The sequence below is a fragment of the Balaenoptera physalus genome (genome assembly GCF_965194825.1).
Source record: "Balaenoptera physalus genome assembly, chromosome: 2".
In the NCBI taxonomy this organism is placed as follows: Eukaryota; Metazoa; Chordata; class Mammalia; order Artiodactyla; family Balaenopteridae; genus Balaenoptera; species Balaenoptera physalus.
In genome coordinates, this window is record NC_138883.1 from 75,423,130 (window position 1) to 75,999,845 (window position 576,716).

Here is a 576,716-nt window from a genome sequence, read left to right on the forward strand (position 1 = left end):
GACTTACTGACCTCCCCCCCTACCTCTTCAGAGCAGTTCCTCACAGCTACCTGAGAGGCTGTCTCCTGGGCTATAGTCCTTAATAAGTCCCCAGATAAAACTGAAACTCAGGAATTCCCTGGCAGGCCAGTGGTTAGGACTCTGCGCTTCCACTGCAGGGGGCCCAAGTTTGATTCCTGGTCTGGGAACTAAGATCCTGCAAGCCACATGGCACGGCCAAAAAAAAAAAAAAAGTATGAAGTGTTTCTATCATGTCACCAGGCCCTCCCAGAGGAGTAAGAAAGAATCATATAATCCTCAATGCAAGGTAAGGACCAGAGCTTTGCTAAAAGGGAGGTAGGGTATCTTTAGTATGGATTCAGATTGTGTTGACTCAATTAATTAATAATGATAATAATGAATGACCCTGAGAGATGTGCTCACTTAATAGATCAACCTGTATAGGCATCAGAAAGCCCACAGCTCTCACTGTAGAAAGATTGGATTTAAAGCACTCAGAAGGTTGGACTTAAGGAACTCCAGAAACTGAAGCCTCCACTGGCAGGTCAGGAATGGAGGGAGGACCCATGGGGACACCTCTTCCTGTAAAGATCCAAGTCTACCTTCCCTTGCACAGTGAAAGGGAAAATTCAGGCTAGCTAGAACTTCAATTTTTATCTCTCTTACATTGTAATTCCCCTCTGAAATTGCCCTAACTTTCCAGTTAAGAACATCACAGGTCCTCTGGTGTATTCGTCCTGGGAAATCTGAGGGAATCAAGACACAAGAGGAAGGAGATGGATCTGTCCTTCCCTATTCCCTCCTAGCTCCTGAAGAGAAAGGGAGACAATCTATGGGTGGGTGGGTGGGAGGGGGCACAGACCATCTCTAGTGGCAGCAGAAAGGATCATACCCCTGAAGAAACCAGAGAGGATATACCAAAGAGACAGTGGAATAAACACCTTCTGGCTTCCCTTTGTAAACTAGCAAAGGCTGCCCTCTAGAAGGGAAAGGAAAGAAAGAGAAGAGCACCATCCAGCTCTGGAATTACACTGAATCTGTGGTGACAAGACATTCAGGTAGGAAATATCTACTGCAGAGTTGGCAGGTGTGAGACTAGACCTTGTGTACCCATATTTGGATCAGATGCAAAAACAACTGAGTCATCAACATAAAGATAATATTTAAATATTTTTAAAATATATGTGAACAGTATGAAGGTTCCTTAAAAAACTAAAAATAGAACTACCATATGACCCAGCAATCCCACTACTGGGCATATACCCTGAGAAAACCATAATTCAGAAAGAGTCATGTACCACAATATTCATTGCAGCTCTATTTACAATAGCCAGGACATGGAAGCAACCTAAGTGTCTATCAACAAATGAATGGATAAGGTGCGGCACATATATGCAATGGAATATTACTCAGCCATAAAAAGAAACGAAATCGAGTTATTTGTAGTGAGGTGGATGGACCTAGAGTCTGTCATACAGAGTGACGTAAGTCAGAAAGAGAAAAACAAATACCATATGCTGACACATATATATGGAATCTAAAAAAAAAAAGTGGTTCTGAAGAACCTAGGGGCAGGACAGGAATAAAGACGCAGACGTAGAGAATGGACTTGAGGACACAGGGAGGGGGAAGGGTAAGCTGGAACGAAGTGAGAGAGTGGCATGGACATATATACACTACCAAATATAAAATAGCTAGCTAGTGGGAAGCAGCCGCATAGCACAGGGAGATCAGCTGGGTGCTTTGTGACCACCTAGAGGGGTGGGATAGGGAGGGTGGTAGGGAGACGCAAAAGGGAGGAGATATGGGGATATATGTATATGTATAGCTGATTCACTTTGTTATAAAGCAGAAATTAACACACCATTGTAAAGCAATTATACTCCAATAAAGATGTTTAAATATATATATATATGTGAGAAGGAGCAGGTACTAAATGCTAAACACTTTCGTAGGAGTTGCTCCTGCATGTTATGCCTTTGCATCCTCTTCCTTTTGCCGCTAAGCCTGCATTGCAGGCTCTCCCTCATAAATCTCTCGTCTTGGCGGTAATATAGTATTTCTACCACCAGGTGGAGGCGTCCCACTGCTCTTCACTTACTATCAAAGAGAAGAGATGTTCTTAAGAAATTTTGGGGGTGGGGGCAGGGGTCAGGTTCTTTGGTTCCACTAGTTATACAAATAAGCACTTGCCTTCACGCCCAAGAGCGAAAAGAATTTGAAGAGTGAGCATAAAAGGTCAGGCAGTGGCTGCCTCTTCCTCTCTTTTTGTTTTCTTAGTCCTTTGGTTTCCATGGGGATCTGTGTTTGAGCAGCAACTCTGAATCCATTTACTGCCCCTCAAGGCTTGGGGCTGAGCCCAGAGACTGGCTGTGAAGAACAGCAGGAGCTGGAATGGGTGGAAAGGAGGAGATTTATTTGGTAAATTTGGAGAGCAAAAGACGAGGACAGGTATAGAAGGAGTGATGAGGGGAACCTTGGAATGGAGTGCACAGAGGAATGTGAAAGGCAAATAATGTTTTAGTTCAAATAAAATTTGGGGACATTAAAGTCTTTTCCAAAACTCTTCAATTGTCTTCTTACCATAGACCATTTCAGGACACATTCTGGGCCCTTTATAATACCAGGTCCTCTCCTACCCCTATCCAAAAACATCAGTAGACCTGTGTCAGAACCTGCCTGGGGTCCTGATATGTCCTCCTGTTCCAAAAGCACTCTGGAGCAAGAGATGAGAACTCCAAGGAAAGACCATCCACTGTATTCCCCCGGTACGGTATAGTGCCTGACACATGGTAAACTCTCAGTAAAATATTTGTTGAATGGATGAATAAATAAGAGCAATAAGAATGGGATAGCTTTGGGAATTCCCTGGTATCCAGTGGTTAGGACTCTGCGCTCTCACTGCCGAGGTCCTGGGTTTGATCCCTGGTCGGGGAACTAAGATCCAAGCCTCGTGGCGTGGCCAAAAAAAATAAATATAGAAATAAAATTTTTTTTAATATGATAGCTTTAGCTTTAACTAATTTTACTTAATTCTAGCGTGAGAGAAGACAAACTAGAGACAAAGAAAAAATGTTGTCTTTTCTTGTCATAAAAATCATGAGGATGTGAATGTGTTCATTCACAGATCAATTCATTCAAAGATCGATTAGGGGGTTTTGTTGCTTTTCTGCTTAATCAGAGGTTTTTTTCATATTTGCATTACTAATAGCCCCTGTTTCTAAGAGTATTTGCATTTCCGTCAGTTTGGGCCACTATTCAGTATCCATTCACAGATAGCAGTTGATCTACATATGAACAGCGCTCTACCTGGTGATAGAATCAAGTTTTCCCCCTTAATCGCTTACTTTTCAGCCCCACCTTCCCACCTCACTTTCTCTCCCATTATCCTGTTTAATTACCACTCTCTATAATTATCTAATTTATTTACTTGCATTTTTATTGCTCGTCACCTCCCACAGCTAACAAGCTCCTTGCTGCTTTCCTCACAGAGCCTTCTATTCTAAATTTTAGAGTCTAAATACTCAAGTCTTACCTTTTTTTTGAAAATTCCATTTTAAGTGAATTCTTCATGATCCTCCTTTAATCTATTCACCCTCCTGCCCTCCAATTGGAAGTGACGTTTCCTTCCTCTGAATGAGTACACATTTGATCTGCATTTCTCAGCGCACTCACCACTTGGCATAATAATATTGCCATCAAATGTAGTGAGCTTGAAAGATTGGCCAGGCACTGGGCCAAATGCTTTAACTGTTTTGTTAAATCTCCACCACAATCCTATCAAGTAAACACTATTAATCTCGTTTTTATTTTATTTTATTTTGGCCGTGCCACGTGTCTTGCAGGATCTTAGTTCCCTGACCAGGGATTGAACCCAGGCCCTCGTCAGTGAAAGCACCGAGTCCTGACCACTGGACCCCTAGGGAACTTCTTTAACCTCATTTTTATATGAGGAAACCAAGGCTCAGAGAAGTTAAGTAAAGTGCCCCAAATCATGCAGCTGATTGGTGGTAAAGGCAATTTAAACCCAAAAAGTCACAGCCAGAATCCATATAGTCTTTGAGCACAGACTTTGTTGTAAGGAAAATGTGTTAGAGCCTCAGCTCCATAATTCACGGCGGCATGACCCTCAGCAATTTACTAACCTCTCTAAACCTCAATTTCCTAGTTGGTAAAATGGGGATAATAATGTCTACCTCACAAGATCACTGCAAGACAGAGCCTCACATAGCCTTGTCAAAAAGAAGTGGCCCAAAAAAAAAGAAGTGGCCCATAAAGAGTAGCTATTAGCATTACCTGCTTACCTGTTTTACCTCCCATACCTAGTTAACACTCCTTCCAGAAGGATCTGTTTTTATCCTCTTTGCATTTGTGACATCTAGCACAGTGTTTTATATATCGTACCTAAACACCATGGACATATGTTTAATAGAGGGATGGGGGGAGGGAGGGAAGAATGGATGAATGGATGAATTGATTGATAATTTATTGCTGGTGACAATCAGTCCAAGTCAAATCTCCTTTCTTCTTCCCCTGGAACTTTATGCATACTCTATGAAATTTCTTCACATTGTATTATATATGTGTGTGTGTGTATACATTTTTTTTTTTTTTGGCTGCGCTGCACGGCTTGCAGGACCAGGGATTGAACTCAGGCCCCGGAAGTGAAAGTGTGAAGTCCTAACCACTGGACCACCAGAGAATTCCCTGTACTGTATTATGTTTTCTTGTTTAACATTTCCCTGCTTGTCAAGGAGAGGCAGGTCCATGTCTCATTTACCTTTGTCACCATAGTATCTCAGTTCTGTTGTTCGTCTCTTAATATGAGCATGCATGTGATTCTATGTTGAGAAGTGCATATTTTTTTAATTCTACTTGCTCCTTAAATGCAGGTCTGGTGAGTGAAATATGAAATGCATTTGATAAATGTTTGTTGAGAGTATAACTAGTTGGAAGGCCTAGCTTGGTCCTTATGTCCCAAAAGAAGGAAAGAATTTCTCTGGCTTGGGCTGGGGTTTAAATCCTGAGGTGATTCTGTCATCTGGAGATACAGAATCATGAACCTGTAAACTGCTTTGGGTTTTTTTGTTTTTGTTTTTGTTTTTAATTTTACTCCTTTTTTTTTTTAATTTATTTTTGGCTGCATTGGGTCTTCGTTGCTGCGCGCAGCCTTTCTCTAGTTGCAGCAACCAGGGGCTACTCTTGGTTGTGGTGTGCAGGTTTCTCATTGCGGTGGCTTCTCTTGCTGCGGAGCACGGGCTGTAGGCACGCAGGCTTCAGTAGTTGCGGCGCATGGGCTCAGTAGTTGTGGCACAAGGGCTTAGTTGCTCCGCGGCATGTGGGATCTTCCCGGACTAGGGATCGAACCCGTGTCCCCTACATTGGCATGTGGATTCTTTTTTTTTTTTTTTTTGGCATGTGGATTCTTAACCACTGCGCCACCAGGGAAATCCCCTGCTTTGGTTTTTGACTGGACTTAACTTCTAGAGGTCACAAAGATCGGCAGGCCTGAAGATTGTTGGTTAATTTTAATATTTTAACTTAATTTAAAATTTAAATGAAATTTCAATATGCAAATTCAATTATAATCACATTAAGGTTTGTGGAAGAAAGGGAGAAACAACAACTTAAGGAATGTAGTCGGAATGCAGTCCATCCCACTCTGGCATTCCATTCAGTGGGCACACAGTGAGTCTCTCCGTTCTCCTGACCCTCTCTAATATAAGCACAAATATGATTCTATATTGATACTTTTTATTCTACCTACCCCCTAAATGCGGGCCTTCTACGTCATTTGATACTCAAAGAAATGATCATCTGTTCCAATACTAGAGCGAAACAGTCTCTGGTGCATTCCTTCCTCAGGGATTTTCAACTTTGCCTCCAGATGATTTTGTCTTAACTAGTGCCTTTAGAAACTGACTCCCATGGATCTATTTTTGCAGAACCCTGTGGAGAAACTGTTGCAACAGACACACTTTGTTGATTCACGTAGATAGTCACATGTAAAGCACAGAGGTTAAAGCCACGTGTTAAAGTCATCTGGTCTAACCTTATCAATACACATGAGGAAACTGAAGTCTGGACAGAGAAAAGTGATTTTCCCAAGGTGATTTGACTGGGAAGTGGCAGAGTCTACTAGAACCCAAATCAATGATTTCCCCACTAAAAATGGAAATATGCGTCATATTTCAATATAAGCTCCTGGAGGGTAGAAAGGACATGAGGTTATATTCACATACATCATTCCCAGCTAGCACAGAGTGATACCCAATGAATATCAAAGAATGGCCAAACTATGATTTCATATAAATGTGCTTTTTTTTTTTTTTCTGCCGCTGCTGCACAGCTTACAGGATCTTAGTTCCCTGACCAGGGATCAAACCCTGGCCCCAGCAGTTAAAGCACCGAGTCCTAACCACTGAACCACCAGGGAATTCCCTAAATGTGCTTTTTATTTTGAAAATTATATATTTTTGATGCTCTTATTTTAAACAGATCTTATGTTTAGAAGGGATTTCATCTTACTCTAATGGTATGGCACTTTTTCGTTTGTTTTCTAAGATTTTAGAGTATGTAATGTGATTTTATTGTTTATTTTCTAAGGTTACTTTCAGGTATCTTGTGGGGGGAGGGAAATGTTCCTTCTTCCATTTCAAGAAAAAAATACTGGTATTTCAACTGACTGAATAAAGAAGGACAGCTTAGAAATGGTGTGTAAGGATGGGGAGGTTTGCAGTATAAAGATGGGAGCAGGGCTTCCCTGGTGGCGCAGTGGTTGAGAGTCTGCCTGCTAATGCAGGGGACACGGGTTCGAGCCCTGGTCTGGGAAGATCCCACATGCCACAGAGCAGCTAGGCCCGTGAGCCACAATTACTGAGCCTGCGCGTCTGGAGCCTGTGCTCCACAACAAGAGAGGCCGCGATAGTGAGAGGCCCGCGCACCGCGCTGAAGAGTGGCCCCCGCTTGCCACAACTAGAGAAAGCCCTCGCACAGAAACAAAGACCCAACACAGCCATAAATAAATAAATTAAAAAAAAAAAAAAGATAGGAGCAGGTGATGGAAAGAATAACTCCCCTTGAATAGCAAGCTTGTTTCTCCCAATTCCCCCTCTGTACCCTCTCTTTTCTTTCAGACTTTCATCCAGTCTTTTTTGAAACATACACATATCCTGGTGACATTTATCCCTTGACCAAACGATGGGAACAGAAGTCACTGAAACATATAGGGCAAGGAAATATCTAAACCTTATAGAGTAGAATTTGGTCATTACGTTTCTCCTCCATCATCGCCAATTTCTGCTCCAAATCCACTGATCCCCTTTCCTCATCTTTGTATATACATTTTAAAACATATATACCTTTATACCTCTCTCTGTATATATGTATATATACAGAGAGAGAACAGAGAGAGAGAGAGATACAGATAATATACATATATACACAGATATATAGATATAGATATCTGTATATATTTATCTACAGAGAGGGAGAGAGAGAGAGGAGAGATAGTATTCACAACATGTGTAGTAAATTCCTGAACTTCATATTAGATTCCATGGGATTAAGTGGATCATGGGGTCAAGAAATGTGCAATGCACTTTAAGATGGAGAAAGAATAGAGAATCAAACAGTATATGATTATTAAATAACATAAGTACTATGTTGCCATTCAGTCTCATAAAAATGCTTGATTGCAGGGAGGCACAGAATTCTCCACAATATACACCATGAATCTTTTTATTTTTTTTAACTGAAGTCTCGTTGATTTACAATATTGTGTTAGTTTCTGGCGTACAGCAAAATGATTCAGACATATATATGTGTGTATATATATATTCTTTTCCATTATGGTTTATGACAGGATATTAATATAGTTCCCTGTGCTGTACAGTAGGACCTAGTTGTTTATCTCTTTTGTATATAGTAGGTTGTATCTGCTAATCCCAAACTCCTAATTTATCCTTCTCCAACCCTCTTCCCCCTTTGGTAACCATAAGTTTGTTTTCCTGTCTGTGAGTCTATTTCTGTTTTGTAAGTTCATTTGCCTTGTATTTTAGATTCCACATATAAGCGATATCATATGACATTTGTCTTTCTCTTTCTGACTTACTTCACTTAGTATGATAATCTCTAGGTCCATCCATGTTGCTGCAAATGGCATTATTTCATTCTTTTTTATGGCTGAGTAATATTCCATTGTGTATGTATACCACATCTTCTTTATCCATTCATCTGTTGATGGACATTTAGGTTGCTTCCATGTCTTGGCTATTGTAAATAGTGCTGCTATGAACGTTGGGGTGCATGTATCTTTTTGAATTAAGAGTTTTTGTCTTTTCTAGATGTATACCTGGGAGTGGGATTGCTGGATCATATGGTAACTCTATTTTTAGTTTTTTAAGGAACCTCCATACTGTTTTCCATAGTAGCTGCACCAATTTACATTCCCACCAACAGTGTAGGAGCGTTTCCTTTTTATTTGCTAACTTTTTAATGATGGCCATTCTGACCACTGTGAGGTGATACCTCATTGTAGTTTTGATTTGCATTTCTCTAATAACTATTGATGTTGAGCATCTTTTCATGTTCCTGTTGGCCATCTGTATGACTTCTTTGGAGAAATGTCTATTTAGGTCTTATGCCCATTTTTCAACTGGGTTGTTTGTTTTTTTGTTATTGAGTTGTATAAGCTGTTTGTATCTTTTGGAAATTAAGCCCTCATCAGTCGTATCATTTGCAAATATTTTCTCCCATTCCATAGGTTGTCTCTTCATTTTGCTTATGGTTTCCTTTGCTGTGCAAAATCTTATAAGTTTGATTAGGTCCCATTTGTTTATTTTTGATTTTATTTCTATTGCCTTGCCTTGGGAGACTGACTTAAGAAAACATTGCTATGATTTATATCAGATAATGTTTTGCCTATGTTCTCTTCTAGGTACACCATGCATCTTTTAACTTCCGTATTTAAGCCAGTGTTATTCACCTCAAACCCACAAAAGTCCAGTAAAGTCAATTATTTACAGCAACTCTTCCAGTTCTTAGCTCCTCTCTCTTTTACCTCATTTGCTATCCAGACCCTTTGGACTAGCAGGTTGCCTTTTGGATTTCAGCTCCTCCTAGTTCTCCTCAAGTATTCTGGCTTTGATTTGCCCCATCAGCTCTTCTTACTTTGGACTATCTTCTACAGTAAGCTTGCTCTGATCAACTCCATGTCTTGGCTCATTTTGAGGCCATAAGACAGTTCCAGGGTAAATGAGGAGCCACATCAGAAGTCCCTAAGAATCCTGGGATTATCCCAGTTATGGATGAGGAATAAAGGAGCAGCATAATTTGGAAATGGAAATAATGTGAAAAACAAACAAAAGGTTGAAGTCCAATTATCACCAAAAGATTGAAGTCCAATTGCAAAATAGCTGCGTAACAATAAACTGGACAGTGTTTGTTTTATTTTCTGTTGTGTACTAGGTACTTAGCACGTAGTAGGTGCTTTAAAAATATTTGTTGAATGAATAAATGTGAATGAATAAACTCTACCAAGGGCAGATTTAAAGGATTTGCACTCAAAATATAATTAGGAATCAATTAGGCATGATCAAAAATTTTCTCAATACTTAAATTAGTCACTGAATGATCCTGTTCCTGGGCATAGTCTCCAATGTGGGGAAATGGATTATTATTTGATTGAAATAGTTTAAGGTATTTAGTTATCAGAATGGAATTGGCTCCTAAAATACAGTGGTCCCCACGAGAAAAAAGAGTTCATAAATTCTAGGGCAGATTGAGAAATTAATTTAAGATCTAGCTTTCAAATTTTTACTTCTGCTTGGATTCCCTCTCATTCTTGCCTCTTCCCATTTTTTCTCTAGTTCCACGGCCTAGTGCAAAGGGCAATTGCCTGAGATGAGATCTGGTTCTGGAGAAACTTTTGAAAAGTCTTTTAACCTTTCTCGGTCTTAGTTTCTTTATCAGAAAAGTGAGATTTGGACATGATCCCCGTGGCCCCCTTATAGCTCCAAAGTCCTTGGGAGTCACTTGTTCCTCTTCTTAAAGTTTCCTTCTGAAGGCTCTGACCATGTTTCTATTACAGGTTGTCAGTTATTCGTATTTTCTGACATACTTCAATCCCTTTGTTCTTATTCCTCCAAAGAGTTGCCTCTGTGACTTACCTCTTTCTTTCCCATCGCTCTGATTTGTTTTTCCTTCCGTTGGCTTGGGGTTTAGTTGCTGTTGTTGCTGTTGTTTCGCCTTTGTCATCATGCTCCCTCCCCACCTTGCCCTCACTGCTCGTACCTCATTTGTTGATTTTCTTTCAAATGACCAACCTCAGGCTCCCCAGAACTTTAGCAAATTGTTCCTATAATTTCGTCCTTGAAAACACACACACAAACACACGCACACGCACGCGCGCACACACTCACGTGCACGCGCACACACTCACGCGCGCACACACACTCCTCCCCACCCCCACCCTAGGCTTCTCCAACTGCCTGCTAGGCTCCTGGCCCTTCCCCCACAACCTCCCTTTCCTGTTCCACAACCTTGACCTCTTCACAAACTCCGTTTCCCCTTTATTTAACATCAGTAACATGGAGAAATTAAGAAACACAAAAAGAATAACTTCTGTCCTTTCTCTTATGAATGTTTAAATTCCTGCCATCCTTTGCAGAATGAACTCTGAAAAGAAACACCAGAAAAGCCTCAGTCCGAATGACCTCCTCGATCTTCACTCCCTCCCTCTGCCCCTAAAACACCATGGCAACTGCCACCTGAAAGAGGCCAGGCGGAAATCATCCAATAAAACCAAGGTTTGCTTGCCAATGCTTTCTTATTTAATAAAGTTCTGCAAAGGGTACTTTTCCCTTACCCTTCATTGCCTTAACTCCCTTAATGCTAGCAAGACAAAGAACATGTGGTAGTACATGTGATTATAAGAACCATCATTTGTTGTAGATATTTACTTGTAGGGCTTCAGTTTTTCTCTGTAAGTCGAAAGTTTGTCATCCTCCAGGTCTGCACCCAGAAAGTGAGGCCTATAGCAGAGGCAGAAATCAGTGGGATGGCAATAAGTGGTCACACTGTGGCGAAAAAAACACAGGCTGTCCAATCAGGCATTACTTGGGCAAATTTCAACCTGCTGTTTATCAGCTGTAAGACCTTGAACAAGAAAGCTACTTTGCGTCTCCATGCCTCAGTTTCTTCATTTGGAAAATGGGGTGTTCTGCTTGTCTAAAATGGGGATTATACAATGTTTACCTTGCAAAGTTATTTTAAGGATTAAATGAGACCGTGCAATCAAAGGGCGTAGTAAGCAGAATGCACCCAAGCTATGATTAGCTATGACTATGGTTATCAATAGAAAGGTTACATGCTTTCTAGACTCCTAGTTTAGTTCTCTTGCAATTAAAATCAAATTCCTCATGGGATTCTAACTTTCAGGAAGGTAGACGAAATGCTTCCACAGTGCCTGCTCCTCTACAAACTAGAAACAGAGGAATGCGAAGAGCAGAGTATTGTCCGGAGAGAAGAGGCCTTCAATGAAATGGCAAAGAATTTCCTGGACTCCCACATGACTGTAGTTGTATTTTTAGAGCAAAAGCCACTATGAGTCTAGAAACACTTTCAGTGACTTAAAAGTGTATTACTCTCAACAACATCAACAAACATTTGGGCAACAGTATTATATACATTTGAGAGGCATGTTATTTATTGGGGCCACGGGCTGGGCTCGCTTCATGTGTACATGGATTCCCCTGCAACAACACTGCAGACTCCTAAGAATCTAGAGCTTATGGTTTAGAAAGCAACAGTCAAGCTCAATTGTCTCAAACTGCAAAAGGATCATTTAAGAGCTTATTTTTAAATCGTAGGCTCCACCCCCCACCCCCCACCCCAGAGATTGATTAAGTAGATCAGGGGTAGAGGCTAGGAATGTGAATCCTCGGTAAATTCCCCATGCGGTTGATTACCTTGAGTCCAGAGGAGTTACAGAGCTCTGGGAATTAGCATCCCTGACTGGCCCCTCTTCTTTCTCTTCCAAGGATCTCATTCCAATCACCTACCTTTTCTTTGTTCTTCACAGTTCTGGGCTTCTTTAACTGGAGTGTTGCGCTGATATCACAAAACAACGTGTAGGAAAATCTCTGAGAGTCAAACATAATGACTGGCTTTCTTCAAAGAGCAACAACATTCAATTATGCTTCAATTTTTTTAAAAAGCAACATCATATCTTTGCATTTCAGGGACTTATTTTTTTGATACCAACAGTACCTTAACAGTACCTTAACAGTATCCATTTTAACTAATTCAGAGGCAACCTGTGCTCACAAATGAAGGATACAGAGATTATGCTCGAGTGGTCTGGCTTGAAAATTGGCTCCACAATGTAAACACCCAACAGTACTTTAAGCTATTCCTGAAGAGAGGAAAAATTTTAAGTCAATAGGGAAGCCAAAATAGAAAATGTTGATAAAATTAGAAAATATCATAAGGAGGAACCACAAAACCAGAATAAGAAGTCCATCTTCACCACCAACTCGCCCCATCCAGAACATCCTCCCCCACTAGAGCCTCTCAGTCTCCCACACATGAGAAAGAACTGGGGACAGGGTGCCAGGATAAGTCCCTTTTTCCCATCCTTTATTATCTTCAACGCCCTTGAGTGCCTCTTCAGCTTTTTTGGGAACTTAACTGCTTAGTTTACGAGGTCAAATGACTATGGAACATTTTCCCAAAATTAAATCACCAATTAAAGAAAGAACAGTGTTGTTTTAATATTCTCTTCTGCTGTTTCTCTCAATCTCTCTCTCTCTCATTTCTCTCTCTCCTTTCATTCTCTTGCTCTTTCTCTCCCTCCCTTCTTTTCTCCCTCTCTCTCCCTCTCTCTCCTTCCCCTCCCCTCTCCACTTCACCACACACAGAAACCCCTTTTCAAAGGGGCTTTTTTCCAACTCAGTGAAGTAAAGTCTTTGCCCCTTTGTGGGGAAGGCTCATTAACATTCCCACAGCAGCATCTCTTCAAGGATTTTACTTTTGTAACTCTGTGGGGAGGTCAAGAGGCCACAGTGGAGAGGTAAAAGGAAAAAATGGTAAATGGGGGAGGGCGGAAGAAAGGAGAGGAGGGGAAAGAGCCCTTCCTTTCACAATAAGGCCAGCAAGAAGGAGGGTGGACCAAAGTAGGAAAAGACCAGACAGACAAGACTCAGTAAAGAGATGAATATTGGGCCCCCAGATCTGCCCTTGGAGATCTCCAGATTCCTGAGAAAAGCAGAAAGCTATGTTCCTTCTCTCATTTCTTTTCCTCAAAGAGGAAGTACAGATGGAAACAGTGCAATGAACGAGTGACAAAACCCAGTCTATTCCACTGAGAAATTAGAAGCTTTCCTGGCCCCAGTGTTCCCATTTCCCCTACAATAGCCTAGTGATAACTGCACCTGTCTACCACAGGGAGGTTAACAGAATGAATGAGACAATGTCAGCAAGAGTTCCAAGGGTTGACCATGACGGAGCCACTCAAGGTCCTGACCCCAAAGGACTGGGAAAATAATGGAGATTCAGTGAACTCCAAAGCAAAGATCAGAGTGCTTTCCAAATCTCTTCAGATGGTGGTACCTGCTTCATTTATCACCAGCAACCCTCCTACCATCTGTCTCTCTCTCCCTTTCTTAGTATTGCCAAAATAGCCTGGACTTGCGTAAGGGAAGACATGACGGAAACTTCAAGTTTGCACCCAACACTGAGTGAGCTTTGCTTTGCTATTCTCTGAAGACACAGCCATCAGAGATTTGCATCACTTAACTCCAAAGGGGAAAATCATTCCCACTTTCCTAACAGATGGTGTTTCAGATGCTGTCTTAGCCAGAAGAGTAAAAGATAAATAAGGTTAAAAGAGAGGACCTAGGCATAAAGCTAGAAGATAGGGCATATCTGGGTATTCTATGCCCAGGGGTAACAGTAGTACCTTAAATTCAGGGAGGAACAGCAAGGTCAGAAGTTAAAGAACAATAAACCAATCACCCTTAAGTGTGCAAGCTGAACAGGAGAGATCCAGTTGGTTGGTTGCCAAATGATGTATTCTTAAAGGTCAAACTTCACATCCACAAAGAAATTCTTTCCACAGAATCCCTGACAACTGTTTTCAGCCTCTGTGAGAACATATTACAGAGAGCTCACACATTTACTGGAGAGTCCATTACACTTTAGAAAGTTCCTTTATATTGAGCTGAAAGTGCCTCCTTGTAGCTTCTACTCTGAAGTACCAGAGAACTCATCTACATCATCTTCTCAAAGGTGGCATCCCTCAACCCTGGGAGCTGGACAGGAGTGGGAGAGACAGAAGAGACACTATTTTAAATGAGACTCCTTAAGATCAATCACTTTTTTTTTTTTCACACTAGGAGTCTGGTGGCATATTGTACCTTTAACAATATAGAGGGGAAGAAACGCTAGACTACTGTCAGATACACCTGGCTTGCAGGCCTGTCTCTGTTGCATCATAGCTGTGCAATCTTGGATAGGTTACTTAACCTCACTGAGCCTTTCGGTTTATCTATAAAGAGGATCATCTATAAATAGGAGTAGTAAAACCGGCTGTGCTAACCTCAAAGTTGTAATACTCAAAATATGTCCTGTACACGAAAATATCCTATAAATTATAAAGAGATCTACATATATTAAGTTATTATTATAATGACATTTTTACTCAATCTTTCTGTCAGCCTTTCACATCCTCATTTTTGACTGGCAGGTAGCTGACTTCTTGGCCTTATAATCAGGATATACCAGAAAGTTCTCATTTCAGCTTATACCTCAGAAGCAGTCCCATCATCAAACAAGGTGGCATAGAATCATGAAATAACCAAAAAACACTGTGAAGAGCTTAGACGAAGAGTTAGAAAAACAACCGAGGGACATTTTCTGAACAGACAGCACAGGGAGAGGCCGGGAGCCCGGGCAGGGAGGAGAGGGTTAAATCCTTTCCTCTGCAGTACAAAAGAAAAGAGTGTGCGGAAAGATTAGGATTTTTGCTTTTACAATGGGAGCTGCAGAAGCGTAGGGAAGAAGCTGAAGAAAAAAAAGGGGGCGTCTCCCCTTTAAAGACTTGCAGAGATTGAGAGAGAAAGAGAGAGAGAGAGAGTCAGGGACAGAGAATCAGAGCGCGCGCGTCTGTCTGTCTGTCTGTCTGTCCCTTGGAAGGGAGAACATCTCTGCTTCCCAGTGATTGGCACTGGGGGAGAGGCATCAGTTGGCTTCAGACCCAAGGGGGAGACCAGACCAGGTCACCCCGGTTAAGACTAAGTGAGCGTTGCCCCTCCCTGTCCCACCTCTCTCCACCCGGGAATGTCTCGGCGAAAGCAGCGGAAACCCCAACAGTTAATCTCGGACTGCGAAGGTCCCAGCGCGTCTGAGAACGGTGGGTGCCGGGGAGGGGTTGGGGGGGTCCTTGAGCCCAAGCCTGTGTGGGTCAGGCCAGGGCAAGGGGAGGGCACCCGGGCCATGGGCGAAACCAGGGGGAGAACTTGGTCGCTGGGGGGTTGAAAGAGTTGAGATGCAGCGTGTAAGGAGATGACCTGTGCTGGGGAGAAGCCCCGCTTGGCTTTTCTCAGGGTTGATTATGTTTGTGTTTTCTGTGTTGTTTTTCTCTGGATGAAATGGAGTTTTCAAACTGGCTCTGTCTCCCCACCCAAGAGTTTTCTCCCCAGGTCCCCCCCTTTGCTCAATGGTCTTTGTGCCGTTGCTAAGTAACCTCCTCAGACCTGAAGACCGTCTCTTAGGGGTGGGATTTTCCCCCCTTTTCTTTCTGGAGAGTTGGGTTGCAAGAGAATGAATTGGATAAACGTGAAGGGTCCCCTGAGGGAGAAGAGAAAAAAGTTTCTCATTGTTGGGCTGAGCAGAGAACAGATCAGAGCTCCCAGAGGGAGAGAGCTAATGTCGGTCAGATGCAGCCTGGTTTGGGGTGTGTATCTGTGTCACCTGGCGTAGAAGCTAGAGGAAAGTTCTGGATGAGGGGCTTAGGTTTGTGTTTCAAGGAAAGCCAAGCTAAAAACAGTGTATGAGTTAACATACTTGTTGATACATTCATATCATTTTATGGGGATATGATCATTTGTTTAAGTAACAGATTTTCTTTATGAGGGGGGAAATTTTCATGTATTCTCATAACATTCCAATAAGTAAGAGGCAGCCAACAGAGCAACTAAAGTATTGAGAAGTGACATTGCCCAAAGTCTCAGAAACAGAGGCATAGTCAGGACAGAAACCTAGATTTCATGACATTTAGGGCTAGTGGTGCTCACTCCACCTAAACTAGGGTTTTCCAAGCTTGCTTGATTGTGGGTAGATCTGGGCTAGAGTCTGGGAATCTGTATCTTTGCAAATGTCCAGGTAATTCTTAGGATCGAGCAAGTTTGGGACAATCTTAGTACGGCTACATATGTTCACACTGTGAAAGTCTGAAAGTCCTGGCTCAGGGATAAACTATTTATTTAGCAAACAGTTGATTCACCCAACAATGCAGTGTAGGATTAAGCACAAGTGTTCTGAAGGCAGACTTTCAGGATTCAAATCCTGGCTCTACCACTTGGTTAGCTGTGCGACCTTGTTGGTTTACTTTGCCTTTCTATGCCTCAGTTTCCTCATCTGTAAAATAGGGATGAATATACTAGCTACCTCATTAGGTTACTGAGTTAATACATGTTAATACACTTGGAAAAATAACTAGCATAAATAAGTGCTTAATACATGTGGCACAGTCCCTAGCATAAATAAGTACTTAATGTGTATTATTTTTTTTTTAAGATTTTTTTGATGTGGACCATTTTTAAAGTCTTTATTGAATTTGTTACAATATTGCTTCTGTTCTGTGTTTTGGTTTTTTGGCCGTGAGGCATGTGGGATCTTAGCTCCCCGACGAGGGATCGAATCTGCGCCCCCTGCATTGGAAGGCAAAGTCTTAACCACTGGACTGCCAGGGAAGTCTATTATTATTATTATTATTATTATTATTATTATTATTATTATTATTATATGTGAGTACAGTGCACTTCCTGTAAGTGCTGAAATATGACCAAAGCTCGGGAGACTCTTGGCAAACTTCAGCATTTCTTTATGAGATGTGTGCCATGAAAAGCTCTAGGATAATGTATTTGTAGTGGCTAAAACTAAAACACGGATTAAATTTACCTTTCCACCTGTTGTAAAAAAGGACTTGAGATCAAATCAGTTCACAACACGCTGCGGAACAACCTTAACAGACATACTGTGTTTTGGGTAGAACACATAGCCTTCAAAGTCAGTGCTTTACTGGGATCCCACTGTGCCAATATTAAGAGGTGGCATGCTGGTGGCATCCTTCCCTCCTGGGACACATTAGCCCCCCCTTAATGCTGCTGCAGGCCGGATGTTTCCTCCTCCTGCTCTACAGGAGACTTCCCCCAGAGCCTCAGAGTTGCCTTAAAGTCCTGCTCCCCTGCTGGTTAGATTGTGGAACAATACTGAATCCCCTCCACCCCGGAGGTATCCTCTCCTCTCCCCCCTTCTCCTCTCTTCTTCCCACATCCTCAGTTCACCCATTCCCTATACCACGGCTGAGGAAGAATCTGGGAGGGAGTCACAAGAAATCTTTCACAACTGCCCCGAGGGGATTCTCCAGCCCCTTGAACTATAGCTCCCACTTGTGGCTGTGAACACTTGGGGGCACGGGGACGCTGCTGCAGAGCCGTCCCCATAGAAACAGCGCAGGCTTGAACTCAGTGGCAGCAACAAATTTCAGTTGAAATTTTGCCTTTGAGCCATAAAAGTTAAAAACCTAAATGTTAAGGAGCAAGAAAGCAGTAGTGACCTTAAGAAAGATCTGCCTTCAGAATTCTCCTGAGAGACTGAAAGATCCTTGGGCTACTTGTATGACCTGGCGTGTCACTGGGTCTCGTTTGTAAGATGAGGTGGCTAATATTTGATCAAATCTAAAAATCCTTCCTGCTTTTATAAGATATATAGATAGGGTTTCTATTCATTTATGTGATCTTCAGGCTCCTGAGTTTTCCTTCTGCCCCAGGGACTGTTTCTTGTTCTGCATGCCCCAAAATTAGGTAGGGAGGGCTCTTGTTCTGGGGCTCTTACACGTGTCCTTTTACAGGTGTACCTGTGGAACTATGGGCTTCATCATGACCGTCAGCAGACATTTATTTAGTAAGCTAGGGTGCCACTAAAGTTTTCAAGAGTCTTTGCCTTCTTTTAAGCAATGTTTACCATATGTGACAAGCAAATGCTGAGCCTTTGTTGCACATTTTAAAAGCCTCATCTCTGCAGTGACCTAAGATATCACCAAGGCACAGTCCGAAAAACCTGTTTTCCCGCCCTGTTTCTGCTCAGTTTCCCTGACCAGAACACCAAAACCTACCAGAATAGTTATTGCACATAAGTGATGAGAGGGAAATAGTCTATTTACTTAAAAACTCTGGAGAGAAAAAAAATTTCTGTCTCCCCTACAGAGTCTAGAAATCTGGATTAGAGAACATAAGGGATGTGAATAGGGAAAATGTAAACTAGTACATCTGGGAAATAAAGGAAACGATCAGAAACCCAGATATTTAGTGAGAAGGAGAAACCAGGACAACAGCCAAACAGACCTAGGGGGAGAAATGGCAGTTGGCAGACAACAAGAGCAGCAAAAGGGGAAAGAAGGCAAAAATAGACTTTTGAGGGTTCTGTTCTCTTTAAAACTGGAGGTGGAGAGCATCGCCTCTCAGGGTATTGATCCCTGAGCCTTTCAGCCCCAGGGACTCCTGGGTGAAAAAGAAAACATTTCTGAGTAGATAGAAAGTAACTCAGGGAGGGTGCAACAGAGCACTGGATAAGGAAGCAGAAAGCCTGGTTTTCAGTCCAGCTTGTACCTTGAAGCTTTGTGACCTTGGGCAGGCCCATTCTTCTGCCAGAGCTTCAGCTTTTAGTCTTTAAATAATAATACTCATTGCTAATATTTGCAGAGCATTTACTATTTGTCAGGTACTATGCTAGGCCTTTTATATATTTCCTCTTGTTTATTCCTCCCAATTCTGCTATTATTACCTCCATTAAATTTTTTAAATTTACGGTAAAATATACATAACAAAATTTATCATTTTTAAGCATACAATTCAGTGGCATTAAGTATATTCACAATGTTGTGCAGCCACCCCCACCATCCATCTCCAGAACTCTTTCATCTTGCAAAACTGAAACTCTATACCCATTAAACAGTAACTCCCCATTCCCTTCACCCAACACTCCCAGCCCCTGGAAATCACCCTTCTACTTTCTGTCTCTATGAATTTACCAATTCTAGGGACCTCATATAATGGAATCATACAATATTTGTCCTTTGGCGTCTGGCTTATTTCACTTAGCACAATGTTTTCAAGGCTCACCCATGTGGTAGCATGTATAAGAATTTCATTCCTTTTTGTGGCTATACCCCCATTTTTAAAAGAAATGCAAGCCTTAGAGAAATTAAGAAACTTTCCCAAGGTCACAAAGATTAGAAAGTGCTGGGACGTTAACTCAAGTCTGATTCAGGGCTGGCGCTCTCAGTAACTGTGCTTAATGAGAGGTCATATCTCTAAAGTCCCTTCCAGCTCCAAGATGGTATGAATTCCAAGTGCCATTCATACCAAGTGCCGAGTCCTTTGATATCAGAAAAACGTCCTTTAAAAAAAAAACCTGTTTTTGTGTTTGATCTAAGATATTCCTATTCTGGAAACAAATATATTTTTCTCACTTAGCACCAGATGTATAAATCTTTGTGCCTGTTTGTCCACTGTGTTGCACAGGCCAAGGGTGCCTTTACTAGGTGTGGGTAGCAAAGGAGTATGTGTATGTATTTAGGAGAGAGGAGTGAGGAAGAGAAGATGAGACATTCTCCCTTAGAAGTTATCTATAGCAGCAGTTACAGAATCAACTCATAATTGTGGCCACTACCAATCTGTGTTGGTCCAACATTAAGTTTAGGCAGGGGCTTACATAGTGTGCTTGTTTCTTTAACGGCTGGATAATGCTTGAACTCTGTGTAGAACAGAGCCTTTCATCTTACAATTGGAAGTGTGGCTCAAGATGCACATACCCTGGGAAGGGCAATACAGTCACTTAAATTCATAGTCAGGTGTATATCATGTCAAATTCTGTTCCTGGAAGCAGGATACAAGAGAGCCGAAGTGTAGCTGTGGTCAGAGTAGAGAGGGAACCCGACGGGAAGATTTTGCACTGAGCAACTCATTTTGCCTCCGTCCTAATTTTGGCCGAGTTGAGCACAGGTAAGATTTGCGAGGAGCAGGGTGGAAGCTTTGATGGGGAGGGCACTCCTCTGATACGTACTGTGGGTCTCATCCTTGGTTGTACATCAGAATCACTTGAGGAGCTTTACAAACACTGATGCCTAGGTCTCACCCTCAGGGAATCTGAATTAATTGGTCTAGGGTACGGCCTGGCCATTGGGATTTTTAAAAGCTCTCCCAGTAATTCTCATGGGCAGCAAAGTTTGAGAACCTGTGTTCAGCTCTACCACCCTGCTACCCACCAATTTCTCTCTGTTCTCCCAGCCATCCTCTCCCAAGTTTAATGAGTTACCAGGTTTAGAGAGTCACTTGGTTTCCTTTTTCCTTGTCGTTTCAGCTCTTTATAAATTTAAACAAGCGTGTCCCTGTCTCAGTCCTATGTCCACCCCAGACTTTGCATGTAACCCAGGATAGCTTACCTCACCTTATCTGCTATCTAGGGACACCATTACCAGCTTAGTTTATTCCTGTGTTTATGACTTCATTCGTGTCTGCCTAAGAATCCTGCCCCCCTTTTCAGGATAGGCAGTGAGTGCAAAGTGCTGAGAAATAGAGGCTTCCTCTTACAGGTGGCTGTTGATCCGTCACCTTTCACCAGGGACTGAATTTACCTTAAAGAAGAGCCCAGATCAAATTACGCATCAGAAAGCAAGTTTCATTAAAGAGCAAGAAAGGGGACAGTGTTTCCCAGGAGAAGATGAAAAGAAAAGGATTTCTTTTCTTGTCGGAAGACTTGACAAAACAGCAACTTGATATCAAATGTTCAATGCTAATTAACAAATGCTCAGTAGAAAGCTTCCATCTGATTCCCTCTCTGTTACTGAGGCCAGAGAGCAAATGGCAGGTAGGAGCCACACAGGGCCCTTTCTCTCACTTAGGGGAGCCACACAATGTTGATGTGCTTGGGAAAGCACTGGACAGGAGTCAAAATTGTGAATGCTTGCTTCACTGAATTACTGTGTGAACTTGGAACAGTCACTTAACCTCTCCAAGCTTCCATTTTCTTATCTGTAAAAATAAACAACATTGCGTTAACCTGTGACTTGCCTTATTGAAATAGAACCCCCTCTCCCTCATTGTCAGGGTCAGGCCTGGAAGGATGTATGTAGCTCATCTGTTTCAGAGCCATTGTCCACAGTGTTAAGGCCCTTGTGATTATCTGAAGTTTCAAAACATAATTCAGTACAATGTTTTCAATGAAAGTGGATGTTACTAATATTACATTGTTTCAGCTCCCCGCAAAAAAGACTTCCTACCCTTGATATATGCCAATGATATCAGCCTCAGAAATTAATAAGATTGCTAATTCCCTGGCAGTCCAGTGGTTAGGACTCCAGGCTTACACTGCCGAGGGCCTGGGTTCGGGGAACTAAGGTCCTGTGCAAGCTGTGCAGCTTGGCCATACATAAATAAATAAGAAATTAATAGGCAACATGAAAACATCTAATTTTAATATATATGTATTTTATTTTGATTGTTTTGCCACTGACAATATAAATTCTCTAATTCATAATATTTGGGACTCCTCCCAAAATTTAAAGTCCCATATATACATATTATTTTATCCCCACAGTATTTCTCTGATGAAGATAGCACAGCTGCAATATTACCACTTTACAAAAGAGGAAATGGTGGCATAGCATGGTGTGACTGAGCACCACGCCTCAGTTTATCAGCCAGACAAGACTGGAACTGGGGTTAGAACGATGTGGATTTACTGATGCCTAGGCAAACCACAAAACTAAGGACTTGTGTTCATTTCCTGTAAGTAAGATAAGCTCTTCTAAGGAAGTGGGAAACCCATTAAGACTCATTTCAAGGTAGAAAGGGAATGCAGAGTACCTGGTCCTGGAAGCATCTTATCCCTACTTATCCTCTCTCTGAATAGGAGGCCACCTCTGTGCTGGTGAGCAGGTGTTAAGTCATTCCTAGGCATTCAAGCCAGGCTGGGGCTAAAAGGGGCTTTAGGCACTGAGAGGCTGCTTGGTAACTCCCTCCTACTGCATTTTCCCCATTGTTTCAGGAGAAGCTCCCCTCCCCCCCAGGTTAGAGCTAGGTGGGCCTCTGTAGGCCTCTGCAGGCTAGCATCTCCCCAAACCCAACCGTCCTCAGTAGTGGCTGTGTTGCCAGAGAAAGACAAGGGAAGAAGAAGGGTAGAGAAGAGGGTACTAAATAGGAGATGGCCCCTTAAATAAGCATGAACTCTATAAATTAAAAGTGTGGGCTGGGTGATCTGTGGAGTAACTCGCACTCAGCTATTATTCTGGGGGAGGAGGGGCGGGGCGTAGAGGGGCTTAGTGTTACGGCAGAGAGGAGTCCTGAAACGACTTCCTTGGAAATTCTACCTCGCGGCCTCCCACCCTGAGAAACTTCTTTTGTGGATGGGGTGGGGGTAGGGTGGGAATGGAGGTCAGGAAAACAGGACAAAACTTGGGGTATCTGGGGGGTACCTGATATGTATGTGTAGGTAAGGGTGGGTGTTCTGGGATCCCCCTCCCGCTCTGGCCCTCAGACCACCCTCTCTGGAGCCCATGTTTTCCAGGCTCAGCGGATCCTTTATCCAAAGGAAAATAAGAGAAGCCTATCGCTTTGCTCTATTGAGCAAGGCTGTGTTTCCTACTGTGCCCCCTTGAGCTTGCTGGGGGGTTGGGGGGGGGGGAGGGGGGGAGAGGGGGGCAGGTCTGGGCAAGGACATCCGGAGATGGGGGGAGCTGGCAGAGGGTAAGGAAAGGTGGACCCCCGCCATGCCCCACAGCACCTGTCACTGAGCCTCCGGAAACCCTCCCGGGCTCTGGGCTCGCTCCCCCTCCCTCCTCCTCCAGCTCCCGCCTCCCTCCCCAGCAGCTGCTCCCCACAGGCTCCCCTCCCCAGCAGCTCCTCCCCCATCTCCCCTCTCCCAGCTTTCTCGTTCCAGCTCCTCCCCTCCTCCGCGTCTCCTCGCTCCCCTCCCCCTCCTCCGCCGCTCCCTGCCCCCGCCGCTGATCTCCATCTCCGCAGTCTGGGCCGCTGGGTGCAGAAGCTGCCGCAGCCCCGGCGGCCACTGCCGCCTCCCCCAATCCGGATACCCATTGTCTCCCACTCCACCTGGCCCTCCACCTCCCACACAACCATGGCGCACGAAGCCGGGAGGAGCTCTCGTCTCGGGGGGCCCTGCGGGGAGCCGGCAGAGCTTGGAGGTGCGGTAGGGCCCGGCCCGGGCAGGGGTGGGGGTGGAGGGGACGCGGGGGGCGGGGAGAGGACTTTCGGTGGACGAGATAGAAGGCACGATTCTCTGCACAGGACCCGGTCCTCACACCCAGTCCTTGCGCCCGCCAGTGGCCGGGGGCTGGGGGCGGGTGGGGGTGGGTGGGTGGAGGGGGGAGTAGCTTGTGCATGCCCGCTCCCCCTCCCTCCTGGCCCCCAGTGCTGGCGAGTCTCCTGTCCAGGCGGGACAGCACTGAGCTCTAGCCTCCTGCACGGCCGGATGGTGAGCTCATCTCCCCACCCCCACTAGCGGTTACTGGGCTCGTTGTTAATTACAGCCTCTGCATACCCATCCCAACCGCACCACCCACGCTCTTTCCTTGTCTTCTCCCCAGGTGATGCTAGCGAGGAGGACCACCCCCAAGTCTGTGCCAAGTGCTGCGCACAATTCACTGACCCAGCTGAATTCCTCGCCCACCAGAACGCATGTTCTCCTGACCCCCCTGTAATGGTGATAATTGGGGGCCAGGAGAACCCCAACAACTCTTCGACCTCTTCTGAACCCCGGCCTGAGGGCCACAGCAGTCCCCAGGTCATGGAGGCCGAGCAGAGCAACCCCTCGGATTCCGGGTCCTCTGTACCCACGGATCCCACCTGGGGCCCAGAGCGGAGGGGAGAGGAGTCTTCGGGGCACTTTCTCGTAGCTGCCACAGGTACAGCAGCTGGGGAGGTGGGGGCCTGATCTTGGCCAGCCCTAAGCTAGGAGCAACTCCATTACCTCCAGAATCCACTCCTGCACCCCCCCCTCCTCCACCTCCTCCTCCACCCCCAGGTGTAGGCAGCGGCCACTTGAACATCCCTCTGATCTTGGAAGAGCTCCGGGTACTGCAGCAGCGGCAGATCCATCAGATGCAGATGACTGAGCAAATCTGCCGGCAGGTGCTGCTGCTTGGCTCCTTAGGCCAGACAGTGGGCACCTCTTCCAGCCCCTCCGAGTTACCTGGGACAGGCGCCGCCTCCTCCACCAAGCCCTTGCTCCCCCTCTTCAGCCCCATCAAGCCTGTCCAAACTGCCAAGACACTGGCGCCTTCCTCCACCTCCTCCTCCTCAGGGGCGGAAACACCCAAGCAGGCTTTCTTCCACCTTTATCATCCACTGGGGTCACAGCACCCTTTTGCTGCCGGAGGGGTCGGGCGAAGCCACAAACCCACCCCTGCCCCCTCCCCGGCCCTGTCAGGCAGCACAGATCAGCTGATTGCCTCGCCTCATCTGGCATTCCCAGGCACCACGGGACTACTGGCGGCACAGTGTCTTGGGGCAGCCCGGGGCCTTGAGGCTACTGCCTCCCCAGGGCTCCTGAAGCCAAAGAATGGAGGTGGTGAGCTGGGCTATGGGGAATTGATGGGTCCCTTGGAGAAGCCCGGTGGACGGCACAAGTGCCGCTTCTGTGCCAAAGTATTTGGCAGTGACAGTGCCCTGCAGATCCACCTGCGTTCCCACACAGGTGAGAGGCCCTATAAGTGTAATGTCTGTGGCAACCGCTTTACCACGCGTGGCAACCTCAAAGTGCATTTCCACCGGCATCGGAGAAGTACCCGCACGTGCAGATGAACCCTCACCCGGTACCAGAGCATCTGGACTACGTCATCACCAGCAGCGGCCTGCCCTATGGTATGTCCGTGCCGCCAGAGAAGGCCGAGGAGGAGGCGGCCATGCCAGGTGGCGGTGTGGAACGCAAGCCTCTGGTGGCCTCCACCACGGCACTCAGTGCCACAGAGAGCCTGACGCTGCTCTCCACCGGGGCAGGCACAGCCACGGCTCCTGCGCTCCCTGCTTTCAATAAGTTCGTGCTCATGAAAGCGGTAGAGCCAAAAAGTAAAGCTGATGAAAACACCCCACCCGGGAGCGAGGGCTCGGCCATCGCCGGGGTGGCAGAAAGTGGCACAGCAACCCGCATGCAGCTAAGTAAGCTGGTGACTTCGCTACCCAGCTGGGCCCTGCTCACCAACCACTTTAAGTCCACTGGTAGCTTCCCGTTTCCTTATGTGCTAGAGCCCTTGGGGGCTTCACCCTCTGAGACCTCCAAGCTGCAGCAACTGGTAGAGAAGATTGACCGTCAGGGAGCCGTGGCAGTGGCCTCTACTGCTTCGGGAGCCTCCACAACCTCTGCCCCTGCAACTTCATCCTCAGCCTCATCGGGACCTAACCAGTGTGTCATTTGTCTCCGGGTGCTGAGCTGTCCTCGAGCGCTGCGCCTGCATTACGGCCAACATGGAGGTGAGCGGCCCTTTAAGTGCAAAGTGTGTGGCAGAGCTTTCTCTACCCGGGGCAATCTGCGTGCACATTTCGTGGGCCACAAGGCTAGTCCAGCTGCCCGGGCTCAGAACTCCTGCCCCATTTGCCAGAAGAAGTTCACCAATGCTGTTACTCTGCAGCAGCATGTTCGGATGCACCTGGGGGGCCAGATCCCCAACGGTGGTACCACGCTCCCTGAAGGTGGGGGAACTGCCCAGGAGAACGGCCCTGAGCAGTCTGCAGTCTCTGGGGCGGGGAGCTTCCCCCAGCAGCCATCCCAGCAGCCATCCCCAGAAGAGGAGTTGTCCGAAGAGGAAGAAGAGGACGACGAAGAAGAGGAAGACGTGACTGATGAAGATTCCCTGGCAGGGAGAGGCTCCGAGAGTGGAGGTGAGAAGGCGATATCAGTGCGTGGTGATTCAGAAGAGGCCTCTGGGGCAGAGGAGGAAGTGGGAACTGTGGTGGCAGTGGCCACAGCTGGGAAGGAGATGGACAGTAATGAGAAAACGATTCAACAGCCTTCTCTGCCGCCGCCGCCGCCTGACAGCCTGGATCGAACGCAGCCAGTGGAGCAGGGCGGCAGTGATGTTGCAGGAGGCACAGAAGAGGGGGCCAAACCGGAGAGGAGCGCCAGCCCAGTGTCAGCGTTGGTCCTAGAAGGGGAAGGCAGCAGCCCCACCTTGGTGGAGGAGCTGAGCCTGCAGGAAGCGATGAGAAAGGAGCCCGGAGAGAGCAGTAGCAGAAAGGCCTGTGAGGTGTGTGGCCAGACCTTTCCCACCCAGGCAGCTCTGGAGGAGCATCAGAAGACGCACCCCAAGGAGGGGCCGCTCTTCACTTGTGTTTTCTGCAGGCAGGGCTTTCTCGAACGGGCTACCCTCAAGAAGCATATTCTGCTGGCTCACCACCAGGTACAGCCCTTTGCCCCCCACGGCCCTCAGAATATTGCTGCTCTTTCCTTGGTCCCTGGCTGCTCACCCCCCATCACTTCCCCAGGGCTCTCCCCCTTTCCCCGGAAAGATGACCCCACGATCCCATGAGCCTGTTTTTCTGAACCTGCTGCCCCTTGACCCGGGGGGAAGAAACTGAGAGCTCTGTAGAAGGACCTCCAAGATCTATGAGCCCTTATTTGTCTATTTCTCTGAGTTCTTATATTGATGTGTCCCTAATGGCTTTTCTCTAATCCCTGAGCTTTGAAATCCTTGTGCTTACAGGGGGATGGCCCCCTGAGAAACTTTTCTTTCCTCTTCATTCATTGTACCTGAGGAAAATAGATTCTCTACAGCTTTCACATTCCCAAGAAGAACCCTCTCCACCTTCCCTGGGAATGACCCTTCTACCCTCTCCTCTCCCTTTCCCTTTGGCAGGTGCATCTGAGCACCCACATTTGGAATCATAGCCCAGCCCGAAGGGGCCAGCAGCTGTCCCTGGAGGGCCTAGGGCCACTCCTCTCTGGTGACCAGGTCAACCTGCAGGACTTCTTGTCCCAGGGCATTCCTGCCCAGCTGGTGAGGGTGGGCCCCCTGTCTGGCTGAAACCAGGACACAGCTTTCCTGTCAAGTGACCTGCCCACCAAGCCCCAGAGTTCCAGCTCCATCTCCATCTCCACTACCCCTTCAGGCCCCGCACCACCAGTGCTGTTTGGCCCAGGAACTGTGGCTGAGAAGTTGCCTCCAGCAATGGGATCCAGAGAAGCCAAGGAGAAGAGATTCCCCCCTCCTCCTCTTTTGGCCTCTGGCATCCAAGACAGTGCCTGAGAAAGCCCATCATAGAAAAGAAGTAGCAAACTGTACATTTCTTCTCCTTCCCCCTGCTCCAGAAGGTGCCAACAATGAAGATGCAACAATATCAGTATCTGGTGGCTCAGCCCCAGGGTGTAGGGAGAAACGAAGGGCATAGGACACTCTTCCCAGTGGTAAGGCACTAATGTGCCTTCGTCACGTTAAGGCAGAGGTGTTGGCTGGTTAATATGCCAAGATATTTTGAGCTTCTCATATCTTTCACCCTTGCCTCTGAGTTAGGAAACAAGTGGATTTCTTGCTGAGAGGTCTCCCATGGGATGGATATTTTGGGGAAGGAAATGTGAAGTTCATATCTTTAACAAGCATTGTTGATGACGGTTAGCTGAAGGAATAATGGAGAGTTTAGGAGTGTTGCTAAAGCATAGGGCTTGCTGAGAAGCTATGTGATTAAGAAAGGGGTGTGATGTAGGAGGGGACCTCAAACTCTTAATTGGATGGGTCGACGGGTGTCATGAATGTTCTTTTGAACTCATGGTGACTTTAGTGTGGAGCAGTGCACCATGGATCATGGGGGACTTCCTAGCACTAGTGTGCTTCTAGTTTTAGATAACTCCCTCCTCTATTCCCTGGCCCCTTGTATTTTCCTCATCTTCCTCTTTCAAGGTCCACTTCCTTCCCATTTTGCCTGTCCACGGACTGGGGCTTACGTCTTTGCCGCTGTCTGGTTCTTAGAGTCCCAGACTTTGGGAGATGAGCCCTAGGTGCTGTCCTCCCTGCCTCTCCGTTTTGTAATGAGATGTAGTATTTACTCTTAACATAGGATCATTTGGAACAGGAGCTCTGAGGAGGAGGGAGTGAGGGTTCTGCTATTGACTGACTTGAGTGATGGCTCCTCCTCCAAAGGTGTAGGCTCCAGTTTCCTAACATAGTAAAATGTGAAGAGCAGACAACGGAGATGTTAGTGTCTTTCCCTTTTCATTAAAGGTGTTTTAACCAAATATTTGTGTGTTTCTCCTTATTTCATGACTAAATAGCCAGCTGGGGTGTGATACGAGCATTCCCTAACATTGAGATTCCCTTCCCACCTACATCTCCTGCCAAAGCTGAACATATGGTGTTGAAATATTTAATTTGCTCAGCCTTGTCCTAAGACAACCTCCAGTGAATGTAATTTCCTTGTAGAAATGGTGTTTGTGTTCTCAAAAGGTAGGGGATTTGCTCACTGTTTACAGCCATTGTCCAGGTTTTCTCTTTGCCTAGAACCTTCCACCACCAGGCTTTTGTATTTTATTTTACTTTTTTTGTTTTGTTTTGTTTGGAGGTTGAAAGCTGTTTCTTTATCTATCTGTCCTGACCTGTAGGCCAGCCTAACTGACATCCGTTAATCTGCAGAACCAAGATGAATTCATCTTGATGATACTTGAGGTCTGATGTTATAAACAGAAAAAAAAAATTCAACCCTAGTAATTTCTACCAACAAGATAATATAAAGGAGAATTCTTAGCAGAGGAAGTACATTGGGAGTGGGAGAATGAAATGAAGCATATATATATATATATATATATATATATATATATATTTTGTTTATGTGTTTTGTCTCTCCACAACATGGTAAGGTTCAGATTTGACTCTTAAGACCTTGCTTTCCTAAAGAGAACATTCTCCGGAATTTTTTTTTTTCGTTTGTAAGATTATATCACTGAAACCACATGCTAAAGGGATGGGACTGGTAAAATGATTTGCCTAAAGACATTCAGCCAATCAGTGGCAGAACTGGATTAAGAACCCAGGTCGGCAGAACCCCAGTCTCAGTGCTAACCACCAGTGGTCAGGAATGGTGCTTGCTTCCTGTTCCATACTAAAGACTCCTGAAGTGAGGCTGCCTGGAAGACTGAAGGGAAAAGGTGAGTAAACCTACTGGCTCGATTCAAGGTAAAGAACAGAGATTTGATTCTAGTTGCCTCCTGGAGGCAACTTTAAACCCGTCCCGCTTTAAAGGTACTAGTGAATAGGACATGGCAATCTTGTGAAGTCGGCTGGAGAAGAAAGCGCTCCTGTCTCTAATTCCTTACCAAAGCTTTATAAATCTGTTTTTCTTTTCAGCCTATGGAAGGGGGTAGGTCACCAATCCTTCTATTCCCTTTACCTCCCCTACCCCCATTGGACATAGATAATGCCATTTAACTAATTAAACTAGACTTGCCCTCTCTTTAGATGCCAGTTCCCATTATGGTAACAGCTGTCAGTGAGGCTTCTACTAATGGGTGCTTCCTTGGGCAGGTCAGCACTGAGCTGGACTCCCCACCCCACTCCTTCATAGCTCTACTTTATTTTCCCTTCTGTCTCCTTTTCATTCTTCTTTTTCCTCTCCTGCTTTTTATTCTTTCATTGACCTACAACTTTTACTTTTCTCTCTTCACCTTTAATTTATTCCTCTTTTAGAGCCTTCAGTTTCTTCCTTCTTGCAGTCCCTTCCAATCCCCACCCTCAACTCCACCATTTCTTACTCTCAAGCACTTCTCATTTGATCATCCTTTTGGAAGGTGAATTAACTCTAACCTGCTGAAATGAATATGTCAAGAAATGCAGCTTGCGAAACGCTTTACCTGAAATATACATAGCGGATTCAGTTCAAACTAGATGGATAAAAAGATCACTAGTATAAGAAGCAAGAGACAGCTCCTTCACTCATTCACTCAGTTAATTTTTGAGGATTTATTTTGTTTCAGAGACCAGGTGTTGGGTAGATACAAAGGTAAACAAACTTCTGCCCCTAAGGGAGCTCAGTCAAGGAAGAAGAAAAATGAAAACATATTTTTATATCATGGTAGTAAATACTGTGATAGACACAGTGGCCTGCGGGATTCCAGAAAGGGAAATAACTAACTCATGTTACAAAGAGAGAGAAGGGGGCGGGGACGTACAGTTCTCTTACATTCAGTTTTCATAATAACCATGCTGAAATATATTAACTGAATCCATATGACAACCTAAGGACCAAGGCAGTTACCATATAAGAACCTACATAAGGTATGTCAAGTCCCCTGTGGCAGATACAGAGGTGTGCTACTTCAGAGATGTCCCTATAAGAAAGAACTGGCTACCTAGCTGCAAGAAACCTGGTTAGCTGACAGCCTCCAGCTGTCCTACTGTTCTCCAAACCCCTGGCCAAAGGCTAAGCAAGGTGGTGGGTGGTACAGGGCTTAGCCATTCCCAGGGAACATGGGACTAATGAACGATTCTTGCTATGGAACTCCCCAGTGGTCTGGCAGAGGCTGTCATGTCTGCGTCACTGACAGCTTGGGACAGCTCTCCCTGCCCAATCCCATTTTCTTCCCTTTTTCTTTTTACAGGTGTTACTTCCCAATAAAACTTTTGGACTCCTGACTCTCTCAGCATCTGCTTCTCCCAGATTTCAACCTGTGTCACTCCCAAAAAAGATTTCAATTCTATTGGCACATTTTCATCTCTCACAAATTTCTGCCCCTGGGACTCTGGATACCGTCCCTGGAACTTCTCAGTAAATCAAGGAACATCCCTCTCCTGATCCCCAAGACAAACTTAACTCACATGAGCGTTTCTCCATTGGACCCAAATTCGACTTCCCTTTACATTTCCTTGTCTTTTCTAATGTTTAATTTAACAACAGATTTACTAACCCCAATGGACACTTTGCTTTTGATCATATAATTTAAAAAAATGAGTAAGGACAAAAGTGAAGAAAAAAAGAAATTTTGACCAAAGAACCAGTTAAGAAGTGCAGTATTTGGTCAATACTGTGGATGTTTCAGTAACCCACTGCTGTGTAACAAACCATCCAAAACCTAGTGTCTTAAACAATAATTATGTATTTGCTTGTGAGTCCATGGGTTGTCCCAACAGGCCTCAGCCAGGATGACTTGTCTATGTTCCACGTGGTGAGGGCTGAGCTCACTCAGCAGCTTCAATTCGGGCTGGAGGATCCAAGATGGCCTCACTCACCTCTGGCCCCTCGGTTGAATGGCTGAAATGCTGGAGGCTCTTTCCTCAGTTTTTCATTCTCCAGGGCCTCTTTCTGACATCTTTCAATCTCTAGGATTTCTCTCTCTCTTTCTCACTCTTTTTTTCTCCCTCTCCTTCTCCCTTTCCCTCTCCCTCACTCTCTCTTCAAATGGTCTAGCTATTAGGATAACTGGACTTCCATGAAGGCCTAGGCCTCCAGGACGACAAAAGCAGAAGCTTCAAGGCCTCTTAAGGCCTAGACTCTGAAACTCAAAGAATATCACTTCTGCCACTTTCTCTTGGCCAAAGCTAGTCAGAAGACCAGTTCAGATTCAAGAGGAGGGGAAACAAGCTTTACCTCTTATCGGGAAGAGTGGCAAAGACACACTGCAAAAGGGCATGTGCAATGGGAGCCATTATTGTTGTGGCTAACTCTGGAAAGTCTACCACAGCAGATAGGAGGAAAACTTAAGAAATGTAGTGCATGCAGCACTCATCTACTCACAACTAGGCTTACACTCTTTTGACTAGAAGAGGTCTGGGTGAGATTCCTTCTTCCTGTACTGCTCAGGGTTGTTGTATACAGACTGGCTAAGAGTGGCCACACAAGAAAGCAGTGGCTTTCTTTTGAGCTGAAAACTGGTCCTGAGGAGTCTAGAAAAAAATCCCTCTATAAGCAGATCATGCTAAGTGGCCCTCCTGTGTTCCTAAAATTTGCCTAATTTACTACTGTAATAATTTATCCAAAGTGAATATGAAAGCAAAGACTTCTGGGAGCTGCCCTTAATTTGGCTGACTTTCAGGAGTACCTGTACTCCTTCTTTGGCTTCCTCTGTAGGTGAGAGGAGGCAATCCAGGTCTTAGGTACCCCGAATTCTACCAGAGACTGAATCTCTTCCACTAGAAAAATCCTTCCTTTCCTAGACAAAAATGCTTATGAATTTAAGGGTTGACCTGTGGAAATCTGTCTTTAAGATGAATCAACCCCCTTCATCTTCTACAAAGCTATATCTAGTACTGTCTTTCTCTCCCAAGATTTAATTTTACTGCTATATAATTTCTATATATTTCATTTCTATGTGTTAAGAACCTTGAAAGAAACAGTGATTCAGATTTGTGAACAATTAACTCTAACAGTTCTCTAATAGAGCAATAATGGGATTGTCTTACTTCAGTAATAATACATGTGTCTAAACATAGGGCCACACAGAATATATCCCAAATGAAAGTGCAAAGCATCCCTTGTCAACTCTCTTGAGGGTAGTTGTTAGACCCAGGTTATTAAAGGAAGCAAAACCGGGCTTCTCTGGTGGCGCAGTGGTTGAGAATCTGCCTGCCAATGCAGGGGACACAGGTTCAAGCCCTGGTTTGGGAAGATGCCACATGCCGCGGAGCAACTAGGCCCATGAGCCACAATTACTGAGCCTGCACGTCTGGAGCCTGTGCTCCACAACAAGAGAGGCCGCGATAGTGAGAGGCCCGTGCACCGCAATGAAGAGTGGCCCCCACTTGCCGCAACTAGAGAAAGCCCTTGCACAGAAATGAAGACCCAACACAGCCAAAAATAAATAAATAAATAAATAAAATTAAAAACAAAACAAACAAAAAACTATTGAAAAAAAGGAAGCAAAACCTGTTAAGTAGGGTCTTCCTTGGTGGTCCGGTGATTAAGACTCAGCCTTCCACTGCAAGGGATGTGGGTTCAATCCCTGGTCACAGGTAAGTTCCATGTGCCGCCGGTTGCTGCCAAAAAAAAAAAAAAAAAAAACCTTAGGTAGAGCAGGCCCTTGGAAGTAGTGTTTTATGATCTCACATCAGCCAACTTTGCCAAGAGTATTTCGGCTGAGCAAGATGGCATTTTTTGCTTCTAATTAAGTATAATCCTGAGAATTAAATGTCCAGATATGCTCATATGAGCCCATATTCATTTCTGTGTCCTCTGTCTCAATGCTCATATATAAAGGTACACATCTCAAAGGACAATGTAAATTATCTACTAGGTAAATTTAAATTCAGAAAATGATATGGAAATGGATATTTTGATCACTACTAAATCTCCACAGTACCTAGCACATAGTAGTCACTCAATAAAAATTTTCTGAATAAATTAATGAAACTGCCACATTCCAAAACACATACATCTTTCTTCTCAGTAGTCTCCCTTCATATTCACCCCTTTCTTTCCATTACTATACATAGATAGCTTCTGACTTAAAGGTCCTATCATCAAACAGTTACAATAGGCTACTAATTATTTTCCCTATCTCTAAACTTTTCTCCCCATCTCAATTCAACCAGAACACCAGATTCCCTAAAATATTCCCTATTCACAAACCTTAAAATGTTCCCTGTTGTATGCTGAATAAATTGCAAGCTCATTACTCAGGTAACATGCACCTTTTGCAATTTGGCCTCAAATATGGAAACAAATATTCTCCCAAATTCCCAAATATAATTCTCTGTGTTCTAGCAAAATTAATCTGGGTCAGCACGGCATGCATCATGCTTTTCTACATCTAGTCTAGACCTTTGCTTTTATCATGTTCTTAGCCTGGAATTCTTTCCTATAGCTTCACCTACTGAAGTACTAGCTGTCACTCCAAGCCTGAACTTTGATATCACCTCCTTGCCAAAGGATCATCTGGGCTTGGAGTCCTCCCTTCTTTGCAATCACGTTTGTTTTTTAAGCCTATGCTCGGTGCTGCCTTAGTCTGTAAAGATGGTTCAATATCAATAAACTGGGTCCTAGCTCCTTTACCATACCAGAAGCTCTGAAAGCAGGGGCCATGCCTTCTTAAGCAGTTCTTTCTGGCAGTGTTTGATGTTCCGTAGGCTTGATAAATCAGTGGTTCTCAAATGCTTCCATTCAGAGGACGTCATTAAAAAAACGAAGTTTTTAAGTTTACTACACAGAGAAGTGCACATACCAAAATGTTTGGCTCAGTTAATTTTCACAAACAACGTATTCATACAACCAGCTCTCAGAATAAGAAACACAGCTCAACCAGAACCTCAGGAGCCCCCTAGTGCCTCCTTCTGAGTATGTATGTATGTACTTATGCATGCGTGCATGCATGCATTCCGAGCAGCTTGTGGTATCGTATTTCCCCGACCGCGGATTGAACCGGTTCCGTTTTCAATGAAAGCGCAGAGTCCTAACCACTGGACCACCAAGGAATTCTCTGAGGACTCTATTTTAGTGTATTACACATGATACTTGTAGATTTGGTATAAGTAAGAAGAGTGAGAATATGTATTTGTAGACTCATTATAGTATCTCTGCTCCATCAGTTCTTCTCCCTCAAATATGCATACGTAATGGCTATATTTTTGTAAACAAGTGCACGGAAACATGAACCTATATCTTCAGTGGCAAAGGTAGGTTAGTACCAAACTGTCAAAAGGAATTCGTAATCCTTCATTTCCAAAATCTAGACTACACACTCTGCCCCACGTGCGCTGCCTCAGCACGACTCAACTCTAACTCATTTCCTAATATTCAACATGGCCGCATGCGCGGCTATAAGCAACATGGCCGCTCTGCCAGGCACCAACATGGCAACCACAGCCTCACCTCACCCGGAAGCGTGAAAGAACTCCCATAGAAAACATATCCGCCATTCTGCCAACACTTAAGGTGGCTCTCGTTTCAGCTTCAAAGGTAGAGCAAAACCGGAAATGACTTTCCGTCCGGTGCATCTCCCGGGATCTCTTTCCGGTTAGCTCTCGGGTGTCCGCGTGAGAGTTGGATAATTCTTGGAACTAGGGCTGAGAGGCGGAAGGCAGCCGCCCTTGGTTCGAGACGTGTCTGGGCTGCGAGACTGAAATGTCGGACACGTGGAGCTCTATCCAGGCCCACAAAAAGCAGCTGGATTCTCTGCGGGAGAGGCTGCAGCGGAGGCGGAAGCAGGACTCGGGGCACTTGGGTGAGGCGCGGGACTGTTGGGGCCGATCCTTAGCCGGGGAGGGCTGGAGGGAACCCTGGAGAAAAACATAGCTCCTGAGTCGGTGTCTTTCCCCAAACGGCCGTTTCTTTAAGGCTTCATACATTGGTACTCTTCTCCCCCTACCTCAGCAGCGCAGACGCTTCACCCTCCTGCAAGTAGTCGCGGCTCCTTCCCAGCCTGGGCCGTGGTTCCGCCGGTTCCGCTTTCCCCGGCCGGAAACCTCCGCCTCCCCGCGTCAGGTTGACTCCTCTTGAGTCTGTGAGAGCGTCTCACTTGCTAGGCCTTTCAGCCCCCGATCCCTCGAAGCAGCAAGTCCCTTTTTTTGGTTATTCCCGTGGCACTTTGTTCTTCTCTCGGTTATAGCAATTGCTTTTTAGTGGTCATGTCTTTTGAGACTCTGGGCGCTGTGAGAGCAAGTACGGAACCTTTATATCCACAGTGCCCAGCTCAGTGGCCCTCGCAGAGTTAGCCCTCGGTGTTGCTAAACGAGTAGAGGAACTGGCATTGTCTTAGCCGTTTACACACTGAGCAGGAATCTGAAAACATTTGTTTTTAAACTTTTTCTCCCCTCTCGTTGTCCCGTGTCACAGTCTTAAAACTTGAAGGAACCTCAAAAGACTGTTAAGTGCTACTCATACCACATCCGCAGCACAAGCCCTGAATTATTTAAGGCAAATCAAAGATCTACAAGGATAATGAATCCGTACCACTCTTGTGGTAGCTTGTTCCACTGTGTATCAGTATACTCGAGTCCGTCTCTAAATCTCGTGTTGAAATATATATTAGGTCCATGCACTTGCAGTCTGGCCCTTGGAACTAGAAGATGCCCTGGCAGGACTCTTATACCATAATGAATGAACATCTATCGAGTGTCTACAGCGTACATGAGTCTACTTAGACAAAAATAAGTAAGACAGTGTCCCTGCCCTCAAGGAGTTTAAAATTTAGTTGGGGATAAAGGAAAAGTCAGAAATACAATATGACATATGTAAAATGCCAAATGAATCGATTCCACAATGAGTACAGTGAAGGTAGAAGTAACAAGAGTCAGTTTAGTCAGTGAAGGCGTCAGGGAAGAGTTTGCACTTGGAATTTGGTCTCTATGGCTGTGTAGGACTTAGATAATTAAAGGGAAGGTAAGAGGGCACGGTAAGTAGAGGAAGAAGTGCAAGTCATATTATCAGGGATTAATTAATAGAAATTCCACTTCACTTCTCCATGGTATTAACCACACTTTGGTATTAACCAAACTTTGCGCCATATGCAAAGTTTTTTTTCTTCATTCAGTTCTTTTCTCACAGAAAATAAAAATTTTCTTACCACATCTAGATTTTTATAGCATTACTGAAGTCTGATACTTAATTGTTTACTTCTGAGGTTAATGTTGAAAGACAAGGATATTGAGTAAACTAAAATGTATCCATGTCATTAATGAATGCAGAATACTATGAACCAAGAATCATTGGGAGACCTTTGTTAGCTGGGCATTTTTAAAGTACAACTTTTTTTTTAAATTGTGGCAAAATACACATAAAATGTACCATCTTAACCATTTTAAAACGTATAGTTGATAGTGTGATGTGTATATATATTCACACTATTGTGCAACCAATCTCCAGAAGTTTTTTGTCTTGCAAAACTGAAACTCTACCCATTAAACAATAATTCCCAATTCTCCCCTCGTCCCGGGCCCTGGCAACCACCGTTCTATTTTGTTTCTGTGAGTCTGACTACTCTAGATACCTCATGTAAATGGACTCATAAAGTATTTGTCTTTTTGTGACCGGCTGATTTCTCTTAGCATGTCCTCAAGGTTCATCCATGTTGTAGCAAGTGTCAGAATTTCCTTCCTTTTTAAAGCTGAATAATATTCCATTGTATGTGTATACCACATTTTGTTTATCCATTTATCCACTGGTGGATACTTGCTTCCACCTTTTTGGCTATTGTGAATAATGCTGCTGTGAATATGGCTGTGCAGATATCTCTTCAAGATGCTGTTTTCAGCTTTTTTTGGATATATAACAGAAGTGGAGTTGCTGGATCATATGGTAAGTCTATATTCAGTTTTCTTAGGAACCACCACACTGTTTTCCATAGAGTAAAGTACAGATTTTTGAAGTGAGGATTATCACTTCCAATAAATATTTACTTCATTGTAACTGAAACAAAATAAACTTGGCCAGGCTTAGCACGTAGTAAATATGTGAACTGCTCAATATATTTTATCAATGGGATTGAAGATGTGAATATAGATGTTGACATATTTTAGGGATCAGCAAGTTAGTAGACTGGCCATATTTTTATGTCTTCAAGCTAGTATTTTATTTATCTTCAACGGAGCTCTTAACCAAAGAATAAACTCAAGTATTAAGTATTCCTTTGCTGAGCCCAACACATTAAAGTTTTCATTAGATTAGAAGCAGAGTGTCAGCATAGTTACCAGCATAATGGAAGCACTCAGTAAATATACTGAATTAATAACTGAACAAATATTTTCTGAAGGAGTTGGAGCTCAAGTATTCCTAATGATTTTCTGCCAGTGACCCATTTTAAAAATGATAAAACGTTGGAGTCTTTCCCCCAAATTTGTAGTGACTTCATGGAATTCACAGAGTGGCTAAAGCCCATCTATAAATAACAGTTGCATTAATCAGCTGTTAGATTTTTTCCAAAATATTAAACATGAGCTTCCTCCTCCCAGTAACCTTAAAAGAGGTATTTTCAGCTTCAGTGTCCTGAATGTCATGAAAAGAATACTCCTAGGAGGTGTTACTAACACAAGGATTCATAACCAGAATCACAGGCTGTTTTTTAAAAGAACTGTATTAAAACAAGTGATTACTCAGATAACCAAAGGGGGGAAAAAAAAGTCTGTGTCCAGTTCCAGGGATTGAAAATGTATGTTTAAAGTGGTTCTTTTCATAGACTTCTTGCTTACTTTAAGAAAAATTATACATGACTCAAAGAACATATAAATTTAGTTACCAGAGAAAGTGAAAACTCTGTAAGAAGAAGAAATGTTTATTATATTATATTCTTGCTAGTATCAGTAGGTTAATTATAAAAAGTACACTTTCAACTTATTGACATTAACATTGGAGCAAAATCAGTGCTTTTCCTCAGTGAGATGATGTCTGTTAGAGTATTTGTGCGCCACGACAAAGATCCCACGCGCCGCAACAAAGACCCAACGCAGCCAAATACATAAATACATAAATAAATTGGATTATGTTTAAAAAAAAAAAAAAGTTCTAGTCTGAGATTCAGCAGAACGTAAAAGAATCATACGTAAGCAAGGTAAAGAAAGTTCTGCAGTTATTTAACATTTCTAGTGAGTATGGAATTGTGGAGTCTGTTTTCCATGTGGGGTATAACTTACTTCTCTAAAATGTAACTGTTCCAGCAAGGTGTTTGGTATACTTCAGCTCCATTTTCCTTGGAATTCTGAGTTAAATTTTACTAAAGTTAGTTCCATTAGAGTGGAAATTTCTAAGTAACCAGAATATCTCTAAATGTAAACTAGTGGCCCACTTACATAGTATTTAACAGAATTCCCGTACAGGTTCTGAATGTTTAATATTTCATCTGTATTTTAACTAAATAATCACAGATATTAGGCTCTCCCAAAGGTAATATTTTGTCCCGATTTGAGTTTCTTAACTCTTCTTAAGGTTATGTTGGCTACCCAGCTTGTGAAGTACTAGAGTAAGTGATAAAAATATAGTCAAGAAATATCATTGGTGACCAGGGCTTCAGCAGTTTTATAAAATTTTTGTGTTTCACTTTAAAGGTCGCATCATTCTAACCCCCAACGCTGTCATTTTTTATACCCTCTGATGTCCAGGGGCCTTAATTCATTCAGATTCAAATTCAATTCTTCAAAAAGATTTGATCACAGTGTAGGTTGTTGAAAATATTCCTGGCTTATAAATTCAGGTTGATTATATCAGCTGTCATTTTAGAGTGACTGAAGGGAGGTGGTATGGACATTTAAATCTACCTAGCTGCTAATTTATTTCCTTGAAGCACAGCAAGGAAAGGAATTAGGAAAAGACCTCTCACCCAACAGTGAAAAGGTAAGCGGTTCCCAGAAAATCCAGGATTATCTTGGCAAAGCAGTGAATGCTTGAGTGTGATTTAATAAAGGGTATCTAGTGCTAAATCTGGTCAGAGAATCTTCTTCATGAAATGAAAGAACTGTGTGTTGTGAATGCTGGAGAACTTGACTCCTGAGGAGTGTGTACATTGACAATGGTTGCCCTTATTCATTTTCATTTCTCTTCACTCCTAGATCTTCGGAATCCAGAGGCAGCACTGTCTCCAACCTTCCGTAGCGACAGCCCAGTGCCTACTGCACCCACTTCTGGTGGCCCTAAGCCCAGCACAGCTTCAGCAGTTCCTGAACTAGCTACAGACCCTGAATTAGAGAAGAAGTTGCTACACCACCTCTCTGATCTGGCGCTAACATTGCCCACTGATGCTGTGTCCATCCGTCTTGCCATCTCCACGGTAATGACCAGATAAGACAAGGTTGGGAACTACTACTGTTTTTCTTCAGTTCATGGTCAGTGTCTTAATGCTTTCCCCCCACCCTCCTTCCTTAGCCAGATGCCCCTGCCACTCAAGATGGGGTGGAAAGCCTCCTACAGAAGTTTGCAGCTCAGGAGTTGATTGAAGTAAAGCGAGGTCTCCTACAAGATGATGCACATCCCACTCTTGTGACCTACGCTGATCATTCCAAGCTCTCTGCCATGATGGGTGCTGTGGCAGAAAAAAAGGGCTCTGGGGAGGTAGCAGGGACTATCACAGGGCAGAAGCGGCGTGCAGAACAGGACTCGACCACAGTAGCTGCCTTTGCTAGCTCTTTGGCCTCTGGTTTGGCCTCTTCAGCATCAGAAGTAGCCAAGGAGCCAACCAAGAAATCAAGAAAACATGCTGCCTCAGATGTTGATCTGGAGATAGAGAGCCTTCTTAACCAACAATCTACTAAGGAACAACAGAGCAAGAAGGTAGGGGTAGATGGAAATGCTTTCACACATGTACTTTGAATTTTAGCTTTGGTTGAGAGGAATTTACCCCTAGGGTGAAGAGCAATTCTTAGAATTCAGGGTTTAGAGCAGTGGTTCTCAACTAAGGATGATTTTACCCCCCTCGCCACCCCCAGAGGACATTTGGCAATGTCTGGAGACATGTCTGGTTGTCACAGCACGGGAGCACCGCAGGCATCTAGTGGGTAGAGGCCAGGGATGCTGCAAAGCATCCTACAGTCTTAGCAGGGCAACCTCCACACGACAAAGAGTTATTTGGCCCAGAATGTAAACAGTGCACCAGTGTTGGGAAACTCTGATTTAGGGAATCTTTTTCATTGGATCTGTTTGGAAGTATCAACAGATCTTGAGAAGAGGAATCCAAATATAGTAATAGAGGGGACGAATACTGGAAGATAGTCATATGGACCAATAATTATGGAAATTGTACAATGTGGAGTGTCAGTGTAGTGGTTTCTGAGTCTAAATATTGGACCCACAATAGTTATCCATTTCCTACCCCCCCCCCACCCCCCAGCTTATAGAATTGTTGCATAGGCTCTGAGCTAAACACTAAAGTGCTTAGCACTGTGCCTTGGTTCAGTACCTAATAAATGTAAGTGGTTTTGTTTGGAAGGAATGCTTTCCTGGGGAGGGGAGTTTAGCTTAATGCTTAGCAGTAGGAACCAGTCTTCTTATATTTTAATTTCATCCCAAATGCAGATTTGTGAGAAAGGACTAAACCCATGACACATCTCTTCTCCTAGGGCTCCAATTTTCCCATATTAACTTAGTCTGTTGATCCCTCATAGGACATTGATGTCAAGCAGAATTTGCAGAGGTGGTTTAAGGGCTAATTTTATCTACAAACCCTTTTAAGACCAAGGTTTCTTCTGTCACAGGTTAGTCAGGAGATCCTAGAGCTACTGAATACTACAACAGCCAAGGAACAATCCATAGTTGAAAAGTTTCGCTCACGAGGTCGGGCTCAAGTGCAAGAGTTCTGTGACTATGGAACCAAGGAGGAGTGCATGAAAGCCAGTGATGCTGACCGGCCCTGTCGCAAGCTGCACTTCAGGTCTTTTGGGAGGGAGGGGGTCGGATGGGTCTCCTAGAAGCAGTCATTCTTTTTAAGCACATTTCTTCTAGTTATTGGGTTTCTGTCTTTAATCCTGTTATTAAGTGGTTTTAATATGATTTGTCTAAGACTTCCAGACTCTGAAGGTACACTTTCAGAAGTAGTGTTCTATGGGAGGGAATACAGGCTGCACTCCCAAAAAGATGTGAGATTTAAAGAAAAAAATGCCCCTGTTCTTGCAATAGCAAGACATCTTTGTCTCCGAGCCCCAGTGAAAGTTAAAGTTCTCTGGAAGAAGGACCATCTTAGGAGAAACAGGAACCTGGGCTCTTAGGTAGGTGCTTTATTCTGCTCTAACTAGCAAGCCCTTCCTTCCTGTCATGAGATAAGGAAGTTAACTCTTTGCTCAGAGAGGAATTAAAACTCTTTAGTGTAAATTACAGATTTTAATGTCACCTGCCTTCCTTATTTGAAAACTTGTGGAGGCAGCTCTAATGATAGCGAAAGACTAGAAATTTTGCAACAATTTGGACCTCGAACTGTGGCATCTAACTGGAACACCATCTTGATTCCAATTCTCCCTTTTTATTTCCCCAGACGGATCATCAATAAACACACTGATGAATCATTAGGTGACTGCTCTTTCCTTAACACATGTTTCCACATGGATACCTGCAAATACGTTCACTATGAAATTGATGCTTGCATGGATTCTGAAGCTCCCGGAAGCAAAGACCATACACCAAGCCAGGAGCTTGCCCTTACACAGAGCGTTGGAGGTGACTCCAATGCAGATCGACTCTTCCCACCTCAGGTACCTATCTGCTCAGAAAACTTACCTCAACTTAAGGACCTTTATCTTAGTAGGGCAGCCATACATGTAGGAAAGCAGGGCATAAATCAGCAATCCGCCCTGCTGATTGGGAATGGAGTGGGACAGATACGCATATAAGGGAATAGGAAAATCAAATGTAAAGAGGGACTGGGGCCATGAATCTCAGAGTAAAGGAAGGGAAGATGACCAAATACCACCTCATGCAGTGGATCTGTTGTGATATCCGCTACCTGGACGTCAGTATCTTGGGCAAGTTTGCAGTTGTGATGGCTGACCCACCCTGGGATATTCACATGGAGCTGCCCTATGGGACCCTGACAGATGATGAGATGCGCAGGCTCAACATACCAGTACTGCAGGATGATGGCTTTCTCTTCCTCTGGGTCACAGGCAGGTAATGCAGTTCAAAGATATGTAGGTATGGGCAGATATAGTATAGAGTGAGTACTGGGTGGGGATAAAATCCTGGGTTTTCCTAGCCCTGCTATTAAATATATGACTGAGTCAGCCTTTTTTACCTACTGAGATCTAATGCCTGTTGATAACACAAATGATACATGAATTCTATGTAACTCTACATTTGTTGCTTGTGAAAGGTAAGGTCACTGAGAATAGATACTATGTTTTATTTTTGCATTCTTAGATCCATTCTGTTGCCCTAATGGTGTCTCTCATGTAAATGTTCACTGAATGTCTACTGAAAACAACACATATATCTTGAAGGGAGAAGAAATATGGGCATGGAAATGGCTGTTTAACCCTTATTTCTTTCTAGGGCCATGGAGTTGGGCAGAGAATGTCTGAACCTCTGGGGGTAAGTAACGATCATTGTGTTGCTTTGTTTTGAGGGAAATAAGTACATAATTACTGTAGTTGATATGTGTTCCTTTCTTTCAGAGTATTCTGTGATTCCTTGCCTCTGTAGAATAGATAGCACCACCCCTAAACTGTGAAAGCCTGATTAAAGCTCTAATTCTTTTTCTTATACCCCACAGTTATGAACGGGTAGATGAAATTATCTGGGTGAAGACAAATCAACTGCAGCGCATCATTCGGACAGGCCGCACAGGTCATTGGTTGAACCATGGGAAGGAACACTGCTTGGTGAGCAGCAGTGGGGCCCAATTCAATAGGTGGAGCAAAAAATAGGAATTGTTTGATTTCTTATTGAGAAATAGTTCAAATGCTGGGGTTTCATAAGGAAATCTGTTCTTTGCTGAGCAGGTTGGTGTCAAAGGAAATCCCCAAGGCTTCAACCAGGGTCTGGATTGTGATGTGATCGTAGCTGAGGTATGTACTTTGCGCAGGCATCCAAAGATCCACATTTTAAAACTGCTATCAGCTATTCTAGTCAGGTATATTCTTATCCCAGGTTTTCTCATTGGGATCATAAACATAAATGGAAAGGGCTAGAATTGCAATCTTGGGTAACTTAAAAGTAGCTAGAGCTTTTATTTCCTAGGTTCGTTCCACTAGTCATAAACCAGATGAAATCTATGGCATGATTGAAAGACTGTCCCCTGGCACTCGCAAGATTGAGTTATTTGGACGACCACACAATGTGCAACCGAACTGGTAAGGTGACCAGAGAACATGCTAGCCTCCAAAGGCAAAACTTTATGGTCAAGGACAGAAGTTAGTAGAGCTTCACCTCACATTCCACTAGTCTATAAATGGGCTTCAGAGGATTCTTAAGCAACCAACATTCATTGGGAACCCAACAGGTTTTAAGATTTAAACCACTGCTCTTAAGGTCTCCACTGTTAACAACCTGAAGATCTTCGTTATTCTATGGGATGTACTGAATCTGCCCCCTGGTGGTTACTGAGAATCTGTGTAATCTGTCAACAATTTTAATCTTTCATCCTGTTAGTAGAGCTTTAAAAGACGTGCTGTTAGCATTTCACTAATCCAAAGAATACTCACTGGCAGCAGCAACTTTGTGAAGTAGGCCTGGTTAAACATAAGTTATTAACCCTTAATTAGTACAGATCCAGCCTTTTTTAACACCAGAATCTGTGCCCAATTTCTAACCAGCCATACTACCATATACTATACTAATATTAAGATCTTTTTAAAAGAATTGGCACAAATATTCAATGAGATGATAGGCAGTCTTAATAAAAAGTACACATCTTTTAACATTATTAAGCCTTTAAATTCCAGGATTTTGGTTTGCCCCATCTTTCCCCTTGCTTCAGGATCACCCTTGGAAACCAACTGGATGGGATCCACCTACTAGACCCAGATGTGGTTGCCCGGTTCAAGCAAAGGTATCCAGATGGTATCATCTCTAAACCTAAGAATCTATAGAAGTACTTCTAAACCTAAGCAGCCATAGCCATGGCTCTTGCAGGCTGCACCTGAAGAGTAATATTTGTACAATAGTTTTTTTTCCTTATTTAAATAAAACTTTGTATTGTAGTTGGGATTTCGAGGTCAAGTTCTGGCTCTGCCACTTAACAGTGTGTGATCTTGTGTAACTCATCTCTCAGTATGATTACTTATATGTTAAACTGGGAATATTACCTACCTCATGGGGTTGCTGTAAGGGTTCAAACTAAATGCATGGAAGGCATTAAAATATTGATTATACTGTATAGGATGCAAGTGATTAGGAATTAGTGCTAGTAAACACAGTAATCAAGAAGGGGGTTCTCTGGGACAACATTTCTCAAGGTAAGATTTGAGTTTCATTTAAGATTATCATCACTAGGCCTATCATGCTCCAAATGTTGCTTATTCTGTTACAGCTATGTGGCTTTGCTAGTCTATTATTCATTCGTTTATTTCTAAGAAAAATGAAATAAGCACTTCTTACATTAAATTTAAATAAGTGCCCAGAGTATGCAGAGAATTAGCCTATATATTATATAAGTGAAAACACCTCTGGCCTATCTTTTAAAAGATATTTCATCAAACACAAGTGAACACAACTTCTTTAGACTTTGGTGAAACCTCTTATATTAAGGATATAGAGTTCTGCCTTTTGCACTCATAAACTGTGACAACTGAGATAAGGAAGAGCATTGACTACAGAAATACTGTTGCAGAGAAATAAATAAAAGACGCTCCTAGGTGATGTTATTTTCTCTACAGCCCAGTGTGCTTACTATGTTGAAAACCTTTGTTCTCAAAATAATGAATGTGCAGATGTGACAGTAATAGTTCCCTGTTTAAGAGGTAACCTTTAATGCAGCCTTTTTTTAGCCCCTTTAAAATGGATGCACACAGTGATGTTTCCTCCTAGGCTCAAAGCTGAGTATTATCCTATCATTTTAATAGTATTTTAGGCAAGTCCTATGACAATTATACCAACAAGTTTTCCTCAAACAATTCCCCACCCCTAGCCACCACCCCTATGTTCTGCTTGTTCATATGCCCTTCACCCTTTCCTCTGTTATTATCACTGATATCTCTGCTTGTACGTGAAAGTAAAAAGCAATTCCAGCAAACTCAATGGCCCTGCTTCATAGCCTGGCCCCTGTAGAAGAGAGATAAAAGGGGAGAAACGTGAAGGACATAAAGGACCATCATGGGTTGAGATCAGGCACTACCAGAAGCCCAGCTTGTCTTAAAAACAGGCTCGGTGGACATGTTCCCAGCAGGTAAGTCTTCACTGGCTTGGAGAACAGGACTATTTCACAAACACTACTGTGTTTGAGTTTCTAGAGGCTACCCAGGCCAAGAAGACATCCCTAAGAAAGAAAAAGATACACACAAACTCAGAATTACAGCCTAGATATATTCTTTTTAAACTTTGTCTTAAACAAATAGGTTGACAGATATCACCCAATAGGAATATAAGGGCAGTGGGCCTAAGAGTCAGAAGTATAGGCAATCCTAATTTACTTTGGAGGATTTGAGATAGGAACTACCAATGCCTTGTTTCATGGATGTAGGTCAATCTCAGGAAAATTGGGGAAATGGGCAAAATCTTCAGAACTTCTTCCCTTTCCCCCTATACTTAGCACCTTATTGTGCTACTCACCACCTATCCATTCCTTCTCAAATTCTAATTCCCTAAGAGGTCTGATTTGCACTAAGGAGATAAGCTAAACTAATAGTCAGTCACCAGCAGCTTGATGTGTCATATTTTTAAAGAGCACACACAGAGGTAATGTACCTGAAAAGTGTGAACTGCTCATTATGTCATCTTTATCTACATGGCAAATGTAAGCTCTTTTTAAGCAGGGGAACTTCTCTAGTAGCTTCTACAATCAGATGTGTATAGCAACCTATTCTACCTAAGGTACGGTGGTACTGATGATATGCTCAGGGTAACTGTGTTTTCCAACACAGTTAATTTAGCCATACTTGAATTGTAAGGAGGGGAACTGAGCTCACCTGCAGTGCTTCACCACGCACTCATTGCTGCAGTACTCATTGTCCCAGTCCTTACTCACAACGGGAGGGTTCTCACAGCCGGACCTCACACATCGAGGCTGGGGTGAGAGCGTCACAGGAGACCCACTCACCAATTCAACATCCATTTGAGAAGGAGACTCAACCTGTGAGAGGGAGAGAGCACCAAAGATGGATTGGATTGCTACTTACCTAGCTACCAGCTAGTCAAATTAACTCTAGGATCCAGTGGAGCAACAGGTGTTACAGTCCCTCACAGATGGGGGTACAGTACCAAAAGAAGGTGAGTTCTTGGTCTTCTCTATATCCAGCTTTAGAATTGTGCCATGCAGATTGACATGAAGATGCTTCCTATAAGGGGAACGCTGCCATACTGCTTGTGTTTAATCTTAATTTTACTGATCGCTGACTTTATTCTACAGTTCAATAATCTTCCTCTGAAAATATCAAATCAATAGAATGTGAGTAGAGGTTGGGTCACCTCAACTAAGATCAGAGACTAAGAAGATAAAATGTGGTGCCATTAGCAAAAAGGAAAAAAACTTAGAGATTAATAGTTTCCTGGTTTTGCAGGGGTGGGGTGGGGTGGTATTTCTCTTTAAAATGACAGCTTCATTAATTGTGGAGCTACAGTCACAAACAGACCCATATTTCAAAATGACTACTGGTCAGGTACAAGTTAAAACTAGGGTAAAGTGGCATGTTTGTTTCTGAAAAGACTCAATGATACTAACCAGTTGAATTTTTCTACCTGTATTCCCTACCCATCCCCTTACTTAAAAACATCAAGCCAAGCAGTCAAGGTTTGGGAGAAATGGAAGGATTTATCTCCAAAGCTTTGGATCCTTGGGTAAGACACCTGAAAAATAACTCTATGCTTAGGCTATATCTTTAGTTGACTACCGTATTACTTCTGCTTAGTTAAGGAGTAGTCTAGGATAGGAGGCCCTCTTAATGTTTCTCGCCAAGAACACTACAGAGTATCTTGCAGGGAACTGACAGGATATTTCATACGCCTAGTTGTGCCAGGCATTAAATGCTAGTAGCAACCCCTGGTTTTATTAGATCAACCAAAAACGCTTACACATTTTCACTGGTCTAGAGGAAATACTTGAAAACATAGGCTCACCTCAGGAACTACATCTGTGATCATCTCACAGATTGTCTCAGGAGAGGTTTCCTCCACTGTGTGGGTCTCAGGGCTGCTGTTCACAGGCCGCTCCGGACTCCTTTCTACAGGTGGTGGAACCAAGGTAGTCTGCATTTTTAGAGTGGGCGGAGGCACAAGCTTGACCTGCAGTGGCGGCGGCTGCTGCTGTAGATTGATTCGGAATTTCTGAGGCGGGGGCTGCTGCATGGCCTGCAGCGGGGGAGGCTGCTGGAGAATGGCGACTTGTTGCTGAGTCGGGGGCTGAGGCATCTGCTGCAACGGAGGGGGTTGTAGTCGGGGCGGAGGCAGTTGCATGGAAGCTGCTGCTGCAGCTGCTGCCTGCAGCACTGACCGAGTGACGATCTGGGCTTGCTGACTAGGCTGGATAGTAGCTGTACTGGTTTGGCCTAGTTGGATCCCCCGGGAGGTCACCACTGTGGCTGGGATAACGGTAACCATCCCTCCTTGAGACATAGTAATAGAAGAGGGCAACATCTGTTTGGTAATAATCAACTTGGTAATATTGGGCTGGCCCCCAGCCCCAGAAGATGCCTGGTTTGCCACATAGGATGAAAGAGTGGAATTAACAACAATGGAAGGAGACAGGGCAGGGGGCTCTGTTGAGGCTGCTGCTGGAGAGGCTGGGTCAGCAGTAGTCACAGGAGGTGGAGAAGGAGTCTGTGATGGGGGCGCTGGATCCAATTCCACTGTTTCCACAGTAGCCTAAAAGAAGACCAAAAAAAAAAAAAATCAGGAGATTTATTCTCTTCCCTAGGACATACTCACTCTAATCACCTCCCAAGAAAAGATACATCACAGATGGGGGGGGCGGGGGGGGGGGACGAAGAGAAAGAAAGAAAAAAGAGCAGCCATGTGTCTGCCTGGCTAAAGTAAACAATGAAAATAGACTGTTTGGCAAGGTTTATGATGGAAACAAATGGGAAACCTGTTACATATTTTTGAGCTTTTAATGCTATATACTATTAATAGGTTCCACAGGTTTTTGGTGGTATTTACTTCTTATAATTGCTTTAAAAATCTTTTTATTGGTTTAAATATCCACCTACCCCAATCTTCTTACCTGACACTCTTGATTGTCTTTATAAGCAGCCAGAGCCTTCAGATACTCTTTCTTAGCAGCTTCAGTTTTCCTCTTATATACCTGCATGAAAGACAGACTGTTGAGAAAGTCCACAAACTCCTAGTAAAGACTGATAATCCTACATTATTCATCAGTGAAAGACAATTCATCTCAGTCTAAATATTGACAACTCCTGAAAGCTAGTAATCAAGTCAGCCACCATGGCAGACTTTCCAGTGACCATGCATCTGAAAGCCAGCCAATCAACAGTAGGCTTGCAGAATAACTACACTTCTAAAGCCAACAGCAACCCTTGCTCACACTTGTGTAACCAAAACAAATCCTGACCCCCAATAAGATGAGTAGTCTGCTTAGTCTGGGATTGTGTCTAACCAGTATACTTTCCCTTAGGGAATGTGCTAAACTGTTTGCAATGATAGCCACAAGAATTCTTCCTGTGCCGCATACCTAGTCTTCCATCAACAGCTGAAACTTATTTCCCATCCCTTTGAAATTGGGCTAGCTCTGTGAGTTGCTTTAACCATTAGAATGTGGCTGAATTGACACAAAGAGAACTTGGGGACATCTGTTTTTGTTCTCTTGGAATACTGCTCTAACTCTGCCATAGTGTAAAGAAGCCAGTCTAGCCTATTTGGAGGATGAGAGACCATGTGAAAGAGAACCAAGGCATTTCAGCCAACGGGTAGCACCAACTGCCAGACACGGGAGCAAGGTCATCTTGATAAGCCATACCAGCTGTTGTTTGGGTACGACTGTAGGAATGAGCCCAGGTAAGAACACTGGGAAAAACACCCAACCAATTTACAGAATCATAAGAAATAATAAATTGGGGACTTCCCTGGTGGTCCAGTGGTTAAGAAATAAGAAGACCTGGGGAGTGTAGGGTAATGATAATTATAGCCATCTTCAATTTCAACTGTATCTTATATTTATGTAGTATCACAATTTTCATTTGTTTAATCCAGGTTAAATTTAGGGAGATTAACTATAGTTCTCAAGTTTATATGAGGCCAATGAAAAAATTCAAACTTGGCTGTGGATTTTAGAGTTAGCTACAGCATGCAACTCACCAAAGAACAGCCTAATTTTACAGATAGAAAAAAAAGGCATAGAAAAGTTAGATTCAGTGTTTTTTATAATCATTTAAAAATTTTTTGTTTTTATTTATTTATTTTTTAAATATTTAAATATTTATTTGGCTGCACGGGGTCTTAGTTGTGGCATGTGGGATCTAGTTCCCTGACCAGGGATTGAACCCGGGCCTCCTGCATTGGGAGCATGGAGTCTTGGCCACTGGACCACCAGGGAACCCCCTATAATTTTTAGATGGGTATTTGGGATTCAGTGTATGGCTGCAACTTTTAAGACGAAGGATGATCTTGAATGCCATTAACAAAGAGCTGATATAAAATAAGAACACATAAGAAAGTTAAAACTTGAACATTCACTAACCACTCGTTCCTCGTTATCTGCTCACCTGTTTTTGCTCCTCTCCAAGACTGTCCCACATAGAAGCCACAATTTTTGAAACCTCCCCAAAAGTGGCATTGGGATTCTGTCCCTTGATGGCAGCCTGCGTGTCACGAAAGAATAAAGCATATGCTGAAACTGGCTTTTGAGGTTCATTAGGATCTTTCTTTTTTCTCTTCTTTGGGGCCTTCTGCTTTTTCCCTGCTTCCACCACAACTGTCTTCTGGCTGGGAAGTTGCTGTGGGGGGAAAAGAGAGAGAATTACAAGAAGAAGAGAAGTATCATGTCGGGAGAACTGAAAGAAAAGGACTTTTATATGGGGTAAACTAGTCACATGAATGGAATTCTCAGAAATGCTAAAAGTAGAGGCAATAGGATTAAGACAGTAAAGTATGTGAGGACCAATAAGAATGGAGATTGGAAGGAGCATTATAAACTATAAATAGAGAGGCAGGACCCCATACCCAGAAAAGAGCAGAGGAGACAGCAGGGCAGGAGTAAAGAATACTTAGTAGGATCTGTAGGTCAAGAGTTTTATCCCAGAATAATATGGCAGATTTGATTTTGGCAGGGAATGCCTCACCCTCCGGAATTCCTCAACACCATCCTCATGAAGTGAACTAGTAGGTGAAGGTGTGGTTGAAAGACGATCCTCAGGTGACTGGGCAGGTGGCAGGATGGTGCCACCCCCTAAGCTCAAACCAAGTTGAGAACTCAGTTCTGACTGATCAATGGTGGTCAACTGGCTATGCCCCATCAAGCCAGATGTCATGTCTGTCATTGGTACGTCAATTGTAACAGGTGGATTGGCGCTATACTGAGTTCCTATAGAATGATCCAAGTCCTGAGAGAAGCAGAAGGACTAATTAAACACTAAATATAAAAAACACTACCCTTCCCTTCCCCCCACCGGAATTCAGGACAATTTATAAGCCCTCTGCTTACCCAGAATGTATCATCATTTAAACAAACATCAAATAATTTGTCTACATATAAAACATATTAAGCTTTTTAATAAAGTACAGAAATTACAAATTGAGTACTAAGTCACTTCTTTGTACTCAAAGGCCTATTCCAAAATAACTAAAAATAACCAAAGAAGTCATAATTTTGGACAAGTTAATTTAAAGAGCAAGTAAGTTATTCAGTAATCTAGAGACAGTGATGACACACAGGGGAAAGAAAAACTTTCTCCCTGTACCCTCCTAAATAACGGCTGTTAAAGTTGCAATACACAGGCAAATCAGAGTGCATAAGGGCAATGTTAGAGATGTTTGGCATCAAGTATAGTGTGTGAAGATGTGCTACAAATGAGATGTGCTGGAAGCCCAAATACACTGATTTATAACACATACTAATCCACAATTAATACTTTTGGTTCAGACAGTTTTTTGAATACATCCCTCAACATGACAGCAGTCACACTCACACACTTGAATCCTAGGATATGAAAGCCATAGTAGTAGGGAAAAAACTTTTCTTTCAAAAATCCCAATAAATCATTTTCATTTCAGGGTTAACACTAGACATTTTACAATTTTAAACCATTTTTCAAGTAAAGTTGATTCAGATGATAAATCTTACTTATTCAGGGGAAACGAGGTCTTTGTTGGTGAGTCTTTAGCCAGAAGAATGGAAAATAAGTACTACCCAAGTGTAGCAGGGAATAGAGTTACTTATGTCTCCCCTAACACCATGCCCATGAGCTTGGGTAAGCCTGATAATGTCTTGCCCCTTACCATGGTCAAGCCCCCACTCAGGAGCCCCCCGCCCTGCTCCATCAAGCCATGGGTCATGCCCACAGGCATGTCCAATGTCTGGACCCCATACTGGGCTGAAAAGCTGCCATCCTGAGAGGAGGAAGGGTCTGCCAGGTCATCAAAGTGGCCAACCACATCTGAGACAGCCAGTGAGGGATCAGAATCCAAGGAGATAGGGGGGATTTCAAATTCTTCATCACCCAGGCTTGGTGTATGGAACGTCTGTAGGAAGGAAAAAAGGGAAAAAGACTTAGTGGGAAGAGGAGGAACTGCATACTGCTAAGTGAAGAACATGGCTGAGTACTGGAGATTCTCAGTGTACCTCTTTTTGGCCTGGATCCCATTTCTGTTATCAATTTCCTAGGACCTATGTAATTTTACAAATCTTCTTCCTCATATCCTTGGCCATATGTCACATACAAGGCTGCCAACATCAATCACAATTTTCAGTTCTTTTATCTCTTTTCTACCTTTACCATCTTGGTTGTCCTAAACTATTTTGCCTATTGGTCTAATGAATGATTCTTTCAGCACCATTAGTAGGGACCCAACCTTTATAACCTGTTTAGCTATGATGCTTAAAATCTCTCTAAAGATTCTAATAGATATCAGTTATTTCATACTTACTACACCTGAACTGTTAGACCACAGAAATTCATTGTCAACCAGACAATTATACTTTGACTGTTGTTTTAGGTTCCTTTGAAGCAGATCCTAAAAGGATCATGGGAACTTTATGCCCTCTAAAATATATGCACTTAAGAGTTTCCTACCTCTTCTCCATTTTAGAAATCATGATACTAACAACAAATAAGATTTCCATTTGTACAAGATTTTTGGAAAACCCAACAATGTGAAGATAAGGATAACAGTGAGGAGAAAAACCTTCATTAAGAGATATAGCCAGAGGGCAAACTGGTTCTCTAACAGTTCCTGAACACATTCCTGTCTTGCTCTGAACAAGCCTTCCTGCAAGAAAGGAAGAAAAAGATTACTCCAGCTGAAGACCCAATCCCTTCCTCTGAGTCCAACTACAATAATAATATACTATTTCTATTCTGAATGAGGCCACAATTCACGGAGCTAACAGACCAATGTCTGACCTAAGATACATTAAATGCTATGGTTCCTTTTGACACTAAAAAACTAAAATGGCAGCATCTGCAGCAATAGAGCATTAATAATGGCAAGAGACTTTGGTGTCACAGAGATCTGGGTTCAAGTCCCTTCTCTGCCACTTACTATATGACCTTGAATGGATTTTCCTCATGTATAAAATGGGACTTGTAATGGTAATCTCCTTATATGGTTATTATGAGGATTTATGGGATTTAGTACACAAAACTTTATCACATGGCCTGATCTATATAACTGCTTAATGATAATATTCATATCCTAATCATTATTAACTTGCCACCTGCCCCAACCAATTACCACAGATTGATGGAATTTTAGAAACTTTAAATTCTATCAACCTTGTCACATGGCACAGTAAATACCAACTGATTCAGATCAAATTAAATAGGTACCCACAGTTTTGGGGTTTTTTCATGATTAAGTAAAGCATTCTTTAGGAATTCCTCAAGGTTTTTCCAAACCCAGAAAGGGTCTCACTAATATCACCATTTTTAAATTTTGCTAGAAAGAATATTTCCAGCTAGTAAAACTAGGGAGAAAGAGTATGTCTGTGAAATGCTCGATTTCTCTGAAATCACATCACACTGAGAGAAGTTTCCTAAACGACAAAAAGATATGTATATAGCTTCATTTCTATATTTTCCTCCTCCAAGAGCCTTACTATTTCACTTAGCATGGTAAAAATTTGTGATATAACATGAGAGGAGCATACATAAAGAGCACGGGAGCAGACAATTCTTTAGGAAAAACTAAAACTCTCCCCAAGAACTGAACTTTTCTCAGTACACAACTCACTTTTGTTATTGTATGGAAGTTCTTAACTTCAGGTCCATGATTTTTTCCTGAGATTTCAGTTTAAGTTCATGTGTGCATTTTTCAGGAAGAAGAGTACAAAGATTTTTACCAAATTCTCATGCAAACAAACAAAAGTTACAGGGGCAGGAAAAAGGACCTGGGGAAACATTTACTGTACTAGATTAATAGTTGTATAATAGTGGTCTGCAATTTTTTAAGAAGATACAGCAAAAGTAAAGCAAAAAATGACTATCCTATTCTGCTTACCACAACAAATAAAAAAGCAACTCTGCCAAGATATGAAAATGATACTATTAATGAGAACTGAAAAAGAATAAAAACTCATATCCAAAACAAGAGACCAGCGTTCTGCAAAGGACTAGCCCTCATAAACTATCTGGCGTGCTCTCATGGACTACACTAAAAAACCAGACATGTAGAGACTCCATTGTAACCAATTAACAAGACATTCTTTCTATGTACCACCCCCCGGAATGTGGAAACAGCTTTGTTATTCAGTATCTGTGGCTTTAATGGTGTTTTTTTGGATTTTGTTTTATTTGTTTCTTCCTCGGCCTTTTGGCTAAGATCAAGTGTTTCTTCCTTTAAAAAAGAAGAGTAAAATAATGGCAATGCTCAAGAATACAGAAAGGTAAACCACACACATACTAGGATACAGATCCACTCTAAATCTTTTACTACCACAAGTTATCTGTAAGATTATGGGTAAATCCAATATCTAAAGTTATTTTATTTTAGTGGATTCACCACATAACTAAATCATACTCTAGATTGTCAAACATAAAATAAAGATAAAACTGTAGCAAATATTAAAGTAAAAATAAATGATTTGGACACAGAAGGAGGAAATAGAAACATGATGCCGCTACCTTCTCAACTCAGCTTTTGTTTCCTTCTCTGTTAAATTCCTGGGCCTTTATGAGGAAGAAAGCAGTTTGGGAATTACAGTTTATAAGCAAGGATGCTTAGCTATTGAGAGAACCAAAATATAAAAAAATACCATTTCCCTACCTTTTCACATTCCTCTACATCAAAACACACAATCCAGTATCTTTTTTTTTTTTTTAATGAGAAGAATACCTTTTTTTTTAAAATTTATTATTATTATTTTAAATTAATTTATTTAATTATTTTTGTCTGTGTTGGGTCTTCGTTTCTGTGCGAGGGCTTTCTCCAGTTGCGGCAAGCGGGGGCCACTCTTCATTGCGGTGCGCGGGCCTCTCACTATCGTGGCCTCTCTTGTTGCGGAGCACAGGCTCCAGACGCGCAGGCTCAGTAGTTGTGGCTCACGGGCCTAGTTGCTCCGCGGCATGTGAGATCTTCCCAGACCAGGGCTCGAACCCGTGTCCCCTGCATTAGCAGGCAGATTCTCAACCATTGCGCCACCAGGGAAGCCCCAGTATTTCTTTAAGTACTTTCTTGTGTAGATTATTCATTTTAAGGAAATTTATTTTAATCAAACACCTATTTATTCAACATTACCCCGGTACTAGATTATTAAAATAGTTTAATTGTTCTTAAAAACTAATACAGTAGTGAAAATTTTAACTATTCAGCCTGAAATCATTAACTGGTTCTAATGATTACTTTTCCTAATTAAGGATAGTTATCTTTATAACTTATTTCCCCAGAGTGCTCAAAGCACAATATCATTATTTAAGTGCCAACCTAAACAAGAGAAACAGAAAGATTAAACTCCCTTCAGATTATACAGCTTTCCTATCTCAAGCAATGCTGTAATAAATGCTAAGCCTTCCTCTCTGGACACGTACTTTTAAAAAATTATTATTATTTCTTATTTTACTGAGGCGTAACTTATGTAAAGCACATACATTTTAAGTGTATGGCCCAATGAATTTTTACATATGTAAACACCCCATTAACTACCACCCAGATAAAGATACAGAACATCTCCATCACTCTAAAAGGTTTTCTCATGCTCCTTCCTAGTCAATACTCCCTTCCTTCCACAACAGGTAGCAGTATTCTGATCTCTATTAGCATAGTTTAGTGTTGTCTATTCTTGATCTTCATTAAAAAATGAACTCACGGGGACTTCCTTGGCAGTCCAGTGGTTAAGAGTCCACGCTTCCACTGCAGGAGGCACGGGTTTGATCCCCGGTCAGGGAACTAAGATCCCGCATGCTGTGAGGTGCGCCGTACCCACCCCCCCGCCAAAAAAAAGAACTATTATAGCGTCTACCCTTTTTTGTCTGGCTTCTTTTACTCAGTAATATATTTTTGAGATCACCCAGATTGCATTTATTAGTTCATTCTTTTTTATCGCTGTGTTGTATTCCTTTTAACAAATGTATCAGTTTATAGACATCTGGTTTTGTTTCCACTGTTTAGCTATATAAATAAAGTTGCTGTGAACATGTTTCGGTTAGTATATGCCCTCATTTCTCTTACGTATATATCAAGGAGTGGAATTACCAGGTCACAGGGTAGGTATATGTTTATCTTTAGTAGATACTGCTAGTTTTCCAAAGAGGCTGAATCAATTTAAACTCTCACCAGCAATGATTAAGAGTTATCTATATCCTTGCCAACTCCTGGAATTGTCAGTCTTTTAAATTTTCAACATTCTGATGGGTGTGAAATGGTATCTCATTGTGATTTTAATTGGCATTTCCCTGATGAGTGACAATGACGATGACACTTTTTCATACGCCTAATGGCAATTTGGATATCCTTTCTTGTGAGGTGCAAGTTTATTTATTTTTTAAAATTTATTTATTTATTTTTGGCCACGTTGGGTCTTTGTTGCAGTGCGTGGGATTCTCATTGCGGTGGCTTCTCTTGTTGCAGAGCACGGGCACTAGGCGCGTGGGCTTCAGTAGTTGTGGCATGTGGGTTTCAATAGTTGTGGCTTGTGGGCTTTAGAGCACAGGCTCAGTAGTTGTGGTGCACGGGCTTAGTTGCTCCATGGCATGTGGGATCTTCCCGAACCAGGGTTCGAACCCGTGTCCCCTGCACTGGCAGACGGATTCTTAACCACTGTGCCACCAGGGAAGCCCTGAGATGTGAGTTTAAATCTTTTGCCCATTTTAAAATGGGATTCTTTATTTTATTCTGCATAAGTATTTGAATATATTCTGAATATGAGCCAGATACATGTATTAAAATATCTTCTCCCAGTCTGTGAATTTCGGGAATTCCCTGGCAGTCCAGTGGTTGGGACTCAGTGCTCTCACTGCCAGGGCCAGGTTTGATCCCTGGTCAGGGAACTAAGATCCCACAAGCCGCATGGTGCAACCAAAAAAAAAAAACGTTCTTAATTTCAATGAAGTCCAATTTTTCAACTTTTTTATGGTTAGTACCTTTGTGGACGTTTCTTTTTCTTGCAAGAAAACTCTAAAACTTACTCTTCTAAAAGAAAAAAAAATTTTTTAATTACCTTTATCTAGTTCTAAGACATATTTGGGGTGGCTCACAGTAAGACCAGAAACAACAAAAACCACAAACCAATTGAAATAAAGGAAAAACAAACAAACAAAAAAACTGAAACAACAACAACAAAACCAAACAAACAAGAGGGGAAAGAAACGTGAAGACGCTGTAATGACAAGGAGAAATGTTAACACTGACAGGGCTCTAGGCTAAAGGAATCCACTGAAATTTAATTATGAGCTTCTTGGCAAAATAGTTTTTTACAACATTTCTTAAAGTCATAAAAGTAAAAACAAAGGATAGACTCAAACCCTGAAAGTTTCTTGATGAGCCCAGTGTGAAATTTACAACACTCTAAATAAAGAAATTTAAGGACTTCCCTGTTGGCACAGTGGTTAAGAATCCGCCTGCCAATGCAGGGGACACGGGTTTGAGCCCTGGTCCAGAAGATCCCACATGCCGCAGAGCAACTAAACCCGTGCGCCACAACTACTGAGCCTGTGTTCTAGAGCCCGCGAGCCACAACTACAAAGCCTGCAGGCCTAGAGCCCGTGCTCCGCAACAAGAGAAGCCCAGCACTGCAACAAAGAGTAGCCCCGGTTCGCCGCAACTAGAGAAAGAGTAGCCCCCCCTTGCTGCAACTAGAGAAAGCTCTGCAACTAGAGAAAGCTCTCACGCAGCAATGAAGACACAACACAGCCATAAATAAATAAATAAATAAATAAATAAATAAAAAGAAATTTAAATTTTGGAGACCTGATTCAGAAGAAATTGGCAATGATGCATCTTCATGTGGATGAGACCAATGTGAAATTTACAACACTCCAAACAGTGAAATTAAACCATGGAGATACCACTCAGAAGAAACTAGCAATGAGACCGCAAAGCATCAAACAGATTTTTGTTTTATATTGTTTCTAAATTTGCTGCTTATTTGATTCACACTTTCCCCGGCCTAAGAGAATAATAATGAATAGTAATCACGATAAAGCAGTTAAAAAAAAGCAGCAAATGGTCCTTGCCAATCTAATTCTTATCCATGAAAACATTAAATTTTGTTACAAGTTCATTCAACAGCAATTGATAATTCTAGATACAAATCACTGATGCAGATGGTTTACACAACGTTTTTAAAAAAACTAAAATCCTCAAAAGAGAGTAAAAAGTTCAAGACTTCAGTTTCTCAAAGACCGAAAAATTTATTTTTCTGTTCCATCTTACTCTTTTTCCTTGCCGAAGCAAATGATACACACTTACGACAATATTTCAACTGAAACTTTTCCACGAATACTAAAAGACCTCACCATGATCATTACTTCTACTTCACATCATCATAAGAAACTATTATTACAGCCATTTGACAGCTGGGGAAACTGTGACATACAAGGGTGAAGTAACCTGCCCAAACTCTGAGTCACTGGCAAACAGAAATGCAGGGTCTACTCAACTCCCTTCATGTTTTCTGGCAACTATTACCTTTCATCCTGTCACTAGCAAAACAAGCTAATACCATGTAAATAAACATAACTATTAACTTTTCCAAAAATCACTGGGTAGGAAATTTAACTGAAACAAAGACCCCCTTCAACAGTATGTTTTAAGAATGAACACATTCCACAGTTAACCTGTTAGGTAAATTCCTTCCCTCTCTCAAATTTCTTTGGCTTAAGCATTTTCTCCCCGCTGCGATCTCCCAAGATTATTGTAGTTATTTCTCCCCCACGAAAGGAGACAATTCCACTCTGTATTCCAATCCAGAATCACTCTGAAATAGATTCGCTCTTTTCCAACGTCCTGCTTTTCTGATGACAGCAGCTTCCCGGGCCTTCCCCAGAGTCCTCATAGCCTATGGAGGCAGCTGCCACTTTTCTCCAAACATCAATCGCGGCCCCCCTTTCCCAACACCCGGCCCCTGGCGTCCGCGCTCTCCTCCCCACCACCCTGCCCCGCCGCTGCCTCACGCCCTCCCCCCGCAGCGTCGGCAGCTCGTGCTCACCTCGGCCCCTGACAGGAAGGGGTGCGAGGGCCCTGTGATCGTCAGGTAATTGTCATTTCCTCCGGGAAACTGGAAACCAAAAGAAAGCCGCGGGGATAAGTTAGGAGAAGCAGGGAGTTAGCTCGGAGCGACAGATTCTGACCCCGACGTTATGACAACACTCCCCAAACCCCGCTCTCTCTCCCCTCCCGTCAGCAGCCTCTCCGCCCGGCTTCCCGCCTCTGCTTCAACCCCGTTAGCCGCGCTCTCTCGCCAGCCTTCTAAGGTCTGAGGAGCCTACCTCCATCTTCACACAACGCCTACCACGGTCTCAGTGCCCTCATCGCTCCCACCGCCCCACTGGACACGGAACTGCCGTCACTTCCGCAACGACGTGCGTCGCTCTCCGCTGATTGGAAGGAGCGCCGTGGGGCTGTTGCGAGTCAGCCCGGGAAGGCCGAGCGCACTGAAAGGCTAGCTATCGCCCCCTGGACCTTGGTGGGATAATGGCAGGTAGCAGTGTTACAGGCGTCCCCGGAGGTGGTATCTGGGTATTACCGTCGCTCCGACAGAAAAGGGATTTCGAGGGAGAGCAATAGAGACGTGATCTGGGCTAGAGGGGCCGGAGGTCGATAGATTGAGTGGCTAGAGAGGCCGGAGGTAAGGGGCTGTAGAAGTCGGGCGGACCCGGAATCCAGAGGAAACGGGACCATGACTTATGCTTATCTCTTCAAGTACATCATCATCGGGGACACAGGTAACCCGCGGGCGACAGCCCTCAAGCTGGGGCGGGGATTCGAAGCACCGAAATCGGGTCTTGGGGGCGGGGCTCATTCAGTGGGCTGGGCGATTAAGTGAAGCGGGGGCGGGGCGGGCGGCCGGGGGCGGGGCTCGGGGCTCGGGGTTCCGGGCTCCGGGCTCCCCGCTCCCCGCTCCCCTTCCCGAGTCCCGGACGCCCCGACACTGGACTGTTCCCGGGCGGCGTAACTCCTAGAACGCGCGTCCTTTTCTTTCAGGTGTGGGGAAGTCATGTCTCCTCCTGCAGTTTACAGACAAGAGGTTCCAGCCTGTGCACGACCTCACAATAGGTAAGTGCATGTACCTGTTCTAGAATAGGTTATGAAATATGGCTAGCTAAAGTGGAAAGTTAGCAGCCTTTGGTGTTCGAAGTAAAAAGTTACCTCTCCCTATTTTTGAACTAGTCTAAAGTTATGTTTAGTGAAGTGTGACTAATCAAATGCTGATAAATGGGGAGTAGTGTAATGGGGAGTAAGTAATTGAAAGGTAACTTTAAACTTAGAGATGAGCGTGAGGTATGGATTAGTTGCTGTAGGATTTTTTTTTCCAAATGCAATTTGTATGTCTGTGGAAAATCCCACGGAAACATAACTATTCAAAAACTCACCTTGCTTTGTGGTAAATTAGTGCGAACCTCACATGTGTTTTTTCAAAGTAATCACTATTATATAGATTTTGTGTGTGTGTTGGAAAAGAGGAAGCAAATTGAAGAGCCATCCCAGACTTAGAATTAAAAGGTACATGAAACTAATAACTTTTGTTTTAAAGAAAAGAGTATGATAGAGTTCAGAGACACACTGGTGATCCTGGGAAGTATGAACATCTTCCACACATTTGTGATAAGGCATGGCCTGCTGGGGCTTTAACAACCCCTTCCCCATAATCTCCATAACTCCAGCCCCCCCCAAAATATATGTGTAAAACTAGCCTTCTTGCCATGCAGATGCAGTTTCAGAATAAAATTCCTAGCTCCCATTCTTACTATATTGCCACTTCCAAGTCCCACCTTATGGAAGTCTAAGCTACTACTGATCCGAAAGGACTTGTTCAGAAATATCTAATGAGGTTAGAAAAGGATTTAGAGGATAGTATCAACAGGAAAATATTTTTGCAAATGAATATTAAGTGCACAACCACTCTGTGCTAGGTGCTAGTGATACAGTGCTTAACAAGGCAAACACTGTGCCTACATTGAAAGCTCCAATGTAGGAGGTGGGGCTGGGGGCATATAATGACAAGTAAATTTAAACTGCAAAAGAGGAAAAGAGGTACCACCTCTATCAGGAGAGGCTGAAAATGGAAGAATGAGCAGGAGTTTGCCAGGCAGAGGGGTTGTGGAGATGAGGGAAAAGTGATCAGGGCAAGAAGGAATAACATGTGCAAAGGCTCAGGAATAACAGAGATCAGGCTACATTTGGAAAACTGAAAGTAATTTAATATGGTTGGAGCATGGAATTTAAAGTGGAGAGTGGGAAGAAATAAGGCTAGAGAATATATTGCGGAGCACAGGCTCCAGACGCACAGGCTCAGTAGTTGTGGCTCGCGGGCCTAGTCGCTCCGCGGCATGTGGGATCTTCCCAGACCAGGGCTCGAACCCGTGTCCCCTGCATTGGCAGGCAGATTCTCAACCACTGCGCCACCAGGGAAGCCCCAGGGATGCAGTTTTGAAGCACCTGAAAGTAATGGGAGCAAATGACAAGTTTCAAAACAGAGGAATGAAGTGATGAATCAAGTTTTCCCCAGAGTCCAGTATAGGCTCTGTTTCTTTCTGAATTCAGTTTTCTGTACCAAGATAAACAAGGCAGTTAGATAGAAAATATGTGCAAAATATGAAGGTTTCTGTGTAATTAGAGGAAGTTGCATAAAAGGGGACAAAAGTGTTATTTTTTAATTCTTCCCCATTGAAATTCCATTCTTCTTGTCCAGAAAGAAAACAAAATTAGTGACTTTTTTTTTTAGTAACTATCACTATTCTTGATGAAGCAGTCCAGAGTAGTAAGAAGCAATTTTTTAATTTGTCTTATTGACTGCAGAACTTTAGAGTTGAGATTCTGGTCCCATTGTGCCTGGGGCCACTGAATAGCAGAAGCTAGATTAGTGCTCTTTCTTACTTGGAAATCAGAAGCCCTGGAGTAAAGTACTGTATAAAAATAGAAAATAGGACAAATTGTTTGACTTATCATCAAGTATTTTTAATGTAAGTAATCTTCAATTTTTAAGTTTTGTCCTGACATTACCTTGAAAGAAGCTGAACGCGAGGTAAACCAAAATCTTTATCAGACTATCTGTTTCCAAACTCCTAGGAGGAAGGCTGTTTTCCAGTGAACTCTGGGAATTATTGGAGACCTGAAATGTTTCATTCTTGAGAACCTACTTCTTAGATAGGTGCTTTTCTAAAACAAAAATTCTAGAATTGCAAAAAGAAATGTTGTTTCATATAGAGGACTAGAGAGTGACTTTGAGAAAATATTAGGAAATATTTTCAAAATTTTTAGAAGTTTTTAAAAAAGTTACAAAATTAAACATTACCTAATAACATTTAAGCATTAAATAATAATGCTAAAAATTTATTCACCTTTTCCTTGATTTCTTAATTAGTTTTATCCCCATGTCTGCTTTTTGGTTATATTTCCGAGGTCATTATCTAGAGCACAGTTTTTAATTCTAGAAGGTAAGTAAAACTTCAAGGAGCACAAAATGAATTGGAGCAAATAGGCAGCTGTAATGTGCTTAGTGGTACTAAGTGCAGACAGAGGATGAGTCTTTAGCACATTGAGGAAAAGCATGAAGCTCTCATTCAACATGGCTATTGTTCATTCTTTCTCTTGGTTTTCACTGACAGGTGTGGAGTTTGGGGCCCGTATGGTCAACATTGATGGAAAACAAATCAAACTGCAAATCTGGGATACGGTGAGAGGAAACAAAAATACTTTAGTCCTGAATATAACAGTAAAGGCTGATGCAGGGGCAAAGGGCTATGATGGTGGGGCTAATGGTGGAGATCAGAGTAGTAGAAGAGTGAAATCAAAGAGATAGGGAAGCTTTCACTTCCATCTGTAACAGTTACAAATTCTGAATGCCATATCTTTTTGTTTTAAATTACCCAAATAATGTATGAGTTTGCTTTGTAAAAATATTGATTAAATAATCCCAAATTCGGGAATTCCCTGGCAGTCCAGTGGTTAGGACTCTGTGCTTTCACTGCAAGGGCCCAAGTTCAGTCCCTGATCAGGGAACTAAGATCCCACAAGCCACGCGGCATGGCCAAAAAAAAAAAAATCCCAAATTCATTTGTATTTTACTTTGGAATGCCTTTTGATTCTTAGGAAATGAGCCTATCTGACTTTGTAGGAATGGATTATATATCTTGAAACTATATATAATCTGATGCTTCTGTTTGGGGGAGATTAGAAAGCTGTTAATTCTCTTTATCTCTATCTTAATTCTTTGCTGCTTCAGACTTATTTTTTACTGGGGATGGACAAAGATACCTCAGACTGATGCAGACAAACCCAAATTGAACTGCTCACTCTTTCTAGCTTATTGGCTCACAAACTTTGGTTCAGGAACTTGGATTGAGATTAAGAAGTAAAGTGATTTGATTTTTTTTTTTTAAAGATTTATTTTATTGACTAATTGATTGATTGCTATGTTGGGTCTTCGTTTCTGTGCTAGGGCTTTCTCTAGTTGTGGCAAGCAGGGGCCACTCTTCATCACAGTGCGCGGGCCTCTCACTATCGTGGCCTCTCTTGTTGCGGAGCACAGGCTCCAGACGCGCAAGCTCAGTAGTTGTGGCTCGTGGGCCTAGTCGCTCCACGGCATGTGGGATCTTCCCAGACCAGGGCTCGAACCCGTGTCCCCTGCATTAGCAGGCAGATTCTCAACCACTGCGCCACCAGGGAAGCCCTGATTATTTTTTTTAATAGATCTTTATTGGAGTATAATTGCTTCACAATACTGTGTTAGATTCTATTGTACACCAAAGTGAATCAGCCATATGCATACGCCCTCTTGGGTCTCCCTCCCACCCTCCCTATCCCACCCCTTTAGGTCGTCACAAAGCACCAAGCTGACCTCCCTGTGCTATGCGGCTGCTTCCCACTAGCTGTTTTACATTTGGTAGTGTATATATGTCAATGCTACTCTCTCACTTCGTCCCAGCTTACCCTTCCCACTCCCTGTGTCCTCAAGTCCATTCTCTATGTCTACATCTTTATTCCTGCCCTGCAACTAGTTTCATCAGTACCACTTTTTTTTTTTTTTGGATTCCATATATATGTGTTAGCATTCGGTGTTTGTTCTTCTCTTTCTGACTTACTTCACTCTGTGTGACAGACTCTAGGTCCATCCACCTCACTACAAATAACTCAATTTCATTTCTTTTTATGGCTGAGTAATATTCCATTGTATACATGTGCCACATCTTCTTTATCCATTCATCTGTCGCTGGACATTTAGATTGGTTCCATGTCCTGGCTATTGTAAATAGTGCAGCAATGAACATTGTGGGACATGTCTCTTTTTGAATTATGGTTTTCTCAGGGTATATGCCCAGTAGTGGTATTGCTGGGTCATATGGTAGTTCTATTTTTAGTTTTTTAAGGAACCTCCATACTGTTCTCCATAGTGGTTGTATCAATTTACATTCCCAGCAACAGTGCAGGAGGGTTCCCTTTTCACCACACCCTTTCCAGCATTTATTGTTTCTAGATTTTTTGATAATGGCCATTCTGACTGGTATGAGGTGATACCTCATTGTAGTTTTGATTTGCATTTCTCTAGTAATTAGTGATGTTGAGCATCTTTTCATGTGCCTCTTGGCCATCTGTATGTCTTCCTTGGTGAAATGTCTATTTAGGTCTTCCACCCGTTTTTTAATTGGATTGTTTGTTTTTTTGATATTGAGCTCCATGAGCTGTTTGTATATTTTGGAGATTAATCCTTTGTTGTTCATTTGCAAACATTTTCTCCCATTCTGAGGGTTGTCTTTTTGTCTTGTTCATGGTTTCCTTTGCTGTGCAAAAGCTTTTGTTTCATTAGGTCCCATTTGTTTATTTTTGTTTTTATTTCCTTTATTCTAGGAGGTGGGTCAAAAAAGATCTTGCTGTGGTTTATGTCAGAGTGTTTTTCCTATGTTTTCCTCTAAGAGTTTTATAGTGTCTGGTCTTACATTTAGGTTTTTAATCCATTTTGAGTTTATTTTTGTGTATGGTGTTAGGTAGTGTTCTAATTTCATTGTTTTACATGTAGCTGTCCAGTTTTCCCAGCACCACTTATTGAAGAGGCTGTCTTTTCTCCATTGTATGTTCTTGCCTCCTTTGTAGTAAATTAGGTTACCATATGTGCGTGGGTTTATCTCTGGGCATTCTATCCTGTACCATTGATCTATATTTCTGTTTTTGTGCCAGTACCATACTGTCTTGATTACTGTAGCTTTGTGGTATAGTTTGAAGTCAGGAAGCCAGATTCCTCCAGCTCAATTTTTCTTTCTCACGATTGCTTTGGCTATTCGAGGTCTTTTGTGTTTCCATACAAATTGTAAAAAACTTTTTTTAATTCTGTGAAGAATGCCACTGGTAGTTTGATAGGGATTGCATTGAATCTGTAGATTGCTTTGGGTAGTATAGGCATTTTCACAATATTGAATCTAACAATCCAAGAACATGGTATATCTCTCCATCTGTCTATGTCATCTTTGATTTCTTTCATCAGTGTTTTATAGTTTTCTGAGTACAAGTCTTTCACCTCCTTAGGCAGTTTATTCCTAGGTATTTTATTCTTTTTGTTGCAGTGGTAAATGGGAGTGTTTCCTTAATTTCTCTTTCTGATTTTTCATTGTTGGTGTGTAGGAATGCCAGAGATTTCTGTTCATTAATTTTGTATCCTGCAACCTTACCAAATTCATTGATTAGTTCTAGTAGTTTTCTGGTGGCATCTTTAGGATTTTCTATGTACAGTATCATGTCATCTGCAAACAGTGTCAGTTTTACTTCTTCTTTTCCAATTTGTATTCCTTTTATTTCTTTTTTTCCTCTGATCGCCATGGCTAAGACTTCAAAACTATGTTGAATAAGAGTGGCGAGAGTAGGCATCCTTGTCTTATTCCTGATCTTAGTGGAAATGCTTTCAGTTTTTCAACACTGAGTACGATGCTTGCTGTGCATTTGTCATATGTGGCCTTTATTATCTTGAGGTAGGTTCCCTCTATGCCCATTTTCTGGAGAGTGTTTATCATAAATAGGTGTTGAATTTTGTCAAAAGCTTTTTCTGCATCTATTGAGATGACCATATGGTTTTTATTCCTTAATTTGTTAATGTGGTGTATCACATTGATTGATTTGCTATATATTGAAGAATCCTTGCATCCCTGGGATAAATCCCACTTGATCATGGTGTATGATCCTTTTAATGTATTGTTGGCTTCTGTTTGCTAGTATTTTGTTGAGGATTTTTGCATCTATGTTCATCAGTGATATTGGTCTATAATTTTCTTTTTTTGTAGTATCTTTTTCTGGTTTTGGTATCAGGGTGATGGTGGCTTCGTAGAATGAATTTGGGAGTGTTTCTCCCTCTGCAATTTTTTGGAAGGGTTTGAGAAGGATGGGTGTTAGCTCTTCTCTAAATGTTTGATAGAATTTGCCTGTGAAGCCATCTGGTCCTGGACTTTTGTTTGTTGGAATATTTTTAATTATGGCTTCAATTTTATTACTTGTGATAGGTCTGTTTATATTTTCTAATTCTTTCTGGTTCAGTCTTGGAAAATTGTACCTTTCCTAGAATTTGTCCATATCTTCGTGGTTGTCCATTTTATTGGCGTATAGTTGTTTGTAGTAGCCTTTTTTTTTTTTAAAGATAACTGCAATTTTTAAAAAAATTTATTTATTTATTTATTTATGGCTGTGTTGGGTCTTCATTTCTGTGCCAGGGCTTTCTCTAGTTGTGGCAAGAAGGGGCCACTCTTCATCACGGTGCGCGGGCCTCTCACTATCGCGGCCTCTCTTGTTGCGGAGCACAGGCTCCAGACGCGCAGGCTCAGTAATTGTGGCTCACGGGCCCAGTTGCTCCACGGCATGTGGGATCTTCCCAGACCAGGGCTCGAACCCGTGTCCCCTGCATTGGCAGGCAGATTCTCAACCACTGCGCCACCAGGGAAGCCCGTAGTAGTCTCTTATAATCCTTTGTATTTCTGCAGTATCAGTTGTGATTTCTCCTTTTTCATTTCTAATTTTATTGATTTGCATCCTCTCCATTTTTTTCTTTATGAGTCTGGCTAAGGGTTTATCAATTTTGTTTATCTTCTCAAAAAACCAGCTTTTAGTTTTATTGATCTTTGCTATTGTTTTCTTTGTTTCTATTTCATTTATTTCTGCTCTGATTTTTATGATTTCTTTCCTTCTACTGACTTTGGGTTTTCTTTGTTCTTCTTTCTCTAGTTGTTTTAAGTGTAGGGTTAGATTGTTTATTTGAGATTTAAAGTGATTTGATTTTAAAAAGCATTTCTGATGGCCCACTGGAAGTATTTTCATATGCTAAAGTTAAATGCTGCCATATGATTCAACCATAACACAGGCCTCCCTCAGACTTTCCCTTTTAGTTCCTAGAAGGCCACAAGGAAGGAAGCTTTCAACCATAGCAGAAGACGAGAAAAAGTAAGATAAAAGCAAAACAGGAATCAAATAATTTAAGACGTAAAACCATTAGAGGATAAATAAAATTTAAGTGAGCTCTTGGAGGGAAAAAACATGTTTTAAATCTTAAAGTTTTGTTAATATTACCAACAAACTTCTTCAGAATTATTTTTGGATTTTGATGTTCTAATAGGCATGCAACTCATTAAAACATTTGTATGATTCCTATTTTTTAATATATACTTTTATATTTATTTATTTTTGGCTGTGTCGGGTCTTAGTTGTGACATGAGGGATCTTCATTGCAGCATGTGGGATCTTTTGTTGTGGCGTGCGGGCTTCTCTCTGGTTGTGGCCTGAAGGTTTTCTCTCTCTAGTTGTGGTGCGTGGGCTCCAGGGCGCGTGGGCTCTGTAGTTTGCGGCACGTGGGGTCTCTCGTTGAGGTGCGTGGGCTTAGTTGCCCCACGGCATGTGGGATCTTAGTTCCCCAACCAGGGATCGGACCCATGTCCCCTGCATGGGAAGGCGGATTCCTTACCACTGGACCACCAGGGAGGTCCCATTTGTATGATTCTTATAGTAAGAGATTCTTGTATTGTTGGAAAAATAACCTTAGAATTAGTGTACTGGAACACTCTTCTCACCTTCAAACCTGGGTTTAGCTTATATGAAATAATGTCTAAGAAAACAAGCTTTTGTGCTATGAAGTACTAAGCTCCTAAGTTTATTATTATTATTTTTTTAAACATCTTTATTGGAGTATAATTGCTTTACAATGGTGTGTTAGTTTCTGCTTTATAACAGAATGAATCAGTTATACATACACGTATATCCCCATATCTCTTCCCTCTTGTGTCTCCCGCCCTCCCTATCCCACCCCTCTAGGTGGTCACAAAGCACCCAACTGATCTCCCTGTGCTATGCGGCTTAAGCTCCTAAATTTAAATTATGGATTCAACATATATAGAGTTTATAACTTTTGGCCAGTTACTGAACTGGCCTTTGAGCCTAATTCTTCCCATTAGTGATATAATTAGTATCATTACTGTTACTGTTATTATACTATGAAAAAGCTATTTATTTTCCTATGTCCACATCTTAGTTTTCCTATCTTTAAATTATGAACAGTAGTCTTCCTTCCTAAACTTTATGTAGGAATATGAGGATAAAGAATTTCAAGAATGTGAAAACTTTTCCGGTAGGATAGGTTCAGTGCTCAGGGTATTCATATTTAGATGATTTTGCTTCCTTTAATGAAAAACCCAAAAAAAACCAAAAACTTCTTCCATCAGGAAACCAAAAGTATCCAGTATATGGGGGCATTAATAAATTGCTCAGTTATAAATAAAACTTAATATCTTGGCCCCAGTTGGAAATGAGATTAGAGTATAAACAGTTGGGTTTGTTTTAGGAAAACTCTGTCCTGGGCCCTGGGCTTCTTTCCCTATTTGTTATTCCTGTTTGCCATGACAAGATCCCAGCAAGGGACATCTTGGTAGTCCTGCCTTTATTAGTGGAACACTAAAGGTCAATCAGCATATGCCCAATTTAAGTGCTTTATATCTAATTTTCTACATTGATCCATCAAAATGAAACTTCCATTAGACAGGGCATTGGCATTCTAAGATAATTTTCCGTTTTATAGGTAAAGGAATAGAAACAGAAAAGAAAGGTTAATGTGATATGTTCAACATCATATGGGATTGAAAATACTCTGAGTTTCTAATTCTATTTCCAGTTCTTTCCTAGGGGATATTGGGAAATGTATGGGAATGTCTTTGATTGTCACACTGTGGGGCGCTGCTAGCATTGCGACGGGGAGCCAGCGATGCTAAACATTCAGCAATCTGATGGACAGTCTCATAGGAAGAGTTGACCCACCCAAAATATCCATTGCACTGTCATTGAAGAATATTGATTTCCCACCTGGACTTCTCCCTGGGCAGTCAGGTTTCCTTTTCCCTAATTCTCTTTTCTTAATAGAAGTTCTTTGGTAAAATTAAGTCCTTTGTGTTAGAGTGGCATGTGATCAAGTAATTTCTCTGGAAATAACCTGGTTTTGTTGGGATTTTTTTTGTTGTCATGTTGATGGAAAAGGCTGGACAAGAATCCTTCCGTTCTATCACCCGTTCCTACTACAGGGGAGCAGCCGGAGCACTGCTGGTGTACGACATTACAAGGTGAGTCACGTCTGGTGGGTGAGAGGGAGATTCTTTCCTCTGTTCTCAAAATCTTTTTTATCTACTGAATCTAGTTAGAATGCTAAAGAGGAAAGCCCTCTCTAATGTTTTTCTTTACACATATAATTTTCCCCCTTTTCCCATACATTTGGAATTGCTTTGGCATTTTGAAATAAGCCTTTGACCCACTTTCTAAGCTTTTCTGTTGTAGGCGTGAAACCTTCAACCACCTGACCTCGTGGTTAGAGGATGCCCGGCAGCACTCCAGCTCCAACATGGTTATCATGCTGATTGGGAATAAGAGGTAAAATTTTATGTGTATAAATAATAAGTACCAGGATTCATCTAGGTACTCTGGACATTGGATCATTTGGGTCCTAAACTTTTTTAGTTTAGGTACATTTAGTGTCTCAGTTAAAAAAAAAAACAAAATTATTGTGGTAAAATATACGTAACCTAAAATTTACCATTTTAACCATTTTTAAGTAGATAGTTTTGTGGCATTAAATATATTTACATTGTTCTGTAACCATCACCGCCATTCATCTCCAGAACTTTTTCATCTTCCCCGACTGAAACTCTATTACCATAAACAGTAACTCCACATTCCCCTCCCACCAGCCCCTAGCAACCACCATTCTACTTACTGTCTCAATAAAGTTGACTATTCTAGGCACCACATATAAGTGGAATCATACAATATTTGTCTTTTCATTACTGGCTTATTTCATTTAGCAGAACGTCTTCAAAATTTATCCATATTGTAGCACGTGTCAGAATTTCCTTCCCTTTTAAGGGTGGATAGTAGTCCATTGTATGTATTTACCACGTTTTCTTTATTCATCCATTGATGTACGCTTCAGTTGCTTCTACCTTTTGGCTATTGTGAATAACGTGTCTTGTCAACATGGGTGTACAGATATCTGTTTGGGTCCCTGCTTTCAATTCTTTAGGGTATATACCCAGAAGTGGAATTGCTGGATCTTGTGGAAATTCTATGTTTAATTTTTTGAGGTACCGCTGTATTGTTTTCCGTAGTGGCTACACCATTTAACATTACTACCAACAATGCACAAGGGTTCCAGTTTCTCCACATCCTCACCAACACTTGTTATTCTCAATAAATTTTCTAAGGCACCCATAGGCCAAAAGACATACCTAATAGTTTTGTTATTAAATAGATCTAAACAACATAACAAGTATTTTTGTCATAACAACTAAGTGAAAAATGAAAAACATAAATTAAAAGAAAAAGAATTTTTTATTTCATAAATAACCATAATGACAGCACGGCTTCTCAAACCTTGGAATCAATATTGGACACTACCACTCTCCGTTCCCAATTGGTTTTTGTGCAGGGTTTGCTTTTTGTCACAGCAACTGCCAAAAAGTCAGCTTTGCAAAGATGTGCAAATGTTGAATGGAATCTGTCAGGATCTGATGGTGACATTGCCAGTTATATCAAGCTTGTAATTTATGTGGTGTTCTGATGTTGAGTGTTGCTGTGTTTCCCTTGAATATTTAAAGTAACCTGTGGCATCCTTGTGAGTTTGTAGTAGTGCCTAAGGTGCACCGTTTGAGAACTGTGGCCACAGACTAATTGTACTCATTTATTGGTTCAACCAATTTATGGAAAACCTGTCATGTCTTAGACATTGTGCCAGACCCTGAGTGTGCAAAGTGAAAACAAAGTCCTGCCCCCATTCCCATGGAGCTTACAGTCAATGGGGACATAGATATTGAATATAAAATTATTTGTATCTGATTACAAATTATGATAAATGCAGTGAAGGGGAAGAAAAAGGGCACCATTAAAAAGAGTACCAGGGTACTTATTTTTGATTTAGAGTTGTAATTTAAGCTGGAATCTGAAGGATGTGCAAGAGTTCAGCGGGCAAAGATTTTAAAGAAAGGTATCAAGTAGGGGTAACAAACTGTGTGAAAGCCTTAAACTGGGAAGAAGCTCGATAAGTTTATAATGTTGAAAGAAACCGGGTACGGTTGGACTAAATCAGAGGGGAGTGGTGCGAGATGAGGTTGGAAAAGAAGGCAGGGACCAGATCTCATCATGGCACTTACTGATCTGAGAGAGGAGTTTGGATTTTATTCTAAACACAGTAGGAAGTTTTAAGCAGAGAAGTAGCTTGATCAGGTTTTAAAAGATCACCCTGGAGGGGAGCAAGGGTTGACGTGGATCTCGGCAGCAGCAGTCCAAGTGAGAGAGTGGTGGATTAGACTAGGTTGATGGCACTGAGAGAGAGAAAAGGATGATTTTAAGGTACGTTTTGGAGGACCTCGCTTTGGGGTGGATAGGGTATTTGGAGTGAAGGAGGAAAAGGTGTTAATAATGTCTTGGTTTTTGGCTTGTGTCATTTATGTGGAAGCTTGGGACAGAATCAGGACATTTCATTTTGATGTACTTCTGAGGTGCCTTTTACACATCAGAGTGGAAATGGAGAACAGACAAATGGACAAACTGATCTGGGGCTTAGAGGCGTGCCTGGGCTAGAGGTACAAATTTGGGACTGTTGCCATTTAGGGTTAGTTCTTCCCTGGTCTTCACACAGCTGATGAATAATAAATCTACATTTTGCAGGTTTGTTGTTCTCTAATGGACTTACTCCTTGATTTTTTTTTTATGGTGAAAAACTGGAATCCTCCCAAATGAAAATTTCCAATTTGAAAAATGAAAATCAGACAGTTCACCATTGCCTTATTCTGCAGCCTTTTATCCTGTCTTGCATAAAGTCTTTCCATGCCACTTTATTTTTTCTCATTCTTTGGCTCTGTCTTCACATCCTCAATATCACCTAATTTTATCCGTATCATTTTCTCTGAATCCCTCATTTCCCTAGTGGCAGGCTGCTACTTATTATACACATTAATAATGAGACTAGTGAGCGTTAAGGCAACTGTGTTCTCCCTATTCCTGGCTCTCTCTCTTCTTGTGGATTGACTCTAGTAAAGAGGAAGACACTTATCACTATGGGATTTGACATCTATGACTTTTCTACTTTCCAGTAACTGGAATTTCCCTTTCCTCTTCTTTCCTTTGCTTTAACTGGATCTCATTCAAAAAAGAAGCATAGGGCATGGACCTTGAGTAATTAGGGGGCTTGCCTAACCTCTTATAAACCTTTTTCTCTGTAATAAGAGTAAGGTATTATCCTCAGCCATGCAGCAGCTGTCAAGAATCTGATCTGAAGAATATTTTCCAAGAGGCTACAGAAATCAGTAACCCTATACAAGGAACATCATGCAGGATCTACATTCTTTATGGATTAACTGGCAGTTGAAACAGCTATGGGATTCTTTTAGAACAAGAGTTTCTTCTTTCACTTGGATCTTTTTTTAGTTTTCTCCCCAATTAATCTCTTGCAGTGACTTAGAATCCCGTAGGGATGTGAAGAGAGAAGAGGGAGAGGCCTTTGCTCGGGAACATGGACTTATATTCATGGAAACGTCAGCCAAAACAGCCTGCAATGTTGAAGAGGTACTATTTGGGAAAAAGTAGGGAAAGTTTTCAGAGATTATACCATACCTTTGTCCTTTTATTCAGAATTCTCTTCCCTTATAAGACATGGGTAAGAAAAGGATGTTTTATGGTCATAGTGACCATATGTCTCCCTTTAAGGGAATTTTTCCATTTCTTTTTCCTTGATTCCTAAGGCTTTACTTTTATATTAGATAACATTAATTGGTAAGTGTGGATTGACACTACTGTTATTTGTAAATCAGTAGAACTAATGGATTCTACTTTAGTCATTCGTAAGCCTGATACTGACTGTATCTTCAGTAACTGAGAAGAGAGCATGTTTGTTTTATTTGCAGAGGGTGCCAACGTAGGAACCCTAGGTATATCGTGTGTCAGTACCAAAATACCGTAGAATCCCCTTTTTCTTTTTGAAACTACTCTCAATGGCTTTTAACAGGGCCTTTGGGGGACCGTCTGTATTTTTACTCCATTCTCCTAATAGTTCCTAATTCACCTTTGAAATCCAAATCGGAATAATATTTGTATTCTCTTTTCTTAATCTCTCTAGCTAAACTTGAGCCTAATACTATGGTTTATGTTTCCTTTAGGCCTTCATTAACACAGCCAAAGAAATATATAGGAAGATCCAGCAGGGTTTATTTGATGTCCACAATGAGGTGAGATAGGGTGGGGGTCTGACAATTAACTTTGTTTTGTCTTAAACAGGATAGGAAGCTCCCTAGAATGTAAGCACTTCCTATCTAACATGATACTATTTGAAGCTATGGCAATTCATACTTGATTTTTTTTTTTTTTAATGTAGGTACACAGAAACCTGTCATCCTTTTCATTTTTTCTCAAGTCTGAGACCCAGAATGCTTAAAGAGATTATTAATTTGTGATCTAAAAGGTTTATACGATATGGGAGATTTTCTTTTCAACCTCAGTTTTTTACTATTCCAGAGCTTGGGGAAGTGTGATTCTTAATTGCTGAGCACGGCCATTTCTATAAAGCAAATTTGGGGTCAAAACAGAAAAAAGAATTATATGCTAATATGCTGCCACTTCTCTTTTACCTCCTCTTACTCTTACCTCATCACATCCTGATTCTGCACATAGCTATGAAACTTAAGTATAACAGTCACTTTAAAAATGGGCACAAAAGCCACTTCTAGTCATCGATAATACCAGAGCTGGTCATCTTATCTTCACTGTCACAGATTATCGTTCCACAGCAGTCTGGCTAGACTGCATGGTTACCTGCCAAGGCCATATCTACTTCTAGAAAATGTGATTAATGATTTCTGCTTTTACCCCTCTCCTTTCTCCCACTTAACTTTCACACTGAGGTGGGAACTACTGCCTCTTTTCTTCTACAGGCAAATGGCATCAAGATTGGCCCCCAGCAGTGTATTTCAACATCAGTGGGACCCAGTGCCTCCCAGCGGAGCTCTCGTGACATGGGGTCCGACTCTGGCTGCTGCTGAACATCTGGCCTGGACTCTTTTTTCCTTCCTGGAACAGCTTCAGATAAATAGGCTTAAAGAAAGAGGTCTTACTTGCTTTGGCTGAGAAAAGCCTCTTTTCAAGGTGTGATGTTTTGCCTTTCCACTTAAAGACCAGGGGAGAATTTGGGCCCTTATTGACCTGTCCTTCTTCAGGGACGTGAGCATTCCCTATAGACTAGGGCTCTTCTCATCCTTCTATTTTAATTTCTAAAGTGTTAGGATCAAAGCTGATTGTCATGGTAGTTCAAAAATAAATTCTTTTATAAGCATATACAATCTACTCCTCACCAAGAATTAGTAACAACGGTCTAGGACCTTCTGCTTGAGCACTTGAGATTACTGGGATCCGGCCGGCCTTTTGACCGTAGATCCTCAGTCTTGGCATTTCATTGAATTTTTTCACTTGCCACGTCATAAGATTTGTTGCAGATAGCAGTTCCTTCTACTTGAACTGCTCAAGGATGCTGAATACTTCTCCATCATCCCATTGCTAGTTTCTCTGTCTTAGAGTAACTACAAAATTTTGAAAGCAGTGGAGTTGCTCCTGGACCTGTAGCCACTTACTATCATTACCTAGAGAAAACATCTTTCCCTGTTCATTTTGTTTTAGGGACCAGACCTAACATTAGTAAGTCAGTGTCTTTCACCAAATAGACTCCTACCGTTTCATCACACACACTTCTTAAGGAGACCTATTTAGACTTTCTACTGTAGTCAAGCTAATCTGCTTACCGGACATGACATATTTGCTTCCACTCCTATGCCTTTGCACATACCCTACTCTCCACTAACATTATACTCAAAGCCCACATTTTTTTCCTTCAGAACGCCTTCTTTGACTGACCTAGGGACTTCTGAACAATTATTGACATAGTACCTTTTAGCTTTCATGTATTGTTTATTCATATGTATATTTATTTGTATTTATGTTACTTTGTAAATATGTTTTATAGTAGCTTTGTGTGTGGAACCTGTCTCCCCGTGTAGGTTGTAAGCTCCTTGAGAGTAGGAACCGTGTTACCCTTTTAGTTTTGTAAACCACTTCCTCCACCATTCCTTCACAGTGCCTAGTGCTACTCATGTGATCACTGAATTTGACTGACATACTTAAAGACCTGGAACAGGTTTATCTTAGGCTGCAGAGGAAACAAAAGGCCTTAGAGTCATCTCTTTGTACTTCTGTCTCAATCTCTTCCACCTGCTTACCCTGGATTCTGTATTGCCCTTCTCCCTCTCCTCTCTCTCCCTTCCCTGGCGCTTCACCTCCATTCCATGCAGCATACACTAAGGCTGCCTGCTTCCAAGCAGTCAAATGAGTGGATACTTCTCCAGCCATTCTCCTTTTCAAGAGCATATAATACTATCCTAGTCAGCTTTGCCTTAGCTTCACTCATCATGCAGCCTTCTGGGTCAGTTGCTATGTCATTTTGACTTGATGTCCCGTTCTCTTCCACAGCACTGAGGTCTCGTGAATTTTCCTCATTGTTTTGTTGTTGATGAATTGTTTCATAATTAAATATATGCATGTATCCAAGCTGCAGACATTTCGTGTGTCATTTCTGATTGTATCCCAAACGTAAGTAGATACTCTCCTTCTAGGGAATTGTATCAAAGGTATTGGAAGAAGCCTCCTTAAGAGACATTCATTTTATACAGGATTCTGCCCCCAGTAGTAGTGGTATTATTTAATAGTGTACCACAGGAAGTTGGAAGGCATTTGGAGTATTGCTTTGATTATTGTTTGGTTTGGTTTGGTTTTTGAAAAATCCTACCTCATTCTAAAAGGGATTGAGGCTGTTGAATTTGGCCTGCCCCCTCACACCAGGGACAAAACTAAAGTAAATATAACTTAATAGTTTCTGTACAGGAGTTTTCCTTTACCAACCAAAAAAACCTTTAGTGATTGGGATGAATCAGAGCACTGATCAGAGATAGCATCTGCCTAGAGCTGCTGCTTTCAGTCATTAAAGGATACCATTTTGATATTTTAGAGTGTATCTTTTTGATCTGAATCCCACATCCAGTTATTTTATCCAAACCACTGATAACTTTCTATACTCAGATATTTCACCAATTTTAGGGAAGCATGAGAAACAGAAGTACCTGGGCAAATTCATGATCTGTGTTGATCATTGTTGATGTTCTGAATGAAATGGTCATGAAGAATTATAGAAAGTGGATCTCCCATGTGAAGAATAGTAGTTATAAGATAATATGGGTGTTGGTTGGTTTTTGAAGGCCAGGACCATTGGAAGTCATACTATTTATAGCAGTCTAAATCATCACTATTTATAGATCATTGCAGATAGCAGGCACACCCATTCCCCTTTCTATAATGCCTATTAACTGGTTCTTTAGATAGTAGGTTTATTTTGTACCAAATAAGCAGACGGATAATAGGTTCTCATTATAGAAACTTAATAATTAAGATCATATCTGTATACGCATTTACAGATAAATATATTGTTCTGGTAAGTCCTAATACTAACATCAAGTTTAATTTGGCCAACAGATTTTGTTCAATATACAGAGAAATGTATTTGGCCGAGTCTTAATCACTTCTGCGATAAAATACTGATTCGTGTGACTCCTTAAGGTCTCTGAGCTCCCACCATGTATGACCATGCAAATGTTACTCCTTGAGAAATTCCTTTAATGATACGGAAAGACTCCCTTCACTCAATTCAAAAAAATAAAAACTTCTTGTAGCAAGTTGTAATAGCAGTAGAGATTTAAACTAGAAAACACGGGAAACTCTTTCTCATTGAGGGCAAGAGAATTTCACCTACACTAAAATTATTAACAATTTAAACGCAGTTATTAGAACATTACTCTGCAGCCAATGTTTCTAAGGCAGTCTCTTAATGCCCCTCTTCCTTGCATATAATTTCACCTTTAAGAGTTCTGCTCTCTCTATCTGTAGTCACAGGTAGTTTGGGTCTATTGATGAACTTAGGCCTTTAAAAAAAAAAAAAAAAGTTGAAATTCTTCCCTGAATCCTGTTCATTTCCAACTGACTAGCAGTACTCTGTACCGTCAAAGTCAGAACACTGGAAACCTTGCACGTGAAGCATAAGGATTAGAAGCATCTAGAATAGATGCATAACCTATGTTGATCTTATGCTGATATCCTGAGGAGTGAGGTGTCTCCAAAGGATTATCCCAGGAACTCGGAAAATCCAGTCATTCCAAGAATGCATTTTTGCTTCTTTGATTTGGTCAAGATCGCTTCCCTCGTATGAGAGAGAGGGTGGGGGCTGCCTCCAAGCGCATTCAGCACTATTCCACATTTTCTCCCCATCGTGACTGAGGGATACTCTGATCATCTAAAGGAGAGTACATGGGGGCTGCACCTAAGTAGTCCGACAGAACGCCGAAAGGGACTTCAAATTCCTTAAGCACTCCTTCCTCCTCCCCGCCCTAAGGCACCAGCCCGATCCAAGATGGCTTCCCAGAAACAGGTAACTAAACGTTGTTTTCGTTTAGAGCGCCCCCAACGGCGGGGATCAAGAAAAGATGCCGAGAGATCTGAAAGTCCGTGAACTGAGAGCCGTCAGAGCCGACCTACCGCCAAATTTTATTTTCAATCAGGCACATTTGTGGTTGCCTCAGCCTTTTAGGCCCTCCCACCCTCAAGAGACTTCCTGGATGGCACTCACACTACCCTGCTGGAAGAGGCGGGGCGTCGGCCCTGCCATTGGTGGGTGGGAGCGTGGGTGGGCGGAGCAAGGGAGAATGGACTACTAGCAAGCTAGATTGAGCCGAGGGCTGGCCATGCTCCGCCGGAAGGCGCCTTGTTCTCCGAAAGGGTGAATTGAAACGCTGGCTGGAAAGGAAGCACCAGGACTTGTTCAGGTAGGCTTTCCGCTCACGCCCGCCGCTCAATGCTGGTCCAAGAGTCTTTGCAAAAGCTGAGGCTCTTAGAATTGGCTTCCATAACTCATTCTCCTCCTCGCGCCCCCGCCCTCTGCCCGTCCCCCAGTTGTAAGGGATCAGGTGCTGGGTGATGCTCTGGACTGAACCATTCTCCTTTGTGAGAGGCCGGGGGAGAGGGCGGCTGCCGGGCCGAGGGCCCCGAGTCTGGCCGAGCCGCGAACGGGGCTGCCCCTGCCCTTGTGAAGTTTTTAGGGCTTGTCATTGCATTACTGGGTATCATGTAGATTTGAGGCAGCTCCTTGTTCTCTTTGCCCCTTCAGAGGAGGGAAAACTCCCCGGCTCCGTTTGGTTACTCCATACTTTGGACTCAGAAGTGGGAGAGGTTAGGGATTTTTTCTTTTTTTTTTAACTGCTTTTTTTTTTTTTTTTTTTTGCATTTTAGCAATAAAGGTGGGTAAGAGAGCATGGGGTGAGCCTGTGCAGATTGTTTTACATTCTTAGGTGTAATTTCTGTGGATCTTTGGGAGAGCAGAGCAGGCGTTAGGACGTGTTCAGAGATGTGGGAAGAGAGAAGCTCAAGCCTTGCATCTCCATTGACAAGTCTGCAGAGCTCACTGGTTTTCTGTTGCATTATGTAAACTCTTCAGTGCCAGAAGACCCCTCCCCCTACCTCGGAGCGAATGCAATTTCTTTATTTACCTGTCTAGTGTCGCAGGAAATTTCCCTGCCATTGCAGCAGCTGTGCAAATGCAGCAGCTTCTACCTTTTAAGGGTCAGTCCTAAATGATTAAGGTCTTAAAGGAAGAGGTAAATAGTGGTGTATAGATGTTTAGTGGGCCAGTCTCTTTTCAATGACTGAACACAGTGAGGCGGAAGTCGAAGACTTAGAACTTGATATCTTTTTCTTTTAAAGGATAGACATAGTGGAACGCCCCAAACACCAGAGGAGCTGCATTGTCTGTCTGCTGCACCCTACCATCACACTAGCATCCACAGATTGTTTACTCTTCATGTTGCTCTGAACCTGTCAGTTCAGTCGGGGATTCTCTAACTGGTTATCCTTAGCATCACGTGAGGTCCTATCTGGTGTGGGGCACTTTAGGTGCTAGAAGGTGAGTTTGTGATTTGAATAATGTTCTCTCTTAGTTCGTTAGATAACGTCTTCTGCCTAGGAATTTCTTTTGTATTAATCAACAGATAGTTGTCAGAACAAACTGTGGTCAGCCTCTTAGGGCCAGAACATGGGAAGCTTCTCATTCCAAGTATTTTGGATTATCCCACCCCTTAAAAGAAAAGAAAAATTATGGTAAGGAAAACAGCATTTTTCATTTGAGAAGTCAGGTCGCAAGAGTGGTATGCCAGTGGGTCTGCAAGGCAAGATGAAGGACATTGGCCAAAGAGAGGGTAGCTGTGTGTGTAAAGACAGGCTTGGGGGAAGGTTTAAAACTGCAGTAGTAAAGGAGTAGTGGATTGGGATAAGGGATTTGATGGAGCAGTGCATGGGTACTTGCACGGTTGTCACCTTACCCATGTGTGATCTATCCTGTGCATCTGTCCTTTTGAGTGTGTCAGTTCCAAAATTGACAAAATCCACTTAGACATGGATAGAAAATGATAGAAATAGAAATCTGCTGAGCTGGTTGTGAATCACCAGGAAACACCTTGTATTTCCTGGGACAGCCTTCTCTGCAGCACCCGCTGGGTGATGGGGTGGAAGAATCTTGGTATTGTGGTAACCACCACTTCAGAGTTTTGCTTGTAACAAGAAAAATTTGCCATTTTATGTGAAGAGTTGAGTTTTTGATAGGTAGGGTAGGATGGCGATGGGGCTTAGTCTTTAAAAGAAACCATTGTATACATCTCCTTTGGAAAGGGTGTGGTATTTCTGGGCAAAACTACCTCTTAAGATTAATTTGTGGGTGCCAAGCACTGTGCTTGCTTACTGAAAGAATGAGATTTGATATTCTCATCTGTGGAAGGACTGTAACATCTTCACAGCATTCAGATGAATACTAAATGCTTTGAAGGTATTGTTTGTCCACAATCCTGCAAGGGTTAAGCTGTCTTCTGAGCTTAGGTTTAGCCTAATACCTGAAGGATAAACAGAAGACAAATATTTTTCTGGACCCTCTACCCTCACCCCTAGAAGTCACTCCACTTCTGGAGTTGCATTTGAGCCAGCCTCTGATCTGTAGGTCTTTGCTCGACCTACCCTTGCACTACTGTGACCAACTTAGTATTTACTATTTTACTTTTAGCATTCAGTCCATTGATAGACTATCGTTTTGTATCTTACTCAGTTTAACTTTTTGTATCTCCTCTTTAATTAATTATTTATTCTCTTTCTCACAGAGTTGGTGCTCTTCCTTTCATCCTTCTGTTACAATTTTGTTCACTTTGCCTTTTGTTTTAATTCACTTACATTGTCCCTTTTTGCATCTGTCTTGAGGTCGTTTAAGAATGCAGAGATCCTTATTTTCAAGATATACTTCCTTTGGTGCCTAATACCCGAGTAACAGTTGTATTTCTGTTTTTTGTTTCTTGTTTTTTTTTTTGGACCGCACAGAGCGGCATGTGAGATCTTAGTTCCCCGACCAGGGATTGAACCCGCGCCCCTGCAGTGGAAGCGTGGAGTCTTAACCACTGGACTGCCAGGGAGGTCCCAACAGTTGTATTTCTATATAACAAAGCTGTTGTGTGAACCATTTACTATTGCCTAAAGGTTTCATTTTGAATTTTATCCTGGATAACCTTCCCCCAGCATTAACCTCTGTTTTGTTTTGTGTGTACACTTGTATGAAGTTGTAATTTGGCTCTGTTTTTTGCCTAAAAAACTAATTCATATTGCCTTGAAGATTTTCATTGTCTCTGTATTGCAAAATAAGTCCACCTCTTTGTAGTCTCTGAGATTTCTCATTAAGCTGTTCAGTAGGTAACATTTCTTTTGCCCTTTTATCACCCGTCACTTTCTATCCTTCACTAGACTCTTGGTTGTTGAATGACACATGAAGCAAAATGCTCAACTTTAAAATATGTTAATTCTTGCTTTCAGATTGCAGCAGGAGACTTTTAAAAATAAAGCACTTAATTTCTACCCACAAATGTACATTACATGATAATAAAAAGCCTAGCAGGCGTAAACAGAAAGACTGGCATAGATAATTTCTTTGCATTCACCTTCAGCAGGGATGAATCCAGGGATGTATTCCAAGCAGTAGAGCAGTGTAGGAAGCCTAGACAATGTTCTAGCCTCTTCCTATTCAGACTTTCCAAGTATATTCTCACTAGTTTGTTTGAAAAGAGTTCCCAGAACATGTTCAAATAAAAGTACAAAAAAATTTCAACATCAGACCAAGGATTTTAAACATTACTTACTCTTCTGTGTAATTTTTGAGAGAAGATTGGCTTCGTAACTGAAAGAATGAACCATTCCTGATTTTATTCCCTCAGTACATTTCCAGAGAAATTTATTGTGTATGGCTTCTTTTTATTTGGTATTTTCAGACTTTATTTCATTTTAAAAAGGTATTTAAATGACATACTACTGAAATTACTAGATAATAATAGAATTGTGCTTCTTTCCTCCACTGTATGTCAGCACCCTAAATCTGATAGTTTTAATCCTTTAGGCAATGTCCCAATATTCCAGTAATTAGTAACTCCGTAATAACAACACCTTTTTGTTTTGTTTTGTAGTTCTTCTAAAACTATGTCCGTAACTCTCTGAGAAAGAATATGTATTAACTGAATTCTTAATTTCACCTGAGAGGAAGGATATTCAAGACCTGTAAAGTCTTTGGGGTTTCTCAAATTGTCTCTCATGGTCATTAGGGAAACCTTTGGAATATCCTGCCTCCTTTTTTTCTTCCACTGCATACTTTGGGGATACATTATATCTTTAGGGATTATTCCTTTGGGACATGGGTATTCTGAAGTACCCAGTCCCATTAGTGATATGGGAATTTCTCTTTGGTTCTAGAGGAAACCAGTGATTTCAGTAGTTTGGCTGCCTACTTAGAACCAAATCATAATAGAGTTTTGTAATAGAACATGAAAGTCACACTTCATATATTCTATGATTTTCATGTTCTGTTACAGATATCAGATGTATATCAGATATACATCCATCTAAATAAACTGAATGACTGGGAAGATTTTTCAGGATTTTTGAATAGGAGCTACCAAGTTGCATGAACACTGAACTTTCAGTGTTTTATTCTTTTTTTAAATAATTAATTAATTAATTAATTTATTTATTTTTGGCTGCATTGGGTCTTCGTTGCTGCGTGTGGGCTTTCTGTAGTTGCAGTGAGCGGGGGCTACTCTTCGTTGCGGTGCGCGGGCTTCTCATTGCGGTGGCTTCTCTTGTTGTGGAGCACGGGCTCTAGGCGTACGGGCTTCAGTAGTTGTGGCGCATGGACTTAGTTGCTCCGCGGCATGTGGGATCTTCCCGGACCAGGGCTCAAACCCGTGTCCCTTGCATTGGCAGGCGGATTCTTAACCACTGTGCCACCAGGGAAGTCCCCAGTGTTTTATTCTTCATTCCTTCCACTCAGTACCCAGTCATTCTTTGTTTATTTACACATTAGTTCTTCTATAAAGTGTAGTGCTTTTGCCTATTTTTCAGGTATGCCTCCTGTTGGGGGGACCTTTTCCATGAGGAATTAAATATATACAGGTAGTGGTCACTTCCATTCACTGCTTTCCTAAAAGTCATGGGAGTCAAAAATTGAGGTACCTGGGTTTGGGCATGTGAGCTACCAAGGGACAGCCTAGTCAGCTGGAGAACTGTAAGTTCCCACAGGCAGGCATTGTGAAGTAAATGGAGTATTCAGACACTGGCATCGTTCATACAAACACAAAAAATGATTAATTGAATTACCTGCGTGTTGCCCTAGCCACCCGTGCTGGTTGAAGTCTGTTCCGTGGTTTTGAGGTTAAAGGGTTATACTGCTTTCTCAGCACAGTAGTACTAGTCTTTTGATCCTGCCCAGCAGTCCTGCTATTCTAATTATGAAACTTTTGCATCTATTTTAGTATCCCACCATTCTGCTTAGCAGATCAGCTCAGCCCAACCTCTAAGGAGTAATTTTGCTTTGAGAGAAACCTTTAGTGGTACTGTTTTTAAATTATTGGATAGGGAATAATAAACTCCTTTTTATTTGCCTACTGTGTGCCAAACATTGTACATTATGTTTTAATCTTCAGAATAACCCTGAAAATGTATGTGATGTTACTTTCATTTTACAGAAGAGAAAAAATAAGACTTAGTGAGGTTAGATCATTTAACCAGGAGTAGGACTCTGGTCTGTCAGACTTCAAAGCCTCATTCATTATTGTCTCCCTACATTTAGAAATTCATTGCTGACCCCTGTAGGAGAACTGTCTTTGACCACAACATTAGACGAGTAGGCATTCCATAGCCTGTTACAGCTGTGTCTTTAGCAGTTGTAGAGCCTTGAGAATGTAAAATTTCTTTTTGTCTTTGTATTTCTGTCTGTTAAAAGGAAAAAAAAAAAAGAAGAATAGTTTCTTTTATTTAACTTAGTTATTTTGAAGATAAGATTATGTGAAATACTTGAAGCTCTACAGAGGAAAATCACTTGGTCAGTCTTGCAAATAACTCCATTTTTTAGCCAATGCAAGTCAAACTAGCCAACTGAATTTTCATCAGTCCCGTGTCGCTGGGTCATTTTTTGTGCCTAGAGGCACAAGTGTGATCATAACAGTGTTTCTCCCCCCAGCCACACATACTTTTTTTAGCATAAATGTTGCAGTGAAAACAATCCCTCATAAGTAATTGAGTAAGAGTTCCCCAGTGGCCTAGTGGTTAGGATTCCGGGTTTTCACTGCTGCGGCCCAGGTTCAGTCCCTGGTCGGGGAACATTGTGTAAGCCATGCAGCCTGGCCCAAAAAAAAAAAAAAAAAAAAAAAAAATTAAGTAAATATTTATATTTTTCTGTTAGGCTGAAAAAATATATGTATACTTGGCCCAATTAAAGTAGGGCATGCGAGGGTGGTGTGGGAGAGCGTAAAGAGGAACAGGACTCTGTTACCTGAATTGTATATATTATGGGGGGAGGGCAAAATGGGCAAAGGGGATCAACTGTATGGCAATGGATGGAAAGTAACTTTGTGGTGGTGAGCACGCTGTAGTGTATACAGAAGTAGAAAAATAACGTACACATGAAATCTATGGAACGTTATAAACCAATATTACCTCAATAAAAAAAATTATGTATATCATTATTTGCGCTGGATGTCCAAAAGTGGTGTCACACAAGGTAGATATATTAATCGAGTTAGATATTCCTCATCTAGAACCTAGAATATTATTTTCACCTTGGTGAACCTGTGCCAGTGAAGAGGAACTTCTCCAGATCCAGTCTAACTTGACTTCAGGGCAGTGATCCTTAAATATTAGGTTTTTATATTCTGTCTTCAGACTTAGACCAAAACTCCAGAGTTTTACTGGAAAAAAATCTACAATGAGGCTGACTTAAGAGTGAATCCATGCCCTATTTTTGAGTCATATGGGTATGGTTTTATCCATTCACTTCTTGCCATAGTTTCAAATTGGCCACCACTGAGGCTTTATGGTACCAAGCCTAAAGGAGGTAACTGAAATCTCACTGCTTTCAATAGTGATTACCACACTGTAGAAAATAGTCTTTTATGTGTATTGGATGCAGCTTCTTTTGCTATACCTGAAAGCTGTGTCTGCTACAGGTCCTAGAAAGTGAAGATGCTTAAGATTTTGTGATGCCTCTTCTGAATGTTTCTGGTAGGAAATGTGCCACTGCCTGTTTACTATCTCAGCAGTCTGGAGAAGCCCTTGGTTTTGGTCAGATACCTCCGTATTACCCCTCCACAGCCCCACTCCCACACACCTTTGGCTGGAAGTTGAAAATGCATTGCTTCACAGAAGTACACTGAGTGCCCATTACCACCTCATAAGCCAAGGAAATATTGTAATAAGTCATACACAGACCTTGCCCTTGTGCAACTTGCATTCTAATATGGGGGTGAGGGAGGATGGATATCAAACAATTAATTATATAATCAGTTATTCAGTCTACTACAAAAGAGAAATTATGGATGTTACAAGAGAATTTGTAATAAGGGCATGTAGCCTACACCATAGTATAGTTGGGTGGTTAAGAATGTGACTTCAGAAGCCACATTGCCTAAATTTGAATCTGACACCACTTTTCATTAGCTGTGGAATGTTGGGCAAATTGCTTATCTTTCTGTGCCTCAGTTTCCTCATCTGTAAAATATAGTTATTTCAAGTTTAAGAAAATTGAAACTCCTAATGCATTTTCGTTGTTTAGAAGAGGGCCAGGTACGTAATGTACATTCAACAAGTTTGGCTGTTTTTTGTCTGGGAGCTCAGGGAAAGCTTTTCTTTGAAATGACGAAGTTGAAATGAGCTTTGAAGGATAAGTAAGAATTAAATAGGCAAAATCGATGGGGAACCAGTTAGAAGGCAATTGCAATAGTCCAGGGAAATGAGGATGGTAAATTGATCCAGAATGGTAGTAGAGGCAGAAGTGGATGGATTTGAGGGATGTTTAGGAGGTAAAGGTAGGATTTTAAAATATTGGATAGGGGTGGTAAGGAAGAGAGTTTCTGGTCTCTACAGCCATGACTGAATAGGAGATGCTGGAGGATGATTACCCTCTGTGTGTGTGCGCGCGTGGTGGTGTGGATGGAGGAGACTACCAAGGAATCAGTCTCCTTGAGGTAATAAGCCCCTTATAGGGAGAGTTGGACGAGTGGGTCAGCCAGGGAGACTGGAGAGACTACCAGGAAGAGCTATTGGGTAAGCAAATGAATAAACAGGCCTGGAGTTCAGACGTCTTGCCCAGAGATACAAATGAGAGACGTAAGTATATAGATAGTTTGTTGAAGAAAATAATGAATTGAGACCTTGTACGTGAATTAGACATTCTTGAAAAGAAAGTATAGAATGAAAAAAAAAGAAGGCCTAGGACCAAAAAGCTTGGTGAACTTCAACAATTAAAGGCCGGTAGAGGAGAAGAATAGCAAAGGAGAATTGGCCAGAGAGGTAGAATGAAAATCAGAAAAGTGTGATGTCCTGGAAGCCATTAGAAAAAAGTGTTTGGGTGGCGGGGGTGTTTCTGAAATCTTTATGACCCTTCCTTGGCGCCCTGAGAGTTTTAATTTAGGTCTCGCATTACGCAAAGTTGGATGCTAGTGACTTAGAACATCTATAGCAGGTTAGGCTGACTGAAGCTGGTTAGTTGAACATGATCTTTAGACGCTAGAATCTAAAGTATAGTTATTCCTGTTTGCTGTAAATTAGATTTAATGTAGAGGAAGCAAGGGCTACAGTGCATATTCAAGCTCAATAGATATTAGCCTGCTGAAATTAATGAATTATTTTGAAGGCCATTCATCTGGGTGGTGATTCCCTCTAAGGCTGCCTAGCATCTCCAAGGTAGGTAGAGACACTGGCAAAAACAGTTTTTTTCCAAATAGTCTATCCAGCAACATTCGTTGAGTACCTCCTAGAAATAGCGGTTACATACCAAGAAGTGTGCGAGATGTTTCATTAATCCTCATTAATGGCCCTGTAGTTTGAGCCGCCTTTGTACAGAGGAATGAACTAGACTCAGAAAGATTTATTTACTTAGTGGGACAGAAATTTGAACCCAGATCCCTCTGACTTTAAGCTCATCATGCCTCCACATACAAATATAACTAAAATACGAAGTAGAAGGTAATTATCCCAAAAGAGTACTTAACAAAAATACTATGAAAGCTCATATGAGACTGATTACTCTTAGCTTGACAGTGAAAAGTAGAGATGCATTAAATCCAATGGACATTTTAAAGTTCTTATATTATTGGACATTTTTGCTTTGTTCAATGCAATTGATCGCTCTTTCCCTCGGCAACACTCTACTGTCTTTGCTTCGGTGATATTGCACTCTCTGCTTCTCTAGCTTTGCCTTCTTTACCTGCTTAGTAGGTGTGGCTTATTCCGATTTTTAAATCCTGATGTTCTCTTGGGTTCCTCTTTAGCTTTTTTCACTCTACACCGAAAAATCTCAAATTTGGGGGTTTCCAGCTAAGTGTTTTTTCTAACGCATAGTGTTTAAAACATTTTAAAAAATTAGTTGTCTGCATTTAAAACCCAGAAGATTTACATAAAACTCTGTATTTCTGGCTTTTGAAAAACCTGAAGTTCTCTCTCAATCTTGGATGTGTGTTTCCATATGGCAACACTTAACTAGAGCTGAGTAGCAGCTGCTCTGTTTGGAATGGACATCCAGTTCTTCACAGACCCCTCACATTCTCTGTTGTCTCCCCAACAGTATTGGTGCAGTGTTTCATATACTAGCTCTTCTCTTCATACTCCCTGGGTAATCTCCACTCTTAAAACTACTATTTTTTTTTTTTTTTTTTTTTTTTTACCCAGGCCTTCTAAAAAAACTACTATTTTGATACTGATAACTCTGTCACCAAGCCAACTTTTATACTTATAATCCAACCTTCTATTGAATATCACTACTTAACATGCTATAGGCAACTCAGACTAAACATGGCTGAACTCATCTTTCCCTGTAAACTCTTAAGTTTTACCAATTTTTATCCCCTAAGTATTATTCTGCTCTGGCCTTTCCTTCCCATCATTACCTTTTGAACCACATTGCTATGATTCAGGCTCTAATCATCTTGTTGGTTGCAAACAACAGAAATCATCTTTTGGCTAACTTAAGCAGAAGGGGAACATATTCGAAGGATAGTGTGTGGCTCACAAAATCAGTGGGAATGCTAGAAAACCTGATTTAGAAAATGATCTGAAACCAAGGGAAGTTGGAAACATGGAGAACGTGGCCAGGATCATACCACTGAACAGTCTGTTTACGATGCTGCAGAATTCCAGTGTCTGACATTGCTGAATATTGTCTAACTGGTTGGTTCTGGATCTTTGTATTACCACTGCAAAGTCAAGGTTTTCCACAGGAGTGTCCACTTAGACTGGGCTAGGTCATGTGCGTACTTCTTCTCTGACAAGAAGAGGAGATGGGACTCTGCCCCTCATTTCAGTACCCCCACCCACCCATCCCAGCTCTGTAGTGGGGATTAAGATCCACTCTTCCATTGAAGACTTTTAACCTTGCGCTATTCTCCCAATATAGGAAGGGGGAAGCAGGAAAAAAAAAAAACCAGCAAGCATCCACAATACAGCTCTTTTCTGGACTACCACAGCAGCCTCCTGACTACTTCTGTGTCCTCTGTTCCATCATCCCCCAAATCTATTCTCTATCCAACAGCCAGAGTTAGCTAACTAAAATGCATTTCTGACTATGTCGTTTCATGTTTCAGCGGCTCCTCATCCACCTAGAAGAAAATGCTTTAACATGGCGTTCAAGGCTTCCTCCTTGAAGGGTCTGGCCCTTACCTATCCCTTCAATCTTATCTCCCTCTGATTTCTTCTTTGTGATTTACACTTTAGCAAGACTGACCTTCAGAGCTACTTAGAGTTTCCTCTACACGTCTCATGGCTGTTTTTCATTGCTGTGCTTTGTTTTGCCTTTCCTCTTACTGTCCCTGTTGGCTGAATACCCCTTTCTTGTAGCCCACCTTACCTTCCCTAGTTAACGCCTCCCTCATCCTTTAAGAAACTTGCTTGATACCTTTTTCTCCTAGTTTATTAAGTCCCTTTCATCTGTGTTCCTGAAATAGTCACTACTGTCATAGTCCCTACTCTCCACCCTCTCCCCACATGTATACACAAATGTACTCCTACCTGTTGTAAGTTCTTTGAGGGTAGAGATTGTCTTATTCATCTTCGGTTCTCTTACACTACCATATGACTTCATATATGATATTCTCAATAAATGTCGAGATAATGAAGAGGCATTTGATATAGATCTTAAAGGATAAGTAAGATTCTGATAAGACAAAGAAATGAAATAAGGATGACATAATTTGAAGGCAAGTGTATTAGCTAGGCCCAGATGAGAAAAAATATATGACAATATTAAGTTGTCTTTTTTGGCCAGCATGTAAGTGTGTACGTAGAAGAATAGTGGGAATAAGACTAGAAAAGCAGGGAGTTTCCTGGCGGTCTAGTGGTTAGGACTTGGTGCTTTCAATGCTGTGGCCCCGGGTTCAATCCCTGATCGGGGAACTAAGATCCCACAAGCCACGGGACATGACCAAAAAAAAAAAAAAAAATGACTGGAAAGGCAAAATGTGGTCTTAAGAATTATGTCTTAAGTAACAGGGAACCTTTAAAAGTTTTTAAGCAGGAGACTGATTTGGCCATACTGTGTTTTAGGAAATTAATCTGGTAGCAGAAAGAATTAGTAGGGGGAGAGATCAGCTATGAGGCTTCTTTCTCCTACACGAGCTGCATAAATAAAGAAATGGCTGCAGAAATAGAGGCGTGAGATATATGAATCCTGACTTTGCCACCTAGTTTCATGGTTGAATCACTCAACTCTAAGCCTCCGTTTTCTCTTGTACAACGAGAGGACTGACTTGATATGATTGGGAAGTCTTTGCCACCTCCGAAATCTGTGATATATTTATAGGAGAGCCTATGGGACTTGGCAAATGATTGGACGGTGGATACAGGAGGAGGTTTCAGAGGCACCTTTGAGGTTTTGAGCCTGAGTGAATGGGAAAACAGTATTGCTGTTTACAGGAGTGGGGATTGGGTGTCCCTAGCATTAGTGGTAATGCTAAGATCTTTAAAAATAGGAGCTCTAAGGCCAAGTTGATCTTCTTCCTAGTTTGTAGACTAGAGCACAGAAAATAGGATTTCAGTGTTGAGGGTGGTTACATTTCAGGGGAAATTAGTGCTTAGGACATATGCAGCTGTTTTTATTAACAGATTACTTCGGGGTATTTAAGCTTGTACCATCATTCTGGGGTTGACCACCCTCGGGCATTTGAGTGGTCTCAAGTGGCATTGCAAAGTGGACACTGGCCCATATGTCATATGGGCTGAGTTTCTAGAGAAGTGAGGTGAGGGTCAGAGACCAGGTTTGGGGGTGAGGAGTGGGTGTGTATTTTGGAGGGGAGGGCGCTGGGAATTGTTCGTGGGTACCTGCGATTACTTTCTAGAGAGTGATACTGCTGCCCAAGGGTTGGAGTATCAAGAATGCAGTTTGGCTTGTGGCAGAGAGAGCGCTTTATCTTTTAAGAGTAAAAGGCCCCATGTTCCAGCAACTGGGCTGACTCACTTCCATGATGGACGGAAGATTTGGCCCCTTTTAATGGGTCGTGGGATAAGGTGCAGTCACTACAGCTGAGGAGTTGACAGTGCTGCTAGGAGGCAGGGGATTCAGAGGGAGGCGGAGTTGGCCTAGTGTGGAACCCTCCCTCCCGAGTTTACGCTCTTTGGTGTGCAGAAAACAGTGTAGGTGGTGGGGGAATTTAATCGCCAGCACTTGTTTCCCGAAGCTTGGGACCGTTCCGCTGGCCAGGATCCTTTTTTTTTTCAAGCAAGCTGCAGGCTTCGCTTTGGCCCTGGAAACCGGATAGGCCTCTCCGTGCGCTCTCAACCTAACCCCGCGGTGGCGGGGGAGGGGGAAGCTCTGTCTAGTCCCGCCCATTGCGCTGTTTTGCGTGTTTGCCCCTGTGGTGAGTGGCAGGGGAGTTTAGCCAATGAGGACGCGGGGCGGGCAGGAGCATCAAGTTAGGCTGCGCAGGAGGAGGGGGAACTGGTGCTGGAGAGACAGCGAGAGGGGCGAACCGGCCCCCCACGGCCGCTGCAGGTAAAGGCACCTCTCTTACCTTGCTGGGGTGAGGCATAGCTCTTTTTCTACTTAAGGGCTAATCGGGCCTTCCCGCCTGTAGCCTCCACCCTCACATTGCTCCCACCCGGGCATCCACACCCCCCCCCCCCACCCCGCATCTTCCCGTCTTGGCCATCCCCACCCTGGAGGGCACCCCGCTAGCTCACTCCCTCAAGAGCATGTACCTCACCTCCATTTTGGGGGCTCCAGTTGCCCGACATCTCCCGCCTCTGCTGTGTGGGCCTTACTGGCACCAGCCCTGGCAGTATGAGCAGGTAATGTACCCGGGTCCCCGCCACCCCCGCCCCCAGTCGCGTCTCCCTCTCCGTCAACCCCGCACTTCCTTACCTTGCCCCTTCCCTTCCACATGAGTACATATAATTTCTGTAGTTTCTCCTTTACCCCTTGAACATACGTCCATGCTTTTAGCATTCATAGTTGCCTATTTTGCTTTCCCTGTTTATTCAGAAGGACTCACTTTACCAGCCGTGTTTGCCCCAAATGTCCATACTCCTGATTGAGGTTTGAGTGCTTTTTTCGGTAATTGGGAAAACAAAAACAGAGTAGCCGCACATTTGGAACCGAGAATGGTGAAGATAGAGAAAATGGCCTAGGATCTCGATCTTCGTGAGGAGAATTTCCTGAGTGGCTCCAAGTTAATAGCTCTATCTCTTATGGTCTGTGTCCTTCCATCCTGATCCTTTGCTGACCCTAAATTGTGATTCCATTCACCTTGGATGTTTATTTCCCATTTCTTTATAAGATTTGAGACCCTTTGGGTTTCACAAGTGTCTCCATGGTACAGTTTTTAAATCCTCCTCTTTTAAAATTATGTTGGTGATTTTCATTTTAAGCCTTCTGATTTATTTTATTTTCAAGGGATTTCTTCAAATTGCTTCTACCCATCATGTTTCCATATCGTGTTTATGTCTGCCTGCCTGCCTGCGCTGATTCTCTTGAAAGGATACAGTTCCCAATAACAAGATTAATACTTTGAAGTAAAATAGTTTGTTCTTTGAGCAGTTAGAGGTTAAGTGGGCATGGCTGCTACTTTCTAAAAGTGCATATTAACCCCCCAGAAAAGATCAGTTTTTGTCAATATGGCATTCATCTGTTATCTTCTAAGAGGATGGACAGTACAGAGAAATCTGTAAAGGGAGAATGGATGTCTGTAGTTCAGTTTATATAATTTTATGTTTTAGACAGCTGGACTAATTTCTGTTGCAGTGTTTCTCATCCGTCATAAACAATATGATAAACTCCCTTTTGAGAGACCATAAGAAATCTTACCCCATCAGAGAGATGTCGATAATGCTTCCAAACCAGGCATACTTCTTTCTCTGCCCCCCGCCCCTGCCCATGTTATCTTTTACAGATCCTCACAGGCCAAGAGATATTGTCCAGTTTTATTGAATATAAATAACCTAAACAATGAGATGTTTTCCTTTTCCATTTGATAAATATAAAATTATAACACCGAATGCACATTTTCAAACTTTGCATACCTTCCATCTCCCAGTTGAGAATCACTGCTTTGTTGAAAGGTATGGGGAGATTGACATGGAAAAGTATAGAGTAGAATTAAAACTAACTCCTTTATGATTGGACAGACAAGTTGTTATTGAAATGGGCAAGGGTAGGGAGACACGTTAAAATAAGAACAGGAGAGTTGGGACTCTAGATTTCTAAGAAAACCCAGAAGAACTACATTAAAGATGATAAAGCTGCAAAAAAAAATCAGTTTATATTTATTTCAAGGGAAGGGAGTAGTTTCTCCTTAAAGAAGACGATGGGATGAAGGGCTTTATATAAAGAATTTCTCTGGCTTGTTATTTGGAAGTTTTAGATGGGTGGCCTTGGATTTTAACCTTAACTTACTAGTTAGTTCTACTTCTCCCCCTCCCCCCTCCCCCCCCCCACAAGGTTTTCTGTTGTTAGTCTACTCATTAGTTTGGAATTATGGAAAGTGATTAAGTGCAACCATCAAGCTTTGTCTTTCCTTTTGAGCATATACATATGTTCCTCTTTGGGGCAGTGGTAGGTGAAGACAGACTTTTCATTCTCAATATGATTAAAGTTTGCTATGATTTCTTTATCTAGGCAGTTGCTTTACTTAGGGATATATTAAGGGTTTCGTATATTTGAATGCTTAACATCTATTTAATTAATTAATTTATTTATTTATTTATTTATATTTGGCTGCATTGGGTCTTCGTTGCTGCACACAGGCTTTCTCTAGTTGCACACAGGCGTTCTCTAGTTGCGGTGAGCGGGGACTACTTCACATTGCGGTGGCTTCTCTTGTTCCGGAGCACAAGCTCTAGGCACGCGGGCTTCAGTAGTTGCGGCTCACGGGCTCTAGAGTGCAGACTCAGTAGTTGTGGCGCACGGGCTCAGTTGTTCTGTGGCATGTGGTATCTTCCCAGACCAGGGCTCGAACCCGTGTCCCCTACATTGGCAGGGGGATTCTTAACCATTGTGCCACCAGGGAAGTCCAACATCTATTTATTTTAATTACCAGGGTTTGAACCATGGAAAGAGAATTCTACCAAGCTCATCTACCATGGGGTAGATGAAGTTGGTAGAGTAGGCCAGACATGGGTATAGCCAGGCTAACCCGTAAGTAGGAATAGATGGAGGGGTGAAGAAAGTTGGAGATATGTTTGGAGAAGGTTTATTCTTTTGAGAGTCAAGGACAACTTAAAGATGTGAGTTAAAAAAGAAGCTGGAGACTAGGATTAAAAAAATTGTACAAGATGAATTAGGTCAGTAGAGGTGAGTTGATGGGATGGGACTGAGAAGTAGTGAGACTTGATGCTGTGGCATTAAGTCAGTGGTGAGGGTTTTAAATTATTGGGCCCCGACTAACCCGGGAGAAGCAGAAATTTGGCCCAAAAATTGGGAAGGGAGATAAATGATAAGTGCATTGACCTTTAAAAACTTATACTTGAGTCATATGGAAGTAAGGAAATATTTCAGAAGCTATTAGCCTCGTTTCTCCCATTAAAAAATGAGATCTCTCTCTCTCTCTCTGACGTTGGGCTGTTGTGGAGGGAAGGAAGAGCATTTGGGTGAATAAATAGCAAGGAGTCCTGGAAAGGACAAAATACCCAATGGAAGAAAAGGCAGGTTATAAACTATTATCAGCATAAACTTTTAGTTAGTGCAAACTTTCACTGTAGTTTTTTTGTGACACTTAACTGTTAGATATTTAGTGTAACTTCTCTGACAGTGAATAGGAGGTGAAAGATAATAGGTGGCAAAGTAGGGCATAACTAGAAAAAAGCTGATGGTAGTGTTGAGAAAATCTAAAATTATTGAGTAGATTTTCATTAAATTAAGAAATATCCATAACTTAAAAAAAATAAATTTATTTATTTATTTATTCATTTATTTAGTTATGGCTGCATTGGGTCTTCGTTGCTGCATGCAGGCTCTTCTCTAGTTGTGGTGAGCGGGGGCTACTCTTCATTGCGGTGCGCAGGCTTCTCATTGTGGTGGCTTCTCTTGTTGCGGAGCACGGGCTCTAGGTGCGTGGACTTCAATAGTTGTGGCATGCGGTCTCAGTAGTTGTGGCTCGCGGGCTCAGTAGTTGTGGCACATGGGCTTAGTTGCTCCGCAGCATGTGGAATCTTCCCGGACCAGGGCTCGCACCCGTGTCCCGTGCATTGGCAGGCGGATTCTTTTTTTTTTTTTTTTAAAGTATTTGTTTACTTATTTATTTATGGCTGTGTTGGGTCTTCGTTTCTGTGCGAGGGCTTTCTCTAGTTGTGGCAAGCGGGGGCCACTCTTCATTGCGGTGCGCGGGCCTCTCACTATCGTGGCCTCTCTTGTTGCGGAGCACAGGCTCCAGACGCGCAGGCTCAGTAATTGTGGCTCACGGGCCCAGCCGCTCCGCGGCACGTGGGATCTTCCCAGACCAGGGCTCGAACCCGTGTCCCTTGCATTGGCAGGCAGATTCTCAACCACTGCACCACCAGGGAAGCCCAAGGCAGGTGGATTCTTAACCACTGCGCCACCAGGGAAGTCCTATCCATAACTCTTCTGATCACCATTTTGAGTTACTTTGGGGCAGGTATTAGATAGGAGAGGCTGGAATGAGCTGGTGGAATAATTTAACCAGGAGTGGGAAGTGATAGGGACCCTGGTTGAGATGTGAAGGGTATACAATTACTGAAGCTAGGAAAATCTTGTTTAACATTGGTGGAGATGCCATGTATGCTTTGTAATTTTGACCAATGTGCCAACTACTGATGAGTGTGTCCTCTTATCTATGTCTGATTTTCTGGGCTACTTACCCACATTATATTGTTTTGCAAGGATAACTGGAATGGGTTAAGGGAAGGGGAAAAAAAGTTTGGGGGTTGTGTGGAAGGGCCTTCTTCAGTCAAGTCTGTACTGTGTCACTGACAAATTTCTTCTCTGATATCTTCTAAAAGTTAGGAGAAATGGTGTTATCAAGCAAGGCTTTCCTGGATTGACAAATACTGATATCATATACAAAGAGCAGATACTACATTTTCATATAGTTTAGTTAGGTGGTGATGTACTTATAATTCCTTGTCTTAGTTTTTCCTTTTCCCAGCATTTTATGAACTTAAAGCCCCAGATGTGGATTTAGTAAACATAATTTCAGTTATTTGTAGGACAGTTTTTCAAGATAGGAAGTATTCTACTGTCTCATCTTGGAATCAGGGAATAACAGTTAGTTTCTCTAAGAACTGAATGGTTCATTCCAGACGCTGCAAGCAAATACTTTAATTCATTAAATTTTTTTTGAGTAGCTATTGTGTATGTGATATTCTTCTGGTTCTTTAGGGATCCACAGATGAATAAGACGTGGTCCCCACCATTCAGGAACTCTTCTTTCTCGGGGAAAGAGGAGCTGGGCCACCATGCAGGGTTGTGCAAGGTGTGCATTCCACGTGTTCACTATCATCATAGATAATATGTTTAGTATGACAGTTTTCCAGCAGATGGCAAACAAGTGTCTTGAGTAGGCAGCTTTTTACAATGTGCACAAAGGAACCTTTTGGGCCTTCAGAGGAAATGGACAAGAAACTTACCATTTTAATAAAATGTTAAATATAAGTGCTTTAAATAAGGTGCAGACAATGCTGTGGATATTTAAAGGAGGTGAAGGGACCAAGTCATCACAAATTGCTCACCTTATGGAGGTTCAGGGCTCACCTTGTGGAGTAGAAGACCTTTGAGGGTGTCAGAGATTTGAGCTGGAAGAGAAGTTTGGGAGGAGCGTGGTGGGGATGTTCCAGGAAGAAGCTACAGCACAATAGGCAAAGTCATGCAGACAGGAATGCCATTAAGGGAACCGTATTGTCCAGTTGGACTGGATTGTAGGGTATATATAGGAAGTGATGAGAGCATAGGAAGTGATGAGACTGAAAGTTGGGAATATAAACTAGAATGAAATTGTAGAATTCTTTGCATCTCTTGCAAAGGAAGTTTTTGATCTTAAATGTGAGAAAGTGGGAAGGGGACGTCGTAACAGAAACACTATGTATAGATTCATTGATAGGTTAAGTAGAATAAAGTTTGTGAAACTTCCTGGGTAAGATTATACTATAAGCTTGGTTAAAGGTGGTTATTTTTGCCAGTAGTCAGTAAAAGTATCTAAAATACAAGGGAAACTTACAAAATACAGTATATCCAGAAGCCTTTAGCTATATTCACTGAAGTATTGCTGGTGTATTGTTAAGTTCTGTCAACTTACGAACCTGAAATAGAAGGTGAATGAATGTTAAATTTCCTGATCTCTACCTAAGAATGATAATTGTAAAAAGAAATGGACAGAGATAGCTGAATGATCTTGACAGACAGAAGCTTCAAAGTGTGTAAGAACCCCAAAAGGGCGTTAGATTATTTCTTTTTTTCTTTTTTAGTTTTAGTTTTAAAGCAGAAATGTGGATGTTCTTTCCGCTGTGTCTCTGTCCTCAGATTACCTCACATTTTCCTCTTCTCTTATTATTTTGATGCTATTTGAAATTAAGGCTAGAAATTTTCCCTGAGGTCACCTACTTTGCTTATTTGTCATTTGTCTTCCTACAACAGGAGTTCCACCATCTTCCTCTGAAGACCTAGCCATCTTGCTCCATGAAGGTCAGGACAATCTGACATGCACTTGTTTCTTGCCTCTTTACCTGAAGAGTAGTCCTCTTCCATTGTGTACATTTTTTTCTTAATAGGGGAGGGGAGGGGAGAGCCATTACCCCCCCTCCCCTTCCCTCCCTAAACCTTGGGGAAGTAACCCCCATTGCTTTCCCAAGATGGCAGACCCCATCATGGATCTGTTTGATGACCCAAATTTATTTGGCCTGGACTCTCTTACTGATGACAGCTTCAATCAGGTTACACAAGACCCTATTGAGGAAGCCCTTGGACTGCCAAGCTCTCTGGACTCCTTGGATCAGATGAACCAGGATGGTGGAGGTGATGTGGGGAATTCATCAGCAAGTGACTTGGTCCCCCCACCAGAGGAAACAGCCCCCACAGAACTTCCCAAAGAATCGACAGCTCCAGCTCCAGAATCTTTAACCTTGCATGATTATACCACTCAGCCCGTCAGCCAAGAGCAGCCAGCCCAACCTGTCTTACAGACACCGACGCCAACGTCAGGACTTTTGCAGGTCTCCAAGAGCCAGGAGATCCTGAGCCAAGGGAATCCTTTCATGGGTGTCTCTGCCACAGCTGTCCCTTCCAGTGGTGCTGGCGGGCAGCCACCTCAGTCAGCCCCTAAGATTGTTATCCTTAAGGCCCCACCCAGCTCCTCAGTCACTGGTGCCCACGTGGCACAAATTCAGGCCCAAGGTATCACCAGCACAGCTCAGCCCCTCGTGGCTGGCACAGCCAATGGTGGAAAAGTCACTTTTACCAAAGTGCTAACCGGCACTCCCCTTCGACCTGGTGTTTCCATTGTCTCTGGTAATACAGTGTTGGCCGCCAAGGTCCCTGGGAACCAGGCTGCTGTTCAGCGCATTGTCCAGCCCAGCCGACCAGTAAAGCAGCTGGTCCTACAGCCAGTTAAGGGTTCAGCTCCTGCTGGAAACCCTGGGGCCACAGGGCCCCCACTGAAGCCTGCAGTTACACTGACCTCTACACCTACCCAGGTGACTTGAGTGAAAGGGGGAGGTGAATTTTGGTTTAGTAGAGGGCCCAGCAACTGTGTGAGAGCAAGTACAGGAGAGCTGTCTCTAGGAAATCCTGTTTAAATTCCATCTTTACTTTTTATCAGTTAGTATTGACAGCAATGTATTTGTTACTTACTAGGTGGAAGCAATTAGTGTTAATGTATTTTTTTGAGCTCTTACTACATATCTACACTGTGCCTAGCTGGTGCTGAACAAGATGGACACAGTCCCTGTCCTTGCAGAGCTCACAGTCTGCCAGGAAATACAGACCTTAAACAAGAACTCATAATAATGTATGATATAAAGTTATATGAGTAATATAGGATGCAATGGGAACAAGAATCATTTTTGGAAAACTACATTTATTTATATTTGCAAGACTTACGGAAGCTATGTGTATCTCTCCCCTGTTGTTATTACTAAGATTGTCCTCCTCTGACTTTGCCCAGTGAAAAGGCTATTTTCTAGTATAAGAAAATAGAGGCTCTAGTCTCTGAATCAAGGGCCAGAAGGGTTTGGGGGGAGGGGAAGACAGTATTAAGATAAGTAGCATTGGTGGAGGAAGCTATAAGGAGGTGGATTTCAGTTCAGTATAGACTTTTATTCTAATAGATTTCCAGAAAATGGAATGACTGCCATAGAAATAGAGCGAGCCTCCCAACAGTTTTTCCAGAACAGGCTTGATACCCGCTGGGCAGAGGTTATATAGAAAAGATCTTATCAGGAAAGAGAGGAGGATGAACAAAAGGAATTATACTGTGTTTTCTGACCCTCAGCTTTTGTAACTCTAGGATGAGGAAAACTGGTGTGAATATTAAGGGGTCTGCCATTCTTTAATGTTCTACCTCTCTTGCAATTTTCTTTCTTCACTCTAGGGTGAATCGAAACGCATCACGCTGGTCCTCCAGCAGCCACAGTCTGGAGGTCCCCAAGGACACCGGCATGTCGTGCTGGGGAGTCTGCCAGGCAAGATAGTGTTACAGGGCAACCAGCTGGCGGCCCTGACGCAAGCCAAGAATGCCCAGGGGCAGCCGGCCAAAGTAGTGACTATCCAGCTGCAGGTGCAACCGCCACAGCAGAAGATCCAGATTGTACCGCAGCCTCCGTCGTCGCAGCCACAGCCCCAGCAGCCATCCTCAGCCCAGCCAGTGGCTCTTTCCTCTGTGCAGCAGGCTCAGATAATGGGACCAGGGCAGGGCCCGGGACAGAGACTTTCAGTACCGCTCAAGGTGGTGCTGCAGCCCCAGGTGAGACTTCCGTAGTTAAGAAGGGAAACACATCCCTTAGTCCCTGGCTGTTCCCCTCAGCAGTCACTCACTGTTGAACGTGGGGCCAGTCTAGGTTCATACCTCTGAAGTGACACGCAGACTTTTATTTCCTTCACCCGTGGAAACCTTGTTGTAATTACGTCATGAAAAGATTTGAGGGTTATTATTGGGTTTGGGATCAGAGATGACTTATCTGGTAAATTGTCTTTGAACTGTTTCATTTACAATCTTTTCTTAATGTTCTTGTGAAATAAAAATGACTGGAAATATCCTCTCATTTGAAACATAAAGAAGTAGCCTTAAAGAGGTCAAGTGATTGTCCTTCCTCTCACCCCCAGGGAGATGAAGGTAGGCCAAGAGTAGAATTTGTATTTTTTTACCTTTAGCCTAGAGACCAGCGTTGGCTGTATTGTTTGAAAATTTTCTGGAATTATGGAGATGAGTATTGACATTAGGAGCATGGCTAAAGGATATTGAAGGTTAATTTGGCACAGTTCTTGCCTCTTCTCATCCGCATTCCACCAAAAAATACTTTTTTTTTTTTTTTTTTTGGAATGTGTCTCTAGGTTCAGTAAGACTTGGTCTGAGTCTGGTTCTTGAGGAATTAGAGAACTGACGTTTGTAGCCTACCTGCTTCAGAGTTGTTTTATTCAGGTTATTTAGCTACAAGCATGTTGAAATTCTAGTGTCTTTATTTCTGTAGGCCGGCTCTTCCCAAGGGGCCTCTTCTGGACTCTCCGTAGTTAAAGTTCTAAGTGCCAGTGAAGTGGCAGCTCTCTCCTCACCAGCAAGCTCTGCTCCTCATACGGGAGGCAAGACGGGAATCGAGGAAAACCGTAGGCTGGAGCACCAGAAGAAGCAAGAGAAAGCAAATCGGATTGTAGCAGAGGCCATTGCTAGGGCCCGTGCCCGGGGCGAACAGAACATACCTCGAGTCCTGAATGAGGATGAGTTGCCTAGCGTTCGGCCTGAGGAGGAAGGTGAAAAGAAACGCAGGAAGAAGAGCAGTGGGGAGAGGCTCAAGGAAGAAAAGCCAAAGAAGAGCAAAACATCTGGTACCTCCAAAACCAAGGGCAAGAGTAAGCTAAAGTAAGTACCACCCTTTGCTCTTTTGACGGGACATTTGAGGATAGTGCGTACATTTTAAAATTCGTGTTGTATTCAGCAGCTACAAAGTTCAAGGTGATCTCTCTATCATAGAAGATAATAAGGCCTTTCTTTTCTCTGTCCCAAGTGAATACCAAGGCGCGGGAAAGATAGCCAGTCTTGTGTTAGGGGTTACATTTAAAAGCTGTGCCTGTGTTTTTCTATATTCTTCCCGATTTTGTATCACCATAGTGTGGAAGACTTCTCACTAGCCCCCTACCACCCACACCAGTAAAAGAGAGCTGCTGTAGACATAGCTGCCCTGTTCTTACATTTCATCAGTGAACTGGAGAAGATTTCAGCAACCACTGTCAGCCTTAAGCAGTCTTGACAGAACCATGGCTTGCCACAGAATTCTTGTCACAATTGACAAGAATTCCTTTCGTGTCTTGTAGCTTCACTCCTTTCTCTCTAGCTTCCACTCCCTGAGATTCTTCAGGCTTTGTGGTGTAATTATAATAATGCTTCATATCTGCACAGGATTTTTCAGCTTTAAAAAGCAAGTTTCATATCTGTTATCTTACTTGATCCTCAACAACTGTCAGGCCAGATGTTATCAGTGTTTGCTACTTACGAAACTAATGCCCAGCTAGTGACAGAACTGGAACTAAAACGAGGCTTTGTAATTCTTAGTCAAGAATTCATTCTACTGTGTTATTCTACCTTTCTTCAGGTATTTGTGAATACAGTGGTAGCAAAGATTTGTCAGATCTGGTGTAAAGGTCGGCTGGTATTTTAGAAACCCTAATATCTTCTTTTTTCAAACACGCTACTCAATAGCTGTGTGTCCCACAGACTGAAGATCTAGACACTTATGCCTGGAGACTTTGTACGTGATGGTTTAGATTAATTATATTTTCTTACTTCCAAATTTTCCTTGCCTTCACTGTAACTGAATTTGGTTTTTCCTTTTTAGCACCATCACTCCTGTGGTGGGTAAGAAGAGAAAGCGAAATACCTCATCTGATAATTCAGATGTGGAAGTCATGCCTGCACAGTCACCCCGGGAAGATGAAGAAAGCAGCATTCAGGTAAAAGGAGCCCTGAAGAACTTACTGAAAAAAATCATGTTTTACTTCTGACAGACAGACCAAGAATAGATACTGAGAGACGATAAGCCTTTGCACATTTCAACAGTTTTTCTAAACCAGAGGTAGTCCTAAAAAGTAGAAGAGGCAAGATCTGGTCGTGGTCATGTCTTTTAAATTTAAATTTGTTTTAGGCAAAAAGCATATTACTATAAGAAAGTAATACTCATTTTCTCAAATTCCAGTGTTTCAAAGACTAAGCAAATATGAAATTATGCTGGAAGATTGTTGTTTTGGGTATGGCAATACTTTGGTTTCTCTTAGAACTGTCTAGCTATCCTCCTTTTGCCTTACTTCTTCCAAAACTTCAGGGTTTTGAATTCTTGCAAAAACTTCAGGGTTTTGGCTCTGAGAACTGGGGTGTTTAAGGTACAGTGTTTTTGCTACCTTTTGAAGATAAGAAACATTGGGAAGAGAATAAAAGAAGCTGGGGGGCTTCCCTGGTGGCGCAGTGGTTAAGAATCTGCCTGCTAATGCAGGGGACACGGGTTCGAGCCCTGGTCTGGGAAGATCCCACATGCCGCGGAGCAACTGGGCCCGTGAGCCACAACTACTTAGCCTGCGCATCTGGAGCCTGTGCTCCGCAACATGAGAGGCCGCGACAGTTAGAGGCCCGCACGCCGCGATGAAGAGTGGCCCCCGCTTGCCACAACTAGAGAAAGCCCTCGCACAGAAATGAAGACCCAACACAGCCAAAAATAAATAAATAAATAAATAATAAAGAAATGTTCTAGGACTAAAAAAAAAAGGAAGGATATAATCTCAGAATAAAAAAAAAAAAAAAAAAGAAGCTGGACCAGAAGAACTTTAGTCCTCCATCTCTGTTGCCTTACGGTACCATCTTTGGCTCTAGTTTCCAACCATGGAAAGAATGTGCTGTTAATGATTCAGGAGACCCGTGGTACTTCTAAGTAGCTCTAATGGGCCTGGCCAGGTTACTTAGCTATGTGTAAGTTCTGTATCTGAAAAATGGAGGTTTGGACTAGACAAACCTCAGGTGCCTCACTAGCTATCAGTACTTTATAAATGTCTCCCCTCTTCCTTTTTTTCTTTTGATTTGAATTTTATTTTATTTATTTATTTTTTTATATCCCCTCTTCCTTAATATGCATTCAATACCTTGATAAACTGAGACTTTGGTTCTTCTGGGGTATGTTTACACGTGAGAATAGCCAAGACATTTTTGAAAAGGAGAATGAGGCAAAAGCTAGATTTAACAGGCATTAGAGTATATTATGAAATAATAATTACTAAGAGTTTAAAATTAGAGAAGAAATAAGAGATTAGTAAAAGATAATAGAGTCTAGAAGAGGATTCAAATAGTTGTTATGAGAAGTTAGTATATGAGTTAAAAGGCCATTTAAAATCAGTGGAGGGAATTCCCTGGTGGTCCAGTGGTTAGGACTCTGCAATTTCACTTCTGAGGGCCCGGGTTCAATCCCTGGTCTGGGAACTAAGATCCTGCAAGCCGTGTGGCGCAGCCAAAAAAAAAAAAAAAATAATAATAATAATAATAAAAAATAAAATCAATGGAAAGAAAGATTATTTAATAAATTAAGTTAGGACAACTGGCTACACATTCAGGAAGAAATAAATAAAATTGGATTTCTTGCATTACTCTTTAACAAAAACAATTTCTAGTTTAATCAAAGGTCTAAATGCAAAAATTGAAATCATGAACCTTTATAAAACATGGATAAGTTTTTTTTTAAATAATTGTAAAATCAGGTAGATCTTTCTAAGGAGAGTATTAAAATTCAGAAGTCATAAAGGGAAAGATCGATACATTTAACTGTATAAAAATTACGCATGTACAACAACAACAAAATTCTCTAAACAGCATAGTGGTTAAGACCACAGACTGGAGCAGGATTTCTTGGGTTCTCATCTTAACGCTACTGTTCACTAACACTGTCACTTCAGGCAAGTTTACTTAACCTCTTGGTGTCTCAATTTTCTCATCTCTAAAATGCAGATAGTAATATCTACCAAGTAGGGTTGTTAGGAGGCTTAAATGTAAACGTTTATAAAGCACATAGAACAGTGTTTAGGTAAGAGAGCATAGTAAGAGTTATGTGTTTGTTAAATAAATAAACAAAGGGTTAAATAAGGTGTTTGTTAAATAAACAAAACACAAACTGAAGGCAAATCTTTGTGATACAAGAAATACAAAGATTAAAAAAATTTTAGAAGTGGTGTATTAATATGCTAGGGTTGCCAATACAATATACCACAGATTGGGTAGCTTAAACAACAGAAATTTATTTTCTCACAGTTCTAAAGGCTAGAAGTCGAAGATCAAGAGGTCAGCAGGTCTGGTTACCTCTGAGACCTCTCTCCTTGGCTTGCAGAGGGCTACCTTCTCACTGTGTCCGCACATGGTCTTTCCTCAGTGCGTATATTCCTGGTGTCTTTGCGTGTGTCCAAATTCCCTCCTCTTTTAAGGACACAAATCCAGTTGAATTAGTGCCCACCCTAATTTAATCACCTCTTTAAAGGCCCTGTCTCCAAATACAGTCACATTCTGAGGTACCAAGGGTTAGGATTTCAACATAAGAATTTGAGGGGATACAATTAAGCCCATAACTTTGGTAATACCAGTGTTGGCAATGGAGACCTCACAGTCCCCCCAGGTCTTTTCTCCAGAGGTAACCTCTGTTACTATTTTTGTGTATCCTTCCAGAAATATTCTTTACTTTCATGAGCACTCTAATTCCACTCCCACTTACTGTAAGTATTCCATACCTACTCTTCTGTACTGTTGCTTTTTTTCTCCAACAATATATCTTGAAGGTAGTTCTTTATCAAAAAGATAGATCTAGCTATCCTTCCTCACACTCTCTTTTTTATTATGAAAAATTTGAAATACACACCAAAGTAGAGAGATTATTTAATGACGTCCCGTGTTCCATCATCCCAGAAAGTTCCCTTGTACCCTCTTTTCAGTCAGTTCACCATCCTCTCCCCAACACCTCCACATAGGTAACCATTGTGCCCATTTTTATTACCATAAATTAAACTTAGCCTGAACTTCATGTAAATGGAATCACATAGTATGTACTCTTGGGTCTCACTTTTTTCAGCATTATGTTGTTCAGATTTATTCATGTTGTTGATGTATCTGAAGTTCATTCTTTTTTTCTTTCTTGAGAATCGTTTTTATTTATGAATATAGCACAGTGTTTATTCATTCTATTAGACATTTGGTTTGTTCCCAGTTTGGAGCTGTTATAAGTAAATCTGCAATGAACAGTCTCAGTACACATACTTTGTGGACATAGGTTTTCACTTCTCATAGCTAAATCCCCAGGAGTTGATAGACTGTGGGGTAGTTAAACATTTAACCATTTAACTTTATAAGAATCTGCCAGCTTCCGAAGTGATTGTGTCATTTTACACTTCCACCAGCAGTGAGAGTTCCAGTTCCACATCTTCAACATTCGGTCTTGTTAATTTATACCATTCTTTTTAAATAGTTCTATAGTATTTCATACTTTGACTATAGCGTAATTTGTTTAACCAATCCCCTGTTGATAGGCATTTAGGTTTTCTCTGGTCTTCTACTACCACAAGTAATGCTACAGAGATTTGTATATATGTGCAAATTTATCTGTAGGATAATATCTTTGAAGTGGAATTGTTGGATCAAAGGGTATTGGCAAGTTTTCTTCTGTAGAAATTTTCTTCATGCCAGTGTGTACTCTCACCAACAATGTGTGCGTTCCTGTTTCAAATATTTGATCCAACTTTCTGATTTTTGCCACTTCGGTAGGTGCAAGAAAAAAAGAAAAAGGGGATCTCAGTTTAGTTTTCAGTTGTAACAATTTTATTCTGAGTGTGAGCATCATTTTACACTAAAAGCCATTCTGTTTTTTTCTATGAACTGTCTTTTTATGTTATTTGCCCATATTTCTATTGTATTGATCTTTTTCTTAGTTATTCAAAAGACCTCTTTATGCTTGGGAAATGTATCATATGGCATTTTTTCTCTAGTTTATTATTTGTCTCAACTTTATGATGGATTATATTGATATTACGCAGATATCTTAAACTTTTTACAAGGTCAAATTGATCAATTTATTAGAAACACCTTCTCTACTCCAGGATTATAAAAAAAAATTCTTCCACATCTTCTTTTAGAAATTTTATGTCTTTTTTTTTAACTTTTAAATCTTGCAGTCTTTTTGTAGATTTGTTTCTTACATCCACTAGATGGCCAGTCATCTGTTTTCAATCCCATTTTATAGAATAATCCACTTTTTCCTCACTGATTAGAAGTTCTGTTTTTATCATGTTCTAAATCCACATAAGTATTTTAGTCTATATCTGGACATTATTTCCTTGACATGTTTATCTCTTCTTGGAGAGGTACCAAGTTGTGTTAATTAGTATAGCTTTATATTGTCCTTAATATCTGATAAGGCCAAGTATACTTTTTCATATTTTTCCTGGTTATTCTTAGATGTTTAGTTCTCCATTTGAATTTTAGAATCAGCTTATCTAATTAAAAAATTTTGTTAATTTTGTTTTTCGAATTTATGTGATTAGGGAGGGTATATATATTTCACTATTTATTCAGCTCTCTTTTAATGTCCTCCTATAGTGCTTTAAAGTTTTCTTCACATAGATTTTATATATTTCTTACTAAATTTAACGCTTAAGATAATTAATATTTTCTCATAAAAAGAATATTTTCTTTTATTGTATTTTCTGCCTTAGTCTATATAAGAATGCTATTGATTTTTAAAAATTAATTTTATGCCAAGCAAGTTTACTCAATTTCAGTAGTTCTGCTTCTAATGACTCATTTGATTTTGAGTTTTCCAGGGGTTATAATCATGATTGAAAAATAATAATTTTGTCTCTCCATCCTTCCTAATTTTTTTATCATGAGCTGCAAGTATTACTTAGATTATTTAATTAAAAAATCTTTTACTCAACCATTTGAAAGAATAAGGCAGATTTGAAATGTATTGATATGGAAAACATCTCCAAGAAAAATGTTAACAGAAAAGTAAGCAGCAGAACAGTACATACAGTATGATCCTATTTATTAAAACAAACAAAAAAACTTTAGAACTAAAACAAAGAAATAATTAGAAACAAAATGTTCTTGCACCTTTGCACTCCAGGGTTGCTCCTCCTGTGAAGTTCATTGCACTCTGCAGGTTGAGAGTCCTGTTTCAATTTTTTAGAGCCTCTTGCCAATAGGTTACTTTCAGGTGGAATCTGATACTTTGATAGAACAATTCAGCAAGTTAATATATATTCAGTACATAGAATAAGTTACATGATTTGACATCACATAATTCGATAAATAAGCTCTTTATCATCTTTTGGTTTGATTTTTCATAGGGATTTTGGAGTCAAATCTAAGTATATGACTATAGGCGAATAGTTTTAAAGGTTTTCTCCTTGAGAGACCTAAGCAGTTATTTTAACCATTTTTGCCTCTATAGAAGAGACGCTCAAACCGCCAAGTTAAACGGAAAAAGTATACAGAGGATCTGGATATAAAGATCACAGATGATGAAGAAGAAGAAGAAGTAGATGTAACTGGTCCAATCAAAACTGAGCCTATCCTGCCTGAGCCAGTGCAGGAACCAGATGGCGAGACTTTGCCTTCCATGCAGTTCTTTGTGGTAAGCTGAGAACGTAAGCAATTTGAGACCTTTGTCTTGCTGCTCACAATCTCTGTTGACTGACTGCATCTTTTGCTACAGGAGAATCCCAGTGAAGAAGATGCAGCCATCGTAGACAAAGTGCTTTCTATGCGTATTGTGAAGAAGGAGGTGAGGCCTCTATTTTTAATGTCAGCCCATAATGCTACAGTTACAGGCTGTATGTAATGAGCACCTTTGGATGTCAGGCTATATTGCTACAATGTAGTTACAAGAGATGGTGGAGAAAAGTTAGGTGGAAAGTAGGAGCTGTCTTATTGCCACTTCTTTCGCTTATTTGTTTAAACTGGAAAAGGGCTTATTTTCTCCAGCTGTCAAGCCTCCAGTATTGAAATACCAGATTAAGTTCTTTAATCCCTTAGTCAGTAATATATTCTGGGAGCATTGGTATGAAGCTCTACCATGTGTGTTAAAATGAAAGGTTCCCTTTGACAAATAAGTTGTTAGTAACTGTAATTTCTTTCTTCTCAGCTTCCTTCTGGACAATATACTGAAGCAGAAGAATTCTTTGTCAAGTACAAGAACTAGTATGTGATCTGTGCAAAAAAGCTTTTCACCCCAAGTTCCTCAGTGTTGTAAAAAGTTCTCCTGTATAGTCTATCCTGGGTGGGAATGTGTCCCTTTTTTTATAGTCTCCTCACCTGTTTTTGGTGAGGAAAATGTCTATTCAGAGAGAAGCTCAGGAATTGACTCTTTATATTTACCTGCAGAAAGGTGGGGTGAGGATGGTTCCTGATAAAATGCCTTGTAAAATCCTCTTTCCGTTAGTCTAAGATTAAGACCTCGCTACTCAGAGTGTGATCCGTGGACCAGCAGAGTTAGCGTCATTTGGGTGCCTGTTAGAAATGTGAACTTTCAAGCCTACCCTCGACCAGGTGGTTTGTGTGCAAAATCAAGTTTAAGAAGCACTGACCTAGGAGACTGTCTCGCCACTGAAGCACATACTCTTATGTCTGCTTCTGGCTAATCCCCACATCTCAGACACTAGCCGACCAGTTCCCCTTTCTCACACTGTGACTGGCTATTTCCATCCCCTTCAGCTCCTATCTACACTGTGAGTGGGCTACCATCTCCCAACTAGAGAAGGATAAGAGGATCCATCAAAAACTAAAGCGCTTCAAAACCAAAATGGCTCAGATGAGACACTTCTTCCATGAGGTAATTAGGAATAGGTATTGCCTATCATTTATTTCATAGAAGCATAAATTACTGGGGTTATCAGCCTTGACTGATTCTTCAGAAGACTCATAGTTGCTTTGTATATATGGGCATAAAGTGTTCATTTTGATCATTGGACTTTCCTTACTTAATTGCCCCAGGCTTTGTTTTACCAGGTCTAAATATGGTATTTTTATAAGTTATAGGGTACTTTCAAATTGAGTTTTTTGATGTTCATGAAGTATTTTCAAAACAGATGGTAAACTGACCTCTGGTGTACTTGCGGCATTCTTCTCCCTCTAATGTCAGTCTTCAGCAGTTGATGGTATCTGCAGACATAAGCAACCATATCATTAAGAGAGAACATTTATTTTCTCAAATTTCTAATCCAGTGTAACTAGAAATAGTGATAAAGGAGCTTTAATACCCCATACCCAGTGTTACTACTAGTTAAGTACTGGAACATCTGTAAGGATCTCTTGAGCTGTATTTTAACTCTCGATTTTGCTTTGTATACATATACCTTTCCCGAAATGGGATTTTTCATTACTGAGTGCCTTGAGAAGAAGAATTCTTTCTCAAAGCTTCTTAAGACCTAAAGAGGAGGACTTCCCTGGTGGCAAAGTGGTTAAGAATCCACCTGCCAGTGCAGGGGACGCGGGTTTGAGCCCTGGTCCGGGAAGATCCCGCATGCTGTGGAGCGACTAAGCCCGTGTGCCACAACTACTGAGCCTGCGCTCTAGAGCCCACATGCCACAACTACTGAAGCCTGCGCACCTAGAGCCTGTGCTCTGCAATAAGAGAAGCCACTGCAGTGAGAAGCCTGCGCACCGCAACGAAGAGTAGACCCCCTCGCCGCAACTAGAGAAAGCCCGCAACAAAGACCCAATGCAGCCAAAAATAAATAAATAAGTAAATGTATTTTTTTTAAAAAACTTAAAGAGGAGCTAGTAAGAAAGAGTGAAAGAAGGAATGATGTATAGCTTCAGCAAAAAACCCCAGCTGTGACAAAATACATCTGAAAAAACTATATCACCAGGTTTGCCAATAAATGAGTTATTTTCCACATCACTTGGAGAGGGCAAGTAGGGCCATGTAGGTTTTATAATTTCTTTTTATATGAAAATAATAATAATTGCGTTGTGAGGGGTTTTTTGTTTTTTGATTTTTGGTCTATGTTCTTTTAAAGCCTAATTTGTGAGATGTATGATGAAACTAATCCCATTCCAGTTGGTACTAGATATATAATTTGTGACCCTTGAGCCAAGCTCTGCTAACTGACTTGTATGCCAGTCAGTTTTGCCTTTATAGGTAGGCCATTTAACCAAATCAATTATTCATTTATTCATTGTTTATTATGTGCTAGTCACTATGGTAAATAAATCACACGTGGTCTGTGTTCTCATGTAGCTCACTGTCTAATGGGGAGAGAGAGAGATTTAAAAATAATTCAAATTGTGGTAAGTGCCAGGAAAGAAAGAGCACAGGAAGACCTAAGAAAAAAACGCCTACTTTGGATAATCAGTGAAGACTTCACTGAGAATTGAATTATGAATGAGTTAGCAAGACCATGAACACATGTAAATAGTATCCCTGGCATGGGAAATAGCAATATATGAAAGCCCTGAGACAGGATGAGGAACTGAAAGGAGAGTGGGACTGATGTACGATAGAGAGTGAGCGGCCCGAAATGAGATCAGAAATTTAGGCAAGCAGGTGCTTATAGACCTTTTAGTTTTGTTTTTATTCTAAGTGCAAAGGGGGAAACCACTGGACTATTTAAAACAGGTCAGAGCACATCCAGTTTTCATTTTTAGAAGATCATCTAGGGTTTCCCTGGTGGCGCAGTGGTTAAGAATCCCCCCGCCAACACAGGGGACATGGGTTCGAGCCCTGGTCCGGGAAGATCCCACATGCTGCAGAGCAACAAAGCCCATGCGCCACAACTACCGAGCCTGCGCTCTAGAGCCCGCGCTCTGCAACAAGAGAAGCCACCGCAATAAGAAGCCTGCGCACCACAACGAAGAGTAGCCCCCGCTTGCCACAACTAGAGAAAGACCGTGCACAGCAACGAAGACCCAACACAGCCAAAAATAAATAAATAAATAAATAAAATTTACTTAAAAAAAAAAAAAAGATCGTCTAGACTTTGGAGAATGGATTGGAGAAGAGTAAGCGTGAAAGTAGGATGAGCAGTAAGGAGGCTGTTGAAGTTTTCTAGATGAGAAATTAAAGCTTATAGCAGCGTGGTTTCAGTGGTTAGAGAGAATGGGTAGATTTAAGTTTACTTTAAAGTAGAATTGACAGGATTTGGTGCAATGGCTTATATAGATAGGTTTCTGGTCTGAGCTAATGGCTTGAGGTAGAGTCATTTATTAAAGAATGGAAGATTTTAGAAGCAACTGATTTGGGGAAAATCAAGATTTTAGTTTAGACCGTGTTAAGCTTAAAATTCTGTTAACACATTTCTAGCAAGGAGATAGATATACAAATCTGGAGTTTTTAGGCTGCAATTTAACTTTGGAATGTATCAGCATATACATAATTATTAAAGCCTTAATAATGAATAGAGTCACCCTGGGGAAAGTTCTATACTTTCTAATAGTTCTGTACTTTTTTAAAGTTCTTTCTATAAGAGAATGGATGTAAGCCCAGAGCCAATCCTTCAGCAATTCTCACAAATTTAGAGGACCAGGTGAAGAAGGGACTGTTTGCTGGAGTGGTAGGAGAAAGATTAGGAAAAAGATATATCACAAAAATCAGGGGGAAAGTGTCTTAAGAAGGAAAGAGTTTTTTCCTTAAGGTTTCTTTGAGATCTTTCTTTGGAGTCTTGGGTTATTTATCTTGGGATACCACCCAAAGTTGGATACCAGTGACTTAGGAACAAAAGAGCCAGTGAAGGTGACTGAGAATTGGCCAAAACAAAAAGTGAAACCAAAATAAAGGCTACCGAAGAGAATGTGGTGTCTCAGAAAAGCCTAGGGAAGAGAGTGCTTTGGGGAGAGAATAATGAATTGTTGAATACTTTGTATAGGTAAATTAAGGTGAGTACAGAAATGTTTCCATTATATTTGGCAATTTGGAGATCATTAATACCTCGACAAGAGTAGTTTCATTGTGTGTTGGAAGTAGAAAGAAGAGTGGAATGGGTGGACAAGTAAGTGAAGGAAGTGATGAAATGGAGGTACTGTGTGTTTAAAACTCTTGGAAAAGTTTGGGTATGAGGCAGAACAGAAGAATAGTTGCAGGGGGATGTAGAGTCAGGGAAGTCTTTTTAAGACGTGAAGTTCCCTGGTTGGGGAACTAAGATCCCACATACCACAGCTAAGTTCGCACACCGCAACTACTGAGCCCATGCTCTCTAGAGCCCACGCACAGCAACTAGAGAGCCTGCGTGCCGCAACTAGAGAGCCCACACGCCGCAACTAGAGAGCCCGTGTGCTGCAACTAGAGAAGACTGTGTGCCACAACGAAGAGCCCACGCACTGCAACGAAGACCCAGCACAGCTAAAATAAATAAACTAATAATTAAAGAAAAGATGAGAAATAGTCGAGTATGGTTGTGTGTTATGGGAATGCTCCATAGCATAGAGAGAGATTCCTAAGAAGGCAAGAAGGAGTGGAATCCAAAGCATATATGGAGTGAATGGCCTGTTAGGGAGTAGTGATACTTTATCTGGTAACAGGCAAGAGGATAGATGCAAATACAGGTAAGTGTGTAGGATATGATATTATGAAAATGGGGAACTCCCTTCTTTTCTCTTAATAAATTTTGAAGTCGGGTTATCAGCTAAAGGTTGCATGGAGGAGTGGGTTTCCTGGACAGTGATCTTTTGGTCTTATTGTTTGGTTTCATAATTCCTCTAGGACGAAGAGCCCTTCAACCCAGACTATGTGGAGGTGGATAGGATATTGGATGAGTCTCACAGCATTGACAAGGACAATGGGGAGGTGAGTTGGGGCGTGGAGGAACATGAAAGGCCTCTTAAAGATTTCTTCCTGTCTGCTTGCCCATCCTTTATTTTTCAGATATGGCTGAAAAATTTCTTGGACTGAAAAGGTACTTTTGAATTTTTCTGAGAGATACTTAGAATGATACTGGGAAGGTAAAGGAGTACAGAGAGAGGGTAAAAGGAAAGATTCTCAAATATCTGGGAGCTATATTTACAAGGACTCATAAACCTTGGCCTCATTTTCTGACAAATTTTATATGGGAGACCCTTGACCTTCAGTTGGGGGTTGAGAGGTGGGGATGCAGAAAGGGATACTTTACGAATCTCCAAATTTGTGAATATAAAAATACTTGCATAGACTCATAGCTTTCTTCATGTTGTTGAGGATTATTTATTTCCTGTACTTAGCATTAGTTAAATGCATTTTCATTTGTCACTAAAACAGATACACTGCATTTGAATCAGTACCTTTAAACAGATGTGAGGTCCTATTCCCACAGGTTCAGATTCAGTACATCTAGGGTGGGATCCAGAGATCTGTATTTTTAAGTTGGTTCTCCAAGGGTTTCTCATGCATAGTTTGATTTGGTAACCACAGCACTAAAGCTTTCTTAGATTGGGTAGCAGATTTTACATATGCTAAACACTAGGTGATATGTTTTCATTAATCACTTTTTTTCATTTTCCAAATAAGAGTTATATAGATCTAAGCCACCAGTGAATTCAGCATTGCTCTCTTATTTAAATTTACTTAGGCCATGAACCACCATTTTGTTAGAACTCTTCTCACTTCAAGTCATAGTTGTTGGTTTAACTTTGCAGGGCCACATTTCATCAAGTTATTATCACTTCAAACAGTCACTGCTTACAGAGTGGGTAGTAGGGCCTTAACAGCAGAGCCTTGTTAAGACATCAGTGCTGGATGGTGGGCTGGGCTCACTCACAAGCTAAATGACTTGCTCCCATATATCATCCGTACAGGACCTAAGAGTCAAGGTCTTCCCTCTGTAAAATTCCCAGTTTATTTTATAAGCCTTCAGCATTTCTCAGATAGAACCTTTGATGTCCAAGGCCCGTTACAATTCAGTGTCTTTAAATCCTAACAAGAATGCCTCAGAAAACATATCTTCTGCTTTTGGGGTTAGGGGTGGGAGTTATTGCTTATTGTTCATTTGTGGGAGGTGAGAGTGGAATGGGCCAGTTATTAGTCAGGACAGGTTAGCTACTGTTAAATTATTCTCATCGCTTTCAGGATCTCAGCCTTCCCAGCCTTGAAAATCTTATGCCCTCTATCACTATACTTGCACCTTCATCTTCCAAAAGTAATTGGACTTTGATTAGGCTCCTCTGGAATGTATTGGGACCAGTATGACAGATGAAAGTGTTTTAGTACCCTGGTACTGTAATTTATGTTCCCAGTATTGGATAAAAACGTTCTGTTTGCCCATTTCCCCCTCCTCTCCAAAATGAGTTTGTCATCCTTATTACATTACCCAATAGTGGAAATAAATATTAAAGTCCTTGGAAGAGTAAGGGTGCTGGAAATATGTGGCGTGGACAAATGTCTTTATGTAGAAAGTGACCTGAGTCACTACAGTAAAGAAAAAGGTCAAAGAGAAATTACATTAATTCTAGGTATTCCTTGATCTATATCTCTATTGAGACACATATCTTCATACTTCTTGCTGGCTGTTTTAAGGGGTATTCTATGAGTTGATAATTAGAGATTTCCTGGTGATTACACTCGGCCCAGTCTAATTCTTCTCGATTCATATAAGCCAAATATGCAACTGCAGCCCGGTCAGTGATCAGTCATCTTGGGTGGTGAGAACAGGAGCCATATCACCACTGGTCCCTGCCCCGTCCCTTGCACTAGAATGCCTGCATGGAGCATAGCACCGTAGGTGGAGCTTCAGCATTTCCCCTTCCTCTTCACTCTCACCTCTCTTCAGAGATGCCTCTTGCAGTTATCTCCTAGCTTCCTGGGGCTCGCAAGAAGATCTCTTTACCACCATATGGCTGCTCTTTGAAACAGCATCTGCGCTGAGAGCTCCAGGAGCTCAGAAGCCCAGTGATTTCAGTCCTGCTCTGCTCCTATGGATTTAACCTGTTCTTCGCTTCTACAGTAGCCTGGCTTCTACTGTATCAAATTTGGTGCCAGGAGGATAGTATGGAACAGGGATACCATATCTTTTAATTCAATAATTAACAATAGTTAATTCAGTTCAACAATTCAATTTCAATCTAATTCAACACAATATAGGATTTTTGTTTGTTTAATCTGTTTGGTTGATGAGCCTAATGTTTCAGTGCTTAGTGTTCTAGATGGTGCTGGGTAGAAATTTCACTTTCAGATTCTGATAAATTATCTGGAAACAGGATCAGAGCCATAAATAGTACAGTGCATCAGCAGGTGAGCCTCTGGCTGGTGTTTTCAGCCTGACTTTTTTGGCACCTTTTTAGATATTGACACTTTGTGATCTGATTCTTTAGTCAAATTCTTATCTTTCAATCACGGCAGAGAACACAGAATCCTTTCATTAAGGCTTTGGCTTTTTCTCTCTTAGCCTGTAATTTACTACTTGGTAAAGTGGTGCTCTCTGCCCTATGAGGATAGTACCTGGGAGCTAAAAGAGGATGTCGATGAGGGCAAGATTCGAGAATTTAAACGGATCCAGTCAAGGCACCCAGAACTCAAAAGGGTGGTAAGTACATCTGCGTTTAGAATGTAAAGTCCATATAGGCAATGATTTAATTTTCTTCGTATGGAGTTTATGTGGTTGTTTTAGCTTTTTATTATGGAAATTTTCAAACATATATGAAAGTTGAAGAAGTAGTATAATGTACTCATCACCCAACTTTAACAAATGAACACATAGCCAATCTTGTTTCACATATTTCTCTACCTACTCATTTCCCCATTTCCCAGATTATTTTAAAATAAATCTCAGATTCCTTCATTTTATGTGTAACATTTCAGTGTGTATGTCTAAAAGGTAAATAGTACCATTGTTACACTTGAAAAAATTTAACCATCCCTAAATATCATCAAGTAAGCAATCACTGTATTTATTTCCCTGATTATCTTCTAACTTTTGTTAAATTGTTTGAATTAAATTCTAAGTAAGGTCCATATATTGCTATTAGTTAATATATCTCATCTATATCTTTCTTAATTATAGTTTCCCCTTGATCTCCTCTCCCTCCTTTGCAATTTTCTCTTGAAGAAACCAGGTGTCTAGGGTTTTCCATAGTCAGTTTGCCAGTTACATTCCCCTTGGTACCTTTTCTGTCCCTTATATATCACATAAATAGTTAGATGTAGAGCAGTCATGTCTGTTAGAACTTTTTATAGCTGTTCTGTCCAATACAGTAGCCACTAGCCACATTTCAAATGCTCAGTAGTCATATGTGGCTAAAGGCAGATATAAAACATTTTCTATCATTGTAGACAGTTCCATTAGATATCACTGTTCTAGAGGCTGCATCAGGTTGGGGAGGGAGACCACTAAATCCACTTTATAGATGGTTCTGTTAGGTTGTCTTTTGTGATATTATCAGCCATTTTTGTTCATTGCTGAGATCCATTCTTTAAGGAGTTTTAAATGGTGATTCTATCATTTCTTCATTTATTAGACAGAATCTTCTGTAAAAAGAAATACGTTTCACCTACCATTTGGTTACCCTAAGGGACAGATGGTATAGGAATGGAGGATAAATGCTTTATTTATTTACCTTGTCCTTTATTTCCCAGTTTCAAAATAATGAAGTACTTCCTTAGCACCCTCCAAAAGTGATCAGTGGGTTTTTTCTCTTTCCTTCTTCCTCTTTTTTTTTAAAAGTGTCATTATGGACTCATGAGTTTGAATATATTTAACATGTTTATATTTAACATGTTAATGTTTTTGAATTGACTTCAACTATTAGAACTACTTAGTAAGTTTACCTAATTTTGTTAGTGTCTCCACGCCATTTATTCAAATTTCCTATTTTTTAGAATCGTCCACAAGCAAGTGCCTGGAAGAAGTTGGAGTTGTCACATGAGTATAAAAACAGAAACCAATTAAGGGAATATCAGTTGGAAGGGGTCAATTGGCTGCTCTTTAATTGGTATAACAGGTAAAGAAAAGAGTAGGACCATAACATATAGGCTTAGTCTGAGATTATTTATTTTCTGTTGAAACAGTTTCTTTTTAAGTACTTTTTAAAGAGATGGTCTCTTTTGACTTGCTTTTCTTTTTCCGTGATGAATCTGCAGGCAGAACTGCATCCTGGCTGATGAGATGGGATTGGGCAAAACCATTCAGTCCATTGCCTTCTTACAGGAGGTATATAATGTGGGCATCCATGGCCCCTTCCTGGTCATAGCCCCACTGTCCACAATTACTAACTGGGAGAGAGAATTCAACACTTGGACAGAGATGAACACTATTGTGTACCATGGCAGTCTGGCCAGCCGGCAGATGATTCAGCAGTATGAAATGTACTGCAAAGATTCACGGGTGAGTTGTACGTAATACAGATATTATGGTTTAGAGAGTAGGCCAAGGTACCTGGTATTTTAGAGGCTTTTATATGAATCAAATACTTTTATTGAGACTCTCTGTGATTTAAGGCAAAATTTTTGTCTAGATTGTGCAGGACATTTTTTGACTTTGCTCTTTTTATCCAATGGACATTTTGATCCAGTGGAAATTCTGACTTTATTTATGAATACATATATTTAAAATAGAGTTTTATCAGCATTGATGTTTTCATCAAGAAAGAATTTTCCAGAATGAAATTCATTTAGCTACTTTATTAATTCCTTGATCCATATGGTGGTGAACATAAGCCACGTCCTTTTTTTTAAAAAAAGTCTACTGAAATTTTCATCAAGATCAGTGCTTTTTGCTATATAAGTTTGCAAGTAAAAATTTGAACCATTCATCTTTTCTTAACATTGAATTTTATGAGACTTTTTTTCCTACCGTTAGTTTCCTGTGGTTTTTATTTCTACCAAACCAGTTATTCAAGTCGTATTTTGTTGCTCTTAATTTTGCTAAGATAATTGGATTCTTCTGTCCATCTTTAGATAGTAACCAATATTAGCACATGCTACATTAGCTATTTCACTTTTAGTTTTATCTTGTATGTTTCAGCAGCACTCAACATTTGTGGATTTTAGTGTTTACCAACAGAAGATGTAGGGCTGAAATACATGAGGTAGGCATGCAGCAGAGTCAAAAATGTCCAGCTTCATTCAGTGAGGTCTGTCATTTTCCCAGGAAGCTGAGTGTGCTGAGGAGGCAGCGTATCTTAGATTCAGTGATTTGGCACTGTTTGTCAGGAAGATGAACAGTGGCAGAGGTGGGTGGTGGTGCAGTTGGTATTTCCTATTAAGCCTGCCTGAATATAAAAAATGGATGTGTGATTCGGAAGAGCATCTCCTTTAGGTACATTTTAGGCCTTTTCTGACTTTATTGCCTTCATGCTTAGGGGCGCCTCATCCCGGGTGCATACAAGTTTGATGCCCTGATCACCACTTTTGAGATGATTTTGTCAGACTGTCCCGAGCTTCGTGAGATTGAATGGCGTTGTGTCATCATTGATGAAGCCCATCGACTAAAGAACCGTAATTGCAAGCTGCTTGATAGTCTCAAGCACATGGACCTGGTGAGTTCCTCTCACTGACTTGTGGGCAGAAACACCTGGAATTAAAGAAATCCTAATTCCCTGTGGAATTAATATAACCTTAATTTAGCAGAGAAGAAAAGAATCAGAGTCTTGGTATTGGGTGGTGGGTACGGCCTGTGGGAATGGTAACCTGAAAGTCATAAAATTCATATAAATTTTAGAGTTGGTAGGTGATTGTAGGTTAATGGTTCTCAACTGGGTGGAGAGGTTGGGTATTACATTAGTTACCTATTGCTGCATAACAAAATATCCAGAAACTTAGTGGCTTAAAACAACTATGTTTTTCATGATTCTCTAGCTCAGCAACTTGGGCTGGGCTTGGTGAGCCCATTCTTTTGGTGGCCTTGCCTGGAGTCAGTAACGCAGCCGTCGCTGACAGTTGGTGCTGGTTGTTGGCTGGGTCATCTTCCACATGGCCTGTCACCCTCTGTGGGCCAGACTTTGCTTCTGCACATGGTAGAGTCAGGGCGGTGTTCCAAGAGGGTAAAGGTGGAAGCTGCAAGACCTTTGAGGCATAGGCTCTGAAACTCACATGACATCACTTCTGCTACATTCTCTTTGTCAGAGCAAGTTACAAGGCAAGCCCATGTTCAAGGGGTGAACCTTGATAGGAGGAACTACCGAAAATTAATGGCCATATTTAATCCAGCACAGGTACATTCTTCAGAGGGGGACATGTTAGGATGTCTGTGGGGAGTTGAGTGTGGAGAGGCATATTTAGTTGGAAAAAACGTATTCTGAATATTTCTTTATTGGCTTATAATATTTAAGATAAATTAATATGTTAAATAATATCAAGGGTTTTCTTGAATATTTTGTTTATCAAAAGAGGGAGCAGGTAAAAGAAAAGTTAAGAGAGTAATCTGGTCCATTCCCATAATTTTACAGTTAAAGAAATGAAAGGTAAAGTTATATACTTGATAGAAAACCCCAGAAGTCCTTCTGAGTTTTATCATTCTTCTGTGTTCTCCATTTCTAGGAGCACAAAGTGCTACTCACAGGAACACCATTGCAAAATACTGTGGAGGAACTGTTTAGCCTGCTTCATTTCTTGGAACCGTCACAGTTTCCGTCAGAATCAGAGTTCCTCAAGGACTTTGGGGATCTCAAGACAGAGGAACAGGTAGGAAGTCTGTCTAATGCGGTACTAACCCAGGACAAAAAAAGGTAAAGTTTGTACTAGGCAGATATCTACTGTCATAGATATCACGGGCTGTTCTGAACTCCTTGTATGTACCCTTGTGCCTACATCATTTGTGGCATTGTCCAAAATCTACTTTTCTCAGATACTGGAAAACTCTCATTGTATTTCTCCATGTTTCCACCTAACGTGAGAATGTTTGTCCTCATGTTAGTGATTTCTTTTTTCTCTGTATTGGGCACAGGTTCAAAAGCTACAGGCCATTCTCAAGCCAATGATGCTGAGAAGACTCAAAGAGGATGTTGAAAAAAACCTGGCACCTAAGCAGGAGACCATTATTGAAGTAGAGCTGACCAACATTCAGAAGAAATACTATCGGGCTATTTTGGAGAAGAATTTCTCCTTTCTTTCCAAAGGGGCAGGTCATACTAACATGCCTAATCTACTCAATACAATGATGGAGTTGCGCAAATGCTGCAACCACCCATATCTCATCAATGGTGAGGGAATTCCTGGAAAATACCTACCTTTCTGTGTTAACCTTGTTTACTTTCTAAGTGATATTCCTCAAGAGCAATGGACGCGTTGACTGATCCATCCTAATTTGGAAATAGAGGAGATTTCTCCTTTTAAAACAATTCTCATGTGGAACTTCTTCCTATAGTTCTTTCTACCCCTTTGATCCTGCATAATCTCCCAAGTTAAAAAGGATTTGCTGTTTAGAATTTCATGAATAAGAACTCAAGTCATTCTGTCCTGTCTTCACTGGTACTCCGTTTTGCTGTTTGCGGTTTGGGTGCCAGTAGGGTGGTAACAGGGCTTTGCATGTACTGTTCTGGTCCTGGTCCACATACTTACATGTATTTTACCCAGTTCTTAAGCCTGACTTACATGGAGTATTTTGTACGAATAAAACTGAGCATGATTTAGGATCTTGGGGGTGCTGAAATTCTGTGTGTGAGAAATACTGATATCAAGTCAGATTACTTTTTTTTTCTTTGCTTCCTTGTCTCAGTTAAATAAACTGCAGCCTTAGTATGTTTCTCTGGATCTCACCATCAGGTTTGATCTTTCTTTTGGCAGGTGCAGAAGAAAAAATCCTAACAGAATTTCGAGAAGCTTGCCATATCATACCTCATGACTTCCACTTGCAGGCAATGGTTCGTTCAGCTGGCAAATTGGTTCTTATTGACAAGTTACTTCCGAAACTTAAAGCTGGTGGCCATAAGGTTCTGATCTTCTCCCAGATGGTACGCTGCCTAGATATCCTAGAGGATTATCTAATCCAGAGGAGGTAAGAAAAGAGTCATTCTTCTCCTTGTGTTTACTATACACTCATAAAGCTGCAGAGAGTAGGAGGGGCCTGGGTTTAATTAAAGTTGACCAGGACTGGGATAAGAGACGTGTTTAAGACTCTCACTGTCCACTTTCTGATAAAGTTTTTGGTGAACTAGAGATATAGAGGTACTGATATTAATCCCAGCCTGCTTTTTTGTTCTCTTTTTCTGCTTAGCCGATTAAACTTTCCTTCCTGTGATTCCCATACAGGTACTTGTATGAGCGTATCGATGGGCGAGTTAGAGGCAACCTTCGGCAGGCTGCTATTGACCGCTTCAGCAAGCCTGACTCAGACCGCTTTGTCTTTTTGCTATGCACCCGGGCTGGTGGACTTGGAATTAATCTCACAGCTGCTGATACTTGCATCATCTTTGATTCAGATTGGAATCCACAAAATGACCTGCAGGTAAAGGAAATCATTGTCTTAGGGACTAATCACCTAACCTGGGAGGTTTTGCAACAGGATCAGGATCTCTTAGAAAGTCTTGTCTTTTAGAGAGTATAGAATTGTTAGGTTAGGTTACCATACTTGTTCTGTAAAGGGCCAGATAGTAAATATTTTAGGCATTGTAAATCAGACAGCCTCTGTTGTAACTACTCACCTCTGCTCTTGTACCACAAAAGCAGCTATAGACAATATGTAAATAAATTGGTAGAGCTGTGTTTCAGCAAAAACTTTATTTACAGAAACAGGTGACTAGGATTTGCTGACCCCTGGTCTAGATGATGGGGCAATAATTTCATCTTGAAGTTGACTTTTGATTTTGAGTTGATCTCATGGCTGCTTTATAGATGGAAATTGGTATTTTGACTCCTCCTCCCACCCCCTCTAATGTTATGTTTTTTGTTTTTTAAAATTAATTAGTTTGTTTTATTTATTTGGTTGCATCAGGTCTTAGTTGCGGCACACGGGATCTTAGTTGCAGCATGCGGGATCTTTGTTGAGGCGTGTGGGCTTCTCTCTAGTTGTGGCTCACGGGCTCCAGAGCGCATGGGCTTAGTTGCACTGTGGCATGTGGGATCTTAGTTCCCCAACCAGGGGTCGGACCCGCGTCCCCTGCATTGCAAGGGGGATTCTTAACCACTGGACCACCAGGAAAGTCCCTCTAATGTTATGTTATCTTTGCCCTTCCTTCCACCAGGCCCAAGCACGGTGTCATCGAATTGGGCAGAGCAAAGCGGTGAAGGTGTACCGTCTCATCACTCGTAATTCTTATGAGAGAGAGATGTTTGATAAGGCTAGCCTCAAGTTGGGATTGGATAAAGCTGTGCTTCAGTCCATGAGTGGTCGGGATGGCAACATCACTGGAGTGAGTCTTCTTAATATCTAGCTATACTTGTAACAGGTCATAGTGATGGAGGGAGACAAAAGCTATTTTTGCATAGGAACCTGACCTCTCGTTTGGGTTCTCAATTATTGTTTCTTAAAATATAATAAAATGTCATGATATGGTTAGATAATATTCTCATGTAGTTTTTTCACCTTTCTATTGGATTTTGTAGATCCAGCAGTTCTCCAAGAAGGAGATTGAAGATCTCTTACGGAAAGGAGCATATGCAGCCATAATGGAGGAAGATGATGAGGGCTCCAAGTTTTGTGAAGAGGACATTGACCAGATCTTGTTAAGACGAACCACTACCATCACCATTGAATCTGAAGGAAAGGGTTCTACGTTTGCCAAGGTATGTTCTGTCGGTGCCAGCGGCTGAAGAAGCAGAGAGAGACAGGACTCTCTAGAATTGAATGTATTTTTTAAATGTAGTTTTTAAATATACTGGTTTCCCATTGCTCAAAAAAGTGGTATAGTCAACTTTACTGTTTCTTTGTTCCTCACTAGGCAAGCTTTGTGGCTTCTGAAAATAGGACTGATATTTCTCTGGATGACCCCAACTTTTGGCAAAAGTGGGCCAAAAAGGCTGACCTGGACATGGATCTACTCAATAGCAAGGTGAGCTTCCTTCTCCTTTAGGGAGGAAGTATTGCAGAAAACACGTTACTTTCTGGAGTCTTTATAGCTGCTCTCATTCTTCAGTGCTGACCTTGGCTTATAATGGTATATACAAGGGCCATTATGAAAACTTTCTACACAGGAGGCCCCAGAAAACTACTTAGATAACTACCACTTAATTTCGCTTCCTGAGTACCCGTAGATTATTTTGCATGTCCAAAAAAGAATCTCTCTTTGAGTATCTACAAATGTTACATCCAAGGCTATTTCAATCTGATTGTCTTTAATTCCTTTCCCATGATCATGTCGTGAAGAGAGTTACTTCTCCTTTTGTTCTCTGCATAGAATAACTTGGTGATTGACACACCTAGAGTACGGAAACAGACCCGCCACTTCAGCACTCTGAAAGATGATGACCTAGTGGAATTCTCTGACTTGGAAAGTGAAGATGATGAGCGGCCACGCTCTCGCCGGCATGACCGTCATCATACCTATGGGCGCACTGACTGCTTTCGGGTGGAAAAGCACCTCCTGGTATATGGGTAAGAACCCACCTTGCCATCAGAGGTAGTGCTTCTCCATCCTGATAGACACCTAGTTTGCTTTTCAAATTGGAAGCTATGGTCAAAGAGGGGATAATGGGAAGAACTTTATTCTGTTACCATGTTTTTCCAAGATCTTTTTGTCTCCCACCTTTTGGGAAATGCGATTCTGAGGGACTGGGGAATATCATTGAATTAGAGTCCCCAGGAAAATATCAATATAATTTCTTTCTTTGGTTTTTTTTTTTTAGCTGGGGACGGTGGCGAGATATTCTGTCTCATGGACGCTTCAAGCGACGGATGACTGAAAGAGATGTGGAAACAATTTGCCGGGCCATCCTTGTGTACTGTCTTTTACACTATCGTGGGGACGAAAATATCAAAGGCTTCATCTGGGACTTGATTAGCCCTGCTGAAAATGGCAAGACAAAAGAATTGCAGAATCATTCAGGTGATTATCAAGTCTTTGCTTTTCAGCTTTTTATAGGTTACCTAATCCTCTTCAGGTCCAAGGGTTTTTCTCAATCCAAGTCTTCGATGTATCCCCTTTCCCAGGTCTGTCTATCCCTGTGCCCCGTGGACGCAAGGGGAAAAAAGTAAAGTCACAAAGCACTTTTGATATCCATAAGGCAGATTGGATCCGGAAATATAACCCTGATACTCTGTTCCAAGATGAGAGTTACAAGAAGCACTTGAAACATCAGTGTAACAAGTAAGGATGGAATTTAACATACTAAAGCATTTTCCACCTCAAGCTTTCTACACTACTATTGAGCCAGTTCTTTCTCTGTCCCTTCTAGGGTCTTGTTGCGGGTACGAATGCTATACTATCTGAGACAGGAGGTTATTGGAGACCAGGCAGAGAAGGTGTTAGGGGGTGCTATTGCCAGGTAAAGTTATGCTATGTTTTTCTTTATGCCGTGCCTTATTCCAGAAAAGATTGGTGTACTTATTTCATTCTAAACTATCTTTGGGATACCTGATAATTAAGATCTGTATATCAGGTCTTCAGTCCTGTACAGTCGGCCTTTTGTATCCGTGGGTTTTGCATCCTTTTGATCCACGGTTAGTTGGATCCATGGATATGAAGGGCCAACTGTATTCATTGTACGACACCATTTTATATAAGGGGCTTGAACATCCATGGATTTTGGTATCTGGGGGGACCCCTGGAACCAATCCTCTGTGGATACTGAGGGACAGCTGTTCTTGATACCAGTGGAAGGAAATAGGCAGATGTATGACCATTTAAATTAACAGATAAAAGAAGATACCTGTAATAATCTTCCCAAGGATTGTCTGCTTTAATTTCCTGCATTGCTGTGCTGACTCTGCCTCTTATACCTTTAGTGAGATTGACATATGGTTCCCAGTAGTGGATCAGCTGGAGGTTCCAACAACATGGTGGGACAGTGAGGCTGATAAGTCCCTGCTCATTGGAGTCTTTAAGCATGGTAGGTATCTGCTCTTAGTCTGTTCTTTTCCCATTGTAGATTTATGTCCACAGATGGGATATTTAGCAAAATGCTCATGACCAATAATTATGTTTGAATGGGAAACTAGTCCTTAAATATCCAGAGCCATTAGTTCCTATGAATAAATGTTTAAGAACCACCAGATGGATAGTTAAATCCCAAGGTAGGGAGTCTCCCATTTGTTCTCTAATCACTGTTACCAATCTGTATGTAGTGGTATCTAAGTTGAGCTTCCACAATCCGGGGAAATAATGCATGTCCACTCTTGTTAATAATAACCGTGTTTAATTTGTATGACTTCCCTGTGGCTTGCTGAAAGTGTTCTTCTTGTATAACATCTTATTTGTCTAAATATTCAGTGGTCACTCTCACGTAGATGTGAACAACCATGCTTGAGTGAAACAAAAATAGAGTATAAAAAGGGAGAAAACTCCCTTTTCAGTCTTGCCTAATAACAAATTCCAGGCATTAAAAGCAGTAAGTGCTAACTTCCAGCCTAGTGACTTAGTGAATTGGAATATCATTTCTTTTTTAATATACTTTCACATTTACTTCTATAAAGTAAGTGGCACTTAATTCACGTTTTTGACATGTGTAATTGGATAGGAAAAACTGTGAGCATTTGTAGTCTTAGATTTACTCGTAAGACACAGAGGCTTTAGAAGAGTCCAAACATCCTGAAGTGTGTTCATCATTCATCAAACATTCAGAGTGCCTGTTTGTTTGCAGGTGCAGATCTCTTATCCTTTATTTGAAAATGTGTGACCTAGTTCTAAATCATTTAAACTTTTAAAATTTCCTCACTTATTGATACTAAGAATGATGATAAAATATTACCCATTAAATGGTTAAGTAAATCTATCACCATTCTCTGTAAACACCGATTAAATTCCTGTTTTCAGTAACTAGTGATAAAACTCTTTGTGACTCTAAATTGCTGTAGAAATGTTAAATATCGTACTATAACCCAACAGCTATCCAAGTTAAAATTTTCGCTATATTTTGCATTATGATACCAAAGTAGCCCACATTGTTATTCCAGCAGCATATGAAGCTCACTTACATAAAGGCAAAATGAATCTCTGATTTTCTTCAAATTATGGCTCTTTTTCTTCTAGGCTATGAAAAATATAATACTATGAGGGCAGACCCAGCCTTGTGCTTCCTGGAAAAGGCTGGCCGACCAGATGACAAAGCCATTGCAGCCGAACATCGAGTGTTGGATAATTTTTCTGACATAGTGGAAGGGTAAGCATTAGTGTTTAGTTCTCTTAAAGCTCGGTGTCCACCCTATGAAGGGTATCTGTTGCTTGTACTAAGAGATAACATAACTCTAGCCTTGACTGAACCCATTCGGATTCTTAATGGTGGTTATACTCATGAACGATAAATTCTTAACAAACAGTGAGACCAGCAGAAAGGTCTCCATAAACTGGCCTAAAACCATACATTGCAGTATGATGCAACTAAGGGTGAAAATTAATGTTATTCTCAAATGGCTTATTTGACGTTCTGTTCAGTTTTCTTTGCAATGCTTTTCTGTACAGCCGTAGTAGCTGAGAGGGTAACTGTTTCTCTTGAAAGATAGTAGTCATGTAGCAATCCCATGCCACTTATATGACAGAGCCTCAGGAAATTTTAGGCCTGGTTTATCTCCCAGTGGCGGCTGACACATAAAGGTGTTTACTCTGCCTGGATACATGCCTCGATGATGAGTTGCCATGCTAATACTGAGCCACCAGGTAGGGCATTGTTGCCCTGCTTTGGGTGCCAATGAGTTTAACAAAACTTCTCACGTGGAGACCTGAGGGGCATGTGAAATAGTTGGCTTAGTTCATGAATACCCTCCCAGTCCTTTGTGATTGAGAGATTTCTCTTTGATGATCACAACCTCAGTTTGCCTAGTATAGGACCCTCAAAGGAAATTGGATTGTTTATTTATTGCAAATCATTTATTATATCATCCTTCTGCTCAACAGAGCAAAGTATCAATAGTAAAAATAAACAAGCAAGCATAGACCATTCAAATGAAGTAATAAAAGTAAATACTAGTTGGGAAGGAGGGGGAAAATGGGTTAAACAATAAAAAGAGCTAGTAAGAGAAAGGAAATGTGCTGGTCAAAGTGCTTCTTTTAAAGTCAAACAATTTAGAACTGAACTTTGTCATTTTCTCATGCCTCTGGATGATTTTAGGGTTGACTTTGATAAAGATTGTGAAGATCCTGAATATAAACCACTCCAGGGTCCCCCAAAGGACCAAGATGATGAGGTGAGGAATTCTCATTTGAGTCCAGCTTTTCTCTATTACTAAATAGTATTCTCCTATTCCCTGAATCATAAAGTATATTGATTAATTTATAATACAAAATGGAAAGTACCATTTGAGAATATAAAGTATTAATGGAAAGGATTTTAACACCAGCTGGGGGAGATCAGGTATGGCTTTGTGGAGGAGGTGGAACCCAAGCTGGACGATGACGTATATTATTTGACTACTTAATTCCTGAGTCCCACTGTCTTCAAGCCTTTGATAAGAACTGACTTTCCAGGTTTTATTTTCATATTCTTTTAGTTGGTTGCTTCCAATTTTCTGTGAGGGTTCCTTTCATTAGAAAATTTTCTGGTTACCTTGGTGCCATAGAAGGACACACACGAGAAAGTGATTTCAGAGTGCCAGTTTTACCCCCTTTTCCTCCCCTCTCCATCCTGCGGGGTGGATCTCCTTCTCTAGGGTGATCCCTTGATGATGATGGATGAGGAGATCTCAGTTATAGATGGAGATGAAGGTAAACTTCTAAGTCAACTAATACAATTTTGTGTGGGGTGGTGGGGTTGGGGGACTGACTGAATTCTGTCCTTTCCTGGGATACCAGAGAGCTTTGCCTTTGGGTGGGTTGAAATACCAGTTATCTCTACTACCTTTCCTGTACTTCCTGTTTATTCTACTTTGCTGCCCACAGCCCAGGTGACCCAACAGCCAGGCCATCTATTCTGGCCTCCAGGCTCTGCTTTGACAGCTAGGCTTCGGCGCCTAGTAACGGCCTATCAGCGCAGCTACAAGAGAGAACAGATGAAGATAGAGGCTGCAGAACGTGGGGATCGGAGAAGGCGGCGTTGTGAGGCAGCCTTCAAGCTAAAAGAAATTGCACGGCGGGAGAAACAGCAACGGTAAAATATGGCTGGGAATTTGAACTGAGCTGTAAGCTTGTCTTCAGCTATGGGCCCTATATTGAAAAGCATCTTAGGAAGGATTATTTGGAATTCCCTAAGAGGGACCATCTTTTTTGTCTTTGTTACACCTCTACGACATAAAACCACACTTAATCATAACTCCCAGGAAGATCTCATATGTAGGCATCCTCACTGAGTTGTTTGTTTGCATCTTTTTCCCCCGTAGCTTGCTAATTCTTAAATTCTTACATGTTATAGAGTACCTCTTCCTACCTCTTCCGCTGTCTTCTGGGGCTTTTTTTTTTTTTTTTTTGCCCCAACTTTCATTTTTTGTGTGTTCAGATATTCTAAGCCATACTAAGAAGTAACCATTCCCTGTGTTCTGATCACTGTTGCCTGATTCCTCTTCCCTTTGTAGATGGACAAGGCGTGAACAAACTGATTTCTATCGAGTAGTTTCTACCTTTGGTGTGGAGTATGACCCCGATACCATGCAGTTCCATTGGGATAGATTCCGCACTTTTGCCCGACTGGACAAAAAAACAGATGAAAGCCTTACCAAGTATTTCCATGGCTTTGTGGCCATGTGCCGCCAAGTGTGCCGCCTTCCCCCAGCAGCTGGAGACGGTAAGCAAGACTGAAGCGTCTTGGGTGAGTGGGGATGGATTGTGACAGAACCAACTCTTGGTTCATTTCTTCTTCCACCCTTATCTCTTGCAGAACCCCCAGACCCTAATCTGTTCATTGAGCCCATCACTGAGGAAAGGGCCTCACGGACTCTCTACCGTATTGAATTGCTTCGGCGCTTACGGGAACAAGTTTTATGCCACCCTCTTTTGGAAGATCGGCTGGCATTATGTCAGCCTCCAGGTCCTGAATTGCCCAAATGGTGGGAGCCCGTTCGGCATGATGGGGAGCTTCTGCGAGGGGCAGCCCGCCATGGGGTGAGCCAAACAGACTGCAACATCATGCAGGACCCAGACTTCTCTTTTCTGGCTGCCCGTATGAATTATATGCAGAACCATCAGGCAGGAGCACCAGCTCCATCCCTATCACGCTGCTCTACTCCACTGCTACACCAGCAGTATACCTCGCGCACTGCCTCACCACTGCCCCTGCGCCCAGATGCTCCTGTTGAAAAGCCACCTGAGGAGACAGCTGCCCAGGTCCCCAGTCTGGAGAGTCTGACTTTAAAGCTAGAGCATGAGGTGGTGGCCAGGAGCCGACCAACCCCACAAGACTATGAGATGCGAGTAGCCCCCTCTGATACTACCCCTCTGGTTTCCCGGAGTGTTCCACCAGTCAAACTGGAGGATGAGGATGATTCAGACTCTGAGCTGGACTTGAGCAAGCTGTCACCATCATCCTCTTCTTCCTCATCCTCATCCAGCTCCAGCTCCAGCACTGATGAGAGTGAGGACGAGAAGGAAGAGAAGCTAAGTGAGTGCATGTGACAGGCTGTTGGCCCTCTTCCCTGTTCCCCCCCCTGCTCTTTCCCTTCTTTTCTAAATGCATCCTCTGAGATTCAGATTTTGATTTGATAGAATATCGAAGGAGATCTGTTATTCTTAGGGCCTTCATTTAAAGCCCATGTAATACATTCCTATATAACTTTATTCTTCCACCTTTGCTCACACATTCTGTATGCTCTCTAGCTGCTGACCGGTCCCGCTCAAAGCTCTATGATGAAGAAAGTCTCCTGTCCCTCCCTATGTCCCAAGATGGATTCGCAAATGAAGATGGAGAACAAATGACCCCTGAGCTGCTGCTGCTACAAGAAAGACAAAGAGCTTCTGAGTGGCCCAAGGTAACAGCCTCATTCCTGGACATGTCGAGTCTAAAAATACAGTGTGACATATACAGAGAACAAGGAATAATAGATGGTTCTGGGTTTCTTTGATTGTGTTAGTGCTATGTGTTTTTTTCGTGAAATTCTTCCCAGTTGACTTTGAGATCTGATACTCTTACCTCCCTCCAGTCTGACTTATGATTTTTAATTATCCTGATAATGATGGAACTATTTTTTGTCACAGGATCACATAGCTAGTACTCAGGCCCTAATTGATTTCTTTTTCCCCACTCAGGATCGTGTCCTGATAAACCGTATTGACCTCGTCTGCCAGGCCGTACTCTCAGGGAAGTGGCCTTCTAGCCGCCGGAGCCAAGAAATGGTAACAGGAGGAATTTTGGGGCCAGGCAACCACTTGCTAGACAGTCCCTCATTGACTCCAGGAGAATATGGTGACTCTCCGGTCCCCACACCACGAAGTAGCAGCGCAGCTTCCATGGCAGAGGAGGAAGTGTCCGCAGTCACCACAGCGGCAGCTCAGTTCACCAAACTTCGCCGAGGCATGGATGAGAAGGAGTTTACAGTTCAGATCAAAGATGTAAGCTGAGCATCTAGGCATTGGGAAGTGAGGAAGGAGTCTGTAATTCTTGCTGACTAGCTGTCCGAACGTAATACTAAGCTCGTTTGGTCCACTGACTTTAAAAATGAGAGGAGAAGAAAAAAGTTAGCGCTCACAAAGATCCATTTAGGAAAAGTCACTGCACTAAAGGAAGGGATCTTATCTTGACTTGTATCTCCTGAGGACTAGATTAAAAGAAACCGTATCTTTAAAAGAAATTTAATTGACACAAGGGTTCTTTTGAGTGGCTCATTTCTGGAGCCTAGAAACCTAGTTTTTAAAAATTGAAATCAAACTGTGGAAAAGCTATTAAAGTGATGCCCAAGTATTATGGGCCTTATTAAGTTAAAAATAAAAAGGAATCATTCCTACTGAAATTAAATCAGTATTGTTTTATGGATGGAAAATTTTATTTTTCCTGATGCTCTTCCCTAATGAACCCTAGCAGCTGGTCATTAAGCACTCAATAAGAAAATTTTTTGAAATTAGTATGTGACAGAAATATCAGGATTTTGCCCCTGTGATGAGTTGCCATGCTAATACTGAGACACCAGGTAGGGGATCTTTTCCCTGCATTGGGTGTTGTTGAGATAAATTCTACTTCTCTTAAATCTACCTGAGGGGCACTAGGTCAAGAAATGAAATCTAAGGAAAAAATATATGTCTTCTTGTATTTCTAATTCCTACCCATTAGTCAATGGCCTTTCTTCTCACCAGCATTGAACCAGAGGATGACCCTTACCCTAAGTCCCCCTAAACTTGATTTTTATTTTAAAAACACGCCATATGATGTCTTGGGTGGGTGGGTTGTCTTCCTAGGAGGAAGGATTGAAGTTAACATTCCAGAAGCACAAGTTGATGGCTAATGGAGTAATGGGAGATGGACATCCTCTTTTTCATAAGAAGAAAGGGAACAGAAAGAAGCTAGTTGAGGTAAGTGATAGAGAAAGTCTTTAATATGATGATTAGATAAAATATTTTTGTTCCCAGTAATTGATGAAGGCAGTTGGGATTGAGGGAGTAGAAGATACTATTTTATGCCTACCATTGGCTCTGCTCCCCCTCCCTCCCTACCCAAAAGAAGAGTATGTGCTCATGGGGGTGGATTCTGGGTTTGCAGCTGGAGGTGGAGTGCATGGAAGAGCCTAATCACCTTGATGTGGACCTGGAGACCCGGATCCCTGTCATCAATAAGGTGGATGGGACTTTGCTGGTGGGTGAGGATGCCCCTCGCCGGGCTGAACTGGAGATGTGGTTACAGGGTCATCCAGAGTTCGCTGTCGATCCCCGATTTCTAGCGGTGAGTGGCAGTTCCATGCAGCAAGATTTAAAGTCATTCCCTTGGTATTTAAGCTGTGTGAGAGGGAGGAAGCATGCCATATATTATGTCATTGTTTCTCCATCGGCAAAATAAGAGTAATTATACTTAGTCTTCCTACTTCACAGAGTTGTGAGGATCAAAATAATGTTACAGTACTTGTTAAACTAAATGCTAGGTAAATATTTACCATTGAACTATTACATAATGACCTAATTTTTTTGGAGAAGTCTGCTTCATGGCAGTTTTCCAGTAGGACTAATCCTTAATTTATCCACACAATAAGCATTTATGGTCAAAGTAGACACTAGTACCTTAATGATTACTCCAGAGAAGATTTTTTTATTCCTTTAGGATAACTGCAGCTTTTCTATTGCAGTATATGGAGGATCGCAGAAAACAGAAGTGGCAGAGATGTAAAAAAAATAATAAGGCAGAATTGAACTGTTTGGGAATGGAACCAGTACAGACAGCTAACTCTAGGAATGGAAAAAGGGTGAGTGAGACTTGAGGTATTACCACTCTGTTCCCACACTAGATATGACTAGAGAAATTATTTAATGTTACTTATCTTTTTTCCAGCGTATGTTTGAGAAAATTTATCTTCGGTTCACAAAGAAAGAAACCATAGTATTTTTATTGGTATTTTTACAGTCCTGTGGCATCGTCATCTCTAGAAGAGCATAAAATTCTAAAAGCTAACTTTAGCACTTTAAGCATATTAAAATGTAAGAATTAGTAAGATGTGTTAGAAAATTCAAGGCCTTATCCTGCGGTTCTACTGACTAGGGGATTTTAGGCAGATCCTTTAACTTTTTCAATTTGCATATCCTGAAAAGTTGAGGGTTTTGGAGTAGATAATCTCTTAAAAGTTTTATGATTCTATGTATTTTAGAAGTGATTTGGGGAATTCCCTGGCAGTGCAGTGGTTAGGACTCTGCGCTTTCACTGCTGAGGGCCCGGGTTCAATCCCTGGTTGGGGAACCTGCAAGCCATGCAATGCAGCCAGAAAAAAAAAGAAGTGATTTGGGACCTACTAAAGAAAACAGTCATGGGGTTTCCCAACGTACAAGAGGTTGAGAACCACTAATAATATGCCAGTAATGGAAAAAGACAGGAAATCATGTTTTCTAGTTTATAATAACAATTTTGGTCATGAGTTAATTCCATTATTTTCAGATGTACTTATACTTTTATCATGGTTATAGATTTGGTGGATTAAGAACCCATAATCCTTTCCATCAAAATATAACTGCAAAAGTTTCTCTTGGCTCTGTTTGCCTTACTTTGGACAATAGTCATATTGTTTAAACATAAACATATATAAATCATGGTTTGGTTTGGTAAGCATTTAAAATGGACTAGCACTTTGTCTACTCACTTTATCTAATCATTCCCATTTGATCTTTTGTATACATCTTTATTTGTATGTGATATATACATAAAACCACATGGTTTATCTTTTAACAAAATTAATTTCCAAATGAAAAATATCTGTCTTTTGCATTTAACAAATTCTGAGAAGAACATTATTTTGCACATAATATATATTTATTTGTGAGGTGAATTTATAAGGCTTATTTATTATTTTTATATTGGTGAAAGTGGTTTCATATAAATATTGTTACCATGGAAGAGTGTTTTAATTTTCCCTCTTAGCCTCCATGGAACCAAGGGTGTAATACGCAGAATGGTTGATATGGGAGGCTGATGGCGAGGAGGCTGATACCTTCTCTGTCTTGAATTTAACATTATAGAGCAGCCTGTAAGGAAGGCTTTTCCTCCAGGATTACCTATTTTTACCTCAAGTACTTTTGCACTTCTTTTTTTTTTTTTTTTTTAAACATCTTTATTGGAGTATAATTGCTTTACAATGGTGTGTTACTTTCTGTTTTATAACAAAGTGAATCAGTTACACATATACATATGTTCCCATATCTCTTCCCTCTTGGCATCTCCCTCCCTGCACTTCTTTATAGTCAGTTGATAACTCTAAGAAAAAAGATCATAGGAAATCACAGAAAATTATAATGTGATTAGTACAGAATTCCTACTGCAGAATTGATGGCGTATCTAGCACTATATCATTACTGGACCCTACAGTGATTTGGTGCTGTTATAGTGACATTTTAAAGCCTAAACAAATAGAGTTTTGAGATGTTTGTTTTCTCCAGGTCAGAAAGGTCAGGCTTAGATTGGGCAAGTCCAGAGACACAGGTACTAATTGTCTGAGTTTATTGCCAGTTTACCCAGTACTGTACTTAGGTCTAGCAAAGTAATAAGTTCCAGCTTCAGAGAACTTAAACAAAATTTATAGTGAGACCATCTAGATGAAGCAATTTAAAATTCAGCAGATATGTAAGTTTTTTTATCAATGTGGAAAAAAACGTACTTTAGTAAATTTGGTAAGGAGCTATCCCATAATCTTTTTTGGTGTTCCAGACATCCAGAATCTTAATCTGGTCTATCTTGAGTTTACCCCACTCTGACGCAATAATGAAGGATAGTATTGTAAATGTCAATATTGTCATGCTGTACTTCACATGGTAAGATCGTGTGAACAGCCTGCCATCAGTAAAGCATACTGTGCAAGTACTGATTCATTCACTGTCGTACTCAGGCCGCTTATTTACAAAGGTGAGTAATTTTGAAATGGTTGGCTGGAGTAAAGGTACAGTGTAGTCATGGAAGAAAATCAAAGCTCTGGTTCACATGAGTGTCAGTGTCAAATCCTTGCTCTTGGCTTCAGCATTATAATGCTTCAACCAGCTACATCCTGCTTTTCCTCTTCCCCATTACCATCAAGCCTCATCTGACTAGTTTTGCCCCTGCTAAAGATAGATTCAGTGAAAAAGCATTTGTATGCTAGGACTCCATTGACTTTTGGGTTTTTTTTCTTCCTTTCTTTTTACTATGTTCTGTTCCTTCCTCCCAGGGTCATCATGCTGAAACAGTGTTCAACCGGGTTTTGCCAGGGCCTATTGCACCGGACAGCAGCAAGAAGCGGGCCCGCAGGATGCGACCAGACCTTTCTAAGATGATGGCCCTGATGCAGGGTGGAGGCACTGGGTCCCTGTCTCTGCATAATACCTTCCAACACAGCAGTAGTGGCCTGCAGCCTGTGTCATCTCTGGGTCACAGCAGTGCCACTTCTGCGTCTTTGCCTTTTATGCCGTTTGTGATGGGTGGTGCAGCATCATCCCCTCATGTAGACTCCAGCACCATGCTTCATCACCACCACCACCACCCCCACCCCCACCATCACCACCATCACCATCCAGGCCTGAGAGCCACTGGCTACCCTTCTTCACCAGCCACTACCACCTCTGGTACTGCCTTGAGGTTGCCACCACTGCAACCTGAGGAGGATGAGGACGATGAGGATGAAGATGATGATGATGATTTATCTCAGGGCTATGATAGCTCAGAAAGGGACTTCTCACTCATTGATGATCCTATGATGCCAGCCAACTCAGACTCCAGCGAAGATGGTGATGACTGAAGCCCCATCATGCTCCCCATCGCTTGGGTGGCTGCTGTATTTTCATTTACTCTGGCCCTTGGACTGTGGAAAAGTGGGAGGGGCAGGGGAGATGTGGGGAAACCCAGGACTCCAGGAGGTGAAAAGGAAAAAGAAAACTTGTACCTGATTGCTTCCAAATTTGAGAGGATTGGCTGGGCAGGGGAACTCCTAAAACAATACATGACTACTTCCTCGCTTCTGGGGAAGGAAAGGAGACTAGAGCAGCTGATGTGCTCACCCCTCCCTAGACACCTCCATTAACCACAGACTATGTAGCGCTGGCACTAGCCTCCGGCAGAGCCTGTTCCTGACCGAACTGTGGATACAGCTGGAGGGTCAGGAACTGTTACCTTCCTTCCCCTTGGCATTAATAAATTTAAGTTAATCCTTTCCCACTCTTCCCTTGTTCTACATTTGCTCAAACCCAATATATTAAGAGTTGATGTTCACGATGGGTAATTTCAACATCACTTTCCTAAAGTTCATTACTGTTCATGCGAAGTTACGTTGGATAGGGCAGACAAGTCATCCGTACTCCATTAAAGGGTTATATATAAGCCTAGGCTCTCCACCTTACCAAAGGCAAGGAAACGATCTAAGCTAAATGTCAGGCAAAATTGTTGTTCCAGATTCAAACTCCAAGTTCTTAGAAGAGATGAGAAGGAAGAATGTCGTCAAGACCCACGTACATTTTGTTTCGAATTAACTGAAATAACGGTGCTTTGGGGAAGCCGTAAGAATGGTGTCACTTCATGAACTGCGGCAAGGGGACTGGCTAACTGGAAGGACGCGGTCACGACTTGGCGGGGGGTGCATTCTATAAATTCCCTCAAGCCATTTGTTTCCTTTGACCCTTTCCCTATCACCCTAGCGCTCAAATGAAGCCTGGGCATTTAATTTCCCTTTCTATGGCGAAGCCCTTCCCCCGTAGCGCCGGCCCTAGTTTAGTCTTACGGGCAGGGTGGGCTCCTCTCCCAGGTTTGAGCTCTGTCCGCCCGGAGCCCCTGACCCAGCGTCCTGGCACCGAGGATCCTTCCAGCCCTGAAGCAGCAGAGGCTTTTACTTCCGCACCTTTTCTAGGAGAGGAACGGACCGAGTTACGCTGCAGTCTTCCCACTCCTACCCCACGCCAGACCCCGCTCTTTCCGCTTCCCCTTCCTTTGGGTGGGGCCACTGCACCCGCGCGCGGCAGCTTGTGTGGGGCGGGGCCGGCACGTCAGGACTCCCGCCTCCTTCGCAGTGCCCAGCGGCGGTCGCCGCCGCCGCCTCGGCAAGGAGTTCGAGCGCCTGGAAACTGCGGCCCGGCAGAGAGTAAGGGCGGGTGCAGGGGGTCACGTGACGACGTCGACTCTCGTGCGGCTGTTGCTAAATTGACAAGAAAACCCCGCGAAAATCTGGACTCTTTTTCCGTTACATATTTTGTTGCTTTCCCCAGTCTTTTCCATCCTCTCCTCCCCCTACCTCCGAAGGAAGGATTTTAAAAAAAAAATAAAAGAATCCCAAGCGCTGCTGGGACCCGGAAGCGGAAAGGGCATCTTTGAGGTCGATACTTCCGGGTCACTGGGAGAGTGCGGGATTCCAGGGCCGAGAGAGGGTGGCGGAGCCGGGACCTCGCGTGATTCTCGGAACCCGAGGAGGAGCGGCGTCTGTGGCTATGGCTGTAACTCTGGACAAAGACGCTTATTACCGGCGAGTGAAGAGACTGTACAGCAATTGGAGGGTGAGATAGATCCCGTAATTTTCCCTAGGGAGCCCCCTTTGCCATCCCATAATAACTCCGTTTCTCGGCGCCTTTTTTCCCCTTTCCGTCGGGAATTCCCGGGTTCAGTGTCGCGCCGCTTTAGTTGCTCCCAAGATCATTCACCGCAGGCGGCTCCGAGTGCCGCCCAGTAACAGGGAATCCCCCCGGCAATCACCCTGCCCTGCGGCCACCACCATCTTCCCCGCGTGCCAGCCCCCGTCATGCATAACAACCACCTCTCGTAGTTTCTTCCCGCCCTAGGAGAGGCATCATCATCCTTCCCTCCCACTCCGTGATCGAGTCTTGCTGCCCCCTCCTGCAGTGTTCGCACACACCCACGCACTCGCTCTGTCCTCCCAGAACCACAGTGTTGCGCCCCAGGTCCCGCCAGAATTACAACCATTTCGTCAAGGATGGATGGAGGGTCCAAGAGAATGTGAATCGGGCTCTTGGCGTTTATCGTTTGCGGGGCTGTTGCTGGAGTTAAAAAAAGAAATACTGCTCACGCGCAACCGCCTCATGTTCTAGGCCCTGCTGTGGGCAACACAGAAACCTAACGCTGAAAACCTGCAGGCTTTAGTTAATACAAAAAACGATGTGTTGCCTAAAACCTCATTAGTTTTCCTCCTTGGTTGAGTATCCGGGGCACGTGTTTAGAAAAAGAGCTGTTGCAGTTCCCAGTCTTCTGGGGATTGGGCATTTTTGCTGCTTGAAAAAGTCCCCAGTTAACGATTTTATTTTTATGCTGGTAAGTTATCAATTCAAACATTTGATTGCATCCCGTGGTGCATTCTGAGCTATCTAGCTTAAGTCTGGCTTCTGAACTCTGTCATTCAGGGAAGATAAAACTAATGAAGACTTTTTCAAATCTGAAAAGCGTCCTGACAAAAATGATCAGTTCTGATTTCAGCATTGTAAATTGCCTTTCCAACTGATCTTCTAAAAACTAAGCTATTAAAATTGGTCATTTCCCTACCATTCATATTAAAGGTACCTGTGCATGTTTCATCTTTTGAGCATAAATGCATTAGATAATTGAAAATAAAATGGGTTCTTTGCATTTTATGAGAAGCAAAAATAAGGACTCTATGCTAGGCAAAAGCCGAACATAAATTTTATTTAAAATTTTTTTATTGGTTAATTTCTACCAGATGTTTTTACAGTTTCTCTCACTGTCACATTTTAAAGTTTGAATGTGATCCGTATTAGAAAAACTCTTTCTAAATGCCCAGATGTTTCCTAAAGTACTATTGTACAAGTAATAATCAAAAGCCCTCTCTTCCACCCATAGACCCCAAAATTACACACCTTTGCTGTGGTGGTTGCTTCTAGTCCCAGTGATTCAGAGTTTATCAAATTATCCTCTCTAGACCATGTATGGAAGCTAAGATTAATTTAGAGCTCAAAGCTCCTCTACATGATAGGTGAATGCAAAGCATGAAACTAGGAAAAGCTTGAGGCCTGGAGACAGATTGGCAAACTTAATGTCAAATGACAGTCTTTAAATCCATGAAAGTTATTGGCCCCCATTTTTTTGTTTGCTTCTCAAAAATCATTAAAATTTATCTTGGCCCTCCTGTCATTTGAAAGGAGCATGTTAGACTTCAATAAGATCTTGGTGATACAAAGTTACAAGCCAAATCAGTATAAAAATGTACTCATTAGCAAAATTTGTGGTGTATCATTATGAAAAATCTTATTTGAATAGACTTTCTGCTTTTTTATAACTGTAAATTTTAATAACTATGCCTAGAACCCACCTGTAGAATTTCTTTATGCATTGTCGTTCCAGGTTGCAGTACTTTGATTCTGATCTGCTTAACCAAAGATCATAGTTTTCTGGGATAAGTTCTGGTTGCTTATCCTCTTAGCTGCAGCAGGAAAATAGTGAAATGTACAGGTGCAAGCTATATTTGTTTTTCTACCCTTTTTTTTTTTTTGAATAAGAAAACTGGCATTGAAATGAGAATAACTTGAAGTTAACTATATAAATCCCAAGCCATGTGTTGTCAGCTCCCATCTGCAAAGAAATCTCTGTTATGACAAAAATTAACTAAAAGATTAGTTTGGGCTCCACACCCACTTTTATTTATTTATTTATTTATTTATTTGTGTTTGGTTTTTGTTGCTACGTGCAGGCGTTCTCTAGTTGCGGTGCGCGGGCTTCTCATAGTGGTGGCTTTTCTTGTTGCGGTGCATGGGCTTTTGGCACGCCGGCTTCCGTAGTTGTGGCTCGCGGGCTCTAGAGCACAGGCTCAGTAGTTGTGGCGCATGGGCTTAGTTGCTCTGCGGCATGTGGGAACTTCCCAGACCAGGGCTTGAACCCTTGTTCCCTGCATCGGCAGGCGGATTCTTAACCACTGCGCCACCAGGGAAGCCCGCCTCTCATTTTTTTTAAATGAGAACTGCTCCGAGCAGAAAGGGTTTGCAGCACCTGTCTGTCCTGCTTTAGAGAACCCCAAGTGATGGTATTGGATCATGAGCGTCAGCTGGGGGCTTCTCCTCTGTCTTCTTGTACTTACTGGGTCCATATTCAGGGCTTCCCAGCCTTTTCATGATTGTGATTGTTTTTAACCAAGTGATAGAATTAGTACTGCATAGGGTACAAGGGGATAGGTTACCCACCATCCTGGGGTCCCAGCTGCTTTGAGAGCTGAGGGAATACTGTATCCATGCACACCTGTAACTCATTTGAGACCTACCTATTAGGACATGCTGCCGTGTGTGTGAACCTTGACTTCAGTCATCTGCCTTTTAACCCAGAAGAGTTCCATAAAAAATCAGAATAGCAGCTGTTTTCAAAAGGAATGCTGGTCCATTGCATTCATTCATATGGTGCTGCACTGCTGGTCAGGATTGAGGAGTGAGTGGCTCCAGCCTCAAAAAGGAAGTTTGTGCCTGTGGAGAAAACTAATAACCTATAGTGTCAGTGTTTCTCTTGAGTGGCAATTTCTGGCTCTTTGCTGATTTTTGTTGTGGACAAGTTTCTTGTTCTGGATTGCTCTCTAAGACTAGGCAGTAATCTTTTGTGGCTTAGGAAGGTTCTTTAAAATATGGGCAATTTCCATACTACTTTCAACAGATAACGGCTTGCTTCTCTACCCCTCTCAGTGCATTATGGCTCATTTATCTCTGGCGTGAGCTAGAGAAAGGTTTAAATAATGCTTTGGTTTCTTGAGTGAAGAGGAAAGCTAGATGGAAGTAAATGCCTGGGCAGGTTAGGATTCATTTATTCTTGCTTACTCAAATTTTTATTTATTTATTTATTTAATAAATTTATTTTTATTTATTTATTTTTGGCTGCACTGGGTCTTCATTGCTGTGTGCGGGCTTTCTCTAGTTGTGGAGAGCGGGGGTTGCTCAGCAGTTGTGGTGCAGGGGCCCAGCTGCTCTGCAGCATGTGGGATCTTCCCGGGCCAGGGTTCAAACCCATGTCCCCCGCACTGGCAGGCAGATTCTCAACCACTGTGCCACCAGGGAAGTCCCTTATTTATTTTTTATCACTGTTACCAAGTGCAGTGCCTGGCATGTAGTAGGCACTCAGTGAATGATGGTAACTTGATTTCTGAGCTCTCATGCATTCCTTTCTTGGTTTGAAGAGATTTTTGTGGAGACTGTACTCAGGATGATCTTAAGTCCTGCCTTTCCTGGAACTATTCACCTGTTGTACATATGTAATTAGTGGCATACTTTTTTATTCTCAAAACTGTCTCGGTTTGGGTGATGAATTAGATCGGTATCTTAGCTATAACTAGAGACTTCAAAAATGTTTTGTGTTTTAATACAGTACCCCTTTGGTTCAAAGGAAAATAGTTGTTCCTCTGCTGCAGTATTTCCCCAACTTTTATCATTCAGATACCACCTTCACAATTTTTGCCGATTCCTTACCACTTATATTACTTACTTTGCACTTTAAAAAATCAGTTTTAATCAAGTAATACATACATAGGTTTTAAAAAACCAAATAGTTCTAAAAGCCTTAACAAAAAACAGTCCCCTGCCCCAGAAGCACCTACTTTCCAGTTATTCACTTTCTTTCATATTTTGAAGTAATATTTATATACTGCTATTTCTTGATTTATCAGTTGTAGATATTTACTCGTTTTGGTAGGTTAGGATTGAAATTTAACTCTCTTATACCATCATATTCATTCCAGCTTCCCTACCTCCTGACACTTCCTGTAAGTTTTCTTCTTGACACAGTTACGAAAAATTTCAGCATACAGAAAGGTAAAAGAAATTTCCAGTAAGAACCCATGTACCCCCACCTAGTTTACACAGTTAATATTTTATCATACTTGCTTTATCACATATCCATCCCTCTTGATAAGTTTTTTTCCCCAAAAAGTTTTAGTAAAATCAGTCAGTTTACATTGTTATGCTCATGCAACTATTTTCACTGCTGGGCGAAGCAGTAGAGTACAATTAATTACCTTTCCTTTTCTCTGCAGTTTTTCATTTTTCCTGGCATTAATGATTACTTCAATTTCTCTCCTCTTTTAAATGTCCCTAGCCCTAATTTTTTTCCTGCAGATCTGTCATAATCTCATCAATTTTTTATTCTAAAATTTTCACACTCATCAGATATTTTATTATTTCTGTGTTTGTTTTTTAAATACCACCAACACCCACCCACCCACCCACTCAGCCTTACATTATTCTGCTCTATCTGTACGGGTTGCTCTCTAGGCCTGTTGAACCTTGGAACTTTCCAGTGTCCCCTGTATCCTACAGTCCATGTCTTGATTTTTTTTCCTTTTTTTTTTATTAGAGCATTTCTCTAAGAGCTTCTTAGGAAAGAATACAGAGAATAGATGTTTCTTGCGCCCTTATGTGTCTTGAAAAGTTTTATTCTGTCTCCACTTTTGGTTAATATAGTTCAGTGGGTATAAAATTCAAGGTTGAAAATCTCTGAGAATTCTGCTCAGAATTTTGAAGCTATTTGTCAGCCTTCAAGCTCTCAGTCTTATTTTTGAGAAGAAGGCTGATGTGATTCTATTTCCTGTTCCAATATATGTGGCCTATTGTTCTCTGTAAAACATCTCTTTATTCCTTGTGTTTTGAAATTTCACTGCCCTGGTATGAGTCTTTCCCCCCCACCCCCTTTGCATTGAGTTGGGAAGTGGGGGGCCATTTTAGTCTCAAGACTCACATCCGTCAGTGCTGGAATTTTGCATTCATTGATCATTTTCTCCCCGTTTCCTCAGTGATCTGGTTTATTTTCCCCCTGAAATTCCGATTTAGTAATGTTTAGACCTTTTGGCTTAAATTTATTATCTTTCCATTTCATTTCCTGTCTCTTTATCTTCTACTTCCAGATACTGTTTCTTAACTTTATTTTACCACTTTTTATTGAATTTTTTTTTTCTAAGTTCTTTTTTGTCCCCTATTCTTTTCTCGTTTCATGGATGTACTATATTTATTTCTCTTATAGGGGATGTTTTATTTGATTTTTATTTTCTGTCCTCGGCCATGCCTGTTTCCTCGGGATTTCTTTGCTTTCTCTCTTACATGAAGGACACTTCACAAAAATCAAAATGAGGCTTGGCTACCCATTTGTATTAAGAATAAGGTAATAAGAAACTGGTGGGAAGCTCTGCATGAACAGGGTCTCTCAACTAGTAGAGAAGGGGTTACGATAGCGTGAATAGGTTAGCTTATTCCATGGAGAACCCCCAGATACTGACAGTATCTGAAGTATTTTCTCTGAATTCAGTGATGCTCAAAAGAAGAGTCCTCTAATTCTTGTCTTTGGGGCAGTTGTTGTCATTCAGAAAACAGATTTTCATTTAATTCTTCAGCATTTAGTACTTGCCTTCTGCTGGGCCTAGTATCTAGAGCTCCTTTCTCCAGAGAATAAATTAAGTCTTTGCGGAAGGATTAGGAGTTGTCTCAGGGCTTCCGAGAACTGGGGACTTAAGCTTGCTGACCAGACCTTCTGTTCTTAGCTCTGAACTTATCCCTTGTCAATATGTCCCTTTCCCCTTCTCTAATACTTGGTGCCTCGCGAGCCCTGAGCCCATTAGGGCTCTATGAGATACGCACACTTAACATCAACATCTTCCGGCTGAGAATGCTTGTCAGGCACTTAGTCATTTACCACTCTCTGTCCTCTTTTCATCTTCCAAAAAACTCTTTAACCTTAATACATCCAGAGAACATACTTTATATCACTGTAAATGGACAATTGTGTCACTTTCCAAAAAATAAAAAATTGCTGTTAAAAAATAAAGATAATGTAAGCACAATTGATATTATTAAATTGTAAATTTTTTAGGTTATATTTTTAAAGGTTATATTCCAGTTATAGTTATAAAAGATCGGCTGTATTCCCTGTGCTATACAATATGTCCTTATAGTTTGTTTATTTTATACATGGTAGTTTGCACGTCTTAGCCGCTTACCCCTATTTTGTCCCTCCGCACTGGTAACCACTAGTTTGTTTTCTATATCTGTGAGTCTGTTTCGCTATAGTCACTAGTTTATTTTTTAGCTTTTGCATATAAGTTATATCATACAGTATTTGTATTTCTCTGACTTTTTTCACTAAGCATAATACCTTCTAAGTCCATCCATGTTGTTGGAGATGGAAAAATTTCATTCTTTTTTATGGCTGAGTGTAATATTCCTGTGTGTGTGTGTATACACGTACGCCCCACATCTTTATCCATTCATCTGTTGATGGACACTTAGGTTGCTTCCATATCTTGGCTATTGTAAATAATGCTGCAATGAACATTGGGGTGCATATATTTTTTTTTCTTTTTGGCTGCATTGGGTCTTCGTTGCTGTGCGCGGGCTTTCTCTAGTTGAGGCGAGCGGGGGCTACTCTTTGTTTCGGTGCCTGGGCTTCTCATTGCGGTGGCTTCTCTCGTTGCAGAGCACGGGCTCTAGGTGCGTGGGCTTCAGTAGTTGTAGTGCGCGGGCTTAGTTGCTCCGCGGCATGTGGGATCTTCCCAGACTGGGGATCGAACCCGTGTCCTCTGCATTGGCAGGTGGATTCTTTTTTTTTTTTTTTTTTTTTTTGATTGATTGATTGATTGATTGCTGTGTTGGGTCTTCGTTTCTGTGCGAGGGCTTTCTCTAGTTGCGGCAAGTGGGGGCCACTCCTCATCACGGTGCGCGGGCCTCTCACTATCGCGGCCTCTCCTGCCGCGGAGCACAGGCTCCAGACGCGCAGGCTCAGCAATTGTGGCTCACGGGCCTAGTTGCTCCGCGGCATGTGGGATCCCCCCAGACCAGGGCTCGAACCCGTGTCCCCTGCACTGGCAGGCAGATTCTCAACCACTGCGCCACCAGGGAAGCCCTGGCAGGTGGATTCTTAACCATTGCACCACCCCGTATATGCCTACTGGGTAAGGGCTCACTCTGAAAGCCAGACTGCCTGGGCTTGAAGCCATGACCCCGCCACTTATTGTGACCCAACCTCTCTGAGCTCCAGTCTACTCCATCTTTACATCTATAAGTGTTGCTGTGAGAATTAAATGAGCTAATGTCCCCATATATCCTTTCGAATTAATGTTTTCATTTTCTTCGGATATATACCCAGGAGTAGAATTGCTGATCATATGGTAGTTCTGAATTTTGTTTTTTCAGGAACCTCCATCGTGTACAGTGGCTGCACAAATTTACATTCCCACCAACAGTGCACAAAGGTTCCCTTTTCTCAACCTCCTCGCCAGCATTTACTTGTGTTCTTTTTGATGATAGCCATTCTGGCTGATGTGAGGTGGTATCTCACTGTGGCTTTGATTTACATTTCTCTGATGATTAATGATATTGAGCATCTTTTCATGTGCCTTTTGGCCATCTGTGTGTCTTCTTTGGAAAAATGTTTATTTAGGTCTTCTGCCCATTTTCTAATCGGGTTGTTTGGTTTTTTGATATTGAGTTGTATGAGCTGTTTATATATTTTGGATATATATATATATTTTTTTTAAATAAATTTATTTATTTATTTTAGCTGTGTTGGGTCTTCATTTCTGTGCGAGGGCTTTCTCTAGTTGCGGCAAGCGGGGGTCACTCTTCATCGCGGTGCGCGGGCCTCTCTTGTTGCGGAGCACAGGCTCCAGACGCGCAGGCTCAGTAGTTGTGGTTCACGGGCCTAGTTGCTCCGCGGCATGTGGGATCTTCCCAGACCAGGGCTCGAACCCGTGTCCCCTGCATTGGCAGGCAGATTCCCAACCACTGCACCACCAGGGAAGCCCATATATATTTTTTATTCATATCATTTGTAAATATTTTCTCCCATTTAGAAGGTTTTATTTTCATTTTGTTGGTGGTTTGCTGTGCAAAAGCTTAGGTCTCATTTGTTTATTTTTGCTTTTATTTCCTTTACTTTAGGAGACAGATCCAAAAAAAGTATTGCTATGATTTATGTCAAAGAGTGTTCTGCCTGTTTCTTCTACATTTCAGTCTTTAATAATAATGGGAAACATATAGTAGTTAGTGTGGGCTAAGCACTATTCTAAGCACCTTATACACATTAGCTCATTGAATTCTCACAGCAACACTTACAGATGTGAAAATGGAGGAGACTGGAGCACAGAGAGGTTGGGTCACAATAAGTGGTGGGGTCATGGCTTAAAGCCCAGGCAGTCTGGCTTCACAGTGAGCCCTTACCACTGAAGCATACTGTCTTTCTAAATATAGAAGGCGGAAAATTGTGTCAAATGACCCTAGGTCTCCTTATAGATAAAAATCAGGGGCTTCCCTGGTGGCGCAGTGGTTGAGAATCTGCCTGCCAATGCAGGGGACACGGGTTCCAGCCCTGGTCTGGGAAGATCCCACATGCCGCGGAGCAACTGGGCCCGTGAGCCACAATTACTGAGCCGGCGCGTCTGGAGCCTGTGCTCTGCAACAAGAGAGGCCGCGATAGTGGGAGGCCCGCGCACTGCGATGAGGAGTGGCCCCCGCTTGCCACAATTGGAGGAAGCCCTCGCACAGAAACGAAGACCCAACACAGCCATAAATAAATAAATAAAAATTTAAAAAAAAAAAAAAAAAAAAAATCAAAATCCTTCCAAAGAATTTCATCTTTATCTAAGGACCCTAATGAAAATATTCTCTCCTCTGTTTTGTTAACTGAAAGAGATAGAGATGACAGAAAAAGTATAACTTTGTCTGTTATAATAATTGTATCCTAATGAAAAATATATCTTAAACTTAATATGTGTATTTTAATTAGACTTGCAGCACCTTTTTTTTGTTGTTTTTTTTTAAGCCTAAATCATCATTAGTGTGAGAACTGCCTATGTATTTATGTGGGAGTTTTGAGTGTGTTAGGTCTTGATTTGGGGTTTTGAATATGACGATGCATACTACAGCTAAAGTTTTATTGTGAGGACTGTAGATTACATACGGAAAGTGCTTTCTCAGTAAATACTGTTCCCATCTGAAACACCTGTTTCAGCAACACTTGAGTGTTAAGTGGACCAGACAGACTGGAAAAGTGGCAGGCTTTGGAGACAGAAAGGGTTTGGTGGATGTTGAGAGTCTGCACACCAGGGGTCACTGCTGCAAAATGGTTCATCTAGAAAAGGGAGCACAGAAATCGTAAGTCCAGATTTGACAGGGGCTCAAGTCTGAGTCCTAAAGACCTCCCCAGCAGAAGAGGTCACGTGGGAATCTGGAGCCGGTTAAGCAGCAGAGTTGAGCCCCAGCTGCCTCTAACAGCCAGCACCTGGAGCTGACCGTAGGCCTGGCCCTGGGACAGCGGCTGCCAGCCTTGTGGCTTCTCTTTCTTTTTGCCAGCCCCCCACCCCCACTCCAGTATTTTAGAACAAATTCCAGACACAAGTTAATCTGAAAATATTTTAGTATTATATATAACTTTATTATAACATTACTTTGGTAACTTATCATGTAAGTTTTACAAGCAGATTATTAAAAATCTCCCACAGTTTCAGAAGACTGTTTGCAGATGTAACCTGTATAAGGCATTTGTACTCCTCATAAGGTTTGAAAATACAAAGTAGTGCCCCAGATTTTGCTGTGAAAATGTTTGGCTTTACTGTAATCCTTTTCATTGAATCACATTGTAAGAAAAATTTTATTTAAATTTATTATCTTTAGATATTAAATTCTGCTGTTATTTATTTTTTCTGATGTTAGAGCCCACTGGTGTTTGTAAAGAATCAATCAAGAATATTCTATGAAATGGTCAAAGCACATGGGTTCCAAGAGAAATTAGGATTCATCCTCTTACCTTTTTGATGGGCAGTGGAAAACCAGGCATTTTATATTCATTGAAATCCTGGAGATTTTGATGGATTTGTTTCCCTTATCTTCATAAAAAAGCTGAATACGTGGGTCTTTTTTTCTCTCTCCCTATTTTCAGTTATATTGAGATCCCTTTATATGGTTTTCCCATATTATTAATGATTAAGTTACATAATTATATTCTTCATATACTTTTTTCTTTTGGCTACGTTGGGTCTTCGTTGCTGTGTGTGGGCTTTCTCTAGTTGCCGTGAGCGGGGGCTGCTCTTCGTTGTGGTGTGCAAGCTTCTCATTGCGGTGGCTTCTCTGGTTGTGGAGCATGGGCTCTAGGTGCGTGGGCTTCAGTAGTTGTGGCACGTGGGCTCAGTAGTTGTGGCGCACGGGCTTAGCTGCTCCGTGGCATGTGGGATCGTCCCAGACCAGGGATCAAACCCGTGCCCCCTGCATTGGCAGGCAGATTCTTAACCACTGTGCCACCAGGGAAGTCCCTCTTCATATACTTTTTAAAAATTTATTACTGTGTATTTTGAATTTTCGTACGTGTTTTTTTGCTAAAAAATTTTGACTCAACCAAGATTTCAAGTATCAAAAAATACTAAAAGGGACTTTTTGGTTAGTTTCAGTGGTGTTTTTTTGTAGACAGATGTTTAGGAAATATATGTCAGTAGCCAGAACACGTAAGCATTAAATATAGGGGAGTACCTGTTGCTAATTTTGGGGGGTTATCAAGGTACTAGTAATTCTAGTGCCACAAAATCCCATAGTTGGAATGCGTGTAGCAAAATTTTGGGGAGGAGAGAATATTTGATGCCAGAGTTAGTGTTAATATATGTCGTAGGAATCATAGCACAGTGGTTCTCAAACTCTTTGATATCAGGACCCCTTTACATTCTTAAATTATTCAGGTCCCCACAAAGTATTTCTTTGTATGTGTTGTATCAAGTACATAAAGAAATTTGGCTTCATACCTACATGAAGCTGGAAAAGGGAGAAATTTTAATAACCTTTTCAGATAATTATGGATATTCTTTGTTATTACTACACTAAAAGTCTGGAAGTGGTAATCTCTTGAAAGTTAGTTGTAATGTGGAATCTAAAACCACAGCAGTGAACTTTTCATACTCAAGTTATGGGTCTGTTTTGCACCTTTGATCCTTTACCCATGGATGATTTTGTAATATCATGCGTTGCTTATTTGGAAAATATTGGTTCCCTCAGTTGTACAGATCTGGTAAATGTACACATTTCATTTTATGATATTGGAGAATCGTGTATGTTAATATCACCACCGATATCAGAAAAGTCTTGAGTAAGTAGAGAAGCTGTCAAGTTCACAATGGTGGGTACAGGTTTTTCAAAATTTTGATTTTTGCTTGAAAAGTCGAATTTCATCATTGACAACATGTTTGTCATTTGTTTTCCTTGAAGTGATAGGCTCACTTAATTCATTTTCAAGAAAATGTATGCCAGATGCCCAACTCTGTTTAAATGGCTAGTTCAGTTACTCAAGTAATTATACAAGTGCTTTTCCTTGAGACAACCATCATACTTCAGTTTGCACACAGAAATGCTTTGTGTGTACTTCCCATTTCTTTACACAGAATATTAAAAAGACATATACTCAAGGGTTAGAATTTCATAATAATCATTTTTACTGTGTCAAGGACATTTTTTAGTGAAACTGGCTTTTTTTCCTATGAGTGTATGATAGTGAAGGACATAGTTTGGTGCCACTGCCTTGGTGCTGGAACAAATGGTTATCTGCATGCGAAATAATGAAGTTAGGCCCCTTCCTCACACCATATACAAAAATTTACTCAAAAATGAGTCATAGATCTAAATATAAGAGCTAAAACTATAAAACTGTTGTAGAAGAAAGTATAGGTAAATCTTCATGTCCTTGCGTTAGGCAAAGCCACCTTAGATATGACATCAAAAGCACAAGAAAAGAATTTGGACTTCTTTAAATTTAAAAACTTTTGTGCTTCAAAGGACAACATCATTACGAAAGTAAAAGAAAACCCACTGAATGGGAGAAAATAATGCCAATCATATCTGGTAAGAGACTTATATCTAGAACATAAAAATAACTCTTAAAGCTTTGTAATAAAGCAGTAACCCAGTTACAGAATGGGCAAAGGATCTGAATACACACTTCTCCAGAAAGGGTATACAGGTCATCAGGAATCATGTGAATGGGGACTCAGTCAACGTCATTAGCCATTAGGCAAATGTAAATCAAACCTACAGTGAGATACTACTTCATACCCATTGGGTGGCTATATAAATAATAAAGTAATAAAAAAGATAAGTGTTGGTCAGCATGTGGAGAAAGTGGAACCCTCATACATTACTATTGGGAATGTAAAATAGTGCAGGCACTTTAGAAAACGGTCTGGTGTTTCCTCAAACAGTTAAACATAAGAGTTACCATATAACCAGCAATTCCTCACCTAGATATATACTCAAGAGAAATATGTGCACACAGAAACTTCCATGAATGTTTATAGCAGCATTATTCATAGTAGCCAAAAGATGGAAACAACCCAAATATCAAACAATTGATGAATGGATACAATGTGGTATATCCACATAATGGAATGTTACTCAGCAATAAAAAGGAATGTGGTATTGATACATACTACAACATAGATGAACCTTGAAAGCATGTTAAGTGAAAGAAGCCAGACACAAACGCCACATATTATGATTCCATTTATATGAAATGCCCAGAATAGACAAACCCTTAGGGACAAATGAGATTAGTGGTTGCCTAGGGCTGGGGGGGAGATGGATAATTATTGCTAATGGGTTTTTGGGGGGAGGATGAAAATGTTCTAAAATTTGTGATAGCTGCATAACTAAATACACTGAAAACCACTGAACGGTACACTTAAAGTGGGTGACTTGTATGTGAATTCTGTCTCAGAAAGCTGTTTTAAAAGTAGAGTAAGTGATGGCTGTGAGGTTGCCAGGCAAATAATGTACCTTAAACTTAGAATTTCTGTTAGGAAAAAATTATACATATCTTGGGCAAATACTGAAGTTTGTATTCCTATTTTGCTAGTGTGAAAGAAAATGAACAAATTACTTACTCTACTTTTCAGAAAGGAGAAGATGAGTATGCCAACGTTGATGCCATTGTTGTATCAGTGGGTGTTGATGAAGAAATCGTTTATGCCAAATCAACTGCCTTACAGGTGAGAAATTTACAGCTGTGTTTAGCCCTGAGAGTCATTGAATCAGCTACTGTACTGTTCAATATGGTAGCCGCTAGCCACATTAAAGTTTTAACTCCTCAGTCCTAAGTCTCAAGTACTCAGTAGTGGCTATCATGTTAGACAGAGGACATATAGAATATTTCTGTCACAAAAAGTTCAGTGAACAGCACTGATTTAGAACATAAGGAAAAAAGAAGAGAAGTATATAAATTAGGATGGATTTAACTTTAAATAACAGAAAAATCTAAATAACAGTGGGTTAAAAAAAACACTGCTTTTTCTCTTAGATAGTCTTCAGGGACCCAGGTTTTTTCCCGGTCTCTACTCTGCCATCCATAGAGTATAGCCCTTGTGCTCATTTTGCAAAATTTGCTGCAGCTTCACCCTTATATCTGCATTCCAAGCAAAAAGAATGGAGAGAGGGAATAAAATGGGAGACCCTCCCTCCTTTTTTAAAGAGACTTGCTTGAAGTCCCACAGAATACTTCTACTTATAACTTATTGGCCCAAATTTAATCTAATGGTCATGCTTAGCTACAAGAAAGGATGGGAAATAGGGTCTTTGTGCTGAGCATTTTGCCCAGCTAACGGTCATTAGTCTCTTTGAGAGAGAAGATGTGAGTAATTGGTAGGCAACTAGCAATCTTTGGGGAGCTAGAATGCACAGTTCCCTGAGGTGCTTCTCTGTCTCTTGTTTTATGCATTTCTGTCCTACTAAACAGTAATATATTTCCTATAAACACAAATTATCCAAATGATTTGATGGTCTTTATTATGGAATGTTTCAAACAAATAAAAGTAGATAAAAGAATACATTGAACTCCTGTGTACCCAATTTATTATCCAATAAATTGTCAACTCCTGACCAATCTCATTTCATTTGAATCTACATCCAGGTTCCCCCATTCCAAGATTATTTGGAAGTTTATTCCAGATACCTTAATTTATAAATATTTCTGTGTAAGTACATTAATTTTTTTGTATCTGTACACGCTGTTGTCTTTTCCCATAGACATGGCTCTTTGGTTATGAACTAACTGATACTATCATGGTCTTCTGTGATGACAAAATCATCTTTATGGCCAGCAAGAAAAAAGTGGAGTTCTTGAAACAGATTGCTAACACTAAGGGCAATGAGAATGCTAATGGAGCCCCTGCCATCACACTGCTCATACGAGAAAAGGTCAGACTAATAAAGAAAGTGTCATAAATGTGAAAGAATGTTTAAAAGTGATAAACAGAAAAGCCTTCTAGGAATTTAAAAAATACAGGGGAAGATTTAGCTGACTGTCATGTGTTAGTCAGGAAGAAAAGAGTTCAATAGTCCTATCAGTTCTGCAGTAAGACAAATGGGTTATGAAATTCTGGTGAACACTAACTTTATCCATTCTTGAGGACACTGTCAACTTGTTTGTTTTAATCTGAGCGCCTTAATTAGAACAAATAGCTTTAAATATCCTTAAGGAAAATGAGGCATACCTCATTTCCAGTTTTTATCAAATGTAATCTTTTTTGTTATACTGCCCACTTCTCTTCTGAGAAGATTTCTTCTCAAAATGTTGTTCACCTTTGTATTTGAGTTTCTTAGCTGTTCCTGAAGAAAAAGAATAGCCTTGTCAGTTTATATGGTACTTCACTTAAGCATATAAAGATATCCGAAGAAATTTTGCATTACCTTTTGGTGTGTTATAGTCTGCCCTAAAGAAGTAGGTAGTAGAAGGGGAAATAGAATTTATTCTTTCTGTAGTTTAGAATATTCTCTGCCTAGTACTAGTGGAACATAGATGTCTAATTCTAAAACTGAACCCCTTTTCCTCCCTGTGGCACTGATAGAATGAAAGTAATAAGAGCAGCTTTGATAAAATGATTGAAGCCATTAAAGAAAGCAAGAATGGCAAGAAGATTGGAGTGTTCAGCAAAGACAAATTCCCAGGAGAGTTCATGAAGAGCTGGAATGACTGCCTCAACAAAGAGGGCTTTGACAAAGTAAGAATACTCTTGGAAATAGGCACATTGAGAGTTGAGAAGACAAAATTGTGAGGCGCTTCCATAACAGATAATGCAGAGAATTTGTTTTGGGAAAGCTATATATTCATTCACATTTCCATTTTTCATTCCCTTTGGCTGAGCAGTAAGCCAGTTTTACTTTCCAATTAGGAATGAGGCATTCAGGAGAGAGTTCAGGTACTTCAGAGGGAAACTGAGGAAAATCTCTTGTCCAAAAAAAATTTTGTTTTGTTTTTCTTTTCTTTCCTGTCTGCCTTCCTTCAGCCTTTATGGAAACCTCAAGAGAGAGACATTTATATTTACATTTTAAATGATACATTAGTTTAATGCCTCTTAGAATACACCAGTGACCTGGTAAAGAGCTCTTTCAGATGTTTATTCAATCCAAGAAGAGGAGATTTAGATATTCTGCAGACTGCTGATGAGTAGTTTGCTATTAAATAACCAAATATCATCACTGATAATATTTGACTTGGGGGAGAGATATTTCTTTAGCAATTCTGTGTCTGCATGTTAGAAACTGTTTATCGCTTTGACTGCAGATAGACATCAGTGCAGTTGTGGCCTATACCATTGCTGTAAAGGAGGATGGAGAGCTCAGTCTAATGAAGAAAGCAGCCAGCATCACCTCTGAGGTCTTCAACAAATTCTTCAAGGAAAGAGTCATGGAAATAGTCGACGCAGATGAGGTGAAAAGAGAGGGGGGCGTCTTTTTACTGTTTTAACGAAGCAGAAGTAAGTCTCTCCCATGCAGCGTTTTTTGGTGTGTGTTCGGCTTCCTTTGATACATAAGTTGGTGTGTAATTGTGCCAGCTCTCTTTCAAAATAACTATAAACCTGCACTGTGGTTTCTGGAGGTTACCCAGTATTTCACTTGAGAATTCCTTGAATAACTGTGAATTCCACATATTCTCTAAATTTGCTTTACATGTACACATATTCCACATATTCTCTAAATTTGCTTTAAGTGGTGCATAAACCACTTCGTAAGACTTCTGTAGCATCCTATAGGATATCAGGATATATGTTATCTTCAAATGGTAATATCCAAAAACTCAACACTCCTCTGCCACTCTCTAGTAAGTATTGTTTTATTTCTGGATATACTTACAGAAAGTTCGACACAGCAAACTGGCTGAGTCTGTGGAAAAGGCCATAGAAGAGAAAAAATACCTAGCTGGGGCAGACCCTTCTACTGTGGAAATGTGTTACCCTCCTATCATTCAGAGTGGTGGCAACTATAACCTCAAGTTCAGTGTGGTGAGGTAAGTAGAATTTCAAAATATAACAACAACCAGAGCATTTCAGCCTTTGGCCTGTTACTTTCTTGGACTCATTCTGGAATTCAAAAAAGTAGGAGGAGAAAGAATAATCATTAGCCTGCTGTTTACATTATCTTCTTGTCTCATTCTATGCATATTTTTATTTTATTTTACAGTTACTCATTTCTTACTTGAGTATTTGATTGTAAGCCTTTTCCAGATGATTTAAAATGCCGAGAAAAATGCAAAACGTTGAAAAAAAAATCTTATTAGATATATCGTAATGTAATTCCCCTTCTAATTTTTAAAAAATACTGTAAAGAGGGGACTTCCCTGGTGGTCCAGTGGTAAAGAATCTGCCTTCCAATGCAGGGGACGTGGGTTCGATCCCTGGTTGGGGAACTAAGATCCCACAAGCCGCTGGGCAACTAAGCCCACGCACCACAGCTACTGAGCTCGCGTGCCTCAATGAAAGAGCCTGCGTGCTGCAACTACAGAGCCCACGTGCTCTGGACCCCGTGCGCCACAGCTACAGAGCCCACACACCCTGGAGCCCACGCGCCACAACTAGAGAGAGAAAAACCCGCACACCACAACTAGAGAGAAGCTCGTGCGCGACAACGAAGATCCAGCATGCCGCAACTAAGACACAGTGCAACCAATAAATAAATAAATTCATACATACATACATACACGCAATGATGTTATAACCATAGGCTTTAAAATAAATAAGTAAATAAAATAAAAATAAAAATACTGTAAAGAATGCTGTGTGTCCTGGTTGGTTGGAAAGGATTAATTCATAGTGAATTCATAGTGGACTGGTGGAAAGGTGATGCCTTACCACCATGCTGTTAGGCTATAATGAATAAAATTCAATATATGTTTTACATACTTAGGATACAGCAACTTTTTACTGAATTTTTATCCTAAAAGCTTTGGCCATTAAAGTTACTCCAGAGCATTCATAAGTTAGTTTGTTCTTTTAAAAAAAAGTTTAGGTCATTTTTCCGCTTCAGCTTTGGGACATAGCAGGGAAAGGTAATGATTACAGATGTGTGTGTTAGTGATACTAAGGACTTCACTAGTTCGTGTAATGAAATGCTTTCTTCCTTTGGTCTCTAGTGACAAGAATCACATGCATTTTGGGGCCATTACCTGTGCCATGGGTATTCGCTTCAAATCTTACTGCTCCAACCTTGTTCGCACTTTGATGGTTGATCCTTCTCAGGAGGTTCAAGAAAATTACAACTTTTTGCTTCAGCTTCAAGAGGAGCTGCTAAAGGAACTAAGACATGGTAAGGTGCCTTAGATAAGGTTTAGAAATCATGTAACAAAAATGTAGCATTTATGGGCGTGTTTATCCCTGATGCTCTTGTACTGTAAATAGAATTAGATTTTACTAACCTCCAATCATCCTAGCATTTAGTTCCTCAGTGTACTTTTCTTTTATGCGTGAGTGGTTATTGTGGTTTTATACTGATGTTTAAAAAAAACCTCTGACTGGTTAGGCCTCTGTGTCCAGATCTTCATAAAATACTCTGGCCTTATTACTTTTCTTGAGAAAGTTCTGAGAAGTAGTATCTCTCCCCACAGGCTGTGTAATATTAATCCTATATTGAATGGATACCCGGAATCTTAGTTTGAGAGAAGATCTAATAGCAACCCTGCTAAGCAAGCAGCTGCCTACCTCAAAAGCAAAGCACTTGACACCTCTTTTGCCTTGAGACTTTTCACTCCCAGATGGCTAAATGGGACTTTATGTTTACCACCTTTAAACCACTTCGTAAGCCCACTCATGTTTCACAGAACTTCCAGACACCATTCCCCCATGATACCTCAAGTCGATCTTGAGAAATCCAATTAGAAATCATAGTCCTAGGTAGTTTAATAATAAAAACCCCTCTGAGGCTACCATATCTGGCTTGAAATATGTATTCATATCCTAGACCCTGAAAAATTAAGTCCAGAGTTCTTCCAGCAGTAATTCACCCATTTAGTAGTCCTGTTTTTCAAAACGTATAATAAGTTTAATGTGATGCCTTTTATCAACTCTTAAATTATTTCACTGAGACCAACTTGGGTTCCACAGTCCCATTGGAGTGATTCTAAAAAACAGTGTAATTAAAGAATGACCAGGCAGATTGTTTTTTAAAATGCACATTTCTAAGTCCTACCACTCCTGCAACTGTATTCCTTATTTTATGCTTTGAGAAACCCTGCTTTAGGGAATATTTATTTATTTATTTATCTATTTATCTATCTATCTATCTATCTATTTATTTATTTATAGCTGCATTGGGTCTTTGTTGCTGCACGCAGGCTTCCTCTAGTTGTGGCGAGCGGCGGCTACTCTTCGTTGCGGTGCGCGGGCTTCTCATTGCGGTGGCTTCTCTTGTTGTGGAGCACGGGCTCTGGGTGCGTGGGCTTCAGTAGTTGTGGCACACGGGCTTCAGTAGTTGTGGCACGCGGGCTCTAGAGCGCAGGTTCAATAGTTGTGGCGCGTGGGCTTAGTTGCTCCGTGGCATGTGGGATCTTCCCAGACCAGGGCTGGAACCCATGTCCCCTGCGTTGACAGGCGGATTCTTAACAACTGTGCCACCAGGGAAGTCCCTAGTGGACTTAATAGGTGAAAAAAATGTTGATTAAAAAAATGTGATTTTGGGTTTTTTTTTCTGAAAGATGCTTTAATGTCCCATGTCTGTCTCATTAGGTGTGAAGATATGTGATGTATATAATGCTGTCATGGATGTGGTTAAAAAGCAGAAGCCAGAGCTGCTGAACAAAATTACCAAAAACCTTGGGTAAGATGCTATGATATACGTTGTCACTCTGAGTCAATTTTCATGACTGGCAGTCAGGCAAAATATTCTTAGATGATTCAACCAATATTTATGGACTATTAAACTTCACTGTGTGCCAGACACATTATGTTATCAGAGAATGTGAGAAATACTTGAGTTCTACTCCCAGGGTTAGGGTGGAGATTTTTCCAGACCAATGTAGTAGATGTTAATAGTGTTCCAGCCTTAAATTACAAATGTGAGGAGACATTACATACTATATTTCCTTGCTTAGAACACCTCAGCTCATATTTGCAAATAAGTACTCTGAGATATCCTACTATTTAAATTCTTTTTTCAATTTTTATTTAATCCAGTGTTTCTCAAATGTATTTGACCACTGAACACCTAGAAATACCTAATAACATCCTACAGAACCAAAGACATTTGAGAAGCAAAAGCTCTAGGCAGTCTCCTTAGATGGAAGCTAGTTGGGGTATATAGTTTATATCTGGACTTCTCTGATGGACAAGAGGAAATATATTGACCTATACCAAGTCTTGGCCTAGGTGACTTAATGAAGCCAGTTATCAGCATTCTATTAAATATAATAAGTGTTATATGCAGTACTTAATTAGAAAGTCATTTTCAACATATTAACCCAAAGACTGTCCTCAGATCTTCTTTAACTGACTGATCAGCAGGGGCAAATCACTCATCACGTTTGCTTGCCTTATCTTGAAAATTGAAATAGGATCTATTGTACTTGACTCAGGTTAGAGGTCTTTTAGCCTATTGCTGAAGTTTCTCTTCATTCCTTTTTTAGGTTTGGAATGGGCATTGAATTCCGTGAAGGCTCTTTAGTAATTAATAGTAAAAATCAGTACAAACTGAAGAAAGGTGAGTTTTACATGCATGCAATAGAAAAATAACCTTTTTGAAAATTTTCTTTTAGCTTTGTCTCCCTCTATTCTGTATAAAATCACACTTCTCCATCCTTTCGCAGTCATTGACTCATTCCTGTTTTGCTCTTTCAGGAATGGTTTTCAGCATCAATTTGGGATTCTCAGACCTAACTAACAAGGAAGGGAAGAAACCAGAAGAGAAAACCTATGCCCTGTTCATTGGTGACACAGTGCTTGTGGATGAGGTATGCACTGCGTCTTCCACTGTGAGTGCTCGTGGACGGACGGCTTTGGAAGCACATTTTTACCCTATGGTTCCCCCCCCCTTTAATTGAAATTTATAATTTATAATTTTATGTTTTATAATATATGTGTAATATGATTTATAATATTTATATGTATAATATGATTTATAATATTATGTTAGTCTCAGATGTACAGCAAAGTATTCAGTTATATATTATTTTTAGATTATTTTCCATTATAAATTATTATAAGTTACTGCATATAGTTCCCTGTGCTACATAGTAAATCCTTATTTACTCTGGTTTATTGCTTATCTATTTTATGTGGGTTTTTGTTTTTATATTTGTTAAATGCTAGCTAAGGGGAAGGAGAGATCCCTATGATAGCCTAATACCGCTAGGGATAGAGATTGTTTAAGCCAAACCCTTTATTACATTGTGGCTTGATTATGATAATGTCAGGAACTGATTCTAATAATTGAACTGATTTTTTTTTTAGTAATGGCTTTATTGAGCTACAGTTTACATACCATACAATTAAAGTGTACAATTTAGTGGTTTTTAGTATATTCACAGTTACGCAACTATCACCACAGTCTAATTTTAGAACATTTTCATCACCTCAGAAAGAAACCCTGTGCGCATTAGCAGTCACTCCCCATTTCCCCCTCAGGCCTAGGCACTGACTTTCTGTCTCTAAGGATTTGCCTTTTCTGGATATTTGGGGTCTTTTTGTGACTGGTTTCTTTCACTTAGCAGGAACTGATTCTTAATAATAGCAAATATTTCAGTGCTCTTATTATAAGCTAAGCATGTTTATGCATTAATTCATTGAATCCTTATAATAACCCTATGAAGTAAATACTCTTATCCAAGTATGCAGATAAAGAAACTGTGGCACTGAGAAGTATAAGTAACTTGCCTAATGTCACTGAGCTGGAAAGTGATTGAGCCAGGTTTCAAGTCAAGCCTGTATTCTTAATCATGATCCCAGTGTTGCCTCCCAAATTGTAGTTCCTAATGTGCGTTTCAGAAGATAACTGGTTTTATTTGTTGTCAAAGATTTTTTAGTACCAGAAGGTTCAAAGCATGGCCCAGCTATTTACTGGGTTTGAAAGTGAAAGTGTTTCACTTAAATGCTCTCACAGATGTCTAACTTCCTCCTTGTATTCCAGGATGGCCCAGCTACCATTCTCACTTCTGTGAAGAAGAAAGTGAAGAACGTGGGGATTTTTCTAAAGGTAGGAAGAAGATAAATGAGTGGTATAGGAAGTTTGATACAGTGAAGAAGATAAACAATATTGGCTAAAATAATTAAGACCTGAATTTCTGATTATGATTTTTTTTTCCCCCATAGAATGAGGATGAGGAAGAAGAGGAAGAGGAGAAAGATGAGGCTGAGGACCTGTTGGGAAGAGGTTCCCGAGCAGCATTACTTACAGAAAGAACACGAGTAAGTTTATTAAGTTTACTGTATTACTTTGATGGTTCACAGGTTCTGATAACTTGGGTTTTCCCTTCTCTAGAATGAGATGACTGCAGAAGAAAAGCGAAGAGCACATCAAAAAGAACTGGCGGCTCAACTCAATGAGGAAGCAAAGAGGCGATTGACTGAACAGAAGGGGGAACAGCAGATTCAGAAGTAAGAGTTTGCATGGGGTAGTGAGATGGTTTTAGGGTTATATGTGATTTGCAGAAATTTCTCAAAAACATTTTATTCCCACTCCAGAGCTCGTAAATCTAATGTGTCCTATAAAAACCCGTCTTTGATGCCTAAGGAACCACATATTCGGGAAATGAAGATCTATATTGATAAGAAATACGAGACTGTAATAATGCCTGTGTTTGGCATTGCGACGCCTTTTCACATTGCCACAATAAAGGTACTAACGTTGAGTCAAGCTCCATCCAAACAGTGTCTTAAAATAGATGACTCTCCTGCTTATCATAGATGACTGTCCTGTCTGCATCGTCTCTCACACTCTGCTCCTTCTGACTCTGCCTTTCCCACGTTACTGACTTTCCCCCTCTCCCTAATCTCCTGCTGTCATTTTCCTTCCTTTCCAGTTTGCACTTTGGAGAAAGTTAAGTGATCTAGTCTAGAAACATAATTTTCCTATTTCTCTTTGAACTTTGAGAATTTTTTAACCTGTTTTCATAAATGTGGTACATAGAAAGAACTTTGAGAACTCAGTGATTCTTTTGGAAACACACATTTGGTCATATAAAAAAATAGGCTAAATATGTAGTTTATTAGTTTTAGATTAAGGATTACAAGCTAGGTTTAGCAGCTTGTAACTACTAACTTAATTTTAGCATCTCTATAGCTACTGATCTTTATCTAGGAAAGAAATCTGTTTATTTTGCTAATGCTTTTCCTTTCTTTGAACAGAATATAAGTATGTCCGTGGAAGGAGATTATACTTACTTGCGAATCAACTTCTATTGCCCAGGCAGTGCTCTGGGCAGGAATGAGGGCAACATCTTTCCTAACCCAGAAGCCACTTTTGTCAAGGAAATGTGAGTTCCCAGGAAAACAACCATCCCCAAATGCCTGTTGGCAGAAGTGCTACCCTCAGAAACATTTCGTTCTCTGTGCTGTGTTCTCCCCCATTCTAGTGAATGGCAGCACCTTCCTCAGTGGCACTTGATTAGGTTCACCTTGCTAATTAACTTTGTACTGTTTTGAGGATGGAACCTAATTTAAATCCTCGTGAAGATATTTTATCCTCACTATATACATATTTGGTGATAAAATCTCAAATGTGTGCCCCATTGGAGTCTATTCATTCTTGAGGTGGAATAGGATAATTTGGGGAGGTTTATGCTGGATTGGAAATACATGTGTGATTCCCCCACCCAATGGATTAGTCACTTATAATATTCTCTGTTTAAGAGAGAAGAAAGGGAGGTTTTTTCAGCTTTCCAGACATTGTTTCACCATTCAGTAGTACCTTTTTCTCCTAAAAGATATTAAACCAGTTATAAAACATAATAATGGGTGCAGGTTACCTGGCGTGATAAAGAAACTCACATAAGTGCTTCCCCTTTTCTGCAGTACATACCGAGCTTCAAATATGAAGGCACCTGGAGAGCAGACAGTACCAGCCTTGAACCTTCAGAATGCTTTCCGAATTATAAAAGAAGTGCAGAAGCGTTACAAGACTCGGGAAGCAGAAGAAAAAGAGAAGGAGGTGAACCTGAACACCAACAAAGCACCTTTGTGCAAAAGGACACATGTGGGTTTTGGGGACATGGAAAGATACGTGAAAATTCACATTGATTTTAATTCTGCTTAGGGCATTGTGAAACAAGACTCACTGGTGATCAATCTAAACCGGAGTAATCCCAAACTGAAAGATCTGTACATTCGCCCGAATATTGCCCAAAAGAGGATGCAAGGCTCACTGGAGGCCCATGTCAATGGTATGGATGATCTCTCATGTGCCTGGGCTTTGTCTTCAGGGGCACATTTGTAGGAATGATAGATCAGATAATATAGTAGGGCAAGGAAGTGCTTGGAGGAATCTACTTTGACATCGCTGTATGGCCAGAAGGAAAGGAAAGCTCTGTACCTTATTGGCATTTCCTCTGACCCTGTTCAAATCAGCCAGAAAAGATTCAGTACCTTCTGGCCTAACCTGATGATGTTCCTTGGTACTTAGCTGCTTCCTTACTTCCCCCCCCCAGGTTTTCGCTTCACGTCTGTCCGAGGAGACAAAGTGGATATTCTATACAATAATATCAAGCATGCTTTGTTCCAGCCGTGTGATGGGGAAATGATTATTGTTTTGCACTTTCACCTCAAGGTATATCTTTTTATCAGCTAGCTGTGAGCTCTTGGGCAAGATCTTTCTATATCCCTCTTTCCCTTGAAATAGTGATGAAAAATATCACCTATCGCATAAGATCATCAGGAGGATTGAATCAAATAATGCTTATAAAGTCCACAGTGCCTGACATCTAGAAGGTGCTAAGTGTGTTTGTTCCTTTGGTGTGATTATATAATGACCTCTGAAACGTATAAGGTCTTCTCCAAATTCCTGTTTCTGAAATAGAAAATTTTTGCTTTAGACAATTTATTACCAACATAATCTCCAAAGTCCATTCTAATAAATAGGAGTGCTTTTAAAAATTTATACTCTTTCATATTCCTAGATGTCATTATTGATGATGACACCAGGGATGGTTTAACTGTTTTTACATAAATGCTGTGGTTTCCAGTGTAGATATTTTAATATTTTCATGTTTTGTTATCTTGCTTGTCTATTGTGTAGACTTCTTTGTGGAAGAAGTCTTATGACTTCTTTCTTGTTCTTTCTGCTTTATGCCCTCAGAATGCCATCATGTTTGGGAAGAAGCGGCACACAGATGTGCAGTTCTACACAGAAGTTGGGGAGATCACCACAGACTTGGGGAAACATCAGCATATGCATGACCGAGATGACCTCTATGCTGAGCAGGTGAAATTTGGTTTTGCAGGGGAGTGAGGTAGGATGCAGTCCAGATCTGAGTTCAGTAATTGTTATATTTTATAAACAACACCTGAAACTATGCAGAACTTTCTCAAGTATCTGCTGGCATGGTGTAGTGCTATGGCTTATGGATTAGACTTAAGTTGCAGGCTCAGCTCTACAGTTAATGTTGTGGTGACCTGTAATAAAGTATCTGTGTTAGTATCATAGTTATCAGAATTAAGGACTACAAAAGCACTTCATGCTTTTTGAAGGGATTACTGTTAACAAGTAAAGTGATAACTATAGTTAATTCGTAATTTTTTTCCTCTGCAGATGGAACGAGAAATGAGGCACAAACTGAAAACAGCCTTTAAAAATTTCATTGAGAAAGTAGAGGCTCTAACTAAGGAGGAACTGGAATTTGAAGTGCCTTTTAGGGACTTGGGGTAATGTATCGCCTCCTCTTTTCGGCCTTTAGAAAAATTAGTTATTCTTCCTTTAATAATAATTTAACGTGACATATCATGTCCTTTTTCCTATGGACATCCATTCCCTCTTGGAAATGTTTAAGGGCTGGGGTGAATGGCTAAGACTGAGAGGCTCCCTCTGGAAATGAGTTTCCAGCAAGCATGCTGGAGTTGTGTTTGGAATGGGAAAAGGAAAGAAGCCTGTTGTGGCAGCAGCAGTTTCTCTTGCAATGAGCCCCATCTTAGGTGAGTTTCTTGCTGTCTTTCAGATTCAATGGCGCTCCCTATAGGAGTACCTGCCTCCTCCAGCCCACTAGTAGTGCGCTGGTAAATGCTACAGAGTGGGTGAGTATTTCTGACCTCTTTTTAGGAAAACAAGTGTTAGAGAAAAGAAAGCAAGAGGGTAGACATTTTGAAAACTAGGTCCTTATTTCTTTGGATTTTCATTTGTGATGCTTACTTAGATATAAAACTTACTGAACAAATGATTTTTAAAAGTCTCTTTAGTTTTTAAAGATAGTTTCTTTACATAATTTCCTTAAATGTATTCTCCTTGAGGAAAGGTTTTGATCTTGCAGATCCTTTCACTGGGGCTTCTTGGTATCTTGTATTTAGTCTTTGTCCCAAAAAACAAACAAAAAAACAGTTTAGTTATCCTTTGTGTAGTGATTTTTAGATCCTGAAAGTGTTTGAAAATGCTAGTGCTTTGTGGGAAGTATTTTTATGAAAATAATCCTGTTCTTTCCTGACAGCCACCTTTTGTGGTGACGTTGGATGAAGTGGAGCTGATTCACTTTGAGCGAGTCCAGTTTCACCTGAAGAACTTTGACATGGTAATCGTCTACAAGGACTACAGCAAGAAAGTGACAATGATCAATGCCATTCCTGTTGCCTCTCTTGACCCCATCAAGGAATGGTTGAAGTAAGTAGACCTGCCAGCAATCTCACACTTAGCCCATGAACATTGTACCATAGAATATGAGTGTGGTATGTCGTACATAAAATCTGCTGGTGTACTTAGTGAAACTGCCTTTGGGTTGTTATCAACCAGGACTCGAAAACTTGGGATCTGTTAGACATAGAGCCACTTTTTCCTGAATACCCAACAGTAGTTTATGGATATAGGAAAATCAAAATCTAAGATCTTTTTTGACTCTACTTGATGGATGTATAAAAAGATCCATACACATGTAATAATTTATTTACAAGAAGTGGGGGATATTTCTTTCCAGTTCTCTATTTTTACTAAACGATGAGATAGAATATATTTTTATTTTAGCCTTTGACATTCATATGCTCACACTTCAGCTAAAAGAATTCCTCATAGAAGTACCGGAACCCTGATTAAAAGGGAGATGTCACTACATAGGTAAAGGGTGAGGCATGTGTAGCCATGAGTATAGATTGCTCTGCCCTCCTCCCCGCCTCCACTTATCTGTGAAGGGGAGGCACTATAAATATAAATCTCCTCTTAAGAAGTGGGTTGAGAGAGCTTAGAGATAGACTGTGAGAAAGATACAAATTTATAGTTAATATGAGGATTTTCCTAAGAAACATGTTCAGGTAAGTGATATGGTATCACAAATATTTATTAAATTTGTATGACTTTTTAAAATCAGCTTTATTGAGGTACAATTTACATGTAATAAAATTCATCAATTTAAGTATATGATTTGATGTGTTCCAACAAACGTGTACAGTCTTGTATCTACCATCATAATCAGGACATAGAATATTTCCTTTACTCACAGAAGTTCCTCATACCCCTTTATAATAGTCAGTCCCCTCCCTTCAACCCTGTCACTGGTTTCTGTCACTATATATTTTGCTTCGTCTAGAATTTCACATAAATTGAATCGTACAAGTACGTAATCTTTTGTATCTTTCATCCTTCACTTGGCATAACGCTCTTGAAATTGATTCAAGTTGTTCTGCACATCATTACTATATTCCTTTTTATTACTGAATAGTATTCCACTGTATATACTAGAGAGTCCATACTTTATTTACCCATCTACCAGTTAATAGACATTTGGGTTGTTTCCCTTTGGGGGTCTTATGAATAGCTGCTATAAATGTTATGTACAGGTCTTTGTATGGACATATGTTTTCATTTCTCTTGGATAAATGACCTAAGAGTGGGATTGCTGTGTCATATGTTTTATGGTTAAGTGTATGTTTAACTTGATGAGAAACTACCAAATCGTTTGCCGGAGTGGCTGGAACACCTGCAGTATGTGAGAGTTATAGTTGCTCCACATCCTCACCAACACTTGGTGCTGTCAGTCTTTTCAGTATTAGCCATTGTGGTGGGTGGCTGTCTCACTGTGGTTTCAGTTTGCATTTCCAAGATTACTGATGATTTTTAGCATCTTTTCTTATGCTTATGTGTCATTCTGTACTTTTAATAAAGTATATTCATGTTTTTTGCCCATGTTAAAAATCACATTGCTTGTCTTATTACTGAGTTTTGAGAATTTTTTAGGCTGGATACAAGTCCCTCATCGAATATAGGTTTTGCATATATTTTCCTCCAGTAGTTTCTATGCCTTCTCATTTTCTTAAAATGTCTTTTAAAGACCAAAAGTGTAAATTTTTCATGAAATATGTTTGATCAACTTTTTTCTCTTGTAATTTCTGCTCTTTCTGTCTTATCTAATAAATTTTGCCTAACCCAAAGTCATAAAAATTTTCTGTTCTCTTCTAGAGTTCCATAGATTTAGGTCTTATATTTAGGTCTGTGATCCATTTTGAGTTAATTTTTTTTACTGTGGTATAAGAATCAAGGTTCATACTTTGCATATTATGTAGCCAGTTATTCTAGTTATCATTTGTTGGAAAGATTATCCCTTACCCATTGAATTACCTTGGCATCTTTGTTTAAAAAAAAAAAGGAATATGTAAGAGAGGGATCTAATTCTGGACTGTATTCTGTTCTATTGGTTTATTTGTGTCCTTACACTGATACTGTACTGTTGTGAATATTGTAGCTTTATAGTAAATCTTGAAATCAGGTAGTGTAAGTCTTCCCATCTAGCTCCTTTTCAAAGTTGGCTGTTATTATTTTGGCTATTCTACATTAATTCTAGAATCAACTTGTATCTTTCAACAAACTGGTTTATTTTGTCTAAGTTTATCAGTTCTACTATTTGTGCAATCATATATCCCCTTTCGTTCCTAATGTTGATAATTTGCTCTTTTTGTTAGTCAGTCTGGTTAGAGGTTTATTGATTTTTTATTTTTTGATTTTTTTTTCCCCCATCATTATGAAATGTCCTTTCTTATTTCTGGTAACATTCCTTGTTTTGAAATCTACACAGTGTGATATTACTATAGACTTCTAGCTTTATTTTGGTTAGAGTTTGTATGGTGTGTCTTTTTTTCCGTCCTTATACTTTTAACTTACATTACTTTATATTTAAAGTGATTTACTTGGAGACACCATATATTTGGGTCTTACTTTTTTTAATCCATTCTGAGAATGTCTACCTTTTAATGGGATTGCTAAAAACAGGCCATTTACATTTAATATAATTATTAGCATGGCTGGGTTTAAATCTGCCATATTTTTTTCTTTTTTTTTTTTAAAAGAAGGTCAGTTTATCTATCTACCTACCTACGTACCTGCTTTGGGTCTTAGTTGCTGCACTCCAGATCTTCATTGCAGCGTCTTCGTTGCGGCATGCAGGACTTGCGTTGCAGCACGTGGCCTTCTCTTTAGTTGTGGTGCACAGGCTCAGTAGTTGGGGCATGCAGGCTCAGTAGTTGCAGTGCACTGGCTTAGTTGCTCCACGGCATGTGGGATCTTAGTTCCCTGACCAGGGATCGAACCCGCATCCCCTGCATTGGAAGGCGGACTCTTAACCACTGGACCACCAGTAAACGTACCATCTTGCTATTTGTTTTCCTATCTGTTCTTGTTGCTTTTCTCCTCTTTTTATGCCTTCTTTTAGATTAATTTTATGATTCTTTTTAAAGATTTTTTTGATGTGGACCAATTTTAAAGTCTTTATTGAACTTGTTACAGTATTGCTTCTGTTTTATGTTTTGGTTTTTTGGCTTCAAGGCATGTGGGGTCTTAGCTCCCTGACCAGGGATGGAACCTGTACCTCCTGCATTGGAAGGCGGACTCTTAACCACTGGACCGCCAGGGAAGTCCCTAGATTAATTTTATGATTCTTTATGATTATCTTCCTAGTTCGCTGATTAGCTCTACACGTCTTTGTTTTACTTTATGATGATTACTGTAAGGTTTACATATACATCTTTAACTTATCACAGTCTGCATTCAGATAATATACCACGTCTGTTAGAAGGTTGTTATGCTTCCATTTCTCTTCTTCTATCCTTTCTGCTATTATTAATCATCCATTTTACTTCTAATATACTGTGAATTCCACAATTTATTGTTATTATTTTAGCTTCTAAACAGCTATCCTTTAATTTACAAAATGAGTAGGGGAAAGTCTTTTATATTTACTCACATATTTACCATTCCTGATGCTGTTCATTCCATTGTGTAGTTCCACAGGGATTTTTTAGTCCTGTGCTGCTTTTTATGCAATGTTTGAAAACTGTCGTTCCATATTTTGTTTGGTTTTCTGGTTGTTTAAGGTGCAAATGTAAACCTAGTCCTTGTCACTCCCATCATGACTAGAAGCAGAAGTTTCAGTGTTCGTGATTGTGCCCATAATGGCTTTATGCTAGTCTCTCACACAGGTTTTATGCTGAAGGTTTCTTGTTGTGTCCTTACTATTATTGTTTTTTGGTTTTCTTTTCTCTTCTTTCCCACCCACTTTGATTCTGTGCTCCTCAGTAGACGTGAATAAATGTCATTTGAGCATTTCTTAACACAAGGCACTTTAAATACTAAAAAAAGGTGCTCTCTCGTGAGGGCTAGTGCTCTGGGAGACCAGACATCAGATGTTTGGGTACGTTGTGGTGGCACAGTGCAAAGAATACCTGCTCCCAAGTATGCAGAGGGTATCTGCTCTTTAGAGATGCTAATGACCAAGATGACACGGGATGTTCTCACAAAGTATAGAGGATTGATTTTGACTTTATAATGTTATTTTTCCCAGTTCTTGTGACCTAAAGTACACAGAAGGAGTACAGTCCCTCAACTGGACTAAAATTATGAAGACCATTGTTGATGACCCTGAGGGCTTCTTTGAACAAGGTGGCTGGTCTTTCCTGGAACCTGAGGGTGAGGTGCGTGAGTGTGGGGTTTCTTTTCTGGTACATAGTGTTGCCCATTATCATTTGGGCGGTGAGGAGAATGCCATATAAGTAGTACATAAGGGACCAGATCAAACGGGAGAAGCTCTGAACACAACTTGGTATTGTTGTTTCTCCAAGTTAGTTTTACAGGTAAATGATAAATTAATTGGGCATTGGTAGCCACTGACCAGATTTGAGATTACAAAAACTGTTCCTTCAAAGAATTTCTTAGTATTGGGAGAAAATTCTTCAGGTCATCTTGCAAAAATTGTTCTCTAAAAAATGGTCCTCCTACCTCTGCATAGTGCGTTATTACCAAGAGTATGTCTGTGGTTAATTTTCCTGGGTAAAGAAGGATGAAGTGACTCTTTAAGAAATATGAATGAGATATTTAGGGTATCTAATGATTGTACCTTATAGTAATTTTAATTAAGTCTTTTTATCTCTTGGTCACTCAGGGGTTTGGGTGTTTTTGTTTCGTTTTTTCATGTAAAATAGAAATAATGCTGGTGTGCTAAGAGGGTTGAATTAATTCATTAAGTTAATAAAGTAAATGTTTAAAAAAAAAAAAGGAAAACACCCAGTGTATAGTGTTATGCTCTCTCTAATTCACCAGGGGAGTGATGCTGAGGAAGGGGATTCTGAGTCTGAAATCGAAGATGAGACTTTTAATCCTTCAGAGGATGACTACGAGGAAGAGGAGGAGGACAGTGATGAAGATTACTCCTCAGAAGCTGAAGAATCAGGTTGGTCTTCATAGGAAATCGTGTTCATGACTTCTGAACCTGATGTCATTTCTGGAGGCTTTAGAAGGGAAGAATTTTATCATTCCGTTCCATTCCTGTCTAATAAATCATGCTTAATCAATGTTATTCCAGATTATTCCAAGGAATCATTGGGCAGTGAAGAAGAGAGTGGAAAGGATTGGGATGAACTGGAGGAAGAAGCCCGAAAAGGTAGATTTGTTGTTGTTGTTTTATTTTTTTTGAGGCACAGGTTTCAATATTTTGAGATATTATTTGCCTAATAAGAGTAACATAAGAACAATATAAAAGTGATGTGGAGCCACAGCTACAACTTCATTGACCAGAGAAGAAAATGAGGTCTGGAGTGTGTCCATACTCTCCAGGTGGCACAACTCTGCCGACTTGGATGCTTTTTTCATCTGCTCAACCCCCCGGTGGGCCCTTAGCCATGATAGTCTTGTAAGGCTCCAAAATTAGGCTGTTTGGTCTCCAAATCTAAGTCCTATAATAGTCTAGCTTTCTGGGCCTCTTCCAGGTTAGGAATGTTTTTGTAGTACTAGTTTTAATTACTCTGAAACCAAATGCCAAATGTAAATGAAAGATGAAAAGGAAAGTACTCTACTGTATCCCAAGCATTGTGACAGGTCCTTTGCATAGATTACCTTTAATCCTAAAACAGTTTTCCATTTTATAAATAAACCAAGGCTCAGAAAGGTTAAGTACTTGCCCAAGATCATACAACTACTAAGCAGCTGAGTAAAGATTAAAACTTAAGTCTGACTCCAAAGTACCTTCTCTGTACTATTTCATGCTGTGTCCAACAGTGTTATAGATACCTAAAGCTAACATCTAGCCAACTAGTGCCATGTTCTTCTGTTTAGCCGACCGTGAAAGTCGCTATGAGGAGGAAGAGGAACAGAGTCGAAGTATGAGCCGGAAGAGGAAGGCATCTGTGCACAGTTCAGGCCGAGGCTCTAACCGAGGTTCCAGACACAGCTCTGCGCCTCCCAAGAAAAAGAGGAAGTAACTTCGGAACTTTGGCCCTCAGCTCCATTCTTCCTTCAGCCAATCCCTGAAAATTTTACATGACATAGAAACTGTATTTTTCCTTTTTTTCTTTTGAAGTTTTGCCATTTGTGTTTATGGGTTTAGGGGGCCATTTGTGCGGACCAATCTACCTGGGGAGTTCCAGGCCCACCAGGACGCGTGCCAGTGGCCCCATCCAGATGGCAAGGGAGGAGGTGTTCCCGAAGAAGGGCAGAGGCTTCCGCTGTTAATAAATACCGTTTCGTTCCTCTCTCTTCCTGTCACCTTCTGCCAGGACATCGTTGGCTTCTGACATCTTATTCTTTGATGTCTCAATGCTGTATTTCCAAGACATTGGTACAAGGTGACCCTTAACTAGCTGTACCATGGTTCTTGACCAGCAGATTCAATCCTCCATCCTACCCTACTGCCATGATCTTCCTCACATCTCTTTTAAGTTCCATCTTTGCAGTACTCAAGAAAAGGTTCTTGGAATTTGCTAATGGTGTAAACCATACAACTTGAGCTAGTGAGTCTGATCAGGCTGGCACCTCCATCTGAGTTCTCCTGCTTTCTTGCCTCATGCAGATCCTGAGGTATTTCTGCTGCCTTGGAAGACATAAGAAGCAGTGATACTCCCTGGCTCGGTTTCATCTTTACAAATTCACACATGGTACAATGGTAGAAGCAGAATTACCACTGTTTTTTTCCTGATACATGAGGAAAAATGGGTGTGTCTCATGTACTGCTTCTAGTGAAAATCTAGAAGGAGGCTCAAAGGAGTCAACATTTAGATCTGGAAGGGGTAAGTCATGCCTTGGGCCTAGAATACCCTGATGAGAAAAGAGAAGAGGAAGAGAGGCCACATCTACAACACAGCCTCTCGTCACTGCTGCTCCTTATTTTTACTTGTCTCGCATTGTCCTGTATTTATCACAATTTCTGTTGAACAGCTTTTTAAGTATTTGGGGAGTTTATCTTGCCATCCTCTCCCCCCTGGTTCTCTCTGCACCCACCTGCCCCACTGCAGTTCCTTCTGTGTTCTGTGACTTTAAGAGAAGAGGGGGGGAGGGGTCTCGGATTTTGTTTGTTTGTTTGTTATTTTCTCCTTAGCAGTAGGACTTGATATTTTCAATTTTGGAAGAACTAAAAGATAATAAACTGTGGTTTTTTTTTGTTGTTGTTGTTTTGTTTTTGTAAATTCACCTTCTGTAACAGTTCTTTTGCAGTTCCTGAAAGCAAGCCTGCTTCTCGCCTGGAAAAGTGCTAAGCCATTAGAGAATAATTCCCTTTATCCAGCTAATATCTCAGAAAGAAACTGTCATCATTCTAAGCTTTCATCATTAGCTTGAGACATCATAGTAAACCAAATTCATGGTAGAACAAGTTACTTTATAAGAGACTTTTTACTATGGTTCCCTCAGGGTTTAGAATGGAATAGCACTTGTCCCATCACAGAAACAAGTCTTCAGTCATCTCCTTGTAAATAGCATGGAGGGCGGCAGCAGCTTGAAGGGACACCTTCAGCCTTCCTATGGGGGTAGCCTGACCTTCAGGGCTAACAACTGTTGGGAAAGGAAAAAGAAACATGTCAGACAGCAGTGTCGTTCATGGAAAAACAAACACTTAAACACCTGTTATTTTCCACATTAAGTGCTGGGGATACTAAATAAAGTTATACCTCATATTTTAGTGGGACTCAATCTGGTGGAAGACGATGGAAAACACACAGTCATTACAGTATAGTATGGTAGGTGCTGTGATGAAAACTCTAGGTGCTTTGGGAACACACAGAAGTGGCACCCAATCCAGAATGGAGAATCGGAAAAGGCTTTCTGGAGACAATCCATTAGTCTTCAAACAGTAAAAGATACTCTAAGCACGTAGAGCATGTGCCGAGATAATGAGGACAAGTTTGGAAAACTGTAAGAAGTGGCAGAAATGAAGCTGTACTGATAAGCAGGAGCCAGAGCACGACAATAAGCCATTTGTTTTGTGAGGAATGTGGTTTTAACTGAAGGTATTGAAATTACCGTTTTTTACTTGGGTTCTAGAAAAGTGGGTCCACTCTTTGGGGAATATATTCCAAGGGGGCACAAGTAGATCAGGGAAGGTAGTTATGAGGCTGTTGAGTGAGTAATTCAGGAGAGAAAAGAAGGGTTCTGAAGTTTAACAGAGGAGGTGGAGACAGATTCAGAACACTTAAGAGGTAAAATTAATAGGATTTTATGATTGAAATGTTGGGAGTGAAGAGGTTAGAATCAAGCATGACCATTCTGGGTGGGTAAGAGGAAACAAGGTACACAGTTTTCAGAACAGAGTCAATAAGGGCAGTGAGAAAGTCTGATGTTTAAATTTGAAATCAAAACAATGTGTCTTCAAAATTTCCATGTCTCAAACACTAGCGAGTCATAATATATTCTAGTTGTCAGGAGGTATGTGGGCTAAGATACACAACTGATTACATTCATGCTTGATCTAGAAATAAATATGGCTCTAGGGATTTCAATCCAGATTGTCTCATCAACTTTGTAGTGGTAATTAGGTATTAAAGGTAAAACAAAATGTATTCACTATTAGGATGATTTCCTTAGACGTAAGTGGAACAGAGGAGCACAAAAACGTCTCACTCACTGTCTAGCTCTTGCTCTAGGATGTCTCTTCCCGATTCCAGGATCTGCCACAGTTCCAGATACGCGTAGCCTACTTCTTGACATTCTTTCTTTTCCTCATCCATAGGATCACTTACTACCGTAAACTTTAAACTAAAGGGGGAAAAAAATCCATTTAACTCAGTACTGCTGATACCCTTAGGCTTTAAAAAAAAAAAAAAAGGATAAAAGTAATCATAAATTACACATTGTATTCCCTGAATCACTTCTCCCTTTCCTCCATTTTACAAGACTACAACAGCACAAGACTGAGAAATCGTTTTAATTTAAAGTAACAGGTCTGGGAGGAACTAAGACTTGAGGTAAAGTAGTTGATCAAGTTGTCTCAGAACTGTTGAGATATAATTCCTTTTAAGATGGTTTACAGTTTTGCTGAAAGATTTGAAATGGGCAGTGGAGGTGTTGAACAAAAATCAAGATTATGGAAGTTAGAAGAGGTTTTACATTTCTAAATAAAAGTGTTATACCAAGCCTGAGCAGAGTAAAGGAAACAGAAGGAATACAGAATTGCAAAATGAATATAAAAAGTGTATTCCTTAGAGTTGTAAGTCTTGGAAGATGATACTGTAAAGAACACAGCACGGTTCCTCCTAAGCAGTGAGCAGTTAACAGCAATTACAGGACCCACCTCAGATACCAAAATCCACCGATGCTCAAGTCCCTTATATAAAATGGTGTAGGATTTGCATATAGAATATACTTTAAATCACCTCTAGATTACTTATAATACCTAATACAGTGTAAATGCTATATAAATAGTTGTAAATACAACGTAAATGTTACATAAATAGTTGCCAGTACATGGCAAAGTTAAATTTTGCTTTTTGGAACTTCCTAGAATTGTTTTTTCAAATATTTTTCATCCACCGTTAGTTGAATCCATGGATGCGGGGGGAACCTGCAGATACAGAAGACTGACTATTATTACCTTGACTTAGTCTAGCAAAGAGTGATATTGAATTCCAGAAACTGATACCTATTAAATTTTTTGAGGTAAAGTTTACATAACATAAATTTACTATTTTAACCATTGTAAGGTGTACAATTCAGTGTTTCTTAGTATAATCACAATGTTGTGCAACCATCACCACTATCTAATTTCAGATCACATTCATCACCACAAAAAGAAATCTATACCCATTAAGCAGTCACTCCCCACTCTTCTCTCCCTCAGTCCTGGTGACCACTAATCTACTTTCTGTCTCTCTGGATTTGCCTATTCTGGACATTTCATATTCCTATTAATTTTTTAAAAGCTAACATTGGTGGCTAATAGAAAGTTCTAAGGGAGCAAGAATAGGACCAAAAATCCAAGCGTTTTAAATCACAGCTAAACACGATTAAGCTGAAAAGAAGAAATCCTGAAAGTGATGCATTCACAGTCATTAAGCAATATTCGTTTGTGATTATGTTTCTGTATCCGTACTGAGAACTTCAACAAAGCAAAGGGATAATGCTGACTCCTCCACCCATTTTCCCAGAAAACGTATGGTAACTCACATCACCACATCACGTGCACAATACCAAGTGCTTTAGGTAAACTATGTTATTTCAGTATCATCCTCACCAGAGCCTTCAAGTTAAATAATACCTCAAACATCACAGAGCTAGTAAGTGGAAGTGTCAGGATTCAGAACCAAGTCTGTGTGATTACAAAGGCAATGTTCTACCTGCTATATCATACAGGCAAAAAGAAAATCAAAGGTAAAATCAATTGAAATCAAACTGAGTAGAAGATCACAAAAAGAAAAGAAAAAGATCACCACTGTAAAGGAATAAAGGAAGAGAGAGTTGTAGGAATGCTGAGAGGAGAAAAGAAAAAGCTAAATTTAACATTAATGCAAAAGAGAAACGACCAAATCTTTTTCCATTTCCAAAAGTTACCAGTAAGCTTATATCTGTTTAAGTCCACCATGATACTGAAGTCAGATTCACGGTTTATTTCAACTGGCTCCTTTTTCAGTCCTTCTTAGGATTAACTGGAGACAAAGTAAATGCAAATTAAATAAATTTATTGGGCTGTTAGAAAAGTAATGGATTAGAACACCAGTCCCATACTTACCCACACACACGAAAAGGAGGTAGGGTTGCCAGATTTTGCCAAAAACAAATAAAAGAAAACCCAGATGTCCACTTAAATTTGATTTTCAAAATTCAGCTAAACGAGAAATTTTTTAGTCTATATATATATCCCATGCATTTCATCTGGAACCTCTAAAAGGAGGGCTCCTCAGATTATATGAATAATGACAATTGGCTTTCCTAAAACTTAGAGTAGACCCAGAATTTACTTCAAAGTATTCCTGTAGAGAAATCATTTTTAAGTCAAAAATAAAATTGCTATTATAAAGGCATAATATTTGGTAAGCTAGCACTGGTATGGTACTATGTTTGAGAGAAATGAATCAAATTATCCTAGAGTGTCAAGGCGTTTTGTCCTTTCCGTAGGGGGCACTAAGTATTCAAGTAAATTGCTGCCTCAAAAAAAAAAAAAAAAAAAGCGCTTATCAGGGGCTGGCATGGGTGAGAAATGAACTAATCCTGTGAGATGATATAATGCATCAGGTAGTTAGTCACAAACATAAATTAGACTCAAGTAGATGGGAAATTCATTAGGAGTATATTAATATGAAAGAAGTTATTAAAATATTCCATATCACCACAAAGCCAAACTCAAACTCCTAAATTCCTGTGTGACTCCTCCTGTCTTTCAAAGTGGGAAGCAGGTGCTTACTGTCCTTGCTCAGGATCTTGTCCAGTCAGCATGGCGAACAGAAACTGCCTTCGGTCTTTCTGCTCCACTGGGTCCAGGTCTATCACTGTATTAAGGGTTAAGTGGGAAAAAAGCAAAGAATCATATACTGTTGCTATTTGGGCACTAAAACTTTCATAAATGGTATGTGTAAAACATTGATATAAAGCAGACATTGGCAAAACTGGGCCCATGAGCCAGCTACCTGTTTTCATGAAGTTTTATTGAACACAGCCATCTGTTTACATACTATCTGTGGTGGCTTTCCAACTACAATGATAGAGTTGAAGAGTTGTGACAGAGACTGGCCCACAAAGCCTAAAACATTTACTATGTGGCCCTTTAAGAAAATGTTTCAACCACTGATATAAAAGAAGCCTTACACTCTGTGTTGGAAGCTGTCCTGCCAAATGCCAGGATAAACGTGCTCCCACCACTGCCCAACTGGAAGAATTCTAGGAGACTGATTTTTTTTTTTTCAGGCCGCCTAGAGATTTGGGTTTTGAGGTAGGTTCAACTCAAGGTCTCAACATCCATTCCCCTCTTCCTCTTCATTTCTACATGGGATTGTTGCAGACTCAAATAAATTAGCCTATGTTTTCCAGCCTCTATTTTAGCTAGGTTTGGCCACGTGATTGAGTTCTGCCCACCGTGGTGTGTGAAACTGGGAGGTAGCCTTCCTTTCTGCAGCTGCTATTAAGGACCGTGAGGCAACCGAAAGGATGGAAGACAGGCACGAGGGGGACAGGAAGGCAAGATGGGAGTTTGGATCCCTGATCCCGATCACGTGGCCTCAGCCCTGGACTGCCGCCCTTGAGCTCACTTTACACAAGTGAGGGAAAAACTTCTATCTCCTATGATGTAAGGACAGGATATACTATTTTAAAGGGTGGTGGGGGGTGAGTTGGGGGTGTGGAATAGAGAACAAGAAACAGCTTTTAGAAATTTAAAATAAATACCTAGTCAATGACTGGAAGATAAAATTAAGGAAATCACCCCCTCCAAAAAAAAAATAGAAAGAAAGAAAAAAACAGAGGTAGAATTATAGGAGAAAAGTGATAAAATTAGAGGATCAATTTGGAAGATCCAAAATTCTACTAAGAAAATGAGAAAATGTAGGGGGAAAAAGTTATCAAAGGAATGCAATAAAATTTCCCAGAACTAAAAGCCATGAGCTTCCAGATTTAAAGAGCCCACTGAATGGCCGGAACAATTAAAGAAAATATATGCACATTATTCTGAAATTTAAGAACACTAAAAATGAAGAAAAAATGTTAAAGTCCTCTGGGGAGGTAGAGGGTAGTCTTCATAGAAGCGTTAGACTCCAGGCCTGGACCTAGAAGACCATGGACCAACTGCTTTGACATTCTGAATGAAAAATGTTTTCAACATAGATTTTTAAACGTGGTCTAATTATCAATCAAATATATGGGCAGAATTTTCATGCATGACTATCTCAAAATATTTACTTCCAGTGTATTCTTTCTTTAAAAGCTACTAGAAAATATGATCCATTAAAATATAATAAATCAGAGGGTGACACATGACCCAGGAGATAAAAAATCCAGTATAAAATAGAATTAAATTAAACTCTCCAAATGGCAGCAGTGGGATAATAGCTGAACAGTGGGCTGAAGAGGAACAAGAAGATAAAGAGAGATCTTCAGGAAAAAAAAAAAAGATAAATTATTTGACAGTTTTGATTATTTGAAAATTTAAAAGGCTTCTGGAGAATGCAGAAAGAAATCCCAACAGGTATAATGAAAATAAAGCAAATGAAAAATTGAGACAAACAAAATATAAACAAGAAAGAGATTATAATCATGGTGTACCACTTGGCCCTGCAAGACTGTTTACACATCCATAATAATAGAAACAATTATGATTAATTAAAAATTAAATTTAAATTATGATCCAACTATATGGGAGCATGGGTGTGATACAAGAGAGATAAGTTTTATTTGCCAAGATAGGAAGTCAACAGATAATGTCTGAATCAGGAAATGAATTAGTGAATCAGGAAATTGCAATAGAATCATTTCTCAGAAACATGGGGTTAAATAACAGAAGAAATAGCAGAAAAAGTGAAAAGTGGTGTGGTGGACTGAGTGGGGTGGTCAGGGAGGGGTGAGGGGGAGTGATTTGCAGAGAAAGAGTGGAGCAAAGGACTACTTTATTTTAATCAAAAATCTTTTTAGGGCTTCCCTGGTGGCGCAGTGGTTAAGAATCCGCCTGCCAATGCAGGGGACACGGGTTCGAGCCCTGGTCCCGGAAGATCCCACATGCCGTGGAGCAGCTGGGCCCGTGAGCCACAATTACTGAGCCTGCGCGTCTGGAGCCTGTGCTCCGCAACAAGAGAGGCCGCGATAGTGAGAGGCCCGCGCACCGCGATGAAGAGTGGCCCCTGCTTGCCACAACTGGAGAAAGCCCTCGCACAGAAACGAAGACCCAACACAGCCATAAATAAATAAAATTTAAAAGAGATAAGCAAAACATTCTCTCTATAAATTTGATCTTTAAAAAAAAATCTTTTAAAGCCTGTTTGATATTTTAAAACCATATGTATATATTACTTTGATAAATAAAAGAAAATAAAACAGCAGGGTCCACCCCAACAGAAGTCCAGAGTAGCTCGGACCCCTCAGGCTAAATGGCTGTCAGCCTCCTCTCCTGGCTGTTCACCAGGGATGCCTCACCCTTGCTAAAGTGGAAGTGGATCTCTTCTCCTGCTCTCGGTTTCCTCAGGGACACTGGAGTCTCCGTCTCCGACAAGGGTAGACCGTAGAACTTGTATTCCACATACACCTGTTTTACATTCTCATCACACATCACTTCAGCCTCTGGGTGGAATGCCAGGGAGATGATTTCAATGCACATCTTCTCTGAACCCTGACAAGGAAAATATTCATTTCCTATAGGTTAGAGATGCCAGTGTTTATACTCCATCTAATTAACATATTACTCTCTAGGGATCAATCACAGGCATATTCCACCTAACATATTACTCCTTGAGAATCAATTTATAGGTACCTTAAACTGGCACCAAGAGACCACCTGACTGAACTGCCACCACTAACCATGGGCAATTTGTAAAGAGAATCCAGTTCCTCTATCTCCCAGTCCAGTGAATCAGTTCTCCAGATCAGCCTTTCTCAGCCATCGCCACATACAGAAAGAATCAAGAAACTTTCTGAACAGATCGTTTTCTTAAACTTTCTCCATGAAAACCAATCCATCTTTTTCCTGCAGTTAGGTCCTAAGAGACCTGTCAACTGAGTAGTTGTTTTAGCCACTAAAGCAAAGAGCTGCCCAGTGCTCCCTGTGTCCCAACCAACCCCCACCAAGTACATGCCACGGAGCAGGCCATTAGACCACCCTGCCCTCTCACGGCAACTCCAATTCTTTGAGCTCTGCTTCAGAGTTGCTGCTACGGCCACCATCCCCTCCTCTGACATCCCTGTGTCCACTTTCACATTAGGGATACCAGGAGGAGGGCTGACATCATGATAGTTTCAAGAAATAAACTGAGGTCAACATTAAGTCCCCCACCTTCTACAGTGTAGCAGCAAGTCAGTGTCGTGACACTAGTAAGGAGTCAGTCCAGGGTGGCCCTATAGCCACAGTTCTCCCTTTCATCTGTGAGTGCCCTCAGGGCTGCTTCTCTCCTCCAGGTCGCCAGGCCAGTGTCCTCACTTCCCCAAATCTGCCCCCCACCACCCATCTTTTCTTCTCTTAGGAAGCAAGCAGAGCTCCTGTGCCTTCTCCTAGGAAGTTCAGTGGGCAATATTTCTCAACAAATCTGCATCAAAATAATCTGGGTGCTTCTTAAAAATAAAGACACTTGATGTTTCCCTCTCAGTCCCCACGCAACTCTCCAACACTTATCATGAAAACCACTAACTCTAAACAGTGTTTTCCAAAATGTGAATTTTGACATTTATGGGTCAGCTTAGTGGGATTCACTAGTTAATTAATTAATTAATTTATTTATTGGCCGTGCTGCGCAGCTTGCGGAATCTTAGTTCCCCAACCGGCGAATGAACCTGGGCCCTGAGCAGTGAAAGTGCGCAGTCCTAACCACTGGACTGCTAGGAAATTCTTTTTTTTTTTTGAAATGAAATAATAAAATAGGATAGGATGGAATGGAATGGAATAGGAGAGAAAATATGACAGTGCTTGGCAAATGATAAAGGTAAGCCTTGTTTCTTGAAACTTCTGCTTAGATATGATTATACTGAGCACAATGTAGAAACGTATTTCTTACAGCGACTGTCATTAAAAAAAAAGTGTAAAAGCCAATCATATCACATTGTCTGGGTGGCTCCTGGCAATCTGTGTTTAACTTTTAAATTCGTAGGTATAATTTACATACAGTAAAATGGAAAACCTTGGGTATGCAGTTGAGACAAATGTATACAAGTGTGTAATAAACACCCTATTTAAGAAGACACTTCCATCACCCTAGAAAGTTATCTTATGATGCTGTTGCAATTATCTTTAAGTTGCAAACCCTATGCTGTAGTCTCAATAAAAGTTAAGCAGAATTTCTCACAGTGTGTCTGAGGAAGGTGTTTTACAAATGAATGGTTCTGTGAGAAAATAAATTTTGGAAAATCAAGATTAACAAAGCTATCAGCTTTCTTTAACTGGACTTAAAGACTTTAATATGCTAATACACATTGGAGCACTTATAGAGAATGATACAGAGGTAGTTTTTTCCAAACATATTTGACTACACAATCCTTTTTCACCCCCTGGACCATGGCTGGGTTTAATTTTCCATGGAATACACTCTGCAAAACCCTGAGGTCTGGGAAAATAAGAGAAAGGTGTTGTAGTCATTTAAGTGCCTGAATGATGCCCAGTTCCACCTTATCAAAACAAACAAACAAACAAACTTCTATGCTTAATGGGGATGAACATTTATAGTTAAAAGAAAAGAAAGAACAACTACCAGACTAGTGACTTTCAAACTGTAAGATTCAGCATATGTGTATCTGTATATATGTATAAAAAAAAACCACTTATATAAATGTTCCCTGAAACAATGCTTAACCTTACTATATGTAATACAGACTATTATTTTGTATTCAATTCTATCTCAGTTCATTCCCCACTAAGGGATGCCAACTCACAGTTGGAAAACACTGCACCACAGTTATGCTATATGACATGATAGCCATTAGCCACATGTGGCTATTGAGCACTTGAAATGTGGCTAATCTGAATTGGGATGTGCTGTCAGTGTAAAATTCACACAGGATTTTGAAGACTTTGCATTAAAAAAAATATAAGATACCTCAATTTTTGTATACTGATTTCATGTTGAAATGATAATGCCTTGGATATATTAGGTTAAATAAAATACACTATTGAAATTAATTTTACTTGCTTCTTTTTACACTTTTAATGTGGACACTAGAAAGTTTTAAATTACATTGGTGGCTCATATTATAATTCTGTTGGACAGCACTTCACAGACTGTAAGCTCCATGAGTTCTAGAACCACAAGTCTGTTTTGCTAACCCCTTTAGTCACAGCATCTAGCATACCACTAATTTGTTTTGTTACCTCTCCATGTCACCTAGATGTAAATTTTTAAAAATTACTTTTGACTCTTTCCCTCACAGTCACTCTCATTCCATTAAATTGAGGGTGTTGGGGGAAAAGTGTTCATAACACTATGAGAGAAAAAGGTCACTACAGGGTGAGTATAAATTAGTATAATTTGGGGGATGATAATGTAGTGGTATCCATCAAAATTTCAAGAGTACATTCCTTTTAAAATCAGCAGTTCCACTTCTAGGAATCTATCCCACAAAGACATTTGCCAAGAACACAAAGATACACATGAACAAGGGTGTTATACTGTGGCATTATTTTCCCCCCTTTTCCCTCTGTTATTGTAGATACCTGGTTGTACAGAAACAAAAGTGACAAGGTCCTGGTGTAGTCGGTCTGTACACATATCAGAGGACAAATTCTGCAAAAGCTAGGTATGGTCATCAAACGTTTGCTCTTCTCAAGGCTCATCTGCAAAGTCTGGCTATGAAATTTTACTGTGGAATCTCCTCTCTTCCCCCAGCTTTACTGAGATATAACTGATATATAATGTTCCCTTGCTTTCCTGTACCTTAGATGAACCGAACTATTTGCTACCCCAGGGCTTTTACATTTGCCATCTCCTCTGCCTCAGATAACTATCCCCCAGGGCTTCCCTTCTCATTCTTCAGATTTCAGTTGAAATGTCCTCTCCTCAGAGAAGTCTTTCCTTACCACCTTACCTAACTCAACCCCTCCCATTACTAACTATTATATCACCCTATTTGTTTTCTTTGTAGTATTTAGAATCAGCAAGTATCTATTTGTTTGTTCAGTGATTTATATCTGTTTGCACTCAGTAGAAAGATTCAAGAGGGAAGGGACCAAGTCTGTCTTATTCACCATTTTGTATCCACAGAGCCTGGCAAATAATAAGACAGGTAACTCCATAATTACTTGTTGAAGGAGCAAACAACTCACATGGGTACTGTGAGGATTTAGTGAGTTAATGAATATCACGCACATAGCATAAAAGCTCAATCAGCATTGCCCACTGAGGTCTAAATAAAAGGTCATATTATTTTAATGGAATACTAATAAGCAGTTAAGCAGAATGAACTAGAAAAAACTAAATATATCGACATGGATGGAATCCCAAAACATTACTGATTGAAAAATACTTGCCACTAAGAGCTGGTTTCCTTGAAAAGATAAACAAAATTGATAAACATTGATGTAAACAGGACATCAAAATCACAACATGTAGGGGAGGGGAGTATAAAAATGTAGATCTTTAAGAATGTGTTTGAACTTGTATGACTATCTTGTAGTTTAAAGCAAGTATAGTTATGGGTCAAGATACTTGAAAAACAGGACAACCACAAATCAAAAACACACAATGGATTAAAAAAAAAAAGGAACTCAAGAGTATTACAAAAGAAAACAAACAACAAAAGGAAAAACAAAAAGAAGAAGAAATGAACAAAGAGAAACAAAATCAACTGGAAAACAAAGTTTAAAATGGCAATGAGTAAATACCTATCAATAATTACATTAAATGTCAAAGGACTAAATCCGCCAATCACAGAGTGGCAGGTTGGATTAAAAACAAAACAAAACAAAAAATCAAGAACCTACAATATGCTGCTTAGAAGAAACGCACATCAGGATGAAAGACACACACAGACTGAAAGTGAGAGGATGGAGAAAAGATTGCATGCAAATGGAAACAAGACAGTGAGGGGTAGCGATACTCATATCAGACAAAACAAACTTTAAGACAAAGTCCAGGACTTCCCTCGTGGCTCAGTGGTTAAGAATCTGCCTGCCAATGCAGGGGACACAGGTTCAAGCCCTGGTCCAGGAAGATCCCACGTGCTATGGAGCAATTAAGCCTGTGCACCACAACTACTGAGCCTACTCTCTAGAGCCTGCAAGCCACAACTACTGAGTCCGCGTGCTGCAACTACTGAAGCCCGCACGCCTAGAGCCCATGCTCCACAACAAGAGAAGCCACCGCAATAAGAAGCCCGCGCACCACAACGAAGAGGAGCCCCCGCTTGCTGCAACTAGAGAAAGCCCGTGCACAGCAGCAAAGACCCAATGCAGCCATAAATAAATAAAGTAATTAATTAATTTAAAAAACAAAGTCCATAAAGAAAGACATAGAAGGACATTATATAATAATAAAGGTATCAATACAAGAAGAGGCTATGACACTTATTAACATTTATGTGCCCAATATAAGGGCACCTAAATATATAAAACAAATACTAACAGACATAAAGGGAGACACGGACAGGAATACAATAATAGTAGGAGACTTTAACACCCCACTGGTATCAAGAGACAGATCATCCAGACAAAAAATCAATAAGGCAACAGAGGTCCTAAGTGACACAATAGACCAGTTGGACTTAATTGATAATGTACAGGACACTACAGCTAAAAAAGTTAGAATACACATTCTTTTCAAGCGTGCATGGAACATTATCTAGGATAGAACACATATTAGGTCACAAAACAAGCCTCAACAAATTTAAGAGGATAAAAATTATTTCAAGCATATTTTCTGACCACAAGGGTATAAAACTAGAAATCAACCACGGAAGGAAAAACAGGAAAAGAATGAACACAAGGAGACTAAACAACACGCTACTAAAAAACCAATGGGTCAACAGTGAAATCAAAGAAGAAATCAGAAAATACCTCAAGACAAACAACAACCTTACACAAACACAACCTTACAAAAATCTATGGGATGAAGCAAGAGCAGTTCTAAGAGGAAAGTTCGTAGTAATACAGGCCTTCCACAATAAACAAGAAAAATCTCAAATAAACAACCTAATGTACCACCTAAATGAATTAGACAAAGAAGAAGAAACACAACCTAAAGTCAGCAAAAGGAAGGAAATAATAAAGATCAGAGAGGAAATAAAATACAGATAAAAAGTAAAATAAAAAAAACCAAGAGCTGGTTTCTTGAAAAGATAATCAAAACTGACAAACCTATGGCCAGGCTCACCAAGAAGAAAGGAACCACATAAACAGAATAAGAAATGAGAGTGGAGACATAACAACTAATAGCACAGAAATACAAAATATTCTAAGAGACTACTATAAATAGTTGTATGCCAACAAACTGGACAACCTAGAAGAAATGGACAAGTTTCTAGAAACATACAGCCTGATAATATATGTATACATATAGCTGATTCATTTTGTTGTACAGCAGAAACTAAAACAACATTATAAAGCAATTATACTCCAAAAAAGATATAAAAATAAATAAATAAATAAATAAATAATAAAAATGAAAAAAACACATAAAAATCAAAACTTTTATTTCATGCTGGAGCCATCAATGAAGCAAACCTAGGGGCAGAGTAAAGATCCGGGTCATAGCAACCTACTGGTTTGTGGTAGTCACCTCTAAGATGGTCCCCAATGATCTTCACCTCCTACATACCCTCCTACATTGAATAAGACTGACCTTGCTACAAACAGGATACTGTGGAAAGGAAGGAGTGTGACTCCTAAATCTGGATTGGCAAAGACGTTGTGACTTCTGCCTTGCTTGCTCTTGGAGCTTTCACTCTGACTGAAGCCAGCTGCTGTGTCCTGAGGACACTCAAGTAGCCCATGGAGAGGGAGGCTCAAAAGGTGATGAACTGAGGCTGCCTTCCAACAACTAGCACCATGTGAGGGCACCATCTTGGAAGTGGATCCTCCAGCCCCAGTCAAGCCTCTAGATGACTGCAGCTCCAATTGACAGCTTGACTGCAACCTCCCAGGACACCCTGAGCCAGAACCACACAGCAAAGCCACTCTCAGTTTTCCGACATTAAGAAACTGTGCGTGAAAATAAATGTTTACTGTTGTTGTAAAAAGAGAACAAAAACAAAAACAAACAAACAAAAAAACCGAGTCAAGAACAAACATAATTTGAACAGACCAATCACTACAGTGAAATAAAAATCTGTAATTAAAAAAAAAAAAACTCCCTGCAAACAGAAGTCCAGGACTGGATGGCTTCCCTGTAGAATTCTACCAAACATAAAAAGCAGAACTTACACCTATCCTTCTCAAACTACTCTGAATAACTGAAGAGGAGGGAACACCCCCAAATTCATTCTATGAAGCCACCATCACCCTGATACCCAAACCAGACAAAGACACTACAAAAAAGAAAATCACAGGCTAATATCTTTGATGAATATAGATGCAAAAATGGTCAACAAAATATTAGCAAACCAAATCCAACAATACATATAAAGGATCACACACCATGATTAAGTTGGATTCATTCCAGGGTAGCAAGGATAGTTCAACATACTCAAATCAGTCAACGCGATACACTACATTAACCAAAAAAAAAAAGACAAAAATACATGATTATCGCAATAGATGCAGAGAAAGCATTTGATAAAATTCAATATTCGTTCATGATAAAAACTATCACCAAAGTGGGTATAGGGGGAGCATATCTTAGCATGATAAAGCCAATTATGACAAATGCACAGCCAACATACTATTCAGTGGTGAAAAGCTGAAAGCCTTCCTGCTAAATTCAGGAACAAGACAAGGATGTCTACTCTCCCCACTTCTATTCAACAAAGTATTAGAAGTCCTAGCCACAGCAATCAGACAAGAAAAAGAAATAAAAAGTATCCAAATTAGAAGGGAAGAGGTAAAACTCTCACTATTTGCAGATGATATAATACTCTATATAGAGAATCCTAAAGTCTCCACATAAAAACTTTAGAAATAATAAATGAATTCAGTACAGTAGCAGGATACAAGATTAATATACAGAAATCTGTAGCATTTCTTTACACTAACACTTTTTTCTAATATCAGAAAGAGAAAGTAAAAAAATAATCCCATTTAAGATCGTATCAAAAAATAAAATATCTAGGAATAAACTTAGCCACTGTGGAAAACAGTATGGAGGTTCCTCAAAAAACTAAAAATAGAACTACCATATGACCCAGGAATTTCCCTCCTGGGTATATATCTGAAAAAACCAAAAACTTTAATTTGAAAAGATATATGCACCCCAATGTTCATCATAGCAGCATTATTTACAATTGCCAAGATATGGAAGCAATGTAAGTGCTGATCAACAGATGAATGGATAAAGAAGATGTGGTGTATACATATACACACACACAATGGAATATTACTCAGCCATAAAAAAAGAATGAAAAATTTTCATCTGCAACAACATGGATGGAATTGGAGAGTATTATGCTTAGTGAAATAAGTCAGACAAAGATAAATATTGTATGATAGCACTTATATGTTAAATATAAAAAAAAGCGGCGGAGCAATCAAGATGGTGGAGTGGTAGGACGTGAAGCTCACCACCTCCCACAAATATATTAAAAATACATCTACATGTATTAATAATTCTCACAATATGTCTACTGAATGCTGGCAGAAGACCTCAGACTTTTGAAAGGGCAACAAAATCTCCATGTAACCAGGTAGGACAAAAGAAAAAAGAAAAAAAGGAAGTGAGAAAGGAATCGGGATGGGACCTCCCTCCTAGGAGGGAGCTGTGAAAAAGGAAAGGTTTCCGCACCTTGGGAAGTCCCCTCACCAGCGCGGAGATCAGCTGCGACAGAGCTTCAGAGCTTCAGAGGAGAATGCAGCAACCAGTTTTCAGCAGCCAGAATGGAGAGAGACCTGCACAGTCAGTGCCACTGCCCTGCACTCCCCAGCCTGAGATGTGCATCTGCTGGTGCGGGTTGGGGCTGGATGCTGAAGCTCAGGCTTCGGATATCAGACCCAGAGAGAGGACTGGGGTTGGCTGTGTGAAAACAGCCTGAAGGGGCTGGAGTCTGGTGTGATTGCAACTGAGGGTGTTTGTGGAGCAAGCCCGGGCCACCTTAGAGGACAGGTGCCATTGTTTGGGGGGTGCACGAGGGAAGGGGTGGGACCCACCATTGCAGGCTTTTTCCTTGCATGTGCTCTCAGGCGGTAGGACACCACCTACACGAGCTCCAGGAGTGGTCACGAGCAGCTCCCGCACCCATCACATGCTCCGGGGATGCACATGAGCCACCACCGCCACCAAGAACCCTAGGACTGGGCACTGCCGCATCTGCACACCCCCTATCAAGGGGATAATGGCCTGCACATGCTGAGGGAAGAGGTGGCAGATATCCATATTAAAACAGCCCTTGCACCAAAAATATTAAACCCACACAGCTACAAAGGGATGCTTCCACATAAAAATAGCCCTCCAAGACCACAGTAGATAATTGTTTCTCCTAAACTCACAGAGCAAGAGAAATATAAGTAAAATGAAGAAGGAGAGGAACACTTCCAGTTTAAAGACCAAGAAAATTCCCCTGAAAGAACAAACAATGAAACAGACCTCTTTGATCTAATAGACACTGGTTTCAAAAAGGGGTACTGAAGGAATTAAGAAAGGCTATTGACAGAAATGCAGAGTACTGTAAGAAGCAACTAGAAACTATAAAGAGGAACCAAGAAAAATGAGAAAACTCATTGACTGAGATGTAAGCTGAGCTAAAGGCAATAAATAGCAGAATGTATAATGCAGAAGAACGAATAAGTGACTTGGAAGATAGAATAATGGAAATCACTCAATCAGGACAGCAGACAGAAAGCCAAATGAAAAAAATGAAAGCAATATAAGAGACCTATGGGATAATATAAAGCATGCCAACCTACGCATGATAGGAATTCCAGAAGGGGAAGAAAGAGAAAAGCGGATCGAAAATGTATTTGAAGAAATTACGGCTGAAAACTTCCCCAACCTAAACAAGGAAACAGATATCCAGGTACAGGAAGCATGGAGGGTCCCAAACAAGATAAACCTAAACAGACCTACACCAAGACTTTATTTTTTTTCCTGCGTTGGGTCTTTGTTGCTGTGCACGGGCCTTCTCTAGCTGCAGTGAGTGGGGGCTACTCTTTGTTGCGGTGTGGAGGCTTCTCATTGCGGTGGCTTCCCTTGTTGCAGAGCACGGGCTCTAGGCACGCGGGCTTCAGTAGTTGCAGCGGGCTTCAGTAGTTGTGGCGCGCAGGCTCAGTAGTTGTGGCGCATGGGCTTAGTTGCTCCACGGCATGTGGGATCTTCCCGGACCAGGGATCGAATCCATGTCCCCTGCATTGGCAGGCAGATTCTTAACCACTGCATCACCAGGGAAGTCCCATGATATATTATAATAAAAATGGCAAAAGTTAAAGATAAAGAGGATTCTAAAGGCAGCAAGAGAAACACAAACAGTTAATTACAAGAGAACCCCCATAAGACTATCAGTTGATTTCTCTATAGAAACGCTACAGGCCAGAAGGGAGGGGCAAGATACATTCAAAGTTCTGAAAGGGAAAAATCTGTAACCCAGGATACTCTACCCAGCAAGATTATCATTCAGAATAGGAGAGATAAAGAATTTCTCAGACAAACAAAAACTAAAAGAATACAGCAATACTAAATCTATTCTAAAGGAAATATTGAAAAGTCTTCCCTAAATAGAAAAGAAGTAAGACTCTAAAGGAAAGAGAAAATAATAATTGGAAAGTAAATCACTTAAATAAGCCAGTACACAGATATTTAAAAAATGAAAAAATTTCTGTGAAAGTGATGATAGCCACAGTGAAGAGCAAAAGTATGAACACGAAGATGTAAAAGAGTACATGAAAATCATAAAATGTGGGGAGTAAAATAAGAAAATGTAGATTTTTTTTCAGTTCCTAGAATGTGTTTGAGCCTATATGACTACTAGTCTAAGGCAAGTAGAAATAGGATGGGGTTAACATACTTGAAAAACAGGGTAACCACAGATCAAAAACATACAATAGATTCACAGAAACCAAAAAGAAGAGAACATAAGTATAATACAAAAGAAAACCATCAAACCACAAAAGGAAAAACAAAAAGAAAAAGAAAGGTACAAAGAAGAAGTATAAAATCAACAGGAAAATAAGGTTTAAATGGCAATAAATACATATCTATCAATAGTTACCTTAGGGACTTCCCTGGTGGCACAGTGGTTAAGAATCTGCCTGCCAATGCAGGGAACATGGGTTTGAGCCCTGGTCCAGGAAGATCCCACATGCTGCAGAGCAACTAAGGCTGTGCGCCACAACTACTGAGCCTACACTCTAGAGCCTGTGAGCCACAACTACTGAAGCCTGCATGCCTAGAGCCCATGCTCCACAACAAGAGAAGCCACCACAATGAGAAGCCCACACACTGCAACGAAGAGTAGCCCCACTCGCTGCAACTAGAGAAAGCCCGCACGCAGCAATGAAGACCCAACGCAGCCAAAAATAAATTTAAATAAATAAATAAATAAATTCATTTTTTAAAACTACCTTAAATGTCAATGGATTAAAACCTTCAATCAAAATACACAGAGTGGCACATTGGATAAAAGAAAACAAGAGCCTACAATATGCTGCCTACAAGATACCCACTTTAGGGCAAAGGACACACATAGATTGAAAGTAAGGGGATGGAAAAAGATGTCTCATACAAATGGAAATGAAAAAGTGGGGTCTCAATACTCAGACAATATAGACTTCAAAACAAAGCCCATAAAGAAAGATAAAGAAGGACATTGTATAATGATAAAAGGATCAATACAAAAAGAGGATTTTACACTCATCAATATATATGCACCTAATATAAGAGCAACCAAATACATAAAACAAATACTAACAGACATGAAGGGAGAAATTGACAGGAATACAATAATAGTAGGAGACTTTAATACCCCACTCACATCAATGGACAGATCTTCTAGACAGAAAATCAATAAGGCACAGAAATTCTAAATAATACAATAGAACAGTTAAACTTCATTGATATTTTCAGGACATTACATCCAAAAAAAAAAAAAAAACCAGAATACACATTCTTTTTTTTTTTAAATTATTTATTTTATTTATTTTTGGCTGCGTTGCTGCATGCAGGCTTTCTCCAGTTGCAGCAAGCGGGGGCTACTCTTCTCTGCGGTGCATGGGCTTCTCATTGCAGTGGCCTCTCTTGTTGTGGAGCACAGGCTCTAGGCACATGGGCTTCAGTAGTTGTGGCTTGCGGGCTCCAGAGCACAAGCTCAGTAGCTGTGGCACACAGGCCCAGCTGCTCCGCGGCATGTGGGATCTTCCCACGCCAGGGCTCGAACCCGTGTCCCCTGCATTGGCAGGCAGATTCCTAACCACTGCGCCACCAGGGAAGCCCCAGAATACTCATTCTTTTCAAGTACACATGGAACATGCTTTAGGTTTGACCACATACTAGGGTACAAAACAAGCCTCAATAAATCTGAGCATTTAGAAATTATCTCAAGCATCTCTTCAGACCACAATGGCATGAAACTAGAAAACAACCACAGAAAAAGAAATGAGAAAAAAATGATTACATGGAGATTAAGCAACATGCTACTAAACAAACCAATGGGTCAATGATGAAACCAAAGAGGAAATTAAAAAATACCTTGAGACAAATGACAATGAAAACACAGCCATACAAAATCTATGGGATACAGCAAAAGCAGTTCTTAGAGGGAAGTTCATAGTGATACAGGCCTGCCTCAAAAAATAAGAAAAATCTCAAATAACCAACCTAACCTACCAGCTAAAAGAATTAGAAAAAGAAGAACAAATAAAACCTAAAGTCAGCAGAAGAATGGAAGTAATAAAGATTGGAGAGGAAATAAATAAAATAGAGATTAAAAAACAGAAAAAAATCAATAAAACCAAGAGCTGGTTCTTTGAAAGGGTAAACAATATTGACAAACCTCTGGCCAGGCTCATCAAGAAGAAAAGAGAGAGAACCCAAATAAACAAAATAAGAAATAAAAAAGGAGACATAACAACTGATACTTCAGAAATACAAAAAATCATAAGGGGATACTATGAACAATTATATGCCAACAAATTTAACAACTTAGAAGAAATGGATAAATTTTTAGAAATATACAGCCCACCAAAACTGAATCAAGAAGAAATACATAATTTGAACAGACTGATCATTAGAAGTGAAATAGACTCTGTAATTTTAAAACTCCTTACAAACAGAAGTCCAGGACCAGACGGGTTCACAGGTGAATTCTACCAAACATACAAAGAAGAATTTATACTGATCCTTCTCAAACTCTTCCAAAAAATTGAAGAGGAGGGAAAGAATCCCAAAGACATTCTATGAAGCCACCATCACCCTGATACCAAAACCAGACAAAGACACCACCAAAAAAGAAAATTACAGGCCAATATCTTTGATGAATATAGATGCAAAAATTCTCAACAAAATATTAGCAAACCAAATCCAATAACTCATAAAAGATCATACACCATGACCAAGTGGGATTCATTCCAAGTTCACAAGGATGGTTCAACATACTCAAATCAATCAGTGTGACATACTACATTAACAAAAGAAAAGAAAAAACCAAATGATCAATAGATACAGAACAAGCATTTGACAAAATTCAACATTCATTCATGATAAAAACTCTTACCAAAGTGGGTATAGAGGGAACATATCTCAACATAATAAAAGCTATTTATGACAAACACACAGCCAATATAATAATCAATGGTGAAAAGCTGAAAGCCTTTCTACTAAAATCTGGAAAAAGACAAGGATACCCACTCTCACCTCTTATATTCACCATAGTATTGGATGTCCTAGCCACAGCAGTCAGACAAGAAAAAGAAATAAAAGGTATCCGAATTGGAAGGAAAGAGGTAAAATTGTCATATGCAGATGACATGAAACTATATAGAGAAAATCCTAAACACTCCACACAAAAACTACTAGAACTGATAAACAAATTCAGCAGGATAGCAGGATACAAGATTAACATTCAGAAACCAGTTGCATTTCCTTACACTAACAATGAAATATCAGAAAGAGAATGTAAAAAAGCAATACCTTTTAAAATAGCACCTGCAAAAATAAAATACTTAGGAATAAACCTTACTGAGGAGGTGAAAGACTTATACACTGAGAACTATAAAACATTAATAAAGGAAACTGAAGATGATTCAAAGAAATGGAAAGATATCACATGCTCTTGGATTAAAAGAATTAATATTGTTAAAATAGCCATACTACTCAAAGCAATCTACAGATTTAATGCATTCCCTATCAAATTACCCATGACATTTTTCACAGAACTAGAACAAATAATCCTAAAATTTATATGGAAACATAAAAGACTCAGATTTGCCAAAGCAATCCTGAAGAAAAAGAACAAAGCAGAAGGCATAAATCTCCCAGACTTCAGACAATACTACAAAGCTACAGTAATCAAAACAGCATGGTACTGGCACAAAAACAGGCATATGGATCAGTGGAACAGAATAGAGAGCCCAGAAATAAACTCACACACCTACAGTCAATTAATCTTCAACAAAGGTGGCAAGAATATAAAACGGGAAAAAGTCTCTTCAGCAAGTGGTGTTGGGGAAGTTGGATAGCTGCATGTAAATCAATGAAGTTAGAACACACCCTCTTGCCATACACAAAAATAAACTCAAAATGGCTTAAAGAGTTAAAATAAGACATGACATCATAAAACTCCTAGAAGAGATCATGGGCAAAACATTTCTGACATAAATTGTACCAATGTTTTCTTAGGTCAGTCTCCCAAGGCAATAGAAATAAAAACAAAAATAAACAAATGGGGCCTAATCAAACTTACAAGCCTGTGCACAGCAAAAGAAACCATAAACAAGCAAAAACACAATCTACAGAATGCGAGAAAATATTTGCAAACAATATGACCAACAAGGGCTTAATTTCCAAAATATACAAACAGCTCATACAACTCAACAACAACAAAAACAACCCAATTGAAAAATGGGCAGAAGACCTAAATAGACATTTCTCCAAAGAAGACATACAAATGGCCAATAGGCACATGAAAAGATGGTCAACACCTCTAATTATTAGAGAAATGCAAATCAAAATTACAATGAGGTACCACCTCGCACGGGTCAGAATGGCCATCATTAAAAAGTCTACAAATAACAAATGCTGGAGAGGATGTGGAGAAAAGGGAACCCTTCTACACTGTTGGTGGGAATGTAAGTTCATACAGCCACTATGGAAAACAGTATGGAGGTTCCTCAGAAAACTAAAAATAGAATTACCATATGATCCAGCAATCCTATTCCTGGGCATATATCCAGACAAAACTCTAATTCAAAAATATACATGCACCCTTATGTTCATAGCAGCACTATTCACAATAGCCAAGACATGGAAGCAACCTAAATGTCCATCGACAGATGAATGGATAAAGAAGATGTGGTACATATATACAATGGAATACTACTCAGCCATTAAAAAGAATGAAATAATGCCATTTGCAGCAATATGGATGAATCTAGAGATTATCATACTAAGTGAAGTCAGACAGACATACAAATATCATATGGTATCACATATATGGAATCTAAAATATGATACAAATGAACTTATTTACAAAACAGAAATAGACTCACAGACATAGAAAACAAACCTAGGGTTACCAAAGGGGAAAGGGGGGGAGGGATAAATTAAGGAGTATGGGATTAGCAGATACAAAATACTATATATAAAATAGATAAACAATAAGGACCAACTGCATAGCACAGGGAACTATATTCAATATCTTGTAATAACCTCTAATAGAAAAGAAACTGAAAAAAGAATATATATAACTGAATCACTTTGCTGTACACCTGAAGCATTGTAAATAAACTATACTTCAAGAAAAAAAAATATCACCACTTTACAGATGAGGAAACAGAGCCTAATAGAGGTTCAATAACTTCCCCAAAGCGGCATAGATATTAATAGCAGAGACTGGATCTAAACCACTTCTGTCTGAAACACATTTCCATGCTCCTAAACACTACACTCTCTTGCCTCCGCCTTTACCCTGGCTGACTCCAGGCACATAAAGGGACAGAGCTCACGTACTGTCTCTGGACCTTCAACTCCTTCCATCTTTCATGCCCAGCTATTTTGAAATACAAAAAGGATTGAGTATGAGGCAGGAAAGACAGGGCTGGGCCCAAGGACAGCCTATACACCTCCTTGTTTTGCACTTAATGAGACCATGACACATGGAGAAATGGCATCTAAAACAGAAACTTTGTAACATCTGAACAAGAAACACTGACCGTGAAAACCATGGCGCATGCCCAGTAAAAATGCACAGATTGCCAATGACCCTGTATGACCTTCCCATGTGGTTGACTAGTAAGGGAAAATTTAAAGGAAAACAGTTCTTAGAGCACATGTACAGTGGCTCCAGGAGACAAAGGCGTAAGACTGGGAGCTGATGCAACCTGGTGCAATCTAGGCCACACCCCAACTGTCCCCTCAATGAATATTCCACCCCTAATCAAAAAGACCCCCCCGCCCATTCAAAGGGCTAAAAAAATAAGATAAAAGGGGGATCAAAAAACCTTGTGGGGGCTTCCCTGGTGGCGCAGTGGTTGGGAATCCGCCTGCCAATGCAGGAGACACGGGTTCGTGCCCCGGTCCGGGAAGATCCCACATGCCGCGGAGCGGCTAGGCCCGTGAGCCACAACTACTGAGCCTGTGCGTCTGGAGCCTGTGCTCCGCAACAAAAGAGGCCGCGATAGTGAGAGGCCCGCGCACCGCGATGAAGAGTGGCCCCCACTCGCCGCAACTGGAGAAAGCCCTTGCACAGAAACGAAGACCCAACACATCCAAAAATAAATAAATAAGTAAATTTATTAAAAAAAAAAAAAAAAAACAAACCTTGTGGTATGCTCTGCACTTGTGAGGATGCCTGCACTCTTCTTTGAGTGTGTAACTTTCACTTCAGCCTCAATAAACTGCTTTTTTAAAAAAAAATTTTTATTTATTTATTTTGGCCGTGCCACACAGCTTGCGCCATCTTATTTCCCTGACCAGGGATTGAATCCGGCCATGGCAGTGAAAGTGCCAAGTCCTAACCACCGGACTGCCAGGAAATTCCCCTGCTTCTTTGTTCTCTTTGCTCCTCAGCCTGTGTGTTTTTTTATCCTTTGTGTTCTGTGTTCCTTGCCCAAATTCTTTTGGACAAGTTGAACAAGAGTTTGGACTTTTGATAAAGCTTTTCTGCTATCAAGTATATGTGTCTGTGTTGTAAGTTTAATTTGATAACAACACTAATTTTTACTAAGTGGGATCAGTTTTCATATTTAGTTTATCCAGCAACATTTTTAGGTACACAAAAGTTTTCTAACAGGAGATCTTATTTAAGAGCCTTTAATTTAGGGTAATATTTTTAATGTATTCTGACTTGTAGTTCCAAAATTTGCTGACCAGCTGACTGCTTTTTGGGTTGATCTGAGATGTGCACGGTTTAGAAACTTTAGCTCAAGTTCCAGTTCTTTCACTAACTACTGCTACAATGCTGGACTTATCACTTGGTTTTCTTCACCTTTATGATCTCTAAGGTGTTACTGTCTAGTTCTAATACTATGGCTCTGATCTGTCTTACAAACATTTCTCAAGATATTAATTACATGATGTCTAAAAAAGATGTAACAGATAAAAGTTCAGAAAATAAACCCTATGCTTTTCTTTACTGTTTCTAATTAAGCTCATAATCCTCAGTTAGATTTTAATCTTTCATTCAGCCACTCATTCAACAAATATTTATTGAGTGCCTACAAATGTACCAGGGAGCATTCTAGCAGCTCGAAAGTGATCGTTTTCTACCTCATTTAAAACCCCACAATATTCCAATACAATGATTGTGAATATATCTGTGGATATTTATTCATAGATTTGTGTGTGTGTGTGTGTATCCTCAATTAGTTCCAAAACAGATCTGAGGTCAAAATGTTTAATAAATAATTGTAATTACAGGTTTTAAAGGTTGAGTAAAAACCTTCTGAAACTGAGTGATCTCTTTGAGCCCTCCCACAAAGAATCCTTCCAGCCTCCACCTCCCAAAGTAAACCTGCTCTCTTTAGGTAGATTTAAAGAAAAGGGCATCACTTAGGCTGGGGTGAATCACCATATACAATGAAGGAGGCAGGCAAGGGATCCAAATGGGAGAGAGAAGTGTTGAAGTCAGTCCTTATTTATACCAAATCAAGAAAATGATCCTTTCACCTGCCTGTATGAACAGACTTCCATTCGCTTGCAACATAAATTTAATTAAATAACTTGAATTTCCCATCTGGTTCATTAAATAAAACTGGATTTGAACGTCACACACATGGCCATTAAGCACACTGTCATTACTTACAATTTTGGCTCACGCACAATGATTACCCCAGTATACTTACTGCCTTAGGACATTTCTGAGATACAGGTGTTACTATCTCATCACTATCTGTAGTTTGTGCTTCACTGACTTCAGAAGCTTGTTCACAGGATTCTTTATCTGCCAGAGAAGAGACTAGAGTTACAGAACTGTTTTGGAGTACTCTGTCTAGCCCAGAAAAGACCCAGTACCTACATCTTCAATCTACTGTTTAGTTACTAGTTCTGAGTACCTAGATTTTGGCTGTAATCACTAGAAACAAACCTTCTTTTTTAAAGTTTCACTTATTCAGAAGCTTGCCAAACATACAGGGTTCACTTCTGAAAAAAGAAAGGGAAGAAAGGAAGGGAGGGAGGTAGAAAGAAAGTTTTGTCCTTTTAGGGGTTGGAGAAAATTACCAAGCCAAGGAAAAACAGTGCAATCAGGGTGTAGCAGATTGTATTTTACAAAGACAGCGTCAAACAATATCTCTCATCCCACATGCTCTCTTTCGTACAATGTGATCTTGATACTCCTAATACTTTTTTTAAGGTAGGTATTTTTATGTTTATATATATTTTTATTTTTAGATTTTTATTTTATATTATAGTTGATTTACAATGTTGTGTTAGTTTCAGGGGCACAGCAAAGTGATTTAGTCATACATATACATATATCTATTCTTTTTCAGATCTTTTTCCCGTATAGGTTATTATAGAGTATTGAGTAGACTTCCCTGTGCTCTACAGTAGGTCCTTATTGATTACCTATTTTATATGTAGTAGTGTGTATATGTTAATCCCAAACTCCTAATTTATCCACCCCGCACCTTTCTCCTTTGGTAACCATAAATTTGTTTTCTAAGTCTGTGAGTCTGTTTCTGTTTTGTAAATAAGTTCCTTTGTATACTTTTTTAGTATATCGCTTATATAAGCGATATTATATGATATTTGTCTTTCTCTGTCTGCCTTACTTCACTTAGTATGATAATCTCTAGGTCCACCCATGTTGTTGCAAATGGCATTATTTCATCCTTTTTATGGCTGAGTAATATTCCATTGTATATATATACCACATCTTTTTTATCTATTCATCCATCGATGGATATTTAGGTTGCTTCCATGTCTTGGCTATTGTGAATAGTGCTGCAATGAACATTGGGGTGCATGTATCTTTCTGAATTATAGTTTTGTCTGGATATGTGCCCAGGAGTAGGACTGCTGGATCATGTGGCAACTCTATTTTTAGTGTTTTGAGGAACCTCCATACTGTTTTCCATAGTGGCTGCACCAATTTCCATTCCCATCAACAGTGTAACATGGTTCCCTTTTCTCCACACCCTCTCCAGACACCTAAAGTGCTTCCTCCAGAGGTTGACATTGAAAACCTGTCACCTTAAAGAAACCTATTGCAAGGATCTCTTTTCTGCTTTGATCATTAACCAAAGGCTAACATACTTGCTCTTGGCAAAGAAATGTCCTCAGGGATAACAGGATGAAACTTCTGTGTGAGGGCTTTAGTTACCCCCAGTGTAAACTACAGACCCTGGTGCTACAGTGCTGCAGTATAACTAATGATGGCTGCAATTGTCTCTCAGAGCTTCTCTAACAAAAATCAAGCCTAACACACTTGAATCTGGGGCTGAATCACATAGGAATTACTGTATTGAAGTTTCTATGTGAGGCTTTGAAATAAACACTGTGGGAGATCAACCAAGATGGCGGAATAGAAAGACCTTGAGCTCATCTTCTCTCACGAGCACACCTAAATCACAACTATTTGCAGAACAACTATTGATGAAAAAGACCAGAACCTTCCAGAGAAGAACTTCTATAAAGCCATAAAGAAGGAACCAGAAAGAGATGGGTCGGGGGTGGGCTTGTGATATAGTCAAGTCCCATAAGCCCTGGTGGGTGACCCACAAACTGGAGAATAATTACAGTTGCAGAGGTTCTCCCAGAGGAGTGAGAGGTCTGAGACCCACATTGGGCTCCTCAGCCTGGGGGACCAGCACTGGGAAGATGAACCCCCAGAGCATTTGGCTTTGAAGGTCAGCTGGGCTTACTTTCAGGAATCCCAGGGGGCTGGAGAAAATAGAAACTTCACTCTTAAAGAGTGCACACAAAATCTCATATGCTGCAGGACCCAGAGAAGCAGCAGTAAATTGATAGGAGCTTGGATTAGTCCCACCTGCTGATCCTGAAGAATCTTTTAGAGAGACGATAGGCAACTGCAGCTCACCCTCCGGACACAGACACTGGCAGCAGCCATTTTTGGGAGCTCCTTCTACCACATGGACACTGCTGCTGGCAAGCACCACTGTGGAATCCTCCTTCTAGCGTAGTAGCCCCAGGACCCACCCCAATGCTGGCCCAACAGCCTGCAGGTGTCAGTGCTGGGATGCCTCAGGCAAAGAGACTAACTGGATGGGGACACAGCCTCACCCATCAGCAGACAGGCTGCCTTAAGACTCCATGAGCCCATAGCCACCTCTGGACATGGCCCTGCCCTCCAGGGAGCCTGCTTTAGCATCTGGACTAGCCTCACCCACCAGGGAGCAGACATCAGACACAAGAAAACCACAAACACACAGCTTGCAGACCCAGCCTACCCACCAGCAGGCCAAACCCTGACCTGGGACTGGCTGGGCCCTGGCCATGCCCACTAGCATGCCAACACAAGCTTTAGGACACCCTGGACACCCCACAAATGTGTCAGAAACTGGCTCACTCCACCAGTGATCTAACACCAGCTCTGGGACACCTGGGCCCTGCAACCAGACTCCAGGACCTGACTCTGCCTGCCAGTAAGCTGGCATTAACCCCAGGACCTGACTTCACCCACCAGTGGGTATGCAATAGCCCTGGAGTCTTATGGAGCCTGATTCTGCTCACCAATGAGCCGGCACTAGCCCTGAGGACTTCTGGGGTTCCACAGTCAGCTGCCTTGTGACCCAGTCTTGCCAACTGGTGGCCAGCAGCCTCCACATAAGGCAGGGCCTGGTAAGCAACCAGACCAGGGGACAAACAAGTTCACCAGATGGCCCACAGAGTCAGCCCGCCACAACAGAAGGACCCATGCTGCTCTCATAGGGGGAACACCTAGAGCATATAGCTTGGGTGACAAGAGGGGAATATGCTGCTGGGACACATATGACGTGTACTACAAAAGGCCACTTCTCCGAGGTCAGGAAATGTAAACAACCTAGAAGAAATATAAAAATCAAACAGCAACGTAGGCAAAATGAGGTGACAGAGGAACATGTTCCAGATAGAGGAACAAGATAAAAACCCAGAAGAAGAAGTAAGTGAAGTGGACATTGGAAATCTACATGAAAAAAAGTTCACAGTAGTGCTCATAAGATGATCAAAGAACTCAGGAGAAGGATGGATGCACAGAGTGAGAACTTAGAAGTTTTCAACAAAGAGTTAGAAAATATAAAGAACAACCCAACAGAAATGAAGACTACAGTAACTAAAATGAAAAATACACTAGAAGGATCAACAGTAGACTAAATGATACCTAGGAATCAATCAACGAGCTACAGTAGTGGAAGTCACTGATACTGAACAGAAAAAACATTGAAAAGAAATGAGGACAGTTTAAGAGACCTCTGGGACAACACCAAGCACACTAATATTCACATGATAGGGGTCCAGAAGGAAAAGAGACTGAGAAAGGGGCAGAGAACATATCTGAAGTAATAATAGCTGAAAACTTCCCTAGCCTGGGAAAGCAAACAGTCACCCAAGGCCAGAAAACAGAAAGTCCCACACAGGATGAATCTAAAGAGAAACAAACCAAGATAATAATTAAAATGAGAAAAAATTGGGCTTCCCTGGTGGCACAGTGGTTAAGAATCTGCCTGCCAATGCAGGGGACACGGGTTTGAGCCCTGGTCCGGGAAGATTCCACATGCCATGGAGCAACTAAGCCTGTGCACCACAACTACTGAGCCTGCGCTCTAGAGCCCGCGAGCCACAACTACTGAAGCCCATGTGCCTAGAGCCCATGCTCCTCAACAAGAGAAGCCACCACAGTGAGAAGCCTGTGCACTGCAACAAAGAGTAGCTGCCGCTCGCCGCAACTAGAAGAAAGCCCGTGCACAGCAACGAAGACCCAACTCAGCCAAAAATAAATAAATAAAATAAATAAATTAAAAAATAATAATAAATAAATAAATAATAAAATGAGAAAAAATTAAGATAAAGAGAGAATATAAAAACAGCAAGGGAAAAGCAACAAATAGCATACAAAGGAACTCCCATAAAGCTATCAGCTGACTTTTCAGCAGAAACTCTGTAGGCCAGAAGGGAGTGTCATGATATATTTAAAGTGACAAAAGGGAAAAAGCTACAACCAAGAATGTTCTACCCAGCAAGGCTCTCATTCAGACTTGATGGAGAGATCAAAAGCTTTACAGACAAACAAAAGCTAAAAGACTTCAGCACAACTAAACCAGCTTTACAAGAAATGTTAAACAAAACTTCTCTAAGCAAAAAAGAAAAGCCACAACTACAAACATGAAAATTATGAAATGAAAAATCTCATCCATCAGTCAAGGCAAACATACAGTAAAGGTAGGAAATCATCCATGCACAAAACCAGTAGGAAGGTTAAAAGACAAAAGTAGTAAAATCATATATATATCCATAATAAGCAGTTAAGGGATACACAAAATGATTAGATGTAAAACATTATATCAAAAACAGTAATCATAAGAGGAGGAGAGAACAAATGCAGAATTGTTAAAATGCATTTGAAATTAAGAGATCAGCAACTTAAAACAATCATATATATATATGTATATATATAGCTATACAAAAACCTTATGGTAACCACAAACCAAAAACCTATAATAAATACAAGCACAAACAAGAGAAAGGATCCAAACATAACACTAAATACATTCATTCAATCACAAGAGAACAAAAGAAGAAAGAAAAAAAGACCTACAAAAACAACCCCAAAACAATGAACAAAATAGCAATAAGTACTTATCAATACTTACTTAAAAAGTAAATGGACTATATGCTCTAATCAAAAGACACAGAGTGTCTGGGACTTCCCTGGTGGTCCAGTGGTTAAGACTCCGTGCTCCCAATGCAGGGGGCGTGGGTTCGATCCCTGGTCAGGGAACTAGATCCCACATGCTACAACTAAGAGCCCACACGCCGCAACTAAAGATCCTACATGCTGCAATGAAGATCCTGCGTGTTGCAACTAAGACTCAGAGCAGCCAAATAAATAAAAGAAATAAATACATATTAAAAAAGAAAAGACATAGAATGGCTGAATGGATACAAAAACAAAACACATATATATGTTGCCAACAAGAGACTCACTTCAGATCTAAGGACACACACAGACTGAAAGTGAGGGGATGGAAAAAGGTATACCCTGCAAATGGAAATCAAAAGAAAACTTGAATAACAATACTTATATCAAACAAAATAGACTTGAAAATAAAGACTGTTACAAGAGACAAAAAAAAGACACTACATAATGATGAAGGGATCAATCCAAGAAGATATAAAAATTGTAAATATATATGCACCCAACACAAAAGCATCTAAATATATAAGGGGAATAACAGTCATAAAAGAAGAAATCGACAGTAACACAATAATAGTAGGAGACTTTAAAACCCAATTACAGGAGTAGAAGGACGTGCTCTCACTCCCTCTTGCAAGAACACCAGAATCACAACTAGCTGCTGGACAATCATCGACAGGAAGACACTGGAACTCACCAAAAAAGATACCCCACATCCAAAGACAAAGGAGAAGCCACAATGAGACGGTAGGAGGGGTACAATTAGAGTAAAATCAAATCCCATAACTGGTGGGTGGGTGACTCACAGACTGGTGAACACTTATACCACAGAAGTCCACCCACTGGAGTGAAGGTTCTGAGCCCCACGTCAGGCTTCCCAACCTGGGGGTCTGGCAACGGGAGGAGGAATTCACAGAGAATCAGACTTTGAAGCCTAGTGGGAATTGATTGCAGGACTTTGACAGGACTGGGGGAAACAGAGACCCCACTCTTGGAGGGTGCACACAAAATAGTGTGCACACTGGGACCCAGGGGAAGGAGCAGTGACCCCGGGGGAGACTGAACCAGACCTACCTGCTAGTGTTGGAAGGTCTCCTGCAGAGGTGGGGGGGTGGCTCTGTTTCACCGTGGGGACAAGGACACTGGCAGCACAAACAAACAGAGATGAACAATACAATAACTGAAATGAAAACTACACGAGAAGGAATCAATAGCAGAATAACTGAGGCAGAAGAACGGATAAGTGACCTGGAAGACAGAATGGTGGAATTCACTGCTGCAGAACAGAACAAAGAAAAAAGAATGAAAAGAAATGAAGACAGCCTAAGAGACCTCTGGGACAACATTAAACACAACAACATTCGCATTATAGGGGTCCCAGAAGGAGAAGAGAGAGAGAAAGAACCAGAGAAAATATTTGAAGAGATTATAGTCGAAAACTTCCCTAACATGGGAAAGGAAATAGCCACCCAAGTCCAGGAAGCACAGCGAGTCCCATACAGGATAAACCCAAGGAGAAACACGCCGAGACACACAGTAATCAAATTGGCAAAAATTAAAGACAAAGAAAAATTATTGAAAGCAGCAAGGGAAAAACAACAAATAACATACAAGGGAACTCCCATAAGGTTAACAGCTGATTTCTCAGCAGAAACTCTACAAGCCAGAAGGGAGTGGCATGATATACTTAAAGTGATGAAAGGGAAGAACCTACAACCAAGATTACTCTACCCGGCAAGGATCTCATTCAGATTTGATGGAGAAATCAAAAGCTTTACAGACAAGCAAAAGCTAAGAGAATTCAGCACCACCAAACCAGCTCTACAACAAATACTAAAGGAACTGCTCTAAGTGGGAAACACAAGAGAAGAAAAGGACCTACAAAAACAAACCTAAAACAATTAAGAAAATGGTCATAGGAACATACATATCGATAATTATCTTAAACGTGAATGGATTAAATGCTCCAACCAAAAGACACAGGCTTGCTGAATGGATACAAAAACAAGACCCATATATATGCTGTCTACAAGAGACCCACTTCAGACCTAGGGACACATACAGACTGAAAGTGAGGGGATGGAAAAAGATATTCCATGCAAATGGAAATCAAAAGAAAGCTGGAGTAGCTATACTCATATCAGATAAAATAGACTTTAAAATAAAGAATGTTACAAGAGACAAGAAAGAACACTACATAATGATCAAGGGATCAATCCAAGAAGAAGATGTAACAATTATAAATATATATGCACCCAACATAGGAGCACCTCAATACATAAGGCAACTGCTAACAGCTCTAAAAGAGGAAATCGACAGTAACACGATAATAGTGGGGAACTTTAACACCTCACTTACACCAATGGACAGATCATCCAAAATAAAAATAAATAAGGAAACAGAAGCTTTAAATGACACAATAGACCAGAGAGATTTAATTGACATTTATAGGACATTCCATCCAAAAACAGCAGGTTACACTTTCTTCTCAAGTGCGCATGGAACGTTCTCCAGGATAGATCACATCTTGGGTCACAAATCAAGCCTCAGTAAATTTAAGAAAATTGAAATCATATCAAGCATCTTTTCTGACCACAACGCTATGAGATTAGAAATCAATTACAGGGAAAAAAACGTAAAAAACACAAACACATGGAGGCTAAACAATGCGTTACTAAATAACCAAGAGATCACTGAAGAAATCAAAGAGGAAATAAAAAAATACCTAGAGACAAAAGACAATGAAAACACGACGATCCAAAACCTATGGGATGCAGCAAAAGCAGTTCTAAGAGGGAAGTTTATAGTTATACAAACCTACCTAAAGAAACAAGAAAGTCTCAAGTAAACAATCTAACCTTACACCTAAAGGAACTAGAGGAAGAAGAACAATCAAAACCCAAAGTTAGCAGAAGGAAAGAAATCATAAAAATCAGGGCGGAAATAAATGAAACAGAAACAAAGAAAACAATAGCAAAGATCAATAAAACTAAAAGCTGGTTCTTTGAGAAGATAAACAAAATTGATAAGCCATTAGCCAGACTCATCAAGAAAAAGAGGGAGAGGACTCAAATCAATAAAATTAGAAATGAAAAAGGAGAAGTTACAACAGACACCACAGAAATACAAAGCATCCTAAGAGACTACTACCAGCAACTCTATGCCAATAAAATGGACAACCTGGACGAAATGGACAAATTCTTAGAAAGGTATAACCTGCCAAGACTGAACCAGGAAGAAACAGAAAATATGAACAGACCAATCACAAGTAATGAAATTGAAACTGTGATTAAAAATCTTCCAACAAACAAAAATCCAGGACCAGATGGCTTCACAGGTGAATTCTATCAAACATTTAGAGAAGAGCTAACACCCATCCTTCTCAAACTCTTCTAAAAAATTGCAGAGGAAGGAACACTCCCAAACTCATTCTATGAGGCCACCATCACCCTGATACCAAAACCAGACAAAGACACTACAAAAAAAGAAAATTACAGGCCAATATCACTGATGAACATAGATGCAAAAATCCTCAACAAAATACTAGCAAACAGAATCCAACAACACATTAAACGGATCATACACCACGATCAAGTGGGATTTATCCCAGGGATGTAAGGATTCTTCAATATCCGCAAATCAATCAATGTGATACACCATATTAACAAATTGAAGAATAAAAACCATATGATCATCTCAATAGATGCAGAAAAAGCTTTTGACAAAATTCAACACCCATTTATGATAAAAACTCTCCAGAAGGGCTTCCCTGGTGGCGCAGTGGTTGATAATCTGCCTGCCAATGCAGGGGACACGGGTTCGAGCCCTGGTCTGGGAGGATCCCACATGCCGCGGAGCAACTAGGGCCGTGAGCCACAATTGCTGAGCCTGCGCGTCTGGAGCCTGTGCTCCACAACAAGAGAGGCCGCGGTAGTGAGAGGCCCGCGTACCGCAATGAAGAGTGGCCCTCACTTGCCGCAACTGGAGAAAGCCCTCGCACAGAAACGAAGACCTAACACAGCAATAAATAAATAATTAATTAATTAATTAAAAAATATATTTATAAAAAAAAAAAAACTCTCCAGAAACTAGGCATAGAGGGAACCTACCTCAACATAATAAAGTCCATATACGACAAACCAACAGCAAACATCATTCTCAATGGTGAAAAACTGGAAGCATTTCCTCTAAGATCAGGAACGAGACAAGGATGTCCACTCTCACCACTATTATTCAATATAGTTTTGGAAGTCCTAGCCACAGCAATCAGAGAAGAAAAAGAAATAAAAGGAATACAAATTGGAAAAGAAGTAAAACTGTCACTGTTTGCAGATGACATGATACAATACATAGAGAATCCTAAAGATGCCACCAGAAAACTACTAGAGCTAACCAATGAATTTGGTAAAGTTGCAGGATACAAAATTAATGCACAGAAATCTCTTGCATTCCTATACACTAATGATGAAAAATCTGAAAGAGAAATTATGGAAACACTCCCATTTACCATTGCAACAAAAAGAATAAAATACCTAGGAATAAACCTACCTAGGGAAACAAAAGACCTGTATGCAGAAAACTATAAGACACTGATGAAAGAAATTAAAGATGATACCAACAGATGAAGAGATATACCATATTCTTGGATTGGAAGAATCAATATTTTGAAAATGACTATACTACCCAAAGCAATCTACAGATTCAATGCAATCCCTATCAAATTACCAATGGCATTTTTTACAGAACTAGAACAAATCATCTTAAAATTTGTATGGAGACACAAAAGACCCCAAATAGCCAAAGCAGTCTTGAGGGAGAAAAACGGAGCTGGAGGAATCATACTCCCTGACTTCAGACTATACTACAAAGCTACAGTAATCAAGACAATATGGTACTGGCACAAAAACAGAAACATAGATCAATGGAACAAGATAGAAAGCCCAGAGATAAACCCACACACCTACGGTCAACTAATCTATGACAAAGGAGGCAAAGATATACAATGGAGAAAAGACAGTCTCTTCAGTAAGTGGTGCTGGGAAAACTGGACAGCTACATGTAAAAGAATGAAATTAGAATACTCCCTAACACCATACACAAAAATAAACTCAAAATGGATTAGAGACCTAAATGTAAGACCGGACACTATAAAACTCTTAGAGGAAAACATAGGAAGAACATTCTTTGACATAAATCACAGCAAGATCCTTTTTGATCCACCTTCTAGAGTAATGGAAATAAAAACAAAAATAAACAAATGGGACCTAATGAAACTTCAAAGCTTTTGCACAGCAAAGGAAACCATATACAAGACGAAAAGACAACCCTCAGAATGGGAGAAAATATTTGCAAACAAATCAACGGACAAAGGATTAATCTCCAAAATATATAAACAGCTCATTCAGCTCAATATTAAAGAAAGAAACAACCCAATCCAAAAATGGGCAGATGACCTAAATAGACATTTCTCCAAAGAAGACATACAGATGGCCAAGAAGCACATGAAAAGATGCTCAACATCACTAATTATTAGAGAAATGCAAATCAAAACTACAATGAGGTATCACCTCACTCCTGTTAGAATGGGCATCATCAGAAAATCTACAAACAACAAATGCTGGAGAGGGTGTGGAGAAAAGGGAACCCTCTTGCACTGTTGGTGGGAATGTAAATTGATACAGCCACTATGGAGAACAGTATGGAGGTTCCTTAAAAAACTAAAAATAGATTTACCATATGATCCAGCAATCCCACTACTGGGCATATACCCAGAGAAAACCATAATTCAAAAAGACACATGCACCCCAATGTTCATTGCAGCACTATTTACAATAGCCAGGTCATGGAAGCAACCTAAATGCCCATCGACAGATGAATGGATAAAGAAGATGTGGTACATATATACAATGGAATATTACTCAGCCATAAAAAGGAACGAAATTGAGTCATTTGTTGAGACGTGGATGGATCTAGAGACTGTCATACAGAGTGAAGTAAGTCAGAAAGAGAAAAACATATATCATATATTAATGCATGTATGTGGAACCTAGAAAAATGGTACAGATGAGCCAGTTTGCAGGGCAGAAGTTGAGACACAGATGTAGAGAATGGACATATGGACACCAAGGGGGGAAAACTGTGGTGAGGTGGGGATGGTGGTGTGCTGAATTGGGCGATTGGGATTGACATGTATACACTGATGTGTATAAAATTGATGCCTAATAAGAGTCTGCAGTATAAAAAAGCAAACAAAACAACTAATACTAAACTTTCATTGGGTTATTTGTATGGAAATATGTTAATATAAATGTTTCAGACATTACATGAAATTTCTAAAAATCTTATATTTGTATTTGTATGGAAATATGTATGGAAATATGTTAATATAAATGTTTCAGACATTACATGAAATTTCTAAAAAAAAAAAAAAAAAAAAGAAGTTGTGGTACATATATACAATGGAATATTACTCAGCCATAAAAAGGAACGAGACTGAGTCATTTGTTGAGACGTGGATGGATCTAGAGACTGTCATACAGAGTGAAGTAAGTCAGAAAGACAAAAACAAATATTGTATATTAACGCATGTATGTGGAACCTAGAAAAATGGTACAGATGAGCCGGTTTGCAGGGCAGAAGTTGAGACACAGATGTAGAGAACAGATATATGGACACCAAGGGGGGAAAACTGTGGTGGGGTGGGGATGGTGGTGTACTGAATTGGGCAATTGGGATTGATATGTATACACTGATGTGTATAAAACTGATGACTAATAAGAACCTGTAGTATAAAAAAACAAACAAAACAAAACAAAAACCCAGTTACAAAAAAAAAAACCCAATTATATCAATATACAGATCATCCAGACAGAAAATCAGTAAGTAAACAGAGGCCTTAAATAACACATTAGACAAAATGAACTTAACTTATATAGAGAGCATTCCGTCTGAAAGGAGCAGAATACACATTCTTTTCAAGTGCACGTGGAACATTCTCCAGGATAGATCACATACTAGGTCACAAAACAAGCCTTGGTAAATTTAAGAAAATTGAAATCATATCAAGCATCCTTTCTGACCACAATGCTACAAGATTAGAAATCAACTAAAAGAGAAAAACCACAAAACAAAACAAAACAAAACAAAACACGTGGTGACTAAACAATATGCTACTAAACAACCAATGGATTACTGAAGAAATCAAAGAGGAAATCAAAAGTACCTAGAGACAAATGAAAATGAAAACATGATCCAAAACATATGGGATGCAGCAAAAGCAGTTCTAAGAGGGAAGTTTATAGTGATACAACCTTATCTCAGGAAACAAGAAAAATCTCAAATAAACAACATAACCTTGCGTCTAAGGGAACTAGAAAAGAACAAACAAAACCCAAATTAGTAGAAGGAAAGAAATCATACAGATCAGAGCAGAAATAAATGAAATAGAGACTAAAAAAAATAGAAAAGATCAATGAAAGTAACAGCTGGTTCTTTAAAAATATAAACAAAATTGATAAAACTTAACCAGACCCTAGAGACATAGATGCAGAGAACAAACATATGGGAGGAAGCGGGGATGTGGTGGGGTTGGATGAACTGGGAGATTGGGATTGACATACATACACTAATATGTATAAAACAGATAACTAATAAGAACCTGCTGTATAAAAAATAAATAAATAAAATAAAATTCAAAACAAACAAACAAAAAACTTTAGCCAGACTCCAAAAGAAAAAAAGAGAGATGGCAAAAATAAATAAAATCAGAAATTAAAAAGAAGTTACAATGGACACACAGAAATACAAAGCATCATAAGAGACTACTACGAACTATATGTGAATAAAATGGACAACCTAGAAGAAATGGACAAATTCTTAGAAAGGTACTATCTCCCAAGACTTAACCAGGAAGAAATAGAAAATAGAAACAGGCCAATTATGAGTAATGAAGTTGAATCAGTAATTGAAAAATTCTTAACTAACAAACACTTAGAGAAGAGTTAACACCTATCACTCTCAAACTATTCCAAAAAAAACTGAAGAGAAAGGAACAATTCTGAACTCATTCTACAAGGCAAATGTCACCCTCATACCAAAACCAGACAAAGATATTATACAAAAAAGAAAATCGTAGGCCAATATCACTGATGAACACGAATGCAAAATCCTCAACAAAATTTTAGCAAACCAAATGCAACAATACATTAAAAGGATCATACATCATGACTGAGTGGAATTTACCCCAGAGATGCAACGATTTTTCAATATGCGCAAATGAATCAATGTGGTATACCACATTGACAAACTGAAGAATAAAAACCATGTGATCATCTCAATAGATGCAGAAAAAGCTTTTGACAAAATTCTAAATTCATTTATGATAAAAAATCCTCCAGAAAGTGGGCATTGAGGGAACCTACCTCAACATAATAAAGGCCATACAGCTAATAACATACTCAATGGTGAAAAGCTGAAAGCATTTTCTCTAAGATCAGGAGCAAGACAAGGATGCCAACTCTCGCCACTTTTATTCAACATTGTATTGGAAGTACTAGCCATAGCAATCACACAAGAAAAAGAAATAAATGGAATCCAAATTGGAAAGGAAGAAGTAAAACAGTCACTGTTTGCATATGACATGATATTAACACTATACACAGGAAATCCTAAAGATACCACCAGAAAGCTACTAGCACTCATCAATGAATTCAGTAAAGTTTCAGGATACAAAATTAATACAAGAAATCTGTTGCATTTCTATACACTAACAATGAAAGATCAGAAAGAGAAATTAAGGAAACAATATCTTTTACTATGACATCCAAAAGAATAAAATACCTAGGAATAAACCTACCTAAGGAGGAAAAAGACCTGTACTCTGAAAACTATGAGACACTGATGAAAGAAACTGAAGATGACACAAACAGATGGAAAGATTTACCATGTTCTTGGATTGGAAGAATCAATATTGTTAAAATGATTATGCTACCCAAGGCAATCTACAGATTCAATTCAATTCCTATCAAATTACCAATGGCATTTTTCACAGAACTAGAACAAAATAAATTAAAGTTTGTATGGAAACGCAAAAGACCCCCAAATAGTGAAAGCAATCCTGAGAAAGAAAAACTGAGCTGGACAAATCATGCTCCCTGGCTTCAAACTATACTACAAAGCTACAGTAATGAAAACAGTATGGTACTGGCACAGAAACAAAAATAGAGATCAATGGAACAGGACAGAAAGCCCAGAAATAAACCCATGCACTTATGGTCAATTAATCTATGACAAAGGAGGTAAGAATATACAATGGAGGAAAGACAGTCTCTTTGATAAATGGTGCTGGGAAAACTGGACAGCTACATGTAAATGAATGAAATTAGAACATTCTCTAACACCATACACAAAAATAAACTCAAAATGGGTTAAAGACCTAAATGTAAGACCGGATACTATAAAACTCCTAAAGGAAAACATAGGCAGGACGTCCTAACATGAATCACAGCAATATCTTTTTGGATGCACCTCCAACAGTAATGGAAATAAAAACAAAAATAAACAAATGGGACCTAATTAAACTTAAAAGCTTTTGCACAACAAAGGAAACCATAAAGAAAATGAAAAAACAACCTACAGAATGGGAAAAAATATTTGCCAACAATGCAACCAACAAGGGATTAGTCTCCAAAACTTACATACAACACATTTGGCTCAGTATCAAAAAAACAAGCAGCCCAATCAAAAAATGGGCAGAAGACCTACATAGACATTTCTCCAAAGAAGATATACAGATGGCCAACAGGCACATGAAAAGATGCTCAACATCACTAATTATTAGACAAACACAAACCAAAACTATAATGAGATATCACCTCACAACAGTCAGAATGGCCATCATCAAAAAATCTACAAACAATAAATGCTGGAGAGGGTGTAGAGAAAAGGGAACCCTCCTACACTGTTGGTGGGAATATAAATTGGTACAGCTACTATGGAGAACAGTATGGAGGTTCCTTAAGAAACTAAAAAATAGAGCTACCATATGATCCAGCAATCCCACTCCTGGGCATATATCTGGAGAAAAACATGGTTCAAAAGGATATATGCACCTCAATGTTCATGGCAGTGCTGTTTACAATAGCCAACACATGGAAACAACCTAAATGTCCATCAACAGATGAATGGATAAAGAAGGTGTGGTAAATATATACAATGGAATATTACTCAGCCATAAAAAAGAATGAAATAATGCCATGTGCAGCAACATGGATGGATCTGGAAATTATCATACTAAGTGAAGTAAGACAGACAGAGAAAGACAAATATCATATGATATCGCTTATTTGTGGAATCTAAAAAAAAAATGAAACAAGTGAATTTATTTACAAAACAGAAGCAGACTCACAGACTTAAAGAACAAACTTATGGTTACCAGTGGGGAAGTGTAGGGGGGAGGGATAGACTGGAAGTTTGGGATTGACATGTACACAGTGCTATATTTAAAATAGATAACCAACAGGGACCTACCATATAGCACAGGGAATGCAGCTCAATATTCTGTAATAACCCAAAAGGGAAAAGAATCTGAAAAAGGAATAGATACATGTATATGCATAACTGAATCACTTTGTTGTACACCTGAAACTAACACAACATTGTTAATCAACTATGCTCCAATATATTGATAAAATAAAAATTAAAAAAATAGTTATTACAAAATAATGGCTATATTTCTCTGTGCCGTACAATATATCCTTGTTGCTTATTTATTTTATACATAGTAGTGTCTCTTAACTTCAACTTAAAAACCTAGCTTTAATATCAAAAATTGGAATAAATGTACTTCAATAGAGGAATAGAACATGTTTAAATTAAACAATATACAAACAGTAATAATAACTTTATAGACATGTAAAAAAGTCTATAATAAAAGAAAGAGAAAAAAAGAATGGATATATGTGTATGTATAACTGAATCACTTTGCTGTACACCTGAAACTAACACAACATTGTAAATCAACTATATCCCAATATAAAATAAAAGTTAAATTTAAAAAAGAAACAGAAAAAAAAAAGAATAAAACACATAGGAATAAACCTACCTAAGGAGATAAAAGACCTGTACTTGGAAAACTATAAGAAACCAGTGAGGGCTTCCCTGGTGGCGCAGTGGTTGAGAATCTGCCTGCCAATGCAGGGGATACGGGTTCGAGCCCTGGTCTGGGAAGATCCCACATGCCCTGGAGCAACAAAGCCCGTGTGCCACAACTACTGAGCCCGCGTGCCTAGAGCCTGTGCTCCAAAACAAAGAGAAGCCACTGCAATGAGAAGCCTGCACACACAACAAAAAGTAGCCCCCACTTGACACAACTAGAGAAAGCCCATGTGCAGCAATGGAGACCCAACGCAGCCAAAAAAAAAGAAAAAAAAAACCTACATGGAAGACCAAAAGCATAAAACTCTCAGAGGAAAACAGGCAGAACACTCTTTAACATAAATCATAGCAATAATTTTTTATATCTGTCTCCTAAAGCAAAGGAAATAAAATAAAAAGTAAACAAATGGGACCTAATTAAACTTAAAAGCTTTTGCACAGCAAGGGAAACCATTGACAAAATGAAAAAACCTGCTGAATAAGACAATATATTTGCAAATGGCATGACCAATAAGAGGTTTATATCCACAACATATAAACAGCTAATACAACTCAACGTAAAAAAAAAATCCAATTTAAAAATGTGCAGGGACCTCCGTGGTTAAGAATCCACCTGCCAATGCAGGGGACACAGGTTCAAGCCCTGGTCTGGGAAGATCCCACATGGTCTGGAGTAACTGAGCCTATGCGCCACAACTACTGAGTCTGCAATCTGCAGGCCGCGCGCCACAACTACTAAGCCTGCGCACCACAACTATTGAAGCTTGTGTGCCCTAGAGCCCATGCACCGCAACTACGGAGCTCCCGTACTGCAACTACTGAAGCCCACGCATTCTAGGGCCTGCATGTTGCAACTACTGAGCCCCTGTGCTGCAACTACTGAAGCTTGTGCACCTAGAGCCCATGCTCCACAACACGGGAAGCCACTGCAATGAGAAGCCTGTGCACAGCAAGGAAGAGTAGCCCCCGCCTGCTGCAACTAGAGGGAGACCACGTGCAGCAACAAAGACCCAACGCAGCCAAAAAAAAAAAAAAAAAGTGCAGAAGAAGTGAATAGACACTTTTCCAAAGAGGAAATGCAGATGGCCAACACATGAAAATATTTTCAACATTGTTAACCATCAGGGAAATGCAAATCAAAGCCACAACGAGATATCACCTCACACCAGTTAGAATGGCTATCATCAAAAAGAACACAAGGGCTTCAGTGGTGGCGCAGTGGTTGAGAATCTGCCTGCCGGTGCAGGGCACACGGGTTTGAGCCCTGGTCTGGGAAGATCCCACATGCCGCGGAGCAACTAGGCCCGTGAGCCACAACTACTGAGCCTGCGCGTCTGAAGCCTGTGCTCCGCAACAAGAGAGGCCACGATAGTGAGAGGCCCGTGCACCGCGATGAAGAGTGGCCCCTGCTTGTCGCAACTCGAGAAAGCCCTCGTACAGAAACGAAGACCCAACACAGACAAAAATAAATAAATAAATAAATAAATAAATAATAATTAAAAAAAAAAAAGAACACAAATAACAAATGTTTGTGAGGATGTGGAGAAAAGGGAACCCTTGCACACTGTTGGTGGGAATGTAAATTGGTGCAGCCACTATGGAAAACAATATGGAGGTTCCTTAAAAAACTAAAAATAGAGTTGCCATATGACCCAGCAATCCCACTCCTGGGCATATATCCAGAGAAAACTATAATTCGAAAGGATACATGCACCCCAATGTTCACAGCAGCATTATTTACAATTGCCAAGATATGGAAGCAACCTAAGTGCCTATCAACAGATGAGTGGATGAAGAAGATGCTGTATATATATATATATATATATATATATATATATATATATACAGTGGAATACTACTCAGCCATAAAAAAACAATGAGATGTTTCCATTTGCAGCAACAAGGAAGGACCTAGAGAATACTATGCTTAGTAAAATAAGTCAGACAAAGACAACCCTGTATGATATCACTTATATATGAAATCTAAAAATTACAACAAACTAGTCAATAAACAAAAAAGAAGCAACTCACAGATATAGAGAACAAACTAGTGGGGAGAGGAAAGGAGTTGGTGCTATTAAGAGGTACAAATTATTATGTATGAAATAAGCTACAAGGATATGTTATACAATACAGGGAATATAGCCAATATTTTATAATAACTATAAACGGAGTATAGCCTTTAAAAATTGTGAATGACTACATTTACTCCTATAACTTATATAGTACTGTATATCAACTATACTTCAATTTTTAAAAAAGCACAATGAGAGAGGAGGATCAACATGGCAATGTAGGAGGACGTGGAGATCACCTTTCCCCACAAATACATCAAAAATATTTAAATGTACATGTTATAATTAAAGAACCAATGTTGATATATTAAAAAGAAAATACAGGGCTTCCCTGGTGGTGCAGTGGTTAAGAATCTGCCTGCCAATGCAGGGGACATGGGTTTGAGCCCTGGTCTGGGAAGATCCCACATGCTGCAGAGCAACTAAGCCCATGAGCCACAACTACTGAGCCTGTGCTCTAGAGCCCGTGAGCCACAAACTACTGAGCCCGCATGCCACAACTACTGAAGCCCGCGTGCCTAGAGCCTGTGCTCCACAGCAAGAGAAGCCACCACAATGAGAAGCCCATGCACTGCAACAAAGAGTAGCCCCCGCTCACCACAACTAGAGAAAGCCCGTGTGCAGCAATGAAGACTCAACACAGCCAAAAATAAATTAATTAATTAATTTTTTAAAAAAAGAGAAAGAAAATACATCTAAATATGAAACAAGTTTCACAGAAAACCAACTGGAAACTGCCAGAAGATCTCTTATAGAACCAAAGCTGCAAGAAAGATCTCCATGTAACCAGGTAGGATAGGGGAAAAAAAAAAAAGAAAGGCGTCAGGATGGGACTGGTGCCCCTGGGAGTGATCTGTGATGGAGGGAATGTCCACATGGGCTGGCCCTGGCCCTGGGGAGCCTTCTTGCCTGCTGAGAGGTCCACTGGGACAGACAGAGGGCTGGAGGGGCTTAGACTCTGTTTGCAAGGACTGTGCTTATGCTGGCTTACTAGCAATCAGGATGGAGAAAGACCAGGGCTGATGGCTGCTGCCTTGTCACACTTCCCTGACCAAATCGTGTGCTGGGAGGGCTGCTAGTACATGCAGCAGCTGGGTGCTGAATCTCAGATGGATGGACCCTGGGAGAGGACTTGGTCTAGCTGTGCAGAGACAGCCCAGAGGGCCTTGGGTGTGGTCCAGGCAGAACTTTGGAGGTGATTATCAGCACACTGATAGTGGGGGTGGGTCTGGCCATAGTGGACTTTGTTGGCATGCACACTGGGTGGTGCCACAGAAACGAATGTCTCGGGTGGAGAGCCCCTGGGGAGGAGTAGGCAGCAGTTGTTTCTTGGCAGTAGTGCTCCAGCTCCATTCACCCCACACAGAAGCTTAGAGTTGGCTCTGGGGCAGATAGGCCCTGGGAGAGGCCTGCTACCGAGGCAGCCCAGGTTGCAGGTGGCAGCACAACCACCTCGATTCCTGCAGCCACAGTGCCTTGGCCCCCAGCACCAGCCCACTCCACACCATAGCCTAGCACTAAGTCTGGTACAAATGCAACAGAGAAAGGGTTGTGACCTTGGGTTGATTCTGGTCAGAATCATGGATGCCTGCACCAGTGGGACATAGGTTTGCTGTGACTGCATGGGCTTTACATGCTTCAGTGGTCACCTCCTTTGGGGCAGGGCACACACTCAAGGGCAATGGACCTTATCAAATACGACCCTCAGGGCTTCTACTCCAAGAACTGAGGAGTGGGCCCTACCCCTGACAGGGCTGTTACAGCCATGGAAAAAAGAGGAGGCCCCACCCAAAATCCAGGGGAGGCTCTGGACACCACAACACAAATCCCACCCCCTATTAAAAGGATAATGGCCAACACACTCTGAGGAAAGATGTGGCTAGCATCCATGCAAAAACCTGTCCTCACAACAAAAATATTGGACTCACACAGTCTACACACAGATGCTCCCACATAAAAATACCCCTTCAAGACCACAGTAGGTAACTGTTTCTCCTAAATTCATAGAGACAGAGAAAGTTAAGTAAAATGAAAAAGAGGAACTACTCTCAATTAAAAGAACAAGAAAAATCCCATGAAAGAACAAATAATGAAAGAGACCTCACCAGTCTACTAGACCCTGAGTTCAAAAAGGAGGTAATAATCGTGCTAAAGGAATTAAGAAAGATTATTAATAGAAATGCAGATCACTGTAACAAGGAACTAGAAACTATAAAGAGGAGCCAATCAAAATAAGACAACTCAATTGCCAACATAAAAAACAATATAAAAGCAATGAATAGCAGACTAAATAATGCAGAAGAAGGAATAAGTGATATAGAAGATAGAATAATGGGAATCACCCAATCAGAACAGCAGACAGAAAGACAAATAAAAATCAAATGAAAGCAACATATGGGATCATTCAAAGCATACCAAACTACACATAACAGGGGTTCCAGAAGGAGAAGAGAGAGAGGAGAGGATTAAAAATGTATTTGAAGAAATTCTGGCTGAAAACTTCCCAAAGCTAAAGAAGGAAACAGATATCCAGGTACGGGAAGCACAGAGGTTCCCAAACAAGATGAACCCAAATAGATCCAGACCAAGACATATTATAATTAAAATGGCAAAAATTAAAAATAAAGAGAGGATTCTAAAGCCAGCAAGAGAAAAACAAAGAGTCAGTTACAAGGGAACCCCCATTAAGGATATCAGCTGATTTCTCTGCAGAAACTGTGGGCCAGAAGGAAGTGGTATGATATATTCATAATTCTGAAAGGGAAAAACTTGTAACCTAGATACTCCACCCGGCAAGATTATCATTTAGAACAGAAGGAGGAAGAAAGAATTTCTCAGACAAGAAAAAACTAAAGAATACAGCAACACTAGACCTACCCTAAAGAAGTATTTAAGGGTCTTCTCTAAATAGAAAAGAAGAATCTACAGGAAAGGGAAAATCACAATAGAAAAGGCAAATATATAAAAGGATTGAAGATCACTTAAATAAGCCAGTACATAGACTAAAAACAATCAAAAAATTTTTGTAAAAGTGATTGTAACTCTAAATAACAGCAAAAGGATAAACATGAAGATGTAAAATAGGACATCAGAATCACAAAATGTGGGGGAGGGGAGTATAAAAATGTAGATCTTTCAGAATGTATCTGAACTTCTTTGACTATCAGTTTAAAACAAATAGATGTAGTTATGGGTCAACATACTGGAAAACCAGGGTGACCACAAATCTAAACCATACAATAGATTCACACTAAAATAAAAAGAAAAGAACTCAAGCATAATACAAAAGAAAACCATCAAACTACAAAATGAAAAACAAAAATAAGAAGAAATCAATAAAGAAGAACTGCAAAATCAACTGGAAAGCAAAGTTTTAAATGGCAATAAATACATACCTATCGGTAATTAATTTAAATATCAATGGACTAAATGCTCCAATCAAAAGACATACAGTGGCAGACTGGATAAGAAAAACAAGAACCTACAATATGCTGTCTACAAGAGATTTACTTCAGGGTGAAACACACATAGGCTGAAATTGAGTGGATGATAAAAGGTATTTCATGCAAATAAAAATAACAAGACAGGGGTTAGCAATACTTACTTCAGACAAAAGAGACTTTGAAACAAGGTCCGTAAAGAAAAACATAGAGGGACATTATAATAATAATAAAGGGATAAATACAAGAAGAGGATATGACACTCATTATCATATATGCACCCAATATAGGAGCACCTAAATATACAAAACAGATACTAACAGAGATAAATGAAGAAATGAGTACAATAATAGTAGGAGACTTAACACCTCACTGACATCAATGGACAGATCATCCAGACAGAAAATCAATAAAGCAACAGAAGTTCTACATGACACAACAGACCAGTTGATTTAACTGATATCTACAGGACACTACATCTAAAAGAAAAAAACCCAGAATACATATTCTATTCAAGTGTGCATTGAACATCCTCTAGGATAGACCACATACTAGGTCACAAAACAAGCCTCAACAAATTTAAGAAGGTAGAAATTATTTCAAGCATCTTTTCTGACCACAAGGGTATGAAACTAGAAATCAATCACAGAAAGAAAAACAGGAAAAGAGTAAATACATGGAGACTAAACAACATGCTACTAAAAAACCAATGGGTCAACAATGAAATCAAAGAGGAAAACAGAAAACATCAAGACTATGACAATGAAAACACAACCTTACAAAATCTACAGGAGGCAGCAAAAGCAGTTCTAAGAAGGAAGTTCATAGTGATACAGACCTTCCTCAAGGACAAGAAACATTTTAAATAAACAACCTAACCTACCACCTAAAAGAATTAGAATAAGAAGAAAAAACAAAAGCCAAAGTCAGTAGAGGGAAGGAAATAATAAAGATCAGAGAGAAAACAAGTAAAATAGAAATTTAAAAACCAATAGAAAAAATCAGTAAAACCAAGAACTGGTTTTTTTAAAGATAGATAAAATCAAGAAACCTCTAGCCAGCCTCACCAAGAAGAAAAAAGAGAGGACCCAAATAAACAAAATGAGAAACGAATAAGGAGAAATAACAACTGATACTGCAGAAATACAAAAAATCATAAGAGACGACTATGAACAGTTATATGCCAACAAACTGGACACCTAGAAGAAATGGACAAGTTTCTAGAAACATACAGCCTGACAAAACTGAGTCAAGAACAAACAGATAACTTGAACAGACTGAACAGTAGAAGTGAAATAGAATCTGTAATAATAATTTTAAAAACTCCCTGCAAACGAAAGTCTAGGTCTGGATGGCATCACTGGGGAATTCTACCAAACATAAAAAGAACTTACACCTATCCTTCTCAAACTATCCAAATAACTGAAGAGGAGGGAACACTCCCAACTTCTTTCTAAGAAGCCACCATCACCCTGATACCAAAACCAAAGACACTACAAAAAAGGAAAATTACAGGTCAATATCTTTGATGAATATAGATGCAAAAATCCCCAACAAAATACTAGCAAACAGAATCCAACAACACATTAAAAGGATCATACATCATGATCAAGTTGGATTCATTCCAGGGCCACAAGGATGGTTCAAAATACACAAATCAACCAACGTGATACACCACATTAACAAAAATAAAGACAAAAACCACATGATTATCTCGATAGGTGAAGAAAAAGCATTTGATAAAATTCAGTATTCATTCATGATAAAAACTCTCACCAAAGTGGATATGGAGGGACCATATCTCAACATAATAAAAGCCATTTATGACAAACCCATAGCCAACATAATATTCAACAGTGAAAAGCTGAAAGCCTTCCTGCTAAGTTCAGGAACAAGACAAGGATGCCCACTCTCACCACTTCTATTCAACATAGTAATAGAAGTCCTAGCCACAGCAATCAGACAAGAAAAAGAAATAAAAGGTATCCAATTTAGAAGGGACGAGGTAAAACTGTCACTATTTGCAGATGACATAATACTCTATACAGAGAACCCTAAGGTCTCCACACAAAAACTATTAGAGCTAATAAATGAATTCAGCAAGGTAGCAGGATATAAGATTAATATACAGAAATCTGTAGCATTTCTTTACACTAACAATGAGATCTCAGAAAGAGAAAGTAAAAAAAAAAATCCTGTTTAATATCATGTTAAAAAAATAAAATACCTAGGAATAAACTTAACCAAGGAGGTTAAATATCTATATGCTACAAACTATAAAACACTGATAAAGGAAACTGAAGATGATTCAAGAAATGGAAAGATATTCCATGATCTTGGATTGGAAGAATTAATATTGTTGAAATGGCCATACTACCCAAAGCAATCTACAGATTTAATGTAATCCCTACCAATATACCCATGACATTTTTGACAGAACTAGAACAAATAATCCTAAAATTTATATAGAACCACAAAAGACCGAGAATTGCCAAAGCAATCCTCTGGAAAAAGAACAAAGCTGGAGGCAGAACCCTTCCACACTTCAGACAATACTACAAAACTACAGTAATCAAACCAGTGTGGTACTGGCACAGAAAGACATATAGACCAATGGAACAGAATAGAGAGCTTAAAAATAAACTCACACAACTACATTCAATTAATCTATGACAAAGGAGGTAAGAATATACAATGGAGAAAAGATAGTCTCTTCAACAAGTGGTGTTGGGAAAGCTGGACAGCTACACATATATCAATGAAATTAGAACACTCCCTCATATCATACACAAAAATAAACTCAAAATGGTTTAAAGACCTGCATTTAAGACATGACACTATAAAACTCCTAGAAGAGAACTTAGGTAACACATCCTCTGACATAAATCAAAGCAATACTTTTTTTAGATCAGTCTCCCAAGGCAAAAGAAATATAAGCAAAAAGATACAAATGAGATCTAATCAAACTTAAAAGATTTTGCATAGCAAAGGAAACCATCAGGAAAATGAAAAGACAACCTACTGAATGGGAGAAAATATTTACAAAATGATGTGATGGATAAGGGATTAATATCCAAAATACAGAAACAGCTCATAGAACTCAATATCAGAAAACCAAACAACACAATAAAAAAATGGGCAGAAGGGACTTCCCTGGTGGTCCAGTGGGTGAGACTCTGTGCTCCCAATGCAAGCGGAACCCAGTCAATCCCTGGTTCCTGGACCAGGGATCGACCGGGTTTGATCCCTGGTTGGCGAACTAGATCCCGCATGTATGCCGCAACTAAGAGTCTGCATGCCACAACTAGAGATCCTGCATGCCACAACAAGACCCAGCGCAGCCAAAATAAATAAATAAATAAACTTTTTGTTTTAAATGGGCAAAAGACCTAAATAGACATTTCTCCAAAGAAGACGTACAGATGGCCAACAGGCACATGAAAAGATGCTCAACATCACTAATTATTAGAGAAATGCAAATCAAAACCACACTGAGGTATCACCTCACAGTGGTCAGAATGATTTATATAAAAAGCATTTAAAAAAAAAAGCATTTAAATCTTATAAATAAGCTACAAGAATATATTTTACATCACAGGGAACATAGTCATATTTTATAATAACTAAATTGAGTATAACCTTTTACTATTGTGAGTCACTATGTTGTAAACCTATAAAAATTGCCCCAATCTGGACACTCAGATTAAAGATGAATCTGATGTTCAAATCCAGAATCTGCTGAAACAAAACGAAGAAAGCAACCCACAACTGACTATTGAGAGTGACAGTTGAGATCCCAGAAAAAACAGACCTTCTTTTCATGACTTCATTTTTTGAATGAAGATATGAATTATATATATATCACTTTAAATATTGCCTCTGTCCCCTTTTTTGTCTTCTCCTACATTTTATTGAATATAGGACCACCTCATTTTATCCTTTATGTCCCTTTTCTCTTTTCTGTAGGGTCATTCATTCTACAATAAAGTAATAGGTCTTCAAGGTTTTGGTGAACTTCATATGAGCTCTCTCAGTGATGTTAGTTACCGGGTCAGATGTTAGCCTTGGTTGTGCTTCTGTCTTACATAAAACATGTACATGTACAAGTCACTTAACCTTGTTATGGATGGAATGTCTGTATCTTAAGTATTTGAAAAGAAATAAAGGTAAAAGCTTTCATTAAAAAAAGAAAAAAACAACCAGAAATTCATTCTCTCACAGGTCTGGAGGCTAGACATCCACAATCAAATCCATGCTCACTCCAAAGGCTCCAGAAGACAATCTGTCTTTTCCCTTTTTCCTCGTCTTTTCCAGCTTCTGGGAGCTTCAGGCATTCCTCAGCTTGTGGCCACATCACTCCAATCTCTGACTATATGGTCATGTTGCTTCCTACTCATCTGCCTGTGTCTCTAATAAGAACACTTTCATTGGATTTAGAGTCTGCTCAGATAATCCAAGATAATCTCATCTCAAGATCTTTAATTACACCTGCAAAGGCTTTTTTCAAATAAGTAACATTTACAGATTCTGAGGTTTAGGATATGAATATATCTTTTTGGAGGTCACCAATGAACCCATTAGATTATTTATTTAAGTTATGAATGTATTTTAAACCCACAAGCTAATATTTTTGCTTTACACAGTCATTTAAAATTAACCTATATTCTTTGCTTTTCATTCCTTGTTGCATCTTTGTGTTTCCTTCTGGGATAATTTTCCTTCAGCCTAAAGAAAAAAACTGTAAGTTTTCTTTAAAATGTAGCTTTGGAGCAAACTCTCCATTTTGATTTGTCTTTAAATGTCTATTGTGTTTTAATTCTGAAGGATCTTTTCATTGTGTAGAGAATTCTTGATTGGTACTTAGTTATTTTCTTTTAGCACACTGAAATTATCTTGCCACTGGTTTCTGACTACAGTTGTCACTCTTGGTATGTCATTGTCCATCTTACTGATGCACCCATGACTGTCTTTCTTTTAAATGGATACTTTTGGTATTTTCACTTTGATTTTATTTTCTGCAATTTTACTCTGATAGATCTAGATTTTGATTCATTTTTACTTATCCTGCTTGAGTTTCATTTCATTGAATATTAATACCTTTTATTTAGTTCTGGAAAACTCTAAGTCATTATCACTTTCAATATTGCCTGTGTCCCCCTTCTTTATCTTCTTCTAGATTTAATTAAGTGTAGCTTAGACCTCCTCATTTTCTCTCTTTAGCATTTTCCATCTTGCCGTCTCTCTGTGCTTTATTCTGGATATTTTCCATTTTTCTCATTTTAGTTGTGTCTAATCTGCTTTTAACCCATCTATTTCCCTTACAAATTTCTGTATTTAGCAGTTCTATCATTTCTATTGATTCATTTTCAAATTTGCAATGTATTTTGCAAACATTTTGTAATTGATTCAGGCAAAAAAAATCCACACATAAACACAAATGGATGCCAAAATTATTAGGTGAAATCTGAGGAAGAATAAGATATTTATATGGACTCAAAATATTTTCTCATAGATTACTTAATAATTACAAAGGGAAAAATGATAACTTTTTGATGGAAAATGTGGCAGATGCTTTCTTAGCCAAGTGATCAAAGTTAACATCACCAATAATGGCACAAACTGACATCACGTACCTCCTAATGTGATGCAGTGAAAAAGGATACAATATCACTTCTGTGGTATTCCTGTAGAAAAATTCATAACCTGAATCTAACAACAAACAAACATCAAACAAACCCAAATGGAGGCACTCTCTACAGAACAGCTCATCTATACTCTTCAAAAATGTCAATATCATGAAAAACAAAGAAAAGATAAGGAACTGTTCCAGATTAAAGGAAACTAAGGGGACATGACTGAATGCAATGTATGATCCCAGATTAGATAAGGGGGGTGAGGCAAGCCTGCTATAATGAACATTACTGAGACAATTGACAAAATCTGAAAAATGGACTGGACATTGGGTAATAACCTATCCATGTTACGTCTGCAAACTTGATAGTTGTACTGTCGTTATATAATATCCTTTTCCTAACTGAAATATACAGCAGTAAGGGGGAATGATATTTGCAAATTATTCTCAACTGCTTCAGGAAAAAAATGATAAAGCAAAACGTGGAAAAGTACTAAAAGTTGATGAATTTGAATGAAGGTTTTATGTGAAATTTTTTGTCTTATTCGTGTAGCTCTTATATAATTTTGAAATTATTTTAAAACAAAATGTTTTTAAAAACTTATAGTATCAATTTTCAAAGCCCCAGTTCCTTGCTAAAATTTTAAAGTTCAGCTTTTATCTTCATGATGGTAGTAAACACAGTTGTTAATGCAGGTTGTGGCTGATAACTCCAATGTCTGGAGTCCTAGTTGGCTTTAGGTCAGCTCTTGTCTCTCTAGCCTGAAAGTGTTCAAAGCACAGTTCTGCCTCTCAGAGGATAAGAGGCTCAGAACAGTGCTGCCATCAGGGTGCCAGACCAGAGTGGGAAATTCTGCTCTGGGCAGACACCTGCCTATGCTGGGAAGAAACGAGATTCAGACTGTATCCCATTTCTCCACCCCAAAAGACCATCGAAAGCATGGTTCTGTCTCTCCACTGCTTCCTCCAGACCAGCAATGTCCCCAGGCTGAAGAAAGTCCAGCTGACCTCTCTGAGCTCCAATCACCTCTCCAATCTCGGCTAGGTGATTCCTCCCTCCCTAATTATTGGCACTTTAACGCTTTTAAGAAATATATTAACTTTAGCTTTTCAGTTGTCATCAATGGGAAAGTTGGTCTGAATTACCTAGTTTGCCATTATTATAACCTGAAATCATAACCTTCTTTTCATTGTAACACAAAAGCTTTGCCTTATTTTAGAAGAAATTTGGATTCATATCACAAATGAGCCAATCACCCTCTTCCTCTTATTTCTTTGTAACCGTAAGTCACGAGACCTGGAAGTGAATTAACATTTTATGCTTGCTAGCTAAAGTGGCTAGCTAGCTAGCTTTAAATACATAGAGCTACTTTCTTTCAGAATTACAGCTTGGTTGGCCTAACCAGCACTCTTGTAACATCAAACCGAGCCTAGGATCTCCAGTACTAATTTTTCTTGAAAAGTTTAGCAATGAAAGATGAAAGAAGTAAATAACCAGCTTGATAAAATAATCCAATGATTACATAGGAAAATCAGGTTTTAAAAAGACAATACCATTCACAGGATGTAGGGCTTCCTTTAGTATCCGTGCTGAATGGGATGATGTCATTTCCTCTTCCTTTTGCTGATTTTTTAAACCATCCTCTGTGGAGATCTTAAGCCCTGAGAATTTCCATTCAGTGTAGTTCACCTGCTTCAGATTCAAATAACTGTATATAAGTATATTGTGTAATTATAATAATTTAATATAATTAATATTGCATAATATATAATTGATGTAATTGATACAGTATAAATAATAATGAATTATATATAATTATAGTCATATAATATATATTTATAATCTCATATATATGTGTGTATATGTATTTTAGGCTACATAGTAACTTTAATCCAGTTTCCTATGAAGAAAAGGCAGTATCAAGTACATAGTAGGTGTTCAATAAATACCTGTTCTTTATTTTTTTTATTTTTTATTTTTTAAAATTATTTATTTATTTATTTTTGGCTGCGTTGGGTCTTCGTTTCTGTGCGAGGGCTTTCCTCCAGTTGCAGCAAGCGGGGGCCACTCTTCATCGCGGTGCGCGGGCCTCTCACTATCGCGGCCTCTCTTGTTGCGGAGCACAGGCTCCAGACGCGCAGGCTCAGCAATTGTGGCTCACGGGCCCAGCCGCTCCGCGGCATGTGGGATCTTCCCAGACCAGGGCTCGAACCCGTGTCCCCTGCATTGGCAGGCGGACTCTCAACCACTGCACCACCAGGGAAGCCCCCTGTTCTTTATTTTGATTACAGTTGAAGTGGCCTGGTTAGGACTGTCGTACTAAAGTTCTAAGCATAAATTACAGAGTCCACAATCTGTTGAATTAAATTACATTGAAATGGACAGTCCAGAGGTTTATTAAACTATTTACGTTTGTGGAAACACATGCTTGCCACAAAAAGCCATGAATATCTCTTGTGTGCCTACTTCTGCTTCTACCTCTGAGAATAATATATTTGGGGACACTACAACCCATATTTTAGTTCTTCAGGGTTTCTAAGGCTTACCTGTAGTGTATTTCCATTTAAGATGTTACGACTAAGATACTCCATTCTGTTCTTTCCTTGAATGCCTGTTCTTTTGCCATGTTTTCTTCTTGAGTAACCTGTAACCCGCTGTTCCCTTTCCTTTCTTTCTCCCACCTGAGGAGGTTTTCGCTTAGCTTGATACTGGCCAGCTTCAATGGGAATCTCAATAGATACCATCTGGTCCTAAAGAGAAGGATCAGAGCCTTACAAGGTGATAGTTTAACAGCCTTGATACTCAAGAAAGGGATTTGTGAGCTAACATCAGACTTCATTTCTCTCCTGCCGTAAAGCTGAGAGATGCCATCTCTTCCCTCCCCACAATAAAGCCCAGGATTTTGCTCCATCCATAGCCTCATGGCATTATGAATGATGCAGATTAAATTTGCAGAACACATGACATTCACAGAAGGAATTTCTTTTACCCCAATTTTAATACTGTCTTCCTCAAATCAAATTTGCTCTACAGGATTGGTGGAGATCTGCTACCTGGGGAGGAAAGGAAGCTTCTTCCTCTTCAGTTGAGGTATCTAAACTGTCCTTGGTGTCCTTCTCCTCACTCGGAGCTTCTGGTTTTGGAAAACTCTCCGGAGGTAGATAGCAAGACTTCCAATCCAGTTGCACCTGAACAGATCCATTGGGTTTCCCCCCAGGGTCCGTGAGGTTAAAATCACCTGAGAGACACACAGACATTAATAAGATCCAATCACATGAAATAGGCAAGTGAGCATTTAACAGCACCTTATCTATTACCTCCCCAGTTTGAATTTCACCATATTTTGTTTGTAATTAATTAACATCCACCAAGTAATCATGACAATACACTCAGAAGTAACATAAAATATCAGTGAATATTTATATTCACTCACAATATTTACTTCCAATATTCACTTAGAATATTTATAGGGGAAAATGGGTATCTCCAGGTTCAGGAAGGGATAGTCAAAAGATGTACAGAGAGGTATAGCTTGCTTGTCATCAGTCACCCAGCCAATAAACAAGAGTACATTCTTTTTTTTTTTTTTTCAAGAGCACATTCTTATTACTATTACCAAATGGTTGCTATGCCTTAGGCATACTAAGAAAACCATTATCTACACCCAAGTGGTCCGTATTTTTAAAATAACAAAAGCAAAGAAAACTTAAGCAAAATGGCTTTTTCCAAATGTCAGACTTCTGATTTGTAACACTGATTAATTTAACAGATGGCTCACATTGCCTCTCTTTGGCAAAGGACGAGTTGTGAGCAGAAATGTCAGCCTTTTTCGTTTTCTTTCTTTCTTTCTTTCTTTCTTTTTTTTTTTTAGCACTTGTGGTATTGGGAGGAGGAAGGCCTCACACACTTCCTGGAACATCCAAAAGCTTGTTAAACATGGCTGATCCTGGCTACACCCATTCACACTTCCTAACGAGAGCACGGACATTGCTGCCTCACCCTCCCAGGACTGCAACCGGAGAGATGACCCTTCTCTGGTGTACCGTACAACCCTGGCTATGAACATATGATAAGGTGGTATGGAGTTCAGCTCCATATGGGGGGGAAAAAAATCCAAGAAATTTGTCATGTGTGGCATGGAAGACTAATTTGGGTCTAAAGTTTAAAAGGAGCGAGAGAATTACGGGGGAATGTTAAGGACATAGCTTATAATCTAATATCTAGTCATGTGCTAAGAAATAATAGGCCTTAAGTAAAGACAAATACTGGGAAGCACTATAGAGATGGAAAATGTTGGTTCAGACACAGAGGTATGGACTTCAGATTGGTGGGTCTACCCCCTTGGGAACCTTGCTTCTGTTGCTGAAAAGAAGCAAAAGAAGCCAATGTTTCTATATGATTAGTGAGGCTTTAAGTCTTCTACTCTCTCACTCTTGACAATATTCTCAAATCCTTTCAGCAGGTTTCAAGAGAAACTGTTCCAAGCAAGTAATCAAAGAAAAGTAGAATTAGGACAGGGAGACAACACTGGGCAGAGAGCATATAGAGGTAATAACCTTGAACTCCCACCTTTAATGGATTTGTTTTGTGCAAGAGGAAGCAAGGGCACTTGGACGCGGCCAAGGTACGAGCCAGGCTCTGAGTCTTCATCATCAAAAACGTACACAGACAGGGCCTCCTGCCTCAGATACTGATCCAGGTCAGAAGTCACAAGCACTGGGAATCGAGCCTGGTCTCTGAAGTAGGGATTGTTACTGGCTGGAATGACGGCGGTGTCGTGGTCAGAAAAGGTAAAGAAGCGATACATGGCGTATGGACTGGGTTGGGCTCCCACCCATCGACTCTGGAGGCCGCAGCATCGGATGACTTCCACCCGCAGCTCATTCTGATGCTTCCTGGTCTCCGATCTGGGCTGAAAAGATGTTGGTCTTGGATTGAGGAAAAGGGCAAGCTGAGAGAGTCGTGCAGGTGAAGCCCAGCACCCTTAATGAGGAAGAACTATGACCTAAAGAATTGCTGAATCCTGACTGGGTCACAGAGAAGCCTAATCAATGACTTTCACCTGCCTGCAAATTGACTCTGGCAGATAATTATCTGAGGGAGATGCTGGCACTCAGGCCTCATCTTAGAGTTTGGAACAGAGAAGGCATTTTGTTCACAGCAGGGAGAGGTAGCTAGCTCCAAGGGCATGATTTCATTTCAAACTCAAGCTTGACCAAGGGAAGTATCTGGACTAGTTGTGGTATGACAGTTTTTCTCTTTCATTCACATTCAACAAGTACCTATTGAGAGTGGAATACTGAGCTGCTCTCATGAGCTGCTTGGCTGAGTCTCCTTTGAGATGCATGGGCACATCCTTTTTCTCACCTCATCCTCCTGGGCCTCCCAGGCTCCAAGCACATTGGCTGACAGGTATGCCTGGGCTTTCTTTCGCTTATTGTATGCTTGTAGGCTGGATCTTATGGGGAAGCGCAGCCTCATCCAGTACTCTAGCACCCCAAAGACTTCTCCACCAGCTCCTGGGTAGCAGAAAGTATGAAAGGCATGGAGGATACAGATGGTGTGGCGAGGATCAAGAATAAAGGCAGAGGAATAAAATGGGAAACCACCAGAAGACAACTATACACTTTGGGAAATTCCACATTAGTCCCGGGAACTGTGGGAGGCTGACAGCACTTACCAGTAAGTGTGGCAGAGCCATGGACTCTCTCCACAGTTTCTAGAACCCTGTTAAAGCAAATCCAGCCAGCTGCAAGGGTGTGGTGCTCACTGGCTATAGCCTGGTGTAGATGAAGCTGGGCTGACGTCCCTTGTAGGTAGTGCAAGAAGAGGGAATCTGCCTCCACCACATACTGGGAAGTGAAGTCATAGAGGGGCTGCAGCCCCACAGCTAGTGGGGTGCAGTGGGTTTCAAAGTCATAGAAAGAATAGGTGCAGAAAGTGGTAGGTTGAGTGTCTCCAGCCTGAGCCAGGGCAGCAGGTGTCAGGAAGGCCTGGTGGATGTGCAGTTCAAAAAGATTCTCACTCTGATGCCGTGGAGAAATGTCCACTTTATCCTCATCTCCATGGTCTGGCAGTGGTTTCAGACATAATGACAACTGTCGGGTGCCATAAGCCACATCTTTGAGTTGTTCTAGAGGGGAAAGAAAACTGCCTATCCATTAAAGGGTAGGGAATTCTTCCTTAGGGTAAAGGAAGGTGGACAGAAAGAGAATAAAAACCATGGTGGAAGTCCAAGTTGTGACTATTTCAAGAAACGATGTGATTCAAAAAGAAAAGCAATAGAATGACAATCAGGTGCTTTGAATTCTGATGGGCAAATAATCCAATGCCAACTTTAGAGATGAGGCACAACATGAGTGATTGGAAAGTAAATGCTAAGCTCAGGAAAACACTGGAGGCACAATTTCATCTATAGATGACATCATTTTGGCTTACAGCAGGATCCTGTGAATTAATTGTTAATTCCATTACAGAAACACTAGAAACACAAAATGCAAGTATTTCCAAAAGTTTGGGATATTGGCCGTGGAGAAAGTAGCAAGTTACAGTCATGGTGTCTATGACATTACACTGGGCCCCATTAAGATGATTCCTCTTTTCCAGTCAGATCAAATACAAGAATCTTCATTCTGTTAAGAATTTGGTTTCATTGTAAGAAGGCAAAAAAAAAAAAAAATCCACTTTAAGTCAAAGAGTAATGGAGTAAAAGTGGGGGAGGGCACTTACTGAAAAGAGGTTGAAAATATTGGCGATGAGATACAAAATAAAGATATGTAAGACAGTCCACCAAATCTGTGCATTACCTCCCATGTCCAGCCAACCAGAAACTCTGATATATAGTCTGCTTCAAATCGGGGAGTATCTGAGTTGTCACAGTGTGTTGATGGTGAAGGTCCTATTCTAAGAGTTAAAGTAGTAGAAGAAAATATTTTGGGTACATCAGAATGTCTTCCTGCCCAAAATAAGTGGAATACAGAGACTGGTGAACAGTTTCTTAATTGATAAGATTAACATAAATAACTAAAATATATTCAAAATTTTGCATTACGTGACACAAGGTTAATTATCTTAGCATATAAAGAACTTCTACAAATTAACAATATACTATTGAGAAATGAGCAAAGGGCAGGAACAGGCAAGTCTCAAAAGAAATAATTTAAATAACTGGTAAACATATGAAAAACTCTTCAGCCTTACCAGTAATGAAAGAACTACAAGTTAAAGCAAATAAATCTTCAGAGGTAGGTAAGTGTATTTATCCTGCACTGTCCCGGGAGAGAGACCCTGAATCTGAAAGACATGAGAATTTCAATCCGAAGGATTTCCTTTGTTATAATGCAGGGACCTTTTAACTGACTCACCCTGGCATGCATAAATCATGCTGCTGAATGACCCACCTCCCTAGTTCCACGCTCACTAAGTATCCTTCTTATTGATTCTGCTTCCCCAAGAACGAGCTGCCATGAGCATATTCTCAAGGCAGCAATGAAAGAGCCACTATCATAAAATAACAAATGAACATTCAGGTGTAAATATCAGTCTTTGGTGAATTTGGTTAGTACAGGTCAGGTCTCTCACCACTGGGTATAATAACAAAGCCAATTTTCTCAATATGTAAGGCTGAGACCAGATCCTGGTCGACAGTGACTGAACTAAATACAGGAAGTATCACATTATAAAATTTGCGTTAAGTGTCCAGCCACCTGCCCTGTTATGTAGACATCCTCAAACTGCAACAAAGAATTCAGAGAGGGGGCTTCCCTGGTGGCGCAGTGGTTGAGAATCCGCCTGCCAATGCAGGGGACACGGGTTCGAGCCCTGGTCTGGGAGGATCCCACATGCCGCGGAGCGGCTGGGCCCGTGAGCCACAATTGCTGAGCCTGCGCGTCTGGAGCCTGTGCTCCGCGGCAGGAGAGGCTGCGATAGTGAGAGGCCCGCGCACCGCGATGAAGAGTGGCCCCCGCTTGCCGCAACTGGAGAAAGCCCTCATGCAGAAATGAAGACCCAACACAGCCATAAATAAATAAATAAATAAATAAAATTAAAAAAAAAAAAAAAAAAGAATTCAGAGACTTTTAGAGAGAAATCACAGAAAAGGATGACAAGAGATGAGTGATGTAGCTCTATTATCTCCCCAAAACTGAAATATAGGCCTGGCTTGAGGAAACAATCTTGAGAGAGGGAGAGTGTTACCCACCCTGAGGGCCAACAGTGATACACTCTTATTTTCAAAATAGATTCAGCAATTGCTGGGCCCTGTTGAAACTCTCCAGAGAAAAGACACTGACATGATGCAGGAGAAGAAACTGCTAACCATGTATTAAAACAACAAAGATGATAGGATAATCAAGAATAGGAGGGATAAGTCCTATACCGAGACATAGAGGGCGCCCTCTTGACAGGTGCAGAGGGGAGCACGGGCATTTAGCTCTGTGACAGATCCTAAGAGGAAGTGAACGAAGTACTAAGACTTGCCGGATATTGGAAGGCCATGGCTTCTTAAAATACCTTCCAGCTGTTTGATACGCTTGTTCTTGAGATCAAGGAGTTGATTCAACCTCTCCAGTTTTTCTTTGTGATCTTTATTTTCATTATCGGCTTTTGTCATCATTGCCTCCAGTTCCTCCTGAAACGAAATAATGTCTGAACTTTTCTATCTCAGTGGCCCAGAACCAAAGAGCCCAGATAAAAAGGTGGTACTTGCTGGGTAAAGGAGACTCCACTATCTCCTTAGCAGGGTAGATTCATCCACTAGAAAAAGGCTTAGGTTCCTCACAGACCCCTCCAGGACCAGTTGTGCTATTACTGCCATAGGGTAGTATTTTTCCTGGGACTGGCAAGATTTGAACCCAGAAGCTTCCCACTTGCCATTTTCATTAGCTGGCCCCTTCTGGCTTTTATTGCCAAGGTGCCATGGGCGTGTGTGAGTCCTCAAGTTCTTCAAAGGACAGCACATCCTGTGTTTGCATAGGTCAGCATATCACCTTGCATCAGTCCTGGAAACTCGGGTCTTGCTTCATTCCCAGTCTTGTAAGTAGTTCCCATGTGCCCATTTATCTATCCCCTTCCTTTACCATCTTTTCCTGTACCTGGTAACACACATTGATCTTGCGCTGCATAATAAGCATGTCTCTGGTCTTTTCTAGTTCCAGTATGGTCTCTGCATGCAATACTTGCAACTCACTGAACGTCTGGGACAGTTTCTTTTCTTCTTGGTTTTTTGGTTCACAGGGCTACAGAGGAAAAAGCATTGGTAAAAGGGAGTATAAATATGATAGGTATAGTAATAACTATTCTCTACAGCAGCCATTGGTAATAGTAAAATACCAGCAGCAGAATCTACTCCAAAATGTAGAAGAGGACCTGTGTTACTTTACAAGTGCTCTCTCCCCTAGTTCCTCATGTTCAACAGCAGCAGTGAGTAAGTTATACAATCTCCCATGGCTGTTTGCTCTTCAGCAGATCATTGCAAGTCCTCATTTGAAAAAAATTCTAAATTTTATGAGCTGTACAGTGTGGAAAAAGTCTGTGGAGCTCATGAAGCTATCTCTACTCTCAGCCTTCTCATATACTTCCAGATATTGTCCTCAATCAGGACAAAATATTATTCAGTTAGTTTTCTAGTCCCTTCATCTTTTCAAGGGATATTTGCTAGCAATCCCTCTTGTAGAGGGGACTTGTTTGATTAAAGATGCTCTTACCTCTATCTGAGTGGTCTCTTGGAATAGAGCTGGGTAAGTGGCTGGTTCAGATTGCCAGTCAGGAGATTGGGAAATTGTATCTTTATTTCGGAGGTCCTCCACTTCCTGTTTATGCTTCTGAAGCAGGTTGGTGACTTCAAGCTTCAGATCCTTGTTTTGAGCTGGGGAAAAAATAATACAGAAAGCTGAAACTCTGTAGCTACCAACAACCATATTAAAGTTGGCCCAAGTGTGAATTAAATTTTCCCACTAATGTTTAATTCATTTTATAAACTTGCCCTTAGAGAAGCAATTCTCTCTTATTTCTACAAAGGGGTTCTAGCTTATTGACCCTGAGCTGACATTTGGACTCCAAAAACAAACAAAAAAAAACACCTGCAGAACTGTAGTATGGAAGGGAGAACTACCACCACCACAACAAAATCAGAGCCACTTGACTGACTAGGATAGTCCAAACTTTTTGACAGCACCATTTAATTCAGTATCTCCCCAACTGTTCCCCAACTCCATCTGACTTCTACGCTATTGGCTCTCTGTGACACCCACCTTGACTCCGACCCTGAGCTGGAGGAAAGGAGGTTGGGCATTTGGACATTTCCATGTGTGTTTCTGGGAAGGAAGGTGATCAGCGTTTAGTGTGATCATTTCAGTATCATGCATTACAGAGGAGGTTAGATTAGATTACCCACAAGACTTCACTTGTACTTCATACATACTACAAGATCCTTAGCATGCGCTCCTAAGCTTTATCCTTTTATGGTTCCTGACTCTATTTTTCTTGATGTCATATTTCTTTTCCTCCACTCTTTTATGTGAATATACTAGAATATGATGAAATGTAAGTTTGATAAGACTAAATATCAAGGTCCAGCCTAGCAAAAAGAAGGGAGACAAAGGTCTCTTTGACAGTATTTAAAAATCTTCAGAATAACTACTGTGATCCAAGAATTAAGACAGGGGGAAAGGGCTTCCCTGGTGGCGCAGTGGTTGAGCGTCAGCTTGCCAATGCAGGGGACGCGGGTTCGAGCCCTGCTCTGGGAAGATCCCACATGCCGCGGAGCAACTAGGCCCATGAGCTACAACTACTGAGCTCTGCGTGTCTGGAGCCTGTGCTCTGCAACAACAGAGGCCACGATAGTGAGAGGCCCGCGCACCGCGATGAAGAGTGGCCCCCGCTTGCCGCAACTAGAGAAAGCCCTCGCACAGAAACGAAGACCCAACACAGCTAAAAATAAATAAATAATAAAAATAAAGGAATTCCTTTAAAAAAAAAAGTATTTAAAAATCTTCAGAATAACTACTGTGATCCAAGAATTAAGACAGGGGGAAAGGGCTTCCCTGGTGGCTCAGTGGTTAAGAATCCACCTGCCAATGCAGGGGACACGGGTTTGAGCCCTGGTCCAGGAAGATCCCACATGCCATGGAGCAACTAAGCCCATGAGCCACAACTACTGAGCCTGCGCTCTAGAGCCTGCCAGCCACAACCACTGAAGCCCACGTGCCTAGAGCCCGTGCTCCGCAATAAGAGAAGCCACCACAATGAGAAGCCCGTGCACCGCAACCAAGAGTAGCCCCCACTCGCCTCAACTAGAGAAAGCCCGTGCACATCAACAAAGACCCAATGCAAAAATAAATAAATAAAAATGCCAAAAATAAATAAATAAAATAAATAAACAAAAAAAGACAGGGGGAAATAGTAGTGGTAACCAAGAGCAATAATTTGCTTCTCAATTTCAGGCATCAGATGCTAAAACAAAACAATTCCCAACCACCCTAAAATGACTGATGAGAATAAAAGGCAGAAAAATTCATTTTCAACACTTTCAATAAATTAAGTGACTGTTTAAAAACAATATAAATTAAGAATTGGCATTCTCAAGGCACCAGGGGGGTAACCATAAAGCTCCCAATTAAAATGAATCCAGATTGGCGAGGGGTGAGAACAAGAGCTGATGTTAGAGCTTCTTGGATCCATATTTGAGAAGGTGTGAGAAAAAGGACTGATAACGGACCTTGTTGCTATTGATTCTTACAGCTGTTTAAAGAATAATGTGTTTCTTATTACAAAGTAATTAATGTTCACTGTAGAAATACCAACAAGCATGAGAAGAAAGATAAATTAGCAACAATCCACTTTCCAAAAGTAAGCACTGCTAAGATTTGAGTACAAGTGCTCCCTTCCATGCTTGTGTGCATATGTTTGTTGTGAGTACTATTTTGTAACTATTATTTTTACTTATAAAACTGCTATATAAAAAAAAAAAAAAAAAGAATTGGCATTCTCTCACATGGAAAGTCAATATGTAGGGAAAAGTATATGTGTGAGGTAGGTGTCATGCTTTCTTGACTGTGAATCTGAACTGACTGCCAGTGTTCTAGTTATCCAGGACCCACACAAAAATAGGATCGAGTGATGGGGTTGGAGAAATGCTGGCCCAAGTTCCCTTCTCCCAAACCAGATGTAGAGGATGCCTCATCTGAGAGAGCTCTTCAGGGCTTGACCTACCTTCCTCTCTTGACAGCTGAAGTAAGACTTTTCTCTTCTCCTCCAGCTCAGCATCCAGCTGATCCTGCAACTGAGAGACCTTCTGCTGCAGCTGTTCTCCTTGCTCACTGCTCCAGTGAGGCTGATTACTGCTCTCCAGCATGCTGAAAATGGGAAGCACGTAAGGAGGGAGGGGAGGGTTGTCAGGTGGACACTCAAAGGTGGGTGATATGACGTCTTTATTACACAGCTTCAGCATCTCCTGGGCCTAGTTCATCATTCATTTCCCTACATGATTTTTCTGCCCCTGCTTTCTCTGTAACTGTCACTTACCAACTGCCTTGGAACTTTTGGGTCCTACTGAGGAGTTGCTTAGTATCACTTCTGTTTAAGTCTCAAATAACCCCCTGGGCAAACACCGCAAGTCATATCTATTTCCCAAGGAACTTCTCCAGCATGATGGCTTTCTTTAGTTAGGGAACTGTGTACCAAGACATTCTCAGGCCTGCTAGATTAGAAATAAGTAACAGAATATTCTTCTTTTCCTTACTCCATCCCTCTGTCTACTTTCACCAGTGGCTAGTTTAGAGAATACTTGCCTTTGAACTAGATTGTAAATTATTACACTGAAGGGCAGGAACTAAACTTTTCAATAACTGCAGCCTGCACAACACTATATCTAGCTGTCAGGGCGGACCCATCTTGAGTGTAAAAGACACATGGCCAGTTCTTGATTATTTACACAAGTGAAGTGACATTGATAATCAAGAAATTACTTCTGCTTACGTCTTTTTCCTAGTTATCATTTTAATAAATGTGGTCTAAAAACAACTTGTTAAACTAGTACTAAGATTTCTTGGCACTTCCTGCCCATACATTACATGATGATCCAAGAAGATAATGTTATGAATAATGAAGGGAAGAGGCCAATAGTAATGTTTACCACAGGGAGTCTTCAAAGTGGGTAATCCCCATACTACCTTATTTCACTGAGTTGAAGAGCGTCAGTTGTTCCCAGGTTGCTCCCATGCAACCTCCCCAATCTACCCCCTGCTGCCTTTAACTTAGTAAGAAGGCATGTTTAATTTTTTTAAACTTACAGGTATTTTTAATTGCAAAATTACTACGTAAATATATGCTTGTGAAAAATTAAAATGATATTGAAGTATATAGAATAAAAGTGCCTCTTTGCCCTATTTCAGTCCTTTCATCTCATTAAAAGTTTGTGGATGCACACACACATGACATAAATTAGGTCACAATTAACACATTCTTTCGCAATTTGATTTTTCTTTTAATAGTATATCTTAGGCATATAGATCTATCTCATTTTTTACAGCTTTATACCGTTTCAACGTGGCGGTGCAACATGATTTATTTAGTCGATCCCTATCAGAAAAAATCTGGATGGTTTCCTTTTTTTTTTACTACTACTAATTAAATTAACAATGTATTAATTAACATTCTTACTACACAGATCTCTTTCCACATACACAAGAGGATTTCTTTAGTTTTGATTGCAAAAAATGGGTTATCTGGCATAAAAGATATGCACGTTTAACATTTTTTTGATAGTGTCAAATTCCCTTCCAAAAATAGTCTGCCAATTTATATTCTCACTAACAGGACTGAGTACCAGTTTCCCTGTCTCCTTATCGAGATTAGGTATTATTTTTATTTTTAAAATTTGGAAGGCACTTTTCTGTAATTATCTTTTATAACAAAAAAATGTTCTGAGATCCAAACTTGGTACTCACTTTTCTAAGAGTTTGTCATAATTGTCATTCAGCAATTTTCGTTCTTTTTCCAAATCTTCAACTCTCTCCTGAAACTAAGAATGATAGTAGAGTGCCTGAGATAAGATTTTAAAATCTATTGCCTTGCACAGGGTCTCCCTTTTCTCTTGCAGGGTGGGACTTGGGTGGGAGATTTTCTATGTTCATCTCCTATGTCTATGAGGATCCATTCAACTATAAAGACTTGAACCAACTGAAGGTGTGATAGAAATTTTTATTGGAATTAATCAGGATTCTCTGAAATAAATTTTCATGGTGTCTGGGTTTCTACCATTAGGGAAACAGCAGAACATTATAATAGAGAAAAGACTTTGGAGAACAGACATAAATATAAATCCCAGTTTTTCCCCTAATGGTATAATCTTGAGCAAGTTATTTAACCACTTGGAATCTCATTTTTCTTAGTTGAAAAAATAAAATACCCACATTTTTGCTAAGATACACTTTTTAACATCTCTGAAATTGGAATGTCACATACAACTGATGGTATCTTTCAATTATTATTGTTATTTACCTCTTTCAGTGTTATCTGCAGGATGGACACATCTTCCAGTTGGCTCTTCAAGCTCACAGCCTTCTTGCTCTCCTCCTTCAGCTCTGCCCTGAGCTCATTCACTTGGCTGAGGAGGGCATCATGGGCTGTACCCAGGATTCCCTCATTCTGGGGCAAAAGGAAAGTTGCTCTGGGAATGTTTATATCACTCGGCAGGAGGGGTCTCAAGATACAAACAACTGGAGCATTCCCTAGTGGATGTCTCAAAAAAGGGCTTTGATTTATAGTATGTTGCCTTTGCACTGTAAATTGACCTTGTTTTCCACCCTAGCATTTCTCAGGAAGTACCATTTCCCTGTTAGTGAGGATTTTCCACTCTGGGAAACTGTGATTTGTCACTGGAGCCTTAATTTTCCCAAGGTTCAAATTCAACCCTGATTCTAAATTAAGTGCCACCTTTCTCAGCTGCCTTTACCTTCTAAGCTATGTGAATGCTTTTTATGATGAAATATTTTTCCTTTTGCCCCTAGCAAAGTGACATGTTAACTCTAGAAGTTAAGTGCATTTTCCTGGCAGAGTTCCCAGCATGACCATGTTCCTTCTGGTGAGGAACAGTTGTGGCTGGTCATGTTGGGAACTCTGCCTTAGTGACTCTTAATCACGGACACTTACCTAGCTTCACCTGTACCCCACTCACAGAGGTGCAAATATTTAGTAACACCAGAGAAGGTTTGCAACAACTTTGCTGTATCTCACCACCTCACACATGCTAGAGGACTACTCTTAGGAATTTTTGAACAAATGCTATAATTCTCTGTAGCAATAGGCTGAAAAATACTATTCCAAATATTTCTCAACTCAGATCTCATATTTCAATTTTTGTGAAAACAATGCAGTATCTTCCGATAATAGTGATAGTACCATTTGTCTCAATAAAAATTATATAACATAATAACTTTGATTTAGTTAGCTCAATTCTGGTGTTATGTTACTTGAAGATGAAGATTCATTTGGGTTTCATTCCTCTGATTACTAAGAAACAGAGAGTTAAGGAATCTTTATTAAGTACCTTCTGGAGCAGAGTTTCATATGCCTGAAAGAAAGAAAAAAGTATTATTCTATTTATATAGCAACTTGATGTTTATTTTGATGTTTATAATACAGATGTTTAAATATTTATTTTAAAAGACGTTATAAAAAATTCCCATAAATCAAGTCAATTTGTGTGCCTGTTTACTAATTGCTGCTCCTTTTCCCCTGCCCTAGCTTGCCAGGCAGTCTGTGAATGTAATAGATGACACCATTTCTTTAAAAAGGATGAAGGGTCATTTATTCACATTTGCATTGCACTTGGTGGATTTTCTAAGAAGTATTTTTATTTTCAAACGAGGTGCCATCTCTTACTCATCATGCTTCAGAAAGGTCTCTTTCCAGTTTTAGAAATAGAAAAAACAACAATAGCCAAACTCACTACAACAGCTACTGTTATTGGTTGAGTAATTACTATGTGTTATATGTTACTGTGTGTTTCATTATCTCTTACATTATGACCATCATAATTGTTTCACATATATTATCTCATTTAATCCTTAACAACAAATCCGAGAGGTATTGTTATCTAAACTTTAAAAATGAGAAACCCAAAGCTCATAGAGCTAACTTGCCCAGAATCGCACAGCTTTCAAGAGGCTGAGGCAGAACTTTACCTCAGCCTGTGTGACTCCAGAGTCTGCACTACTGACCACATTTTACTGCTAAGGGATTAAGAGGATGCAAACTTATCTTAGTATATGTGTAAGCATGACTAGAAAGGTAAATTGCTTAAAAAAAACAAATTGTAAAACCTACATTTTAGAAAATGATTCACCATATTAGGTCATCTTTACCACTACCACTAATATGGGCAAGGACATTCAATTTAGAATGGCTTTCTCCTTTTCTTCCTTTAATGCAATGGAAGAATAGATGGATTTTTTAAAAAATCTAATTCCACAAATATGGCTATTTACCCATACAACTTGAAAATAACTTCCTTCCCAGATTTCCCATCCTTTCAGTGCTACCAAAATTAACTGAATCAAAAGAATACAAGCATATGCAGTTCTCTACAAAACATAGGTTTGGAGGTTGGCCTTGTACAGATGCCTTTAGTCCCAATCAAAACAGACATACCAAGGGCAGCACCAGCTGTAGCTAATCTCAGTGAATGGCACCATCATTTAATCACCCAAGCTAGAGACCCAGGAGTCATCTCTCATTTCTCCTTTTCCCTCACCCGCTCTACTTTGGTGATGAAGTCCATTCTTCCACTTCCTGGACCTCTCCCAACACAGTCCTTTCTCTATGAGCCTCTCTCACTGCCTTGGTTGGGACCCTCATCCTGCCTCCCTTGGATTACTGTACTCATCTGTTACCTCCAGTCTTGTACCAGCCAACCTATCATTCACTCTGCTGCCAGATGATCTTTCCTGGTAGTTCTGTCATTTTTGAGAAGTTGAAAATTTCAGAAAAGTATAAGTACTATAATAGCAGTCATCTGTAATTCTACTACTACCCAGAATTAATCATTATTAGTGCTTTATAATAGTTTCTTGAAAGTATTATTTTTTTATTAAAATGTATTTCAAAATATTTTGGACATTAAAAAAAGGCAAAGTGATCTCTTTGGGGAAAAAAAATTGATCATGTTATCAACTTGCTTAAAACCTTTCTGCAGCTCTCACTGTCTGTAGGATAAAGTCTAAATTCCTGATAAGACCTCCATGACCTGATCCCTGATGTTTCTCACCTCTGTGTCGTGGCCTACACCACTCTTCCCCCGGAAAGCCCTTCCCTGTCTTGCACGCTCATTAACACCTGCCAAACTGTCAGTATTTGGCTCACGAATAGAATGTCTTACGGATCCTTTTCAGATCCTGCGCCCCATCCTCTGGTGGATCTGAACATTCTCTCTTTTGTGTCCCACCCATACCCTGTTTGTGGGTAGTTGTACTTGTTTACATCTTGTCCTCTCACTCTTGTAAGTTCCTTGAAGGCAGGAGCTGTCTTAATTATCTTTTTAATCTTTGTATCCAAGTGCTTTGCACAGTTCGTGGTAGTCAATAAATGTTTATTCAATAAAAGAATGCCAATCTATTATTTAGACCCTCTATGCCCTATTTCTACCGTTCAGATATGAGTTTCCATTGTGTGGTAGTAAGAAGAGTGTGAGCCTCGATGCCAGACAAAACTGGACTCAAATCCTGCTCTGCCTCTTGCTATTTTTATAACTTGAGCAAGTTACTTAACTTCTTTGAGGCTCAGTTCCCTCATCCATTAAAGGTACTTACCTTGATGGCTGTTGTCAGGCTTAAATGAGATCATGATTCTAAGTATCTAGGACAGAGTCCGTCACATATAAAGTGCTCAGGAATCTGGTTTCCTTCCCCTCCCCTGTGACTGCTCTTGGCTCCCCAAGTTTAATTAAACTCTGGTTGTGGTTTTTGGCTTGGAACTTAACCTGACACAAGGTAACCTCACTTAATTCCACCTTAGCAGGTAGGGCTTGAGCCTTGTTCCCAGCAGAGGGATAATGGCAAGTACTGGAAAAAGAATGGATTCTGAGTTGTAAGGCTTGGATTTGAACATCACCTATCTATTGTGTGACTTTCTTTTTTTTTTTTTTAAATTTAATTTATTTTTTTATACAGCAGGTTCTTATTAGTCATCCATTTTATACACCTCAGTGTATACACGTCAATCCCAATCTCCCAATTCATCACAATTGTGTGACTTTCGACAAGCAACTTAGTTTCTCTCCATTGTGGTCTCCCATGTGTAAAGTGGAGAAAATAATACAAATCTCTTAACTAATTGATTTTCTTCCCCCAAAAAGGCACAGCTGATGATGGCAACTCACAGCTTGAACTTCTGTTAATTGTGCTTTTGTCACTGCCAAAGAAGTATTCCTTTCATGTAAGAGCTTCTTAAGTTGAATCAGCTGTATATTCTCCTTAATGGAAGCTCTGGAGAAAGAAGACAGTGCTAAAATATCCTCTGTGAATGGACTGAGTTAAGTATCTTTCCCCCTGTGGATATGGACAGGGACACAAAGGAAGATCGTTATTTCTGAACCTAAGAGATCATGTTTTCTTTATCATTTGAAAGGTACTGGGGGAGGATTTGGGTTCGCTAGACTCTGTCTCAGAGATTCCCAATTCTAGCTGCTGTGGGACGTTGACAGTGAAGGAGGCTGTGTGGGGAGAAGTGGCAGGGAGGTATACGGGAAATCTCTGTACTTTATGCTCAATTTTGTTGTGAACCTAAAACTGCTCTAAAAAATAAAGTCTATTTTTAAAAAAGTTTTCCAGGGACTAAAACATACCAGCCACATAAAAAAAAAAAAAGTTTTCCAGGGACTGATGCACAGTGGGGGCTGAGAACCCCCATCTGGTGATGAGGATGAAACAGTTTTCCTTCTATGAAGTGAAGCAGCAGACCTTTTATTATATATAAGCATCCCTTTTATGTTAATCCATTCCTTAACCACTTGGGCCTCCAGGTCTACTTCTCAGATTGAATTAATCGCAAGCATTCTCTTTTCCTCTGAGATGGAAGAAAGGTACAAACAAGAACCTCTTTTTCAGTTCATTACAGCTTAAGGCATGGAATGCCACACCCTTACCGAAGCTCTGTGGCCTTCTGAGCACACTCCAAAGAGCTTCTCTGTGCAAAATTCTCATCTTTGGACCACATTTTCTCAGAAGACTTGGGTGGTTCTTCCACTTGCATAGTATCGCTGGTCATAATGTGGGCACTGTTAGGCATGCATAGACCAGTGAGTTTAATCATAATTATGACTTTGTTAAAAGAGATTATACTGTTAGAATTAGGAATATTAAACACGAAAAGAAGAATTAGAAACCGTTGTTATAGGGGTTTAGAACTGGGCCCTCACATATATAAAAAGAACTTAGAGGAGTTAGTAATCTTGGCATATGTGGAGGATAAACTTACCAAATATAGCTTTCCAGTGTCAAACAGATATATAAGTGAATTACGACCTAAGGGGGAAAATATAAAGGGAAAGAGAGGGAATACCTTCAATTAAGGAAAGGGCCTTTATTTTCCTTTCCTTGGACGACAAAGAGATGCTTATTTTCCATTTTTAAGCAATGAAGTTGGAATTTGACAACTTCCAAACTGGGTTGACTTTCATCTTCTCTGATTATTCTGGAAAGACTCAAAAATGGCAACATTCACTTGTTCCCTAAATGAGGTTTTTCCAATTAAAGTTGAAAGAGTAACAGCACAGGATAAAGGAAAAGAACTCACTGTTCGCTGGGTTCACTGGATACTTCACTTCTGGCTTTTTCATTTGTCACATGTTCCTTGAATGTGGGAGGAGCTGTGTAGCTCAGCCTGTCCCTTGACTCTGAAAGTTTAGACAGAAGATGCAGACTCTGGCAACAGATTTTTCCAGAACCCCAAGTGCTAGAAATGGAACACCAAGTGCTGGAAGTAGGGAGCCTTGAGATCTGGAGGAAATCCTTATATGACCAATGATCTCAGAGGGGAGCTTCTCAGTTTTTACTCTTGCATAGATATGCAACTACTGACTTAATAAGTCAGCAGGACTACAGACTCTCAAGTAGGTCACTATAAAGGGGAAGAAGAGCAGGGACTGTGTGTCTAGCTCTAATGCATCTTTGTCTCTAGTGCCTAGTATATAACTGGTATTCAATAATGCTGAAGTTAAACTGAATTGAAATTTAGACTTATTTAGTTTTTCTACTTTTAGCTGTTTTCACAAAGATTTTGTTGGCTCAAGGAGGGAACTTGAAAATATAGGACTGTGCTGAACAAAACCTAACATTGAGTCCCCAGGGTTAAGACACCGCATTCCCGTGGACCTAAAACAGGGATGAGTAGGCCAGGTGAAGGAAATTTACACACAGCACTATATTTAATTCAGTGTTGGGTTCCATAGCAGCCAGAGACGCTTAGCCACTGGGGATACAGGAAGATGAAAATCTGCAGCTCCTCACTTAACAACCTGATTACCAGGCCTGCACTTCAGGAATAGGCTTTGACAATCTCTGAACCCATGGAATTGTATGCAAAGTTTTGTCTATGTGTGTGTGCATTTTTCTTGGGAGAATGCCTAGCTTTTGATCATGGTTGCAAAGGAGTCCATTTCCCCCAAAAGGTGAAGAACCCCAGTTTTAGAGGCACAGGCCACTTAGCCCAGAGAACCAGGAGAGGGACCTGTCTTAAGATCACTGCCATTCACACCTAAGCAGGTCATCAAAGTTATCTCTGTTTTCCAGAGCCCTGCAGAACTTGACCAGCAAAGTTCCCATTTCCAGTGTCTGATTCTCCTCTCAGCAGTACTGCATGGTGAACTGAGAACTTTGAACTGGACATCCTACTCAGGAAAAAAAGATTTTAGGGAGGTAGAAAGGAACGAGAACAAAAGAACGAAATGGGCGTGGTGGGCGGAATAAAGCAGTGGGAGGAAAATGTGGCTGGCAAGTCAATCCTTCCCAGTGTTTTGGCCCTGTCGGGGACTTGGCCCTGAGCCTCACCCCTCTTGGGTTTCTCGGCCCCCGCTGCCCCGGCGGTGTGGAGCTGTCTGTGTCCCGCGTGGACGCGAGGCTGGGTGCAACGGGGAGCAGGGGGGCCGACGCGCTGGAACTGCAGTTGCAGCCCGTGCAGCGGAGGGCGCAGGTGCTTGGGGGGCCGCTGCCGCCAACCCGCGTTCCGCCGCCGCCCAGCAGGCCCCGAGAGCTGCTCCGCCGCTGCCACCTCGGCCTTCCGGTCCCGGCCTGCTGCAGCTGACCGGAGCAAGGCTGTCCTCATCCTGTGGGCAAAAAGAGAGCTGGTGGCTCGTGCCCTCTCCTTCTATGACAGTTACTATCTCTACAGTTTATCTGGTGGTTAATAATCTGAATTGATCTCTGATATAAACTTATGTGCTGTAGTCCACTATTTACACTTAAAAATTAATTTTCTGGGCTTCCCTGGTGGCGCAGTGGTTAAGAATCTGCCTGCCAATGCAGGGGACACGGGTTCGAGCCCTGGCCTGGGAGGATCCCACATGCCGCGGAGCAACTGGGCCCGTGAGCCACAACTACTGAGCCTGGGCATCTGGAGCCTGTGCTCCGCAAAAAGAGAAGCCGCGATAGTGAGGCCCACGCACCGCGATGAACAGTGGCCCCCACTTGCCACAACTAGAGAAAGCCCTCGCACAGAAACGAAGACCCAACACAGCCAAAAATAAATAAATTAATTAAAAATAAAATAAAATAAAATAACAAATGTTCAAGTATAATTGGTGTCTAAAAAAAAAAAAGAATTCCCCCACCCTTGGTATCTAATCAAGTTCCGTTCTAAAAAAAAGAAAAAAAAAATTAATTTTCTGTCCCCAATACACTGTAACTCTTTCAGAGCAGGGACAGCTTGGTGTCTGTCTTTGTTCATTCTGTTACAGTGCTCACACACTCTCTTAGTAAAAAATGAGGCAGTCCTGAGTATATTCGTGTGTATACTTATTTTAAAATTATATACAGTTTCTTTTGTACTAATGAATTATGGTCATTATAAAACAGAAACAAAAATACTAATTTTTAACAGGGAAATAATTAAATATACGTAGAAATTTTAATATTTACTTCTCCAGTCCCAATTGTCCACACATTCCTGTATATGTGCCCACTCTAAGGATTATTCCTCTGTACCCACCCTGCTTATACCGAGCCTTACCTACAATGGATAGTCAATCACTATTTATTATCTTGACCTAAAATCATACTTTTAACCATTACCATCAGATTCTGTGTTCCCACTGCCTGCCAGTTCTGACATTTACTGACTATGTGGCCTGGGGCATGTCATTAACATTTTGTGCTCAGTTTCCTCATCTATAAATAAAGATAAAAATAGTACCTGCTCATTGGATTGTTATGAGGATAAAATAAGTTAATATATATAAAGGGCTTTGAACAGTGATGGTGCGTTGTAAGCACTGTAGGAGTTAGCTATTATTATTACATATCATTATATCCCAATAAAGAGATCAAGGCATTAAACAGCTAGGTAACTTGCCCCAAGTCTGAGGGGATAGAATCCAATTTAGCCACTATCTATAACCTCAGGTACTTTTTGGTTACTGACCAACAGACAAGGTTTTTTGGCCCATGCAACCATCTGACTTCACTGGATTCTAGAGTTCTCCACAATATAAAAGCATCTCCAATTCTGAAGAGTGTTGGCATACAGTGGAAGCCTGCAATACTGTAGATTCTAAATGAAGCTCTGAACCACTCCTGGAGATTACCAATGAGAAAGCAAAGCAATGCTCTTGACATCGGGGAATTGGTCTGACATAGCTAGTCCTCAGTGTTGTTTGGTGGCCTGGCGTTCACAACTAGGCCATGTTATTGTGCTGTTGGACATAATCTCACAGAACAACAACATCACAGAAGGCCACTCTGAGACCATGACAGAGTGATACCAAACAAGGCCACTACATACTTTCGTCTCAGCCCAGACAAAAACAAGTGCACTCTGCTGCCTGCAGAATACCAAACGTGCTCCTCTCCTGGCTAATATGAGTGACTGCTGCTTCTTTCCCGATTACAGCTTTAGCCTCACTCTAGTCTAACCTCTCTGTAGATAAGACATTGAGATATCCAAACATAGAACTGCCCCTGCTTTCTGACAGTACCAAATCTACAGCAAACTTGTTACCTTGGACCCTCCCCCAAATCACCCAACTGAAGCCAAAATCACCCAACTGAAGCCAAAATCCTGTAATAGGCTCTTTCTAACAGTCTTACTGAGATGCCCATGGTATGCACTTTTTCAAGCTACAGCAGTAATTAACCCAACTTGCCCAGCTATAGGTGTGTTCCTGGTGGTCTCTGGCTGGGAGGCATTGACACAAATATCTTCAAAATGTGTCCTAGATATTAACCCCAGACTTTCAGAACTCTCATTCTCCCCGTCTATTTATCTACCCACACCCCATCTCAGATTCTTTTCCAGGTCTGCACCCAAAAGCTACACTTTTGAAAGCCAGTACCCTAAAGTCACTGTGTATGGCATATTTTGGAGTTAAGAGCTTTCAGCTCTGCCACCCACTGGCTATGACCTTGGGCAAGTTACTTAACCTCTTTGTGCTCCCTTTCATTCTTAATGATGATTCTTTCATAGTATTAAATAGTATTAAATGAGTTAACACATATAAAGCACGTATAACATGCCTGCATACAGTAAATGATCAATACGATTTTTGGTTTGGTTTTGTAAATAAAAACCCCTTCTCTTACTTGCCCCTGCAGCCTTTGGTCCCCTGAGATTTTGGCCATGCCCCGGTCCCCGTTCTCTCTTCTGTGACCAGGGCAGGAGCCTGCCCAGTCTCTTGTTCTCTGGGTTGGAATAACTCTGATGATGCTGTATGAACTATGGCCACAGTCTGTTGATGTGTTTCACAAGAAAACAGAATAAAGCAATATTGCTTCAAAAATTATTTTTGGAGTTAACCATCCTTGACATTTGAATTGTCTTCTGGTGTAGACATCTTAGGAAAATGTATTCTTTTTGGTTTATTGTGGTGTAGGCCTGGTGTAGATACAGCTTTTAAAGACTTAAGGAGAACTCTGGGTACCTTTTGATCTCATCCTGTTGCTTCCAAAAAAGCTCCTTCACCAACATGTGCTCTTCACGAAGACGAAACAAACTGTCCTCCAATTCTTCCCGGGTCATCCTGCTCAAGGGTAGTTGAGTCTTTATATTCTTACCTAAAGTCCCAGGAGAGGGTAAATGAAGATTATTTTTACATGTAATTTTTTAACCCATCATATCTCTCACCACATCTTGCCCAGAGGGCTTGAATCTATTTTGAGTCATGTGTTTAAGAGGAAATTCAGGAAGTATAAGAAATGTGTACCAATGGACCTCTTTATCATTCCACGTCACTCCTGGATGTGGAAAATCATTCCAGCATATGACTCAACCTCGTGTCTGGAAAGCATATTCTCTTTCTAAAAGTATCAAATAGGGCTTTTAGTCTACTTAATTTTTATTTTTAATCCACTCTTTTATTTTTCCTCCTCATTAGATAATTGGGACCTAGATGAGGATTGTGCCCACAACTGTCTTCAAATCCCCAGTAAGGAAAAGGATAGAAACCTTTCCTGAGTACCAAGAGTCATCGCCTTTGTTTCCGTGGTGTGGAGAAATTGTCCCCAAAGCTGCCTCCTTGGAATAGAGCCTCTGCTTGATCTAAGCAGAGGAAACTACAGTACACCTTTGCGTGTGCGAGTGTTCACTAGTCTAGAGTCAGCTCTGATCTTGTAGCAGCCATTCTAAAACCCAGAGCTCAAAATACAGCTCCTTCCCTGGAAGAAAGAGAGCTCAGAACCTTAGTCTCAGAACCACCTAAGGTACCACCTCTCCAATCTATCCTTTGGAAATGATGAAATGTAAGTTTTTTTAAAAAATAACTTTATTGAAGTATAATTGACATGTATTACACTGAACATACTTAAAAGTGTAAAATCTGACTAATTTTGATATAGGTATGTATCTGTGAAACCATCACCACAATTAAGATAATGAACATATAAAAGAAGAAAAAAGAAGAAAAAAAAGATAATGAACATATCCATCATTGCCAAGTTTCCTTGTGCCCCTTAGCAATCCATTCCTCTCCACCCCATCCTAGCCCCAACCCACACCTTTGTTCCCAGGCAACCACCGATACATATGTTTTATGTCACTTCAAAGTAGTTTCCATTTTCTAGAATTTTATATAGTTCGAATCATCCATTATATACCCAGTGTTTTTTTTTTGGAGTGGGGGGCGGGGGTGGGGTGGCGCTACACTGTGCCATGCCCCCAACCAGGGACTGAAACCGCGTCCCCTGCATTGGAAGTGTGGGGTCTTAACTGCTGGACCTCCAGGGAAGTCCCTTTTTTTTTTTCTGTCTGACTTCTTTCACTCAGGAGTATTATTTTGAGATTCATACGTGGTGTTTCATTTGTCAATAGTTCCTTTTGATTGCTGGTAGTATTCTGGATAAACCATAATTTATTTATCCGTTTACTGTCGATGGACATTTGGATTATTTCATTTTTGGTTATTACAAACACAGCTACTATAAATGTCTGTGTATAAATCTTTGTGTAACATATGGTTTCATTTCTCTGGGTATATACACAGGAGTGAAATAGTTGGGTCATAAGGTAGGTACATGTTTAACTTTTTTAAAAAATTGCCAAACTGTTTTCCAAAGGGATTATACCATATTATATTCCCACCAGCAGTGTATGAGAGTTCCCGTTCCTCTACATCTCATCAACACTTGGTCTTTTAAATTTTAGCCATCCTAGTGGGTATATAGCGGTTTTAAGTGTATTAATTTGCATTATTAATTTACATTTCCTTAATGACAAATGATGTTGAACATTTCTTGTATGCTCTATGCTATCTGCATTTCTTCTTAAATAAAGCGTGTGTTCAAATCTTTTGCTCATTTTTTATTGTTGGATTTTTAAAAATATTTTTATTGTTGAGTTGTAAGAGTTCTTTGTAAATTCTGAATGTAAGTTCTTTGTTGTATATATGTTTTGCAGACTTTTTTTCTCTCAGTCTGTGTCTTGAGTTGGTCCCTCTAGGCAAGAAGCCACCCTACTGCCTAATTTTGAAGGACCTCTTTATGTTAGGACAGGAATGAGAGAAGATGAAAACAGAGTGGGTAATAACATGTGTAATCATTGCAGATGAAAATCATGCATATGAAGGAGAAGTCTTGAGGTGAGATGAATTCATGGAAGTCAGGGATCTGGCTAGTCTCTGATTCTATTCCTTCCTCCAGCGAATCATTAACCCTCCTGACCCAGATTAAGTCAGCTGTGTCTCAGATATCTTCCTATGAGGCTAAGACTTCCCACACAATGACTTTCTATGAATAGTCTTGCCTGATTAAATGATACTGAAAGACTGTTTGTTCAGTTAATGACACAGTCTTCCCAAGTAGAGAATATTATCTAAAGGAGTTTGGATCTCTATCTATGCAATCTATTTGGTCTCAAGAAGACCAGCATGACCCCAGCAATTCCTGTTTCAGGCAAGTCATCCCCCTCCTCCTTTTTTCCAGTAACCAATCTCTCCCCTCCCGCAATACAATCCCTGCATACGAATGATTTAACCTTTTGGAAATCAAGTAAAACTCCCAGGCCTTGGGCCAGGTGCTTGGCTTCCCTTCTGGAGACTTCTTTTCCCCATCTATCTCACATGAATCAACTAGCTTTGGCTCAGCTAGACAGGTTAGCCATAATTGCCACTAGGGTTTATTCATCCTCATATGTTATAACATCTTCTAATTACTTTGTTCCTAAAAGAAAAGCAATAAATAATGTCTTTTTCCTCTTTTTTTTTAACTTGAAATATAGTTGATATACAATATTATATAAGTTATAGGTGTACAATATATAGTGATTCACAATTTTTTTCACAATTTTTAAAGTCTTTCTTCATTTATTTTCTTACGATTCTTTTAATAAGTTTTTATTTTGAAATAATTTCAAAATTACAGAAAATTTGCAAGAATAATACACAGAACTCCTATATCCCCTTCACTTAGATTCCACAATTGTTACCTTTTACTTCATTTGCCTTATCCTATTCTTCCTCTCTCTTTCTACATATATATGTTACATAATATATAATATTACATATATTTTCTACATATTACTTTTTGGAACCACTTAAAAGGAAATTATAGACACGATGTCCCATTACTTCTAAAGAATTCACTGTATATTTCCTAAAAAGAAGAACATATGTACATAGGCACAGTATATCCATCAAAATCAGGAAATTAACATTAATATCATTTTACCATCTAACCCATAGACCATTCAAATTTCAACAATTCAGGATCATGTGTTGCATTCGATTGCCATGTCTCTTTAGTCTGCTTCACTCTATAATAGTTTTTTTAGTTTCTCCTTGTCTTTCATGACTTTGACATTTTAAGAGCACAGAGTAAAGGCCATTTCCTTTGTAGAATGCCCCTCAGTTAGGATTTGTCTGATGTTTCTTCATAATGGGTTCAGGTTATGCATTTGGGGCAGGAATCCCACAGAACTGAAGCTATACTCTTCTCAGTGCATTATATCAGGAGGCACATAATGTTGGTATCTCCACCAGTCTCATTACCATTAATGTTAACTTCAGTTATTGGTTAAGAGGGTGTCTGATAGTTTTGTCTACCGTAAAGTTAATTGACAAGTCTTTTTAAAACCTATTAACTAATAATTATTTTGTGAGGAAATAATTTTACATTGTATATTATGACAACGTTGTATGACATTAAACTTTTAAATTATGACACTATAAAATTTTCACCTACTAGCTTTAGCATTATTTAATAATTCTTGCCTGAATTAATTATCACTATCATGGTCACCAAATGGTGAGTTTCTAATTCCATTATTCCTTCTACATTTACTAGTTGGCATTCTACTATAAGAGATTTCCCTTCACTCTGTTTATTAATTCATCTGTTTATTTATATCTGTATGATCTCATGGATTTCTGTTTTATTCAATGGGCTATAATCCATCAATATCATTACTCCTTTTGATGCTCAAATTGTCCCAGATTTGGCCAGTGTGAGCCCTTCCAGCTGGTTCTGCTGTCCTTTAAAAATATCTCCATGATTTTTTGAGAACTTTCATATTTTCTGGCACAATAAGATATTCTAGGCTCACCTTGTGCTTTCCCTACCTGAGCCTCTGGTACCTGTTAGTGAAGAATGGTATTTAAAAGCCAAGATCCGGGTATTACGTGTTCTTATGGCTATGTCCTCTCAGCTGACAGAGTCAGGAAGTGTATGTGTATGTACACAGGTGTGTGCATGGGCGCACGCACACACACACACACACACATCTATATCTATTTCTATATGCTAGAAACCATGAGTGCACTCTGATACCTTCATATAAAATCCAAAATCATATGGTTTATTCTAGCCTTGTCTCTTCCCATATTTGCATCTTTCTTCTCAGTGACAAACAAGCTCCCACTATCCTCAATATATTTGAATGAAATTAGTCTCCCAATTATGTGGGCTATCTTTTTATCCATGGCACTGCTGAAACATACTGGCTTGTGCCAGCTGAGTGGCCCACTGATTCATACCTGTTTGCAATGGCAGAGAAGTACCCCATCAGTTCTGGTAGTGTACTGGCCAAGAATTTTTTACATTATATTGTGTCCTGTTCTTTTTCTTTCTGTTTTAAATTTTATAATGTCAACATTTTTAGTTATACAGTTTAACCATACCACAAATACTTTTATTACTTTCTTTTGGAATTGCTGATAACAGAAAAAATATTAAAATTAATTTTTAAATATGTACTATAAAATATTCCCTTAATGTGGTTTTATCTGTATGTGATCAAACATTTTTCTTCTTCCAGAGCAGAGTTTCTAAGATAAATTCAAGATTGCTTAGAATGAAAAAAAAAAAAGATACAACTTCCAAACCAATGAACTTAAAAATGATGCAGCTGATGCAGCTGATTTCCTTAACTTAACAGGAAAGTATGGTCACTAGAAAGAAAATTTGTAACATGACCAGAAACCTTTATGAAAATCTTCATTTACAGCAAGCACTTTACTTGGTTTACTTTTAGCTATTTCATAAATAACAGAAGGGGAATTGGACACAGTTTGTAATGACACCTAGAAAAGTTTCTTTTCCCACAAATCAAATGTGTAAAACCTTTGCTTTGGCACCTTCTTCCATACTTCCTTTACTGTGCTGAAGAAATATTGAGTTTTTTTAAATTTTTGGTTGTGTGGATGGTCTCCAAACTGACTGAATTCTCTAGATGATTATTTCCTGCACAGGGTTTTCCTGTCAGTAGTTCTATGACTTTTCCAACTTTGACAATGATCTCAGCCAGTTCATGTTTCATGTGCTTTGTTCATGGTATTAACAGTTAAAACTTTGAGAAGCACAAAATCCCCAGTTATGCACTGTTAAAAGACATCAGGAACATAGTAGATTTTTCACTTATTAAAATATTATGATCTAGCTTTCTCCTCTCTTCAAACCTGCAGGTACCTGCTTCTGAACCTAATGGTTTGGAAGTTCTTCATATTTTCATCTTCAGGACCAGTGGAAAGCTAAGCAGGAAGTGTATACTAATCCAGTCCTCAGGAAGTCAACATCAAGTCCAACACCTTTAAAAGTTTTGCTGAACTTCTGCTCCAGTTCTGAAGTCTCAATTCTTCTTCAAAATGCTGACATTTAAAAATACCTCCCAGAGATCGGCCAAGATGGCCAAGTAGAAAGACCCTGACCTCACCTCCCCTTACAGTCACACCAAAATCACAACTATCCGCAGAACAAGTATCAATTAAAAAGACCAGAACCTACAAGGAAAGATGTTCTACAGCCAAAGAAAACCAGAAAAGAACTTCTACAAAGACATAAAGAACCATGACGATGAGATGGGTAGGGGCGTGGTATAGTCAAGTCTCATACCCTCAGGTGGGTGACCCACAAACTGGAGAATAATTACATTGCAGAGGTTCTCCCAAAGGAGTGAGAGGTCTGAGCCCCACACTGGGATCCCCAACCTGAGGGTCCTGCATATAAAGGCCATATGTGACAAACCTACAGCTAACATCATACTCAACAGTGAAAAGCTGAAAGCATTTCCTCTAAGATCAGGAACAAGACAAGGATGTCCACTCTCACCACTTTTATTCAACATAGTTTTGGAAGTCCTAGCCATGGTAATTAGAGAAGAAAAAGAAATAAAGGGAATCCAAATTTGAAAAGAAGAAGTAAAACTGTCACTGTTTGCAGATGACATGATACTATACATAGAAAATCCTAAAAACACCACCAGAAAACTACTAGAGCTCATCAATGAATTCAGTTATGTTGCAATATATAAAATTAATATATAGATATTTGTTGCATTTCTATACACTAAACATAAACTATCAGAAAGAGAAATTAAGAAAACAATCCCATTTACTATCTCATCAAAAGAATAAAATATCTAGGAATAAACATGCTTAAGGAGGTAAAAAACCTGTATGGAAAACTATTTATAAGACACTGATGAAAGAAACTGATGACAACACAAACAGATGGAAAGATATACTATGTTCATGAATTGAAAGCATTAATATTGTTAAAGTGACCATACTACCCAAGGCAATCTACAGACTCAATGCAATCCCTATCAAAATACCAATGGCATTTTTCACAGAACCAGAACAAAGAATTTCAAAATTTGTATGGAAACACAAAAGACCTCAAATAGCCAAAACAGAGCTGGAGGAATCACACACCCTGACTTCAGATTATACTATAAAGCTACAGTATTCAAAACAGTAGGGTACTGGCACAAAAAGAGACACATAGATCAAAAGAACAGAATAGAAAGCCCAGAAATAAACCCATGCACTTATGGTCAATTAATTTATGACAAAGGAGGCAAGACTATACAATGGAGAAAAGACTGTCTCTTTAATAAGTGGGGCTGAAAATTGGACAGCTACATGTAAAAGAATGAAATTAGAACATTCTCTATACCATATATACCAAAAACTCAAAATGGATTAAAGACCTGAATGTAAGAACAGAAACCATAAAACCCCTAGAAGAAAACACTGGCAGAACACTCTTTGACATAAATTGTAGCAATATTTTTTTGGATCTGTCTCCTAAAGCAAAGGAAATAAAAGCAAGAATAAACAAATGGGACCTAACTAAACTTAAAAGCTTTTGCACGGCAAAGGAAGCCATCAACAAAATGAAAAGACAACCTACTGAATGTAAGAAAATCTGAAATATGACCAGTAAGAGGTTAATATCCAAAATATATAAACAGCTCATACAACTCAACATCAAGAAAACAAACAACTGATTAAAAAATGTGCAGAAGACCTGAATAGACATTTTTCCAAAGAAGACATACAGATGGTCGATAGGCACATGAAAAGGTGCTCAACATCACTAACATTTAGAGAAATGCAAATTAAAACCACAATGAGATATTACCTCACACCTGTCAAAACGGTATCATCAAAAAGAACAAAAATATTGCTGAGGATATGGAGAAAAGGGGACCTTCATACGCTGTTGGTGGAAATGTAAATTGCTGCCACCACTGTGGAAAACAGTATGGAGGTTTCTCAAAAAACTAAAAATATAACTACCATACAACACAAAAATTCCACTCCTGGTATACCCCCAAAAAAAACAAGAACACTAATTTGAAAAGATACATGCACCCCAATATTCATAGCAGCATTATTTACAATTGCCATGATATAGAGGCAACCTTAGTGGCCAACAACAGATGAATGGATAAAGTGTGTTTGTGTGTGTGTGTGTGTGTATGTATATACATACACACACACACACACACACAATGGAGTACTATTCAGCCATAAAAAAAGAATGAAATTTTGCCATTTGCAGCAACATGGATGGACTTGGCAGGTATTATGCTAAGTGAAATAAGTTAGACAGAGAAAGACATATACTGTATGATATCACTTATGTGTGGAATCTAAAAAATAAAACAAATTAATATAACAAAAAAGAAACAGACTCGCAGATATAGAGAAAAATCTAGTGGTTACCAGCGGGGCGGGGGGGGCAAGATAGGGGTAGAGGATTCAGAGGTACCAACTATTATGTATAAAATAAATAAGCTATAAGGTGTATTGTATATCACAGGGAACATAGTCAATATTTTATAATAACCAATCGGAGTATGACCTTTAAATACTGCGAATCACTATGTGGTACACCTGTAACTTATGTAATATTGTACATCAACTACATCTGAATAAAAAAGAAACAAAAAAATATGATTCATTTAGAATCAATAATTGAACAAGCTCTAGAGACTATGAGGAATTTGTTACATCCCAGCTGGACTAGGTCCCATCATGGGTCCTCCTTTTTTTTAAAGCATTTTTTATATTAAATATGCAAATGAAAACACAACATACCAAAACATAGGATGCAGCTAAAGCAGGGTTAACAGGGAAATTTACAGATGTAAATGCCTGCATTAAAAAGAAAAAAAGATTTCAAATCCATTACCTAACTTTCACCTTAAGAAATTAGAAAAAAGAAGAGGAAACTAAACCCAAAGCATGCAGAGAAAGAAAATAATAAAGATTATAGCAGAAATATATGAAATAGAGAATAGAAAAACAATAGGGAAGTCAATAAAACCAAAGTTGGTTCTTTAAAAGATCAACAAAATCAACAAAGAAAAAAAGGCTCAAATTACTAAAGTCAAGAATGAACAAGAGGATGTCACTACCAACCTTAAAGGAATAAAAAGAATTATGAGAGAATCCTACAAACAATTGTGTGTCAACAAATTAGATAACCTAGGTGAAGTAGATAAATTCCTGGAAAGACACAAACTACTATAACTGACTTAAGAGGAAACAGAAAATCTGAATAGACTGAGTAGAAGAATTGAATTTGTAATAAAAAACTTCCCACAAAGAAAACCCCAAGCCCACATGACTTCACTGATGACTTCTACCAAATGTATAAAGAAGAATTAATATCAATCCTACACAAACTCTTCCAAAAATTAAAAGAGGGAACACGTCCCAACTTATCATATAAGGCCAAAACCAAAGTCCTCGCAAGAAAGGAAACTACAGATCCCTTATTACTACGGACAAAGAAATCCTCAAAAATATAATAGCAAACTGAATCCAGCAACATATGAAAAGAATTATGCACCATAACCAAATGTAACTTATCCCAGGAATGCAATCTTTGTTTAACAGATGAAAATCAATCAATTTAATGTATCATATTAATAGAACAAAGGACAAAACCCACATGATCATATCAATAGACACAGAAAAAAAAATTTGACAAATCCAACATCTTTTCATGATAAAAAACACTCAACTAATTGCTAACAGAAGAAAATTTCTCCAACCTGATAAGTGTCATCTACAAAAAACTCACAGCTAAAATCATGCTTAATAGTAAAAGACTGAAAGCTTCCCCCATAAGATCAGGAAAAAGACAAGGTTGTCCACTCTTGCCACTTCTATTCAACATTTTACTGGAGATTCTATCTACGGAAATTAGGCGTGAAAAAGAAATAAAAGGCATCTAAATTAGAAAGAAATAAGTAAAACTATCTCTATTCACAGACAATGAATGTTGTCTATTTCTTTTATCTAGAAAATCCTAAGGAATCTACTAAAAAATCTATTAGAACTAGTAAATGAGTTCAGTAAAGTTTCAGGGTATAAGATCAATATGTAAGAATCAATGGTATTCCTATATACTAGCAACGAACAATCTGAAAATAAAATTAAGAAATCAATTCCATTTACAATAGCATCAAAAAAATACATAAGAATAAACTTAACAAAGAAGTATAAAACTTGTACACCAAAAGTTATAAAACATCATTGAAAGGAATTAAAGACTGTTTAAGTAAATAGAAAGATAACCCAAGTTCATGGATTTGAAGACTTAATATTGATAACATTTCAAAACTTCCAAAATTCATGTATAGATTCAATGTAATCTCTATCAAAATTCCAGTTGGCTTTTTTCTTGGGGGGCAGATATTGACAATCTGATCCTAAAGTTCAGATAGAAATACAAGGGATCCAGAATAGCTAAAATAATCTTGAAAAATAGCAAAGTTATTTTTCACATCCTGATTTCAACTTACTACAAAGCTATAATAATCCATGATATTGGCATAGGATAGGCATGTAGATCAGTGGAATATAATTGAGAGTCCAGAAATAAACCCATACATGTATGGCTAATTGATTTTTGACAAGTGTGCCAAGAAAATTCAGTAGGGAAAGGATAACTTCTTCAACACTTGGTGCTGGGACAACTGGATAGACACATGCAAAAGAATGAAGTTGGATCCTTACCTCAAACCATATTAAAAATAAACTTAAAATGGATCACAGACCTAAATGTAAGAGCTAGAAGTATAAAGTTCTTAGAAGAAAATGTGGAAATAAACCTTTGTGACCTTGGGCCATGCAGTATTAGACATGACACTATGAAGTTAGACATGGAACCAAAAGCACAAGTATTAAAAAATAAATAAATAAATTGGACTTCATCAAAATTAAAAACTTTTGTGCTTCAAAGGCCACTATCAGGAAAGTGAAAAGACAACCAACAGAATGGCGAAAATATTTGCAAATCATATATCTGTTACGAGACGTGTATCCAAAATTCATAAAGAACTCTTAACAACCAACAATATAAAGGCAAATAACCCAGTTTAAAAATAGGCAAGGGATCTGAGGAGACATTTTTCCAAAGAAGATATACAAATGGCTGATAAACACATGAAAGATGTTCAACATGATTATTCATTAGGGAAATGCAAATCAAAACCACAAAAAGAAAGAATAAATTAAAAAAACAACACGAGATACCACCTCAGTAACAATAGCAACAACAACAATAACAACACCTCAGTGAGGATATGAGGAAATCAGAACTTTCATGAATTGTTAGTAGGGATGCAAAAATGTGCAACTGCTTTCAAAAATAGTTTGGCAGTTCCTCGAACTAACATAGAATTACCATATGACCCAGCAATTCCACTTCTAGGTATATACCTAAGAGAAATGAAAACATATGTCCACATGAAAACTTGTACACAAATGTTCATACCAGCATTACTTACAATAGCCAAAAAGTGAAAATAACTCAAATGTCCATCAACTGATGAGTGTATAAACAAAATGTGGTATTATTATTCAGCAATAAAAAGGATTGGAGTATTGATAAATGTTACAACTTGGATGGACTTTGAAAATATTATGCTAAGTGAAAGAAGCCAGACACAAAAAATCATATATTATATGATTCCACTTATATAAAATGTCCAGAATAGGCAAATCCATAGAGACTTAAAGACTTAAAGTGATTACCAGGGGCAGGGAGTGGGGACATGGGGAATGTCTGCTATAAGGTTTTTTGGGGGAGGTAATGATATGTTCTAAAATTAGGTACTGGAGATGAATGCACAACTCTGTGAATATAGTAAAAATTAAGAAATTGTATACTTTAAAAGAGTGAATTTTATGTTATGTAATTTATATCCCAATAAAACTATTATGTATAATATATATGTATTATATACAACATACATTATACATGTATTATTATATAAATATTACTATATATGTTATTTTTTCTATCTCACACATATAAATGAGGAAATAAAACATATACGGACAGTTTAAAGAATAATAATAAAGCGTACACATACATACATACCAGCTTACGAAACAGAAGATTACTAATACCTTCTGTAAGTTCCTCACCCATACTATTCCCTTCTTCTCCCAGAGGGACCACTATCTTGAATATTGTATTAATAACTGCCTTGTATTTCTTTATAATTTTATAAAGAAAATTAAATTATTTATTATAAAGAAAACAAATTTATTTCAGTGTATAATTATATGTCAGTGTGTATTCATTTTCTGATCAATGGACATTTATGTTGTTTCCATTTTTTATTCTTATGAACAACGTTACTATGAACATTCTGATAAATGTCTCTTGGTACACATATGCAAAAATCCCTGCAAATTTTATACCTAGAAGTAAAGCTGCATGTTCAATTTTACTAGATAATGCCAAGATTTTTTCCAAAGTGATGGCACCACTTATACACCCATGGGCAGTGCATAAAGTGCCCTATCTTTGAAATAAATCTTACAGAAGTGAAATCAAGTGAAAGCAGAATTAATAGTAGCTATGAATAGGACTGAGGGGTGGGAGAGTATGAACAAAGTTACAAAAGCATCTTAAGGTGAGTGGAGAAGAAGCACTAGTGGGGCCATTCCCCTTCCTTTTATTTTTTTTAATTTAAAAAATATATATTTATTTATCTGGTTGTGTTGGGTCTTAGTTGCAGCAGGCAGGCTCCTTAGTTGCAGCTCACGGGCTCCTTAGTTGTGGCATGCACACTCTTAGTTGCAACATGCATGTGGGATCTAGTTCCCAGACCGGGGATCAAACCTGAGCCCCCTTCATTGGGAGCATGGAGTCTTAACCACTGCACCACCGGGGAAGTCCCTGCCCTTTCCTTTTAAATTGCCTACCTCTGTTTAGTGAGAGTGAAGGGCTGATCACATGGATAGAAGAATGAGACCCACTCATTTGCTCTTGGCTTTTGTTGTGGTATTTGTGGTGGTGGCATTTATCTTCACCTCCTAAACCCACACAGTAAAAATTTTATTATAAGAATATATGAATAAAACGTTGAGAAGATTGAAGAAAAGACCTGAGAGCAAAGCAATCACTGTGAAAGCTAGCAAGATGCCCCACAATAACAGACTGAGGGTTGTTTTCATTCTAAAAGACATCCATCCTCAGGCACCGAATTTACCTTTCGACGCTGGTACCATCAGAGGTATCGAGTCTATGTCTCTAACCGGGCCTTGGCTGTATTGTCCACCAGAAGATGAGATGTCATATCATCTCCCAAGCTGTGAGAGATCCCACAGGACACTAAAATAAAGGAAAAGTTCAGCCAATTACATGCAACTCTGGGATGCCTTCTGCAGGCTATACTTAAGTTGTAGCAGGAATTCCTCAACACTTTCAGGATGGTATGTAACATGTCATAGTCTTTTTTGTAGTGATGTGGATCACTCTACACTGAAGGGTAAGACCAAGCATTCAGTAATAATGACATTATTTATTCAAAATGAAATCAATTTTTCTGATTATAGAATTGATGCATACCATTTTGAATCATTTTTAAAGTGTCTGCTCAGCCTGGAAGCCAATGACCATATCCTTTCTCCAGGAAATGAGCCTCTGAACCCCTCTCCACTCCATTCATACGGACTGACTCACCAGTAACCAGTTTATAGTCTATGATCCAGTTCCCACAGTCATTGTTCATTAGACCAGGGGTAGACAACTGACCTAAGCTGGGTCAATCAGATTCTTTTCCCCAGGCATTTGGAAATGGGACTAAGAGAGTTAAATTAGCCTGTGTGAATGGCTAGGACTATTATGTAAACTTGGGAGTTCTGGGATGGCCATATTCTGCTTTGTAGCCTAAATAACTGTGGAAATCCTACCTGCAGAGTCACTTCTAACCTTGGTCAACACTCTTTTTCTGAATTATAATATCCAATCTCCTGGCTTTAAATACCGTGTGTGTGTGTGTGTGTGTGTGTGTGTGTGTGTGTGTCTGTGTGTATACATGCTGTTGCTTCCAAAATTTTTGTCTCCAGCCCTGACCTTCAGATTTGTACATCTTCCAGAATTTTAATCATTTCCACTTGCATGACTGCTAGGTATCTCAAATTCACCTGTCTCACACAGGAATTTTAATTTCTCTCTCAAACCTGATCTCCCAGGCTTTCTCTATCTCCATAAATGGCATTACCATCCCACCAGTTCCTAAAGCCTCAAGTTCTCCCTTTCTGTCATCCACTAGCAAATCCTCCAGCTACCTCCTAAAAATATGTATCACCCTGTCTCCACAGCTACTACTCTAATTCTAGTCACCAGTGTCCCTTACCTCAACTACCATAATGTTCTCCTAATGCTCTCCCCATTTTCCTCTCTCCATCCCCCTCCCACCAATTCTCCCTGAAACATCCAGAGTGCTCTTTAAAAAACAACCCAGGTCATCGCATTTCCTGCTTAAAATTGTCCAGTGGTTTTCCTTTACATTTAAAATAAAATCTAAACTCCTTACCGTAGTCAGCATGGCCTCTATGATCTGACCTTCTTCCTATTTCTCAGATCACGCTTTGTATTTCTCCTCCTCTAGCAAATAACATTCCTTGCCACTGGCCTCCTCTCTGTTCCTGGAACCGGCAAGCTCCCTCTTGCCTCAGGACTTTTGTACTTGGCTGGAATGTTCTTTCCCTTGCCCTTCACATGGCTAGTTCCTTCTTATCCTTCAGTCTCTCAGCATCTTTTCATCTGCCAAGAGGACTTTCTCTGACTTCATAACTAAAGTGAGGACTTATTCAGTTATACTCTGTCACGTCGCCCTGTTTATTTCACTGGTAACACTTACCATATCCAGAAACTACCTTCATTTATTTACACTTATTTATTACCTCCTCTCACTAAAATATAAGGACTTTGAAAGCAGAAAATTGGTTTATCTTATTTACCTTTATTTCCCAGCACTTGAACAACTCCTAGAATGTAGTAGGCACCTAATAAATATATATTGAATAAGTGAATAGGTGAATGAATAACAAGTCAAGAGAGAGAATGACACTGAGTGGCTGAGTTAAAAGGTCCTGAAAGCTTCCTGTCCTTGATTTTAGTCTTTTCCAAGGCCTGTCTCTGTTCCTGCCCTTAGGTTCTGTAGGAGAGTATTATGTCCTTACAACAAATTCCCCTTTTTGCTGAAGCTAGCTTGACTTGTCAACTTAAGAAGTTTGCTCACAAGCTTATTTTGAACAAGTAGAGAAATACAAAGAAGGTAAAAAAGCATGATGGAGACATTCTATTACTGGGAGAAAACATTAACATTTTGTTTATCTATTTTCCAGACAATTTAACTTGAATTGAGTCATTCATATTCTGTTCTGTGATGTTTCACTTTTTTAAACCACAATAAGTAGAGAATATCTTTCAAATGACATAATTTTAAATGGATCTTTACAGATTCCTATATAAAGGAAGCTATCACCCAAAAGTTGATACGCTTTCACATGTTAGACAATAGTCCTAGGATAAGAACAGAATGGAAGCAACCAAGGAAACCATTTTGTTTTAGCGTCAATCCTCACACTGAAAGTAGCTTTCGTAGGTCTGCTATATTACCCCATTTTCTCAGCCTCCTATCGTAGAGAAGTTAAGACGAAGGGAAAGGAGGGGTGACTGCATCACAGACCTCGTCCTCTGGACCTGAAGCCATTTGCAAAAATGAAGCTGTAGTGGAGGAAGAGATGCTGTGGTTCTTTAATACCTGGACCCAGAAAAGATTGTTCTGGTTTATGACCCTTCCAAAATACACCACCGAAGCTGTACAACACTGTGGAGCCACTGGAAAGCACCACTAAAAATGGTCAGAGAAGCTCTAAGAATGAAATGGAGGCTATCAGAATGCCAGAAAAGAAAACTCAGGGGAGACTGTCAGTGAAGGTGTGATGAAGGGACATCCAAATCCAATGAATTGACAAGATTTAATCTCTCAGGAAAAAAGGAGTGGAGAGTAGATGTAAGGAAGAAGAATTTATCACTTGTTTTGCACCCAATGAAATGAAAGACAAAAAGAAATCCGTTGCAGTGGTATTGAGTTGCAGTGCACTGGGGCAATGGTAGGTGAGTGAGGGCAAAGAATTACTCTTTAGTAGTGATTGCTGAATAAAGCCAGTATGATGACATCAAAAATTAAAATCATACAGCCAACTCCCCTTACTCTGATTTTATACTCACCTCTGATTAAAGGTGGAGAGAATGAACTGTAAATAGTGACTGTGGTCAAGAGCCTAGGAATAAGAAAGACACGTATTCACATCTTTCTTTTGCTGTGTGACCATGGACAAGTTACTTAACCACTCTGCTTATTTTCCTTACCTATAAAATAGGGATGAAATACTCACCTCATATGGTTATGATGAGGGTCAATTGAGATAATGCCTATAAAAAATTTGCATAATGCTTGGCACTTAGTACAGGCTCCATATTAGCTAAATGCTAGCCGTTTTTTGTTGTTTTCACTGAACTAGTCTCTGGCCAATTGATAATTCTATTGTATTTATGAGTATAAGTTAATGATTTATATTATATATGTAATTTTCTTGTATGTTGGTTAGTATAAGTCAGTTCTCTGTAGTGTTTATATATCATGTGTCTCTTCACTAGTCTATCAGCTCTTTTGAGGATATCTTTGTACCTAACAGAGTGCCTGGTATCTGCAGATACATAATAATTTATCAACTGATGTATTATTATGATATTGGATTGTGGCAGAAATTGTTTTCCTTTTTAGAGTTGTTTTTAATAATTTTACAAAGTTTTGCATTAATTCTCCCTCACGTCCAAGAACACAGTGAAGTGAGAGCCATAATGGTGTCACTGATTTGAGCAGGAGAGAGAAAAAAGAAGAAAAATGTAAAAATCAGGTGAAAAAATCTGCTCAAAGGAATGTCAGTAGCATTTCAGTGGAGCATAGGAAATGCTGCAAAAATACTCCCATCCTCTAAAAATTCATGGGTTAAGTGGGCCTATGAGTCAAAATATAGAAGTAGGGTTTTAACTATTTTAAATTTAATATGGATTGGGAATTCAGGTCTTCCCATTACTAACTTTAACAGGCCCAATAAACAGTCAAGTCCCTGAAAGGGGGGCTGCAATTGGGCTCCTTCAAATCTGGGGGAAGGAAGGGACAATTTGTGAATAGACTCTTAAAGAAAATAGTTTTAAAATGAGTGAGGGAACTCAGGAGGAGCCGATCTTATGTAAGCGGATAGAAGCAAAGGAGATGTAAGCATTGAGGAAGAAACTTGGAACAGAGATAAAGAGAAGCTATGGAGAAAAGTGTAGTCTCTGTAATTTTAGTGTCGGTTGTATGAATGCTCAGAAAAGATGACAGGAACTCCTGGAATTTGGACTGAACTTAATTTGACAAATATTACTGAGTATCCATTTTGTGCAGCTGCTACAAGGAGAAGAAAAATAAAGCCCTCAGATCTGTGGTTACCAGAGGTGGGGGTGGGGTGGAATGGGAATTGGATGAAGACAGTTGAAAGGTACAAACTTCCAGTTATAAGATAATTTCCAGGGTTGTAATATCCTATGTAAGAAATATAATTAACACTGCTGTATGTTAGATATGAAAGTTGCTAAGAGGGTAAATTTTAAGAGTTCTCATCACATGGAAAAATGTATTTATATTTTTAATTTTGTATCTATATGAGATGATAGATGTTTACTAAATTTATCGTGGTCATCATTTCACAATATATGTAAGTCAAATCATTAGGCTGTATACTTTAAACTTATACACTGCTGTATGTCAATCATAACAATAAAAAACATAGTTTCCCATAAAAAAAGAAAGAAAAATAAGTGAACTATTAATGAGGAGAGGAGAAATGAGAAAAGCACATTCTTAACTGTAAGGTAAAATATAAAAAGTCAATCCGAGAAGAACAAAGCAAAATGAAAGTGTAAAGGAAGATTGAAATTCACATTTACTTGAAGGATCAGATAAAGCTTTATGGAGGGAGGGTTGTGGGAGTCTGGGAGGGATTTTGGCAGGTGGAGACACAGAGTGTTCTATACAGAGAGAGGAGAGTTTCAATAGAGTCAGGGATGGTCAAAGAGCAGGGTGGTCTTCGACAGTAGCAGGTAGGCAATGACAACTTTGAGAAAGAAGAGTTGTGGGAATTTAAGTGAAAGGAAGCATATTTTGGAAGATCTTGCATATAAATTAGAGGAATTGTATTCATTCTGCCAATGGGTGAGAATTACACATTTTAAGCACAAGAGCAATAGAGTTAGAGCTGTGGAAGGGCTTTAGGAAGATTCATCTGGCATAAGTGAGCTAGAGAGACCAGCAGAGAGGAACATTAGGACATTGCTGTGGTTCAGGCAAGTGGCCTTGAATTAGGAAGGATGGTGGCAGGGGGATGGAAGAGTGGGATAGATCACGAAGACACTGAGGAAGGAGAATCAAAATACTTGCCGACTAGTTGGATGTGGTATGAAGTTAAGAAGGTGACAGGATTTAAGATGACCTAGTGAAACTGTGTCTGGATGCCTGGGAGACAGGCATAATACAAAATGAATAAACTTATTTCACTCTTCTCAAAAACACCCTAAGGAAAGAAATGAAAGACTATAAATATGTATTAGATATAAACTTACAGTTCTTGCTTCCTCCAGAGAGTTCTCTCTAATTCTTTTCTCTGTTTTGGTGTCCTTCAGTCCTATAGAATCCTCTTGTCCTCCTGGCTTGTTAAGAGAGGAGTTAATACAGTTCTGTTTAGCTCTTAAGATGTTAACTCTTTGCACATCAGAGCTTGAAGGCTGTGCTTTTTCCTCTATGTGTGTTGTGGTTGGAGCTAAAACATTCTTTAACATACCAACTTCTCAACTAAAACTAAAGCTGAAAACGTATTTATTTGATTTAACAGAAATTTACTGGTGTTGGAGAATGATCTTTAAATCTCTTCCTGAAGGGCAACAACAGTGGGAGATTTTCTGGAGCCCTGAGGATCTCTCTGAAGGGAACAAACTCTGCTCCATTGGTGGGATCAGTGAGCCTGCTCAATCCATGTGTGCCAGGACCCTCTCAAGTAAAAGAATGTATATAATCCACTTCACTGTGACCATAGTTTCCAAACCAAATATTGGGATGTAATTATGCAACAACAGAACTTGACATTTGAAAATTAGATGTTCTTAAAAATTCTGCATGCTGGTCACTGCATTCATACTATATATTAAGTGAAATATAGTCTCAATCGTTACATGAAATTCTCTTTGTTATGCACACTCAGTGTATACATTGAAAAGGGATTTCCAGGAGGGTGAGCACATGTTTAATGGGCCCCGTGTGACTTCCCTATGTCCTATAAATAAAATACAAAAAAATGAGAGAGACAATTAGGATGTATACAAATTATCCAGAACACATAAATCTCCCAGTGAAACCAGGAAAATCCAACAAAATACTTCCCCAGGTCTAAATGACAGAATTATAAAAACTAGCCTTTTCTGCACCCAAGATTGCTTCTTGGCCAAGCAATTTCTCAAGGATCTTGGGTCTTCTCTCCTTTTCCGTATGATCTAACCAGAATTAGTGCTGGGCAAAATTTTGAAGTAGGCCAAGTTTGTGTTGGTAATTTTGCTGTCTTTTTTCTGAATCTCTGATTTTTTAAACATTTCCTCCTACCCCTTTCAGGCAACCAGTTACCTCCTGTTTTTTCCCCTGACAGCCTCATTACACTTTAGAGTGAATTTATACCATTTGATATTTTTTCACTAGGCTTAATGTACTTCTAAATGTAGACTATAGGCTTTGTTCCACGTTGAAGGAATTTCAGTCATCAAGGAGTTGGAGGACTTCCCTGGTGGCGCAGTGGTTAAGAATCCGCCTGCCAATGCAGGGGACATGGGTTCGATCCCTGGTCCGGGAACATCCCACATGCCGCGGAGCAACTAAGCCCTTGTGCCACAACTACTGAGCCTGCGCTCTAGAGCCTGCGAGCCTCAACTACTGAGCCCGCGTGCCACAACTACTGAAGCCCACGCGCCTAGAGCTCGTGCTCCGCAACAAGAGAAGCCACCGTGATGAGAAGTCCACGCACCACAACGAAGAGTAGCCCCGGCTTGCTGCAACTAGAGAAAGCCCGTGTGGAGCAACGAAGACTCAATGCAGCCAAAACTAAATAAATAAAATAAATAAATTGAAAAAAAAAGGAATCGGAGATATAATAACATTCTTTTGATTACAAAAGTAACACACATTCATGGTAGACATGAACAGAAAAATAAAAAGAAAATTAAATGTATTAGTAATCCTAACACCCAGAGATAACTACGATTATCATTTTGATTTATGTATGCATAAAGGCATACATAATACTTAAAATAAAAAATAGAATCATTTATTTTCTTTTTTAAATGTACTTTAAAAAATTTTAAAATTTAGTAAAATATAAAATTTACTATCTTAACCATTTTTAAGTGTATATTTCAATAGTGTTAAGTATTGTTAAAAAACAAAATTCAACTTGAGTAAATTTTATACATCTTATTGGTTTTAATTCAACAATTCATGAATCAGGCAGAATTCTATCTAGCAGACAGAAAGGAGCTCTGAGGAGCTGTACAAAAAGAAAGACTTTTATAGGCAGAAGGGAGTGGGAGCAAGGAAGTTGTACTAGACAAAACAGTGGTTGGTTATTGCATCCTTTAGGGGATGGCGGGGGTCTATCAGGCAGATTACCTAATGAGTGTGGATTAGGCAATTCTGACTGGCTGGTTTAAGATTCCATTTTTGGGAGAGCCGAAACTGTAATTAAGTCAAGTCTTGGTTTGGTGACATGGGGCTTAGGATAAGCAACTCCATTTTGGGCCTATTGTCTTGTTTTTAACAGTATATTCACATTGCTGTACCATCAATCTCCAGAACCTTTTTGTCTTACAAAACTGAAACTCTATGCTCATTAAACAACTCCCCATTTCCCCCTCCGCCCAGCCCTTGGCAACCACCATTCTACTTTGCTGTTCCTATGGGTTTGACTACTCCAGGTCATTTATTTTTAAAGTTTTTATTTTTCATTAACCAATATATAATTCACAATGAACATTTTAAAATATTATTAAATATTCTATTATATAATTTTAAATGGCTGCTTAATGGTCTATTCTATAAATGTATCATAATCAATTTAATCAATGCCCTATTGATGGGCATTTAAAATGACTGTTTTTTATTTTTTGCTATTATAACCATATTGCGTTAAAACCCCTCACAGATAAATCCTTGCTACCATCCACATTTATTTTTCTAAGATGAATTACTAAAAGTAGAATTGCTGACTCAAAGAGAACGCCTATTTTTAAGGTCTTTGATACTTATTTCCAAATTGTCCAACCAACTTTCAGAAAAGTTGTACTAGTTTACACTTTTGCCAGCAGTATCCATGTCTTCTCATCTTAACATTAGGAGCATCTTTTTTTTTTAATACCTATTTCATAGATTAAAAATACTAATTCACTGTCCTTTTTTTTTTTTTTAATTTATTTATTTTTGTTTATTTATGGCTGTGTTGGGTCTTCGTTTCTGTGCGAGTGCTTTCTCCAGTTGCGGCAAGCGGGGGCCACTCTTCATCGCGGTGCGCGGGCCTCTCACTGTCGCGGCCTCTCTTGTTGCGGAGCACAGTCTCCAGACGCGCAGGCTCAGTAGTTGTGGCTCACGGGCTTAGTTCCTCCACAGCATGTGGGATCCTTCCAGACCAGGGCTCGAACCCGTGTCCCCTGCATTGGCAGGCAGATTCTCAACCACTGCGCCACCAGGGAAGCCCCCACTGTCCTTTTAATATGCATTTCTTTGCTTGCTAGCTGCCTTGAACTTTTAAAATATTTATTATCATTGTACATTTCTTTTAAGAGTCACTGATGTGTTAAGGATACTCGATTTTTTCATGTTTTCTATTTTGGTTATATGTCTGTTGTAAGTGTAAGTATTTTACACTCACACTTAAGAAATCTTAAAACAGATTTAAGAAAGTATTTTTTAACATCATGGAAAAGTTTTATATACTAGACCTATACTGTCCAAAATGGTAGCCGCTAGACACATGTGGTTATTACGTATTTCAAATGTAGTTAGTGTGACTAAGGGATTGAGTTTTTAGTGTTATTTCATTTTCTTTTCCTTGTAGCTTTAAAAAAACAACTTTGCTGAGGTATATTTTACACACGCCCATTTCAGGTGTAAAACACAATGAATTTTTAAAGTAACTTCACTGACTAATGCAACTATCACCATAAATCACTTTTAGTACATTTTCATTCCCCAATTTTATTTACTTTAAATTTAAAATTGAAAAATGATACTTGATTTAGTTATTAGAAACCATACTCACACAAGCTTAATAAGGCTTTTGTTTACTTTTCAGGACTCACATAAAAGGGAAGGGACTTTAATGATCTCTTCTCCATTGCTCAAATCTGCCATTTCAAATGCATGCCACCTTTCTTTGTGATACATTATCCCTAATTCAGCATTTCTTCATATTCCCCAGATTTACCATTTTTTGACTCCTACTATTCTGTTTTTACCACTCCCCAGAAGGGAATGGTAGTCAGGGTTCTTTGAACAATGAGAAAGTGAGCAAGGCAGTATGTTCTAGGTTTTAGGTATCTGAATATAAATTGAGATGACAAAAAGGCAGTATTCTGAGGGTGAAGTTGTGGAATAGGTAGTAATAAAAGATAAGAATCATTCTATTGTAAGAGTTGCCATATGATCCAGCAATCCCACTCCTGGGCATATATCCAGACAAAACTATAATTCAAAAAGAAACATGCACCCCTATGTTCATAGCAGCACTATTTACAATAGCCAAGACATGGAAGCAACCTAAATGTCCACCAACAGATGAATGGATAAAGAAGATGTGGTACATATATACAATGGAATATTACTCAGCCATAAAAAAGAATGAAATAACGCCATCTGCCGCAACATTGATGGACCTAGAGATTATCATACTAAGTGAAGTAAGTCAGAAAGAGAAACACAAATACCATATGATATCACTTACATGTGGAATCTAAAATATGACACAAATGAACTTACCTACAGAACGGAAACAGACTCACGGACATAGAGAACAGACTTGTGGTTGCCAAGGGGGAGGGGGAGAGGGAGGGATGGACTAGGAGTTTGGGATTAGCAGATGCAAACTGTATATATAAAATGTATAAACAATAAGGTCCTAGTGCATAGCACACGGAACTATATTCAATATCCTGTCATAAACCGTAATGGAAAAGAATGTGAAAAAGAATATATATGTATGTATAACTGAATCACTTTGCTGTACAGCAGAAATTAACACATTATAAATCAACTATACTTCAATAAAATAAACTACAGAAAAAAAAAGAATCACTCTATTGTAATATTCCTTAGACATTAAGAAAGTTCTCCAAAATTATGTTTAAAAACTCCCTGAGTAAATTTTATAATGGTCGGTCATATGAAAGATAATTACTATGTGAAATAAAATTTCATATTTGTAAGGATTTGGGCTAGTTCACATAGTATTTTTATAACATTTAGATGTTTGCACAAAAGGTCAATTTCTACCATCATAGTATAATAAAATAAGCACTGATTATGAAATGTAAGACTTGTCAACTGAAAAGCACTTCGTAAGCTGTACAAAGATTAGCTTAATGAAAAATTACCAGAGGATAAAATCTTGTGCTTCAGAGCCAGAGAACAGATGGCAAGAATGTTAAAGAAGGCTTAACCTGCAAGAAACCAGATTTAGGTCATTGCTGGGATGAAAATTAGAAGACACGCAAAGAAGACAAAGGAAAAAAAATGGAGAAAAACATTTAGTAGGAAGGGGAAAAAAGAAACTGAGGAAATAAGAAAGAAATAGAAAGTCTTCTTCAGTCATTTATTTTCGCAACATTTCCTTGAAGGGGCTGGGGCCTATATTATACAGATTCCATAGTACCCTGTACTTATATTTAGTAGCACTTGATACAATTTATTATAATCAATTGACTAATTACTCATTTAATACTTGACTCTGTTCTGAAGATCAGGGACGATCTCTATTTTGTTTACTTCTATGTTCTTGTGACCTGGCATAGTACTTGGCACAATGCTTATTAAAGAGCATGTACTTTATAAATATTTGTTCAAAAAATGAGTAAAATTTTTTCACCTTGGCAAATCTTACATTATTAATAACTATGTAATGGTTATATGCACACATTCTAGAATCAGACTCCTAGAGTCAGAATCTTAGCTCCATCAAAAACTAGCTGTGCCACCCTAGGCAAATGACTTAACTTCTCTGTGATTTAGTTTCCTCATCTTTAAAATGGGGATAATAAAATGTCACATGAAAAGTGCTTTGCATATAGTTATATAAAAGTTATCCATTATTTTTATTATTATTAACATAATGATGGCCAATAATACTTAAAATCAAATACTACCCAACCTCAAAACCACTAGATGTCACGATTCTGAATTGCTTTAATCTTTCTAATTTTTCCAAACTTCGTAGATAAAGATTTTTTGCTTATTTTTTATTTTTATTATTATTTTTTAAAATAAATTTATTTATTTTATTTATTTATTTTTGGCTGCCTTGGGTGTTCGTTGCTGCGCGTGGGCTTTCTCTAGTTGTGGTGAGTGGGGGCTACTGTTAGTTGTGGTGCGCGGGCTTCGCATTGCGGTGGCTTCTCTTGTTGCAGAGCACGGGCTCTAGGCGTGCGGGCTTTGGTAGTTGTGGCGGGCGGGCTCTAGAGCGCAGGCTCAGTAGTTGTGGCTCACGGGCTTAGTTGCTCCGCGGCATGTGGGATCTTCCCGGACCAGGGCTTGAACCTGTGTGCCCTTCATTGGCAGGCGGATTCTTAACCACTGCGCCACCAGGGAAGCCCATTTTAAAAAATTTTTTAAGCTCAGGGTTTTGGTTATTAAGAAAAAGAGATGAAAGAAGTCCCTGATTACAGATTAAAGATGATAATATTCTGGTAAAATTAAGTCCATGTATACATTTTTTAAAATCTGTAAAAATCTACACCAAATAGTTAAGATTGCATATTTTTGGAGGACAGATCACATAGAAGCTTTCACTCTTTCTGTATTTGTTTTTTACAATAACCACAAATTATCAGAAAAAAGCAAATGCGGGACTTCCCTGGTGGTCCAGTGGGTAAGACTCCGAGCTCCCAATGCAGAGAGCCCGGGTTCGATCCCTGGTTGGGGAACTAGATCCCACATGTGTGCTGTAACTAAGAAAGTCCACATTCTGCAACTAAGGAGTCTGCATGCTGCAACTAAAAGATCCCACACGCTGCAATGAAGATCCCACGTGCCACAACTAAGACCCAGTGCAGCCAAAATAAATAAATAAATAATTTTTTAAAAAAAAGAAAAAAAAGCAAATAGGATATTTCCATTTGGAAAGCTTTAAAATAAAAAGAGAAAAAAACAAAACACTAGAAGCCTTGAGAAGGTGTATCTCCAAAGTGACCAATAATTTTATTATCAGTGTATAAAACCTTTTTTGCAGCAACTATGCCTGTTGGAGGACAGCAGGGGCTGCCTAGGCATAGGGTCTTGTGGAAGGAATAACACTGACAGGTAATGAGGGGCCAGTCAGGGAAGAGCTGTGAATGAAACAGTGAAAATGGAGGACTGGAATAGAGTGCTATTATAGGATTTTAGTGTGGGAGTCACACAATAAAACTGAACGCTTTCAAATGATTACCATGACAGCAGTTTGCAGGATCAGCTTGGGGGACAGACTCAGTGTGGGAGAAACAGGATGCAGTCAAAGAGTAAGGCTCTTGAAAGTGGTGTATAATATATTTATCATGTCATTTTTCAGGTAGAATATGGTTGCCTATAGCAGATAGGTTGCCAACAGTCAGAAAGGTCTCCAAATTAGTGTAAAGAAGGATAAAGTAGTGTTGGGTATTAGAAAGCTCTGTGAAGTTTTAATTAAGTGCTTTGTCTGGATCCATCAGAGACCACCCCTCACTCTCCAGTGGAAGATGCTTATGATATCCTTGGATGATAAAGGATGTAGAGGAAGAGAAGCAATGATGATTGTACTAGTAAAGTCCATTTGACTTGTTGAATGGAATAGGTAGATAATTAGGTATGCTGAGGGTGTGTAGGATGATAAATATTGAGGAAAATATTCAGCTAATAAGTTAGGTAAAAAGCAAACTAGGCATTTCATAGCTGTTGCTGCTTTTCCTTTCGTCTCCTTCCTCTTGACAGGTGGCTTAGAACTGGGAGGAGGGAAAGTTGCAGGGGATACCTTATTCTGGTAATACCTCTAAGCCACATAAAGCCTTGTTCAAAGAGAATTACTTCTTGAATTAAAGACAAAAGTACAGTTTTGTTTTTTCTCTTTAGCCCAAGGTAAGGAGTTACTGTTTTTGTTTCCTTATCTCTTCCCCTACTTCCCCTCCATTACTGGAGTCTGGCTCATGGCTTTCTTTCTACATACACAGCCACCTAATAAAAGCATTCAGCTTTAGAAGTTTCAGGGTGTTTAGAGTAAGCAGAAGAGATAAAGGGAACTTCCTCCTCTCCATTTCACCCACCTAAGTTTACAGAGCCTTAAAACCAGAAAGTCCTGAATGTTTATCGTCAACATGGTGCTTTGCATTCTGCCTTGTATTATGCTATTTTTGCACTTGTCTTCTCATCCTTAGTAAATTCAAGCTACCTGATGGAGGCACTGGATGTTAACTGTTGTATCCTCCACTTCCACCCCATCTAGCATAGGGGTGAGCTCCTTGAAAACATAAATGCTGTCTCTTAAGTACTTCCCGTGCACCAAATACAGTGTTGGTTAATAAGCAGGTCATGATAAAGATCATGCAGTAAAACTGATTTCTGGTAAAATGAATTTAAGTACTTTTCATTGACATTTTATAGACATTTTTATTCTATGAGAACAGGGAGTAATAAAACATTCTAGTGTTTATTTTTGTTTACTTAAGTCAGGAATTACATGAATTACATGTCAATCAAGCCTCACAGCATCTGGGTCCCTCTGAATAAGTGCTATATAAAATATTTAATAAAGAAAGGATAGTCTACCTGTTTGTCCTGGGAAAAGAACAATTTCCTCTGATAAATAAAAGCTAATGATTAATTACTTTAACATGAATTTCACACACTCTGTTTAAGGTCCTAGGACATGTAGTAGGAGAGAAAATAAGAATGTACATGTACAGAGAGAAATAAGAATTAAACTCTGCAATCGAAAGACATACTGCGACTTCCCTGGTGGTCCAGCGGTTAAGAATCAGCCTTTCAACGCAGGGGACATGGGTTCGATCCCTGGTCAGGGAACTAAGATCCCACATGTCGCAGGGCTACTGAGCCCGCGTGCCACAACTAGAGAGCCCACACGGCACAATGAAGAGCCTTCATGCCACAAGGAAGGCCTGATGAAGCCAAATAAATAAATAAATATTAAAAAAAAAAAAAAAAAGACGTACTATCCAGGAGGGGAGAAGAGACAAGTGTAAAATTAACCACAGTGCTATGAGGTCGTTTTAAATAAATTGCAATGTGGCAATTGAGCTGAGGCTTTAAGCACTTGGAGATGTTTTCCCTCTGATTACTTGTTCAAAGTTGACAATTTGGAAAATATAGAAAAGCACAGGAAGTGAAAAAAAAAAAAAAAGCACACGTAGTTCTCTCACCAAGAGAGAACCACTATTAACATTTTAGTATATTTTTTCTTACATGCTTTTTGGTTTTGCTTTTTAAATCTGCTTAAAGCAATATATGCATATGGCAAATAACTCAAACAGTACAGAAAGGCATACCAACGAAAAAGGCAAAAGGTTCGCTCTCCAAAGGTATGTCAAAATAAATTTCTAGGCCCAAGATGGAGTCGCTCCTGCTGGGGGTGTCACATCAGCAAACCGAAACTTCATGTTCCTGTAAAGGCTCAGCTTGACCAGAAACGCAGTACATCCAGTCAGCCAATCCTCAAACGCCATATTTCTGGGCTCTATACTTATTTCCTTGTTCCTTAATCTTTCTAAATAAGGTCATATTCACAACCCCAGCCAATCCCGCCCTGATTGCCTTGCCGCTTCTAATGCTGCATAAAACTCACTCTTGCTCAAACTCCCTGGGGGAGTGCTCCATGGCTTGTGAGTCACTGTACTCTTCCAACCATGGATTGTTTTCCTTTGAGTAAAGGACATTAAACTCGTTACTAAATGGTCTTAATTTTCTCCTTTGACAGGTAAGTTTCCTTGTGAACCTCTCTGAAATTCAGAATTAATTCAAAACTAATGCATACAACTGTCTTCACATGCATATATTCCTAAAATGTATACAGATGGTATCACATTCTCTAGATAGTGTTCTGCATCTTGCGTTCCCTAACTACACAGAGAAATATCTTTCATTCCTAGCACAGCTGGTCCTATTCCATTGCGTGCATGGCTGCTATAATACAACCAGAGGGACTGCAGTGCAGACGATGCCAGTAGGTGGGGGACGGGCCATTTCAGGGTGAGGGGAATTAAGGGACCAGATTTTGGGGACGGGCAGGGCAGAGCTAGCCGGATAAGCCAATTTGGTTGACATGTAGGGTATTAGCAAGTGAGATGATTTGGGGCCAGAGGATGGGTGCTGTAGTATATGGCAGGCCAGCATTTTGGACTTTCTTTACCTTTTGTGGTGGAGAGGTAAGGAAGTCAGTTGTTTTGGCCGAGATATGGGTTGTCTGAAGAAGGGCTTGACAGGCTGAGAAGTGTTGTCCAGGAAGGAGCTCTAGGGTTGGAAAAACTGCAGGGCTGGTTAGTTTTCTGGTCTTTAGAGCTCCCTCCCCACTCTAAGAAAAGTGTTTGCTTTATCCACACCGCAGGACAGAGAACTAACTTGGAGCTTTTCCTTTTACCTATGCCCGGGGCTAGGGCGGATCCTTCCAGCCGCTAGCAAACAAAACCCAGCAATCCTTCCCCACCCTTCCCCCCCTCCGCCGCGGGAATTCCGAGATCCGGGCGGGCCTTCTACTAGGCGCTCTGAGGAGCACAGATAGGATCCCGCGGCCGCCAATCAGACCTTCCGGATACCCGGATGTGAAGCGGTGCGCGGTACAAAGGCAGGTTTCCACCCAGAGCTTCGTCAGGTACAGTGGCCAATAAGCATTTCCCAGGCGATAAATGACAGGAAAAATGACCAGTTACAAACTAGTTTCTCTCACGCATGTGGAAATTCGCTAGATTAGTCTAACCCTCTACTAATTGTGATTGGATAGAATTGTGAGGAGCTGTAAAACTGTCTAATTAGAAGCGGGAGCGAGAAAAGTCGCAGCCAATAGGAGGATTCCCAGGCGTGGGGCGGGGGTTAGGCCTTCGCCTCGGCGGCAGAGGAGACGCGGGGGCCATTTTGTGAAGAGGCGAAGGTTGAGCTGTTGCGGCCGCGTTGCGGACGTCGAGCAGCAGTCGGCTTCTCCTCGTAGAACCTGGGAGTAGGAGATTCAGAATCGAATCTCTTCTCCCTTCCCCCTCCTGGTAAGTGGAGGGGGCGAAAGCTGGGGAGGCGCAGGGTTCCTCGGGGGACGCGAGGGGGTGTGGGAGAGAAGACGAGGGAACCCTTTCCTCGGTAGAGTACGTAGGCCCCCATTTATTTTATTTGCTTTGGGGGATTAGATCTTACGCGCGAGAGGGTTTTACAGGCCTCAGCCCTTGCGTAGATTTTTAACCTAGTGTCCTCCAGGCCACAATCGGCAGGGAAAATGTCCCTTTTCTTTTTCGCTCTCCTGCGTTAACGGATGCTGTCCTTTCATTTTCTATGGCCATGAAGACTTCTAAGAGAGATGACGAAAGGGACGATCGAGATGCTCATTAATGTAGTTCAAGTTAATGTAGTGCGGATGCCTCCTGTTAAATTTAAATATTGGGCGGGGGGTGGGGAAGGGTTATCGAGCAGATATTTATTGTACCGCAAGCTTCTCAATTCTGGAGGGTACCTCAGGGTTTATTATAACAATAGATTTAATATTTTACTGATTATTTTATTTTATTTTACTCCTTTCTGAAGAAATGATGGACCTCGAAATAGTTTTCAATTTTTTTAAAATTGTAATCTCATTTACATATTAACAGTAATAATTAAAGGTGGCTTTTTATCTGCAGGTTACAAATCACTTGAAATATATAAGTTAGTGGAACTTGTTGAGGTAGGTATTACTATCTTTCTCAGAAAGGAACCGAGGCGTGAGTGTTGATTGCCAGGGTCATATTAAATCAGTAGCAGAACTAGTAAGGAATTTGGCCACCAGCTTAAGTCAAGTGGCTTTACCTATTGGAATAGTAGGTATTAAAATTACTATATTTGAATCTTTACAAGAACCTAATTACAACAACACTAGTGGTAACTGGAAATTCCCAAACTATCTTGGGAAAATGTTAAATTACGAGAATTGAGTTTATTATTAATGTAACGTCCTAAGATGATAAAGTTTGACTTTCAGGTTATTCTGGCATTAATTTTCCAGACCATCCCAACTTAGGCAAAAATGTATAACTATATGCTTTTTTAAAGTAAGTATTACAGTGCTTATTACTTGCTAGGTCCTGAAACTTACTAAAGTTTTTTGCCAAGTTTGTAGAAATTACATAGGTTTCTAAGTAGTATCGCATTCACTTATCCAAGAAATCGCTTTTTTTAATCCTTGTCTAAGATTTAGTTGATTTTATTTTTCATAATGTGTTACTGTCACAAAAAGTAGTATTATTAAGTACAGTTTAAACCAATACTGTGGGGTAAATTCACGCCGTAGGAAGCCTGTTTGATAGAAACTAAAAGTACTCTTATTCTACATAGCTATGCATTTGTTGACCCCTCACCATGTAGGTATTGTAATAGGGATCAAAAGCATTGCCTTTAAAAAAAAAAAAAAAACTTAAGCATATTATTACATGGACTTAAAACTAAAGTTAAGTGCAGAACTGTTAGAAGTGAGATAAGGGCAGTGACTGGGAATTTAGGAAACCATACACCTAATAAATATAATTGTTGGCAAATAATGAGAAATGTAAGAAATTAGTATTTAAGAACAGCTATTGATGGGAATTGAAATTAACTGAAGGGCACTTTTCTTGCCTTGAGATGTTAGAAATATGGATTCCTTAGGATCAGCATGTACCAAGGTAACACTTCCTTTGATTTAATATTCATCTGGAATGATTTGGCCACAAAATTAATATCTGAAACAATTCTAGATTTGATTTCAAATAGATAGGCATTAGTAACATTTACATGTTGGTTGGAGAGAGGAAGGATTTAAGAAGGTTGACTAAGTTACAGGTCTTCTGACCTTTTTGTGTTTCCCATGCTCATGCCTCGGGAGTGCCTGGTGGTGTTTGCTGTTCCTTTGTAAACACACCTTATTATTTGTGATTAGGTCTCTAGAGGGTTTCACATAGCGTTGGACCTTGTTTTGGATGGAATTGCTGTTAGAAACAAGGAAGGAATAAACTCCAGAGTAGCTAGTAATTCTAATCTTAAAGATTGATTATATTAACTGGTGGATGTGTGAGATGTTAAGTGGGGAGTGTGACGGTTGAAAGAACCTTGGCCTAGGAGTTAAAGAGAACTGGATTTTTCCCGCCCTGTTGGTTATTACCTGACAGGCAAATCAGTTAAACGTTCTGGAATGCAGTTTTATACTTATAAGGGGGCTTGTACATCTTACCTGTTTTAATTTCTACTTTCTGTAACTCAAGTCATTTGTTGCCAGAAGGCTTAAAAGTGTACAGAAACAGTTTTATTATTGACAGTAGTTTTTGTATATTAGTAATTACTGGTAACTGCCTTAACAGTATCTGTCTTCAAGTAGTTTTATTAGTTGTTATCTTTGAGGAGCATTATGTGCTCATACTTAATATGTACTCATTCATTCTCATTGGGATTAGGGAAGTTTAAGGTTTTGTACATAATAGATTTACTAGAGAATTGACTTTGGTGTGACAACTGCATGTGTTCTCTTAGATATTGGAAATCTGGGGTTTATAAAGGGGAAGAGGATTACTATAGGGTTTTATAGTATAGTATAGCATTTACTATGATATAATGTTCTTGATTTTATTTTATATCGATCTTAACTAGAGGATAGAGATTCCTTATTAAACTCTACACAGTAGTTCTTAAACATGAGCAGACATTAGAATCAGCCAGAGGGCTGGTTAAAACAGATTGCTGGGCTCTCCACCACCACTTTCTAATTAAGTAAGTCTGGGGTAGGCCCTGCTAATTTGCATTTCGAATAAGTGCCACGTGATGTTGGTTGGCAGCCCTTACTTTGAGAATACCCCTTTAGAAGAAGGATCCAGATCTCCCAGAGATTTGACAAAGTATAAACTAGATATACTGTTCATTGCAAAGATTACAGTTAGGTGCTAAAGTTAGTTGGTCATTTTTATGAGTGGTAGCTCATCAACTTAACAGCTTGGGAGACAGCTTCTTGATTTTGAAAGATGTAAATGTTTTCACATTAGTTGCTGCTTTTTAAGCTTATGTCTTGTAACGCTGGTGCAAAGGATTTGTTTGTAGATGAGCCACAGTTACATAACATCCTGAAATTTTTCAGTACCAGGTTCAGGCTGTGACTCCAAAGACGAAAATTGAATGTTTCACCATAACTGAACATCCCTAACAGTTACTCAGAGGAGATAACATTCAAATAATGTACATTTTCTATGTACATTTAGTTTAACATTTTGTACAATTTAACACATCAGCCTAAGCATAAAAGTAACTTACATGTCACGCCTAAACTGGTCTGCTACTACTAAAAAATCTACAGTTATAATTTTAGAGTTATAGTACCTGTTGCTGTCATCATTCACATGTAATTGACTCAGGCAACACTTTTTAAAAGCACAGCTTAAAATTTTTTAGTTTACTGACATTTGAAAAGAAGAATAAACTCTCATGACTGGATATTGAAATGCAAGTATGATCATTCTTACTTGCTCAAAGACCTGCAATCTAATTGCAAATCTTGTTGTAGCTGATGAAACACCCAGTCTGTCAAGGTGGTATTATGTATCAGATTCTTAGAATTCCTATCTTGGAATTAGCTGTATGTTCTAGTTTATAAACAGTGGGACCACAGAAATAAATTCTTTAAGGACCATAATTTACTTTTCACCTGTTTTATGACATTAAATATTCACTAGCCATAATAATCTTTTTTCCTTCATTTGATTTTTTTTCATTCTGTTATTGAGGGGGTTAATGTGCTCCTTATTTAAATCATCTTTCCCCCTGATAGGGGGGAAAGTTCTGTCAGGTCTTTTGGTTTGACCACTCATTGGTTTTGAAACTAGATGTCATCTCTAGTATGTATTTTCAGGGTAGACCATTCCCCTTCAGTTTGTATCATAGTAAAAGCTACATGGACTTAAAACCCACGAATCTGCTTCATAATCTTGATGTTAGACATTTGCTCACTTCTTCATCTCTGCTGACATGGTTTTTCTATATTTTCTTTGCCCAAACTGCTGATTATCAAATTGAATGTTCGAATGTGAACCTTTTTTTGAGACCCTTAAGGGAATACAGGTGCATATTTAGTTAACTTTAGGCACCTGCTGACATTGAAGAATTGTGAAGACAGTCACTGGTAGAGGCGATGATTCTATAGAAGCTCTCCCCATCCCAGTGGGATGTATGCTTTACCAAAATGTGTTAGATGCAATGGACAGATGTTTCTGTCTTGGGGGTTTAGGGCACAACATTTCTGAGGAACTCTGACTCAATCTGTCCCTTCTCCTTTCACAGGGCAGCAAGGCGAACCCCATCCCTACTCACTGGAGCTCAGCTTTGATTTTTAACCTCCCTTCCCCACCCTTCCAGAACACACACATTCCCATTCCAAAACTGATTTTATAAAGACATTTTAAACATAATGATGCAACTTGGTGTGCACTACGGCAAATTTACAGGTGTTTTTTTTTTAATTGTTTCCAAAAACGGGACTTGGATTTAAGATGTAATTTTTAAATTTCTATTTCTATTTTTTCTGCAGCAGTTGGGTAGGAGGAGGAGGAGCCTTTTAGCCTCTCATAAACTGACCTCTCTACTTCCTCGTGTATTTTTAAGTTTGATTGATGATGTGGAAAGGGCTTTGCTTGTCTGCTACTGAGAACTTTACCCTTGCGGTTTTTGTGGAAACTGCTTTTGGAAAGAGAAAAGAAATGAACTTTACTGACTTGACATTTTTGCACCTCCCGTTTTTCTAATCTGGGCTATTTTTATTTTTGTTTTTTTACAGTGAGATTTTTTTGATCTTCAGCTACAGTAAGTTATTCCAATTTTTTTTTTACATTTTTCCTGACTTTCCGCTGATTTCCTTTTTATTGTTGTTACTAGTTACTATTATTATTTATTATTATACTTAATGATGGTGATGATGATGATGATAATGACACTGATGATTTTTAACCGGATTAAAATCGAGTTTTTCTGAATGTTCATAAGAATTTCTCCGGCCTCCTGATTGACTTTGGAGTTTTGCATCTTGGGAGAGAAAGTGAAGGCATTAGCATTTTTAAGTGGATTGATCACATAAACCTTTTCTCTCCCAACCCCTCCCCTCCCCCCCGCCCTCATCCCCTTCCCCACGCTCGAAAGAATTTTACTGGCTGTTAAGTCTGTGACCTTATTTTTCCTGATCTTTAACTTAACTGTTTTAGAGCATCTCTGGACGTCGTCTGTATTTTTAATTTTTTTATTTTTGTTTTTTTTATTTTTAATCTTTCATTTGTTAAATTTTTAAACTGTGCTGCAATAAAATGTGTGTGGTACTACTTAACACCTAAGTTGGTGATGGCATTTTCCCAGAAAGCCATCTCCCTCCTGTTTCCCTTGAAATCCCATCCTGCTTTTCCTGTACACTACCCCTCACAAACCACAAGCTGCAGCAACATGGATGCCCAGCCTGGAGCAGCAGCAGCCAGGATGACCTGGAGCCAGGGGGGCCTTCGGAACAGATGCACACCCTTCCTGGGTGATGGTAAGAGGTGTGAGGTCCACTTGGTTTCATTGGAAAGACTAGGAAATACACTGGTTTAAGTTTAGTTGATGTGGTGTAGGTGATAGCTTCTACCTGGAAATGTTTGGGTTAAGGCTTTTGTGCGTATCTCAAGAGATGTTTCCTAAGGGAGACCACTTCAGGGTTTTGTAAACTAATGGAATTATGAGTGTCAAACTGGGGCTTGCTGAGAGTTTTTCATAAATGGAAAGAGCAGCTGAAGTTCGCATATACTTTAGAATGAAGACGACTTGTTTTAATGATTAGCAACAAGACAGACATATTAGGTGGTACTTTTTCTTAGATTATTGCAAATCAAAAATTTTCTGTCATTTAGAGTTCTCTTCCTTGGGTCTGTGACAACAATTTTGGATTGTATTCTGTTTAGACTGTTTTTTATCATTAAAATTTAATGTGAATCAAACCACAAGAAGCATGCTGTGGTACTGAAATGCTATCTCACTGGAAGGTTTTTTTAAAAAGAAAAAGATAAGTAGACTTTTTACCTCAGAAAGCAGGAAAATCTGTATAATCTCTGTGTCCAAATCAGGAAAGATCTAGGAGTGACCTCTTTTTCAGTGATGACTTGTGGCCCAGCTAGGTATTGGGGAATCCACTGTGTTCCCAAGGGTAATAATGAATCTGGTCTATTCACAAGAAAAATGCAGAGATTAATAAGGATGTGAATAGCCAAAGAGTTGAGAATATTAGCAGCCTGTAGTATTTTACTGACAACAGTGGAATATTTTGATAACTCACTTTAGAGTTGCTTTAATAGATTTTGAGCTGGAATGGGGCAGGGAGGAGAAGTAGAGTGATTTTTAAAGGTATATTTAGTTCTTTGGGTACTAGGGCAAATCACATTCTTGACCCCTTCCCTTACTCATTCTGAAAGAGTAAAATCTAAAGTGAACACTGAAGGCAACCTCAAAGGAAAACAGAATGGGAGAAAGTTAAGTAAAATGTCCTGAGGTTATCTGGAAGAGGAATGGAAAATTTTCTTTTATAGGTCCAAGTTTTACTGATACCCTCTTTTGTATGAAAGCTGTTTCTACCTCTCTGTTTCTGTTACTGTCATTGTGTGGCTGTTGTTCACTATAGGTTCAGTTTAATTTATTTCTTAATTTTGTAAATCCATTATTTTATGGGTCATGTTCTTCTGATTTTGGGGATGCAAAAAGGTATAATAGTTCTTCAGGGACTCAAAACCTTGTGAGGGAGACAGATGGATGAGATAATGTCACCATGTGATACAGGTGGGTACAGAGACTAGAGCCATGCAAAGGTGGGTACCTAACTGACTCTTTTAAGAGGTCAGGAAGTGCTTTTAAGAGAAAGGGAGCTGAACTGAATCCTGTTAGAGAGTTAAGGCCAGATTATAAAAATTTTAATGCCGTGCTAAGAAGTTTGTATTTTATCCAGAAACCAGTGGTGAACTATTGAAAGATTCTAAACTGGGGAGTGACATCAGATTTTCATTTTTAGAAATGTCATCTGATAGCAGTGTGGAAATGGCATAGAGGCGAATAAGATTGGAGTAGGTGATAAATAAGGAAGATACTAAAATAGAAGGGAGAATAATAACCTGGCCTGGCCAAAAGCAATGGTATTGGATTAGAAGGGGGTAAATTTAGGAGGATGTGGTGGTGGCTGTGATAGGAAGAGTGAGGGATTTGGCATGACTCCCAGGTTTCAAGTTGGAGATGTTTGTTCGTTAAACATTTGAGTGCTCATTCTGAAAATCACTATTAGACTTGGGCACATACAGATGAGCAAAACATAACTGTCTCCTGTCCTCTTGAATATTATAGACATTGAGGGGAGAAATAAAGTGAATAGCACTTTCACAGTTTAGATCCTTGAAGGAAAAGAACAGAGTGAGATGGTATTTAAGGGAACCAAATTTAGAATATGGAGGTGGGAGGGTGCTGCTAGCAAAGAGACCTTAAAGGAACTGATGTTGAAATTGAGGTCTGGAAGTAGATGATCTTACCTGAAAGCACAGATATTGGGGGGGGAAATCTTGGCCTCTAGAGCAAGAAATACTACTGGAGAATAGTCACCAAGAATGCATAGAGTAACAGATGAAATTGGAAAAGTAGGCAAGTATCAAGCATAGTGTACAGGTCCTTAAAAGGTCCATGTTTAAGATCTAGATTGTCTTGGGCACAATAGGAATCTGTTGAAGGACTTTGGAGATTGGAGAGATCTGATTACTTTCTTGGAATTTCCTTCAGGCTGTTGTGTGGGGAATGTTAGTAATGAGGACTAAGTGCAATTAGGACTAAATAAGTTAGAAGACCTGTTATAGTAGGCCACTATCTATTCATCTCTTGAAGAAAGTAGTAATCCTAGGCCTAAGGGCACTTGCCCTGGTTTTTCCGAATGAGATTTCTTTGCATATATTAATGAGCAAATGTAATGAGTTTGAAGAGGACAGGTTAGTTAGGCTTTAGGAAGTTACTAGTTATTACTGTATCACCCCTGTTGGGTCAGACTTGACATAATAGCTTTCCTGTTTGAAAGGAAAAATGAAGTAGAAAAACTTGAATTTCTTCCTTTTGGAAGTAATAATCTGGACACTTTACCGTGTGTCCACCACTGTTTAAAGTTCTTGTGTTAACTTAATCATCACCATAACCTTATGTAAATATTCATGTCTTTCACGTTTTGGAGATGAAACTGTTGAAGCTCAGAATTTAAATAATTTGCCCAAAGTTAGACACCTAATAGATGGTGAGGCATGGATTCAACCCAGGCAGTTAAGCCTGCAGATTTCAACTCTTAGTCATACTAGACAGACTGTGCTTTACTTGACAGGTGAAGTATTCTAGGAAAACAAATCTTTAATTTGGTTTAAGTGCCAAAAAAGAAAAAATAAACTGCTCTGGATTTCTATTTTTAGCAAGTTTTAAGCTAAATGTCATTGTTAAATATTTTGTTGTTCAACTCACAACAGTTTAAATAGCATGACGTATCCAAGGTAATTGTTTAGGTAGATGTAGCTTTGTAGTATAATTTTATGGACTCTTTGGATGTGACAGCATTCTTTAGGGAAGTAAACATATTTAAAAGTGAGTTTCCGTTGGGAGAAAAAATAAATAATTGTATTATTTATGGTTTTAAAAAATATGTAACCCAGAGGGATGTTACTAAATCCAGTGGTTCTTTTTCAGTCCTTATCAATCACATTTGACCTGTTGGTGTGATTTAACCAGTTGAGCCACTTTCTTCCTTAAAACATTTTTTTACTTAACTTCCAGGTTTTTATTCTTTTTCTGGCTATTCCTTCTGCCACTCAGCTGGAGTGCTCTGTGGTTCAGCTCTTCCGCTTTTCTATTCACACTTCCTGGGTTATTTCATCAGTTCTATGATTTTATATACTATCTGTAAACTGATGATTCCCACACATATATCACCAGCCCGGACTTCTCTTTTGAATGACATACTGTCATCTGTCCAGTTAGCTTCCTGACAACTCTTGAATGTTAAGTATATCAATTTAAAAGTACGAAACTGGGCTCCTGCTGTTCTTCCCTCAAACCAGTTTCTTCTGCAGTGTTTCCCATTTCAGTTAATGAAACTCCAGTTTTCATGTCAGGCCAGACTTTGGTTAGCCATCCTTGACTTTTTTTTCCTCTCATACCTCACCTTTGGCATTGTAGAAAATGCTGTCATCTCTGCCTTTAAAATACAACAAGAATTCTCCACCCATTCTGCTATGGCCTGATCCAGTTTCAAGCCATCATTTGTCTTGCGCATTATTGCAATAGGTTTATGTTTCTTTTGCCCCTCTACACCAATGTGTAACTAGATCGATCCTATTGAAATGTAATGCTTGAAAAATGTATTGCCTAAGTAGTTTCCTTCTTGAAACTTAATAGCTGGCTATTTCAGTGTTGAAGTCAAAATTTTGCTGTGATTTACAAGATGCCCTACGTGATCTGTTGTGCCTCTCCTCCCGTGTTAATGATATACTACTCTGCTCCAGCCACACTGGCCTCCTTACTGAGACTTGAACATACTAGATGTTCCTACCTCAAAGCCTTTCCTTGGAATTTTCTTCCCCTAGACATTGAGAAGGTTGGGTTCGTCAGTTCGTTTAGGTTCTTACTCAAAAGCCACTGCCTCAGTGCTGTTTTCTCTCACTTAGCCTTCTAAATACTCTCTAGCTCTTTTCATCAACTCACATATTATAGAAGTTTATTTTCTACTATGTAAAGATATAGAGAAATATTTGGAAAGATACACGTGAAACAACATTGATCGATTACTTCTGGACAAGGGAGAGGGATTTAGGAGGGTTAGGAGAAAACTTTTGCTTTTTGTGCTCAAAGGCTTAATGAGCAACACAGCATTATTTTGCTTCTAATTAAAAAACTTCAAACTCCTTGTTGTAGGTATACTTCAACTCTTTGGATTTTGTGTCTGGGTATAAATAGCATAACTATGGCCTGTGTAGTAGAAGTTTAGTAAGCAGTTTTTATAGTTAAGTTGTAAAAACAGCCTTAAAATATGTTTGGCTGTGATGGAATGAGTCATGTTAGCATTTGAGGGCATAGGCTGCTGTGTTGCCTGTGATGGAGCTGTAATCAAAATTTGGAAGAACTTAATCATTTTTTAAAAATTTATTCTCCAGTGGGAGTGCATCGCTGTCTTTAAGAGGTAGCCATAGCAGATTAAAGGACATCTGAGTTTTTCTCCCTACCTAAACTGATTCCAATTTCACCAGCCTGAAATATTCTTCCTGCTTCTTATTTAGATTAACCTACAGCTTTTGAGTTGATTTCAGAACTAATATAACTCCCTGGAAGTTCATTGAACCAGTCTTAGGCTTTTCTAACTAGTCTGGAATGAAATTTAGGAATAGTTTAGTAGAATACATGTTAAATGAAAATTTTCCCTTAGCCTTCTAATTAAAATTCTGTATTCTGAAAATGATGTAACCATTCATAGTGTGCTATAATTCCTTATATTAATCCTTTAAATATATAGTCATCTTCACCTAAGTGGTTTTGTGATAACTTTAAAAAACTTAATGGCTAAAATTGAGGTAGCAAAGTGTGCTTTCTAAAGAAAAATTTTCCCTTGTCCTTGAAAGTTTGTTGGCTTCTTATGTTGGAATTACAGTTATTTGTGCTCTTTAAGATGTAGTTTTACCGAAATTAAAGAGGAAGACTAATCAAATGACTTAAGATTGATGCGGATTTTTAAGAGAAGATACCCCCATCTTTATTTTAGGTTTAATCCAAATTAAGCAGTATATGCTCACATAACATTTAGAAAATGTAATGCAGGCCCCTCAAAAAAGACATACTTAACCATACAAAATAAAAGGTTTTGATGTGTCCTTTTAGACTTTTTTTGCATATGTAGGCGTTTGAAAAAGTAATGTCCTACATATGGCATGTACATTTAAGTAGTAATTTTTTTCTGCAACACAAACATAACATAAAATATTAGATAACAGCTCTCCTAAAAATTTTCATAACTACATAGTATTACATTGCATAATTGTACAATATTTTACTTAACCAGTATTCTATTGTTGGGCCCTTAGGTTTTCCCCCAATTTTCCCTTTTACAAACAATTTTTATAAACAATTGAAGTCTTACAACTAAGATTTTGTCAATACCCTTAGTTATTTTCTTAGACTTATGCTCCAGAAGTACAATTATTCAAGAGCATGAATGTTTTAAAAACTTTCAATCTGGGTTGCTCTCCAGAAAGGTGAAAACAGTTTATCTACTTATTGGCAATGTAAGTGACCACTAATAATTAACTTCTAGTTTTGTGAATTACTTGGATCTTTTGCTTGTGTTTCAGGGTTTGACCCTGAAATTTAAGTGTTCTTGGTGTTTGATAAGTATAAATTGAAGAGTAAGGATATTTATAGAGGTGCTACCAGGTTGATTATATTTCTGTGTATAGTTTGAGATTCACGTGTAATTCTTTTTCTCAGATATGTATATATGTGTATATATGCATATATTCAGTGCTATCTTAATTTTATTGTGGAAAAATTCAAACATATGCAAAAAAGAGAATAGTATAATCAGTCTCCATGAACTTGTCCAGCTTTAGCAGTTCTTGAGTGATCTTGTTTCATCTATACCTGCATCCAATCCCTTCCCTCCTGTTGTTTTGAAGTAAATAAATATTTGATATATTTCATCTTTAGCTATTTCAGTGTCTCTTTAAAGATAAGGGCTTTAAAAATAACCACAGTCGTTACCATGCAAAAACATGTAATAGATTAAATATATTTTAAGACCCTAAAATACTACTCTGAGGACTGAATAAGGCATTCTCCAGTTGTGTTTTATTTCTGCAGGAATGGCAAGGTGGATGATTGTTTTTTGCTTACATGTTATGTTTTGCTTAGTTCTTCCTAGAATTTGGGAAGTTCTGTTTATTAGAGATAAGTGTAAAAAATTTTTTGAAGGAGAATCTTGGTATCATTATCCTCATGTGTGATAAAATTGAGTTTTCAGGATAGCAAAAGATGGGATTCCACTATATTTCATATACATTGTACTATTAAATTCTGAAACTAGGAATAATTCTAAATTTTAACTGCTTGGATCTGAGTGATGGAGAATGATGTAGTAACTTTAAGTCGGGTTTCCTTATTAAAATTTATTTTCTTATAAAAAATTATTTTGCTGCACTTGTGAAATCTTTTGTTCACAATTCAGAAATCTATGACAAAGATTTCTCATCAGTTTGATGCTCATTTGATGACAAAACCTGACTTAAATTGACATGAGATTATTTATAATCTGTGTTACATTTAGTGACTATGCATATGTATTAATGCAGAAATATTAATGTATTTTATTTGATAGCTGGATGCTTTCCCAGATCCCGTTGGGTGTTACATAGGAAAACTACAGTATTATCTTTGTAAAATCTGAAAAATCTTGATTTTTTTTCCTAATGTGTTTCCTGGGGAGACTTTTAAAAGTGTATTTGTTGTAACTCAATGCTCAGTTTGAGTTTACTGATAAAACTGAAGCTTTCTACAAGATAATAAAGAAGTCTTATGAATAAATATTGTTGACCCTTGCTATTCAGAATATGGTCTGTGCTACAGCAACAGCATATCATCATCATCATCATCATCATCATCATCTTCTGGAAGCTTCTTAGAAATACAGAATTTCATGCCCTATCCTTTCACTCCTTTTTATTGCTTGCTTGGGAGTTGGAAATTTTGGTAAAGTTTCTGGCAAGAATGTTTTTGATGTTTGGGGAGCAGAGTAGAGGGTCATAGAGTAGCCATGTTTTACATAAATTTGAAATAATGCAGTATTTAAAATGACCATTATATGTGCAAAATTTGAATGACTCTTCCTAAATTACAAATAGAATTAAAAATCAAGTAATTTCCAACAGGCAGGCTGGATAAATGGCAATGCCACTTAAGCTAGTAAAATAGAATAATGAATTTCTATTTTTCACTTAGATTGCCATGTTTGCTTTTTCTTTCAGTGTTTTTTGCTGAAAACATTCAAGATTTATTGACCTTATTGAAGTAATTTTGAAATGTTAATCTTAATTCTTTTCCTATGAAAAGCATTCTCTTACATATTCCTAATGCTTGTTTGATACTCATAGATTCAGGAAATTTCTTTTTCAAATGGCTTAAAATGTTCCCAGAGTAAATAGATGTTTGTTGATGGGGAGTTTTACTGTATAGAAGCTGCTCTAGTTAAGAGTATGTTGGGTTCTAAAATGCTGTCTTCCCCCCACCCCCTTAAGTGTGATGTAACACTCAGAATAGAGGTAACTTAACATTTAATGATGGGGAAGGGGTCAAGTTAGGAGTATGGGATTAACAGATAGAAACTACTATACATAAAATAAAACAACAAGGATTTACTGTATAGCACAGGGAATTATACCCAATATCTATGTCTGTTAGGACTGCCAATGAATGAGAGACCCCAAATTATGGAATGCAATATCCAGTGAAAGTTTTGTTGTCCTAGAGATGCCCATTTCCTTGATTTTACATAGTTCCGAATTGCTCTTGAGGAAGGGAAGCACACAACTTTTCTAACTTCTGTTACGGGGTTTATAGAAAAGCTTTGCTGACTTTCGGCCAAGCCATATATTGTAGTCATTAAATTCCAGGGTGGATGAAGCTGTCTTTACAGAATGAAAGAATTATGAAACTAATACGGTATTAAAGAATGAAAAAAAGTATTTTAAAACCTCATAATCTTGCCACATCCTGAGGTGTCTAACACTTCAGTGTATAATCTTTTAGATAACTTGTATATTGTGTATGCTCCTTAACATCTTAAATATCTCTTGGTGTCAATAAGTTATTTTGAAATGTTGCTGCTTGTATCCAGTTAGACTGATGAACTGAAATTCATTTAGTCAGTCTCTTAGTATTATGAACTTGTTTTCTCATTTTTCACTGTTAATGTGTCCACATCCTTGATTCCTTCAGATGAGTTCTCAAAGTGAGATTACTGAGTCAAAAGAACATGCACAGGTTTTGTTTTTTGGGTATTTTGTTTTGTTTTTAAAGAACATGCACAATTTTAAGGTTTTTGATAAAATAGTCCAGTAGTTTTCTGAAAATATGGTTACCAGTTCATACTGTCAGAAATAATGTATGGAAGTGACCATTTCAATTTAAAATGTTTTTACTTGTTTGGTAGGTAGAATGTTTGGTTTAATTTTTGTCTCCTTTATGGTGATACTGATTTTTCTTGCTAATCTCCATAGACCTTTAGTATTATTTGTTAATCATCTTTTGTGTCCTTCTGTCATTGTCCCATTTTTTGTTGGTATGTACCAATAATAGTAAATGATGTAGTAGTAGGACCAGCTGCTGCAGCTGCACTTGCTGTGTGCCAGGCACTATGTTCATTGTTTTCTTTACCTTACTTCACTTACACCTCATTCATACTTATCCTATGAGACAAGTACTATCAACAGTACTCATTTTATGATTAAAGAATCTGGTGTTTGAAGGGGTTGGCTTTCCAGAGGGAAATGCATGCCAGAAGTGGTTGAGTTTGAAATTGCAACAGGTCTGACTCCAAAGCCTCTGAGCTCTTAACCATTAGGATGTGTTTATTTTTATATTTTTATATACAGTATTAAGAACTTGAATTGTGGACAAATATGTATTGCATACATTTCATCAGTTTTTTGCTTTTTATTTATGGTATATTTTAGTACGGGGATTTTTTTTGTATTATGTTATTTAGGAAGTTCTCATCTCAAGGTTAGTCATTACTTTAAACATAGTTTGGTCACGGTTGGCGTGGCATGACTGTGGGAACAGGTATCTTTGTAATCTACCTTTTCAGTTAAAAAAATGTTCTTTTTAAAATAGGTGTATCTAAACATTTACAATTTAAGTTATTAACTTGGGTCCTGTTCAGAAGTAAACCAGGGTGGAGCTTTTCAGTGTACAGACATATGCAGAAGGATTTCTCAGTTGAGATTGATCTTACTAATTATCACTGTTTCAAAACTAATATATAGCATGAAGAAAAATTTTCACTCTTGAAGGAAAATTGTGTTGCCCTTACTGAACTTTTTAAAATGACGGGTGAGGCTGCTTACAGTATGTTGAACAAATCAGTGAAGGGTATATAATTGGGAGAGATTGTTAGTATTTCACACAACAAAATCAAAGTTTGAAATTTTCTTCAGGCTGGAACCCCAGGGATTGTGAACTAGATATAAGAGGATTAAATAGTATATGAAATGCAAAGCCCTGCACTTAACAGTGAATTCTGCATGTGTTGACAGTGCCAAAGTTAGCAGACATTATAGCATCTGGATAGCATCTACAGTGTGTTCCACTCTTGCAAGAGAAACCAAATTTGGACTGCTGTGTTCAAAGGGACATTGACAGGTGAAGTTGTATTTGTTATAATGCACCATGTCTTATTTTTATAGAAGATAGTCAGGATAGGGAACAGTTTGCATAAGATGTTTTCAGTCAAATAAAAAATAATTCGAGGGAACTTCCTGGTGGCACAGTGGTTAGAAATCCGCCTGCCAATGCAGGGGACATGGATTCGAGCCCTGGTCTGGGAACATCCCACATGCCGCGGAGCAACTAAGCACGTGAGCCACAACTACTGAGCCCGTGTGCCACAGCTACTGAAGCCCACGTGCCTAGAGCCCGTGCTCTGCAACAAGAGAAGCCACAGCAGTGAGAAGCCCGCGTGCAGCAAGAAAAACCCAACGCAGCCAAAAAAAAAAAAATTATTCGATTGCTAATGAATGGACGTTAAAGAGAAGAGCTAAGGGAGGAAATTAGTTAAGAGCCAATTAAGTTTTAGAATTGAGTGTCTTCAGGTTGTGAATTCGTTGACTTTAGTGGCAGTTCATGAAGTTTAGTAATTGGTGAGCAAGGAGGTTGCAAGGGAATTTTAACATCCTCTGAAGAATTTGGAGGCATTGAACTACATGATTTAGTTTTTTCATCATTGAGGTTCTGGGAATATTTTCTTAAAGACTTTCATTTTTTAAAATTTTCTGTTGCATTACTTACACTTCGGCAGGAACAATCCTTTTTTTTTAAATTATAAAATGCTTACTAAAGAAAACTTGGAAGGAAGCATGCAGAGAAAGAAAATATTTACTTACAGCATTAGCGCTCAAAGATAACCACTTTCAATATTTTGATGTTTTGATCCATTCTCTTATCTCATTAGCTACAGATGTACCTGTACCCCTGTACATGTGTTTTTTTTTAAGATTTTTTTTTTTTTTTTGATGTGGACCATTTTTAAAGTCTTTATTGAATTTGTTACAACATTGCTTCTGTTTTATGTTTTGGTTTTTTGGCCGCGAGGCACGTGGGATTTTAGCTCCCTGACCTGGGATCGAACCTGCACCCTCTGCATTGGAAGGTGAAGTCTTAACCACTGGACCGCCAGGGAAGTCCCTCCCTATATATGTTTTACAATTTTATAATGTATTTTTACCAACATGGAATCATTACTGTATATCGTTTCAGAACCTCTGTGCTGTAAACATTTTCCACTTAGTAAATTTTCTACAATTTTTTTGTTAAGTGGCTGTTTTTGTGGGGGGGGGTTTTGTCACAGGGATTTACAAAACTTAAAGATGGTCAAAGTTTCTTTTTCAATTCCAAAATAGGATAACCTGAAATTTATTTAACATTGTCAGTTGCTTAATACAAATTTGTTGACCTACCCATTGCTTGGCACTTAGGTTTAATTAAGAATTTTCAAATGAACTTACAGAAACGTATACTGGTTTTACTTAGTTATAGCAGTGGAAGTGCCAGTTTCTTCCTCCACTGCACCGGATGATCATTCTTATATTAGCAAATCTGACAGAAAAAGTATTTTCTGGGAACTTGCTCAAGAGTGTGTGACATGGTATATATCATTTTAACATTTGCTATAATAGGGTCTTTTTTAAAAACTTGAACAGGTAATATGTACTTTTGTAAAATACACCATCCTTGTGTTTCAGCCCTCCTGTTGTTGTTTCTGGTAGCAACTGTCTAAATTACCATGTTTGCTCTCTGTATGTTTTTTCCCCTCCTGAATGATATTAAAGTTACAGGCGTGATACTTCACATGGGAACTTCAACTTCATGGCTGTATCGCCTAAGAATAAAGATAATCTATACTATCAAAGTAATTATCAAAGCAATGAAAATAAACATTAGTTCAATATTATCTCGTATACAGCCCACATTAAAATTCTCGTTTTCACAAAAAAAGTCTCTGCCCCACAACATTGCTTTCTTAATCTAGAAATGGCCTCCTGCTCTTTTTTTGGAGGAGTCCCAACCAGGTGTGTTGTATAGTGTCCCCGCAATCTTGAAATTGCCTGATTGTTTCCCTGTTGTATAGATTCAAGTCAAATATTTTACCAAGAATATTGCATAGGTGATGTATGTTTCTTATTTTGTTGAATCAGGAAGCATATGATGTCAGATTACTTGGTTTAAGTGGTGACCCATGTTTCTATAGTAAAGGTATGTTTTTTTCCTCTTTTAATCAGTGAGTAGTCTATTGGGTAGTACTTTGAAACCGTGTAAACCCTGTTTCCCTCCCACCAAGCTTTCACACAGTGCTTTGGTATACATTGACCGTTGTCTGAATCAATTCTTATATTGATATAATCTACACCAATCTGACAGTTTTTTTAAAGTGGTCTAAGTCTTTTTCAATATGCTTTTCTTAAAACAGTTTTTCATGTTTATGGTTTATTATTTTATTCCTGCCCTTTTTTTTTTCCTGTTACTCATACTTTTTTGGAGACTGTTGAGTTTTTTGTCTTATGTAGGTTTTGACAGTTGCATGTGTAATTTTTACATTTAGATTTTGATCTGTTAATGTTTTTGTGTATAGAATGAGATTGGTCCCCAATTTTTGTTTTTAGATGGCTGTGAGGCACCATTTATTTATTTATTTTTCACTTATATTTTATAATCTGTTCTTTTTTTAATTTATTTTTTTAATTGAAGTACAGTTGATTTACAGTGTTGTATTAGTTTCAGGTATACAGCTAAGTGATTCAGTTATACATATATATGTGCGTATATATATATATACACACTCAGGTACCATTTATTGAATTATGCATTTCCTCCTAATTTTTATCGTGAATATTCTTAGACCATAGCAGTTAGCATAGTTTATCTAAAATGGCCAACTTTGGTGTTCTTGTGGCCTGAAAATACCACCATGTACTGTTTTTAGTAGTCTCTGTGTGATAGTCTTTACCTTGAGATCATGTCTATGTTTTGATGAATAATTAGCTTCGGAGATGGAGCAAATTATAGTCCCTTGGTATCCAAGGGGGATTGGGACCCTGGCAGATACCAAAATCTGGGGATGCTCAAGTCCCTTATATAAAATGGTGTAATGTTTGCATATAACCTATACACAATCTCTCATATACTTTAAACAATTTCTAGATTACTTATAATACTAAATATAATATTATAATTACCTATAATACCGTAGTGTAATGTAAATAGTTAGAAATACAGAAACGGTGTGCAGCAAATTCAAGTTTTGCATTTTGGAACTTTATAGAATTTTTTTCCCCTGAATATTTTTGATCCATGGTTGGTTGGGATCTACTAATGCAGAATCTGCCGATACAGAGGGCCCACTGTACACTGGCCCACTTTTTGCAGACATGGGCAGTTTATTGTTGCCCTCTGAAGACGCCAGAGGGGAATAGTTGATGAATGCAGTAAAGACACATAGGAAGCAGAGAACAGGGTTGGGGTGGGGAAGAGATACAGTAACAGGAAAGTAGTGTGGAACAGGGACAAGGGTCCTAAAGGGGTAAAATAGGATCTTAAGTGTGTTAAAGGAAAATAATTTAGACCAGGAGATGCTGCTCTAAGTAGGCAGAGAGATTTATTTATAGTATCCAAAAGGTACTGAGAAACTCTTGATAAGAAATTGTGGAAAACTGTGAAATAGGAAGTCTTTGGACTCAAGATTGCCATCATCTTAAAAATTTGCCAACTCATTGCTGCCATCTGGTGACACTTTGTCTTTAAAAGGCTTCAAAGAAAGATGGGAAATAGCATATTAGGCAGTTGCATCTAATTTAAATTGAATGTAGAGGCTATTTTAGGTTTTAAGGGATAGTGATAAAATTCTAAGGTAGGGTTTTGAATTTCCTAGTCTGAGGTAAGTTATTTGCCTTGTTCTCTAGTTAGTATGATCTGACATTTGATAAGCTGTATTGATGCCATCTTTAAATTTCTTTTTTTCTGGTCCAATGGATAATGTGATATGAGTAAGTATAATGTGAGTAGCCTATTGAATAGGGCAAATAGGTAGAGGACTGACTGAAAAGCTCAGTAGAAATATCTTGTGGCGGGTTTACTTTCTGTTGTGTGTCGTCGTCCCCCCCCCCCCCCCCCCCCGGAAATAAGCCTACATATGATACTGAATACAGTCTGAATGAGTGGCACTGCTTTGTCAAGTATTTATCGTCCATCCCTTCAATCCCTTTCCACTAAAGGTGGAGTTCCAGTGCCCAGTACATAAAGGCGAGGGAGTTGAAAGCTTGCTTCCAATTATGAATTGATTCTTGCCCAGTTCCCAGCAATGTCCAGGACCTTCATAACCTACATTTCCGGACCATTTGAAACTTAACGTCTCATGATTGTCAGCGCGATCTGCCTTTCCCACCTTGCCATATTTCTTCTCCGTAGAATTTACTTGCTCTTTAATGTGAATTTAAGAGAAATGGAGTAATTGTTATAAACATTTCCCAAATTTTAAACTGGATTGACAATCTAAGCTAGGTTTGCCTCTTAAGAGGGCAGAGAGCACAATAGCTCAGGTTCAGAATGAACAGTTGGAAATAAAATTGACAGGTTTGCTTGTATTCCAATTAGATGTAAGATTTTATTTGTGTTTTCTGTTTTAGGATATGACTGGGATGGTAGAAGTGGGAATAGAAATACATTTCTATAATTCTTGTCCTGCACACTGCCACTAAAATCTCTTGTTGCTTTTATTGCTTCAGCATAAAACATGGTCAAATGGACACATAGATCCTTTGGTGTAATAAAGCAATAAAAGTAACTCAGCATTCCTGGTTTTGACTTTTACTCACCAGTCTTAGTGATCCTTTGATGATAAAAATTGTGGAAGTAGGAACCTGGGAAGACAAAATATTATGCAAACACACATATATGCATGCATCCATGAGCTAGAGGTTTGAGTACTACCACCCAATAGCCTCTAGGAAAATACTCAATCTTTTTCTGTTGTCTGTGCTGTGGTGGAATTCTGCTTTGCTGATAACCAGATCCACTTGATGATTTCTGCTACTGAATTAAATAGGACGCAGAGTATCCAGGGAACCATAATCATTTCAGAAATCTTTCCCCCTTTGGTTTTACTCTTTGAAACCAATTTTAGGAAAGAAACTGATTCTGTGTATTTTTTATTCTATGTACTTTTATTTACTTAGCTCTTCTGTAGTATTCAGTATTCAGTATTGAGTTTTTAAAAGAATGAATTTATCTTAATGATTTTGCTGAGAAAACCTTTGCAGGATGTGACCAGAGTACTCAGAGAAATTGCTGAGTGTTTATGATGTGCCAGAAACATCTGATTTTCAAAAAGTGGAAGAAGTTGTGATTTATAAACTCTGGATCTGTGAACTAGACATTATTCTTCACGAAGATAGTAGAATAGGTTGTTAAAGTTCAAATTAATTCATGTGAATTAACGTTACTTCATTATGTAACAGTGTTGTTAAGACTGTTAGTGTACATTAGTACATTTGATGTTCTCAAAACATTTGAAAGTTTTTATAAAAATAAATGTTTAAAGAACCTGGATTGTTGTTACTAATGTGACGAGCCCTTTTTTATTTCTCTCAAATGCATTTCCTGATTAGGAGTTAGGTGCTTGACTTTTAAAATGTTTTCCTAAAAACAAAACAAAAAACTTACATGTTCATTGTAGAAAATTTGGATAATATAAAAAAAAACTCTGAAGGTGTTAACAGTTGATTAACCACAAGAGTACCCATGGAACAATATTTTTAAATACTTCTGCCCTATGTTTCCTAAGCACACAATTATTATGTGGGTAGGTATATATGCCTCCTGTTAGGTATTGTACAATTAATATACTGCTTTTTAACTTAAACATTTTATTGTAATTTTTCGTGTCATTTAAAGTAATCTGTAAATTTTCTAAAGACTGCAATTGCTGGTAATTAGAATACTGAGTTAAAAATCTTTTTTACAAAAATGCATGTAGAACGTTGGCTTGGCCAAAAAGTTCATTCGGCGTTTTCCACACCATCCTATGAAAAACCGAACGAACTTTTTGGCCAACCCAGTGCAACCTAATGCTACAGCTCTGTATTAAAGTAAAAAGCAAAAACTGACCCCTTTCTCTGCAACTTGCTTTTACACTTAAAATCTGATACAGTTCTTTAAGACTATACCCTCTGGGTCTGAGTTATAACCCAGTCAGAACAGTTTCTCCCATTTCTTCCTTCACTGATACTATCTTTAAAAAGCTAGGAGGAATTGACCTGTCTTACGAGGGTGACTCCAGAGTGTAAACTTCTGTGACCCGTGAGGCAGCCTCAGATACACTCATTTATATCTATTCCATTTCTGTTAGTCTTTAAAAAGAAAAAGAAAAAAAGCTTAATGAGTTACTATAAAGCAAAAACCCTGCAGTTTCTACTCAAGTTGAGAAAAATACAACTTTGCCAGCAAGGTTTACACTTCTGGACTGTCACAGAATCATTCCAAAGTAAATGGAGTAAAATATTTAAGGAAAGAAAATGTTATTCAGTGATTTTATACCCAGTGAAACTGACAAATATAAAGGACACAGGCAAACTGTTACTAAGATGCAAGAACTGATAAACTATTTTCCAAGTTCTTTGGAAGTAATATATTAGAAGCTTGAGGGACCATAATGCCTAGAGAGATCTGGTAAAATTTTAGCATTACTAACATCACAAAAAGATAATGCCACCTATATATAATCTTACAGAAGTGTTACATACGAGTCTGATCAAGCCTTTGGTCCCAGCCTCCAATTTCTGAAAATACAAAGGACAGAAGAATACGTGGAATTGTACTGAGGGTATGAAATTCTGGAAAAAACTGCAGGACAAATGCCCAGGATTCTTCAACAGATAAATTTTAAGTTAAAGGGGAACTTATAAAAAGTCTTAAAAGACACATCAAATTTGTTTTAATGGGTAAGACTGTACTATGCAGGGATATACATTTAGGTAATAGAACTATTTCAAAAGGAAGGAAGTGATTTTACTGTAAAGTTAGGAGTTTTAGGGGGAGGAAAGGGATTGAGAAAGGAATGGTGCACATGGGGCTTCTGAGTTGGTACTGAGGTTTTATAGAGACTTGAGCTGCTCTAGCACCTTCAGACCGTTAAACTGCAGTACCTTGTACTCACCTACTATTGGAGCAGGGAGAATTCTCCCTGTTGGAACTGCTTTTCCTGACATTGGTTCCCTATTCCTTTCCAATAAATACTACCTGGGTGTTTTGGTATTCTTCAATTTCTGGGTCTTTTAGGCTTGCAGTTGCTTCTCTTTGCTTCTCCCACAGTGATAGATACCGTGTGCGTTAGCGGTTGGCTTGCCCTTAGCAGCGTGCATTTTGGAGTTTTGATTGGGATGCTTTGACACCAAGTTCTGTTGTAAATGCTGTCCATGCTTTACCCACGGTTATTCTTCTCATTAAAACCCAAGGAGGGGGCTTCCCTGGTGGCGCAGTGGTTAAGAATCCGCCTGCTAATGCAGGGGACACGGGTTCAAGCCCTGGTCCGGGAAGATCCCACATGCCGCGGAGCAACTAAGCCCGTGTGCCACAACTACTGAGGCTGCGCTCTAGAGCCCGCGTGCCACGACTCCTGAAGCCTGTGTTCCTAGAGCCTGTGCTCCACAACAAGAGAAGCCACCGCAATGAGAAGCCCACACACCGCAACGAAGAGTAGCCCCTGCTCGTCGCAGCTAGAGGAAGCCGCGCGCAGCAACAAAGACCCAACGGAGCCAAGTATAAATAAACAAAAATTTTTTTTAAAAGGGAGATTTTACCTGTAATTGCTATTGGTATATTTATTGTTTGTGGAAAACATTTGCTAAAAACTGACTTAAGTCCCCACTTAATAGCAAACCTTAAGAGCCAAGCAGAAGTATTTGAACCAGTTAGGCCTTTTAGTAGGTTTCTGTTTTGATTCCTGTCGGTGTTCTAAGACTTTCTGGTGCTCCCACTTAAGTTGAAAGGCTGTTGGTGATTCTCACTAGCCACTGTGAGGTAAATTTTTACTGCTTAGTCAAAAAATTAACTGTTTATAAAGATGTAATTTAGAAGCCAAAGTAAAAGACAGGCTGTTTCTTGAATTTCAGAAAGGATAGGAGCTTTACAGTTTTAAAATCAGTATGCTTATGAAATGACTAGGTATTTTAAGGGTCAGAATAGTAGTGGTCATATACCATAAATGTTATACCATCTTTTTTTTTACATGTATGTATATATAAAACATTTTTACATAATCCACGAAAACTAGTTTGTTATGATTATCTTGAGGATTGGAAAGTTAAGAGATACTAGACACTGGTATCTTTTAATTTGTTGTTTAATTTGTTGTCAGTACCTTTCAAAGGGATGAATGGGAAATAAGAATGTTACTCTAAGGTGGGTCCATCTTAAACCCTTTTTAACTTTGGTGTGGGAAGGAGCAGTAGACTGATACAAAAGCTAAAGAATGTCAAAATATCTGCACTTTAAAATGATATCATGAGTCTCCATGTAATAACAGGATTGCGCCTCTGTAACATACATGAAGATCATTTTTGTTTTGAAACGGTCTGAGGAAAGTTGTATTCTCTTCCTTGGTTCTCCTGGTTCTTTTTTTTTTAAATTTATTTAATTTATTTATTTTTGGCTGCGTTGGGTCTTCGTTGCGGTGCGCGCGGGCTTCTCATTGCGGTGGCTTCTCTTGCCGTGGAGCATGGGCTCTAGGCGCGCGGGCTTCAGTAGTCGCAGCATGCAGGCTCTGTAGTTGTGGCTCACGGACTCTAGAGCGCAGGCTCAGTAGTTGTGGCACACGGGCTTAGTTGCTCCGCGGCATGTGGGATCTTCCCGGACCAGGGATCGAACCCATGTCCCCTGCATTGATAGGCGGATTCTTAACCACTGTGCCACCAGGGAAGCCCGTCTCCTGGTTCTTTTTTGATTCATGCAGTGTTCTACCTGGTAGTTTTATCATCATCACCATCCAGCATTATTAAATGTCCCAGCTATATTTTGTATTATATTTTCACATAAAAAGTTAAGAATCATTACATTCTGTAAAAAAGATGGTATTGATAACTAAGGTATCTATGGCATACTATAAATCAGTTGAAGTACCTGGAAATAGATTATTTCCAGAGTGAATGAATTGGTTCTGTTTATTGCCTTTGTATAATAAAGTTAATTACACTTGAAGGGTAGTGTGTCAGTTGTCCACATTCATCTAGCTGAAGAAGAGTTTGCGGGCAGAGTTTGGAGTTCTATGTATCTGCGGGAATGAGTGAGACTCATTTTAGTAAAAGCAGTGTGCAAGAAGGTGGAGTTATTGATGATAGATGGCGAGAAATAGTTAGGTTAGCATGACTGGGAAGGTGAAAAACAAGAAGTCAGTGGTAGAGAGCTTAGGGGGTTCTAATTTGCTTGAGGACTTTAAAACAGAGGGAGGTCACTTGGAATTAATAATGCCCAAGAAGATTGTGTTGCCAGTAATCTGTGAAGAGGATTCCCCCCCAACCCCACAAGGGATAGTCTAGCAGGAATATACTACAGAAGAGGAGGTTGAATTTCTATAAGGATTTATTCAGGGGGCTCTAGTCTCTGAATAGTAATATACTTGCTGCTATGAGATCCTTTTCAGTTGACTGAAAGTGGTTCAAAGTAAGGTAGTAGGTAGTCACAGTGGTTCAGAATAAGAGTAGAGCAAGTTTTTATCAAGGATTGTTTTGTTTTTAACATCTTTTCACCTGAATGCCTTTTTTTTCTCTCAGTTTTTCAGCTTTGTGAGGCACCTTACCATCAAAGACAATGGCCAGCAATGTTACCAACAAGACGGATCCTCGCTCCATGAACTCTCGTGTATTCATTGGGAATCTCAATACTCTTGTGGTCAAGAAATCTGATGTGGAGGCAATCTTCTCGAAATATGGCAAAATCGTGGGTTGCTCTGTTCATAAGGGTTTTGCCTTCGTTCAGTATGTTAATGAGAGAAATGCCCGGGCTGCTGTGGCAGGAGAGGATGGCAGAATGATTGCTGGCCAGGTTTTAGGTAAGGTCTGGGTTGAATTAATTTTTCATTGATTATATAATTCAGATCTGAGAGTTTTTCTGTTCATGTCTTCTCCTTGTCTCCCTCTCCATAAACTTAACAGTCTGAGGTGTTCTGGATGTTATGACTGACATTAGCCTAATAAAACTGTTGGGTTTATAGGTTTCATAGGCTCAAGAGGATTTTAGTTATTAGGCCGTTTTGTGTTAGTAGAGACTGGATAACCCTTAGTTGGCAGTCTTGAGTAAGGTAGGGGAGATAGGAGTGGTATTTCATAAGGTACTATTGCTGCTTAAAATGGCTGTGTCTTACTGCACACAGTCGACTGGGTGAAGACAGTATAGCTTAGTCATGTGTTCTAGAGTCAGATTGCTAGGCTCTATGTTGGGGCCTCACAACTATGTGTTGGGCAGTCTGCATAGTTTGGCTGAGCCTTAATTTTTCTCGTTTGTTAAAATGAAGGTAATAGGACCTCAGTTTATTATCTGTTCTTACCTGAGGTAATAATACTTCGGGGTTGTCAAGAGAAATTAGATAAATTGAGAGGATTAATTGAGATGATTCATGAGAAGCTTCTAGTTCAGTATGTTACACCCAGTAAAAGGTTGTTTTAGATATTGGTTCTTCCAGTAGGGTTCTCGGTGATCTAGCATGTTCAAATTTTGAGAAATGAGATCTGAGCTCTGTTCGGAAACAGTTTATATTCTAAGCTTTAGATCGCATTACATATGTTCAGTCCATTGCAAATCATTCTTTAGAGCTCAGGATATTTCGTCTTTGGCCAGTGGATCGATAACCTTCAAGTTGGTTCCTGTGTCCTTGAGACCTTACTCTTCTAATATTGCATTGCCTCCTTGCTTTCTGGTACCACAGGATATTCCAGGTCATCTGTGTATTTCTTGATCTATCCTGGGGTTTGTCCCTTTTTCATAAGAGTGTTGGCTCCTTTTAATGGGGGTTATTTAGAAACCCACTCCCTGTTATACCAGGAGTGTTTGTTACTGAATTTTAATTGCATCTTGGGCAGAATAGGGGACACTTACTTTTTTAAGAAAACAAAACGTATGCTTTTACGTGCACTTTGTACCACAGTTTCAAACAGTCATATCTGTGTTTTTACCAAAATTAAGATTACTAAATGTTATTTTAGATTTGAGGTTCATTTTATTACTATATATTCTATTTTGGATATTGACTTAGTACAGTTTTCCTTTGATTGAACAACATGTGTTTGCACTGCGCAGATCCACTTATACGTGGAATTTTTTTTTTTTTAATAAATATGTATTACAGTATTACAGGAACGTTGGTTGAATCCCCCAATGCGGAACCACGGATAAGGAGGGCCAACTGTTAAGTTATATGCAGATTTTCAACTGTGCAGAGGGTCAGGGCCCCAACCCCTATGTAGTTCAAGAGTCAACTATACTGTAGTTTAGAATCACATGAAATAATTATTCTGTAAGGTTGTATAATCAACTTGATATATAGTTTAGTTCTGTTTCATTTTGTTATTAATTTTTAAATTGATTTAAAAATTCTATCTTTAGTTTTGTAAAATCTTAGGATTCCAAAGTCAAAACTATAAAAAGCAAGGTTGTTATAAACATTAAATATTAAAAATTAGAAATGTTTAGTGATCCAAGAACTCTGAAGATTATTCATAAATGTAATGGTGTTTAGCAAGTAGTGTACTTAAATGTCTGTTTTTCAGTTAGTCATTTAAACTGAGTTTTGGAGAGCTGGCTAGCTTTTGGCTAATTGTTTTTTGACAAATGGTCTCTTCTGTTAAAATACGAGGGAGAACATGAACTCTTTCGTAGGTAGTGGGTGGCATGGTAAGCAGCTGGGCACTCTGGCATAGGTATTTTAAAAATTATGCTGTATATGGAAACTAGGATTTTTTTTTTGTTTTTGCGTCTTTCCCTTTTCTTGGAGTGTGTGTATGCATGCATGTAAAGGTTGTTTACTTAAGCATCTTGCTGTTTGCACGGTATTTCTTTATTTTTTTAAATAGTTTCTCCAAATAGAGTTTTGTTTGTTTTTTCTTTGTAAATATATTTATTTATTTTTATTTTTGGCTGCGTTGGGTCTTTGTGTCTGTGCACGGGCTTTTCTCTAGTTGCGACGAGCAGGGGCTACTCCTTATTGCGGAGCGTGGGCTTCTCATTGGGTGGCTTTTCTTGTTGCAGAGCACGGGCTCTAGGCGCGCGGGCTTTAGAGCGCAGGCTCAGTAGTTGCGGCGCACGGGCTTAGTTGCTCCGCGGCATGTGGGATCTTCCTGGACCAGGGCTCGAACCCGTGTCGCCTGCATTGGCAGGCAGATTCTTAACCACTGCTCCACCAGGACAGCCTTGCACAGTATTTCTTAAGTATTTTATATGCAACTTTTCAGCTTATCCTATTTGTAAGGAGAATTAAAAATTCCCCTTTGGGGATAATTTTGAGGGTGCCATACTTCAACCATATTAATTCATGAATTGCTATATATTTATATCTCTGAGGTAATTTACTCATTCCTAATATTTGTGCTTAATTTATTTTATTTATTTTTTAAAAATTTATTTATTTATTTATTTATGGCTGTGTTGGGTCTTCGTTTCTGTGCGAGGGCTTTCTCTAGTTGCGGCAAGCGGGGGCCACTCTTCATCGCGGTGCGCGGGCCTCTCACTATCGCGGCCTCTCTTGTTGTGGAGCACAGGCTCCAGACGCGCAGGCTCAGTAATTGTGGCTCACGGGCCCAGCTGCTCTGCGGCATGTGGGATCTTCCGGGACCAGGGCTCGAACCCGTGTCCCCTGCATTGGCACGCGGATTCTTAACCACTGCGCCACCAGGGAAGCCCTTGTGCTTATTTTAAATGCACAGAATCATTTCTGGAAAGGCAACTGTTGGTCATTGATACTTTTCTACTTTGATAGTAACTGAGTGAGCACTCTCTGAGTGATGAGAGTTTCTCATTGAAGTGTGCGAGCTGAGGGTAGAAGGTGCCAGAGACAAACTTAGTGTGTTTTGCATAATGAATGCTTTGTTGGTACAGAACAGAGGACAAAGAAATGGAAGATTAAGTCCAAACCTTGTAAAAAATTCTTGAGCCTTTTTTATATGACAAGGAAAGATGAGGTACATCTTTTGACCTTTGTTGATGTGTATGGCCATGTACACTTTAAAAAGCTGCAGTTTGAGGACCACCCCACCCCACCCTACCCCTCAACGGAGGTGTCATTAAAGTTTTTGTTTTTGTTTTTTCAGATATTAATCTGGCCGCAGAGCCAAAAGTGAACCGAGGAAAAGCAGGTGTGAAACGATCTGCAGCGGAGATGTACGGGTCAGTACCAGAACACCCTTCTCCGTCCCCTCTACTCAGGTCCGGAACTTTATTATTTATAACTGCATTGTGTCCATCAGTGGGCATCTTCTCTATCTGTTTTCTGGATGTGGGGAGGGTTAACTGTAGTATGTTTTATATGTGCTAAAGTAATGCTTTATTAATTTTGTGTTAATATACCTCCTTTTACCCCATTTCCCAGAGAATTATTAGAATTCCCTGAGGTTTTTACTATTAAAGAGTAGTTTGGTATTTAAAGCATAAATTAAAGTCCTTCAAGAGGAGTTATTTAGCTTCTAAGAAGCTGGGGAGGGAGAGAGGGAAGGAGGATGACATAAGAATGTTTAATTTACTATTGTATTTTTCCATGTTCTTATTTTAGCTGTTATGTTGTGTGTTGACATTTTAGCAATCTTACACCTAAATTTGCAGTTTGGCCACTGAATGGCCAGTGACCTAAGGTGATTGGAATTTAGTGATCTGTTGTTTAAGGATTGGGCGTTAGTTCATGCTAATCTGTTAATCTATTTGTTGGGTTGGTTTAGCGTGGGGTTTTTTTTCCCATCTGCTGTTGTGAATTTACATCAACAGTTCCAAATTAATCCTCTTTGGTATTTATTTTTCAGCTCCTCTTTTGACTTGGACTATGACTTTCAACGGGATTATTATGACAGGTATGTTTAAAATGTTTGTCTATTCCAGAAAGAAGCTGTCTAGTGAGAACCATTTTATTTTTCTATTTCGTAGTAATAAATGTTCCATTTTGTAGTAATGAATAACAGACATGTTTTCAAATAAAACCCTCTCTTTCTGCCAGAACATAATGAAAAAATACCTTCCCCAAAATCGTCAGAGGTAGACTAGCTAAGGTGACGTGTCTGTTGATTTCAAAGAATCAGTTTATATATATTGTCAGGGCAAATGTTTTAATTTGTTTGCCCCATAAAAGTAAGGACTGACTTGCCTAATGATGAAATGGGACTAAATTAGCAGTATCATGTTCTCTTCATTATTTCCCTATTGCATACTGGCCCCTTGGTTTTGCATTGTAGGGGATTACAGCAAAACTATAAAAAATGATTCCTAACCTTAAAAATCCAGTAGTCTCCTTTGAGCAAACCAACCAATACGAAATAGGATGCAATAAGCATATATAATGAATTAACAATATAGATTGCTTTAGGAGTTAATGTTGAAGTGTTTTTGTATTGTAGATTGGGGGTGATGATACAGTTCTAAAAGGCAGGGAGGTTGGAATAATGATTATGATTTCTTGTGCCTACAGAATAGCATTTGTATTTGAAAAAGTCATGAGAAAATTGGTAGATGTGTGGATAGGGATAAGTTATGTATGACTTTGAGTGTATAGAAAATTTTAACAGTATACAGTTCTACCTTCATGAGAATTGTCCTCTAAAGTTTTACTTTTAGTTGTCTTGGTGAGGCAGTGAAACTTTGACCATCCCTTTATCATCCCACTCTAAATAAGTTTGGGAAAAGCTCTTTTAAGTGAGGAATTTCAAAATTGAGTAAAAGACAGCAGAGAATAGTGAAATCATTTAGATGTTTGCAGAAATATCTTCAGATTTCTTACCACTGCTATTTGGTCTTAAAAATTGGTGACAACACCACTGTTGGCCTCACTTTTTAGTTTTTCAAGAGGCAAGAGAATACCTTTAGTTATTCTCTGTATTGCTTGATATTATAGAGTGTCAGTGAAAAGGAATGTCTTTGACCTTCCATTCTAATCTCAACCAGTAGAAAAATAATTCTGATGAGTGATGGAGTAACCAAATAGTAGCTGGAAAAGAGCTCATTTAAATATATACTGAGGTCTGTTGGGGAAACGAACATTTTAAGAATGGAAAAATTTCTCAGGAAAATGGTATAGTTTTCTCTCAGAAGTCATCCTGAAGATACTTTATTCACAAGATTAAGATACAGTTAGTAACATCCTGAATCAACTGTTAGATTCTTAAGAATATGGGAAATTGGCTGTGAGATGTGCTGAAAGCTCTGCTTCCTGTTATGTAAATGGAGGTTAAATCTGTCTACTTAGTCACTTTAGTCCTTAGTCATACCCTGAAGAACATGAAATTCACATGAATATTTCAAGACATAAATTTGACATTTCTACTACCTATTGTTATGTTAGGGAGGCAGCTGATACAGAGCAGAGAAAAGAATAATTGAGGAATCCAAAGACTTAATCACTTAGTGGAAAAGGTTATGACCAGAGTCATATATGTCATCTCAGTTTTCTTATCCCTAAAATGGAGATAATAATGCCTACTAATAGAGTTGTTATGAAGACTAAAGGAAACGTGGAAGATAGATTGCATTATAAAATAACCCTCAAATATTATTATGCGTTTAATCAGTCAAGAATTCACAATCTTTTTAGAGCGTGACTATTCCTATAATATCAAAATGAAGGGAATCATGGACACCCCACCATTCCTGTCCACAAAAACTAACATCTCTAGCATAATTAGAGTTCTTTATGTGACAGAAGTCTTCATAGTGAAATGAAGACTGATTGGTGTTTGTTTTCTAGACATGCTGTTTAGTAGTTACTTCAACTTTTCTGTTTACTCTGTGTTATGGAACTTTTTAATTCAAATATACATATATAAGAAAGTAGTATATCAGTAAAAGATAAAGATTGCTTTTATAAACATAACGACAGTACCATTTATAATTAAAATAGTTGAAATAATCTCATCAGTTTTCCACAGACTGGAAATTTTTTTAGACCACAGATTTTGCAGGTTGTATTTTGTGTTGTTTAGCATGTTCCTCTGCCACCTGTATTCCCTGTGAACTAGTGGGGTAGATTTGGAGGCTAGTTGAGATTCAAGTACTATTTTCTTCTTTTCTTTTCTCTTTTTTGACATGGGGGAGGTGGGAGAGGAGACCAGAATAGTTCATAAAGGTATTATGCACTTTAATCATCATTAGCCTGACTTTTGTCAGAAACTTTAAGAATGAAGGCATTGGGTGTTTCTTAAGGAGATATATATATTTTAGATATCAGGGAGTAGGTGATTAATGATGTTAGGAGAATTAGAGTGATTTGTATTTTTGCTTGGGTATTTGTGGGTATTGGTGATCAAGTCCCAAAGATTATAAATACTCTACCTTTAAAACTGGAGGATAATCAAATATTAAAACTTAACTGAGTCACTTCTATTTTAATATGCTGTCTTCTGAGGAGACAGCAGATTAGATTCTGTAGTCTTAATGCAAATTACCTTTTTCATAAATTATGTAAATTAGGCCTGTCTTTTTATTTGTTCTTAAGGCCATTCCTGATGTAATAGATGTTGGACGTTCTTAGATGAGTTTAACATAAGTTGCCAACATATGTGAAACTACCACTTTAGATAGAGTTGTTAATGTCACTCAGATGCATTGTCACCTCTTTCAAATATGCTATAAACTGTCATGCATAGTTTATAATTACTCAAAGATTTGTTAACACATTTTTTTTCTGGTAGGAATACAAGGCTTAAAGTTGGGTGAATATTCATGGGAGTCTGTGTATAAAACTAGGAGAGTTGCATCAGTTACCCTTGAGTACAAAACATACTGTTCATTGGTGTTGAAAGTCTGATAAGTCCTATAAGCTGACAAAGATCCAGTTCGAGTTGTGTCCTGTTGAATCTTGTTGCTTCTAGGGAAATTGTTGCTGGAGTAGTTCCTGTTAGAGGACTTCTTGTGTGAAGCAGTTCCTTTGAGTGGTTTTTCTTTCAAATGCTTAAATTCATTTCTCTTTATTTATTTTAATTCTCTTTCCACATTGATATTTAGTCATTTATTTTTGAAATTACTGATCATTAGAAGGCACATTGTGCTGTTGTGCCAAAAGTGTTGTAATAAAAATAATTGGCACATTGTTGGAGATAAACAGGCATTAAAGCTGTAGTTTTTGGTATAGCACAGGGAACTCTACTTGATACTCTGTAATGACCTATATGGGAAAAGAGTCTAAAAAAGAGTGGAGATATATATATGTATAACTGATACACTTTGCTGTACAGCAGAAAGTAACACAACATTGTAAATCAACTCTTTTCCAATAAAAAAATTTTTTTAAAGCTATAGTTTTTGAGAAATCTTATCTTTCACACAAGAGGATTGGAATATACTAAAAGCAGATCTGAAAGTTCTTCGATAGGCTAACACGTATGAAATTGTTTGTCACAGCTAACCTGGCAATATTCTTATCAAGCTTGATTTATAAGTGTTTTCTGATTTCTGCCACAAATATTTACAGTGTTTTCTTAAGTGTAAAAACATATCCATTTTTAGGAAAAGCTTTCAGATGTACTTTCTGTAATCAGTTGTAGTCCCGCTTTTCTTTCCCTTATAAGATCACCCAGGGAAAATGTTTTGGAATTACAGAGTGGTGATGATAGCAGAAATTTGTGAGAATACTAAAAATCACTGAGTTGTACATATTCAAAGGGTTTATTTTGTGGTTTGGTATGCGAATTGTGTCTCAATTTGAATAAAAGAAATATCAGTTATGGACAGTGGAGTAATTCTTTCTCAGTCATTCTTCTATAAAGAACTTGGGGGCACTTACTTAGTCAGATTTGATAATAGGCTATAGTATGATAGCTGAGACATGTTAAATACCTGGTAAGCAAAAGATCTGGTTCAAAAGGACCCTGGTTTTAGTTCAGTGGTCTTTGAGGACTTTATAATACATAACTTATCATAAGTTGCATATGGATAATAATGTCAACAATGTATAAGTGACTGAACTGTGAAGTTGTTCCACTAGAGATTTTTCAGAGTGCTGTTATTACTCCACATATAAATATATTAAGTAAATATTGCTAGTGCACCATGAATAGAGGAATGAAGTAAATCTACAAGCAGATCAAATATGGCACATATATGGTATGCACTATATTATACAGTAAAGAAAGTGCTATGAAATTAATAGGGGCTGCTATGTGTCCTGCTTTGTACAGGATTGTCTCATAGAAAGATGAATTGTGTTGCCCTTTGGGGAGCTGTAAGCTCCCCTGTTAAAATTTAAAGAGCTCCAGGTAGTTTCACAAAGGGCAGTATTTGAACCTGCCTTTGGTATTAATAAGCAGGAGGGTTTTTTAGGCAGATAGGGTGAGGGTACATCTCTAATAAAGATACACAGTTATGAATATCCTTAGCATATTTGGGGAAGCAGCCAGCTGTGATTGGAAAGAATGTTGGTCGTCAAGGGCAGTTGTATGGCATATTTAGTTGTGTCCTATTAGCAGTGGTGTCTTATAAACAACCCCATGACTAGAAAAGAGAAACTGGAGGAGGAAAAGATCTGTAGTTACCATTGTAAATGTTGGAATGGGGAGAAATTTCTGAGGTAGACTGCTCTTGGCATGATTTATTGGGTCAAAGTTATGAGAGCAGGTGCTTTTTAGGGAGAAAATAGCCAAGTAAAGCTGAGATTTTTATCTTTTATGACTAGAATTATGCCATTAAAGGCATAATCTTTTTTGCTAAGTGACAAGTGTTTGGAAGCTTTGAGTTGTTAGAATTTTGGGAAATAAGCAATTTTGTTGATACTTACCCTACAGATCTTTTCCACTAAGGTATGCTGGTAGAGAGTGGAGAAAAGAAGTTGAGGTGGGGGAATCTCCACTGAAATGCAAGACAGGTAAAAGAGGCTGACCATCATATTCCTTAAACTAATATTTGAGCCCTTATTTTGTTCTAGGCATACAGTGTTTTAGGTTTTGAATTAAGAAGTCAAAAAATACAGTATATGGATTGGAGGCACCACCACCCATCTTATTGGTGTTAGAGGAGCTGTCTTCTTGGCTCCCTCCTTTTCTTCCAATTTTCTGATATTCCTGAGCAACACTGGACCCGAGAGATGGGCTTTGTATGTGTGTATGAAGGAAGAGTACATGAAATATTTAGGTTTTGGAGAATTGAGTGCGACCATCTGCTTGGAAAGGGCATGTGATTCAGAGAGCAAGAGGGTTCTTGGCTACTTGGGAAAGCTAAGAGATGCCTCTTTAGGTGACAGTTTAGATGTCATTTTAGGCATAGGGTGAAATTTTTCATTTGCTTAGAGCCCTTTTGTTGGTTCTTTCTTACGGGAACCTGATCATGTAGTTGGCAGAAAGATTTTAGATGAGTGCATATATTAGTATGACTATACTTTGAACATAAATGTGGTATTATTGGACTTAAATTTGTGTCCTGGACTCTTGTTGAGTAAGTGGGAGATATTTATTTGAAGGGGAAGCATTTGAGTCTAGATCAAAGAATCTGCTTTGGCTCTTAATTAAGTGGTGTTTTGGGTACATTATTACCTAATGGAAAGGTAACCTCTGCTGTTTTAGGAATCTACTTCAGGACATTCTCCATCCGGGTATACTTTGTCAAGCACCTTGATGTTAATTTTTTCTTTTTTAAAAACCTAACTTTGTTGAGATGTAATTCATTTTAAAGTATACAGTTCAGTTTATATATTCCGAGTTGTGCAGTCATGACCATGATGTAATTTTGGAACATCTTATCACCCCAAAAATAAACAACTTGCTAGCAGTTGTTCCCTATTCTTCCTCTATCCCGAGGCCTAGCAACCACTTTCTATCTATAGATTTGCCTGTTGTGGACATTTCATGTCAGTGCAATCAGATGTGTCTCTTATGACCAGTTTCTTCCGTGAATTTTTCACAGTTAATCCATGTTACACCCTGTATTAGTACTTCATTCCTTTTTATTGTTGAATTATATTCCATTGCATGGATAATACCTCATTCTGTTTATCCATTCATCAGTTGGTAGACTTTTGAGATGTTTCCACATTTTGAATAATGCTGCTCTGAACATTGGTATACACATTTTTGCATGGGCATATGTTTTCATTTCTCTTGGGTGTGTACCTAGGAGTAGAATTGCTGGGTCTTAATGATAATTCTCTGTTTAACTTTTGGGGGGACTGCCATACTGTCTTCTAAAGCATCTGTACCATTTTACCTTCCTGTCAGCCATGTTATGAGGGTTTTAATTTCTCCACATCCTTGCCAACATTTGTTTTATTATGTATCTTTGTTGTTTATTCTAGTGTGAGGATTATCCTATTGTGATTTTGATTTGTATTTTCATAAAAGCTGATGTTGGGTTTTCATGTGCTAATTGCCTGTTTGTTCATCTTTGGAGAAATGTGTTCAGATCCTTTGCCCGGTTTTATATTGGGTAAAGCTTTTTCATATATTCTGGATATAAGTCTCTGGATACAGTATCTAATATCATTTTTGAAGTTTATTACTCTTTTTAGCTTTTTTTAATAGTTTCACCATTTTGCTTTGTGGTCATAGGAGATGTGTAACTATCAGTTTACACTAAGGACATTTAGCTAGTTTGTTATGTTTTTGTTATAGACTTAAAAAGTTATAGAATTCTAGGCTCTCTTTGGAAATTATGTATAGGTATAGGTAGATGTCTGGAAGGAACAAACCAGAACAGCGCTGTCCAGTAGAACTTTGTGTGATGATTCTACATGTGCAGTATTGTTGTGGTAGACAGCCACGTATGGGAAATGTGGCTAACATGACTGCAGAACTGAATTTTAAATTTGTTTTAAATAGCCACACATGGCCAGTCACTACTCAGTTGGACAGTACACGTCTGGAGTGCTACAAAGTTAGTCCTAACTAGGTATAACAAATTTCGAGTAGTGTTCAATATGAGAAATATAATGAGTAAAGACTGTTCTTCAGGAAGTTAGAGAACCCAGACTGTAGTTTTGGAACAAATCTGTTGGGAATAGTGAAAGAATATCCAGGAAACGAATGTTATTTTTCAAGGAAAGAAAGAGGATATATCCTTTTGACAAATAGGATAAGATTATACTTTGATACCCTCTTAAACTGTAATCCAAGGAATAAGAAACAGAGTCTACCAAATAGAATTTGACTTGTTTCGGTGGATAAACTTTTTTTCCAGGACCTTTATTACTTTACAGTGATAAGTGTGCTATTACTGTGAGATTAGTGGAGTTTAGCAAGGGGAACAGATTAATAGGGTACAAAAAGTATAATAGCAGGAGAAACTCATCTATGGAAAATTGTCTTTGTGATTTCCTTACAGGAAGCATGGCATAATAGTCTCAAATTACATACATTATAGGCACAAGATCTGATTTTTATTTTGTAATAAATAGCTTGAAAAAGGATTCAGTTTTGTGGTAGATTATTATTCAAGTTTTGTCTGATTTTCTTAGGGAAAAACTCTCTCAGTAGTCTTTATAAAGCTAGAAAAAAGGCAAACTAATCCTACTGGCTTTCCAGTTAAATGGGTAGGTTTGGTTTGTTATCTGTTGTTGATAATGTGGCTTGTGATAAATTCTTCCCTAGAGGCCAGTTTAGTAAAGTCACTTATTTTCTCAACAAGTATTTGTTAAGATCTTATTACGAGGCATTGTTGTGTGCACCAGGGGTACTAGTGGAAAATAGATGGTCTCAGAGCAGATGGATGGGTTGAACACATATAGAGCACGTTAAGATGTTACGTATCTTTAGTTTTTACTCTGAATGAGGGGAAGGCCATTGGAGAGTTGTGAGCAGAAAGGATCTTAATTGTAATGTTTTAACAAGATTATTCTGAAAATAGATAATAAGTGGCTGATGGAATTATCTAGACAAATAATCATTTGGGGAAGGATCAGGGAGGTGACCGTGGGAATGGTGAGAAGTAGTTGAATTTTGAAGTTAATGCAGACAGATTTGCTTCCAGATCTATGTGAGGGCTAAGAGAGGAATCAAAGATGTCACCAAAGTTTTGGCTTGGAATTTATAGAAACAGTGGATAGGGAAAGAACATAGAAGGAACCAGGGTGAGGGGTGAATATAACAGATGAGTTGTGGACATGTTAATTTAACCTCCTTATTAGACATCCACTTTGAGAGATGTAAAGTAGGCAGTAGCAAGTGTGGAAATCATTGGTGACAAGGGTAGGTTTTGATAATGGTGGGGGCACAAAACTTTACAAGGAGATTCAAGAGAGAATGGAAAGACAGAAATTGTGGAGACCACGTAGAAAACTTTTAAAATATCTATATATACAGTAAAATTTACTCTTTCGGTGTACAGTTTTTACATGCGTACCCATGTATCTACTAGTACAGTCAAGATATAGGTAGTTTCATACCTCCAGAAATTCGCCATGAAGCTCCTTTGTAGTCAGCTCTTCCCTCCACCCTATCCCCTGGCAACCACAAATCTGTTTTCTCAGACAACTCCTTAAAAGAAATTTTATTGTAAGTGAAAAGAGAGAATTGTACTCTCACCTGGCTTGATAATATGAGAATGCAGGAATGAATGAGCTTATATGTTCTTACTGTTTATAAACAATATTTTTCATAAATACTGTTTCTAATTTCAGCTTTTTAAAAAGTAAAAATTGGACCACACTGAGTTTAAGACATTATCTTTTGGAAATATCCAGAGTGACATTTGGGAATGTTTGTTGAGGACATCATGACAAATGAGTAATAGTATAATTCTTTGGAAATTGAGGAGTCTAAAAAGATTATCACCTGGATGGAAAGTTTGATAAACAGAAGCAAAGCCAGGGATTAAAAAGGTTTTTTTCTTAATATTTTCTTGGATCCAGTCCTGTTTCTAAAAAGATTGATTTAGGACTCAAAGCAATCTGCATTTTATCACCCAGATTATTTTTTTTCAAGTGAATTTTCAAATTGCCTTCCTATGAAACATACAGTTTTATGTTAACATAGCTTCCCAATGAATCCATCAAGAAAGTTCAATATAGTTGCTTAATTTTAATTAAGCAATATAGTTGCTTAATTTTAATTTTAAGCAACTTTTCATATTTTAAAAGTTGTGAGATTGGATGCATCTTAAAATGAGTATGTACATTCAGTATTTTTTCGCTCTCTTGCAAAACTGTTTGTAAAAATCAGTGGGACAATTTTTAATCAAATGTATCTTTGAATTTGCAAAAATATCTCTAAATACTAATATCAACAGTTCTTTTCAAAGGAAGATTGCAGAACCAATTATTGATTGCTACCATTGGTTCTACATACATAGAGGCTGTTGATTCCTGCTCTTTGTAAGTAGCAGTGCGTGTGGTGTTCCCCAACCTTTGGGCAAGGTTCTTAAACCTTACAGAGGTTCTTAAACCTTACAGAGGTGTGTTTTTTTCCCCTTTAGTTAATAAAGAATTGTTATTTAGTTAAAATTTTGATAGTTTGGGTGACCCTATATATTGAATGAATCCTGTACAGCAGACTGGTTTATCATTTAGTCCCTTTATCATTTAGATGAGAAGTACTTGCTGTTATTAATTTTAACTGTCATACAGATAATCTGTATCCTTAAATGGACCATAAAGGGCAATTTGAAGAAAGTTAAGGACCATAAAGTGCAACTATGCAAATTTACCTTGGTAATTGGCACTCTATCCGCAAATTGTATTAGCAAAACAAGTGTTAACCCTTGTATCTTAGTTTGGCTTCTCCCAGACTCCTCAAGGCAACGTTTGTGGAGGGGTGCCTACAAATAACAATTAGAAATTGTCTCTTAACGTAGAAATAAAACACAAATTATAAGAATTTCGCTGGTTTATTTATTTTATAGCTCAACAGGATGAATTCCAACTACATCATGCAAACGGGTTTTGAGGGTCAGTATTTGACATAACACAGTTTCATATTTTCATTTTAATGTAAACCTGAATTAAACATGTCACATTGTCATTTTTCGCATTTCTTTTCCCTTATGTAGTTAAAGTCAGTAGTCTACTCATTTGTAAACTAAAGCTTTGACATTTAAAGAAATATATACTATTAAAATTAGATTAGGGTGAACTTAAAAAAAATTAGTTTTTAATAAGTATTTATTTGTTAGAATTGTATACCATAGTCTTCAATAATAAATTTAAGATAATTTCATTGTGTTAATTACTAAAAAAGAATGATAAGATATAAAGTCTACTTGAGGGGGTTGTACCGTCAGTATAATCCGGTGAAAGTTTTGGTAGTTTTAAAAAAGATTGGAAAATAGTTACCTAAATCATTCAAATATGGTTTCTCAGAAGGTTTTATAAAGAGTGAGGAAGAAATATCTAGGAATACATTTATAATGTTCAAAGATGCCAGTTATTGAAGGCCTTGATTCTTGGAACAGTTTTTTAAATTCTGGTATTCATGAGTATCAGTAGTTGATATTCTGCTCATGCAGTATAATGCTTCAGTCCACACAAGGCCAAAGATAAATAAATTTTGTAAAGTCCTTTTCTACAAAACTGTACAGCATAATGTTATATAAGGGGTGTGTTCTGAAGGTTTACTCTGGATGATATACTGGGAAACTTACAATTGAAATGTAGAAGTTGTAGATTGTTTTAATTAAGTCGGAGCATTCACAGAATTTTAGCAGACAATTTCAGGGAGTCTCAGACATTGTAAAGCCCCAAAACATAATACCCTATAAAATCAATCCCTTTTCTAGGAAAATTAAAGGTAATGAGGAAGAAACTTCATCTTGAAATATTTCTGTTGTAGATGAAAAATAATGAAGCGGAAGAAAAATCTCCTAACCCTTGAATGAAATTATAACGAGATTGCATGTTTAAAGTGAATTTGATAAATCAGTATTGTCCTTGGCGGGGTGATCTACTAGATTGCTCTCACCTATAAATTATTTCACATTATGGCATTTATTTTTTATTCACATTTTTTTGTAGGCAACAATACCTGAAAATTAGTTGGTTTTCAGAATTTGATAATGAATATGCCTAAAATTATTTTTTATCTATCCAATTTTTAAGAGTGGAAACAGTTATGGTACATTAAATAAACATTCAGGAGAACGTAGGTTTTTACTAATACTTTTTTTTTTGGCTGCATTGGTTCTTTGTTGCTGCGTGCGGGCTTTCTCTAGTTGCAGCGAGCGGGGGCTACTCTTCGTTGCGGTGCGCGGGCTTCTTATTGCGGTGGCTTCTCTTGTTGAGCACGGGCTCTAGGCGTGTGGGCTTCAGTAGTTGTGGCACGCGGGCTCTAGAGCGCAGGCTCAGTAGTTGTGGCGCACGGGCTTAGTTGCTGCGCGTCATGTGGGATCTTCCCGGACCAGGGCTTGAACCCGTGTCCCCTGTGTTGGCAAGCGGATTCTTAACCACTGCACCACCAGGGAAGCCCACTAATACTTTATTCTAGTTGTTTCTATCAATACTTTTGTAGTGGTTGAAATGTATTATTATTAATCAGGGTTTTTGAGGCCAAAGATCACTGTGTGTTACATCTAGTCATTTAAGAAGCTTGCCTTTGAAAACTTGTACATTTAATAAATGCCTTGTAATGCTTATGTTTTAGCTTGGAGATTAGGATAGAGGGGTTTTTTTTTTTGTCTTATCTGTTTATGTTATTAGCTAATGTGTGTCCAGAAATGTTTTAAATTTCTTTAAAATGGTAATTTTTTAAAAATTTTTATTTATTTATTTATTTGTTTATGGCTGTGTTGGGTCTTCGTTTCTGTGCGAGGGCTTTCTCCAGTTGCGGAGAGCGGGGGCCACTCTTCATCGCGGTGCGCGGGCCTCTCACTATCGCGGCCTCTCTTGTTGTGGAGCACAGGCTCCAGACGCGCAGGCTCAGTAGTTGTGGCTCACGGGCCCAGTTGCTCCGCGGCATGTGGGATCTTCCCAGACCAGGGCTCGAACCCGTGTCCCCTGCATTAGCAGGCAGATTCTCAACCACTGCGCCACCAGGGAAGCCTGCCTTTTATTTCTGACTAGTTTTTATACCAACACTTAGTGTCCAGATTTCTGATTCAGGGTGCAGTCATAATTCTCTTAGTGTTGAGTGCTTATTCCTCTGGTAATAGTGAAACTTTCATGAAGACTTTTTAATGACTTGGGCTTTATCATTAGAGGATCTAGAGGATCAGCAGCTGTTTTGATGCCTCCTGTGATTTATTGTATAGCTTTCTTGTGGGGAAAATGGCTACTTAATTTGTAGCTGGTTCTTGAAGCTTTTATACTGAGTTCCTCTTATCTATTCCTTTGACTTTAAGGGTTATCACAGTAGGTATGGTTTTTCTCTTTGTGTTTTCGCCTCATGTTTTCACATTGATGCACTTTGGCATTTTATAAGGCAAGGTCTACTTAAACTTCCTTAGAGGAATCTTTGTGAGTTTTTTGAGAGCCCATTTTTGCTTAAGCAGCAGTTAAGTTCTGTGGCACTAAAAAGCATTACCAGTGGATCTTTTAAAATACATTTTTCTTTAGAGAACTAGAACGTTTGACTTCCATTTGTGTTCAGGAGGCCATTACATAGATTGAAAATAGACTGCATTTCCTCATTTTTGCTATGGCGATTTACCCCAGTCAGATGAACTAGTATGGTTCAAAAGGAAATTCCAGTGCCTTGGAGTGTAGGGAATGTGGAATGGCTAGCTCATTGGTTTGGAGACGGATGCCAGTGAGAGTGAGTAGATTGGAAGGTAGGTTAGATCTCTCAATTCAACAGGGCTGAGGCATGAGATGTTTCATACCTAAAGATGTGGATAACTCACTTTTTTACCCCCAGAAATTGTACAAAGTAGCATCACCTTACACAAAGGAAAGTAGTTTCTGAACACTGATATTTTATAGTTTATGGATCATTATACTGTGGAAAATTTTGGGCCAGAAGATGAAAAGCTTTACATAAAAATGGAAGGAAGTAGTGATAATAAAAAGTTACTGTTGGGGACTTGCCTCGGGGCCAAAAAACCAAAACATAAAACAGAAGCAATATTGTAACAAATTCAATAAAGACTTTAAAAATTGTCCACATCAAAAAAAATCTTAAAAACAAAAAAGTTACTGTTACTAGGTATCTCTTTGAATTATAAAATTTCAAAGCTTTGCGGTTAGGCAGAGCAACAGTTGGTGGGTTGTTAAGTTAATAGCTTAAAAAGTTCAGAACTAGAATTATAAGTTTTTTTCCTACAGGTATGTCTTAGCTTCATATGCTGCCACAGGCTTTTGTAAAAGTAACAGCATGGAATAAAGAGACTTTCTAGAACTGATGTCCATGTGAGAAGTTTTTTTGTTGTCTTTTGATTTTTCTCTTTACAAATGGAAGCATCAATACCAGGCCATCACTTTGGTATATCTTTAGCAATCACTGGGATACTTATCCAGTGGAAGCAGCGGTTGAACAATCAGTGATTTTTGAAAGCTAAATGTGTGCTAGGCAGTGGATTTAGGCAGTAGTGAATAGTGAACAAGATAGACAGTATTCTCTGTCCTGTTGGAGCTTTGAGTGGAGAGTATGCTAAATGTTGTTAGAATTGATAATGCTATGTACACCCAGCTAACACATGAAATACCCGTTTCTATAGGCCAAAAATGGTTAATACTGGCAATTTTATATGGTTTAATGTAATATTACAAACTAGTGATAATTACTTGTATGCTTCTGTGGGTGAAAAGATCAGGGATTTAGCGACCAATAGCTCTGTTTGCAGACTTGGTTAATTGCAGTCTTTTGTAAGTACTTTATTTGGCTTATACGGATTGCTTATTGTAGTGTATATGTGAAAAGAATAAGATCAAGGTAAAGGCCATTCATTGTAAAAAGTAATGTTCTGTTAATACTGCCATTGTACACAGAAACCTTTTATGTCCAGTGCTTAAGGCAACCAACCATATCATTGGATATGTGTGTATATATGTAGTATTTTCATGAAGAAAAGTAGCTGCAGTATTAAAAATATCAAAGAGTAAACTGGCCTTTTGAATGAAATTAACTTAGCTTAGCAAAAAGAAATAATTGTGGAACAATGGACAATGATTTATCATTTTACAAGGACACCATTGTTGGAATCTTCCTGACTTATTTTTAGTTGTGAAGGAATTCTGTTTTCTTTTTATCCAATAGGATGTACAGTTACCCAGCACGTGTTCCTCCTCCTCCTCCTATTGCTCGGGCTGTAGTGCCCTCAAAACGCCAGCGTGTATCAGGAAACACCTCACGAAGGGGCAAAAGTGGCTTCAATTCTAAGAGTGGACAGCGGGGATCTTCTTCTAAGTCTGGAAAGTGTATGTATTATTATTGCAGCTTTGTGATTCTGATATTTCTTGTATGTTGAAATATGGAAATTAGTGCAGTTAATAATGTTCAGGTTTTGTACAAATAACTTTGCATAATCAAAATAATAGAAGATGAGAAAATAGTGATTAAGGGGCCAACTCTAGGCAGTCTTCTATCCTTAAGACCTTGGTAATTTGAAAAAAGTCATTAGATTTTAGGGAGTTGAGGGGCACCCATTCATCGTGTAAAATATGTTGGTAAAACAGTACAGAAAGTGCTTTTAAAATAGAATTGAGGTCTTTAGCAGACCTACAGAAGTAAGAATGCTGTTGCTAAGGGAATAGGCACATTAGATTCAGTTTTCAGCTACCAACTAAAAGATCGGTGGCCCTCCATAACTAGGACAGTCTGGTACAGGCTCCATTTCTCTCCAAGGATCTCATGTTGACTACTGTTGTATAGTCTAGTGGGGGAGTGTGTTTGGTTAACTGGTAGCTTCTGGTACATTTGATTCTAATCTAGGGTTTTGTTTGTATTAAAGTGAAAGGAGATGACCTTCAGACCATTAAGAAGGAGTTGACCCAGATAAAACAAAAAGTGGATTCCCTACTGGAAAGCCTGGAAAAAATCGAAAAGGAACAGAGCAAACAAGGAGGTAAATGGTCCTTTTTGCTTGTTGGGTGTAAAGTAGAGGTAGCTATCTAAGATAGTTGAAAGTATATGTTGGAATAGTGGGATATAAAGCAGTTTAATGTGAAACTTGTGGAATTTGAATTGGGAAGGGCATTTATGTGGGAGGATTTAGACTTGTGCTGCAGTTCTATGATCATCAGTGGGGATTGTCTACATCCTGTGGACATTACTTGCCCCTAGACAGACTTGTCCTTCTCATCCCCAGTAGAGATGAAGAATGATAAGTCAGAAGAGGAGCAGAGCAGCAGCTCCCTGAAGAAAGATGAGACTAATGTGAAGATGGAGTCTGAGGGGGGTGCAGATGACTCTGCTGAGGAGGGGGACCTACTGGATGATGATGATAATGAAGATCGGGGGGATGACCAGGTGAAAACCACGGGAAAGGAAAGAAAGAGGTGGTGGAGGGGGGATCAGGGACACATGGAGTGCCTCTAACTCCATCCTATTTGTGTCTGTTTCTCACAGCTGGAGTTGATCAAGGATGATGAAAAAGAGGCTGAGGAAGGAGAGGATGACAGAGACAGCGCCAATGGCGAGGATGACTCTTAAGCACATAGTGGGGTTTAGAAATCTTGTCCCATTATTTCTTTACCTAGGCGCTTGTCTAAGATCAAAATTTTCACCAGATCCTCTCCCCTAGTATCTTCAGCACATGCTCACTGTTGTCCCCATCCTTGTCCTTCCCATGTTCATTAATTCATACTGCCCTGCGCCTAGTCCCATTTTCACTTCCTTTGATGCTCCTAGTAGTTATGTTAAGTCTTACCCTGTAATTTTTGCTTTTAATTTTGATACCTCTTTATGACTTAACAATAAAAAGGATGTATGGTTTTTATCAACTGTCTCCAAAATAATCTCTTGTTATGCAGGGAGTACAGTTCTTTCCATTCATACATGAGTTCAGTAGTTGCTTCCCTAACTACAAAGGCAGTCTCATTAGTTGAGTAGCACCTGAGAGCAGCTTTGAATTAGAGGTATGCGTGTTATACCCCACATAAGAGTGCTGTGTGGGGCTGTTCAACACAAATGTAACAATGTATTTTTGTGAATGAGAGTTGGCATGTCAAATGGATCCTCTAGAAAAATAATTAGTGTAATAGTCTTAAGATTTGTTTTCTAAAGTTGATACTGTGGGTTATTTTTGTGAATAGCCTGATGTTTGGGACCTTTTTTTCTCAAAATAAACAAGTCCTTATTAAACCAGGAATTTGGAGAAAAAATAAACACCCTGGTTTTTTATTTTTGTATTTTATAATTGTTTACTTCAAATTCTTTGTTTCACAGCGGCCTCCACAAAACCCCTAGAATATATTAGATATATTTTTCTTTGAGTCATAATTATTATGCATACCAACATACACTACTCAAATTACGTTTCATTGGGGTGGGTGTTGAATTAAGGAGACAAGTAACTTTGATGTGAAGTGGAGATTCTTTTGCGAAAATGGCTTTTAGATCCTAATGAAAAAGTTCGGGAACTGCTTTAAGCCTTTTCTTCAATGCTTTGTGGTCCATCCGTTGGCACCTTTTTTGAGATTTTTTTTGTCGTGTGCTGAACTGTTTCAACCTTAAATAGAAAGAGGCTCAAACATGTCAAGATTTTAGGAAAAATGAAACAACTGGAGAATAAAACCTGTATTTTCTTCCATTTTGTTCTTTTAATTGCTGTTTATAGCCCCAGTTACCAAACGGATACTGAGTCTGTGCCTCGGTGTTACTGAAAATAGGAGAGCTTTTTATTTCCTGGTCTTTTGTAGCCTGTGCCTTCCTAGGTAACTGAGGACACAGAGTTACACATTTATTTCACTTTCAATTAATTCTATCCATATAAACTAATTTTAGGCATGGTACTAGTTAGCACCCAAACTTCTAAGGCTGGACTTATTAAACAGCTTTCAGTTTTGTGATGCTTGCCTTGTCCTGAAAGGTCCGGTTTATTTGTTTTATACTTCAGTTTTTCCTGCAGAGCAGGACAAAAACAGTTAGTTTTGGGCTGTTACCACTCACACAAACCTTGGATTCCCCAGAAAGTTGCTGCTGTTTCAAAGGCGTTTATATACAACCTAGTGTGGGCAGAAGTCATATCCTATTTATAAAGATTTCATAAATCATTTTATATAATAGGTGACAAAGTAGAATAGAAGGGAAAGGCTGATCTGTGGACTGCCCTTGGATCTCAGATACACAGTATATACATAGCTTTTGTGTGATAATTTGGTCAAAAATACTTTTAACCACCTTGTTTTCTGATCTTATATGTTCTCATATGTTATACAAACTCACTTTTAGCACATAACTGATGACAAGAAAATAAACTAGATGCTTAGAAGAAGAGTCAAAGTTCTAAGACTAAGATGCTAATAAAACCTGTTTGAGATTATGTTAGCCATCAGTATTTAGAAGTACTGGACCGATTAGCCCAGGCATACAAGCATCTATTTTTAATTGCATATGAAACCAAGTATTGAAAAAATTGTGGAAAACTCAAAGTAAAATACGGTGATGCGTTTGTTTGGATATAAAATTTAGAATAATGGGTTTTCTCAGTATGCCATGAAATCTAAGAAAATAGCCTGGAAGATTTTAAGAATGCAGTTTCCAACAAAGGTTGGAATGCAAGAGAGAAGGTTGGATGATTGAAAAGGAATCCCTTTGAAACATTTCTAATGGTACATAATTTTTAATTGGTAAACTGTTCTTTGGAACTCACTGGCTTAGGGTGCTTTGTAATTTGCTGTTATCTAACCAGTGGAAGGAGCAAACTTGATGTCAAGTTGGGGTGGATGACAAATTTGGAATGCTTGAAAGGGGGTTCCCATTAGATTTCAGTTCAGATGTTACTCCAGCATCTGAAACCTGCAAGGATTATAAATAGACTAGTACCAGTCAATGCATGTTTTAAAGCCCCTGTTTTATAGAGGGAACTGGATGTGAAAGAAAAGGGAAATAATGCAAACAGGAACAATAAGATTATGGTAAATTGGAAGGGAATAAACTGAAGTCAGATGAGGATTGAGAATGTAATGGAAAGAGTAGAAGAAAAATAACCATCATTTGAGTCATACAGTAGACATAAAATGTCCATAAAGGAATCTTCTGGACACCTTAGCAGTATGTTCAAAAGAGTAAGTAGGGATAGCAAAGCCCCAGGGGTATGATACAGGAAGTAAAGAAACAGGTGACAATCTATACTTCACAAGTACTAGTGTTTTTTAGTTAACCCAGATGAAATGATGGGATGTGTTATGGAAATAGTTGGGGAATAGGAAATAGCTGTATATTTAAAGAGATCAGTTTAAAAATGGACTTTGTTCTGAGAACACATGGCTGGCCTGTGACCGCATTGACTGACCATTTATGGGCTAGTTTTACTTTCAGGAGAGAACCAGGAAGCATCATTATTGACTGTGGTGGCCTGGGAGAATGAAGGACTTAGCCAGATAAAGTTCAGTGACAGTTGACCTTTTTATTTAATTTGAGGAAAATATGAGGAAAATGCAGCTGCACCAATGTCAAGTGGGGTTTGAATTTTGGGACCCTAGTTCAGATCAGCTTGACCAAGAAAATGCCTTTCAGTTGAATTTAGAGGGATCAAAGAAAAAGCAATACCCTGATTACTTGCAGAAACCACTTAACAATAGTAAACAGATGTGACATAGAAATGAGTGATGAGTAAATGTTATATATAATATGCAGAGTGGGGCTACTAAGTAACTTAAAGTACCTCACTTGCTTTACCAATGCTCTACCTCACAGAGAACAGGCATTTATACCATGGTGTTTATTTGACTAATAAGGGACGCTATGTTGGAGGACTTTCCGTGTTTAGAAAGACCTTAGGGATAAAGTAAAAACTTGGCAGTTAAGCTGTGTAGAGAAAAGGCTGGGTATAGATGTCTACCTGACTGGGCTGACAGAACTCCAAATATTCAGAGAAGAGACTAAATTAGGGGTTTTGGAAGTTCCAAGTTATTCTGATTTTTCTAATCAAATTAATCTTTAGAATTAAAGTAAATCAAGGAGAAAGCCTCAAAACAGTAGGTGTTTTCATTAGTAACTTTCAGGTTTATCAAAAAAATTTTAGAACCCCAGTTAAGAAAAGCAGGACCTGTTTAGACGGTGTTGAAGAATTAAAGCCCTGTTGTGAGCTACAGTGGGACTCTGCCCCCACCACTTAAATTAGAACTATAAAACACAGTAGGAAGAGAGAAGGGATAATGTAATGCCAAAAAAGAGCGGTTAATAGGAAGGAGTTGTAGCCCAAGGTGTGTGGGGAATAAGAAACTGCAGCATGGTCCACTAGAACTTTATGTGATGATGGAAATGTTTCGTCATGCATTGACCAGTATGGTAGCCCAGTGGCTGAGGCCTTGAAATGTGGCTAGTGTGGGGAATTCCCTGACGGTCCAGTGATTAAGATTCCAGGCTTTCGCTGCTGGGGTCCCGGGTTCAACACCTGGTCGGGGAACTAAGATCCTGCAAGCCAAACAGCCAAAAAAAAAAAAAATGAGGAATCAGATTTTAATTTTCTTTACTTTTAAATAGTCACATGTAGTATGTGGCTACCTTCTTGGGTAGTGTAGTATTAGAGAATACTGAGCAGTTTCTAAACAAGTACAGATACAGATTACTAACAAACTTACGTGAACAAATGTGACTGTTTCCAAGATGTTTCATATCCTGAATTCATTATTTCCAGGCCCTAGGCACTAGCACTGAAGACTTCCCTAGAACATTGAACATTACCTGGAACATCCCTAGACCCTAAATTGAAGATTTCCCTAGCATGAGAACATCTACAACTGCAGGCCTAATCCATGTTGCTCACGCCTTGATTTAGCGAGGCCTCTTGTAGAATAAAATATATTTTTAAGTGGTAACCTGACTTGTCGGCTGGGTGGCCCAAGGCTCAGGCAGATATTACCATTTATAGAGAGTTTTACATGCATCCAGCATGACGCTAGGCAAGCCTTTAACATATACAATCTTACTTCATTCTCACACCATTCTATTACATATGTATGGAAGTGGTAATTGCTGTTTCAAAGGGTTTCAGAGAGATTAAATATCTTTAAAGCCCCATAGTTATTAAATGATGGCAACATTTCAATCTGTGATCTGACTTAACACCCATGGATTTCGGATCTTAGGAGAGGGAAATGGTGTATCTGAACCCACATCCCGAATCCTCGAAAATGACAAAACTATTTCCAAATTACAGTAACCTGCTGTCAGCACCTACTCTCTTAAACTTAAGAGGAAAAATACCTTCATTTTTCTTTCCATTCTGTCCACTGAGTACTAGAGTGGTTCATAGACCTAATCACTCGAAAAGCACATTGTTGAAAAATGCCTGGCTAAGAGCTGAAATGCTGCTGTTTTATGATACATGGTTGGGCTTTAGAAATGTAGGAAGAATACAGAAAATACATTCTCTCCCACCCATTTTCCTTCGCTCTTCCTGGGGCACCCAGAACCCCTATTTTAGACCATTTCTTGCACTTCAAACAACATAAGCTTTCCAAATACCTTGTAAAAATTATTCTTTGTCAGGATAGTACAACGACTACACATCCCTTGAGGCTGCATGACTCATATAAGAAGCGCCTGGCAGTGCCATTGCAAGATGAGTCCCTCCCAAAAAAGGACTTCATCTGGAAGGGGTTCAATGACACAGATTGACTCGCCTTTGCAGACCCACACAAGCCACAATAATGAGTTGCTGGCGTGGCTATGAGACACATTGCGGGTTGGAGGAAGGTGAGCCTGCTGATTTCCAGCTTGGTCCTTGGTTAACAGCTTTACTAGTTCCCATCCAAACTTAGAAGTGGACCTTGATGTCTGATGTTTTTTTTGTTGTTTGTTTTTTTGCCTGTTTTGTCTCTGCCTTCAAGGATACTTGCTCCAGAGTTATGAATGTAATACTTCAAACACTGTCTTGGTCTTGCTGGGAGAAATTACGCTAGCCAGAGAGCTTGTAGTGGACCAGGTGGTCTGCTAAATAGCTGTCTAGAAACAGCTTCCAGCCCAACCTCACCCACAAAATTCCTCTCCCCGCTTGGAACCTGTGTGTGATTACTTTTTGTTAGTTTCCTCATCCAGCCAAGTCTGTCCTTTCCCCAGAATTTTATATGCACTCTTCACAAAAGCTGTTGGGTAGCAGCAGCTAGGTCATTCCCAGGTCCCAGAAGTTGCTGGCGTTTAATTGCCAGGAAGTTGTCTGCATAACTGCTGGAAATGCTGTGATGGTCTGCACTGTCCTTTCCAGGTCCCCCATCTTGGACTGACCCGCAGTGTTTTTCCAGCTAGAGGTATTCCAACTCTCTCTGCCCTGGGCAGAGGAACAGCCTTTGGCAGCATCTACTCCCCCAGGGGAAGTCTGGCAGCATCCTCACTTTGTTTTCTCATGACACTTTCGGAGACAGCCTCAGTGTTTGCTGTCAGTGTTTTCATTCCCTCTTAACTGGGCAGACGATCCTGACCCATTCTGGTGGGGCCCTGCTGTCTCCCCCTCAGCCTGGGGTCAGGCACGCGGCAGGCACTCCTCTGAAGCTGTACTGTCCTGTCCTCCTAAGCATCCACCTGAGTGTAAGTATCTACATCTTTCCTTCAAGATATTAACACCCTCAGCAGAGTCCCTCACTTTCTCAAGGATTCTGCATTCTTCCTGCAAATGACTCAAAGGTTCGTGTTCCCAAAATCTCTACAGACCTTGAGAAATTTTGTCTTAGCTTTGGTGTATCTGGAGTCCTGTTTCAACTTTTTTCCACCAAGATGGCAGCCTCCTGCCTGCCCTCTGTACACTTGTTTTTCATTTTGCCTCCCTTGCATTGCCCTTTGGGTGTTTTTTCTTCATTGGTGGTTCCCTAGCCATGTTCTCCCCTTGCTCCCTTTTTGGGCAACTTTATGGCAATCTTCAGTTCTTTCCTTAAGCAATATTGGTACTTAGCAGCTTCAGAATATCCCAGGCACAGTTCAGTTGCAACATGGCCACACACCTTTTTTCCTAAGAAATGTGCTAGTGAAACAATAACAACCGAAGTTAACAATATGTATGCTTTTGCATCTAGCTATGTAAACACATATTTGTTCAGAAATAAAGATGACACACCATATTTTAATAGCTACTTTTAAAGCTCACGTGCCTCCTAAATATCTGTTCAACTGTTTTATTTCTGTCCATCTTGACTGCCACTATCCCAGTCCATGCTACCATCACCTTTCTCCTGGCTTAGTACCCTCCTGTATACCCACATCCACTGTGATCCTTTTCCCATCACTTCACACACCAACCATAGTAATCTTTTCAAAACACACATGTAATGATGCCACTTCTCAGCTTAAAACCCCCCTGGCTTTACTTGTCCTTAGGATTATGACAAAACTTCTTAACACAGTGTACCTGGACAAAAATGGTCTTCCCTTGCCCATCTGTCCAGCCTCTCTACCATTTGCTCCTGCACTTTGCCTTTTGCAACCATATGGGACTTTTCTTTGTCCCTCTTACTCCCCATGCTCTCCCCCTCCACCTTTGCCCATTTGTCCCTAGCTAACTTCTATTCATCCTTAGAGTTTAGCTCAAGTGTCACTCCCAAACTTTCCTAAGTAGACCAATAGGCTCTCATAGAACCAGGAATCTCTTCTTTGTAGCACTGATAACAGACACACTCATCAATTTGTATTGATTATTTGATTAATAAGTTTTTCTTTTAGAATGGAACTCAATGAGAGCAGGAACCACATCTATTACTATTCACCAGTATATCCCAAGTGCTTAACATAGTATCTGAAACACAAATATATGTTGGATGAATGAATGAATGAAGAAGGGAAAGAAAGGAGGTGGGGAGGGTTAGCCCTGAGTGAGGCAGTCTTGGAAACAGGCAGCAGGAATGCCGAGCAAGGCTGAAGAACTGACTTCACTACACACCTGGAAGAATGTTGTAATGCCTGTGCCTGTCTCAAGGAGGTGCTTTCCTAACAGGTGAATTTCGGTGCCTTTGCTTCCACTGTAATGTTTCACAATCCTCTCCCAATGTCAGCCTCCAACAAATCCCTCAATAATCTGTGTCTGATGCCAAGGATGAGAGAGAAAGGGCATTATCCAGAAAGATGGATGTACCTATTGCAATTAACCTTTCAATACCTTTATGTCTGATTTCCCTTACATAGCCCACTCTCCCATTAGTAAGCAGCTCTCCTACTCCTCAACACCGGCATTCGTTAGTTTTTAAAATTATACATATATACTATAAAATGCATACATTTTAAGCATACAGTTTGGTGAAGATGTGCAAAGTGAACATGCCTGTTTAAGCACCACCCTGATCAGGATATGGAACATTACCAGTACCCCAGGAACCTCCTTCATGCCCCCTCCAATCATTACAGCACTAGGTAACCACTATTCTGACTTCTGTCACCATAGATAGATTTTGTCTGTCTTTGAACTATGTGTAGATGTAGTAGTATTGTATCGTGGAACTTTGGGCTCCCCTGAGAAAACACTTGGGTGCAGTAGTTTATTGGGGGGGATGATCCCAGGAGACAGGAGTGATGAAGTGGGGAGAGTGAGACAGTTAAGAAGGAAACGCCAATATAAAGGTGTGTTATTGAGATTGGACACATAATGCTTCCCAGAATTATCTGAAGGTTGGGAGAATGGGAGGCTGGAATACTTATCCACGGGCTCCTCTTCCCCATTCGCTGAGGGATGCCACAAGAAGGTTAACTTCTATACAGTTCTGGGCTGTAATTGATCTTAGGCTCCAGCAGCAATGAAGGACATATGAATTATTTTCAGTTTGGGATAATGTCTTTGGAGAACACATATGTACACATTTGTACACATTTCTGTTGGGTATATAATTGGGTGGAATTGTTGGATCATATGCTATGTGTATATTTAGCTTTAACAGATATTGCAAAACACTTTTCCAAAGTGATTGTACTAATATATATTCTTACTAGCTGTAAATGAAATTTTCAGTTGCTCCACATCCTTGCCAGCACTTGATATTGTTAGTCCTTTTAATTTTAGGTTTTTTTGATGAGTATGTAGTGGTATCTCACTTTGTGTTTGTTTGCTTTTTGGTAAATTTTTTATTGAAGTATAATTTACATATAGAAAAGTGCACAAATCGTGTATAGCTGTTACTTTTCACACACTGAACACACACACAATAGCTAGAAATCAAGAATTGGAAAATCACCAGCTCTAGAGCCCCATGCATGCATACCCTCTTCCCAGCACTATACCACCATCCCAGGAACGTGTTATCCTGACACCATAGATTCTTTTTGCCTGATTTTGAACTGCAAATAAATGGTGTAATATATAATATTATGTAGTTTTTTGTGTCTGGCTTTTTGATCCAACATTATGTTTGTGCAATTCATCTATATTGTTGCATGTTGTAGTTCATACCTGTTGTATAGCATTACATTGTAAAAATATATTGCAGTTTATTCGTTCTGTGAATAGGTATTTGGACTGTTTTTGATTTTAGCTGTTATGAATAAAGCTGCTACATTCTAGAGCATGTCTTTTTGAACATATGTATCTATTCCGGTTATGAAACTAAGAATGAAATCACGGGGATAAAGAGTATTCCCCACACCCTTGCCTACCTAGATTCTCTCTAATTTTAAAGGTGCCTAGTGGAATCACATTAAATTTTTTTTCTTTTAAAAAAAAAAAGTTTTTAATGTTGGAATCATGTTAGATTTACAGAAAAGATGCAAAGACAGTACAGAGAACTCCTTGTATATCCCTCATCCAGTTTCCCTTAATATTAACATCTTAACACTACCATGGCACATTTGTCAAAACTCAGAAACCAACACTGGTACAATACTATTAAACTCCAGACCTTATTCAGACTTCACCAGTTTTTACATGCACGTGTGTGTGTATGTGTGTGTTTCTGCACAATTTTGTCACATGCATAAATTCATGTAACCACCACCACAATCAATATAAAGAAGTGTTCCATCACCATAAAGGAACGCTCGTACTATTTATTGTCTCATCACACACACATACCCCATCCTCCCACTACCATCCCTAACCGCTGGAAACCACTAATCTGTTCCTGGTCACTATAATTGTGCCATTTCAAGAAGTTATATAAATGGCATTGTACAGTGTGTAACTTTTTGAGAATGGCTCCTCCTTACCCCACAGCACAATGCTCTTGAACTCCATCCAAGTTGTTAACGTGTATCAATAATTTGTTCCTTTTTATTGCTGTGGATGTACCAGTTTGTTTAACTATTCATCTGTCGAAGGACATTTGGGATGTTTCCAGTTTGGAGCTATTACAAACAAGGCTGCTATGAATATTCATGTGTCAGTTTTTGTGGACATTTGGTGGTGATTGGTGAGTAGTATGGTAAGTATGTATATGTTTATTTTTATTAAAAAGTGCCAAACTATTTCCCAGAGATGCTGTATTACTTTACATTCCCATCGACAGTGTAGAAGACATCCAGTTTCTCCACATTCTTGCCAGGATTTGGGATTGTCACTAGATTTTATTTTCACTTTTCTAATAGGTATGTAGTGGTTTTCTGTTTCTATTTGCTTGTTTGTATTTCCCTAATGGCTAATGCTGTTGACCATCTTTTCATGTGCTTATCTGCTATCCATACATCCCTCTTTGGTGAAATGTCTGTTCATGTTTTTATCCATTTTATAATTGGATTCTTTTTAAACTGCTGAGGTTTGAGAGTTCTTTATATATTCTAGATACATGTCCTTTGGATGGTTTGCAAATATTTTCCCCCAGTCTGTAGCTTGTCTTTTCATCTTCTTAATAGAGCCTTTTGTAGAACAAAAGTTTTAAATTTTGGTGAAGTCCAGTAATCAATTTTTTTCTTTTATTATCATGCTTTTAGTGTCATTTCCTTTCTTTTTTTTTTTTTAATATTTATTTATTTGTCTGCGCTGGGTCTGAGTTGCGGCATATGAACTCTTAGTTGCGGCATGTGGGATCTAATTCCCTGACCAGGGATGGAACCTGGGCCCCCTGCATTGGGAGCACGGAATCTTAGCCACAGGATCACCAGGGAAGTCCCTTAGTGTGATTTCTAAGAATTCTTCACCAAGACCTAGGTCCTGACAATTTTCTCCTATGTTTTTCTCTTAAAAGTTTTATAGTTTTACCTTTTAAGTTTAAATCTATGATCCATTTAAAGTTTTTTGTATTGATATAAGATGTGAGGTTTAGATTGAAGGATGTTATTGTTTGTTTGTTTGTTTGTTTTTAACCTATGTCTATTCAATTATTCCAGCACCATTTGTTGAAAAGACTATCCTTCCTCCACTGAAATGCTTCTGCACCTTTGTCAAAAATCAATTGGGCATACTTGTGTGAGTCTGTTTCTGGGTTCTCTCTTTTGTTCCATTGTTCAGTGTATTTATCCATTTGTCCATATCATACTTTTGTTAACTGTAGCTGTATAGAAAGTCTTAAAATTGGGTAGACTGTTTCCTTCCACTTATTCTTTTATTTTTTTCAAACTTGTTTTAGTTATTTCCTTTGCATTTCCATATACATTTTAGAATATGCTTGTCTGTATGTTAAAAATCTTACTTGGATTATGATAGGAAATGTCTTAAATCTGTAGATCAATTTAGGAAAATTGACATCTTTACCATGTTGAGTCCTCCAATCCATGAACATGGCATGACTTTCCATTTGTTTAGATCTTTTATTTCTTTCATCAATGTTTTGTAGTTTTAAGCATATAGCAAAGCAGATTCTGTACAGGTTTTGTTAAATTTACATCTAAGTATTTTGGAGCAATTGCAAATGGTATTTTATTTTAATTTCAGTTTCTACATGTTCATTGCTAGTATGTAGAAATATAGTTCATTTTTATATCTTGATCTTGCATCTTGCAACCTTACTGAACTCTCTTATTCTAGGAGTTTTGTGTGTTTTTTTGTAGCTTCATTGAGAAATGAATTTTCTCAATGCATCGAAAATTTTGTAGATTTATCTGCCTCGACAGTCATGTCATCAGCAAATAGGGATTTTCTTCCTATCCAATATGTATGCCTTTTGTTTCCTTTTCTTGCATTCTTGCACTGGCTATGATAATCTAGTACTATGATGCATAAGGGTGGTAAGAGCAGACATCCTTGCTTTGTTCCCAATTTTAGGGGGGATAATACTCAGTCGTAATTATGATATTAGCTGTAGGATTTTCACAGATGCTCTTTATCAGGTTGAGATAATTTCCCTCTATTCCTAACTTGCTGAGAGTGTTTTTTCATGAATGAGTGTTCAATTTTGTCAAGTGCTTTTTGTGCACCAGTTGATATTATTGTGTGACTTTCTTCCTTAGCCTATTAATATGGTAGATTCCAACAACTGTGTTCCAAATAGTGAACCAATCTTGCATTCCCAAAATCAACACCACTTAGTCATAGTGCATAATTCTCTTTATACATGGTTAGATTCTGTTTGCTAATATTTTGTTGAAGAGTTTTGTGTCTGTATTCTTGACAGAATTTTTTAAAGTATGGTCTTTTTCTTTTTTTTCCATTTTCCTTTTTTTTGTTGTTTTGTTTTGTTTTTGGTATTATGGTAATACTGGTCTCATAAAATGAGTTGGAAAGGTTTTCTTGTATTTTCTTGAAGAGATTATGTAGAATAGATGTGAATTCTTATTTAAATATTTGGTAGAATTGTCCACTGAAACCATCTAGACCTAGAGATTTACTTTTAAGGATTTTTTTAAACTAGGAACTCAGTTATCTATTTTGTTTTGGGTGATTTTAATAGTTTGGTTTTTTTTTTTAAAGAATTGATCCATTTTATTTAAGTTGTTGAATTTAAGTGTGTAGAGTTGTTTGACCTGTTCTCTTACTATCCTTTTGAAGTCTGTGGGCTCTGTAGTGGCCACTGTTTCATCCTTGATGTTGGTAATTTGTGTCTTCTCTCTTTTTTTTTCCTTTGTCAGTCTTGCTAGAGGTTTATCAAGATTGTTGATCTATTCAAAGAGGCACTTTTTTGTTCAATTTTCTCTTATTCTATTTTCAATTTCATTGATTTCTGCTCTTATCTTTATTATTCGCCTTCTTCTGCTTGCTTTGGTTTTGTTTTACTCTTTTTCTAGTTTCTTGAGATATAAGTATTTACTGCTGTAAATTTCCCTTTCTCTCTGCTTTAACTATGTCCCACAAATTTTGGTATGTTGTATTTTCATTTTTATTCAGTTTAATGTAATTTTAATTCCTCTTGAGACTTCTTTTTTCATCCATGGATTATTTAGATTTGTGTTGCTTAATGTCCAAGTGTTTGTATGTCTTCCTATTATCATTCTGCTATTGATTTCTAGTTTGTTGCCATCATGATCAGGGTACATATTCTGTATTATTTCAATTCTTTTAAAGTTGCTGAGGTTTGTTTTATGACCCAGGAAATGGTCCATCTTGGTAGGTGTTCCATTGATGCTTAAAAAGAATGTGTATTCTACTCTGTTGTTTGGTGAGTGTTGTATAAATTTCAATTAGGTTCTGTTGGTTAATGGTGTTATCCAGATATTCCATATCTTTGTTTTTAATCTAATAGTTATGTACATTGTTTAGAGAGGGATATTGAAGTTTCTAACTATAATTATGATTTTATCTATTTCTCATTTCGGTCCATCAGTTTTTTGTTTATTTAATAAATTTATTTATTTTATTTATTTATTTTTGGCTGCATTGGGTTTTCATTGCTGCGTGCGGGCTTTCTCTAGTTGCAGCAAGCGGGGGCTACTCTTCGTTGCCGTGCGTGGGCTTCTCATCACAGTGGCTTCTCTTGTTGCGGAGCACAGGCTCTAGGCACGTGGGCTCAGTAGTTGTGGCACGTGGGCTTAGTTGCTCCTCAGCATGTGGGATCTTCCTGGACCAGGGCTCGAACCCATCTCCCCTGCATTGGCAGGCGGATTCTTAACCACTGCGCCACCAGGGAAGCCCGGTCCATCAGTTTTTGCTTCATGCATTTGAACCTCTATTATTTGGATCATACATGTTTAGGATTGCTATGTCTTCTTGATGGATTAGACCATTTACACTTAATGTTATTATTGGTATGTTAGGGCTTTAGTCCGCTTTTTTTTTTTTTTTCTGTTTGTTTCCTCTCTATTTTGTTCTCCCCACCTCCCCATTTTCCTGACGTCTTATGGGTTACTTGAACACTTTTTAGAATTTCATCTTGATTTAGCTCTGGTAGTTTTGGTGGGTAATTTGGTTAACTTAAAATGTTTTTAGAAATAGTCTTTTTAAAAAATTGTGGCAAAATATACATAAGGTAAAATTTACCATTTTAACCATTTTAAAGCATATAGTTCTGTGGCATTAAGTACATACATTCACATTGTTGTGCAACCATCACCATCATCCATCCCCAGATCTTTTTCATCTTCCGCAGCTGAAACTCTACTCATTTAAGTACTAACTCCCCTTTTCTCCCTCCTCCCAGCCCCTTTCTGTCTCTATGAATCTGACTACTTTAGGTACCTCATATAAGTAGAATCATACCATATTTTTTCTGTCATGACTGGCTTATTAGCATAATGTCTTCAAGGTTCATCTATGTTGCAGCATGTGTCAGAATTTCCTTCCTTTTTAAGGCTGAATAATATTCCATTGTATGGTGTAAAGTGTTTCTGACACTAAATATATGTGTTTTTTTCTAGCACCAACCAGTTCATTCCGGTTCTCCAACATTGACTCGATGTCCAATAATTCAATTCTGACAGTAACTCCTGGAGTTAGTGCAGACCCCACAGGTTAAGGACTTAATTCCAGAAGACTGCCCCAACTTCAGACCCCAGCTGAAAATGCAGTGCCCAAATTAGCCACTCTCTGCCTGGCCTATTGAAAATTTGGGGGTTCCAACACCCCTCACCTCCTGCCTCAGGTTCAATAATTCACTAGAACAACTCACAGAATTCAGGAAAGTGCTATGCTTACTTTTACTGATTTACTATAAAGGATACAACTCAGGCACAGCCTAAAGGAAGAGACGTATTGGAAAGACGTGGGGGTGGGGTGATGCAGAGTTTCCCTGCCTTTACCAGGTATGCTACCCTCCCAGCACACTGATGTGTTCACTGATCTGAAAGCTCACTGAACCTTGTTGTTTAGAGATATTTATGAAGGTTTCATTACTTTGGCATGATTGGTTAAATCGTTGGCCACTGATGCTTGAATTTAATCTCCAGCCCCTCCCCCCTCCCCAAGGTTTGGGAGTGAGGCTGAAAGTTCTAGCTTTCTAATCAGTTGTTAGTTTTTCTGGCGACCAGTCCCCATCCTGAAGATATCTAGGTGCAACCCCCCGCCCCATGAGTAATCTCACTTGCATACAAGAGACACTCTTTTCACGTAGGAGATTCCAAGGGTTTTAGGAAATCTGTGCCAGGAACTAGGAACAAAGTACAAATATTTATTTTTTATTATATCACATATATATCTATACATACATCGCTTTAAAAATTTTTATTGAAGTATAGTTAATATACAATGTTGTGTTAGTTTCAAGTGTACAGCAAAGTGATTCAGTTATTCATATATATTCTTTTTCAGACTCTTTTCCATTATAGGTTATTACAAGATATTGAGTATAGATCCCTGTGCTATACAGTAGGTCCTTGTTGTTTACCTATTTTATATATAGTAGTGTGTGTATGTTAATCCCAAATTCCTAATTTATCTCCCACCCCACCCCACTCCTCCATTCCATAAGTTTGTTTTCTGTGTCTGTGAGTCTATTTCTGTTTTGTAAATAAGCTCCTTTGTATTATTTTTTTTAGATTCCACATATAAGTGATATCATATATTTGTCTTTCTCTCTATCACTTACTTCACTTACTATGATAATCTCTAGGTCCATCCATGTTGCTGCAAATGGCATTATTTCATTCTTTTTTAATGGTTGAGTAATATTCCATTGTATATATATGCCACATCTTCTTTATCCATTTATCTGTCAGTGGACATTTAGGTTGCTTCCATGTCTTGGCTGTTGTACCTAGTGCTGCTATGAACATTGGGGTGCATGTGTCTTTTCGAATTAGAGTTTTCTCCAGATATGTGCACAGGAGTGGGATTGCTGGATCATATGGCAACTCTACTTTTAGTTTATTAAGGAACCTCCATACTGTTTTCCATAGTGGCTGCAACAACTTACATTCCCACCAAAAGTGTAGGAAAGTTCCCTTTTCTCCACACCCTCTCCAGCACTTATTATTTGTAGACTTTTTTTAAAAAATAAATTTATTTATTTATTTATTTATTTTTGGCTGTGGTGGGTCTTTGTTGCTGTGCATGGGCTTTCTCTAGTTGTGGCGAGCAGGGGCTACTCTTCATTGTGGTGCACAGGCTTCTCTTGTTGCAGGTCATGGGCTCTAGGCACGCGGGCTTCAGTAGTTGTGGCTCGCGGGCTCTAGATCACAGGCTCAGTAGTTGTGGCGCATGGGCTTAGTTGCTCCGTGGCATGTGGGATCTTCCTGGAGCAGGGCTCGAACCCGTGTCCCCTTCATTGGCAGGCAGATTCTTAACCACTGCACCAACAGGGAAGCCCTGTAGACTTTTTAATGATGGCCATTCTGACCGGTGTGAGGTGATACATCATTGTAGTTTTGATTTGCATTTCTCTAATAAATAGCAATGTCAAGCATATTTTCATGTGCCTGTTGGTTGTCTATATGTCTTCTTTGGAGAAATGTCTATTTAGGTCTGCCCATTTTTTGATTGGGTTGTTTGTTTTTTTGATATTAAGCTATATGACCTCTTTGTATATTTTGGAAATTAATCCATTGTTGGTAGCATCATTTGAAAATACTTTCTCCCAGTCTAACACAAGGTCTTTTCAGTTTGTTTATCGTTTCCTTTGCTGTGCAAAAGCTTTTAAGTTTAATTTGGTCCCATTCATTTATTTTTGTTTTTATTTTCATTACTCTAGGCGATGGAGCCAAAAAAATATTGCTGCAATTTATGTCAAAGAGTGTTCTGCCTAGGTTTTCCTCTAGGAGTTTTACAGTATCCAGTCTTTTTTTTTTTTTTTTTTTTTAGTATCCAGTCTTACATTTAGGTCTTTAATCCATTTTGAGTTTATGGTGTTAGAGAATGTTCTAATTTCATTCTTTTACATGTAGCCATCCAGTTTTCCCAGCACCACTTATTGAAGACACTGTCTCTTCTCTGCTGTATACTTTTGCTTCCTTTGTCATAGATTAATTGACCATAAGTGCATGGGTTTATTTCTGGGCTTTCTATCCTGTTTCATTGCTCTATATGTCTATTTTTGTGCAAGTACCATACTGTTTTGATTACTGTAGCTTTGTAGTATAGTCTGAAGTCAGGGAGCATGATTCCTCCAGCTCCGTTCTTCTTTCTCAAGATTGTTTTGGCTATCCAGGGTCTTTTGTGTTTCCATACAAATTTTAAAATTTTTGTTCTATTTCTGTGAAAAATGCCATTGGTAATTTGATAGGGATTTAATTGGATGTGTAGATTGCCTTGGTTTTTTTTTTTTGTGGCTGTGCCACATGGCTTGTGGGATCTTAGTTCCCGACCAGGGATCAAACCCATGCCCCCCTGCAGTGGAAGCATGGAGTCCTAACCACTGCACCTCCAGGGAATTCCTGGTAGTATGGTCATTTTAACAATATTGATTCTTCCAATCCAAGAACATGGTATACATAATTCAAAAAGAGTCATGTACCACAATGTTCATTGCAGCTCTATTTACAATAGCCAGGAAATGGAAGCGACCTAAGTGTCCATCGACAGATGAATGGATAAAGAAGATGTGGCACATATATACAATGGAATATTACTCAACCATAAAAAGAAACGAAATTCAGTTATTTGTAGTGAGGTGGATGGACCTAGAGTCTGTCATACAGAGTGAAGTAAGTCAGAAAGAGAAAAGCAAATACTGCATGCTAACGCATATATACGGAATCTAAAACAAAAAAATGGTTATGAAGAACCTAGGGGCAGGACAGGAATAAAGACGCAGACATAGAGAATGGACTTGAGGACATGGAGGGGGGAAGGGTAAGCTGGGACAAAGTGAGAGAGTGGCATGGACTTATATATATTACCAAATGTAAAATAGGTAGTGGGAAGCAGCCACATAGCACAGGGAGATCAGCTCGGTGCTTTGTGACCACCTAGAGGGGTGGGATAGGGAGGGTGGCAGGGAGACGCAAGAGGGAGGAGATATGGGGATATATATAAATGTATAGCTCATTCACTATGTTATAAAGCAGAAACTAACACACCATTGTAAAGCAATTATATTCCAATAACGATGTTAAAAATATATATAGGGGAAAAAAGTCAATTCTAAAATAAATAAAGTTCTTGAAAAGGTGAAAAATAAAAACAAGAACATGGTATATCTTTCCATCTGTTTGTGTCATCTTTAATTTCTTTCATCAGCATCTTACAGTTTTCAGAGTACAGGTCTTTTGCCTCCTTAGGTAGGTTTATTCCTAGGTACATATACCACTTTTTTTTTTTTTCATATACCACTTTTTTTATCCATCTGCTTAATGGACACTGGTTTGCTTCTACCTATTGACTACTGTGAATAATGCTGCTATGAACATGGATGTACAAATATCTATTCAAGTTTCTGCTATCACTTTTTTGGGCTATATACTTTGAAGTAGAATTGCTGGATCATATGGGAATTCTGTTTAATTTTTTGAGGTGTTGTCACACCATTTTCTACAGTGGCTGCACCATTTTTTGGCTGTACCATGCGACTTGTGGGATCTTAGTTCCCCAACCAGGGATCAAACCCGGACCCCTGGCAGTGAGAGCACCGAGTCCTAACCACTGGACCACCAGGGAATTCTCTTGGCTGCACCATTTTAAATTCCCACCAGCAATGCACAAAGGTTCCGATTTCTCCACATCCTCACTAACACTTGTTATTTTTTTTTCTTTCTTTTTTTGATAATAGCCATCCTAAAAGATGTGAAGTGGTATCTCAATGTGTGTGTTTTTTTTTTTTATAAAGAGTCTCTTTTTTTTAATGTTTTTTATTTTTATTTATTTATTTATTTCTTGCCACACCACAGCATGTGGGATCTTAATTCCCTGACAACGGATCAAACCTGTGCCCCCTGCAGTGGAAGCACACAGTCCTAACCCCTGGACTACCAGGGAATTCTGTGGTTTTGATTTGCATTTCGCTAATGATTAATGATGTTGAGCATTTTTGCTGTGCTTATTGGTCATTTTTATATGTTCTTTGGAGTAAAGTCTATTCAAGTCCTTTGCCCATTTTTTAATTGACTTGTTTGTTTCATTTTTGTTGGGTTATAGAAGTCCTTTATGAATTCTGAATATCAGTTCCTTATGAGCTATATTCAAATATTTTCTTTCATTTTGTGGATTGTGTTTTCACTCTGTTATAGATTTCTATAGTGATTTTTAGAGATTGCTTAGATATTACATTATACATACAAAACTGATCACAGTCTACTGCATTTTTAAAATTTTTTATTTATTTTGTTTATTTTTGGCTGTGTTGGGTCTTTGTTGCAGTGCGCAGGCTTTCTCTAGTTGCGGCGAGTGGGGGCTACTCTTCGTTGCAGTGCGTGGGCTTCTCATTGCGGTGGCTTCTCTTGTTGTGGAGCACAGGCTCTAGGCATGTGGGCTTTAGTAATTGTGGCATGTGGGCTCAGTAGTTGTGGTTCGCGGGCTCTAGAGCGCAGGCTCAGTAGTTGTGGTGCATGGGCTTAGTTGCTCCATGGCATGTGGGATTGTCCCAGACCAGTGCTCCCATCTCCCCTGCATTGGCAGGCAGATTCTTAACCACTGTGCCACCAGGGAAGCCCACAGTCTACTGCTTTTATTTTACCATTTGTTTTTTTATAAATTTTACACTTTATTTATTTATTTTTGGCTGTGTTGGGTCTTCGTTTCTGTGCGTGGGCTTTCTCTAGTTGCGGCGAGTGGGGGCCACTCTTCATCGCGGTGCGCGGGCCTCTCACTGTCGCGGCCTCTCTTGTTGCAGAGCACAGGCTCCAGACGCGCAGGTTCAGTAGTTGTGGCTCACGGGCCTAGTTGCTCCGCGGCATTTGGGATCTCCCAGACCACGGCTCGAACCCATGTCCCCTGCACTGGCAGGTAGATTCTCAACCACTGTGCCACCAGGGAAGCCCTATTTTACCATTTTGAGCAAAATTTTGAAACCTTATTTAGATCCCTTTACCCTGTTCCTTCATCATAAAATTGTCTTAAATATTTCCTTAACCTGCATAGAGAACCACATCAGACAGTTTTATTTTGGCTTCAACCATCAAACAGAATTTTTTTTTAATTCAAGAGGAGGATAGTGTATTACGTTTAGTCATATTTTTACCCTTTTCATTTTCCTATTTTTCATTACTAATATTCCAAAGTTTCTTTTTCAAGATCCTTTCTTTTTCAAGAACTTGCTTTATTCTTTAGAATAGGTTGGTTGACAAAAATTCTTAGTTTTACCTCAGTTGAAAATATCTTTATTAACTTTCCTTCCTGAGGGATATTTTCCCTGCATAAAGAGTCATGGCTGACCATTCTTCCAGCACTTGAAGTGTGCCACTCCTTTCTGGCTTCCATGATTTCTCATGAGAAGTCTAATATTTGAATTCTTATTCCCCCATAGGTAATGTATCTTTTCTCTCTAGGTGCTTTCAAGATGTTTTCTTCATTCTTAGTTTACAAAAGTTTTGATTATGATGTTCTCTGTGTGGATTTCTTTGGGTTCATCTTGTTAGGAATTATTTGCTAGGCTTCTTGAATCTGTAGGTTTATGCCTGTCACCTAATTTGGGGGAAATTGAGCTTTTTTTTTTTTTTTTAATTTAAAAATTCTCATTCTCTTTCTGTTCTTCTGGGACTCTGATCATACAAGTGTTAGATCTTTTGTTAGTGTCCCACAAGTACCTGAGGTTTGGGGTTTTTTTTTGTTTTCTTTTGTTGTTGGTGGTGGTGTTTTCTTTGTTTAGTTTGGGGTTGTTTTTTTTTTTTGTCCCTTTTCTCCCTGTTTGTTGTTTAGATAGGGTAGCTTCTATTGTTCTATCTTCACATTCACATATTCTTTCCTCTGTCATCTCCATTTGTACTATTTTAGCCCATCCAGTTAGTTTTAAATTTCAGTTATTTTTAAGTTCTAAATTGGAAATTTAGATTTCCATGGAAATGGAATTTGGTTCTTATTTATATCTATTTCTTTGCTGAGATTTTCTATTCTTTCACTTGTTTTAAGCATGTTTATAATTTCTCATTGAGGTATTTTTATGATGGTTGCTTTAAAATCTTTCTAAGATAATTCCAACGGTGTTCATTTGGTGTTGCCTCATTGAAGTTGAGGCTTTCCTTGGTTCTTGGTATGACAACTGTTTTTTTTTTATTGTATCCTGGACATACTGGGTATTATTTTATGATTTTCTGGATCTTATTTAAATCTTGTCTTTTAGCAGGCCTCCAATGACACCTTGATGGTGGGGTAAGGGAGGACACCTCTTTTTTTCACTGGGTGGGGTTGAAAGTTTATGCTCTCCACTCAGCCTCTGCCTGCATGGGGAGAAATGCTTCATTACTGCTGGGTAGGGGTAGAAATTTAGACTTTTGATTCAGCCTCTACTGACACCATGGGTATCCAGAGGGGCACTTTGTTACTGTCAGGCAGGAATGGCAGTCTAGACCCTCCATTCAGCTTCTGCAAGGAGGGAGAATGGTGCCTCATTACTGCTGGATGGGTTGGAACTCTAGGTTTCTCATTTGGGACTGCTGACTGCAGTTTTTGCTACGGTGGTTTGGAGTAGTGTGAATATTGTCCAAAGATTTTCTATTCTGCTAGGCCACCCTTTGCCAGTCCTTTGGCTACAGAGAGGATTTGGGGAGGGCCTTTTTAAAAAATCTGTAATAATTTTAAAATCAGCTTGAAATTTCCAAAGACAAACTGCTGGGATTTTGAGTGAAACTGAATGTAATCTATAGATCAAAATGGAGTGAATTTTTATAATTTTGAATCTTCCAATCTATGAAAATAATATAACTATTTATTTAGTCTTCTTTAGTTGTTTTAGTATTATGTAGTAGCTTTCATATACATCTTTCATTAGAATTCATTAATTTTGGATACCAGTAGAAATGCTATCATTTGATGTTTAATTTTCTAATGATCTTTTCTAATAATTTATTTTTTATGCATTAACTTTGTATTCAGGTCCTTGTTAAATTAACTTATTAATTCTTTAGATTCATTTTGGACTTTCTATGTATTCAATCATGTCTGTGAATAATAAAAGTTGTGTTTCTTCTTTTTCAATACCTTGTATTTCTTCTTCCTGCCTATTACACACTATCGAATACAAATTGTTCAGTTCAATATCAAAACAAAATTGTGATAGAGGACAACCCTGCTTCATTCCTGATCTCAGGGAGAAAACTTTTACTATTTATTGGATTTTAATAAAGCCAATAAATGTGATGCTTGCTGTAAAGATTTTGTATTTATCTTTTGTTAGATTAAGGATATTCTTTTTTATTACTAGTTTGCAAAGGTTTTTAAAAATCATGAGTGGATATGGAATTTTATCAAATGCTTACTCTCCATCAATTGTGACAATTATATACTTTATCCTTTTTTTTGAATTTTTAAAAAAAAATTTTATTGGAGTATAGTTGATTTACAATGTTGTGTTAGTTTCAGATGTACAGCAAAGTGAATCAGTTATATATATACATATATCCACTCTTTTTTTAGATTCTTTTCCCATATAAGCCCTTACATAGTATTGAGTAGAGTTCCCTGTGCTATACAGTAGGTCCTTATTAATTATCTGTTTTATATATAGTAGTGTGTATATGTCAATCCCAATCTCCCAATTTATCCCTCCCCGCCCTTACCCACAGTAACCATGTTTGTTTTCTACATCTGTGACTCTACTTTTGTTTTGTAAATAAGTTCATTTGTACCCTTTCTTTTTATTTATTTATTTATTTATTTATTTATTTATTTATTTATTTATGGCTGTGTTGGGTCTTCGTTTCTGTGTGAGGGCTTTCTCTAGTTGCGGCAAGTGGGGGCCACTCTTCATCGCGGTGCGCGGGCCTCCCACTATCATGGCCTCTCCCGTTGCGGAGCACAGGCTCCAGACGCGCAGGCTCAGCAATTGTGGCTCACGGGCTTAGTCGCTCCGCGGCATGTGGGATCTTCCCAGACCAGGGCTCGAACCCGTGTCCCCTGCATTGGCAGGCAGATTCTCAACCACTGCGCCATCAGGGAAGCCCTGTACCCTTTCTTTAGATTCTATCTTGAATGTTAAATCAACTTTGCATTCCTAGAATAAAATCAACTTGATGTAAGGTTTACCTTTTTTATATATTGCTGTCTTTGCTTTAGTAATATTTTATTTAGGATTTTTGTATCTATGTTCAGGAGAGAAATTGACCTGTAGGTTCCTTTCTTACAGTGTTTTTCAAGTTTGGTGGTCAAGGTTATGCTGGCCTCTTCCAATGAACTGAACAGAATTTCCTCTTTTTCTATCCCCTGGAATTTTTTGTGTAATATAGATGTTATTTATTCTTTAAATATTTGGGAAATTTTACTGATAAGCCATCTGGGCCTAGACTTTCCTTTGCAGAGAATTTTTTAAAATTAATTAATTAATTAATTAAATTTCTTTTTTTGGCTGTGTTTGGTCTTCATTGCTGTGCGCAGGCTTTCTCTTGTTGTGGCGAGCAGGGGCTACTCTTCCTTGCGGTGCGCAGGCTTCTCACTGCGGTGGCCTCTCTTTCTGCGGAGCACGGGCTCTAGGGCATGTGGGCTTCAGTAGTTGTGGCATGCAGGCTCAGTAGTTGTGGCTCATGGGCTTTAGAGCACAGGCTCAGTAGTTGTGGCACACAGGCTTAGTTGCTCCACGGCGTGTGGGATCTTCCCGGACCAGGGCTGCAACCACTGTGCCACCAGGGAAGTCCCGGGAATTTTCAATAATGGATAAAAATTTTTATTAGCTTTAGGACTATTTTGATTATCTATTTCCTCTTTGTTTTGGTAAGTTATGTTCTTTAAGAATTTCTTTCGGACTTCCCTGGTGGTGCAGTGGTTAAGAATCCACCTGATGGACTTCCCTGGTGGTGAGAGCCAAGGTCTCTCAAACTTCTGACCAGCAGAAATGATGTGAAATACTAAGTGTTTATTGTTCTTTTAAGCTGCTAAATTTTAGGACAATTTGTTACACAGCAATAGATAAGTAATACAGACTTTGGTACATGGAAGTGAGACGTTGACCTAGCAAAACCCTAAAAAGTTAGTGTCTTTGACAGTACGGTGGGAGGAAGCTGAAAGAACTTTGAGGAAAGTATCAGTGAAAGTCTAAAAGGCCTTGAGGAGACTGTTAGTAAAATTCTGATAGCCTTTGAGAAGGCTGCCAATGGGACTTAAATAAACATGAGGATAGTGTTATTGGAAACTGGAGAAAAAAAACCCATCTTATGCAGTGGCAGAGAGTTTAGCAACTCTGTTGTTACAGTAATGTAGGTGGTAGAAAATGTACCTAATGAAATGGGTGATCTGGGAATTCCCTGGTGGTCCAGTGCTTAGGAGTGCATGCTGTCACTGCCGAGGGCCCAGGTTCAATCCCTGGTCAGGGAACTAAGATCCCGCAAGCTGTGTGCAGCCAATGAATCAATCAATCAATCAATCAATCAATCAATCAAGATGAAGCTGAGGGTGACAGTAAAATCTTTCGTTAAGACTTTAGGAAGATCCAGGGCGGTGCCTCAGAGAACAGTTCAGACAAATGATAGGACTTCCAGGAAGCTTCAGAGTGTAGGCCCTCAGCAGTCTCAGCTGAGGTTCAAGGTAGAGTGTTATCTCAGAGAGATTTGTTAAGTTTTTAAGAATGTCATGGTGGCAGAATCACCACCAGCTTGAACTGTAAGACAGTAGAAAATGAAGAGAAGCCTTTCAATCCCCAAACTCCTTCAGACAGGAAGCAAGCTAAGAAAACTACTCAGCTACAAACACAGGCTAGCTTTCATATAAAATGAAGGATAATTTAGTGGGCAGAACTATAATCTCAGAGTGGAGCCAAGAGCCAAAGAGAATTATTCCTAGGATTTGAGTCCTAATCAAGGACTTGTCAACAAGTGTCTTACTGGATTTTAGAATTTTTGTGACTCAGTAACTCTTGTGTGCCCACCTTCCCCTACCCCCCATTTTTTCTATAGTGGTTTTCCCATACCTGTCCTTCCATTATGTGTTTTGTATGTGTAGAAGCCAGATGTAACTTGTGTGTTTAGCTCACCAATCTTATGATTGAGAGGAATTGTACTCAAGAAACTCTGTGTAAGGAACCACACATGATGCACTTCATCCATACCTGTACCTGATTTAGATGATGTGATTGTGGACGTTGAGCTGATACTGTAATGGAACGTGACTTTTGGGATTCTTGGGAGGGGGTGAGTATATTTTGAGCATATATTCATGTGTAAGTTGGACATGAATCAGTGAGGGCCAGAGGGAGGACTATGATAGCCAGTCTTTGAGATGGCCCCAGTGATTCTCAGCTCCTGGTACTGATGTCCTTGTGTAGTCCACTCCCACAGTGAATGGGGCTGACCTGTGTAACCAGGAGGATACTGCAAAAATTACAGTACTGTGTCACTTCCAAAAGTATAAGAAAATGAATGTTTATTGAGATAATCTGTTGTGTGACAATAGATACCTAATCCAGTGACCATTTAATTTAAATATCATCATGAACTTATGGATTTAAGCATATTTGATAGACTTTGTTAAATTAAATATTATTGTTAAATATTTAAGGATAGCTACTAATAGAAATAGAGGAATCAGTAGAAGGGGGAAAACGTACATTACAAAACAAAGAAAACTTAATCCAAAAGGAAACAGGAACAGGATCAGAGGGTGGGGGAGGCAAGCAAATTGGAAAAAGTATGATAAATGGAAAACTCAAGGTGAGAAATAAAACAAATTCAATATACCTGAAAGCCCCAAAAGTTGAAAAGCAAAAAACCAATACCCCAAAATCTCACCTATATAAAAACAGATACTCTGATTAGTTAAAAGAGAATATTCTAGATATATGCTGTTTACAAAAGCCACACACGCCTGAAACTTTGACTGTTGGTTCCCCAAAGTGATTTTAATGTGAAACAAGCTAACAGACGCAAATAAAGGGCAAAAATTCCTTTACTGTAAGTAAAGGATGTGAGAAATCAACTGAATAAAGATACCTGCATGGAGAAGAAGATACAGCAGCACTCTATCAAAGTGACAATTATCTCTGGCTTTCAGGGCTCAACAAAGGCTGCCTATGATACCATCTGATTGGGGTGAGGCTCCCATCCCATCCTTTGCAAAGTTGCCTTTCACAGGGTTCGTTTGATTTCTGCCTAGCCCATACCAGCTCTTCTGATAAAGCCCCCAAATATTTCTGAATGCTTACTGTGTGTCAAGGTACATCTGAAATCAATTTTCCAGGCATATCATCATCCTAGAAGACCAAGATTTCAGGTCTGCCTGGGGAAATTCTGCAAATGTAATGGTGCAGAAAAGTTGGGAATAAAGGGTTAGCAGTAAAGAAATGAAAAAAGATATACCATGCTGAGTAATCAAAATAAAACTGTAGTGACAGTATTAATTTCAGAAAAGTATGTTTCAGAGCCAAAATATTAGCGGGCATAAAGAAGGTCATTTTATGATGTAAGTGGGGAAATTTATCAAGAGGACATAACAATCTTAAATGTTTATGCACCTCATAACAAAATTTCAAAGTACATGAAGCAAAACTGAAAAACAGCAAGGAGAAATCAACAAATTCACAATTACAGTTAGAGATTTCAATATACTCCCCTTTCAACTCTTGATAGAACAAGTAGGCAGAAAATTAGAAAGGATATAGTAGACTTGAACAACACTATCAAGGAATATGACCTAACTGACAATGATAGACCACTTGACCTAACAACAGCAGAATATAATTCTTTTCAAGTGGTCATGGAACATTCATCAAAATACACCATATTCTGGGTGGGCCATAAACAAGTCTCAATAAATTCAAAAGCATTCAAGGCATACAAAGTATGTTCTCTGATCACATGCTATCAAATTAGAAATCAATAACCGAAAGATCCCTAGAAAATCCCCGAGTATTTGTTAAGTAAATCACATACCTCTAATTTTATTATGATCTTGATGGGCATAGAAGTCCTCAGCTGGCTGGGAGGATTAACCAAGATGGCGGAGTAGAAGAACGTGCTCTCACTCCCTCTTGCGAGAGCACCAGAATCAAAACTGGCTGCTGGACAATCATTGACAGGAGGACCCTGGACTTCACCAAGGAGGATACCCCACATCCAAGGACAGAGGAGAAGCCACAGTGAGACGGTAGGAGGGGCGCAATCAGAGTAAAATCAAATCCCATAACTGCTGGGTGGGTGACTCACAGACTGGCGAACACTTATACCACAGAAGTCCACCCACTGGAGTGAAGGTTCTGAGCCCCACGTCAGGCTTCCCAACCTGGGGGTCCGGCTACGGGAGGAGGAATTCCTAGAGAATCAGACTTTAAAGCCTAGTGGGAATTGACTGCAGGACTTTGACAGGACTGGGGGAAACAGAGACGCCACTCTTGGAGGGCACACACAAAGTAATGTGTGCATCGGGACCCAGGGGAAGGAGCAGTGACCCTGGGGGAGACTGAACCAGACCTACCTGCTGGTGTTGGGGGGTCTCCTGCAGAGGCGAGTGGTGGCTCTGTTTCACCGTGGGGATAAGGACACTGGCAGCCGAGGTTCTGGGAAGTTCTCCTTGGCGTGAGCCCTCCCAGAGTCTGCCATTAACCCCACCAAAGAGCACGGGTAGGCTCCAGTGTTGGGTTGCCTCAGGCAAAACAACCAACAGGGAGGGAACCCAGCCCCACCCATCAACAGTCAAGTGGATTAAGGTTTTACTGAGCTCTGACCACCACAGCAACAGGGAGGGAACCCAGCCCCACCCATCAACAGTCAAGTGGATTAAGGTTTTACTGAGCTCGGACCACCACAGCAACAGTCAGCTCTACCCACCACCAGAGCCTCCCATCAAGCCTCTTAGATAGCCTCAACCACCAGAGGGCAGACAACAGAAGCAAGAAAAACTACAATCCTGCAGCCTGTGGACCAAAAACCACAGTTACAGAAAGATAGAGAAGATGAAAAGGCAGAGGGCTATGTACCAGATGAAGGAACAAGAAAAAACCCCAGAAAAACAACTAAATGAAGTGGAGATAGGCAACCTTCCAGAGAAAGAATTCAGAATAATGATAGTGAAGATGATCCAGGACCCCGGAATAAGAATGGAGGCAAAGATTGAGAAGATGCAAGAAATGATTAACAAAGACCTAGAAGAATTAAAGAACAAACAAACAGAGATGACCAATACAATAACTGAAATGAAAACTACACTAGAAGGAATCAATAGCAGAATAACTGAGGCAGAAGAACGGATAAGTGACCTGGAAGACAGAATGGTGGAATTCACTGCTGCAGAACAGACTAAAGAAAAAAGAATGAAAAGAAATGAAGACAGCCTAAGAGACCTCTGGGACAACATTAAACGCAACAACATTCGCATTATAGGGGTCCCAGAAGGAGAAGAGAGAGAGAAAGGACCAGAGAAAATATTTGAAGAGATTATAGTCGAAAACTTCCCTAACATGGGAAAGGAAATAGCCACCCAAGTCCAGGAAGCGCAGAGAGTCCCATACAGAATAAACCCAAGGAGAAACACGCCAAGACACATAGTAATCAAAGTGGCAAAAATTAAAGACAAAGAAAAATTATTGAAAGCAGCAAGGGAAAAACGACAAATAACATACAAGGGAACTCCCATAAGGTTAACAGCTGATTTCTCAGCAGAAACTCTGCAAGCCAGAAGGGAGTGGCATGATATACTTAAAGTGATGAAAGGGAAGAACCTACAACCAAGAATACTCTACCCGGCAAGGATCTCATTTAGATTTGATGGAGAAATCAAAAGCTTTACAGACAAGCAAAAGCTAAGAGAATTCAGCACCACCAAACCAGCTCTACAACAAATGCTAAAGGAACTTCTCTAAGTGTGAAACACAAGAGAAGAAAAGGACCTACAAAAACAAACCCAAAACAATTAAGAAAATGGTCATAGGAACATACATATCGATAATTACCTTAAACGTGAATGGATTAAACGCCCCAACCAAAAGACATAGACTGGCTGAATGGATACAAAAACAAGACCCATATATATGCTGTCTACAAGAGACCCACTTTAGACCTAGGGACACATACAGACTGAAAGTGAGGGGATGGAAAAAGATATTCCATGCAAATGGAAATCAAAAGAAAGCTGGAGTAGCTATACTCATATCAGATAAAATAGACTTTAAACTAAAGAATGTTACAAGAGACAAGGAAGGACACTACATAATGATCCAGGGATCAATCCAAGAAGAAGATATAACAATTATAAATATATATGCACCCAACATAGGAGCACCTCAATACATAAGGCAACTGCTAACAGCTATAAAAGAGGAAATCAACAGTAACACAATAATAGTGGGGGACTTTAACACTTCACTTACACCAATGGACAGATCATCCAAAATGAAAATAAATAAGGAAACAGAAGCTTTAAATGACACAATAGACCAGATAGATTTAATTGATATATATAGGACATTCCATCCAAAAACAGCAGATTACACGTTCTTCTCGAGTGCGCACGGAACATTCTCCAGGATAGATCACATCTTGGGTCACAAATCAAGCCTCAGTAAATTTAAGAAAATTGAAATCATACCAAGCATCTTTTCTGACCACAACGCTATGAGATTAGAAATGAATTACAGGGGAAAAAACGTAAAAAAGACAAACACATGGAGGCTAAACAATACGTTACTAAATAACCAAGAGATCACTGAAGATATCAAAGAGGAAATAAAAAAATACCTAGAGACAAATGACAATGAAAACACGACGACCCAAAACCTATGGGATGCAGCAAAAGCGGTTCTAAGAGGGAAGTTTATAGCTATACAAGCCTACCTAAAGAAACAAGAAAAATCTCAAGTAAACAATCTAACCTTACACCTAAAGAAACTAGAGAAAGAAGAACAAACAAAACCCAAAGTTAGCAGAAGGAAAGAAATCCTAAAGATCAGAGCAGAAATAAATGAAATAGAAACAAAGAAAACAATAGCAAAGATCAATAAAACTAAAAGTTGGTTCTTTGAGAAGATAAACAAAATTGATAAGCCATTAGCCAGACTCATCAAGGGAGAGGACTCAAATCAATAAAATCAGAAATGAAAAAGGAGAAGTTACAACAGACACTGCAGAAATACAAAACATCCTAAGAGACTACATAAGCAACTTTATGCCAATAAAATGGACAACCTGGAAGAAATGGACAAATTCTTAGAAAGGTATAACCTTCCAAGACTGAATCAGGAAGAAACAGAAAATATGAACAGACCAATCACAAGTAATGAAATTGAAACTGTGATTAAAAATCTTCCAACAAACAAAAGTCCAGGACCAGATGGCTTCACAGGTGAATTCTATCAAACATTTAGAGAAGAGCTAACACCCATCCTTCTCAAACTCTTCCAAAAAATTGCAGAGGAAGGAACACTCCCAAACTCATTCTATGAGGCCACCATCACCCTGATACCAAAACCAGACAAAGACACTACAAAAAAAGAAAATTACAGACCAATATCACTGATGAACATAGATGCAAAAATCCTCAACAAAATACTAGCAAACAGAATCCAACAACACATTAAAAGGATCATACACCACGATCAAGTGGGATTTATCCCAGGGATGCAAGGATTCTTCAATATACGCAAATCAATCAATGTGATACACCATATTAACAAATTGAAGAATAAAAACCATATGATCATCTCAATAGATGCAGAAAAAGCTTTTGACAAAATTCAGCACCCATTTCTGATAAAAACTCTCCAGAAAGTGGGCATAGAGGGAACCTACCTCAACATAATAAAGGCCATATATGACAAACCCACAGCAAACATCATTCTCAATGGTGAAAAACTGAAAGCATTTCCTCTAAGATCAGGAACGAGACAAGGATGTCCACTCTCACCACTATTATTCAACATAGTTCTGGAAGTCCTAGCCACGGCAATCAGAGAAGAAAAAGAAATAAAAGGAATACAAATTGGAAAAGAGGAAGTAAAACTGTCACTGTTTGCGGATGACATGATACTATACATAGAGAATCCTAAAACTGCCACCAGAAAACTGCTAGAGCTAATTAATGAATATGGTAAAGTTGCAGGATACAAAATTAATGCATAGAAATCTCTTGCATTCCTATACACTAATGATGAAAAATCTGAAAGAGAAATTATGGAAGCACTCCCATTTACCATTGCAACAAAAAGAATAAAATACCTAGGAATAAACCTACCTAGGGAGACAAAAGACCTGTATGCAGAAAACTATAAGACACTGATGAAAGAAATTAAAGATGATACCAACAGATGGAGAGATATACCATGTTCTTGGATTGGAAGAATCAACATTGTGAAAATGAGTATACTACCCAAAGCAATCTACAGATTCAATGCAATCCCTATCAAATTACCAATGGCATTTTTTACGGAGCTAGAACAAATTATCTTAAAATTTGTATGGAGACACAAAAGACCCCGAATAGCCAAAGCAGTCTTGAGGCAAAAAAATGGAGCTGGAGGAATCAGACTCCCTGACTTCAGACTATACTACAAAGCTACAGTAATCAAGACAATATGGTACTGGCACAAAAACAGAAACATAGATCAATGGAACAAGATAGAAAGCCCAGAGATTAACCCACGCACCTATGGTCAACTAATCTATGACAAAGGAGGCAAAGATATACAATGGAGAAAAGACAGTCTCTTCAATAAGTGGTGCTGGGAAAACTGGACAGCTACATGTAAAAGAATGAAATTAGAATACTCCCTAACACCATACACAAAAATAAACTCAAAATGGATTAGAGACCTAAATATAAGACTGGACACTATAAAACTCTTAGAGGAAAACATAGGAAGAACACTCTTTGACATAAATCACAGCAAGATCTTTTTTGATCCACCTCCTAGAGTAATGGAAATAAAAACAAAAATAAACAAGTGGGACCTAATGAAACTTCAAAGCTTTTGCACAGCAAAGGAGACCGTAAACAAGACGAAAAGACAACCCTCAGAATGGGAGAAAATATTTGCAAATGAATCAACGGACAAAGGATTAATCTCCAAAATATATAAACAGCTCATTCAGCTCAATATCAAAGAAACAAACACCCCAATCCAAAAATGGGCAGAAGACCTAAATAGACATTTCTCCAAAGAAGACATACAGACGGCCATGAAGCACATGAAAAGATGCTCAACATCACTAATTATTAGAGAAATGCAAATCAAAACTACAATGAGGTATCACCTCACTCCTGTTAGAATGGGCATCATCAGAAAATCTACAAACAACAAATGCTGGAGAGGGTGTGGAGAAAAGGGAACCCTCTTGCACTGTTGGTGGGAATGTAAATTGATACAGCCACTATGGAGAACAATATGGAGGTTCCTTAAAAAACTAAAAATAGAATTACCATATGACCCAGCAATCCCACTACTGGGCATATACCCAGAGAAAACCGTAATTCAAAAAGACACATGCACCCGAATGTTCATTGCAGCACTATTTACAATAGCCAGGTCATGGAAGCAACCTAAATGCCCCTCAACAGACGAATGGATAAAGAAGATGTGGTACATATATACAATGGAATATTACTCAGCCATAAAAAGGAACGAAATTGAGTCATTTGTTGAGACGTGGATGGATCTAGAGACTGTCATACAGAGTGAAGTAAGTCAGAAAGAGAAAAACAAATATCATATATTAATGCATGTATATGGAACCTAGAAAAATGGTACAGATGAGCCAGTTTGCAGGGCAGAAGTTGAGACACAGATGTAGAGAATGGACATATGGACACCAAGGGGGGAAAACTGCGGTGAGGTGGGGATGGTGGTGTGCTGAATTGGGTGATTGGGATTGACATGTATACACTGATGTGTACAAAATTGATGCCTAATAAGAACCTGCAGTATAAAAAAACAAACAAAACAACTAATACTAAACTTTCATTGGGTTATTTGTATGGAAATATGTTAATATAAATGTTTCAGACATTACATGAAATTTCTAAAAATCTTATATTTGTATTTGTATGGAAATATGTATGGAAATATGTTAATATAAATGTTTCAGACATTACATGAAATTTCTAAAAATCTTATATTTGTATTTGTATGGAAATATGTATGGAAATATGTTAATATAAAAGTTTCAGACATTACATGAAATTTCTAAAAATCTTATATGTTCTGGTATAATGTTATAAGTAATAATCCTAGTTATTACTTTAAAATGTATATCTCAGAAATAACTAATTTTCTTGTCAACTGCATTATTATGAACTTTCATCAAATCTTTTACCGTGGTCATTTTTAAGTCTTTTGTCATTTACAGACAGTTCTGGGTGTACTCTGATGATTTTGCAAATATGTTCCTATAAAAGGGTTTCATCTTCAAGAAATTCATGGTAAAGACTTTGACAAGTACAGGTTTCTGGTAACTGACTGTACTGCTGAACTGAATGAATAAGCATTTTCAGAACTCTGATGAAAAACTGATGAACTCATAAAAGTGCTAACAAAAGATCAAGATGAAAAAAAACAATTAATTACATGGGACTGAGTGAACTGATGAGGATGAGTATAATTTTTGTGACTTTCTGTCTGAATTTAAAAAAAAAAAAAAAATCCCACACGGACTCAGAGGCAAAGAATATACAAATCAATTTTCACTGCAAAGTAAAGGAGCTGTTACAGTGGAGGATTACTGGACTGAATGTCAATATTATGACATAGTATGAGTGTGTTTCATGTTTGGTAATTGCAATCATTGTTGCTTTTGTTGTGGTCATCCATGTACAATGCTTGGTGTCAGTCTATTTATCTCTTGTAAAAATAAAATGCAGTGTGTGTGTGTGTGAAAAAAAAAAAAAAAAAAGAAGTCCTCAGCTGTAATCTAGGTCCCAGTGTACATTGGGTAACTGGAATAAAAGAAAGAAAAACTGTAAAAACTTGGTTTTCCAGTGTAGAAGAAATACAGATAATAATTACACAAGAGTTCAGTTTGGGGTTGAGGTAGAGAAGTCCTTTGGGGCTAATGATCAGTGTATTGTCAGGGATCTGGTGTGGAACCATTCCCTTCATTTCCAGTTTCCCAATCACCAGATTCCTCAAGGGGAGAGGAGCTAGTAACTTTGCAAACACGTTAATGGATCTACATGGGGCCAGTTATTCTCACTTCCTAACCTGCCTGCTAAGCCCTCATCAATGAACACATCGTCCTCCCCAGCTGTGACCTGATGGGCCACCCAGGGGAAAAGATAGCTCTGGGGTGTCTCTTCCCAGTACAGGATCGGCTGTGAGTGCCTCTCAGGGAGGGGGCTGCCTCCCTCCCCTCACCACGTGAGAGGTTAATGTCGGTAGCAGGCTCTGATCCCCAGACTCAATCTATGGACCGAATGAGTCTGGCTTTGTCTTTACTGTTTTTCTAATGAAGGCTTGTGTTCTGATCCCAGAGCAACAGCTCTGCCACCAAGTCACATGCTTTGTTGGAATTAAATGGTTTGCTTAAGGACATCTCAAGCAACCTTGAAGGAGGAAATTCGCTGGTGTTTGATTATCACCAGGTAATACTCAGATTTCTGGGAACTGTTAACTACTGACACGTATTCTGGAAGGAAGAGAATGTCCAGGACAACCATCCTACCCCACAGGCTGATCTGATTTTCCAGGACATGGAGAATTCTAGCAACTTAGAAAGGATATTTATATGTGGCTCAGGGGAAGTTACCCCATGGTTTAGTGTTTCTTATGGTTCAGTGTTTAGTATGGTTCAGCAACCACCTGTTTCAGATTCACCAGATTTGGGGGCCTGGCTATAGACTTACTGGCTCCCATTTTCTGAGGTTGGGACCTGGAATCTGCACAGAAACGAGCCTCTCCAGTGAACCTTGGGCAGGGCACCTTACTGTTTACGAACCATTGCTTCGGATCATTGATGCTCAGAGATACCGGCTGCTCCCTCTGACTGCCAGCTCTCCGTTGTACTCCCACTCTGCTAGCCCGAGGAGGAGGGCAAAGAAGCAGGTAGCAATAAAATCCCTTGTTTACTTCTCCCTCATCTACAGGCCCCAGGCACCTGCTCTCACTCCTAAACACTCCACTCCACAATCCGTTTCCATATGATAAGACCACTCAAATTTTCTTCCTCGTTTTAATTCACAGGTACAAACTGCAGCCAACAGAAATAGTGGTTACTCCAGCATCCTTTGAAAGACTGTCAGAGATGTCAATTTCTCCACAATCTCTTGCTTGACTAACTCTCTATATTCTGAATAGTTTTGAATTTAGTGCAGGTTGGAGGAGAGAGATGAGAGAGGAAAGGGGAGAAGAAGAGAAAGAGAGAGTAGATTTAAAGCAAGTAATAAATCAGAGGCTCTGATCAGCTACCCATTGTATTAACCACCACCTTACCCTACCCTACCCTATTCTAACCCACCTCCCTGCCTGAGTGTTGGCCACATTCCTCCTCTTCTCTTGCTCAAGTTCTCATGCTTTTGTCCATTCTTTTAATCAGAGAGGTACTTGCAGACCCATTACCCACACTGAAACAGTCAACTGAGGAAGAAGATGTGAAGCTGCATCTTAAGAAGTTCTACTTCACTCTTAACAACAATTCCTCAACTTTCTTGAAGTTCCTGTAAATTATTCCATCCTGGGATATTTACAGTTAATTCTTTGAAGTCCTTGTAATTTGCCCTGAAGCTGAGTTGGCTTTTGACACCAATAGGGCCAACGACATTTGCAACCCAAATCTAGGGCTGTCCACATTCCTGCAATAATGGGGTTTATTATAAACTAGAAACTGTTGGGTTAAGAATGGCTGAATGTTACACCTCAGTGACCAGATAAATCAGTCATGCTCCACGTGCTCTAAAAGAAGTTACCGAGGCTCCAATTTGGTATTCAAATTTGACCTCGTATTTTGTGTCTTAACTTCATTAGGGCATGTTACCTCTTCGGGCATTACAATGCTTTCTTCTTGTCACCATTCACCACTCACAGTGTTCTATCAACAGCCATAGTGCCTTCATTACCTACTTGACAGGTAAATTTAGTTATCCACATGTCCAGAGTCTTCCGCTGCTCTGGCATTTTGCTGATTCTGGAAAGTCTGCCAGTGGGATAAACTAGAATCTTTTGCCTGTTCATTACAGCTCTTTCCTCTCTGGAATCCTCCCAACATCTTTCACAGCTGTATTATTCATTTACTCTCCTCAAGGCAGAAGGAGGGGGCTCAATTTTGTCCCTTTCTATCCTACCCCAATCATGTCTGCTGGTTTCAAAATCTTCACAACTGAAGATTCTCACTGAAGAGCACAGGGTACTTAACTGACTCCAGAGCCCAGAGGTAATTCAGGAACAGAGTAGCCAATGCAGCAGAAGAGAGTGTGGTGCTTAGGTGATGCATCATGGCTTTATTCATTCTCTGAATAGAAAAGGCATTTTTACAAAGCCCTAGTCCTAGGGAGGGGCTGTTCCTTCCCTGCTGGCCCAACAGCCCTTGAGAACAAGGTGATTCTACTCACTGGAAACGATGGTGACTTCGTGAATGATGGGTGGCATTTTCCCTTTGGTTGATGCTCCCGAGTGCAAGGTCTCAGCCTGCTCTCTACAGCCCTACACCATCCCCATCTCTCCACATCCTGACCCCCATCACCTTTAGAGCCCATAGCAGTGCCTGGCTTGGGCCAAGTTCTGAGAGGCAATTTTATAGCTGAGCCAATGAACCACCTTCAACTCCTCTAGAACACTCAGGATCCTCTGAAGGCCTGTTTAGTCACTCTTGCTTAGTACACGTGTCTCTGTCTATTTTGTTTGGTGGTAGGTTGCTTGCCAAATCTTGTCATTGTTTCACTTATTTATTTTATTGTTGTTTAGTTTTGTGTTAGATCTATCTCTCCAACAAGAATACTCAAAGCTAACATTCTTTCTCAATGTGCCAGGCTTTGTTCAAGTGCTTTACATGAATTAAGTCATTGAATTTTTACAACAAGCTTTTGAGATTAGTGTTATTATCCCTATTTTACCGAAAACTGAAAATCAGAGAGGTTAAGAAACATTCCCAAGTTTACACAGCTAGTTAGTAGTGAGGTCCCGGCTTGGAACCCTTGGCAGTCTGACGCCAGAGCCTGTGTGCCTAAACACAAAATATACTGTCTCTAGAATATAAACTTCCTGAGGTCAGACACTCTTGAATTCCTGACAGGAAGAACATGGAGCTAAGCATATGGCAGGCGGTCAATAAATACTTGGTAAGTAACTGTTTCATTATTTAGAATTTTTTAAGATCCCTAAGAGAGCAAACTGTGTATATTTCTTTTATATTTTCCATTGCTGCTCAAGTCATGCTTCCTAACTAACCAACCAGCCAAGTAGTGGAGAACTTCTCTATGACAAAGTTCTATCAACAATCTTCAGAAGGCTGTCCATAGGGCAGAACGAAACCAGTGAGAGCCCCTGTGTGTTTCACCTCATTTCTGGTGGTCCTCTCTTTCCACACCGCAGAGCACTGGAGAAATATGGAAGGGGCAAACCTGAGCTGAGGGATTGAGTTTGAGCTCTTGGGCCTCACCAGTGACCCCTGGCTCCAGACACTGCTCTTCATGGTGTTCCTGGGCATGTACACTATCATGCTGCTGGGGAATCTGATCATGTCCATTATGATCCACGCTGAGTGCCACCTTGCACACACCCGTGTACTCCCTTCTGAAGAGCCTCTCCTTCTCGGATTTCTGCTACTCCTTCACAGTTGTCCCCCAGACCCTGGTGAACTTCTTAACCAAGAGGAAGGTGATCTCTTCTCCCGGCTGCATGGCTCAGATGTTTTTCTATGCGGGTTTTGCCACCAGTGAGTGCTATCTCGTTGCTGCCATGGCCTACAACCGCTATGCGGCTATTTGTAACCCCCTGCTCTACCCAACTGCCACACCTCCTGAGGTCTGTGCCTCTCTGATTGTGGGCTCCTACCGTGCAGGATTCCTCAGTTCTCTAATCCACACGAGCTGTATCTTTAGTCTGAAATTCTGTGGTGCTCACGTGGTCACTCACTTCTTCTGTGATGGAGCGCCCATCCTGTCTCCGTCACGCGTGGACACTTTGCTGTGTGAAATCCTGCTCTTCATTTTTGCTGGTTTCAACCTTTTGAGCTGTACCCTCACCATCTTGGTCTCCTACCTCTTCATTCTCGTCACCATCCTGAGAAGGAACTCAGCCCAGGGCAGGTTCAAGGCCTTTTCCACTGTGCTTCCCACTTCACTGCTGTGTGCCTCTTCTATGGCACAACACTTTTCATGTACCTGCGCCCCAGGTCCAGCCACTCCCTGACCCAAGACCTCAAGGTTGCTGTGATCTACACAGTGGTGATCCCAGTGCTGAACCCCCTTATCTACTCTTTGAGAAACAAGGACGTGAAAGAAGCTTTAAGAAAGGTTTGGGGAAGGAAAATAATGGAATGATCTTCTCAGTTCATCACCACATATCTTTAGAAAACTGAGGGTACTTTATGTAGTGCCAACCTGAGTACAATCCCATGCTCACCCCTCTTTATAGGGGGCACTCTCTGGTCTGCAGGTGCTTCTGCATCTACCTGCCACAGAAAGAACTGATGGTGTCATAGAGACTAAAAAGAAGCAAGGAGGGTTGGCTTGTTGCATAATTGGACCCCTGGCAATATTTAGTCATGCCTTTGTTCAGATGCTTCATTCATATTTCCATGTTTGTGAATATTATAGTTTATTATTACAAACTGACATTTATATTCTTCATAATGAAATTCTTCCCTTGACTAACTTGAAGACCTTCACTTCTTGGGGAAATCCTCCCCATTCTTTACAATCTCTTCTTTGTAAAGGCTGACTCCTTGACTTAAACAAACTTTTTTTGATTGACTAATTATTTGAATGACACTGTAACAACAATTTCAAAAGCTCAGATGATGTTCTATTGTCTTTACTGACTTTTTTTCCTGGCCAAATAGCTACTTAGTCACTTCCAAACTGGATAAACTCGAGCAAGTTACTTAGCTTTTCTGAGTCACAGATATCTCATCTTTTAATTGGTGTGAGTTTTAAACTAAGCATTCAATTAGATATTGCAGGTAAATCATTCAGCCCAAGATAGACATTTGTGGACTTCCCTGGTGGTCCAGCAATTAAGACTCTGCACTTCTACTGCAGGGGGAATGGGTTTGGTCCCTGGTCGGGGAACTAAGATCCTGCATGCCACACGCCCCATCTTTTCCTTTCTCTCAGCCCCTAAGTTCTCACAAAGTGAGAGAGAGGAATACATGTTCTGCCATTCACAAAGGTTTGCTGTCCCTGCTTGGTTCTTGGTAGTTTATAAGTTGTGACTGAATCAAATTAAATCTTTTTAAATAAGAAGAATCACATAGAGGGAGCTCAATCAAACATAATATTCCTGGGCTCTCTGGGCTCATTGACACACTTGAGGAAAATAAATCAGGCATGCTTGGCTAGTCCCCTGACAAGGGGAGACCTGCCTCGGTCCGGTGCTTCCATGACTGGGTCAGCAAGGTCTGCCTAACTCTGGAGTTTAGTTTCCAAAGTCCATTTCCCACAAATGCAATCCATGAACTCTAATCTAGCCTTTAATGGTACTATGACTGATGTTTTCCTCCCTGATTACATCTTATGCTTTTTCTACATTGTTCAGAATCAGGAGGGAAAGAATGGTGCTATATATATTGACACACCCACACAAAGATCCTGACACTGAACTTGTTCCTGAATTTTAATGGAAATTTCACCTTTTATTGTAGAGTTTACTGTTAGCCTTCAATAATGAATGTTGATCATATTTAAATATAGTGACTTTTTTTTAGTGTTAATTAGAGATTTTCTTAGTGGCAGTGTAGTCTAGCTGATAAGGATGTGGGCTCTAGAGCAACACAACCTTTCTTCAAATCCTGGCTCCATCATTTCCTATATGTGGGACATTATTTAACCTCTCTGAGTTCAAGTTTTCTCTTTTGTAAAAGAGCAATAATAATGATTGTAGCAATACTGTTGTTAGGAAAATTAAGTACGTTAATGCAAACAAAGCACTTAGAACCGATGCCTGGCACAGAGCAAGCACTTAAACATTAGCTGTTATTATTAGAAACGGCTGCTGACAATGCCTTATATCACTCTTGATATAATCATGTGATCTTCCTCCTTTATTTTGTTCCCATGGTGAATTGAAGACATAGATTTTCTAATGTTAAACTATTATTGTTTCCTGGAATCCTACTTAGTCATGAAATGATTTTCTTTTAATAGACTGTTGGATTTGATTTGCAAAGATTTTATTTAGACTCTGCATCTGTATTCAAAGATAAAGTTGATCTATTATCTTTTTGTATTATCTTTATTATGTTTTAATATTAAGTGTAAGCTAGTCTTATAAAATGTATTTTAAGTTCTTCTTTTCCTATAGTGTGGAATAATTTAAATAAGATAGGAATATCTGTTCTTAAAAAATGATATATGGGGCTTCCCTGGTGGCGCAGTGGTTGGGAGTCTGCCTGCCAATGCAGGGGACACGGGTTCGGGCCCTGGTCTGGGAGGATCCCACATGCCGCGGAGCAACTAGGCCCGTGAGCCACAACTACTGAGCCTGCGCGTCTGGAGCCTGTGCTCCGCAGCGGGAGAGGCCGCGATGGTGAGAGGCCCGCACGCCGCGATGAAGAGGGGCCCCCACTTGCCACAACTAGAGAGAGCCCTCGCACAGAAACGAAGACCCAACACAGCCATAAATAAATAAATAAATAAATAAATAAAAATTAAACTTAAAAAAAAAAAGAGAGCAGCTACTTTAAAAAAAAATGATATATGCTCTGCTATAAAACCATCTGAGACTGGTGTGTTTTTATTTTTATTTTTTTTATTATTTTTATTTTTATTTTTTTATAGCTGTGATGATGAATGACTTTTTTTTTTTTAATTTACTTATTTTTATTATTTATTTATTTATTTTGGCTGTGTTGGGTCTTCGTTTCTGTGCGAGGGCTCTCTCTAGTTGCGGCAAGCGGGGGCCACTCTTCACCGCGGTGCGCGGGCCTCTCACCATCGCGGCCCCTCCCATTGCGGGGCACAGGCTCCAGACGCGCAGGCTCAGCAGTTGTGGCTCACGGGCCCAGTTGCTCCACGGCACGTGGGATCCTCCCAGACCAGGGCTCGAACCCGTGTCCCCTGCATTAGCAGGCAGACTCTCAACCACTGCGCCACCAGGGAAGCCCTGGTGTGTTTTTAAAAGGTAGATCTTTAATTACTCTTCCAATTTCTTATATGATTATTGGTTTCATTTTAGGTTTTTTCCCTGCTTATTAAGTCAGTTTCATCATTTGTATTTTGCTCAAAAATTGTTTCCTTCTTCTATGTTTTCAAATTTATTGCCATGAGTTGCGCTAACATTCTCTTATAATTTTTGTATTTGTTCTTTAGGTCAGTAACATCTGCACTTACTCTTCTAAATCTCTCCAGAGAGTTTGTTCCATTTTTTAGGACAATCCAAAAAAAGATCCTCTACCACAAAATGAGAGAAATGGATTAAGTGGTCTGTAAGGATCTTCTGGACTCTAACATTCTATGAGATAAACATTTGAAGAAAGACAATGTTGAGGAAGGATTAAACACATATACTGCCCAGATTCCAATCCCAGATCTGTCACTCACTAGCAATGTAAACTTGGGGAAGTTCTTTTACCTCTCTCTGCTAAGTTTTTCTCATTTGGTAAATAGAAGTAACAATAAAAGCTATCTCATGTATAAAACTGTTGTGAAAATTAAATGACATAATACTTATACTTGTGGAGTTTAAATGACGTAATATCTAAAACACTGTCTGACACATAGTAAACCTTTCCTAAGTCTGTATTAGCTACTTTTATTTCTTTTGTGTGTTTCTGTGGTTATATTGCCTTACACATTCTTCATATATTTGTTTGTTTTATTTTCCTTAATAATGCTTAACAGAAGATTTTATCAACCTTTTAAAACATTCTGTTTTCTGGTTTTTCTTCTTATTTCTACAATGTATCAGCTTCCCATTTTATTAATGTCAGGTTTCTTTATTAATTCCTTCTTTCTGTTTTCTTTTCATTTATTTTGGTTTTTTTGTCATGTTATCGTTATTAAATACTGAAAATCCGCAAAAGAATATTTTAAACATATTCATGTCTATCTACCATACAGTGATTAAAAATAAAATGCAGGGCTTCCCTGGTGGCGCAGTGGTTGAGGGTCTGCCTGCCGGTGCAGGGGACGTGGGTTCGGGCCCTGGTCTGGGAGGATCCCACATGCTGCGGAGCAGCTGGGCCCGTGAGCCACAGCTGCTGAGCCTGCGTGTCTGGAGCCTGTGCTCTGCAACAAGAGAGGCCGCAGTGGTGAGAGGCCCGCGCGCCGCGATGGGGAGTGGCCCCCACTTGCCACAGCTAGAGAAGGCTCTCGCACAGGGACGAAGACCCAACACAGCCAAAAATAAAATAAAATAAATAAATAAAAAATGATAATAAAAATAAAGGAATTCCTTTAAAAAAAAAAAAATAAAATAAAATGCAATCACTCACAATCCAGCTAAAGAGACAATATTACTGATTCACTAAGAACTATTCTTGTTTATCTTCTAGTGAAACCACTAGGTGGCGTTTCGGGGGGGGGGCTCTGGTCCTTTACGTCTCCGTGCAGAAAGAATTCAAAGCAAAGTGATTTATTAGAATAGGATGCTTATGAGGCTTACAAGCAGACAGTCGAGCATTGCGCTGCCCTGAGTACTTAGTGGGTTACATTTTTATAATCAAAGGAAAAGTGGGGAGGGGGAAAAGACCACCTTCTTCCTCATTCTTGAGTAGATGTCACGCTTCCATCATCACCTCCTCCTCCAGGTTGGGCAGGGGAGATTTCTTGTCCCTACATGGTCAAGCCAGGACTGTCATGGCATTATGGAAAAATTATTTCAGGTCTCAGTACAGTAAGGGTCTTTCACTTTGAAATGTCACCTTTCCATAAATTATTGTTTTTTATGTGTGCAGAGAGCATGTCCTAGGAGTCATTAACTTACCGAGCTCACTGGGCAGGATGTGGGTCTCATGCCACCATTGTTTTATAATTTGGGGGCATGTCTCATGCTTCTGTTGCATGGTTTTGTTGCTAAGCAAGCCTGCTTGATTTTGTGGTTAAGCAAACCTGCTTTCTTGAGTGATCATTAACTTACACGGATCTCCCATACTTTTTCTTTATTTACAATTCCCTAGTGGGATTAACTATTTAATCACCTACTTTGTCCCTTTACTCTGTCCCTATCACTAGGGGGTGCTTATTCATAAGTTACATCTTTTTGTTTTTTAGTTTTTTGTATGCTGGAAACTAATCTTTTGTTGGTTAAATGTGTGGCAAGTATCTTCACCTAGTTATGTCTTCTAAATATGTTATTTATTTTTACTTTCTTTATGATGTGTTGATTAACAGAAGATCTTAATTTTAATATGAGCAGATTTAGCAATACTTTCTTTTCTGGTTTGAATTTTTTTAATGTGTATCTTAAGAATCTTTCCCAAATGTAAAATCATAAAGATATTCTCTTATGTTTTCTTCTAAATGTTTTTAAAAGTTTTGCCTTCACATTTGTTTTGTTGTTAGGTTGGGATTAAATTTCTTTTTTTCAAAATCGATACCCAATTGTCCCAGACCATTTCTTGCATAGGCACTCAATACCTTATGGATCTGCAATGCCAGTTCTGTCATAAATCAAATTCCACATATGCATGAGTCCTTTTCTTGGTTCTCTATTTTGTTTTATTGGTCCATTTGTATTTCTCTGCACTGATACCACACTGTCTTAATTACTTTATCTTTACAATAAATCTGTATCTTGTGAGCACATATTCCCCCTCCCCCCATTTTCTATATTTTCTTTTTGTCTTTACCTTTCAACAGGTTTATTATGATGTGTCTGTTTTTGAATCTCTTTGCATTTATCCTAGTTGGAATTCAATAAGTTTCTTGGGTGTGTAGATTAGTATTTTCATCAAATTTGAGAATATTTAATCCATTATTTCTTTGTATATTTTTTCTTCTCCATTCTCTCACTCCTCTTCTGTTTGTACTCCAAGTATGCATATGCTGGTGCCCTTAAGTATGCCTCACATTTTCTGAGTCTCTGTTTATTTTTCTTCATTTTTTTTCTCTCTGTTCTTTGGATTACAAAATCTCTATCAATCCGTCTTCAAATCACTGATTCTTCTGCTAATTTAAAGATACCATTGGGTTTCTCTAGGAAATTTTTCATTTCAGTTATTTTACTTTTCAACTTCAGAATTTCCATTTGGTTCTTTTTTGTAATTTCTATCTATTTATATCCTCTACTTGATGAGAAATTGTCATCATATAATCCTTTACTTCTTTAATCATGACTTTCTTTGGTTCTTTGAATATATCTATAATAGCTGCTGCTAAGTCTTTGGTTGCTAAGCCCATTATCTGGGCCTGCTCATAGGCAGTTTCTGTTGCCTCCCCCTCCCCAACCCCACCCTCGGCCCCACACGTATGAGTCACAATTTCCTTTTCTTTACATTTCTCATAATTTTGTTGTTGTTGCTGAAAACTGGATGTTTGAGATGATAAAGCAATTCTGGATACTAATTTCATCCTCCCCATCCAAGGCTTGTTGTTGTTGGTTTGTTTAGTGACTTGGCTGGATTATTTTAAGGATGTCTATTTCCTCCACAGCATATAGCCTCTGATGTCACACCCTGAAGAGTGCAGGCTTAGGAATATGTATGATCATCTTCGGTGTTTTTAGCAGGGCTCTTTTTGACTGTTTCCCTGATCTCTCTAGTCAGCTGTCTGCCTCTATATCATACCCAGCTCATAGGCTTCACTAATTGGTGGCTGATTGCTTTACTGTTTTTGACAATGCCCTAAGGCATAAATTCTTCCAGTCAATTAAATTCAGGCCTCTTCCTACAGGTGGTTTTGAGGCCAGTCTTTGGGTTTGTTCTGAGGACTCTTTATAGCTGTCTCTTTCCGTGATTCTGGTAAACTAGCTGGCCTACAGTTTACTTTGTTCCTTTCATGGAGCTTCCAGCCACCTCTTAATGGCTTACAATTTAAATCTCCATTGTTTTTGACCCTCAGCCTTGAAATTCCTCACATTATTTTTGATGCTATTGTGAATAGGATCACTTTATTTCTTTTTCACATAATTCATTGTTAGTGTATGGAAATGCTACTTATTTTTGCATGTTAATTTTGCATCCTGGGTTTCCCTGGTGGCGCAGTGGTTAAAAATCCGCCTGTCAATGCAGGGGACACAGGTTCAAGCCCTGGTCTGGGAAGATCCCACATGCTGCAGAGCAACTAAGCCTGTGTGCCACAACTACTGAGCCCGTGTGCCGCAACTATCGAAGCCCGCGCGCCTAGAGCCTGTGCTCCGCAACAAGAGAAGCCACCGCAATGAGAAGCCTGCACACCGCAACAAAGAGCAGCCCCCACTTGCCACAACTAGAGAAAGCCCATGCACAGCAACAAAGACCCAACACAGCCAAAAATAAATAAAAATAAAATAAATTTATAAAAAAAAATTTTGCATCCTGCACCTTTACTGAATTTATTGATTAGATCTAACAGTTTTTTTTTTTTTTTTTTTTGGTGGAGTCCTTAGGATTTTCTATATACAAAATCATGTCATCTGCAAATAGGGACAATTTTACTTCTTGCTTTCTAGTTCTGATACTTTTTATTTCTTTCTCTTGCTTGATTGCTCTGGTTAGGACTTCCAGTACTATGTTGAATAGGAGTGGTGAGAGTGGGCACACCCTTGTCTTGTTCCTGACCTTAGAGGAAAAGTTTTCAACATTTCACCACTGAGTATGATGTTAGCTGTGGACCTGCCATATATTGCCACCATGCTCTTTTTTCAATTAAAGTCAGTTCACTTGGGGAGAGCGCCACAGCTCTTAAGAACCACCCCTGCTACTGAGAAAAATCTCAGCCACTGCTTCAGGACTCGGGTGGAGATAGCAGCCTGCTTTTCTTGGAATGATTCCCCTGCTTTATGAGCAGGCCACAGGGTAGGGCAGTAATCTCTGGTCTTCTTGGCTTGCCTCTCTTGCTGTGGAACTCCACCATAACACTACCCTATGAACACACTGGGTGAGGGTAATTGGGGTCCCAGTATTCTCAGCCTGCCACGCCTCAGGTAGAGCCTCTGCTCAATGAGTGGGAACCAGGTGGAAGAAGGGAGACTTCGATATCTTGGCACATTTGTCTCAAATTTAACCTCTGCAACATGGAATTTGGAGAGATGAGAAATGTTGGTGGCATGTCCCTCCCAGTGAGATATGATACCTATTGGCTGGGATCTGGGGGAAGATGGTACCTGTCTTACTGGCCAAACCTGCTTGGAATGGACTTTCCATCACACTGAGCTGGGGAGTTTAGGGAAAGAGCAGGTCACGGCTCAGTTGCCATGGACTCTTGTTCTTCTTACTGTGATTTGAGTACATTTTCTTGAATAAATGTTTCTTCATTTGCTGTATGTTCTTGTGACAATTTCCAGACCGTGTAAATGTGTGTTTATAATTTTGCCAGTTACATATATTTCACTGGGGAAGAGCTCTGAAGAGATTCTCCTGCCATCATCCCAGAAGTCATCTGATATAACCAGCTCTTAATAAATAAATCATTAAGATATTATTTAAGATTATTTTATTGGTTGATTTATTAATCTATTTATTGTTTATCAATGAATGAATGCATTGTCATGTTTAAGTAGGTTTTACAGACACATGGGTAAAAGCATTAAAAATGTATTACACAAGTGCTCATGGAACATTCTCCAGGATAGATAGTATCTTGGGTCACAAATCAAGCCTTAGTAAATTTAAGAAAATTGAAATCGTATCACGTATCTTTTCCGAGCACAATGTTATAAGACTAGATATCAATTACAGAAAAAAATCTGTAAAAAATACAAACACATGGAGGCTAAACAATACACTACTTAATAACCAAGAGATCACTGAAGAAATCAAAAAATACCTAGCAACAAATGACAATGAAAACACGACGACCCAAAACCTATGGGATGCAGCAAAAGCAGTTCTAAGATGGAAGTTTATAGCAATACAATCCTACATCAAGAAACAAGAAAAATCTCCAATAAACAACCTAACCTTACACCTAAAGCAATTAGAGAAAGAAGGACAAAAAACCCCCAAAGTTAGCAGAAGGAAAGAAATCATAAAGATCAGATCAGAAAGAAATGAAAAAGAAATGAAGGAAACAATAGCAAAGATCAATAAAACTAAAAGCTGGCTCTCTGAGAAGATAAACAAAATTGATAAACCGCTAGCCAGACTCATCAAGAAAAAAACGGAGAAGACTCAAATCAATAGAATTAGAAATGAAAAAGGAGAAGTAACAACGGACACTGCAGAAATACAAAGGATCATGAGAGATTACTACAAGCAACTATATGCCAATAAAATGGACAATCTGGAAGAAATGGACAAATTCTTAGAAGAGCACAACCTTCCGAGACTGAACCAGGAAGAAATAGAAAATATAAACAGACCAATCACAAGCACTGAAATTGAAACTGTGATTAAAAACCTTCCAACAAACAAAAGCCCAGGACCAGATGGTTTCACAGGCAAATTCTATCAAACATTTAGAGAAGAGCTAACACCTATCCTTCTCAAACTCTTCCAAAATATAGCAGAGGGAGGAACACTTCCAAATGCGTTCTACGAGGCACTATCACCCTGATACCAAAACCAGACAAAGATGTCACAAAGAAAGAAAACTACAGGCCAATATCACTGATGAACATGGATGCAAAAATCCTCAACAAAATACTAGCAAACAGAATCCAACAGCACATTAAAAGGATCATACACCATGATCAAGTGGGGTTCATCCCAGGAATGCAAGGATTCTTCAATATACGCAAATCAATCAATGTGATACACCATATTAACAAATTGAAGAATAAAAACCATATGATCATCTCAATAGATGCAGAAAAAGCTTTTGACAAAATTCAACATGCATTTATGATAAAAACCCTCCAGAAAGTAGGCATTGAGGGAACTTACCTCAACATAATAAAGGCCATATATGACAAACCCACAGCCAACATTGTCCTCAATGGTGAAAAACTGAAACCATTTCCACTAAGATCAAGAACAAGACAAGGTTGCCCACACTCACCACTATTATTCAACACACTTTTGGAATTTTTAGCTACAGCAATCAGAGAAGAAAAAGAAATAAAAGGAATCCAAATCCAAAAAGAAGAAGTTAAGCTCTCACTGTTTGCAGATGACATGATATTATACATAGAGAATCCTAAAGATGCTACCAGAAACCTACTAGAGTTAATCAATGAATTTGGTAAAGTAGCAGGTTACAAAATTAATGCACAGAAATCTCTTGCATTCCTATACACTAATGATGAAAAATCTGAAAGAGAAATTAAGGAAACACTCCCATTTACCACTGCAACAAAAAGAATGAAATACCTAGGAATAAACCTACCTAAGGAGACAAAAGACCTGTATGCAGAAAACTATAAGAGGCTGATGAAAGAAATTAAAGATGATACCAACAGATGGAGAGATATACCATGTTCTTGGATTGGAAGAATCAACATTGTGAAAATGACTATACTACCTAAAGCAATCTACAAATTCAATGCAATCCCTATCAAACTACCACTGGCATTTTTCACAGAACTAGAACAAAAAATTTCACAATTTGTATGGAAACATAAAAGACCCCGAATAGCCAAAGCAATCTTGAGAAAGAAAAATGGAGCTGGAGGAATCAGGCTCCCTGACTTCAGATTATACTACAAAGCTACAGTAATCAAGACAGTCTGGTACTGGCACAAAAACAGAAATATAGATCAATGGTACAGGATAGAATGCCCAGAGATAAACCCACACACATATGGTCACCTAATTTACTACAAAGGAGGCAAGAACATACAATGGAGAAAAGACAGCCTCTTCAATAAGTGGTGCTGGGAAAACTGGACAGCTACATGTAAAAGAATGAAATTAGAACACTACCTAACACCATACACAAAAATAAACTCAAAATGGATTAAAGACCTAAATGTAAGGCCAGACACTATAAAACTCTTAGAGGAAAACATAGGCAGAACACTCTATGACATAAATCACAGCAAGATCCTTTTTGACCCACCTCCTAGAGAAATGGAAATATATGAAAACAAAAATAAACAAATGGGACCTAATGAAACTTAAAAGCTTTTGCACAGCAAAGGAAACCATGAACAAGACGAAAAGACAACCCTCAGAATGGGAGAAAATATTTTCAAATGAAGCAACTGACAAAGTATTAATCTCCAAAATTTACAAGCAGCTCAATATCAAAAAACAAACACCCCAATCCAAAAATGGGCAGAAGACCTAAATAGACATTTCTCCAAAGAAGATATACAGATTGCCAACAAACACATGAAAGAATGATCAACATCATTAATCATTAGAGAAATGCAAATCAAAACTACAATGAGGTATCACCTCACACCAGTCAGTATGGCCATCATCAAAAAATCTACAAACAATAAATGCTGGAGAGGGTGTGGAGAAGAGGGAACTCTCTTGCACTGTTGGTGGGAATGTAAATTGATACAGCCACTATGGAGAACAGTATGGAGGTTCCTTAAAAAACTAAAAATAGAACTACCATACGACCCAGCAATCCCACTACTAGGCATATACCCTGAGAAAACCATAATTCAAAAAGAGACGTGTACTACAATGTTCATTGCAACACTATTTACAATCGCCAGGACATGGAAGCAACCTAAGTGTCCATCGACAGATGAATGGATAAAGAAGATGTGGCACATATATACAATGGAATATTATTCAGCCATAAAAAGAAATGAAATTGAGTTATTTGTATTGAGGTGGATGGACCTAGAGTCTGTCATACAGAGTGAAGTCAGAAAGAGAAAAACAAATACCGTATGCTAACACATAAATATGGAATCAAAAAAAAAAAGAAAAAATAGTTATGAAGAACCTAGGGGCAGGACGGGAATAGAGATGCAGACCTACTAGAGAATGGACTTGAGGACATGGGGAGGGGGAAGGGTAAGCTGGGACGAAGTGAGAGAGTGGCATGGACATATATACACTACCAAATATAAAATAGATAGCTAGTGGGAAGCAGCTGCATAGCACAGGGAGATCAGCTCGGTGCTTTGTGACCACCTAGAGGGGTGGGATAAGGAGGGTGGGAGGGAGGGAGACACAAGAGGGAAGAGATATGGGGATATATGATATGTATACGTATAGCTGATTCATTTTGTTATAAAGCAGAAACTAACACACCATTGTAAAGCAATTATACTCCAGTAAAGATGTTAAAAAAAATGTATTACAAGAAAAATAAGTCTGTTTAAGTAGGTTTTACAGGCACATGATTAAAAGCATTAAAAATGTATTATAAGAAAAATAAGTCAGGTTCTGTGTTAGCTATCTAACACTGTGTTAATGAATTACCGTGAACTTAGAAGCTTAAAACAACACACGTTTATTATATCATTTTCTGTGTGTCAGGAATACGAGCATGGCTCACCTGAGTCCTGGGCGTGGCTCATCTGGGTCGTCTGCTTCAGGGTCTCACAAGCTGCAATCAGGTTATCGGCCAGGACTGGAGTCTCATCTGAGGCTCAACTGGGAAAGGATACACTCCCAAGCTAACGTCATTGTTGCAGGATTTGTTCCTTGTGCCTGTGGGTTACCAGCCAGAGGTATCCTCAGTTCCTTGGCATATGACCTCTCTGAATGGCTGTTTACTTCATAAAATCCAGCAAGTGTGAGGTTCAGTAGAGTCTGCTAGCAAGATGGAAATTACAGTCCTATTTAACATAATCACAGAAGTGACATCCATCACTTTTGTTGTATTCTATTGTCTAGAAACAAGTTGCAGATCCTGTCCACACTTGAAGGGGAACGGATTACACATGGGCATGAATGTTAGGAGGCAGAGATGATTTGGGACCATTTTAGAACCTGTCAGTCACTGCCTCCCACTCCAGATTTTCAGTTCCTATCTTTAGGGGGCAGCTCCTGTTACCTATTCCTTGTGAACTCATCCAGATATTCTATGCATCTGTGTGAAGTCACCCCGCCCCCTCCAACAAACAATCAAAAATTATAATGTTGTATTCACAGTGCTCAGCACCCAGATTTTTTCATTTAACAATGTATGCCTTGAAAACTAGTTCATATTGGTACCTACAGATCTGCCTCGTTCTTTTTTATAACTGCATACTCTTCCATTGTTTGGATATCCTATCATTTATTTAACCAATTCCTTCTTTCATGGATATTTAGGTGGTTTCAAATCTTTTGCTATTACAAACAATGCTGGAGGATATATATTCCTGACCAAAAAGTATATGCATTTAATATTTTGAGTTATTGCTAAATGGCCTTCCTGAAGAGTAGAACCAATTTACACACCTATCGGCAATGAATTACAGCACCTATTTTCATTCACAGTTTATGTTCTAGAAATACTGATCTATTTTGTATTTTCCCATGCTTTCTCAAGCCTTTTTTCTTTGCCTCATACTGTACTTTTTCTTTGCTTGTAACATTTTCCTTCTGTTTGCTTTCTTTGAAAACTCCTACACATTCTTCAAGTTCTCTGCTCACATGTTACCCTTCCATGAAACAGCATTTTGCCAAGGATCCTATATGCTTAATGACCTTGTGCATGGCTCTATTAAGGTATGCAATTATCTTTATTTACAATATTATAATTATAATAGATAATTCCTCTCCTCCTCCACTAGAGGGCAGGGACAATTCCATTTCCGCACCCCCCCCCCCCCCCGGTACACAGCACCACCCCTAGCTTACAATAACCACCCAAGTATTCGTTGAGTTAATTAAGATGAACGTGAATCCACAATGTATCCCAGATCCTTTCCCAGGGATTATTGCATCGATGACACTAAATCAGCTTCCTATAAGTTATACAATTTGGGGGTTAAAAATATCTCTGGGCCAACCCCTCCTTTCAATAACAATGCAATAACCTCCTCCAATAACTACAGGAACTTGTAAAGAACCAGAAAACACCAGCAACTGGCAAATAAGCTCAGGTCACTGGCTTTTTCCTCTAAAATCAACCGTGGAGAAAATGTAAAGCAAGAGGGAAGCATAGAATCCAGGAATGAACCACCATAATCACTACCTCTGTGAGAAACCCTTAGGGAGACTAAAAAGTCTGTCTTGAATTAGAGTGTGTGGGAAGGGGGGAAGAAGGTGGGTATCGAGGAGAGAAAGAGAGACTGGGGGCTACACTATGGTGGAGGGTAGCAGTGAGAAGGTAGGTGAAGAAAAGCTTCTTAAAGTTCTGCTCTTTCCTTCTGCAGAGTTGCTTTGAGACAGACAGTCACTGCCTGCCCCTTCATGGTAAAACTAGTGGCAGCATCCTAGACCACTGGGGATGGTACCCATAGGGGTTGTTTCCATGCATGGCATGTCATGATTTTATCTGCTGTGTTCTCTTATCCACCCTACCAATGCTGCACACCAGTTTACCTCCAAATTCCCTGCCCATATTCCTTCAAATTCTTTATTTTTCTGCTTAAATCAGTGGTTAGTTTCTGTTTTTTGTAACTATTAACCCTGACCATCAATGGAAACAAGCCTGGAAGAAGGGAAAGCGTTAGAGGTTATTATAATAAACCAGATGAGAGGCAATGATGGTGTGGGCAAGAATGTTGGCGGTATAAGAGGTTATTGGATTGGAGATATATTTTGGACATTAAGTAGACAAGACTTTCTAAAGGATTGGATGAGGAAGGGGAGGAAAATAAAGTAATCAAGGATGACTCTGAGGTTTTTGTCCAGCAGAACTGTGTGAATGGCAGTGCCATTAATTGAAATGGGAAAGATTGAAGGAAGAAGAGAAGATTTTTTTTAAAGGTAGGAATTAGAAGTCCTGTTTTGGTCATGTTATACTTGAGATCCCTATTAGGCATCCAAGTGGAGATAATATATGAGTCTAGGGTTCAGGACCGAGTCATGTCTGGAGATATAAACTGATGGGATCAGCAGCATATAGAGAGTATTTAAAGGCATGGGACTGAATGAGATCATTAGGGAAACAGAGTATATAAAGAAGAGGACCAAGAAATGAAGCCTGAGGCAACTGATCTTTAGAGATTGGGAAGAGAAGGAAGATCCAGTAAAGGAAATTAAGAAGCAGCAGCCAGTGAAGTACAAAGAAACCAGGAGAATGTGGAGTCTCTGATGTCAGATGAAAGCATTGTTTCAAAACTAAGGAGGGGTTAGTATGTCCCATGTTGCTGAGAGTTCAATAAGATGAGAACAGAAAATTTAATAAGAAATGTGAAAATATGGAAGTAATGGTGAACTCGGCAAAAGCATTTTCAGTACAGTGGTGCAGAGGAAAGCCTAGGATTTACTTCTTCTTTCCCTCCTCCAATTTTCTACTTCTATTTGCCTGGAACATAGATAAAGTGTCCGGAGTACAGTAGCCATATTGGGTCATGAGGTAACCTTGAGGCTGGAAGTTTTACGCTAAGGATGGCAGAGCAGGAAGACAGAGGAGCTTGGGTCCCTAGGGACAATATGAACCCATAATATCTACCTCTGAGCTTCCTTTATATAAAAGAAAACAAACCCTGCCTTATATATGCTACTCTATTCTGGATTTTGTGTTATATGTGACTAAACGTAATTCACACTGACATTGACATAGGAGAGCAGAGAAAATAGGCAGTGTCATGGTAGAATCAAATTTTTTTTTCTCCAAAGATGGGAGATACTGTAACATATTTGTAGGCTATAGAGGAAGAAATTGATGGCGCAGAAGAGAGAGGGTATAACTAGAAGAGCAGAGCCCGTGAGTAAGGAAAAGGGATTGGAGTCTTGTACACAAATGAGGGGATTGGCCTTAAATGGTAGTGAGAATAGTTCATCCGTTGTAACAGGAAAGAAGGCAGACAGGTATAGGCCCAGATAGTTCGGTAGCTTGGTGAAGAAGATGAAGTAGTTTTTAGTTAGATTTTCCTATTTTCTCAGTAAAATATGAAGTGAGTCATAAACTTAATTCTAATTCATCTCTAAAATGTGGATAATAGTGTTTGCTTCCAAGGGTTAATGCACGTGCAGGTAGGTCACGTACAGTATATAGGCCATGGCTAGGTTTGCTGTACTGAAATCTCTAGTAGGCCTAAGTGCCAGCAAGAGATGAAACTTGCAAGTAGCTAAGTTACATAAAATGCTTCATATGGGTTTCTTAGTTAGATTATATTTCTATGGCACAGAAAGGATCTATGAACCTGGAACTCAGGTGTTAGCTGGAATGATGAGGCCTGACAGAACTCCTCTCCCAAGATGGAAGAATGCTGTTCTTTTTTTTTTTTTTAATAAATTTATTTATTTATTTAGGGCTGTGTTGGGTTTTCGTTTCTGCGCGAGGGCTTTCTCCAAGTGTGGCGAGCGGGGGCCACTCTTCATCGCAGTCCGCGGGCCTCTCACTGTCGCGGCCTCTCTTGTTGCGGAGCACAGGCTCCAGACGCGCAGGCTCAGTAATTGTGGCTCACAGGCTTAGTCGCTCCGCGGCATGTGGGATCTTCCCAGACCAGGGCTCGAACCCGTGTCCCCTGCATTGGCAGGCAGATTCTCAACCACTGCGCCACCAGGGAAGCCCAAGAATGCTGTTCTTGGTTCTTACTGCAGAGGTAAGGCCCTTACTGCTACACTGAACTCTGGGTGCAGCCCCATGAGGAACAAGGGAAGGTCTGGGAAGCTGCTTCCGCTTTTTCCTCACTCTCAAAGTCCTCATCCTCTCATTTTCAAAGTTCTTGAACTTTAGCCAGCCCTTGTAGTCTGTCGTAGCCTAAGTGGTCACTTTGGAATTTGTATTATCATCTGAGTTGACATAGTTTTTTGGAGAAAATTAGTGGTTAAAATAGTGCATTAAATTAGTTGTGACTTTTATCAGTCCTTCCTTTCGGTTCTTATACAATTCCCTCATGCTTACAGGTCATATAGAAAAATTTCACACCCAATGTAAGAATTTTTATGATGATGTCTATGGTATGGCTCTCTAGCTGACTCAAAACTTGCAGTTAATTGGGAATTCTCTGCCTCACGTGGAAGACCATTCCTAACTAATACTAGATGGAAATCTGCCTCCAGATTAGTTTTGCTTACTGGTATCTAGTCTGCTCTCTGGAGTCACACAGGTCTTTATATATGGAGATCACTTTCATTTCCCCAAATTTTCTCTTCAAGCTAAACAACCACTAGACCAGTGTTTTCCAATGTGTAGTTAGTGGATATTTTGCTTCAGAATTGACTTAACAGCTGTTTTTTTAAAAAAATAAAAATTCCTGAGTCCCATACCCTAAAAAATGAATCAGCATTTAAATTTGTACTTTTAATTAACTTGCCAAGTAATTCCCATGCACCCTAATGTTTTAGGACCATCTCACCAAACTCCATGAGTCAAGGGACCATGCCACTCTTGTCCACCACTGTATTCCCCACACCTGGCATAATACCTGGAATGTAGTGCTCAATAATTATTGAATGAATGAATGAATAAATTATGGCAATCACTCTTGATTATTGCTTCAGAAACCAGAGAACACTTTACCTTAGGGCAATGGTTCTCAAAATTTTTGGTTTCAGGATCCCAAACAGCTTGCCTTAGAAAATTCCAGAAAACACAAGACTATACAAACACATTTTCTATGATCTAGAGTGATGATGTCATCACACCTCCTGTAGCCTCTGGAAATTTCCTCTGTATACTCATAAAAACATGAGAATGAAAAAGGAAGAAAATAAATCTTAGTGTTATTTTGAGAATAGTTTTGACCTCCTGGACTTCCTGAAAGGACTGTCCTTTGTGAACCACAGCTGGAGGGGATGTTTTGGCCATAGAGGCAGTGTAACAGTGGTTAGGTGCATGAACTCCAGAGCAGGGACTCCTGGATGTGAATTGGCTCTTTACTGACTAACTGTGTGACCTTAACTTTCCTGTGCTTTATTTTCCTTAACTGTAAAACAAGGATAATAATGCCTGCTTTTTAGGGATGTTGTGAGGATTAAGTGAGTTAAAACACTAAAAGTGCTTAAGACAGGGTCAAGCACAGAGTAAGCGTGACAAAGGCACATGTAAATATTATCATTAGAAATAAAGGTATTGGGGGCTTCCCTGGTGGTGCAGTGGTTAAGAATCCGCCTGCCAATGCAGGCGACATGGGTCTGATCCCTGGTCAGGGAAGATCCCACATGCCATGGAGCAACTAAGCCCGTGCACCACAACTACTGAGCCTGTGCTCTAGAGCCCATGAGCCACAACTACTGAGCCCACGTGCCACAACTACTGAAGCCCGTGCGCCTAGGGCCCGTGCTCCACAAGAGAAGCCACCACAATGAGAAGCACGTGTATTACAATGAAAAGCAGCCCCTGCTCTCTGCAACTAGAGAAAGCCTGTGCACAGCAACGAAGACCCAACACAGCCAAAAATAAATAAACTTAAAAAAAAGAAAGAAAATAATAATGATAATTATTATTATTATAAATGCTACATGACTGCTCATAACTGCTATTTTCTCAGGCCCCTTCTGAAGGCTTTTTCATGAACACAAACCACACTTGCAACCCATATGTCTTGCAACCCAGTTGGCAGCTGTAGTCAGAGGTCACAGATTTGGTCAATAGTTTTCTAATTTCTTCCCTGAGTTCCTTTTTAATTCCCTGGCACTGTTTGTTACAATCTATTGCAAAAGGAACTTCTAGTCTGTACCTCTTAATACGATTCTGTTGCATCCTTATTCTCTTTTCTTTGCTTGCCTTTCTCTTTTTGAAAGGTATTTCTCCCCTGCAATAACAACATCTTTGACTCAGTTAGCTATAAAAGAGATTTTTTCCTTTCTAAGCACATGCTTACTTGTCTCTCTGAATGTTCTTTTCCACCATAATTTTAGTAGTTTCCAGATTCTTTGGTGTTATTTACCTTTAAAACTCTATCAATTTTTCCCCAACTAAAGGTTTAATTTAACAAGTAAAACGAGTTTTGGGCTCAATATAAGGAAAACTTTTTTTTCCCGCTTCAAGTTGATATAACTTTCATTTTTCAGTTTGATTGGGAAATGGCATATTTATTTTATTTTATTTTTTTTAATTGAGGTAAGTTTCATGTGTACAACATTATAATTTGACTTCTGAATACACAACAGTGTGCCTTCCACCAAAAGTCTAGTTTCTATCCATCACCGTACAGTTGACCCCATTTACTTATTTCACCCTCCCTCTCAACCCCCTTCCCAACTAGTAACCACCAATCTGTTCTCTGTGTCTATGTGGGGTTTTTTGTTTGTTTGTTTGTTTGGGTTTGTTTGGCCATGCCATGTGGCATGTGGGATCTTAGTTCCTGGACCAGGGATTGAACCCGCACCGCTTGCAGTGGAAGGGTGGAGTCTTAACCACTAGACCACCAGGGAAGTCCCCTTGTTTTGTTTTGTTTGTTCACTTATTTATTTATTTTATATATTCCACATGAGTGAAATCATACGATAGTTGTCTTTCTCCGTCTGACTTATTTCACTTAGCATAATACCCTCAAGGTCCATCCATGTTGTCGCAGATGGCAAGATTTCATCTTTTTATGGCTGAATGGTATATATATATATACCACATCTTTATCCATTCATCCATCGATAAGAACATAGGTTGTGGGCTTCCCCGGTGGCGCAGTGGTTAAGAATCTGCCTGTCAATGCAGGGGACACGGGTTCGAGCCCTGGTCCGGGAAGATCCCACGTGCCGCAGAGCAACTAAGCCCGTGCGCCACAACTACTGAGCCTGCGCTCTAGAGCCCACGAGCCACAACTACTGAAGCCCACACGCCTGGAGTCCATGCTCCGCAACAAGAGAAGCCACCGCAATGAGAAGCCCGCGCACCACAATGAAGAGTAGCCCCTGCTCGCCGCAACTAGAGAAAAGCGCACACACAGCAACGAAGACCCAACGCAGCCAAAAATAAATAAATAAATTTATAAAAAAAAAAAGAACATAGGTTGTTTCCATATCTTGGCTATTGTAAATAATGCTGCAATGAACATAGAGGTGCATATATCTTTTCAAATTAGTGTTTTTGTTTTCTTTGAATACCCAGAAGTGGAATACCTGAATCGTATAGCAGATCTATTCTTAATTTTTTGAGGAATCTCTATACTATTTTCCACAGTGGCTGCACCAATTTACATTCCCACCAACAGTGTATGGGGGTTCCCTTTGCTCCACATCCTCTCCAACACTTGTTATTTCTTGCCTTTTTGATAATAGCCATTCTAACAGGTGTGAGGTGATACCTCATTGTGGTTTTGATTTGTATTTCCCTAATAATTAGTGATGTTGAACTTATTTTCATTTGCCTGTTGGCCATCTATGTCTTCTTTGGAAAATGTCTATTCATAGCCTCTGCCCATTTTTCAATCAGGTTTTTTTGTTTTTGTTGAGTTTCATGTGTTCGTTATATATTTTGAATATTAACCCATTATCAGATATATGATTTGCAAACATCTTCTCCCATTCAGTAGGCTGTCTTTGTTTTGTTGATGGTTTTCTTTGCTAGGCAGATGTTTTTAGCTTGATGTTGTCCCATTTGTTTATTCTATTATTATTATTTTTTGGCCGCGCCATGCTGCTTGTGGGATCTTAGTTCCCTGACAAGGGATCGAAACCGGGCCCTCGGCAGTGAAAGCACGGAGTGCTAACCACTGGACCACCAGGGAATTCCTACCCATTTGTTTATTTTTGAGTTTGTTTCTCTTGCCTAAGAAAACATATCCAAAAAGATATTACTAAGACCAATGTTAAACAGCGTATTGCCTATGTTTTCTTCTAGAAGTTTTATGATTTCAGGTCTTACATTCAAGTTGTTAATCCGTTTTGAGTTAATTTTTGTGTATGGTGTAAGATGGTGGTCTAGTTTCATTCTTTTTCATGTGACTGTGCAGTTTTCCCAACACCATTTACTGAAGAGACTTTCTGTTCCCCCATTAATGGTATGTTCTTGACTCCTTTGTCATAAATTAGTTGTTCATATATGTTTGGGGGTTTTTCTGGGCTCTCAGTTCTGTTCCATTGATCTGTATGTCTGGTTTTCTGCCAATACCATGCTGGGTTTTTTTGTTTGTTTTTTTTTAAAATAAATTTATTTATTTATTTATTTTTGGCTGCATTGGGTCTTCGTTGCTGAGTGTGGGCTTCCTCTAGTTGCGGCCAGCAGCAGCTGCTCTTTGTTGCAGTGCACAGGCGTCTCATTGCAGTGGCTTCTCTTGTTGCAGAGCACAGGCTCTAGGCATACGGGTTTCAGTAGTTGTGGCATGCGGGCTCAGTAGTTGTGGCGCACAGGCTTAGTTGCTCTGTGGCATGTGGGATCTTCCCAGACCAGGGCTTGAACCCGTGTCCCCTGCATTGGCAGGCAGATTCTTAACCACTGTGCCACCAGGGAGGTCCCTACCATGCTGTTTTGATTACTCTAGCTTTGTAGTATAATTTGAAATCAGGGAATGTGATACCTCCAGCCTTGTTCTTTTTTCTCACAATTGCCTTTTCTGTTTGAGGGTGTTTTTTTTGGTGGTTCCATATAAATTTTAGAATTTTTTGTTCTATTTCTGTGAAAAATGTCATTGGGATTTCGAAAGGGATTGCATTGAATCTGTAGATTGCTTTAGGTAATATGAACATTTAAAAATGGTTCTTCAATTCATAAGCACAAAATATGGTTCCATTTCTTTGTGTTTTTTTCAATTTCTTTCAACAATGTCTTATAGTTTTCAGTGTACAGGGTTTTCATATCCTTGGTTAAATTTATTCCTATGAATATGGATAACCAACAAGGACCTACTGTATAGCAAAATAAAATAAAATAAAAATTAAAAAAAATTATTCCTATGTATATCGTTCTTTTTCTTGCAATTGTAAATGTGACTGTTTTCTTAATTTCTCTTTCTGATAGTCCATTGTTAGCATATAGAAATGGAACTGATTTTTGTATACTGATTTTGTACCATGCAACTTTATTGTATTCATTTATTATTTCTAATAGTTTTTTAGTGGAATCTTTAGGGTTTTCTATATATAAAATCATGTCATCTGCAAATAGTGACAGTTTTATTTCTTCCTTTCCAATTTGGATGCTTTTTATTTCTCTTTCTTGTATAAATGTTCTGGCTAGGATTCCCAATGCTATGTTGAATAAAAATGATGAGAGTGGGGACTTCCCTGGTGGCTCAGTGGTTGGGAGTCCGCCTGCCAATGCAGGGGACACAGGTTCGAGCCCTGGTCTGGGAAGATCCCACATGCCGTGGAGCAACTAAGCCTGTGCACCACAACTACTGCGCCTGCATTCTACAGCCCACGAGCCACAACTACCGAGCCCACGTGTGCCACAACTACTGAAGCCTGCGTGCCTAGAGCCCGTGCTCCACAACAAGAGAAGCCACTGCAATGAGAAGCCCACGCACTGCAATGAAGAGTAGCCCCCACTCGCCGCAACTGGAGAAAGCCTGGGCACAGCAACGAAGACCCAAAGCAGCCAAAAATAAATAAATAAATTTAATTTTTAAAAAAATGATGAGAGTGGGTATCCTTGTCTTGTTCCTGATCTTAGAGAGAGCTTTCAGTTTTTCACCATTGAGTATGGTATTAGCTGTGGGCTTGTCATAAATGGCCTTTATTTTGTTGAGGTATGTTCCCTCTGTACCCAATTTATTGAGAGTTTTTATCGTAAATGGACATTGAATCTTGTCAAATGCTTTTTCTACATCTATTGAGATGATCATATGATTTTTATCCTTCATTTTATTAATGTGGTGTATCACGTTGATTGACTTGCAAATGTTGAACCATCCTTGCATACCTGGAATATATCTCACTTGATCATGGTGCATGGTCATTTAAATGTATTATTGTATTTGGTTTGCTAATATTTTGTTGAGAATTTTTGCATCTATATTCATCAGTGATATTGGCCTGTAATTTTCTTTTTTGTGTTGCCCTTATCTGGTTTTGGTATCAGCATAATGGCCTTGTAAAATGAGTTAGGAAGCATTGCCTCCTCTTCGATTTTTTGGAATAGTTTGAGGATTGGTATTAAATCTCCTTTGAATGTTTGGTAGAATTCACCAGAGAAGCCACCTTGTCCTAGACTTTTGTTTTTTGGGAGGTTTTTTATTACTGTTTCAATCTCCTTGCTAGAGATCAGTCTATTCAGATTTTCTATTTTTTCATGATTCAGTCTTGGTTGTATGATTCAAAGGATTTATTTTTTAGGTTGTCTAATTTGTTGTTGTATAGCTGTTCATAGTATTCTCTTATAATCTTTTGTATTTCTGTGGTTTCTGTTGTAATTTCTCTTTCATTTCTGATTTTGTCTGAGCCTTCTCTATTTTTTATATTTTCAAAGAGCAAGCTCTTAGTTTCATTGATCTTTTCTGGTATCTTTTTAGTCTCTATTTCATTTAATTGTGCTCTGATTTTTATTATTTGCTTCTTTGGGCTTCATTTGTTCTTTTCTAGCTCCTTTAGGTGTAAGATTAGATTGTTTGAGATTTTTCATGTTTCTTGAGGTAGGCTTGTATTGCCACACACTTTTCTTTCAGTACTGCTTTTGCTGCATCCCATAGATTTTGGTATGTCATATTTTAATTTGTCTTTGTGTATTTTTTAAATTTCTCCTTTGATTTCTTCATTGACCCAATAGTTTTTCAGTAGCATGTTGTTCAGTCTCCAAATATTTGTGATTTTTCCAGCTTTCTTCTTGTAACTGATTTCTAGTTTCATACTGTTGTGTAGGGAAAAGACGTTTGATGTGATTTCAGTCTTCTTAAATTTACTGAGAGTTGTTTTGTATCCCAGCATCTAGTCTATCCTTGAGAATGTTCTATGTGCACTTGAGAAGAATGTGTATTCTACTGCTTTTGAATGGGGTCTTCTGTATAAATCTATTAAGTCCATATGATTTCAGATTGATATTTTCTTGTTGGATTTCTGTCTGGATAATCTATCCATTGATGTAGTGGGATGTTAAAGTCCCCAACTATTATTGTGCTACTGTCAATTTCTCCTTATAGGTCTATTAATAACTGCTTCACATATTTTGGTGCTTCTATGTTAGGTTCATATATATTAATAAATGTTATATCTTCTTGATGGATTGTCCCCTTTGTCATTATATAATGTCCATCTTTATCTCTTGTTACCTTTTTTTCTTGAAGTCTATTTTGCCTGATATGAGTATTAATTATACCCACCTTCTTTTGGCTGCCATTTGCTTGGAGTATCATCTTCCATCCCTTCACTTTGAGCCTGTTTGTCTTTAGAGCTGAGCTGAGTCTCCTGGAGGCAGCATATAGTTGGGTCTTGTTTTTTAATCCATCCAGCCACTCTTTGTCCTATAATTAGTGAATTCAATCCATTTGCATTTAAGGTGAGTATTGACAGATGAGGACTTAGTCCTGCCATTTTATCTTTTGTTTTCTGGTTCCTCTTTATCTCCATTGTTTCTTTTTCCTTGTGTTTCTGTCTGTCATTTTGGTTTGGTGGTTTTTCATGATGTTTTTCTGTTTCCTCTTTTTCATGTTTCATGTCTCTGCCAAATTTTTTTTTTGTGGTTACCATGAGATTTGTATAAAACATCTCACAGATAAAATAGTCCTCTTTAGGACTATAGTTTCTCTTTCTGCTTATAGCATCTTGTCTTCATTTGCCTATACAGATTTTGTCCTTTTCCTCTTCCATGTTTTTATTGTCACAAATTGTCCGTTTTTATGTTGTGAGTTCATCATCAAATTGAAGTAGCTATAGTTACTTTCAATACTTTTTCCCCTTTAATCTTTATGCTATAATTGTTTAACAATCTATAATCTATTCTGATATAGAGTTCTAATTTTCTGATTCTATTTGTCACCTTACTCAGTTTTGTGTACTTTTGCCTTCTTGTTTCAGGTATAAGAGCTCCTTTCAACATTTCTTGTAAATAGGTCTAGTGGTAATGAAATCCCTCAGCTTTTGTTTGTCTGGGAAAGACTTCATTTCTCCTTCATATCTGAATGATAACTTCTCTGGATAGAGTATTCTTGGCTGACAGTTTTTATCTTTCTGTATCTTGAGTATGTCATTTTGCTCTCTTCTGGCCTGTAGAGTTTTTGTTGAGAAATATGCTGATAGCCTATTGGGGTACCTTTCTAGGTTACTGTCTTTTTTCCTCTCAATGACTTTAAAATTCTTTCTTTGTCACTGACTTTTGACAGTTTTAGTATAATGTGCTTTGGAAAAGGTCTTTTTTCATTGATATAATTAGGTGTTGTATTAGCTTCATGAACGTATATATCCAGTTCCTTCCCCAGATTTGGAAAATTCTCAGCTATTATTCCTTTAAATAAGATTTTTGCTCCCTTCTTCCCCCCTTTTCCTTCTGGTGTACCCATTATCCTTATGTTGCTTTTCCTAAGGTAGTTAGATAGTTCTCATAGAATTTCTTCATTAAAAAACAAAACAAAACACAAAACTTAGTTCTACCTCCTCTTCTACATGAATCATTTCTAGATTTCTGTCTTTGAGCTTGTGAATTTTCTCTTCCATATGGTCTTCTCTATTTCCAGTGCTTTCTAATGCATTCTTCATCTCATATTGAGTTCTTCAGCTCCAGATTTCCTACTTAGTTCTTTTTTAGAGTTTCAGTCTCTTTGGTAAAATATTCCTTCTGTTCATTGATTATATTTTATTTTATTTATTTGTTTTCTTGGCCACACCACCCGGCATGTGGGATCTTAGTTCTGTGACCAGGGATCGAACCCATGTCCCCTGCATTGGAAGGTGGAGTCTTAACCATTGGACCACCAGGGAAGTCCCTGTTCACTGATTTTATTCCTGAGCTCATTGATTGAGCTACCTTTTTGTGTTTTCTTGCTGAATTTCTTCATGACAGCTATTTTTGAATTCTCTAACAGTTAGATTAAAATCTTCTGTGACTTTAAGTTTGATTTCTGTAGACTTGTCATTTTCTTTTTTTTTTTTTTGATACTGTGTTAGCATGTTTTCTTTTATGGTGCTTGATGAATTGGTCCTCTGCCAGCGTATCTGAAGTAGCGAACACCTTTCTTCTTTAGGTAGTTTTGTTTACTTTGATTTTAACAATTTAACAGATTGGTCACTAGAAGGCCTTTCTTTTGTTTTTCAGTAGGTGGCGCTATAGCACAAGTTTTTGGTTTCTCTTACCTGAGCTGTTCTGTCTATATTTGAGAATTGGCACTTTCCATCTTCCACTGCCTCTGCCAGAGGTGTCACTGGTGCCCTTGTCATAGCTGCTTGTGCCTCTGGCGTTGCTGGCGTCGCCACCAGGGACACTGGGATGGCGGGTACCTTTGCCTTGTCCAGGGTTGACTGGGTTGCAGGCATTGCCACCACAGTGAGGGGAGAGGATTGGTGGGGGATCCAGGGTCATGGGCACCTCCGCCATGTCTGGGGTTGTTTGGTTTGCAGGTGTCGCTGCAGTGGGCGAGGGCGGGGGAGCGGGGGGAGAGTTGTGGGCGTCACCACGGTTGGAGGGACTGAGTCTTGGCCTCACCGGTGCTGCTGCCCAGTTTCCTGTGTCCATAGGCACTGGTGCAGCCAGGAGGCTGAAGTTGTGTCTGCTGTCTCTCCTCCTGCCATAGGGTTCTCTGGGGCTCCAGGTTCAGCAGCTGTGGCCAGGGGGCTGGGATCAGGGGCACTGCGTCCGCTGTTCCCCCAGCTTCTACCTCCTCCATGTGTTCCAATGCACCCACCTTCACATGCACAGATGTGTGGATCTCTAGCATTTTGCTGTGTTGGGTAGGGAAATTTTCTTGAGTTAGGGATGTTTTACTAGTTGTAAATTGAAGGGGTGAGAAAAAGGGAGCTTCTCACACTACCACGATGCTCATGTATCCTCCAGGAAAACTTTAAAATAATATTTAAAACCCAGATTGTGGAGGTAATATATATACATATTCACTGGAAGAATTTTGAAAATGTATTTTTTAAAAGTAAATAAAATTCACCTATAATCACCCCCTGAAATATAACTATTAATATGTTGGCATATATACTTCCAGTAGGTTTTTGTTCTATGCAATATGTGTGTTTTTACAATAAAATTGGTTTCGTTCAAATATACTGGTTTGGATGCACCCCAATGCAGCATTATTCACAGTTGCCAAGAGGTGGAAGCAATCTAAGTGTCTATCAACAGATGAACAAATAAGAAGAAATGGTATAAATATTCAGTGGAATACTACTCAGCCTTAAAAAAAGAATGAAATTTTGCATTTGCAGCAACATGAATGGACTTGGAGGGCATTATATGATGAACGCTCCTCTCTTTCATTAAATATTATTCTACAGCATGTTTTAAAACGGAGTCAAGTAATCAAGGATTATTGTAGAAAAGTTAGAACATTAGTCCTAAATGACAACCATGGATGACCATAGTAGTTTGATATTTATCCTTCTACACTTTTTTTTCCTATGCATATACTTCTAGAAAAACAAAACCAACTATACCTACTGTTTTGTAATGCACTTTTTGTATCGTGGTAAAATTCACATAATATAAATTTCACCATTTTAACTATTTTAAAATACACAATTTGGTGGCATTTAGTACATTTACAGTGTTGTGCAATCATTACCACTATCTAGTTCCAGAACACTTTTAGCATCACAAGAGGAAACCTCATAGCCATTAAGCAGTCATGCCCCATTCTCTCCTTCTCCCAGCCCCTGGCAACCACTAAAATGCTTTTTGTTTCTATGGATTTGCCTATTCTGGATATTTCAAAACTTTTTTTTTTAAAATAAATTTATTTATTTATTTATTTATTTTTGGCTGTGTTGGGTCTTCGTTTCTGTGTGAGGGCTTTCTCCAGTTGCGGGGAGCAGGGGCCACTCTTCATCACGGCGCGCGGGCCTCTCACTGTCGTGGCCTCTCTTGTTGCGGAGCACAGGCTCCAGACGCGCAGGCTCAGTAGTTGTGGCTCACGGGCTTAGTTGCTCCGCAGCGTGTGGGATCCTCCCAGACCAGGGCTCGAACCCATGTCCCCTGCACTGGCAGGCCGACTCTCAACCACTGTGCCATCAGGGAAGCCCTATTCTGGATATTTCAGATAAATGGAATCACACAATATGTGACCTTTTGTGTCTGGCTTCTTTCACTTAGCATAGTTGGTAGGTTCATCCATGTTGTACATAGTGGAATAAGAAGTGTTCCATTATATGGATATATACCACATTTTGTTTATCCATTTATCAGGTGATGGACATTTGAGTTGTTTCCATCTTTTCGCTATGAAAATTTATGTGTAACTTTTTGTTTAAACACCTATTTAGTATATACCTAGGAGCGGAACTGCTGACTCATATGGCAATTCTATGTTTCACCTATTGAGGAATTGCCAAGTTGTTTTCCACAGCAGCATTTACGTTCCTACCAGCAATACATGAGAGTTCCAGTTTCTCCACATCCTTGCGAACACTTGTCATTTTCCATTTGTTGCCGTTGTTTTTATAGCTCTCCTAGTAGCTGTGAAGTGGTAAAGTAGTATCTTGTTGTGGTTTTGAATTGTATTTCCCTAATGACTAATGATGCGCAACATCATTTTCATGTGTTTTTTGGTCATTTGCAAATTTTTTGGAGAAATGTCTATTCAAGACTTTTGCCATTTTTTAACTGGATGCAGTGATGCAATGTGTTTTTTTTGTTTTTTTTTTCCACTTAGGAATATACCATGCACATCTTTTTTTTTTTTTTTTTTTTAATTATTTATTTATTTATTTTTGGCTGTGTTGGGTCTTTGCTTCTGTGCTAGGGCTTTTCTCCAGTTGCGGCAAGCGGGGGCCACTCTTCATCGCGGTGCGCGGGCCTCTCACTATCGCGGCCTTTCTTGTTGCGGAGCACAGGCTCCAGACGCGCCGGCTCAGTAGTTGTGGCTCACGGGCCCAGTTGCTCCGCGGCATGCAGGACCCTCCCAGACCAGGGCTCGAACCCGTGTCCCCTGCATTGGCAGGCAGACTCTCAACCACTGCGCCACCAGGGAAGCCCACCATGCACATCTTTTAGTCTTTTTTATGCCAGTATAATATAGTATAATATTTCAATCTCTACATTTATTATACTTTAAAAATCAACTACCTTATTGTTAGACATTTAGAACTGCTTGCACTTGAAAAATTAATGCTGTACTGAACATTTCAATAGGTAACTCCTTATACATGTCCAAAAGTATTCCTGCAGAAAATTCCTAGATGCAGAATTGTTGGGCCAAGGGTAGGTAATTTTTAACCTGTATATACAAGATGTTAAATTGCTTTCCATTACTGTTGTACCAATTTACAGTCCTATCAGAGGTATAAGAAAGTGCCTATTTCCTTGCACACTCACCAGTGATGGGTTTTACGCATTTAAAAATAACAATGTGATCGGCACAAAATGGCATCGTACTGTTTTAAATTGCATTTATTTAGGTACTTCCCTGGTGGTCCAGTAGTTAAGATTCTGCGCTTCCACTGCAGGGGGCACAGGTTCGATCTCTGGTTGGGGAACTAAGATCCCTCATGCTGCAAGGTGCAGCCAAAAAAAATAAATAAATTGTATTTATTTAACTACTATGAATATCATCTTTCATAGATTTACTGGCCATTTAAATTTCTTTATTTGGTAAATTGGCTGTTTTGTCTTTATCAGTTTTTCTATAAGAAAAGATTCAATATTAATACTAACAATCTTTTAGCTATATGTTACTCTCAGTCATCCTTTCTTAACTTTACATTTGAACTTTATCTTTATTGTGATTTTTTTGATAGAAAGCCTAAAATTTTTAATGTAAAATCAATCTTTTTTTTTAGTTTCTGCTATTAGTGTTATATCTAAAAGCTCTCATCTGCCCCAGGTTATATAAATAATTACTATATTCCTTCTCATATTTTTATGGTTTTGATTTTTTCCATTTAAGTCTAGAATTTATTTTGGTGCATGGAGTATGATAGAAGTGTAACTCAGTGCAAATAGTTATGCAGTTATTCCAACATCACTTATTGAAAAAAATTAGTTTATGATTAACTGACTGATAAGAAATAGTGCTACTAAAATACGTTAAATCTTTGTATATATTTGAGCTCTTTTTTTGACTCTATTCTATTCCATTCATCTATCTGTCTATTCTGATGTCAATACCATAATGTTTTAATTTTTCATCTTTATAATATACATTAATAGCTGATAGACCAAGTCTCACCTTATTACTCTTCTTGTTAGAAGCCCTTTCTTCCTTCTTTCTCCCTTCCTTCCTTCCTTCCCTTTCTTTCATTTTCATTTGTTTATTCTTCCAGATGCACTTTAGAATAACTACTGAAAACAAAACAAAACAATACAAAAAACTTGAAGCAGAAGCTGTGGACATTTAGAACTGCCAATAGTAGTATTATGGGGTTGCCTTTAGGATCTAGTTGCAGTTTGAGATCATGAATTTTTTGTGGCACCAGCTGCCATTTTTGAGTGATTTTCTCTAGTAGCACCATTACTGTTAATGTTTTAGCAGAGAATGAATGACTATCAGAATGTTGCACAGGAGTTTCTGTGTTGAGTAGAAGGCCTTCTAAGACTCCGTCTGATTTAATTTATTCATTCATTCAGTAAACATGTATTGAAGGTCTCCTTATGCCATTCACTTAGCTAGGTTCTGGGGTTATAAAGATGAATAAAACACGGTTCTCTCTTCAAAGGTGGGCACATAAATGATAATTTCAATTGTAGGGGAAGGAAAAACTTTTCTCTACCCTCTTTGGTTTAGTAGCTGGAGCTTGCAAATTAAATTGACAAAAGGCAAATTAACAGGAGAAAAGGCATACACATTTCACTTGATGTTAATAGTTCAATTTTTATGTATACAGAGGATCTTTACAGAAAAGAAATGAAGGCTCAGGGTGATTAGACACAGGGTATTATATACCTTTTTTTGTTTGCATTGGGTCTTCATTGCTGAGCGGGGGCTACTCTTCATTGCAGTGTGTGGGCTTCTCATTGCAGTGGCTTCTCTTGTTGAAGAGCACGGGCTCTAGGTGCATGAGCTTCAGTAGTTGTGGCACACAGGCTCAGTAGTTGTGGCTCACAGGCTTAGTTGCTCCACGGCATGTGGTATCTTCCTGGACCAGGACTCAAACCCATGTCCCCTGCATTGGCAGGCAGAGTCTTAACCACTGTGCTACTAGCAAAGTCCTATATACCATTTTAACAAAGGGTGAGGAATTGTGGAGAAGTGACAAGACAAAGGAAAAGCATTTTGGGCTTCTAGGGGTCGTAGATTGCAGGAAAGTAAGGATATAGGGGAAACTGATGGAAGATAAGTGTGATTTTAGTAAGGTTTGTTTGTATGGACCCATTCATGGTGCTGACTCTCTGTCTGCAGTGTAATGGTTGTTTTTCTTCCTCCTGCTATGAGAGAGGGTGGGGAAGACCCTCACAAAGGGAAATTTACAGCCCATTTTTATTGAGATAGGGGGAGGGCAGAGCGCATTTTCTGAGTTTGCTGCTTCTTATTTGTCTTCCAATAAATACAATCCCCATGCCAATGTGGCACATTTTGGGGTGGTGCATTCTGATCCTCTTCACAATACGTATACAACTATGTGTAGAGCACTGTAAGAGCACAGTCTTGGTGGTGATGGGAGAGGTCAGGGAAGCTTCCCAAAGTAGGTGAAGACTAAGCTGGGTCTTAAAGAAACAGTACCAGTTAGCAATATGGGGTTGGACTAGTTACAACAGCTTGAATAAGGCATGGAAGTAAGAAACATATGTGCCATTGACCCAAGAATTCTACTTCTAGGAATTTAACCTGCTGATAATATTATGAATGTATGAAAAGATGCATGTATAGGAATGTTCAATGCAACATTATTTGTAATTGCAATAATAAAAATTACTAAAGGTCCAAAAAAAAAAAAAAGAAAGAAACATATGTGCCAAAGTGAGATGTTTTGACTTAGCTATTTTGACATGACATGGCTTTGACTTATCACTGGTGTTTTAATTGTTCTGACATCCTATTAATGTGCGCAACAAACAGCCCTGACCCCCACCCCGCCCATCACTGAGTCATTGCTGTCATCATCATCATCCTTGGGCTAATCAAAAAGAAAAAAAAAAGAGGGAGAGGGTAAAGCTCAAAGATGGGGTGGAAGTGTTTCTCATACATATTAATTAATAATTAAAACAAAATTTTAAGGCTGCACGCCAATGCCACCTTCTTCAGATTGCTGTCACTGAAGAGTGTAGTGCAAGGGAGGGGATGTGAGAGATGGCACTGCAAAGGCGGGGGCCAGATCACAGGGATCATTGCACCATTTAAAAAAGCTTGGAGCTGATCTTATAGGACGGAGATGACTGAAGAGCTTTTAAGCAGGGAAGCTATGTGGTCACGTTTATGTGGCTATGTGAAAGATAGAAACTATTTAGGAAGCTTTTTCTGCAGTAGGTGAGAAGTGGTGGGGGCCTGAACTAGGGCAGGGGTGGTGGTGATGAGGAGAAGACTGATTCAAGAGCAGGAAGAAAATCTATAGAGTGTGGTGAGCATTTGGCTACAGGAAATGAGGGAGAGGAGTTTAGCATTCAGCTTATGTGACCAAGTGATCACACCAGTTAAGATGGAAAATTCAGGGGCTTCCCTGGTAGCGCAGCGGTTAAGAATCCGCCTACCAATGCAGGAGACAGGGGTTTGATCCCTGATCCAGGAAGATCCCACATGCTGTGGGGAAACTAAGCCCGTGCACCACAACTACCGAGCCTGCGCTCTAGAGCCCACGCTCCGCAACAAGAGAAGCCACCTCCATAAGGAGCCCGCGCACTGCAACAAAGAGTAGCCCCCTGCTCTCAGCAACTAGAGAAAGCCCGTGCGCAGCAATGAAGACCCAGCGCAGCCAAAAATAAATAAACAAAAAATAAATAAATTTATTTTAAAAAAAAAAGAAAAAAAATGATGGAAAATTCAGAAGGGAGAATGGGGGCACAAAGAGAAGATTTAAGGTTTTGAGTGTGCAATATGGTTCTTGCAGGTCTTTGTAGGTTCTTTTTAAATATAAGAATCTTGGAGAAGTTAAACACTAAGTTCTTGAAATCTTTCTGATCATATCTCTCTAGGGCATTGGTTTTCATGCCCTATGAGGGGGCAATTTTGCTCCCCAAGGGATACTTGGCAATGTCTGGAGAGATTTTTAGTTGTCACATTTAGGGGGAGGAGTGCTACTGGTATTTAGTGGTTAGAAGCCAGGGACGCTGCTAAACATCCTACAATGCAAGGGACAGCCTTCCACAACAGAGAATTATCTGGCCCAAATGTCAGTAGTGCCACAGTTGATAAACTCTGTTCTAGGGACTAGAGGAATACTTTACACTTTCGCCCAGCGCCGGTCATTCAGATGAGAGAGTATGGATGGGTCTACTAAAAAAACACCACCACTGCTGAGAAACCATATCTTAGTGTCGGAGGAGAAATTAAAGGTTATGTATTCCAACCATTCAGTTGATATTTGAAAACTTGCTTCAACAACCTATCTGTGCAGAAGTGCATTGCACAAAACACCTCAAACATACCCAGAGGTTGACAGCCTAACTTCAAAGCAGCGCATCTTTTGAAAGGTGTTCAGTTTCTCTTTTTTGGTCTAAAACTGGCCTCTCTATAATATGTAACCATTGGACCCAGCTTCACTTCTTAGGTTCACAAAGAACAGTTTCTCTTCCTCATAATTATCTTTGAGATTTACAAAGACATCCATCCCGTTTCTCTTATGCCATGACTTTGAGTCACTTTACCTAAAGCTTAAGAGTGGGTGCAAAGCATTTTCCTTATAAAGCGAGCATCTTCCTTATAAAGTGAGCACATAATTATAAAGAAGCAAAACAAATTAAATCATATCTGGGGAGCTTGGACTTGTGGAAAAATATTATAAACAAGAAAACTTTACAAAGGCAACGAAAAACAAACAAGAATCAACAAAGACGACTCATTCCCTCTGGACAGAACACAGGAAAAGTTTCTGATAAGAAAAATAAACCAACGATTCAGATGATAAGTAGAATCAAGAATAACGTGCAACACAAAATATAAATATGGCTGAAAAAATGTAGGCAAAGAAGGAAAAACAAGAGAAACAGAAGACAACTCTCATTAAGTAAGCGGCACCTGAATTTTAAAGAGCGGCAATGCACACCAGTTTTAGTAGCCTAGGAAATGGCGGAGGCCATACAAGGAGGCCCTTCCCCCTGAATTTTTATACAGGGAAAAGCAGATTAAAACAAACACTAAAGGCAGCGGTTTCTCCTCCCCACCTCCTCCTCCTCTCTTCCTTCCTCTTCCTCTTCCTCCTCCAATTCTGGGGTTAGGGATAAGGGGGGCCTGGTAGAGTCAGGGCTCTCCAGAAGAAGCCGAACATGTGTAAAGCATACAGGTGGGGCTAACAACTAAGGGACAGTTCTACACATTTACTTTAACAATTGGAAGGTTTTAAACACATTATTATAATGAAAAAAAATTAGCACCAAATAAGATTTTCCTGCCTTTCCTCCTGCATGCGTCACTCACTGCTCAGTCACCAGTAACCCAGCTACTAGGGCAGTCTCCTAGATTCCCTGTGCCCTGGAGATGGACCTCTGATCACTACAGTGCTCAGATCCTGTCATATTTATAGGAGACACTGCCTAACAGTGACACACTGCCACTGTCCTGCTCAATCCAGCAATCAAACATCGAAATTGAGGCAGCACCGCTGGGCAAGTCAAGAATGAAGCGCGTGTACACAAAGCAACCCAAAATGGGCCTAGACAAGAAAAAGAAATCCAGAAACCTGACGGGGTAATCATCTCTTTTCACTAAGATAAAGAATATCCCAGCCCCCGCTGGCGAGTGGCGAGAGGCCGCGGGGCATTCATTCATCAGGCCAAGCAGGCGAGGTCAGCTCCGATTACTCCTGGGTAGTTGAGTTTACTGATTTCGTGGCTCGAGTCCAGGATTGCATAACACATAGAGGCCCAAGGGGCTGAGAATGACCCGGAAGGGCCCTGCGCCTCCAGCCTACTCGCGACGCACCAAGCGGCATGTGTGTCTGCCCAGGTGGACTCACAGCAGGGGAGGGATTTGGGAGCACGCCCCACAGTGAGCAGAGACTCCTTCTCCAACTAAGCCGCTGACACACGCCATTACCTTGCGGGAAGGCCCTTTGTGAGACCTCGACCGGGGCAGCAAAGAGGCCACGAGATGGCAGCAGAGGACGCAGCCCAGGACACAAAACCTGAACCATCTGCAAAAGCAGATATTTCACTGGGAAAAGGTCACTTGTCTATAATCATGTATTCGAGGCCAGAATACATTACTGAATTTCAAAGAAATGAGGGTAAAATTCATCAACATGGAGAATTTCCCAACCACCACAGAATTCAGCTGCATATGAAGCCACATATTTCTCTAATGCTTAAAGCACGGATAGGGGTCAAGGCCTTTAAAAACTGACGTCAGCAGGAACCTTGTCACAGTCACTTCTTTTTGTGAAGTTCCAATGGGCAGCAATTCAAGTAAAATACGAGTGACTTTCACAGAGGCTGCCAAACTGATGAAGGGGCAGATACAGAGGTTGCTGGGCAGCATTGCAGCAAAGCAGAATGCTTTCATGGAGCAGCTGGGGACTCGGGCAGTAGGCAGCGTTGGATGGGAGGGGGGGGTTGGGCATAATGAGGCCCACAGGCCAAGTCTCACACGGTCTTCACTTGCAGTTGGCAGAGGATAATGCACAGGAAAGGGGGATCAGTAGCACTGGGAGTAAATCTCTGATCTTCCAACTGATCACCTAATGCCCCTTTGGTTATATATTCCTCCTCCCCCCAAAGCTGTCACTACCAAAAACTGCCAAATAACCCCTGGGGGCAAAATGCCCCCTCCCTGAGAACCAATATGAGAGGGATATGATAAAAAAAAGTTTTAAGAACCTAATGTTAAATCTCTCCAAGACTCTTGAATTTCAGAACAGGCCTCAAGGGCCTACAAGAACCATATTGCATACCTAAAACCTGAATTTCTACCGTATGTTTGTATAATGGAGAGACAATAACTGAAGGACTATGGGCCAAATCTGGTCCTCAATTTTTTAAAAATCAGTTATCAACATTTTAAAAGCAGAAGATTTCACATTTAAAAAGTCAGAATTTCTGACTTTTATAGGAAAACTGGAACAATGGCAATACCAAGCCCACAGTCCCACATGGCAGTTGGGTAGAGATGAGTGAGGTTAGTCTTTAAACAGAATGTGGGCTCTCTAGTTTGCCATAGTTCCCACCACTCCCTATTAACTCATACCTAATCTGCTTCACTCATTTACACCACTCCTCGTCCCTATAGGCAATTTATTTTCAACCTCTGAAGTGCTTTTTAGTTTTAAAGTATTTTTTCATGTGTGATTTTATTTGAGCCTTGGTACTCCAGTAAGGTAGAGAGGGTAAATATTATAATCTCCATTTAAGCAAAATGTAGTTCAGAGAGGTCTGACTTGCCCAAACTTACACATCAAAACCAGAGTCTAGATTTCCTGACTCCCAGTATTATACTGGGAGGAAAATTTCTATTAAGAACTTCATTTTAGGGGCTTCCCTGGTGGCGCAGTGGTTAAGAATCTGCCTGCCAATGCAGGGGACACGGGTTCGAGCCCTGGTCCGGGAAGATCCCACATGCTGTGGAGCAACTAAGCCCGTGCGCCACAACTACTGAGCCTGCGCTCTAGAGCCCACGTGCCACAACTACTGAAGCCCGTGCGCCTAGAGCCCATGCTCTGCAACAAGAGAAGCCACTGCCATGAGAAGCCCATGCACCACAACAAAGAGTAGCCCCCGCTCACCCCAGCTAGAGAAAGCCCCCCGCATAGCAACGAAGACCCAACGCAAACAAAAGTAAATAAATAAAATAAATAAATTCTAAAAAAAGAACTTCATTTGAGTGGTTCATGGAACAAAACCAAAGAAGTAGATATGGGCATAACTGCTAGAATGGATGAATTCCAACTGCTAAGCTGTTCAAGAATCATTGCAAATTACTACCTCCCCTTCTTTTAATGAAGTATTTCTACTCCCCTTCCAGGCATATGAAGAGATTGCCCTTCTAACCATCCTGAAATTGGGTGTGGCTGTATGACTTGCTTTGGCCCATGAAATGTGTGTGGAAGTGATATGTAACCCTCTGAGGCAGAAGCATTTAAGAGCCCATGAACAATTCTTCATGCTTACTTCACAACTGGGGAAGGGGGTGGAGATAGGCGGGATTAGTCTCATGGTTACAAGACAGGATCTCAAAATGGTGGCGCTCCATGGGCTCGGTTACCTGAATCACTTACAAGGAGCAAAGCACCCTGCCGGACTACCCTAGACATGTAGCGTGAGAGATAAACCTTTGCAGTTTTAGGCCACTGAGATTTTGGCATTGTTACCACAGCATAACCTAGCCTAACCTGATACAAGGTGCATCTGCGTGGGGACTGAACTTCTCCAAGAACTAAAATGCAATTTCTAGACATCTGATCATAGCACTAAAAGTTGTTGCTCCTGAGTGGAAGACAGTGAGAATGAATTGATTTTTACCCCCAGCTTCCTCAGCTACCACCACCTTCTGATTTTGAAGAAAGCATTTTGAGTCCTTCACAGATGAGCTCTCCATTATTCTGGCATTTAGACTTGGAGGAGGAGAAGGGGGAGGCCCAGATCTTGTTTTCACCATTCCAGAGCCTAATCCCAGAACTGTCCCCACCCACTAATAGTCACACAATCTTGTCATAGGGCGACTATTACCACTCCCAAGGTGTCACGAACAGAAAGGAGCTGCCGCTGGCGCCACTGCAATGTCAGGGCAACGCAGCCAGGCTGCGCTCTTTCCTCACTGGTGCCTGGGCTTGGCTAAGCCCGGAGAAGCAGCATTCTCTAGGGAAAGAAGCCTTCTCAAGTGGGAACAAAAATGAGTGTGAGGCGCACACCCATCCTGGGCACTATGTGAATTTGGGGTGAGTTCTCTTAGTACTGCAGCTCTGGTCAACTTCTAGTTTTTCTAGCCGCTAGTAAGCTGTGGGGCTGGTGCTACAGGGTGCCCCCGTTTTCCTGGGCTTTTCTCAAGCCCACCTGAGCCTGCCATCCTTGCACACTTGCAAAGATCATAAACGGTGGGGTTTGAGCAAAACCAGAACTTCAGCAACCGCCCCGCAGCTGGGATCAAAGGTCGGCTGGGCTGCCGAGAGGCTGAGCCTGCGCAGTCCCGCTCCCACCTTGGAGAGAAAGGGTGGCGGCAACGCGGGCTCCTTACACCGGCGTGCTCGCAAGAGGCGGGAAACCTTAGGTCGGGTCGCCGTGTCCCTCCCTCTTCCTGCCCGGTCCACCCGTCTGCCCAGCCAGTCCGTCCTCCTCAGGCGCGTAGGCCCCGGGGGAGGGGGATGAGAAGTGCCCTGGCCTTCTGACTCATCATCTCCAACCCCTTTCTCGCGCGCGCTCCAAGTCTCAGGACTTTGCACCTGGGCACTGTGGGAGGGGGCACGGCGACAGCATCTGGGAAACCCTAGCTCTGCCGACGGCCAGCCCTCAGCCCCTGCCCGTCTCCGAAGCTGCCGGATGTAGGAATGTAGACCCACAATCAGCTCTCCGTTACCGAGGTTGGGGTGGTGGTGCCCCCGCGCAGAATAGCCCGTCCGGCTCCTCCCCGCACGCTGGGCCAGTGGTCGCGTCCGAAGAAACTCTCAGCCAAGCCCCGACTTCCAGGGTTTCGCGTCACTTAGCAGATGCACAGCGCCCCTACCGCGGAGGGAAGGTTCTTTATTTCCCAGCGGGCCACAGGGTAGCGGGGCATCCTGGGATTTGTAGTCTCCGCTAGAGTAGAAAGGAACCGGATCGAAGCGAGAGAACGAAAGCACCCGTTGTGAATTGATTTCAGAGAGTGGGCGTGTACGGGTTTTTAGTGGATGGGATTGTGAAAGGTGGAAATCTTGGAAATAGTGAGATGAGGCACATGTGAAGCAGGATGGGGAGGCAGTGGGGAAGGAGGGTGAGGATAGAAGGGAGAAAATGGGTCTAGCTGAAAGTTGGTTTAAGGATATCCTGCAGGCGGGCAGATTTTCAGGGCGGTGAGGTGGTTTAAGACTCGGTCTAGGTATTGCTTTCCGCAGCAGGGAAGGAAAAAGAAAGGGGCCTAGTCTGAGTGAAGATTGAAGGCACTCCACCAGACTTCAAGTAGGTCTCAGGGGACTCCATCTAGTTTGAGTTCGGTGGGATGGGGTGCAGGAGGGTCTGGAGAACGCTCCCGCCGGGTAGGAAAGCAACACCTGTCTGCTTCCCCTTGCCAGCTCACTCATTTGTTCTGTTTGCTCTGCTAGCCACCGTGGGACCAGTCTCCAAATCAGGAACTTCCTCTAATTCTGAGAGACCCTGAAAACCAGACAGGTGTGAGGCAAGCAAACTGTAAGGGTGAGAAATGAGGAATCCCAGACAGATGCAGCTTCCTCCTCTCCCATTTTTTTTCTCGTGTTCCCATAGCCCTTCCAATATTTACGCAGATTTCTAATGCTCTCCCACATTTTTAGCCCCATTTAGATACTCAATTCACTCTTACCCACCACCACTAGGGGAGAAATGTCCAAAGCCAGAAAACCAGTCAGTTTCAGTTTAGGACCCCTTCCTTTCCCTGCTGCCCCATTGTTTTCCCTTAAGTACCATCGACCAGGATAGCCAGTGAAAAATGAAGTGCTAGCTAGCTGCTTCCTCCCTGCCCTCAATACCTCCTGCAGCTCCTGGTAGTGCAGACTCTGGCTCTGGCAGCATCCTGGCTTCCTCTGGCTCAGCAGGAACAGGGAGTATGCTGAGACCAGCACTCCCCCTAGGGTGAAGGCCTCAGCACTGAGCTCCAGCACCAGCAAGCCGGCTAGCTGTAGGTAGATAGGGCTGAGGGTGTGCTGCAGGGGACCCTGCACCTATTTGCCCCTGCCCTTTCCCCTCCTCTTGCCTCCTCATCCTTCCCCATTCTCCTTTATTCACTTGTACCTGGGAGGGGACAGTTGGGGCAGACATCAAGGCTGTCTTCACCACTTCAACCACGAACGCAATGAAGCCCAAGATCAGATTGAAGGTGTTGAATAGCATCATGGCGTGCACCTGCCAGTGAGTTAGTTCAGCCCTGCCCAGCCTAGGGGACTCACTGCAACCCCAAGCCCCACCTGTAGCCTAGCTGAAAACAAAACTCAGCTCCTATTCTTCCACCTCCAAACGGGACCATCAGCCCTCCAACTTCCTTGTTTCCCTCCTCAGTCTTTTAGACCAGTCACGGGCAGATAACTAACACAATTAGTCAACAGTTAGAAATCCACTTCCTGGGCTGAGGTGTGTGTGTGTTTTAGGGGGTGGGAAAATAGTACTGCATTCTCTTCCCCTCTCACCTTCCAGAGACGGGGTGCTCTGCGCAGCTCAAGGGTTACAATCCCAGTGAGGAGACCCTGAATGATGAGAAAGGCAAGTGGTGAGCTCTGGCCCATTAGGGAGGGGCCCCCAGGACCTTCCTTCCACCCTCCCGTATGGTAGTTCTTACCAGTACGCCAGGCCCAAGTGGCAGTGCTGTGGCCATGTGACAAGCAGAGTTCAGGCAGGCAACTGAGATAGCAAAGGGCACCACAGCCACTGCCAGCCATAGCTGGCTCACCTGGAGGCCGGATGCAGGGTAGTTGAAGGAGAACTGTTAGGGATTCCCTTCCTTCCTCCCAAGTGGTGGAGAGTAGTCAACCAAGAGCCATAAAAGAAGGGGATATCATTTAATTTTTTCTGCCTCATGTCATAGTTCAGTTACTTAACTATGTGTTTTCCCCACGTGATGGAAGCTACTTGGAGATGAAGGGTCTTGCATTGTTTATTCTATGTTTCCTCCACCCTCCTCCCACTCAGAGCCTAGCACAGTTTCAGGCAGATGATAGGTGCTCACTAAACATGGGTGGAATTGAATTGGGGTATAAGTTGGGGTGGGGCAGCCTGGCCTCACCGCCAGCACCAAGAGGTGCCCACTCTGCCTGTGCCTGGCCCAGTGCTGTAGCTTTTCCAGACGAAGGCTGGGTCTGTCTTGCTCTCGCTGACCAGCTCTCTCCTCCATGGCTCCCTTGACCACTAGAGCTCAGTGCTTCCTAGCCTGGGAAAAATTCATTATGGCACCTATCAGGAGACAGGACATGCAGCAACATCTCTTTCAGCTGCCCCTCTGCCTGCTTCCAATATCCAGGGACTTGAGGCTCGGGGCCTCACACTTACCTAGTCTGAAGCAGCTGCTCCAAAGGGATGGGTCCCAGCTGGCCCTGGAGCTCCTGGTAGGGCCCGGTAGCTCAGAGCAGAAGACAAACTTGTCCTGGCAGAGACAGGCTATCAGGGCTGGGGTGTGGTGGGGCAAAGGTCCCTATGAGGGCCTCAGGATCCAAGGAGTGGTGCTGGGTAGACACCAGCCTCAGTTCACTCCACAAGACACCCAGCCCTAACTCATTCTGTTCCTGTTTCCTACTGACCCCATCTCTGCCCATCCTGGGTTCCTCTTCTGATCACTCACCTTATCCACTCACCTTATACATGGACACTACCACCCTGGGCCCCAATTTCCCCCCATTTCCATCTAATCTTTCTCCTTTTTTTAAGGGGGCTTCCTCCTCAAATTACTTGCTGTTCCCTAGGGAAATCCCACATTACTCTCTGAATTAGTCCCGTCATTACTGCTTGAAGATTTGTCCCAAGACCAGCCAAGACCTGGCTTCCTGTCTCTCACTTTCTGGACAGTTTCTCCTCTCTCATTCCTTTCTTGAAGGATTTACTCTGGATCGGACACTGACTAAGTGGATGGAGAGCTCTATTTATAGTAGGGATTGCTTTTGACTCAGTGATAACCTGCAGCTAGACATGTATAGAAGATGGTCCTTAAATGGTCAGTCTCGGGAAGGACACTATTGCAACAATTAATATTTTTGAGGGACAGAAGTTGCCTTGCAGCCGGGCAAACTCTGCCACTTTCCGAGCTGTGTGGCCTTGGATACATTATTCTACCAATTGAACCTCAGTTTGTTGAAACTGAGTGATTAAAAGGGGGATAATAATATGACTGTGAAGGGTTGCTGACTCAGGGTAGGTGCATAATAACCATTAATGGTGCTGATGAGGTCATACTGATGTACCTCATATACTACAGGGCTTATTCAGAAGCTAAGCTAGGGTCATTTATTCATACAATAAGAAGCAGAATCACATGGGCCCAAATATATATTCTGTACATCAAAAATAGGAAAAGTCCATCTTGGTGCAGAGCCTGAGGTCTGGGGGCAATCAGACCTATGTTGAAAGCCCAGATCTACGTGGGTGACCTTGGGCAAGGTACTTAATCTCGCTGTTTCCTTATCAATAAAGGGAATACCAATCTCAAGAGATTGCCTTAAGTATTAAAAGAGAAAATGCATATGAACCAACTCAGTCCAGCACCTGGCACATACATGCTCAGTAAATGTTAGTGGCTATTATTATTATTATTGATTACAGAAGACGACTGAGCCAGAAGACCCCCAGGAGTTAGTACCAGGAGGCAGGGTCCTGGGAGGCAAGTGGCCTTTGTAAGCCACTTCTGCCCTGCTCAGTGCTGGGCCAACACTCACTGGAACACTGTGCCCACTCTTCTTTCCTGGGGAGTGGAAATCACATTTAAAGGGATCCTGAGAACTGTTGTGTGTCTACCCCCTCCTCGATCCTTATGTACATTAATTTTATTTTGTGGCAATGGCCTGATAGAATGTGAGATGTTGGGCTGAGCATCCCTGAGCTGGTAGGCCAGTGGAAAGCGACTCTTTTAGCCTCATTTCCCTTACCTGTAAATGCAGACCAATTATATTTCACAGTGTTATTGGAAGGATTATATACTATTAAATATGTGAACAGGCATTCGGTAAATATTGATTAAATCTAAGTATCCTACTTACAAATTTGCAGTCCCTGTCTGGATTACAATCTCCTCCAGGGAGGGTACTACATTCCCCTCATGTGTTCATCCCCCACGGCGCTGAGCATGGGTGCCTGGTACTTAGTAAACACTCAGTAAATATTTGTTGTATTGAAGAGCCATTAAAGTGACTTAAGGAATGGAAAAACAGAATTCGAGAGGAAGGAGCAGGAATTGTTTACCAAGAAGGGAAAGGACCGGAGAGTAACTTTAATAATGTTTCTTATACGGCAGACATTAACTATCTCTATAATCGCCCCTCCTCCTCCCCCAAAAGAGAGGCAGAAATTGTAAGGGAGAGGCTTTGAGATAAAACCCCAGGAAGAACTTCCCGAGTCTGTGCATGTTGGGGCAGAAAGAGCGGCAGAGCCAGCTCCTTCCCTGGTATGTCCGGGTTTAGGGTGGGAGGGGCAGTCCGCTTGGAGGCTGGGGGAAGGACGAGATGACCTTTCAAAATCTCTTCCAGTCTCCTGTTGGAATCATCCGTGCGCCCCACCCCCGCTCCCTCCCTCCTTCCGACAGCGCCCCCAGTCTCCAAACGGCCCGCACCCCGCCCCTGGCGGCCGCCTCTCGCGGCTCCCGGGGTCCCCAGCTCCCTGTCCCCGGAGCCAGAGCCCCGCTCCCGCTCTCGCTCCCGCGCGGCTCCCAGCCCCGCCGCGCCGCCCCCCGCATGCTAATGGCCGGGCCGCCTCCCGCCGCACACAATGCGGGCCAGGGCCGGGGGCGGGGGACCGGGGAGGGGGCGGGGGCCGGGCCGGGGGCGGGGGGGCCGGGGCCCGGCGCATCTCCCCCGGCCCCACGTAACGCTGACGCCCGCGCCGCCGGCCCGCCGCCCGCCGCCGCCGCCGCCGCCGCCGCCGCCGCCCGCTCCGCCGCCGCCCGCCCGGGGCTCGTGAGTAGCCGCTCCCCCCACTCCCGGCCCCCCCTCCGCCACCCGGCCCCCGCCCCCGGCCCCCGCCCCCCCTCCCGGAGCGGGGGGCCGTTACGCGCTCCCGGCTCGGAGCAGGTGCAGGGGGCGGGGGCGGGGGGAGGGGCGCCGGCTCGGCCCCAAGCAAACTTCGCCCAGAGCTCCTGGGGGGGCGGGGTGGGGGCGGCGGCCACGGAAGCCTGGAGAGCTAGGGGGGCCTCGAGGGAGGGGGGGCAGGTGGGGGAGCCGGGAAAGCGGACACCAAAGGGGAAAGGCCAGCGGGGGTGGGGGGGCGGGCGTCTTTGTAGGGGCCCGAATGCAGGGCGCGAGGGGCCTGGGGTGCGGGGCGGCAAAGCTGGGAGCCAGAGTGGATGAGTGCCCCCCGGCCCAGGTAGGGCTGATGGAGGAGGGGGAAGGGACCCAAACTCTCCGGGAGCGGGGGGTGGGGGAGGGGAGAGGATGGGGGGTGCTTCCCTCTCTGCGTCCCAAACAAAGTGTCACAAAGAGCTCGGCCGGCGGCAGCGGCGGAGGCGGCTGCAACTCAGCTTTTGTTCTCCCGGCCCGGGTAGCTGAGCCCTGGCCTCCCAGTCTCCCAGCCCTGTCCCCCATCATCCTTCTGGTTTATCTTCCCCGGGAGGGGTCTGGGGTGCTGCTGGAAGAACCTCTTGTGCAGGATGAAAGGTCTTGCCCTACTTGCCAATCTACTTCTGGGAGGGAGATTTTCCCAGAGACTCTCCTACCCACTCCCCACCCCCTAATCTGAGAACTGAGGTTCCTATGGGTGCCAAGACTCTGACCTTTCTAGGGTCAGCTCCAGCTAAAGGGGCTTAGGGCTGGCTACATGCCCCCTCCCCCAAATCCAGGTGTTCCAGAACTTTCAGAAGAGGGGTCAAGTTGGGACATGCCCCTGGGATAAGATTCTCCATGGTGGGGTGGCAGTAGGTGAGCAGGTGTACCTTCCTCTCACCTCATGCTGTACATTTGAAACCCATGGCTGAGGTCTGTAACCCCAACTCAGGGCAGTGAGGATGGAGGGAAGGAGGCTTTCCCAAGAACTCGATCTAAAAGGTGGGCAAGCTATGCTGTGGGGTCAGTTTGGGGGAGCCACCTGAGCAATGAGGTTCAGAGGGCCATGGAGAGGAGACCATAAAAGTGAACTACTGACATGTCTGTGTGATAAAGGTGGTCTTGACTCTAGACCACCTAAGGAGTTCCCTTTCCTTTTAACTCCATCTAGTGCAGCGTTAATCAATTGTTACGGGACTTGGAAGGTATAAGGATTTTCAGAGGGAAAAACATCAAGTACAATATTAGAAATGACCAGAGGCAGAGACCTAGTCACAAATATACTTCAAGTCCTGAACACTTGCCCCTTACACTTTGACCCTAAAAACTTTTGAATCACAAAGCTTGAGGGACAATCTTCATGGTCCTCCAGTCAGCAGATGCTTCTATGTACTTGTCCCAGTTGTTTCTAAGAGTCTTCTCACCAACCCTTCCATCCTTCCCTACTCAGTAAGGTATGATGGTCCACACCAGCTCTCCTAGCACATAAAAGGAATTGGCCTGTTGCTTTGGAAAGATTTTAGATCCCTATCCCTGGCCCTGCATCCCTATAGAACCCAAATAAGGGTAAGGTAACCCTTGATTCCCAGTGGGGGTGGAAAGTAGGTCAGTGCTACTGTCTGGCTAAGTCTCATGGCTGGTGTTTAGGGCCTGACTATAGAAAACTCTGACTATTGCCCACAGGCAGTACATGCATGATCTAGGTCCCAGGTCAGTTCATAAAATCTGGGACTCTGTCAGTGCTTTTTCCTATTGAGAAAAACTCATGGGATCAGGTTCTTGGGACCCCATTTGGTGAGGAGATGATTCAGGAGATCTTGACTGGGCCTAGGAGGGTCTCTCAGTGGTTTTGTTGATTTGAGGCCACCCTCTGGGGAAACTTTCCCTTCTTGGGAATTCAGCTTCAATTTGGGCCTTCTTGTATATCACTGGATTTCCATCCTGGAAACTGCTATGTGCAAAGCAGGTTTTTTGTTTTTGTTTTGTTTGGGGGAGGAAGCTTTTGCCCAATTCCTACTCTACTTGCCTTGGATATGAGGTCAGCCTCCCGTGAGGTATTTTGTTTACTATCCTATAGGCAGTTTTAGGGGCTCTAGAATCTTCTCAGAATCAGAGTATGTGCCCATAGGTTAGTCAGCTATGACCATGCAGTATTCCCAGCCTCCCCCCTCCTCCCCCACCATCTGCTTCCTCTGAATATACCAGATTGGCTGTACACCAGGATGTTCCGGGAATCCCCAGGAGAGCAACAGAATGTGATGGACCCACATACGATGCCTCAGTAACTCATTCCAGGATGTACAAACTGTAACTGTCAGAACACTCCTTATAGCTAATTAAACTTCTTCTAGTTACATCTATTTTCTATTATATCTGTCTATTTTCAGTGACATCCAAAAGGCCAAAATAATCCCTCTGGTACCACTATTTTTTTCCCCCTCTATGGTTTCCAGATAGGAATTTTTACAAATCCTCTGGCTTTTCTCAGTGCCTTATCTGTGGTGCTAAAATGGCAAATGTGGCCCCTCTAGTACTTCATTGCTCTATGGTACGGAGGTGGCCAAAGTGGCTCCTCTGGTAGCCCACTGCACTCTCCATGGTACTGAAGGAATGACCATTTGTTTCAGCATCTTTCTGGGGTCCAGAAGAGTCCTGTGACTCAGAACCACAAAACTTTTGAACTGGAAGGGACCATCAGTATAAATCAGTCCAACCCTCTTATTTTACAGATGAGTAAACCAGGAGGTTAAGTGATTTACTGAGGATTGCAGGGCTATTAATGGTCTGACTGGGCCCACAATAGTCTTGCACCCCTCAGTTGTACTCTAATTCACCTTTCATTATACTATTCAGCGAACTTGGCTAGGCTCTTGGTCTCAGGAAAGGGGCTTATTTCGAGGATCCAGAAAATGAGGGTGGATGCCTTAATTTGGAGCTACAGAAATACAGATATTAAAAGTGGTGCTGGAGGTTGTTTACTGATCCTTGGACAAAGACATTTTGTTAATTAATCTCCTCTTAATAAAATTCCCATAACACAGATTCCACATGTAACAGGTACCTGCCCCTTCATAGAGTCTTATCCTATCTACTAAATGTCAAAAATTAAAGAAGCCTTGGATCTCCAGAGCCTCTTCTCGTTGCAGGGCTGACTCCTGGCTCAGTTCTCTTCTATTAAAGATCCTTAAGCAAAGTAATGCTGAGTCCTTTTCTTTCTCAGTAACCGATTTCAGTTTCACAATGCCTATTGTAAGGAAGTTCTTTATATCTCAAATATTCTTTCTATCTCAGGCAAAAAAAAAAAAAAAGGTTAGGCCCACATTTGTCTAGCCTTGACCAGATACAATTCTATATGTAAGTAAGAAAGATAGACTGGATGACTTCTGGTCCATTCTCCTAGGCCTATCTCCATGAATCTTAATTCTGGGGTTGCTTCTAAGTCCTAATGCTAACCTCCTCTGCAGCTTAGAATCAGGAGGTTCCACCCCCGACCCCCCCCCCCCCTTCTCCAGCCACCAAGTCCTCTTCCTCTCACTGCTCTTCATCCTCAGAACTGGAGCTCTGCACATCCCAGGCCCAGAGAATTTTAGCCTGGAGAACTTTAACCCTTTCCAGCTCAGAGTATGTGCTGAGCCCCTATCTGTGCAGATGGCCCAGCCCCGCCCCCCGTCCCTCACTCCAGCCTCTTGAGCTCAGAGCCTGTGTAATCCTCCTCTTGTGTGAGGGAGCCTCTCCCCTGCAGAGAGGAGGAAAGCCTGCTTTGGAACAGCCCTGGACAAAGGGGCTGAGATGCCCCATCAAACTGCAGGCTCCAAGGTTTGAAACAAGGGGATGAATCCTATCCGGTATTTGCAGTTTTTAACCCCTTCCCAAAGCCAGCAGCGCCCCTTAACTTCCACTCCTCCCCCAACTCTCTCTTCATTCCCTCTCCCTCTGGCTCTCTCCCCCTTCATGCCCCTCCCCCTCTGTCTGTCTCCAGACTCTCTGCTGCTGGGAGGTGTTTCTCTCCCATGCATGAATGAGTCTCTGTAATGAATGGAAATGAATGGATCAGGAATCCAGGCGGAGGGAGGAAGAAAGAGGGGGAAAGACAGAAAGACAGGGTAAAGGCAGAAGGAAGAACTATGGAGCCTGGAAGAATGTTTGGCTGGCTGGTCAGTTAACGGTCTGAGAGCAACTGGTCCCACTTGGATAACTGGGGAGCATGGCAAGCCCACCCCAGTTGCTCTTCAAGCTGCACAGCCCAACCTAAATGAGAGAAGGGTATATTGTGATGGTCTCCTCCACCACGAGGGTTGAGAGGAAGTGGGCGGGGGGGCTTGGTGGTGGTAGTGGTTGTTCTGGACAAGGCATTTAATACGAATAATTTGGGGGAAGAAATCTGGGTTATCAGGGAGACTTGTGGGCAAATAAAGGAGTACAAGTTTTGAAGACAGCAGCCCCCTCCTGTCTCAGGATGTAAGGAAGGAGAAGGGATAGGTTTCAGGGTGCTAAGAGTCTGGGGTTCGGGGTGACTCTTCCCACTGCTGAAAACCAGGGCTCACCTCTTCCTCCAAATCTGTCTCTCTTGCTTTAGCTCTTCAGCACCTGTTGCCTTCACTAGCAGCTTTTCCTCCTCCTCTTCCCTGCACTCCTCAGAACCAAAGAATGTGAAGGGGGTCCATGGAGGTGAGTGAAGCTCTGGCCTGAACCTATGAGTACCTGCAACTATACTTCCTCCCCTCCCTACCTCTCTCTCTTTCTCTCTCTGTTTGGCCTCCCATTACCAGAAGTTGTTTTCGTGGCCCTAACAGCTCAATTCCCATTCATCCCCGAGCCTCCCCAAGGTGAGTGGGAGGGGCACCCAGTGTTCGTGGTTCAGGCCCTGACCCACCCTCCCTCGGGTTCCTCTGGCTCTCCATGCCCTTGCTTTCCCCACAGCTCTCCCTTCTCCACCTTTTTGCTCTACTCACATCTTTCTCCACAGGGCTCACGTCCCCGCGCCCCGGGCGGCCACCTAGCGCCGTCGCCACCGGCCTTCGACGGCGAACTGGATCTGCAGCGCTACTCCAACGGGCCAGGCGTAAGCGCCGGGTCTCCGGGGATGGGAGCAGTGGGCTGGTCTGAGAGTCGCACAGGCGAACGGCGCTTCCCCTGCCCTGTATGCGGGAAGCGCTTCCGCTTCAACTCTATCCTGGCTTTGCACCTACGGGCGCACCCAGGCGCCCAGGCCTTCCAGTGTCCGCACTGCGGCCACCGTGCTGCGCAGCGGGCGCTGCTGCGCTCGCACCTGCGCACGCACCAGCCTGAGCGCCCGCGAAGCCCCGCCGCGCGCCTGTTGCTGGAGTTGGAGGAGCGCGCGCTACTGCGGGAAGCGCAGCTGGGGAGACCCCGAAGCTCAGGGGGCCTGCAGGCCACCCCTGCCACTGAAGGCCTGGCGCGGTCCCAGGCTCCTTCGTCGTCCGCCTTCCGTTGCCCTTTCTGCAAAGGCAAGTTTCGCACCGCGGCGGAGCGCGAACGCCACCTGCACATTCTGCACAGGCCCTGGAAGTGCGGCCTGTGCAGTTTCGGCTCCAGCCAGGAGGAGGAGCTGCTGCACCACAGCCTGACGGCCCACGGAGCTCCTGAGCGCCCCCTGGCGGCCACCTCGGCTGCACCCCAGCCTCAGCCTCCACCCCAGCCTGAACCCAGATCCGTCCCTGAGCCCGAGCCGGAGCCTGAACGTGAGGCAACCCCCGTCTCCGCTCCTGCTGCTCCCGAGGAGACCCCCGCGCCGCCGGAGTTCCGCTGTCAAGTGTGTGGCCAGAGCTTTACGCAGTCCTGGTTTCTCAAGGGCCACATGCGCAAGCACAAGGCCTCCTTCGATCATGCATGTCCTGTTTGTGGCCGCTGCTTCAAGGAGCCCTGGTTCCTTAAGAACCACATGAAGGTGCACGCCAGCAAGCTGGGCCCGCTGCGTGCCCCGGGGCCTGGTTCTGGGCCTGCCCGGGCACCCCAGCCTCCTGACCTGGGCCTGCTGGCCTATGAGCCTCTGGGTCCCGCGCTCCTCTTGGCCCCGGCGCCCACCCCGGCTGAGCGCCGTGAGCCTCCGAGCCTCCTGGGATACCTGAGCCTGCGAGCCGGCGAGGCCCGGCCCAATGGTGAGGGCGCTGAGCCTGGGGCTGGCCGCAGCTTTGGAGGCTTCCGCCCACTGCCCTCTGCTCTCCCAGGCCGGGCTCGCCGGCACCGCGCGGAGGAGCCAGACGAGGAAGAGGAGGTGGTGGAGGCAGAGGAAGAAACCTGGGCCCGCAGCAGGGCGGTGGGCCCTCTGGCTTCACTGCCCCCGCGCTCAGGCGAGGGCCCAGGGCACTCTGCGACTGCTGCGGGGGCCCCGGTGAGGTCCACCGCCACGCAGGGTACGTAAGGGTCTCCTTTCTCTGAGGATTTCGGCATCCTGGGCGCACTCTGACGCCACCACTGCCCTCCTGTCCCCTCCTTTTTAAAAAGGACCTGTTTCTTATTTCCCAATTTTCCTCCTCTGGAGGCTTTACAACCTTTTGAGGGTACATTTCCACTCACCGCAAATCAGACCCCTCAGGTTCCCGCAAACATGCTGTTTCCTTCTGGGCTGGGAGGGGAAGCAATACTGTGGGTGGGTATGGGGACACACGGCCCTAATAGGGTTAGGGCATAGGGTCCCTCTGACTTCTTTTAACGTGTGTATTGCAGAAGAGAATGGGCTCCTAGTTGGAGGGACCCGGCCTGAAGGGGGCCGGGGGGCCACCGGCAAGGATTGCCCCTTTTGTGGAAAATCCTTCCGCTCAGCGCATCACCTCAAAGTGCACCTGCGAGTGCACACAGGTGAGGGGGGCAGCCTCCGGGGTGGGGAGGGGACTGGAGGGCAGGAAGGGGGGTGAGAGGTTCTATGGGAAACGCCAGGAGATGACATTCGGCTGCCTTCGGATTGTCCAGATGAGATCGTTAGGAAACGCCTCTTAATTAAATCGGAGGGGTGGGAGAGGCGCGGTTTTCTTCCTGGCCCGGAGGTCTGTACGTGGAGTGAATTGCGGGTTAGGGCTGGCAGTGATGGTGACTCGGGCCCTATCGCACCCCCCTCCCTCCAGGAGAGCGCCCCTACAAGTGTCCGCACTGCGACTACGCGGGCACCCAGTCCGGGTCGCTCAAGTATCACCTGCAGCGCCACCACCGGGAGCAGAAGAGCGGGGCAGGCCCCGGGCCTCCTCCAGAGCCGCCACCCCCTTCCCAGCGGGGTGCAACCCAGTCGTCGGGAGCCAAGCCGGCTGCGCAGCCTGCGACCTGGGTGGAGGGCACAGCGAGCTCTCGGCCTCCCTCGAGCGGCGCCGCGTCGGGGTCCCGTCGGAAGCCCGCCAGCCCCGGGAGGACCCTGCGCAACGGGCGAGGCGGTGAGGCCGAACCCCTCGACCTGTCCCTGCGGGCAGGGCCGGGAGGCGAGGCTGGGCCGGGGGGTGCCCTCCACCGATGCCTCTTCTGTCCCTTCGCCACTGGAGCCCCCGAGCTCATGGCCTTGCACCTGCAAGTGCACCACAGCCGTAGGGCTCGGGGCCGCAGGCCGCCCCAGGCCGATGCATCCCCGCCCTATGCCCGGGCACCGTCCGGAGAGACCCCTCCCAGTCCTCCGCAGGAAGGGGAGGAGGGCCCCGGGCTGTTGCGTTCAGGAGAGGCTGGGCTGGGGGGGCAAGAAAGGTAGGGAGCCCTCTTACGGGCTGTTAGCTTAGTGAGTTTACCCCGCAGGAGCGGGGCCGCGCTAGAGGTAGTTGGGTAGAGCAGCCAGCAGGGGGCAGCGTGGGACCCATATCCCAGCCCCGGGCGGACCAGAGGTGGAGGGGGCAGAGGGCGTTAGGAGGGTGGGTGGGCGATACCCACCCAGCCCAAGAGAGAGTCACAGTGCCTTAGAAGTGGCAGGGGTGAGGATCAAAGAACGGGGTCCCAGGGCTGGCAGAGAGGAGTGTTCCTGGTGAGGGGCAGCTTTGCCAGTCTTTGCTGGTCCATAGGCGTGAGAGTTTATTTTTGTACAATGGGTGGGGGTGGGGGCACTGTACCCTTCTAGCCCCTCCAGGGGCCCTGTAGACGTTGCTATTTTTGGTACGATTCCTGTCATCCCTGTCGCAGAGTTGTGTCCCCAATAAACAGGTGTCTTGAGGCACAGGGCACTGTGTCTGCCTGCCTATGTCCTGTCCTCCTTGGGCCACTGTGTCCAGAAAATAGTCATCTCTTCAGGCACTTTTTATCACCCAAAGAGCTTGGTAAGAAACTTGGGCTTTACCCTCAGGCTTTGGCTTAAGTAGCTCAGGGGTGGGGCCCAGGAACGAGCATTTAACAAGTAGCCTAGGGGGTTCTCATGTACTGTGATCTGAGGACCTCATTTTGAGAACTGCTGAATGGTGCTGGACCCCAGCTTGACTGTAACCAGCTCAGCCTCAAGAAGTGGGTGCAGCATGAGAGCAGGAACTTCAAAGGGTGCATTGAGCCTCTGGGGGCCACTCCTCTGGGAGGGCGCACATTCACCCAGGCACGGGCCCAGCTTTGGCCCAGTAAAGGGTACAGGGTACCTTGCAGCCTTGGTTTTATCTTCTGTGTTCTAGTTAATGGTTGGGTGAGCGGAAGTGCTCAAGTTAGTGGTATCACCCCAACCCTGAGGTCTGCTCTAGCTCTTCGGAGACAAAGTGTGAGTAAATATATTTAATATAACAATAGTATTAAAATAACAGTTATTACATATATAAAGTTTGCAGTTCCCTAGCCCACCCTTCTATAATGGTTTGCATAGCTCCGTTTCCTATGACACCCCAGAATGGAGTCACGAGGAACTGGCAGAGATGAGTCTTCTCAAGGAGAGTCAGGGGGCAGGACGAAGGGGCGAACACAGGCTCTCGGGGAAGGGCTGACACGGAGCGGTGTCTTGGGAGTATGCAGTGGCCCCGGATGGGGAAGGACTGGACGAGGGATAATTTCCCCACCTCCAGGGTATGAAGGCAAGCAAGTGTGGACACTCTGGTTCCTGCAGGAAGGCACCTGGCTGGGGAGAGCTAGAGACAGCAGTAGCAGGGAAACACACTGGTCCTTTGACCTTCTTTCTGTCCAAGAAGCAGAGGGAAGGAATTCAATGCTCTTCCAGTCCTCCACTATGTCCCCCCAGCATCCCAGCCCAAAGCGTGCTGAGAGGAGGGGCTGTAGCCAAGTTCTGGATCTTCTCTAGATGCCAGGAAAGAAGAGGGAAGATGGGTTGGGAGAGAGAAGAAGCTGACTCCCAAGCAGCTGGGGAAGGGAAGAGGGAAGGCTGTAGGATGTGGTAGAAAGCGGGTACCAACTCACCCAGTCACAGAGGTGTGGTGGGGTCACTCAGAGCTCGGGCATGACTCTGAGGGAAGAGAAACTGCGGTGAATTTAAAGGATAAGAAACGACCTCTTATATAGAGAGGTTATATAACCTTTCTCTCTCTCCCAAGCCTGTCAATTAGTTCACCCCTCTTTCCTCCCCAGCGTTCCTGAATTTTGCTGATATAATCCAAGTCCAGGCTGTTGGAATTCTCCCCTTTCTATCACTCCTGCCCTCCACTCCTTATTAAAGATTCACTTCTGACCTTGAGCCCTCTCAACCAGGCCTGGGGAAGAGGAGAAAGGCAGACTGGACAATACATCCATCCAACCTGTAGCCTTGCTGGGAGCACAGGCTCACTGGTCCCCCTGCCCCTCATGGGTTGAATGATCAGAAGAGCCCACCCAGAAAGTGTGCGAAGAGACTACCCCGTTCTCAGCCCTATTGCAAGGACCTACCTGTCGGGATAGCCCTAAGATCCCTCCACTGGCCAAGATGGGAGTGCTGCTCCCAGGGTGTGGGCGTTGCAGGCTGGGGCTGTTTCTTGGTCCTGGGGACACATCTCCAGAAGAGGCAAGTGTTTCTGGGGCTGGAGGGGAAGCTAGGGTGAGAGCAGGGTATAGAACCCCTCTAGATTACCTTAAGTAACCAAGCTGCTCCATCAGGGAAGAAAAAGCTCCAGAGCAACAGGAAGCTGTAAGTCACCATAGCAATCCAGTTGCAAGAGAACCCCCCTACCAAGAGGCAGGAAACTGTCAGCAGCATCATTAGAGCAACCAGAGAGGAAGCGACAGGAAACTATAAGGATTGCCGTGGTGAACCAGGAGGGTACAACAGGAAGCTGAAGCAGTTTCCATAGAAACCCAAGGAGAGCTAGAGAGAGAGAGGTACAGAGGAAGTGCTTCTTAGCAACAGGCTGCTGTAAGCATTACCCTAGCAACCAGATGGAAGGCTCTTTTAGCAATGGGGAAGCTGTACATAGTTGTCATGGCAGCTGGGCCCCTTGGCTAGAGAAAGGAATTGCTCCGCAGCAAGCAGCCTGAACTTCACCATGATGACCCAGCTGTTGGGAGCCACCCCTTGAGAGGTGCCTCACCCAGGGAAATTTGCTTGACGTCCAGATCCCAGGCCTCCTCCTCGACGCGGGCAGGCAGGGAACAGGCTCCCGGGGAAAGACCGGGAAGGGAGGGGCCGGCATGCTCAAAAGATGACACGGCCACCGAGGCCCGGGTGCGGGCGGCTGCAGAGAGTGGGGGGTGGAGGGGTGGGGTGCTGGCGTGGGAAAGCCCTCCTGGCTCCCTGAAATGGCCCTCAGCTCATAGAGGGCCTCCCAGTCAGTCCCACAGTTTCTGGGAAGACATATCCACTCATGACCTTTCCTCATTTTCCACCATGCCTCCTCACTGCGCTTTCGCTCTCAAGGTCTTGACTGCTGGAGGCCACCCCCGCCCCCCAGCGCTCTGGCCCTCACCTCTTCCAGTGAGCAGGGCACTCAGCGTCCGCTCCCCAAGGGCCTTGATGTCCAGGAAGGGTTTATTCCCAATGCCCATGGAGACCATCTGCTGCACTCGGAGCTCTAGGGAACAGAGACCCTGTTACCAACCTCTTTGCTCCTTCCCAACTCTCATTCCTCCCTCTCATTCCTCTGGTATCTCTTGTCACTCTTCCTGTTGACTGTTATGACATGGATGGTGACTGTGGTCCTCGACTTTCCCCTCAGACACCTCTTGTCTCCTATATGCTGCATCCTGCCCACTTGTCATTCCGGCTTCCCAGCTTCTCTTCTAATACCTTCTTCCCTTTATCTTGGGCATTAAGGGCAAAACTCACGTTTTTACATACCTTTACAGTTTATCAAGTGCTTCCATATATATCACCTTATTTAATCCTTCCTATCATACCGAGATGTAGATGTTACTTTCCATTTTTCAGATGAGTGGAATGAGGTTCAGAGAATCAAAAACAAAAACTAGCAAAAGACCCCCCAAAACAAAACAAACAAACTAGTCCTGGTAACACAGCAATTAAGTTCTGGAAGGCAGGTCCGGTGAGCAAGCTCTCACTCTCTTTTGCCCAGCCATTTGCACTTGCCTCCCTGAAATTTGCTAGTTTCCTCTTTCCTTTTGGCGCACCTTAGATTAAGTTCTATGTCAGCAATCTCTCTCATGTCAGATCTTCAGTCTTCTCATACGTCATTCTCCATCCTACATCCTCTTTCCCCTGGGCACTCTCCACACTCTCCAGCTAACCTGCCATAACCTTGATCCCAAGCACACCCTCTCCCGGCTCTGCCTGGTACCCTTGTTGTGGGCCGCCTGTCTCCACAGCAGCTGGGCAATAGAACTTGTCCACTTGAGTTTGATCTCTGGTGAGGCTGCTTGCAGAGTGTACGCCTCTCGTGCACGCCGCCGCCGAAACCACAGCTCAAAGCAGAGCCCACTGTCCCCGATGTTTTCTGTTAGCCCCATGTCAGCAGTCTGAGAAAAAGCGGAGGAGAGTGGGTGAAGACGGAGTGCATTCTGGCTAGATGGTACCACGTGGAAAAGCACTACACTTAGCCTGGCATCTGGTAGATGCTTAGTAAATGTTTGCTCAACACCTACCATGCGCCAAGTGCTCTGCATTTAGTCTTCATAACAAGCACGATTTACAGAAGGGGGGGTGCCCAGACACACAAAGCAACTTGTCCAAGGGCTTATCATAGCTTATTGGAGAAAGAGTTCAAACTCATGGCTATGTTATTCCAAACTGAGGCTTTTTTCTCTATACTGGACTCTGCTGGAACTAGTGTAGGGGGACAAAGTCAGAAACTATTAAGAGTCATGCCATAACGCCTGATCTGGGACTAGGCCGCTATTGATGTTTATCTGAATATCAAGGCTGTTTCCCTAAAGCAAGGCCTCCCTCCTCTTGGGTTCTTCAGTTCCGTCAAGTTAAGCTATATTTATAGTGTCCTTTCTCTTCCTCCCCCAGGGACCATCCCTAACTCAGAAAGCATGTGTGTTCTTAATGGGAAAGGTCCTCCCCGCTTCTGGTTTGGAATGCCTCATGAATCTCCTGCATGAATAAGGAGAACCCCATGGAGTAGACCAATGACAGGGACTTCTGTCACCTCGACACCCTAACCTGATGTTTGATTACAGGCCACAGCCTCTTCTAGATGATACAGATTCTGAACCTGGGTTGGGATTGAATTTCCAGAACATCCTGCGTTCCCAAGAAGAGCATGACTTCCTGTCCCATCCCCATGGTTTCCCACCCCCACCCCACCCCCCAGGCATTGTACCTTAAAGGCCTGCTTATAAACAAAGGTCTCTGACCCCCCCTCAGGGCCCTTGAGCTTGCTGAACAGGAGGAGATGCTCAAAGAGAAAGACGTGGCGAAGGCACTTTTTCCGGCCACAGATGACTGTGAAAGGGTCCCGGTGCAGGAGTTGTCCCTGCTCCTTCAGATCTATCTGGGGAAAGCAAAAGGAAAGGTCATTGGCCCTGGAGCCCTTTGTATATATTATACAGGGAGTAAAAATGGGATTTATAGGGCCAGGGGCCGAATGCACTGGTTCTCAGGCAGAGTCAGGAAATCAGGGAAGCCCTTGGCCTAGAATCCATCCACTGGTCACCATGCACAGCACACCTGGCCCAGCAGCACAGCCCTGCCTCTGAAGATAGAAGGTACATCACACAGTAGGGTTTATAGCCTCCAGTGGGTAAGCCTTTGCATGTTGGGGACCAAAGCACCATTTTGCCCCAGGAAGAGAATCAAATCAGCAAAGAACTGAAGGGAAAAGAGGTCTATCCTAGAGGAGGTAGGTTTCCAACCTGTTCTGGAACCTCAGGACTGGAAAGAGACTAAGGAGAGGAGAATAAGGTATATGTTGAATGTTGAGATACAGGATGAAGTGCAGGGTAGATAGAGATAAGAATTAGGAAAGGAATAGGAAAGCACAGGCACATATAGGGTCACAGGATGTCGGGCAGGACATAGCTTCTTTATTTATAGACGAGGAAATTGAGCCCCAGTGAAGTTCAGTGACTAGACCAAAGCTATCCAGCTGGTTAGAAATTACAGCCTGGAGCCCTCTGACCTTGAGTCTAGTTTTCTGGTCACCAGCCCACACTGCTTCTGAGGCTACAAGGCTAGGCAGCCCGAGCTGGAGCGTCTGGAGCCATGGCCTCACCTCGCAGCCACGCACCGCCTCCACAGCCAGCAGGTCTTTGCCGCGGGTCTCTTGTTCCTGGAGCAGTTGCATGGCAGCCCCGAGGGCCTGGCGCTCAGAACTTGGTTCAGGCCCAGCTTCCCTTAGGAGCTCCTCCAGGAGCCGCCCATACCTGGCCAGCTGCTCCAGGGGCTGCTGCAGGGCCCGGGGCAGATGAGGGCCCCCCTCCATTGTGCCCTAGTTTGGGGCGGAAACAGATAGGAATGAGGGGAGGGGCTGGAGCTGTTCGTGTCTGAGCCCTTCGGGGAAGATGCGTGGTACTCCGGGTTTTTAGGGGTAGGTCAAGCCCAGATACACCCAAAGGTAAGGCGAAAAACCTTCCCCTGGAAAGAAAGGAGGCAGGAGGGCTGCAGGAGATTCAGCTGTCCTCTATATCTTGAAGGAGAGTGGAAGAGGAATACAAGTAATCCCTTATATTCTCTGGCTTTTAACTTTTGAAATCACTTTCACATCTTTTGATGTGAGGCCTTTTGACCCTCAGAGCACTCTCTTAGTTAACTAGAGTGAATACTGCCACCGTTCACTAGATGAAGAAACAGCGGCCCAGAGGAATCAAGACTATTGCCCAAAGTCCTCAGGTGGGCTGGATAAGAACCCGGGTTCACCTGGCTCCCAGTCCAGTGCTCGTCCCACCCTCAGCAATTCTGGGAGATTATTGGTAGGTGACGTTCCTGGGTACATCCAGGAAAGCTTTTCTTCCCTGAGAGATTTTGAGGTTGGGTGGATTTTAGGTCTTCCTGGCCCCTCCCCTTCTCATGAGGGTTGGAGAAAAAGTTACCTTGGTTGGGGGGCTGAGGGCAGCCAGACCATTCTCCAGTTTGTGCCGGTGCTTCACGTACTGGGCGTAAAGGCTGAACTGGTCCCCCTGTGCCGGTAGGGAAGCGGTAAGTCATCTCCAGCGAGGCCCTGCAGACAAGCCTCTCCCTTTCCTCCTCGGCATCCTGTAGAGCCCGAAGGAGGGACAGGCCACCAGGGGACACTCAGTCTGCCTGGGGAGTGACAGGCTCCCGTGGAGAGAGCGAAGGCCAGGCGGCACTGGACGTCAGCGACACATGAGCTGAGTGGATCCAGGAGCCCAGCAAACAGCAGTAGGCACCGGCGTTTGGGGCCACACGTTCTGGTGGTGGGTGGGGTCGGGGGGCCGATACTGAGGAGGAGGGACAAGCAGATGGGGCTGAGACGTGTGAAGGGAGAAGCCCTGGAAGGAGTTTCAGAGGCTGACTCACATGGCGAAGGAAGCAGGCCCCAATGCGCAGGGGGTGGGTGGCGCAGCCCTGAAGCTCCCGCAGAAAGTGTGTCCGGTGGAAACTGCGGAGCCTCTCCCGGGCACTCAGGGCCGCGGCCCAGGTGCCCCGCAGTTCAGGGGTCAGCTCAGGCCCAGCGGGTGGCACTGGCTCACTCAAGGTGGCCACGTACTCCTGCTCACAGGCAATCAGCTCAGACACCAGACGCTGCTGGGCGCTGCAGGTACAACGAGGAGTGACAGGGGAGGTTGTGGCATGGGAGGAGCATGCCAACAGTATCATATTCTTTTCCTGCGGGCCAGCTGGGCCTGCCTCTCGGGCACCAGCTGGGCTGGGCTCTCACCTGATGCTTCGCTTGCGCTCCATCCGGGGGGTGCCTACTCCCCAGGGCCCTTCTGGGCCCCCGGCCCGGCCCAGCAGCACGTGTTCCCGGGGTGAGCACGTCCTGTCTACCACCTCCGTACTGGTGACCTCCAGGCCTCGGATCAGCACGGTCCTCGGCGGTCTGCCCTCTGCTTCCGGAGCCAGCTCGGGGCCCTCCTCCTCACAGTCCTCCCCACAGGGGGCCAGGGAGCAGTGGGACGGGGCTGCCCGCGGCCCGGGACTGCTGGGGAGCAGCAGGGAACGGAGGCTGGGTGAGGGGCTGTGGGAGCCCCGCTGGGCCCCTCCGCTGCTGGCACTGTCTGCCCGTCGTCGCCGGTGGCCCCGTGGACTCGCCTCCGCTCCCAGCTGTTGCTGAACCCTCTTCTCCAGCTCTTGGCAGCGGGCCCGGCAGCGGCCCCACTCTCGCAGGGCCGCCGGGCTGCCCAGGTCCAGGGCCAGGGCCCGCATCTCCTGGAAGGTGCCGGCGCTGGGCTCCGGGGTGCGCCGCAGGGCCAGGGCTGCCAGCACTGCTTCCCGCCCCGGCCCAGCTCCTGCTAGCCTCGTGGAACCTTCGTCCACCCATTCATGTGCCTACAAGGCCAAAGGGGTGGGGAGTGGCGAGGGGAAGGAGTGAGGTCCTGTGCCCCTCCCACACGCCGCCCGGTGACAGCTCCTGTCCTCCTTCGCTGGTGGCTTCCCAAGGCCCACCACACCCCAGTCCTCTTAGGACACCTCCCCTCACTGTCCCGGCATCACGGCCTAGCGTGTCACTCTGAGCTGGTATGGAGACAGCGGGGCCTAGATGAAAGGATGGCCGATACTTACACAGAATTTACAAGTGGCAGACTCTGTACTAAGTACCTGTTACATACTGCTTACGTAATCCTCACTCAGCCCTGTAAGGGAGGTGCCACGAGGCACACTCAGGTTTAGTATCCTGTCCCAGGTCATTCATCAAGTAGGCGGCAGAGCCAAGAGTCAAAGCCCAGGAGACGGCCTCCTAAGTCCCTGCTTCTAACAACTGCCCGATCAGCTTCTCCAGGCAGAAGAAAGGCAGTGGTGGGCATAGAAGGAAGAGGCTCAGCACATACCTGCTGGAAGAAGCGCTGTAGCCGCAGAGCCCGGTGGAGGCCACTCTCAACCTGCTCCAGGCGCTGTTCAAAGATATCCAGAACCTTCTGGGAGGCAGGGTCCTCCTCCAGGGCCAGGGCCTCCCTCGCCTGAGCCAGGCGCTCCTGGAGAAGGGAGGCTGCTCTCAGACCTGGCCCTCAGTCCAGTCAGTCTCCCCTTCCCTCCCCGCGTGTTTCCTCTCACCTGCCCCTCTCCCCCTTCTCACCTGAACCTCAGCACTGAAAGCCCGGAATCGTAGCTCTGTCTCCTGCAGGGCAGACAGGGAGTCCCCGGGCACAGCAAAGCTCACCAGCTGCTCCTCCCCCGGGCCCGAGAGCCACTGCAGCACCTGGGGCAGACAGGGTGGGAGAGCGGGGCCATGAGGGAGAAGGGGCCGTGCAGTGGAAAGGAAAGCTGAGATCCAGCTCTGACCCCACCGCCCCACCCTGTAGAACCTTGGGGGAAACCATTTCATCTCAGCTGTAAAGTGGAAATGATAACAGGGAATGGTGCTAGTTTCCACAAGGGTCAAGTAAAGTGAGTAAGCCATCTTTGTAAAGCACCAGTTGAAGGGGAGGCTGGGCTGGAGGAAGCACTGAGAGACGCATGCTAGGGTTCCAGGGCTATGCCTCCGGGTGAAATAGATAAAATTGGTGTGAGCCAGAGGCACGAGGGCCAGGAGAAATTTCACATTCATAGAGCCTAGTGACAGGGACCAGGCTTGGAGATACAACCCAGGCGTGTGTGTGTGTGTGTGTGTGTGTGTGTGTGTGTGTGTGTGTGTGTGTAGCTCCAGTTGCCTATTATGGGGCTCTAGGTACTCTCGTGTTGGTTCTGGGATATCTGACCAAAAAGGGATGGTAATTCTTCTCTCTGAAGAAAGGTTGGAATCTGGGGCGAGACAGCCTGAGGACGGAAAGTTTGAGAATGTTCCCAATAACCCGTGCCAACAATAAACACTTTTACAGTCCTTTGCTGAAATCATTTAATCACCCGAACACCCTTGTGAGGTAAGCCTTACTATCACCCCCATTCTGCAGATGAGGACTTGGGAACTCAGAGATGCTTCCAGACTTGTCCAATATCTCACTCCTAGCAGAGAAGAACTCAAGCTGAACACTTTAGTCTCCAAATCCTGTGTGCTAATAGTTTTTACACAGGAGGAAAACAGCTAATAAGCAAACAAACAAACAGTAGGAGATACAAACCTTTGGATGCTGGGATGGAGGAAGCTAAATAATATGCAGAAATCTCAGGAACAGAGAGCCCTGCCCCCACCCTCCTTTAACACTGACCCTGAGATGACCTTTCCCCTAAGGCCACATGCAGGTCCATGAGGTGTTCACTCACCACACTTAGGAGCTATGGAGGAGCAATCAGATTTCAGTGCCCCTGCTACCCCACAAGGTAGGGTGGAGAGCAAATCCCTATGGAGTTCTTAACCCCAGGAGAAAAGAATCAAGGCTCAGAGAAGCCAGCTTTATTCCTGAATCTTTCCCACAAAGAGGCCTTGGTTTCCAAGGTCTTTAGCAGTTTCCATTGTCCTCTCCTTCCAAGGTGGAGGGAGGTGGGACCTTTCCATCCTCAGGTTTGGGGATGACATTGCATAACAGGTGGAGGGAGCTGGTATCAATAGACATTTGTTGCTTTTAAGCTAAGGAGGTAGGCACTCAGAGTCAATCGGCTCTTCCCAGAATCCCCTAGGGCACCTAAGCATCTCTCACAATCTCTAAGGATCCTTGATCAAACATCAACAGTGGGAGGGCGAGATCTGGCTTCTCTTCTTTGCGGGTGCTGAGATGCTATCTCCCTCTTATTGAATCTCACACTGACCATGATCAACTTCCAGGGGAGATGAGGAGAGAGGGAGGGCCGTTCGACCAAGCCAGGTTAGGAGAACACCATCAACTGTAAGTATCAGTGGGAAAGGGTGCTGGAGGCCAGGCCCCCAGGTGGAGTTAAGAAGCATGGGGGAGGAGGTCCTGGCTCACCTGCTGAAGTCGGTGCAAGCATTGCCGCTGCTCCTGCTGTTGCACATGTAGGTTGGAAAGGCGCACGAGCTGGTGAATGGCTTCGTCCACCTCTTGATACAGTGTAGCTGGGCCTGGGCCCTCCAGCCTGGGTAGGGAGGGGGGCAGAATGAACCACTGCCTTTGTCAAGCCTCCCCCGCAACCCCATCCCATCCTTGCATCCCAGCATGAGGGGTGGCACAGCATCCTGGGTCAGAGTATGGGCCTGGATCTGAATCCTTACTCTTCCATTTACTGACCAACCTTGGCCAAGACATTAAACACTTCTAATCCTCCAAATCCCCATTGATAATCATAACTAGCACCTAGGGATGTTGTGAGAGTTATGAGATAAGTGGTGAAGCATATCTTGTCCAGATACATGCTTAGTAAGAATTATCTGGCAGCTAAGGTGAATTGGCAGCCCTCTGCTGTGTCTCCATCCTCCATGTCCACCTGCACCCACACACCCATCCCTCGTACTTGCTGCTGTGGGTGGAGCGCAGCCTCATCAGGATGGCTCCCCCATCCCTCTGCAGCTCCGTCAGCCGGGGATCTGCCAGTACCTTCTGTAGGGGCTCAGGCATTCCTGCCGCCTCCTGAGGGGCGGGGAGAAGTTGACAGTTGGGGTTCCACCAGGAGGTCCTCAGCTCAGCCCAGACCCATCCCCACCTCATCCCCTTTTGTCCCATCTCATTTCCTACCTCTCCCTCTGGCTCTGCTGCTCTCTCTAGCTCCTCAATGGCTCGCCGTACAGAGCCCAGCACACCTCGGCACAGGCAGCACAACCTTTCCACTTCCTGAGACAAACACACAGGAATGGAGTCCAGGGACAGAGTTCAGGATAAGGGGCCTAAGCCCTAGGGTGGAGGAGGGGCAACCCCAGAGACTTTTATGGGGGCAATGCTGGGTTCAGTTCCTGACTTTGTCGCTTACTAATTGTATGACCTTAGGCAGGTCCAGAAACCTTCCTGAACATCAGTTTCCTCAACTGTAAAGTCATGACAAGACACACTGGATTTAAAGGTTTAAAGAGATGATGCTAGGTAAGCAGCTCTCATGGGCCTGGCACATTTTACAGCTTAGTAAACATGAATCTCCTTTCCCTCATCTGCACTGGCCCTTGACCCTATAAAACCCTCTTCTCTGCCTCTTCAGATGCACTTCCCCTTTGATCCACAGCTTAGAGACCATGTTACAGACCCCCTTTAATACTTGGCTCAGATCATGTTCATACCTCTTTTCTTGAATACTCACAGAATTTAGATTCATAGAATCAGAGATTATGTCACAATTGCTGGACTGTGAGGGCAATGATCTTGAGGCTGGAATGCTGGTGCAGGGAGCAGGTACAGAAAGGCACCATCTCCAGAAGTAAGGTACATTAGCTTGCTCAAGGTCACATGGAACCAGAACCAGCCTCTCTGACTCTCCGCTCTTTCTAGAACCCCAGTGATACTATTTTGCACTCTTCTCCAGTTGTTTCTGACTTATCATCCACCAAAAATGATATGCTGTTTAATGTCATATTAAGAATCGCAAAAAGAGAAAATTACAGGCCAATATCACTGATAAACATAGATGCAAAAACATTCAACAAAATACCAGCAAACCAAATCCAACAGTACATTAAAAGAATCATACAGCATGATCAAATGGAATTTATTCCAGATATGCAAGGATGGTTCAACATCTGCAAACTGATCAACGTGATACACCATGTTAACAAAATGTAGGATAAAAATCACGCGATCATCTTGATAGATGTGGAGAAAACTTTTCACAATATTCAGCATCCACTTATGATAAAAACTCTCAACAAGGTGGGTAAAGAGGGAACATACCTCAACATAATAAAGGTCACTTACGACAAACCCACAGCTAACATTATACTCAATGATGAAAAGCTGAAAGCATTTTCTTTAAGATCAGGAATAAGACAAGGATGCCCACTCTCGCCACTTTGATTCAACATAGTTTTGGAAGGCCTAGCCACAGCAATCAGAGAAGAAAAAGAAATAAAAGGCATCCAAATTGAAAAGGAAGAAGTAAAATGGTTACTGTTTGCAGATGATATGATACTATACATAAAAAATCCTAGAGATACCACCAAAAAACTACTAGATCTCACCAATGAATTCAGTAAAGTTGCAGGATACAAAATCAATATATAGAAATCTGTTGCATTTTTATACACTAATACTGGACTATCAGAAAGAGAAATTAAGAAAACAATTCCATTTACAATTGCATCAAAAAGAATAAAATACCTAGGAATAAACGTAACTAAGGAGGTAAAAGACCTGTACTTGGAAAACTATAAAACAGTGATGAAAGAAATTGAAGATGACACAAACAGATGGAAAGATATACCGTGCTCATGGATTGGAAGAATTATTATTGTTAAAATGTCCATACTACCCGAGACAATTACAGATTCAAGGCAATCCCTATCAAAATATCAATGGCATTTTTCACAGAACTAGAACAAATAATTCTAAAATTTGTATGGAAATACAAAAGACCCTGAATAGCCAAAACAATCTTGACAAAGAACAAAGTCAAGGGAGGTATCATGCTCCCTGATTTCAAACTATACTACAAAGCTACAGTAATCAAAACAGTATGATACTGGCACAAAAACAGACACATAGATCAGTGGAACAGAATAGGGAACCCAGAAATGAATCCACACACATATGGTCAATTAATCTATGACAAAGGAGGCAAGAATATACAATGGGAAAAGACCACCTCGGCAATAAATGGTATTGGGAATACTGGACAGCTACATGCAAAAGAATCAAACTGGACTACTCTTTCACACCATGCACAAAGATAAATTCTAAATGGATTAAAGACTTGAATGTAAGACCTGAAAGCATAAAACTTCTAGAAGAAAACATAGGCAATACACTGTTTGACATCTGTCTTAGTAATATGTTTTTTGATACTTCTCTTTATGCGAGGGAAACAAAAGCAAAAATAAGCAGATGGGACTACGTATAACTAAAATGCTTTTGCACAGCGAAGGAACCATCAACAAAATGAAAAGACTGCCTACTGAATGGGAAAAGATATTTGCAAATGATATATCTTATAAGGGGTTAATATCCAAAATATACAAAGAACTCACACAACTCAACATCAAAAAAACAAACAACCCAATTAAAAAATGGGCCAAGGATCTGAATAAACATTTTTCCAAAGAAGACATACAGATGGCCAACAGGCACATGAAAAGATGCTCAGTATTACTAATCATCAGGAAAATGCAAATGAAAACCGCAATGAGATATCACCTCACACCTGTCAGAATAACAAGTGTAGGTGAGGATGTGCAGAAAAGGGAACCCTCATGCACTGTTGGTGGGAATGTAAATTGGTGCAGCCACTATGGACAACAGTATGGATATTCCTCAAAAAATTAAAAATAGAACTACCATACAATCCAGCAATTCCACTCCTGGGTATTTATCCCAAGAAAGTGAAAACACTAATTAGAAAAGATATATGCACCTCTGTGTTAATTGCAGCATTATCTACAATAGCCAAGATACGGAAGCAACTTAAGTTCCCATCAATAGATGAATGGCTAAAGAATATGTGGTATATACATACAATGGAATATTACTCAGCCATAAAAAAAGAATGAAATCTTGTCATTTGTGACAACATGGATGGACTAGAGGGTATTATGCTAAGTGAAATAAGTCAGACAGAGAAAGACAAATACTGTATGATTTCACTTATATGTGGAATCTTAAAAACAAGTGAACAAACATAACAAAACAGAAGTAGAGTTATAGATACGGAGAGCAAACGGATGGTTGCCAGAGGGGAGGGGGGTGAGGAGAGGAGAGAAATAGGTAAGGGAGATCAAGGCATACAAACTTCCAGTTGCAAAATAAATGAGCGACGGGTATAAAATGTACAATGTGGGGAATAGAGTCAATAATTACGTGATATCTTTGTATGGTGACAGATGACAACTAGACATTATGGAGAAATGCATAGAAATATTGAATCACTATGTTGTGTACCAAGAACTAACATAGTGTGGTAGGTCAATTATACCTCAAAAACAAATAAACAAAACAAACTCATAGAAAAAGAGATCAGATTTGTGGTTACCAGAGGCAGGAGATGAGAGGGAGGGGGAATTGGATGAAGATAGTCAAATTTCCAGTTATAAGACAGGTAAGCACTAGGGATGTGATGTACAACATGATAAATATTAATATAATTAACTCTGCTGTATGTTATATATGAAAGTTGTTAAGAGTAAATCCTAAGAGTTCCCATCACAAGGAAAAAATTTTTTTTCCTATTTCTTTAATTTTGTATCTATAGGAGATGATGGCTGTTCACTAAACTAGTGGTAACCACTTCATGGTTGTATGTAAGTCAAATCATTATGTTGTACACCTCAAACTTGTTCAGTGCTTGTTCAATTATCTCTCAAAACTAGAAGGAAAAAGAGAATTTATTTAACATACTCGTCCCATCTCTCCAGTAGCCCAGGGCACATGCACAGTCTTTTGCTCATAAATACTTGTTGAATTGAATTTGCTCATAAACACTTGTTGAATTGTGAACCATAAATATTTATTGAACTAAATGGAAGGGAAACCACTTATTCTCAACCCCTTGGTCATATCTCAGATCTGTCCTCTCTCTCCTAGAATGTCCTCTGCTGGGTCACTCCTGGCTCCCAGTGTCCTGAGTGGGGGAGGTGAAGCTTACCTTGTGTGTCTCTACCCAGTGGCTGGGAGAGGGGTCCCTGTGACCTCCCAAGTCCCACTGCAGCTCCTCTGGCTTGGCCACTCTTTTCAGATCACTCTCTGACAGCAACTCAGCACCCTGTAGACATGTGAAGGCAGGGGGTTTCTGGCCTAGGCACCTAGGGATTCAGGGACTGGCCTGGGGCTCCAGCCAGCCTCTTCTTCTCTCTCCACTACTGATGGGGACTAGGTGGGAGTGAGGGGCTCAAACCTGAAATCCATGGAGTTCAGTTGGAGGGTCATCATGAGTGAGAAGCAGCAGCCGCTGAATGAGGGGAGGGTCTCCTGAGTCCTGAAGGCAGAGAAGAATAACCCTAAATTGTGAGCAACGGGGTAGCCTGGAATGACCACTAGGGAAGAGTCAGGACCCAGAAGAAGTACTTGTCTCAAGGGGTTGCTTACCTGAAGTTGACTCAGGACAGGAATGAGTGCTGGAGGCAGTGCGGGTGCCTTGCGAAGGTCCAGCAGGACTGACAGCCCCAGTACCTGTAAGTCAGGCCTGTGGGGGCAGAAGATCCAAGGAGGCTGTGTGTGTGTGTGTGTGTGTGTGTGTGTGTGTGTGTTAATGTTACTCATCCTCAGGAAAAGTTAGTTCCTGGCGATGGGCAAAGTGTCAAAGTCTCGGACATGTGTCCAAGAGGTAGTGACCTAGCAATTAGGATTCTATATTCGCGTGGCTACTGGGTCATGGGATCAGGGATTAAAAAGTTAGGAATTCTGTGCTCTGGAAGGGTATGACTTCAATGCCAGCACCTAGCATACTGCCTAATAGGCTCTGGTGCTCAAGAAAGAGTTGTTGAATGAGTTAATCAAGGTTCTGATAAACTAGGTTTTGTCTCAGGATACTGAAAGTCAGCAGTGTTGATTTTGAGGATTGATGAAGATATGCTGCAAGTCAGGGGTCGGTAAGGTCAGAGAGCAATGACTTGAAAATCTGAGGGTTGAAGAAGTAGGTATCCTAGAGGTCAATGTCTTGAGGAGAGAGGAGAGCAGGGTCCTCACAACCCAGGAGGTTAGTGTGCAAGCTGCCAGCCTGGGCCTCAGTTACCTGAGCAGTGAGTGGAGGTAATGAAGAGCAGCGCTCAGCACGTCTTGGGAGGGTGGAGGCTCCTCAGGAGGGCACGGTGGGGTAATGGTCAGCAGAGCTCGCCCACTCTGATCCACCCCTCCTGAAGACACAAAATGGTCCCGGCTGGGGGCAGGCCTTGCCTACCTCCCATCCACCCTGCCTCCCTCCCCAGCCCACCCAGGAGGCTTCTCCTTCCTCGACCCCTTTCCCTTCAGCCACTGCTGCCCACTGACCAGTCAGGACGAGACATCCAGACGACATTAAGTCCCAAGCTACACCAGGGTCATCAGAGCTGGAGACTGGAGTGGCCTCTTCCGGGATGCTGTCCCCTTTCACTTCCTGCACAGTCTCTGGGGATGGTGCCAGGGGGTCAGACAGGAGCCCTTCTGGATTGCTGGACCCTGCAGGCACAGGCAGAGCTATGGGCCTGAAGTGAGGACAGGTCTGGCTACTCTGCTCCCACCCTCACCTCCGCTCTTCCTGCAGCCCCGTTCCCTAGGCCGCACCTACCCTGGCCATTGTCCCACTGGCCTCGGTGTCATCTCACCTGCCACGCGCACCAGCCTCGGCCCCTCCTGCTCTCTTTCTCTGGCCCTCTCTTCTACAGGCCCACAGGCTTCTGGGGGCCGAGGCTCTTTTTCGTCTGCTGGTTTGAGCTCCTCTCTCGGCTCAGGGTCTGGCTTCCCCGAGCCTTCATGCTCCTCCTTAACTGGGCCGCATCCTGGAAGCTCGTGTTCACTTGGGGGGGGCAGACTGACAAGGGCTTCCTGGTGGCTGGTCTCTTCCTTGTCCCCAGGGCTCAGTGGGGCACTGTCTCCTCCTCGGTTAAGAGCTCCTCTGCCTGCAGCTCGCTTCTTTCTCCTGTTTCCTTTGCCTGCTCTCCGAGGGGTACCGGGCGGCCCTTCAGCCCCCTGGCCTGCTCCTCCTCCGACCTCCCCTGGCCTCAGGGGGCAAAACTCAGAGGCTTCCCCCAGCGCCTCTGCTGGGGGCTCAGATAATTCCAGGGCTGCTGCCTCAGGGAGAGCCTCAGCCTCGGCTCCCGGGGGAGACCCAGGGGAGGCTCCAGCGCTGCTCCCCTCACCGGGCGGGCGGGCTCCATCCTGGTCCCGAGGCCCCAGGCCCTTCTGGTGCATCCACGCCCGATGTCTCCGATGCCGGCCCTTCCCCCCAGCACCCTTGCGGGTGGGTACCGTCCGGGTCCTGGAGAGGCCCGAGGAGCCGTCAGCATCCGTGGGGCTCCCCCTCACAGGCAGCGTCACCTCCAGCAGCTCCACGTACTCGCCCTCAGGTCCTTCAGCAGGGGCATTGTGCCCATCGCCGGGACTCCGAGTGCCCAGGGCCTCCTCGGGGAGTGGAGGGCTGGGGAGCCCTGGGGGTCCGGAGGGCACTTCTGCGGGTAGTGTGCTTGGCCGATGTCCAACCATGAGGCCCCCTTTGTGTACAAATCGAGGGCAGATGAGCTCGGCCCAGGGCAGTCGCTGAATCCCAGAGGGTGCGGACAGAAGGCAGGTGCTGAGGCGACCTGTTGGCCTGTCCTTATTGACGCCTTGGAGCCACTCAGGTGTGAACAGGTAAGCACAAGCCTCATTGGGCACAGGCAGTTCCTGCACTCGCCCACCCCCTGGGGCCAGGCACTTGAGTGCCAGGCGGGGTGCTTGGGCTGCTGAGGGCACCACTTGCAGGTAGAAGTCTCCTGGGCGCAGCAGCTGCCAGGGGAGTGCTGCTAGCTGCACCACTACCTGCTCGTGCAGGCAGAGGGGCCAGCCCTCGTGGAAGAAGAGGAAACCGCTGTACTGGGCCTGGGGAGAGAGGTGGCAGGCTGTGCTCAGGCGTCTGCTGATGAAACCAGCAGGAGGGGGCAGTTAGAATGGGGCTGCCCTAGGCAGGAGTGGCCTTATGCCTGGTGGGTTATAACCCCAGGGGAGCCGGAGGAGATATCTTGGGGTGTGCATGTGACAGAGGAAAGGATTGGGACTGATCAGTTTTCTGGTGGTAGGAAGCTTCTCTAGGAAGCTAGTTCCATGAGTGGGAGGGTAAGAACTGAGTCATTATAAAGACATGGTCAGCAGATGCCATTGTCTTGGAGGAGCCGGAGACTCTTAGGAGTTCTTTATATCTGTAGAAGTGACTCTGTTGAGTCATTTCTGGGGGAGTTGGTATCTTGAAAAATTGATATGAGGAGGGAAATGTCTGGAATTGGGTCTGGAGGGTCAGGGTCTTTGGGAGCTGATGTTTCTTAGGGGTCAGTATTTGGGGAAGATGAGTGTCTATGTGTTAGCATGCGAATGGCAAGTGCCTCTGGGGGGATCAGTATCAGGGGAGGCGATGTCTCTGGGTGAGGGGAAATTAGTCAGTCTGACTGGTGTCTCGGGTGAGGCAGTGGCTCTTAGGGGAGATAGAACAGGGATGCATTCACTCACACAGGCTTCCTGCTGGACCTTGGCAAGCAGGTGCTTGGCGGGCACCAGGAAGTCCAGCGTGTACCTCAGCGCATCCTCCCGATAAGTCCTCTCCACCACCTGGAACACTTGGCCCAACAGTGTAGGGGCTGTTGCCTCGAAAGGTGGGTACAGGGCGGCCAAAGTACTCTGCACACAGTCCTCTACTGGTTCAGGCTCCTGGGAGAGACAAGACCAGGCTGCAGATCCCTAGAGATCACCCGAGCATGGCTCCTTGGAGCCTGGCTGTGTCCCCCAGGGGCCCCATCATGTACACAGTGTGTGCAGAGAGATGACAGGAAATGCTGGCTGAATGAGATGGGAGTGGGGCTGGCCCAGTCGGAGTGCACAGTGTACTCTGAGACCTTGGCTTTGGAGATCTGAGGAGACTTTTTTGTGAAGGACTTTGATTAGGGCTGCGCCTAGTTCTTGTAAATTGCAAGGATTGCATAGGCCCTCCTCAGGAAGAGATGGGCCCCTGGGCCATCAGGGAAGTCACTGATGGCTGAGAGCTCTGGAGGGTGGAGCCCTTTTACACAGCCCTCCTGCCAGTCCCTCTTCTCAGGGCCTCCCACAGAGACCCCCATCTCAAGTAGAGATGCCACCACCCATGAACAATCATATGCTAGAGATGATCGTTGGGTGGGAAGAAGGAGGACTGAAGGGCTATCTGTCTTGAGCCTTTCGAGCACCCCTCATCCTCTCCCAGAGTGGCTCTAAAGCAATCACCCATTGCCGGAGCGTGTGGGATTGGGTTACAAAGACTTGGCTGGGGAGAGTTGAAAGAGGAAAAAGTCACAAAGGGAACTTGTAGGGACGGGAGGAGGAGGCCTTGCTGGTATGTATTGGAGCTGAAATATTTTCTGATTCTTGTAGGGCCTCTCCACCAACCTCCACCGGGAGCCCCTATCTCAAAAGTCTCAGCCCTGCTTCCTCCAGACTCGTGTCCCTAAGTGAATCAGCTGGATATCTTTCTCCATCTCATACCCTAAACAGCCACCCCTCAGGCTATTCCTCTGCAAACCTATTTGTCTTTCAAGGTGGCTGTGAAATTCCTTTTATCAGATTTCTTTGCTGTAAAGGGGCAAGGGGGATGCTCGCTGAAGTGTTTATCTAGTTCTCTACTCCCCATTGCAACCCGCCCCCACCCCATCCCCGGCCTTCGCCCTGAGGACAATACTGCATATTTCACTTTAAGTCCTCTCAGCCTGAGCGTTGCCTGCCTGTCCCGACCGTCTGAGAAGCGAGGCAGCCACTCCGGAGGCCGACAGTCAGTGCGTCAGCATAGAGACCCGGCCCCAAGGTGTGTGGGCGAGCAGACAGACCCCCCAGTGTTCCGGGGACCCGGCCAGCGCCGGGAGCGTGGGTGGGGGGAGGGTGGAGATGGGCGGGGGGGAGGCAGAGTGGGCCGTCCGCTCCGAGGCCTGCAAGGGGGAGCTAGAGTTGGAGCTGCGAGGCAGCTGCAACCCATTAGGGGCGGTGAGCTCATGGCTGAGTGAGAGTCCCAGCCACAGGAAACGGCAGCGGCAGCAGGGGAGGAGGGGTCTGGGGTGGGAGGGGGCGGGCAGGAGCTCAGAGACCGGCCTCCAGCCGGCCCGGACCAAAGCGGAGACCAGAGAGACTGAGTCAGCTCTCCCTGGCCCAGTTCCTCTTTCTTCTTGTTCCAGCCTCCCTGCCAGGGGGTGCCCTTCCTTCTGTAGAGGAGCAGCCCCGGTGGTGCGCCTCCCCCTCCTCCACCCTGCGGTGAGCGCCCCCTGGCAGGGCCTCTCCCCCGCCTCCGTTCCCTGCGGTGAGCGCCCCCTTGGCCGTGCCCCCCCCACCCATCCCTCCCGCAGTGGGCGCTCTCCCTGGCAGTGCGCACACCTGCAATTACTCTTCAGAGAGTACTTTTGGAGCGAGAGTTCACAGGATAGTGTCCACTCCTGTTGGCATGGACGTCCCTTAATAGCGCCCTCCTGCTTCCTGTGCCCTGAGTTGCTGCTGCCTGGGTCCCCAACCCGCGGCAGGGAGCTTGTGCCAGTGTCCCCTCCCCTCTGCAGCGGGAATGCTCTGGGACAGTGTTTCTGTTCCCTGCAGCGTGAGCTCGGGGGCACTCCTCTCCCCCCGCACCGCATCTCGTGTCGCCTCTGGCAGCGTCACGCCCCCGGGCACTGTGAGCCCCCTCCCCACTCTGTCCACCACTCTGAGGCAGCCTCTCTTTCTCCGCGGGAATTTCCCTTTTTGGCCAGGTCCCTGGCCCCAGCCCAGCCACAGCTGTGGCCGGTCCCCCAGGGCCGGATGGGTGGGCCCGGCTCACCGGGCTGGGGACGGGGGTGGAAAATGGTGGTGCCAGGCAGGTCAGTTCTCATGACCCGAGCCCGGGCCCCTGCCAGGGCCGCTGCAGCCCAATCCCGCAGGGGTCTCCCGCGGGTAAGGAGCTGGGACCGGGAGGGGGAGGGAGGACCCTGCAAAGGAAGGCACAGGTCGGGACAGAGGAGCGCGACGGGAGGTGTGTGGATTAGAGGGAGAGAGCTAAGGGAGGTTGGGGGAAGGGGCGGAGAAGAGGATGAAGAAAGGAGTGAGGGCAATACCCAGTGGGGACAGAGCCAGACAGCGGGGCAGACAGACAGATCAAAGAAAAGAAGGGGGGATGGGAGGGAGGAGAGTCCCAGGAGCGCTCAAGAGTTCCAAGCAGGAGCAAGAGGCACCCAGCTAGGGGCTGGCGATCCACAGCGGGCTGCGGGAAGGCGGAGGGGACACCGGGTTGCGACGCGGGACTCACCATGGCTCGGCTCGGGGCCGCGTCCGACGCTCGGGCGGGCGGGCGGGGCCGGGCGCGCCGCCGCCTCCCTCCCGCCGCTCGCGTCTCGCCGGGTCTGGCTAGGGGACAGCTCCGGCCGCGGTGGCGGCTCGGCCAGCTCGGGCTCCCAGGCCGCGGGGCCCCACCAGGGAGGGTCGAGACGGCCGCCCCTCCCCGCCCCGCCCTTCAGTGCCCGCCTCCGCCTCCGCGTCGGACCCCCAGCCGGGACTCCCTCTCCCGCGCCTTGCCTCTGGCCGCTCCCCCTACGCCCCCACCCGATCTGCCCAGCTCTCCCGCAACCCTCTTCTTCCTTCTCCCCGCCCTCCAGCCGGTAGCCCCGACCCTGACCCTCGGAGGCCCGTCCCGCCGAGGACGCCCCTCTTTTCCCGCCACCGCCTAGCTCCCTACGGGATCAGTTTAGTCTCCGCAAGGGACAGTCCAGAGGCTGGGGCGTGCGTGAAATCCGTGGGGTCCCCAGCCTAGGACTGGAGTCGTTTGATGGCCGGAAGCCTCCTGACTCTAACTCGCCTGGGAACCTCTTCACCCCTCCATTGCCAGACTTCGGCAGCACCTGGGGCTCAGAAGAGACCTCCCCCCAAAACCCCTGCCCGCTTCCCGTGGAGCCGAGGGCAGGAAAATCGGGGGATTCCTCCCACTCTCCAGGGCCTTGCCCGCCTTCCTCCTTCCCCTCCCATCTCCTCGGGCCTCGGGCCTTGGGGCTCCGACAATGGGCTCCTCTGTGCGGCCTGGGGAGGGCGGAGGCGTGGGGGAATTAGGGAGCGGTGAAGGCCTGGGGAGGGGGGTGGGTGTCGAGGCTGAATGCGCGCAGGGTCCCGGGATCAGGATCCTCCTGCAGGGGCGTGCGCTTCGGCGGACGTTTTCTGAGTTCTTTCCTCGCTGCCCCTTCCCCTCCGCATCCCCTATCTCTCCCTGAGCTAGCGGAGGGAAGGCACCAGACCCCCGTTCAGCCCCACGATCCGGTACTGGATACCAGACCCTTCCTTCTTATGGGGTGGCGAAAGAGAGTCTCCCAGGGCCGCTAGGGCTCTTGGCAGCGGGGATGGCTGTCTGACGCAGTAGACAAAGGGGGTAGGCTAGTTAAGAAAGTTCTATTCTCACCCATCCTCCACCGCGTCTGGATGGGAAAGGAAGCCCTGGCGAGGGTCCCCCAGGAGGGCTGGGGGAGGCTTAGGCATAGCAGGGAGATGTCTTGCCCCTCCTCTGAGCAGGCACCGGGAAGCCCTGCAGGGGTGGCGGGCGTGGGGAGGGGCGCTTCTAAAGGGTGGGCATTTGAGAAGATAGGAAAGCCAAATAGACCCCAGAGACGGACGTAAAGGCAAGTACCACTGCGACTGGGGGGTGGCGTTTGGAAAACGTCCTGCCCGTGGATGCAGCTCCTACGAAGCCAGGAGGCCGGAGCCTCAGGGAAGTCTTTGGCACAGAGGCGGGCGGAGGGGGAAGGGCGGGGGGGGGGCGCGGCGTCGCCTAGGTGATGGGCTCTTCTCTCACCTCCTCAGAACGCTAATCTCCGTCCTTTCTCCACTCCTCCGGGTCTGGAAAAGAGGAGAGAGAAAATGTTCATCTTTCTTGGAGGCAAGAAGATCCCTCTGCCCATAGCATCAAAAAACAAACAAACAAACAAACAAACAAAACACCCAAACATAATCTAGGGCATCAAACCTCAGTGACCATCTTCCCAGCAGAGTTAGAGGCAGGGAGCTGGAGCTCTTTTCCATCAACGGGTTATGGGCCCTCTAGTCACCCAGACTCTCCAGCTTCCTTATAATTAGTGCCGAGAACTGGGAGAGTGAGATTTTGCTACCCCCTGGTGTCCACTCTGTAAATGCTGCCCAGTGGTTGGTTACAGAGACCAGAATTTAGGAAACTTTCTTAGGGGGTGTATTATGAACCTTATTCACTTGTTTCAAACCCAACTCGCCCATTCCTAGTGTTGACAGAGTCTGAACCTTCCCTTACCAGGTCTTACATTCTTTATACTCAAGCAAATTGGGGAAGAGTTGGTAGAATCCAAGGTTCCCACAATTAGGAAGTGGCATACAAATTAAACTGGCTCTTGGAGTCTGTGGACTCCTGGGGAAAAAATGAGTGGATCATTTTTTTCCCCTTGGAAAAAAGGGAGTTATTGAAAGTTTTTGAGCCTATGGGGTGAGGGATTTTGGATGCAGCATCTGGGATCCAGTTATTCCTTTCCAGGAGTTTTAATCTGTGCTAAATTAGAAAGGTTTATTTTATTAAATAAGGTGACAGACATGCTTACAGTGGTTAAATATCACTTTCTCCAAGAATGCAGGCTCTTACCTAATAGTGAGTGTATGTGTGTGGTGCCTGTGTGTCTGTGCAACAGAGTGTGTGTTGATGTGTATGTTTTGGGGGAGATGTGAAGTGGAAAGATTAAAATGAAGGAAATAGAGGCTGGGAAGAGACCAGATTTAGAAGCTCTCTCCAGTGTTCACAAACAGTTCTCACTATATTTCACCAATTTCAGAGTCTTTGGAGCTTATCAAACTCCCATTTTACAGATGAAATTCTGGCTTATTGAAATTAAAAAACTAGCTGTAAGCTACACAGTAAATGGAGAAGCCAGGATTTGAACCCCAGCAGTCTGACACCAGAGGCTTCATTCTCAACCACTAAGTTATAGGGTTTCATCTAAGCTGTCAAGAGTCCATAAAAGAAGCATTTTGAACACTATATCACCTTTTCCACCACCTAACCATCATGTTAAAAAGTGTTAACTTTATAGCTGATTCACTTTGTTATACAGCAGAAACTAACACACCATTGTAAAGCAATTATACTCCAATAAAGCTGTTTAAAAAAAAAAGTGTTTATTTTTGTAGTAGCCAGTGCTGAAAGAGTTTCTAAAAGTGATAAATATGTCACTGTGGGTCAGAAATTGAAACCATTTCCCCCCTAGTCTTGTTCTAGAGTAAGTAATACTTAAAATAATCCCCAAGAAATTTCCAATATGGTTCTTATGGGGAAGTAGTGTTATGCAAACATGAGAGATGGTGGAAGAAACATTTGTGTTTTTAATGTTTATTACCTGGCTTATGTGCACCAAGAGATGTAATGGCCATTCTACCTAGGGTTGGGACTTTAGGCTGCTCACCACTTGTCCACTTGGAGAGTAGCAGTGACTAGGGCTCTGCTTGAGCTGCATGCCTCAAGTTAAGGGAGAATTAATGAAGGACCACAAAGGGGAATTTGGGGGACGGGAAGGGACAGACTTGAGGGAGCATGTTCTTGTTACTCATGCCTTCCAAGGAAACTAGGGGCCAAACCTTAGCTATTGCAGGATAAGAGATCTGTGTAGTATACATACGTTGATTCTATTTTTTGTTTAATTTCCCCTTAGTTTTGGTTTTATTTTAGAGCTAATATTCCTTTAAATATTTATATTTAACTTGTCTGCTCTGAACTGGGTGTCGCCAAAGCCCACACCACCACCGTCTTGCCTGCACTAGTGCATTAGTTTCCATACTGTTCTACATGCTCCACTCTCGCCGCCTGAGAAGGCATTCCCTGCACGCTCACTAGAGTGATCTTCTGAAAACCTCAATCATATCACATCAACCCTTTCTAACGGCCTCCCATTTGCATCATGACTCCTTTTGTCCTCTCTCTCCAGCCTCATCTCTTACCACGACCCTGTTGTGGGAAGCCACTAGTGACCCTGCAGCCGTGGTGGCCTTCCAGTTCTTCACACAGGTCTTGCTTATTCCTAATTTGCAGCCTTCTTACTCTCTTTTCCTTCTGTTTGGAGGCTTCTTTTCACAATTCTAAGTGCTGGCTCTCATCCTTCAGGTCCTAACTGAAGTTTTACATCCTCAAATGTCTTCCCTGACCTAAAGTGGACTAAACTGGTCTCTCACCTGTTGTCCCTCCCAATAATGTATGTTTTTTTTGTTTTGTTTTCCTCACAGCATTTATCTCAATTTGATTATGTATTCATTTCTTTGGATATTTCTTGTCTCTCATAATAGGCCCACCTCTGCCACCACATATCATTTGAAAACAAGCTTTGTGAAGTCAAGGACCTTGTCTGTTTTGTCACTGCTGTATACTAGATAGTGTCTGACAAGTTTCCAAAAGATGTCACCAATCCAGGTGAGGACTGTAAGGGGAGCAGAAATCCCCATATAATAAGAATTGTGGTGGGAACAGGTTAGAGATAGAAACCAGGAGCAAGTGGGGAGGCCAAGGCATGGAGTCTGCTGCTTAGCTTTCCTTTCTTCCTGGCCTTAGCTCTCACAAGTTCTCTGTCTGTTGGTTGATATTTGCAAGTGGAAAATACACAGGACAGAATTAAAAAGAAATGTGGGGTGCAGCCCTTATGGAAAACAGTATGGAGTTTCTTCAAAAAATTCAAACTAGAACTACCATATGATCTAGCAATTCCACTTCTGGGTATTTGTCCAAAGAAAATGAAAACACTAACTTGAGGAATTCCCTGGCGGTCCAATGGTTGGGACGTGTTGCTTTCACTGCCGAGGGCCCTGGTTCAATCCCTGGTCAGGGAACTAGGATTCCCACAAGCTGCTCAGTGTGGCCAAAAAAAAAAAGAAACGAAAACACGAACTTGAAAAGATATATGCACCTCCATGTTCATTGCAGCATTATTTATAATAGCCAAGATATGGAATCAGCCCAAGTGTCCACTGGTAGATGAATGGACAAAGAAAATATGGTATGTATATACAATGGAATATTATTCAACTGTAAAAAAAGAATTAAATCTTGCCGTTTGCAACAGTTTGGATGGACCTGGAGGGCATTATGCTAGGTAAAATAAGTCAGAGAAAGACAAATACTATGTGATCTCATTTACATGTGAAATTTTTAAAAAAAACTCATAGATACAGGGAACAGATTGCTGGTTGCCTTGCCAGAGACATGAGGGGGGGGGGTGGTGAAATGGGTGAAAGGGATCAAAAGATACAAACTTCCACGTATAAAATAAGTCATGAGATGCAATGTACAGCATAGTGACGATAATTAATAATACTGTATTGCGTATTTGAAAGTTGCCAAGAGATTAGATCTTAAAAGTTCTCATCGCAAGAAAAAAAGTTTTTGTAACTATGTATGGTGACAGATGTTAAGTAGACTTATTGCAGTGATCATTTTGCAGTATATACAAATACTGAATCATTATGTTGTATACCTGAAACTGGTATAATGTTATATGTCAATTATACTTTAATTAAAAGAAAAACCAAGCACATGTGGAATGTCTTCTGGGTCAGATGTAGGTTCACTGGGCTAGATGAATCTAGAGGAAGCATTGGTTTGGAGATGGAATTCTGGAAAGGTTCCAGATTCACTTATGGACTTTATTGGTGTACAAAACCAGGGATTCTTTTACATAGTTGTAATCCATTTGAAAATACGGGGTTTTTTTGTTTTGTTTTGGCCACGAAGCATGCAGGATCTTAATTCCCTGACCAGGCATTGAACCCGTGCCCCCTGCAGTGGTAGGGCGGAGTATTAACCACTGGACTGCCGGGGAAGTCCCCTGGAAATACAGTTTGTTTTTTTTTTTAATTTATTAATTTATTTATTTATTTATTTTTGGCTGCATTGGGTCTTAGTTTCTGTGCGAGGGCTTTCTCCAGTTGCGGCCAGCGGGGGCCACTCTTCATCGCGGTGCGCGGGCCTCTCACTGTCGCGTCCTCTCGTTACGGAGCACAGGCTCAGTGGTTGTGGCTCACGGGCCTAGTTGCTCCGCGGCATGCGGGATCTTCCCAGACCAGGGCTCGAACCCATGTCCCCTGCATTGGCAGGTGGATTCTCAAGCACTGCACCACCAGGGAAGCCCGAAATACAGTTTTATGTTCTCTTTTCTTCATGTAGCATTGCCCACACACGTTTCCATGCATCAAGGTAATTTCTGTGTATTTGTCTTCAGTTAAAGTGATGACTTGACACTTCAGTTAAAGCACTATAAGTAGTTGCCCCATCATTTGTTTAGTCACTCTCAATTTTGGGGAATTTGTATTATTTCTAAGCTCTTTTTTGGTTACAAAAAGAAAAGTATAAACGGGTTGCACAAGTTTACTCCTCCTCACTTTGAGTTAGTTCCATTTAGCATATTTTACCAGGTAGAATTATTGGATTAAACATTAGAGGCCATTTTATAGCTTGTGTTGTTGTCTGATGAGGCAATTTTGGAGGGCAAGGAGCATGAAACACTCTTGAAAATATTTAAAAAGCTGAGTGTGGGGCTTCCCTGGTGGCACAGTGGTTGAGAATCTGCCTGCTAATGCAGGGGACACGGGTTCGAGCCCTGGTCTGGGAAGATCCCACATGCCGCGGAGCAACTAGGCCCGTGAGCCACAACTACTGAGCCTGCGCGTCTGGAGCCTATGCTCTGCAATAAGAGAGCCCGTGATAGTGAGAGGCCCGCGCACCGCGATGAAGAGTGGCCCCCGCTTGCCACAACTAGAGAAAGCCCTCTCACAGAAACGAAGACCCAACACAGCCAAAAAAAAAAAAAAAAAAAAAAAAAAGCTGAGTGTGATGAGGAATTGGATTTATTCTGAATGGCTCAAAGTGATAGGGCATCAGTAAATTGCTGTAGTGACGGAGATATAGATTAGGTTCTCTATAGGATAATTTTTAATATTTAGAGCTGCCAAAAAATGGCACAGGCTGTCTCCATAGGTAGTAAATTCGCCCCCTCTGGAAATTTTAAAGCATAATGAGAGAATTTTAAAATAAATTGTTTTATAAACTTTCCAGAGTTGTGATTTGTATATTTTCCTAGCCCCATTCCTTTGCTCTGAAAACAAATTGTGTTCAATGAACATTTATTGAGATCTAAATGTGCTAGGTATATCCAGTGGCAGCTGAAGCTCTCATTGGCAGACTCCCAGCTGAGCCTCCAGGGGCCGGCAACCTGGGAATTACAACAGCATGAAGTCATACCTCCATCCCCACTCCCAACCCCCCAGTCTTCAGAACTGCTAAGCAGGTGGGTGCAAATTTGTCTCCAGTTCCTTGACATCTCGTTTTCTGTGCTCATTTTCTACTTCCACGTCTCTGCCCATATTCCACCTATTTTTAAGACATTTGTTACAAAACTTTCAATACACTATGCAATGCATCCAAATGCTCCCAAGCCAAATGCACCAGTACCTAAGTGATTGATTCCAAGTAATTGTTACATTATCTTGTTTTTTATTTCTGCCAAAAGATATTTGTACTTCAAATGAGGAGTTTTGGTCCCCAAAGAATCTGTAATTTGTGGAATATAGCACTCCTAATTCCACTAACATAACTTCTCCCCACCATGAACACGTGTGTTTACACACACACACACACACACACACACACACACACACCCTTCCAGGCAAGCAGCCTGATTTATTGAAGGAACCAGTTGCTTAACAATCTGTTGTTTTTTTGTTTTTGTTTCTTTAAAGCCACCTTACTTGGAAATATGTAGTCTCAAACCTCCAATTTTGGCCAGGGAGGAGAACTCCCTATTGAGGATGGAGACTCAATTATATAGTCTCTGAGTTTTACTTTTTCTTAGAGTATATTTAGCTGAACTCCTCTGCAACGACCACACCGGCCTCAGGGGAGCCCTGCTCCCCTTTCTCAGTTCCTCCACAATGCAGTGGTAGACCCTCTTCAAGTCAGCAGAATGATCCACCTGGAGGCGGCACAATGCAGAGAAAGGAGGGCGCTGGGGAGAGACAGTTCCGGGTTCAGTTCCAGTGCCACCACTGCCAGCACTGTGCCCGAGCCTGGCTTCAGCTATTGCATCATCAGAGGCCACTCTCTCTTCTGAAGGCTTAATAAAACCAGCAAACATGGGAACACCAGGAAATACAATCAATGAAACTACTCTGCACTGTGTAGATGAAAACAGTCCAGAAAATGAACTGGTCTCGCAGTGTCAATACGAATTTTTAAAATGTTCTTTTGTGCCCAGGAAAGAACATTTAGGGGGCTACTTTGGCTTTTTCAAATGTATGTTCCCTATGTTAAAGATGCAAATCAGAAGCTCAGTTCTTCCTTAAGCTTTTATGTTTAACTTACAAACAAGTATATTTTAATAATCACTTTAAATGGTTGTATTTGAGGACTATTTGGTACCATTTATAAATGTAGTTTAAAAGACTCCTTTAAACATTTAAAAATATACTTTATAAGTTTAACATATTCCATGTCCTTACAAAGTAATTCAGTTATCTGAGCTAACCAACTACACATTCCTGAATACCTAAAAAAATTCTTAGAAATCTGACAATTTATGAATATGGTGATTAAACTCCTGTTTTCTTAAATGTTCCAAAACTAATTTTAAAGGAAAATTCTGTTTCAAACCACACATCTAAACTAATTAAACGTTTAAAATTAGAATGGCGGACTTCCCTGGTGGTGCAGTGGTTAAGAATCCACCTGCCAGTGCAGGGGACACGGGTTCGATCCCTGGTCCGGGAAGATCCCACATGCTGCAGAGCAACTAAGCCCGTGCGCCACAACTACTGAGCCTGCACTGTAGAGCCCGCGAGCCACAACTACTGAAGCCCGCGCGCCTAGAGCCCCTGCTCCGCAACAAGAGAAGCCACTGCAATGAGAAGCCACGCACCGCAACGAACAGTAGCCCCCGCTTGCCGCAACTAGAGAAAGCCCGTGTGCAGCAACGAACACCCATGCAGCCAAAAATAAATAAATAAATGTATTAAAAAAAAAAGTTAAAAAAATTAGAATGGCAAGACCAATTTCTTACTGTAACAGGCTAAATTCTCTTACACACTGCAAATACCTAAAATACCAAATATGCACAAAGTCCTTAATACAGACACATTAATGCCATGTATTTGATTCACGTAAATATTTTTATCCTTAATTTAAAAATTTCTGGATATTAAAAAAAACTTACCCACTAGGTAATAATTATGTCATCCTAAATATCTGGGAAGTTCCTTCCTGAGTGACTTTTTTGGAAACACATTCTCAGCGGCTCAGAGAGTATAACCAGCAGAGATTCAGTCCCAAGGCTTTTGGGTAGCTCTTCTCAGGCCCCAGCTTCCCCACTGGGCCCTGCTTTATGGATGCTGTGTCATTAGTCTCCGAATGGGCCAGTTTCATAGTCCATGGCCCCTAGATTCAAGTTACACTCCATTGAATTCTTCAACCTACACACGGAAGTCAGAAACTCCTACCCAGGCTGCTACACCATTTGTTTGGATATAATTAATCTATTTAAGGATCCATTCTATTCTGGATTCTTTCCACACTCCTGCCAGCTTCTGGAGCCACAACTCTTACAGATATTGAGTGGTTTAATTTCTCTGGTGTTGCCTGACTCTGGTTACAGACCTAACGTTATGTCAGAGACATGTATCAGGAATATTAACATTTAACAGGGAACAAACTTTAGGTTAGGATGAATGAAACCCTGGGAGAGGTGGGAGAAAAATGTTACAGAATCCATTTGATTCATTTTACTCTTCTGTTATTGTTTGATAGTGTTTTAAAGGTATTATTTTCTCTTGCCTCCTAAGCTAGACAGTCAATCCTTGATTGCAACCACCTAGGTGTCTTTGCTTAGCTTCAATTCACAGCCCCCTCCAAAATCATAATGTGTGTTGGACCCATGTTAGGAACCCAGTGGTATATGGAAAAAAGAAAATCCAAGAACTTTTGTGCCCTCCGAAGGTAGTATCTGGGATAGATGGGGAATTACTGGAAAAGGAAGCAAACAAAAAAGAATGAGTAGACACAGGTGCCTCTTAGATTAGGGTCTTGAATGATTGGCTCTGCTGTTTCCCCTAACCAAGACTGAGAGATGGCAGGAGGAGGGGCGAGTTTGGCAGCCAGGTAGATTTGAGCCCAGTTCTGAGTGTTTTTGTTGAGATGTCTGCAGGATGCTGAGGCAGGTAGTAACAGTAGGGAGATGGATATATGTGCCTGGAACTTGGGAGACTGGAGCTGGGGAGGTGCTTTTGGGAGCAGGTAAGTGGCACTTGAAGCCATGGAACTTTATCAAGTCACTCAAGAGAGTACAGTGTGAGAAGAAAAGAGAGCTAAGAATAGGACCCTGAGAAACACCATCATTTAAGGTGCAGACAGAGAAAGTGGAACCTGCCCACGACACTGGGGCGAAGCCAGAGGAGTAGAAGAATGTTGTTTTCCTCTCATTTGCAGTACGTCCTCCTTGGTCAGAAGCACAGGGTGAGCGCAATAGTGATAGTGATGGGCAGAGTGTGGTATGGCAGGGCCGCCTAGATGCTGTTGGGGAAGCTATATTTGGGATAGGATAGTGTGGGTGTGGTAGGTAGCAAGGAGCTCTACCTTAGATCTCTTTCTAGAAAGCAGGGAAGCGGGCTGGGATTCAGAATTTTTGGATTCTCTGCTTTTCCTGCCATTTCCCGTTTCACCAATCATCCTTTCCTTATTCTGAGCCCTAGTCTGTGTAGGAAAATCGCTCTCTAAATATGGGAAGGGAAGTGTATGGGGGAGGCAGAGTCAGAAGAGGGAAGGACAGTGGGTGCCTTATGGTTGAGTGTGTGTACTTGTATACGTGTGTTTGTATTGTGTACACATGTGCACGTATGTGAGTATGTGCCCCTGTGTATGTATATGTGTATGGGCGTGTATGTCTTATGTTGGTGTTTAATTTATATGTGTACATGTATATATTTTTCGCTGTGTATCTATCATGGTAAGTATAGAAATTGAGAGGAAGCACTGAGAAACTTTTATGCCAATCTGTTACGCTGATTTTATGTTAATTGAATCTAATAATAAAAAAATTGGCCTTGTGTTTTCTATATCTGTATGTTCTGTTTCATTTTTCCAGCAGTTCATTTTATTGTATTTTATGAAAGTGCTGGTCTGTGGCAGATTGCATATAAAACTGCTCCTTCACCACAGTTAGTTGGAGAAGCACTAATTAGAACCAGATCAAGATTTTTAGAAGGTCCTGATTCTGAAATTTCCAAGGGGGGGAGATTCACTTCAGAAGTCTGAGGTTCCTGCTCTGGGTCATACCAATGAGGCATGAGGTCAGGTCTTGAGCATAAACAAGGGGGTCCAGCCTCAGGTCTGACTGGCATCCCAGGGCTCCGCCTACCCTTCCTCGCCTTCCTCCCCTTCATATGACGTGGGACCACCAGGCAATTTTCAAGGGGTGGAAGGCAGAGCCCAGGCTGTTCCTCCAAGCCCAAGCCTGCTCAGGGAGCTGCCCTCCCTTCTGCCTGCAGGGCATGTGATACTGAAGCTTCACAGAGATAAGGAGGGGTTTCCAAACCTCCATACTTTCACTTGGATAGTAATACACACAATCAGGAAAAGCAGGGTCTTTTATTGCAGCAAGATCAGACACATTCCTTTGCCCAACACAGGGAACCCGGCACAGATTCTCTGGCCCTCCTTCCTTAGATAATCTCCCCCTCCCCCGACGGGGTTCCCTCTGAACTGTCCAACCACAGCTCTTCTAAGGTCCTGACTGTATTCTTCTTCTTTCAGATGGTCTCCAAAACTGCATATGCCATAAGCCCCACAAAACCTGGATCCACCTCTGCTAAGAGCCTTAGTGCTTGAAGGGCCACATGGTATCCACACTCAGACAACAATGTAAGCAACGGTGAAGGGCTAAGAAGAATCACCTCTCTTCCCTCACCATTTGGAGCATCCACAAAACCCTGTAAGGAATTAAGACTATGTGAAGTTGGCTGCATGGGAGAGAAGTGGTATTTGCAAAAAGGGTAAGGATTAGTGAAGAACTCAAGGGAGGAAATGCAGCTGTAGCATCGGGAGTCTGTAGAGCTTGGGGTGAGGGAACACCTGGCCTTAGACAACATTATCCAAAAGCACAGGACCAGCTGGTACCTTAGGCCATCCTTCTGTTGTGGAGGATCACAGGCCATGATGAAGAATGCATCCAGTTGCTTCTCCCTGTACCTGCAGTCTGAGCACCCCCTGAGATGAGCTTATACGTGGTCAGGCGTACAGGCTTCTGGCTCCGCTGGCAGTTTTTACAGCCATTCTTGCAGGTTATGATGGGAGTCTCCATGCTGGAGAAGGATTCATGCAGGAAGGTGTTGAGGCCTTTGCAGCTTTTGGAGTACTTGCTGATGTTGCCATCGCAGCATTGCATCCCTGAGGCCTGGGCTGCACGTGCTGAGTTTCAAACCACCGAGCTGAGGTCATGTTTCTGGGCTTGGCACCGACTGGGTCCTCGGCCATCCACAGTCCCAGCAGCAGGAGTAGCGGCAGAGGGCCGAATCCTGCTCTGGCTGGTGCCATCTCTCCCAAGGGGTACAGTGGCACCGAAGAAGTGGGAGGTATGTGACCGGGTCACCATGGGTGGTGCCCTGCTGGCCCTTCTAAGAATTTCATACTGTAAGTCAATTATTGCAGGGCTCCTATAGCCTCAGATATTTAAGAACACTACTGGCTGTTTATCGTTCAGTCCCAGCAGATAATGTACATTTTTATGCCCCCAATAAACACTTAGACTGTTTTTCCCTCATAAGAGTTTTATGAGGTATGATTTCTTTCTCTCTTTCTTTCTTTTTTTTTAATATATGAGCAAACTGAGACTCAGAAAAGTTAAGGAAATTGCCCATCATCACACAGCTAGGGAGTGTCAAACACAGGATTTGAATCAATGCTTCTTGGCTTCCAATACCCCTGTTCTTTCCATATTCCCATGTTTCTTGTTTGAAACTCTGAGAAGTCAGACCACAAAAGGAAACTAATCTTGGAAGAAAAGTAGGCCAAGCGTCCGTACCTCACTCTCCCAGGCTAGCTCAGTCATTCCTGAAAGTCAGTATTAAGATTGTGGAGTCAGGCTAATTCCTCTCTGCTCTGTGGTCCAATTTCTCTCTGAAGCTAGAAAAAGTCATTCTCACTGCTCTAGCCAGCAAAGCAGTACGGTGAGTTGGGTTCTTTCCATGGCTGACATATTGCTCTATTGGAGAAAGTCTTGGAATGATAGAGAATCAGAGCAGAAGAGTTTTTCAAGATCATCTCAATCAACTCTATTTTACAGATGAAAGGGCTGGAGGGCCTGAAAGAGCAACTGCCCTTCCGAAGGCCACCAGGTGAGTGGCAGAGCTGGGGCTGGAGCTTCTTGACTTTCAGCCCATCCCTTTGGTCTAGTGCCAGGCTGAAAAGGGAAGGAGAAAAGTCTTTCCCATAGAAACAGAGCACAGTGAGTGTGTCTGTTTGTGGTTTAAATGAAACATGAACATTGCCTTCGATAATTCTCTTCTAATCCTTCTGATGACATTTAGAAGAAGGTCTCCTATTAGAGCAAGAAGGTAAGCCTTTGTTTCTCCCCACTTTTCAGTACAGACGACAGACCCCAGGCTGAGCCTGCAGCTGAAAGCAATATCTGGATAGAATTTTTAAAAATTGGATGGCATTCATTATATTTATTTTTACTTCTATTTATTAAGTGACCCTAGTATTCTTTGAAATATGATGTTACACAGTTTCATTTTCAAAGAACTATTTGAACTAAATGCATACATACATATTTAGTAAATATTATACTGGCAGTATTGAAGCAATTATCAAGGGAGGAAGCAAATGACTGAAGTGAGGGATCTCTCTTTGGCTATAGCCTCTCAGGTTTTTGCTGGTGTGTTGAGCCCTACCCAGCATCTTGACCTCCATGTGACTTCACTGCCTTTGAGATAAAATGCTCTGCAAAGTGACAAAAATCACTTAGGCTCCTATGATCTGCATTGACAGATGGGAAACTTCTGAGATGTTTGCCTTTCTGTCTCCAAGGTGGAGCTAGGTTCATCAACAGAGCTCACCGTTTTCATAGTGGGGAATCCCTTCCTGCATTCCTCCCCACAAAGCTAACAAAACATTGATTTTTCACCCCAGGAGAACATTATCCAGCAAGCAGTTGACTTGGGCCTCAGAGAGCAAATATATATATATATTTATTCAGGAAGTCATTTCTCTTTTGCAGGCCCTCAGCTGAGCCTTTCCCATGGGGATGGAAGGATTACCATGTGATTATTCATTTACAGTTGCAGACCCAAGCCTCTGGGCTTTTGTGCAAGAGGGTAGGGATGGCAGCAGGAGCCAAGGGTTGGCACGAACATTTCGTGCCGACCAAGATGACTGACCACAGACTTTGCAAGCTCTGAATCCAGTTAAGTTGCAAACATGCTTTTCCTCAAGTAGGTGCTGACCCTGCAGCTGGCCAGCCCCACTCAGGGAGGCCTGAAGAAGGGGTTCCTTTGATTGTGTATTTGATCCTAGTTATTCATCACATGTCTTCCCAACTGCTACAGTCTCAGGGCTGTTTTATCCATTAAGCACTGGAGGCCCAGTGACTAGGGTCTGGGAGGTTTTCAAGGGCCTACAATATTTGAGACTAGGAAAAAAAAAAAGATTGGCTCCAATATAGGAAAAGTCAACTATAAAATCAAATTTAAAATATTTACTTATGTGCTACCGCAGTAACATGGTGGTAGCAGGTAAGTTGATTTCACTTATTTTGGAATTTGGCACCCATAAGAAGTTTATTATATTGGAAAACAATCTTAGGTTAGATTTTTTTTCTCCTTTTATGGGAATTCTTAATACCACAATTGCAGAAGGAGCAGTGCCAATCCCAAATTACTTGGAGTCAAACAACTTCAGAAGTAAAACTTTAAAAATCATTTCAGGTACACATCTGCAAGAATGATACTGAATGAGGAACATACATTTTATATATTCAATATGGCATGATAAAATGTTAAAATGCCTAGTGTGGTACGGGCGTATTAAACATAGCCCTTGACATTCTAGGGCCAGTTGCCTTGAGTGTATCACTTACTACTCTCCTAAAGTCGGCCAGGAGAATACACGCCACCTTACTTTAGGGTCAGGTCAGCACAGGGCTGTACCACAGCTGCAGGAAGAAAGGAATACTGCTGACCATCATTTAGTGAACATGTAATATGCGCTTGGCACGGTGCTAGGTACTTGGTTACGGAAAATAGCTTTCATTTAAGAAGTGCCTTCTGTGTGCCAAGGCCTTGTGCTTTATGTGTAATGCTATATGCAAAACAATATTGTGTGTTCCATGTTATTATCTCCATTTTAGAGAAAAGGAAACTGAGGCTTGGAGAGGCTAAGGTCACAGATGTGTTAAGTGGCAGGCCCAGGATTGAAAATGAGGGAGGTCTGCCTCCAAAGCTGTTGTTCTCTTCCTGCCACACTGCTTCCCTGTTTACTGATAGTTACCTTATGGGCTGACAGTCACTCTGTGACTATTCTAATAGATAGGGCTCCTTTTTGTCTCCTAGACAGGTTTTGCTCTCTTCAACTTTACTTCTGTTTTTCTTTCTCTTCCCTAAGGGCTCTCCCCTCAACTATTACCATCCTTCAGATCTCCGCTTGGTCCTATGAGCTTGTGCATAACCACCTGCATGAACCTTCCTGTACAACTCTACCTCGGGTGAATCCTTCCTGAACGTAACCTCCTTCGGCATTAACTCCTGGTACCACTCATTTGGATGCTCCATCATGTACTACCTTGTCTTGTTATTTGACTCTTACGTGTGTATCAGGTCTTCCCAACTAGACGGTAAACTCGTGGGAAACAAATCAGGCCCTTTCACGCTTCTGTATCTCCATAGTGCCAGGCATATGGATAGCTCGGAGGGCTACTCAGTAACTGTGTGTTGAACTGAATCGCCACTCTGGTCCTCTTAGTCTCCTCATCATTTGTAACCCAAAGAGTTTCAGCTGAATAATTTCTAAAAAGCTCTCCCGCCCTGCCCGCTTCTAAGACTCTATGAGACAAGATGAAACATCAAAATGCTAGTAGCCAGACTAGAATGTGAAGAGAGGCCCTTCAGGAAGACCCCAAAGGTAGCTCAGAAGAGGGGGGAGTAGAGAGTACGCAATGATCCTGTAGAGACTAGTTTTTTCAGGATAGCCTAGAGGCATGGGTGAGGGGGCCAGAAAAGTCTGTCTGGGTTGCTGGCCTGAGGTAGTCTTTGAACTCCAAATGCCACCTCCAGGATGGTTGTCAGGCTTCACCCTGGAGGTGAGAGGTAGCTTCTTCAGGAAGAAGGGCGTTCTGGAAGAGCGGGGCTGGTATAGGAGGAGCCGGGGCCACTACAAATGACCAGCAGTGGCTAAGGGGAGAATGGGCTGTGCATTTTCTGATCCTCTGCTTGGGTCCTGTGTGAGATTGTCCAGAACTGATTCCTGGCCCCTCAGTAGAGGACACTGGTGGGATCTTTTCATAGAGGTTGTGTCCGAGGACAGATTCAACTGTGAGTAACCAGCTGGAAGCTTCGCTGCTCCGCTAAGTCACTCCTGACAGCCTGTGAAAAGAGCTGTTGCTGACGCCGCTTTCCGCTTTCCGTAGGTGCCAAGGCTGAGCCGGGCTGGGGTGCAGATACCCTGAAGTGAAATCCACCGGAGAGACAAGCTGAATGAAGGTGTAACTTTAGCTTCAGGAGGCAGGTGGCTGCTGATAGTCTTCTGTTTCTCTGAGCACAGCGCAGAAGATTTTCAGCTAACTTTCTGCCAAACATCTCACACATCCATGAGGACCACCTAGGGCTAGGACAGCTGATTGGAAGCAGCACTTACTCCTAATGCTGGATGCCCTGCCGCCCTGGCATTTGACTAGCTCTGTTGTGAAACACTATTGCGACGCTAATTCAACAAGGAGACCGAGACTGTGAATATTTAGCTCCTCGATTACTTTGTGAGTATGTATAAGGATAGCCCCAGGAGAGAGGGAAGAGGGTAAAAAAGAGAAAAATGCAAATAGAACGACCGTGCAGGAAGCTGGGTAGAGGCAAGCTCAGGCTGGAGAAGCCCGGAGGGAAACGAGAAGGGTGAGCAGCCTGAAGCGCAGTGTCCTGCTCCGGAGCAGCTCTGGAGGACAGCAGGGCTACCTTGCCCCACTTCTCTGAATGTCCTCCTTGCTCTGCTTGCTGAGACCTGTGCTCTTGGCAATGAGTCAACAGCCAGGCCAGAGGAGTTGGGTTGGTCTCAGATTGCCAGAAGCTTTCACAGGGAATCTCTCCAAGAAGGAGTCTCCTCCAAGAGGGGTCCCTGACCCTGAAGGCCCATGGCCATGAGATGTCCTGGATCCTGGTTTCTAAACTCCGAGCCTCAGCACAGGAAATCTGGTTGCTGCACTCCTACTGGGAAGCCTCCTTCCGTACCCAGTGGCTGACCCTCTCTCTTACCAGGTCCATTTTTCTTTACTGTGTCGCTCTTTGGGGCCTGCTCAGGGAGCCCAGCGCCACCATGATCTTGCTTCAGTGAGTGGAATGCCCCCCTTAGTTCCTGACTGTAGGATCTATCCTCAAGAAGGAGAGGATGTAGTCTTCAGTCCAGCCAGAGTGGAGGCATGTGGCTCCCCTCGCATGTGTTTTGTTGCCTTTGACTTATTTCAAGCCCGTGTTCAGTGTTTGGACCTCCCAGGGATCATGATGACGATGATAAAAACAGAGCAAACACTTACTGAGGGGTTTCCAGGTCCCAGTCACTGTTGCAAGTGCTCGATGTCTATTTTCTCATTTTTTTAGCATATGAGGAACCTTCCTATTGCCCTGGCTCCATGGCTACCTTATCTTCCTCATTCAGTTCCTAAAGAGAAATACTGGTCAGAGGCATAGCCCATAGCGAGCAAGTTAAGGAAAACCTCATTAAGGCCAGTATACTCCTATCCTAGGTTGAATGCAGATATGCACAAAGTACACACAAAGCCACAGGATAAATGTCTTCTATCCCAATTTTACCAAAACTATTTTTTTGGGGAAAGGAAGTAATTTAAAACATTGTTTTTATATAAAATAAAACTTTGATGGAGTATATTGAAAAATTCAAATCAACTACTTTAAAAAAATAATTTTAAATGTTTCTGATTTGAAATAATTTCAAATTTATATATGTTTCAGAAATAGTACACAGAGCTCCCCTATCTACTTCACCCAAATTCCCTAATTATTAACATTTCTGAGCTATATGAGACTAAGTTACAGACAAAATGCTCCATTACCCCTTTATACAGAAATGAATATTTCCTAATTACAAGTACTCTTGCCTACATAACCACAGTACAGCCATCAAAACCAGGAAATTAATGTTGATCCATTATTACCACAAATGATGTTTGAAGGTAACATATAAAACATCTTTGGGGGAATTCCCTGGTGGTCCAGTTGTTAGGACTCTGCACTCTCCCTACCGAGGGCCTGGGTTTGATCCTTGGCTGGGGAACTAAAAATCCCACAAGCCTCGCAGTACGGGGGGAAAAAAAAATCTGTGCACTTGGTTATTTTATAAATATTAGTTAAGTAAAAGAAAGAGGCTTCAGAGAAAGCTCATTCCTGCTGGGCATGACTTTAGGTGCTTAATTCCCCTCGGCCATTACTAGCACTTTGGGGAAAAGTGTGAGAAACATTGCTCTGTGGGCTCTAGTTGACCATGAAGACCCAGCCCTAGATGTGCCAACTTTGAGGGTAAAGAATGTTGATCCCACCTAGAAAAATGGTACAGATGAACTGGTTTGCAGGGCAGAAATAGAGACACAGATGTAGAGAACAAACGTATGGACACCAAGGGGGGGAAAGTGGCCGGGGGTTGGTGGTGGTGGTGTGATGAATTGGGAGATTGGGGTTGACATATATACGCTAATATGTATTAAATGGATAACTAATAAGAACCTGCTGTATAAAAAATTAATAAAATAAAATTCAAAAAAAAAAAAAAAGAATGATGATACTTACCAAAGAGAAAATATTTCGGATGTTTCAGGCCCATCTGGAGGTCCACCAAATGGGAACTCTGCAATGTTTTCACCCTGGCCCCAAATAGCAGACGGGAAGTGAAGACTTTTGTTCTTGCTGCATGCCCTTATTTATGTCTCCAACAGCCAATGGTCCAGGGACATGCCTGACTAGTTTACCATCAAGTTCTTGGGTGATACTTTTTTTCCATCTCACTGATACAATGTGAGCATTCAGGTGAAGGGGATGTGGTCCACAAGTGAGCGGCAGAAATGTAAACACCTCAGGATCATGGGCACTGAACACTCTCTTTTGAATGAACATGCTTTTGTCTCAATCTGGGAACCTGCCCATTTGCTGATTGATTTGCCAGTCCAGGTATGGTGAGTTTGACCTTGGAAGATGTCTGAGATCCATTCGGGACCATTAACTAGAATGACACTTTGGGAACATCACTGGACTGGTTCAAGAAACCTGAATTCTCACTTAAACTAATCATGTGATCTTGGGTCCCCTCGGTCTTATTTTTCTCATTTGCAAAATGCGGAGGGGAGGACTAGATGATCTCTGAGGTCACTGGATACAATCTCTTAAGACATGATTTTACGAATATCTACTGAAAGAGCCTAAAGCTATGCAGATGTGAAGTTCTGTCTTGTGCTAAATGCCATGGCCCAAGCAGGAATTTGTATTGATTCTCACCAGGTCAGTTTGTTTGCTTGTTTGTTGGTTTTGTTTGTTTGTTTATAATGGAAATATAGTTGATTTACAATGTTGTGTTAATTTCAGGTGTACAGTTTATGTTTTAAATGTGTAACTTCAACTAAGTTTCTATGTGAAGACCATAGAAAGTAACAAGTGTGATGTTTTCCCATTGTAACCAATCCATTGGAAAGCAGTGGACCACCATTGGTGGTAGTCTTGTGTAATGGAAGACAAACTAGGAAATGGAGCTGAATCAGAGGGTGGGAAAAATACAGGTGATCTTCCACAAGGGAGGTGAAGGGACAGTAAGCTTACCTAAGGACTAGTTTAAATGACTCAGGAGGGGAAGTTGGAAATGTCACTAGAGCCTTCTCTCCATCAACTGCTGTGATAATTGAACCCTTTGGAGAGGAGCTGGTAAGGAGGACACCCTCAAAAGTTAGTGGCCCTAAATCTTCTGCCTTCTTTCCATATCTTTGGATTCATGGAAGGTAGAGATGAGAAAAAACCCCTTAAGTAGTCTTAATATAAATACTCAATAGCCTTTTTTTTCCCCTCTAATTGAAAGCATTGCCCCCACCCTCCCCACTCCAAATTATCTTACCTAGAGAAATTAATACATATTTTCCTTTTTGTCTAACCTTGAACCCTACCTTATATGCTCTTGGCTAGGAAGTTTTTTTTGGCAAGAGGAGGCTGAGGAGGAGTTTGGCCTCCTTTGTTTAAGTCCTTTGTTCTTCTGTCATGGAAGTCAGGCCTGCTCCATCCATCACAGGTTTGGCCTCTCAACATTTGACATCACAGTAATAAATATAAATGATTACATCTCTCAAACTTTTCCTACACACCAGCCACTGTACTAAGCCCTTTATATATGTTGTCACATTAATCTGCATAATACTCTATGAAGTAGGTGACCTTTGCATAGATGAGGAAATTCCAATCTCTCTAAATCAAGAGGACTTTTCATCATGGGTGTATTTCCATTATGGGTAGACATCTTTCCTTATCTCACCACTTGTGAACTTCCTACAAGGCCTCACTAGCAATGTTTTCTCATGCCCCCATGGCTTCATAGATTCTCCCAAGCTTACTGGCCTTGGAGTCCTGCACAGGAACACATCCTGGTAAGAGCTGTGACTGCGCTTTCTATCTCTCCATGGTAGAATGCGGGGGTGGTATTGGGCGGGTGGTGGAGGAGGAGGACTTTAAAATGAAGATCTGAAGTCTTCGAAGCCCTTTTGGAGGCCCAGTTGTGCAGGAGCATAGGAGGAATGTGGTGAAATGGGCCAGGGTTCTCACAGAGAAGTCTCCCTGGACGCTGTTGCTGTGTTGGTCTGTTTTCTGCTGCTGTAGCTCTAAGGTCATCCCCTAGGGCCAGAGACACTATGAAGAGGGCTGTCTGAATCAATGTGAGCAAAAGGGTCCCAGTCTCAAGGGCATTTCCTCTTCCTACACCCTGCCCTTGAGATCAGGACCCTTCTCTCTCTGTTGACTCAGCTGGCCCTCTTCATAGTGTCTATGGGTCATTTTCTTCAGAGTGTGGAGACTTTGGGGAACTAGGGTCACGTAGAAAAGTATCCTACCTAGGCTATCTCAGATGGTCTCACTCCTAGAAAGCTAGTTCACACTAGCTCCAGTTCTTGGCTTACATTCTTTACAGGACTCTGTTTCTGCTCCTTAGATCCAGGTCAAAACAATTTTCTTTAGAGCCATCTACACAAGGCTGGGCAATACTCCCCTAGACACCCTCCTCCCCCCTCCAAGCTCCCACCCCCAGCAACAGAAATCTCATAACTAATCAGTCTCTTTTTCCCATTTTTCAGTCTTTAAGTAGGAATGTATCAAGATGCAGCCTTGGTAACTGGCGCAAACCTGTTATTCGTTTTGGACCTCAGCTTCAGCCTTTGAAAGGCTGAATAGCCAAATACTTATTTCAACATAATTCCTGGCATCCCTGAACTTGGCTGTGATCAGGATCATGTGAAGGAAAGGGTGACTGTCAAATCTAATCTGTTAAAGCATCGGTATGAAAACAAGGCAGGTCATTTGGGTTCATTGTTAATATCTGAATAATCTCTTTCAGATACTGGTGAGTACACTGAATGTGACCGGAAGTGAAATTTTCCTTATGAACTTTAAAAATGTTGAAAGGTCATTACCTCTATCAGTCAGGGGAAATATAAATGCATATTTATTATTTTAAGAAAAATGTTGTAATAATGAATGGTTGTAAAAGCTTGTACTACATATAAATTTTATTAAGAATTTTCACATAGTTAAATAGGAAAATTAGCTGACAGTTATATAAGTAATAGAAGAGCATGGATTAGCTGGATAACTTTAGGAAAAAACCTCATATACTTTTTGAACCAAAAATATTTACAACAATTTAATAATTAGCACAACTACTATTTAATTTAACAAATAGTACAAAGCAGAACAATAGAAATTAGATTAGATCATGAGTCTATGATTTCATTATATTATAATCTTTGTGAATTGATATATTAGCATTTCTCATGTTAAGTAAACTAATCCTTAAAAACTATACTTTTTAGGAAGATTTTTAAATTGAGGTATAATTTGCTTACAGTAAAGTACACAAATCTTAAGTGTACAGCTCAATGAGTTTTCACAAAGTAAGCATAACCAGAGCAAGAATAGAACATTTCCAGCCTACCTCCTACACCTTCCCATTTAGCACTCCCCAAGGTTACCACTATTCTGACCACTATCACCACACTATAGATTGCTTTAGAATTATGTTTAATGTTTAGTTATTTAATACTATTTAGATCATGAGTATTTCAAGAAAAAGCCATATTTGGAAATTCTTCTTATTTCGAGAAGATACATTAAAAGCATAATTTTAGCCACTTAAAAAGTTTGTGAGGAGGATGTCTCCAAAACCATAACACCCATAAGAAAAATCATCAATAAAGAGTAAAAAAAAAGAGTTGTGAAGAAAGAATAAAGTGAAAAGAAAAATCAGCTACCCCTAAAGAGACTTGGTTTTCTATGCACCTCAGTTGAAAATCATGCATTTAGAATGATAAATGTCTAGTACAGTGACCACAGGATATATAGATTTTACATTCAGTCATTTGGCATTTGGCTATAAAGTGTATTTATTGCCCCTCTGCTTTCAAGACTCATCAACGTATTGGCCCCTCACTCTACTTGAATTGAATTGTTCAATGTTCTGCTCCCCTTTCGTTTCATCATCCCTTCCCTACCTTCTCTCCTCACCATCTCAAACCACCCAGCCCACCTAGCAGGACTCTGCCTGCAGACTTATTCTCTAGCCTACTCATAAACATCATTCTAGCAGAAGAAAGACCTCAAGGAGAATTGAATGGGGTATTTGCCAAAGGGGTATCTGCGTGTTTGCCAAAGGTGAATATGACTGGACAGGGCTATTGCTACCGTTACCTACAGCTAGCTATCATTATTGAATGCTTACCAGTGCCTGGGGTTGACTAAGGCCTCATAAATGTCATTTCTAAATCTTCCTGAAATCCTGTTGGGTAGGTAGTATTACTCCCATATGTGGAAACATAGTTGCAAAGAGGTGCAGTTTTCTTGAGGTCATGTAGCCACAAAGGACTGAGCCAAGATTTACACCCAATTGTGTCTGGCTCCAAAGCTTACTCTGACTCTGGTAAGGCATAAGGGAGCACTGGAGTGTGGGAGAGGGATAGGTAGAGAGTAGACTCCACAGCTGGGAAGGCAAGGTCTAACAAGGTAGTATTTGGGTGCTCAAGTAGGGTGGGCGTGGGGCGGGCATGGGGCTTAGTGCAGTTTGTCTGGGACTGAGATTAAGGAAGAGAGAAGGGGCTGGTGATGGTCAAGGCTGCAGGCAATGCTGGCTGTGGGCGAGGAGTGGGAAGCTATCGGGACCGAGCCTACATAAAGCCATAGCTTCTCCAGTTCTGCTCACCAGGAAGGGAGAAGCGGTGTCCGCAGCCGGGGTTTGGAGGGGTGGGGGGAGGATGGGGAGATGGCATTTCCACATCTCAACCCCTCCGGCCTGGGCGGACTGCCAGAGCAGAGAGCCAGGGAAGCACCAAGGCAGGAGAGATCATTATCGGGAGGAAGGAAGCTCTGGCAGCTCCCACCAGCTTGTTTGTGACAAGCAGGCACTGGGCCACGGAAGTCCCTTGAGGTCAAGGGAAATGTGATCCCGGAGCAGGGGGATGAAGCTGGGACACTCCCCTGACACTGTGCCATCAGGGCTATAGGCGATCAAGCTAGAGCCAGGCCCAGGGCCCAGGAAGAAAGAGCAGTGGACAAGAGAAGGGGGAGGGCAGAGAGGTGTGGTGGGGCAGAGAGAGAGAGAGAGAGAATTAAGATCCTTGGAGCACCTCGTAAACAGTCCCTTGGCTAGAGAGGTAATGACCTTTACTGCAGCCAACATGGGGTAACTGGCTCTTCAGAGCTCTCGGGACATTGTTTCACAGGTGAAATCTTAGCTGGTTCCCCTGTGGTCCCTGCAGAGGTCTCTCCTTTTCGGCCCAGTGGTAAAGTAGAAAGTGCGCTGTATTTAGAGTCAGGAGACCTAGTTTCAAGTCCAGCTTCTGCTACTAACCAACCTGACAAGCTCTTTAATTAACAAATCTTTCTGAAATCTCAACGTCCTCATCCCTAAAGAAGGTCAGTTATCCTAGTCAGGTCTATCTCACAAGGGACTCACGTGGATACACTGTGAAAAGCATGAAATGCTATGTAACTATGAAGTGGTGCTGCTTTGTCTTCTTCCCTTCAGGCCACCTCCCTGCCCACAAGCCACCTCACTACCACATCAGAGCTGGGGAAGTGGCCTCGTTTAGGAATAGGAGTGGCTCTCGCCATAAATCCCCTACACTCCTTTTCCATTTCTTTCCTCCTCTCGTCATGCTGCCGTGAGAAGATGGGGTAGGGGAAAGATGTAGGAGGCACAGACCAAGGAACCCACACCCCTGAGCTTCTCCGGGATAAGCTTCTGGAAAAACAGCAACGAAAAGCTGAGAGATCACCATCTCTTCTGGAGCTTAGCCTACTAATGTATCACCTCAACTCCCCACAGCCCCCCCCGCTCAGAGGAGCCTGAGCTAGGAAGGGCCCCAAGAGATGTGAGAAGAGAAGCTTCTGGGCTGAGGAGGAGTGGTCCAGAGGCCTGCAGAGGGATTGAAGGCGCGGCCCAAGCACGCGGCTGGCCGGAAACCTACAGGACATCGTCCAGGTGGACAGGAGCCAGCTTGAATTTCCTGGGGTCCCCTTTCTGGGGAGGGTCACAGGCCACGATGTAAGCAGCGTGCAGTTGCTCCTCCTTGTACCTGCAGTCTGGGTACCTCCCTGAGGTGAGGTTACACACGGTCAGGGATACAGGCTTCTGGCTCCGGTGGCAGTTTTTACGGCCTCTCTTGCAGGTTATGCTGGGAGTCTGACAAGTGGCGGCCACACCGGAGAAGGATTCATGCACGAAGGTGTTGAGGCCTTTGCAGCGACTGGAGTACTTGTTGATGTTTTGCATCGCCGTGTTGCATCTCTGAGGCCTGGGCTGCACGTGCTGTGTTTCAAACCACTGAGCTGAGGTCATGTTTCTGGGCTTGGCACCGACTGGGTCCTCGGCCATCCACAGCCCCAGCAGCAGGAGCAGCGGCAGAGGGCAGAATCCTGCTCTGGCTGGCGCCATCTCTCTTAGGGGAACAGTCAGAAGCGGGGGCTGGGGTCTCTGGGGACAGAGGAGGTGGAAATTAGCCTTCCTAAACCTGCTCCTTCTAGCTAATCGCCATCTCCCTCCCCTACTGTCTCCTTCCTGCCTCACCCTGTGTCTTTACCCTCCCTTCCCCTCTGTGTGCCCCAAACCACTAAGACCCCACCCCCTAACCCTAGGGCTCCATCCCCCTCACCTTCAATCCCTATCCTCCTTCATTCTGTCCCTCATGCCTCCCTCTCCTTGCTCTATCTCCTCTCCCTCAGGTCCATCCCTCTGTGTCCCCATGTCCCTACGTCCTTATTCCTTTCTCTGTGTCTCACGCCCTCCATGACCCCATCCCCATCTCCTCCATAGCCCCATTTTGTGCCTCCATCCCTCAGCATCTCTCTCCTCTCTCCCCTGTGTGTGTCCTCATCCCCTCCACATTGGGTCCCTCCTTTGTCCACTTTGTCACTCACCTGAGTATACTGCTCTCTGGCCAGAACCCATCCCTTCCCTGTCCTCTCTCCTCACTCACGTCCCGCCACAGGCCTTACCTCCTCACCAAATCCTCGTGTTGTGGCCCCTGCTCACTGGGAAGCACCTGCCTTCCGCTGGGCCTCTTCTCACCACCGAACTCCTTAAGAGCTGGCCTGGCTTGTGGTGCTTCTGTTTGAGGGCAGGCTGGGGAGTAGCCGTGGATCAGGAAATGAATCAGGTTCATGCCTCTTCACTTACATGTCCCAGGTAAGTGGATACCTGTGGAGCTAGTACACCTGCCTAAACACCTTCAGCAGTGAGGAAGCCTGAATCTTCATGCTCAAAGACTAGCCTGGCCCCTAGCCACATGGTTCTAATGACTCTAATAATGCGCCTGACTCAGGTGTCAACCCCAAGTGAGAGCTGTCATTTATCATCTCCTATATACACCTCTGGCTCTGATTCTGGGAAGAGCCAATCACTGTGGTGGTAAGGATTGCTTTTTCTGATCCGAGATAAAGATGGAATAGCCTAGAAAGTTACTTCCTGTCATCAGGACTTACTGCTTATCTTTTGGAGGAGATGGAGGAGACAGGGAAGTGGACCAATCAATCACCAGAGTCACAAGTCGCAGCACCATCCCACCTCAGCTATTCTACAATGATTCATCCCTCTGGGTCCCTCCCGTTCCAGGGTCAAGCAAGGTCATCTGGCTTTACCTGGAGATGGCACCCAACACCTCTCACCCTTCACTCTTTCCCTTACTACTTTATTAAAATTTGCAACGCTTAGTGTCCTAATTTGAAAATACTATTGGTGGTGGTGTTGCTCCACAGCCAGCCTAGACCTTCCTCTACCGTGTATTCCCTGTTCCTTGCGGCAGTTACACTTGTGTGGAGAGCTTGGGTCCGTGCTGCTCTGGCGGCTCCAGTGAGCTTGGCATGGGAGACTCAGAAGAACTGAGACACTGAGGAAGAGAAGCATCACTATCTGTGGATGGGAAGGCCTGGAAAACTGAGATGAACAGTGTTCTTGTTTTCAGGTTTCACCTGTAAGTAGTAGGTGGTCTCAGAATAGTGGGTTCAGGTTCATTCACGTAGTCAATATTTATTGAGCATCTACTATGTGCCAAGGTGCTTGGGATATATTAGTGAATACAAGAGACAAAAATCCCTACATTTGGAATCCTTACATTTCATTGGGGGAATAGAATCCTTACATTCCATTGGAGGAAAGGCAGTAAAAAATACACCATTGCTAAGGAAAAAAGAACAAATGGAGATTGGTAGGCAGTGATTTTGATTTTTATTTATTTTTTATTGGAGTATAGTTGCTTTACAATATTGTGTTAGTTTCTACTGTACAGCAAAGTGAACCAGCTATACTTATACATATAACCCCTCTTTTTTGGATTTCCTTCCCATTTAGGTCACCACAGAGCACTGAGTAGAGTTCCCTGTGCTATACAGTCGGTTCTCATTAGTTCTCTATTTTATACATAGTAGTGTATATATGTCAATCCCAGTCTCCCAATTCATCCCACCCCTCCCTTCCTCTCTTGGTATCCATATGTTTGTTCTCTACAACTGTGTCTCTATTTCTGCTTTGCAAATAGGTTCATCTATACCATTTTTCTAGATTCCACATATATGCATTAATATACAATATTTGTTTTTCTCTTTCTGACTTACTTCATTCTGTATGACAGTCTCTAGATCCATCCATGTCTTTGCAAATGGCACAATTTTGCTCCTTTTTATGGCTGAGTAGTATTCTATTGTACATGTGTACCACATCATCTTTATCCATTCCTCTGTTAATGGATGTTTAGGTTGCTTCCATGTCCTGGCTATTGTAAATAGTGCTGCAATGAACATTAGGGTGCATGTATCTTTTTGAATTATGGTCTTCTCCAGGTATATGCCCAGGAGTTGGATTGTTGGATCATATGGTAATTCTAGTTTTAGTTTTTTAAGGAACCTCCATATTGTTCTCCACAGTGGCTATATCAATCTACATTCCCACCAACAGTGTAAGAGGGTTCCCTTTTCTCCACACCTTCTCCAGCATTTACTGTTTGTGATTTTTTGATGATGGCCATTCTGACCAGTGTGAGGTGATACCTCATTGTAGTTTTGATTTGCATTTCTCTAATAATTAGTGATGTTGAGCATATTTTCATGTGTTTGTTGGCCATCTGTATGTCTTCTTTGGAGAAATGTCTATTTAGGTCTTCCTCCCAGTTTTTGATTGGGTTGTTTGTTTTTTTGATATTGAGCTGCATGAGCTGTTTGTATATTTTGGAGATTAGTCCCTGGTCAGTTGCTTCATTTGCAAATATTTTCTCCCATTCTGAGGATTTTTTCGTCTTGTTTATGGTTTCCTTTGCTGTGCAAAAGCTTTTAAGTTTCATTAGGTCCCATTTGTTTATTTTTGTTTTTATTTTCATTACTCTAGGAGTTGGGTAAAAAAGATCTTGCTGCGATTTATGTCAAAGAGTGTTCAGGCAGTGATTTTTAAATAGGGTCATTGAAGTAGGTGACTCTGGGACAAAGATTTCAAGGTGAGAGTGAACTTATGCTTGTCTGGGGAAGAATGCTCCAAGCATAGAGGACAGCACTGTAAAGGCCCTAAAGCAGATGGATGCCTGGGGAGTTGGAGGAACAGTGAGGAGTCCAGTGTGGCTGGAGCGGATGAGTGATGGGGTCAGAGAGGGACCAGAGGCCAGATCACGGGACGCCTCAGAGACCATTAGGAGTTTTGCTGTGCACACAGTGGGGAGCCCTAGGAGGGTTCTAAGCAGAGGAATAAAGGGAGTTCCCTGGTGGTCTAGTGGTTAGGATTCCAGGCTTTCACTGCCATGGCCCCGGTTCAATCCCTGGTTGGGGAACTGGGATCCTGCAAGATCCCACAAGCCGTGCGGCATGGCCAAAAGAAAAAAAAAAAAAAGTAGCAGAGGAGTAAAAGCCCTGTCTGTTTAAAAATCCCCTGGCTGTTGTGTGGATGTGACTGCAGAGAGGCCCACGCAAACCATATGGGTCATACAGTTTGTGTTCTGGTCCAGAAGTTAGGATTTTGAGCCAGGAAGATGGGTGTTTGTTTTGAGGTCAGGGGACATCATTTTAGCAGATAGAGAGCATAGCTGTGGGTCAGGATGAAGTATCTTTGGAATAAAAAATGGTGCTGGAGGGAGAAACACCACTAGGTAGCAGCAGAGAAGCGGGAGCCAGTTCCCCCAGGCCTCTTGCTCCTCCGGTTCCCCCTCTGTGAGGCCCTGGCTGGGCAGCAGCATTCACTGCTTTGTTCAGGTGCCTGAATCTTTGTAGTTGGAACTTCTGGGTAGAGAATTATGCTTCTGCTGCTGTAGAAATGCAAATGTTTGGAGATAAAATCCATGGTTTAAAGCAGACTGTGGACAGAATGTGGATCAGGCCAGCCCTGGACCGGAGGCTGGGGTCAGAGGAGGGGGTGGGAGGCCAGGAGCTCATTTGGATTCCTCGCCTGCCCGGACTCCTCCTCACTTCTCATTATTCTAGGGTGAGATGTTTCCAAACCATGGCTTGCACTGCTCTCTGCTCTTGTATTTTCCTGTCATTATAATTATCCCAGTTTGCCCTTTAACTTCATCACGTGGGGTTCTCCAGAAGGCTTCCTTAGCGCTCTGTGAAAGTAAACACAGCCGTGCTGTCCCAGTTCAAAGGGAAGAGGGAGTAAAGGGTTAGGTTTGCGTGTGAAAACTGAAAAGTCGAACCTACTATTTGCACAGTTCAAGCTGAAACCCTTATTTCACCTCCATTATTTGGATAAGGCAGGTGATTTTGTTTACTTTTTTCGCCGAAACTATCCAGCTTCCAAGACCCGTTTCACTTTGCACTCGGTAGGATAATTTTGCCATGTTTCCTTCACTACATTCATAGGGCGAGAGGAAAGGATGGAGGAAGGGGAACAGGGTTAGGGAGAACAAAAGGAGTCAGGCATCAGGCCAAGGACTGGGCAGGGAGTCTGGCAGAAGAGAGAAGAGAAAAATTAAAGAAGGGAGAGCAGAAGACAAAATGGTGGGAGAGAAGATGGGAGGGAAGAAAGCCCCTCACATGGCAGCCTCTATCCAGGGATGTGAGGTAGCCCTCCAGCCTCCTTCTCCTTCTAGCGGCATAGTCACTGCTCTTGGCCTAACCTCTCCCCAGGCTGCTGCTCTGTGTGTGTGTGTGTGTGTGTGTGTGTGTGTTTAAAGTTGTTCGGGTGGGTGTTGTGAAAATGCCAATAGTGCCAGGTGCACCTCTGCCTGTCTTCCCCACAGGACCACAGCTGCTACTTCCTCTAGCCTGCACTGGGAGGGGGTAAGGGGGGCTGGGAGAGAGGAGGGCCAAGCCTGGATTGGTGCCCACCCTTCAGAGGCCAGCCTCTCTCTTCCGGAGTTCCACACAGCCTCTGGATACCGATGGAAAGCCCGTGAGAGTTTCCCTCCAAGCAGGAGCAGATCCAAGTTCTGTTATCCCAGGATAAATAAAGGTAGTGGACTCATTTTTGTAGACGGGGAAAGTGAAAAAAACAGCAAGTCGGGGTCAGATGTGGGATTCACTTTAGGTCTTTGAATTCTCATGACCTTTCCTGGAACAGCTGTGGATCTGGAGGAGGCAGCAGGGACAGAAGGTTGGAATCTTTGGCTCCCAGACCAATGCCTTTAGACAAGCCAGGATGTAGGAGTGGAGGACCTGGTCTGGGGTTGAGAGGCCTCACCAGGTCACTCTGTCTCATAAGCCATTGCCAGTTCCTCATTTATCTATAGAATAAAATATAAATTCCTTAGCCTGATAGTCAAGGTCTGCCGTAATCTGGCAAACCCGTCTTTCTAACTTTATCTCTGACTTTTCTCCCACTGATTGCCTCAACCCAGCCAGGCTGGTTTTCTCTCTTTCCTCAAACATACCTTTCATAATTCTCTTTATCTCCACTTAACTCAACTGTTCCTTGAGACGTATCCCAAGGTCCCAGGTGACTCCCTCTCTCCCCAGAAAACTTTCTCTGACCCTCCTAATTCAGAGGGATCTCTCTCACCTCTAAATTCCTACAACATTTACTATCTTCAAGATGTATAATTTTCTGCCTTGAGTCATTGGTTATTTCTTCATATATATTTATTGCTTTCCTCCAGTTTAGACTGTCAATTCCCAGAAGACAAGGACCATCTGTTATACTACTTCTGTACCTCCCACAGGATGTAGCATAGTGCCTTGCAAATAAGGGACCCTAAATGATTCAAATTCTACATTAGAAGGCATTCATTCAGCCCTTGAATGATCCCAGTCCCAGGTGGTATCACCTGAATCATCCCAGTCCCAGCTGAGGAACTGACAAGGCAGCTCCTGAATTTTCACCCTGAGGTGGAGGTGAACCTATGACAAGAAGGTTGAAATGGCTGACGCAATCCTTTGGGTTCAAGGACAACCCAGGACACGGTTTGCTATTTGAACAATATGAGTTGGACAGGGCAAAAGCGATGCCACTGAGATTGTAGTGAGCTCACTTGGGGCAAAATCTTGGGGCTCCCCCTCAATCATAGGGAATCATCCCTGCACTTGTCACTCTAGCCAGTGGTTCTAGAAATCCTACCATTGGGGAGGGGAGGAGGGAAAGAATGTGTAGATGGCTCTATGCAGAAAGTCACTTTTACGGGAAAAATAACGAAAAGTTGTTTCAATGATGAACTATCAATAATCCTTTTGCTGGTAGAAGAACCAGCACCATCACAAGCAAAGTCTAATAAAAATATTTCTAAGTCTTGGATATTTACCAATCCTTTTCAATATATAAAGTATAAATAAGTCTGCTTTTGTTAGGAAATCTGATTCTCTCATTAGACCAGAATTTCTCAACCTCAGCACAATCTACATTTTTGTCTAGATACTTCTTTGCTGTGGGAGCTGTCTTGTGCAATGTAGGATGTTTAGTAGCATCTCTGGCCTCTACCCACTAGATGCCAGTAGCACCTCCCAGTTGTGACAACCAAAAAAAGTCTCCAGATGTGATCCAATTGCTCCCCATTGAGAACTACTGAATTAGACATATGACCTCAAGCAAGCTACTATCCCTCTCTAAAACTTAGTTTCTTCATCTCTAGGATGATTCTTGCATATATAAAGTCCAGTGTAATGGTGTAACAATTCCACAGATCTCAGGCTTTGTCAGAATGGATGAAGCAATCCTATGGATCAGCTCCTCTGGGATAGGATTTTAAAGACCAGACCAGTAGGACTGTAGGTTGGAACGTGAAGGCCCATCGCACACTCAGCACTTTTCCTGGTCCCGTGTTCATGCCTTTGTAACATATGTTCATACGTGTGTTGTTCCTACTGAATTGTAAATTTAATCTGGACTGGAACTGTCTTATTTACCTTTCTATTTTCTTAGTATTCAACAATTTAAAGTATTTAAAAGTAATCAATATGGGGCATGACTAATAGAAATCTTGGTGAAGATGAATTTAAGTCAGGTGTTAAATAGGGCTCTAGATTGGCAGAGTGGAGATGTGGGGAGGTCACTTGGCTCATTTGGGGAATATAAGACTTTGCAGGGCTTCCCTGGTGGCACAGTGGTTAAGAATCCACCTGCCAACGCAGGGGACACTGGTTTGAGCCCTGGTCCGGGAAGATCCCACATGCCGCGGAGCAACTAAGCCCATGAACCACAACTACTGAGCCTGCACTCTAGAGCCCACGAGCCACAACTACTGAGCCCACGTGCCACAACTACTGAAGCCCGTGCGCCTAGAGCCCGTGCTCTGCAATAAGAGAAGCCACCGCAACGAGAAGCCTGCACACCGCAAGGAAGGATATTCCCCGCTCGCCACAAGTAGAGAAAGCCCGCGCACAGCAACAAAGACCCAACGCAGCCAAAAATAAATAAATTAAATAAATACATTAAAAAAAAAAAAAAGCAGAAGGCTTTGCAGATGTTAAGTGAGTTGGGGAAAAAAGTGAGTTGGTATAAGACCTAGGAGACCGTATCCAGTTATCCATTTATATATTGTTTAATGGCTAAAAGTCACCTCCATACTGACCATCTCATTTTATTCTTGCAGCCTTATGAGGTAAGGAAGACTTTCATTTTATAGAAGAGGAAACAGAAGCTCAGTAGGTTATCTGAGATCAAGGCCTAAACTCTTTCCTCTACTATGTGCTGTTCCATCTCTGTAACACTGTGTGCAGAGGTGAGCGGTGGTGGGTGGGTAGGAATGAAGAAAGAAGAAGACCAAGAGGCATGAAAAGCCCCTTTCTCTTCCAAGGGAAGCTGCAGCCTTGAGCAAATAAGGAAGAGGTGGCACACGCTGAGGCTGGGGCCACAAAGTGCTAGTTTCCTCAAAACAAAGACCTGAGTCAGCCAGGCTCTGGCCCCACCCTGCATGGATTCCCACTGGGTGTTGGCTGGTACACCAGCCTGAAGGATACAGATGAGCCACCTGCCTGTGTGGGCTTTATCCTCACTCACTTGGCTGTGCACACTTCCCTGGGGAGGTGCTCCAAGCAGACGCTTCTTAAACAGGACGTCCGGGCTGATCTTCACGTGAGCTGGCTCAGCGGAACTGACGGGGGTGAGAGCGGGAGGAGAGAGCAGCATGCTGGGTAGAGGAGATAACGTGAGCGAGAGGTGGGGTGGGCACCAATGGGGGAAGCAGGCAGAGATGGAGATGCAGTTGGAGACATGGTGGTGGCCAGATCATGGAGGTCTTCTGTCCTATGAGGTGTAGAGTCCTCCTGGAGTTGGAGAGCGTGTGGCGTCCAGGAGAGGGGAAAGCCTGAGCAGGGGAAGAAATAGGAATGGAAGAGACTGGTTCGGGAAAAGTTTTAGTTAAGATTGTCAGGGCTGGGACTTCGCTGGTGGTCCAGTGGTCAAGACTCCACGCTCCCAATGCAGCGGGCATAGGTTCAATCCCTGGTCAGGGAACTAGATCCCGCAAGCCACAACTAAGAGCCGCACGCCACAACGAAGATCGCATACACCGCAACTAAGACCTGGTGCAGCCAAACAAACAAATAAATAAATAAATAATTTTAAAGAATTAATTAGGGCTTCCCTGGTGGCACAGTGGTTAAGAATCCGCCTGCCAATGAAGGGGACACGGGTTCAGGCCCTGGTCCGGGAAGATCCCACATGCCATGGAGCAACTAAGCCTGTGCGCCACAACTAATGAGCCTGTGCTCTAGAGCCCACGAGCCACAACTACTGAGCCGTGTGCCACAACTACTGAAGCCCGCGTGCCTAGAGCCTGTGCTCTGCAACAAGTGAAGCCACCACAATGAGAAGCCCGTGCACTGCAATGAAGAGTAGCCCCTGCTCGCCACAACTAGAGAAAGTCCGTGCGCAGCAACGAAGACCCAATGCAGCCAAAAATAAATAAATTAATTTAAAAAAAAAAAGAATTAATAAAAAAAAAAGATTGTCGGAGCTGCGTGACTGATGGACTCATGCTCGGATTGAGTACTCACCATGTGCCAGGCCCTGGGCTAAGAGCTCTTGATATAAATCTTAACGAATCCTAAGACTGCCACGAGGTACAGAATGTTATCCTCATTAACTGATGAAGAAACTGAAGCTTACACTGGTTTAGTGAACTTAGACTGATGGTGTACAGCCTGGAAGCAGTAGAGCCAGGATGCAATTCCTGGTCTGTTTTACTCAAAAGCTTTGCTCTTAACCACCATGCTGTACCGCCTCCTAACAGGTGGGATTAAGGAGAGGGCGGGGTCGAGGACCACTCTCAGACTTCTTGCATAAGTAACTGAGGAAAGGGACTAGGCAGGAGGGAAAGCGAGTTGGCGAAGGATGGGTTCAGTTCTGGACTCTGCTTTGTGCTGCCAGAAAGAGCAAGTTCAAGGGGGCTGTGAACGAGGAACACCCATGCGTCTCTCTCATGCACCCCCCACCCTTCCTGAACTACACACTGGCCTCGGGAACTCAGGCTTCTCTGTTCTGACTCCCTTCTCCCGCTCTCCAGGGAGACAATGGTAAGCTGTCCTAAGCCCACAACCTGGACAACAGGTGCGTGGAGGCAGGGCTGAGAGGCCTGTGGGCATCAAGGACGGTGGCTGGCAGGCTCTAGGGAGCTAGCTCTTTGGTTCTGATGAAGGGGCAGGTGTTGATGAAAAAGAGTTAGGAGACTGGCCCTTTTTTCCAACATGACAAACTACAGCAAGAATCTGATCTGCTGGACACAGGCGGTCCACACCCCCTCAAGTCCAGGCTATGCTGTCTAATCCCACCTGACAAATTTGAGGCTTCGGGGTCAGCATGCATAGATTTCCAGGAGCGCTGTGACTCTGAGAGGGCCTGAGGTTACAGGTGAGAGCGTCCGTGTGATCACGATTGGAGTGAAGTTGATGGTGGGGATGGTGGGGGGGTCCACACCGAGGTCTTTGATTCTCAGGCCAGCACTCAGGCGGGAGGCCCTTGCGTACGTGGCCTCCGGGGATCCAGTGAGTGGGATGAGAGAGCGGAAAACCCTCTGTTCTCTGAGGGTCAGGAATAAGCAGCACCTTGTTCCTCAAGAACGTGACGGTGCTTTCCTTGTCACCTTTCCACAGGAGCATGGCCTATGAACCAGAGAAGACATCAAAGGAAACCCAAGAACTTCGGGACTTCTCGCAAGGAGGCTGGAACTAAGTGTTCTGATGACACCAGAGAGGAGGAGACCAGAAAGCAATGTCTCTTTCCTCCCCCTCATCCACCCCCCTCAGCACAGGGGCTCCTCAAACCCAGGGGACACTCCTTCCTCCCAGACTGGTCTTCATCCAGAAACCTTTCTAGCCTCTTCTTACCTTTGGGCTGTCCTTGGCCTCAGGAAGGAAGAATCCCACCCCTGCCCTCCTGCCCTCCAGCTCCTGTCCTTCCACTTCAGTCAGAGAAGTGTAGCTGAGCCTGTCCCTTCTGGACCCTCTGCATTTTTACCAGAAGGATTAACTGGGCCAGGGATAGAGGGGAAGCATCTCTCACCCAAGGACCAGTTGGACCTCGTATTTCGTAAGTGTTACAGCTCCCGGACTGGGTGAGGCTGAGACCCTAAGGTAGACCAAGCTAGAGGTGGCTGACCAGATGGGTGACCTTGGGCAAACGTCTCCTCTCTCTGAGGCATGAGGACTTGGGCCGGATGATCTCTGAAGGACAGTCCGGCTTTGAGGGCATAGGGGAAGGCACATGGGGAAGGCTGGGGGCACACTGGAAGCTCTGGGAAGGGGCGGACAGCCACTCGAGACTCACCTCTGCTTCCAACCACCTTAACTCTGCCAGCAGGAAGAATGGCACCACCTGTGGTCCAGCTCCTGTTCCTCCAGCTTGTTCTAGGGCCAGCTTTGGTCGAAAACATCCAGCTACAGCTTGCCATCAAGAACTTCCGTACCTTACATATCGACTATCCCAAGGTTAACTACGCAAAGGGTTTCCGGGGCTACTGTAATGGTCTGATGTCCTATGTACGGGGCAGACAACAAAGCTGGTATTGCCCAAAGATCCATTATGTCTTACATGCCCCGTGGACAGCCATCAAGAAGTTCTGCAAGTACAGCGAGAGCTTCTGTGAGAATTACAATGAATATTGTACAGTCACCCAGGACTCCTTCCCCCTCACAATCTGCTCCCTGAGCTCCAAGCAGCCACCCACCAGCTGCCACTACACCAGCACCCTAACCAACCAAAGGCTCTATCTGCTCTGCTCCCAAAAGTATGATGCTGAACCGATAGATATCATTGGCCTCTACTAGGGATGGGAGGTGTTAAGTCTGAACCAGCCTCCCTACTGCTGCTATGGACCAGCCTGTCCCCACTCCTGAAGCTCTGATCCCTGGTACAAGGCTTCCTTCCTGGCTTCAAAGGTAGGCAGGATCCCCTCCCAAGAGACCAGGGAGATAGGAAATATGTCCAGAGCTTTGGTCACCATGCAAAGTTGTACTGTCTTCTAGGCTCTTTCTAATTTGTTTATCTCCCCCCATCACTCCTGCCACATCCTCCCTCTCCCACAGACAGTTTCACCCACCCAAGAAGCTGACTGTGTCCAGTTGGCAGTGACTGTTCATCTACTGGGCCAGATCCTGTATCGTGGCTGGAGGCCCAGAGCCTCAGCTCACACCATGGTACCAGTTCCGAGTCTCAAATCCCCATCCCTGCCACCCTTCCCTTCTCAGTCTTCCCCATTTCCCTTATGATTCCCTCTACTCACTCACCCACATGGTAGGTATCTCTAGCTATAGGGACCTACCTGAGAGTCTTAGACTCATAGTAGCTTTATTTCTCCAGGCCACGCCCCCTCTCCCAAGCTCTCAGTCTGCTCCTCTCTACGGAATCACTGATTTCCTCTTCATGTAACCTGTCCTTTCCATCCTCCTTCCACCATGGAGCCCAGTGCAGTCTCTCCCCTACACACCCAACCTCTTTAGTCACCCTTTATTCTTCTCTGACCTCTTTTCCTTCCATCCGTCTCAGCTTGGCTCACTGGAGTTCCAAGTTATCTTCTCTGACCTATTCCCCCCAGATTCCTGCATCCTTTTACTTCCCAACCTCCTCCTAACATCCCCCAAACTCCAGAATCTGCTTCTGACAAGGCAGGGGTGAAGTGGGCTCAGCTGTAGTCACAGAAGGTTTTAAAACCATATCTGAATTATGTAAGATATAACCATTGGATGAAACTGGGTGAAGGGTACATGGGACCTCTCTGTACTTTTTGCATCTGCCTGTGAATCACTGCAAAATAAAAAGATAAAAAAACACATCTGAATTAGTTCTGATTTCATTCCTTTTTCCTCAGTGCACCAGAACTCCTACTCTCAGAGTCCTGGAGGCCACCCACCTCTGGCCATCTTACTGGGCTACCTTGGCAGTCAGTAGGATCTTCCATTCCATGTCTACCATGATGGAGGTGGGGTGGGGTAAAGCTCAGTTCCAGGCTGGGTGTTGAAAATGGATTCTCCCTCCCCGTCAGCTCTAGAATAAACTCATAACAGCAGTTAGGGTAAGTAGATCTTTGGCCCACCCTCTCTGGTTTCTATTTCTCCTCAACAAAACATGGATTGCAACAGATGAGGAAGGTGGAGGGACCGGGAAGGGTCTAGTTGCTAATATCTGGGTCCTACTAGCTCAAATCAGGAATTTCTACTCCCCTTTGGCAGGTCGAAGGGGATGGATATCAGTATTATGTGAACACAAGTAGCAAATACTTTTGCCTCCACATCTAGCTTCTCTCTTATCTCCAAATATATTCCTCAGCCATGTTCTTAGAAGCAGCTGTTGAAGGCGTTGCTACCTAATGGCGGGGAGGCCAAGTAGAGTAAAGGGTGTGGTGCTGAGAACCCCCACCCTTGGGTTTCTCGGCTCCTCTCTCTGTCTCTGCACCAAGGAGCCCCTCTTCCCTCACCCTGGTGGAAGACAGAGCCCATGAGCTGCTGCACACACAGATGTTTATTGGCCCCCAAGCTCCCCGGTGTTAAAGATGCAGGGTCAAGGGCCGGCAGGCTAAGGTGAGGCTACTCCCTAGTTGCTGCCCTTCTTATCATAGGTGCCAGCACCCTTGTAGCCACTCACGTAGCCTGAGTTGTCAGTCATGTCCTCCCGTCCCGCGATGCCTTTACCCTTGCCACTCTGGTCAAAGCGCTCCTTGTGGGTGCCCGTGTACTTGCCGGCGTCCGTCAGCCGGCTCACCCCTCCCACCGTCATTGCTTTCTGCAAGCCAGAGGATGAGGTGTCTGAGCCCTCTCCCTTCCCCTCCACCATCACGCCCCTTCTCTAGAGATGGCCTTCTAGTAGTTCGACTAGTTCTCAGAGCTCTTGTTCAACCCTTGGCATGGTGCTGCTTGCTTAGGGCCCAGGTGCAGCTGTAGGCAGGAACTATAATAAGAACCATCCACTTGTGAGGAAGAAATCTGGTGTATGGGAATGAGTGGGGGTGTGTGTGTGTGTGTGTGTGTGTGTGTATTTTTCTGCTTCCAGAGGAGCTATTTTGACTAGGCTGCAGCCAGAGGACTTCAACCCCAGACCTAAAACACAAAGTCTGTCCTGTTGGGAAGGCCCTATTTGAAACCTAGAATAGGAAGAGCTTTTAGTAGAGAGGGGACAAGTAGGGAACAGAGGGCGGGTGAGAGGGAGGAAGTCAGATATTTCACCTTACATAAGAGCGGGAAGAGGAGAGAGGCTCAGGTACCAAGTCGTCCGCACTCAGTGTCCCCCAAAAGCCAGCAGGCCCTAGTTGCCTGGCCCAGATCCTGGACGCTTGGGAATGAGTCTAAGTTTTACTATTAACATAGCTGTGGACCTTGGGTAAGTCATTTCCTCTCACAGTTTCCTCACCTCTGAAATGACTGGATGATCTCTAAAGTCTGTTTCAATACCAACAGTGCCCAGAGGCCTCCGCCCTGTCTCCCTGCAGTGCTGCTATTGGCAGGGGTTAGGGACATCGGCATGGAGGAAGGGACACAGGAGCAGCAGGGACTCAGGGAAGTAGGGTCAGGGGTCAGGAATGAAGACTCACTCACAGTAACACCGATGGTAGCTGGGTCTTTGCCTTCCATGAGTCTATAAATGTTCTCCAGGGCTTCATCTGGGCTTTTCCCCTTGAACTGTTTCTGGCCCAGTTCTTTCATTGCTTCCTGGAACTGTTGGAAAGTGATGGTTCGGGCATTCTTGGCCCTGATCAGTCAGACAGAAATCCAGGAACTCAGGAACATGAACTCATCACCTTCCAAGGTCTAACCCTCCCCTTACTCAGACAGGGCCTCTACACACTGAGCGCCTTGACGACAGGGACTAGCACAGTGCCAGGCACCCAGTAGGTGCTCAGGAGACACATTACAAATGTTCCACCACAGAAACCCTCCCACATCCCACCACCTTGTTAGTTCTACTCACCACCCCCCGCTCCCGTCTCTGGTCTCTTACTTGACTTTGCTGAACACGATGTCCACGTCAGTGGAGGTGACCGTCTTATCATCCATTATGCCACAGTCTTTGCACAGCTTGGAGAAGTTCTTGTTGTTCATTTCAGTGCCACTGCTTGACGATTCTCCAAAGACAGCAAACCGCTGGAATGTTCTTTCTGCTTCTGATGCCATGGTCAACTGGAGATGGGGGAGGACAGTATGGGGGGAGACTTGCGGGTGAGGGAGGAGGGGAAGGGAGGACTGAGGAGTAATAATGATGAAGGTTAAAGTAAAATCAGAATCAGCAACAGGAACAAACCCCCTTTTCCCTCTCCCTCTCTCCCCCTTTCCCTCTGATTCCCATCTGACCTACTGTTCCCAGTACGAGGGATACTAGTGTGGATCCTACATACTGAATAATCACCACCACCACCCACTGCCCCATCACTTCTGTGTACCTGAGAGTATCCAGATGGTGTCTGACCCTTCCCAGCCTTTGTAAGTAAGTGTGTGCAGATCTGTGGGAGCCAGCTGGCTGGTGAGACTGTGTGGCAGTGGGAAGACTGGGGAGAAGAGGGAAGCTTCTATGACCTCAGCAGTGTTTATGTGACATCATTTTCAGCCCTTGTTACAGCCTTAATGTTTGGGGGTGGGGTCCTTAGGTCCCTACCTTGCATGCTGCTTTGAGCATGTTGCCAACCTCCTGATCTCTGCAGGTGATCAAGCTTCCCTCATGGTTTCAGCCCTGCTTGACCCAGTCTTCTGGGTCTTTATCAAATTGCCTTATGCTCTGTCCCTCAACAAAAGCTGAGGAGAGGGCTTCCCTGGTGGCGCAGTGGTTGAGAATCTGCCTGTCAATGCAGGGGACACAGGTTCGAGCCCTGGTCTGGGAGGATCCCACATGCCGCGGAGCAACTAGGCCCGTGAGCCACAATTACTGAGCCTGCGCGTCTGGAGCCTGTGCTCCGCAACAAGAGGGGCCGCGATAGTGAGAGGCCCGCGCACCGTGATGAAGAGTGGCCCCCACTTGCCGCAACTAGAGAAAGCCCTCGCACAGAAACGAAGACTTAATACAGCCATAAATAAATAAATAAATAAATAAATAAAATTACAAAAAAAAAAAAAGGTGAGGAGAGCTCAGGGAAGGAGTTAATGGAAACAGGTTGACATCAGTCCAACATTGTCCTTTTTTCTAGTCTCCAGGCCCAGGTTCACAACCAACATGGAAAATCCCACTGGCTTTGGCAGACCAGGTATAATAGGAGCTTTAAATGGCTTCCAAAGTTGGGCCCCATGTGGAAAGAGCATGGGCCTTGGAGGGTCGCACATCTGGGTGGGTCAGGGTGAGGTTGAGCCTCAGACTCTAGATAATTTTCTGTGCAGGTCAAGGATTTTCTTTGTTTGTTTGTTTGTTTGTTTGTTTTGGGCTGCGCCGTGTGGCTTGTGGGAACTTAGTTCCCGGACCAGGGATTGAACCTGGCCCCAGCAGTGAAGGCACTGAGTAACCACGGGACCGCCAGTGAATTCCACCCCCCCGCCCCCTTTTTTTTAAAGTAAAGCTATAATTTTATTCAGTTTTTTCTAAATGTGTTGTTTCTTCTTTCAGAAGGGGTTTCTCTTTGGCCTTTTCTCTGGCTAGAAACCATACAGATGAATGAACTTCAGGGCCCCTAAAAGAGAGCAACTAGGTTGGTGACTTTCCTCTCCTTCCCATCTAATCAGTCACCAATTCCTATAATTTCCCTTGTCTTACAAATCCACTCCTTTCTTTCCATTGCTATTACTCCCACACTTTATTCAAGTCCCTGTCATCTCATATCCAGTTGATTATCCTGACTTCTAAACGACCTCTTTCCTAAGTCAAATGCTTCACCCCTATCCACCCCATAATCCATCTCTTTTAAACCCCCCATCAGATTAATTTTCACAGAACAATTATTTATCCATTGCTGCTACTCAAGAACACTCTATGGATCTTCAAACCTTTCTGAAATGCCAAACCTTTTTGCCTGTCATTCAAGGACCTTCACACTTGGCTCCAATCTACCTTACCAAATATCACCTACCTTTCATCAACATTACTCTTCATCTGGGGCCATAATGGCCTAATCATTATATGCTTCAGAAGCTACCTGAAGCCTAGTGGAGAGAGAATAACCTTGGAGTGGAATGAATCTGGGGATTTCAGTCTTAGATAAGTCATCTACTAGCTGAGTGGCCTTGGGCAAGTCACTGAACATCTCTGAGCTTTAATTTCTTCATCTGTATAGTGAGGACAATAGTACTTACCTTACATAGTATTAGGGGATAATATATGGGAATTACCTTGCACATAGTAGCTACTATTCAATTCATCAAAGTAACTTGTGTATTTCTGTCCCAAAACTTTCCTTCATGATCTCTCTCTGCCTGGATAGAATGCCCCTCCTTACCACTCAAGTACTCCATTGTTGTACTCTTCATAGGGTTTACCCTAGGAACAAAACCCTTTTCCTGGGACTTCCCTGGTGGCACAGAGGTTAAGAATCTGCTTGCCATTGCAGGGGACACAGGTTCGAGCCCTGGTCTGGGAAAATCCCACATGCCGCAGAACAGCTAAGCCCTCGCGCCACAACTACTGAGCCTGTGCTCTGGTGCCCGTGAGCCACAACTATTGAGTTCGCGAGCCACAACTACTGAAGCCCGCACGCCTAGAGCCCGTGCTCTGCAACAAGAGAAGCCACCACAATGATAAGCCCGTGCACCGCAAGAAAGAGTAGCCCCCACTCGCCACAACTAGAGAAAGCCCGTGCGCAGCAACAAAGACCCAACGCAGCCAAAAATAAATAAGTAAAAAATAAATTCATAAAAAAAGCCCAAAATGAAACAGCTTGAGCACTAGTTGCTTTAAAAGAAAACCAACCCTTTTCCTCCTCTGAATTATACTAAGATAATGGTTCCTAGCCTGTGGGCTGCAGCCTCCTGGGGCAAGGGTTTCTGAGTTATTGCAAGGACCTCTGCAATCTGTATGTACACAGAAGACTGGTCGTTGAGTAAATAATAAGCTTTGCACATGTAGGTGCATAGATGCATAGATGTTGCGATTATCAGAAGACTGAACAAATTTATTTGAAAGTATTGCTGAATTCACGGTTTGTCCCCATCAGGGGATTCTAAAACCATCATTTGGAAATGGAAATCTCTGATCTCCCATTTGAAAAGGGTGGGAAACTATTGCTATAGGACTTATTGTCTAAACAATTAATTTATATATACATCACTTCTTAATTTTTTCTATCTTTATACCTTCACTCAACTACTGGATCCTACGCTCTAGAGAGGGTATGACTAGACATCACACTTCTTTGAATTCCATCTATACAGTGGCTTGTATGGAGCAGGTACTTAAAACTGTGGCTTAGGGGCTTCCCTGGTGGCGCAGTGGTTAAGAATCTGCCTGCCAATGCAGGGAACACGGGTTCAAGCCCTGGTCTGGGAAGATCCCACATGCTGCGGAGCGACTAAGCCCGTGAGCCACAACTACTGAGCCTGCGCGTCTGGAGCCTGTGCTCCGCAACGGGAGAGGCCGCGACGGGGAGAGGCCCGCGCACCGCGATGAAGAGTGGCCCCCGCTCGCCGCAACTGCCGCAACTGGAGAAAGCCCTCGCAGAGAAACGAAGACCCAACACAGCCAAAAATAAATATAAATTTAAAAACAAAAAACAAAAAACTGTGGCTTACTGGAAGGTATAGTTTGAAGCTGCTTCTGGCCCAAGAGAAGGAAATTAGAGACAGAAAGTATTCTTGTTGGGCCACTGACACTGGGCCAGGCTGAGACCTGCCCTGACAAGGAGGAACCCCATCTTAGATCAGAAGCAGCCTCATTACTGCCTGCGGCAGGCTGAGACCCCAAGCCTAGGAAGCAAACAGATCCCAGTGGAAATTTCCCAACTCCTGTCTGCCCTACGCCCCTGCGTCGGCCCCTTATCAGGTTCCCCCTGAGTCATCCTGACCCAGAGACGAATTTAGATGCTGGAACCTCCAGGTCCTTCCCTCCCCCACTCCAAGTAAGACTACTTTAGACACATCAGAGGAGGCTGCCGGCAGAAGCTCTCACCCTAGGCTCTCTTTCTCCCCCAGTTGCAGTCAGGCTGGGGAAATCTCTCTTCTGTCTTATGCATCTTTATCTACAGTCCCAATTCCAGCAGGCTTTTCCTTGTCCGGGAGAGTGTTAAAATGACATCAGAGGGGAGAGGGGACTAGGAGAGGAGCCAGGGTGCCCACCTGCTGGGCCAGTTTCTGGGTAAATAGTTATGAAGGGAGTGGGGGAAGGGAATGGAGGAAAACTTGGGTGCTCCAAATTGGGGGATCTAGGGAGATCCTTTAGATGTGGGGCTGCTGAAAGCTGGGCTTGATCCTGACCGGTTCTACTGTGGGTCACCTCCTCCCTCTTGGGCCCTCCTTTCCAATAGACCCTGCCAAGTGGGGATGAAAGGGGCATTGATGTTCCTTGGATGGGATTGGGTTGTGAGTGGTGAGGGTGGTGGTGGTGGGCAGTTCCCAGGCAGGAGGGGGCAGGCACTTTGGGGGTCTTGGGGGGGCAGTCTGAGCTGGTGTTGCAGTTGGCAGCTCCAGTTCCATTGGCCATTGTTCCCAACTGGCCTGGTGCCCAGCCCCCGAAATGGCAACTCGGGAGCCAGGCTGAAGGAGGATAGGGTGGGGACCTCAGCGGGGGAGGGGGCCTGGAAGGGGTGCAGGTGGGGAGAAATTCAGTCTGGTGTCCTTTTGTCTAAGACAACTTTGAATCCCTTTAGCCACATAACGATCCCCTTCTGGGTGGCATTCCTCTTAGGGGCACAGGGAGGGTGCATGTAAGTGGGGGGAGGGCAGGGCGAGTGAGGGGTCCAGGACATCAAACCCAGCCAGGCCCTGAGAGACGCAGCAGTGCCTGAGAAACCAGCGTCTGGGCAATGCGATTTTGCCGGGCCGAGCTGGCCTCACCGTCCTTCTCTGGGCCAGACTAGAAGGGGTTAGCACTGAAGCCACAGGGTCTCTTGGGTCCCAGCCCAGGACACTGCGTCCTCCCCAAGCCCCCACTCCACCTCCACAGAGTTAACTCCACCCCTGCGCCTGTTTACCCAAGAGTCAGAACCCCTGGGGGTCCCTGGCCCCTCCTCCGCCCCCCCTTGGGGCCTTGACCCGGGAGTCCCCGTTGGCCATCCTCTCCCCCCCCCCTCCCGCGATCTCCCTCTATTTATAGCGGCCCCCGCAATCCCCGTCCCCCCTCCCCGCCTTGTTTTCCAACTCCTCAGGGAGCGGCCGGAGAGCAGGCGTCGGGACACTGCGGAGAGAGAGGAGGTACCAAGGACCCTGGGAGCCCCGGAGCTGGAACTCCTGCGCCCTCGACGCTCCCACCTCCAGCCCCCACCGCCCAGTCCGCGCAGGCACACCTTCCCCTCCCAGCGGGCGAGACCCCCGCCTCCTCAGCAGCGATCCTCCCTTAACCTAGTACTCTGTTTCCGGGCGGGTGGAGTCAAATTCGTGGGATGCCAGCGCCCTGGATTCGCCTCCCTTTTATCCGTCCCCACCTCGGAGTCTGGGGGTGAAGTAAGGAGCCTGAGTGCGACAGGCAGAGCCAGGTCACGGGTGGCGGCAGTGCTGCGGGCGGGCGTGGGGATCCCCCGCGGGACTAAGGGATCCCCGCGTACCCCACAGCCGCCCCGTTGCGGGTAGCCGGGGCCGGAGGCTGGAAGCACCCAGCAGTTTGTTTTCCTTAGAGCTCCTTTCGGGCCCCCAGCACAGCCCCTCCCAGAGCGGCAGGCAGCCTGGGGCGGGGGGAAGGGGGGCGTGTTTACAGGGGGTCTGGGGCGGATCTGCGGGGATCCGGCGGCCCGTGGGCGGGCGGGGGCGGGCCGGGGGCGGGTCTGTGGGGAGCCTGAGCCGGGGCGGGCCGGGGAGTCAAAGGCAAGTGAAGGTGGAAGTGGCCGCGGCGGCAGCAGGTAGGGGGAAGGGCGGGCGAGGGGCCGCGGGGCCTGGCTGGCGCCGGCGGGGCCGGGGTGGGGGCGGGGCCGGTTTGATCCCGATCCCTCGGAGTTGACGGCTCGCGGGAAGGGGCCCGCCGGGAGGGCCGCTGGGCCGCCGCGCACAAAGGCGGAGGCTCCGCGGGCTGCAGGGCGTGTTTGGGGCGTGCGCGAGGTTGTGCCCGGGGTCCAGGGCGCTCCGCGCCAGCCGCGCGAGCGTGTCAGTCCCCACGCGGACGCGCAGCGAAGGGACTCGTAGGGACAGGTCACGGGGGCTGGGCCCAGTCAGTCCCTTCTGTCCTACTCATCCCTTCCCAGCCGGCGCTCGGCCTTTGCCGGTCGTCGGGGCAGGCTGGGAAGAGATTGTGGGACCGCCCCTCACTCCCCGCTCCACCCCCCCCCCCTTCTCCACTCGCGGGACCCACACCGAGACTGGGTGGAGGAGAGAAGAGATGGCACGAGGCTTAAAAAAAAATTTTTTTTTTAATAGTGGAGAGAAACAGTCGTGCTCTGCTACCCCGTCTCACTCGAGAGCTGTCAAAAATCTTGGGGATCCCCTAGTCCCCACTTGTAGTTTGCAAATGAGAAATTGAGGGCAAGAGTAGTGACAGGCTGAGCCAAGGTCGCACTGGTAGCAGCAGAACCCCGGACTAGAATCCAGAGGTTCTGACACAAGCCACGCTCTCTCCTCCACATCAGCACTTCCTTCTCTCCTCTCCCCGCCCCGCCACCCCCCCCCCAACCCCGCCCCGGACTGATACCTGCTCTCTGTGTTGCCCCGCAGACCCCTCCAGCCTGTACTGATTCTAGTTGAGGCCTAGAGAAGACTTGTTCACTGGACTCGGGGGTACAAATTGGGGAGAGTTAGTGACCTGGCAAGGGTTGGTGACCCAGGTAGCCCAGGTCTTGGCTTAGGCTTTCTGTCCCTAAAAGACCCAGGGTCTGTCTCCCATGTCATTCACCTCATTGCCTTGTTTTCTCAGACCCCAGAGCCAGGAGGAGTGAGAACCCTGACCCTTAACCCCACTGCATCCAGCCAATAGGAGCCCAGTAAGTGACCCCACCCCCGGGCTGGGGGCCCTTTACTGTGCTGGTCTGCACAGGTGCTCTGCTCCTCGCCCCCGTTTCAAAGATTGAATATATGCTAATTTATTCACAGGCAGGAGGAAGAGTCTTGAGAGGAAGGGAGGCACTGAGTCAGTTGGACACAGATGTCCCTTGTGCTTCTTTTCTTGTTTCCCCCTCCCCCTCTTGGTCATGTTACTCAGGTCATTTTTAGCCCCTTTCCCTTTGGCTGCTGACCTTGGGGCTTTAGTTGAAGGTCACAGTCCACGGTGAACTCTCATTACCCATCCTTAGTATCTTTAGAGTACCCAGTCACTGAGCCACGAGTTTCACCCCCTACCTAACTAGGAGTGTGGGGTGGCCCATAAATATAGCCTGGGACACCCGAGCTGCACTGCTGCCCCACCCTGGTATTTCCATCCAGGACAGGGGAGAGGGGTCCGGAGGTGTGGGTGTTGAGGGGTGTTGGGGATGGCCAGGCTAAAAGGAAGTGGTGTCCTGAGCCCTCCTCCACAAGCCCTCCTCCCCCGCTGCCTGGATCTGGAGCTGGGGGCAGGAAAGGCCCTCTCTGTGTCCCGGAGTAGTCCTCAGCTCCTGGGGCCCTCTGCGCCCTATTGTCCAGGGCTGAGAGAGGAAGCCAGCTGTTCGAGGGGGTGCGGGGGTATGCAGCCAGCCTCCCCAGTCTCCGTGTTTCCTCACCCTGCCAGGCTACCATGGCGGAGCTGCAGGAGGTGCAGATCACGGAGGAGAAGCCGCTGTTGCCAGGGCAGACACCTGAGGTGGCCAAGGTTATCAGAGACCCTCTGACTCCCAGGCCCGAATTCCAGACCTTCAGGCAACCCCCTCACTCCTTACCTTCCCAAATTCATGATCTCCGTCTAACCACACCCCTGCTTTCTCCATGTCTACCCGCGTTTCTCTCCCCATACACCACAACTGAGAGTCCAGGCTTCTGTCCTGTAACTACGCTAACCTTCATCCTCTCCGTGTCTCTTTTTGTCAATCTCTTTCTGTCTTTGGTCTCTGTTGGTCTCTTTACCTACCTTTCTTTATCTGTATCTGTCTCTCCATCTGACTCTGCGTGGCTGTGTGTTTCCGTGTGTATCTGTCCGTGTGTGTCTTTCTCCAGGAGGCTGAGTTAGCTGCCCGAATCCTCCTGGACCAGGGACAGGTAACAGCTTGGGGCAGCCTCAGGTGGGAGGAGGGGCTGTCCTCTCCCCAGGAAGGAAAGGGCCGCTACCTGGCTCTCTCTCCTCTCTGCTTCCTCTCCTTCTATTCCAGTCCTTTCCTGTCCCCATCTCTCCCCTTTCGTTCCTTCTCCTCCCTTCTCAGAGTTCCCTGATGCTCTGCGATCTTTCATTATTCTTTTCCACCCTCAAAATCATCTTGCAGTGTCATTTTTACATAAACTGAATTCTTGCCGATCCTGTTTCTATTTTTTGGTTCCCATCTCCTCTCTTTGCCCCTCTCCCCTCAACTCCTTGACGTTTGTGGAGATTCCTCTCCTGCCTCTTTTCCTCTTAGCCTAACTCCTACCTGATGGTGACCTGTTTTCCTGCAGACTCACTCTGTGGAGACACCTTATGGCTCCGTCACTTTTACTGTCTATGGCACCCCCAAACCCAAACGCCCAGCGATACTCACCTACCACGATGTGGGACTCAACTGTAAGGACCTTCACTTCCCCTCCCGTTTCTTTCTGGGAAGAGGCTGCGGGGAAGGGTAAAACCCCGGTCAGTGTGAGGGGAGGGGTCAGTATGGGAAGGGAGCCATGTGGCATGTCAAGGAAAAGTTCTCTCCTAGCCTGACTGTGGCATGAAAGAAAGAGGGTGGGTTGTGACTTGGGGACATTTTCCATGTCTAATTCTACTATTGGGGTGATGGGGATTCTCTTTAGATAAATCCTGCTTCAAGCCGCTGTTTCAATTTGCGGATATGCAGGAAATCATTCAGAACTTCGTGCGGGTTCATGTGGATGCCCCTGGAATGGAAGAGGGGGCTCCCGTGTTCCCTTTGGGGTGAGAATTAGCTCCTTCCCTCCTCATCAGACTGTGAGGCACGTGGCAGGTATGGAGAAGATTGGACCGGGGAAGAAGGAAGGGAGGGCGAGTGGTGATTCTGGGAGAGGAAGAGTAGGACACTTGAGGTGGGGGCCATAAGGGCAGGTTGCTGTTTTCCTCAACATTCCTTTCTTCCCCAGATATCAGTACCCATCTCTGGACCAGCTTGCGGACATGATCCCTTGCATCCTGCAGTACTTAAAGTGAGAGGCCTGGGGACCCCTACAAGCCAGAGTTCTCTTTCCAGCACAAGGTGGCCCTTAGAACGCCTGTGTCCACGGCTTCTGGGCGAGTTCTGTCTGGACTAGAAGTATCCTCCCTTCTCCATGCTCCAATCTGATTGCCGAGAGGAAGTGGGTGGGTGTGGAAAACTGGCTTGAGTCAGCAGAGTAGCCCTAAGGGATAGAGGAGAAGAAAAGGAAGCTGTGTGTCTGGCCCTGCCTCAATCTGAGGAGGGGCCTCTCTGATCTGGAAGCTAGAGAAGAAAGAGGAGGGGGTGACACAGTCCCCGAGGAACCAGACAGACCTGTCTTTCCCTCCCACCCCCTCTGCCTCCTCCAGACACACACCTGGTGCCCTGGGCACCGTGTGTGTGAGGGGAGTGGGAGAAGGAAAAGAAAGCCGGGCAAGGCCTCCTTGATGCTCTGTCCTTGGCTTGGCTTTTCTTGGGCATCAGGGCCCTGGGCAGCTCTGGTTCACCCTTTGGCTCTCTTTCTCCCCATTCTTCCTGTTGTTCACTAAAGTTGTATCTTTTTTTTTAACATCTTGCTTCAAGTTCCCTTCTTCCCAGTTCCTCTAGAGGAACCAGGAACTAAAACAGAACAAGTTGAACTAGCTCCTGAAAGTTGAGAATGGACAAACAGCTACATAGGAAACAGTGTCTGGTTGGTTGGCGAACAGGTGTTTCTTTTCAAGACACTCACTCTCCCAGAGGGAGCTGGGGGAGGACTTCAGGGACTGACGCTGACCACCAGTGTCCATTTTTAGCTCCTTGGCACCTTCTTTTTCAGCATCCCCCAAAGGAAGGTCCCTTTCTGTCCTTTGTGCCCGTGGCCTTGGGAAGGAGGGTGAGGAGTTTGGAGAGTCAAAGTTTTGGACACCAGGACCCATTAGACCTACATTTCCCTTTCACAGTTTCTCCACGATAATTGGAGTCGGTGTTGGAGCTGGGGCCTACGTCCTGTCGCGATATGCCGTAAGAAATAAAAAACCCCAGACGAGGGAAAGGCAGGTCCAAGGCTCAGGCAGAGTATTGTTTATTAGTGTGTGCTTAGGGGGAGGACGTGGGTAAGAGGGTGGGGAGACAGGCCCTGTGGAGCCTGGGGTGGATGGAGCTCACTGGGGAGGGGGTAAGGCCATGTATGCCTCTGATTTCCATTCCTTCTACTGCCCCTCAGCTTACCCACCCGGATACTGTCGAGGGTCTTGTCCTCATCAACATCGATCCCAATGCCAAGGGCTGGATGGATTGGGCAGCCCACAAGGTTTGGAGGGGCCTGTGCGCTGAGATCTAGGGCGGGCTTCCCCCGTTTGGGTCCATTCAGGCTCTAACAACATAACTGATTGGCCTGTGAGCTTCAAGGAGGGAGGATGGAGCAGGAAAGAAGCCATGTCACTTTGCCTAGGTCTCTTCTCCACCTAATGTCCTGAGCTTTCTTACCTGCCCTTTCCATGTAGCTAACAGGCCTCACCTCTTCCATTCCGGAGATGATCCTTGGACATCTTTTCAGCCAGGTAAGTGGTTGTGGAAGTTGGAAGAAGTAGAGGGGACCAGCAGGGACTGGACTTCCTTACTTGGAATAGGATCTGGGGAGGGAAGAGGGCTTGCCTCTTCGCATCCAGTAACTGTTGACTTCCCTTCCCAGCCCTAATTATTCTCCCTCTTCTTTCCTTCAGGAAGAGCTGTCTGGAAATTCTGAGTTGATACAAAAGTATAGAAATATCATTACACATGCCCCCAACCTGGAGAACATTGAACTGTACTGGAACAGCTACAACAAGTGAGTGGGCATGTAAGAGAAATGTAGAAGCAGTAACAGGGGTCATGGGAGGCACAGAGAAGGGGAGGGGAGACTGGGAAGTAGGCCATGCAAGGCGGGCGGGATTCGGTGGTCAGCTGGGGGCAGCTGGGGCAGCTGCAGGACAGACCCAAGGGGGAGAATTATGAGGAGCCGGCCCCCTCTCTCCTGTTACTGCCTTAGATTTTTGGATTCCCAGAAGTTAGATGATCTCGTATCCTTGTGCCCTTCGTCCCCTTCACTGCCCTCTGACCAGGGACCTTGGGCACAAATGACCACAGGGCTCATGCTTGAGGCCTGTCTGCCACCTTCTCCTTCAGTTCCCACCTGTAATCACCTATATTTGACTCTAATCTTGGGGAGGAAGATAACTTCCTCACGGGGGAGCTGGCTTATGTCTGGATGGATAGCACTACTTGCCTAAAATTCCTACTCTTCTTTTGCACCCTCTTTAGTCGCCGAGACCTGAACTTTGAGCGTGGAAGCGATATCACCCTCAAGTAAGACTTTAAGGGATAAAGCTTTGCCTCTCTCCCGGGATCTTCCCTAGGTGCCTCCATCCTTTAGAAGGAGAGTCTTCTGCCAGGGAATTTTCTTGTCACCTGCCCCCCACCCCATCCTGTTTAGCAAATCACGACCCTCTAGGTCTTACCACTTTGAACCCTGTTAGTGGGGTCAGCAAGTTTCAGAAGGATGTTTCCTCTTTGGAGCCAACATCTTCCAGCTGCTCTTCTGGGAAAAGACGGGGGAGGGAGTGCCAGGGGCTCACCGCCTACTCCCCGACACTATGCCTCTAGGTGCCCTGTGATGCTGGTGGTAGGAGACCAAGCACCCCATGAAGATGCAGTGGTCAGTAGGGAATCTTGGTGTGGGTGAGGGAGGGTGGCAGTCAGAGGGCTGTCTTGCCAAGAGGCAAGCTCTGTTTGGGACAGGGAGAGCAACTTTGGGGCGTAAGAATTTGATTCCTGGTAAGAAGGAAATGGGTAGGGGGCTGATAAGAAAGAAACTGGGTCTGGGTCCCTGGGTCCCTTGGTTGGGAGGGGCCACAGGGAGTGTGACCTCATTCATTCAGCCTCTTCCTTACTCCAGGTGGAATGTAACTCGAAACTGGACCCCACCCAGACTTCTTTCCTCAAGGTCAGTAACCATACCCCGCGCCCAGCCTGACTCCTGGCCCCCTGTCCAGAGCCATAGCTCCTCTCTAGATTCAGCTGCTAGGCTCCCAGGGTCCTCCATGGGAGCAAGTGGGTGGGTGGAGTAAAAAAAAAAAAAAACACCCTAAAGGCCTGGAGCGGGGAACCTGGGGGAGAGAGACCCTCTTCTACCTCTTGGCATGGCTTTTTATTTATGTGTGTATCACTTTTTCTGGATGGCTCTCTCCTGAGCAGATGGCTGACTCCGGAGGTCAGCCCCAGCTGACTCAGGTGAGTACCTCTGCCATCTGTGGGGTGGGAGATTAGTGGCCCTGAACTATACCCTTCGCCACACACCCCATCTCTAACGTGCCACGGCCGTGAGCTCTAGCTCAGCTTCTAACCTCCCCTCCCTGTCTCCCTCTCCTCGTTTTACCTTTACAGCCAGGCAAGCTGACCGAGGCCTTCAAGTACTTCCTGCAAGGCATGGGCTATAGTGAGTATGTGGGTCAGAGGCTGTCATGAGGACAGGGGGTGTTGGCACAGGAGGAGGGAGGGGCACTGAGGGGAGCAACCCTTTCAGGCTAATTCCTGGATTTACCACCATCTGCCAAATCAAGCTCATTGACCCCCCGGCCCCATCTGTAACTCTCGTCTCCAGCCAAGCATCCCAGCCTCTCTTCCCCTCTCCTCTCTGACTGCCTGCTTCTCCTTCTGTCTCCACAGTGGCCTCGTCCTGCATGACGCGCCTGTCCCGGTCTCGCACAGCCTCCCTGACCAGTGCCGCATCCCTGGATGGCAACCGATCCCGCTCTCGCACCCTGTCCCAGAGCAGCGAGTCTGGGCATCTCCCTTCAGGGCCCCCAGGGCACACCATGGAGGTCTCCTGTTGAATGACCCCTGTTGCCCTGGTGTGGGACCCAGCCCTCATCTCCCCCAGCACTAACCTGGGAGGTGCGTAGGGCACTGGGCCAGAGTGAGCAAGGGAAGCGGGCCAGATCGTGTGCGGAGAGGAACTTGATCTTTGATTGCTACCCTAACCTTGACCTCTAACCTGTGATTCCCCTCAGCTCCTGGGAGAGATGTCCTAATATCTCTTAGGGACCCAGACCCCTAAATGACCCCCCTCCTTCATCATGGTGTTAAGGCAGAGAAGGCACGTATCCCCCCCTCCCCACTCTGGGTGTCTGTAGCTAAGGGATAAGAGGTTGTTGTAGTTGTCCGTGGCGCCTCCTCTGGATTCTGCCGGTGCTGGGGCACCACACTCACCAAAGCTGATATGGCTTCTCATGAACCCTTCAGACTGCTGAAGGGTATGGGCCTAAATGAATGTGTGTCGGGAGAACTGCTGGTAGGTTAGTGGTCCTCAGGATGTGACAGAAACATTCAGTGTGGAAATGGAAGCTGGAATGGGAACTGGTGGGCAGTGAACAAGTGTGACAGAAGGATTGGAGCTGGGCAATAGGAAGGGGGCTGGGGCCATTGGCTGCTCTAACTTTGGTAGCTGTCTAGACAGTGTGTGTCTAGAGTGGGAGGGGGGAGGGAGCCAAGCTGGGCAGGGCTGCTTGGGGCTTGGCATTGCGGTGGGAAGGGCTGCCTTGGGGCTCTGACCACGGTGCGTTATGTGTGGGGGGCACCCTCCTGTCTCCCACAACTTCTGCTGTAACAATAAACTGTAGAGGAATCCAAGTTCCATTATTCTTCCTTGTCTGAGTATGCCTGCCTCATGCCCCTTTTCTGCCCTCTCCCTGCCCAGCTCTCACATTCTCTTCTCAAAGTGACAAAAACCATGGAAGAGGGCTTATATAGCATAGACACGCCACAAAATGTGACCTCATAGTTACTGGTCCCTATTCCAATAGAATGGTATTGTCCTCGATATTGATAGTATTTTCAAGTTTGGGGTGGGAGGAGCTACTCAGATCTTAGGATACTTCATATCTGTGGAATGGACCATTGAGAAATGCCACAGGATTTCAGAGACGTCACCAACATCGTGATCTTAAAGAAGGAAGCGTAGAAAGCTGACTGAAGTGTTCAAGGACATCTTGTGACTCATTTTCCAGCAGGATCCTCCCTAGGGTCACGTAGATTCTATTTTAGATGGTTCGATACAATCAGTAGACCAGGCCTCATGCAGTTGCTAGAGGGGTTGGGTTGCTCATAGTTGATCCCAATAGGAAGACTCCTTCAGGAGAGTCACAGCAAAAAAGACTTCCTCTCAGAAATCTCTCCTTTGAATCAGGGAGTTAATTAGACTATGTTTGTGAGTCTCTGAGGAGCTTTTCAAGTATGAACAATCATCAAGAGGACTTCAGATATTCTGTGGCTGATGCAAGCTGATTCTTGGGCTCTTGGGGCACAAGAAGTAAAAATGAGGGCTTCCCTTGTGGTGCAGTGGTTAAGAATCCACCTGCCAATGCAGGGGACACGGGTTTGAGCCTTGGTCCGGGAAGATCCCACATGCCGCGGAGCAACTAAGCCCGTGTGCCACAACTACTGAGCCCGCGCTCTAGAGCTCGTGAATCACAACTACTGAGCCCACGTGCCACAACTACTGAAGCCCGCGTGCCTAGAGCCCGTGCTCCGCAACAAGAGAAGCCACTGCAATGAGAAGCCTGCGCACCACAACGAAGAGTAGCCCCCGCTCGCCGCAACTAGAGAAAGCCCGTGCACAGCAACGAACACCCAACACAGCCAAAAATAAATAAAAATGAAGATAAACTTAAAAAAATAATAAAGAAGTAAAAATGAGAAGGAACCATATAGCATTATTGGCAAGAGGATTGTGGATAGACTATTACAAGGTCATTTGCCAGATTACCTTATAGAAACCCCACAGGCAATTACAGTTTCCTCAGCAGAACCGAGCTGAGGACTAATGCAGCTTGGTGTCTGGTGCGAACACACTGGCATAAAAGTGGAGCATGGAATATGTTCTTGAATCTTGAGCTTTTCCTCACTCTCTCTCACAGGACCAAGTCTATTTTAAATACAGTAGGCCAGGACCAGAAGGGGGCAGTATTAGGTGACCAGCAGAGTTATACAAGTTATAGAGCTAGTTATTGATGGTGAGGGCGTTGGCTAACCACGCACAGGGCAGGCAGCAAGCAGTGCTTAAATGCCACACTAAAGAAAAGAAACAGCATAATTGGAGTCAGTGGACCAACCAGCTCCTAGATAAACATGAGGAAAAGGCAAAGAACTCACAGCCTTGACTGGCAATAGCTGCTGTTGCTCGTTATGGAAGGGAAGGCAGGTCTTCTCAGTACATTTGCCTAAAAAGATAACACTGTTAGCAGGGTAATCTTCGGAAGAGGGAGTAAATTACAGTTGTGTGTACATAGGAGAGAGCGTGTGTGTGTATGTATCTGTCATGGAGGTGGTGTGTGAAATGGGTGGTGACTCTGTGTGTCTCTCTCCTACAGATGCCTCTGCATCTGTAAGGAACCCGAGAGTTAGGTAGAGGGAGAGATGCTGTCTGCTGGGAGCAAGGGAGAAGGGCTTTGCTGTCCTTGACTGACCTCTCTGCTTTGTGGGCCCTGCACACTCCAGGCTAGTCCATGGGGATTCAGTGCCCCCCTGTGGTTGGCATGGTTCTTCCTAACCTTCCCCAGCTCCCAGGTCCCTTCCTGAGTCCCCCACTGTTCTTTGTGATTCTAGCAGTAGCTATGGTGGGAGGGCCTGATACCATGGTCAGCAGTGGTCTGTGGCTCCTGCCCATTCTCAAGATCGGCGCTCAGAGGCTCAGAGGAGAGGTGGGGCGACTTCACAGACGTTGAACTGCAAACTACCGCCCTTTTGTCTCGGCTTCAGGCTTAGGACTCTGTTTCTCCCTTCCTCTCATTTTCAAGGAATGTTTCCCTGACTTTAGCAACAGAAGCCCAAGATAGCTAAGCAAGGATGCTATGGGAAGGAGATTAAAACTAGAAGAACACGGTCATGAGAGCCTTGGGTTGTCAGCTTGAAAATTCTGGAACTCATAAAGAGATATTAAAGGGTGATTCTCCAAAGGAACACACAAAGCAGTGAAACTACAGCAGGAGGGATAGATGTTAAGCTTTAAAGAGTACTCCTCTAATAGGGAAAAGCCAGAGTGGGAGACGTGACCTTTCTAGAGAGATTTTAGGACTAACTGGAAAGTGAGAGTCTATTCTGACCAGAGGCCAGGGGTGTGGTCAGGGTAAACCATGCCCAGAACAAAGTAGTTGTTTGCACACTCTCTCCTCACCAACATCAGAATTTTTGGCCAGTTGGATAAATATACAGTAAAAGTAGAACGCTTTCTGTTTTTGACGTTCAATGAGTCTAAAGACAGTAACTCAGAATAAAACTGAAATAAAAAGGAAAGCATTGACAACTGGTGTCTTTAGATTTAGTCCTTAAGCATCCCTACAGACTGGGGGTGGGCATAACCCCTGTCTGCACCCCTTTGGCTTCACCTTTGCTAGTAACCATGGGCTCTTCCTCAGGTCAGCGGGGGGAATGTGAGGGTATCTGGCCAGTTGGCACACTCACATGTACCAACCCACTCCAAATCTGGCAGCTGCTTCTTGTACTCTGTCACCCAGAGCCAGGAGCAAGGGACCGTTTCCTCTGGTGAGGGAGGCAAGACACTGGAAAGCTGTCCTTCAGGGGAGGGCGAAGTGGCATGAATTGTCTCCTAAGAATTAGTCTGGAGCTCTTTGGTTTTTGTTCCTGGGTGTATCTTGTTGACGTGTGTTCTCTAACTGGCCTCCCTCCTGGCTCTGGGGTATTCACAAAACTCTGGTTTCCCTTTGATGCTGTTCCCCGGCTCCCTTTCTTCACAAATTCTTATCTTACAACAGCAATATCCAAGCCCGATTCTCAACTTGTAAGCAAGGGAAAGGTGGAAAGCTCCAGGGGGTTGCTTCAGAAAATCATTTATTGGTGCAAAAATGGAAAGCTGGCTCAAAGCGGGAGGGCAATTGGAGGTCTCATTCTTTTGTTTTTGTTTCTGTTTAAATATATAAAAATAGATGGGGTGGAGAACGAGGGGTGGGGAAGGGACACAGGAGTTGAGAAGACTTGAAAACTGATTCACATAAACTCTCTTGTGACTATTCCAACTAGCTTCTCCTCTTATCTACTTTCCTAACCTGTATATCTTCACTCCTATTTTTATCTTTCAACTCTCATGATTCTAATTTTCTTCAGTTACAACCTATCTCTCAAGGCTGAGAGAATCAAGGTTCACTCCTGAATCTGGCTTCTAGTCACCATGCCCCAGCTAACTCAGTTGTCCCTCCTGTCCTATGGTTCTCATGCCTGTTCTTATTCCATTCGTCCTCATTTCCAGCTCATTCAGAAATCACGTTCATCTTCTGCTCCCTTAGAGCCCTCTCTGGCTCCTTGCTGGGGATTCAGAGCTTTTGAAAATGATCACGATTGTTCCTTTTCCTGATCCCAATGTTCTCTCTCTGCAGCATTCCCTAGCTCTATTCTAGCTCTTGATGCAATAGGGTTCAAACTAAAGATGATTCCAGTCCTGGTTGGTAAGGATCTTGGGAAAGGAAAAGGAAATGGTCATTGGAAGGATGGCTGAAAGCAGAGGAGGCTAAAGGGGAATCTAAAGTCTCCTGGGATGGGAGGAGGCAAGAAAATGCATGATCCACCCATGCTTGAAATCTCCAGCCTCTGTTCATTGACCTCAAATGCTGAGCGCATCAGTGACACAGAAACATGTGAAGAGCCTCGGAATCTAATGTGCTTCTCCTCAAGCCTCCTTTCTATAGCCATACAAATCCTCTGTACCAGAAATAGCTCTCTAACTTCCATATAATCATGTCCTTTCCAATTTCTCCTTCCAAAGTCTGGGCAAGATCACTGGAGCTGAAAGCAGCAGAGAATCAATGGTGTGTGGGACGTCTTCTGTTTGCCTCTCCAGACTTCTTTAGGACCTGTACCTCACAAGGCTGACCTATCTGCAGTGCATCAACAGACATTTTCGTCCTTGGCTTCTTTGGTTTGGCTTCTTTCGTTCTTGGTCTGGGTATGGCCAACAGGAGACATTGGCAGTAGGTCAAAGAGTAGAAGGAGAGTGAGGGTATTCCTCTGGTTTCCTCCTGGTCGAGTCCCTGCAGGTTGGTTGCATCCCTGCACCGAGGCCACACCTCTTATTGGATGGCCCTCTAGTTTTTGGTAACTGCTCCCTCTGTTCAGCCTAGGTAACAGTATTGTTATTATTCAGCCCCAGGGAATTACACCATCCCTTGTTGCTCTGTCTAAACCCTGCCCACACCTTTCTATATACTCCCTTTATTAAACTTGCCTCACTTATCCAATGTGTTCTCTGCTTTCTTATGAGACCCTAACAAAGAAGATGGGGAGGGAAAGGTAAGGAAGGAGAGAATCTACACCTTGAGCTTTTCTTAGAATCACAGAAACACGGGTTTGAACCCCAGCTCGCTATCAAGTTATTTCACTTTTCTAAATGCACTTCCCTAGACTTAACATAGGGATAAGATCTACCTGGCAGGGTTGGGAAGGGGAGATAATGTATGTGAAAGCAATAGCACAGTGCCAGGTGCTCAGTGTAGAAATTCTATTATTACTACCTGTGTAGTGTATTCCACGTGAGAACATTTAATACTGAAGGGAAAACGGAATAGGATGGTGCTTCAGGGAGATTATTTCCCATGTCAGACATTTTAATTTAGCTTTGCCTGAAGCTTGCCTTCTCGCTGACCCCTGTGTGTGTAAGCTGGGCTGCTGAGGAGGTGTGTGTATCTTAATTTATGGGGAGGGGGATGGGACGGACAGAGGACAGACTGAGACAAGAATGAAACTCGGGAGACCTGGTCCATGTTAAGGCCACTTGGGCTTCCACACCGAAAATATGAGAAGGGGCAAAGTGGTAAGCTGTTGAGCTCAAAGGGCACACCTTCTCTTTCCCAGTTTCTCCACTAAGTCTGATATATTCCTCCATCTCGTGGGTCAGGGGCTGAGCAACAGCCATCCTGCTCCTCCTCAGTTGCACATAATGTACATGTCCTTAGCAGCTTCTAAGAGAAGCAACACATTGTGGGAGTCACTCAAACTGAAAGGCAAATTGTCCAGCAGGGAGGGGCTGGAGCCCTAGCGGCAGGTCAGGCATGCAGAAGGAAAACCGCTAAGTCGTGGCAGAGCCAGGTAATCACCCCAGGCATTTCTCTGGTGCCTTTCTCCCTCTCCAAACGCACTGCTTCTTAATCCCTCAGCACAAGGCACCTGGAGGGAGACAGAGACTCAAAGAAGAGCAAGAGTGGCCCTGAAGCCACACAGGGCTCAGCGTGAAACATAGCAACCAGATGGAAATAGGCTCCATTTAGCCTTATCTCAAGAGTCTGTTGGACACTTTGTGGGAGACTGATAATAGGCACTGGGAGTGGGGTGGGTGTGGTTAGCATAGGAAAAAAATCTAGATCCCTGTGGTTTCTGTTTTTAAACCTCTTCTCTCTAAATTCTGGGAACTCTGGCTCAGTTTCTCAACACCTGTGCATAAGGTGGTAGTAGGTCGTTGGAATTTCAGCAATGCTCCCATGTCTCGAGAGGCATGGCCTGCAACTGACAGAATGGCTGGGGGCCCAATTCCAGAAAATAAGACTGCATCCCACACTCACCCTTCCCGCTCTCCACTCCACCACACCTCCTGTACCAGGTGCCTCCTAGGCAACCCGGAGAAATGAAGTATAGCATGGCTGAAGGGGAAGGATAAAATGGACATTTTATTACACAACAGTAGGATAAACGGAACAAGAGTCAAATCTGGAGTGATGGTCTTTATATCAATCCTCCAGTTTATAGGCACTCAACTGAAACATCCTCTTCTCAGTTCTGCATAAGAAATGGCATCTCGCGTAGCGAAAAGCTGGGGTCCAGGTTACGGAATGATGCCTAGTGAATGTCACTTTGTCTCAGTGAAGAAATGTCAGAGGGCTAAGGTCATTTGGGAGGCATCTCTTGGGGGTAGGGAGGTCATCTTAGATCCATCAGAAAAGTCAGGTATCTCTCAGGCCCACAAGGCAATAAAGGCCATGAAAGCAAAACCGGCGGCTACACAGCCCCACTTGGCCAGAGGGGCTTCAGGACCTGCGAGCTCCCGGGGCAGAATTTCCAGGAAGGTGACATACAGGAAGGTGCCAGCTGCCATGCCTTCTAACACAGCCTGGGCCAAGCCTTGTCCCCCTTCAGAGACTCCCTGAGGCACAGCCAGCCCTAGGGCTAGGCCCACGGGGGACATGAGAGCTAACGACAGTATGGAGAGCATGGCCCAACGTGATCCAGTGCCTACCTGCACCAGCCGCAGTCCTACACCAAACACTACGAGCCCCTTGTGAGCCAGGATGGCAAGACAGAGCTGCACGGTAGCTGCGACTGTTGGCTGCAGTCCCACAGCTAGACCTTCAAACACGGAGTGAAAGGAGAGAGAGAGCAAGAGGACGAGGGCTCGCAGGGGACCTCGTGATGGTGAGGGTAGAGGTCCATGGCTATGGGGTTCAAGGACATTAGCCATACCCCATTCTTGCTCCTGCACTTTTGATCTTCCAGCAGCCCCAGGACAGCACTGCAATGCCAGCGACTCCAAAAGGAAGACAAAGAAGAAGCCCAGGGAGATGATGAGCTCTCCATAGGGATACTCCATCTAGGAACAGAAAGAAGGGTTGTGAGATGGGAAAGGAAGGCAAGAAATTGCATTGGATGGACCTGGGATTGGGAGACTGAAGAGAATGGGAAGTGTGGTAATAGAACGAAAAAAAGGGAAATGAAGCCAAGAGTAGACACGGACGTTCGACAACAAGAATACCAGAGGAACTAAGGGAAACAGTATCAACAGGTTTAAAAAATGGGAAAATGATATGAAGCATGTCAAAGGGTCCAGAGAAAGAATGGAAGGCTAAACAAGAGTTCTTTCTGGGGTTTCATAAGCCCAAAAGGATTGGGGGGCTCCTCTTTTCCTCCACAATGCCAGAGCTGAGGAGCAGAAGGAATTCCTGGAATTCCACACATAAATCCTCTCCAAAAGGTCTGGGCATGAAAGGCATCTCTGGCTCTCCTTACTCTCCAGGTAGGGGCTGGTGGGAGATACTTACATAAGCTGAATCAGCATCATCAGAATTCCCCTCACTGTTTGTGCTGTTCTAGGGAGATAAAAAGCACAAATTAGACGAGGGAAAGAGCAGCTCAGCTTCCCGTCCTGTGCCTTCGGCTCCATCACTTTCCTTAAAGGCCAGTCTGACCTGTTTCCATCATTCCGCGCAAGAGCTGTCATCTTCCCTGCTGTTCCTCCTGTGTCCTTGGCTTCATTACTTTCCCCCCTTTCTACTCCTGGTTCTGTTCATCATTCTGGCCTCACAGCCCTGCAGCTCAGCAACTCTGCTGCTCACCTGTATCACCAACTTCTGGATCTCTGATTCAATTCCCTCCAAGGCTTCAGCAGTCATGTGCATGAAACCCACTCCCAGGAAAATGCCAGCAGAAGTGCAACTCAGGAGGCTGAGGACCCGGCGATGACGACCTAATAAAAAGCAGGAGTTACAATCCAGCTGGCAAAGAGGAGATAGACAACGATGACTAAAGAGCCACAGGCAGCACCCCATGTCCCAAGCTTGGGGATGATGAGAGAATCAGAGCAAGATATCAGGATAGGGTGACAAGGCTGAGTCAGACTTAGGTTATGGGGACAAAGACGTGGTCGGGCTGTACCTGTGGCTGTAGCAGTCTGGAACCATTTGAAGCAGACGGGGAAAAGGCCACAGACCAGAGTGAGAACCAGCAGGGAAAACAGGCAGCCAATTTTTACTCCTAGTAGTGGCTCCATCCTTGTGGTACAGGGTAAGTAGAGGCCTCAGAATAACAAATGGAGTTACAATCTTGGCAGCAGGAATGGTGTCTCAGGTGGTCAAAGCTGGAGCGTCCACTCTTCTGAGTTTCAGAAGGCTATTGGGTCTTCTTTCTGGTCTGTGTGGCCTCTTCTTGCGCAGCCTTGCATAGAAAACTTGCCCAGCCCCAGCTTCCCGCCCTTCCCCTACATGGAGGCCCCTCCCCTGGCTGACGCCTTCCTGAATTTAGAAATCAGAAACTCCAGACTCCCTGCCAGGCACAGCCTGGTGCTGTGTCTTCTCCTCCTCTTCAATGCTCCAACTAACCCAAGGGCTGTGCAGTCTTAGTTCTAGCCTAGGGCTGTTCTAATCCAAAACGGGAGTCTATGGTAGCTCTCCCCAGCTGTTTTGTGTTGGGGACAATCTGGTCCTGCCTCACTCAGGACATTTGATCTAAGCCTTCTATACCCTCTCTACCCCACCTCAAGTCTTATAGGTTGCTATGCTGATACCTGAACTGCACCCTTTCAGAGGGGATTTGGGGCCACTTGGGGTAAGGAGGAGGGCCTGGGAAGTGGAGCTGCCACCATTCTGTGGGAACTAGCAGAGGAGGGGGACTCCCCTATCTTGTAACCCCAGAAAAACAGCTCCAGGCATGGAAATGTCTAGAAGGAAGATTTCTAGTACTACAACATCAATACTGCTATAACTTTTGACGATGCCTGTTTCCTGATATAAATTATAGGAGAGGGACTGAGAGTTTTAAGACAAAGAAAGTTGCTCTAGCTCTGAAACAGCAAGGCCTAAGGGAAAACTGAAGGCTCCTGCTTGGATATATGAGGGTGGAGATAGATTCAGGCCTGAGGGGAATCAACTCTTGAGAGAAATGTATGAAGTGAACTCTGAGGGGGCTGAGAAAGTTGAAAGGGAAGGAGGAAGAAAAAAATAGAAGCCAAGCAGCTGCTGATTCCCCTATTCAGGTGGCCTGCCTAACAACCCTGAGACCTGTTGAGCCAGTTCTCAGGGAGTTGGGGGTGGCTTTCCCCACTACTCCAGATTATCTCAGGACTCCCTGGGAAGTCCTGGAATCTGGTGGAAGCAGCAGGGTTCTTCCAGGACAGGGTGAGCTGGAGATTTGTGTGGGAAGCATTGAAAATCTGAGGATTCTCTTCATTATAGGACAGGCCATGACAACAGACTTCTACACCTTTTAAGAATCACAAGATCCATTTCCATTCTTTGAAAACTTTTAATTATTATTAAAACCTAAGCGAACACAGCTATATAGGGGTACTGTTGCTGAAACTCAGCCTCTGTTCACCGGTGCTGAACAGAGACGCAGAGATAGAGTTTTCGGTGAAGTATAAAAGAGTAGCTTTTATTGCTTTGCCAGGCAAAGGAGGCCACAGCAGGCTAATGCCCTAAAGACTGTGCCCTCCCTTAAGAGAGAACAGCAAGGGGTCTTATAGTTTGGAAGTGGAAAATAGGGCCGTAGATAAGGATCAGGGTAGATGCAAGCTTGCATTCTTCACTTCTGGAAAATTTCAAAGCTCGTGTTAGTTGCTCTCCAGACTGGTTCTGGTGGTCCTTGAGATTACTGCACGGTGACCTTCTTTCTGGAATGAACAATGCTCACAAGGGAAGGGAGTGTTAGGGAGTGTTTCCTTGGAGGAGTAAACACCAGGTGCATAGTACAATTCTAGCTAGAAGGCAATCATCTGCAAAGTGCAATTAAACAAGAAAGAAAAGCATCTGTGAGAGGATGGCCGAGTGAGCTAAAAGAATAAGGCCTACTATAATGGAGGCTATTTTAACTAGTTTTTTGCTGTAAAAGTACCAGCACTCCCATCCTGGATACCAGGTAGCTTCAGCCTTGGCAGTCATGATAGAAGAAAACACTCGTTACACATCCTTGTCAACTCTCAGGGGGATCTTGAGCAGGTGATGGAGGAAGCTCAGATGGCGTGATCACAGGTAAACGATCTCCCCAGGAGCTGACACGGGCACAGCGATACAAATCCCTATATAAAACAGAGGGTCAATGTGGGCTGCAGGTTCTTGCTACCTTCCACTAATTTTGGTCACACCCTCTATACCTGCCATGTCTGCGGGCTGTGATCACAGCATGCTGCATATGCCCATCTGGACAGCACAGGTGACAATGCACATGGCGTGGCCGTTTAAGAACAGGCTGAGTGATTCGGGGCCAGCGATTAGCCTCCTCCAGAGACCCTCGGGCAAGGATTACCATCGAGAACTTTTCCTCCTTTGGCTTCTTGTTCTAAGTTAAGGATATAGAGATGGCTTAGAGGTAAAAGACAAGGGAAAAAAAAATTTTGAACCCCATTCCTGCAGCCCTTTTCATATTCTATAAGTCATGCACATTCAGGGCCTAAAATCTCCAAGCTATTCTCTGAATTTTCCAAATCCTCCTGCCTCTGAGTCTTTTTCATTGTGCTCTCCCAGGCTATTTTCTCCCTACCACAGCATTCCCAGAGTACATACCCAGCTGAAGGGGATGGCATGGTAGGCCTGGGAAAAGCTACAGGCCAGGGGCTTAGAGGCTGTCAACTGGGGACACGGAAGTTCATGGGGACACTGTGAACACAAACAAAAGACATGAAGTAAGACAAAAGAACAGATCATAAAACTGAAAGCCTAAGAGTGAGAGTCAAGAAGGGCTAGGGATAAGGGAGCACAGGAGCAGAGGGTAGGAAAGCCAGAGGAATCACTAAGAAAGAAACTGGACAGGGACACAAAGTAGTGGAGGTGGCTTAGCTTTACTCTCTTACTTTTCCTGGCCACAGCTGAGTTCAGATCTTTGCGTGCTGGGAGAGGGAGAAGTAATACTCACCGGGGCAAAGACAAAACCAGGTCGAGGGTCCAAAGGTGACTTCTCTTTTCCCTGAAATCAAAGGAAATCAGAAAAATCAGGTTGGGCCTGAGGGGTCTACTCTCGTAACTCAACCTCTGCGCTCAGGAAATTGAGGACTCTAGCATTCAGTTCTGGTAATCATTAACTACGCTCTCTGAAGTAAGCTGGCTGCCTCGTTAATCCTCCAAACAAAGAACTTTCTCTTTGCGGCAGGAGAAAGGCAGAAACTTGGCGCATAGTATGGTGCTCTCCCTTGTCAGCAACCTCCACTCTCAAAAAGATCCCACTCTAAGACAATTAAATTTATGATTATACACTGGCTCATACTGCCCCAAAGAGATAAGGTTCTTGGCTCAGAAATGCCCTGGATCAGGGGTCGGCAAACATGTTTTTTATAAAAGGCCCAGAGAGTAGGCAAAATCTGTTTCTTTCCTAACTATTCAACTGCTGTTTGTACTGTGAAAACAGCCACAGACAACAGACATACGGCCACAGACACACACGAACAAGCACGGCTCTTATAAAAACAGGTGGCAGGCCGGATCTGACCCACAGGCCCAAGTTTGCCAACCACTACCCCATATCGTCACGACTTCATATGCCTACTATCTTGAGAGTCACCCTCACCATTGTATGGCAGAGTCCCTTCAGTTTTCACAGGCGTGCCAGTAACTGGTGAGAATAGGTGGGGTATGGAGGGTAAGGTGAAAAAAGGAGAAAGAACCTTACGTTAAGGACCAGGTCCCTGGCGTCCATGAGAAGGGAGTGTCCAGCTTTTGTTCCATTCTCCACCAATACCTGATTACAAAAGGGGAAAATAAGAAGCCCCAAATTACACGAAAACATAAATGTCAGTAGCTCTGTAAGAACATTCCCAGATGGAACAGGGATCCTAAAAGAAATGGGCATTATATATAAGATGTGGATGGAGACCCTAAAAGAAGGACAAAGGGATCTATGTAAGAGAAAAATGGTCAAGAATGAAGACAAGCTCCAACGGGGAGAAGGAAAGGCATGAAACCCATGAAGCTGCTTTAAAACTTGAAGGGGAAAAGGGGTTTCTACTCACCAGAAAATGACCTGTCTTGCGCCACAAGGTTTGGACTACGTCAGTCCGGTTGGCCTTGCTGGGCAGTTCACTGAGAGAAAAGGCTGATACCACCACATCGAATTGTACCTGGTGCACAGGACAAGGAACATGACAGACCTGACATCTCCCTCTTCTAAGAGTACAACAAAGGTCTATCCCACTAAATTTCTTCTGCTTTCTTTTATTTTCTAACACTTAATGCTAGGTTGCAAAGCCAAGGCCACAGTTTTCCATGTGCACACTCCACATTTAGCATACTTTAAACATAGCCACTTGCCTTGGGTGATACAGGTAGAAACTGTCTGAAAAAGACACCTGGCACATAAGGCATCCCAGATCCTGAACCACCTGTAGAGGAAAATAGAGATGTGGCAACTATGAGTGTACAGGTGTAAACTGAAGTGACATTCCGATAAGAAACATGGCCCCGAGAACAAAGAAAAACGCTAGCTGAGGGTGAGATGCAATAGAGTAAGCAACTATAAAAAAGGGCAGAGAGAATACTGGGTCACCTGTCCTGTTATTCTTACCCTACCCATTCACAGTCCAACAAAGGTCTCCAGCATCTTCTGCTGGACTATTGTATTGGAAGATCAGACTCATTTTTAACTTTTAGCCCTCTTCTCTACTCCCCAATAAAAGACCCTCTCTTGTACTCCTTTGCTTTTTTAACTCCTTCAACTTTGGAAAAGCCCTTCCTTATACTTTGTCCTCACCTTTCAGTAGCTTTTCTGCCAATTCCAACATGGCTGCTGAGCTGTCCACGCACATATATTCACGTAGGCTCTGGCCCCAAGTACTATGAGCAGCCCTAAAATGGCAAAAAGTAAATCGCCAGTTCTCATGACAGAGTCATCCCTACAAGAGACCCCTCTGTTCCCAACCCACCCTTGGAGAAACAGAGTGCTATGTTAAAATAGTTGGAAAAACTAATAGTGTTATTTTCTTATTTCATTTACAACTCCTTAAAAAAAGGCAGACTCAAAAACTATTTGTGCACAAAACAATCTTGATAATACGTAAAACCTCTACCCTAGACTAAATTCCTTTCCTTTTTTATTCTTCTAATCATGGATCTTTTTTTCACTTGACATTTCTTCATGTTCTGGCCCTAATCCATATACCTTCTCATGCCTTGTCTAATCTGAGGGAAGAAACATTCCAGTCCCCAACTTTCCTATTCTCCCTCTGGTTCTGCAGGCTCTTGCTATTGACGTGGTGTAAGCATGGCTCTCTAGAGCTAGAATTGACAGAGAAAGAGAAAGATACTCACCAGGTGACAGAGCCAGTACCTGTGCCAAAGTCCATCAAGGTTTGTGGCTGGAACTCTGGAAGTCGAGCTTGGATCTAAAGAAATATACAACACCCCACAGTGGGGAAAGTAGATGCTTGGTCAACATGAATTAGGGGACCACAACAGAGAAAATGAGATATGAATGCCTTTTAAGATTCAATGTAAATGCTTTATAGAATAGAAAGCTCTTAAAACAGTGCTTCTAAACCTTTCTTGGGTCAAAAATTCCTTTCAGAGAATAGAGAACCTCCTAAAAAAAAAAAAATATGCACATGCAACGTCCCAAGTATCCTACCCCAGAAGACTACTTTATGAATAAGGGAACTGACGGTAGGAAACTGAGTGAATTTCACCTCATGGAATGCCCTGGAGACTGCTGCAAAGCCACCATCCAGTCTTGCTGCCATATACACCAGGCTCAGTCCCTCATTGTAGCTGCCAGAAAAACCAGAGAGTCATACCACTGGGAAATAACCTCTATCCCGTAGCTACCCTCTAGACTTTTAGGAAATGAAATCTTCGGAAAGGGCTCTTCCAGCTCAACACTTTCACTTCTCAACACAGAAGAGTCCTAGGGAGGCTTACAAGCCAGGTCGCTTTTTCAAACACAAAATTGTGTAACTGTACTTCCCCAAGTCTCCTTCTTCTGCAGCCCTTCTAGTCTCCCTTACCTCAACTCTTGCCAATGATAGGTAGTTCTACGCAGAGCATGCAGCACTTCTCCACAAAGTTTTTCCATCTGACATGAGTCTGGGGTGAGAACAAGGACTGGAAGTGAGGACCTAGGAAGAACAGGGCTCAGATCCAATATCTGAATAGACTGCCTGCCCATTCATCCCCAATTCCCACCTGGGAAAAGCCTCAAAGCTTAAGAGAGAAGTCAAACCTAGAGAAAAGTTTCAGGTAAGAATAACAATGACCACCACCACCACCAAAGTGTAACAGATAGTATATTTCCTCTAACAGCAGTTCATTCAACTCAACCAACTCTATCCCACAGGTGTGTTCTATATTAAAAGGAGGTGTAACAAAAATTTAAAGGCTAGGATAAACACAGTATTTTGTGGATTTCTTCACTTCCCCAAAACTTAATATTGTGACGTCTCCAATGCTCCTATAGGGAGGAAAGGGGCTTGAAAAACTAAAGTCTCATGATTGTGTTTTGTTCAATACTATCTTATCTACCGAGCACCTACTATGAACCAGATGCTATGAGAAGTTCGGGGAATACAAGATGAATAAAAGGCAGGTTTCTTAATAAGAGACAACTCATAACCATAAAAATAACCCGATAAATTATTCTCCTTTCCCTGTAGTGGGTTTTAGTACTGGAGACGAACTTTATTTTACTTGAACAAAAACTTAGATGGTCTTAATCCAGTGGACTTGGAGGACAAAACCAAAGATCTAAGTTTTGACAGGATACTGAAGCACTCACTGACCTTTACTCAAGCCCCAAGCGCAATCTCTGAAATAATCTGTCTTCTCTTAGTAAGGCATCATTGTAATAACTGCTCTCGTGAGAAAGTCAAATAAGAAATTGCAGTATCTATTTAAGAGACTGCGAAATTATTTCTTGCTCTTCATTTCCCTCTGTTTTTTCAATTTGGCCTACTCTTTATTCTTAAGCCCTACCTGCGTTTTCCAGGAATTTTTTCTCAAGATGGACAGCCCGTCTTTGCAACTCCTCTGGCTCTACAGGTAAATGCCGGCTCCAGAGATAATTGGTCAGTGCTTGCACCTTCTTCTCCATATTGGGCATCGAGCTCTCTAAGGACCAAAAATGAAAAGTGGCATCACTTGCACGCAGGCCCAGTTTTCGCTTCTTCTCGAGCCTCCATCTCTCACCGTTACTCACCCAGCAACAGTAACTGCGCGGCGTCAACCAATACTTGCGGCAGCCGCACGCGCGACAGCTGCAGGATGCCGGGGTGCCGGCGATGGGGCCTCTTCCCCAGGAAATCAGACTTGTTATCCACCTGGGATACGCCGGGCACGAGGGCAGCGAGAGCCTGCAGGCCGGGAAAGAAAAGCTGATTGGGGGGCAGAAAGCATGGCTGCGGACGGTGGCTAAGGAAGGGGCGGCCGAGAGCGCTCCTCCTCGGAGCGGAGCTGTTTCTGAGATCCACAGCCTCTTCGACAGCAGGGAAAGTAAGCACTCACTCGGGACTGGGGAGCTATTCCAAGGCCGCGGCGCCATCTGCCTAATGTCAGCAGATACCCTGGTCCTCTAGCGGTCGCCATGGAGCCAGAGGTGAACCGGAACCGGAAATTTAGGTGCAGTGACCCTCTCACTCGCCGCGGCGAACATCCTCCGCGGAACGTCGGCGCGGGGCAGAATCAGCCAATGAGGAGAAGGAGTGCTTGCTAGTAGCCAATAAGCAATCGATATGTAAGTCTCCTTGAAGACCGTACGTGCGCCTCAGTTCCGACGGAGCGAGCCGGAAGCGAGGTGGCCTCGACTCTGTGTTGGGATTTGTCTCCGCCTCCAGAAATCGAGAGGGCGGGAGGAGGTAGGAGCGGGCCCTTTGCTGCGGTCTCTAGAAACGCGTCAGAGACAGGCAGCGTTTCTGTTTGTATTAACTACCTGTGTTCTTTTTTTTTCTCTTCTGGAGAACGCTGAAGTCTTGGGATTTTTACCTCCTGTGTGAAACGGAGAGAATGCAGTATCGGAAAGGTGAAATAAGGAAAGCCAGATTTAGGCGTCCGAATTTAACAGAATGATAGGTAATACTAGATTTAATGGTTTTTGTTTTTTAAACATCTTTATTGAAGAACAATTGCTTTACAATGGTTTGCTAGCTTCTGCCCCATAACAAAGTGAATCAGTTATACATATGTTCCCATATCTCTTCCCTCTTGCATCTCCCTCCCTCCCACCCCTCTAGGTGGTCACAAAGCACCGAGCTGATCTCCCTGTGCCATGCGGCTGCTTCCCACTAGCTATCCATTTTACATTTGGTAGTGTATATATGTCCATGACACTCTCTCACCCTGTCACATCTCACCCCTCCCCCTTCCCATATCCTCAAGTCCATTCTCCAGTAGGTCTGTGTCTTTATTCCCGTCTTGCCACTAGGTTCTTCATGGCCTTTTTTTTTTTTTTTCCCTTAGATTCCATATATATGTGTTAGCATACGGTATTTGTTTTTCTCTTTCTGACTTACTTCACTCTGTATGACAGACTCTAACTCCATCCACCTCATTACAAATACCTCCATTTCATTTCTTTTTATGAGATTTAATGTTTTTTGCATGTTAGTTTCTCTTAATATTAAACCAGTACTCTTAGGTAAATAGCCACCATGAGAACATTATGTGCCAGATAGTGTGGCAAGCACTTTTATATGGTACTACCTCATTTAGTCCCCACAATTCTATATGGTAGGTTACTTTAATCCCATTTTGCACCCAAGGAAGGTGAGTGTTCAGGTGGCTATTACGCCCAAGATCACAGAGCTTGTTAGGTGAAAACAAGATTTAAACCTTGGCAGTCTAAGTCTGATCGTCACCTTTAAACATATGCTCTACTGCATAATGTTGGCACTTAGAATGCAAGGTACCAAGTGCCAACTACAAATTGGCACTTGCCATCTACCTCTACAAGGATTAAATCATGAGCTGCTGCAGGTGCTGAACTTTAACACTCTCTGAAAGGAGTTAAGGGTGGAGATCAAGAATGAGGCACTCTGTGCTCTGGGAAGAACTGGCGGAGAAGACCTTCAGAGAGTTAGATATTTTCAGGAGATGATTTTTATGAGCCCAATTCTTGCATCTCCGCATATCTAGAAAAGCACTAAAATCTTTCATGGTGAAGTCTGCTCCTCATGACTAGAAGTAACCTTCACGAGAGTAGCAGCAACCTTCTGCAAAACTGTGTGCTTGGGACCTCCCTGGCGGTCCAGTGGTTAAGACTCCGCGCTTCCACTGTAGGTGACACGGGTTCGATCCCTGGTTGGGGAACTAAGATCCCACATGCCATGTGGCTTGGCCAAAAAAATAAATAAATAAATAAAATTTTTTAAATGTGTGCTTGATTGCAGGTATCCCCCGCACCCCTCACCAAAATCACATATATACTGACCTAACCCCCTGCCTCTTTGGAGCAGAGCTATCTGAAATGCTGTCTCCCGGGCTATAGTCCTCATTTTGCCCCTAAATAAAACTTAATTCACAACGCTCACATTGTGCGTTTTTTTTCAGTTGACACAAGTTAACTAAGAACAATAAGCTAAATGTTCTGAAGTATTAAATTAACATGTAGCATTAAAAAGAACTTACCCACTCTAACCTCTTGATTCCTATAGCAAACACATTAGTTAGCTATGGTGTATTTGAACCTTTTGGGATAGAAATCTGGTGGCTGGATGGGTAGAAGTATTGTCTTTGGTGTAACTGCAAGCGTCCAAATATGAAAATTATGTGATAAAGTATGGGGAACTATATCAGTTGGAGAGTTAAATGTCTGGTTTGCATTTGGGTTATTAAACTTTGCTTCTAATAAAGGAGGCCTTTTCATAATCTGAATGCTCCGGAAGGAGACTTAGGGGCGCTTAAGACCGCTGTTGTAAATGCCCCACTCACTGCTCTTCTCCCTTTCAGGTTCACCTTCTCTCCTCACCACCCCACCACTTTGATTCATGCTGCCACACTTAGTCTCATTTCTTGTGACACTTTGTTTTACTTTATATTGCTGGCTCAAGTGTTAGCAAGATAAACTATATCACTGTAGGTTAGCTATAGCATAAGATTGGCTATGTTATTTTTTGACATAAGGAGGTAGCAGAACATAGGGATAAAGTGCTTGGCATCTGGAGTCTGGCAGTCTGAATTTGAATTCTAGAGCAGCAAGACAATAATAGTTGCTACCTCACAGGGTTATTGGAGTGAGGATTTAATAAGATAATGTCTGGCCCAAAGTAAATGCTCAATGTGTTTATGCTATTATTATTATCATATGTATTTTGGGAACTTAAAGGGACATGATCACATTTTAATTTTTATTATGAATTCATGTCTTATTTCCAAGACAGACTTGAAAATGGGGATATTTGGGACCAAGTAAGACAAAGCACTGGAGACTGAGAAGTAATGAGCAGGAGAGTTTGGTGGTGCCTCTGAATGTCCCTCCTGCTTTTCCTTTAGAACTACCAACATAGATGTGGCTTCATGTATTTTGACACTGGCCTAATTAGGATGGTTCCCTTCCTTCGATAATACAACATCTCAAAAGCTGACATAGTTCTGAATTTATGTGTCTTTGTTCTTAAGCCAAAGTGTTGTTCATAAAAACAAAATAAAACAGAAACCTCCACATGAGCCTCCTCAGGGATAAAGGATGTCCTTAACACATCTAAAACAGTGCACATAATTTTTTGTACATTGATAATGCTTAATCAATATTTGTTGATGATGTTAATAAAGTGACATATTTGTTTCCATGCTTGGAAAATCTCAGCAGGATAGACTAGGTTGAGGAGCTGAGTCTAGTCATTTAACCAGGTCACAATCCCATAAAGCATAGATGAGCCCATTTCATACCTAATCCATGAATTCTACCAACTTAACACTGATCATACTTTGACCTGGGTAATATTTCCAATTAGTGGCTCTACATTTAAAAAGCAGATAAAAGTGTGGAGAAACTAGACAATATTAAAGAGAAATACCACCACCACCACCCCAATTAAGTAAAGGAAAATAAGAAAGATTCTTTGAGGAAGGTTTGGATAAGTTGGTTAGAGATGGATAATGACCAATGGAAAGAGCTAATAATTAGATCTAGAGAAAGTCTCAGTAATGAAGATGTGAAGCAACTGGAATAATATCTTGGGAAGTTAAAGAAATTCTACCATCAAAGATCCCAAGTAGTACCCTTTTTATCACTTTCTTCATTTCTTTTTGTTGTTTTCCTTTTTAAAATCTTCTCTTAAGGCATTATTTGTTGAGTTTATTTGCATTTGTGTGTCTTCTAGATTAGTCTTTATCTTTTAAACAATTTTCACTTTTATTTGTAACTTTCCTGAATATGTCACCCTTTTTTCTGAATTTTTTCTAATTTTGATACATGTTCTTTCATGTCTTGTATTATTTTCTTAGCTTGTTTTGAAATCATGGATTACAGTTTTAATCTGTTTTGTGGACAGGTCTATGTTGGTTTACGTTCTTAAAGAAGCAGACATTAAGATGGAATTAGATTTATGTGAGATTTATTGGGAGAATGCCTGTGAGGGAAAGAGAGAGGAAGCCAGAAGAGGCAGGAGGAGCTGTCAGACTGTGATGCAGGTCTGACCTCTGTGAAAGAGGGAGGGAAGGAAAACAGGTTGGATAGGCACAGTTCTAAAAGTTTCAGCTAGGTTACTGGATGTTAAGGTGGCCATCAGAGGAGTCTTGCATCCTGAGAAATGGATCTGACTTAGTATCCCTGCTACACTCAGTCATTGTCTGAGACAGCCCACGGGAAGCGTAGCAGATTCAGAGGGTGGCAGTTGGGGCCATCGGTTAATTATGATCCCCACAGCAGGAGAGCTGAGTAGTTCATTTCCACAGCTGCCCTACAGCCACACAGATCTAGTTCTCCAGATAGGTTCAAGAGACAATTCCTTCAAGCTTTGTATGGGACTCTGTTTTGGAAGAGAAACTTGGAAGATGGAGGTTAGTGGGGAAAATTATAGTCACTGTTACTGCAGTTGATCTCAGGGCTGCAACTGGCACCCATCCTCTCCCTCCTTTACTATCCATTCTCATTTCCCTTCGCCTTCAGCTATTATGTCTTATTGGCTTGTCTGGTGTTATGACCCAAACCCTTGTTCCTGAGTGGTCCAAACTCTTGATAGTCATATCTTTCTCTGGCTGACGTTGCTGCACATATACACTCACAGCTACAATGGAGCATGGGAATGCTGGGAAGCACCCAAGTGGAACACTTGGGTTCCATATGAATTCTTCTCTACTCCCATTGTGTAAAAACAGCCCTACCTCTTCCTGCTAATTAGGGTTATTTAGTCCTGACAGTATGGTAACTCCTCTTCTCATCTGCTGCTCCCTAGACCCAAGAAATCCAAAGTGTCGTGGCAGCAGCTGTAGCTTGCAGTTCAGTTAGACCCTTGATATATCCCCTGGCAAGAGTGCATCCTCTTTGGGGACCTGGACCTTCGACCCTGCAGAGCCCAGAGTTACAGAGATGAAAGCATGAAATTTCTGTGGGTCAGTAGGAGTGATGGTAAGTGAAGCCATTCCTGCTTCTACTTCTTGATTACCAGATCTGTGTATTCTTCCTTTTAGGGACACAGTATCATTTAGAGGTTTCTGGTTCAATAAATACACTGCATCCTGAAGGACCGTACCCCATCCTTTCAGAATGTTGCCTCCAAACTGTTGCTTCAGCTGTGCCTTTAGAAAGCCAGCCTGTTACCCTCCCCTCTCCTCCCCTTCCTTTCCCTTCCTTCCCCTTTTCTTCCTCTCCCTTCCTCCCTCCTTTCCTCCTTTTTTCTTATCTATCTATCTATCTTTTTTGGACCTGGAGTGACCTTCACTTTCTCTTTTGTTTTGAAGTAAATACCAATTAACTCTTCCCATTAGTCCCTTACTTTCCTCTAGAGGTAAGTGATATTGTTGAAGTAACTTCAACAGAAGTTAGGGGAGCTCTTATGAACTGTGATTAAATAGAATGTGGTAGTTTAGCTAATTCTCCTTGGTTATAGCCCTCTGTATCTTTGATTTTACTTATCAAGCCAGCAGAGCCACCTGGTGATGACTGTACTACCTTTTCCTCTTATGATATTTGACTTCTATCTTTCCCAGATTGGATAAATAATTTATCCTCACCTGATTCACTGATGCAGGCCACATAGGAGGTCCCAAGCAATAGTCTTGATGCCAAAGGCAGGGTCATTCTTCCCCTTGCAGTGTCTGTGGTTATGATGGTAATGAAAGTGGGCTCTCACTGCGGGTATTTAATTGCTGCAACAGAAGGATTTTCTCTTCTTAGTTCAAATATACCCCACTGAACTAGTTTGAGAAATATCCAAGGTATGTGGGTGAAACCAAGCGATGCCCTGTGGGGCTCCTGGGCACTGAGGCCTTTTTTTTTTTTTTTTTTTTTTTTAATTTATTTTTGGCTGTGTTGGGTCTTCGTTGCTGCACGTGGGCTTTCTCTAGTTGTGGTGAGCGGGGGCTACTTTTTGTTGCAGTGCGAGGGCTTCTCATTGCGGTGGCTTCTCTTGTTGCGGAGTACGGGCCCTAGGCTTGCGGGCTCAGTAGTCGTGGCACACGGGCTTAGTTACTCTGCGGCATGTGGGATCTTCCCGGACCAGGGCTTGAACCCGTGTCCCCTGCATTGGCAGGCGGATTCTTAACCGCTGTGCCACCAGAGAAGTCCCACGGAGGCCTTTTTTGTCCCCTGTTTCTTGTAGGCAAGACTCCAGCCTCCATGACCTTCCCTCAGTTCCAAAGGGCAGATTCGAACAGTTGCTAATCAAGGGAGGAGCAGCCAAGAAACCACCTGAAGCCAGATTAAAGGGACCAGAGGAGCTCATCCAGATTAGGGGACCGACCACCTGAGACGAGATGAAGGGAGCACAAGGTCACCCCTGACCTTGTCAGAGACCCCGCCCTTGAACCGTTGCTATAAAACTTCTCCTCCAATCCTCCCGGGTTGGGACATAGTTTTCAAGGACAGGAGCCCACTGTGTCCCCCTTTGCCTGGCAAAGTGATAAAGCTATCCTTTTCTACTTCACCCAAAACTCTGTCTCCAAGATTTGATTCGGCACCGGCGTACAGAGCCATTGAGCTTTTGGCATCATGGGGACAAAATTTCTAAAATGCAGGCACCTGTCTGTTTTGCTCACTATACGCACAGCACTTAGAATAGTGCTTGTCACATCAAAGACCCTCAGAAAGAAATGTCAGGGGCTTCCCTGGTGGTGCAGTGGTTAAGAATCTGCCTGCCAATGCAGCGGACAAGGGTTCAAGCCCTGGTTTGGGAAGATCCCACATGCTGCGGAGCAACTAAGCCCGTGCGCCACAACTACTGAGCCTGTGCTCTAGAGCCTGCAAACCTAGAGCCCATGCTCCGCAACAAGAAAAGCCACCGCAGTTGAGAAGCCCACGCACCGCAACGAAGAGCAGCCCCCGCTCACCGCAACTAGAGAAAGCCCGCACGCAGCAAGGAAGATCCAACGCAGCCAAAAATAGATAAATTAAAAAAAAAAAAAAGAAATGTCAGTTAAATAAATGTTAGTAATCTAAGAATGACTCTCTGTTGTCTTCACATAAGAATACATAGTTAACTAAAGTATCCTTTGTTTCTTGGTGTCCACATGGTAGTTTTTATTTTTTCAGTGGAATGCCATGGATTATTATTATCTATATTGCTCTGTTAGTGGCCTGCTTTTCCTACTTAGCAACTTTCAGAAAGTCTTTCTTTTGTTATGTTTTAGACATTCTTTTTAAAGGCAATGGTATTGTGTTGCTTCTGCCTGTGGTGGGAATCTATGAGGTCTACCTATTTCTAAAACCAGATCCCTACCTCCCGCCAAAGAATATTTCTTCTATCTTTGATTATTGATTCTGTGTCTTGTGTTTTATGTTCATTTTTGGAATCTCAGTATATTTTAAGTTAGCTCTCTGGGAGTCAAGTGAGATGCATTATCATTTTTCTCCCCCCTGTGGTTAAGGACAGTATCAATATCAACTGAATTAGCACCTCATTCTAATGTTTAGATGTTTAGGTTTCTGGCATTTGACTGAGATTTGTAAACTGTACTTTCTACAGCATGGGAAGGGGGAGTTATAGAAAAAAATTAAAATACATATTTTAAAGTAGAGATTTGGGGCCCTTTCAGGTTAGTAGGTCCTGTTAATAGATTTGGGAAGCAAGTTAGATATTCAACAAGTAGGCATGGTACATTTCTACTGGTTCGACTTCTGTGTTGCTGGAATGCAATTTAAACATGACTCTGTGCTCAGAGTGACAGTTGTCCCAGGGAGGGAAGGTGAGGCCAGGAAAATTCTCTTGCAGTGATAAAGTCTCACTAGATCGACCAAGTTGAGTCAGAATGGGTGGCTATACATCTCTCTTATGGCTTTCAAGAATTCAGCAGGCCAAGAACTACAAGAAGAAAGGATATGTGTTTTATTTTGAGTAATAAGGTTAAATGTGAAGCCCCTAGGTTCAGGATTTCAAAGTATAGGCAATCCTGAGAGAAAATATTTATGACACATACACACTCACTTGATTAATGCAGCATTTACATTTATTTCTGTCAATTAGCTAAGCAAGCAAATGTGTAGTGTAGGAAAATAGGGACAGACACACATACCAACTTGGAAACCATTAGTGTCTCCATGCCAAGCTGCTGCTGCTGCCTAGTGACTGCTGCCCATCAGTGACCTCCATCTGCAAGATTTTCTCCACAAGGAGACTGGAGTCCCTTCAAAGACTGGTGGTAACGGTCTGCAGGAAACCTGATTCAACCTTCTCCATTAGAAGTGCAGGGATATTGGTGCTCGGTGCTCAATGTTCAGAGATGGTGTGGCTGCCCAAGCTTTTATGCTAAAACTCACACCAGGGATTGAGGGTTACTGCAGGCAGCCAGGAACCTGACCCCAGGTCCTCACCAGTTCTTCCACAAAAACAAACAAGATGGTTACATTACTTATTTCAGATACAAACACATTTTCTGCTTTAAAAAATTTCTCTCGAAAACAGGTTTAAAAGTAAGATTTACATAAACATGTTTATGAAATTTTAAAATAACAATATGTTTATAATTTGACAAAGTGAAGTGAAAACCCTTTGTCAAAACAATTCACTTCAGTGGGAAGTGAGGCATCCTTTTAAAAATACCTAAACAAATCGCACAAATCACCATATGTGTCCGGTATTAGTTGGCTGGCTTCTGTCTGATTTGTCCCATGTGCTGTAGAGCTATAAGCAGTCTCCTATTGCTACTCAATCTTTCCACCAACTTAGGACCACAGCCTGGGCTGGCCGGATTCATTCAAGGGAACTGAGTGACCATCCCCTGCTCCCTGTCATCAACCTAAAGGAAAACTTTTTTTTGTTTGTTTTGTTTCTAAATACTGTATTTTTAAAAAAATTTCTTTAAAATAATTATGACAGTAAAGATCGTACTATGTGAAAGGGGACAGGTGTGAGTGGCTTAGAGCAGAGCCTCACCAATAGGAGAAAAATAGTGCAAGGAGTGTTTCCTTCCTATGTGGGGGAATGGGGGAGAGCTGCAACATCTCTACACTGGGGGACACCACTCACTGAGTCAAGCTGTGCTGTCATCTCTGAAATCTGGCAGAAAGTGGAAAAAAATGACCATTTTTATAAAATAGGTAAAGAAAAATTCTGGAACAGTACATTCATTTTGTTTTTTGCTCACCTCAAGAAAAGTTTTAGTAGAATGAAACTGTAAGTAGGTGAAGTCAAGCAAGCACATGGTAAGTCTGGGGTTGCTTTGGTCCATCCATCCTGAATTTTCAGTGTTTCATCTGTGAAATACCAACAGCCATTGAGGCTGGCCCAGATATCCCTTTTGTTTCACCAGCACTGAGGTATGTTGTTAACACTCTAAACTGAAACAAAAACCAAGGACTTTAAGGAGAACAAGTCCCCACCCTGGTGATCACGAGCACTTGAAAGAGCTCATGAGGAAAGGCCACCACCACTGAGGGCCACATTTCAGTTATCAGCTCTCAGGCTGCTGTCCTGAGTAGGGAAAATAACTGAAATACACAGCAATAGGAGAAAGGTTAAACAAGTGATGGCACCAACGTAGGATGACGAACTAAGCTGCCATAAATTCCTCCCTAGGAGAAAGTTTATGGGAGTGGAAAAACATTCCTTTTATATTGCTGAGCAAAAAAGCAGAACATGACACGTGCCGCAACTACTGAAGCCCGTGAGCCTAGAGCCTGTGCTCCGCAACAGAAGAAGCCTGTGCCCTGCAACTAAGAGTAACCCCCGCTCACTGCAGCTAGAGAAAGTCTGCGAGCAGCAACGAAGACCCAAAGCAGCCAAAAAAAAATTAAAAATAAAATAAAAAAGCAGAACATGAAATAATATGTATCCTATCACACATTTTAGTTTTGAATATAATCAGAAAAAAATACTGGTTGGAAATTTGCAAATACAGAGAGTGTTTGGTTGGTGAGATTACAGCTGACTAGGTTTTTTTTTTTTTTTTAAGATTTGTAACTTTTCCAAATTTCCTAACAATTCTTTATTGAATACGTGTTACTTCTCTAATTAGAAACATTTTTAAAAATGTTATTTAAAATATTTGCCCGTTAAATCAGACATTCTGAGGTCTTTTCCAGCCTCACAAGATCCTCTTCTTGCTGCAGTGGGGACTGCACATTTGTCTAGAATTTTGTACTCTTCCTCCCAGTAAGTGATATTGATAGAGGGATGTTTAAAATCCCAGGGCTGCTCAGAGAATTTCTGACTACTTTTGAGGGGGTCAGTCCACTTCTTTTCCCGAGGCGCCCCTCAGAATAAATGCTTTACTCTCTTCATAACTGAAATTTTCTCTTTGTTGTCTTTCAGAAGGCTGATTGGGAACACATGCCATCCAAAGACCCTCTCCTCTTTTTTTTTTTTTTTTTTCTGTGATGAGGACTTTTAAGATCTACTCTCTTAGAAACTTTCAATTATGCAATACAGCATTAACTATAGTCACCATGCTGTCATTACTTATTCATTTCATTGAATACGTAATGAAGTTTGTACCTTTTGACCCCCTGCACCCATTTTGCCCACCCCTACCCCCTGAAACCTCTACTTTTGATCCAAGAATATTTTTTCCAAGATGAATCATCATTCACTTCTCCCTTGGTCTCCTGCCATTCTATCTTATGAGGCAAAGCTTGGTGTCAGGAAGAACATACAAGCTTAGTATGAGCACAGACAGAGTACCATTAAAAGCCCTGATATTTTTAAGCTGTGGTAGAACATGAGGAAAAGGCAAAGAACTCCAACCAGCAGCAGCCTTGACTGGCAACAGCTGTTATTGGGGTAATCTTCCGAAGAGGGAGTAAATTACAGCCATGTGTATATATGTGAGGGGGTTATCAGGCCCTTTCCATATTTTTGGACAGCAATACCACAGAAATGAATAATTGCTTCCACAAGACTCTTAGGCAACCAACAAGGACCTACTGTATAGCACAGGGAACTATACTCAATACTCTGTAATAACTATAAGGGAAACGAATCTGAACCTAACATGATATTATAAATCAGCTATGCTGCAATTAAAAACATAGGACTTCCCTGGTGGCGCAGTGGTTAAGAATCCGCCTGACAATGCAGGGGACACAGGCTCGAGCCCTGGTCTGGGAAGATCCCACATGCCGCAGAGCAACGAAACCCGTGCGCCACAACTACTGAGCCTGCGCTTCAGAGCCGGTGAGCCACAACTACTGAGCCCGCGTGCCGCAACTACCGAAGCCAGTGTGCCTAGAGCCCGTGCTCCACAACAAAAGAAGCCACCGCAATGAGAAGCCCGCACACCGCAACAAAGAGTAGCCCCCGCTCGCCACAACTAGAGAAAGCCCGAGTGCAGCAATGAAGACCCCACGCAGCCAAAAATAAATAAAATAAATAAATAAATTTATATATATATAAAAAAAGATAGCTTGTGCACAAGGGAGAAGATGGGGAAAAAAGTGCTAGCTCCCTGAGTAGAAGGGGCAAGTTGCTTTTATAACAAAAAGGAGGGTTTGTCTCATGATTACCAATAATTTCCAGAAATCATCAAACTTCTTTGATCAGCAGCAGGTGGCTCCATGATGGCCAGGAATGGGGAGGCTAACGACGCACAGGGCAGGCAGCAAGCAGTGCTTAAATGCCACACTAAAGAAAAGAAACAGCATAATTGGAGTCAGTGGACCAACCAGCTCCTAGATAAACATGAGGAAAAGGCAAAGAACTCACAGCCTTGACTGGCAATAGCTGCTGTTGCTCGTTATGGAAGGGAAGGCAGGTCTTCTCAGTACATTTGCCTAAAAAGATAACACTGTTAGCAGGGTAATCTTCGGAAGAGGGAGTAAATTACAGTTGTGTGTACATAGGAGAGAGCGTGTGTGTGTATGTATCTGTCATGGAGGTGGTGTGTGAAATGGGTGGTGACTCTGTGTGTCTCTCTCCTACAGATGCCTCTGCATCTGTAAGGAACCCGAGAGTTAGGTAGAGGGAGAGATGCTGTCTGCTGGGAGCAAGGGAGAAGGGCTTTGCTGTCCTTGACTGACCTCTCTGCTTTGTGGGCCCTGCACACTCCAGGCTAGTCCATGGGGATTCAGTGCCCCCCTGTGGTTGGCATGGTTCTTCCTAACTTTCCCCAGCTCCCAGGTCCCTTCCTAAGTCAATCCTGAATTTGGTTTCTAGTTACCACGCCCCAACTAACTCAGCTCTCCCTCCTGTCCTATGGTTCTTATTCCATTCTTCCTCATTTCCAGCTCATTCAGAAATCACTTCTGTTCCTCTTCTGTTTCCTTAGAGCCCTCTCTGGCTCCTTGCTGGGGATTCAGAGCTTTCGAAAATGATCAAGATTGTTCCTTTTTCTGATCCTGATGTTCTCTCTATGAAGCATTCTCTAGCTCTGCTCCAGCTCTTGATACAATATGGTTCAAACTAAACTAAGTCTGCTCCAGGACTGATTCCAGTCCTGGTTGGTAAGGATCTTGGGAAAAGAAAAGGAAATGGTCATTGAAAGTATGGCTGAAAGCAGAGGAGGCTAAAGGGGAATCTACAGGCTGCTGGGATGGGAGGGGGCAAAAAATGCATGACCCACCCATGCTTGAAATCTCCAGCCTCTGCTCACTGACCTCAAATGCTGAGAGCATCAGTGACCCAGAAACATGTGAAGAGCCTCGGAATCTAACGTGCTTCTCCTCAAGCCTCCTTTCTATAGTCACACAAATCCTCTGTACCAGAAATAGCTCTCTAACTTCCATATAATCATGTCCCTTCCAATTTCTCCTTCCAAAGTCTGGGCAAGATCACTGGAGTTGAAAGCAGCAGAGAATTGATGGTGTGTGGGACGTCTTCTGTTTAAAGGAAGCAGGGCAGACAGATCGACCTTCTAAAGGCACAGCTGAAAAATTTTTTTGGCCCTCATTTCAGCAAAATCACTGTGTTGTTCCAGTCCAGATTTCTACATAATTTATGTTCTTTGGACAGCAATTGATGTCAAATTAGCCAGTCTTTCTTGAATCATTGTAGTTATTAGTTTTTAAAAATTAATGTAATTTGAAAATATTTTGCTCTGTTAAGTCCATAGCAACTGGTATTGTTAATACAGTTCTTAAAGCAATACTTAGATTTGGAAATGAATTGGTAGTTTTATATACCATGTTCTCACACTGTAATGGGGTTGCATATGTTGAATTAACATGATCACATTAAATGTTAAGGACTATTTTATTATATAAAGTACTATAACTTACATTGTGATTTTTACCATTTCTTAAAGCATTATCTAGATACATAGATAGTTATAAAGAATTTGTATCAAGTTCACACATATTGTCCAAGCCTACATATACAAATTTAAGAGTAAAGACATTGTTGTCTATTGCAAACTGTGCCTCAGCTGCTAAGTACAACTATTGGGGATATTGTGCTAATTTTTGAATACCTTCAGAACTGTGCATTGGAATATGAAGGGAAAAAAGAAATAGGTGCTTTGTACCATGTTACATCATAACATAAAAATGCACTGCAGTCATGCTCTCTGAGAGGAAGAATTTGACAGATTTGTCTTTTTTTTCCTATATGCTTCTGCTGCCTAGTCCTTCCTGTATTTGGAAGCAGTGCCTGTCTCCTATCCTGGAAGAGGCACAATCTATAAGGAGTCTTGTCACTCGACATAGTCACCTTTAAGGATTTGGGCAAGAGATGTGGAAAAGTGTTTCCCCTGGATTAGAGCCATGTCAGTCCGAAAGCAGAAGTTTAGGATGATAGGTTGCACTGGATCCCAAGTAACAGAGGCACATCTGTTGTTTAGTAAATTTATTATTTATATGTCTACATTAGTTACTTGTGGGGCTTCCTCAAATGTGAGGCCCAGGGAAGGGGCTCTCCTTTCTTGGGCCTAAGGGTAGTTCTGGCTATATCTTCAGCACTTAGGCAAAGTCAGGCATATAGTCAGAGCAGATTCCTAATAAGCATCTGATCAAAAAATGTTTTGAGTGAGTTGGATGAGTTCCTGAAAGAGATGGTTGCTGGCTCTCTGGATGCTCTATAGTTGGTGAACTTTTAAACAAGAAGAGAATGTTTTCAGGGCAGGAAAAGGTTAGAATTGTCGGCCAGGAAGACACTAGTTTAGAAATGTTCTCTAGACAGAATACAGATGAGCTCTCAAGTTGACTTTGTATGGACCTAAGGAGGGTAGTTTCTACTTGAGCCATGAAGGCTGGACCCAGAGTTCAGACTGAAAGAACCCTGCTTCTTCAGAGATCAAGGGATAAAGAGCTCTGGCCTAAAATGGGGACTAGCTGTACATGTGAACTTTGAAGTGCACTGCAGCAGGCTTCACAGCCTGAATGGTGGCTGAGAGTGTGGCAAGCACGTTGTGTGGCTTGAGACAGTACCCAGAAATTTTGCCTAATGCTCTCTAGTTAGCATGTACTGTGAAAAGTCATTGTCACCATGGTGACAACGCGCTTTACGTAACTATCTATCAGAGGAAACGGGAGAGGCCTCCCTCATGCCGGAGAGGTATAGGGATAGAATAGGATCTCTCAGGCCACACTTTTTGGAGAAAAAGACTTTGTCTTTCAAATTTATATCGCAACAACTTAACCAGCTGACTGCAAAGCTGGCTAAGAAGTTTTCAGTGTGGGCATGTCCTTGACCTGTGCTCTGGCAAAACCACATGCTGCCTACTCCTGCTTTCCCTCTCCATCGAGAGGTTTAAGGGAAGAAGTTCTAGAGAACAGACTTGACAAATTTCAAGGGATAGATGGATAGATCTTTTTTTTTGCAGACTTTCACGTTTCCATAAATTTTAGGCATCTGCTGAAAACTGTCAGACTGTATTTCTTATCTGTAGCTCCTACCAAGAAAATAAAGTCTGTAACGTGGAGAATCTTAACCTGTGTTGGGCCTTGTAGCAAACTTAGGTTGTACGCTGCCCTTCTGGGGCATGTTGATATGGCTCTACAGAGCTTAGGAAACAAGTCCTTCATTCAACTGCAAGGTTGGGCCTGTGGCTCCTTGCTTAAGGGGAGAAAGAAATTTGGCTGTAGCCTTGGCAAGCTGTCAGAAAATGATTACTAAGATATAAAGAGACAGTTCACAGTAGAGGATTATGATTAGTGAAATAAAAATTGGGGAAACTATTTAACCTCACTAGTAAAGAAATACATGTTAAAACATTAGGATAGGGACTTGCCTGGTGGGCCAGTGGTTAAGACTCCGCACTTCCACTGCAGGGGACACGGGTCTGATCCCTGGTCAGGGAGCTAAGATCCCCGCACGCCGCGTGGCACAGCCAAAAATACACCACCCCCCCCCCCCCAAAAAAAGCATTAGGACACAGTTTCTCCCATTAAAATAGCAAGGTTGCAGTGAAACTTATATTCCACAGCAGATGGCATTATAAATAGGTGTTAACGTTTTGGAGGGCAGTTTTGCAATATATCAAGAGCCGAAAGGATTGTTTGTGTTCTTTGATCCATTGATCCCAATTTTGTTATTCTGTGAACATTTATAGGGTCCCTTCCAAATGACAGATAACATTCTAGGCAGAGACATCAGAGACTGGTGTTGCATACTGTGCCCTTCAGGAACTGACGGACGGCTGGGGGAAAACATACCAATAATCAGATAATAATAATACAAAGGTGAATGGGGAAGATGGGGGCCTACCTGCAGGTCTGGTGAGGGTGCGGCAGGGGACAGGGAAGGTTTCCTGCAGGAGATGACACCACGCTGAATCTGGGAGGATAAATAATTACCCTGGAAAACCACGTGGGGAAGGATGTTCCAGGCAGAGCCAGAATAAGACCTGGAGGTGGCTGTCCATGGTTCAGCTTGGCTGGAGGAGAGGCCTGGAAGTGATTTCAGCAAGTTAGTCAACCATTCTCAAGGCTGACATTAGAAAAACTTTTTACACGTTTAGTTTCTTTCCCTTGACTCTGTTTTTTTTTTTTTAATTTATTTTTATTTATTTATTTTTGGCTGTGTTGGGTCTTCGTTTCTGTGCGAGGGCTTTCTGTAGTTGCGGCGAGCGGGGGCCACTCTTCATCGCGGTGCGCGGGCCTCTCACTATCGCAGACTCTCTCGTTGCGGAGCACAGGCTTCAGACGCGCAGGCTCAGTAATTGCGGCTCACGGGCCCAGCTGCTCCGCGGCACGTGGGATCTTCCCAGACCAGGGCTCGAACCCGTGTCCCCTGCATTAGCAGTCAGATTCTCAACCACTGCGCCACCAGGGAAGCCCGACTCTGGTTTTTATTTTCTGCCTAGAGGTACATATTCATCCCTTCACTTCCCTGGGACAGACATAGGCAAATCATGCCACCTTGGCTACAAACTCCCGTGTAGTAGCAGCTGGCAAGCATGAGCTGCATTCCCTGGGTCTCTTTAACACAATGCAGGACTTCAGTGATCCCTGAGCCCCTAATAAGAAGCAGAGATGACTTCTTGGGTAGGAGAGACTGGCAGCTGGAGCCACAGGGCACAAGACAGGCAAGACCTACATCATCCTTTCCCTTTCCCATGGCAGCTCCATCTGGCATGGGGCCCCTGGTGCCTTGGCAGAGCAGAGAGTCAGGCCACAGTATAGGAGAAAGTGATGGGAACATACACTAACTGTCTCCAGAGAAGAATGGACTTAATCCTGCTCACCAGCATTGCCAAGAGTGAGATGGGAAGATTGAAAGCCTGAGAATTATAACCTAAAGGAAAAGTTAAAGGAGAGGGCCTGGGGAAGAAAAAGTTTTGCAACACTAAGAAGAGTCAACATGTAGTTCGTTTTTATATTCCATCTCCTCCAAAACAAGAACAAGCTGAATGGGGTCACAATTGCAGTACATTGGTCCCAAAGGCATTTAGACATATGAGAAAGCACTCTCTAGCAGTGATCATGTAGGTGCCAGCACAGGGATCTGGGAGACCCTGGAGAGCTCTATGGATAGGAGAAGCCCTGTTATCACCCCACCATGCTGTGAATGGCTAGATGGCCGAGATGCCGGGTTTAGGGACTCAGGCGCTCTCCTTTCGCCTAGGGGGTGGCTCCATTTCATTCGGTAAAGATCTGCTTAGCAAGTGCTGTGGACCATGCATCATAAGTGAACGTGTATCTATCTTTTACTTCAATTTTCCAGATGAGGGATAATGATTCTCGTCTAAGGGCCTGTGGCAGATCAGAATAGGGTCTGAAGCACAGGGCAAGCCCTGAATCCAGGAGGAAGAAGGCCAATCAGGGCTGAGTGGTCAGGCTGAAAGAACCAACTAATAGAAAAGCAAAGACTTGGCTGAGCAAGAGGGTGACCCAGTCTGCAGTGCATGAAGTTGATGAGGCATTTAGAGAGCTGTCCCCAAGTGTGGACTGTGACCAAAAAAGTCTTGAGACCAAAGTTCTGGCTCTCATGATGGAAGGAGGAGAGGACTAGGGGGTTAGGATTTTTCTTCATGGAACCTGGGAGGGCATTAGAGGAGCAGCGTTACTTACACAGTCAGCACCAATTCTTTTCCTCAGATCTCAGCTCCTGCTCTTCCTGCCTTCCGTCCTCAGGTCCTCTTCCCTTCCTTCCAGCTGACTCTGAGGGACCCTTCTTCACTGGGAACCTATGACTATCCTCTTCCCCAGGCCCTTTGATTTCCTGGCTTCAAATGAGAGAGCCCCAGGGCTACTTAGGGGAGAGGACAGTCAGGGTGGAGGCTGGCTTGTTGCTCAGACTGGGTTGCATTTGGTGAAAGGATTTACGCTTTCTAGTTAGACTCTCTTCTTCCTTACCACTGCTCTTCCAGATGAAATGGAACAATTGGATTCCTTCCCCTTACAACCTGTGGCAAAAAAAGAGGCTCAAGGAGAGGAGACAATTATCTGGGGAGTCCGGGAGTTGGGGCTGCCTTCTATTTGCTTCTTTTCACCCTCCAGGCCATGCCTGGGTCTGATTTCCCCAAGGACCACTGGGCTCCTGCTATGCAGTCTCGTCACATATTGCTTGAGGTCCTATTTGAGTGTCAAGACTGAAAGTCTCAACTTTCATCCCTGGAAGATAATGGGACAGTACTCCTTACTCAGCCCCACCACATGCAGTCCCTCCCTCCCTGGGCAATAGAACAATACACCTTGGGAGGGAAAGACCCTCAACACTTCTCCAGCCACAGAATCCTCAACTCTAACTCTGCGAGATCCTCAGCCCCAGGGCCTATTAAAGGGGGCTGGGCACATGAGATGAAGACTGTGGGAGTGAGGATTCTCACTGGAGGGGTAGCAATAGCTGTGGCGACCCTTCTGTGGTCCTGGGCAGAAGAGTGGGTAAGGGGCTGAGTGAGGTAGTTATAAATAAGGCAAAGTGAGCATGAGAGGAAGAGGAGGCTGGGGAGGCTTTCTTAGTTTGCAGCATGAGGCAGGTTTCTAATGGTGGAGAACTTTGTTTTTATTGAATTTGAAGGGCTCACCATTATTCTAGCCTGCCTCTCACTTTTTAGCTGTCTGACTTTGGGCAGGTCGCTGAAACTTTCTGAGAGTCAGTTATCTCTTTATAAAATGGGATTGTAAAAATGCTTGCCTTAACTCATAAGGTTGTGGTGAGGATCAGATGGGAAGAAAAAAGAAAAAAAAAAAAAAAGCTCTGTAATCCCTAAACCACTTCACAAATGTAAGTTATGGCAATTACTGAGGAGCGATTAGGTGAGGATCATAGATCCTTTGGGATAAGATGGGATCTCTGCACCACGTTTAGAAGGAGGTGGGATGTGGCCTCTTCTTGTGTGACAGCTCCCTCTACCTCAGTTCCTTGAAGAAATCTAGACCCCAGCACTGTGATTAGGAATGTGCTGGGCCAGTGCAGAGGGATGGGGAATAAAGGAAGGGGAAGCCCTAGAGAAGAAAAAGAAGGAGATGCGTCAAGTAGAAGAGGGTGTGGCCAAATGAGTGTCCGGAACTGGTGCAGAAGAGGGAGTGTCAGAAAATTCCAACAGAGTGGCGAGAACTTGCAGTACTACATTTCCTGACTAGGAGGGGGGAAGATACTGCATCTCGGGGAAGAGACATTCTCACTGCGTGCCTTTCACAGAAAACACGGTTATGACGTGGACCCTCCTCCAGTTTCTGCTGCTAGATCAGACTGTTTTTCTCCCAGGCCCAGGACTGCCACAGCGTCATCATGATTACCCCAGGTCCAGGATCCCGCGTGGGTCCAGTCAGTACCACCACGTGATGATGCAGCACAGGGGAAGGGTCTCTAGGGTCTGCAAGTCCCTCAATACCTTCCTTCGCCAGAGCTTGCAAAGGGTAAATGACGTGCAGCGCCATACCTACCAGGTGCCGGAATGAATGAGTTTTCCGCCTCTGAAAACTCACCGCCAAGTGGTATCTCTGGGGTCCTAGCCCTCTGACTGTCCTTACAGGTCGAGGATCTGGTCCTGGCACATCCGAGTGGCCTGTGTGCGGAATCAGCAGGTTCATCTGGAGGGCTGGACTCCCGGGTCACCGGGTCCTCCGTGGGCCGTCTGAGGATCTCAGCGCCCCAGCGCCTTAATTGGACCGCCTTTTGTGGTGCTTCCCCCTCGTTAGACTTCTTCCCCGAATCTGCACAGCTCACTGACCCCAGCCCACCATCTCTCTCAGGGCGCCTCAAGTGACAGGGAGTGGTGTGAGGAGACATGGGTGTACGACGGGAGAATGGCTATGCTGTCTCCTCCGCGCGTGATTGCCCTTCCTGCCAGATGAGTGCAGGGCCCCCGTGACATCCTAGGCTGAGACTTGCCACTTGGCCGGCTTTTCCCTGGTCACCCTTTCGCCTGGGGAATCTTCGCAGGGTTCGCAGTGCATGGGGTGGGAGCGGGGCAGCATCTACTTCGGGAAGCCTTGATCCCGCCCTAGGGTTATGCTCTCTGAGTCATGGAGGCAATTTGCTCACGAGCTGTTCTCATAAAACTGATCCTGGCTGACAGCGTTTCCTCTGGCGGCTCTACCCTCTTCTCTGGCGGAGGCGCCGCGCACCGCACCGGCAGGCAGGGGGCGCTATGCTGCTGGCTCCCCACGAGCCGAGAGCAACAGGTCGAAATTTCCCTCTTGGCTCTGCTTAGCAAGGCTGAGACCGGCTTTATCTTTTAAAAGCCTTTTTGAGCCCTGAGAGGAACAACAGAGAAATAGACACATAGGTTTAAATATCCTAAAACAGATCAGCTGCCAAAGTACAAGATTTTTACCCTTCCGCGGCGAACTGGCCCCCTGCCTTATTCTACCTGCTGCCTTGGGATAGTTACACTTTTTCAAAGACAGAAGAGCAGCAGCAGACACATCTACTGAGCATCCATTGTGTACCATGAGCCGCCAACAGTAGAGTGAAGATGGAGGAGGACCAGGGGAGGAGGGAGAGAGTATCAGCAGAGCGCTTCTCTCTTCTGCTCCAAGAGCAGGCGCTCTCTGTGAGCGTGTCTCTCTCTCTCTGTCTCTCTCACTATCATCATTTGTATCTCTGTCTCTGATAGTACGGGCATATGGTAAAAATATAACCTCAAACATTAGCGATGTGTATCCAGTGAAAAGAATATCTTCCTTTAATATTTGTCTTTTAGGCCCCAGTTTCTTTTCTAAAAGCAACAGATATTTAGTTTCTTTGTATCTTTTCACAGTCGATACATAATATATATGCCTATACACCTATATATATTTATTGGTATGTATAGAGGTTTGTGTGTGTTTGTGTGTATCTCTTCCATTTACCCCACGCATAGTAGTATCATATACAGTGTTCCGCACCTTATTTTTTAACTACTATGTTTTGGCGAAGGATGTACCTCACTCTAGTTAATGGCTGCATGGTATTCTCATCTGTGGCTATTTAATCATAGATACAATCATACAGTTTGTTCCAGTCTTTTACTGCTAGAAACAAGATAGAATATATATCCTGGAACAAAATAGCAACATCAAACCCTTTGTATTCAGCTGTTGACCAGCTCACTCCCATACACGATTAACGTTCCCAAGACCCCAGCACTGAAGCTCCTGCAAGCTGTGGGGTGGAGGGGAGTTGTGAGTTGGCAGCACCAAGTCTTCCAGATGCACCCAGTATCGTTGACCCCAAGGAAGCCTGGGAGACTATTATTTTTCAGAACATAACAACACGACCAGGGGACGTTTCCTTGTTGTGAGAGCCCAGTGACATATCTGCACATGGAAGTCAGCATTATAGTTTCAAAGTTCTGGTCTTTTAATACGAGAGAAAGCAAATACCTATTTATAAGTGTTAGATAAACTAGATACAAGTAAGAACAGCTAATTTAGTTTCATATAGAGAGAATTTTAGAGCAAATTGCAAGCTCTCATTTTCAAGCAACTTCTGTGGGGTAAGCACTTTACATAAATTGACTCATTTAACCCTCATGACAACCCATGAGGTAGATACCATTAGTCTCATTTCTTTTTTTAAATTTATTTATTTTTATTTTTGGCTGCCTTGGGTCTTTGTTGCTGCGCACGGGCTTTCTCTAGTTGCGGTGAGCGGGGGCTACTCTTCATTGCGGTTCGCAGGCTTCTCATTGGGTGGCTTCTCTTGTTGCAGAGCATGGGCTCTAGGCTCACGGGCTCAGTAGTTGTGGCTCGCGGGCTCTAGAGCGCAGGATCAGTAGTTGTGGCGCACGGGCTTAGTTGCTCCACGGCATGTGGGATCTTCCCAGACCAGGGCTCGAACCCGTGTCCCCTGCACTGGCAGGCGGATTCTCAACCACTGTGCCACCAGGGAAGTCCCCATTAGTCTCATTTTAAAGGTGATCAAACAGAGGCCCACACAGTTAACAGACAATAGCGCAGAACCAGGAGTGTCTCCCTCAAAAGCCAAGTGTTCCCATTTATTCCGGGCTGCCTCTGAAGAGGGAGCTGGGGTGCACCGTATGTTTAGGGTATCTCCTTTGGCAAAAACCTATGTTGAAGAGAGCAAGCTGGTTCCAGAGGGCTCATACATTTAAAAAAAACTGGTTGGGTAGACCCTGCCAGGGCTCCCTACAGATATAGGACAGGGGAGTAGGGGAACTCCAGTCCACATAGTGTCACAGAGCAGTGCTCCCCTCTGCATGGGATGGCATGAATGGATCCCTGACATCCTCAGAACATGAGTCTTGCTCATATAGGAGCTTCTCTAGAGGTACAAAGGATTGGACACCCACTGGGAATCTCCCGTATCTCTCCTAAGGACCTGGGACTTTGACATGGGCACCAGAGTGGCCATGGCAGTGAGAGGATGTAGAAGTCTTCCTGCTCTCAGTTCATGACTCTCTGAAGGAAACCTTAAAATTATCCCAAATGTAGTCATCTGGGCCAGGGACCTCCACTGTTCAACAACTTACTTATTTAGCAGTTTCTATTCCAGTCTCCAGAGAGGAATCCCAAGGAAACTTGGGTTCCTCATTAACTTCTCCATGCCTTCTAGAAATACCATTTCTAATATACTGCCCTGCAGCAGGAACTAATTCAAGAGAGAATTCTGGAAGGATCTGTCAGTGTTTTTGAGAACCAACATGGGCAACCTAGCTACTCAGCCCAGGAGGTTGTCTAGAAAATGAAGAAGAAATGTGAGAAGAAAGGGGTGGAAAAAGAGAGAGAAAAGAGAGAGGAGAGAAAGGTATATAATGAGAAAATATATTTATTTATGATATGGAAATTATTTTTCATTTCTAAATTAGTGGAATCCTTTACTGACTGCATTATATGTGCCAAGTCTTGTTTTAAGGGCTAAAACCAGGAGAGGAGTGGAATGTGTTATGGGAGGTGCTATCTTCTTTTTCTTGTACAAACCTTGCTCCAAATTTACATTTTTATTTTTTAAAAAGGGACATTTATTTATTTATTTATTGGCTGCATTGGGTCTTCGTTGCTGTGCGCTGGCTTTCTCTAGTTGCAGTGAGCGGGGGCTACTCTTCGTTGCGGTGCGCGGGCTTCTCATTGCGGTGGCTTCTCTTGTTGTGAAGCACGGGCTCTAGGCGCGCGGGCTTCAGTAGTTGTGGCACGTGGGCTCAGTGGTTGTGGCTCACAGGCTCTAGAGTGCAGGCTCAGTAGCTAGTTGCTCCGCGGCATGTGGGATCTGCCTGGACCCGGGCTCGAACCCGCGTGCCCTGCATTGGCAGGCGGATTCTTAACCATTGCGCCACCAGGGAAGCCCCCAAATTTCCATTTGGAACTCAGTAGGGTGCCTTTATCCAAGCTCTGAAAGTACTATGGCATCAGATATCAATAAAATCTCCTAAGATTCTACAGGCCAGTTCAGTCTTTCCCCAACCCCCTTCAACTCTTGAATCCTACTCCAGCCCACTAAAGAGCCATGTTATGTAAAAAGAGGCCCAGAATTCCCTGGTGGTCCAGTGGTTAGGACTCCGTGTTTTCACTGCTGAAGCCCCGGATTCAATCCCTGGTTGGGGAACTAAGATCCCGCAAGCTCCACGGCACGGCCAACAAAAAAAGAGTCCTAATAGTTGGAACAAATAGAGCCAGGGAAGGCTGTTTGCAAAGGAGAAACCCAGGTTCCTTTTTGTTTTTAGTAATGCCCCTTGTTTTCTCTTCACACAAACATTCTGCATCTCATCACCTCCTGATGCTGCAAACTGAGTCTTTGATTTTTTTGCTGTTCAGTTTTGCAAAGTGTTAGAACAGTTTGTTAAGTACTTCTTGAGTTTTCTTCCTCTGTTTCACTTGCATTGGATTTACTTTCTCTAATTTTCAGTCTGGACCTGATCATTGCTTCTACTCTATGTCAACTAACAACCTGAAAAAACACAAAAGTCTTTCTGTAAAATCTGTACAAGAATGAACATCTGGTGTTGTATAAAGGACTCCAGTCTAGGTTTCTAGAATCTTGGATTTATTCACATATGTGCTGTTTTCTACACAATTGTCATGTACATTCTTAGTGCTTGTATTTCACTATGTAAATTGGGAATTTTATCTTTTTTTGTAAACCACCCATTTATGGACAGTGTACTCTATTCCTGAAACTGTGTTACCCACAAGGTATATCAAGATACATGAAGTGCAGTCTAGATCCCCAAGTGGCCTGTTGAAAGTAGAGAAACTGATTTTGTGATAGAAGTAATATCACTTATATAAACATGCCTTAGTGGGAGTTCAAGGGGTGGAGCAAGTTACTTCCCCTGATGGGTCCAGGAAGGCTTCCAGGAGTAGACTCCATCAGAGCAGGGCCGTGAGGATAAGCAGGGTTTTGCTCAGCATTAGGGAAAGGCTGGGCATTCTAGGTGAAGGAATTGGTGTGGAACAATGCACAAAGGTGGAGAAGGACTGAGTCCTAAGAGATAGAGGTTAAATCACTGGTCCAGCTTCTAGGTGAGAAAAATTGGAATTAGACTCTTGAACTGGCATACCATAATCCTTCAACAAAATTAATCCACGTAATTTTTACTACCTTTCTATATTCTCATCTGAAAATGTGATCCTGTTACCACTGTTGTCCTTATATAAATATGGACACAGGGCTTCCCTGGTGGCACAGTGGTTGAGAGTCTGCCTGCCAACGCAGGGGACACGGGTTCGTGCCCCGGTCCGGGAAGATCCCACATGCCGCGGAGCGGCTAGGCCCGTGAGCCACAACTACTGAGCCTGCGCGTCTGGAGCTTGTGCTCCGCAACAAGAGAGGCCGCGACAGTGAGAGGCCCGCGCACCGCGATGAAGAGTGGCCCCCGCTCTCCGCAACTGGAGAAAGCCCTCGCACAGAAACGAAGACCCAACACAGCCAAAAATAAATAAATAAATAAATTTATTAAAAAAAAAATATGGACACAAATGTTGACCTAGACAGGACTGAAGGCCAAGCTAATAGCACTCTATTTTGTCATATTGTTTTGTGGAATTCCTTAATTCCTTTGACTATTAAGCATGTTTTTTTTTTTCATATATATTGTGTGTGAAGCGTTTTTATAGGTGATGAGGGTATAAAAGTGAATTAGGTATATTGTACCCCTTCTGTGATGCTTTAGTGTCTCAGTGGGCAGCAAGGCTGTACTCAAGTGTTTATAATATGAGGCAAAACCCATATACTCCAGTCATAGTCTACCTGGCTCAAGAGCTGATCTGATTGGCCTATTCAGTGGGTTTTGTTGTTGTTGTTAACAATTTAAAATAATTTAAAAATAATTTTTGGAGTTGATGATAACCTTTCCAAACAGGGATTTTCACATAGAAAATATGGATCCCTGGTTTGCCTTAAAATAGCCTGCCAGGGCTTCCCTGGTGGCGCAGTGGTTGGGAATTGGCCTGCCAATGCAGGGGACACGGGTTCGAGCCCTGGTCTGGGAGGATCCCACATGCCGCGGAGCGGCTGGGCCCGTGAGCCACAATTGCTGAGCCTGCGCGTCTGCAGCCTGTGCTCCGCAACGGGAAGGCCTGCGATAGTGAGAGGCCTGCGCACCGCGATGAGGGGTGGCCCCCGCTTGCCACAACTAGAGAAAGCCCTCACACAGAAACGAAGACCCAACACAGCCATAAATAAATAAATTAAAAAAAAAAAAAAAAGAAATACAACTGATTTAAAAAAAAAAAAAAAAATAGCCTGCCAAAATGTGGCCATGTAACCATCATCTAGAGCAGAGTAGCAACTGCCACTTCTAAAAAGCTCAAGAACTCTTCCCTGATTCCACTCCTCCCTCCTGACTCCCATCCTGTCTGTTCACTCAATGATGATACCTATCTGGCTCCTGTAGACATTTGTGTTTATGAGCCATCAGACTTGTTAAGTGTCCTGAGAGAAGTCTAGATGATACTCTACCCTATCCTTGACCATTCTCCTTTAGACTGTATTCAGAGAACATCCCCAAACACATTTTCTGATAGTTTTTTCTATAGATTCCCTCTGCACATTTTTAATTGCCCTCCATTGCCTTCAAATTAAATCCAAATGACCTAGTTGACAGGAAAGACCTTGGGCTGAGGATCTGTTTATTTGAAAAGAAATGAATACAAACCCATATTGAAAGTATACTGGATTCTCAGCATGATATTGTCTTTAGTATCAAAACGCTGCTAAATGTGAGCTTGTTCTGTTATTTCATTAGTTTAATCACCACATCAGCAGCCACTGAATTATCAGCCAATGTCATTATGCCATTATTTGTAATCCAGGGACATTGTAAGATATAGTCTTGGGAAACAGTCTTCTGCATTGTGGTAAAAACAACTGTTGAGGACATTGGCCACAGGGTTTCTCAAAGTCATCTGATGTCTAGCGCTTGCAATTTCTTCAGCCCCAGGGTACTCTTGCGATGTGTGCCCTTAACCTGCTGAAAGGGAGATGCCAACTGTCAATACCTTTCTGCACACGGCTTTCCTAATGCAGTGGTAATAACATTTTATAATTATAAACACTGCTTGTTTAACACTGCTTGGTTTAGCCTCTCTTTTGAACAGAGTTGAGTAAATATGACCAAATCTTTGATTTGGGGCTTCATTTTTTCTAGTGTCCTTGGGTTTTTTATTCTTCTGTGAAAGCATTTTTCCAGGTAGAATTTTTCAACTTAAAACTCGAGATACAGCTGTTTATGAAAGTATGAAACGTGTATAACTGCTGAGAAGTGAGCTGACTGATGTTAAGGAGTACACAGAGAGATATTTAAGGTATTAATTGTTATGGGTTTATTTTAACGTGATGAATAATCAGTGTGTCAAATCTGTGGTTTCATATATATTATTGCTTAGAACAAAACCGTGTGAAAAACTGAGCTGATAAAAAGGAAATATTAATAATACAGATGGAATGGAGCTATGGTGCAGGATATCTGATGTCTGGGAAATCCTGAGATGAACAGTCAGGCTTACCTGGGTCTATGCCCTAATTGTCTTGTTTCTCAGTTTGAGCTATTCCACTTGTTTCTCAACAATCGTCATTACTGCTGATAATTTTTAGTAGTTAAGGCTTTCCTTTTGATGCCATTCAGGCTAATTTTGGGCCTCTTAATTGTTAAGGTATGTTCTTTCTCCAAAGCCAGGATATTTTCCTGTGTGGAACGTTATCTCCTACTTCACCTCAGTCTCACGTGAGAGGAACAAGCTTGTTTGTCTGTTAAAGTGCATGGGCTTTAAAAAAAAAAGATCAGAGTTTGACTCACAGCTCTGCTATTCACCAACCATGTGACCTCACTCAAGGAGTCTGCCTTCCCTTTTCTACCAGGGAAACAGTAAAATTCTTTCTGGATACACAGACATCCTAAGTCTGATGGTGGGTCATGCTGGATGTTGAGCACAGGTGAAAACACTAGAAAGTGTAGGGAGTGTTACCAACTGGACAGCATTATTGTGAGGCTTAATCCCAATTGCCTTGTATGAAATAGGTGCATCAAAGAGGTGGTGGCTTTCTTGTTATTTTCAACCCTTTTTGCATTTATTTTCAACACTCCATAAGGTATAAATATCGTGAATGATGCTGAGATATTTTAGGCTGTATAGCACCCATCAAAGCTTTCTCTTAGGTTTAATAAGTTTTAGGCCTTCTGTTTTCCTATTAGACCAGAGGTTGGTGAGCCTCACTGGAGAGTGCCAAGAACGGAACTACTCCATGAATGTTTGCTGACTGACAGGTTTCCCCAAGTGCATTAGCCAGTTAGCCAGTCTTCACATCTAGACAGCCTCAGAGGCCTAAGATCACCCTGTAGTCTTCTGTGATGATCTTTTATCTTGCTCAATTAAACAACAGTTCTGAGGGGTAGGGATTTGCATGCTGCCTGCAATATAATAGTTAAATGTTTTTCTCGATAAGAGTAAAGCAACAATAACAATAATAAATATACATGCTCCATTAGTCAGGTTTCTCCAGAGAAACAGAACCAATGTTATTAAATATATATAAAGAGATTTGTAGTAAGGAATTGGTTCATGCAATTATGGAGGCTGGCAAGTTCTAAGATCTCCAGGGTGAGTCAGCAAGCTAGAGATCCAGGAGAGCTGTTGGTGTAGTTCTAATCCAAACGCAGGCAGGCAGGCTGTAGACCCATGAAGAGCTGATGTTTCAGTTTGAGTCAAAAGGCAGGAAAAAGCCGATGTCCCAGTTTGAAGGCCATCAGGCAGGAGAATTCTGTCTTATTTGGGGGAAGGGTCAGCCTTTTTGTTCTATTCAGGCCTTCAACTGACCGGATGAGGCCCACCCACATTAGGGAGACAATCTGTTTTACTCAGTCTATCAATTTCAATATTAATGTCATCTAAAACCACCCTCACAGAAATACCCAAGATAGTGTTTGACTGAACATCTGGGCACCCCATGGCCCAGTCAAGATGACACAAAATTAACCATCACATATACATACATATGTTTTATTTCAGGTAATCGAGCTATTTCTTCTGGATTTAGGTATAATCTTTAAAAAAAAATAAGATTTACATAGTAGAAAAATTCAGAAATGAGGATTGCATTTTCTGTAGACATTCCACTACACACACACACACACACACACACACAAACACACACACACACACACACACCCCTACTTCTTTATCAGGAATTCAGAGAATTACAAGAGTCTGAGTTGGAAGGAACTTGGACATTTGTTCCAAGTCCTTCATTTAACATCTGAGGACCAGAATGGTGGAGTGATTTATCTAGCTGACACAGAAAAGTAGAGATAGAACTGGGAAAGAAACACATGGCTCCTTGAAACAAGGATTCCATAAGTACTACGTGGCTATTTAAAAAACAAGGTGGGTCTATGTACAACCTGCAGAGATCTCCAGGAGAACGTGCAGAGTCAAGGTAGTGGGACAGAGAGAAGTAAGGAGGGAGGAGCTGGAACTCGATACAGAAGAGGAAGGAAAGTATGACAAAGTGAGCTTCTCAAATGAGTACTTAGACGAGTGAGGAAGAGGAGAAAGGGAGAGTCCTGAGGGCCTGGAGTCTGGAGGAGGAGGAACTGGTAACTAGGGGAAGTGAGACAGAGATGCCCTACTCTCTATCTCTCCATTCCCTCTTCTAGGACAGAGAACATGACTCAGATGCGTATCCTCTTCCTACTCACTCCTGGACAAGACAGTCTTCTTCTAGGCCAAGAACTTTGTAAATTTCCTCAATTAACTCCTCAGCATCATTAGTAAGGGTTAGGGGGCACTCCTTGCATTTGAAGTAAGACCTCCCCACCGCAATAGGGTTGATTCTCCAGGCTCAGCAGCATCAGGCATGGTTGATAACTCCCTCCTCCTTGATGAGGCTGACCTGGCAATGGGGCTTCTTGTGACACAAACAAGGGTGAAAAGCATTGTGAGATCAGCCCCAATGCCCTCAAGACAGATAGTTGTGTCAATCTGCATGTTGGGTGTGGGACACCACTGTCTCCTGGCTCTTTCATGACCCCTAATTTAAAATGCTGCAGGTAGAGAATTCCCTGGTGGTCCAGTGGTTAGGACTCTGCACTCTGGCTGCCGAGGGCGGCTGGGTTCAATCCCTGGTAGGGGAACTAAAATCCCACAAGCTGCCCTGGCAAATAAAAATAAATGAAATGCTACCCGTAGTTTCCCCACCCCTCCATTCTCCTTCCTGCTCTATTTCCCCCATAGAGCTCATCACCCTGTCTATATAACTTACATATTTATTATTTTTATTGTCTCCTTTTTGTCTGCTGTATTCTCTGAAGAGTCCCACATACCTCTAACGGTGTCTCACACATAGGTACTCAAGAAATGTTTGCTGAATAAGCCTCCTCAAATCAATTGCCATGACACAATATTCCTGAGATGTCAAGGTCCCTGACTGATTTAGGCTCCATGCCAGCCCTTACCAGCTGCTTTTGCAACTGAAGCTCCACACTGATCACCCACGAGGCCTAATAGGGGTCTGGTGTAGACACCTCCTTTCCTAGTAGGACAAGTGCTGGTGATCCAATCCCCTTTTGTTGGGTGAACCTCAGTCTTTCCTTCTAACGCTTCCGGTCCGGAATCCGCACCCCTCGCTGAACCCAGCCGGCTGCCTCTCTCACAGCCTCTCCGGTGGCTGAGGGCCTTTGACCGCAACGCGGAGCCATCTGTAAATGCGCCTTCCCGCCAGCAGAGGGCAGGTGCTGCTGCGAAATTCCGTGCTGGGCTCGCGCCTTGCTCCAGCCTTGCCGGTTTTCTTGGCTAGTTCTCCCCTCTTCCCTCCTCGCCCTCTTCTTGGGCAGGATTGAAGGAAACCGGGCCCGGAGAGTCAGCAAGTTCTTGCGTGCGCGCGACTGTGGTGATGGGACGGTGGGCATCTGCTCGGGAAAGCCATGCTCCCACCATGGGATGATGCTCTCCAGGCTCACTGACCGATCTGCGCACGGCCGCTCTAATAGAACTCCGATGGTGCTGACCCTGAGCCCCGAGTGACCGGGTCCACAGCGTTTTCCTTCGAGTCTCTTCACCCCCAAAGCCTCTGCCACCGCGCGGGCAGATCACAGGCTTCTGAGAGGGGTCTGGAGGCTCTACCCCGAGGGTCTCCGCTTCCTTCATAGAAACAAACCCCAGACTTGCAAGCACAGCCCGAGGACAAGGCGCTGCCAGGAGAGGAGGGGCCGCGGAGTAGGGGCGACCCCACCTCTCCCCTCGCCTTTGCTCTAGCAGGCGGGTTCCCACGGCCGCCACCTTGGCCGGCAGGGGGCGCTGCGCCGCCTGGACCCCGCGGGCCGAGAGGGACCAGAACTTTTACCTCCGGGTTCTTAGAGATGGCTTCGAACTTTCAAAAGCCTCTTTCAATCACTCCTCTTTCAATCACTGAGGAAAACCGCAGGATAATAAGTAAGTAGGCTTCAGATAATGAGCGCCTACTGTGTACCACGAACTCTCCATCACGAAGGTGGTGATGTGCGGAAGGAGGGCCGGGCGAGGAAGGAGGGATATCTGCGGCGCTCTGCTTCTCCGCCTCGAGGGGAGAGGTGGGAGTTTCGAGGTCAGCTCTATGCTGCATCACCAAGGCAATTTACGTTTTATTTCATCACTTCATTGTTTGAACTTTCTATGACCAGGGACCTTTCCTTACTCGACTGAGAAAGGGCTACACTGAGGTAGCCTATTTGACTTTTTACGTTCAAAATACAGATGCGTTGTACCTGCAAATGGCAGACGTAAATTCAAACGTTGAGAGCAAATCTAGTAAAAAGGATGTCTTCCTCTGGTCCTTGTCTAATAGGCCCAAATTTTATTTTCCAGACGCAATAATTTTTCAGTTTTTTTTTTTTTTTGGTATACTTTTACAGTCTTTATATAATCTACACATGTTAAACACATTTATAAGTTTGTTGACATGAGTATAGATGCGAGTGTTTCTCTCCTCTTTCCCCCCCCCCCACAAATAGTAACACTTTATATTCAGTGTTCTACACCATTACCTCCTTCCCAGCAACAATATATTTTGGACATATTCCATGCCTGCAGCAAGAGTGTACCTTATACTATTTAGTGGCTGTATAGTATTCTTCTGTAAGGATATACCATTGTTTTTTATCCAGTCCCATATTCAGGATATTCTGTTTGTTTCCAAACTTTTACTAGTATAAACAAGTTGGAATGATTATAGTGGAACAAAGCAGCAACATTAAGCACCATGTGTTTACTTCAGTGCATGTGCTATTGGCAAGTCACCCCATGTACTTGTCATGGGCTTCCTAGGGCCTTTGCTGAAGCTCCTGCATGGGTGGAGGGTGGGGAATGCTGTGGTCTGACAACAGAAAAGCCTTCCAGATGCACATGGTGTCACTGGATCTAATGAAGCCTAGGGAAAGTGAACATTTTCAGCACAACTCAGTTATTTTTTCTTGTAACGGGAATCTGAGGAGTCAGTATCAATTGGATCAAACTTTGGTCTTTTAATACCGGAGAGGGTTAAAATAATAACCATGTTTATATATGGAGGACAAACTAAGATGCCAAGAGAGATAACTAACTTATTTTTATATTCACACTGAACATATTCTAGAGCAAATTCAAAGTTCTCATTTGTAAAACAATTTCTTTATTTAAACTGACCCTCACAATAGCCCATAAGGCAGGTATTACTATCCCCATTTTAGAGGTTATACTGAGGCCCAAAGAGTGACGTAATAGCAGGTAGAAGCAGAGCCACAAGCGACTCCTTCAAAGCGTGATGTTATCCTTCATTGTGGGCTGCTTCTTAGAAGGAGGCAGGATGCATAGTAGGTTTAAGGTAAGTTTCATCCATTCAGGTGGCCTCTGAGTCTCTTGTCTAAGATGGGCATATCATCCAGGCTGAAATACCTGCTTCATCAGGTATGTCAGGGTTTTGTTTCCTAGGTAATAATGTTTCCTTAATAAAATGTATTTATAGAATGTGAGTCTCCATTCTAATGGTTCTCTCACCTTTCATACCCCCAAGGACCCTTGTTATTTTCCCTTCATGCAGAAGCTATGTTTATATACACAAGTAATAAAATTATTTTTTGCCATTTTAATTGATCACATATAATATATATATATATATTATATGTATAATTGTTATGTGATACTTTTGAGTACCTGAGTTAAATGGTTTTACCATGGCATAGGTACTTTCTGTTCAGTTGTTTCATTAGCCTCTGCTATTCCTCCTTAATATAGGTAAACGTGTGTTTCTTTTTGGATATTTGCAATAACATATAGTATAATACTTGCACTCTGGTAAAGCAGTTGTCAAAATGTGGTCCAAGGACCCTGATGGCTGCAAGGAAATAAATTCTTCCAATAATCTGAATGAATTTGGGAATAGATTCTCCGTTAATCAACCCTTTAGATGAGAATGCGGCCTGGCCAACGCTTTGATTGCAGCCTTGTGAGACCCTGAGTGGAGGACCCAGAAAAACTGTGCCTGGATTCCTGATCCACAAAAACTGTGAGATAATAATTATATGTTGTTTTTAAGCTGCTAAGTTTTCATTAATTTATTATGCAAAAATGAAAAATTGATACGATCTATGTGTCTTCATTCATTCAAAAACTTTACTTAACATCTGATTGGTACCAGGTACTGTTCTAGGCACAAGGGATGTAGCAATGTACTGAGGCCTTTTATTCCATGTAATGGGTCTCAGCCAAAACCTTTGATCATTTCTCCCTTTATTCAACGGGAAAATGTCACAGTGACAGGTAGGTCAGTTGTGTGCACTCAGGTGATGATTGGGTCAAGTTAACACAGGTTTTTCCTAGGATATAGGTGCATGATTAGAAGTATTTGTAGCTGGAGTTGTCTTGGGCTCCCAAGGCAAATGGTACCTCCACTTCCTCTCACCTTGGAATAGCCCCAATATCGAGACACTATCAATTTCCATCATAGGCTTCTGAAGTCAGGATCAGTTAAAGTGAGTCCCAAATGCCAGGTTGGGGACAGGTTACCACAGAAACACCTGAAGAAAGATTTGGAAGTGCTGACTCCTGGGCTCCCAAACTCTGCAGTTTTCTAAATGAACAAGGGCATAGGCAAGATTCACTTTGTGACCGAGTGGAACACAAAGATGAGGTATCGGTGATCACCACAGTGCCTTAGTTTCTTCTAAGGCGTCTTAATAAAGACCATGGAAAGTGCCCACTGAATTCAACCTCATTTGACCTCTCAGTAAAACAACCCCCATTCTGAGACTCTGCGGAGGTCATGATGAGTGACCAAATACGATGTTGTATATGTTGGTTGGCTACGACCAATATCCACTGCCTAGAATAATAGCTTGATACCAGAAAAACCATGGTTGGATTTCTGGCCTCACAGAATGTCAAAGGAGAGCAGCAGGGTGGGTATGAACCCAGGTTTCAGTATGGGACAACCTCACCTCGACCACACACCCCGACCTCTGCCCAATATTCCGTAGCAGCAAGACGAAAAGTTTTTGCTCTCAGTATCACTTTACACTCTAAAAGTTACTGAGAACAGCAAAGAGCTTTTGTTTATGTTGATTATACCTATTTATATTTACCTTATTAGAAATTTGAACCAAGAAATTTTAGAATGCTTAGTAATTTATTCAAAAATCATTTAATAACAATATCGAATCATTAAATGTTGATATAATATTTTTTTTTAAAACTTATTTTCTAAAACAAAAAATAGTAATAAGAAGAATGCCGTTGTTTCACATTTTCTTTAATGGCTGACTCTATATTGACAGCTGGATTCTCACATCTGCTTTTGCATTCATCCATTGTACTATGTTGTTTTGCTAAACTATGTAAAGAGAACCTGGCCTCACATAGATATGTGGTTTGAAAGGTAAGAACCTAATAGATACTGTGAAAGGGTTTGTGGGACCACCAGTTTCCTTGAACCATACTTGACCTGATCAGTGCATGCATCTCTCATTTCTCAGGTCACAGTGGTTGATTCTGAGATCAACCCTAAACACAATCAGATACGTTTGATGGGAATGTTGGCGTATGAAGACATGGCCCTCCTCTGCTGGACTTATTCCTGAGAGGGTATATGGTTTGGCGTTGTTGCAGTCACCTTACAAAAATGTGAGAGAAATTTGCCTGAAATGAGCACCAAGGTCTAGGAGAGATGGAAATGGAGAAAGAGAGAGAAACTTTGGTTCTCTTTTCATCATCTGAGTTCTGATAAGCTGCACATTAAGCCATAACAGCCCGTTATTTCTCAGGGCAGTTTAACTGTTCTTGCAGATTGTTAGGACATCATCAGCAAGGCCAAGTACTTGTGGAGGGAAGGGGTTTCGGCACACCGTTGTGGCCGGAGGAGCTCCTGAAACAATCAGAGCTGTGGAGGACCCAGTGGGTCACAAGCTGGTCAAAATCCACGGGAAAGTGTAGAGGATATTAAAATAGATGAATAAATGAATTAATTTAATCCTCCACTTGGTTTTGAATCTCTTTGTTTTTTAGATAACTGCTCATGATGAAAGGATTGTGGCAAATGGCTCTCGCATTTTGTTAGAAAGCAAATGAAGAATTTGTTGTTTCTCATTATTAGCTGTGTCCTAGGTTCCTGACTCCCCTCCAGACAAATTTCACCTCATAGGCGAGACTGAATTTCTGGTAAGTTCAGAAGTGCACTGACCTAATATAGGTGGATCCTGATGTCTTTTGCCAGATTTGGTAATGTCCAGATGGTGCACCATGGGTCGTATTTTCTAACTCAGTGGGTATGTGTGAACGATTTGATCTACTTGGTGTTCCTGTTAGCCACTGTAATCACCCTGCTACTCCCATTCACTAATGTCTCTCATGTCACCAATTCTGAATCCAACATACCTTTGAAATACTGAGAATTTTGAAGTAGGCATTGTTCTCTTTTTTTTTTTAATTTTTAAATTTAATTTAATTTATTTTTTTATACAGCAGGTTCTTATTAGTCATCAATTTTATACACATCAGTGTATACATGTCAATCCCAATCGCCCAATTCATCCCACCCCCACCCCCCCGCCACTTTCCCCCCCTTGGTGTCCATACGTTTGTTCTCTACATCTGTGTCTCTATTTCTGCCCTGCAAGCCGGTTCATCTGTACCATTTTGCTAGGTTCCACATATATGCGTTAATACACAATGTTTGTTTTTCTCTTTCTGACTTACTTCACTCTGTATGACAGTCTCTAGATCCATCCATGTCTCAACAAATGACCCAATTTCGTTCCTTTTTATGGCTGAGTAATATTCCATTGTGTATATGTACCACATCTTCTTCATCCATTCGTCTGTCGATGGGCATTTAGGCTGCTTCCATGACCTGGCTATTGTAAATAGTGCTGCAATGAACATTGGGGTGCATGTGTCTTTTTTTTTTTTTTGAATTTTATTTTATTTTTTTATACAGCAGGTTCTTACTAGTTATCCATTTTATACATATCAGTGTATATATGTCAATCCCAATCTCCCAATTCATCACACCCCCCCACCACCACCACTTTCCCCCCTTGGTGTCCATACATTTGTTCTCTACATCTGTCTCAATTTCTGTCCTTCAAACCAGTTCATCTGTACCATTTTTCTAGGTTCCACATATATGTGTTAATATACGATATTTGTTTTTCCCTTTCTGACTTCACTCTGTATGACAGTCTCTAGATTCATCCACGTCTCTACAAATGACCCAATTTCGTTCCTTTTTATGGCTAGTAATATTCCACTGTATATATGTACCACATCTTCTTTATCGATTCGTCTGTTGATGGGCATTTAGGTTGCTTCCATGACCTGGCTATTGTAAATAGTGCTGCAATGAACATTGGGGTGCATGTGTCTTTTTGAATTATGGTTTTCTCTGGGTATATGCCCAGTAGTGGGATTGCTGGGTCATATGGTAATTCTATTTTTAGTTCTTGAAGGAACCTCCATACTGTTCTCCATAGTGGCTGTATCAATTTACATTACCACCAACAGTGCAAGAGGGTTCCCTTTCCTCCACACCCTCTCCAGCATTTGTTGTCTGTAGATATTCTGATGATGCCCATTCTAACTGGTGTGAGGTGATACCTTATTGTAGTTTTGATTTGCATTCCTTTAATAATTAGTGATGTTGAGCAGCTTTTCATGTGCTTCTTGGCCACCTGTATGTCTTATTTGGAGAAATGTCTATTTAGGTCTTCTGCCCATTTTTGCATTCGGTTGTTTGTTTCTTTAATATTGAGCTGCATGGGCTGTTTATATATTTTGGACATTAATCCTTTGTCCGATGATTCGTTTGCAAATATTTTCTCCCATTCTGAGGGTTGTCTTTTCGTCTTGTTTGTAGTTTCCTTTGCTTTGCAAAAGCTTTTAAGTTTCATTAGGTCCCATTTATTTTTGTTTTTATTTCCATTACTCTAGGAGGTGAATCAAAAAAGATCTTGCTGTGATTTATGTCAAAGAGTGTTCTTCCTATGTTTTCCTCTAAGAGTTTTATAGTGTCCGGTCTTACATTTAGGTCTCGAATCCATTTTGAGTTTATTTTTGTGTGTGATGTTAGGGAGTGTTCTAATTTCATTCTTTTACATGTAGCTGTCCAGTTTTCCCAGCACCACTTATTGAAGAGGCTGTCTTTTCTCCATTGTATATCCTTGCCTCCCTTGTCATAGATTAGTTGACCATAGGTGCGTGGGTTTATCTCTGGGGTTTCTATTCTGTTCCATTGATCTATGTTTCTGTTTTTGTGCCAGTACCATATTGTCTTGATTACTGTAGCTTTATAGTATAGTCTGAAGTCACGGAGTCTGATTCCTCCAGCTCCGTTTTTCTCCCTCAAGACTGCTTTGGCTATTCGGGGTCTTTTGTGTCTCCATACAAATTTTAAGATTTTTTGTTCTAGTTCCGTAAAAAATGCCATTGGTAATTTGATAGGGATTGCATTGAATCTGTAGATTGCTTTGGGTAGTATAGTCATTTTCACAATGTTGATTCTTCCAATCCAAGAACATGGTATATCTCTCCATCTGTTGGTATCATCTTTAATTTCTTTCATCAGTGTCTTATAGTTTTCTGCATACAGGTCTTTTGTCTGCCTAGGTAGGTTTATTCCTAGGTATTTTATTCTTTTTGTTGCAATGGTAAATGGGAGTGTTTCCTTAATTTCTCTTTCAGATTTTTCATCATTAGTGTGTAGGAATGCAAGAGATTTCTGTGCATTAATTTTGTATCCTGCAACTTTACCAAATTCATTGATTAGCTCTCGCAGTTTTCTGGTGGCATCTTTAGGATTCTCTATGTATAGTATCATGTCATCTGCAAACAGTGACAATTTTACTTCTTCTTTTCCAATTTGTATTCCTTTTATTTCTTTTTCTTCTCTGATTGCCGTGGCTAGGACTTCCAAAACTATGTTGAATAATAGTGGCGAGAGTGGACAACCTTGTCTTGTTCCCGATCTTAAGGAAATGTTTTCAGTCTTTCACCATTGAGAATGATGTTTGCTGTGGGTTTGTCATATATGGCCTTTATTATGTTGAGGTAGGTTCCCTCTATGCCCACTTTCTGGGGAGTTTTTATCATAAAAGGGTGTTGAATTTTGTCAAAAGCTTTTTCTGCATCTATTGAGATGATCATATGGTTTTTATTCTTCAGTTTGTTAATATGGTGTATCACATTGATTGATTTGCATATATTGAAGAATCCTTGCATCCCTGGGATAAATCCCACTTGATCATGGTGTATGATCCTTTTAATGTGTTGTTGGATTCTGTTTTCTGTATTTTGTTGAGGATTTTTGCATCTATATTCATCAGTGATATTGGTCTGTAATTTTCTTTTTTTGTAGTATCTTTGTCTGGTTTTGGTATCAGGGTGATGGTGGCCTCATAGAATGAGTTTGGGAGTGTTCCTTCCTCCGCAATTTTTGGGAAGAGTTTCAGAAGGATGGGTGTTAGATCTTCTCTAAATGTTTGAGAAGAATTCACCTGTGAAGCCATCTGATAGAATTCACCTGTGAAGCCATCTGGTCCTGGACTTTTGTTTGTTGGAAGATTTTAAATCACAGTTTCAATTTCATTACTTGTGATTGGTCTGTTCATATTTTCTATTTCTTCCTGGTTCAGTCTTGGAAGGTTATACCTTTCTAAGAGTTTGTCCATTTCTTCCAAGTTATCCATTTTATTGGCAGAGAGTTGCTTGTAGTAGTCTCTTAGGATGGTTTGTATTTCTGCGGTGTCTGTTGTAACTTCTCCTTTTTCATTTCTAATTTTATTGATTTGAGTCCTCTCCGTCTTTTTCTTGATGAGTCTGGCTAATGGTTTATCAATTTTGTTTATCTTCTCAAAGAACCAGCTTTTAGTTTTATTGATCTTTGCTATTGTTTTCTTTATTTCTATTTCATTTATTTCTTCTCTGATCTTTATGATTTCCTTCCTTCTGCTAACTTTGGGTTTTGTTTGTTCTTCTTTCTCTAGTTCCTTTAGGTGTAAGGTTAGATTGTTTATTTGAGATTTTTCTTGTTTCTTGAGGTAGGCTTGTATAGCTATAAACTTCCCTCTTAGAACTGCTTTTGCTGTATCCCATAGGTTTTGGATCGTCATGTTTTCATTCATTTGTCTCTAGGTATTTTTTGATTTCCTCTTTGATTTCTTCAGTGATCTCTTGGTTATTTAGTAACATATTGTTTAGCCTCCATGTGTCTGTGTTTTTTTTTATGTTTTTTCCCCTGTAATTCATTTCTAATCTCACAGTGTTGTTATCGGAAAAGACGCTTGACATGATTTCAATTTTCTTAAATTTACTGAGGATTGATTTGTGACCCAAGGTGTGCTCTATCCTGGAGAATGTTCCGTGCGCACTTGGGAAGAAAGTGTAATTTGCTGTTTTTGGATGAAATGCCCTATAAATATCAATTAAATCTATCTAGTCTATTGTGTCATTTAAAGCTTGTTTTTCCTTATTTATTTTCATTTTGGATGATCTGTCCATTGGTGTAAGTGAGGTGTTAAAGTCCCGCACTATTACTGTGTTACTGTCGATTTCCTCTTTTATAGCTGTTAGCAGTTGCCTTATGTATTGAGGTGCTCCTATGTTGGGTGCATATGTATTTATAATTGCTATATCTCCTTCTTGGATTGATCCCTTGATCATTATGTAGTGTCCTTCCTTGTCTCTTGTAACATTCTTTATTTTAAAGTTTATTTTATCTGATATGAGTATTGCTACTCCAGCTTTCTTATGATTTCCATTTGCATGGAATATCTTTTTCCATCCCCTCACTTTCAGTCTGAATGTGTCCCTAGGTCTGAAGTGGGTCTCTTGTAGACAGCATATATATGGGTCTTGTTTTTGTATCCATTCAGCAAGCCTGTGTCTTTTGGTTGGAGCACTTAATCCATTCACGTTTAAGGTAATTATCGATATGTATGTTCCTATGACTGTTTTCTTAATTGTTTTGGGTTTCTTTTTGTAGGTCCTTTTCTTCTCTTGTGCTTCCCACTTAGAGAAGTTCCTTTAGCATTTGGTGGTGGTTTGGTGGTGCTGAATTCTCTTAGCTTTTGCTTGTTTGTAAAGCTTTTGATTTCTCCATCGAATCTGAATGAGATCCTTGCTGGGTAGAGTAATCTTGGTTGTAGGTTCTTCCCTTTCATCACTTTAAGTATATCATGCCACTCCCTTCTGGCTTGTAGAGTTTCTGCTGAGAAATCCACTGTTAACCTTATGGGAGTTCCCTTGTATGTTATTTGTCGTTTCTCCCTTGCTGCTTTCAATAATTTTTCTTAGTCTTTAATTTTTGCCAGTTTGATTACTGTGTGTCTCGGCGTGTTTCTCCTTGGGTTTATCCTGTATGGGACTCGCTGCTCTTCCTGGATTTGGGTGGCTATTTCGTTTCCCATGTTAGGGAAATTTTAGAGTATAATCTCTTCAAATATTTTCTCGGGTCCTTTCTCTCTCTCTTCTCCTTCTGGGACCCCGATAATGCGAATGTTGTTGCGTTTAATGTTGTCCCAGAGGTCTCTTAGGCTGTCTTCATTTCTTTTCATTCTTTTTTCTTTGTTCTGTTCTGCAGCAGTGAATTCCACCCTTCTGTCTTCCAGGTCACTTATCCGTTCTTCTGCCTCAGTTATTCTGCTATTGATTCCTTCTCGTGTAGTTTTCATTTCAGTTATTGTATTCTTCATCTCTCTTTGTTTGTTCTTTAATTCTTCTAGGTCTTTGTTAAACATTTCTTGTATCTTCTCGATCTTTGCCTCCAATTTTTAAAAAAAATAAATGTATTTATTTATTTGTTTGTTCTTATTTTTGGCTGCGTTGAGTCTTCCTTGCTGTGCGCGGGCTTTCTCTAGTTGTGAGCGGGGCCTACTCTTCGTTGTGGTGCGTGGGCTCCTCATTGTTGTGGCTTCTCTTGTTGCGGAGCACAGGCTCTAGGCACGCAGGCTTCAGTAGTTGTGGTGCGTGGGCTCAGTAGTTGTGGCTTGCGGGCTCTTGCGGCACATGGGCTTAGTTGCTCCGCGGCATGTGGGATCTTCCCAGACCAGGGCCTGAACCCGTGTCCCTTGCATTGGCAGGCGGATTCTTAACCACTGCGCCGGCAGGGAAGCCCTGCCTCCATGCCTTTCCCGAGGTCCTGGATCATCTTCACTATCGTTATTCTGAATTGTTTTTCTGGAAGGTTGCCTATCTCCACTTCATTTAGTTGTTTTTCTGGGGTTTTATCTTGTTCCTTCATCTGGTACATAGCCCCCTGCCTTTTCATCTTGTCTATCTTTTTTGTGAATGTGGTTTTTGTTCCATAGACTGCAGGATTGTAGTTCTTCTTGCTTCTGCTGTCTGCCCTCTGGTGAGGCTATCTAAGAGGCTTATGCAAGTTTCCTGATGGGAGCTACCTAGGCATTGTTCTTATGTTATTATTATAACTCATACTTGAGACATGAATAACAGTTAACAGTGCCACATTTCTATGTGCGTTTTAGGAAGCAAATTTAATAACATAAGTAAAGTTTTAGTTTCAACAAAAGGCTATTTTTCATAGGTAATTTGAATTGGGGATGGGAACAGAATTTCTGTGCTCCCTTCCCTACTCATTGCCTCACTCTCTTTTTTTTCTTCCAGTTTTACTGAGATATAATTGACATACAGCACTGTATAAGTTTAAGGTGTACAGCATAACAACTTGACTTACAAACATAATGAAGTAATTAGCACCATAAATTTAGTGAACCTTCATCATCTCATATAGATACAAAATTAAAGAATTGGAAAATATTTTTTTTCCTTGTGATGAGAGCTCTTTGGATTTATTCTCTTAACAACTTTCATATATAACATACAGCAATGTTAATTGCATTTATCATGTTGTATATCACATCCCTAGTGCTTATTTATCTTATAACTGGAAGTTTGACTCTCTTTATCCAAATCCCCCTCCCTCTCATCCCCCACCTCTGGTAACCACAAATCTGATCTCTTTTTCTATGAGTTTGTTTTGTTTGTTTGTTTGTTTGTTTTTGAAGTATAATTGACCTACAGCACTATGTTAGTTCCTGGTACGTAGCAGAGTGATTCAGTATTTCTATACATTTCAAAATGAACACCATGACATCTGCTTATCATCTGTTACCAAAGATATGACATAATTATTGACTATATTCCCCCACACTGCAAATGTATACCTGTGACTCATTTGTTTTGTAACTGGAAGTTTTTACATCTTAATCTCCCTCACCTATTTCTTTCATTCCCTTATCCTGCTCCCCTCTGGCAAACACCTGTTTGTTATCTGTACCAATGACTCTGTTTCTGTTTTGTTATGCTTGTTCATTTGTTTTGTTCTGTAGGTTCCACATATAAGTGAAATCATACAGTATTTGTCTTTCTCTGTCTGACTTATTTCACCAAGCATGATCCCCTCTAGGTCCGTCCATGTTGTCACAGTCTCACTCCCTTACGTGATTCAAATGGAAACAGTGCCTAAAATCTCAATATCAGACAAAAACAAATCAGAAGGTTTAGATCAGATTGCTCTCCTCTCACATCTCCTGACCTGACCCTGGGGCCTTCTCTCCCTGATCTGAGGGTCACTTGAAACAATCTGCTTCGTACCCACACAGAGGAATCTGCTCCTGATGTTAAAACATAAACTAGAAACAATAACAATGTGAACGGCCCTTTCACTTCATGCTGTACCTTACAAAGTGTGTTACAACCACTAACTGCTTTCACTCTTCCAAGACTTCCTTGAGATTTGGTACTATTACGAGCATTTTACAAAGTTAGAAATGGAGGCTTAGGGAAGAGAAGTGGACTCCAAGGAACGTGTCCTTGGAACATGCTGACGTGAACAATTAACTTCTCTAATAGTGGCCACTCTAGTGCTGGCCTCAGGTTCAGTGCAGTCAGATCTTGAGTGTCTATCACAGAGGGCGGTGGGAGCCAAGCCACGGCTTTGTCGTCACAGAGCACAGAATCCTCCTTGCTCTGCTTTGAATCCTCCTGCCTCCCGGGAGGGAGAAGCTACTTCTAAGCTTCAGGGCCACCAGCTCCCTCTGACCCCAGCCCAATCTTCAGCACAGGGACCGGGGAAGATGAGGAACAGAGGAAAAGCAGGAAGAGAGTGGGGAAGCATGGCCTCAGGGAGGGGGAACAGCATGGTGCTGCGGAGTGAGAGGATGAAGGTGCATTTTACTGACATGAGGAAATCTCTTCTGTTCCCCTCTCCCTCCGCTTCCAATCCTTCACTAAAGCCTGATGATTCGAACTTGGAAACATAATCCTAAACCTGCACTTTTTCTTCTGCCCTATTGCTATTACCTTATCCCATGCCTCTGGGATTTGGCCTGGATACCACGAGTTCCTGACTGTCCCCGCAGTCCCTGCACAGCTGCCAGACTGATCTTCAGGTCACAGTATTATCTAACATGCTCCATTTGTACCCCATAGGAAATTTACTCTTTATTTTCATCTCCATAGGTATGAAGCATCTGAGCCTCAATAACCTCTATCACTAATGCTCATGGTTAAAATGCTCTTGTCCTGCTAGACTAACTTTTATTTTTCTAACATGACTAATCTACATTCATGTTGGGCCCTTTGAATGCTCTCTCTCTGTCTCTCTGTCTCTGTCTCTGTCTCTCTCAGGAAGACTATCCCCTTAGTTTCTGCATGACCAGCTGCTTCTGATATTGTTCAGAATTCATTCCTTCATTGGGCCCCTACCAACCACACTGCAGATTCACTTCTATGGACTCATTGAGACCCACTACAGATGGCCCTCTGTGTGGATGTGAAAGCCACGGATGTGGAGGGCCAACGGTATGACCCCCTTTTATATAAGGGACTTGAGCATCTGTGGATTTTGATATCTGCAGAGTCTCCTGGAACCAATCCCCTGAAGATACTGAGAGATGACTGTACATTGTTTTCCTCAGTGCAGTTTTCCTCCTGACACTTATCACCTGGAAAAATAATTTTGTAAGTTCATTTTCTTCCCAGTAGAATAGGCACCCTAGGACAGAAATGTGTCTTTGTTTACATTGCATCCTCACGAGCTTAGAAATCTGCCTAGAGCACATCTGCACGTGGGTTAACTACTGCATTAATGAATGATGAGTGAATGATGGGAGAGGGGATGACGACACAAGGCAGAGAGAGATGGGGCAGCTGAGTTGGCTGATCCCTCTACCATACGGTGTTAGAGATGCTGTGTCCATGGCTGGGAAGTGACATATGATCTGCTGAGACAAGGAAGGTTCACTGCCTCATGGCAAATGTGACTCCAGCCTTGCGGTATCCCACCTTCTCCTTCTGTTACTCCAAGCCTGTTGGAAGAGTAAGCTCATTTCATGCCACTCTGTATTAACCTAAAGTCAGTGGATTCTGTTGAGCCCTGGAATTGTCCAAACCTAGTATCTCCATGCAATAGCTTGAGTCAACAGACCCGCCTGGAGGAACAAATCCTCCAGTGGCTTCTCCAGAGAAGATGCTCAAGTGCAGATGCCGTATGTAGTACTACCAAGAGCAAGAATGACTGCCCATATGGAGGGTGGGAGGAATGGAAATTGCTGTATATCTGGGCCTGAAAGAGGAGCTGAAAAATAGGAGGTCAGGAATCCCAGACTCAAGGACAGAGGTACAGATTTAATGACATGCTACCTGCGTTCTATTCTGAGTCAGGTGCTGCAAAAGACCCAACATGTCCCCCGAACAGTCACTTGAATGCTGCATCTGACCACAGTTTGCAAAGAGCTTTCCCTTCCTGTTCCTCATTGATTCCTGAGTGCAGCCTTGTGATGGAGGCAGAGTAGGGGCTTTCATTATCCGCTCCCTTTTCTGTCTGTCTACATTTCTGTAATCCTGGAGCCTGTGCCCCTTCCTGACCTGAATGTGAGCAAGCCACTGATTCATCCTCGGGAGAGATCCCAATTCCATGTCTCCTTCCTTACCTTCTGCTACCAGATAACCAGCTGCTCCCTTCTCCAGGACACAGAAATCGCCAGGAAAGAGTTTCACCTCTTCTCCAGGTAGTACTGGAATCTGTCCATATACTACCTGAACAATTTGTCTCATTCCACATTAGACTCAAACTCTGGATCCACCCCTAGGATAACCATTAATATCTGAAGATTTGATACACTTATTTAAAAACAAATCTCTGGGGCTAAAATTTGCTTTTTTCTTTCGGTCTTATCACAATTATGGCATTTCCCCCTTTCTTTTTGTTTTTACACCGTATCGTTCTCTTTTATCATAAAATGTATGGTTCTTAAATCAGAATCAAATACATTTGTTTCTACTTACTGGGGGCTCTTTGCCTCCTGGTATTGAAATAGGCAGCTATGAGAGGAAGCCTCAGCTTCCTGGCCTAAAGCAGAGAGAAGGAAAAGTCTGCACAACTTCATGACACAAGGAGCCTCTTATCCTCACATCTATTTATTTCCCACAAATCTCAGATTAGAAGAAGGGGAAAAGCCTCTAGACCAGAATGTAACTACATGATAGAAGAGCACAGACAGACACACGGAGCCTTGTAGGTAATTCTGTAAAGTTTACTGTGCGTGCACAAGGAGCTTCAGCTGAGCAAAGCTTAAAGGGACCTGGAGGCTGGTGAGATGAGGACTGATGCTGATATCTGGGGTGGATGGTGGGACAGGACTGTGGTGCTTGGCAGATGAGCACGGCCCAAAGTGCTGGCCCAGAGTTTAGATGATCGCATCCAAGTGAACTGGAACCACGGGGTATGCGGCATTGTCCCATGGTGATCTGTTCTCACACGCAACGATGAAGAAATGCACCACGTTATACGGCAGTCCATATAACGTGGTGCATTTCTTGTGAGGTTGCAGTAGGTTACAGGCACTTGAACTGAGCTAGCATGACAATTCATCCTGCGTGATGAAGGGCAGCGTACATTTCCGGTGGTACAAACACGAGCTACTTCAGCAAACGTTGTGTGGAGAAAAGTATTTTGATTTTTGCATACCATTCTGTAACGGTTAACCACCCGCATTGCATCATTGCATTGAGGGTGGGCCATATTTATGTGCTGAATCTCAAACCACCGAGCCCAGGTTAAATTAGGAGGTTGGGCATGGAGTGAGATCACCATTCCCAAGAGCCCCAGCAGCAAAAAGAGAGGAAGCCGGGCATTCTGCTGTATTGGAACCATGTTTCCTGTGAAAAGAAGGGTATCTTCTGCATCCCGGCCCACAAATAACGCACTCCCTCCTCACTCACCCTGCAGACACCCTGCTGTCACTGTGGTTCTAGCTCCTCTCCCCTCTGCTCCCCGAAGTCTGTCATGTGTCCTGGGCACTAACTTCAGCTCACCGCTCCCCCAGTTGCTGCTTCATTGCTGTCTCTCCTGTTCCAGGTCTGGGGCTCATTGTCTTACCCAGTATCTCTGCTGTGGCTCCTGTGAGAACAGATCCAGCTGGTGGTCCTGGCGCTCAGGGGCAGCTGGTTTCCCCCCAGTTCTTGGGACTGGAGTTATAGAGCAGCCCCTGTGGGTGGGGCGAGCAGAACAAGGAGGGCTCTGAATCTAGGATATGAAGAAACGCACAGATTAGGACATGGTCCACTTATGCAATGAGCCCTTTGTTTTATCATTTGCTGATCAATGCGTACCCAGGGATGAACCACTGCTGCTTCTGTTGTAACAAATCTAATTCCAGGCATCCTGTGCAGGGCAGAGCTCTGCCACTGGGTCTGGATTTCCTAAATGAAAAATATCACTGGCTGCAGAATGGCCATAGATTTTTTATTTTTATTTATTTATTTGGCTGCATTGGGTCATTGTTGCTGCGCATGGGCTTTCTCTAGTTGCAGCGAGTGGGGGCTACTCTTCGTTGCGGTGCACGGGCTTCTCATTGCGGTGGCTTCTTTTGTTGCGGAGCATGGGCTCTAGGCACGTGGGCTTCCGTAGTTGTGGCACAAGGGCTCAAGAGTTGTGGCTCACGGGCTCTAGAGCTCAGGCTTAGTAGTTGTGGCACATGGGCTTAGTTGCTCTGCAGCATGTGGGATCTTCCCGGACCAGGGCTCCAACCGGTGTCCCCTGCATTGGCAGGCGGATTCTTAACCACTGCGCCACTAGGGAAGTCCCAGAATGGCTATAGATTTTATAACTCAACTTGGGGGCAACACATTGAAAGACTGAAGTACATGAAGGCAGGCCTGGTACTCAGAACAAATAGAGCCAGGAGGCTTGTTTGCACCAGAGGAACCCAGGCACCCCTTTCATTTTAGTAATCACCCTGGTTCCTTCTCACCCAAATGTTCTTTATCTCCTCACTTCCCTGTGGTGGAAACTTGAGCTCTGAATTTCTCACTGCTCAAAATCCTATAAGTAATTAGCTTGTGACAAATCTATGACTTTTTGTTATTGTTGTTGTCATTTTTTTTTTTTCTGCTTCCTATGCATTGAATTCACTTTCTCTTGTTTTTACCCTGGCGCAGTTTTTGCCTTCACTTCCTGTGAAGTAGCATGACCTAAAAACACCCAGAAGAAAGTCTGTAAAATCTGCCAGAGAATGAACATTTGGTGTCATGTAAGGGATTCCAAGCTAGAGCTTGAATTCCTGTGTTCTTTTCAATCTGTGCTATTTTCTACAAAACAGTCTGTCCTAGAGTTGTCATTTATCTTACTAGTACATTTCATTTCTTGATGTTAACAGGAAAAAAATTTTTTAATTTATAAAATGAGCATCAATGGATAGGACACTGTATTCCTGAAATTATGGAAGTCATAGTATGTAACTTGATGCATGAAACATACTCTTGGTTCTCAGAGAAGCAGAGGAAAATAATTGTAGACCTATAATAATTTTATTACTATGTGATAGAGGTAATAACACTGTGTGAAGATGGTTTTATGGGGACCCTGAGGATGAAGGGTCTTACTTGGCCTCATGGGATAAGAAAGGCTTCCAGAAGAAATGTCCATTTGAGCTGGCCCATAAAGGATAAGCAGAGTTTAGGGACTTTAGGGAATAAATGAGCATTCTAGGCTAAGAAGATGGTGTGGGACATTGTACAGACAGGGAAAGTGCATCAAGGTAGGAAAGGCCTCCAGATAAGAGATATTAAATCCCTGGTCTAACCTCTTAGTTAGAAAACTGGGGCTTCCCTGATGGCTCAGTGGCGCACTCTGGCTGCAACTAGAGAAAGCCCGCGCACAGCAACGAAGACCTGACGCAGCCAATAAACAAACAAACAAACAAATAAATAAAATTTAAAAAAAGGAAACTGGATTAGGTCCTCAAATGACACTGTACAACCTTCCAAGAAAATTAATCCACATTTTTTTAAACTACCTTTTTATATTTCTGTCATGTGGAAATGCAATTATTTTACCACTGATGTCATTATGTAAACATGGACATAATGGTGACCTGGACAGGACTCAGTGCAGTGCTAATAGGATTCTGCCTGAAATCTTGTTCTGCCTAAAAGGCATTAATATCTTTTACCATGAAGTAAGTTTTTTTTTTTCATGTATATTTTGTGGAAAGCATTTTCATGAGAGATGAGGATGTAAAAATGAATTAGGTGTAGTTTAGCCCTTCTGTGATACCGACAACCACCCTGGGTAGAAGGACCTGTACTCAAGTGTCTATAATATGAACTAAAAATCATACACTGCAGTCACAGGGAGTGCATCTGGCTCAAAACCTGTTCTTGATCAGCATATAGTTTTACTTTTAATAGTGGGTTTTGGAATATTAACACTTCAAGTTGGGATAGTTCACATAAAAATTTGCATTCCTGTCTTACCTTTAAAAATCGGGAGATGTTGTCGGTGCACTGAATCTCCATTACCACAAGGGATCAACTAGAGCTGAGTAGTTCCCACCTCTGTTGAAGGTGGCAATAGTTCAGGGGTTTTCACTCACTCTACTCCTACCTACTGATCACATCCTGTCTGTTCACTCAGATACTGCCCATCACGCTTATCACAAGCGTCCCGAGAAGAGACTCACCCAATATCATGCCCAATCTGCAACCATGGTCCACCTTTAAAATTGTATTTGGAGCACACCTTCTATGCTTTTCCTGATTGGTTCATCCATAGCTTTCCTCTATGCATATTTACCTTACACTAAATCTCTTCATAGAAATTTTTGTTGGCTAATCTACATATCATTCAGTAACTGCCACTAATCACAACTAATAATTTTAGGTAATGTGCTTTTTCCTCTTGGTTGTTTTCAGACGACTAGGTTAGTCTCTCACTACAAAGGTAACTTTTCCCTCAATACAAAGACAAGTTTTTTTCATGTTGAATGAATTTCTAAATCTTTGCTTGTCCTGCGGCCTGCCACATACCCTCTTCAAAAAGTTAAGGTCAGGTAAAGACCTTGATTTGAATCCGAGCTCTACTAATTCTGAGAAATGAGACCCTATATGTACCACTTGGCCAAAGGGTTGGATTCTTTAAGCCCAATGGCCAGTTATGCAGAGCCATGAACACACGAAATTGTGAAACCTGCAAATAATAACACATACTTGTTAGAACTATGGTGTGAATTAAACAAGAATAGCTAAGCATAGTGAAGTTCCAAAAAAGGCAGTTCCTCTTTTCTTGGCCAATTATAAAGGATATTGAGATCTAGTTATTAGATCTCAACTCAGTTTCCTGCCAGCTGTCAGTCAGCTTTTGCTCTGTTGCCTAATCAGACAAAAGGCTTCTGAGGCCTATCTGCCAGGGAGACCTATCAAGATAAGACCTATGAAATCTACTTATATTACAACTTGTTGATTGACTGTATGTGCCCCTGCCACCACCTTCATTAGCAGGTCCCCTAACATAACTGATTTTGGAGCTCTGGACAGGCGTATGTGCTATTTCTTCCCTTACCTTACTGAAATGCAGACCCACGTCTCAGGCAGCTTCTCCCATAATAAGAACATTCACAGTTTAAATTGTGAAGACAAAAAGAATGTAATCTTTACATAAAAGAGATGGATTTTTTTTTTTTGCCTAAATTCATTAACAACTGTTTTTAAGAAAAATTAGATTTAATTGGATTAACAGTTCTCAAATGGAAACCCAACTTGCAAACAAAATATTTCTGCTTACCTGATCATGTACAAAACAATATGTACACACAGAAAATCACACATGGACTCATACACACAAGTAATGCTTAGTTAGGGAGTGAAAGACAGAGAATGATTGAGGTGAAAAAGATCTTTAGTCTATAACCTTCACTTTAGAGTATAAGGATGAGGTGATTTGCCCACCTCCAATAATAGCAAGCTAGCGACAGTCACCAAACTGCAGGTTTTTTTCTTCATATGTGCGGTGGTGTCATAGGTACTCTGTGTGATGCTGGTAAAGACTGTGGGTGTGAAATAGTAAACATGAAATTAGTCCTACTAGGCAATCTGTTTAAGATCATCGACAGGGGCTTCCCTGGTGGCGCAGTGGTTGAGAATCTGCCTGCCAATGCTGGGGACATAGGTTCGAGCCCTGATCTGGGAAGATCCCACATGCCACGGAGCAACTGGGCCCATGAGCCACAACTACTGAGCCTGTGCATCTGGAGCTGGTGCTCCGCTACAAGAGGGGCCGTGACAGTGAGAGGCCCGCGCACCGCGATGAAGAGTGGCCCCCGCTCGCAGCAACTAGAGAAAGCCCCCGCACAGAAACGAAGACCCAACACAGCCAAAAATAAACAAATAAATAAAATAATTAAAAAAAAAAAAAGATCATTGACAGAACTGAGAGTTTTCCATATGGCCTTCCCTTTAAGGTCTGGGAAGAAAATATCCACAATGTAATTCCTATAGGATTAGAGGAAGGAGGGAAGGCAACGGAGGTTCCATTTCTGCTAGGAGTATCCACCACTGAAAGGGACATATCTATCTCTGTGGTTGTCATCTGCTCTGCAAAAACCCTGCCCTGGGACTCCCAGGTATTCAGTAAAAGAGTCAGAATATACACTCAGTCTTTACTCAGACTCCCTGGGCACTAGTTGGGAAGTTTCATGATGACAGGCCCTATACATAGAAGAGCCAGGAATTTTTTTAAGAATATTTATTTATAAGTAAGATGCTGGGTCTTACTGCAGCATGCAGGCTCCTTAGTTGTGGCATGTGGGATCTAGTTCCCTGACCAGGGATCGAACCTGGGCCCCCTGCATTGGGAGCACAGTGTCTTCACCACTGCGCCAGCAGGGAAGCCCTCAGGAGCCAGGAATTTTTATTCTGAGGCAGAGGAATCTGTGGGGAAAACATAAGTCTACTCTCTTAGAACTGAAATGCTTCCATTTTCTTTTTAACAGCATTTAAAACAGGCATATGTATTTAAGGAAGTGGAAATATTTTCTAAGATGCGAGGCATATGGATTAGTAGTGAGCTCACCTACTGTAGAAAAGGTTTGGCAGGGACACCTACTTCATTCATAGGCTGTGGAATCAGGTGGCTGATAGATGCAAACACTTTTTTAGGTTAACTACTCAAGTGAGGAGCAAAAATCACTTCGGAGTTTGAAAATACCTTTGTATGTCAGGCCTATAAAGGGGTGAGTGGGTGGTAGGCACCTCCTTTCTTCACAAGTCCTTCTCTTCTCTTCTCACTTCTTACCCAGAGAAAAGAAGGAGTGTGAGGTGGAAGGAGAATGTGAGAACAGTAGTTGCTGTGAGTACAAGAAGAAGTGTAGATAGGGGCCAGCGGGGACATGAAGTGTTTGGGCTGAGAGTTCTTAGAAATACAATAGGTATCTTGGGGGCAAGGGACCATAGCCTGCTCCCTGACCCCACTCTTCCTCGACCTGCTTTCACAGGGAACATGAATCTGATGTGGACCCTTCTTCTCCTCCTCCTCCTGGGGCCAATTGTCTTCACTCCAGGCCTGCCCTTCTCAAGAAGGTGTACAGACAACCCCAGGTCATGAGTCCCTGGAGGACACCACCGGTACTGTGACGTGATGATGAGGCGACGGTGGCTGATCCGGAGGGGTAGGTGCAAGCAGATCAACACCCTCATTCACGAGGATTTGGCCACCAGAGCAGATTTCTGAGAACTCCATCTGTGCCCTGTACCAGCAGAGCAGCTCCTTGCAAAGCTGCCACAACGGTGCTCACGATGTCAGCGTCACCGACTGCTTTGCCAAAGCAGGCAGCCGGCCCCCGCACTGCCACTGCTGTAAGAAGGACTCCACCAGGCCCATCCGCGTGGGCTGTGAGGAGGGGGGCCCTGTTCACCTGGACGGCTAGTCTTCCACCGGCCCTGACGTGGGAAGCCCAGTGACTTGCACCCTACACCTCCAGATCTTTGAAGCCCTGCCAAAGTCTTCCCTGTAAACGCTTCTTCTCTTGCATCTGGATCCCTCATTGTTCCCAGTCACGAGCATCTCTCTCACAGCCTCTCCCCCGACCCTGACTCCACGCTCCACCCCACACTCCTGCCACGGAGTCGGTTTTTTGGGTGTAGGACAAGATGCGGCTGGGGAGTTGGGGAGAAAGCCCTGCTACCTCGCAAAGGGAATCTACCTCTGGAAAAGCCTTGCTCCCCCGGAGCGGCTACACAAGCCGGGCTGGCTGGGCTGATTTGCCCACGAGCTGCTCTAATAAGAACTCCCGATGGCGCTGGCCCTGGGCAGCCCCGAGTGGCCCGCCTCGCAGGGTCCTCCTGCGGGACCTTCGGCTCCCTTCTCCCCTGCGGGCTCCTGCGGAAGGGATTTGGGACGACTCCCGTGAGGGAAACCCGCTTCCTTTATAAAAACAGACCCCTGATGCGGGGGACACAGCACGGGAAGGAGCCGCTACCTGGAGGAGAGGTGGCACGGAGCCGGGCGACTCCCACACCAAGCGGTCCCTTCGGCGTCTCTCGCCGGCGCCGCCTCAACTGACCCGCAGGGGGCGCTGCGCCACCTGAGACCCCGGGCCAAACAGAGACCAGAGCTGCTTTCCGGGTTCCTCTCAAGACAGGGAGAGATGGCTTGGAAGCTTCTTGGTTACCGACACGACAATGGAGGATAACAGGTGATTAAACAGAACATTCAGCCAGCATAAATACAGCCTAACTTTCAAAAAAACAGATTTCTGAGTTTACCATAACTTTCACGCTCTCGTACTCTTTAGTATTTAACTTGCCTACAGATTTACATTCTAGCACCGCGGATATAGAGGAAGTAAGATCTGTACAGAGCACCTACTTGTGTTATAAGCTTTGCAGTTTGGCTGCACTGGAAAAAAAGAGCCTATTTCTTTCTTGGAATCCATTATATACATATATATACATATATATGTGTGTGTGGGTGTATATATATATGTATGTATATATATATATATATATATACAATCCTCTTCTGAAGGAAGTTTTTCTACCCACAAGAAGGAGCAGCCATAGATGACCATGTTCTCTGAGACTCCATCAAAATGGTGACAGGGCTTTGAATCAAAGGAGGGCACCTGACTCTAGGGCAGCCATCCATGGACTGATTGGCTAGGTGCTCATGGAGTAGACTGGGGATTTTACCCTCCTGGAATAATGGTGACAAAACTGGATACTCTTATTTTCATCTTCTCCCCTGAAGCCAGGAGCTGTAGTTGTGTTACAGTCGTTTGTGACCTTCCACACTTAATGCTTGCTATAAAAATGTTTTCAATAAAATGTTAAAGGGCCATTGTGGTAGATGCTTTTGGTGCTGTGGATATCCGTAGACTTTCACTTTCAGGTTGGGAAAGTTTCCTTCCCTTCTACTCCTAGTTTCCACTCTTGAATGCATTGTGAATTTTATTGAAGATTTGTCTTCATGTAATGATAAAATCGTATAGTATTTCTCTCCTAATCAGTGAATGGGGTGAATTGCATTAATTGATTTTAGAATATTAAACCAACTTTGGGATAAACTCATATTGGTTATGCTAAATTTTCTTTTTTTAATCACTGAATTTAGCTTGCTAATATTTAAGGGTTTTTTTTTGTCTTTTTTTGTTCTTGTTTTTTGCATTTATGTTCATGAATGAAATTGGTCTGAAATTTTTTTTTTGGAACTGTCTTGTTTGATTTTGGTATCCAGATTCTATGTTAGCCTTCAGAAATGAGTTGAGGAATATTCCCTCTTTCTCTATTTTCTGTAATTCGAATTATATGCTATTTTATTATTTACAGAACTCATCTGTAAGGCTGTTTGGCCCTGATACTTTCTTTGAGACTATTTTTAACTTCTATTTCAATTTCTTTAATGGTTATAGACATGCTGAGTTTTCTAGTCTTTTTTTTTTTTTTAAACTGGAGTTCCTTTATTTATTCTTTTTTTTTTTTTAGCAGATATTCATTTTTAATTATTATGTATTTATTTATTTATTTTTGGCTGTGTTGGGTCTTCGTTTCTGTGCGAGGGCTTTCTCCAGTTGCGGCAAGCGGGGGCCACTCTTCATCGCGGTGCGCGGCCCTCTCACTATCGTGGCTTCTCTTGTTGCGGAGCACAGGCTCCAGACGCGCAGGCTCAGTAGTTGTGCCTCACGGGCCTAGTTGCTCCGCGGCATGTGGGATCTTCCCAGACCAGGGCTCAAACCCGTGTCCCCTGCATTGGCAGGCAGATTCTCAACCACTGCGCCACCAGGGAAGCCCTAGTCCTTTTTTTTAAAAATTGAAGTATAGTTGATTTACAATATTATATTAGTTTCAGGTGTACAACATAGTGATTCAGTATTTTTGCAGATTATACTCCATTATAGGTTATTACAAGATAATGGCTATAATTCCCTGTGCTATTGCTTACCTATTTTATACATAGTAGTTGGTATCTGTTAATCCCATACCCCTAATTTGTCCTTACTCCCTTCCCTTTCACCTTTAGTAACCACAAATTGTTTTCTATATCTGTGAGTCTGTTTCTATTTTGCATATACATTCATTCATATTATTTTTTTGGATTCCACATATAAGTGATATCCCTAGTTCTTCCGGAGATCATTTTGGCAAGTTTTTTTTTTCCCCTAGGAATTTATCCATTTCATCTAAAGTGCTTAAATATATTGGCACAAAGTTGTTCATATTCTTTTGTTAATATTTACAGCATCTCTTTTTACATCTTATTTCTGACATTTTATTTATACCTTTTAAAACTGATAAAACTTATGAGAGCTGTCGTTTTATTAGACTTATTAAACAAAGACTTTTTCAGACATACAAGAGCTAAAAGAATTCATTGCCTGAAGGAAGTCCTTAAGGCAGAGGAAAAATGACACCAAGTGGAAATAGAAACCTACACAGAAATGAAGGACATTGGAAACTGTAATTACATGACAGTATGTGAAACTCCTGGGAATAGTGCATGGAAATAGCTTTGGAAGTTTTGAGTTATAACTCGAAAATACTGGGTTTTGTTCTCCATGAAGTAGTATGTTTATTTTCTAAAGCAGAAGCTTTAGAAAGCAGATATCCCTGAACCAAGGAAATACAAAGGGTGCGGCTCCTACTTGGAACTAGGGGAATGAGGAACGTACAGAAAAAGAAAGAAAAATTCACGTCTCAGCAAAATATCCTGTTTGCGTATATTCTTTAATTTTCTAACTGGAAAATTTCTGTGCTCTTCCCACCCCAGGAACCAGAATAGGGAGAACAGGAAGTTATTATTATATCCTGAAGGCTGTAATATTAGATTCACCTTGAATCCCAATGTTAGATCCTGCAGTTTCTGCAAAGATAGAGGGGTCCATGCATTGGGACCCTCAGCTGTTTTCTCCTGGTCTAAATTAAAGGAGGTCTTTAGTGTGTGTGTGTGTGTGTGTGTGTGTGTGTGACGGGGAGCAGGGGAAGGTGAACTGAGAAAAAGGGCTGGTTTGTATGATGACTGAGCATCTTTTCCTCAGTCTCAAAGAAGTGGGAATGGGGAAGTTTCTACCAAGTGGCAACACTCCTGAGAGCCACTCTGTTGACAAAAATTAGAAGTGACTGTGCTACAGATCTTTGTTAGCAGTTGGAAAGTAAGCTAATTATATAAAATTACAGAATATTTCTATGAAAGTTTGGAATCATTTTGAAAGTAAGCACCCTTAGGATGCATCTCTTTGCTCTCACTAATTGTGGGTGATGATGAATTCAGATGCTCCTGCATTTCTCTAAAAGAGAGGTCTAGAAACTCTAATAAAAATCAGGATCTCCAGGATTAACATTCTCTAATAGTCTGGAAGTCTATTAAGCAAAAGCACAAATATGTGTGAAGGTCCACTAACAATACCCAATTACGGGGACTTCCCTGGTGGTGCAGTGGTTAAGAATCCACCTGCCAATGCAGGGTACACGGGTTCGAGCCCTGGTCCGGGAAGATTCCCACATGCCACGGAGCAACTAAGCCCGTGCGCCACAACTACTGAGCCTGTGTGCCACAACTACTGAAGCCCATGTGCCTAGAGCCCATGCTCCACAACAAAGAATAGTCCCCGCTCACCACAACTGGAGATAGCCCACATGCAGCAACGAAGACCCAATGCAGCCAAAAAGAAAAAAGAAAAAACCAATACCCAATTACCCCCAGGTAATTGTCTCTAGGATGTTCTAGGTCAGCATGTATTGTTGCAGACGGACACACGTGCTGTAATAAAGTGTACTAAAATAGACCAGCAGGTATGGAACATCTGAAAGGAAGAAAAGAAGAAAGAGAAGGAGGAGGGAAGGGAGGGTATAAGGGAACGCGAATGAAGACTTCATGAGAAGGTGAATCTTCCAGAAGCTTCCTCATGCCTCGCCAGGCATGGAGGCAGATGAGTGGCCACATCTAGTGAGTTAAGTCCACAGGACTGGGGGCTCCCTGGGACTGGGTGTGTCTTTGAATCCCTGTTACCTGGCACAGAGTCCATGCTCAGAAATGTTTGATTGATGAATGGAGGGACATACTGTACATCTGACACAGCACATCGAGTCCGCTAAAAGTCATTAAATGTATAAATCAGAATATTCTACCAATTATATGTTATCCTACTTTCTGTTCTATGTCTCAGTGATCATCTGTCTGTTTCCTGCTTTGAACTCTAGTTGTCCTCTAGGACTGGAGCCATGACTAGAACCCCAGAGATTCAAATGTCTCACCAGCGCTCTCCCATTGAGAGCTGGCTCCTGTTGCCCAGACCCTCCAGCTGTGGAGAGGATCCTTCTCTCCACTGTTCACTGCACACATTACCATGGCTCCCACCTCACTTATAAAGCCAGTAGTACCAGCCTTCCCACTGGCTTGGTTCTTCTGGAATTTTGACATCAGCCTGAGTCAACCGGGCATCTTATTCTGGACTCCTGGCCCCTCTCCTTGGGAACTAGCTCTTTAGCCAGCCCAGCATATCCTGACAAAAACTGGTTTCTTCTTTTACTCAGTGGCCTGTCTCAGGGGTTTCTGTGTGACCAACAGTCAAATAGGGGCATGACAGAGCAAAAGCTGGCAAATGAGTTTGTATTTTAGGTATCCTAACAAATCCTCTGAAAACTGGGGCTGGGATGGAATGTTTGATTCTAACCCACATTGGAGCTCGGCTCCTATGGTTAACAAGGCTTTATAGAGGGCTATCTAAAAAGTCAGTAGAACCAACCAGGGGAGTTAAAACGGAACCATCACATCCATTTGGTTTGCATTTCTTTTCTTCCCCTGAATAGTGCATCTCAAAGGTCTTTAATTCCCCATTATCTTAGATGATCAGTATTGTAGGAACGAAGTTTCCACAAGGTGCCTTAAGGGACCAAACATGTTTACTGATTCACATTAGTCAGTGGTTACAGGTTAAGGCTTTGAAAAGAATAATTAAAACCATTGTTAAGGCCATTCAGAGGAGGTAAAAGTAAATAAAGCCATTTCTCCCTTTGACCTTCATTTCTTTTCCTTTTTGTTCTTCTGATAGTGACTTTTAAGGATCTCTAATCTCCTTGGATCTTAGAAGACCAGTACTGCAGAAACGCTAGCCTTTCTGGATGCTTTGCTGGGGAGAAAGAGTAGTTCCTGTGGGTTGAGGAGAGTTTAAGCAATCTGCTTATCGTAGTTGGTTCTAAGATATTTACAATGCATGTTAGAAATATGAAAAGTTCTGTTATAATTCTATTTAACTTTATTTTGTTCTTTATCCCCAAATGTTTGGGCCCTGGAACCCCTTTTCCCCATGACTCCTGATACATTTTGGAGAATGCTCTTGAAATATTTTATGATCTCCTTTGGGTGCTGGGAATCTTTACCTTCTCATGTTTACTCTTGTCACTGTAATTTTCATGTCCCACTAGGCAGTGAACCTGAAAAGAGGGAGGACACACAGTTCTGAACAGAACTGATGGTGCCCATAGGTCACAGAGCCTTGCCAGATAGAAGCTTTCAAATACTGATGGAAATGTCATGCCATTTACCTTGAGGACACAAGGACCTACAAAGAAAAAAAAAAAAAAAACATGAAGAAACTTCCTGTAGCCTTCCTTCTCCAGGGTAAACATGAAAGCTGACTCCCACTCTTTTCCTGATAAAACTCTCATGTTTCTTCTGGGATGCAGGTTGTTGGAACGATGGGAAGAGTCTGAACTGAGGGGGCTTGTGAATGAAGATGCAGAAGGAAGAAGTTAGCCCATGTGAAAATTTGTGAAAACCTTCTTCCGTGATGTGCATCTGTTCCCTGATGCCAGTGAGCATTCCGAGTCCAGAAAGCCTCTCCTTAAGGTTCCATAGCCATAAGGGCCTCTATATGCAGACACCAGCAATCCAGGGGAGGACAGTCAAAGGGATGGCTTTCTGTAAATAGTGGTGCTTGATGCATACAAATTGTAAAACAGTGGAACCTAAAATATGATACAAATGAACTTATTTACAAAACAGATACAGACTCACAGACATAGAAAACAAACTTATGGTTACCAAAGGTGAAAGGGGGCAGGGGAGGGATAAATTAGGAGTTTGGGATTAGCAGATACAAACTACTATAAATAAAATAAACTACAAGGTCCTACTGTATAGCACAGGAAACTACATTCAATATCCTGTAATAAACCGTAATGGAAAAGAATATGAAAACGAATATATATATACATATATATATTATATATATATGAATCACTTTGCTGTACACCAGAAACTAGCACAACATTGTAAATCAACTGTACTTCAATTAAAAAAATTGTAAAACAAATATGATTTTTAAAGTTTGGTCGTTACTTAGAAACCAACTATTTAAAATATAATTCTAATCTAGTAACATTTTAAGCATATTTATTATTAGAGGTATAAAAGAATCACTTCTCTGAAAAAATTCTTCCAGGTTTAATCAAATCAAGCTTGAGACCCATGAACTCTGCTGCAGGTTTTCATTAACTTCTGTCTCATTTTCTCTCTCCCACGTTAACGCCCACAGACCCCAGTGTGGATGGAAAATCCATTTGGCATTTTGGGAATTATCTTTACTAACAAAAGGGAAACAAAGACCTAAATTAAATGTAGCAAACACAAAGGTACATGCCAAACGCACATGTTACATGCCATGCAGCATAGCGCCGGTGTCCTGAGCTCACTGCCCCTGAGATATCTGGTGCAAGAAGCAACTTCTCAGGCGTTGAACCCAGGCATCCTTCCTTTCTTTTTTTGTTTTGGCCATGCCACGCGGCATGCAGTATCTTAATTCCCCCGACAAGGTATGGAACCCCATGCCCTCTGCAGTGGAAGCGCAGAGACCTAACCACTGGACTGCCAGGGAAGTCCAGGGGCCCTTTCTTTTCGTCGAACTCTCTTATGGGAACCCCCAACAGATATCCACTCATTCTTCCCTTTAGCATTTCCCTTCCAAGGAAACTTCTAGAATAAGACACTTGCCCCAGATCCAGTCTTAGGTAAAGAGTGAGTGTATAATCTTCACTTCTCTGGTCAGAATTTCTGTGTCTTCCTCTTCTTCTGAACAAAAAAAGATAAGAATATTTTCCCCCTAGAAAACTAACTTCTTTTAGGGTAAGGAATGAATCAGCACATTAAAGTATGTGTGTGGCAGGGATGGGGTAGCAGAGGGAGATCATAAGAATATAAGGAAAACTCAGAAAGACTTCTGAGGTCACCATGCCTAGTGAGGCCTACTAATAATTTAAAAAAACTCTGTTAGTTCCACCTATTAGTGAATGGTTTGAATCATTATAATTGTGGGATTCATGTATGCTATTATGATTATGTGAATTAGATATGATTCCTGACTTTCAGGCACCTGCCTCTAGTTTCGCAAGAGAATATCGTAAGTAGTTATTCTTGTCCTATATAATCGGAAACCTTGATGGAGTTATAATAAAGGATTACACTGATTCTATAAGACTGATAAAAAATTAACTGCAAGATAGCTTGCCAGAGAGTGAGTGGAGGGTAATTTTCACTATTTATTAGTTTATTCATTCATCAACTATTAGTTAAATGCCTATTATTTGCCAAGAAATGTGGGAAATGTGCTAAGCACTGGAACTCAGTTGTGAAAGAGACAGACAAGGGCCCTACTCTTTTGAACATACATTGGAGTGGAGGCAGAGAAATGTTAAATAAGTAACAAATAAATAATTGAAGATTATAATAAGAGCTATGAAGGGAAAAGTAAGGTGATATGATAGAAGAACTGGTGGGTGAAAAGAAGAGAATTGCTATAGACAATGTTTTCATCCTCCCCAATTTCCTACGTTGAAATCCTAACCCCAAATGGGATTATGTTAGGAGGTGGGGTCTTGAGAGTGGAGCCCTCATGGATGAGATTAGTGTCCTTTTAAAAGAGATTCCAGGGACTTCCCTGGAGACGCAGTGGTTAAGGGGACACAGGTTCGAGCCCTGGTCTGGGAAGATTCCCACATGCCGTGGAGCAGCTAAGCCTGTGCGCCACAACTACTGAGCCTGTGCTCTAGAGCCCGGGAGCCACAACTACTGAGCCCAAGTGCCACAACTACTGAAGCCCGCGTGCCGCTACTACTGAAGCTCGTGTGCCTAGAGCCTGTGCTCCGCAACAAGAGAAGCCACCGCGATGAGACGCCTGTACACCGCAATGAAGAGTAGCCCCTGCTCGCCACAACTAGAGAAAGCCTGCGTGCAGCAACAAAGACCCAACGCAGCCAAAAAATTAACTAATTAATTAATAATTAAAAATAAATAAATAAAAGAGATTTCAGAGAGCTCCCTGGCCCTTTCTACTATGTGAGGACAAAGAGAGACATCTATGAACCAGGAAGTGGCTCTCACCAGACACCAAATGTGCTGGTGCCTTGATCTCGGACTTCCCAACCTTCAGAACTGTGAGAAATGAACTTCTGTTGTTTGTAAGCCACTCAGTCTTTGGAAGTTTGTTGTAGCAACCTGAAGGGACTAAGACAAGGACTATAGACAGGGTGGTCAGGAAAGAATCACTGATGAAGGGAAATTTAAACTGAAACCTGATGTCATATAAAAGAACATTTCAGGCAGAAAGAACAGAACGTGCAAAAGTCCAGAGGCAGGCAAAGGCTTGGCATCTTTTAGGTGCCTACAGAGGCCGGTGCGGCTGAGGTGAAGTGAGTGTGTGTGAGATGCTGATGAAGAGATAGAAAGAGAAGACATACATAATAGAAGAGTCAGCCGAAGGGTCAACAGGGGATTCTCCAGGGAATAGATCTCCCATCCTAGAATTGGCGTGGCCTCAGGAAAATGCTAAAGAGAAACCCCCAATTTCTTACAGAAAGAGACATCACTGACTGCAGACCATCACTGGAATGAAATGTGGATCAGCTCACCACAAGGAGTTGTGCAAGATCTAACCCAAGCAGGGGCAGCAGCAGCAAAATCTCAGGTGACAAACTCTCTCTCCACAGCAAATCTTTAAGTGAGGAGGGTGTCTCTGAGGTTCTGAGGTCCTCCTGCAGAGGAAAGAGTGATGTAATGAGCCTCATCACTAGACAAAGAGAAGTTGCATGATGCTCTCCCTGGAGGACACATGCTAACAGTTCTAACATCAGCAGCCACGCAACAAACTGTGTTAAGTAATGACAAATTCTGAACAGATGTTAATTTAGCATAAGTAGTAAGAATAGAGGGAACTCCCTGGCAGTCCAGTGGTTAGGACTCTGTGCTTTCATTGCTGAGGGTGTGTGGGATCGATTCCTGGGTGGGGAGCTAAGGTCTCACAAGCCATGAGGTGCAGCCAAAAAAAAACAAACAAAAAGAAAACAATAGAGAAAAATTAAATGCATTCAAAATGCAAACACAGAGATTCAGAGTCATTATTATAGAGCTGCAGAGAAGGGCTGTGAGCTGATCTACTGGATTACTAAGGATAAATGTTGGCTCTCCCTTCATTAGTTCTCTACGTATAGTTTCCTTTTGCCAAAAAAGAGGAAGAGATGGACTAATCTCTAAATTAATCAATTATCCCATGCGTTAATGGTAATGAAAGATCACTGATAGAATAAAGAACTTCTGTTTGATTTCCCCCTTCTTTCTTAGTGGCCTAATTTCCTCCTTTATTGGCATCATCTATCGTGGTCTAATCAACCTGTCCCTGCAGAAATCACCCAGCGCCTCCTCTCTGAGTGCATAGCCATTGTGTACAGGCTGCCCAAGTGCCTGACGGCTTGTTCTCAGGCTGGGTTCATTGAACCCCATCAATCTCACAGACCTCTACATGTTCCTGATTAATATCAAGGCTTCCTTCTCATTTCTCTGTCTGTGGCAATCCCCAAAACTGCCCCTGTCCCACTGTAGCTCCTCCAGTCTCCAGCAATGGCTTCAGTCTCCTGAGGTCACCCATCTGCTCCTCCCTTTCATGAGCATTTCAGCCGTAGGGATGGTATAGCCTGAGGCTTGTGGCACTCATGCAAAAGGCTAGGGGCACAGACCTGGAGGTTATGCAGATGCCTTTCCCGGGTCATCTACCCTCTCTCAGCCGTGTACCATATTGGGACCTGTCCACCTGTGAACACCTACACCCATTTCAAGTCTCAATTTAAGTGTCAACTACTCCGTGGAGCCTTCCTTGGAACAATTCCTATTCCTTTCTTTATGTTCCTTGCACATTTAAAACTTTTTTTTTAAATAGTTTGGCGCCCCGTATAGAACTCTTAAGTCCCTTGAGGGCAGGCACTGTGTCTCATCTATCTGCGTGTTAATAAGGATTAGTGCATAGTAGATGCTTGATAAATAATTGTCAAATAAGTTAATGATAGTGAACATCTATCATAAGAGAGATCAATGAGGTAAAAGGAAGCATAATGAAACCAAACGATGCCCTGTGGGGCTCCTGGGCACGGAGGCCTTTTTGTCCCCCGTTTCTTGTAGGCAAGACTCCAGCCTCCAGGACCTTCCCTGAGTTCCAAAGGGCAGATTTGAACAGTTGCTAATCAAGGGAGGAGCAGCCAAGAAACCACCTGAGGCCAGATTAAAGGGACCAGAGGAGCTCATCCAGATTAGGGGACCGACCACCTGAGACGAGATGAAGGGAGCGCAGGCCCTGCTCACCCCTGACCTTGTCAGAGACCCCACCCTTGAACCGTTGCTATAAAACTTCTCCTCCAATCCTCCCGGGTTGGGACACATAGTTTTTTGAGGCAGGAGCCTGCTGTGCCCCGCTTTGCCTGGCAAAGTGATAAAGCTATCCTTTTCTACTTCACCCAGAACTCTGTCTCCGAGATTCGATTCGGCACCAGTGTAGAGAGAGGCCGAGCTTTCAGTAACAATAACTCAACATCCCTATATTTGTTTGCTTCCCGTTTAGATGGAAACTAAATTTATATAGGGAGACAACCAAAACTTCAAGGCCACAAAGCACAGTATAAGCAGTGCAGAAAAAGGTTCTGTGAGTTCACAGGAAGATTAGATCACTCAGGACTGAAATAGTAAGACAAGTCTATCAAGGGTCATGGGGTAGTTAGGTGGAGTTTGGAGCTGAATAGTACGCGAATGGATGGGCAAAAGCACCCTAGGCAGCAGGAATGGCAAATGATTCAAAAGGAAAATTCAGAAAATGGTAAATAAACTTCACCTGGAGCAGTAAATTTAACCCTGATGGAATAGTTTTTTTCAAATCTGTTTTGTATACAAATTTGTCAGTTGGCCCAATAATATCCTCGATAACATATTTCCACTACTACAGATTCCAGCCTGGTGTGACGTGTCACATTTATTTGACTCTTTAGCCATTTTTAATCTGTCATATTTCCAGTCTTTCTTTGTCATTTAGGTCTTCGAAATTTTTGAAGAAATCAACATCCCCCTTTAAAATTTTTCCTTTTAAATAGACTTCATATTTTAGAGCAGTTTTAGATTCATAGCAAAATTTAGCAGAAAGTACTGAGAGTACCCATGTACCCCCTACTCCCACCCCTGCCACATGCCTAGCGTGCCCCACTATCAACATCCCCCAACAGAGGGGGACATTTGTTACAACTGATGAATCTTCATTGACCCATCATAATCACTCAAAGTCCATTACGGTTCACTCTTGGTGTTGTACATATGTCTGCAATTAAATTTGCTTTGTTTTCTTGTTAGTCTATCTTTTGTTTGTTTTGTAGGTCCTCAGTCACTGAACCTTAATGGACAGAGGAAAATGTTTCTTTCTCCCCTGCATTACCTTCCCGCCATTAGGTACTCACATGTCCCTTCTTCCAACACACAACATTAACCCTTGTACTCATCTGCGCACTCTTATAATACATCTAAAATAGTCTGAGAATTATTTGCCCTACCACTATAATAAACAAGACTACTAAAAAGGTTTAGGATATGTTTGCAACTTTTCCCCCACCCCTACTATACCTTGCTTAATACTTAAGGGTTACAATTAAACCATAAAATCAGAAGAGAGAATTAAAATATTGTTGTTTAGTAAGTGTGATGTGCAGCAACAGGTAACCAAGACAATGTTATTAGCCTTAGGTGGCATTGGGCTCAAATTCACGTCTTTGTACCCCCCAGAGCCCATGCTTTTCTTCACTACATTATGTTCCACGAAGTCACAGATGAAGAGTTAAGTGGGCCTGGAATCAGGAAGAGGAAGTGGTTCAGAGGCAGATGATAACAGACAGATAAGCAGGCCGACATGGGAAGAGCGCCCCCTTTCTTTCCTCAAGCTTAACCACTGGACAGGATGGACAGAATACAAGGAGCACGCCCTTTCAATGAAAGGTCAGTGAAAGTTCAGAGCAAACTTTCCCAAGCTCCCCCCACCACCCCCCACTCTCCACTCCCAATCTAATTTTAAATGCTTTTCTCTGGAAGAGGACACTCTCTGGAACTTGAGCAATCAGCAGCATCTCAGAAATGTTAAACAAACATTCCATTGTCCCCTGAGAACTTGATAATGATTTCATTATTCCGGTGAATAAGGGCTGCAACTCCAGTCATCAGAGCTGGCTGACCAGCTTTCAGCTCTGAAATGCTATTTGCAACTGTCTGAGTTGAAGCTGCTATAAGGCAGCTTCCCCCAGGAGCTTAACAGGGATTAAGGGCTCTGGAGAGGGAGTTCAGGAGAAAGGGCAGGGCAGGGGACGCAGGCATGCTACTGCTCTGGGTCTGCTCCCTGCCTCTTCCTGGCTACTCTTCTGTCTACCACACAGAACAGAGTGTCCAAAGGCACCTTCAGGTGCATTGTTTAGACACCTCTTGCTCCAGCCTTCATCCACTTCCTTCGTTTCCTTTTTTCTTTCCATCCCATTCCCCCACCCCCCCAAACTCAGGCATTGCCATGGCTCCCACCATCACGCCTCTAGAATTATGCTCGGTTTATACACAGTGTACCAATTTTCTCTCAGAGACATTGCTTTGAACGTCTCACTGCCTGCTGCATGTTCCTCTGACATTAATCTCAGTGTGTCTACAATGACTCATGACCTTCACAGGTGCCCCAAGCCTGGATCTGCCTGCCCTGCATTCCCTGACATGTCCCCTCCATTTGTGCTGCTCTCCAATTCTATATAAAGATAAAATTTAGAGAACTGTCAGACCATCCCTCCCTCCCAATCAAAAACTTTAATCACTGTCACTCCTATTTTTTTTTTAATTTATTTTATTTTATTTTTTTGGCCGCGTTTTGGTCTTCTTTGCTGCACACAGGCTTTCTCTAGTTGTGGCAAGCGGGGGCTACTCTTTGTTGAGGTGCGCAGGTTTCTCATTGAGGTGGCTTCTCTTGTTGCAGAGCACAGGCTCAGTAGTTGTGGCGCACGGACTTAGTTGCTCCACGGCATGTGGGATCTTCCCGTACCAGGGCTCGAACCCGTGTCCCCTGCATTGGCAGGCGGATTCTTAACCACTGTGCCACCAGGGAAGCCTTAGGGTTAGGCTTTAATATATGAATTTTGAGGGGACACAAACATTCAGTAAGGTACTTTAATTATCCCCAATTTACAGATAAGAAAACAAACTATAGAAGCTGAAAAATGACTGATCTTTAAAATAGTAAATCAGGACTTTTGTGCATAAGTCCGCACTCACCCAGAAAAATGCCAATCAGTTTTGCAGGAATCATTAAAAAGGTGAACTGACTCCACACCCCAAATCCACCCCAATACACACACACACACACACACACACACACACACACACACACACACATACATTTAAATTATCTTTTATTATTGCTTGCCAATTATCCAGCCTATCTGTTTTACAGATGATGAAACTGAGATCCAGAGAGGTGAAATAATTTTCCCTGAACACAGCAAACCAGTCATGAAGCTGCAACAAATATATTTGGTCTCTTCATTCTACTAGCTCTATTCAAATTCTCCAGAGTAATTTGTGGAGATAAGTATCACATTTTATGAATATCAAGAAACTGAAATGGACCAGGACCCTATGGTCCTTCCCCCACATGTCTTCAGCCTGCCTTTTGTCTGTGGAAAAACTTTAGCCAAAGATTAAGTTTCATCAGAGAAATGAGAAAATGCAGAAGCGAAGAAAAACAGTCCAACAAGACTAAATAATAATAGTTTAGTCATTAAGCATAGTGAAGGACCTTTAGTTCCTTCTCAAGGGCTAGAGATAATATGCTGAGCCATGTCCTGTGAACTGTCTTGTAGAGACTGAAATGCCCACCAGGTGGAAGAAGTTAGCTACATGATGACCAGATTGTAGCCATGACATAAGCTGCCACAATTCTGAGAATTTGCCTCAAGGAAATGGGAACAAACTGACCCTGGAACTGAAGATTAACTGTACTTAAAACAATCAAGATGACTCTGGTCAGATCACCGATGACCAATTTCAAGATGACTGTCAGAGCTAACTGTGCTGTTTCTACATGTAGCCCCCTCCCTCCTATAAAAGCTCTTGCCCTCTGATTGTCAGTTGGCGGAGGAGTCAGCCTTTGGACAGAAGTCCACCGCCCACCCCCATTCCCCATTACTGGCATCCAAAATAAAACAAACTTTCCTTTCCACCAACCTTGCCTCTCTTGGCTTTTGAGCGGTGAGCAGCCAGACCCCAATTTCAGTTACAAAACTAAAGTTGTGATATATGTCAAATTACTTGAGAAAAATCCCTAGAGATAAATATTGTCTTTTAATACGTGTGATGGCAGTAAAACCTGTAGCTGTGATTTAATGCATTGGAAATGAACCCCTTCAGTAATGCATCACAGACTCAGACCGTACCAGATAACTTGCCCCATGACCTAGAGGACAACAGAGGTGATGCAGACTTTCTCAGAACCCTGTTTCAAAACAGAGGTTTGAGCCAAAGGGGAGAAGGGACTCAAGTTCCACTTGTAAAAGCAGTTTCCATTGCTGAAAAGGACATTTCTGTTTTGCTCGTATTCTAGGTCAACTTCACTGTTTCTCAGTTGCATCCCTTTCCTTATCTGGTACGCACCTCACCCCTGTGCACCATTCTCACATACAGGACAGCTGTTCCTTTACCTGCAAGCTGGATCCCGTCTCTGCCCAATTCTTGGGGCAATGCTCTATCTCTGTGCTGTATTTTCAGTGTCTTCTCCTGTACGGACTCTTTCCTCAGGATATGCACACCTCTCCCCAGCCTACCCTCATCAAGCTAGTGCACTAATAGCACCTTCCTGTCATTGTCAGGTTCTTTGTTAACTCCATTCTTCATCTCTGACTTTCTTTTCAACTTTCTGGAATAAGGATGCTCTGAAACTACTCCAGCAAATAATCCATCAAACTCCTAATTTTCACATCAAATCGCCTAATAAACGATTTCCTTCTAAAGCAGTTTTTAAAATTGTAAGCTACATCATATATATATCAGAGATATCATCAGATATATATCAGATAAATGTGTACATATATATGTGTATGTGTGTGTGTGTATATATATATATATATATATCAGCGTGCCAAAAACATTCATGTTTGGAAAGTTTAAAGAATATCTATGAGGCAAACACTCTTATAACTTCAGCCAAGGTCAGAAATAGAACACTGCCAGCACTTCCAAAGGCCCCAACCATGTGCTTTTCCCTAACCACAGCTCCCTCTTTCCCTCTAGAAGAAACCATTATATTATATTTATGTTTGAAATAGCAATTTCCTTCCTTCTTCTGCTACTTTTATTTCCTATATACGTATCTCTAAACAGTACAGTTTAATTTTGCCTGTTCTTGAATTTTATCTAAATAGAATCACATTGAGGGCTTCCCTGGTGGCGCAGTGGTTAAGAATCCGCCTGCCAATGCAGGGGACGTGGGTTTGAACCCTGGTCCTGGAAGATCCCACATGCCACGGCAACTAAGCCTGTGCGCCACAACTACTGAACCTGCGCTCTAGAGGCCGTGAGCCACAACTACTGAGCCTGCGCGCCTAGAGCCCGTGTTCCACAGCAAGTAGCCACTGCAATGAGAAGCCTGCGCACCGCAAGAAGAGTAGCCCCAGCTCGCTGCAACTAGAGAAAAAAAAAAGCCCGTGCGCAGCAACGAAGACCCAACGCAGCCAAAAATAAATAAATAATATAAATAAATTTTTTTAAAAAGAGTCACATTGAACATATTTTTTATAACTTAACTAACATCACGTTTATGAAATCCATTCATGTTGCTACAAGTAGATATGCATATTTTTCATTTTCATTCCTCTTTAGGATTCTAATGCAGAAATGTGCCACAATTTGTATAGCATACTTTTTTATTTTTTATTCTCAAGCTTTATGAATTCCTATGTTTTTGAAGCGTCTCTTGTGAACAGCATAGAGTTAGATTTTTTCCCCATCTCTCAATCTTGTCTTTTAACTGAACCATTTAGCCCATTTTTATTTGTTGTAATTATTCATCTTCATCTTCTTCAGTGTATATCTACCATCTTATTTTGTCTTTTCTATTTGTCTCATTTGTCTGGTATTTCTATTACCTCTCCTTTCTTTCCTTCTTTTGGATTAGTTGTGTACCTGTCAGTCATTCTATGAGAACAATGAAGGCTATTCACAAATGTTTAGTTCTCTTGTTCCAGGTACCTAAAAGGATTCTACCTCTCTGTCCCTTGTACTTAGATGTGACCATGTGACTTTCTCTGGTCAACAAAGTGTAAGTAGAGTGACAAGTGTCCTTTCTGCCAGAAGGGTTAAGAGCTGACCTGCGGGTTACCATGTTCTCTTTCCTCTCCCTCTGTGATTGTGAAAGTGTATGTCAAGTTGAAGCCTGTGTCAACCTGTGTTCCCAAGTGACTACAGTGGGCAGAACCCCTTGGCTGGACCAGGATGAACATATAGCAGGAATGAAAGATAAACTTTAAACTACTTAATTTTTGAGGTTGTTTGTTACTGCAGCACAACCTAGCCTATCCTAACTGGTCCACATTCCACTTGTTCTCTCTGCTAGTTTGGAATTCATACACTGTGTTTCTGTTCTTTTCCTTGTTTACATTAGAAGTTCCAAAATGCATGCTAAACATATAAAAGTCTAAACTTAATCAATACCTTTTGGTCATCTGTTGAACACTTGACAATTTATAACACTTCCAAATTATGTTATTGATGTCGTGCATTTTAATTTTATCTTCTTAATTGGACAAGACATTGTTTTATATGGTGATTTTTAAATATTTGCATACATATTTATCATGCTCTTTGTTTTTTATTCCTTCCTGAATTTCAGAATTCTACTTAGTATCTTTTTTCTTCAACCTAAAATACATGCTTTGAAGTTTCCTTTAGTGAAGGGTTGCTAGTTATAAACTCTATGAAGTTTTATTTTTTTGTCTGAAAATGCTTTATTTTACCTTCTTTTTAAAGTGACAGGTAAATAATTCTAGATTGGCATGATTTTCTTTCAGTACTTTAAACATTATAATCCTCTGTTTTCTGGCTTCCATAGTCTCTACTAAGTCAGCTAACAGCCTGTCATTCCTCTGAAGACAATCTTAGAAAACTCATAGTCTATCTTTCTCATAATACTGGGTATTCCATCTGTGTTCTTTGTCTCGTAAATGAGTAATCTAAGCCAGAATTCCTAGAGTCATCACTTCCGAGGAGTTCTGCACTCCTCTGCTGTTGGACATTCCATTAGTAACAAAGGAGGACCTAGAAGATGTTTTATTTTTTGATCCTTGTTGCTATGATCGGACATTCAAATGTCAACACTTTTGGACATCTATGGACATCTATGGACAAAAAGTTGAAACTCAGAAAATAGAGTAGAGTCATAAACTTTTAAGGTTAAATAGAAATTGACATTAAATTTTCTTTTATTTCTTATTTATGTCTTATACCTGATATGTGAAAAATAAATGCCCAGTCTGTTGTGTTTTCGTTAATCTGAGTTTGAATATATCAAATCTATTACTTTCTAACCTTAACTCTGGCAAGTTATTTAACTTCAAGTTTGCTCATCTGTAGATATAATAATAATAGCATCTATCTTGTAAGATCAGGCCACCCAAGATGGCTATTCTCTTGCCCTCTGTACATCCTCTGCTCAACCAGTCCCTGCCTCACCTACACCCTACTCACCTGACTGACCTCCCCTCTTCATCACAGAGCTTACATACTTCCCCCTGGCCCCAACTAGTCATATTCTAATCTTTAGATCAGAACTATCTCCACTCTGATAGTTTGTCAAAGTGGTGTGCTTCTCTGTTGGTTTCCCTGGTAACTGATGAGCAAACCTGACGTCAATTCCCCCTACAAGTGGTAACTTTCCTCCTCCGAGACTGCTGCCCTGTCCTCCCCATTGTCTGCTGCACACGGTGGGGTGTCGCTCCAGGGCCTTGCTTCAGAGATGTAAGATCCCCCTATCCATTAAACCATTGATGTCTCTGTTATCAGCTCTTTCTTGGATCTTGAGGCTGGGCAAGTACAGGGCTTGCAGGTCTGTGGGGTGTAGCCCAACAATCTCTTAGTGTTATTGAAAGTATTAAATGAAAAATTAAATTGCTACACAGGACAGTATAATCCTGGCGTTCTACTTGATGCCTTCCTTTCTCTCATTGCCCTAAACCAATCAATCACCAAGTTCTGCATATTTCATCTCTTTCATATCTTTAACTGTTTACTTACTGCTTTTTGTTCCCACGGCTTATTTCAGGCCATCATCATTTCCTTTAGACTCTTTACTATAATTGCCTCTGGTCCTTCCCTGATGTCTTCTCCAGCTCCTCTAGCCTCCAACTGCAGCCACAGAGGCACCTCCAGGGCTTTCAAGGTGCAGTGAGCCATGCCCTCCCTCATCTGCAGATCTTTGATTTGCTGCTGCATTTGCCTGGAAAATTCTTTCCCTCAAAATTACTTTGTTTCTACTCATCTTTTGGGTCTCCACTCAGCTGTGATTTACTCCGGGAAATATTTCCAAATTCCACAAGAGCTGAATTTCACTGCTTTGCCTCCTCTGTGCTCTTTAGCACTAATAGTCATTGTCATGTAGCATTTTTAAAAAAAATAAATTTATTTATTTATTCTTGGCTGTGCTGGGTCTTCGTTGCTGCACGCAGGCTTTCTCTAGTTGCGGTGAGCAGGGGCTACTCTTCTTGCGGTGCGCGGGCTTCTCATTGCGGTGGCTACTCATCGTGGAACACGGGCTCTAGGCGCGCGGGCTTCAGTAGTTGTGGCTCACGGGCTCTAGAGCGCAGGTTCAGTAGTTGTGGCACCAGGCTTAGTTGCTCTCTGGCATGTGGGATCTTCCCGGACCAGGGCTCAAACCCGTGTCCCCTGCATTGGCAGGCGGATTCTTTCTTTATATAAATTTTATTTATTTATTTATTTATGGCTGTGTTGGGTCTTCGCCTCTGTGCAAGGGCTTTCTCTTGTTGCGGCAAGTGGGGGCCATTCTTCATTGTGGTGCGCGGGCCTCTCACTGTCGCAGCCTCTCTTGTTGCGGAGCACACGCTCCAGACGCGCAGGCTCAGTAGTTGTGGCTCACAGGCCTAGTTGCTCCGCGGCATGTGGGATCTTCCCAGACCAGGGCTCGAACCCGTGTCCCCTGCATTGGCAGGCAGATTCTCAACCACTGCACCACCAGGGAAGCCCCCAGCAGGCGGATTCTCAACCACTGTGCCACCAGGGAAGTCCGTCATGTAGTGTTTTAATTTCCTGTTTACTTGTTTACATCTCCCACTAGACTGCAAGGTCGCTGAGGGCAGGATCTCTGTCTAATTCACTCTTGGGCAAGCACTCAATGAATGTAGCATGAACAAAGGTAATGCCGATAAGCTGCTCATCACCACCCCACCTCCATCCTGTATTTAAGCAATTGGTGTTCTGTTCCCCAAAGCAAAAAATTCATACCTGTGAAATTTCATCCTTTTTCTTATTGGATATAATCCACTGCTTCAGCCTGGCAAGAGCTTTTCTATCATCCATATTATTTTCTCTCTCTGTCTGTCATCTGTCCGTCATGCCATCTACTGTGATGAGATTTTGCATCTTCATCTAAGTCGTTTGTAACAGTGAACAAGACAGGCCTGAGGAGACAGCTCTGTCACAGCATCACCAGATCTGCTTTAACCAGTTGGGAAGGCAGCCATTGTATTGAGAGACTTTATCGAATGCTTTGCTGAAGTAAAGATGCAAAATATTCCCTGCATTTCCTAATTCTACCTTGTCAAGGCAGGAGATGAGATTAGACTCGTGATTTTCATATGACTCCATGCTGAGTGCTATTTATCATCCCTTTACTTTCAAGTCGAAACAGTAAATCAGAGCTTTAACAGCCCTGCTAGGAATGTTTCTTAGAATTAGTGTGTTGTTTCTGGACTACATCTACCCCTCTCTTCTGTTTTCACTTCCTCTGGCCCTTTAACAGCCAGATCACCCAGGTATCATAGCCTAGCCTGTCCTCACAAGTATCTTAAGTGATTACTGGAGACCATCTCACTCATACCCTTTTGTCCCAGACTTTCTTGTGTTCATTCTCATGTCTGGTGTTTTTTTTTTAACATCTTTATTGGAGTATAATTGCTTTACAATGTTGTGTTAGTTTCTGCTGTATAACAAAGTGAATCAGCTAAAAGTATACATATATACCCATATCCCCTCCCTCTTGCCTCTCCCTCCCACCCTCCCTATCCCACCCCTCTAGGTGGTCAAAAAGCACCGAGCTGATCTCCCTGTGCTATGCGGCTGCTTCCCACTAGCTATATATTTTACATTTGGTAGTGTATATATGTCCATGCTACTCTCTCACTTCGTCCCAGCTTACCCTTCCCCCTCCCCGTGTCCTCAAGTCCATTCTCTACATCTGCGTCTTTATTCCTGTCCTGCCCCTAGGTTCATTAGAACCTTTTTTTTTTTTAGATTCCATATATGTGTGTTAGCATACGGTATTTGTTATTCTCTTTCTGACTTACTTCACTCTGTATGACAGACTCTAGGTCCATCCACCTCACTACAAATAACTCAATTTCGTTTCTTTTTATGGCTGAGTAATATTCCATTGTATATATGTGCCACATCTTCTTTATCCATTCGTCTGTCTGGTTTTGAATATTTTGCAGCATGCTTGCATTAGAAATTTTGACTCAGGTCCTCTTAGATTTAGAAGTCCTCTGTCTGGACTTTCCCACTGTGACATATTTTTTATTATTTTTTTTTTAATTTTGAAAACAATTTTCAAATTTACATAAAAGTTGCAAGTAGTTCCAAGAGCTTTCTTTTTCTTGAACCAATTGAGACATAAACCAAATTGAAGACATGATGCCCATCACTTCTGCCACCCTCCCACACTTGCCAATACACCACTGTGTATTTCATACAAACGAGGACATTCTCCTACTTAATCATGATCATCAATAGCCACCCAAATCAGGAAATGAATATTGGTACATGATTACCATCTGCTGCTTTTAGTTATCATGTCTCTTTTTCTTCAAGTCGGAATAATTCCTCAGCATTTTCTTGACTTTCATGACTTTTACAGTTACTTTGTAGCATACCTCTCTATTTGGGTTTGCCTGGTGTTTCCTCATGATTAAATTCAAGTTTTGTGCATCTTTGATAGGAATATCAGGGAAGTGGTGCTGTTTTCTTCTTGTTGTACCTTATTAGGTGGCACGTCACATTTAGACTATTGCCCTATTAACTTATGTTATTCACTTTGATCACTTATTAAGGTAGTGTCTGCCAGGCTTCTCTGGTACAGTTACTGTTTTCTCCTTTGTGATTAATAAACGTTGGGGGAGATTGTACTTTGAAATTGTGTCAATATCTTGTTCCTCATCAAACTTTCAATTTATTCATTTATTTATTGTATCAGTGTAGCCTCATGGTTTCTCATTTTTTAGTAGGTTATATAATCTGTTATTTTCATTGTTTATCTTCATGCTCAAATTGTCACAGATTTGGCCATTGGGAGCCCCTTAAAGTGACTTCTGTGGCCT

General features: G+C 41.9%; 19 protein-coding genes and 5 long non-coding RNA genes across 95 annotated transcripts in view; 13 read left to right on the plus strand and 11 right to left on the minus strand.

Annotated features, from left to right (window-relative positions):
* Positions 1-12,342: 12,342 nt before the first annotated feature.
* On the minus strand, positions 12,343-35,198 carry LOC309656291. Its single transcript, XR_014261263.1, has 3 exons — positions 35,079-35,198; positions 33,138-33,247; positions 12,343-12,415 (listed from the first exon to the last, which is right to left on the minus strand). It is a non-coding gene; the product is annotated as an uncharacterized lncRNA (long non-coding RNA).
* Positions 15,340-28,521, plus strand: SALL2 (spalt like transcription factor 2; the record flags this gene model as incomplete). The annotated part of the gene is given in 8 exon segments (XM_082452576.1): positions 15,340-15,412; positions 23,207-23,482; positions 23,885-24,202; positions 24,322-25,071; positions 25,074-26,692; positions 27,323-27,487; positions 27,489-27,539; positions 27,541-28,521. Coding segments are annotated over 8 exon segments (3,276 nt in total). The 3' UTR covers positions 27,565-28,521.
* Positions 35,194-44,818, plus strand: METTL3 (methyltransferase 3, N6-adenosine-methyltransferase complex catalytic subunit). The gene is made up of 11 exons (XM_082452401.1): positions 35,194-35,430; positions 39,746-39,963; positions 40,059-40,463; positions 41,384-41,559; positions 42,157-42,373; positions 42,601-42,788; positions 43,170-43,208; positions 43,390-43,498; positions 43,619-43,684; positions 43,857-43,969; positions 44,596-44,818. Exons 1-11 carry the CDS (start codon positions 35,331-35,333, stop codon positions 44,705-44,707), a joined length of 1,743 nt encoding a protein of 580 aa, XP_082308527.1. The 5' UTR covers positions 35,194-35,330; the 3' UTR covers positions 44,708-44,818.
* On the minus strand, positions 44,490-59,981 carry TOX4 (TOX high mobility group box family member 4). The gene is made up of 9 exons (XM_082452395.1): positions 59,864-59,981; positions 59,584-59,652; positions 52,221-52,463; positions 51,065-51,325; positions 50,489-50,719; positions 48,991-49,071; positions 47,889-48,632; positions 46,742-46,905; positions 44,490-46,092 (listed from the first exon to the last, which is right to left on the minus strand). The coding sequence occupies exons 1-9, from the start codon at positions 59,867-59,869 to the stop codon at positions 46,032-46,034; spliced, it is 1,860 nt and encodes a 619-aa protein (XP_082308521.1). The 5' UTR covers positions 59,870-59,981; the 3' UTR covers positions 44,490-46,031.
* A 1-nt stretch (position 59,982) lies between these two features.
* Positions 59,983-76,685, plus strand: RAB2B (RAB2B, member RAS oncogene family). Of its 3 annotated transcripts, none has more exons than XM_082452543.1 (8): positions 59,983-60,075; positions 60,579-60,650; positions 63,203-63,270; positions 70,086-70,168; positions 70,380-70,472; positions 73,550-73,661; positions 74,252-74,320; positions 74,993-76,685. In XM_082452543.1, the coding sequence occupies exons 1-8, from the start codon at positions 60,069-60,071 to the stop codon at positions 75,128-75,130; spliced, it is 642 nt and encodes a 213-aa protein (XP_082308669.1). In that variant the 5' UTR covers positions 59,983-60,068; the 3' UTR covers positions 75,131-76,685. The 3 variants fall into 3 exon arrangements, with proteins under 3 accessions (XP_082308669.1, XP_082308667.1, XP_082308668.1); XM_082452541.1 differs by lacking the exon at positions 59,983-60,075 and adding an exon at positions 60,096-60,319; XM_082452542.1 differs by lacking the exon at positions 59,983-60,075 and adding an exon at positions 60,101-60,319 and having other exon boundaries at positions 75,023-76,685.
* Positions 76,686-78,851: 2,166 nt separating this feature from the next.
* On the plus strand, positions 78,852-136,179 carry CHD8 (chromodomain helicase DNA binding protein 8). 8 transcript variants are annotated; one of them, XM_082452335.1, is made up of 39 exons: positions 78,852-79,006; positions 79,941-80,139; positions 97,879-98,933; positions 99,830-100,201; positions 100,926-101,311; positions 102,285-102,399; positions 107,916-108,098; positions 108,180-108,248; positions 108,609-108,664; positions 109,178-109,295; positions 113,163-113,246; positions 115,816-115,953; positions 117,246-117,367; positions 117,507-117,750; positions 118,727-118,903; positions 119,904-120,047; positions 120,310-120,565; positions 121,149-121,359; positions 121,614-121,809; positions 122,546-122,713; positions 122,907-123,086; positions 123,242-123,352; positions 123,698-123,894; positions 124,146-124,345; positions 124,426-124,606; positions 124,695-124,784; positions 125,245-125,348; positions 126,488-126,617; positions 127,563-127,638; positions 128,101-128,155; positions 128,330-128,537; positions 128,959-129,167; positions 129,261-129,980; positions 130,196-130,347; positions 130,625-130,927; positions 131,768-131,881; positions 132,069-132,248; positions 132,646-132,762; positions 135,202-136,179. In XM_082452335.1, the coding sequence occupies exons 3-39, from the start codon at positions 98,094-98,096 to the stop codon at positions 135,766-135,768; spliced, it is 7,773 nt and encodes a 2,590-aa protein (XP_082308461.1). In that variant the 5' UTR covers positions 78,852-79,006; positions 79,941-80,139; positions 97,879-98,093; the 3' UTR covers positions 135,769-136,179. The 8 variants fall into 8 exon arrangements, with proteins under 8 accessions (XP_082308461.1, XP_082308465.1, XP_082308460.1 ...); XM_082452339.1 differs by having other exon boundaries at positions 97,879-97,926; XM_082452334.1 differs by lacking the exon at positions 79,941-80,139 and having other exon boundaries at positions 78,866-79,006.
* Positions 136,180-137,030: 851 nt separating this feature from the next.
* SUPT16H (SPT16 homolog, facilitates chromatin remodeling subunit) lies at positions 137,031-171,266 on the plus strand. The gene is made up of 26 exons (XM_082452369.1): positions 137,031-137,509; positions 150,859-150,951; positions 151,985-152,155; positions 152,806-152,958; positions 153,522-153,668; positions 154,093-154,244; positions 155,367-155,539; positions 156,955-157,045; positions 157,851-157,924; positions 158,062-158,174; positions 159,350-159,415; positions 159,532-159,627; positions 159,701-159,816; positions 159,904-160,057; positions 160,567-160,694; positions 161,233-161,368; positions 161,474-161,600; positions 161,865-161,983; positions 162,512-162,637; positions 162,965-163,077; positions 163,368-163,443; positions 163,851-164,020; positions 168,180-168,309; positions 168,935-169,064; positions 169,197-169,274; positions 169,946-171,266. The coding sequence occupies exons 1-26, from the start codon at positions 137,444-137,446 to the stop codon at positions 170,089-170,091; spliced, it is 3,144 nt and encodes a 1,047-aa protein (XP_082308495.1). The 5' UTR covers positions 137,031-137,443; the 3' UTR covers positions 170,092-171,266.
* Positions 171,267-171,461: 195 nt separating this feature from the next.
* RPGRIP1 (RPGR interacting protein 1) lies at positions 171,462-398,497 on the minus strand. The gene is made up of 28 exons (XM_082452363.1): positions 398,481-398,497; positions 382,177-387,865; positions 266,062-267,357; positions 263,626-263,678; positions 260,594-260,715; positions 247,785-247,917; positions 244,702-244,976; positions 243,449-243,548; positions 242,799-242,930; positions 242,034-242,139; positions 239,205-239,228; positions 238,157-238,303; positions 237,604-237,677; positions 235,868-236,010; positions 233,362-233,522; positions 232,750-232,893; positions 232,169-232,286; positions 229,338-229,790; positions 229,025-229,176; positions 228,227-228,569; positions 226,711-226,895; positions 226,204-226,407; positions 225,211-225,349; positions 196,344-196,441; positions 178,211-178,403; positions 175,497-175,581; positions 172,725-172,855; positions 171,462-171,655 (listed from the first exon to the last, which is right to left on the minus strand). Exons 5-28 carry the CDS (start codon positions 260,610-260,612, stop codon positions 171,543-171,545), a joined length of 3,672 nt encoding a protein of 1,223 aa, XP_082308489.1. The 5' UTR covers positions 260,613-260,715; positions 263,626-263,678; positions 266,062-267,357; positions 382,177-387,865; positions 398,481-398,497; the 3' UTR covers positions 171,462-171,542.
* Positions 205,503-212,504, plus strand: LOC309656314. The gene is made up of 2 exons (XR_014261290.1): positions 205,503-207,348; positions 207,906-212,504. It is a non-coding gene; the product is annotated as an uncharacterized lncRNA (long non-coding RNA).
* On the plus strand, positions 276,806-322,249 carry HNRNPC (heterogeneous nuclear ribonucleoprotein C). Of its 16 annotated transcripts, none has more exons than XM_082452496.1 (10): positions 276,820-276,960; positions 277,585-277,628; positions 281,237-282,470; positions 302,053-302,330; positions 305,581-305,695; positions 306,283-306,330; positions 320,569-320,729; positions 321,263-321,376; positions 321,620-321,780; positions 321,880-322,249. In XM_082452496.1, exons 4-10 carry the CDS (start codon positions 302,090-302,092, stop codon positions 321,961-321,963), a joined length of 924 nt encoding a protein of 307 aa, XP_082308622.1. In that variant the 5' UTR covers positions 276,820-276,960; positions 277,585-277,628; positions 281,237-282,470; positions 302,053-302,089; the 3' UTR covers positions 321,964-322,249. The 16 variants fall into 16 exon arrangements, with proteins under 16 accessions (XP_082308613.1, XP_082308622.1, XP_082308619.1 ...); XM_082452493.1 differs by having other exon boundaries at positions 281,730-281,755; positions 305,581-305,656; positions 321,623-321,780; XM_082452495.1 differs by having other exon boundaries at positions 276,823-276,960; positions 281,730-281,755.
* On the plus strand, positions 359,201-362,561 carry OR5AU1 (olfactory receptor family 5 subfamily AU member 1). Its single transcript, XM_082452570.1, is given in 4 exon segments — positions 359,201-359,236; positions 359,240-359,365; positions 359,367-359,931; positions 359,934-362,561. Coding segments are annotated over 4 exon segments (930 nt in total). The 5' UTR covers positions 359,201-359,215; the 3' UTR covers positions 360,152-362,561.
* Positions 388,871-403,166, minus strand: TMEM253 (transmembrane protein 253). Of its 8 annotated transcripts, XM_082452535.1 has the most exons (11): positions 401,114-403,166; positions 400,851-400,994; positions 400,407-400,517; positions 400,258-400,314; positions 399,866-399,976; positions 399,604-399,750; positions 399,177-399,253; positions 398,481-398,623; positions 390,771-390,990; positions 390,057-390,169; positions 388,871-389,379 (listed from the first exon to the last, which is right to left on the minus strand). In XM_082452535.1, exons 2-8 carry the CDS (start codon positions 400,956-400,958, stop codon positions 398,569-398,571), a joined length of 666 nt encoding a protein of 221 aa, XP_082308661.1. In that variant the 5' UTR covers positions 400,959-400,994; positions 401,114-403,166; the 3' UTR covers positions 388,871-389,379; positions 390,057-390,169; positions 390,771-390,990; positions 398,481-398,568. The 8 variants fall into 8 exon arrangements, with proteins under 8 accessions (XP_082308661.1, XP_082308660.1, XP_082308658.1 ...); XM_082452534.1 differs by lacking the exon at positions 390,771-390,990 and having other exon boundaries at positions 390,057-390,166; XM_082452532.1 differs by lacking the exon at positions 390,771-390,990.
* A 108-nt stretch (positions 403,167-403,274) lies between these two features.
* ZNF219 (zinc finger protein 219) lies at positions 403,275-411,964 on the plus strand. 3 transcript variants are annotated; one of them, XM_082452374.1, is made up of 5 exons: positions 403,275-403,722; positions 408,770-409,922; positions 409,992-410,177; positions 410,491-410,622; positions 410,886-411,964. In XM_082452374.1, exons 1-5 carry the CDS (start codon positions 403,501-403,503, stop codon positions 411,488-411,490), a joined length of 2,298 nt encoding a protein of 765 aa, XP_082308500.1. In that variant the 5' UTR covers positions 403,275-403,500; the 3' UTR covers positions 411,491-411,964. The 3 variants fall into 3 exon arrangements, with proteins under 3 accessions (XP_082308500.1, XP_082308499.1, XP_082308501.1); XM_082452375.1 differs by adding an exon at positions 408,380-408,471 and having other exon boundaries at positions 403,690-403,722; positions 408,770-410,177; XM_082452373.1 differs by having other exon boundaries at positions 403,276-403,722; positions 408,770-410,177.
* On the minus strand, positions 411,804-433,385 carry ARHGEF40 (Rho guanine nucleotide exchange factor 40). 4 transcript variants are annotated; one of them, XM_082452343.1, is made up of 24 exons: positions 433,115-433,385; positions 430,336-430,533; positions 428,463-429,714; positions 428,149-428,265; positions 427,895-428,015; positions 427,249-427,345; positions 427,058-427,138; positions 426,809-426,925; positions 422,767-422,862; positions 422,546-422,661; positions 422,044-422,170; positions 420,279-420,401; positions 420,034-420,177; positions 418,923-419,533; positions 418,562-418,796; positions 418,114-418,200; positions 417,297-417,512; positions 416,406-416,576; positions 415,419-415,596; positions 414,591-414,695; positions 414,216-414,359; positions 413,578-413,708; positions 413,116-413,161; positions 411,804-412,995 (listed from the first exon to the last, which is right to left on the minus strand). In XM_082452343.1, the coding sequence occupies exons 1-23, from the start codon at positions 433,115-433,117 to the stop codon at positions 413,120-413,122; spliced, it is 4,512 nt and encodes a 1,503-aa protein (XP_082308469.1). In that variant the 5' UTR covers positions 433,118-433,385; the 3' UTR covers positions 411,804-412,995; positions 413,116-413,119. The 4 variants fall into 4 exon arrangements, with proteins under 4 accessions (XP_082308469.1, XP_082308468.1, XP_082308467.1 ...); XM_082452342.1 differs by having other exon boundaries at positions 411,804-412,877; positions 428,149-428,316; positions 433,115-433,384; XM_082452341.1 differs by having other exon boundaries at positions 428,149-428,316; positions 433,115-433,383.
* LOC309656266 (ribonuclease 7-like) lies at positions 430,399-458,895 on the minus strand. 3 transcript variants are annotated; one of them, XM_082452559.1, is made up of 3 exons: positions 451,888-458,889; positions 434,642-434,685; positions 430,399-430,533 (listed from the first exon to the last, which is right to left on the minus strand). In XM_082452559.1, the coding sequence occupies exon 1, from the start codon at positions 458,267-458,269 to the stop codon at positions 457,799-457,801; it is 471 nt and encodes a 156-aa protein (XP_082308685.1). In that variant the 5' UTR covers positions 458,270-458,889; the 3' UTR covers positions 430,399-430,533; positions 434,642-434,685; positions 451,888-457,798. The 3 variants fall into 3 exon arrangements, with proteins under 3 accessions (XP_082308685.1, XP_082308686.1, XP_082308684.1); XM_082452560.1 differs by lacking the exons at positions 430,399-430,533; positions 434,642-434,685 and adding an exon at positions 445,678-449,994 and having other exon boundaries at positions 450,025-458,308; positions 458,830-458,895; XM_082452558.1 differs by lacking the exons at positions 430,399-430,533; positions 434,642-434,685 and adding an exon at positions 445,678-449,994 and having other exon boundaries at positions 450,025-458,889.
* LOC309656298 lies at positions 437,270-444,634 on the plus strand. Its single transcript, XR_014261274.1, has 3 exons — positions 437,270-438,666; positions 438,967-440,129; positions 440,581-444,634. It is a non-coding gene; the product is annotated as an uncharacterized lncRNA (long non-coding RNA).
* Positions 458,896-459,792: 897 nt separating the features above from the next.
* On the minus strand, positions 459,793-478,484 carry TPPP2 (tubulin polymerization promoting protein family member 2). Of its 22 annotated transcripts, none has more exons than XR_014261222.1 (6): positions 473,318-476,730; positions 472,667-472,908; positions 472,264-472,417; positions 471,317-471,454; positions 466,238-466,544; positions 462,347-462,436 (listed from the first exon to the last, which is right to left on the minus strand). XR_014261222.1 is itself a non-coding variant. In XM_082452518.1 (5 exons), exons 1-5 carry the CDS (start codon positions 473,336-473,338, stop codon positions 462,353-462,355), a joined length of 639 nt encoding a protein of 212 aa, XP_082308644.1. In that variant the 5' UTR covers positions 473,339-476,727; the 3' UTR covers positions 459,793-462,352. The 22 variants fall into 22 exon arrangements, 8 of the variants coding, with proteins under 8 accessions (XP_082308644.1, XP_082308645.1, XP_082308649.1 ...); XR_014261223.1 differs by lacking the exon at positions 462,347-462,436 and adding an exon at positions 462,568-462,657; XR_014261224.1 differs by lacking the exon at positions 462,347-462,436 and adding an exon at positions 462,678-462,754.
* Positions 463,173-470,507, plus strand: RNASE13 (ribonuclease A family member 13 (inactive)). The gene is made up of 2 exons (XM_082452563.1): positions 463,173-463,261; positions 468,331-470,507. Exon 2 carries the CDS (start codon positions 469,042-469,044, stop codon positions 469,501-469,503), a length of 462 nt encoding a protein of 153 aa, XP_082308689.1. The 5' UTR covers positions 463,173-463,261; positions 468,331-469,041; the 3' UTR covers positions 469,504-470,507.
* Positions 477,871-486,609, plus strand: NDRG2 (NDRG family member 2; the record flags this gene model as incomplete). 7 transcript variants are annotated; one of them, XM_082452443.1, is made up of 17 exons in its annotated part: positions 477,871-477,984; positions 479,630-479,696; positions 480,419-480,499; positions 480,841-480,882; positions 481,273-481,378; positions 481,609-481,729; positions 481,912-481,974; positions 482,906-482,966; positions 483,169-483,255; positions 483,449-483,505; positions 483,668-483,771; positions 484,245-484,289; positions 484,587-484,638; positions 484,879-484,926; positions 485,178-485,213; positions 485,367-485,418; positions 485,649-486,609. In XM_082452443.1, the coding sequence occupies 15 exons, from the start codon at positions 480,425-480,427 to the stop codon at positions 485,813-485,815; spliced, it is 1,116 nt and encodes a 371-aa protein (XP_082308569.1). In that variant the 3' UTR covers positions 485,816-486,609. The 7 variants fall into 7 exon arrangements, with proteins under 7 accessions (XP_082308569.1, XP_082308572.1, XP_082308574.1 ...); XM_082452445.1 differs by lacking the exon at positions 477,871-477,984 and adding an exon at positions 478,095-478,233; XM_082452444.1 differs by lacking the exon at positions 477,871-477,984 and adding an exon at positions 478,535-478,625.
* A 6,014-nt stretch (positions 486,610-492,623) lies between these two features.
* On the minus strand, positions 492,624-495,849 carry SLC39A2 (solute carrier family 39 member 2). 2 transcript variants are annotated; one of them, XM_082452484.1, is made up of 5 exons: positions 494,628-495,849; positions 494,309-494,439; positions 494,015-494,062; positions 493,440-493,566; positions 492,624-493,325 (listed from the first exon to the last, which is right to left on the minus strand). In XM_082452484.1, the coding sequence occupies exons 1-5, from the start codon at positions 494,740-494,742 to the stop codon at positions 492,934-492,936; spliced, it is 813 nt and encodes a 270-aa protein (XP_082308610.1). In that variant the 5' UTR covers positions 494,743-495,849; the 3' UTR covers positions 492,624-492,933. The 2 variants fall into 2 exon arrangements, with proteins under 2 accessions (XP_082308610.1, XP_082308609.1); XM_082452483.1 differs by having other exon boundaries at positions 492,624-493,566.
* A 123-nt stretch (positions 495,850-495,972) lies between these two features.
* Positions 495,973-502,331, minus strand: METTL17 (methyltransferase like 17). The gene is given in 15 exon segments (XM_082452419.1): positions 495,973-496,672; positions 496,674-496,764; positions 496,840-497,024; positions 497,249-497,341; positions 497,598-497,648; positions 498,348-498,416; positions 498,688-498,795; positions 498,986-499,056; positions 499,425-499,519; positions 499,982-500,055; positions 500,356-500,437; positions 500,674-500,752; positions 501,638-501,772; positions 501,861-502,014; positions 502,166-502,331. Coding segments are annotated over 15 exon segments (1,395 nt in total). The 5' UTR covers positions 502,247-502,331; the 3' UTR covers positions 495,973-496,645.
* A 66-nt stretch (positions 502,332-502,397) lies between these two features.
* The window catches only part of LOC309656286, a 74,738-nt gene continuing 419 nt past the window's right edge, over positions 502,398-576,716 (plus strand). The window contains exons 1-7 of one of the 6 annotated variants that reach the window (XR_014261246.1): positions 502,398-502,515; positions 502,618-502,729; positions 507,052-507,224; positions 534,922-535,020; positions 536,288-536,388; positions 537,015-537,167; positions 553,796-558,785. This is a non-coding gene — a long non-coding RNA (uncharacterized lncRNA). Of the gene's footprint in view, positions 502,516-502,617; positions 502,730-507,051; positions 507,225-534,921; positions 537,168-553,795; positions 558,786-563,644 lie in introns of those variants that run through there. The other 5 variants (XR_014261247.1, XR_014261249.1, XR_014261250.1 and 2 more) reach the window with 5 other exon arrangements.
* LOC309656306 lies at positions 518,160-534,890 on the minus strand. The gene is made up of 2 exons (XR_014261283.1): positions 527,752-534,890; positions 518,160-527,415 (listed from the first exon to the last, which is right to left on the minus strand). It is a non-coding gene; the product is annotated as an uncharacterized lncRNA (long non-coding RNA).
* Positions 547,545-553,786, minus strand: LOC309656267 (non-secretory ribonuclease-like). The gene is given in 3 exon segments (XM_082452561.1): positions 547,545-547,815; positions 547,818-548,183; positions 548,404-553,786. Coding segments are annotated over 2 exon segments (465 nt in total). The 5' UTR covers positions 548,179-548,183; positions 548,404-553,786; the 3' UTR covers positions 547,545-547,711.

Bases quoted from the DNA above. Each gene is read 5' to 3' on its own strand.
- METTL3 (XM_082452401.1), top strand. From the start codon at position 35,331: ATGTCGGACACGTGGAGCTCTATCCAGGCCCACAAAAAGCAGCTGGAT. The intron at 41,560-42,156 runs GTCTTTTGGGAG...TTATTTCCCCAG, and splicing joins TGTCGCAAGCTGCACTTCAG to ACGGATCATCAATAAACACA. The intron at 42,789-43,169 runs GTAATGCAGTTC...ATTTCTTTCTAG, and splicing joins TTCCTCTGGGTCACAGGCAG to GGCCATGGAGTTGGGCAGAG.
- TOX4 (XM_082452395.1), bottom strand. The intron at 50,720-51,064 runs GTGAGGCATTCC...TTCCCCCCACAG, and splicing joins GTGTTGAGGAATTCCGGAGG to CAACTTCCCAGCCAGAAGAC. The intron at 48,633-48,990 runs GTAAGAAGATTG...GTCTTCTTTTAG, and splicing joins AAGACAATCAAGAGTGTCAG to GCTACTGTGGAAACAGTGGA.
- RAB2B (XM_082452541.1), top strand. From the start codon at position 60,274: ATGACTTATGCTTATCTCTTCAAGTACATCATCATCGGGGACACAG. The intron at 60,320-60,578 runs GTAACCCGCGGG...CTTTTCTTTCAG, and splicing joins CATCATCATCGGGGACACAG to GTGTGGGGAAGTCATGTCTC. The intron at 73,662-74,251 runs GTACTATTTGGG...TGTTTCCTTTAG, and splicing joins CAGCCTGCAATGTTGAAGAG to GCCTTCATTAACACAGCCAA.
- CHD8 (XM_082452335.1), top strand. From the start codon at position 98,094: ATGGCAGACCCCATCATGGATCTGTTTGATGACCCAAATTTATTTGGC. The intron at 117,368-117,506 runs GTAAAGAAAAGA...ATGAATCTGCAG, and splicing joins CTCTTTAATTGGTATAACAG to GCAGAACTGCATCCTGGCTG. The intron at 124,607-124,694 runs GTAAGGATGGAA...TGTCCCTTCTAG, and splicing joins TTGAAACATCAGTGTAACAA to GGTCTTGTTGCGGGTACGAA.
- SUPT16H (XM_082452369.1), top strand. From the start codon at position 137,444: ATGGCTGTAACTCTGGACAAAGACGCTTATTACCGGCGAGTGAAGAGA. The intron at 159,628-159,700 runs GTAAGTTTATTA...TCCCTTCTCTAG, and splicing joins TACTTACAGAAAGAACACGA to AATGAGATGACTGCAGAAGA. The intron at 168,310-168,934 runs GTGCGTGAGTGT...CTAATTCACCAG, and splicing joins TCCTGGAACCTGAGGGTGAG to GGGAGTGATGCTGAGGAAGG.
- RPGRIP1 (XM_082452363.1), bottom strand. The intron at 239,229-242,033 runs GTGAGTTGCCAT...TCTTTCTTTCAG, and splicing joins AATTAACAGAAGTTCAAGCT to GCATATGAAACTCTGCTCCA. The intron at 225,350-226,203 runs GTAAGCCTTAGA...TTGAATCTGAAG, and splicing joins TAAATGGAAATACACTACAG to CAGGTGAACTACACTGAATG.
- HNRNPC (XM_082452496.1), top strand. From the start codon at position 302,090: ATGGCCAGCAATGTTACCAACAAGACGGATCCTCGCTCCATGAACTCT. The intron at 305,696-306,282 runs GTCCGGAACTTT...TTTATTTTTCAG, and splicing joins TCTCCGTCCCCTCTACTCAG to CTCCTCTTTTGACTTGGACT. The intron at 321,377-321,619 runs GTAAATGGTCCT...TCTCATCCCCAG, and splicing joins GGAACAGAGCAAACAAGGAG to TAGAGATGAAGAATGATAAG.
- TMEM253 (XM_082452530.1), bottom strand. From the start codon at position 400,958: ATGGAGGAGAGAGCTGGTCAGCGAGAGCAAGACAGACCCAGCCTTCGT. The intron at 400,518-400,850 runs GTGAGGCCAGGC...TCCGGCCTCCAG, and splicing joins GGCACCTCTTGGTGCTGGCG to GTGAGCCAGCTATGGCTGGC. The intron at 400,315-400,406 runs GTAAGAACTACC...CTCATCATTCAG, and splicing joins CACTTGGGCCTGGCGTACTG to GGTCTCCTCACTGGGATTGT.
- ZNF219 (XM_082452373.1), top strand. From the start codon at position 403,501: ATGCTAATGGCCGGGCCGCCTCCCGCCGCACACAATGCGGGCCAGGGC. The intron at 403,723-408,769 runs GTGAGTAGCCGC...CTTTCTCCACAG, and splicing joins CCGCCGCCCGCCCGGGGCTC to GGCTCACGTCCCCGCGCCCC. The intron at 410,178-410,490 runs GTACGTAAGGGT...TGTGTATTGCAG, and splicing joins GAGGTCCACCGCCACGCAGG to AAGAGAATGGGCTCCTAGTT.
- ARHGEF40 (XM_082452342.1), bottom strand. The intron at 428,016-428,148 runs GTCAGTGGGCAG...TTGTGTCTTCAG, and splicing joins TGGATGTCTCGTCCTGACTG to GAGGGGTGGATCAGAGTGGG. The intron at 414,360-414,590 runs GTGAGGGCCAGA...CACTCTCTGCAG, and splicing joins TGCCCTGCTCACTGGAAGAG to CCGCCCGCACCCGGGCCTCG.
- LOC309656266 (XM_082452559.1), bottom strand. From the start codon at position 458,269: ATGGCGCCAGCCAGAGCAGGATTCTGCCCTCTGCCGCTGCTCCTGCTG.
- RNASE13 (XM_082452563.1), top strand. From the start codon at position 469,042: ATGGCACCACCTGTGGTCCAGCTCCTGTTCCTCCAGCTTGTTCTAGGG.
- TPPP2 (XM_082452525.1), bottom strand. From the start codon at position 473,338: ATGCTCAAAGCAGCATGCAAG. The intron at 472,909-473,317 runs GTAGGGACCTAA...ATTACTCCTCAG, and splicing joins TGCTCAAAGCAGCATGCAAG to TCCTCCCTTCCCCTCCTCCC. The intron at 471,455-472,263 runs GTGAGTGAGTCT...TCTGGCTTGCAG, and splicing joins CAGCTACCATCGGTGTTACT to AAAGCAATGACGGTGGGAGG.
- SLC39A2 (XM_082452483.1), bottom strand. From the start codon at position 494,742: ATGGAGCCACTACTAGGAGTAAAAATTGGCTGCCTGTTTTCCCTGCTG. The intron at 494,063-494,308 runs GTGAGCAGCAGA...TTATCTCCCTAG, and splicing joins TCCAGAAGTTGGTGATACAG to AACAGCACAAACAGTGAGGG. The intron at 493,567-494,014 runs GTAAGTATCTCC...TTCTGTTCCTAG, and splicing joins ATGATGCTGATTCAGCTTAT to ATGGAGTATCCCTATGGAGA.